This window comes from Chlorocebus sabaeus, chromosome 1 (genome assembly GCF_047675955.1).
Source record: "Chlorocebus sabaeus isolate Y175 chromosome 1, mChlSab1.0.hap1, whole genome shotgun sequence".
Taxonomy (NCBI): domain Eukaryota; kingdom Metazoa; phylum Chordata; class Mammalia; order Primates; family Cercopithecidae; genus Chlorocebus; species Chlorocebus sabaeus.
Genome location: NC_132904.1, coordinates 2,206,231 through 2,709,917, shown reverse-complemented (window position 1 = coordinate 2,709,917; position 503,687 = coordinate 2,206,231). Strand labels below are relative to the sequence as shown.

Here is a 503,687-nt window from a genome sequence, read left to right as displayed (position 1 = left end):
TGAGCGTGGTGGCGGGCACCTGTAATCCCAGCTACTCGGGAGGGAGGCTGAGGCAGGAGAATCGCTTGAACCCAGGAGGTGGAGGTTGCAGTGGGCCGAGATTGCGCCATTGCACTCCAGCCTGGGCAACAAGAGCAAAACTCTATCTAAAAAAAAAAAAAAAAACCAAAACACACAAACAAAAACAAAACAAAACAAAAAAAACGATAAAACCAAGTTCTGTCTTGTCTGTTTTCTTATGCAAACCTCTCTCACAGCGGCTGACCTCTCTGCATTTCTTCAGTTCCAGCACCCAACTTGGAGACTGCTCTGAGACACGCCCCTTGGTTCCTTTAAGCCCAGAGCTGTGTGCCTCAACTAGATGGGGCTGTGATGGTGGTGGGGTGAGCAGGAAGGAAGATGGAAAAACAAGCAAGTTAAATTATGTCAAACAACTCATTTATTTTCTCTTTGCTTTCCAGTGGTTCAGTTGAGGGGTTTTCTTTTTCAGTTTTCCATCTGCTTCTTTGGGGTCCCAAGGAGTCAGGTTTCAGAAGACCCCAGCCCCTGCTGCTCTGTTGGGCTCCTCCTGGCTCCTGTGTGCTCAAGGTGCTGGGGTCTCTCCCCAGCCTCCTGTCACACCTCGCTGGGTTCACCCTCTCTGAGGTGTCAGAGTGAACAGGGCCGACCACTGAAAGGGGAATAATCCCAGAAAAATGAAGGGAAGAATGCAGGTCTTTAGGAAGCCCCACAGAGGGATGGCCCCCCCACCCCCTGCCACTGTGAGGAGCCCTCCCCGCCCCATAGAGGGATGCCGCTCTCTGCAACCCGCCGTGAGGAGCCCTCCCCATGGAAACAGGGTTGAGGGCCTGACCTCCCCCTTGGAGCCCCAGAAAACAAAGTGGGGAGGGTAGGGGGAAACTGAGTTGGCGGTGGCGGCACATGGAGGACCAAATCCTCTCAAGCTGGCGTCTGGGCGGGGCACGAGGAGCAGACCAGCCACGCAGCCACGGCGGCCGGAGTCACTCGAGGTCAGAAATGCCCAAGCAGGAAATGAGATGCAACTTGTAACAGACATCAAAGGAAATGGAAAAACATTCTTCTAATATGTTAGGGAGGCTAGAGGAAGGTGGGGGGCGCTGGCCCTTTATTAGGGGACGGGGGAGGGGGCGATAAGAGATGGCACTGGAAGGCTAGAAATAATTAAAATCAAAGCACCAGACACCTGGGGGTGGGAGTGAGTGTCCTCCCTGCAGCCGGGAGACCCAAGGAGCATGCTCAGAGCCCTCCAGGAGTGCCTGGAGCAGCAGCGGGCAAAGGCCTGGCCTCAGGCCCGCCTCTGTCTCAGCCAGCTCCTCCAGGCCCAGGGATGTGGTCCCCACGGGGTGCCTGCTGCAGGCAGCCAATACAGGGTTGGTGTTGGCAGAGCCCTGTGAACTGAATGCAAGCCTTTTCCTGGAAGAGAATCCCAGGGGGATCGGGGTGCCAGCACGTGCTGGTCCCAAGGGCACAGCGTGGCCAAATGGTCTTGGGACTGAGTCCTGCTCCTTCCACACAGAAAGGCAGTGCCTAAGCAAAGGTCACTGATGCAGAGGGAAGAGGGCAGCCTCAGGGTCCTTGTCTGTAGCCAGGGGCCATTGCCTCCTTTTCTCTACACAGGTCTGGGCCTGATCTCTGGTGCTCACCTGAGGCTGGCTGTTTAAAGTAAGACCCTTCTCCTTGCCTCTTGCCTCTTGGGAAGCCTTTGATGGGCTGCACCCTGACGCGACCCCTTTCCAGGAGTCCAGGTGCACCCCTGGTGGTAGCATGGGGAGTTGGTGCCTCCGCAGTGGGTCCTGACCACTTCTTGCCCATCTCAGCCACGGCTTCTCTGCTCTGAGGAGGGATTGCTTTCTCAGAAGGGCGAGTTGGTGCTGGGCATGCATGCAAGTGCCCAGAAAGTGGAAGTCCAGAGCCCTGAGCAGGTGTCCCTGCCAGCTCAGTCCAGGCTCTGAAAGGGAAGCGGCTGGGAGTGGAGGGGACCCTGTGCCGGGGGCCTGGGACCAGGCCGGCTGGGTGTTGCTTCACCAGGATGCCCCGGGTTTCAGCCTCTGTTCTGGGGAGCTGCATAAATCAACTCAGGACGAATCTCAAACTGTGCTGGGCTTCGGTTTATCACAGTGGGGCTACCAGGCACCAGGTTACAGCCCTGGGGGTCAGGGGGCGGAGGTGGGTTGATTTTCCCAGGCCCTGGGGGAGCAAGGGAGAGCCTGCTGCTCCCCAACACAGCGCTTTTTCAGGATTCGACGCTACAAACAGCAGCAATATCCTCGGTTCAAAAGTTCAAGAATCTGGTCCAAAGGCAGCCTGAGTAAGCCCCCCGGGGCCAGGACCAGGAGCTGCCCGGCGGGAGGGTGGATGCTGGGTGCCCTGCAGAAGGGACGGTGGTGCTGGGGCCTTGGCCACCGGCCTGGCAGCAGCCTGGAGCGCCGACTCCATAGTGGAGGCTAGGCCGGGCTTCCGTCGGGGCGCGCCGGCAGCTGCGCCCAGGCGGGAGGGAATGCGCGGAGGTGGCCCAGGCGGCCCTGCCCGACTGACGGAGGACCGAGCCTCCCCCTCCAGGCCGTGGCCGCGCTTCCCGCTAGCGGGTCCGCGGGGAGGGGCGGGAAGGCAGCTGGACGCGGCGGCGATTTATGGGCCTTTCAGGCGAGCAGGTGCCTCCTCGGGCCGCCCATTGTCTCGCCGGCCTCACAATGGGGCTGCTGCAGCCGCAGAGCCGGCCCCCGCCGCGGCTTGCGGCCTGCACGGGCGCGACGGCCCCGGGGCGGCGGGAGAGTCTGCGGTCGGCGCATCCGTCGGTGCGTCCGTCGGTGCGTCCGTCGGTGCATCGGTCCTGCTGCCCTCTGCGCGCCTGTCAGCCGGGAGCGGGCCTCGGGCGCCTGGCGTCCATCCCTGCGCGCCGCCCGGCTCCACTGGCCCTCGGGGTCCCCGCGCCCCGACGGTGCGCTCGCGCCCGCTGCGCCCGCTCGTCCTGCGCCGTCGGGCACCCGGCTCCTCCCGGCTGGCACGGCCCGCGCCGCCGCGTCCCGGTCGCACACACAGGGGCCCATTCTTCCTGGCTCCGCGCAACCATATGGCAAATCCGCGTCGACACAGCAGCCCCCGCTCATTCAGGCGCAGAATGTCCCGCAACAGGGAACAATCACGACTCTGTTCGCGTCTATTATGGATGCGAACGGGGCGAGAAAAAAAATCATTTAACTCCAAGAGATAGCCAGCTAATTAGCAACCATATGTGAGCCCGGATTCAAAGCGATGCCGAGGAGTTCATTCTGCATCGGGCGACTTTATTAGGTATAGAAGACAGATGTCCCGACAGCCCACGCATCACAGAAAATCGTGTCGGGGAGTTCTTGAAATGTCCGGGAGAGCTCTTTAAATATTAAAGACCCAGCCCCGCTGATGGACTGGGCCGGGGTCCTCTGGGATCCCCAGGCCGCAGGAAGAGGACTTTGCAACAGCCACTCTGGCAGACTCTGGCCTGGCTGGCCCTGGGAGGGGGCCCCTCCGCCTCCCTCCAGGGCCCTCTCTCGCCGCCTCTCCGGTCTCAGACTCTTTCACTCAGGTGTTCTGGGGCCCCAGGGAGGAACAAAGGGGGTTCCTGCAGGCATGGATGGCCCAGTTATGCTTCAGGGTGCTTCCGAGGGTCAGGGCATGGCTCTGTGGGGGCGTCCAGTCCAGGAGAGGAAGACTGCCTGGGGAGTGTCTGGTCCTGCCCCGCCCCCAGCCCAGCTGAACTGGACAGACAGTAGGTCTTCCTTCCGAGTTTGCAGAATGAGCGAGTGAATGAATGAATGAATGAATGGATGAGCCAGTGTGGCAGCCAACCCAACTATGAAAATCCCTCGGGGGGTGGGCGGGAGTGGGGACAATAGTGGAAGGAAAACACTCCTGATTTCTTTACCAAGAAAACAGCCTCTGGCCATGAGCCTCCAATTCTTTGAGGAAGGAAAAGGAGAAAGCTTGTTAGAGAGAGAGAAAAAAATCTTTCTCTGTTTTCCATGCAATGCAATTATGTTCCAGCTTTTCCTCCTTGTTATTCTTTTAAGCCAAATGTCTGAATAAAAGGATTATTCCCCGCGCCCCCCCAGGACTGACCGTGCCGCTGTCAGCAGGCGGGGCGCTGCTGGCGAGATTAACTGCAGCCCGTGGCTTCCGCATTGCTTCTATGAAAATAAGTGAGGTCAGCTGCCATTCAATTGTCGCAGCATATATATTTGAAAATTTAAATATTTGAATCAAAGGAAAAAGGGGGATTTGCATTTCTGCTCAACGCGAGGAGCACGTTTCGAACGCTGCACAATGGAAACGTTTCAATCGAAATGAATTGTCTCCTCACAGGAGGATTCTGTAGAAAGGCAGCCAGTGCTTTCTCTTTTGTTTTCTTTTGCTTTTGTTTTGTGTTGTGTGTTTTTCTTTCCTCTTACCCGCTTCAATCCAGGAGGGTGTTTTCTGAAACTTGGTGACTGACTTTGGTTTCGAGGACATAAAGAAACATGGAAAAGCTCCCCAGAAACATTCACATCAGAGGCCTCTCTGGCACAAAAGCAAAATTGAATTGAACATGTGCGGGTGAAAAAATAGATACAGGGGGTGGGGGAAGTCCCAATGCCACTTAGAATGGGCTAATCAGCTGACTCCAGCTGGTCTGGACGCGGCTGTTAATGAAGGCCCCGGTGAGTGGGAGGGAGGCCCAGCGCCTCCGGCAGCCCCTGGTTCTTCAGGCAGGCCCTGATTGTCCAGGTCATCAAACCCCTCAGCCACCCAGATCCAAATGCCACTGTCCCCAATTAGCATTAGGGGCCTACAGACGTCAACTGTGCACATGGTTTTTTTGGTCTCCGCCTTGGAAAATGGTATTTTTGCAGACTCTGTACTTGCACGATGTGGCTCTAGGTGTTGGGATGATGCATCTGAGGGAAACCAGCCAGGAGGAACCAGCTTCCTGTGCTCAGTCAGAGAAGATCTCTGAGCCAGCGGTGCGTGGGGGTTTCCCCTGGTCTGGAGGTCTGGGGTGTGGTCTCTCTGTCTGACCTGGCTATGCGGGCCTGGACAGATGTAATCCCTCTGGATGCTGGATGTATTCCTGTCTTGGAGCTGCCATCACAAAGTGTCACAGACAGGGCTGCTGAGAGAGCAGACGTTTATCACTACCAGTCCTGGAGGCTGGAGTCCAGGATCAAGGAGTTGGCAGGGCTGGTTCTTCCTGAGGCCTCTCTCTTTGGCTTGCAGACGTCACCTTCTCCCTGTGTCCCTGCAGGGTCATGCCTCTGAGTGTGCCTGTGTCCTCATCTCCTTATAAAGACCCCAGTCCTGTTGGATTACGGCCCATACCAATGGCCTCATTTTAACTGTTTTCTATAAAACCCTGTATCCACATATAGTCATGTGCTGAGGTGCTGGGGATGAGGGCTTCTACACATGACTTTTGGGGGACATGATTTCTCCCATAACACTGGGCTTCCAGATTGGGTGTCCTGCCCTGTGGCCCAGGATGCCTGCTGGTGAGTGGCACTGTCCAGACCCCTGGGGACCTAGTTCAGCATGAGAGCCAGGTTGAGCTGTGGCACCTGCTCCTGAGCTGGGGGTAGGCATGGTGACTGAGGCTTATGACAAATACAGCCTCCAGGGCTTCCTGCATTTCAGAGAGATCTCAAGTGGCATTTGGGGACCCTGGTATTCTCCTCAAAGGATAAGCGTCTAGACACGGATGCTGTCTCACCTCCTCCTGCCCCCTCACTGAGAAACGAGGCTCCTCTGGAAGCCGGCACTATGCCAGGGTGTGGGGAGAAGGCAGGGGCACCCCCAGGGCCTGGTTCCCTGCCAGGGGCTCTCGATGCGGGGCTGCCAGCCCCACAGCCATGGTGTCTTCTGCCTATTTTGCTCTCTTGCTTCGGCCATGGGCTTTCCTTTCCTTTTTCTCTCTTCTCTCATTCCTACTTTTTCTTCTCTTTCCCAAATCTGCCCCTGCCCCCACCCTCCCCCCAAAAATTCCTAAATCCGAATAAAAGCCCAACAGGGCTCAACAGTGAGACTCGCCCCCTAGCTCTGCAGGATGACCTGGGCCCAACCCTGACGTCTGCTCTCACACCTGCCTCTCCGTTGCTGTGAGACCTAGGCAGGTTGGTTAACCTCTCTGAGCCTTGGCCAGCCTGCCTAGTGGCAGACACAATGCTGAAGTGTCTCTTGGGCAGAGTGAGAAGGAGCTAATGGAAATGGCTGAAAAAACACTCTAGGCATTTAAAAAATGTCACGTAATTGCAAAATAATAACGATAACAACAATATACTTTGGAATTTTGCTGGAACTGAGAGCAGGCCTGAGTGGAATTTGGCATTGAGTGGGTCTGGCCTGGCTTCCATCCAAGGGGGTTTAGTTACTGAGGCACCCCCAGGACTCCATTCTGAGGCAGCCCCTCTCGTAAGATGGTCCTGTCAGTGGACTTTGGCATGGGCTGTGGCTGGGGTCCTTCATTGGCTGGGGCCAGTTCCAGGCGTTATTGCTACAGCCCCCAGGTCACAGGGCTGGCAAGCCAATGGGGCTTTTTATTTCTTTTGATTCCCAAATGAAAATAGCCATATATTTCCCTTGATTGTAGAAATAGCAGCATATGCTCATTGTAAAAAAAAAAAAAAAAAAGGAAACAATAAGGGAATGTATAAAAAGACAGTAAAATCTCCCCCAGATAGATGCTGCTATCCTGAGATAAGCGCAGATGGCACTTTGGGGCGCTATACCATTTTACAACTATGGAACTCACATTTACTTTTTAAGTCCAAAGTACATATTTTATTTTAATTAAAAAATATTTTTTGAGATAGGATCTCATTCTGTCACCCATGTTGGAGTGCAGTGGCATGATCATGGCTCACTGTAGTTTCAAACTCCTGGGCTCAAGCAATCCACCCGTCTCAGCCTCCCGAGTGGCTGAGACCATAGGTGTGTGCCACCACACCCAGCTAATCTTTAAAAAGTACTTTTTTTATAGAGACAGGGTCTCCCTGTGTTGTCCAGGCTGGTCTCCAGTTCTTGGGCTCAAGTGATCCTCCTGCCTCAGCCCCTCAAAGTGCTAGGATTATAGACATCTGGCCTAAAAATATATTTTTAATAGAGACAGGGTCTTGCTATGCTGTCCAGTATGGACTCGAACTCCTAGGCTCAAGAGATTCTCTCACCTCTGCCTCTGGAGTAGCTGGGACTACAGGTGTGCACCATTGTGCCCAGCTCAAAGTATCTATTTTAAAATATTAGAATATCTATCTATTTGTATACACACACATATACATATACTGTTTTAATTGAAAGTATTTAACCATAACAAACTGTTTAAGAAACCCGTAATCTGAGTGTGACAAACAAAGTAACAGTTTGGCAGAAAGTTGAGTACAAGCAGCTGGTGACAGTACTAAGGTGGGAGAAGGCGGCTGGTGTCTTTTAAATGTGTTAGGGAAAGGCCCCAGGTTACAGGATTGGGAAGGCACTGTTGCTGAGAAGTGGCTGAGGGAATATGAGGACAGTTCATATGCTCTGGGTTTAACACCGAGCGCGGGGTAATGTGGCGATTGCAGTAGTGGGTCCACACGGTACCTTGGGGCACAGGGAGGGTTTAGGGGCAGAGGGCAGCTGGGCTGCACTGGCTTCCCCAGAGGAAGATGGAGGCCTCTGGTTAACGAAGCAACCACAAGGGGTTAGGACCAAGAGATGTTTGTCTCAAATGGGTGTAACCATCCCATTTGAACTGTTTCCTGGAAAGAAATGACAGGGGGATTCTGACGGGGCACCTGTTATTTTATTGATAGGAAATGGTTTCCATCCCGTGACCATGGAAATTTCCATGGTGCATCCTGGCCATGCATATTCTATGAGCCAGCTACCCCCAGCCCACGGCATGTCACTGTGCTGGCACCCATGAGGCAGTGCCCTGCAGAATGGGTGACAAGGATGGCTGAGCCCTCCGGCCTCGGCCTGGGTGTCTACTTGAACCCCTGTTAGGTCCCCCAGATGGGCCTTCAGTACCAGCAGGGGTGTGGGCCAGGTCCTGAGCTTCACCCTGAGGGGAAGGTGGATGGGACTCCTTTCCAGAGCCAGGTGAGGGAGGTGTGGCACAGGGCAAAGGCTGAGGCTCTCGAGTGTCCAGGGAAGAGCAGCCCCTGAGGGGCCTGAGGGCACTCAGAGGAGGAATGGGTGGAGGAGAGCTGGCAGCCAGGGTGCAGCAGGGCAGGCTCAATGATGTGGAGCTGGAGGGTGGGCACTGAGGTGGAGGTGGGGCACGGTGGGGTGCGGCTGTGAAGGCCACGTCAGGGCCAGGGTGCCAGAGCTGGGCTGGTGGCAGTTGGGCCATATTCACTCTGTCTGCTGACTTCAGTCTCAGCTGAGCCCAAGGCTGAGGGATCCGCCTGCACTGACTTTTCTGAGCAAATTACAAAAGTATCACAGAATATTTCAGGAACAGGTGATTCTTTCTTTCTTTCTTTTTCTTCTTTCTTTTCTTTCTTTCTTTTTCTTCTTTCTTTCTTCTTTTTCTTTCTTCCCTTCTTTCCTTTTTCTTTTTTCTTTCTTTTTTCTTTCTCTTCCTTCCTTCCTTTTTCTCCTCCTCCTCCTCCTCCTCCTCCTTCTTCTTCATCTTTCTGTCTCTCTTTTTTTCTTTCTTTTTCGAGATAGGGTCCTACTCCATCACACGTGCTGGAGTACAGTGGCACAGTCATGGCTCAATGTAGCCTCCACCTCCCAGGCTCAAGTGATCCTTCCTGGTTTTACAGGCGCGCCGCTATGCCTGGATACAGAAGTCAGAAGATTTTTTTGTAGAGATGCAACCTTGCCAGGTTGTGCAGGCTGGACTGGAACTCCGGCGCTCAAGCAGTCCTCCCGCCTCGGCCTCCCAAAGTGTTGGGATTACAGGCTGAGCCACGGCGCCCGGCCCTCTTTTCCTTTTAAAGGTCTGTGACTGAGTTTTGTATTGGGAGTATTCTTACCCAGAATATGGCTCTGTCTCTGCTTCATAGCTGGTGGTGGAGCAAGTGAATCACCCACCAGTGTATAGGTTTTCTAAGTTTGTGGTTGAAATTTTGCTAGTAAAGTGGACACATCACAAAGAAACTCCCTCCCTCCCTCTGCCCAGCCTGCCCCACCCCTAGGCTTCGAGGAAGGCCTGGGCTCCCGGAGGATTCCCCCTGGCGCTGTGGGGCCAGAGGCCTGGGCCAGGCTCCTGCTGGGCTGGAGACGGGAGGGGTAGGGGAGGCCGGCCCTGGCCTGCCTCATTTCTGCGCTCCGACCAGGCTGGGAATCTGTTTCTGTCATGAAAGGCGAGGGTGACCTGGCGGGTTTCTGCTCCCGGTTGGTCAGAAAGTCCGGGGATCCTTGACTCCGGTTAAAGGGGTCCCCACGTCTGCCGTCTTAACCGGCCGCCTCCGAGAGCTGCCGGCCCAGGGCTGAGGAAGGCGGGACGCGGGTAGAGGGCGCGAGGGCCGGGCAGGGAAAGGGGTCCCGGAGCCAAACCCACTGCCCCGGCCGCCCCCGGCCCGCGCCCGCCGCCCCCACCGCGCCGCGCGTCTGTTTGGAGAAGAAAGCGGGCCAATTTGTTTTCATTCAGAATCACTTAAGATCCCATTTTGGAGAAATGAAAAGGGAGAAGCGCGCTTCCCGCGCCCGGCCCGCTGGGTGCCCGCCCGTGCCCGGCGGCGCGTCGAGTGGGGGCACAGCGGCCCCCTCCCGGTCCCCGGCCCCCGGCCCCAGCGCGCCCGGCCGCGGCTCCCGGAGGTCCGAGGCGGCCGGCACCGCGGGCCCGAAGGCAGCGAGGCCGCGCTCATCTGCATGAAGCGCACACTCGCGGCCCATCTGCAAAGGCGCAATTAAACGCGGGGGTGGGGGGGCAGGGGCGCCCGAAATTAGCATTTCCGCGGCCATCTGGCGCGAGGAGCGGGCGCGGCCGGACAAAGGGCGCCGGGCGAGGGGAGAGGCGAGTGTGCCGCGGCATTGACCTGCAAATGAGGCTTTGTGCGCGCATTAAAGCTCGCCGGACCCCCGACCCCGGCCCCCGCCCCGCCCGCCAGGCCCGCGGCCCCTAGCGGTCCAGGCTCGGACTGGGCACCCCATAGGTCTGGGGGTCGGGCCGGGCAGTGCTGCGACTGGGCAGGGGGCCGGGCCGGGCCAGGACAGGCTGGGGAGCGTCGGAGCCCCCCATCCAGGCCAGGTCCTTCTGCAGCCTCCAGGAGAGTCGCTGGGACCCTGGCCCCTTGACCCCTACCCCTGCCCCCACCTGGTCCTCGCCCCTCTGGGCCGGTATTCCCCAGCTTGCTCCTGGAAAGGGTTTCTCAGGACCCAGGGGTCCTGGCTAGAATCCCCTGGGGTGGGTAAGTGGAGGGGGCGTGGACAGGTGGGGGCTGCTTGGGGGCAATTTTGTATTGGAAGCTACTAAAAACTGGCCACCTGGACAAGTTTTTGTTTTTCCATGGTCATTAATGCCCTAAATCTTTGAAAAGGGCCATTTCACAGTGTTTTATGAGCCTTAAAAATCAGGGACTCTTTGAAAATGATTGTGGTGCAGCTTAGTGACAGCCAGATGATTAGCAAGAGCTCAGGATCAGGTCTTTCGGGGACCAAGTGTGTGGGGTGGCGGTACAGGAAATCTGGGACTCCCCAGTGGGTACAACTGAGGCTGCAGGCAGGGCCGATGGGCCGGGGGGCAGCAGGCTGGTACTGGGAGCCCTGGGGCCAGCTGGACTCTACCAGATGCCTGGGTCACTTGGGGGCCCCTGGAAGGCCCCCTGGACTTTCTGCCACATTGCTCAGGCTCTGGGTGCCTACAAACTGTCCCCCATGCCGTTGGACTGCTCATTAGGGGTTGTGGCCCCAATTAAACTGCAGTAGCCACCCCCAGAACCTGCAAAGGCCCGGGAGGCAGTGAGGGGCATAGAGGACAGTGTGTGGCTGTCTCTGGGTCTCTCTTCTCCCACGTGGACCAGTGGGGGTCATGTCAATGTTGTCCAGGGTGAGGTCCAGCTGTGGTTCCCGTTCTGTCTCTCGGCACCAGCAACCAGCATAACCGTAGGGCCTGGGCCCCGGACCCAGCCTGAGGGTGATGAGGAGGTTTCCTGAAGGAGAAAAGCCAGAGTGGAGTCTTGAATGGAGCAGGGGGGACCACGGCCTGCCTGCAGTCTGCTAGGTGGGGCTGGAACCTGGGGTTTTGCTTGGGTGTGATGAAGGAAGAGGCTAGGGATGCAGCTAGGTGCTGGTTCCTCATAGACTGAGTCATGATTTATGAGGACCTTCAATTATATCCCCTTAGCAGGGGCCACAAAGTCTCAAATCTGCCCAGAAATCTATGCCTCGGAGCTCAGGTGAGGTCTTCTTCAGGTTTTCCTTCTGCAGTACAGATGCTGTCAGAAACAGCAAGCTACAAATGGAGAAGTCAACAACACTCTAGTGAGAATTACTCTGCCAATTAATTTTCTCAGAAATCGGGGCCTCAGGGACCAGTGTGTAATCACGAGTCCCTTAGATGGGGGGTTCAGACAGGGTGGGTGTGGACACACAGGGATCCGTGCTAAAGCCTGGCACTGGATCCCAGGTGTGGGGACTCCAGCTCCTCCCAAGGGGCAGGGGATCTCCCATCTGTGATGTGGCTGAATGACCCACGACCTCATCTGTGGGCCACACGTGTGGTGGGGCAAAGGTCTCTGGCCTGGTAGCCACGTGAGCTGGAGAGGGTGCACTTCTCTATCTAGGCCTTGCATTTTCTCTTAGGTAAATGGGGCAGAGTAACCCCCTCCTTCCCCTACCACAAGGGTTCTGGGAGGTGTGGAGCCTGGGATGTGGTGGCGCCTGGTACTCAGTGTTCTTTGGAAGCTGGAATGAGGTTCCTCAGGCCAGTAGTGAGTGTGAGATGTCTGGAAAAGCGAAGTAGACTGGACGGTGGTGTCATCTATCTGTGCTGGGCTGGGCACCAGCACCTCGCTCTCCCAACATCTTGGGGTGTGCCCGTGGAGATGGAAGCACAGAGGATTTCAGAACCACCCCCGCTTCAATGCTGCCTTCAAAAGTATACCAGTGTGGGACGTGGGCAAGGAGGATTCTGGGGATGGGTGGGCTGTCGGGGGAGTAGGCACATGGGTGGGGTGGGCCCAGGGGAGCAGGCATGAACCCAGGGAGAGGGTACATACATGGTGGAACCCCAGGGCTTCTGAGGGACCGCAGCACGGCTGGTCTGCCTGGACAGGGGCCGGATGGGGCACTCTGGAGAGAGCAGGAGGTGGGTGAGCCCCTCTTTCGCCTCCGTCCTTCCCATCCTCCAGGACAGGGAAGCAGCCGTCAGCAGACAGTGTGAGCCCTATGCTGAGTGTGAGCATGAGCACGGCACCCTGCACTTTGTCCTCAGGAAGTCTCAGATCCAGCCTGCATTGGCTTTCCGCAGACCCCCATTTCCTAATCCCCAAGGATTCTTCTTGTCAGTCATCCCATTTGCAATGCCCTCAAGGACCACTATCCGTCTGGCAGGGAGATCAGCTTCAAGATCCACACAGACAGTGTCTGCGGTGGGTGCTGAGTGCCAAGGGGGAGACCCGGGGCTGCTTTTGGAAAAGGAGCATTATGGAAGAGGGGCCTTTTGGCTCTGGGCTTTGGAGGATGAGTAGGAGTTTGCTAAATCCAGATGGGGAAGAGGGCCAGTTTGGTAGGTGGCATTTGGGAGGGGTGGGGCAGCTGGTGCAGGGTGTGCTGGGCCTGGAGATACCTCCTGTGCCTGGGTTTCCAGCTCTTGCTTCCTGAGCTGAGTTGGAGCCGATATCCATGCCTCCCAGCCACTGGATGCTCTTTTCAGTGTGACCAACCGGGCAGAAGAGCTGAGTGACAGGCAACTCGTGGCCTGGTCTGTGGAAGGCAGGGCTGCCTCTGAGCCTGCGGGTTGGGGCCAGAGTCCGGGCCTGAGCCTGCCACTCAGGAGGGAGGCCAGGCAGCCTAGAGGAAGTACTGGGCCCTGGGGCCCTGCTGCAGAATTGGGGTGTGCCCTGCACTGCGGAGGGCCTGGCTGTCCCTGGGGCTGATGACTGGGTGTGGGTGGGGATGGGCCCCAGTGGCCTGAGAACACTCACACTTGCCTCTCCCCTCTGTCCTTCTCTTTACACCTGGCCCGTAAGCAGCCAGTCTGGCTGGAGACCTCAAGCTGGGGAACCACTGGAAGAGAAATGGTTACTTTCTGCCTGGAGAGGGGGTGTTAAGCCTCCCTGGGGCTGGGGCCTGGTCTCTTTAGGGCCTCCACGGAGCCCACGCGGCTCCCAGGTTCAGCCATCCTCCACGAGGTGCTTGGGGGTTTGGATGAAGCCAGGGTCCAAAAGCCAAAGCCTCTTCCTCCACAGCCTTTGTCCAAATGCAGAGGCCAGGGCTGGGGGTAGGGGAAGGTGATGAGGGACCAGCTATGGCTGGTGGTCTCAGGTCCTGCAGGATGTTAAAGAGGGGGGTGGGTGGGTCTCCTGTCTTTGATGCAACTCACGCAAACGGCTGTCCTGCTGCCTTCTTGTCAACTTGCAGCCGAGGCTGCCACTTCAGCTGCCTGTCTGTGAAGTGGGTCCATGTGTCCCCATGCCTGGGCCCGTCTCCTGTTCTCTACAGGCTGCTGTGCAGCCTGGGGCCCCTTCCAGGCCACTTTCTCCATATGCTCACTGAGCAGGGACCCCTGAGGCAGCGAGGCGCCAGCTTGGCTGCACTCAGCTGGCAGGTGAGTTGGTGCCCAGCCTCAGGCTCCTCATCCGTAAGATGGGGCAGCAATGCTTGGCAAGTTCAGGAGACATCCCTGTTAATGCTTGGCTTGGAGGCTCCCTCGAGCCCACTCTGGGCTGCAGGAGGCCCTGGTGGTGGGTCAGGGTCTCTGCCACCTTCACCATCCATCCTCGCACTTGTGGGTGCCCCAGGGTGTGGCACGTCCCAGCCCTCTGTCTGGGCAGCACTGGCTAAGTGAGGCCTGGGCTCAGGCGTGGGAGGGCCCAGGTGGGGGAGGCGGCTGCCAGGTCAGGCCAGGCCGGCTCCAGTGGAGGGTGAATGGGCACTCTGTCCTGCCACCCTCGGCTGTCATCTGCCGCTGGGATTTGGTTTCCTAGACTGGTGTGGCTGCAGGTGGATTCTGCAAGGCCCGGTGACCTCACAGCTTGGAGCCCCCGTGTCTCCTGAGCCAGGCGGTGGCCGGGGGGCGGGAGACAATGAAGCCTTTTCCTGGGGAGCAGGGGCCAGCCCGAATAGAGGAAAGCAATCTGCCTGTGCCCTGAGGCCTCTCCGGCTTGCTGGCGGCAAGAGGGGCCACTGGGGACAGCGGTGCCAGGCCTTGGCAGAGCTATCTGGAGGCTGGGCCAGCCAGGCGCCGGGTAACTAAAGCCACCTGGACACACACGGGGGCTGTGGAGCGTTTTCAGGACACAGTTCTGCCTGCTTTACCTCAAGGATGGTGGCGGGGAGCCATGGGGGAGGGAGGGAGGAGTGTGTTCGTGGCACCAGGGGGCTGGGGACTAACCCCCACCGGCCTCTCGGCTCCCTAGCGCAGCCTGGGTTCTGCTGAGCTGAGGGCAGGGGCTGGCCTTCTCTGCTGGTTCCTCTGGAGGTACAGGTGCTGCTGGTGGTGTAGGGAGTGAAAATGTCTCCCCCCACCCTTCTCGTTCTTTGCCTGGGCCACGAGTTAAATTGAGCAGATTAACAGGAGGAAAAAAATAATTTTCATTATGTACATATGAGGGAAGGCCACAAAATGTGACATCCAGAGAAGGGCAGGATGATTTAAGCTTATATGTCCTCCCAGCCACAGAGAGTTCTAGGGGCTGGGGCTTCTGGGATGGGGGCGGCACGAGTCGTGGGAGGGCTGGGGAGGGAGCATGAGTGACGGTGGTCTCGCATGAAAAGTCCCCTGGGACCCATGTTGCCTCTGGGCAGCCAGCCCTCAGTGGAGGAGGTGAGGGGCCTTCTGGGCCGATGCCCCTGGCGGCCTCCTCTCCTGCCCGCAGCTCCGTGTGGTCTGCATACCAAAGCAGCACGGTCTGGGGTGGTGTTTCCCGAGCTCCTTCAGTGGTAGGGGGTGAGGGGGCTTCCTGGTGGCACAGAGCTCCAAGTTCGAAGTCTGGCAGGTGCGGTTAGTCATGAGGGCTGAGCTTCCAAGGCCTCATTTCTGTCCCATCAGTTGGGGGCATGGTAGCATCAGGTAGGCGATGAGGGGCCCCGGCTGGCACACCACAGATACTTGTCCTTGAAGCCCTCCGTGGGGTGACTCTCCTCATCCCAGGACCAGGGAAGGGGTGAGGCCAGGGCTAGGGGCGCACAAAGCCCTCTTGCTGGGAGTGTTCCCAGCTTTCGTTGGTTCATTTGTTCCACCCATAGCCCCCAACCTGGGTGTGCCCACCTGGCTCTCTGCCCCAGAACAGTGGTCATAGCCAATGGAGTCAGAGGAGCGGCTGGGCCTGGGAGCCTGAGAGGAGGCAACTTCTGAGCCCGGACTGTTGCCCATGCACCTGCTCGATGGGGCTGGAAGCAGCTCTGGGAGGGTGATTTTGGCTCTTGGGGGTGCATGTGGGGTGGTTGGGTGTGAGTTTGCATCTCAGTTCAACCCAGAATGGGTGAATTTCCATTTGCATAGGGAGGCTGGACACGGTTAGGTCACAGTCGCCTGAGAAACTCTTTGCAGAAGGTCAGGAGAATAGGAAGGTCTTCACAGATGGGCTCCATAGCATCTGATGGCTGAGGACAGCTGGCTGCAGAGCAATTCGGATCGCAGGCCACTGCTGTGTGGCTTCAGAGCCCTTAGCACTTGCAGGTTCACCACCCAGGTGGGAGAGGTCTGTGGCTGTGGCGGGGATGAATGGCCCTGCTCTGTTCAGCCTGTGACTGCGGGACATTTGGGAACACACAATAAGAAGGTTTTGTGTCTATACCTTGAAAAAATGCCCAAGGTGGCCTGGAGCCGTGGCTCATACCTGCAGTGCTTTGGAAGGCCGAGGTGGGAGGATCACTTGAGACCAAGAGTTTGAGACCAGCCTGGGCAACACAGCAAGACTCTGTCTCTACAAGAAAATAAACAAAGTTAGTCAGGCGTGGTGGCGTGCACCTGTAGTCCCCACTTCTTGGGAGGCTGAGGTGGGAGGATTACTTGAGCCTAGGATCCGAGGCTGCAGTGAGCTGTGATCAGGCCACTGTACTCCAGCCTGGGCAACAGAGTGAGACCCTGTCTCTAAAAAAAAAAAAAGTCCAAGGCAGATGATGCGGGGCATCTTGGGGATTCTGAAGGAGCCCAACAGGACCACTGAGGACTGTGGGCTTGAGATGTCACCGTGGAACATTGTGGAAGCACCTACCACATGTGCTGAGTTGCCTGACTCACAGCCCATCCCAACCATGTGAGGTAGGATGTGGTCTCCGCCTGTTTGATAGATGAGAAACCAAGGCAAAGCATGGTCAGGTACCAGGCCCAAGTGCCAGGGAAATTCAGGCTCTGGATCCTGTGGCTCTTCTATGCCTCAGTTTCCCTTTCTGTAAGTGGTGATTCTCAGCAGCTGCGTTGATGGTTTGGAGATGCCGCCGAAGCCTCCTCCTAAAGCGGCGAGATGAGACATTTCCCTTGTAGACCCCCTCCGAGGTGGTGCCTGCTCCTAACCTGGGCAGTGTGGGTTCGCCCCAGGAATGAGGTGGAGGCCCAGAGAGGAGACAGGCTTGGCTGGGGTCAAAAACGGAGTTACAGGCGGAGTGAGAGCCCACAGGCCCCCATGCTGCAGGGCCACCCAGTCAGGCGGAAAACCCACGGGAAGTGTCTGCTCCTCTTCTCCTCTCCAGAGTCCTTTGACGTGATCTTGGGGACCGAGAGGCAGTTTGTCTAAGACCCTTTGAAATTGCTTAATGGACTTCAGCACCATCCTGACAGCCCATCTTTAGAAGCCTTTCTCGAGCAGCCTCCTGCCCACCCCCAGGATGGGCCCTTTTCCTCCCTTTTCCTGGGCAATGCTGTGGTCCAGCTCCCTGGGCCTCTGCTGGGGTCTCTGGGGTCGGCCCAGGCCAGGCCCATCAACACTCAGGGCCTGCACATTTCCACCCCCAAGTGCCTTGGGGGTCTCCGCCCTGGGGCTGTGGCCTCTCCCAGCTGGAGTCTCCTCTTCCAGAGCCTGGCCAGTCCACCTCTAGCCCATCGCTCCCATTGTCCCTAATAGAGATGGTTCTGGCCTGGCCTTCTTGGGGTGGCTGGGGGTATAGCTGGGGTGAGTGCTCCCTGTGTGCCCACATGAAGGCCCCTCCCACAGATCCTCTGGCCCCTCTGGGTGCTTGGGGGGGGCTTCTGACACCAGTGACATCCTGGCCTTGCTGTGGGGCCACACTTCCCCATGGCACCTCGGCCACTTGTGACCTCTCTCGGCTGTTCTGGGAGAACTGGATGGATTTGGGGCCTTTCCCCTCTGGTCACCTGTGCTGAGTCAGGCTCTGCCTGGCAGAAGTGTCCTGTGGGTGGATTTGCTGTGGAGACCTCTGTCTCAGGAACTGTTTGTGTGTTAAAGCTGCAGGTTGCTGGGCTGAAGAGGACATCAGTACATGGTTCTCCCTGAGTGCAGCGAGCTCTGTCATTGCTGCTTGGTCTTGCCTTTGCGGCGGCTTTTGCAATACCTTCCACTGAATGTTCTGGGGTCAGCCCTGTGGAGCTGGAGTTGCACTCAGTTACTGAAGCTCAGAGAGGCCTGGCTCCTGCCCCAGGGGACCCGAGAGAGGGGCTGAGCCAGGTTGTGAATGAGGGGATCCCTGGCTTCCGACTTCAGCTCTTCCTTAATCCCCACTGCCTTCCGCCACACACACAATGGAGGCAGTTCTTGTGTTTAGGTACATGTGTGTGTAGGTATGTAGGTGTGTAAGGGTGTAGAGGTGTGTGTAGGTGTGTGTAGTGGTGTAGGTGTGTGTGTACGAGTGTAGGTGTGTAGGTGTGAGTGGGTGCAGGTGTGTGTGTATTGCCTGTGCACGTTTGTAGATGTGTGTGTAGGTATGTGTGTAGGTGTGTGTGGGGTGTAGGTGTGTAGGCATGTGTGGGTGTGTGTAAGTGTGTGTACAGGTTTGTAGGTGTGTAGGTATGTGTGTAGGTGTATGTGTGTGCAGGTGTGTGTAGGTGTGAGTCAGGGTTGGCCAAGGGAGGGATGTGGCTAAGAAACAGCAAAAGTCATTCAGTGGGGTTTGTTGAATCACATTTGTGGTCAGGCTGTAACAGAGTTTCTTGAGGATCCAACTGGGAAGTTGGGGATTTTCTGTGTGGCAGGTGCAACAGCAGCCTTCTTGGAGCCAGTCGATGTGTTCCGAAGGCCCACCTGTATCAGGCAGGCACAGTGCTTTGTGGCTTCTTGGCCTGTGTGGGCCAGCAGAGGAGCTGTGGTCAGACCACCCTGGAATTTTGAGCATCTCTTCCTCAGATCTGGCCTTTCCAGTCCAAGGTCCGGCAAAGCCAGCTCTTGCTTTCAGCCAGTTAGTTCCTTCCTGCCCTCTGGCTTCCTGGCTGAGCTACCGACTTCTCTGCTATCGGAAGTCCCATTTCTTCTCTGAGGCTTTTCCAATGCAAAGTCCCACAAACAGGTGCAGTACTGGCCCAGCCTTCCCCTTGCCTTAGTCTCCCTGTCTGTACCAGGTTGGGGGCTTCACAAGCTCTGAGGCCTTTTTGCTCTGGGGTCTCTCCCCTCAGCATGAGTCTCCTCTATCCTTGGGCACCTGTTAACTCTCGCCATGGGTTTGCCACTGCCACTGGCTTCCCAGGGCGCAGGCCCAGGAGGGAGATGAAGCTGTGAGCCTGGTTCCCAGAGCCTGCACCTCCTGCCCTGAGGCTGCTCAGCTGTGTTGCCACAGAAAGACCACATGCGTCCTGCAGGCTGGAAAGGAGCACGTCATGGGGAATGTTGTGGAGGGGCTGGCCGTGGGGAGAGGAGAAGGTGGGGGTTTCCAGGGTTGGGGTCATGCAGGTGGGGATCACTGTGCCCAAGTGACAAGCCTGGACTCCGTCTTGACACCCCCACCCCTGCACCTTAGGGCCACTCCCAGGAAGTGGAAGGAGCTGTGTGTTTGAGGTCCCAGAAGGCACTGGGATGGACTCTGTCCACTGAGTCATCCATGGCCACCTCTGGGCCTGGCTTGTGTCTTCTTGGGCCTAGGGCTTGCTGCCTGGACATGTGAAAGCCAAGCCTGGGGATAGCTGGGGGCGGGGCTGGGCTTGGCTCTTGGAATTAAGGGCAGCCTCGTCCCCTCTGGGAGCCATGGGTGAGGGTCTAGAAGGAAGAGGAGGGGAGGGGGCTCGAGCATCCCCTGGAGTCCAGCAGGGCTGCCCTGGACTGGGCTGTCTATCTCCTCTACCCTCTGCCTCACTCAGGTGCCTTGAGTTGTGGGGGCTGCAGGGGAGGGGAGTTGCAGGAGGCCTGGTACCTCGCAGGGGTGCTGAAGAGGAGGGCCAGGAGGTCATAGCAGGACCTACTGAGGGAGAAGGATCTTGAGGTCAGAGTGGATGCCCCACCTCCTATTACACAGCCAATGCCTGGGTGGGCACAGGCGGGTGCCCTGGCCTCTAAGCCTTGGGATGGGGTGGCAGCCCCCAGCCCTCCTGCACTGCCTGACTGAGGGCCCTCTAAGCTTCCTCACCAAGGCTCCACAGTGGAGTTGGGAAGGGCCGGGGTGGGACCTGTCAGCTTTTAGGGGGCCCTGGCTCCGGCTGTCTGTACTCAGAGGCCAGTGGAAACTGAAGTTCTGTTTGGCTCTGGTTGCCCCAAGCGTACTCCAGGCCTGGCTGCCTGGGACCCTGGCTGACCTGGGTGGGGACAGGAAAGGTGAAGGGTGCTGAGACACAGGGCACAGGCCTGATCTCCCAACTAGCTGGCCCTCCAGGGCCACAAGAATAGGGCCAGAGGCAAGAGAGGGGTTGGTGCCATTGGGGGCCGAGAATGGTGAGGCTGAGACATGCTTAATATCCCCAAGGAGGCCGGGTGCAGCCTCCTTGTAATCCCAGCACTTTGGGAGGCCGAGGCAGGTGGATCACGAGGTCAGGAGATTGAGACCGTCTTGGCTAACACGGTGAAACCCCATCTCTACTAAAAATACAAAAAAAATTAGCCGGGCATGGTGGCAGGCGCCTGTAGTCCCAGCTACTTGGGAAGCTGAGGCAGGAGAATGGCGGGAACCCGGGAGGCGGAGCTTGCAGTGAGCTGAGATGACGCCACTGCACTCCAGCCTGCGAGACAGAGCGAGACTCCGTCTCAAAAACAAAAACAAAAACAAACACAAAAACAAACAAACAAACAAAAATCCCCAAGGAGCCCCTGGGTCCTGGGTCCTAGAGCCCAGAGGGCTGTACCGGGAGGAGGCAGGGGTGCTGGGGGGAGCAGGCTTTGGCACAGCTCAGATGGGCACTCCAAATTAAGGACCTGATACAGTTGAGAAAGGGGGGTCCCCATCCCTGCAGGTGACTCAGCAGATCACCTGGAGATGGGGGTGCTGCGTGTGGCAGCCCCAGGAGCCCTGGCTCTTGTCTGCCTTCCTGCTCCTTCCCCCAGCTGTCCGGCTGCCCTAGATCAAAACACCTGGCCTGATCCCCTCTTTCAGGGCATAGGGTGTGGACCCCTCTCCTATCCACTGGAGGGACGCCTGGTGATGCCCTGCTTGGGTCCTGGTACCTCCGCTGCATGGGCAATGCTGGGCAGCCTCCTTCCAAATTTTCATTTTATTCTTTAATTTAACTGGCACTTCCTGAGCACCCAGCTGGGGCCAGGCCTGTACTAGGCACTGCCAGCCCCGGCCCCTTTTTGGGGCCCAAAAGGCCCAGCACAGCCCCTCCCCCAGTGGTGGGCCTGACTCCTGACCACCACGCTGGTGGGGGACTGCCTGCCAAGATGGTGCTCAAAGGACGTCCTGAGTAGGGAGGGGGGCTGGACATCAACTACAGGGTGAGGATGGAGAAGCCCAGCTCATGGCAGGGGATGCCCAGGGTGAGTGGCAGGGCTGCAGCCTGTGGGGCTTGGCAGTGGGGAGTCACAGTCGGCTTGAGAGCAGGCTGGGGAGCGGCCAGCTTGGGTTTGGACAGCTCTCCCTGGCACTGAGGGGCAGGGAGCTTGGTGGGGTGAGGCTAGATGCAGGAGGGGCCTCGGAAAGGAGCTCCAAGGGGACAGGCAGGAGTGCAGCAAGGAGGCAGAGCCCAGTATCACCCACCCAGGTGGTTTGTCTGGCTTCCTTTATTAAGCACCTACTGTGTGCCTGGCCTAGGCCCAGAGGTCACGTCTCACCTCCATCAAGCCCCTGCCTCCTATGTCCCTTCCAAGGGGTCACTTTTACTGTTTGCCATTTCACAGACAGGGCTGTGGTGGGAGCTGAGGGGCTGCAGGTTGGCCACGCCCTTGCCTCCTCCTCTTCCTGGTCCCCCGGCCCAAAGACGGGAGAACCTCAGGCTTGGCCAATGCCAGCCCTGGAGACTGGCTTCCCCAGGGCCACGCCCAGCACTCTGAGAGGCCATCTGAGGGCAGGCGATGGAGGAGGGGAGCCTGGCAGAGGAGGTGGGTGCCCCGGGAAGCAGGAGCAGCCCCTCCCTCAGCCACCCCCAGCAGATGCTCTTGGCACCCATTGGACCCCGAGGACCTCAATAAGGGAGCCCAATTTGGAGACAAAGGCCGGCTCTGCGGACAAACACTCACGGCTATCCTCAGCCAGAGCAGCCAGGCAGCCGCGGTGAGGCCACAAAGGGCCCGAAGAAAGGGGCCGCGGGAGGGGCCGTGAATGGGCCGGGGCTGCACATGCCACCGTTGCCCGGGCGACGGCCCTCTCGCAGAGAGGTCTGCCGGGCCATTGTCCGGGGCCCGCAGGACGTGCCACACACCAGATGGTCGTGTGCTGTCTAGGTCACTTATCGGGGGACAGAGTGAAGGAATGTGGCCGGCACGGCGGGCCGAGGCGCCATCTGTTCCCTAAGTCCGTGGGCACCGGCGGGCATTGAGCACCCGGCCGGCCGGGCCCAGCCTCCGCCGCGGCTTTAATTAGCTAATTCCATAATTGGGCTTTATTTCAGGTAAATTGCATTTCACACCCGAGAGGGCTGCAATGGCCCGTCCAGGAGTGGAGTCCTCGGGCACTTTGTGCGCAGTCCATAATACGGACAACAAGGGCTGGGTGCCGGGGCCGCGCCCAGCCCAGATGGGCGGCCCCATGGAGCTCCCTGTGGGCCGGGGGCCTGGGGTGGGCGGCCGGGGCTGGGGGGCCCGGGCGCTGTGGAGGGCCCTGCTTTCCGGCCAGCATCTCCGGGTTTCCACAAATATTTACCCAACAAGGAAACAACAGTTCCTGCCTTTCAGTAACTGCTGCACTGGCTCCTCCCGGGTGGGTGCAGACCGGGGAAGCCTGGGAGGCCCTGTGCTGACCCTCCACCTCGTCCATTCCGGTCAGTGCTGGCTAGGCCAGATGCCAAGACCCATGGATTGGGGGCACGGGCCCAGCGGGCTTGGCACCAGGTGGGACCTAGGGCCTTTCCCTCTGACAAGGGCTTCCACCTCTACTCCACACAGAAACCTGGGGCCCCTGTCCCTGCCACCTGCTGCTGGCCGCCTGCTGCCTCCAGTGGACTCAGGACAGCCCCATCCTTGAGATCTCAGATGCCCCAGGCCCTGGTAGCCTGAGACTTCGGGGCGGGCTCTGGAAAGAGGACAGAAGGGTGCTGCAGTCTTGAAGGATTGAGAAATGGTCCAATAGCTGAGGTGCGGGCACAGCAGATGCAGCTGCCCCGACTGAGTGTGTCTGTGCCGAGAGTGAGGCACTCTTTCCACCCCAGGAGAGGAGGGCCTCACAGCAAGCTGCAGGCACAGGGCCAGGGTGAGCAGGGTGGTGGCCCCTCTGTCCCACTCAGAGAACCGGACAGGCTACGGGAGCATCATGTTACCAATGGGGAAACAGAGGCCTGGAGGAGGACAGGGGTGAGCATATGGGAGCCTCAGGGGCCCCAGGCCTTCCTTGCACCACACCCCATCCAGAGTCTAGCCCTTGGCATCCTGGGGAGTGGGCCTGGGTGGGGTCTGCTCCCAGAGTGGAGCATGTGGGTCCTTGGTCAAGGGCCACCCTGGCCTGGAAGGGGCAGACAGAGAGGCCCAGACAGAGCCCATCTGCCCCAGGGGCATAGAGTCTGCTGGAAGACAGGGAGTGACCACACTGTGACTGCACTCCATGGCCAGGGCCAGCCCAGGGCCCAGATCAGGAGCAACATCGCTGAGCTGGAGCCTTTGATGGCATCTTGCAGCCCCTCTGAACCCTTTGAACCCTGACCTCAGTACACGGACATAGTGTCCCTATTCCACGGCCACCTGGGCACTGCTTCCAGGGGAACTGCAGGGGTCCTCTCCGTGGGTGGGGATCTCCTGGGGAGGAAGCTACCCAGAGGCCCGCAGGCATTGGCAGGAGCTGGCCAGGGATGTGGAGGCCGAGCCCTAGTTTGTCCCAGAGACCCCATGGATGCCCCAGGAACCAAGGTGAGAGCAGTGCCCAGCCCAGCCTGTGATTCTCCACGTTTATTAGGAAAAGCTTGCACAATTAATAATCAAAATCACACCGTGAAACTCATTAAAACACAGATCCAAATCACCACAAATTATTGATTTCTATGCGACGTAATGCCCAGAAGGAACCCCTGTCCTGTGTAGGAACCGTGACTTCTCTGCGGCTCAGCAGCTGGCGAGGGGAGGTGGCAGTCCCCTTCTGTGTGTTTGGCTGACTGCTGGGACTGGGAGAGGGGTTGGAGGCGGGAGTCCCACGCAGAGCGGGCTTGGGGGCAGGGAGGTAGGGCTCCTCTCCAGCTAGGAAGAGCTGGCAGGCTAACCCAGGGAAGTGGGCGTTCCCCCCACTCAACCACGTGCCCTAGGGAAATGGTGAGACTGTTTCTCCTGCTGGTAGCTGGGGGCCCAGGAGCAGTCTCCACAGTCTTCCGCCCATGGGGTCAGCATTTCCTGAGAGTGAGGGAGCCAGCCACAGGCCCTCCAAATGGGCTCCTGGGCTTTTATTGCCGGTGGCCCTGTAGTCAGCGTGGGCTGGTCCTGCCCTGCCTGTGCCTGGCAGGGTCCTGGATTTGAGGCTGGGGTCCAGAGGTTGCTCTGTCTCCCCTCAGGAAGCCCCCTGGGCCAAGCAGGGTGGGCCTGCACTCAGCCTGTGCTACTTCCTGGCCCTACATGAGCCAGGCCCGGTACCACCAACCCTGGTGGGTCCCAACCACCATGCCAGTGATGTCAACATCACTGTGTGGGGGCCCAGGGCGCTAGGGGTAACAACTCAGACCTGAGATGGGTTCCCCACACCCAGCCAACTTCTAGTACCCACCGACCAGGAAGAGGTGGCCTTGCTGAGCCCCCAGGCTCAGGCTGTGCTGGACAGCATGGTCCACGGGGTATTGGGGCCGCCGAGAGCGGGGCTCTTCTCTCTGGGCCTTTCAGGAGGTGGCCACCTTCAGAGAGGGCCAGGTGGGGCTGCCCTTGGCCTCCCCTCTGAGGCCTACCCCCCAGCCCCAACCCCCCATCAGGACCCCTCGTCAGGGCCCCTCCTGGGCACAGTCAGCTGCTCGTAGGTGGGCAGGGCGTTGCTGGGCAGGAAGAGCTCAGGGTCGACGGAGCCGCCACTACCGCAGGGCTGGGTGACGTGGACCCCGCCCTCTCTGGGGGGGCCGCCGCTGCCGGGGGGGCTGCCACCGTGCAAAGAGAGCAGCTGGTGAAGCATGTCGGTGATGAGTGCCAGCCTCTGGTCCAGCTGCGTCACCTGTGGGGACAAAGGCAGACGAGAGAGTCAGTGGTGGGAAGCAGCCAGGTGTGTAGACAGCCTCAGGGGCCAGGGAAGGGAAGGTGCCAACCATTTCTGCAAGTGTGTGCTGTATGCAGGCGGCACGCACGTGTGCACCCTATGTCTGCAAGGCCCTCGGTCACGCCCATGTGTGTGCGAGGAATGTGCATGTGTGCCCATTGGAGTCCATCCCGTGTATGCTGGGAGTCCCTGTGTGTGTCCACAGGCATCTAGTAGGCTTAGGGTCAGGAGCGCTCCTCTCCTCCTCCTCCGCTCCCCAGGCTGGCTGGCCTTCTGTGCCACATCCCCACATGGCAGGGTCTGCACCAGGGACCCGGACCTGGAATATTTGGGTTTGCGGCAGCCTTTGGCTTCTTGAGGCCAGGCTTGGGGACCTTTGAGTTAAGGGTCAAGAAAGGCTGGGGGCTGTGTCTACTCTGTCTGGAGGAGAACTGGACAGAGGGCAGAGTTCAGCAAGGCTGGCTCACGGGCAGGGCCTGGGGTGATTGAGGAGGCAGAGGCCTTGGGCCTTGCCTGGGTGTGCAGGGGATGCCCCTGCTGGGCCACCACTAGGAGGGGCTTACAGGGGCACAGGGGGCTTGTGACTCTGCAATGCTTTCTGCAATGGGGTAGGGGTGGGGTTTTTTGTCATCCCCCAGGAACCACCATGCCCTTTCTTTAACCTGGCAGGGACAGCACCATTTTCCCAGACACCATCTGCACCCACATTCTGTGGTCAAAGCAGTGCCCCAGAGCATGCCCTCTGGCTAGCCATGTGGCCTCCACCTTCTCAGGGGCTGGTTCTGCAGTGAGTTATGTGCCAGGGTGGCTGCCCTGCAAAGCTGGCAGGGAGGTCAAGGCAGGACAGAGCCCGAGATGCACCCGGCGCAGAGAGTAGGTGCTCAGAGCCCTCGAAGGGCTGCAGAGTCAGCAGAGAAACCAGGTGGTCTGAGAGCTCCTTGGAAGGACAGCACCGCTGGGGAATGAGGCTGGAGCCCAGCCCTGGGTGGGAAGTGGCCCTCCAGCCTTGATGGGGAGACTGGAAGGCCCTGGCTGGTAGGCTGGCACCCTCAGAGCAGGTGCTGGGTGGAGCAGGGCCAACCCCAAGGGCAGACTAGGGCAGGTGAGGGAGTCCAGGTTGGGGACCCCTCTCCCTAGGAGGGTGGACCTGGGGGCCCCAGCATGAGGGAGGGTTCGGGGAGGGTGTACAGCTCTGTTGGTGGCCACAGGAGACAGGGGTGGTCCTTCAGCCTGCGGTGTTCTTGCAGGAGAGCCCCTCAGCGTACTCTGTGGAGAATGAAGTAGACCCTTCCCCACCGTGGGCACCTGGAAGCCTGGAAAGACCTAGAAGTGGTGTGGGAGGGGCAACCAGATTAGCACCGGACAAGGGCTGAACAGCAGAGCTGCTACAGGGAAACACGTGGCTCCAGAGAAAGGCACCAAGATGACTCAGCCACAACAATGACAGCCATTGGCCCTAAGGACAGGCAGCAGGCGGGAGCTGGTCTGGTCCACCTGGCCGTGCACTTGAGGTGTCTGCACCCTAGCTGCTCCGGGCAGGCCTTGTCCCTCATGCACCCGGCCCCACTGCTGATCCAACTGGATAGGCTTGGGGCAAGGTGTGGGCCATGGCTGGGTTCTGTGCGGGTGAGACCACCCCAGGGAAAATGCTGCTGGGTGACGTGGGCACAAGCCCCGAGATGGCCAGAGAGGGAGCAAGCAGTTTGCCAGAGTCCAGGTGGGCCCAGGCCAGCTTCAAAGGCTGGGTGCTATGGTCATCACCCACAGCACCTACCATGGAGGCTGAGCATGGTAAGGAAGAGGTGGCCAACAGGGTGCTGTGAGAGGCTGAGATGAGAGGGGGGCGCCTGCCTGAGTGGGGTCGAGCGTCTGTCTAGAGGGCTAGCCGACCTGTCTAGAGGGCTAGCTGGGCAACCTCCACGTGGGAGGTGGGACTGTGCCCTGCCCAGAGCAGGAGTCCAGGGGACCCACTCCCAGTCCTGGGTGTTGGGGGCTACACTGTGGAGGCTCCCCAGCTCCCCTGTGGTTCTGCTTTGCAGGTATGGGGTGAGTCTGAGACCCACCTGTCCTGAGCACAAGGGCAGGTGTACGTCCAAGGTCTGACGGTCCAGGCCAGAGGGAGCCCCATCTTTTAGTTTTCCCAGATAAACCTGATGTGAAGCCTGGACTGTGGAGCAATGGGGTGCAGGGCTTCTGTGGTTTGGCAGGGGCAAGGGCCCAAGGCCATCCACCGGGGCCCTCACACCCAAGGACCTGCCAGCACTTCAGGGCTCTGCAAAGCCACTTGGGGACCAGCCACAGAGGTCCACACCCCATCCCACAGATGTAGACACTGAGGCCCAGGAAAAGAGGGTCAGGGTCACCAGCTGAGAGTGCTATGTCTCCCATCCTGTCCCCATAGCTCCCACCCCAAGGCTCCATCTCGAGACCGTGGAGCTGCCACGGGGGAGGACACAGTGTCAGGCAGGGAGCTGGCGACAGCGGAAGGCAGAATGGGGCGGGGCCTCTGGGAGGGGGACGGGCCTGAGGTCTTGTTCTTGTTCACCCACACCCTGACCCCTGTGTCTCCTGCTGCCAGCAAGACCAGCCCTCTCAGTCCCACGACCTGCTCGTGCCTGGCGGGAGGCACGGGAGGTTGCTCAGCCTTCAGGGTGCACATGAGGAAACTGAGGCCCAGAGACCTACGAGAGCATAGCAGATCAAAGGTGCAGCCAGCCTGGGTCTTTGAGGGCAAAGCCCGGTTTGTGTCCTAGGGCCCACCTCGGCTCCCTGAGCCCCGTGTGCTGGTAGCGTTGGACGAGGCTTGCTCTGCATGGCTTACTGTCACTAACTGTGCAGGCCCCCGCTTGGGTATCAATTGGTTTGGCATTAATTAAAGCACCAAATACATCACAGATGAACATTTGTGGTTTCATAAATTTTCACTTTACGGCACTTGAACATCTGTCCAAGTCCCACATGTGCTAATGGGCGTGGAGGCCTTCATCGGGGATTCTTGGGACAGAAGGAGACAGCGGGTGTCAGGGCCACAGGCAGGGTGTGCAGGCTGAAGGTGTGGCTGGTGCCAGCGCTCGGTCCTGAGCCACCTTGGTGACAGCTCCTCCCGGCAGGGAGCCTCGGCACTGTGTAGAGAGGCACTCAGCCACCTTTGGGGTAGGGAGGCAGCCACAGGGCCAAGCTTGTCTCTGACTGACACTGAAGGGCTCCCGGAAGCTGCCCGGGCCAGCATCAGCCCATGCCTGGCTCTGGCTGATCCCAAGCTCACCTCAACTGCTGCCTGTGCCAACTGGGGCTTTGAGGGACTGGCTGGGGTCTTTGGCCCCAGAGACATGCTCTCATCATCCCAGCTGCTAGTGACAGAGGTCCCAGGGGTGGGCCAGGATGTGGGCTGGATGCCCAGGGCAGGTCCACAGTCTGATGCATCCTGATGCTGCCCCTCTTGTGGGAAGGGCCCAGGCCTGGGCTACAGGTGGCTCCTCTGCAGCCCCAGAGACTTAGCTCTGACTCAAGCACTTGTCACAGCCTGCGTCCCTGAAGGCTCCCACCCCACCACTCTGCAGGCAGGGTGCCTTCATCTTGCTGGCATGTTTGGTTTTGGTGGCGATGGAGGAGTCTGAGAAGCACCTCACATGGCGAGGCCATACCCCACCCACAGGGAGATGCATCCAGGCAGGTGCCATCGGGGAGCTGAAGGCAGTGAATGCTCCAGGCACTGGGGCCGGTTCCCCAAGAACTGCTGGGACAGATCAATTTTGGGGATCTCGGCCCCCGCCATTATTTGCAATTTGATAGTGATTAAAAGGCAAGGCAGACAAAAGCTGCTTTGTGCCCGGCCTGCACTCACCAAATTAATAACCATAAGAGACCTATGCAGCCCTCGGAAGAGAAAAAAGCAATTAGAATAACAGCTAGTTAGAGAGCCCTGGGCGGCCGGCGATCAAACCCAAGGCAACGGGGATTCCTGTTTGATGTGGTTATGAATTTGTTTTCAAAAGAAAATCTTGAAAAAGAGTCTTTCAAGGGAAATTTTTGCAGAACCTGCCCGGCCTTGATCCCCGCCTAGGACCGCCAAAGGCCCTGGCCTCATGGATGCCAGACTGGACAGGGACAGGCAGGAGAGGCCGGGCACACCTGCTGCTCCCAGGGTGGGGGTCCTGTGCTCTGCCTGGGCTGCAGCTCCCCAGGAGGCAGCAAAGTCACTGCTCCCTCTAGCATCCTCGTTGGGCAGTGTCAAGACCAGGCAGGGCCTCCCTGGGGCCCTCTGTGGGGTCACAGGGCAAAGGTCACCTTGGCCTTCCTCCTGTCTGTCCTGAGGAACCAATAGTTAGTAAGCCACTCTCAAGGCAGTACCTAGAACGCTTAATACTAGGCTCCGAGCAATCGGATGCCAGCCCCGGCTCTCGTGTGGAGCCGGGCACAAGCGGCAATAGGTCACAGCACGTGGTAAGGTCACAGTTCATGGCAGGGCACGACGTGATTGTGTTTGACTTTGCTTTAGTGCTTCAGTTCTTGGACAAAAGTCGCCCGTGTTTCTCACTGCTGAGGTTTTACTGCCAGGCCCTTGGGCAGCTGCGCTGCTGGAGCTTGCTGTGCTGTGGCCAGTGGGAGATGGCCTCAGAACCTGCCACACTGCTGCAGGGCCCTGGGCATGCAGGCTGGCTGGGACACGGCACCTCCTCACGGGAGTGTGCAGGCAGGCGTGTGTGTGCCATAGCGGGTCTGGGGTCAGACTGCCTCTGCCACTTCCTGGCTGGGTGACCTTGGCCAAGTCACTTTTGCTTCTCTGAACCTCAGTTTCCCTGCCTATAAAACGTGGCAGCTGTAGCACCTTCCCCAGGAGGATGCCGCGGGGATCAAGCAGACTGAGGCATGAAGACACCAGGGACAGAGCGTGGTGCTCAGTTCACGGCGACCCACCCAATGACCACAATCATTAGGGATTCCTTGAGTGCACGTACAATCGCAGATGTGTGCCTGTGACCTGAGGCCAAAGGAGCATTGCTGTGCACATGGGAGGCACGCTAGGTGAGCCGGCACATGTGTACCTCATACGCACCTGTGGCTGTATGAGAGTGTGGGACACTGTGCAAGAACGCAGGTACCACCCTGCCTATGATCTTGCACAATTCCCTTCACTTTCCATTAGGTTGTTCTCTGAGTTGCCCAAGGGTTGGAGTGCACCTGCCTGCACCCCCAGGCCTTGTGTGTGCTACAGAGGTGAGAAACCCCTGCAAACCATCACAGGAGTTGGGGGTGCTGCTGGGACAAAGCTGCATGGAGAGCAAGCAGCAAGTCCCATGGCAAGGGTGCTTGGGCAGGTAACAGGTGTCCTCTCCTAATGGGGAGACAGATGGCACTGAGTCTGGGACCCATGGTCACACACATACCAGCTGCTCCACCTGTCCCCCAGAGCCCTCCACCTGGGCAGTGTCCAGGCTGGGTGTGAGTCTTGGCCCAGAGAGTCGAGTGTCATGGCAGCCCCTGTGCTCAGGCTCGGGACTGGCGCCTGCGGTGGGGCTGAATTGGCAAGCACTGAGGTGAGTGTGGCCCCTCAGAGGCTGCAGACCAAAGTCTCATCCTTGCTGCTGTCCCTGATGTCTCACTGTTGTCTGCCGAGCAGCCAGAGGAAGCTCTGCTGCGGCTGGGGACCCACACTGCTCACGGTCAGTTATATCCTCAGCGGGTCCTCGGCACAGCACAATCACGTGGTGGAGGCCTGGTCAGCACCACCCCAACACCCTTCCTGGGTCTGCTGCTGCCTGGCCGGCCCTCACTGACCACCCCACAGGAGTGGAGTTGCCTCCCTCTGAGAGAGGGCCAGGATGGTGAAAGACCCTTCCCGCTGCTGCTGACATCCACTTTTGCCAGCCTCTGCCCACCGATGGATGCTTGGCCCCCCAAGGGTCTCAGGGGCGCCATGTCCCTGGCTGACCGCTGTGGGGGATGCCTCGGGATCATCACCACATGACTGTGGTTCCCTTCCTGGGACCTGGGTTAGGATGTCTCCGTCAGCTATTTGCTCTCTCCAGGGGCTCCAAGGCATGCAGGCCACCGGCCCCGCAGCTCAGTGTGTCCCAGCGGGAGCTCAGATGCCTCCCAAGCCGGCCAGAATCCTGTATCCACAGGGCACAACCAACTACCCAGGGTCCCTGGTATGTGCCTGGTGTCTGCGGCTCTCTGATCTGGAGCATGTGCTCTGAGCCTGCCCCCCACGCCCCTTGCCCAGGCTTGCGGAATCTTCTGCCTGAGCTGTCATAACCGCCTCGCCATGTGGCTATGCCCCCAACCTGTCCCCAACTTGCTCCAGGCAACAGCCAGGCTGAGCCTTCCCTCCCAGCCTGGGCCAAATCCTCCTGCAGAATTCCCACTGGATTGGGAGTAAAATCCAGTCTCCTTCTGCAGTGCCCCCAGGGGTGTCTCCTCTGCTGGCCCCTCTCCAGCACTTAGCACGTCCATCTCAGTTGGGCTCTGGGGCCTTTGCACCCACTGTTCCCTCTGCCTGGAACACTGTCCTCTGTGTTCAAAATCCTGGGTGGCCTCCTCATCTCGTCTCTCCCTGTGTTCCTTGAAGCCTTCACCACTCCCTGAAATGTCCTCCTTTATCGATCTCCTTGCTTGGTGTTTTGCCACCAGCTGGAGGCCCAGCTCTAGGCCGGACAGTCACCTTCTTAACCCCGGACAGTCTTCCAGAGCCTGGAGCCTAGAAGGTGCCCAGTAAACACATGGAGGGTAGAGTTGGTGCTACACAAATGTTTGTTGAATTAGTAAGTGAGGCCCTGGCCAATTTCCTGGGGCCCCAAGGATGGAGTGAGGGGGCAGAAGCCCCCCAAGCCCACTCCCTTCCAGGGTGGGTGCTGGGCAGAGAAGCTGAGGCTGGGACTGGGCCTTTTCACGTTCATTGATTTGTAAGGACTCTGTATGTTAAGAAAGATGTCAAGTACACATCACACATGTTTTTCCCTAGTATGCTATTTGTTTCGTGTATGGGTTTATGGCATTTATTATTTTTTTGTTTTGCCACACAGAGGTCTTACTTATGGTTTCACTTTTTCACATGGTCAAAGCCATCCATCTTTTCGTTTGTGCCTTCTCATCCTGTGCATGCTTGGAAGGGCCTCCTCCATTCCAACACCAACATCTTTTTTCCTAATACGTTTTTGATTTGTGTTTTACCGTTAAATCTTTGAATCGCATGGGATTGATTCTGACCTACAGACTTAACTTTGGCGGGTTATCCTGTTGATACCCCACCACTTATGGCATGATCTACCTTTTCCCCACTGGATTCGAATGTTCTTTTTGTATATCACCGACCTTGAACAACACAAGTTTGAACCGTGCGGGCCCACTTCTACGCGGATTTTCTTCCTCCTCCATCACCCCAGACAGTAAGAGCCACCCCTCCCTGCCCCCCCAGCTAACTCAACGTGAAGATGACGAGGATGAAGACCTTTACAATGATCTGCTTACGCTGAATGAATATCTTTTCTCTTCCTTATGGTTGTCTTAATGACATTTTTCTCTAGCTGACTTTATTGGAATACATGAAGCATACAAAATATGTGTTAATTGATTGTTTATATTATTGGTAGGAAGCTGTTAGTGAAGTTTCTGGGGAGTCAAAAGTTATACATGGGTTTCTGACGGGGCAGTTTGGGGGTCGGTGCCCCAACCCCGTGTTGTTCAAGGGTCGACGGCACAAAGTTCCTGCACGTCCTCATGTACTTTGGCGTCTATGCAAAACTGCCCTAGTGATCGCTCTTGTACATGCTTTGATACCGGGGGCGAGGGCCCTGCTGTCTGGAGGTGAAAGACGACAGGCTCGTTCTGCTGTCCAGTCGGGGAGTGGCGAGGGGAGCTGGAACCCGCCCTGTCCCAGGTGACCTCACAACCTCCCCCCTTGTCCCCCTGGTCGGAGAGGGCTCGCTCCTGCTAAGAACCCGGAGAAGGCCTCTTCTTTGTACTCGGAGCAAACAACACAGTCCGTACCATGGCTGTGGAGGCTGAGGGATTCCAGCCCCGGAGGCCACCCCTCCCCCAGCTGGCTCCAGCCACCGGAGCCTCCCCTCTCTTCCTCTCGGCCTGGATGCCTTCCTAGATTCTCCCTCGGCTCAGCCCTCACCTCGTCATTGCCCTCAGGGGTCTACGTGTGCCGTGTCTGCTGACACGAGCCGGTGCCACATGGCCCCATGCTCCTGGACATTTAGCCACCTCCCTCCCTCTCTGCATCTGGGTTGGGGCTGACATTTATGCCAGAGCCAGACCTGTCACGTCCACAATCTCACAGCCCTGCAGAGGCTGCTCCGTGCGGACATTCATGTCAACTTCAGGGTGGGGACAGAGGTCTTGGAGGGAGTCAGTGGCAGAGCCAGGGAGGCCCACGTGGCACGTCACTCCCTGGGTAGCACTGGAGCCCCTTTGCCCTCCTCCCTTGGAAGGGGCCTGGGCAGGGGGGCCCAGGTGCACCCAGATGCTAGGGAGCTGCCTCACTGCCGGGCAGGTGGGAGGGGGTGGGGAAGCCCCAGGCTGGGATGGGGTCTCGAGCCTCCCCAAGGGCTGGCCCATCCCTAGCTTGGCCTCAGGAGCGTCCTGCTGGCAGACGCCAGGTGGGGGCGGCTCTGTCCAAGAGCCCGGGTCAGCTGCCCACCTGCCCACCTAGGTGGGGCTGGTCCCACCGGCCGCTGTTTGGGGGCCAGGCGGGCTGGAATACAAGGCAGGCTGGAGGCCTAGGAGCCGTGTTTGTGCTGGCGGCAGGCACAGGCCCCACCTGCATTTGATTCTCTGCCGCTGCCTCCTGAGCTGCCCCCTCTGGCGAGCCCACGGAGGCCCAGAGGCCAGGGGACACCAGGCAGAACACTTTGTTCAGGGAGCCAGCGAGCACTCTGCTGCCTCAGCCAAACCCCAGCCCAGCCATGGGGGCAGGTAGGCAGGGGAAGCCAGGGCTGCCTGGCCACTCCCACGTCATTGCTCCAGGTCTGCCCACACCAGCCTTGCTGCCCCCACATCCTCCCCTACCCTGGGCCCTCAGCCACTTCCTGGGCCATCTGGAACTCCTGAGTGTACCGGCCCCTAGGACCCCAGCAATGCCCCTCGCTGTCCCCGGAAAACCACAAGCAGACCTTAGATACTTCATCTAGCCTCCCTTTCCCAGCCCAGTAGGGTGGCCCCATTCCACTGGAAGTCAGACCCCTGTCGTAGGCTCTAACCCTCAGTGGCTCGGATAAATGCCAGAGTCCACTCCCAACCCTGTGGTCTGGCCCAGCCCCCATCCCTGGCCTCACTCTGCAGCCTGCTTCCCAGTGCCCCGGTCCCCAGCCCCCAGCCCCAAGCCTGCTTCCTTCTTTCCGAATGCTGTTTCACACTCCTCCAGGTGCCTGACCGGCATGGGGATATTTGTGCACCTGTCCCCCCACCCCACCAGTGATGTGAGCCATGTGAGATCAGTCTGGCTTCCTTCCGTCCCCCACCTCTGCCTGCCCAGTCCCTACTGGTGGTGTTTGCTTCTCAGAAGTAGATTCCCTTCCTGAAACTGCCCTTGGCATGCAGCAGATATACCCCAAATATTCCTGAACGTGGGCCGGAACATTTCTGGGCTGGCTCCCTCTGTCTGTTGCCACCATTTTTCTCTAAGATGAAGGCCTCTGAGGCCCGTGACCCCTTCTCCTTCCTGTAGACAGAGAAAGCACCTGCTGATCTCCCACACAACGTCCACTCGCTAGGTGAGGACCCTTGAGGCTTCCCTGCTGTTCTCGAGATACAGACTTGGTGCCAGCCTCGGCTAAGGGTCCCTTGCCTCGGGCCCCTGTGGTCCCCTGGACACTGCCCTTCTTGCCCCAGAGCCAGTTTCCTCTGGTTCCTACTTCAGGACCCTCACATGGGCTGGCCCTGCCTCCTGGAGCACCCACCCCTCTCCTTAGCCTCCAGGTCCCTCTCATTCTCCAGGCCCCAGGTGAGGGTCTCCTTGGTGAGGCCCCCTCCCTTCCCCCTCCTGGTTTGGCTGTGGTCACTTCCCCTGCTTTCCATCCCCCACCTCTGTCTGCCCGGTCCCTGCTGGTGGTGTTTGCTTCTTAGAGGCCGTCTCCCCGAGGGCAGGGCACTGCACAGTTCAATGGCCTCTTGCTCACTGGGAGACCTGGGCCCTGGTCACCTTTCGAGCAGGGAGGGGCTGGTGGGTCTGTTCTGTAGCACAGTGCAGCCTGGGGGCTCAGGCCGGGGCGTGTCTGGGAACGGAGACTGTGAGTGCAGGCCAGGCTCTCCTGGGCCCCAGGCCACTCCCTGGGCCTGAAGGGAGGGGCTCAGAGGAAGGATGAGGCCCCTGGTCCCCAGCTCCCTGGGCCGCACCGAGAGGCCTCTGGCCACCTCTGTCCCCCAGCATCGGCCACGCCCACAGCCTGCTGTGTTCTCTCCACCCAGGCCTCTCCCAGGGCGTTCTTGGCTGTCCCTGCTGGCTCAAGACTGTGTCCTCTTTCTGCACACTCGAGACACTGCCCAGGGTGCTCCCAAACATGCACACTATGTGAGCTCTTCCTCAGCCCCACGAGCCCCACCTTGCTCATCCCCAGGAGAGGGCCGCCATGCCCCGTGCCCCCAGCCCGCGGGCTCTCTGCTGCTGGGGTGCTCGTCCTCCTGAACCCTTTCTGTGAACGCTTTACACGTTTGCTTCAAAACTACTCTGTGTACAGGGTTTTCATGACATAAGTACTCTATGAAGACATTCTCCCACCAAATAAAGACATTTCAAGACACGTCCCTGTCTCACCTGCCCCATTTCCCTCTAGGGCCCCTGCCTACCAGGGAACCAGCTTAGGGATCTGATGTTTCTCCTTCCAGCAACTTTACTGTGCAGCTCGTGCCTGATTCTGCCTGGTCAGCAACGCTTAGCATGAGTGAGGCGAGGCGTGATGTGACACACATGTGGCTCTCCACTGCTTGTTTCCATGCGACACGCTTGTGGAGGCTGCACGTAGAATCACGTGGACAGTGTTCGCTCCTGGGACGGCTGTGCAGCCCTCCTTTCTGTGGGGATTGCTGACATCACCACCCAGTCCCTGCTGGTGGGCGTGGAGGCTGAGGGCTCCACAGGCCAAGTCTTTGTGCCTACATGTGCTGGTGTTTGGGGGGAGGGAGCCCCTCTTCTGGGGAGCTTGGTGGCGGCAGCCAGGCCATGCTCTCCCACCTCCTCCCCTCGGAGTGCAGTCTGGCCTCACCCTCCACCTCCTGGGTGAAAGCTTCTGCCTCCTGGCTGAAACGTCACCATGCCTCCCCACAGACAGACGGACAGATGGGCCTCCCTGCACCTGCTCTGTGGGTGTGGGGGTTCCTGCTCAGCACAGTTTCCAGACTCGTCTCCCTGCTTTCCCCAAGCCACCCGCCTTGAATCTGGGGTGCTCTACCCGACCCATCCCCTCATTTCTAAAGATTTGAGCCACTGGTCCTGTCCCTTTCCCTCAGAAATGCCTTTGTGACAGTTGGCTGCTTTCAACTCTTCCACCCTCTGCCTCTTGGTCTTGTCTTTACCTCCTCCCAAAGGTCCTGACCCCCACCCCTGCCATGCCATGGGGCACCCCATGGTGGTCCCTCCTTGGGAGCAGCTCTGTCCCTTTCCCGTGGCTTTTGCCCTACCTCCTACGACGTCGACTCCCACCTGTCCCTGATCCCCCAGGCCCGATCACCCTGTCACTGCTCTGTCATCTGCTTACCCCATGCCGTGCTCTGCTGACCCAGGTCTTGCTGTCTCCCAACAGCCCCACAAGACTTCCCGTCGCTCCCGGACACTGCAGGCTGAGCCCTCTGCCCCACCGCCTCCATGAGGAAGGCTGTTCCTCTTCGAGCCCCAGGCCACTCCTTCCCTCCTGTAAGTAATTACTTATGTCCCTTTCCAGGGTCCTCCCAGCACCCTTTCTAAAGACACCCCTGCCCCAGCACACCACAGGCTCCTGCTCCACTTTTCTCTCAGGCCCTCATCGCTGTGGTGCTATCTTTGTTTTCTGTCTCTGCCATGGCAGGGGGTCAGCTCCTTGAGGGTGGGGCTTCTGCCCTTGCTGTACCAGTGCCTGGCACGCGGTAGGTGCTCAATAAAGACTTGCAGGATGACCTGCATGAAGAATTGTCACCAGAGGCCAGAAATGTCTAGAGCTCTGATGGTAGGGTGTCTGGCCGAGGGGCTTGGCCTGCACATATGCACGCGTGTGTGTGTGCGCGCACACACGTGTGAGTTGGGGTTTATATGCAGGTATCCACAGGAGACATGCTGGGTTCTGTGCTGGGTGTGAGGAATATGGAGCAGAACCCCAGGGAGGTGGCAGAGACTTGGGGGCCAAAGGGCTGGGGTGCAGGGGGGCAACAGCCGGGTGCCACTGGCCACCCCAGCCCCAGGGAGCCCTGTCCACCCTCCAGGTGCCTGGATGTCCATCCTCACTGCTATTCCCACCTCAGGCCAGGCCCGGAGACAGAGGCCCCATGACTCAGCCAGGGCCGGTTTGCAGCTGCAGCTGACCCAGACGGGCGGGCAGCCCCCAGCCCCTGGGCCTGCACCCAGGACAGGGCCGCCCTCCCTCCCTCCCCCGCTTCTGGCTCCCGCTCCTAGGACAGGATTCCCTGAATTCAGCTCCCCTGAGGCTGGGGCCAGGTTGGAGGCCAGGCCTGGGGGCTCTGGGCTGGGGTCCCGGATGGGGGCTGGGCGGCCAGGCTTGGAATCTGGAATCCAGCCCCATTCCTGGCATCTGCAGGAGCCTCGTGGGGAGGGAGACTTGGGATGGACTTCAACCAGCCAGGGCTGGATTCTTGCCCCGGAACCTGCGTTTCTGGGGCAGCCAAATTATCCTTCCCACTTCTGGGCCCAGTCTGTCCCTGCCTAGCATTTGAGGCCCAGATGGGGCTTGGGGGCATCTCCCCAACTCAGAGACGTAAGAGACATAAGGATACCCTTCCAAGCTCGTTCCTTCACCTGGCGGGGCCCTGACCCCCACACCCTTCCCCTGTCCTTTCTCCATCCGACATCAAGCGCCTCCCTGCCTCTACTCGTACAGTCTCTGAGATGGGGAACTCAGTACCTCACAGGTGGGCCCAGCTCTGGTGCTCTCTGTGTTGGGGGAGCTGGAGCGGCCCCCAGAAGACCTTGGAGACAGGCCCTCAGAGGCAGGACCAGAGGCTGGCAGTGGACGCTGTGCCTGGAGGCCTCGAGGGTGAGGCGTGATGATGAGGCCCAGGCTGCAGGGCTCTTTCTGACTCTCCAGCTCCGGAGAACAAGGGACTTCCTCCTGCTCTGCCTGGGCTTTGCCCACCTTCCCCAGCCAGTGCATGCTCAGCCCCAGCACTGCACCTGGGCGCCCTCCATGATCTGCCCCCACTGGACACATGGCCCGAGGGGCATAGTACCATGCCACACGCCATGCCACGCACCTTGCCACTCCACATGCGACACAACCCAGCCCCAGCCCCAGCCATGCCATGTGCCACACCATGCCCCACCATGCCACCACCCCAGCATGCACACAGCCATGCCAGGCACAGCAGGCGCTAAGCCCATCCTGTATGAACACAGCAGTGCGTGTGTAGGGGAACCCAAGCCTCTGCCCATGTCCTCCTGGGAGCCAGCCCCTGGCTGGACTCCTTGTGGCTAAGTGGGGTGCTGCTGCCCCCCTGCCCCTGCTGACAGACTGGGAAGGGGGTGAGGACATGGGGGAGCAGGGTGGGTGGGCAGGAATTTGCTGGGGCTCCAAGCACTGGCCAGGCCCCGAGCACTCCAGCCCCATCTGGACATATTTGGCAAGGCCTGCTCCCCTCCGCTCCTCAGCCTGTCAGAATGGCCCCTGGCGCTGGCGCTGGACACTCTGGCCTTCCGCCAGCTGCCTGGCCCACCTTCCCCACTGTTGTCTTGGTCCCACCTCGGGGCATGCGCCCCAGTTCCTGCTGCTGGCCCAGTGGACTGCACAGTCACAGCCAGGTGCAAACATGGGACTTGGTGTTTTGTCACCTTTCTGAACCTCCATTTTGCCTCTGCAAGACGGACTGCAGATGGAGTGAAGGGGGGAAGCCTGCCCACCCCAGGAACCCAGCCTCTCCCCTCCCAGTGACACAGTTGTTGGCAGGGCAGCAGCGGGGGTGCTCAGTGACTCCTGCCCTAGAGGCTGGCTCCCAGGTCCACGTGCCTGGGGTCGACTTGGGGCCTGACAGCTGCACCCAGGTGCCCACCCTAAGGCTGAGATCCCCCCACATCTATGCAGTCTTCACAGAGGTCCCAAGGGGCTCTGGGTTCCTACGAAAGGAGAAACTTGGAGAGGGGTGGGGCATGTGGGCAGGTGCAGGGAGGACTCGGCTCCAGGGCACTGGCCCGGCTTGGCTGCTCTTGCCCCTCTACTCTGCCGTTGTCTCCAAAAGTCCATAGGCCTCCCGTCCCTCAGGGAAGCAAGAAGGGGCTATGTCCTCTGCCCTGCTGCATGGGCCCCTTGTGTGCAGGGGCTTCCACAGGACCTCTGCTAATTGCCCAGGCTTCAGAGGCACACAGGCACCCCTGCCCAGCATGTCCTCCCACACTCACAGCCTCCTAGCTGTGGGATAGCTGTGGACGGTGCTGCCAACCTCTTGTCCCCTGGTCTGGTGGGCAGTCGCTGGGCACCAGCCTGCCCTGAGCAGGGAACAGCAGCTGCATTGCCCATGTCTGTCTCCCACTGGGAGGAGGCTAGTGTCCAGGTCACTCTGGGGGAGAGGGGAGGGACCAGGTCAAAGTGGGAAAACGGAGTGAAGCCCCCTGAGCTGAGCATGTCTTCTGCCCCATGGAGCCCTGGCTAGGCCCTGTGGACCACAGCGGTGGCAGCCACCTTCCCCGCTCACTACAGCTGTGACCTGGGGCAGCCACAGCCAGATCATGGTCTCCTCCTGCCTTGGGGAGCATCAGCTCCAGCCTTGCCTTTCACCCCATAGCTGGGTCGCTCAGTGATGCCATCAGCAACCTTCTCCACACAGGCCCTACCGGGAGCTACAGAGGGAACATGCTCTGGGGAGGCGGGCAGACCCGAGGAGGGCTTCCTGCTGCAATTGTGGTGCCCCAGGCAGCGGGGCTGTCGGTGCTTTGCCTGCACTGGCTCTCCTGACCCTGCCAAGGCCCTGGGCATGGGCAAGGGCTGCGTCCCAACTCCCCAATCTTGCAGCAAGGGACGGTGAGTTGTGGAGCCGCAGAGTCCATCTGAGTGAGCAGCTTGTGGGCATCCTGGTTCCTCTCACTCCCCATGACCCTGTGCAGTCGGAGCTCTGATGGCCCCACTCCCAGGAGGGGACACAGGCACCCTGTCCTAGTCTCCCAGTCCAGAAGCCCTCACCCTGCTAGGCTCTACACAGGCATCTGGGCCTTCAAGTCCCTCATCTAGTTCAGCCCTCTGGTACCTCCATTCGCAGGGCCAGGTCCAAGGACTCTCTAACGCTGCCCATCTGCTAAGATGCCAGGCAACCCCCACTGTGCCCAAGGGGCCAGGCCTTCCCTCGGGGGTGTTGGGAGAGGGCAGGGTGGGGGCTGGGCTGGTGTGTGTCCTGGGGACAATGACGCTATCACTTGTCAGGAAAACTGGGGGTGGTCTAGGCAGTTGTCCCAGATCCTAAACTCCAGGCCCAGCTGTCCACCTGCAGGGCTGCCTGGAGGTGGACGTCTGCCTGGCCTCAGGCCACCCCACTGGAGCAGAGGCTCCTAGTACATGGGCGGGGCCTCCTTTCCAGTTTCCTACCAGGGGCTTCTCCAGCTCAGGCCACTACAAGACCATGTGCCAGGGGCTGAGTCAGGCATATCCCATGGGCCCTGGTAAGACTCTTGAGACTCAGAGAAGTGAAATCACTGGGGGTCATGGAGTGGTCACTTCCTCACTGTACCTAGCCTTCCAAGGCTCTGGTTGGGGAGGGAGGAGGGGGCAACGGAGAGGGGCAGAGGAGGGCAGCGGGGAGAGGAGGGGAGGGCAGCGGGGAGAAGGGTGCTGGAGGATGGAGGGGAGCAGTGGTGGGTAAGGGGAAAGGGGAGGAGGGGCAATGTGGAAGGAAGGAGGGGAGAGAGGAGTGGAGGGGACACTGTGGTTGTGGTCATCCAGGACATCAAGAGGAAACAGACTGAAGTCTACAGAAGGATCAGGAATAGATCTGGGCCTAAGGGTGGCTGTTCAGGGTGGAGAGTACCAGAGGGACCCAGAGACCCAGAGAGCCACTTGTGTCTCCACAGTCAGGGAGGGCTTCCTGGAGGGAAGAGCACCTTGGACGGCCCCACAGTGTTCCAGGCCTACAAGGCATTCACCCGTCATCTCCTCTGTTCATGGGTTATTTCCAGCCGCCACTGGTCCAAGCACCCCCTGACGGTGTAGGGCGGGCCGGGCCACACACTTGTTCTCATGGCCCAACTGTGGGCACGGGCACCCATCACGTCTGCTGAGGTGCCTCCTCAGGCACGTCCTGCCCTGCACCCAATGGCTGTCCCTGTAGCAGCTGCTGATGGTCACAGAGCACCTGTCATTCTGAGAACATCCCATTCACAGCCATACTGGGAAGCAGGCAGGGCTGCCCTCTGCATGCCAGAGGCCGGGAAATGGGGCACAGAGGCCACGGGCAGCTTCCCTCAGGGGGGCCATTGGGTGGGTGCTGGGGTGGCGCTAGCACCCAGGCCAGTTGCCTCTCATCATCACCACTTCCCTGTCCTGCCTTGACAAGACCTGCATGGGGTCTCCCAAAGGTACCCTTGCAGTCCCAAAGAATCCCTGGTCAGCTCCTAACCCTGCATTTTCCTGACAGGAAAGCTGAGGTCTAGAGAGGGCTAGGCCAGCCTTTGCTGGGTTACCTGATGATGGCGAGAGGGGAAGGCCCAGGTGTGTGGCTCTGTGGCCAGGGTGCTGGAGGGCACACACGTGGGGTGCCCTTGGGAGGACAGAGGTCTGAGGGCCACAGAGATGTGGGGCTTCCTGGGAAGGCCCACAATGCTCGGAAGGTGAGTGGAAGGGTGGGAAGGTCTCCACCCAGGAAGGAGGCCCTGGGCTGGCCCCCAGCCTGCCTGGCCCGGGCTGACCCTGTGAGTTGATGAGAGATTCAGGCCCCATCCTGCAGCTCCCAGCCCGCCCTTCCTGCTCCTGGGGCTGGAGGAAGAGGTTCTTGGGACACTGGGGCTGGGGTGTGGGGACACATGCTGACTAGACTGAGTGTGGTTTGCAGGCCGTTGGGAGGACCTAGGTCCTTTAACAGGGGACTTAACAGGGACTTAGATCCCAGTGCCTTGGAGACCGTCTAAAGAATCATTCAGGTCACAGCTCTGGGAGGCCTGCCCAGGAAAGAGCCCAGATCCCTCTGTCAACCCTTGCTAAAGGTGGGGAGAGGGCAACCACCAGTGAGTCCTCTTTTCTCACTGGCCTCATTCTGCAGAGCCCCAGCCCCAGCTAGTCAGAGGGCTCCTGTGTAGCGCCCAGCCAGTCCTGAGCCTGTGCCCATAGTGTAAAGGGTCCGCTGGTCTTTCCCCTTCACCACACACCTGCTGTTCGCAGCCAGGGTGGCATGTCCTCACCTTCTCCTCTCAGAGCTCCTTGGCCAATCTCTGCCTTCTCTCTCCTTCTCTCTCCTCCCTCCTCCTTCTTCCTCGTCCTCTTCCTCTCCCCCTCCCCACCAAGGTATCGGCAGAATTCCCTATTCTCATTCGCTATTCTCTGGCACATCACTGCCTTCTTAAATTTTCTTACCTTCAGTGAGAAAACCTGTGAAGTCCTCCCATCTTTAAACAGCCTTCCCTGGACGCTAGATCTTCTATCTCCAATTTCTGTTCCCAGAGGCAGTCCTTCGACCCTATCGACTACCTCTTGGCTTTACCTTGGCATTTCCAAACTACACATTTACGTTGCTGTTCCTTGCAATTTTGTCACTTTAGACATTATCTAGTGACTGCCTAACATAGAAGAGGAGTGATCAAGATTTTGTTCTCATGCCCCTACCCTCCCCACTCCCTTATCTTTGCAATACAGTTAAATCAGAATTCTAGGCTAAATAAGTACTTACTGTTTGCATTTTACACAAACATTATGTAACTCTTTATGTCACTGTGTAATCACTGTTTTTAGCCGTGTCCTGTGGTCTGTTATGATTACATCTTTTTGTTTTCCCTTAGGTTACAAATGGCCTTAGGTTTTGCTTGTTTTTTGCTGCATCTGTCACTAATTCATTCTTGAACTTTCTGTAAGAATTGTAAAACTTCTTTCATCCTGTTGAGAATACTGGCAGTCTATTACCTTCATTATTATTTTTTTCTCCTGGGATTTCTTCCTGTAGTCCTAGCAGGACTGTTTGCACTGTGGGCATGCTGAGCAGCTGTAATGCTAGAACTTCTTTCATGCATCATGTTGAAAATTCTCTTGGCCTTTTGTTTTTGGTGTTGGAATCTCCCTGGTTCTTGAATTGTGTTTCTCTTTCTTGGTTTTTCCTCTCATTTTGCTAGAGCACGTCCTCAAGTAACTTTCTGAGAAAAGGCATGTGGTAGATAAAATTTTTGACTGTGCATGTTTGGAAATGTCTTTATTCTACTCTCATACCTGAGAGTTTGACTAGGTATAGAATTCTAGATGGGAAATCATTTTTTCCCTCAGATATTTCAAGGCATTTCTCAACTATGTGCTAACTTTCTGAATTTCTGTTAAGAAATCGGATACCATTTTGATTTTCTGCTCTCTTGTGTGTGACCTACTTCTTCTCTCTGGAAATGTGGAGTGCCTGCTTTATTGCTGGTGTTCTGAAAACAATGGTGTGCCCCACGGGGCATTCTGGAAGTTGATGAGGGAAGTGGGGGAGGAGGTCTTCCTTTTTAGCTTGAATGCATTTTCTGAATCCCTGTTGTTTTCATCATGATAGCTCCTGCCCCACCCACAGCTGCTCCTGGTGGTCTCAAGTTCAGAACCTCTCAGGCTCAGCTTTTCTGGAGACTCAACCTGTCTCTGGCTGGGCTTGAGAGTCGGTAGCATCTGGCTTCATGGGCTTGGGTGAGATCTGCCTGTCAGTGTCCTGGGCTGGGAACTGCCTCATTCTTGGTGGCTCTTCCTCCTGCAGGGCTTGGTGTCTACCCCCTCCAGTCTCCTAGGCCAGTCTCCATCTGTCTTCCTGCTTCCCAGCTTCCAAAACTTTGTCAACATATTTTTGGTTTCCTCTTTTCTCCTGACCACTTTACCCTAGTTGATTTACATGTTTCCATGTTTTCATGCCTTTACTGTCACCTTCGTGGGATTCAAAGAAGCTGAAATAGACATATTTTAACCAGTGCTTGCACACGGCTCCACAGCCCTGGCTTTCAGCTCTGGCACCTACTGCTCCAGTCACCAAACCTTCCAGCAGCCCCCTGACGATGCCATCTTCTGTCCTGACTTCTCAGAGTTTTCTTCTTGGGTGCTAATCCCTGCCTGCTGAGGTCCTCCAGCTCCCAGGAGCCATGTTCCCACGGGTGCCTTTCTGCACGTGGCTGCCTCCTCCAAGTCCCCACTGTGGCCCCTTCCCGCTGGCTGCTGCATGGTGCCGCCCAGCCTTTGTCCTGCCCTCGTCCCTTTGCAGGTGGTGTCCCCTCTGTTGCTGGCCTCCCCACATCTGAGCTTTCAAGACCTCTATGTGCCTGGTGGTGCCTGGCTTGGACTCAGGGCCAACACCATCACAGGGTTCCCGGCCCCTGACATCACCACTTTCATGTCTCAGAGGCATGAATTTGACATATCCCAAACAAAGCTCTCACTGCCTTCTGCCAGCCCCTTCCTCTTCATTTCGGAAAACAGTACCACCACGTACCTGCTACTCACGCCCTGGCCTGAGCCACTGAAGTGTACCCCCATTTCCTCCCTCAAGCGCCCAACTCCTATCTGAGTCCTTCTCATCTGGCCTCCAAGCCACATGTTTTGCCAGAATCTTCCCTCTGGCAAAACAGCCACTTGTCCCCATAGCTGTTCTCCCCCACCCTTTTAAAATTTTATTTATTTATTTTTTAATCAACAGAACCCTGAATTAAGCTGGGTGTTTGCCTGCCTGGAATAGAGACTCCATCCCCAGGGGCCCTTGCAGTGACTTAGGTGTGCGTCACATTCCGGCTGGTGGACAGAAAGGGGGATGACGTGGGCCACTTCTGTGTAGGGTTTTACAGGAATGGGGCCTGTCCTTCATGTCTTTTACCTCCCTCCTGCTGCTGGAATGCAGATGTGATGGTGAACGCAGAAGCAGCCACTGGGGACCACAGGACAGAAGCACTGAGTTGTGGACAGCAAAGCAAACAGAGAGAGGAGGTCTGGGGCCAGGCTGTTTCGCTAGGCACACATCAACCCTGAAACTTCTGCTACTCTGGGACCTTGCAGGTGGCAAAGTTCTCTCTTATTTGGGCTGTCCCCAGGGTCACTGTCTCAGCAGCAGCTGAACCAAGAACAACCTCCCCTCCCCCCACCTGCCCTGACTCTAGTCGCTCATCTCCTACCTGGGGGACAGCAACACGAGGTGACTGTGCCTGGCCTCCTCTCTGCAGCCCAGCCTGTTCCCCACCTGGCTCTGTGACATCCAAGCACGTCACCTCTGAACTTCAAGCTGAAACACTCCTGTGGCTTGCGAGTGACTGAAAATGACTCCAGACTCCTTAGAGGACTGCTCTGATGTCACCTCCTTGGAGATGTCCCCTTCCCCACCTACTTCATGGCTCGTGGGCCACCTGCCTGGTTTTCTTCCTCTCTGTCCTTGTCACTCCAGGACCAGACACCGCACACCCAGTGGTTTATGGGCTGCTGGCCTGTGCGTCTCTCTGGTTGTGAGCATATGGGGAAGTGGTTAGTGTGTCTCCCCAGCACCTAGCTCGGCTCCAAGCACACAGTGGGATTCTGAGTGGAGGCAGGGCAGGGGCCCCAAGATGAGGGGTACCCAGGGGAGCCCCATGCCTCCCTGGCTCTCTGCACCCCTCTCTGTTCTCCCTCTGGGAGCACAGTAGTGGGCTGGGTGTGCTGGGTCAGCCCTCTTGTGCCACAGTCAATCCAGGGCATTTCTACCCTGTGGGTGCCCAGCTGCAGGTCTGCTGGGGAGGCCTTCGGGGAAGCAGCAGCAGGAGGGGGCGGGGGAAAGTGCTCCCACACCGGCCTGGCGCACCCAGCGCCGGGTCTGCCTGAGTTTCCGTGACTGTCTGCGCGGAACCGCACGGCGGTTTCCATCAGCACTGCCAAGTGGCGGCTGCTGGGCCTGGCCGCGGGTTCTGACCCCCAGCTGGCCTGGTTACTGCTAGAAGACCCTGGGAAGCTGGGGAATACTGGAGCCCAAAGGGTTAACCTACCCTCCCCACCCCCAACCCCGGCTCAATTTCTTCATTTTTCAAAGGCCGGGCCCTCTTTCCTTCCAAGTCACAGCTGACGTGAAATGTAGTCTTAAAATGCAGCTGACATGAAAAACAATAGCACTCCCTCGGAGAGGTTCTGCTGCGGGCTGGACAGCCCCCGCCCCCCAATAATTACTCAAGACATTGGCATGAGCCAGGCCTGGTTAGGTAACAGGCTGCTTGCTGTGGAGGCTTATAACTCACAGGCAGTTACACATAATCTCTGCAGACAACAAAATCGTTTCCAGGATGGCGGGGAGGACGAGGCCTCGGGAAGAGGGTACAGGGGCAGGAGGGGCTGAGACCATGCCGATGGGGACAGGGTCTGTGGTAGGGGCTCCCGGTGGCCCTGGGGAGGCAGCTTGTAAATGTGGGGAGGTGGTAAAGTGTCTGTGGGAAGGGGTTGCCCTGCCTCTCTCTCTACTCCAAACTCCACCCTTGCCCCAGCCCCTGGTGCAGAGGCTGCACTGGTCCGGTCCGTTACTGAGCAAAGTACCTGGAGGCTCATTCATACTGAAGTGTGAATGACTGACTGCTTTGGGAGAGCTGTCTCTGTGCCGCTCTGTAGAGGATAATTAATTGTCTGTTTATTGTTCATGGCCCCACTGTACTGACTTCCTCATGGGCAGGTCCACATACTTTCCCCTGTGTTCCCAGAGTCTAGTACATAGCAGACATTCAGAAAATATTTGTTGAAGACGACGACATCTAACCCAAAGAAGGAAGCGTCCAGGGTGTGATTCCAGGCACATGGGCGGGGCCCCTGGCAGCAAGGGCTGAAGGACTGGAGGGACACTGGCGAGTAGAGAGCTGGGGCGCTCCTACACCCCCCCGCCGCGTGGTGCTTGCTCTTCCAGCACCCGGGGCCCCTGGCACCTTCCCACAGGAAACGCCCATTTCCCTGGAAGGACACTGAGCTGAGCAGGCTGACGGCTTGGAAGGTCTGGGCTGCAGAAGGCCTCCCTTGGCCTCCCATTGGTCTGGGTCTGCACCCTGGCGGCTTGGCTGCAGAGCCCACCCTGACAGGAACTGGTTTCCTGGGCTATGAAGGCACACGCCCGACAGCAGGGTGGGGGAAGCCAGGCCCCAGCCCCAGTCCTGCCGCAGGGAAATGGCACCTCCCATGTTCTCTGGACTCTCTTTCCACCATGACCCTGTCTCTGCGCATGGGACAGCCTTGTCCAGGCTGAGGCCCAGCACACTGCGCCTCCTGCACCGTCCGCATGTGCAGACCAATGTCTGAGCTTGGAGCTGGCCCACAATCCCCGGCCCAGGCCCCTCTGCTGGGCAGAGCCAGCTTCCTTCCACACCCGGCCTCCCCTGTCCAAATGTCCCTGTCCTTGCCCAGTCATTCGGGCCCTAGAACTCACCGGGAACCTGCTCTGTGCCTGGCAGGGGAACTCATGTCCCTGATCGGTGTATCCTCCGGTGCCAGGGGCAGGATGGATGTGGCATGACACCGAGACAGGCCAAGTACAGAATTTATGGCTCTGTGGGGTGGAACCCAGGGGACGCTCCTTCCTCAAAGCTGTCCCGGGGGCCCTCTGGGACACCCAAGCTCCTGACTATCTTCTTCCCGCCACCCCCAGCCGCTGCTTCCTGTACTGCAAGGCCCTGTTCACCCCTTGAGTGGCCCCATTCTCGCTCTCTCCTCTCCCTGCAATCTCTTGCCAGGCAACCTCGTCCACACCCCTTCTTCAGGTACCACCTCCATGCTGCAGCCTCTGTTTTCAGCTCCAGTCTCCCTGCTGGGCCTTGCAGCCTAAACTGCCGGGCACACACCTCCACATGGACACCTCAGAACCTGCCAGGCCCTGCATGTCCTCCTCCCTGCTCCTGTCTGGATGAATCGTTTCAGCCTCCAACATATGGCCAAGCCAGAACCTGGGGGTCTTTCCTGAAGACGTCCCTCCTTCACCACCATATCCAGCTTGTCCCCAAGTCTGGGGATTGTGTCTCCAAATCCCCTATCGTATCTGTCTTCTTTCCACCCCTAGGCCTTGCCTCCCTCCTCCCAGGGCCTCTGTGTAGCCTCCTCACCCACCTCCCCTCTACCCTGGGCCCTCCACGGACAGCCTCACACTTCAGCCAGGGAGTGGCTCTTGCGGGAAGAGTTAGTTATCCATGTGCATGCATGTGTCTGGCTGTGTTTGTGTGAATGTGTTTCGAGTGTGGATGTGTGTGACGGTGTGTATCATGGTGTTTGTACTGTGGAAAGGGCAGGCCTGCTGTACGATGGATAATCACAAGCCTCCAGGCCTTAGTGTGCATGCCCAGCTCCACTCCCGGGAAGCCCATCACTGGTCCTCTTCTCAGCCTTTGGTGACATGCTGGCCACATGGTTTCTCGACTTGTCAATCTCAGCTATTAGAATCTTCCTTCTATGAAGGAGAGGCTCGAGCTCTCACCCCACCCTCGACTTTGTCCACCCTCTAACTGTCCAGCACAGCTTTCCCACTGTTTTCATGAAATCTATGCCCAGTGTCTGGGTTCCCCATATAGCCAGGGGGTACACTGTGCTCACATCTCCTTTCTGGGTTCTTCTGCTTCTCTGCTCTCTTCTCTAACAACACCTCCCTCAGGGAGATCCTCTGCTGTTTTGGAAGCTCCATTGCAGATTTTCTTCCCAGTCCCACCTATTTTTTCTTCCTGGGCGGCCTCTTCAGGAGTGTCCTGTCCTCTGCTCCTGCCTGGGCTGCCTGGGCTGGAGGCCTCTATCCCTGAGCCAGCTGCTGGGCTTGGACCTCCCTATTCTCTCTGTGTAGAGTCTTCTGCCTCCTTGTCATCACTGCCTTCCTTTTCCCTGGTTTCCTCCCACGTTTTGCTGGAGTACATTCTCCAGAACCTTCTAAGAAAAGGAATAGAAGGCAAATTTTATACTTTTTTTTCCTGCCATGACTTGGAAAATCAGTTCTTGAGTATCTGAAAATGTCTTTATTGTATCCTCACCCTTGATAGATACTTTGACTGGGTATAGAATTTTATTTTCCTTCACAATTTTGAAGGCGTCTCTCTTCATAAATTTTCTCTACTAAAGACTGATCTGTTCAGAGGCCCATGTTTGGAAAACCACCTGTTAGTTCTTTGAGAAGATTCTAGAATGTTCTCTTTATCTCTGCTGTTCCTGAAGGGCATGATGACACAGTGGCTGCTCTTTTCTGCTAGAGGTTCTTAGTGGGCCCTTTCTTTAATCTTTATTTCCTCTCATCTCCCTTTCTGGAACTTCCAGTAGCAGGATATTGGATGTCCTTGGATTGAGTCTCCGTGTTTCTTGGGTGTTCTGATTTTCTATTTTCAGTCTTCATTCCACTTTTGGGGAGATTTACTTCCATCTTTTACTGATTTATTTTTATTTTTATTTTTTGAGATGGAGTTTTGCTCTGTCACCCAGGCTGGAGTGCAGTGGCGCGATCTCGGCTCACTGCAAGCTCTGCCTCCTGGGTTCACGCCATTCTCCTGCCTCAGCCTCCCCAGTAGCTGGGACTACAGGCGCCCGCCACCATGCCCAGCTAATTTTTTGTATTTTTAGTAGAGATGGGGTTTCACCATGTTAGCCAGGATGGTCTCCATCTCCTGACCTTGTGATCTGCCTGCCTCGGCCTCCCAAAGTGTTGGGATTACAGGTGTGAGCCACTGTGCCCAACCCTGATTTTTTTTTTTTTTAAAAATTCAGCAGCATAATTGACATTTCCAAGCACTCTTTCTGCTTCGCTAATTGTTTCTTTTTCACAATGTCCTATTCTGGCCTATGCCACCTTTCTGAATTTCAGAACTGACAATGGTGAGATTTGTTAATTGCTCCCTTGCCTCACATCCTTTGGGGTGCCTCCTCTTCTGAGCTGAGCCCCTGTCGAGGACTCCACCTTCCCTCCCTAACTTTCTCTTTTGGCCCATATTCAGCCCTCTCCATCCTCTCAGACCTACAGGCCAGGCCTATTCCTTCCTGCTTTGGGGCCTTGGCCCATGGCTCTCCCACCTCTCCACTTAGTTGAACTAATTTCCACCCATCCTTTGGGGTTCGGCTCACAGGGAGCTTCCTCAGGACACCACTGCTAATACCCTAGGCAGGCTCACAACCTATCATGTAGCCTTTAGCTCTCTTTACAGCACTTAGCACAATTCTAACTAAATACTTGCATCCTGCCAAAGTGGCCTAATACCTGTCCCATTTCCCCACCTCCACTTCCTAGAGGGACATCCCTAGGAGGGTTGGGTGCAGTCCGTCTTATCCACACTATACCCCAGGGCCTGGCGCTGCGTTGGTGCTTGTGTCAGCATCCTGCACTGTGGTGCCATGTTACCACAAGCATAGTGCAGCATGTGTGCCATCTTGCAGCTCTGGAGGTCAGGAGTCGCACTGGGCTAACAAGGTGTCGGCAGGGCTGATACCTGCTGGAGGCTCTAGGGCTGATTCATTCCTCACCTTCTCCAGTTTTCTGGAAGCTGCCTGTGTCCCTGGGTTGTGGCCCCTGCCCCATCTTCAAAGCGAGCAGCACAGAACCCTCACCCTCTCTGAGCTCTGCTTCCATTCCCCTGTCTTCTCCACTGACTGACCCTCCTGCCTCCCTCTTAGAAGGACCCTTGTGATCACATTCGGGGCCCCCAGATAACCCAGGATCATCTCCCCATCTCTAGATCCTTCACTTAGTCACCCTGCAAAGTCCACTCTGCCATGAAGAGACAGGGATAGAATGGGGACATCACTGGGACTGTGACAGGACTGTAGTATTCACACATGCTTGCTGGGGTGGGGGCGTGCAGAGCGAGGCTGTGGCTGCAGAGGAGGGCAACAGGAGTGGCTTGGAAGATGCACCCTTTAAGGAACACCTCTAGGACCAGTACATAGCAGCCAGGAAAAGGTGGGCAGGTGTCATGGGCGCAGGGAAGAAGGTGAGCAGAAGGCAGGACCTCAAATGGCTGGGAGGGCTTCCAGAAGAAGGGCAGCACGCAAGGCCCATACCAAAGGCCTTGGAAGCCACTGTGAACAGTCCAGAATTACCACATGGGGAAGAGGACACTGTGGGTGACTGAGTGGGGTCAGTGGGGCTCTGTCCTCATGAGGCTTTTTGCCAGTCACTTCCCAATGGTCTCCCACCCCATCTGAGCCCATCTATTTGGCCCTCATGGGTCCGCAGACTCCCTCAGCCAGAGAAATGATTCAGGACACATGGTAGCCCTGAGGCTCCACTGGAAACTTCTCAAGAAAGTGTGTGTGGCTGGTGTGACCCCATGGGCACCATTCTCACCACACTCCCCAACCCTTGCCAGGCCCATGGCCGCCTTCTCATCCTCTCACTTGCAGTGCTTCTGCCCCACGCGGGGCCTCCACACCTGGAGTCACACAGCTGGGAGGCGAGGAAGCAGGACTTACACAGAGCACCAGGCTCCGGTGCCTGCCCTCTGACACCCATGGAGCTACAGGACCAGCCAGGGGCCACTGAACACTTGAGAGATCCACTTCACCCCGCAGAGACGAAAGCTTCCCACCAAGGGAGCAGAGCAGGCCGGACCCGGTCTCGGAAGACTGTTGATGTCCTCAGAGGGAGGCGAGGGCTCAGGTAGCCGCAAAAGCAAGGCACGTTAAGGAACCCCTCGCTTAGATGGGCCTAGAAGCAGCCCCAGAGATGGCCGAGGCCCAGCACAGAACAGGGGAGGGTGAGCAGCAATGGAGGTGGGGTGTAGGCACTGCCCCTTTACAGCTCGGTCAGGGAGAGGAAAGTATGGGATGAAGGAAGAGCCAGGGGATGTGGAGGACACAGCTTCCAGAAGCTTCCAGAGGCACTCTAGCAGGAGGGAAGGGAGGTAGGAGCCATGCAGACTCAAACCCTCAATGGAGACCATTTCCCTAGACGTAAGGAAAGGACACACGTACCCAGGCTTTAAGGGTCCAGAGGACAGGGCAGGAAAAACAAATGAACAAAACCAACACATCAAGAAATCCACAATATTATTGGCCATCCTAGTGCCTTTCTCTCAGAAACTGACAAACCACAGTGGGAAAAACTAACAAACAAACAAACAACAATGTAAGTCAGGAGGTGGAGGAGTCACAGAACTCCACTAACAAGTTTAACACAATTAACAGAAAAGAGTCCACTGCCTCTGCACATACATAAAAAGGTCACAGAAATGACCTTATTAGGCACCAAAGGAAAACTCCATAAATTTTAAAAAGTCTGTACCTTGAAGTAAAATAGAAAATTATTAATAAAAATAGCAACAGATGGATACATCTTGAAGTTTAAAAAGTACCCTTCTAAATAACTGTTTGATTAAAGAGAAAATAAGGCAAAGAGAAAATCTTAGGATGGATTCGCAGTGAGCTGATTACACTCCAAGAGTGTGGGATGCTTCCTATAGGGTATTTGGAGAAGTATTGATGGCAATTTTAGAAAATAAAAAAGATTGAAAATAAATGTGCTAAGCTTTCAACTCGAGAAGCTAGAAAAAGAACACCAAAACAAATACAAAGAAAAGAATTAACAAAGACAAAGGAAGATATTAGCAAAATAGAAAAATATTTTATGAAAAAGAATTGACCAGTATAACCAAATGCGGGTTGTTTGAAGAGCCAGTAAAATAGATAAACCTTAAGCAAGTAAAGTAACAAATAAGAATTAGGAATGAACACTACTGCTACAGAGGGAATTGAATAATTGTAAGTGATTATGATATATACTTTCATATCAATAAAATTGAAAACACAACATGATGGATAAATTTCTTTTTTTTTTTTTTTTTTTTTTTTTTGAGACGGAGTCTCGCTCTGTCGCCCAGGCTGAAGTGCAGTGGCGCAATCTCGGCTCACTGCAAGCTCCGCCTCCCGGGTTCACGCCATTCTCCTACCTCAGCCTCCCGAGTAGCTGGGACTACAGGCGCCCGCCACTGCGCCCGGCTAATTTTTTTCTATTTTTTAGTAGAGACGGGGTTTCACCATGGTCTCGATCTCCTGACCTTGTGATCCACCTGCCTCGGCCTCCCAAAGTGCTGGGATTACAGGCGTGAGCCACCGCGCCCGGCGATGGATAAATTTCAAGGCAAAAAAATACCAAAAGTGGCTTATGCGGTAGAAAATCCTAAGAAAAATAAACCCACTGGGGAGACAGAAATGCCAGCTACCTACCCTCCTCTAAAAGGTTCCCAGTCTAGTTTTTAGGGGTGATTTCTATAATTTCCTAAAAAAGCAGATGACATTCATCCCATACATCCCAGAGCACTAGCCAAAAGGGGAGGTTGCTCAACTTATCTGACAAGGTAAAACCAGGCACTGTAACTGCTCAAGGAAACACAAGAAAGTTCTAGGCCCAAATCAGCAGCTGGACTTGAGTCAAGATCATATAAGGTTTACCTCAGGAATTCAAGGAAGGTTCAATGTCAGGGAGGTTCCTGGCACCCGGTGTTTGGACCCTACTTTTCAATTGGACTTCTACTCTCATGTATGGGCTGACAGGTGTTGGGTGTCTTCCATTCCCAAATCCCCAGCTTGCCCAGGGGAGGGTGGGTTGGGCCTCATACAAGCCTTGCCCACTCCACACTTAAACTCTGGTTTGCCTTCCTCCTGCTCCTCCCTCAGCACATGGTCAGGCATAGAGCACACAATGCTCTGTCATCATCTGTTCTCCCAGTGGGCCACAGCCCTTGGGAGGAGGGACTTTGGCTGTCTGGCCTACCACTGATGCCTGGAGCACAGGGATGCTTGGCGAATACTTATTGAATGAATGAATGAATGAATGAATGAATGAATGAACTGATGAACAAAGGCCAGGTGAGGGTACTCCCTAATCCTGTAGGGCAGAATCTCCCTGGAGAATGTCCAGCTGGTCTTTTCAAAGGGGCTGGAGAGGCCTAGCTCCTTTCAGGCTGGAGCTGGGAGCAGGAGGTGGGTTCTGTGGGGCTGGGTAATGCTGGAGGGTGGGATGAACCACATGTGCCACTTGCTTTCCAAGAGGCATGTGGCCCACTCTCCTAGATGTGATTCTGCTGGGCCTGGGGGTAGAGGAAAGAGCAGCTAAGCTGAGCTGTCTCCTGGCAGTTGTGGAGACACCTGTTGGGGAGTGTGTGGTGGGGGCTGTGCTGGCAGCTGAGCACAGGGCTAGCCTGGGCAGGGGAAAGGGCCTGGGTCATCAGACTAGGGTAGGGGCTGGGGGCTCTGGGCAGCTGGTGCTAAGGACCCAACAGGTGGGTGGGGTTAGGGACCAGCAGCTGGGCTGGTGGGGAACAACTGGAGAGAGGGTGGGTCGCATTCCAAGGGCTTCTAGTCTCCAAGCTGTGTGTGTGGGGGGGGTGGGGGGTGTAAGGCATCTGGTGGAGAAGGGACCATGGGGGGTTTCTAGGCCCCTCATCCCAGGTGGAAAAGTCCCGTGATAGCTCCCATCACCTGGCTCAGACATGCCAGAGGCACCTACCCTTGCTATTCCTCTGAGGAAGACCTCTTAGCGCTTTCTGAGGACCTCTGGGCCACCTTAGGATGCACACTCTGTGGGGGCCTTAGCTGCATCTGGGACGGTGGCTCCAGGAATGTGGGCTGCAGCCTGTGTACATGCTCCAGCCAGGGCTTGGGGTGTGACTTTGCAGAAAGGGAAGCTGTGTACCCACAGATGTGGGTGACAAGGGCACAAGGACGCCATTCCTGACTCCCACACTCTTGGGTCACCTGACACTGAGGGGAAGAGCAGACAAGACCCTTTCCTAGGGCTCGGAAGGTGGGGTGTGCTCTCCCACTCTGAGGGCCAGCAGACACTGGGTTTTCATGTTGTGGAACTCAGGGTGCGGGGGCGGGGTGGCCATGTGTTTTTCAGACAATCCTGCCACTTCTTTGCCAGGATAGTGGGTTTTAGGTGTTAATGCATGTTCTTTAATGATAAAAGATAAACATATTTTGTAGATAGAGAGTTTGGGAATAGTTGGATTATACAGTTAGGGTTTTATCACTGCAGGCCTTCTCAGGGCTTTTAAAATGCAAATGTGGAGCATTTGCACAAAGCTGATAGGTGCTGGCTGGGGAGGGGAGACTGCCAGAGGTTTCTAACATACATGTGGCTCTGGATTCAGGGCCTCTCCTTGGAATTTAAGTTGCATCCCAAGGGGATATCATGGTTTTTTGAGTCTAATGCTTTTACCTTTGCCATGGAGGAGAGGAGGTGGGTCATGCCTGGGTGGTCCCTTGTGGGAAGGGAGCCCTGCTCAGGTCTGTGCTAACAGTCCCCAGGCCCGGGGTAGCTCTCACCACCTCTGTGATGGTCCTGAGTTAATGCCCAGGGCTCTGCTCAGCGTCACCACCTCCCTGGCCAGGGATGTCATCTGAAGCCATCATCTCAGGCACCATGAACCAAAATTGGGGAACCTGTTCTTTCACAGGGTACATGCTGCTCAGGATCTGAAATACCCCAGCAGGTCCTTCCCTGCCTGCTGGGGTGGCTGCCACGACTGGGGTCAGCTTCATCCTAAGGGTGTCAGTGTCTGCACAAGGCTGGGGGTCAGGGGACACTGGTGTGATTCTCATCCTAGGGTACAACAGGGGTTCAAGGTAGTGCTCAGAAACTGGCTGAAGCCATGGAAAGGGCCGCCGTGGGTTCTGTCCAACGTAGTTAAAAACATCTGACTGCAACCACAAAAATGCTGGCATCCGGGCCTGCTGCAAAAACATTTTCATGTCAAAGGCAAGCGCACTGGTGCTGTGAGGAGCTTGCACCATTAACCCTTGAAAGGAGCGTGTGCAGAGCTGGCCTGTGGAACAGAGCCGGGTGCAGGCTGGCGCCACAGGCCTGGGTCATGGGTTGGGCATGTGGACTAGGGTGAGGGTGGGTTCCCTCTGTCTCCTGGGGTCAGGAGTGCCACTGGGCTCTGTTGCCCTGGGACCTGCCTGTTGACCTCAAGCCCTGACATCCTCTGTGAACAGGGACCAAGGTTTTGGAGGGGACCTCCAGAGGCAGAGGGGCAGCCACTGCCCAGGGGTCGGGCTGTGGTCACAGACATGTGTTCGTGCATTTGAGGAGCCCTGAACAGGCTCCTGTGTGGAGATGGAGATGCCTGAAACGGAGCGGGTGGTGGCTCAGAGAAGGCCTCCCGAGCAGGGGACTCTGGAAAGCATGAGCTGGGAGGAGTGTTCAGTTCAGGGAGTCCAGCCAGGGCAGTGGGCCTGAGGCGGGAGTGAGCCAGAATGTTCCAGGAGCAGCAAGTGCTTTTCTCGCTTAATGGAACAGTGGTTAGCCCTTGAGTCAAAGGGTCCTATAGCCCCCTTTCTGCTGCCTCCAGCCCCGCACCATATGTGGTGTGGCTTCACCACGGAGTGGCTGTCTGCTCCCTCTGGATGACAGGCAGTCAGAGTCCAGCTTTTCACCACTCCCGGATTGCGGTGACACACAACCCAGAAGCCATTCTCAGTCCCAGGGGTATTACTGCTGCAGGGTGGATTCTTAGAAGGAGGAGATCACTGGACCACAGGGTGAGTGTGGTCTCACTTTCAGCAGCCTGACCATTTTCACAAATGGCTCTTGAAATTCTCCCTCACTGTGCAGGAGGCCCCTCTCCCCAACATCATCTCCAGCACTGAGCTTGACTCCACTTTTTAGTTTTGGCCAACTTGCCCTTCAAGTCTCCTTCCCACGACCTGAATCTTTATCCACTCATTCGCCTGTTTGTCTTTTCCACACTGCAGCAGGAACTCTCTGCACTGTGGCCACTGACCCTTCAACTGCAATGCCATGGTGAGTTTCCCAGGATGGGCAGAGGCGTGCGAGGTCTTGCCCCTGGCTACTGTCCTCTTCCTCAGGGTCTTGCTGATCTCCCAAGCCCAGGCTGCCAGCCATCCACATTCATCTAATGGAGCCCTCACCCAGGGCTGTGTGTACACTTGGGCTCCCCAGTGCCCTGCCTGCCTGCAAGGGAACATATCCAGCTGGCTGGTCCCCCAAGTCCCCTCCACCCCAACAGGTGTGTGGTGACTCAGTGGCGCTTAATTTTTTGGCACAGGCAGCTGTTAGAGACAGCCTGGAGACCCCCTGAGCAACTTGGATTGGGTGAGGGTACAGCCTCAGAGCCTGGAGCTCTGGAGAGCCTGGCAGGAAGGGCTGGGGGCAGCTCTACCCAGTGCCTCCAGGGCCCCCACCCTACTCCCCTGTCTGCTCCCACCTTCTCCTGAACAGCCTCTAGCCCCTTCCAATTGCCTCTCTGCCTGCATAGGGAGGGGATAGCCCAGGGAGGGACTGGAGCCAGCCCCCTGAACTCTACTCTCAGGCATCCTGGGTGCCTCATCTTTCTTGGGCTTGGCAACTACAACAGGACACCCTGCCCCCACTCTCAAAGGCTCTGGGATGGGGCACTGGGATAGGGATCCTGAGCTGAGATCAGGCATTTGGATCTACAGGAGGTGGGTTTCCAGGACCTCCTCTGAACCCACAGGGCCAGGAGAGCATCCCCCGAACTCAGAACCATCCTGTGGGGCCTCAGCATAGCTTCCTAGAACCTAGAGGTGCCCATGAGCTCCCTGACAAGTCCCCCACCAAAACGTCCAGAGGTCCAGTGGGGTCCCTGCTGGGGTACCCATAAGACCTATGTGGGCTCTAGGGGGGAGTGTGGATGCTGCGGTGGCAGCCTAGACACCCCCAAGGCCCCAAGAGAATAAAGGCTGCCTAGGTTCAAGCTGTGACCTGGCCACCCCAGCCTTGGGACCCTCACTGACACAGGAAGCACCCAGCATGGTGCTCAGCACACAGCAGGTTCCTGGATGATGGTTGCTAGGACAACTCCTGCCCATGGTCCGTGAGGCCGGGATGAGGAAAGTTGGATGTGCAGAGCAGGCCTCAGATGGGCATAGTGCTGGGGCCCTCTGCACAGGTGCTTTCTTTCCAGGTCCCAGGCCAGGCTCCAGAGGCAGCTGGGTCAGGCTGACCAGGAAGCTCCAGCAGTACCCTCTGATGAGCACGGAAGAGTCCAAGACCTACCAAGACCTAGGCCTTGGTAGGACAGCAGAGTGGTCTGCCCAGCAGGCAGAGGCAGATGGAGCAGGAGGAGATGCCAGACTCGAGGACTTGGAGGCACATGTGTTTCTAAGGGAGACACCCTTGCTTGAGGTGCTTTAGCTATTCATCCAAGCCTGCTTACTCCCTTTCCCTCCCTCCCTTCCCTCGACCTTTCCTTCTTTCCTTTTCTCCTTCCATTCATCTACCCATCCTATCCATCATCTCTCCATCTGCCCACCCACCCAGCCATCTCTTTATCCAGCCTTCCCTTCCCTCCATCTCCCCATCCAACCATTCATTCACCACTCATCCGTCCATCCACCCACCCATCTCTTCATTTCCCCATCCATCCATTCACTCACCCACCATTCTTTTATTCAGATCTCCTTCCCTCCATTCATCTATCCACCTCTTTATCCATTCATCCATCTCTCCACCCACCCACACACCCATCCATCCACCCATCCATCTATCCATCCATCCATCCATCCATCCATCCATCCATCCATCCATCCATCTTTTATTCAGCCCTCCTTCCCTCTATCTCTGCATTTATCCATCCACCTCTATCCATTCACACATCTACCCACCCATTCAATCATCCAGTTATCCATCCATCATCCATCCATCATCCATCCATCCATCCATCCATCTCTTCATTCAGGCCTCCTTCCCCCCATCTCTCTATTCATCCTTTCACCTTTTTATCTATTCGTCTATCTCTTCATCTATCCAACCATCCATCCATCAACCATTCTTCCATGCATCCCTTTCTGCAACCCTCCCTCCCTCCAGCTCCCCATCCATCTACCTATTCATCCACCACTCACTCGCACTCATTCATGCTTCCCACACCCCAGGCCTATGTGCCCGCCCTCATTCTTCCCACAAGCAGTGAGCAGCTGCCTCCTGTGTATCTTGCAGCAACGAGAAGATCAAAAGGCACTGATGACGCAGTCACTGGCCTCTGGAGTGAGAGCCCACCACCAACTAAAAATAGACCAGGATCAGCCAAGATGTTGGTCCTCCCTCTGTTCCTTCTCTCATCCTTTGAGTCCCTGCCCCCTCGACAGAGGACATACTCCATGTGGCTGAATGGCTCCAGATCAAAGAGGGGATCATAGAGACAGGACTGGAGGTGTTGTCAGGGCTTGGTGACCAGGCGCGGGGTTGAGGAAGGGGGTGAGTCATGAAAATATGGTGGGGGAGGGGCATTTGCTACAGGCACTGATGGCAGGCGGGTTTGGGGGTGAAAAAGAGGTGCAGGTCTCCAACCCTGTGAGAGTGGGGAGCCCAGGTTCCCTGAATGGAGGTGCATGAGGACACAGGGCAGATGCCCTTGAATGAGCCCTGGGTATCAGAGGGCCTGCTGGCATCCTGAGGCCATCAGTGACCTCCACAAGCAGCTCCAGGCACCTTGGGGCTGGGCTGGAACTCCCTCCAGCTCTGCCAGCCCCTCAGTTTGACAGGTGGCTCAGGGTGCCAAGAGGAAGACAGGGCTCACAGTCTGTCGAGTTCTCCCTCTGTGCCAGGTTCCATTCTAGGCACAGGGTTCTCACAGGTGAGATGGTGCCGGCCAGCCCTGTCTTCTCAGAGCTTCTGTTCCAGCTGCAGAGCCAGGCCACAGCCTCCAGGCACAGGCACAGGTGGGGCAGTAATGAGGGGTTGGAGGCTGGGGCAGAGACATGAGGCCATGAGGGGGCAGCTTTGTAGCCAGGAGAGGGCAGGTGCCAACAGCAGACCTTGGGTGGCTTGAGGGCTGGCCATGGCACAACCCCAGGGTGCCACTCACACAGGCACAGAGGCCTTGAGGCGGAAGCCCCCAGAAGGCTGGGTGGAGTCAGGAAGGGGATGTTGCAAGGGCAGGCATGGGGCCCCGGGGGCGTGGGGCCCACAGCCATGGAAGGGTGCCTGGATTGCTTCCTAGGGAAGAGGGAGGCCATGGGGGGCTTGAGCAGGCAGTGCTGTGGTCTGGTTTATGTTTTAAAGTCCCTCTGGCTGCTGCATGGAGACAGGAATGTAGGGGGAGAGAGAAAGCCGGGAGCCCCTGGGGACGGGGCTGGCCCTCCTCTCCGGGAAGGAGCTCTGCCTTCATACATGCTGCTCCCACCTCCCGGAAATGCCCTTCCGGCCCCGGCAGAGGCTGCAGTAGGAAGATCAGGGGCCACAGAGCCAGCCGGGCAGGCTGTGATGCAAATATGTCCCCCATCATTTTCAACTGGAGCCCCCGAGCACTGCCAGGGTGGGGGAGGGAATGGAACCCTCCTCTGCGTCCTGGGTCTCAGGGAGGAAGGAGAGAAGGAAGCCAAGAGGGAGGGAAGGAGGGAAGCGGGGAAGAAGGAAGGAGAGAGGAGGAGGGAGGGGAGGACTTCGAGGAGGGACTCAGGCTTTTCATGTCTGTGAGTTGACACATTTCCTTCTTAGACAAGTTTCAGGGGTGTTTTGGTTCCTTGAAACAGAAAGTTTGTGTGGGGATCAGCCACCTGGGAGTGCCTGGCCAAAGCTGGGGGCTGGGGGTCAGTGCAGGGAGCATGGATGCCTGGGAGGCTTCCTGAGGAGGAGGTGGCTTAGAGAACCATGAGGGCTGGGCTGCGGGGTGGCCGGCGGTGCCAGGAGGACAGGAGCGAGAGGCAGCACAGCCGGTTGGGCTGCGTGCCAGGGCGTGGGGTCTGCCTGGGGAGGGGCCTGAGCATGCCTCTGTGAGGACTGTCCCACTGTCACGCCGCGGCGGGCACTCAGGAGCTCAGGAAACTGTAGAATGGGAACGTGTTGCTCACTGAGTGCCATTTTCCAGGCCTGAGCCTGCAGGAAGCAGGACTTTTGCCGGCCCCTCCTCCTTGGTGGTCTCCACCCATCCCAGCCACCATTGTTCAGCTCCCAGGCCCACTGCCGCACCGCCTCCCACACAGACCCCAACACTGACCTCCTCCAGCCAGGGGTCTGCTGACCCTCGTGCAGTATGCCCACTGGGACATCTCCATCCTGAATGTGCAGCCCTAGACCACAGCCCAGAAGGAGGACGATCACTCAGTAACTGCCAGCCACCCCGACACTCGGCAGGGGCCCCGCCTGGGCTTGTCAGACCAAGCAGGGCCCTGTGTTCATCTTCTGTCCCCCCATGAGGGCTTTAGGGCAGTGAACCTCAAGAAGGTCTCCAGCAGCACAGACACAGGCACAGCCACATACATGCAGGCCCGTGGACTTGGCAGCCACTGCCCAACTGACCCAGACACTGGCTCAGGAGAACGTTCTGCTGCCTTCACAAAGCACTGATAAGGGCGGAGGAGCTGTGTTTGCAGAGATGATTCCCCACCCCAGGAGGTCACAGGCTAGGACCAGTTGCGATAGGGGAAATCTGGGTTGTAACAGGGACAATGAGCCAGGGAAGCCGGACAAAGGCCGCAGGGACTGATTCCCACTAGGGGCTTCCTGGGGGAGGCTCCATTTGGATTGGGGTATCTGTACAGGGGTGTGACAGGCTCTAGACAGGATACAGCACTGCCGAGCTACACAGCCTGAGGAGACACTAGGGTCCACACCTACCCTGGTCTCACCGGGGCTGTAAGGGTGTCAGGACTGGACGGGGGTGAGGCCAAGCCATCTGCGGCTCTGAATGCCATACTGGGAAGGCGGGAGTCCTCGTGGAGGCACACAGCAGGCCCGCAGCACCAAGAGGATGGGAGGAGGCTGAGCGTGAGGTCCTTGGCTTGTCCCTCTGCCACATCAGAGCATCCTACCAGGTGGGACTCCCGGCTGCCAGCCCTGTACCTTGAGTCCAAGCCCTCAGATGCAGCGGCCTCAGAGCTCTGACATATAGGGTTCCTCAGTGTAACAACAGGCACCTCCCCCAGTCATTGTCAACACATCCTCAATGCCAGCAGGCCCATCCACGCACAGATCCCGAGCAAACATTGAAAAACATTCAGAACATGAGAGAGAGGGGCCTGGCTGGCCAAACATAAACAGAAGATCAAGGAATTAAGCAGAACTTAAGATATAAGATGTATCTGGAGTCTCCAGAAAGATCCTAGGAGCTGTTGTGCCCATCAAACAAGGGCGGAATGCCATGACCATGGTCAGAGAGCAAGCGCATGCTCTGGGATATTAAAAACAGGACTGCTAAAAACATTTCCTAGAACTCTGGAGAGATAAAGTTAAGAATATAATGCCATAAAAAAGAGAAGAAAGTTGAGACATCAAAGTTTCATTAAAAATGTCTTCGATCTGACTTAAAAGGAATTTCAGAAAGAGAGAACAGAGATGGTGGCCTAAATGATGAGAAGTCACGCAGAGACCTTTCCAGAGCTCAAGGACTAAAGTTTCCAAAGGGTCCACCAAGTGCCCAGAACAGTCAATGAACAAAGCCATCCAACAGGGAACTTCACTGGGAAATTCAGACCCCTGAGTCCAGATGCTAGATACTAAACATTTCCAGGAAGAAAAGAAAGGCCACTTACAAAAGTATGAGACTAAAGCAAGTGTAAGACTTCTTAATAGTAATTCTGGATGCTAGAAAATCATAGGACAAGGTCTTCAAAATTCTGAAGGAAAATTACATTCAGCTTCAAATTCTATACCCAGTTAAACTATCAATAAGGCACCATGGTTGAATGAAGATATTTTCACCATGTAAGAACTTTGAATGCTTACCTTCCACACAGTCCTTATGAGGAAGGGCCCTGAGGCTTCCCCAGAAAACTGAAGAAATGAGCATTAAGCAGGTCTGAGTACCAGGGAACAGTAAACCCAACCTAGGATGGCCATAAAAAAGGTCAATTGCAGAATGATGCAAGGCAGGAGGGTTTCTGAGGAAAATGCATCAATTAGAGTGAGAGAGGAAGGGCTCAGGGAAACATGGCTAGAACCAAAGGGGATTTGAGAGAAGGGCACTGGCCTGGAGTGATGAGTACACGGTGGAGATGATAGAGACCAAGAGTGCACAGGAGGATAGCAGGGAAGCAGGCATGAGCCGTGGGGCCCTCTGGAGTCAGCAACCAAGGCAGAAACCCAACCAGTCATGAGATGAGTCCAACTGGAAAGGAAGAACTGAGAAGAGGAGTCTGTGGAGAGAGGACTATGGGGAGTCTATTGTCACCTTAGTACACAGCACCAAGACGAACAAACGGAGGGAAGCAGAGCCCCCGAGCTGCGCACAAGCATTGAAAACCTGGACCAAAGCCACGGTAACAACAATCCATAATGAACACGTGCTGCACCAGGAGGTTGCGGGGGCGTGGTTGCAGCATTGCTGGCTACCACACAAAGCTGAGAGAAGACCGCAGAAACTCACAATGAGTCCAGCTTCCCACATTTTCTTTTCCTTAACCTGAAAGTGACATTTAGAAATGAATTTCTCTTTTGGTGAAGAAACATTTATCTGAATTCAGCAATTACTTCTGTTTTACTTAGGTTTCTTTTCTCAAAAAAAAAAAAAAATCAACAATTCAAAAGCTGTAGGCATCCCTTGATTCCATATTTATATTTGTTTCTGATGGTGTGTCTGTCTGTCTGCCCACTCATTCATCTACTCACTCACATATCCATTGTCTGGCCACCCACCCACCACCCGCCCATCCATCCATCCATTCCTCCATTCCTCCATTTGTCCGTCCATCCATCCATCCATCCATCGATCCATCGATCCATCCATCCATCCATCCATCCATCCATCCATCCATCCATCCATCCATCCATGCCCACATCTATTTCTGTCTTTCCATGCATCCATATACCCATCCATCCTTCCATCTGTCTACCCATCTATTCATTCATCTACCCACACATTGTCTATCTGTTCATCCATCCATCCATCTATCCCTCCCCTAATCTTCCATACAACCATCTGTCAATCCATTAATCTGCCCGTCTATCTAACCATCCTTTTTCTATGCAACATGCAGAGAACTGTCTGGAGTGCTGCTCCCCTCACACTGAGGATGGGCATTTCTAGGATAACAAGGGTATCCTAGGGAAAGGGAGCGTGGTCATGAAGGTATTTACTTTTCATTTCAGACCTTTCTGTACTGTTGGAATTTTCTAGAAATTCAAATAGAACCAAGATTATCAATCAATCAATCAATCACTCAATCAACCAACCTACCTAAGGACTCCCATTTAAAAAATTAATGATAGTTCTCTATGGAGATATTATGGTCCTCTTTTGTTTTCTTCTCTGCTCAGTTCTGCATCAAAGCCTATTAATAGCAACTCTGAATGCTATTTTCAGATGCTCCTCCTTTGGAGGTCTTCCCTGACCACCCCTGTTCCTCTCCGGCACAGTGCCCTGCTCTGTTCCTGCACAGTAATTTTCTGGGTCTGTAATTACACGGTATATTTTTGACTGGGGCAGCTCTGTGATGCCAGGACCGAGTTCTAGCCCATCCCTGTAACACCTCCAGTATCTTCCACTGGGACATCGCAGGAGCTCGAGTGGGTGCTGGGGGAGGGATGGAAGGCGGGCCCACCTGGATGGGTTCACCCTCGAGGCCCTGGGCAGATGGCATCAGATCTTGGTCTGGTGCTTGGCAGCGGGCAGGGAAAATAAGCCCACAGGGTGCCCAAGTGGTGCCCACAGCAGTGCCCACGAGAGGGGCGGGAAGCAGGCGCCTCCACTTGCCACGTGCCAGGCACTGGGCCAGGTACTCAGCGGGGAGGGCTCCAGGTACCACTGGCCCTGCGCCCAGAGAGAGCGAGCGTTCCTGTCTCATCCTTACAGATGTGGAAACCGAGGCTCCAGGGGGCTGTACAGGGCGCCCAAACTTGGCCTTCTCTACCGCTGCCTCCCTCATGTCGCAGCCAGGGCTGGTCGGGGGAGCCTCAAGTTGGTGACCAGATTGCAGGCCAGGAGGCATGGTGAGCAGGGAAGGCGGTCACTGGGGCATTGTGATGGCGGAAAGGGACACAGAGAGGTCGGAAGAGGCCGGTAGGTGGCAGGAAGCCAGGGAGGAGAGTGTGGGAAAGGCAGGCAGCTTGGGTGGGTGGGGAGGAGGCTGAGGGAAGGGGGGCCCGGGAAGGGGTGGGGGGTGCCCCTCGCTCGCCTGTGCCCACCACCGGCCATCCTGGCGCGGGTTGCGGAGGTGCTGGGCGGGAAGGCCCAGTAGGCTGGGCCTGAGGAGAGCCCGGCCCGGGAGTGTTCCGAGGAGGGATTTATTAGTGAAACAAAAGCATATTTTTCAGCAGGACTGTTTGTTCAGTTACCTCATGACATCGTGCTGGCCCTGGGCCCGGAGTGGGGGGGCGAGGAGGCCCAGTGCAGCGACCGCGGGCGGTACAGGCCCACTCTCCATGGAGGGTCCCTTCCCGGCCTTATCTGGTCCTGGACATCAAAGCGGGGGCTTTTCATAAGTGAATTAAAATAGCACACAAACAGCACAGGGCTGGGAAGACCCCGGGCCAATTAGCTTCCAGCAGAATAAGAGGCCTTTCAGGGCCGGCCACGTTCGAGGCGTCGCTGCGGCTTGTCAGGCTCGATGACATATTTTGCCCAAAGCTCATTATAATAATGAACCTGCATTTCTTTCCTCAAGAGAATAATTAGCAGACTTCCAAACAGGCTAAAGCAGCCATTTAAACACTGCCTCTTCATCGTCCCATTTACTTCATTCTGTGACAAGGAAATGCTGGCGCCTTCCGAAAGAGCCGAGACTCCCCGCACCCTCCCTGCATGGTCACAGACTGTAGGGCCTGCAGAGAGGGGCTGCACCCCAGCCCCAGGGACCCCACCCAACATGTCACCCCTCCCCATGCCACTGCCGGTGCCATCCCTCGTCCCTCTTGGGCTGGCCTGAGAGTGGAGGAGCGGAAGGCTTTCGTGTGTCACTGGGGCCAGCACGCAAGCCAGGCTTTCACTGTTTGTGGCAGCACGCTGTTCTCCCAGGGCATAGGAGAGGGGCGGGGAGGGGTCAGGTGGGGGCCACCCTCAAGGAAAACCTGAGCCCGAATGTACTCCCAGGCAGTGGCCTGGCACAGCTGGGCCTCTGATGATGTCCACGGAGAGAATGAATGGGGACCCCCCCCAGGGCAGGTGGAAGATGGGAGCTGGGGGCTGAGCACGTTAGGGAAGGGTGAGCTGCACCCTCCTCAGAAAGCAGATGTGGTCCAGCTGCTCGGTGAGGAGCACAGACAGGTTACCTGGTGCCCAGCTATTGGGCATGACCGGGGTAAAGAAGAGGCAAGCCTGTGTCACACAGCCCAAGGCAGGTCACCTACCCTTCCACACGGCTGGCACCACAGACAAGGAAGCCAGGCTTCATGGAGCGCAGTGGCCCACGCGGCCCCAGGCAGGCTGGGAAGGACAGACAAATTATGGAGGGGCTGGCGTCCTAAGCAGGGAAGTCCCCTTGCTGCCTCTCTGCGTACCTCCCTCCCTTCCTCTCTCCTTGCCCTCTCTTCTTCCTCACTCCACATTGATTGTTTACTCTTTTTCTATTACAGAGGTAAGAATCACTTATGGGAGAAATTTTGAAAAATACACAAAAATCTGTTTCAAAAACATATCTCTAAGTCCACCCTGCAGAGACATGTTTTGGGGCATTTTCTGCAAGGTGATGTTTTGTGTACCACCCCCCACCCCACAAACTGGGACCATGTTTGTCTCCAGTAACCTTGTACACGGGGCATTTTCCTGGGTCACTGAGGGATGACTGAAAGCTGCATAATTGTCCCTAATGTGCATAACGAGAACCAACATCCCGCAAATGCTGCACATGCGGTCTGTTTCCAATTTCTCACTATTATAAATAAGGCTGTGATTAGCTTGTTTGTGCATAACTCTGATTTGTTCTTTAGGGAGAGAATCCTGGAAGGAGGATTATGAGGTCAAGGGGGGAGGAATGTTTTTTAATCCCCGTGATACGTGTCATCAGAGCGATTTCTGGAGCAGGGAACCGGCTCATACTTCCAATTCTCCTCAGCTTCCCCAGCAAGAAGACCACACAATTAGGTTCATTTCTGCATCTTGCGTCTCTTCACTGAAACTCTTAGGGCAAGGGCTAGCACACTTTTCTCTAAAGGGCCAGAGAGTAAATTGTTCTGGCTTCGTCGGTCACGTCGGTCACACGATCTCTGTTACAACGACTCAACTCTGCCAAGGTGGTGTAAGGTTCGCCAGGGATGATGTGTCCACTGGTGGGTATGGCTATGTGTTATTAAAACTTTATTTACAAAAACAGGCAGTGGGGCCAGATGAGGCCCTCCAGCCATGGCTCACCAAGCCCATCTTACAGAATGAGTGCAGGGAGGACCTTCAGATCCTTTTGTAAATTGTCTTTCTAGTTCTTTGCTGCTTTCCTACTGCGGGTTGAGTGCTTTTCTCATTGATTTGAGTTTTTACACGCAAAGCGTAGTCCCTCTCTGTTGTCGGCTGCAGTTCTCTCCCCAGCTTGCTGTCTGGTAGCAGCTTTGGGCAGGCAGGGAGGGGCCCTGTGCAGCTGCAGCCTTTGCTTTCCCCGGCCAGGCTGGAACTGGGGGAAAGGCTTTGTGACCTGGGTCCCCAGGGGCCTGTGAACCACCCCTGTGTCTTCTAGAGACAAAGCCCTTGCTTCCGGCTCTCAGCCTCATCTCCGCGACTAGCTCAGCTTGACCCGCTGACACCAGAGGGCTTGTCCGGCCACTGCCCATGGGCAGAAACTCAGGCCAGGGATGGCCAGGCACTCTTCCTGGTTTTGTTTTCAAACTGCTTCATTTTTACCCCGGGGGCCTCATTGCCTGCGGAACTCTGACGTCCCTGTCAGCATTGTATCTTTCTGTGGTGCTGCTTCTCCCTGACCAAATGTGTAGTCACATGTTCCAGTGGCCTGAGCTAGGTGGCCTAGGACAAATCCCAGCTATGTAACTGTGGGCTCGTGCCTCAGTCTCCTTATACACAAAATGGGATGAACAGCAGCATTGATTTCATGGTGGGGACACACATTTCCAGCAGCTCCAGACCCTGGGTGCGGGCACAGGGGAAGACCTTGGTGTCGTCTCCATCTGCGAGACTCGTCCTGTGCCAAGGGCCAGGAGAGTGTCGAGAATGGTGGCTGCAACTTCATGCTGGGTGGTACAACCCTACTCATTAGCTTTTGCCTTTAGAAATATCAGCCATTTTCACCTCTTTATGCTTCTATATGAGCCCTGGAACCACCCTGTCAAGTTGGAAATTTCAGCGATGCTCTCCACAAATCGACAGACAAAGCTGGGGTGACACCCAGCCCTCCGAGGGGAGTGGCTGGCTCTGTTCTGGCCTCCATCCCTCCCCTCCCCTCATCTCTCCCAGCACCGTCTACACGGCCTTGTTTTTGTCCAGGGCGGCGGGGTTCTGGTTCACAGATGGGTTTGACCAGGCGTCCTGCATTCAGATCTCAGCTCTACCACTGAGTTGGGTGACTTGGTGGCGGTGGAGTACTTTGTGCCTCAGTTTCCCTTCTGTGAAATGACGTTGCAGGAGGCCTGTGCTTGCTGACGTGCCGAGGCATTTGCAGGACTGGGTGGAGAGCAGGCATGTGGCATGGGTAGGGGTGGGAGCTGGCACATGGCATGGGTGAACTGCCGTTGTTCTCGGCCCTGCGACCATTGCTGCCCGTCTCTTCTAATGGGCTCTTGCGCACTGTAGAAAATCCAGTGGATCCCTGCAGCACTTCCGAAGAAAATGCAGAAGGAGCTCCAGGTTCCTCCCCATGTGGCGCAGCCGCCATCCCGTCCTTTCCCCTCTGCCTTCGACTCCCCGAGACCTTCTGCTGCAGCTGGGGCTGTGGCCACATGCTGGGCAAGGCTCTGTGTGAGCCGAGTGGGACCTGCCAGGTGGCTGGAGCAGGTGACAGAGGCAGCCCTATCCAATGGCTGGTGTGGGGTGTCCTGAGTACCTGAGTGTGCATAAAAGCTGACCCTGGGGTCCCTGGGCATAGCAAGGTGGGAGCTGGTGGGCCTGAAGTGGGGATGAGAGGGGAGGAGGGAGGTAGGGAAAGCATCAGGGAATGCTTCTGAGAGGCCAGGAGAAAGAAGGGCCCAGGAGCTCCCTGGCAAGTCTGGGCAGGCCACAGCCCTGGGCATTTGGGGGACAGGCTGGGGGTGGGCAGGCTAGGGCAGGCCGGGACCTGGAGATGGGGCTGCAGACGGCACAGGCCTAGGCTTGTGTCCCCAGTCCTGGCGGGCTCCGCTGAAGCCCCATCACCCCCAGCTCTGCCAGTGCCTGCAGGGGCAAGGGGCGAGGTTTGGGAACAACTGGCTCCTGCTACCCACCACACCACCTGGGTACCCCCAAAGCTCCTGGGAACACAAGTGCATTCTCCAGAGCCCAGGGGGCACCATGGTCTGGAGGGAACATCATTTTACACACACCATGAGAACTCCACCACATCCTCCAAGCCCCATCCTCACCTCGCCAAGTCCTGTCACCATCCGGGCTGACCTGGGCCCCAGGAAGCCCTTGCTGACTCTGGGGCCCTATTTTTTCCTGACTAGGGGCGAGTCCTTGGGAGGATGCCCTGGACAGTCCCAGGGGCTTCCAGCAAAGCCATGGCAGGTCCTCCGGCAAAGCCAGGGTGGTTCCTGAGTGCCCGTGGGGGCACCCGGCTGGGTTTTCAGGGCTACCCTGAGCCCCTTGCTCACTCTGCCCCTCACCATTGGCTCCCATGGCCTTCCGGCTGATGGGCACTCCCACCCTGCCACCTTCCCCTTCATGTCACCTCCTGCTCTGAGAGAGTGGCCAGGGTCAGCTCCTCTGGGTGGTGAGGTGGAGCCGAGGGGTTGCCCTGTGGTGGCCAGGGCACTGTCTAGCCCACCTCCCTGGCTGGCCGGTCTGGCCTTTGCAGGTAGCACTGTAGGGTCTGCTGGGGCTGGGGCTTCTGGACTAAGTAGGGAAATGCTCAGGGAACATCTGAGGATGGATGGCCACTCAGTTTCCCCTTTCTGGGACTGTGAGATGAAGGGCAGGGAGCATGCAGAGGCTTCTCCCCTATAGCTTGGAGTCCTCAGGAGACAACCCCACCCTGCAAATGCCACCTTTTTGGACCCGGCCCATCTGTTCCTCAGTGAGTGTCATCTAGGGGGTGACCAGGAGAATGAGCATCTGCTGGGCCTGTCGCCACTAAGCCTTGGGGTCTGGCCCTATGCCCCGGGGACCCAGGAGGCACTGGGCTGATGCCTGAGAGGCAGGGTGGCTGCCAGAGCCACGGTCCCCAGAGAGCAAGACTTTATGAGAGGGCACCGAGCCGAGGCCCCCAGCTCCTGGAGTCTCCAGGGGGTTTAATTAATAGACATTGTGCAGGCCCATGAAGGGCTGCTTGTGCCCAAGGATGGCACATTCCAGGAAAGGCTCCCTGCTGCCTCAATGGCCCCCTTGGGATGACAGTTAATACTGATGAGGGCTGGGAGGCTGTGCTGGTGTCCCCAGTGCTGCCGGCTGGGGACAGGGCCGGAGCCAGGGCTAAACCCCTGTCCTGCTGCCCCCAAAGCCAGCACTGTCACTGTGAGGACAGAGGCAACAGCTCACAGACCAGGTGGGCTTAGCATTGTCAGAAGGTGGGTGTGGCTGAAGCTGGGCACTCCCCGGCCTCCCCCTGCCTGAACCCCGGAAAAGCAGAGTGGAGGGTGGACGGGCCCTGACGCCCTCAGCACATCCTGAGCCGGTTTGAGTCTGGGTGAATGTGCCCTGCTCTGCAGCTGGTGAAATTGCCCCCAGCCACAGAGAATAGGAAGCTCCCCCAACACCCCACTGGAGGCAAAGACCCCAGACCCTGTTCTAGCTTTTTCTGTGCTTGGGCCTGCCCAGGGCTCCAGCCTTCTGAGGTCTGTGTGCTGCCAAGAAGGGCAAGGGAGGAGGCAGTGCTGCCCCAGGGGCTGCGGGGACACCATCCCTGTCACTGCTGGTCTTCTCTGGTGCAGGCAGTAGGCATGGCCCTGAGAGGCAGGGACACCCCCTGCCCCACAGCTCTCCCCTCCCTCACCTCCTGCCTCTCAGCATGGAGTGGGGGCATCTCCCCATGCCCCAGTGGCCCGATGGAGGACTTGTGTTATGAACTGAACTGTGCCCTCCTAAATTCACATGTTGAGGCCCTAATCCCCAATGTGACTGTGTTTGGAGATGAGGCCTTCAGGAGGTGATTAATATTAAAGGAGACTGTGAAGGCGGGGCCTTGGTCCCATAGGACTCACGTCCTTACAAGAGAAGGCGGCAGCATCAGGGATGTGTAAGCACAGAGGAAAGGCCCAGCCTGTCAGCCAGGAAGAGGGCCCTCACCAGGAACCAACCCTACCACAACCTTGCTCTCAGACTTCCAGCCTCCAGAACCGTGAGGAATAAATTTCTCTCGCCTAAGTCCCCTGGTCTGCAGTCTTTGCTGCTGGGCCAGCTGATACAACTGGCCAGCAGGAAACTGGGGAGCTAGAGGGGACTGCGAGGGCAGGTGAGTGCCCGCCCCCACAGGCACAGGGCAGGGTCCAGCACTCCGAGTGGGTCTGAAGCCAGGCCACCTGCAGACAGTTCCACGTGACAGCCATGGAGCCCAGTATCCTGTTGGAATTGGGGAGCCTCTAGGGGGCTCATCTATGCAAAGAGTGGATCCACTCCAAACCTGACTGCACTCTACCCTTCACCACCTCCAGTCTGTCTGGGCCACCAGCACCCCAGGAGCCACTGCCTGGCCCTGCCCCAGCCCTGCACCCATCTCCATTGCCTCTGTCACCGGCTCTGGCACCTCCCATTACCAGTGTTCCCACCCTGGGCACACCTGGTTTCCTGCCTCCCCATGACTTCTGGAACATTCTCTAGAGTGGGCTCTGAGACTCTGTCCTCATGAGTGCCTGCCAGCCACACCTTCTCCTCCTGCTCCAGCGCCATCCTGTTCTCTGCTCTCACCACAGCTGAATTCTCCCACAACTCAGGGCATGGTGATGACAGATGGTCACCGAGTGGACAGCATGTGCTCTTCTCCGTGCTCAATGGGGTCTCCTGAACCCCCACAAGCGTGTCCCCATTTTAGGGTTGAAGAAACTGAGTCACAGAGAGGCTATGTGGTGCCCAGATTTACACAATGATAAGTTGGGCTTTGGACCTTGGCATCAAAACCTTTTCCACTTCAAGCTTGGAACCTTCATAGCCACAGCTGCTCTGGGCCCCGGTTCTGTAAAGGCCACCTCAACCCTGTGTGGGACCCAGGCCCCTTCCCCCACTCCCTGGGCCCTATACAGCCTCAGAGCAGGCAAAGTGGGGAGGGCTGCAGCTGGGAGTACCTAGGTTTGGGCTGAAGTGGGGCACGTGGGGTGGGGAAGAAAGAGGCTACAAACTTGGTGGGGGCTGGGAGTGGTGCCAAGGACAGCCCAGGGGTCTGGGCTCAGCTTCCTGCACTGAGGCTCTGGAAACCTCTACAGCCTCTGCCTGGTAAGAAGCAGGAACTGCTGCTGGCCCCCTCTTTGCAGGGTTACCCTGCTGAGGAGGCCTCTGTCCCTCCCACACTCTCACGTCACTGGGATGGAGCAGGAAGTGGCTTTATTCCCTTCTTGAAGGTGGTGGGAAAGGATCCCAGATCTTCGACCTCCGGGCCTTTTGGGTGGGGCTGTGGGCTCTGGAGATAGCGCAGGGTCAGATCCCTGGGAACTGTGGATGTCTGTATCTGCTCACAGCCCCCAGGTCCCAGCAGCCTTATCAGAGACCTTGGCTGGGAGCCTGGAGACCTAAGGGTGGCTGAGCTGGTGCTATGCTTCTACCCCATCCTTAGGCAGCTACCCAGACCTCTCCGGACCTCAGTTCTGCATCTTCGTAATGGGGTCACCCAGATAGATATGAGGACTGATGGCAGGTGTGGGAACTTTGGAGCTCAGGAGGGCAGGCACAGAAACACACACCCCTCTGTGCTGTGACTGGAACCCCCCATGTAAACTGCCAACTCATTTCCACTCTGTACAACTCTACTGAGAAGCTCCTCTAAATGTTCCCAATTCTGACCCAGAAATTCTACTCCTGGCAAATAAAACGCAAGGGAAAAATGCAGAGGAAGGTATTTGCTGTAACAGGATGGAGAATGGTGACCACCTGCAGACAGCACAGATGCTGCTCCCTGGACAGCAGTGCATGAGCCCCTTGGAACTTCCCTTTGGCTGTCTTGGATACAACATATACACACCACACTCACACACACAAACATGACACAAACATGATACACGCAGACACAACACACACCACACTCACACGTAGAAAACACACCACATACAACAAAACACACACACTGCCCTCACATACAAACACACCACACCACACATGCAAACACATACTGTGTCCAGGCATGCAAGCATGCTACACACCACACCACACACACACACACACACACACTCTTACACACACACTTGAATGTACAGCTACAGAAGTTAAACATCACATTCCACTTCAGTCCATTTCAAAGAGTGCTGGTTGTCACCACAACAGTGACCTCCTGGCCCACCATGGATGGACAGTCACGTGGAATCTGAGCACCACTGCCCCTGTGGTCCGGCCCCTGCCTGCCTCTGAGAGTTCTCTCCTGCGCTGCTGTCTCACTCACTTCAATGCAGACACACTGGCTCCCTTTCTGTTCCAGGGACGTGCCTGCCCCAGGCCCTTTGCTCTGCCCCCCGCCAGCTGGTGTCCTCTACCTAGTTACCCAAGGGAGCTGCTTTGTCCTCCTTTGCAGGTGCCTGTTTAGATTTCACCTGTTGGGTAAGTGCCACCTGACCACCTGCATTCTTGTCTAATGTCCCCTTCCTCGTGGGCTCCTTCACTTGGGTACCCTCTTCTCTCCTTCCTCTTCTTCCTCTCCTTCCCCCTTTCCTGTTCCTGCTCCTCCAGCCCCTTCCCCTGTCCCAAATTAGGCAAATGTACATGCATAGATCAACCCAGCCCTGAGCCACAGAGGCGAGAGTTCAAACAACACAACCAATTTATAAACAATTTTCTCTGCTACGATTAAGTTACATTTTCCCCAATAGCTGCTTCATTTTCTTGTCAAAAATACACAGTTTTCACATTTGTCTCGCTGCAAGGGTAATTAATTTCCAGACCATAAGTAAGAACTTAATTTGATACCTGCAAGGATTATAAACTATTTCAAGCTGTTGTTTACACGAAATCAAGAAAATTCGTTCTGTTTGCAATTATGTTAATGAGGAAATAGAGTAGGTATTTTTTTTTTCAGGGAACTCGGCATAATTTTGCCATTACCAATGAATTAGTTTAAAAACGTCTGCTGCTGCTGCCGCAAACCCCTCTACAGCTATTTTTAAGGTGACCCCAGTGAGGAGGCCCCACAGACGGCTGAGGATCCCAAGGAAGGCTTTTGTGGGAACAGCTCAGATGACCATGGGCGGGTGAGTTCTGGGGACTGGGCACAACCCCAGGTGGTTGGCAACTAGCTGGGTCTGTAGGTGGGGCTGAGGAGTCTTCTTCAAGGCCTCCTGATGCCAAGCCGAAAGGAGGTGACCAGAAAGGTAAGGGTGTTAGGGAACCCAGGGTGTGGACGGTCCAGCCCCTTCCTCTCAGACAGCCATTCCCAGGCTCTGGGCTGCCATGTGGGTTTGCACCATGCAGAACTGCATTGGTCTGGGCCACAGGTGGGGGCACTGAGGGTAGGAAAAGAGGCTGCTGTCAGGGTTGAGGAGAGATATCCCTAACTCAAGACTCAGTATTGTCCCATGGCCGCTGTGGATGGCTGTGCAATTAGGTCCCCTGTGGGGGTGAGAGGACTGAATATGGCCTGAAAAGGGGCTGCATCTGCCCACCACAGTGCCCTGGGTTGGCCATAACCCTGAGCAGCCTGGGCTGCCGGGGCCAACCTGGAGGCTGGCGCAGTACATAGGGCAGGTGCCCAAAGGGAAGAGGTGTCCCCCGTGCCTGAGGGCCTCACAGGATGGGACACTTGAACTGGGTGCCGAAGGCCATGTGGTCAGGGTGAGGCAGGCTCCTGGGGGAGGGAGTACAGGCACAGGCTGGGGGCTGTAAAAAGGCCCCGCACAAGAAGGGGCAGAATGGAGGAAGTACAGGGCCCGGGGGAGGAGGAGGGGCCAGGCCACACTGTGAAGAGCCCTGCTGCACAGAGAAGGCAAAGAACCTTCAAGACATACAAGAAGGCGGTCAGATGCTCGTGGGGAAAGGGCCCTGAAGCTCCTGAGTGAGGGTGGTGGGTAGGCAGGGGCAGGTGGCCAGGAGGTGCAGGGCTGGTACAGCCACGGGAGCCTGGGGGGCTTCGGAAGGTTTGCGAGGAAGAGGCCAGCCGAGCCCGACCTTGATGACACAGCAGCCGGAGCTGGCATCACCGAAAGCCCAAGGGAAGGTTGTCTTCAGCCTCCTGGCCCTGCTGGGCACAGCTCTGGCTGCCCAGTGGGGGACACAGAGCATGAGGGCTCATTTGCGATGTGACCCGCTTGGTCTGCAGGCATGTTGGGGCCTGTTCCTGGCTGGCTGTCGCTGGGGAGCTGGGGGCTGGGGCCAGCGCTGCCTGGCCTCTCTGTGGCCCAGCCCCCAGCACTGTCCTCCTCTTCACAGGGCCTCCCCCGCACCCCCCCGAGTCTGCCTGGAGCGGCCGGCATCGAGGCTCTGGGCTGAGTCCTCGTAAATCCTGGGGTGCTGGAGACAGCCCAGGTGAGGCCGTGAACAATGCCCCATTGTGGCCCCGTGGGGACGGTTTGCCACCACTTGCCACCAGCCCATACGTTGTAAAATCTCTCCCCACGGATCTAATTTCGCTTCTTTGGCCCTTGGGGGGTTAGGCCCGGGACAGGCACAGTCTCACTCCACACAGAAACCATTTACGGTCGGGATAAAGGCCGCCTTTATTGGCACCGAATGGCGAACATTTCCCTGCCCCATCGTTTTGTCACCGTCACATCTGTCAGGTGGTGCGGGAGGGACGGCGCAGCAGTGGGGGCTTGTGTGGGGACGAGGACAGGCCGGGAGCCGCTGTAGCTGGGAAGAATGGCTCCCAGTCTCGGTCTTCCTGGGAAACCCACGAGGTCTTCCTGGGCCTGTCCACCGCCTGCACCTCAGTGGGCTCATTATTTTTGGGCCCAGCTCTGCGGCAGGGAGACACAGCCATGAGGGGCTGAGCGGGCAGGAACCTGGACACAGGCCCCTTTGGGGCACATTTTCCTTCCCCATGGAGAGGGTGTTTGTGAGAGTGAGGAAATGAGGACTACTTAGGCCCCATGAGAGGCCTGGGTTGGCAGTGGGAGGCCTCGCCTGGCCTCGGGGTATAAAGGCTAAAGGCGCAACGGTGCTGAGAAGATGCGGGAGAGGAAAGGGATGGGTGCTTCCTGCCACCCCGCCATCAATGCCTGGGGTCCTCCATGCTCCTCAGTTTGGGAGGAGCCGTGAGAACTGACGTGGCCGCCTTGGCCTTAGCCAGGCGGTGATCTCAAACAAAGCTTCATCAGCACTGTGGCTGCCATGGGGCAGCGTCACCTGGCAGGGGGCCAGGGGCTGTGCTGGCTTCTGGCGGGACATGGAATGATTTCAGGTGGTGTCCGAATAGTCACTGTGTATTTTGATATTTACGTTTATGTTTTCATGCACGCCGGGAGGAAGTGCATTGTGCCATAAGCCAATGGTTTCACAGGTGTCGGTTCTAGGCTGCTGCAGTATAAGTACTTAGGTGCACCAGGCACAGTGCGCTCAAGAAAATGTCATCTAAGAAATGTCAGTGGCTCTCAGATGTGGAAAAACACAAAGGGTGTCCCTGTGTGAGCGGGGCAGGGGCCGAAGGCCGGTCTTCCCTGGCGAGGGGCCTCCATTTCCAAGCCCTTTGCATGGGGTTGGCCACACTTACCCCCTGCTCCCCCAGCCCCCACCCTGTGGGAGCCCTGCTTGTGGAGGCGCTCAGGGGATGAGAGCTGGAGAGACTCCAGGGCAAGGAACCCGTGGGGTTCCTCATGGACCCGGGGAAAGGCAGGGCCCCGCCAAGTTTGTGGAGCAGAAAAATATTGTTTCTTGCAAAACGGCAGGGAAGATTTGGCGGGATCTGTGGCTGGGGGCTGGGTGTCACCATGGCAACGGAAAGCCAGAAGCCGGCAGAATTAGGGGCAGGCTTCTGATTTCTAGGGATGCTGGCCAGTGGGTGTGGGGTAGGGTGGGTTAGATCAGGGGCCTGCTCAAGCCAGGTTGGGTTGGGGGAAGCTCAGTAGGGCCCACCCTGGTCCCAAGCATGACTATTTCTTTAGCAATTGCTCTGTGACGAGGTGGAGGAGGAGGACCCCCTAGGCTCACAACTCAGGTTGGTTTTGCTCCAGAGCTTCAACTTTAGGGAAAGAGAGAAATGAAGTGGGATACACGAGACAGGTCACCTGAGACCCTGGGGCCTGGTCTGTGGCCTCCCTAGACATTGGCGTAGCACCCCAACTGCAGGTCTGGCAGCAGCGGGTACTACTCTGAGCTGCAGCCTGAGGTGAAGGCCTCCAGTTCATAGCTGCCACTCCTACCTCATCCTTACAGCACCTGAGAGGTCGGGGGTGGGGGTGGCGAGATGCAGGGACTGAGGCAGCAGAAGGTCAAGTGATGCCTTGGCTTCTTGGCTGCTGTGGGGTGGAGTTGAGTGGGACATGGGAGGAGGTGGCGAGTCACATGGGAAGACCCCTTGGACCCCTGCCAACCACAGGCAGAGGACTGAGTCGTCAAACAACTAGGGTCTTGATTGTGCTGTCTGCCTGCCTTCCTCCCTGCGCAGCTTTTGGGGGTGTGATGAGCTATACCCGCTGCAGGCTGGGCCTGGTCTCTGTACATTGGTCCCCACTGGTAGCATCTTGCTTTCAAGAGACAAGGTAATCCGTGGACCTCCCATCTTTCCCTCCACCAGGGAGAGCAAACTTGGGAAGAACAGGTATGTGGTTCTGGGTAGTGGCTTCAGAGCTGAAGCTGAAAGTGGGAGATGGGGGCCAGGGGTCCCTCCAGGCTCAGGTTCTCTTGCTGGGTCCAGTCCAGCCCAGCAGACCTTGTGCCTCCTCCAGGACACCCTCACCTGGGAAGGTGATGTACTCCCTGACGCCCCTCCATGCGGCGTCTCCTCCCCACTAACCTGTGAACACACATGCGTCATGTCTTTGTGTCTTTAAGGTCCAGTGTCTTTGGGGGCCTGGCTGGGCTCGGGGCTGAGTCCCATGAGCCCGCTCCTCCCCTGTGCAGCCCCTGACCACGGCCTCCCTGAGGTTTTCCTCGCTGCCTCCCATCTCTCTCACACCCCCATCTTCTTCCTCTTTTCTTTTCCACCTGACCTCTAAGCACTGGGGTTTTGGTTGCCTACCAAGCTCCGGACTCTCCTGACCCTCCTACCTCCGCACCCCTCCAAACAAAGCATCCCCACCTGGGGGCTCACAGCAGAAGCCTGGGTCCTTCTCTAAACTCTCTTCCCTCAGTCTGCTTGTTCTCATCAGCGGTGCTGGCAGACTGGGGACTGGCTCTCCAAGGTCTCCACCCTAGTCCAAGGTGCTGATGCCATCCCTCATCCCACAGCAGCCCTTCATCGCTCCTGGAACTGCACCCTCACCTCCATGTAACCCTCCTCCCATGAAGCCAGAGCCATCCCTGGATCCTTGGCCTGGTTGGGCCATCCCTCACTCACCAGCTCTGCCTCACCGGCTCTCATGGCCTCAGGAGGATGTGCCCTCATGCCCCAGGACCTTTGCAAGGCTGCACATACTGGACACCCTTCCACCCTGTGTCACCCTCCTCCTCACTCACTCCTGGTTGGCTCTGGCCTCCTGACTCCACTGACTGGGAAAACCCAGTACTTTCTCCTTCACACAGACAGATATGTAATTACGGGTCATTATGTGCAGCCCCCTGCCCAGCCATGGGGCTGTGCATTATAAGGAGCAGGGGGCCAGCCCATCCTACTCACGCAGCCCCGGGCAGTGGCACAAGGTGAATGAATAAATGCACACAGTGCTTCCGAAGGATTCCTTTGCTTTTTTCCTTTCTGCTCCTATGACTTCTGGTCCCTGCATCCCTCCAGAAGGGCCTCATTAAAAAAATACTTTTTACTTTTACTTTTAGAGACAGGATCTTACTCTGTTGCCCAGGCTGGAGTGTAGTGGTGCGATCATGGCTCACTGTAGCCTCAAACTCCTGGGCTCAAGCAATCATCCTAACTCAACCTGCTGAGTAGCCGGGACTATAGGCACACACCATCATGCTTGGATCATTTTTTATTTTTATTTTCATAGAGACGGGGTCTCGCTATGTTGCCCAGGGTGGTCGTGAACTCTTGGCCTCCTAAAGAGCTGGGATTATAGGTTTGAGCCACCGTGCCCAGCCTCAGTTTTGAGGATATTCCTGGGTTCTGGAGAAAGCTCAGAGCCCTCACATGACCCAGCTAGTGCAATTTCCACCCGTTATTAGATATGGTCCCTCTCAGTAAGAGGGGACATCACAGAGCCTTAGAACAAGACCTCGTGCGTTTGTTGGGTACACCCAGGCGGGCCCTGCCTGATGCCCATGAGGCTGAATCCATTTGCAGCCCAGTGAGGATGGGTGGCCAAGTAGCATGGGTCACCCAGGCATCAGCATCTCCTCAGCAGCTCCTGCCCTGGGGGCGGGTGCTAGTGCCCTGACGTGGTGTTCACCCTGCTGGACAAGTGTCCCTGTGCGGGCAGCAGATAGGCAGCCACCTTGCCGCCCACACAGATGGCTCTTATGTGCCTGACCTGTGACTCCCTGGGGCGGGGAAGAGAGGGGGCCCTGTGCACTACAACACCTATGTGGGGGACCAGGGGTAGGGAGGGGGCGAGGGCCTGCGTGCTGGCCCCGCGGTCAGGCTTGCCTTCCTCAGCTAATCCTGAATGTGCAAGAATAACGCTGCTAAAGCCATGAGCTGGATCTCAGCCCTCCGGGGGCCCCAAGCCCCCATCTCCTCTAATTGAGGCCTCACAGGGTGGTCTGTGCCCCCAAGCTCCCCCTTGTCCGTGGCTCTGGTCAGTGCCTCCTGCTGTTGCCAAGGTGTTCCAGGCACCGCCTCAGCCCGCACCCCACAACCGCTGTGCCCTCCGCCCAGAACGCTCTTCCTCCAGATATCCATAGGATGCGCTCCCTCACCCGCACAGACCTTTCTTGGGAGCCTGCACACCCTGCAACCTCTTAAGAGAGTTTCTCCTGTGCCGAGGGAGGTCTGCACAGGGAGGTCACGGCCCCGCCCCGCGTATCCACCTGGCACTTTCTACCTTCCTGAGAGCAGAGGCCACTGTGAAAGGGACCCTGTGCTGGGGGTTTTCTGGGTGCTGGACTTGTGGGCACACCCCATCCACTACTGTCTGGTCCACACACTGGCTGCTGTTTCACAGACAAAGATCTGGTGGTCAGAGGGGCTCCAGCTTTGAGAAGGGCCCTCAGAGGAGCAACCCCTTCCTGTTCCTGCAGCGTCTTCCAAACTTGGAGAGGGGTTCAGGCCTACGCTGCTCTGGGCCTGCAGGGCCACCCCCGGAGGCCGCGGGAGTGCGGGAGGGGACGCCGGGCCTGCAGGGGTGGAGGAGGGACCCGGGAAGGCATGAATGGAAGCGCCGGACCAGGGCGGGAAGCAGCGGACGCGGAACGGGGTGGGGAGGACTCAGGTTGCCAACCCAAACAGCCCAGCGCGCCTCGGCCCCGTGTTTAATCCACAAAAATTTCCATCTGCCTCTGGAGCACTCGGAACCCGGGCAACGAAAGGCTGTTCGCGCGGCAAAGTAAACACCGGCTCCGTGCAGGGACTGCCGTGCGCCGCGTCCCAGTTTTAAACGGCAGCGTCAGCCATTTTGTGGACGCCGCCGTCCAAAGTGAGGCGGAAGCCCCCACCTGCGGGCTCGGAGCCGGGGCAGGAAGCCGGTCCCCCTGCCGGGGCGGCGCGGCGAGGACCTGGGCATCCACCTGCCGCCAGCGCCACCGAGCCCGGGAGACCCAGACCCCCCAACCCCCACTCGCAGTTGCCGCCAAGGCCCTGCACAACCTCAGGGTCCACACCTGACAGGGAGGGCCCAGGACGTGCTGGGCCTGTGCCGCCCGTTCGCCCCGTCCTGCCTTCACCGCCCGCGGTTTCCCAGCCCAGCCGGCACAGCCAGGTCCCCTCCCCGGGAGGGAGGGGAGGCTCGGGTCGGGACATCTATTTTTGGTGGTGACCAAGCCACTACTTAATATGCAGAACAAGCCGGGGGCAGGCTGTGCCCTGACCCACGGGGTGACAAGTTTAAAAAGGGGCCCATTTTGACCAAAATACATGTTTTTCTGAGGTTGGCCAGGGCAGCCGGGCAGGGTTTGCCGCACAGACAAGGCTCTGCACCACCCTCACGCCCTGGCCCCTGCAGGCGGCCAGTCCAGCCGGACTCCCGCAATTGATGCTGTTGTTTATAGATCCGCACACAGTGCCCAGTGAGGGCTCGGCCACCGCGGGCTCCGGCCACCGTCCGCCTCGAGCACCTGACACGCCCCTGCCGCCTGCTGTCCTATCCCAGCTTCTCCGAAGCAGTTGCACCCACAGAAGTTGACACACACTTGAGCTTAATTTTTAAAAAGACTTAAATTTCCTCTCTGGCCAATATTGGAGGCCTATAAATAGAGTCACTCAGGAGAGGCTTGAGGGCGGCAGTTGTCCCCCAGACAGGCTAAGAGAGAAACACCCCGAGAGAGAGATGCTAGTGCAGGGACAAGAACAGTTCTTGGGGGATTGCTGAGGGTAAGAGAAGCAGGAAGCCGCTGGATAGCTGGGGAAACCAAGGCCTGGATTCAGGAGGCCTGGCCAGGGCCATGTGGGAGGGTTGAGGCGGAACTTTAACTTGCAGAGGGGCCCCTGATGCCATCCTCATGCTCACACCCTCTGAGCTCTGCCATCAGCCAAGCAGGCCTCCTGGGCCGGGAGCTTGTGACACTGCCCACGTCATAGGGTCTTTGTACGTGAGCGATCAGCACAGTGGTGCTGGCATTGTCCCCTCCACTAGGGGCCTGGAGACTGAGGCGCTGAGAGCCCATGTGACTCGCCGAGTCTCACAGCCATTGTGTATAGGGGGCAGAACTTGCACCCCAGCCACTGGCTCCAAAGGCGCAAGAGGAGGTCAGGCTTTTGCCCTGTATGGGATGGGAAGTGGGGATGGGAAGGGGGTCTGTGTATGGGCCTGTGTGCACAGCTGGATGCTGGATGTGGATGAGGACCCTGAGTGATAAACCTCTCCTATGGGGCTCAGGGTCCCATGGGTAACCAAGGGTGACAAAGTGAGACTGCACCTGCAGGATGGGGCTTGGCCCGGCTGTCTCAGTAGGTGCTGGGCCGGGCTAGGGCATCACTGCCAGGGCTGTCCTGAGCCCTGCAGTAGAACCAGGGGCAGTGCCAACTCCTGGTGTCACCGAGTGGGGACACTTCAGACAAGCCCAGGAGAGGAGGACAGGAGCCACATCAGACAGGCTTCTCCTCTGAGCTGGTGCTCTCCACAGTCCCATCACCCAGCAACAGTTAGTGGGGGCTGTCTCTGTGGCGGGTTGAGGGTCATTTGGGCTCATGGTATGGCAGAGGAACCTGGGGGTCAAAGGGATGTGATCCCCTCCAAGTCCCAGGGCAGGGCTGGAATCTGCAGCTGACAAGTGCCCTTTGCCAGCCCTTGGCAACCTCATGGCAACCTATCCGAGAGTGGGCGGCACAGAGAGGAGCCTCTGAATGGGGAGGACCTCACGGGATGTTAGGACTGGGGGTGGTCCTCCCAGGGGAGACCAGAGGACCAAGGTGGGGTCTTGTTTCTGAGGCTCCTTTTCCCATGACACTCATCTCCATGTGAAGTCACTTTACTGGGGGAAAAGAAACACCTCGGAATGGGCACACCAACTACCTAACACATCCCAATCTCGGACAAGGCGAGAACTCACGGTGGATCTCAGAACGGATCTCAGAACCAAGCCTACGGCGGTCCCGGTGCCCAGGAGCTGGGCCTGGGAAGGGAAAGGCCAACAGCCCCAGTATCCCAGAGTACAGCTGTTCCCTGGCCTCCCTTCCCAGCTGCATCCTGAGTGGTGTGGTTCCACAGAGATGCGATCACGTTCCTTGGCAACTTTGGTTTCTTACTTAGCGACGCATCAACAATATCCCTCCCGAGCAATGACTGCCGGCAAGCTTACCCGTGGTTGGCATTGGGGCTGTGGTGTCGAGGTGTCTCAGTATATATGATGCTCCTCTATGGACAAACAGATGGCTTTGAGCTTGTTGCATGACAAAGCCTGACCTTGGTGCTTTTCTTTCCTAGGAGTGACGACAGGTTTCTAGTTGTCACAGGCAGTGCTAGAGTCACTTCCAGTTGTTACTATAGTAATTGCCACCCTCTAGTAAGACAGAAGAGTGTCTGCTCTTCCGTACCCATGCCAGCACAGGGTATCATCATTTCCTTACATTTTGACTTCAGGGGTGTCCAATCCCCTGGCCACTGGTGGGGCCACTGTTTTTCCACAGAAGGTTGTAGGCAGAGCTGGGCTGTGGTTCAGAGGTGCCTGATGAGCCTGGTTCTAGATGTGGCCTTTGGGGGTGGCCTGAGGTTGGGGGAGGGTACGGAGCCTCGGTTTCTGGCCAGCCAAGCCATGATGGCTGTGAGAATGCCAGGCCCAAAGGGCTCCCACCTCAGGCTCCCTGGGCCAGACTCAACCAGGCCCAGGGGCCTCCCGCAAGCCTCCCCGGTGCTTGCTGGGCACAGGGACTCCCTGGCAGACACACCTACCCCTGCGCAGGAACGGGGTGGTGGTGCTCAGCGTCAAATGCCGCTTTCATTATAGGTTTATCTTTGGAACCCCAGACAAAACAGGGCTTGTGTGGTTTGACTGAAGGGCAGCCCCTCAGGACTCCGCCATCCACTAAGACGGCTCCTCAGGAAAGAAAAAATACACTAACCTTAAAATAACCAGTTCCCAGAATAGCAAACTAATGACGGCTTCTAAAGGGAGCCCTTTGATCAACCAGAGCCCCCGCCTTTGCCTATTTACGGCCCTGTCACTCAAGAGCAGCCCAGCAGCAGAGAGAGGAGTGTTGGGGTGGGGGTGAAGGGGGAGCAGAGGGGAGGGGGAGCTGTCGAGGAGAGGCAGGACTGGGGCTGCCAGGGCAGTCCGGGCTGCCCAACTTTCTGATGCAACCAGCCCCTCAGTGGCAAGGCGCTCCCTGGCCTCTGTGACAGCCTGGAAGTGTGTCCAGCATGCACTGACGGACACTTCTCACCTTTCCTGAGCAGCACCTTCCAGTTGCGAAGCTACACCAGGGAACAGACCTGGCTGCAGAGAACCAGAAACGAACCAGAATCCCAAGCGGACATGCCTTAGGGACCTTCAGGAGGCGTGGATCATGAGCTCTGGGGACTCAAGGCAGGGGAACTTGGGGAAGATGCTGTGGAGAAGGAGCCCAGGAGGGGTCTGCAGGGATGCATCTCTGTTGGGGGCATGGGGTGGAGAGGGGCACTGGGGCCATGAGATGGAAACTACTAGAGTGTGCTCTCCCGTATGGTCCCTGCCATCCACATTCACCACATTCTATGGGCACTCACTGAGCATTTCCCTGGGGTTGGCCTGAGTAAATGTTGGGGGAGCCACACTCACCTCCCCACACGTGTGCACGGCCATGCCCATTCAAAGCAGCGCTGTCCCATAGCTGAATCTGTGTGGCACAGCACTTAAAAAGTGGCGACTGAGACCCAGGAATGGAATTTTCATTTCATTTTAATAAATTGAAATTAAAAATTAAAGACAGATCCTTCATTCAGTTATTAGAAAACCTTTCAGTATGTTTGAAATGACTTAGGCATGGGAATCTCCTTTTTCAGTGGTAAATTTTATGAAATCTAAATACAGACCAAGTCGCTCTCCTGAAAACTCAATGTCTAAATTGAAATGTATAAAATACGCAGTGGCTTTCGAAGACCCAGTATGAAAAAAAAGAATGTCAACAATTTCAAGAGTTTTAAAAATATTAATTATATATTGAAATGATATTTTGGATCTATTAGGTTAAATAAAATATATTATTGCAATTAATTTTACCTATTTATTTTAAATTTTAAAAAGTAGCTATTAAAAAATTTAAAATTCTATCTGTGGCTAGCATGGATGAGCTGACCAGGAAGTAAGGGAGGTTAAAGCCTGAAGACTCAGTGAAAGTGGAACCCCCAGAGGTAATAGGAGTCCTGAAGGCATTTGATGAGTGTGATGAACTTGAGCTTTGATTTCACCAGGAATAGATGGCTAGGTGTCAAAGCCCAGGCCTGCCCCAGGAAGTCTCATAGCAGAGACTTACATAAAACTGTGACCCTCAAAGGGCTCTACTTTCATTGTGAGGGCCAATGAAAAATCTTCTCTTCCCTGAGAAGATTGTAAAGAAAACTGCCTTACTGCTAAGAGAAGGAGAACAAGTTCTGTCCTGGAAAGTCATATTCACAAGCTAGTCCATGCTCAGCTTGAAGGCTTGAATTCACACTACCTAGGTGGCCTAGAAAACTTTGAGCCTACAATTGAAAGTCCAGACTGGCAGTACACCCACATATGTGGCAATGGAAGGGGTAAACATGATTCTTCCCTGAGGACCCCAACTTCACACCAGACTTCAAAAATTCCCACAGATAAATTTTAAGATATATAAGTTTACAATGAAAAACAAACAAACAAACAAAAACAGAAAGGAAATGAAACACTGTGAATGAGAGTCAGCAGAAGAAAAAATCAAACAGGGATGTGAACTCAGAAATACTTTAGATACTTATTTAATACACTTATTTAGATACACATTTAATACACTTCTAGAAAATTTTAAAGTTTGAACATGCAAGTAAAGAGGAAGATACAATTAAAATGCCCTATCAGATATGAATAAGAACCCAAAATAATTTTTATAAATAAAATAATAATAATTGAAGTTTAAAATTCACTGAACAGTTTTAACAGCAGATTAAACACAGTTGAAGAAACAACTAGGGAACTGGAAGATGGATTCCAGAATGTAGTACAGAGAGACAAAGTGATTTAAAAAAAAAAAGGTAAGAGACATGACGGGGAGTGAGATGGCCAATAAAAATTTCAGAAGGAGATAATGAGACTGAAGTGAAATCTTAAGAAGTACTAACTGAGAATAATCTAGAACTGATGCAAGACACCAAACCACAGAGTAAGGTAGCCTAGGCAGAACAAAAGAAACCTATTAACACACCTAGTGAAAATGCAGAACACTAGAGTCAAAAGAAAGATCTTAAAGGCAGCCAGAGAAAAAGGACAGATTGTCTTCCAAGGAGCAACAATTCATCATCTTCATTCTCAACGGTAACAGTGGAAGCCAAAGGATAGTTCAATAACATTTTTAATGTGCTAAGAAAAAAAGAATTTTGATAACCTAAGGCCTATAATTTTATAATTGGTGGAAATATTTTTTAAGATGACAGTAAAATGGTCATTTGCAGACAAAATCTGAGAGTTTTTCACTGAAGAAAATTTAAATGAATCCCTCAGTCACATAAAAAGGTAATCCCAGATGTAAGATCTGAGATAAAAAAGAAATGACAAATGACAAAGAGGCAAATAGGTGGGTAAATTTAAACAAACATTGGTTGTATAATTTAGCACTACCAATTAGTGAGTTAAAAATTAAACATGGTTCAACTAAAATATACAACAGCAAAGTACTAAGTCAGGAGGAGAATAATTGAAGTTAGTGTTCTAGGATCCCTATTTTATTACAGATATGGGTAGATATAGCAATTACTTCTGATATGTATTCATTTAAAATGTTTTAGGTTAACCTTTACAAGAACGGTAGTAGAATACATAACTTCAAAACCAGTAGAGAGAAAAGTAGAATGAGAAGTAATAATCTAATAAGAGGCAAGAAAGAGGAGAAAAATAAAGATTTAGTACAAATGGAAAGCACAAAATACACTGCTAGAATTCAATCCAAATCTATTAGAAATTATATTAAATGTAAATGTATTAAATGATTTTTTAAAAACTAAGTAATATAGTGTTTACAAAAGACAAACGCGAAATCCTATGGTTGTAGGATTAAAAAGAAAAGGATTTAAAAATCTGACATCAAAGTCAGAAAAGAAAACCACACCAGTATCCTTTATGAATATAAAGTACATTCTTTTTTTTTTCTTTCAATCAGCTTTTGTAGGTTGAAGATACAAACATTCTTAACAAAATATTAGCAAACCAAATCCAGCATCATATAAAAAGGATTATATATCATGCCCACGTAGGATTTATTCCAGAAATGTGAGATTGGTTTAACACCTGAAAATTAGTTAATGTATTATACCAAATCAGTAGGATAAGGAATAAAGACCACAGGATCATCTCACTACACACAGAAAGAGCACTTGATAAAATCCAATATCCATTCATATTAAGAGCTCTCAACACACTAAAAATAGAAGGAAATGATGAAAGGTATCTATGGAAAACTCAGAGCTAATGGAAATTGACTGAATGATTTTCCCCACGAGATCTGCTCTAGCACTTCTCCTATTCAATAATTTTTTTGGAAGTTCAAGCCAGTGCAATTAGGCAAAACAAAGAAATTAAAGGCATCTGATTGGAAAGAAGTAAAAATTGTCTGTATTGACACAAGACATGATCTTATATGTAGAAAATCTTAAGAAATCAATAGTGACAACAAAAATGACTAAAACCAAGAACAGAAAAGTCATAGTTTACAAGATTGATATAAAAATTTAATGTTATTTCTATATACTAGTAATGAACAATTAACTCAAAATGAAATTAAGAAAACAATTTCATTAACACTAGCATAACAAATAAAATATTTAGGAGTAAATGCAACAAAATAAGTATAAAATTTATATGCCCCAAACTGCAAAATATCACTGAAAGAAATTAAAGTAAGTCAAATAAATGGAGGGATATACCATGTTCATTGATTATAATACTCAATTTTGTTAAGATGTCAATTTTCCCCAAATGGATCTATAGATTCAACACGATGCCTATCAAAATCCCAGCAGGGCTTTCTTTTTTAATTGACAGGTTGAACCTAAAATTTGTATGAAAATTCATAGGACTTAGAATGGACAGAAACAATTTGTAAAAAGATGAACAAAAATAGAAAACTTATATAATTTAATTTTAAAACTTACTGTAAACCTACAATAATCAAGATGGTATAGTGTGGGTTTACAGAAAGGCATATAGATTTACAGAAAGGCATATAGACCAACAGAATAGAATTGAAAATGCAGAAATAAACCTATAAATTTATGGTCAATTGATTTTTGACAAAGAAGCCATGATATTTCAAATGAGGAAATGGAGTATTTTCAACAAATGTTCTGGGGCAATTGAATATCCATAAGTAAGAACGAAACAAAAAAAATCTAGCCTTTACCTCATATCATACCCCAAAATTACCTCAAAGTAAATATAGACTGAAATGTAAGAGCTACTTCTATACAACTTCTAGAAGGAAAAAAAACCAAAACAAAACAGGAGAAAATGTTTACAGCTTTGGATTAGGCAGAGTTCTTAGATAAAACATCAAAAGCCTGAGCCATATAAGAAAAGACAAATTGGACTTCATTAAAATTAAAAACTTTTGTGATTTAAAAGATGTGATTAAGGAAATGAAAAGACAGCCACAGAATGGGAGAAAATATTTGCAAGTCATAGATCTGATAAAGGACTTGTATCCAGAACATATAAAAAACCCTTGCAACTCAATAATAGAACAGACTACTTAATTAGAAAATGGGCAAGAGAGTTGAATAAACATTTCACCAAAGAAGACTATGAATGGCTAATAAGCACATGAAAAGTGGCTCAACATCATTAGTCATTAGGGAAATGCAAATCAAAACCACAATGAGATACCATTACATACTCACTAAAAGGGCTAAAATAGAAAAGACCATGTATTTGCAAGGCTGTGGAGAAAGTGGAACCTTTATACATTACTGGTGAGAAAGCAAAATGGTACAAATCCTTTGGAAACAGTTTAGAAGTTTCTTAGGAAGTTAAACAGAAATTTGCCCTATGCCTTCTCAGTAATAATAGATTAAGCAGATAAAAACATTCCAATGAGAATATAGAAGATTTGAACAGACCAATTAACAAGCTTGTTCCAGTGGATATGAACATAACACTGCACCCAACAATGTCAGAATATACCTTGTTTTCAAGTACAGAAGGCACATTTACAAAAATTGATGACATTTTTGCTGTAAACCATATTTCAAAACATTCTAAAGTATTAATATCATATGGATTGCTTTCTCTGACAAGAGGGCAACATTACAAGAAAGCTGTGCTACAATTATAACAATGACAAAAACCACATTGCTACAGAACTCCTAGGATAAACAAGAGATCATAACGGAGATTAGAAAAATACTAAAGTGAATGAAGATTAAAATTAAATGCCATATATCAAAATGTGGGAGATGTAGTTTGAATGATATTTAAAGGAAAAATTTATAACCTTAAATGCATACCTTAAAAATTTAGAAAGCCACGAGATTGACAGTGGTTAGAAAAATTAAAAAAAAAAAAAAGAAATTTAGAAAGCCTGAAAATTAAGAATTATCCTATTCTTAATTTAGAGACATTAGAGAAAGAACAGTATATTAAGGCCAAGTAAATAGAAGGAACAAAATAAAGAGAAGTGAATGAAACAAAACAAAATCACAATAGAGAGGATCAACAAAGCCAGAAGTCCACTAAACATTTAATAAGACAGGTGAATAGTGTCAGGTTTGACCACTAAGGGGGAAAATAGTGAAGGCACAAATAAATAATAGTGAGAATAAAAATGGGACTAAATGCTAATGGATGGACATTAAAATAATAAATGCCAATGAACACGGAAACTAAAATGAAATGTATAAATTCCTAGAATATATAACTTATCAAAACTGATACAAGAAGAAATGGAAAACCTGAACAGTCCATAATTATTACAGCCATTGAATCAGGAATGATTAATCTTCCCACAAAGAAAACACCAGGCCTAGATGTCTTTACCTTTAAATTCCACCAAACATTTGAGGAAAATAAAATTCTAATCTTATACAAAATATCCCAGTATAGGAAAAGAGAGGACATTTCTTAACTTAGTCGGTGGGGCTCACATACATTTGATACCAAAACCTCATGAAGACCATACAAGAAAGGAAAATTATGTTATGTATGTATCTCACACATAAATACTGGCACAAAAATTCTGATATATTAAATACTAGTAAGTGAGATTTCAGCAGTGTTTAAGAAATAATATACAATGTGAAGGATTGGTGGGTGTGAGGAGAGGCCTGGAGATCACATACATGGCTGGAAAAATAATCCAAGTAAGAGATGATAAAGGCCTGAACTCAGCAGGGGTTGGGCTGAAGGGCAGGGATAAACAGCAGCAAGGCGACTCTGGGGGCGCAGCTCAGAGAACTGCCCAAGGCAAAAAAGACTTGGGGTCCAGCTTGTGGGCCTGGTGGATGGAAGAGTCACACTGGAATGAGGGAAAGGGTAGCAGTGTCTGGGGGCAAATACCCAATTCTGGAAGGCTGGGTCTGCCTGCATCCTAGAGGTTGGGGTCATGCACAAAGCTTGGTAAAGGCATGGGCAGGGTGTGGTTGTGGGAGTCCTGGGTTGGGGGGCATTCTCATCCTGGAGGCCTGGCTTCTGGGACCGGAGGCAGTGAAAGGAGTGTCAGGTGGTGGGGGCCTCTTCCCGCCCAACGCTTTCTGAACTGGGACATGGAAACCCAGGACTCCCCTGTGTCCGGCTCTCAGCCATGAACATTTCCGGCAAAAACAGAGAAGAAAGAAACTCTCCCAGCCCACTGTGCTCCTCATATCAGCAAAAGCAGTATGAGCTTAGCTTGCAAAATAAACAGGGCCCAACGTAAACAGTGTGGCAGGTCCTGGAGACCAAGTTAAGAATACTTGCTGGGGGAGGAGGGCTGGAGCGGCCTCTGCCATCTATTCCTCAGAGTGTCTGGGGTATGCAGCCCCCACACAGACTGCCAGCCCTGTGTGGGACTCCAGGAAGCCCAGTGGGGCCAGAGGGGGAATGGGCAGGGCCAACCCTCTCCGAATCTCTCTCATCTGCCTGCATTGGTCCCTGGCCCACACTGAAGGCCCTGGGTCCTGCTGCTGGTGCCCCCAGCCTGCCCCTGGCCTCAACCCTCCTCAGCCTCTCCATACGGACTGTGGGTGATTATGAAACCCCTCCTTGTTGTCTCTACCTTATCTCCCACCCCTGTGTGTGTCCTCCTTGGGACCAGCTCTTCAACCTAACTAGCTGTGTGACCTCAGGCGACCGCTCAGCCTCTCTGAACCTTGGTTTCCCCATCTGTAAAAGATGGTTTATTTAGGCATTTGAGTAAATAAGAGTCCTCTCCAGAATAAAGAAGACAGTAATCTAAGATGAAAACAGAAAGGGCATGAGGCAGCTTTTGTGACTTTTGACCCTAAGGACACAAGCAGGAATCAAACCCTCTCATTTGACAAGGGAAGGAGGCCCGCAGGAAGCAGACTCGCTGTGAGGAGGCCTCTGGGTCTGTGGGTGTGGGGGGTTTCTGCTCTCCACACCTTGGAGTGAGGCAGAGCCTGAGCCACCTGGCCAGGCACAGGGGTAGCAGGGATCCCAGGAATGGGGACATCCTGCAAGATAGTTGGGGGGTTCTGTGTCGGAGCAGACAGCACTGCCAAGCAAGAGTTTTGACGAGGCCGCAGGACTGTGGCGAGAAGGAAGATCCCCAGACCCCTCTCCCCAGTGTGGGTCGTGGACACAAAGGAAGAAGAGGGCTCCCTGCCAGGGAAACTGAGGCAGCCCTGAACAAGCTCAGCTGACCTGCACTGGTGAACTCCCTGCAAGGAGACACTCCAGGCCTCCCTGATTCTTAGCATGACCCCTGCCAAGACGGGTGCCAGCTGGCTGTGCATCCCAGAGACCTCTCATCCCATGGCTAGGCAAGCCGGCCTGGGATGGGACTCACTGCACAACCCAGGGGTGAGGGACTGAGCTGAGCTGAGAAAGCAGTTGGGGGCTGGGGCCTTGACTCGCTTCCGGCAGGCAGCCAGACTGGCGGGATAGGGTGGGGGAGGGTGCCGGTGGGGAAGGCCAGGGGCTCTGGCTGGGGTTGGCGGGGCCGGCGGGCATTGGCACTGCTGCACGCCTGCTGGGCCTCCGAGGGCTGGGGTGGCTGCTGGATTTCCTGCCCCTACTTCCCGAAGTCAGCAGGATTGCGCTTGGGGTGTTTACGGTCCCGATGCTGTACTGATAACGAAGATAACTCGAGCCAGCCTGTGCCCCCAAGCCCGCCAGGCCCAGCCAGGCCCTTTCCCAGGGTCTGTCCCTGAGGGGGGTACCAGTCAGTGGCAGGGCAAGGACCGGGCAGGATACCACCTGCCCACCCAGGTCAGCACAGCTCTGTCAACTCCTTGATGGGCAGCCAGGTTCCAGGTAGATCCCCTCAGAGGGGCTGAGATTTAGTGTCAACTGTGGGTGCCACTCACCACCTCAGAGACCCCAGGCAGGGGACTCGAATGTGACAGCAGGGAGCCAGGGCCCACCAGGGCTGTGCATGCAGAATCTACCAGAATCCTCTTGACCCCGGCTCAGAGCCTGACAGGGCACCAGGATGCGGCCCCAGCCTTGTTCTTAAATCTTGCCCTAGGGATCAGGGACTCCGGAAAACACTTCCCTCTGTTGCTCAGATGTGAAGAAATTGGGTGCATAATTCTGTACCTTCAAGGCCAGCGCTGGCCCCACTGCAGGCCCCCACACTGACTTTGGCTGACTGAGGACTGCGTCCTCGTTCCCAGGCCCCAGCAGGCTGCTGGATGGCTGCTGTGCACGTCAGGAAGGGGCCGCAGCACTTCAGGAGACCCTGTCTGCCACCTACCATCACCCCTGCAGGATGCCAGGCTCCAGATCTGGGCTTACAGGGTGGTCCGTCCCATGGAGCAGGGGCAGAGCCATAAGAAAGGCCTGGGACAGTAGCATAGGGAATGGAACCAGAGCTGGGCAGGGCGTGGTGGGAAAAGGTAGGGGCTGTCCCCAGCCCGTGCTGTCCAGAAAGGGCCACCGGGACTCCTGCACGTCAGGGATGTTCATGCCCCGCCTGCCTGGCTGCAGCCGAGACGGAAACAGGAGTGGAGGTGGGGGAACTGGGTGCCACTCCCTGTCTCTACCATGGCTTTCCTTGATGTCTAGAAACTCCTGGCCATGCCAACAACACAGGGTACCCGGTCCTGCTGTACTGGGCGTGCCAGCCAGGAGTCATCCAGCCCTTGCGCAAAGAGAAAGCCAAGGAAACACTGTGTTCCCCAGGCAGCAGAGAGGCCAAGGTTTCTGGGCCTGTGAGCTTTGCCAATCCTCTGAACGGACCTCTCCCGGGTCTTGCTTCCTGTCCTGCCAGATGGGCGCCATCTCCCACTGGGCCATCTGCCTGGCAAAGGCCTGCATCAGCCCTGTTCAGGCCTGTGCTGACAGAGGGTGGCCAGGCCCGTGGGACCCGGGATACTGTGGTCACACAGCCCCACGGGGCCAGGCACCTGAACACCAGCCCTTGCTCTTTCTGCCTGACCCAGTTTGTTGGTCGCAGGGCCCCACAGCCGCCCCAGGCCATGGGCAGATGGTGCCAGGTGGGGAGAGGGTGACGCTGTAGGTCCTGGGGGCCAGGACGGGTGGAGCAGGAGCAGGAGCCTGGGCTGAGCTGTGCCTGCCCCGCCTGCCCGGCTGCAGCCGAGATGGAAGCAGGCCAGAGCCAGGCGTTGCCGGGGAAACCGGGCAGCAGACGCACTCCCTGCCCAACTGAAATTCCTCTATTTTTAGCCTCTCAGCTACTTTCAGATAAAGTCCATGTAGACGGACTTGCTGTTCGGCAAGATAACAGCCCGCTTCAAACCACAGAGACTTCAAAGGGCAGTGGTGGGCTCAGCCATGGGCCCAGGAAAGGCCCTCCCACCGCTCAGATCCTCCAGCAGCTCCCAGGGTGCCTGGGGTAGAGGCTCCAGCCTGAGGGACCGAGTGACGGGCATATAGCCTGGTGGGGAGTGGGGGCCTGGTGGGTTCGGGGTAAACAGAAGATGCTTCTCTTCCCATGAACCCATTCCAGCTGGGCCCTGCATCTCCCTGAGCCCTCGGCCGGCCCCAAGTGGAGGCCCCAGACAGCTGGGCCCAGGAGAAGGCTGGGATGTGAGGCCAGCTCCTGCCACCCTCCACTCAGGATGCAGCCAGGAGGCTCACAGAGCACAAAGCAGACTATGAGAGGCAGCGGGAAAGAGCTGGGGGGAGGGTCACTAGGTGCCACCTGCCAGTAAAGACGCCAATTGTCAGAGGATGAGAAACCAGCCTGGCCTGGCTCCTTCCATGGGGGAGCAATGCGCAGCCAGGTGGGCAGTGGGCCCGGGCCCCTCTTGGGAGTTGCTGGGCGGGCTGCAATAGGCACTGGCGGGAAGGTGGGGAGGCCTGCAGGCCCTGGCATCACTGGAGCTTCACATTCACATGCAGATCACAGGGAGGTGCCTGCTGGCCCCAGAACACTGACCAGAGCCGCTGCGGGCCGGTGTGTGAGCCTACCTTGTCTTCTACTCGGTTCAGGCGGGCGCCGATCGTGTTGCTACCGCGATCCTTGCTCTTTTCTATGGGGGATAAAACACCCAAATCAGGGCTGAGTGCTGGGGTGGACCGGGGACCCCAACTGGGCGTGGGGAGCAGGATGATGGGGCTGGGGGTGGTAGCTGAGAGTCAAAATGCCTAAACCTACTAGGACATTTTAAAAAAAGTGTCCTGTGACAAAAATACCAGAGGTGGTACAGTGGGTGGGCATGGCTGCATCTGGGGACCTGGACTCCATCCTGCTCCACCCTCTCCACCTCTGACCTCCGAGAGCCCTAGGGGGCTGCCTAAACTGGCCACACTGCCAGCTGTGCAAGCCCGTGCCATTCCACTCCCAGGGCGGCATAGGCCTGACTCCAGGCTGGGGGACATAGCTGCTCAGCTGCCCCTGTCACACCAGCCCACATTGTGAGCCATGGCTGCTGTTTGCATTTGGGCTAGGAAACCCCAGGGAACGTGCCTTTTCCATCATTCCCCAGAATGACTCACAGCCCCGTGTCCAGGGGACCCAAGGAATTTGGTCGAGGAGCCAGAAAACCAGCCCCCAGGCTGCGGCCAGGTACTTCTGTCCCTCTCGACTTGAGCCCTGCAAGGTCCCCACCCATAGTCTCTTGAATTCTGGGCTGGCAACTCACCCTGCTCAAGCCCCACCCCAGGCCCATGCCCAGGATCACCCCCTTCTGCAAAGTTGCCCTGGGTTCATGTTTCCACACCCAGAGCCCAACCTCAACGCCCTGGAATTTAAAGGGACCCAGGTAGGTTCTTATGAAACTTGAAGATTCCTTTGTAAAATGTACTTTGGAGCCACTTTGCTAAGGGTGGGGTCTACCTCCCCTTACTCCCTGGCTTTCATTTCATGTCATGCACTTTGGAGGCCCAGTGGCCCATTCTGACATCGTGGGGAGAGCCAGGAGGTCAGAGGTGTGGGAGAGTCCATTGCAGGCTGCCGCACCCAGAGCAACTGACACAGAAACCCACCTGAGACGGAGATGAACAGCGAGGGCTTCCCAATGGACTGGTCCAGCCTGGGAGGGAAGGAGACGGACACCAGTTCACACCTGGCCCTGGCACTGCACAGATGCACTGCCGTCCATGGGACAGACAGGTTGATGTGCCCAGCGAGACAGTGCACCACCCACCCACTCTGGGGACACCCCCGACCCTAAGACCTGCCAGGTCACTCCCAACCCCCCAGAGGGCCATGCTCCTGAGGGGGCTGAGCAGGGAGCTCGGAGAGGAGGAGTCAGTGGCTGCCTCTCAGACTTCCTCCCTGGGGTGAGGAGGAGGAGGCAATGGGTCAGCCATGGGCAAGGCAGCCTGTGGCCAGAATGGACACGGGTTCCCAGCCATACCCTGTAACACACAGAGCTAGTTCCTGGGCGAGCCCTCTCGGAGGCACAGCTGCTCTGAGCCTGTGCAGGCCCAGGAGGATGGCGCTGATTCCATGGGAACACGTTGGCTCCCCACAGTCAGGGTCTCCAGCTCCAGGGCCAGCCGGGGGAGACCTGTGGTCTTCCCAGGGCTGGGCCTGGCCCCTTGCTCAGGGGTGACATGGGAGGTGGGTGGGCTGGTTGCCAAGTGTCGTGAAGTTGTGGGGAGTGTGAAGCTGGTGTCGCTGCCTGAGCAGGGATGGAGGCGGGTGTTTTCCTCCCCGACACACCTCCCCACCCCAACTCCTCCATCGTCTCAGACCCGGGCGGGGAACAAGGCCGAGCTGCCTGGTGGGCTGGCTGTGAACCGTGGCTGTGGCCAGCTGCCCTCCCTTTGCAGGGGTAGGGGTGGTTGAGAGGCAAGAACTCAGGGTCTCAGCCCCTCCCTCCTCCTGGCACCGCTCATCGTGCAGCTGGGGCTGGGCTGGGCAGGACCCGTGCACCCTCCCCACTGCCCCTTGGCCATGCCCACCTCCTCTGCAGCTCTTTGATGCGCACCATGAGGTTGAGGTGGCCCTGTGAGTACTGCTCAATGACGTCCCGCACATCATAAGGTTTCCGCGCTTGCTGCAGGACAGAAAGACACACATCACTTCTCCTCCCCGTGCCCCGGCCATGTGGCTTGAAGTGCAGGCAGTGGCAGGGTCTGCCCTTGGGAGGCTTGTGAAAACCTGGGAGCTCGCCTATATGGTGATGGCGTAGGCCTGGTCCCACGCATGCACAGGAGCGAAGCTTGTCCCCATCGGCTTGGCTGCAGGGCTCTGGGTGGTCCCGGGGCCATCAGCTCAGCCTCTCTGGGTCCCACCTTCCTATCCACTCACCAGCAGGGGCCTGCCCACTCCTCCCCCTCACCTCGCTCCCCTGCCCCAGGCTACCAGTCCTGGTTCTCAATGACTTCAGGAAGAGCTGGCCCAGCCAAAGGGCCAAGGAGCAGCACAGTGCCAGGCACTGACCAGGAGGCACAGCTCTGCATGGCCACTACCTACCTGGGTCCCAGACTGACCCCTGACATGCTCCCTGGCTGTAGCCCCCACTGTCCTCACGGTAGGGAGCGGGTCCACCCTGCATCCTGCCTGGCAGTTTGTGCCCAGCAGCAGGGGTGGCCCCAGATGACAGCCACAGTCTGCGGCACTTGCTGTGGGTGACGAGCATCTGCTCGGGCTCTCACAGTGGGGCTGGGGCCATGTGAGGCAGGGCAGGTGACCCCAGGGCTTCCAGGCTTGTTGCCAGCTCTGAGCCCATAAATGGGACTCAGGTGACATCTTGAAACCACAACAGAGAAAACAAAGCGTCTCATGATATCAGGAAACCCCAAGCCACATTTGTGGCCTTGCTCCCAAGGGCCTCACTCAGGTGGAGCAGCCAGGCTGAGTGGGGGTTTGATGGCCTAGGAAGGCCTTGGCCCTGCAGACAAGCCAGCACATGGGACAACAGACTGCCTCTATCCCGAGGGGCCACTGGGTGACCAGGTAAGGCCCAGGGTAGTCATCTTTCGTGCTCAAATAGCCTCGTTAGCACCGAGCTAGTGGCTTTCCTGCCTTTTGCTGGGGAATTTGCAAGACCCAAGAGACAAGCCAAGTAGCTTGGTGGGGAGGGGCAGAGCAGGGCCAGCCCCAGTCAGAGGGAGGCAGTTGAGGCCGAGGATGAGAAAGGAGGAAGCTCAGGTACCACTGAGGGCCCGGGCTGGGTCTGGGAACATGCCCGCCCTGCCCACCTCTTACCTCTCTTTGGGGTCCCTACTTCTGAGACCAGGGTGACTTTAATCTGAGGATGCAGTCATTTCCGCCTTGGGAAGCTGCAAGTTCCCCGATGGTGAGTCCCTGAGGTCAGGGATCCAAGTACCCACTTTCAGCTCTAGACACACTTCTGACATGCCCAGGGGTTCTGCCACCAATGCCAGAGGCTTGGTGGAGTTCTTACAGCCCACCTAACATTGTTTTGGACCCCAGGAATCCCAAGGCAGGGCAGAGACCTCCTCCCTACCAAAGGCTGGGCCTCAGAAGTTCAGGGGTTTCCTTTTTCACCTGACACCAGCAGGTAGGGCCCTCACTGGCAACACTAACCACTCTCTGGGCCCTGAATGGGAGATCCTGAGATCAGGAGGGCTGGGATGGGGCCTGTGTCCTCACAACACAGCTGTGCCTCATGGAAGGAAGGGCCTGCTGCTCCTGGGGCCACACTGGGCACCAGGATCTCCGGCATTGCCCAGAAATGACACACTAAGGCCTGTGATAGGGTCAGGCATGGGGTTGGACTCTAGGCAGACCTTCTGGCCCGCCATGTACTCAGTTTGATAATAGTCATAAAAAAGTACTTATGTACAGGCTAGTAATAACATCCTCAGGTCTCAGTTTCTCCTGTTATAATGGGAATGCTAAGTCCTTCTTCTCTCTTCTGTAAGATAAAATGCTGAGCCCTGTCTCTCTCTTCTGTAAAAAGGGATGCTGAGTCCTGTTTCTCTTTCCTATAAGAAGGAGGTGCTGAGTTCTCTTCTATAAAATGGGATGCTGAGTCTTGATTCTCTTTTCTGTAAGATGGGATGCTGAGCCCTGTCTCTGTCTTCTATAAGATGGGATGCTGAGCCTTGATTCCCCCTTCTGTAATATGAGATGCTGAGCCTTGTCTCTCTCTTCTTTAAGATGAGATGCTGAGCCTCAATCTTCCCCTTCTATAAGGTGGGTTGCTGAGCCCTGTTAGCATCTGGTAGCGTCTCTTGTACCTGGCAGCATCTCCTGTAAGATAGAGATGCTAAGCTCCCTTCAGTAAGATGGAATGCTGAGGCTTGATTCTCCTTTCTGTAAGATGGGATGCTGAACCCTGATCCTCCCTTTTGGAAGATGGGATGATGAGCCCTGTTTCTCCCTCCTGTAAGATGGAGATGCTGAGCTCCTTTCTGTAAGATGGAATTCTGTAAGACTTGATCTTCCTTTCTGTAAGATGGGATGCTGAGCCCTGATCCCCGCTTTTGGAAGATGGGATGTTTCTCCTTCCTGTAAGATGAAAATGCTAAGCTCCCTTCTGTAAGATGGGATGCTGAGCCCTGATCCTCCTTTCTGTAAGATTGGATGCTGAGCCCTGCCTCTCTCTTCTATAAGATGGGATGCTGAGCCTTGATCCGCCTTTCTGTAAGATGGGTTGCTGAGCTCTGTTTCTCCCTTCTGTATAATGGAGATTCTAAGTTCCTTTCTGCAAGATGAGATGCTGAGCCCTGCCTTGCTCTGCCTTAAGGGAGAGGGTGAAGATGACAGAGGATGGGAGTTGAGAAAGGTCAGGGAATCCTAAGTCAGCACCATGCAAGAGCCAGAGTCAGAGCTGGCTGTGGCCGAGCCTCTCTTCAGCACACATTGAACATGGCGTGAGTCATGGTGGTGAGCCTCCTGCAGACCACAGAGCTCTGTGAAGCTGAAGCGTGAGGCACCTCCAGGCATGCGGGGTGAGGTGTGGGCAGGTGAAGGGAGGCAGGGCAGGGGAAAACCAAGGCCTGGGAGTCCCTGGGCCACTGTGACCAGGTGGGTGTAGGTATGTGTGTTAGCAGCCTCTGCAGACGCAAGTTCTTTCAAACAGGCCTGTTGTGGGCAAGGAACTATTATGTGCCTGAGTGTGTGCACGTCTGCAGGAGCAGGGCTGGGTGGGGCCTATGAGCAGAGAGCTCTCCACACCTTCAGCCACAGCCTTACCTGGTATAAGGCATAGCCCGAGGAGGCTCAGTGATGCCCGCGGACCATGAGCACCCACGGCCCAGGGGCATCCCAGCCCACAGAGACTTATCCTGGAGCCACTGAGATCCCTGCTAGGATATGGTTAGGGCTCATGGGGGCCTTTGTCCAGTGGTCATCCAGGGTTGGGCTGGAAAGATCATCCTGACGTCAGGAGCCTGAGATGAGCCGAGATAATGCAGGCCTGTCCAGACTGACTGACGGTGGACAGGGAGTTCAAGGGCACAGAGGCTCTGGCTCCTTGGGTCAGACACAGGGGTGGCTGGCCAGGGACTTATCGGCCATCAAGGCAGGCGGCGGGGGGGGGGGGTCACCTGCCATGTCAGCAGCCCCTGAGGCCAGCAGGGGTGGGGTGAGGTGCAAGCAAGCAGACAGGCTGGCATGGAGGAAGGGAAGCATCCTGAGAGGTAGGCTGGGGGAGCCCCTGGAGCCACACACAGCTCCTCACTGCCATGGGCTACTGCTCCTCTCACCCTAGCCCCACCCCTCCATGCTGCCCCCAGCAATAAGGGCCAGCTGGTGAGGTCCGAGGGAGCCCCTGCGGCTTCGTGCAGGAGCCTCTGTGCCCTGTGAGGATCCTGCTGCTGCCAGGTTTCTGCAAGGCTCTCAGGGCCAGGGAGCAGGGGAGAAGCAGACAGTGGGGTGGGGGTTTCCCAGTCTGCTTCAGGAAGCCTTCTGGGCCACTCTCAGGGTTCTGGCCTGTGTCCTAAGACAGGAAAGGGGACCCACTCCCCCTCACCTGGAAAGGAGAGCAGGGCTCACTGTGCTCCCCTCCAGGGACCAGTTTTTTTGTCTGTGGCTCAGCAACAGGGCCTGCTGGGGCTGGTGCAGATGATCTCTCTCTCTGTCCCTCTCCCTCTCTCTCTTTTTGTATTTATTAATTGTTTATTTACCAAGAGAAACGATTTCTTGGCCCACATATTCATGTTTCACAGTTCAGGAACACAGGTGACTGTCAAGCTTCTCGGTAATTCAACCCAAAGAAATTCTTTATATTCCAAAATCACTTTGCACTCTGAAAGATACCAGCCTTCCTCATCACCTCAAAATCTTTTATGGCATCATCATATCTGTAGAAATCATTAGAAATCATGTGCCTTTTTTCTTGGTTCAGCCACATCAAACTTATAGAGAGCTGCAACTCCCAGGTATTCAACGAATGCTCCAACAACATGAAATTGCAGACGCTTGGCCAGGAGGCTACGCATCTGAGGTTTCATCACAAGACTGGAAGCCATGGTAGTTATTATCACGATAGGATATCCTTGATATCAACCTCAATGCCAGTGTCTTTCCTGGCTGATGGAGAAATGGACGGCTGGATGATCTCTTGGACCTGAGCTGCAAGCTGCCCACACCACCCCTGGAGCTAGGCCTGCCCAGGAGCCATGAGAGTCTGCGTGTTCTGCTGGGTTCCCCCAGAGCTTGGAAGCAGCCCCCAGGGTGCCCATGTGGCACAGTTCTGCAAGCCTTGGTGGGCTCTGGCTCTGCCCTGCTAGGACCTGCTCTGAACCCTCAGGCCAGAAACCGGCCCCACCCTGGGAGGCTCCCTGTGACCCTCTGCTGTACTGCTGGGGTGACGTCAGCTGCTTCGGCTGTCACGACCATGCTGTTCTCCAGTGAACTGACACACCCTAGCCCTTCCCATGGTCTGTCTCCTCTGCCCTCGGGGGACTGCCCTGCCCAGACCTGAGTCCCAAGGGGGTTCCTGCAGCCCCTTCCCTGCCTGGGAGAGCGCTGGTGCTGCCAGGAGGCCGGCCCCTCTCTTCCATTGCCCCCGAGTGAGCTCCCCGCTCTGGCAAGGCCCTCCCTGCCAGCACCAGAGAGAGGAGACGGTCCCAGAATAGAGACACCCTGTCCACAGGGGCTGTCAGATCTCCCCTAGAACATGCCAGGCAGATCTCCGGGCACTGGCCAGCAGTGGCATTTACCATGACTTTTATTTTGACTGTAAGAGGTCCCAGGCCCTGCTAGAAGCTTTGACACAACTTGGTTCAGTTGAGTCATGAACCACCCCCTTCTCTGGGGGGATGCAGGCAGGAGGGCCAGCTGAGAAACACCACTGTGGGAGGGCTGTGCATGCAAAACCCCCCTGGAGATGGTGGCCCGGTGGCCAGAACGAGGGCCCATACACTACTCTCGGTAAGGGCCTGGCCGAGGGCTGCTCTTGGGGCTCAGGGTGACGACAAGCCTGGCGGGTGCTGGCCCAGGGTTGCTGTGGGTGAGGCCCGGGTGAGGCACGTGCATATGATCTTATGCCAAACCCTTAGGCTCTCGTTCCCCTCACAGCTGGGGAAGAACTTGCCCAGGGCTGCCTGGGCTGGGGTCTGCACCCAGACCACCATGTGAAGTCTGGAGGCTGCAGTGGCTCCAGCGCCCAGATGGGTGGGGGCTCCACCAAGGAGACTGTGGGAGGGCCTGTGTCAATCCTGGGTCCTGGCATGGAAGGTGTGGCTTGGTGTGAAAGGCATGGCTGCAGGGGGACCAGATTTGAGTGCCACTGTCAGTCCGTCCGAATGGGCCCTGCATTTTCTTGGCTCATCTCAGGCTCCTGAAGTCAAGATGATCTTTCCAGTCTGACCCAATGACCACTTGACAAAGGCCCCCATGAGCCCTGACCAGACCCTAACAGGGAGCTCAGTGGCTCCAGGATAAGCCTTGGTGGGCTGGGATGCCACCGGCTGTGGGTCCTGGTGGTCGGCAGACATTGCTGAGCCTTCCTGGGCTGTGCCTTATACCTGGTGAGGCTGTGGCTGAGATGTCAGGAGCCCCCTGCTCGGGAGCCCCACCCCGCCCTGCTTCTGCTGACACACACTCATTCAAGCACGTCACACGCCTTCTGCTCCAAGGGACTCGGGCAAGTCACCCCGCAGCCTTCCCTGCTTTGTGATCTATGCCTTCTGGATCACCCACCACAGAGGATACGGGGTTCCCACACCTACACATGTATTTCCAAGTCAGGACTCAGTCCCCTCCACCACCGTCTCCATCTGAGGAATGTCCCCAAGGCAGGAGGAGGGGAGACATACCTGCCATCAATGGCACTCTCTGCAGGGCATGGACTCTGGGGGCTCTAAGGGGCTTCTGTAGGAGGCCTGGCCCTGGAGAAGTTAGGGCAGTTTATAGAAGCCCTGGAGCTCCAGCCTCACCTGGCCAAAGGGACCGCACCTCTCACAGAGCAGGGCTCAGCCTCCCTCCATCCTCCCAACTCACAGAGGGTGGCGGAGCAGGGAAGGAGAGCACTGAGCCAGTAGAGGACAGGGCTGGGGGGTCTGGGGAACCTGCCTTCCCAGTTTGGTGACTCAGGCCAGGCTCCACACCATCTCTGAGTCATTCTGATGTCACCCTCACATCTCTCACTAATGCTTCCTTGCACGACCCACCCCACGGGAGGACTGAGTGAGCCACACGGCTGCTGCCTTCTATTTGGTGAAGAAGACACTGCATGTGACTCTGGTTCCAGGCCGGGCCTCCAAGGATATGCCCTCTGAGGGGCCTGCTGTCTGGGGTTCGGTGGGGTAGGCACTGTCAGGTCTCAGGTAGGCCTGCCTGTGTGGCTTGGGGGCAGAGGCCTTGACAGCCTCCACTATGGGCAGGAGAGAACCCAGGAGAGGTGTGGGCGGCTGCAGCAAGCTGCGAGGGGTAGGCTGAGGGCAGGAAGGCTCAGCACAGGGCTTACCTGGAATTTCTTCTTGGCCACAAAGTACTGCATGCGTCGAATGACTTTAATGGTGGCCCGATGGTGTTCCCGCAGCCTGCAGTGGAGAGAGGAGAGGAGATTGTGAGTGGCCACCCTGTGCTGGTCATCCCCTCACTGCCCCTGCACAGCCTGAGGAGCACACAGACTGGATCCTTCCAGAAACAAGGAGAGTGTTCAACTCCATGGGATGGAGATACTTAGGCCGTGTCCTAGTGTGGGCTTGAGGGGAGGCTGGGGGCAAGAGGCTTTTCAAGGTGAAATGTTTCACCTCACCTGTGAGTGGGAAGGGGACCCTTGCCTTGAGTGTCATTCAGAAGGGGATCAAGTAGGAGTCAGGGCCCTGGGTTGGCAATGGCTGTGCTGCTAACACATGGCAGCCATGGTAATTTGTTTCTATGTTTGGGCCTTCAGGCTCCTTGTCAGTAAAATGAGATAAGAGGGTACATGCTGGCGATGTCCATAGCCCCTTTCAACTGCTGTGTCCTGTAGCCCCACAAACAGCAAGTGCTTGGGAAAGTAGAAGCTACAGGACAAATTTACAAGGGAAAGTTGCCACCAGAGCTGCTCTGTTAAGGGGGCTGCATTGTTTTGCCTCCTAAAGTTTCTTCTAGAAATAAAGATCCTTTTATAAACAGCATCACAAAAGGAAACAAAAGGGATGATGTGTGTGTGCACAGAAAAAAGACCGGAAGAAAACACAGTGCCATGGAGGCTACAGGAAATTCCCTCCTGGTAGTGAAGCTCATGCCTGCGTGACCCTCCTGATGTAAACACCAGGGACTGTGAGACTAAGTGATGCCAACAGCAAGGAACAGCTGTGCAAGGCTTTGGAGACCAAGAAAGATGTGGAGGGTGAGGATCCCACATAGAAAGGAAATGAAATGAGGTGAGCCTGCACCCAAGCGTTTCCTCCGCAGGGCACCTGTCCATTTGTGGAGGGGAGCATTGACACCCAACAGAGCAGGGGCTCAGTGGGCTGGTGATAAAAATGTGGAGTCCAGGGCCACAGGACACCCAGGACATGAAGGAACAAGATTCTGGTCAACAGAGGACCAGGGTGCAGGGAGCCACCTTTCATACAACTTCCTCTGGAAACACTTGTGAATTCCTAAGCCACACGGGTGGGTGAGATTCACAGAAACTGAGAAAAAAGCAGTTGGTGAAGGGGTAAAAGCTAAGCAGAGTACTCAGTAGACTCATGGCACTGTGGAGAGAAGCTTTGGGGTTTAGAAGCTATCTAGAAGGCAGCCCTAGAAACTAAGTAATGCCAACTTAGTATCACATTGACCCCACTTCTCCCAATCCCTTACTGGAGTAAGGTGCTTTGTGCATGGTAGAAGAAAATAAAATTATCTGTAGGGAGATAATATCCTTGAGCTTCTACAATTTTATACACAAAAGACTAAAAGGCAAGGGAAAAGACCATACAGATCTAAAGGTGTGGTACTTTCAACAGCCTTAAATACTTGTAGCTCCTTCCATTAAGAGATAGAGTGTTTTCCTATTACTTGAATTTGGGGTGACCTTGTGACTTCATTGATGAAAGAGTGCTGGGGAACTTACACAATATATAATTCATGTGCTTTTGGAATGTGGCCCTACAAACAAGCTTGCTGGTTAGAGAGGCCACATGGAGAACAGAGATGCCGCAGCTAACAGCCAGCACCAACAGAACAACCTCCTATCTGAGCCAAGTCCAACCTCCTAGCTGAGCAAAGAAAAACAAAAAATACATACACACATACACACACACACACACACACACACACACAGACACACACAGACACACACAGACGGAGTCTCGCTCTATTGCCAGGCTGGAGTACTGTGGCGCAACCTTGGCTCACTGCAGCCTCTGCCTCCCAGGTTCAAGCGATTTTCCTGCCTCAGCCTCCTGAGTAGCAGGTGCGCACCACTGTGCCCAGCTAATTTTTGTATTTTTAGTAGAGACAGGGTTTCACCATGTTGGCCAGGATGGTCTTGATCTCTTGACCTCATGATCTGTCCGCCTTGGCCTCCCAAAATGCTGGGATTACAGGCATGAGTCACCGTGCCTAGCCCAAAGAAAATATTTTAAGCCACTAAATTTAGGTCTAGTGTGCTATGCACAACAATAGGTAACTGATACAGAAATAAGGACTAAGAAATAGGTAATGTCATATCAATATCCTAAAACATATGGCATTAATTTTGGGACAGGGAATTGGACAGAGGCTGGAAGAAGGGGCAGATCACAAGATGCCAGACTTCGAGCATGATGCCATTTGTAATTGGGTGAGACTTTTAGGTATCGTGGGGAGGGGGGTGAGGGAATTTTGCATTGGGGAGAATGTGAAAAGTTATGGCCAGAGGGCAGACTGTGATGAATTAAAGATGGCCACAATCCATTGTAGTTCCTCCCATTGCAGGCTAGAGTCTATCTCCACCATGGTGGAAATGATCATGTCTTCTGAAGTTCAACCTCAAGTACCTTGTGGTATCTGCTCTTACCCTCTTAGAATTCTGTTGGCTCATGGACAAGTCTGAGCTAGCCTGCTGGAAGAGCCACGTGAAGGAGAGCTGAGAGACCCTGGCTGACAGCCCAGTGACTCCAGACATGTGAGGACAACGGAGACCACTCAGCCACCACCACATCACTATGCAAGTGCTGCCATGTTATCAAGTCCAAGTGAGACCACCCAACTGGGATGCCCAGATTGCTGACCCATAGATTTGTGAGCTAACAGATGATTGTGCTTTGCCTCAGAATATTTAGATGAAGACTTCAAAATAACCATGATAAATAGGTTCAAGAAAACATATGAAAAGATAGAAAACTTTACCAGAGAAATACAATGTATAGATCTATAAAAAGGAAGTTCCAGAAAAGTAAGGACCATACTGGAAATGAAGAATGCAATAGGTGAGTTTGGATAGCAGGGATGACAGAGTAGAAAAGAATAGCTGTGAACCCAAAGAAAATAGCCAACTTGGAGCATGAAACGAAAATAGACTTAAAGGAAGAGATGAAACAAATGAAAAAGAAACATAAGATGGTAGATTGCATGCACTATAAGTGGATTAATAGTCCAATTAAAAGATCAAGATTGTCATGATTAAAAGCAACTATATAAATCCACTTTAAAATATAAAGATACAAAAACATGTTGGGAAAGGACAGAAAAAGACAGGTCATGGCGTAGCCAAATGAAAACTGGTAAAGGAAAACCAATAGTAGACTTTAAGTATTACTAAAGAAGAATATGTCATAATTATAAAAGTGTCAATTCAGCAGGATGAGATTAATTCTAAATTTGTGTGCACCTAAAACCGTAACCCTAAAGTATATAACGCTAACTGGCAGAACTAAAATGTAAAAGAGAAAATGGTGGGAGATTTGAACACACCTCGTCAGTAACCAATAGAAAAGCAGTCAAAACTTTGTCAAATCAGAGACAAATTTGAACAGCCTAATTAGCAACTTGACATATACAGAACACTGCCCCTACAACTGGAGACTACATAAGCTTCCCTAGTGCACACAGAACATGTACCAAAAGAGACCATATGCAAGACTTCAGAAGCAAGTTCCAACAAATTTCAAAGAAAGCAAATCATGTTTATTATGCTCTCTGACTACAGTACAATTAAATTAGAATTCCATAAAAAGAGATAACTAGGGAATCTCTATATATTTTGGAAATTAAACAATCTAAATAACCCAGGGGTCAAAGAAAAATATATAATGAGAATCAAACAACAGTTTAAATTAAATAGTAATAAAAATGTAACGTATTAAAATTCATAGCTAAATAGGTACTGAAAGTACAGTGAAATAAGCACAGAGAGTGAACCTTGTGGCTTTAAATGCACATCTCAGAGCAGAGGAAAGGCTGGAATCCATCTCAAGCAGTTAAAAAAATGGCAAATTACACCCAAAGATAGTAGGAGGAAAGAGATAAAGTTAAGAGCACAGTCAAAGAGATAAAAAATGAACATTATTTAAGGAAAATCAACAAAACCAAAATTTGGTTCTCAGAAGAGACTAATAAAACAGACACACTTTTGGGAAGATTGATCAGATGGGGGAGGGGACACAAATGACGACCGTCAGGAGTTAAAGATGGAACATCACTATAGGCCTAGAGGTGCTGAAACATTTATTCAGAGGACGTTACAAACAAAAATACTTTTGATGATTTAGATAAAATATGCAAATTCTTTAAAAACACAATATGTAAAAGTAGACACAAAAACAAAAATAACACAAATTGCCCAATAATTATTAAATAAGTTAAATTTGGAATTTTAATGATCTTCTGGCAAAGAAAACTCTATATCTAGATGACATCACCAGTAAATTCTTCCAAAATTAAGGAAGAAATAATGTCAATTTTATACAAGTATTTTCATAAAGCAGCATAACCTTGATATCAAAATCTGACAAGAATATTTCAAGAAAGAAAAAAAATCACAGGTTAATCTCTCTCGTGAACATAAGTGCAAATATCCCAACCACCACCAGCGAGCTACATGTAGTGCTGTGCCCACACACATGCTCAAATGCGGTTTAATCCACTTGTGCATGCTCAGTTTACCCTCTAAGGACCAAGCAACGTAACTCTTCACATCAACAGAATAAGTAAGAAAAAACAGAATCAACACAGCAGATTGTAGAAAAGCATTTGATAAAACCCGAGACCTGTTCATAATTAAAAACACAGCTCTTTAGCAAACTAGGAATAGAAACTCCATTACCTAAAAAAAAAAAACCAAAAACTAAAACAAAAACAACCCAAACCCTAAGCAGACATCATACTTAATAGTGAAACACGATACGCTTTCCTCCTGAGACAGGAAGCAGGGCAAGGATGTTATCGTTTCTAGTTCACATTGTCCAGAAAGTCCCAGCTGGTATGTTAAAAAGGTAGGAAAAGGGAGATAAAAGGTAAAAGAATTGGACAGGAAAAAATAAAACACTCATTATTTGCAAATGACATAACCATACACGTAAAAAAAATCTCTAAGAATCCACAGATAAGCTGTTGGAATTAATACACGAATTTAGCAAGAACACTGGTTTTAAGGATGATATATAACAATTATATTTCTAGGCCTGGCAGAGTGGCTCACATCTGTAATCCCAGTGCTTTGGGAGGGTGGGGTGGGAGGATCACCTAAGCCCAGGAGTTTGAGATCAGCCTGGGCAACATAGTGATACCCCATCTGTAGAAAAAATAAATTTAAAAAATAGCCAGGCTTGGTGGTGTGTACCTGTGGTTCTAGCTACTCAGGGGGCTGAGATGGGCAGACTGCTTGAGCCCAGAAGTTCAAGGCTGCTGTAAGTTATGGGCCTGGAATGCAGAGACCCTGTCTCTGAAATATGTTTATTTCTATATGCTAGTAACAATTAGAAAATAAAAAGATATCAATTACAATAGCATCAATAACCATAAACTTGACCGTAAGCTTAAGAACAAATCTTAAAAAAAAAATGGTTTCTTCTTTACTGTTTTCCTTTCACAATCTTTCTTTCTTTTTTTCTTTTCTAAGATGGGGTCTTGTTATTTTGTCCAGGCTGGTTTCAAAGTCCTGGGCTCAAATGATCCTCTCGCCTCAGCCTCCCAAGTAGTTGGTATTACAGGTGTGAGCCATCGTACCCAGCTCTAAAATAAATCTGTTTAAAGATGTGTGAGACTACTACACAGAAAAGCACTGAGCATTAGAGAGAGAGATAAAGAAGACCTAACTTGACTTGGGGATACAGTGTGGTCATGTATAAGAAGACTCAATATTTATAAGATGTTAATTTTCTGCAAATTAAGGTGTGGATTAAATATGACTCCAATCAATATCACAGTGCTTTTTGTTATTTATTTCTTTCTTTCTTGGAAATCGATGAGGTAATTCTAACATATTCCTAACAATGTGAAAGGCCAAGAATAGCCAAGATGATCTTGAAGAACAACAAAGTCAGAGGTCTGACACTCCCAGGGTTTCATAAGGCCACAGGGCTTGATTAAGGGCATTGGGCAGACAGATGAACAGTGGGGGTCTGACAGAATAGGGTAGTGGTTCCCCAACTTTTTTGGCACCAGGGACCAGTTTCGTGAAAGACAATTTTTCCACGGACAGGGATGGGGTGGGGAGAGATGGTTTCAGGATGAAACTTTTCCAGTTCAGATCAGCAGGCATTAGATTCTCACAAGGAGCACACAGCCTAGATCCTCACATGTGCAGTTCACAATAGGGTTCGTGCTCCTGTGAGAATCTAATGCCACCACTGATCTGACAGGAGGCGGAGCTCAGGTGATCATGCTCGCTTGGCAACCGCTCACCTCCTGCTGCATGGCCCTGTTCCTAACAGTGTATGGACGGGTACTGGCCTGTGGCCTGGGGACCCCTGGAATAGGACATCAGACACACAAACACTCCTGTGACCACTGGTTCATAGAAAAGACGCCTTTGCCGTTGAGCTGGCGGAAGGATATTCTTCTCAATAAATGGTGTTGGAACAATTTGGATACACATGTGAAAATATATAAACCATGATCCTTACCACACACCAGTCACAAAGTTAACTCAGGTAGAGTCACAGGTCTAACTGTGAGGCAATCGGGCCTGTCGAAGAACGTGGGAGAATATTTTCACCACCTGGGATGGGCAAAGCTGTCTTTAATGGAACACAAACAGTATGAACTGTCACAGAAAACTATTTGACAAATTGGAGGCCCCAGGATCTCTGAGATGGTCTCATGAAGGCCCCCTTCCCAGGCCTGACACGCGAGAGGAACTGTTACCCAGGCCTCACGTCCTGGCCTCTTTCCATCACCCCAAACAGCCTGGGAGCAGACAGGGAACGGGGAGCCATAGGTGCCTGACTGTGAAGAGTCCCCCACTGGCTGTGACTTGGGGCCTTGGGAGCCTGTGGCCATGACCGCCAAGGTCTGGATGCGGCCCCACATCCAGTGAGAACACTCAGGGCTTCTCAGATCCTGTTCTTCACAGAGGGCCATGCCCAGTGGCGGCTTCACAGGCCGCTAGAAGCTGCTGCGGGCCTCCCCTCCTGCCAACTTCCTAGAACACAGTCGGAGCCTTCACAGGCAAACAATCTGGCCAGGACTGCAAGCAGGCCTAGGGCTGACGGTGCCAGGCCAGGCCCCTAGCTCTGCCCAGGCCATGGTGTGGGTCAGCCACTGCTCTGGTGATAGCGCTGGCTACCTGGCTTTCGTGCTGAACGCAGTCGACCCTGTGGTCTCAGAGAGAAGGGCCTGGCTGGCTCCTTTGCAGGGGGTGGTCTCTCTCTCTGTACTGGGTGAGGCCAGGGATGGGGTCAAGTGGCCTTTCCTGGTAGTGATATGGAAGAGGGGCAGGGAAGTGCTGGGAGGAGAAGGGCGGGTCCCTGGCTAGGGTTCCGCCGTTGGGCCTGCATGCACGGACCCAGGTAAGAACAGACATTTCTGCTTTTCTGCCCAAATGTTGCATTTCCCAAGAACACCCTGGCCTGCCATGCCCCGATTCTGTGTCTTTAAAAATCCTGAATCCCTAGTGGGCAGACACACAAGTGGCGGGACATCAAGAGGAACACATCGGCAGAAGAAGACACAAGTGGCTGGACATTGAGGGTAGGTAGAGAGGAACACACCAACGTAAGAGGGCACCGGCAGGCACCGACAGACCGGCAGGCCATTGACCAGAGGAACAATGCAGGGTTGGGCTGGGGTGGATGCAGAAGAACCCAGGCTGCTGAGTGCCTGACGCCAGGGGAAAACCACCCTCCCACTCCATCTCCCTTCTGGCTTCCCCATCTGCTGAGAGCTACTTCTACTCAATAAAACCTTGCACTCATTCTCCAAACTCACGTGTGATCTGATTCTTCCAGTACACCAAGACAGGAACCCAGGGATACAGAAAGACCTCTGTCCTTGCGGGAAGGCAGGGGGTCTAACTGAGCTGACTAATGCAAGCTGTCTATGGACGGCTAAACCAAAGAGCACCCTGTAACACACGCCCATGGGGCTTCAGCTGTGAACATTCGCCCCTAGATGCTGCCGTGGGGTCGGAGTCCCACAGCCTGCCCGACTGTATGCTCCCCTGCAGTTCTGAGTAGCAGGGCACTGAGGAAGCGAGCCACACCCCCGTTACACATCCTGCGAGGGGGACAAGGAAACCGTTCCCATCTCAGTAGCTCTGACGCAGGAGCGAGCTGGTAAGAGACAGGGGGCAGGACGGAGGCTTTGGGCTTACTGGGCCCTGAAGGAAGTGACCCCTGGACCCTGGTTGCAGGAAGGGACCAAGGGCCTGGGGCTGGCGCCCTCCTGCCTGGGCTGGGCCACCCTCCAGGCCTGTGGCTTCCTCACCTACTGAAGGGAGGATGGACCCTCTCCCTGCCCGCACCACCTGGCTTGGGAGAGGAGGAAGGGACGTGCTGCCCAGCGGGGTCTTGGCCATGGGTCAGCTGCTGAGAAAAGACCCACTTCATTCATCTCCTCACTTGTTCATGCACCCACTGACCTGTATCTCACCTGTTCATTCATTAATGAACAAGTTATTGTTAATAATTTGTGGATTAATGACAGGAGCTCCCCACCCCCCATCCGCTGGTTCATTTGTTAATGTGCTGCCTAAATTACCCATTAGCTCCTCCACGCCTGCCTGCCTGCCTGCCCCGTCCACGTACATGAAGTGCCGCTGGGCACACAGCCCAGGCTGAGTGGTCTCGGGGGCTGAGCCCACTGAAGGACCCGTTGTTTCTGGATAGGTCAAATTCAAAGCCGGCAGCCCCCAGTACTACCCAGGCTGGGCTGGCTGGGGTGGGGGCTGCTGGGCTGCCCAAGGGGCCGGCACCACATTCAACACACGTCACTGGGGGCCATCGAGGGACACTGTGGGAAAGCAGAGACAGGAAGTTTCCCGGACTGAGCTGCCCAAGGCAGGCCGACCTTCCCACCTGTAGAACAGATTCCCAGCAGCTCAGGGACCTGGCCTCCATCCAGGCAGATCCTGAGGCCTAGGGTAGGGGCTGGCATGTGGGAGAGCTGGAGGTGACTCCAGGGGGTCCTGGGACTTGGATCCGGTACAGTTCAGGGTGGGGCTGGGCCTGGGGGATGTCCAACGTGGGGGAGGGGCTGGCCTCACCTGTGTCCCTGAGCCTTTAGCCCCTCCCAGGACCTCTGTCCCCCTCTCCCCCAGCCAGAGAGTTAAGTCAGATGCAAGCCCCTTTTACCCACCCTGCCTGAACAAGTTCTTGGCCCCGTCTAGAGCATCCTGTAACTCTGGAATAAGGAAGAATTTATCAGCTTTGCCTGGGAGTAGAGACGGAAAGAAAATAAGGAAATAAGAGCTCTCTCCCTTCTTTCCCACATGCTGGGGTGCTGCTCTTTGCAACTCCCTCCTGTGTGGCGAGTTCCCACACCTGTGTGTCCTAGGAGACACACGGCTGTCTTCAAGGGCCCAAGCTTGGGGGGTCCTCTAAGTTGCCACAGTGCCTTGGGGAAGGAACATTCCCCTGGTGACCCCTGCTCTCTGCACACACGCAGGCTTGTGAGATGAAGAGAGGCAGATGGGTGGGGGTCTTGGCAGAGGAAACCCAGGGTGCTGGAGGACCCAGGAGACATGAAGAGGGAAAGTGAAATTACTCTATGTCACATGCCCCTAGCAGCCACCTCGCAGACATGGGGGTCTTGCAGGCCTTCCAGACTCTTCCTTGAGCACTTATGTCAGCAGATACAAGTACATCATGTGTGCAGTTTCCTGCACCTCCCAGTGTGTTGTTTTGCTTCTTTTTATTTTGCAACAATTATAGATTCCTAGGAAGTTGCAAAAAAAAAAAAAAAAAAAAGTAACAAGAGGTCCTGTATGCCCTCTACCTGAGTTCCCGACGGTCACACCTTGCATGGCCGGAGCACTAGATCAACGCCGGGAGGTCGACATTGGTACAGTGTGCGTGGTTCTGCCTTGTGTTCACACATGCAGATTCATGTGATCACCACAGCAACCAGGAATGGAAGTCCTCCCCACCAGAAAGATCCCCTCTGCTGCTCCTGTGCAGTCACTCCCACCCTCACCGTTCCTCACCCTCAATGTTCCTAACCCCGGGAGCCACCCTCTGATCTCCATCCCTACAGCCTGGACTTTGAGAATGTTATCTACACGGAATCACACAGCAAGCGACCTTTTGGGGGAGCCTTTTTCTCTTCAGCACAATTCCCGTAAGAACCGCTCAGATTGTACCAATAGTGGGTTCCTTTCTACTGCTGGGTAGTGTTTCAAGGTATGGATGCACCACCGTTTGTCTGTTCCCCTGTTGAATGATACTTAGATGGTTCTCAGCTTTCAGCTAATTAGGAACAAAGCTTCTATAAACTTTCATTTTCAGGTTTGTGTATGAATATGAGTCTTCATTTCTTTGGGATAAATGCTCAGGAGGAGTTCAGTTGCCAGGATGTGTGGTAGTTGCATGCTGACTTTCATAAGAAACAACCACGTTATTTTCCCCAAGTGGCTGCACCATTTTACATTCCCAGAAACAACAGATGGGCGATCCTGTTTCTCCACATCCTCGCCAACATTTGGTGTCATCATTACTTTTCATTTTAGCGATTCTGATAGGTGTGTAGTGACCGCTGACTGTGGTTTTAATCTTCATTTCCCTCTTGGCTAACGAAGTTGATCATCTTTTGGTGTGCTTCTTCCCTATCTATCTGCTTTCTTTGGTGGAATATCTCTTCATGTATTTTGCCTATTTTCTAGTTGGACTGGCTGAGTATTTTACTGTTGAGGTTTTTTTTTTTTTTTGAGACGGAGTCTCGCTCTGTTGCCCAGGCTGGAGTGCAGTGGTGTGATCGTGGCTCACTGCAAGCTCCGCCTCCCGGGTTCACGTCATTCTCCTGCCTCAGCCTCCCAAGTAACTGGGACTACAGGCGCCCGCCACCATGCCCGGCTAATTTTTTTGTATTTTTAGTCGAGACGGGGTTTCACCATGTTAGCCAGGATGATCTCAATCTCCTGACCTCGTGATCCACCCGCCTCAGCCTCCCAAAGTGCTGGGATTACAGGCGTGAGCCACCGCGCCCGGCTACTGTTGAGTATTGAGAGTGCTTTATATTCTAGATGCCAGTTGTCAGATATGTGGCTTGCACATATTTTCTCCAAGTCTATAGTTAGCATTTTTATCCCCTTCACTGGGGCTTTCACAAAACAAATGTTTTAAATTTTAATGGGATCCATTTCATCAATTTTCCTTAAACAGATCATGCTTTTAGCATCAATGTGAGAACTCTTTGCCTGTCCTAAATCCTAAAGACTTTCTCCTCCATGTTTTTCTAAAGGTTTCAGAGTTGTACACTTCATATTTAAGCCCAAGGTGAGTACTGAGTTAATTTTTATATACAGTGTGAGACTTAGGTCAGGGTTTTCATCTATTTATTTGGCCTATGAATGACCAACTGCTCCTGTACTGTGTGTTAAAGGAGGAGTCTTCCTCCACTGAATTTTGCATCTTTGTCTTAAAATCAGTCAGGCATATTTGTGTGTGTCTATTTCTGGATTCCTTGTTCTGTTCTATTGAGCTACGTGTGTATTCCTCCACCAACATCAAACCATGTTGATTCCTTACTCTATAGTAGGCCTTACAATTGGCAGAATGATTTCTCCCACTTAATTCTTTTTCAAAATTGTTTTAATCTACAGCATGTGCCTTTCCATGTAGATTTTAGAACACGTTTGTCCATGTCCATAAGAAACCTTGCTAGGATTCTTGTTAGGAATTATGCTATATTTATAGGTAATTCTAAGGGGAATTGAAAAGTTTACTATTTTGAGTTTTCCAATTCATGAACATGGAATGTCTCTCCATTTATTTAGGTCTTGATTTCTTTCATCGGCATATTGTAATTTTTAGTATATATGTCTTCACATGTTTTGTTAAATTTATACCTAAGTATTTTAATTTCTTTAGCACAATTGTAAATGGTATTATGCTTCTAATTTTGGTTTTCACAGGTTCATTGTTAGGATATAGAAATGCAAGTGATTTTTGTGTGCTGAACTCCTAAGTTCCAGATGTTTTTATTGTAGATTCCTTGGGATTTTCTACATAGACAATTCTATCATCACAAATAGGAACAGTTTTAGATCCTCCTTTCTAATCTACATGTCCCATTTCTTTTTCTTGTCTTATTGCAGTAGCTTGAACTTCCAGAACTATGTTGAATAGAAGTGGTGAGAACAGACAACCTTGCCTTCTTTTTTATTTTAGGGGGACAGTATTCTGTTTTTTGCCATTAAGTGTGATGTTGTGATGTTAGCTATGGGTTTTTTTTTTTTTTTAAGATGCTCTTTATCAAGTTGGGAAAGTTCTATAACAGATCACATTAATTAAGTTTTGAATGTTGAACTAGCCTTGCATTACCTAGAATAAATCTCTCCCGGTTGTGGTATATAATATTGTTATACAATGTCACATAATTAGTTTTTAAAAACAACGTAGAAAGCTCCCAGGAACTCACTATTCAAAATAAATGCTAGACGGCCAGGTATGGTGGCTCACACCTGTAATTCCAGCACTTTGGAAGGCCAAGGTGGGCAGATTGCTTTGAGCTCAGGAGTTTGAGACAGCCTGGGCAACCTGGTAAAACCATGTCTCTACAAAAACAAACAAACAAACAAAACACAAAATAAATGCTGGACCCTGATAGCCCCACCCCAACTGTATCCTTGTCTCCCCCATTCTGGGTAACCATCAACCTGAATCCTGTGTTTCTCTCTCCTTTGCTTTCTTTTTCATATAATGTTATTGTATCTATATGTGTCCCAAAAGTCATTTTTTTAAATTTTAGTAATTTAAACTTGATAAGAATGCAGTGGGCTTTTCCTTGGCATTATATTGCCAAGCCTTCCTACATGGTTGTCTATCACTCTGGCTTGTTTGTTTTAATTGGTGTCAAATTCTGTTTTGTATGGGCATTCCGTGTTTATGCACTCTCCCTCCTGCTGGGGGGCAAGTGGCTGGTTGCACGTGGAGCTTGTGAATAGCGTTGCAACACACACTCCTGTTCGCTGTCACTCGTCCACACACCAGAGTTCCCTTTTGGTGTATGCCGAGACGTGGGACTGCTGGGTCAACAGGTATGTGAATTCACCACTTTGGAGGTGATGCCACCCTTTTAAAGTGGTAGTCCCACTGTACACTACCATCAGCAGTGTAGGAGAGACGCAGGGCCCTACGTCCCTGTCACCACTCCCAATGGCCAGACTTTGTGGTTTATGCCAATGGAGTGATGTAAATGCTTTCTGTAAATGGTGCCTTCACATACTCACTGGCCACGTGTGTTCCTCAACCGTGAAAGGCGGAGGAAGTCTTTGTCTTTGGCCCATTTTTCTGTCCGATAATTTGTATTTTTATTGATTCTTTATTTTAGTTTCTATTATTGATTGTATTGGTTACACACACACATATATAAATACATTACACATGCTATGTATTAGTTATATGTACACCAATTCTTTGTCAATTCATTGTATTGTGACTATCCATTTCTTTGGCAGGCAGAATAAGGGCTACCCCAAAGATGTCCTAGAACCTATGAATATGTTACCTTCTATGGCAAAAGGGACTTTGTATATGTAATTAAGGTCATGAACACTGAGATGGGGAAATTATATCAAATTTTCTAGGTGGGTACAATTAACCACAAGTCTTTAAAAGCAGAGACCCTGGCCAGGCACAGTGGCGCATGCCTATAATCCCAGTGCTTTCGGAGGCCAAGGGTGAGGTGGGAGGCTCACTTAAGGCCAGGAGTCCAAGACCAGTTTAGGCAACAGAGAAAGACTCTACCTCTACAAAAAATTAAACAAAATTAGCCAGGCGCAGTGGCATGTGTGTGTAGTCCCAGCTACTCAGGAAGTTGAGGTGGAAGAATCGTTTGAGCCAGGGAGTTCAAGGTTGCAGTGAACTATGATTGCGCCACTGCACTCCAACCTGGGTCACAGAGAAAAACCCTATAACAACAACAGCAACAACAACAATAACAACAACAACAACGATGGAGACCCTTTCCTGGCTGTGGTCAGAGAGAGCTGTGATTACGAAAAAAATGTCAGAGAGGAGCAACATGATGGCTCTGAAGATAGAGGAAGGGGTTAAAGGCCAAGGAATGCAGACAACCCCTAGAAGCTGAAAAAGGCAAGGACACAGATCCTCCCCTAGAACCTCCGGCCCTAATGACGCCTTCCAGCCCCATCAGAACTGGGGTTGGACCTCTGACCGATAGAAGTGGAAGATAATAAATATGTGTTATTCTGATGGGTGTTGGTGTTCACCTGTTAAAGCAGTCCCAGGAAACTAATGCAATCCCCAGTCTGCAACTTGTCACCTTCTTTAAGGTATCTTTGGATGATGAGGGATTCTTATTTTGTAGAATCAAAGTGAGCAATATTTTTCTTTCATAGTCAATGCTTTTGTGTCTTATAAAATAAATATTTCCCTATGCCAAGTTATAAAAGATACTAATAAACTTATATTATCCAGTAAGAGTTTTAAGGTTTGCTTTTGACATTTAATTCCTAGATCCACCTGGAGTTAGTTTTTATAGATTGCATGAAGTGGGGGCCCAACTCTATCTTTTTCCTTCTGGATGATGATTGGTTCCAGCAACCTGCAACACCTGCTTGGTCACATGCCAATGTCCCACACTTGTATGGATCTCTTCAGGGCTCTCTATCTTGTCCACTGGGCTAATTGTCTACCCTTGTGCCTACACTGCAACATCTTAGTTACTATAGCCTCTTCCACATCCTGGTATCTGGAAGGCAGGGCCCTTCCTTGATCTTCTTGGCAAGGTCTTGGTTATTTTTATTCAGTTATTTATTCAGTCATAGAAATTTTAGACTCATGATGTTAAGTTCCCTGAAAAACCCACTGGAGGATGACTGGGCTGCAGGTGAGAGGCTAGGGTGGTGAGAAAGCCCAGCAGAGGCTCTTTCTGGCACCACTGCCTGTGCCCACTGCATGTAAACATACAGACATGGAATGGGCACACCCCTCCAGGGCCCTCCTCCAGATACATGGCATGGCCAGCCTGGCTCTGGCAGTCCACATCCTTGCCAACACTTGTTATTGTCTTTTTTGTTTTAGCCTAGTGAGTGTAAACCTCACTGTGGTTTTGATCTGCATCTCCTTAATGACTGCTGAGGCTGAGCGTGTGTTCATGGGCATGGGTTCATGTGCTCATTTGCCATTTTTGTCTGTTCTTTGGAGAAATGTCTGTTCAAGTCCTTTGCCCGTTTTTTAATTGGGTCAATGCATTATTGAGTTATAAGACCTCTTTGTATATTCTGGATACACATCCCTTATCAGATATACAATTTGAAAAAAAAAAAAAAAAAAAAAAGGCCAGCCATAGATGTCTCAGTTCCTTGTGTTGCAATGGAGTGAGCCTTAGAGAGAGGGAAGCTGGGGAAGTTTCTCAAATGTGTGTGTGCCCAGCCAAAGGAATACACCAGTGGATGAAAGAATAACTAGAGTAAGGCCCAGGGGCAGGATTTGCAGCAGTCACAAGCCATCCCCAGGGGGCCTGGTATGGCTTTGTACCTGGGATGCAAGGTACATTTTGAGGGTGATGAAAATGCTCTAAAGTTAGAGAGTAGTGATGTTGCATGACTCTGAATATACCAAAAGCCACTGAGGCGTATACTTCAAAAGGTGCAGCTGACTGTCCCAGATCATTCCCCAGGTGGCAGGTACTTTGCTGGGGAGAGAGGCAGGCTTCAGAGGGAGGGGACACAGAGCAGGTAGGGAGGCTTTGAGACATCCCCAGCTTTCCTGGCTCTGCCCAGGGCACATGCCTTTTCTGAGAGGGAGCCCTTTCTCAGGGGGCTCAGGGACCCAGGCAGGAACCCTCAGGAGAGCAGCTGAGGCCAGCCTCCGTCCCTCTCTGGGCAGACACGGAGGCCTCTGAACTCCCTATTCTGGCTCCAGCCTCACCCCTTCCAACCCATCCCCCTGAGTAGTGGCGGGAGGGGCTTTCCGAGGGACAGACTGAAGATCTCGTGACTCCCCTGCCTCAGATACTATGTGGTTTCCTACTGCTCATATAATGACATCCACACTGGCAGGGTGGCCTGCCTGGCTCCCTGCAACCTGGTCCAAATGCAACAGAAACAGAGCTTGTGGCTGAGAGAGTTCTGCGTAAATGCACGTTCTCTCTTCCCCCTGGGCTGATGCGTCACACGTGACACTAAGCATGTGTGGCTCTTATGCCTTTGCAAGATTGTTTTCATATCAGCAACCTACAAAGGAGAACAACCCTGTGCTGGTCCTCAAGTCCAGACCAGCCAGAGCAGACCTTCCTGGTTGGCAGTGAAATTCTGCAAGGATCCTAGGGAGAGGTGGCTGAAACAGATTCAGCAAAGCAGCTCATTTTGACATAACCCAGAACCGAAAGAAAGGAACCAGTTTCCTCTGTTTCCCCAGGAGCAAGGTGCTGTAGTTTGAATGTGTGTGTCTTCCCCAGGTCCCTATGTCGAAACCTAACCCGCAGCCCCTGATGGCGTTAGGAGATGGGGCATTTGAGTGCTGATTGAGCCGCGAGGGCAGAGCCTTCAGGAAGAGGATTCATGCCCTTGGAAAAGAGGCCTGAGGGAGCTTGTTTGCACCTTTTTTGCCTCTTCTGCCATATGAGGACACAGTTGGTGACATCCAAGAACCAGACAGACCCCTCACCAGACACCAGATCTGCTGGTGCCCTGACCCTGTGCTTCCCAGCCTCCAGAACAAGGAATTCTTAAGTGTGAATCACCAGGTCTAAGGTATTTGGTTATAGCAGCCTGAACAGATTAAGACATGAGGTATCCTGTCAGACCCCCCAAGATACCACCTGGCACAGACCAGCTGAACAAGCTGCTCAATGCAACTCAGTTTAGCTTAGTGAAGATCAGCTCCATGGAAGCCACTCAACTGGGTTCAGATCACCTGTGAAGCTAAAATCAACCCAGTCACCCCAACTCGGTAACACTCAGCACGGTTCAGCTCAAACACGTGATGCAACTCAAGTCAACACTACACAACACAACTCCCAAGCTCTGGCTACAAACAGTCTTGTGGTAGAAACAGGGATGACCAGGGTGAGTGCTGCCTAGGACCGCCCCTCAGGGCGTGGGGAGGACAGGGCAATACAAGGTACCCCAGAGAGGTGCCAAAGTGGCAGTGGCGACCGAGAAAGTGCAGCTTTGCAGAAGAGCATCTTTGAGGAAACATCTTGCTGTGTGTGGGCATCCACGAGGGGCCCAGAGTAAGGTCAGCCAGGCTGTGGGGGGAATAGGGCAAAGCTGGCTGGACCTCACATTCTGCAAGTTCCATTTTGCTTTCACCCTGAGCCGGTGGGAGACGCCCTCTGTGCAGGGGACAGGGTGGCTGAACACCTTGGCTATGGGGACCTGTCCCTGGGGTCCCCATCTGCCTGCCCTTGCAGGGGCACAGCACATCAGCAGCTGCTTTTATTTAAAAACTATGGTAATGCTCACTGAGGGCTTCCCTGGGACAGCCACTGCTCTCCGCCTGTCAGATGAGGGTTGCCGCCCCATTTGAAAGAGGGAGAACACACCAGTGGCCTGTTTGCCGGGAAGGTGCCCGCCAGAGTGAACTTGGATGCTCAGTTCAGAGCTGCACTGTCCCTCCACTGCCCTCTGCACTGAGATGCAAGTCGTTGCATCAGGAGAAAGGGTTTCCTGGGGGTGGAACACGGGACGGACGCTCACTTTGGGCAGCTGCTCAGTCTTGCCTCCCCTTGCCTGTAGAGCCCCCATCCAGGACCCCACCTGCTCCTAAGCACTGGCGTCCGTTTCCTGCTGAGAGCATAGAGCTTTCTCTGCAACTGGGGGGTGGGAGATGAGGGTTTGGATGAGGGTGTGAGAGGACCCTAAACTGATTCCCATGCTAGGCCTCAGAGGGTTCCAGAAAGAAAGGTGTGGATGAGGTTCAAGTTTTCATGGTGACCAGGGTGACCCTCTGCTCACAGAGCCCAGAAAAACCAGTCACTACCTTGCAGCTCTAAGCTTTGGGGATGAGCAGCTCCCAAGAAATTGCTGTGGGGTGCAGGGGCTGTGGGTGACCCTAATTGGGCAGAGGGCCTGAAGGTCTGAGGCTGCCTGCACAGAGCCGCCAGGAAGGAGCTAGCAAAGAAATGCATCTTTGTCCTGGCTTTTTCCCGGGAGGGGCTGGGTGGGTGCACAGACAGAGGTAAAGAGCCTCGAGGTTGGGGTGTAGGCAGGCGGCTGGGGAGGACCCCGTTTAAATCCTGGGGAGATTATGAGGACGTTTGTCGCAGGCTGTCAGCCCTCATTAAGTTAATGGAACTGGCGAGTTGGCTGGCTTCCAGCATGCCGGAGAAAGAAAACAAGAAAAGTGTTTTCAGTGAAAGAGCCAGGGGATCCCATTTCGCCCAGCAGCCCAGGAGATTATGAGCCACTGGTAATGGCCTGACTGAAATGACTTATTGGGAACTGGTTGATTAAAACAAGGGAGAGAAAACCCTAATGTCTCAGAAGAATGACACGGGCTTCTTACTGGTCTTCATCTAGGAAAGTGATTTGTGAGCATTGCCTTCCAAAGCCTTGGGAATTGCAAAGCAACTAGTCCAGCCAGGGTCTCTGCAAAGAGGGTTACCAGGCAGGAGAGGAAAAGAAGTGTGGTGAAACCAGTGGATTCCACACAGACACTGGGAGCCAGAGAACTTGGAGCTTGGGCCGGCAGGAGCCTGGACATTGTGCTGGGAAGGCTCCCCAGGGCTCCTTAGGAAGGCCCAGCAGTTCACCAAGCAGGGCAAAAGGCTCCCATGGATTTCCCCAGCTGGTTAGGCCAGGCCAGCCACAAGCCCAACAGCTATACCCCCATCTCCCATGTCCTCGCCCTGGGCTGAGGGCTCTGTCATTCTGTTTCAGCCTCTGGCCCCATTCTTCCCTGGAATACATGTCATTCTTCAACTTCCCCAGAGATCCAGCCCCAGCTGCCCCTGGCGCTGACCTGGACTCTGGGCCCTCAGTGCCTCACTCAGGTGGGGTTGCACAGGTCTCTCCCCAGCTTTACCAGCAAGATGCCCCTGGGCCCAGGCTCTGCTTCCTGGCCTCTTGGCTGTTCCCACTCCATCCCTCTCACCCCATTTTCATTCATTTACACACATTTCTCAGGGCACTGTGTAGAGCCCCTGTGCCTTTTTTTTTTTTTTTTTTTTTGAGACGGAATCTTACTCTGTTGCCCAGGCTGGAGTGCAGTGGTCCGATCTCAGCTCATGGGTTCAAGTGATTCTCCTGCCTCAGCCTCCTGAATAGCTGGGATTACAGGTGTCCACCACCATATCCAGTTGAGTTTTGTATTTTTAGTAGAGATGGGGTTTCACCATGTTGGCCAGGCTGGTCTCAAACTCCTGACCTCAGGTGATCGACCCACCTTGGCCTCCCAAAGTGCTGAGATTACAGGAGTGAGCCACCATGCCCAGCCGAGCCTCTGTGCTTTTAAACATGTGTTAACTCCTCTATTATTCCTGTTGTACAAATAAGGGAACTGGGACCCAGAGAGGCTCAGCAGCGTGTCCAGGGTCACACAGTTGGCACCAGGCAGAGCCCTGGCCTTCGGATCCCCCATTCCCAATGCAGACTCAGTGACACTGAGCTGCTTCCATTCTCATCTGTGCTTGCCCCCCAGCTGAGGCCTCCGACACCCCTCAATTTCTAGGTCTCCCAATCTTCACCCTAAACCCCTCCCTGCAGAGCCCTGGCAGGCAGACAGGTTCTGGCACACCCTGGAAATCATGGCATCCTCCCATCCTCCCTGCTGGGGTGCTGGCAGAACAGCCCTCCATTTGGTAAAGGAGACAGACCTGAGGTCTCTGACATTTGGCCTGGCCTGAGCCTCCTTCCTCCTGTGGCCCCATGTGTGTCAACTGTAGGGCCACCAGGTTTCAGAGTTACTTTTTATGCCATCAGTGGCAACAGGGACTTGCTGGGCATGGCCACCGCCCTCTTTCCTTGCTCCAGAGGCCTTGTCCCTACCGCCATTTTGAATAGCTCATGTCCAAGGCAGCACAGCCCCAGTTAGACTCAAGGACAAGGTGACAACTGCAAAGAGGGGAAGAGGACACTCGGGAGGTCTGGGGCTGCCCCTGCACACCCAGCTGCCAGACCAGAGGTGGGGATCTTGGCCCCCAGGGGCACCATTCACCTGGCCAGAGCACAGTCTCAGCTCACAGTGAGTTTAAGAAAGGACTAGCCTGCCCCTGTCACGTGACAGATGGTCTTGAGGACCAGAGGGAGGGGCAGCAGCAGCTGGCTGGACCCTAAGCTCTGTGACCCAGCCAGGCCTGGTGTGGGGAGTCCCTGCTGTGGGCTCTGGGTGGCCTCTGAGCCCCCACATTGCAGGCTGGCTGGGGCTTCTGCACCTGCAGTTTCATGCTGGGCCCTGGTTGCCAGGCTTGTCCCATCCGGGCCCCACACCTCCATGTGGACACCCAGCTGGGGCCTTGGGCTCACCTGGAGGAAGAGTGGAGGTTGGTTTGGCATCAGATGCTGAGGGCCCTGCCTGGGGAGGTACCCAGGGGCATCTGATGGGGCCTCTCCGTGCCAGCACACCTTACCACATCTACCCAATACACACAACCACCCTTACTGGGACAGGCGGGGCAGGCATGCCTCTAGGATTCACGTGGGAGCAGGCCCTGCGTGGAACCAGGGTGGGCTGGGGGTGGGGGCACGCCAGCTTGACCAGCATTCCTGACGGGAACTTGCTTCTCCCTCACTGAGGTCTGGGGACACGAGGAGACAGGGCTGACTGGAGAGCTGGGGGTCTGTGCAGGGATCTTCCCCGGCCAGTTTGGGTGTGCCAGGCCACTGAGGACAGTGCTGCACTGGCCACAAGCCCAGCCCTGGGAACCTGCCCTTTCCTAGGGTAGAGTGTGGGTGAGCCATGGTTTTCTGAACATCAGACATTGTTTGCAGAGCCCGAGGCCTGAGTGGTCTTCTTGAAGTATTCTGCTGGTGGTGGAAGCAGCCGGTTCTGGTCTGTTTTCAAGACGGCTTGCTTCACGCCAGAGGGATTGTTTTGAAACAGAGACCTTATCACTCCTCATCTGCTAAAGCCCAGGGAAGCCGGCTCCTGGCTCCTGAGGCTGGGCTGCCTCACCTGCCTCTAGCCAGCCTCACCCTGCATGCCTCTTCCCACTACCTCCTTCTGATCTCTGGAACCTGCCCCATGACCCCCACTCCCTGTGGGCATCCAGCCCTCCCTTTCCCGGCATTCTCCTGCCTTCCCGCCATCTTAGCCTGTGGCCTTTCTGCAGGAAGCCTGCCCTGACGTGTCCACCCCAAAGCCATCTTCCTTTCCTCTGGGCACCTGTGACAACAGTGAACTTATGGCCTTCAAGGAACAGCTTGTTTCTTGAGGGTCCTGCCCTTCTCATGGCCATATTCCAGTGTCTGGCACATGGTGGATGCCTAGTGAACAAGAATAGATCAGTGGGCACTGGGGCAGCTCCAGCCCAGGCCAGCAGGGACTGCGCACTGGCTACCCCAGGGTGCAAGGCTGCACTGCTGGGCAGAGGAGAAGGCTGGACAAGCCCCTCCCGGGGCCACCCCCAGGCCCCTGTCTTTCTCTCCCTCCCTAAAGGGAAGGAGAGGTTAATAAACCAATTACTTTGGGCAACGAAGCAAAATAAGTCCCATTAAAGTAATTAATGTCCTTTGCACAGTCCCCATTGGAGAAGACTAATAAATTGGGGCTTTGTCACCATCCGGTAATTTCTTTCTAAGGCGTTTCTTCATCCCCATCCAACAGCACAGTTTAAGGCTCTGTTAATACTTTTAAGACGGGCTCAATGCCAGACTAATTAGATTTGCATTTCCACCATGGGCCAGGCTGGGCTCGGATGTGCCCAATGAGAGAGGCTCCAGGACCCCGCTGGGGCCCCAGGGACAGCACCCGTCTTTGAGAAGGGCCATGTGTGGATTCCCACGCCTGCCTGGGGCGGTGGCCCATTACCCAGGCTGCCTGCACAGCTTCCCTATCCCCGGGGAATGGGGGCCATGGCTTTGATCCAGGCAGAGGCCAGACCTCATTCCCAGGAGGTCCCTTCCTGGATCTGTCCCCACTGGGGCTCACAGGGGTCACCAGTGTGATCCACATCCCAGGGTCTCTCTAGGGCCCCAGAGCCAAACGCTGGCGGGTCCAAGGACAGTCTGCAAAGGGGAAAAAGAGCAAATCACAGTTGAGGAGATTGACAGCCATGGCCTCAGAGCCAGGAGACAGGGACAGCATCGCCCACGAGCCACGCCAATAGGATGGGCCCTCAGAACGGGGCGATGAGAAGGGCATTTCCCTCTGTTCCTCTGTGCTCTTCCTTCTCACACTCACAGTTCAGTCTAATCGTGAGGAGAGCAACAGACTGATCCCAATAAGAGGCACCCTGCAAACACCTGACCAGTCGTCCTCTGAACCATCCAGGTCACCACCAACAAGGAGAGCCTGGGAAACAGTCACTGCCCAGAGGAGCCCAGGGAGACAGATGAGGGAATGTCGCATGGGACCCTGGGTGGGGCGCTGGGACAGAAAAAAGACAGTAGGGAAATGGAGGAAATCTGCATCAAGTATGGACTCAGTTAATAGTCATGTAGCATTGTTGTTTCCTTGTGAAAAGTGCATACTAATGTGAGATGCTGATAATAGGGCTGCTGGGGGAAGGGCACCTGGGGACTCATAGTGCCACCCATGTAAGAATTCTGTAATTCCAAAACTATTCTAAAATCAAAGTTTATTTAACATTTTAAAAATGGTGGCGAGAGGCCGGGCACAGTGTCTCATACCTATAATCCCAGCACTTTGGGAAGCCGAGGTGGATGGATCACTTGAGGCCAGGAGTTGGAGACCAGCCTGGCCAACATGGTGAAACCCCACCTCTACTAAAAATACAAAAATTAGCTGGGTGTGGTGGCGCACACCTGTAGTCCCAGCTACTCAGGAGGCTGAGGTGAGAGAATCGCTTGAACCCAGGAGGTGGATGGAGTTTGCAGTGAGCCAAGATCGCACCACTGCACTCCAAACTGGGCGACAGAATGAGACTCCATCTCAAAAAACAAAACAAAACAAGAAACATAAACCAAATAGTAGCAAGGGAGAAGAGGCAGCCAAGGATGAGCTGCCTTGCTGCTGCACCCTGCTCCTGGTCCTGGCCCCGGGCTCAGGCAGGCCTGAAGGCAGCCCTTGCTGAGCGGCCTTCTCCAAGGCACCCTTAGTGAGCAGACAAGGAGCCATCAGCAAATCCCTGTATTGTGTCAGAGGAAGCCCCTGCCTCCGCCAGTGCTGAGGCCCAGCAGAAGGATGGCAAATGTCAGATAACCCCAGCCGCCAGCCCCACACCTGAAGACATGAGGCAAGAACTTTAGGGGCTGGGGGACGGGGGTCTGTGGTCACACTGACCCCTTCTGATAGGACCAATCCACTTAGACAATCAGCAGGATCAAAAGATCAATCAATAGAGCTGATAGAAAGTACGACACGGTTGTCAGGTATGAGATCAACCCACCCAAATCAATGGCATTTCTTTACACCAGCAATAAACTCCTGGAAGAAATAAATTCCAAAATAGCAGAGGAGAGAAGGTCTCATCTAGGAATAATGGAAGCAAGACCCCACCAGCCCTTTCAGGAAAATGCTTCCAGATGGCAACAGAGGTCCAAGAGGACCTGACTCAGTGCAGAGAAACTCCTTGCTCTTGGAGGAGAAGATGCAAGATGAGAGAGACTCCAGTTTTTCCCAAATTTAATCTGCAGATTCGAGGCAATCCCAAGCAAATTTCCAGTTGAAATTTTTAAGAAATGCGATAAACTTAACTTTAAAGTTGGCATGGAGGAATAAAGGTCCCAAAGAGATAAGTCAAACTTCAAAAGAGATTATAATAAATAGGGGTTTAGGAGCTCTTCGGAGCATTAGAACCTGTTTCTAAACCAGAGCAGCAGGTCTTGGGGTGCCGCCATTGTCCTTCTGACCAGCAGACTATCAGGGCAAAGAGGGAGCCCCGATCACACACCCTTGTATACTTGGGAACACACTACACCATCAACCACCATGGACAGGATGGAGTGGCTACAGGGCAGGTGGGAAAGGGGAGTCACTCCAGGGAGGAAAAGGGAGCTGGATTCTTCCAAATACAAAGGTGCACCTGGACATGATGAAAGACCTGAATGACAAAGGCTGAATTATAAATTTCACAGAAGAAAATGTAGGAAAATACAGCCCAACAGCACATGTGATGAGGCCAACGGTGGATGCATTCGGTATGCCGTAATTTAGAATTTCTGTTTAAAGGAGGACACAGTTCACATCCTAAGATCTAGGCGGAAGGTCTCATCTCTTTCGTCCTCTTTTTTATCCCCAGGGCCTGGTAAGGTACCTGGCATGGCATGGGGCCCAGGAAACACTGGTGAATGAACAAATGAATGAGTGAGTGAGGGAATGCCACCTCACCTGCAGGCTCTGTGTCAAGAGCAACCGCAAACAAGTCTTGGCTATGCCTGCTCTCAGGTGACTGTCTCTAAAATGGGCACCTCTTGCACCCCTGCAGGTATCACATGCTCTGCAGTACTGGAGCAAGTAAGACATCCTTCCCTCCCAGGCACCCAGAAGGCTCTGCAGGAGCTCAGCTGCTACAAGAGCTGGTGTAGCCGGTGAGCCCAACTGGGGGCCAGCTAGCTAAGAGCCTTTGCTGAGTGCCGCATTGGTGTTCCCGATGCCACATTGTCTCCTGTTTGAGCAGAGATACCGGAGTGGACACACAGTGGCCTTTTATCCCAAACAGGCAGGGTGTAAGCCTGAGTCCCCAGGTCCCTGGGGGAGCAGAAGTATGTTCAAGGAGGGACTAAACATTGATTTTCAGAATGCGGCCAAGAGGGTGGTGAAGGTGCCGTGGGTACCGGCAATGGGCTGATGATGTCCCAAGCTATGTGGGCAAGGGCAGGTACCTGGGGCTGAGAGCCCAGGAGAGGCCTGTAGTCAAGAGGTCCCGGATCAGGCCAGAACAGGCAGGAGCAGGTCCGCAGGCCAGCACCCTCAAGGCCCACCAGGGGAGGACCCAATCTGCCATCCTGTGACAACACCTGCTTACCTCCCGCTGAAATATCCCACCGTACCAGAAGAACCCGCTGCCTGTGAGATTCCTTTCTGAGGCAGTCCGCTGACTAAACAGGCATCCGATGTCATTGCTGGGGGCAACTCCTTTCAGGCTCAAAGGCCTGTCACGAAGCACACTTGGGCCTTAGATGGCGGCTAATCAAGAAGTCTGGTTAAAGCTGGGAGGTCATGAATCTGACCCTGCGTAGCTTAGACGTGCAGCCTCACCTGGGACATCCTTGCAGGCACTAAGGGGAGACCCTACTGCTCAGGCCTAGGTCTGACTGTACGCCATGACCTTCAGGTATCCCCTGAGAACAAAATTCTTCTAGAATCTCTTGCAATCTCTAGTCTTCCTTGTCTTTTCAGCTGTTTGATTCCAACTCACCTATAGACCGTGTCTCCCCTCAGGTGACAAAGTTTCACAGAAATCTGAAATCCATTTCTGGGCACACTCACCTGGGTACAAAAAATTTAATGAACCCACCTACTTACAACCAGGCAGTCACCTGGCTGAGCCTAGCTGGGTCCTGGGGCACAAGTGCAGTGATTGGGGCAAGGGAGGATAGTCTGCGGAAGGGCAAACCACGTGCAGGCCATGAAAATTTTAAAATGTGGTTAAAACAATAACTATTCTATCAAATTATTACTAGGTTACGTACTTTATTATATTTATTAAAGTAATAAAAATTACCTTAAAAATAGGCTAAGTTGGAATGGGAAGTGTATGTGTGGATGCATATATATTCTGGTGTATGTCTGGACCACAGGGAAGATGAATCCCACAGTGGGGTTGTGGTCACAGTGTGCCGGCCACTTCCTGGAGGATACTGAGTGGACTGTGGGCTCCAGAGAGAGGGTTTTAGGGAGGACATGGGGGGCTACAGGATGTGGTGCAGGAGAGCATCAGCTCTACTCATGCGAGCACTGTTGGCAGATGAAGAGCCCCGTGGCCCAGCTGCGCAGACTCCAGGAATCGATGAGAGCGGGCTGTGCAGGGCTGCTCTCCTCCAGGGAGACGCAAGTCCCCATGGGGCCATGCAGGGGCTGGCACAGGGATTTGAGCTCCTTCCCTTCCCTGCTCAAACTCTTCCTCCGGGAGCTGCATGCTGGGGAGCTGGGAGGGAGACCACAGGTAGAGCAACAGCCGGCGGGTGACCTGACATCTTGGGCCCTGAGCTCTGGATAAAAGCTGGGATAATTTCTTCCCCTAAGTCAACCAGTGAGCTGGATGGTGGGCCTGCTCTGAGGCCTGTGCCAGGGCCTGAAGGGGTGGGGGCTTGACTCACGAATGTTTCTGGAGAGGTGGAGAGAGACGCCCAGCAGCACCTCAGACCCCATCTTCTGGAGGAGCATAGAGCCCTGAAGACCCTCAGAGACACTGAGGGGCCCCCGCATGGTACGGGAGTCTAGGTGAAAGGTGGGCTCACACCAGTCATCCCTGGGATTTCCGGGAATGCCCCTTCCCTCTCAAACACAACAACCGGATCTCCAGGCCCAGATCTGCCCAGCTGTGGTCCTCTGCTCTAATGCTCATCAAAGCCTGCTCAGGCTGGCTGTCCTCACAAGCTGCTCTCCAAAAATATGAAAAATTCACAAGTGGGTTCAGGCAAAAAAGCTTCTATCCTGGATCTGAGGCAGGAACAAACCACCTGCGCTCCCTGTGCCCACCTGGCAAGTGTGGCTGCCCACGTGGCCTCTCAGTTCAGTCTTGCTGGGTGGCTGCCACACCCCAGGTGTGGGGGCTCGGAGCACTGGGTTTCCTGTGGGTCTGCCTGCTTACTTGGGGGTCCCTAAGCTGCTGGCCTGCCTTGTTTGACCTGCATTCCCTCAGCAGCAGTGCAGAGGAGGCCACAGCGGGCCCCTGCACATGGCTGTCAGGACCGCCCCGAATTCAGCACATGGGGAGGGGAAGGCCTCCTTCTCTCTGAGGCTCTTGTTTGCAAAGCTTCAGAGGAGCCAGCGGGACGGAGCCTGGACAAACACTGAGCATCCTCAGCCCCAGAAAACCAAATCGGTAAACATTCCCCTGCCAGGCATTTCTGCCCCTGATTGATTCAGCTGCAAAGTGTAAACTGCCCCGAGAAAGGGCTGGGGGGATCCCAGGGCCCCCAGGACCAGCATTCGGATGAATCTACCACATGAGTAGACACAGCTGGGCAGGCAGACACCCCGCAGGCATGAAGGCCCCACTGCTGTATCAGGGTGCAGTGGCCAGGTGGCCCTGAGTATGAGTATGAGACAGGCTGCAAATGGGCACACGGGGACCAACCTGAGGCTGCCTGATGCCTCTCATTGTAGCTGATGCATCTGAGCTTGGGGCACAGGGCTTCCCCTGCCCTGGACTGCCCTGCCCATCTCATAGAGGCTGATTCTGGCCAGCACCACCCAGGGTCTCAAATCATGGTGGTACCGTCCAAGCCACCCGCTGCAGGGATGGTCGTTCTATGCGAAACCTCTGTCCACCTCAAGGGCAGGGTGCAGGCAGGGCAAATCTGTTTCTTTCAGAACTTATTTTTCTTCCTTCTACCTTCTAATGTGGAGAAAACCTAACCATGTCACAGCACCCAGCAGAGTGTCTTGCAACAGGTTAAACAGTCAACGCTGACTCACACACATGAGAGCCAAGAGTTCTGGGGGTTACAAGGCAGCAGCCCGCCCTGGGGTAGGGGGATAGGAGGGGCTCTGCTGGGGGCCCCTGAGGGCTTCTGCAGATGGCGACCCACCCTGGCCCTGCCTGGGGTGGCAAAGAGTGGGGCCTTGGTCAGGAGAAGGATCTGGACCCTCCTAAGAAGGTCAAAGAGGAAAACCACAGGCAGAGGATCCTTGGAAGAGGCCCCCAGCCCCAGCTGTCTGCACGCCTGCAGCTGCCCCTGCAAGGAGGCCGGCTGTTCTCCGGCCGAGCACAGCTTCCTCAGCCTGCCCCCACTCACAGCGATGGGGTGATAATTGCAGGCCAGTGGTGGTGGAATGCTCTGGAATGTTCTATCAGTAAGAGAGGAGGCTAAAGGGCAGGAGGATAGAGACCCAAACAGAGCTCAGGCCTGGGTTGGAAGAGGGTGAGCTGGGAGGGCTGGGCCTGGGTAGGGGATAGGCTGTAGGTGGAAGGGATAACCAGGAGCACAGGGGACAGGCACCAGGTGTGGACAGGGGTCACGCTGGGCATGCGTTTGCGCACACACTTATGCAGCCCTGTGGGGGCACACAGGGCCTTGCAAGTCTGGACAGTAAAACAAAAAGGAAGAGCAAGTATCTCCAGGGCCCCAACGCCTGCTGCACATAGCCACCCCAGCAAGGGTCAGTCAGGCCTCTCTGGGGTGACTGCCTGGGCCATGCAGTCACTCAGTGGCAGAGTAAAAGTCAAACCTGCCCTCTCATAGGAGGCCCTGTCCTCACACTTCCTCCAGCTCACAGGGGCCTCCCCTGTCTCTGAGGCCACCCTCCCACATTTCAGTCTGAGACTCACCAGGGACTCTCGACTTCCCCCAGAGGCGGCACTGCCTGAGCTGGTTATGTGTCCAAGTAGGGGCTGCAGAGGACCACAGGAATGTCCCCCACCCCAGGGCATCCCCGAAGGAGTCCATGCCCTAATCCTTGGAACTCACACATGCGTCACTCAATTCCCCTTTGCCACCTGATTTCCTTCGAAGGAGAATCAAGGCTATATGGAATTAAGGCAGCCAAGCAGCTGATCCTGCAATGGGGAGAAGATCCTGGGTTCTCTGGGCAACCCAATGTAATGACAAGCGTCCTGATGCGGGAAAGAGGCAGAGGATCAGAGTCAGAGGAGGAGATGTGGCCGCAGGGGATGCACAGAGCCTGTGATGTGAGGACGCCACAGGCCGCAGCTGCCTTTGAGGGTGAAGGAGGGACCAAGATCCAAGGGATGTAGGCGCCCCTAGAAGCAGGAAACTGCAGGACGTGGACTCTTCCTCGAACCTCCAGAAGGGACCAGCCCTGCAGACACCTGGATTTTAGGCCACCAAAATTTTGGTGACTTGTTACAGCAGCCACAGGAAACTAACCCAGGCACCCCCCCATCCGGGGACCCTGGCTCCAGCTGAGCTGAGGCCCCCGGGAGCCCCGGGTCCACCCAGCCATATTTGGGGCCTGCTGGGAAGGGCTTCAAAACCCATGTGCACTGTCTCCTGGGTGGGGCTGCATCGGGGTCCCTCGCCCCATCTGTCACTCATTCCGTATCTTTGAACACCTGTACTATTGTTTGCTTAACATTGTTCCTTAAATAGACTCTGTTTCCTTATCTAAGTATATCTGGAGAGCCAGAAAAAAGTGACTTTAAGTGAAGGTGGTTGTTGAACATACACAATAAAAAGAAGAATTTGCTGAATTTGTTAGAGTTGCCCAGCAGCACCCACTCCCCATCCCCCACTCTCCCTCCTGCCATTCTTGGAGGCTCCCCAGGCCCTCTTCCCAGAGGCCATGCCCAGCCCATCTCACAGAGGGGTAAAGAAGTCCTAAAGTTTCTCCTGGTTTTAGAGCAACCAGAGTCACTGGCACCCTGGGCGCCATGCAGGGCTTGCCTCTGTTCAGGGCCAAGGCAGCAGCGTGCCCAGGTTGAAGCCAGGGGGACCAGGCCAGCCAGCTCCGCACAGCTCCACAAGGACTCTGCTCCAGTTACCACTGCCACACGGCTCACCACCCCACCTGCACACCCAGGCCTCAGCTCCAGTGACTGGATCCCACTGGCGAGGCCTCTGTCCCGACCCATAGGGGCTGGCCTCCCTTAGGACACTGCTCCAAGCCACATCTGCAGAAAGGCTTCCAACAACCTACCCCTCGCCTCTCTCTGTCCCCTGGACATAGTCAACTTGGCCAATACCAACCAGGCAAGGACACCATACCAACAGGGCCGGCAGTCCTCGGAGCAGCTGACCCCCCCTTAAGACGGAGCACGTCAGCTCCTGGAGCTCCGCTGGCCCACTGCCGTGGATGGGAGCCATGGCTGGGCTGACAAGAGTCTGGGGCAGAGTAAGAATAAGTTCTTAAAAAACCAGGACACCACCAGCCCCTGGTCTGAGATGGAGTCCTCAGCCTTTCTAGAATGAAATGGTGGCATTTCATTAGAGTAATGTTGTTCTATGAAATGTCCTTTTTTGCATAATAAAAATGTTGGCCACCTATGTCCATTCACCTTTGGGGGTGGGGGAATATGTAGTGGGCCTTTGATGGGGCTGTGACATCCAAATGGTTGGGAACCACAGATAGGGCAGAAACAGCTCACGGCCGGGCGCCAGAACTCCTGGGTGCAAATGTGGGCTCTCAGTACCTCACACAGGAGCTGGGTCGGTACCACCTGTGGCCAGTGGCCAAGTCTGACCAGCCTGGGTGGGTGGGGACCCTGCTGTGACCCTGGCCCTCCCAGACATGCTGGGTAACCATGTGGGGTACCTGCCTGTGCCAGACGCACTGCACACCCTCAAGGCCACCCCAGGATGGGGGATGTCAGTCCCACTTCACAGGGAGGCAGAGGCAGCAGGGAAGTCAGTCCTCTTTCAAAGCAGCATGGTGGTAGCAGAGCTCGAGCCATCCTCTGCAGACTCCTGGACTCCATGTGTACCAGGGTCCCCCAAGTCCCAACCCTGCTGGTGAGTGACAGCCTGCACCTCGCCCACCCACCTAGCCGCAGGCACCCCACTGCACCCGCAACAACAGGGCAGGCCTGGGGCCAGCGTCTGATGATAGCCCTCTCTTTGGCCTGCTGAGTGTCTACGGAAGGCTGGTGTGCAGAGGCCCGGGTGGCAGGAGGACAATCCCCTCAGGGTCTGTCTGTGCGGCCAGTGCTGCAGCTCATGTTCTGCTGGGAGGACAGCCTGGTCCGGCTGTGGGGCTCCCAGGAAAAGCAGACATCTCCCCACCGCTGAACACCCAGGGGCCACACAGGCCCCTCTCCAGGCTAACCCCTGCATCTCCTGGCGACTCTGGGGCCCAGGAGGGATGGGATAGGCTGACTTGGCCTCCTCCAGCCTCTAAGGGCACTCTGCTCTAGGCTTGGCTGGGAGTAGGGGGAGGTTGGCCATGGCTCTGGCCAGGGTCTCTGCCCTCAGCAGAGGTGAGCAGAAGCCTGAGATTCCCTTGTCACGCACGCTGGTGCCAGTGGCCCTGACCCGCTGCGCTCTCACACGACACTTAGCCTGGAAGAAGGATCTTCTGCCTCTTTCCTTGCTTGGCACAAATGTTACCTCCTTCCTTGATCTCCCGGCCTCATGACAACACGTCTGTCTGCCCACCCCCATGGCCAAGGAACCTGCTGTGCCCCCACACTCCAGACCCAGCCTCCCCTGGGCCAAGGAACCCACTATGCCCACACTCCAGACCCTGCCTCCCCCTGGGCTAAGGAACCCACTGTGCCCCCACACTTTAGACCCCACTCCCCGGGCCAGGGGCTCACTTCTGCCCTAGTCTCTCCTCCCTCCCCACCATTTGGAGCAGTTTCTCCTTTCCTCGTTCATCTTCTCCATTTCCTGCCCTGACCACAGGCCCAGGCTCCTGGGGCCAGCAGTCTAGGCCAGGCTAGGCCCCTCCCAGCAGTGGAGGAGGGTGTGGTTCTCCCTTGAATCCCTGCAGCCCAGGCCCAGGGCCCTGCCTGGGGCAGGAACTGGATGAAACTGAGAGGACCTAATGTCATTCTGTGCCCCCACGTGTGCCTCCCTTGGGCAGGGGGCACCAACCCCTTTCCCTGTCTCCAACCCACTCCTGTGTTATGACTGCTTCACGTCCTCACGTCCACGATAACAACAGCAGGCATCACAGGGTTACGGCTGTGACGGTTGTGCCCTGCCGCAGCCCCACTCTCCCTGGCGGCGAGGTGGACGTGGCGTTAATAGGGACTTTGCTGTGACCCCATATCCCTGCCGGGCTCGGACCCACCAGCTGTGTTTTACAGTCTGTGAGGGCCGAGTCAGCACGAGGGCTTCCCGGCATTTTACACAAAGCTTCTTCGCCGTGAACGGAGTCAAATTCACTCACGTTGGGATCATAAATATAATTAGGAGACTTTTATTTTCAAGTAGCACTTCTGAAATCTATAAAATTAAGCTAATATACTGATTTTTAAAACACAAGAATTTTATTGCTCTGCGAGTCAGAGTTTGCCAGCCCACAAGGCCAAGAATTAACTCCTTGCAGCTCATGGGTATCCACAGGCCTCCAGGGGCCCCCGTGGGTCTGGGCCTGCTGCACCCCTTGAGGTGCACATGCCCCAGGAGCGCAGGTTCCTAGGACAGAGAGGTGGCTGGGCAGCGGCTGGACGTCCACCCACACAGCAGCAGCTGCCCGGGGCTCTCCTTCTCCACTGGCACCCCTTCACTTCCATGCTGGGTGCCCTGGGAACAAGTCCAGATCCTCTTGGGATCCAGCCTCTGCTCACCCTGTGGAATACACTCCCTCCAGAATTTCCCTGCCTGCCTCCTCCTCTCCTGGGGGAGTCCTCCCTAATCTGCTGCCCTACCCTGAAGGCTGCCCCTTAATGCTGGGATCTCTTCTGGACCCACTAATGGAATGTGGTACACCTGGCTCCTCCTCCTGGAATAATGGGATCCCGAGTGTGGAGTCCTGGCTGGGGCACTCAGGATGTCCTGGGAAGGCAGGCAGTGGGGGGTCGGGACTGGGCTTCCTCAGCTACCCTCAGCTGGCACTTTAGGGTAGTCTGAGGCAGGCCCAGGCTCCGCACCACTCTCCGCCTGTGACTGTGGGGTCCCTGAGCCGTGGGCATCTTATCTTGACCGAGTTTTCACCCTAAGGCCCCACCAGGCCCAGCAAAGGCGCATGGCGCATGACAGCCAGCCAGGAACCAACCAGGGTGGCCGCATACCGGTGGCAGATGCGCAGGCAAAATGGGAAGCCGCCCTTTGCTCCGGGCCACGCCTGTATCAGTGGCGGGAGATCACAAGGGACACCTGGAAACGGCTGGGGTGGGGTTTGCAGGCTGTGTAACTGGGGGGTGGGAGGGATAGCCCTAAGCAAGCCGCCATGGTGATGACCTGGCATTGACTGCCTCAAGGGTCCAGCTCCAGGGCCCCCTCCTCAGGCCATCGGCACCTAGCATCTCCCATCCCCAGAGTGTACCTGCTCTCCAGGCATGGAGGCCACCATCTAACCCCAGAGGCCCCTCAGACTCTCCCAAGCCCACTGGTCACAAGTCCCAGAAAGACTCCAAAGAATCCAGACTCCACAGATGCCTGCTGTTCCCCAAAGGCCTGGGACCTGGGCCCTCGGCACTCCAGGGATCCAACTATTCACAGCCACTGGTGGTCCCCAGATCCCAGATACGGCCCGAGCTCAGTCGCCTTCAATCCCATTAGGTCCCTAAGCCTTAGAATGGAGTTTCGACTGGTCCCAGTCCTCTACTCCACTGGACTGCTGGTCAGGAAAGGCTTCCTTCAGATTTGGGAGCACAGGGTAAACTGAAGGGCAGGCAGGAAGCCTGGGCCCCTTCCCAGGTAGGCTCTGCCCAGTGAGCCCCTCTGGCATCTAAGGTATCTGTAAGGACCACCCCCCTCAACCCCAGGCAGCTCATGGGCCTTCTGCACCCACATCCCAGAGGGCCAAGGAGCCCCCTCTCTTCTCTGTCCCTTTGTACACAGGGAAGGGGCTCCAGACACACTGGAGGAAGGGGGTGGGGTCATCCCACCCGCCGCCTCCTGCCTCTGACTGTGACTGTGTCTGGAGATGGGGTCTTATAAGAGGTAATTAAAGAAGAATGGGGGTATAAGGGTGAGCCCTAATCCCACCTGACTGGGGTCCTTATGAAAGGAGAAGGTGACTCGGACACACACAGAGGGATGGCCCCATGAAAACATGGGGGAAGGCGATGTCTGCAAGCCATGGAGAGAGGCTACAGGAGGACCCAGCCCTGCAGCACCCTGGCCTTGGACTCCAGCCTCCAGGGCCATGACAGGATGAATGCCTGCTGTTTGAACTGCCCTGCTGTGGTCTTGGTGGTGACAGCGGAGCGGACTCATGTCATCCCCCAGCTCCTCCAAGCGCTCCTCGAGTGCACTCACCAGAAAATCGTGAGGAGGGAAAGGGTGGTGGGCCAGGCCCTGGGATACCTGTGGGGTATGGATGGGTGGGTGAGGGGCACTTCAGGACGGGGCTGAATGCAGTGGAGTGTGGCTTCGGGCATCCCTGGCCTAGGGGGGGTGGGAAGAAGCAAGCAGTGGTCGGACTCTGAAGGAAGGGGAGAAGCTTGTGGCCTTGGGAGGCAAGGTGGGGGCAGCCCCCCACCCTCAACCGGGCAGGGCCTCGATTGCTGTTAGCCTGTCCCCACCTCCCACCCCATGGGTCCCAGGCATCTCTAGCCATCCAGGGGCCAGACTCTCCTGGGCCCTCAGGGCAAGTGGCTTCTCACGGGGGGTCACCATCAAGCAGAGCCCCCTGAGTGGCCCTTCCCCGGCTCTCATGCACAGTCCCTCCCTGTTCTGCTGTGGCGCTGCTGTCAGGTTTAACACATTTTACGGGGGAGTTCAATGTAAGCCAGATGCGTGCTGACAGCCACGGCACAGGTGATGACAAGGCAGGGCTTCCCTGGCACATGTGCCTCTTGTTAGTGTGCCCTCTGAGGCGCTTGCCCCACCACCCCGGGGCAGCGTGCACAGCCAGCTGGGCACACGGCCACTCCAGGGTACGTGTGTCGCACTGGAACATGCTCCTGCCCCAGAGGCCTCCTGGAGAAATCACCTCTGCGATGGTCCCAGCCAGGGCCTGGGAAGCCACAGCCAGGCCCAAGCACAGGAGGTCATCCCTATTTCACAGTGGAGGAAACTGAGGCTGGAGAAGGCAGGAGGCCCATCCAACACAGTTTATGGTGGAGGAGCAGTGGTCTTGTCCTTGCTTCTGTCTACACAGCAGCTTCCAGGATTACCTGTCACCTCCCTGGCTGGCACTGAATGTGCCTGAGACCTGACTCACCTCTTCAGGAAGCTACCTTTGAGGACTGCTCCTTCTTTCCAGTCCTTCAGGGCCATGGGAGACTCCTGTTATCCCCCACCCAGCAGCCACAGCAAACATCCTGAGATCAGCCTGGAGAGCTCCGCTCCCCACATCCGGCTCTCAACCAAGGGGCCCATCCTACCCTGCTACCCACATTCTGCTCATCACCAAGGGGCCCATCCTGCCTTGCCCAGCACAGCTGGCTGCGGGGCCCTGGGAACAGTGCTCCCCTGACCTGCAGTGGCGGGGGGGCTGTGAAGCTTCCTCATCCAACCCATCCATTGCTCCCCTGCCTCTGCCCTCGGTGCTCCCCATCACCTCTGGGAAGGTCCAGCCTTCCAGGCCCCTTTCGGCCGCCCCTGCCCTGCTCTGCAGCTGGGCTCCAGTCTGAGGCCTCTTAGGACCTGACTCTCCCAATCTGCCTCTGGCCTGTGCTTTGGATGGTTCATTCGTTTGTTCTTCGGACGTCCACCATGCACCTCTCACACACACCTGCAGGCCCTGGGGCCAGAGCAGGATCACCCCTGCCAGCACTAGACAGGCCTGAAACTGCACCTGTGATCAGAGGCCAGAACCACTAGAAAGGCAAGGCTGGGGCTGGGAGAACCACGAGGTGGTCCTGATTTAGAGCACGCAACTGCTCTGAGGAGGATGTTCAGGGGAAGCGTGGGTTGAAGCCTGAAGACTCAAGAGGCTTAAGCAGGGAAGAGGAGAGTGTGTGCATGTCTCAGGGTGCTGTGCCAGGCAGGGCAGGGAAACAGCAGGTGCGAAGGCCCTGAGGTGGCGGGGGGAGGGGAGAGAGAGAGAGAGGAAGGCCTGAAGTCCCCCTCCCGCCCACTAGACCCCTCTCCACTGCCTCTGTCCTCCAGGAGGCTCTACAGCTTCAGATCTGAGGCCAGGAGGGCAGCATACCTGTCCCCAGCTCCTCCTCCAGGGCTGCCCAGGCCTGGCCGTTCTTCCTCTCAAGGGGCCCTCCGTGCCCAACTGTCTCCCTAGGAGCTGCCGGCAGCAACCCCGGGAGTCCCCTACTACTCTTTGGGGTCCCTATGCTCTACCCGTATCTTTGCAACTGGAATGAGTCCCCCTCACCAGGGGTACCACCGACGGCTGCTGTCCCTGCCTGACAACGCCCAGGGGAGCCAAGCTGTGGGGAGGACCCAGGCCAGCCTGTCTGGAAGGAAGCTAAGCAGAAGAGACTGAGGGTTTGTGGGAAAGTGAGGGTCGGGGCTGCAGCAAAGGAGGGCGAGTGTGGGGAGCCCCTGCATTGAGTGCAGCTGAGAGGCCTGAGTGGGGCCAGTGCTGAGGGAGGACACCCCTTCCCTCTAGACACACAGACGAACACTAGGGAAGGCAGAGGCCTGGTGATGGGGGTGGGAGTAGATCTCAGAGCTCAGGGCCCTGCTCTTGAGACCCCAGATGCTGGGCCAGGGCTGTGCTGAGGGACTCTGGAAACGTGTGAGGCTGGGTGATGCCTCCTATTTTACAGAGGGCGAAACTGAGGCTCCAGGAGGTCAGGGGCCGGCTCCAGGTGGAGGATGGGCTCAGGTGTGGCTGTGTCCCAGACCCCCTCTTCCCAGGATCCTGGCTGGCCTGTGGGTGGTCACAAGCTCCCAGCAGGAGCCTGAGTTTCTGGGCCCCCAGCGGGTGGGTGGGACCAGAGCCACCCCTGCCTCTGGCAAGAAGGGGCTGGGGCCCATGGGGCAGGGGAGACCGCCAGGGCAGGGGTCCCCTCCCTGGGCCCCAGTGGGTGGGACAGAGGCCCCCAGGCTCCGGCTGCAAGGCGAGGCCTCGGTGGCGGCCACAATAAATATGTTTGTTCAAGGGAAGCCAGGCTGGGAGCTGTGCGCGCCGGCCCGGTGAGGAAGAAAAGGCCGCTTGTGCTTTGCACACTGGGGCGATTGTTCCTGCTCACGCAACTGCTGCCCCGTGGCCGGAAAGGTCAGACGGCCCTCGGGCCCCGTCGGAAGCACCGGTGCCTCGGGCCCCTTCGCTTGCGCCTGCTGTAACGTTCGCCCGCGCTCCTCACTGCCCGGCTGCATCCACATCACCTCCAGGCCTTGGCACGGGGAGAGAAGGTACCAGACAAGGTCTGAAAGATGGCCCAGAAACGGCAAGGGAAGAAATGAAGCCAGGAGTCCCCTGCCCTGCCCAGGCATCAGGAATAGTGTGGAAAGAGAAGGCCCCAGTCAGTGGCCTCAGCACCCTCAGGGAGTGACTCTGGCCCCGAGGGTCTTCGCTGTACCCGTGGGGCAACTTGCTTTGTGGACTATGGTTTGGATATTGGGGGATGCCAAGGTGAGGGTTGGGGAGAGGCCCAGGAGCACACGAAAGCCACCAGCCACTCTCCTGAGGCAAGACCAAGCATTGTCCTCACCCACCAAACAGAAAGCTGAGAGGCACTGCCTGGTCACAGCCCCGCTTCAGAGCAAATGGAGTTAACAGAGGCCACCACGCAGGCACTCCTGGCTCTCCCACAATTTAAAAACTCTAAAGGGAAAAAATCAGGAACTCAAGCCTGGTTTCCTCCCATTCCTCTGAAGGGGGAGGAAGGAACACAGGAGCCCATGGCTTGCAGGCCACACCCCGCTGATCCCGTGCCGGCAAGGCGGCCTCCCTCTCCTCTCCTCTCTGTTCCCGCAGAATCCAGCTCTGTGAGATGGATTCATCCAAAAGGCCCTCAGAATTGTGGTCCTGATGGTGAAGGCTGTGAGCAGCCGCTGCAGCGGTGTGATCAGACACTCTAGCTGAGTGAGTTTTCCACCACTGTTTTCTACCCGGAATCGCTGGGAGACGGGGCCATAGGAGCCTCCTGGGTAGCTGGCGGAGGGGATTGGGGCTCTGGACCAGCCATCCCCTCCCTTGCTCCAGGCGCCTTTCTTTGGGCCTCAGGCCCTCCTGTGTCCACTGCTGGAGGTGATTGTAGGAACCTGATCCCCACGACCACAGGGTCCTCCAAAAGATGGGTCTGTTCCAGAGGGCTTGCCTCAAGCAATGAAGGGGACACTGACATGGGAGGAAATCCTTCTCCTGGGTGAGAACCTGGAGCCGCACCTCCTGCCCCGAGAGATGGCCTCCCTGGGTGTCCGCCTTCCCTGTGTCTGGTGCCCGAGTGGGTGTGTGGTGGGCGGCCTGCAGTGCTGGCTCCCTTTCCCAGGCCTTTCCCGCTGACACACAGCTGGAATGTGCCGGACTCACCAAGGCCTGAATTCCCAAGGGGTCTGGCATACCGACTGTAGGACGAGGGCATTTGGGCATTGTTCTCTCCACGCAACAGTGGGGTGCATGGGCAGTGGGGCCCTTGGATTCCGCCTGCCGCTCTTGGCTTTATGAAGCTGCACCAGGTCTGACTCAGGCCTTGGGGAATTCAGCACCCACTCGAGTGGGCACAGGGGACTGCACCTAGGGGCCACCTCCCTCTGCCAGGCTGGGTAATGCAGCCCCTGCCGTGAACAGAGATGCCTGGCTGCCCTCTCTTCCCCCAGGGCCCTGAGGACCTTTGGGTCCGAGGTTTAGCTGTGAGACCAAAAGAGGTGTTTGCTCCCAATGCAGGGCAACAAGGGCCTTCCTTTTCTATGAGCAAAGCTGGGCTCCCAGAGAGCGGCGGCTGGGAGGAGACTGGGTCGGGGCTCTCATTCCTGTAGTTGGTTCAGCTGGGGGCAGCCTCTGGTCCATCTGGCCTGGTGCCCAGCTCTGCTTCTGGCCACAGTCACAGAGGCCTGCCACCAAAATGGCTTCAGGGTCTGTCCCCCATCTCTCCATTCTTTCCTCCTCTGCCCTTTGAAACCACCATCACTGAAGAACGGTGCGTCTCCCAGGGGCAGCCCTTCTCGGGCCACCTGCAGCAGTTCATACCCTAATTCACCTCCCCCAGGGTAATGGGGCCTGGATCGGGAGACTATGTGACCATACAAGTCTCACCTCTGCACTGGATGCCTAGGGACAAAGTCCACCCACCTCCTGGGGCCTCCCAGGCCCCCTGCAGTCTGTCTTTGCCAGACTTTCCCACCACGCTGCTACTGACTGGCTCCTCCAGTTCACCCCTGTACTCCCCATAAGAGAAAGAGGGAGGCAGGGAGGTGGTAAAGAGCGCAGGATAGAAGCAGAGACAAGGGGGCTGTAGGAAAAGGCTGCAAGCTAAGGGAGGCGGGGCCTCCCTTTGAGCTTCTAGTGGGAACCAGCTCTGCTGGCACCTTGAATGTAGCCCACGTTGGACATCTGACCTCCAGAGCTGTTAGATAATAAATATGTCACTTAAAGCCACTAAGTTTGTGGGAATTCATTACAGCAACCGTAAGAAGCTAAAATGGTCCCTCTCAAAACAGTCCTGAATCAACGACTTCCTCCTCGCCCTCCTGGTTCAGCTGCCATCCTCTGCCCGGACTAGCGCAGTAGCCTCCATCCTGGTCTGCCAGGTCTGTGCCAGTCCCTCAATGGTCCATTCTTGGCTCTGCAGCCAGAGTGACCCTGTTGCCATCTGCACCAACCACACCGCACGCAGGGCCAGCCAGGGGTTCGCGTGCCCTAGCTCTCGGGGTCTCAACACACAGGCTTCCTTGCTGTCCTGCCAGCCTGTGGGCCCGTCCCCACTTCAGGGCCTTTGCTGTGGCTGTACCCTCTCTCCACAATGCTTTTAGCCCTGACCATGAGATTCACCTTGCTTTGGGGACACTGTAAGGTCCTCCACAGCCTCATCCACAACAAGCCCTTCCCCGAACCAGCCCTGCCTGCCTTTGTTTTCCCTTCCAAGCGCTCTGTAGATAAATAACGAAGTGCAGTCGTCCCTCAGCACCCATGAGGACCTCCTGCAGATACCCAAATCCACAGGTGCTCAAGTCCCCAATACGAAATGGTGTGATACTGACATGGAGCCCACATACATCCTCCCATCGCCAGACCACTTATGATAACTAATACAACACAAATGCCGCGTACACCACTGTTACACTCTATTGTTCAGGGAATAACGACAAGAAAAAAAGTCCGTACAAGTTCAGATGTTCAGCACAGAAGCAATTTTCTTTCCAAATATTTTCCGGGGTGCTGAAGTTGAATCCATGGATGCAGAACCCTTATACATCTCCTGTCGGTAGACATCCCTTTGGAATTTTGTATCAGTTTTGTATTGTCACTGCTGTCCCTGGCACCTGGAGGAGGCATTCAGTATTTGTGGAGTAAACGCTAACACATCTCACTTTAAGGACTTTACTATCTTCTTTCATTTAATCCACCTGGCAGTGTTACAATGTGGGGGCTTTATTATCCCATTTTATAGGTGTGAGCACCGAGGCACAGAGATTTGTCACCTCCAGGGCAGTCGCTCGAGCCCACAGCATGGCCCTAGTCCTGTGGCGGGGGGCTCAAGGGAGAAAGAGCTAGGCTAGACCAGCCCTCGCCCCCAGGCCTTGCTGAGCAGCTTCTGTGCAACAGGTCTGGACCCTCGGCCCTGGGAGAGCCCAGCTCATGGGTTCCTGGCCCAAGCGCCCTTTGTGCCCGCCTGGGGCAGGCGGGGGGTGGGGGTATGCTACATAAATGGGCTATTGTTCTGTGACTACAGTTGCCAGCCCTGCGTGCACAACAGCCCCTGTGTCTGCAGTGGCTGCCAGAACCAATCAACACCTTATCACGAGCATTAATCACCCGCTATCTGCCCCAAATCAGGCAAACACTTCTGGGGACTTCAAACCCCTGACTGCACAGAAGTTTCTGTGTAATAATAGATTAAGTTTCTGGTGGTTCAGCAGCATCCACTGCGGCCGGCCCTCTGGGGTGCTGAGGGGCCGAGGGGCTGCCAGGACGAGGAGGACGCTCTGCTCCAGCCTCGGCTCCTCCTGGGTGCTCCTCCTGCCAGCTAGAGCCCTCAGGGACTTCCTGGCCCCCTCACACTCTGGGCCAGCAGAACCCCATGCCCAGCTGGCCACCCTTAGCCTCCGTCCTGTAGCCCAGCTTCTGGGAGGATGCAGTGGGCTCAGGCTCTGCCCTCGCGCTCCCAAGGCCCGGTTCTGCTGGTGGGCTGTGCCAGAGTGTTTTAGAACCTCCTAGAGGAAGTGACCTGGACCCTAGTGGGCAGGAGGCTAGCAAGCCAGAGGCTGCAGAATTAGCAGGAAGCCAGCCCAACTCTTGTCACCAAGAACCAACCTCTGGTTCTAGAGTCAAACGCTGGGTAGGAGCAATATAGAAAAAGCAGCTAACCAGTTGGCATTCAGCTGGCTGTGGTCCCCTGAGGGCTGGCGCCAGGTCAGGGATGGCACTGTGAACAAGAGTCCTGGCCCTGGCCTCAGAGCACATTCATCTGGGGTGGGACTTACCCTATGAGGTGCCAGGAAGAGCCTTAGGGAGCCACAGAGAAGTCAGGGCAGAAGGGTGGGTGAGCAGCCGCTCCAGAGGTGTAGGGGACAGAAGAGGTGAGGCCTGTGTGAGGGGAGGACAGAGCCATCAGAAGTCCTGGAAGGGATGTGTGCAAAGACCCTGGGCAAGAACATGCTGGAAGGAGCTGAAGGACAGGGAGAAGGCCAGAGTGGCTGGGAAGGGAGAAGGGGAACAGGGAGGCAATGAGGCTGGGAGGTGAGCAGGAGCGGCCACATGAGCCTCACGCAGGGTAAGAGGTTTAGATTTTGCACCACATATGATGGAAATGAAGCGCTTTGACTAGCGCGGTCCCAGGGGCTATCAGTTGCTCCCTCTGCCTCCACAGCACGCCCCACAGTGCCCACAGAGGAAGGAATGCCTGGCCATGCCCCTGCCCCTTCATAGTGCAAGACGAACCCACACCAGGCCAGGTGCTCGGCATCGTACATTGACACTGTCGTGGAATCCTGGGCGCTGTCTGCTCGCCCCTCTGCACACAGCCCTTTTCCACTTGGCTCACTCTGCCCTAGGAGGCTGATCTCTGCAGGTTATGTCCACAAGCTCCTGGCTCAGGGCTTCAGATTGGGTCCAGCCAACTGGACCCCTGACAGGAGGCAAGGAGGGAGGAGAGCAAGTCCAGGGTGTCAGCTCCTGCTCCCTGCCGTGGAACTGCTGGGACCAGTTTTGAGCCTCATGTAATATAGCCATCTTTCTGTTAAGCTCAGGCAACCTCCTCCTCCTCTTTATTCCTCAAGTCTGGGGTCGGATTCCCTCTAGGGTCACTACCCCATGTTCCTGCACAAGGCCTGGTGGTTCCTGACACCTGACTCAGAGGAACCATCTTTGGGTGCCATCCCATGCCCCACACATAGCTACCACGATTGTCCCTATTTTACAGATGAAGAAACAGAACCTCAGAGAAGACTTACGCTGCCCTGGGTCCCTGAGCTGGGATTCAGACCCTGATGTGTCTGCCTCCAGGGCCCAGGCACATTCCCCAAGCTGCCTCCTTGTCCCTGACATCTGTAGACGCTGAGCTTTTGAGGCCTCTGTTGCTCCAAAGCCCCACTGCCCTGTGGCTGCTCCTTCCTGAAGTCTGGCTTATGTCTATCGCACTCCTACAGGGGCAGATATATCACAGGACCTCAGAGGTTGAAGCAAACCTAACAGGGCATGGGAAAGGGCATAGCACAAGCTCCCAACCAAGTGGCTTACATGTCCCCTCCCCACTGCTGACCTCCATGCCCAGGGCCAACCCTTCACACGGGGGCAGGGACAGGGCTCGGAGAGTCAGGATCAGGGGCAAATGTGTTCCCTTTCTCACTAAGCAACACAGGTGCTTTTGGGCTTCAAGTGTTCTGTTGGGAGCTACTTGGGAGGGGCCTCTGGAAGGGCAGGCCTGGCACCCATGCCAGTGGGGCACAGGAGATACCTCTCTGCCAAGCAGTGAGATGGGCACAGCCACAGGAAAGGCACATTCCATGGGAAGGCAGGCACGCTGGCACTTTAAAAATCACCATTTCCCTCTATTAAAGTCAGCTCCTATTCAGGCCAATGCAGAAATAAAATATTGGGGGAAAATATCAACTACTATTCCTCCCTGCCATGAATGGGCCATCCCCTTTTCTCTGGCCTCAGTCCACCAGATCTTCACCGGGGTGCCACCCAACATCCCTCTGGACTTCTGGCCACCTCCCTCACATCAGCCATGGGGGGGCAGGAGCAGGGTGGGGGACGACTGGAACCTGCAGTGGGTGTATCTCCGCCTGGGGCCTCAGTTTCCCCACTCTGACAGGGCAGCATCCATCTGCTGCGCTGTGTCTGGGCCCCTTTGGAAACCTACTTCTGGCCCAGGAAGAGCACTAACCTCGCTCAACACGCCGCCTGTGATCTGAGGATGCCGTAGTTTCCCCAAACCCATCCAGGGGCCCCAGGATCTTCAGGTCAGGGGGCCAGGCAGCCACTCCTTCATGAAGACTCCCGCCTATCTTGCCACGTCAGCACACATCTCGTGAGCGAGCTCAGCTTCTCTGGGCCACTGCCCCGGACCCACCCTTGGCCTGCTCCTCTGTCCTGGCCAGCTGGAAGCAATCTGCCTGGAACAGGCAGGTGGTCCTCCTTAGTGGGCTCCCAAGAGGCCGTCCCCAGCCCTTCACCCACGCAGAGGTGGCTCTGTATGCAAGGCTGCCTGGGGCCCCTTCTCTGCCGGAGTGAACCAAGTGCTCTGGAATTCATGAAGAAATCAGGGGTCTTTAGCCTGCTGTTTTTCTTGGCGAGGCCTTATCACAAATTAGTGGGGAAGCCCGAAGGTTAGGGTTTCAGTTAGTTCAGCAGAATCGGAGGCGCGGGGAGTTGGCCTCCTGCCTCTCCAAGTCAGAAAACGCTCGGTCTGTGGGGCCCCAGGGAGCTCTCAGAGCCCAGGATGATTAACCAGGCAGGTGACCTGTGCTTTGGGTGGGGGCGGGGGTGGGGCCTGCGGGAGATAGCTTTCACACAAGCTGACAGGTTTCACAAAGCCCAGTGATCCCTCATACCTTCCCCAGGCTGCCCTCGGCCAGAGCGCGCAGCCTGTGGGCCTGGGGCCTTGGCACTGAAGGCAGGACAGGGCGCCCAGCCTCATGGAAAGGGCACGTCCGGGAAGGCGGCGAGAGCAAGTCTGACTGGGGTTCCAGGGGCAGCCCTTTGAACTTGGCAACTTCACGTGAATGCATTTCCTAAACCACAGCTAAACGCAGGGGTTCTACATCAGTAGCTCGAAGAAAACTGGGGACCCCCAATCAGACAAAGGGCAGGTCACCTCCATGTAAAAAGTGGGCTCTTCTGAGGAAAAGGCAGGCCAAGTTGCCTCTCCTGTTTTAGAAGGCAGGAACCCGAAAGTCAAACCACTAAGTATCCACCAGCCACTCATGAACTCAAAAAAGCTGGGAACATTTCTGGCAAGTGCTGGCCCCGCGGCCGAGCCCCCGGCCCTGGGGTGTTCCACAAGTCCAGCCGTCTGTCCCAGATGGATCCTGGGAGCTTGTCCTAGGCTCACCACTGGGTCTGAGCACAGATGGCCCTCAGCTTCCTCCTGTCTCCACGTCAGGAATCCGTGCCTGCCCCACCCTGCCCTGGCTCACCCCGGAACTGAAACAGGTCCAGCGCTGCTTCAAGACGTGAGCTTGTTTAGGAGTTGTGTCTGACGCTTCTCAGGCCCTGTGCTTGTCTACTGGGCTCACAGGCTTTTCTTAAACAGACAGGGAGCCTCGGTGGCACACCAGGTTCCAATCTAATGGCTCCTGATGGCCACATCAGGTTCTGCCCTCAGCACCCTGTCCAGGTTATTGGATCAGTCGTCTCTACCCTGTGACAGAGACCACTGTGTTCCCATTTCACAGCTGAGAACGCTGAGGCCCGGCACCTTCCAGTGCCTTGTTCCAGCTCCAGATGACGGCCAGAAGCTTGAGCCCAGCGACTCCTTCCTCTGTGGGTGAACTGGCCCCTTCCCCCAACTCTAAGCCCTGACTCTGTTGCCTGTGTCTCCTCTCCTTGTGCAGGTCCCCACGTCCTCCTCTGTGATCCCAGGACAATCACAGTATTACCTCTTGGGGGGCAAAGTGAGAGGGAAGGGCATGGCTTGGGTGCACCTGCAATGGCACCCAAGGGGAGAAGCTGTGTTTGCGTGGGAAAGGGTTCCTGGTGGGGCCCCTCGTAGGTGACAAGGCCCTTTCTGCCCTGGGTGCAGCCACAGCCCTGTAGGACAGCCTGCCCACTGCCCCCCACCACTTCTCTCTCTTTGCTTTCCCACCGTCCTTCCTCCAAGGGCAGTGTTAGCTTGCCAGGAAGGGTTCCAGGCCTAGGGCTGGCGGGACAGGGACCCTGGCTGCCCACTCCATTCCACTGTGCAGAAACCCAATCCAGGCAGGAGAATGCTGTCGCTCCTGAGGATTTAGGGCCGTCACCTGGTGGAGCGGGAGGGCTCTCCTCCCTGACAGAATAAGTGGTTACATGCCGAAAGGTGACACCGCAAAGGCGTCCTGAGCCGGGAGGAGGACTGTATATCATCTGAGCCTGGATCTGTGCATGTTTTTCTTTCTGTCTTTCCTTCCTGGTCTCCTTGCTGCGGCCCCCTGGCAATCTTACCAGAACGTCCCGGTCCAGATGTGATTCTCTATCAAAAGCCTGGGCCCCCAGGCACCACGCAAGGAGCTGTGTGCAGAGGTGGTGGGGGCTGTGTAGATGGAGTACAGGGCTCTGTGTCAGACACAGAGAGCCATGTTCTGATTTCTGCTCCCCCGGTGAAAAGAGTAAAAGCCTCCATGCCTATGGCAGATACGAAGGCTGAGGGACATGCCCCCATCCCTGCGGCACATCCCCCCATGTGTGACTTCCTCGTCCTGAGGTCCCCATGGAATCTGTGACTTGCTTTGACCACCATGTCATGAGCAAATGGGACAGAGAGAGACTGAAGTGCACCTCCACCGAGTGGCTGGGAACCCTGCGGCCACCAGCAGTTAGTGAGGCTCTGCTAGCTGGCAGAGGAGAGGCTGTCTGCCAAGGGTCTTCCCTGGGAGCAAGACCATCCTAGACCACTCAGCCCGGACCAGTCCACCTGCCCAGCCAACCCACGAGGTGTGAGGGATCCGAGGCTGTTGCTACTCCGAGCTGCTGAGTTTGGGGCTGGCATCCCCTCTTTGGACTTCAGGGTCCTCTCTAAATGCCACTGTCTCCAGGCCCACTGCTGCAGTAAGGACAGAACTGTGGACCAGGTGTGGGGCTGCCTACATGGGGCCTCTACATGCCACAGCTGCCAAGTACCACCTAGTCTCACCTAACAGCTCCCTTCTCCCTGCCCATTCAGCAAGAAGGGTATTGTCACATCCCACTTTACAGATGAGGACACCAAGGCTCTGAGAGGCAGGGGCTTGCTGGGAGTCCTGAGGGCTGCAGTGTCCCGGGGGAGGCTGCAGAGCCTCCATGTCCCTCACTTGCCCCAACAGTAAATGGGACAGGGCTGTGGGCACCTTGTCCAGGGTGGCAGGGAGTGGGGTGAGCAGCTGCGGCAGGCGCGTGGAACACCACGGACAAGCAGCACCACACCCCTCTCGGGCCACCATGGAGGAAGCCGGAGCCACAGAGGAAGGCGGAGCCTGTTTTCAGGATCCGTCTGGAATCTCCCCTGTCCTCTCTGCGCAGACCACCCTGGCACAGGAATGGAGGCAAGGAGGCCTTTGGGCCACAGCTGGCCCACAAGGGTGTGAGCTGAGCCTGCCCTGAGGCACCCCAGGTGGCAGCTGTAGTGGCCAAAGGCCTTCATCTGCCAGTTGGTCTGGGAGTGGCACATGCCCCACCCCTACTCCGCTAAGGCAGCAGTCGCCATAGCTCCCACGCAGAAGGGTGGCTCAGATGCTGCCTCACAGGGCCCTGGTGTCAGTTGGCTGAACCCGGCGGGGTAGAGGGAGGGAGGGAGGAAGGGTCTTGGTCACAGGGCACAGCTATCTAGGGGCAGCTTAGCCACCTCACTGTTTCAAGAGGCTGCCATGGCCTATTTACTAAACAAGTCATGACTCTCAACCATATGAGAAGGGAAGCACTCTGCCGACCCTGGCCGCAGCATTGCTCTCATTAGCTCCCCTAGGACCTCCACGTGGCCAAACCCCACTGCCAGTTCTGTTCTCAGCTTCAGTGGGACCCACCAGCCGTGGCTGACATGCTGGCCTCTCCTTCCTTAGAAAAAGCTCTTCCTGGGGGTGACCAGGCCTCCACTTTCCCGATCTCCTTTGCGAGGTCCTCCTCGATCCCTGACCTCTGAATGCTGCAGTCTCTGGGCTCAGTTCCAGGCTGCAGGCCCCAGTGGTCCAGCACTCAGCTCCCAGGATGGGCTGGCCTTGCCTGGTTCTGTACAAATGTCACTGCCACAGAGAGGCGTCCACCCGAGGCCTGCCCCGGCCTCCCATAGTCCTTTCCTATCTTCACTCAGCCCACCTCTCTCCACCTGTCAACACCTGGTAAGATGACACATCACCTGGCAGCCCCAAGAGGCAGGAACATGCTGGCTTTGTGGCTCCCTAGCCCTGACTCACCAAGGTCAGGACCTCAGGATCCAAGCTTGATCCCAGGGGCACAGGGCTTCCCATATCCTGTGCCTGCCAGGACCCTAGTAGGCTGTCCGTGTGGGCCCTGTGACCCCATGGAGGTGAGGTGGCCACCAAATGGAGGACAGGAAAGCTCAGCATGTGCCTCCCGGGGGCAGGGGGTGTGCATAGCGACAGGCTCCTTGGGCTTGGGGTGAGGGTATCCCCCGGCAGTGGAGTTGGGTCTCACGGGCCACCCCAAGAGAAGTCCACGGTGGGGTCTCCCTGCACTGGCAAAGGGGACAAGGCCTGTTAAAGGGGCCAAGGGACAGATGGATGGATGGACGGACAGCTCCAGGTGAACCTCCTCGGAGGCTCGGTCAGCCTCCAGCCAGGGCTGCTGCAGGCCAGGTAGGCCGAGGTGACCATCACCACAGCTGCTGTCGGAAGAGACAAACGGCTGGAGGGCGACCTGGCGTTATCTGCAGCATCAGAAGTGGCCCAGAGTGAGTGGGTCCTACTGAAACACCCAGGCTCCGCTGCCCCCGCCAGCTCTACGCGAGGCCTCCCACCCCTGCAGGCGGAGTAAAGCCTCCCGAAGGCCGCTGACTGACGGAATGTAAATCCCTAGAAATATTTCTTGATACAATTTGCTGATTCCACTCACACCTTGGGGGTGAAATACATCCCTGGACCTGCCCCTCTTGCGGGCTGGAGACAGTAATTTGCTGATCTGCCAGCCCTCTGAGGCAGGGAGGCTGAGCTGGGACTGGGAACAGCAGCCTCGCTGCAAAGCGCCCAGCGGGAGTCGGCTTATTAGCTGCCTCTGAACAAAGGCTGCAGAGGCTCGGGGGTCCCTCATGAGCAGACCCCTGCGGGTAGCTTTTCAACCCCCGAAGTGCTGCCTTTTAACTCGACCTCCACGGTAGGACAAACAGGGGGAAGAAATTAGTCGTGGATGCTGCTGGATGTTTCGTAACTTGTCGAGTCGTCTCCCTGGAGTTGGTCTGGCCCCAGTAACATGTACCCCCGGGGTCCAGAATGGAAAACATGAGACAGGCCTTCACCAATCCCCTCCCCACCTTTTAGAAACTCTTTACAAGCTTTAAGAAACAAATACTCTTTCTTGCATCTGGGGCCTGCTGCTGCAAGTGTCCAGGGACCGTACATGGCTCTGGCCTGGAAAGCCATGCCTGCCCAAGTCCCTGGAAAGCTGAGGGCCCCTGGGATGAGGAAACCCTGGGAACAACCTCATCTCCCTCAGGTAGCCAAGTCCCCAGTGGCCTCGAGGTCCAGGCCAGGCCCCAACTCCCAGCAAGGCCATTCCCCAACCCAACACCACATAATGAAGAAAACGAGGAACATTTACATCAAGTGATCCAAGGGCATGACTTCCCATGGGCTGAAAGGAACACACTATGAACCCCACAGACAGCATGGAGTCCCAGGTTCTGGGAGCCACCTTGCAAAATGGGAAAGGGGCTGGTGGTGGCTTATGCTCTGTTCTTGTTTCAGAGGCCAAGGAGGCTCCCCTCTTCAGCCTTGACACCCAGGCTGACACCCCCAACATAGGACAGTCAGAGAAGGACCCATAGCAGCTCAGAGTTCTGGACAGGTAGGGGTTAATGGCACTCTGCTGGCTCTGGCCAGCCCTGGATCCCTCTTACCTTACAGAGAGAAAGGGGAGCAGGGGCTGCCTCTGCTTTGAGAGGCCTTCTCAAGGCCAGCAGCTTCCTCCTGGCCTTCAGCTGTCCCCAGGCAGGGCCAGCACATGTTCAGCACAAAGGAGGCCTGACTGTAGCCGGACCCCAGAAGATGGCTGAGCCAGGGAGTACACGCAAATACTCACAGGCTGGTGCCTATAGTCCCAGCACTTTGGGAGGCCAGGCGTTAGAGACCGGCCTGGGCAGTATAATAGGTGCAAACAGGCCAGATGAAGAGAGCTGCCAGCACACTCAAGCCCCCAGGAGCCCACCAATACTTTTAAAAGATAATAAATGACAAGGGCACTTGGCTTCTCGATTCTTTACACATCATGCCCACAGTCCATTTGGAAGACTGTGCTGTCTAACATACTAGAAGTGTCTCCTTGCAACCCTCCAGTGGGTTTGGGAACTGAACCCCACCTCTTTCAGCAAGAGCCCCTCCAGCGAGCTGGCATGGAGGGACATGGATAGTAAGGGACTTGTTTTGGGACATTTTGCAGTTTGCCACATTTGCACACATGGTGAAGGGGCTCCACCTCCGCCCAGGCGTGCAAGGGGTCAGACCTTGGGGTCTTTTGAGTGGTTCGCCGACCTAGCTATACGTCTGTGATGCGAGTTTGATCTGTGTCCATTTCCGTCTTTCTATCACTGAAGATGATGGAACATTAGGATGCCTCCAGGGGCCACAGCTACATCAGGACTGTTTGTTTCTCTGAAACCAGCATGGTATTTGGCTCTGAAGCTCTGCACCCAGGCCCATTCCCCAACCCAGCACTGTATGATGAGAAGCACAGGTGCCAATTTCCCCAAATGATCTGAGGGCATGACTTCCTACACTATCCTACCCTGGTTTCACTTGCTACGCTGGCCCCCACCAGCCAGGCTCGCCAGCCAGCAGGCAGCATTTAGGTGATAACAAAATGAGGGTTTTCAGCTCGAGAGGATTCTCTGACTTCTTATTTTGATCTGTGTTCTCTGAACTCTGGGATTTGTGTGCAGGGTGTGATAATGGCTTTTTTTTTGAGTGCCTGGTCAACACGTCAATCACAGTGATCATGGCTCACTGCAGCCTTGACCTCCCAGGCTCAGGTGATCCTCCCATCTCAGCCCCCAAACAGCTGGGACCACAGGCATGTACCACCTTGTATGGCTATTTATTTATTTATTTATTTTTTGGGTAGAGACAGAGTCTCATTATACTGCCCAGGCTGGTCTCTAACACCTGGCCTCCCAAAGTGCTGGGACTATAGGCACCAGCCTCTGATAATGGCTTTAAACAGCATCACCTCCTATGTGTGCTCCTAATCTTATGTACATAGCCATTGTCACCCCCAACTTGAGAGATGAGAAGCCTGAGACTTGGGAGGTCAGCTCTGCACCCCAGAGCACATAGCTAGAGATGGTCCTCTGTGGCTGGAGCTCCACTGGCCACAGGGCCTCTTGCCCCAGCACACACTCGAGGGGCAGGAGGTGGGTCACAAGGGTAGATGGAAATATCTATTGTCTATGGTCCCTGGCAGACGCCAAGGCTTCACCCCAGGGTGGGGATTCAGTAACTCTTGGAATAGCCCAGGAATCTGCATTTGAATGGACTTCCTGACCTTAAGGTGCATGGCAGGGAGGGTACAGACATGAAGGCTCCTACAGGCCCAGTAATGACCAGGGATGCCTGCCTAGCCAGCTCTCAGATCCCTGTAGTAAAATGGGCACCTGGATGCTGATGGGAGTGCCCGGCACAGCAGGGTCCAGGGCTTGGTCAACACCAGGGTGGATATTAATCTTTTAGTGTGGTCCTAACTGCAACTGCCCTTCCCCTGACAGATCTAAGTGGACCTAGCCCAGGTCATCTAGTACAGAGTCAGCTGGGGAGTCATACATCTACACAAAGCACACAGAGGACTTCTGGATAGTCCAGACCATGCATGTGCTCTAAGGAACCTCAGCTAGCTCAGACACCCGAACTATCCTCCATGACATGTATGAGTCAGCCTTGCATCCACTGGAAGATAATTCCTGAGGTCCATCATCCCTGTCCTCCCCTCTGCTCATCCATATCCTGGGAGCTGTGCCCCATGAAGCTGCGGGGAGGGGCTGGTGCTGCGGGGATCGAGTTCCAGCTTCCAGAGGGGCCCTGAGGTGGAAACAGGGAGGTGAGGAGGGGGTCAGCCAAGTGCAGGGAAGCCAGTCTGGGGCTAGGGATCGAGTTTGGTGAGGCACCCTAAGTGTGGGGGTCTACCGGGGGCTTAGGCCCCTGAAGCCCAGAGGAAGCACAAGGTGTGTGAGGGGGATGTGGGGAAGGAAGGGGCAAAGGAAAGCAGCTGTCAGGGGAGGGCCTCTGGGCTGCAGTGGGACTCTCAGCTCCCCCAAGAGCAGGGAGGGCCTCAAAGTGTTTAAGCCAGGACGGGGCACGCGGGCTGTCAACCCGGCTCTTCTAGAAGAGGCAACCCCACAGACATTGAACAGGCCCTGAGACTACACCCATCAACAAAACAAAACAAGGTTCACTTCTGCGACAGATGCAGCTTTCCCAGCCTTCAGAAACCAAGGAAACCATGCCAGGTGTAGTCCTTACTCCATGACCACGGCAGCCCCTAAAACGCTGGGCTGATACCCTGGGGGGCTCAAACCTGGAGGCCCTGGGGCGAGTGGGTCATCGGGGGAGAGGGGGTTCCTCTGGCCCAAGGTCTCAGACAGGCGTGTGCTCCCTGCTCTCCAGCCGCTGTGAGCCGCTTTCCTATCTACCTGATTTCCATCTCGGGCTCTCCAGTGCTGCCCTGCGGCACCTCCTGCCATCTGTCTTTCCGTTTCTGCTCTTCTGAAAGCTTGCGTTTAAAACAAAATTAAGAAGCCAGTTCATACGGGCCTGAGGAACTTTCCTGAATATGGGGGTGAGGGGATTGGGACAGGAATGTTCCCGGGAGGGGCCGTGACCTCCCGGAGCTCCTTACCCATCCTAAGCCAGGCCCTGGTGGGGCAGGGGTACTTTCATTAAAAGGTTCTGGAAGAAAGCCAGGGAAAATGGTGGAACACTGGGAAGCAGAGAGGGAAGAATTCCACCTTGGCTACCCAGAAGTCTCCTTGTGGCTTTGCTGTCTACCTTCTCAGTACAGACATTCTGGGGAACACTGGCATACTGTGAGCAAAGGTGTGGGCTGCAATCAGCCTGGGGGTCCTGGCTGTCAAGGCTCTCACTCTGCGGTAGCCCTCAAACTGACTTCCACCTTGCGCTTTCTGCTCCCCAACAGCCTTTGAAATGGCCAAGGTGACTCAACCAAGCCATGGAGCCTGAGAGACACTGTGCCAGGCCCAGTCTGTGTCGCACTGTAGCCATCAGTGTAATTCCCTGCCCTGCCAGGAGTAGGAAGGAAGACTTGGGCTGTCTGCAAGAACACCTGGGTCCCTGAGCAGAACCCCGACCACTTCATGGTGGACAAGCAGCACCAGAGGGCAGAACATCTGGGGGGCTGTTTGTCACTCAGCAGGACCATGGCTGTCCTGGCGAATACAGGACCCACTAAACAGCTCCACACGCACCACTGAGATTCCTGTACTCACGGAGGGGATATTCACTGAGCTCCTACTGCAGGCCTGGCTTTGGGCCAGGGTGATGTCTGCCAGTCACCCAGTATTCAGGATGCACTGGGTCCTGGCTCCTGCCTGCTCTCAGCTCCCTCCAAATGTGGGAAGAGATGGTTGCTTTGAATCCAGAACACCAGTGCTCCTGGCCTGTTCAACGCGGGCCGCCCAGTTCCACCTCCTGAAGGAGAAGCACTGCGCTGCCCGTGCCTTTCGCGGCTCCCTTCCGTAATGGGGAATCTGGAGTCTCTGGGGTTTGGGGTCTACTGTGGCTGAGAGGCCCTCAAGATAAGATGTTCTGGGAGGCAGGGAATGGAATTCCACCAGGCCCTGCAGAATTGAAGCTGCGTGTCCTAACACCACTTGGCAAGTCAACCCACGAGAGCCTGGGTGGGAACCACACGCCTGGGAAGCTGGAGCCCGGCCCTGGAGGCTAGGGACAAGGCTTCTGCTGAGAAGGGACACCCAGCCTTTCCTCGAGAGCCTAGCCGAGGAAGCTTGGGGACTGTGTTCTGGCCAACGGGCCACCTTTTCCCACTGTGGCTTGGCCAGCTGACCATGCAGCTCCACTCCCCAAAGCTGTGCCCCTAGAGGGTTCCTTGAGAGCCATGGCACATCTGAGGCAGTGGGTAGGTGTGGGCGCTTCAGCTTGGAGCTTTTTTCTGACTTCTTTCCCTAGTGAGAGGACCACTTGAGCCTGGCCCGAGACGGTACATGCTGCTTTGGGGTTATTTATGACCCCTCCAAAAGTGAAAAATTGTTAAGTGATACAAACAGCAATTAATGAGGGTCCAGCAACCAAAATGCTCAAGGGAGGCTAGGAATAGGGGCTCTGACCCCGGCGGTGGGGTCAGTGCTCTGCGGACAGCGCTTGCCCATCACTGTCAGTGCATGAGAGGTCAAAGGCAGGGCAGCCTCTCCCAGGGCCATTCCTCACCAAGAGGCCAGCCCAAAGGGTTTGGAGGTGATGTGGGGGACAGTTTTATGGTTTGCATCACCATGGTTCCCACTCTGGCCACCCCCTCTACCCACTCAATCACCCAAGCTCTGGCTGTTGTGGCCACCCTCAACTCCAGGAGGCTGGGAGGCATTTAGACCAGTGCAAGGCTCTGGGGATGTGGGATGCGGGGCTGCTCCAGCTGGTCAACCCTCACAGGCAGGGCCAGCTGGAATGTGGCCAGAGGGACAGGGTGTGATAGGAGGGTGCCCCAGAGGGCTCCCCATGCCCCCTGAGCTGGTTCTTCTTCCCCCAAGAGGTCCTTCTGGGTTTGACCACCTGAGGAGTCACAGGCTCCAAGTCTGGCAGGGGCTTGGAAGGATGGTTCCCAGGGGACTCCAGCAGGGCTGGTAGAAGAGGAATGCTCGGGCGCAGGCATCCCCAGGCACGCTTCGGCTGGAAACCAAGTCTACCTGGTTACTCTCTTCCCCTTGGGCCCTCACACATGCCTCTGCCTGAGCCAGGCTACAGGGTGTCCTCCCTGGCCTCCCCCCATTCCCACACTGGCCAACAAAGGATCTGGGTAATCTGCAAAGCCCCTCCTGCCCCGCTCCTGCCTCCTCTGTCCGCCTCCCTGGCTCCTCTGGGGTGAGGGCCCTCCATGACACAGCCCGCAGGTCATTACAGGTTCCCTTGAGCTCTCCAGAGAGCAGAGAGTCAGAGAGAGGCTCAGCACCAAACCCCAGCTGGCCACTTTCCAGCTGTGTCTCTACTGAGGCTCCTTGGCTGTAAATGGAGCTGGTGGCATGGGGTGCCCATGCTGAGGCTCATGGGAGGATGGGTGAGGGGTGTCTCATGTTTGGGTCGAGACACTTGCAGTCATCCTTGCCAACTATCATCAGTGGCATTATCGCCGGACCCCACCCTGCTACTCCTCACCTGCACCAACCACCGGCCATCTGCCCGACTGCGCCCCGGGGCTCTGCTTGTGTGATGCCAGGCCCTGGCTAGGCCCCTCCTGCAGCACCCCACCCCCCACCACTGTGTGCCTCCATTAGAGTGTCCAGGTAACACTGACAAGCTGGAGAGCATGTTTCCTGAGAGACCCAGAAGTCAGGTCCCCAGGACCGCCATTCTTTCTAAAGGCACCTCTGTCTGCATTATTCCCTTGCTTGGGGAAGGGATGTCACCATTTGAAAGATGATGTTGCTGCTGCAGCCACCCTCAAGATGCTCTCCTACCCCTACCACCCCAGCCCCAAGGGCCTCATGTCCCTTTCTGGGATGCTGGCTACACCTGGTACCTTCACCTCCCAGGCCTTTGCAGGTGCTATGTCTGCCACCTGGCATGCCACTTCCTCCTTTGAGATTCCACCTCTGTGAAGCCTGGCCTGGCCCTCCACACCCCATATGTCCACACTCCCTGCAGCTGTGAGCTCCTCCATCCATCTAGAGCACCTATGGCGTCATAGCCCTGTGCCCAGCCCTGGGGATTCAGAAGTGCACAGGGGAAGCAGAGAGAAGACAGTTCTCACTGATGGCAGAAGGGCTGTCCAGCTGCCTTGACTCCACTGCAACCACACTTAGCCCTACCCCAGGAGCCCTACTCCAGGAGGAGTACCAGAATCCATGGCCCAGCAGGCCGCTTGCCCATAGTGCCTGCTGACTCTCACGGGCCTGGGAGGGGGCTGACCTTGCGGTTCAGGCCATGTGAGGAGAGTGAGTTGCCAGGGAGGTGAGGCCTAACCCCCCCAGTGAGATGTGGAATGCTGGAACGCTCCCACTTGACTTATCCTGTGGATGAGATGGAGAAGCAGGACTTCTCCAGCCTGGGCACTGCGCCTGCCCAGGACCGTGCCTTTCAGGGAACAGGCCCCGGCAACAGAAGAGGCTCGGAAAGAGTCTTGGCCCGCACCCTTGGCACTCTATCTCTGTGGAGACTGCCTGTGTGTGTGGGGGGGGGCTGCAGGTCTGGGTGCCCCAAGGCACCCCCACACACCCCTGAGTGGCAGCCACCTGGAGCTCCCCGAGTTAGCAGGAACCGAGCAGGAAGCAGAGAACAAAGGCGCGGCAGTGAGCGGCGTGCTGGGCCATCGTGTCTGCAAGGCCAGGCTCCGAGAGTGCGTTTGCCCATCTGGAAGTAATATTGTAGTAATGTAAGACGGCCAGAATACGGTATATCCTCTGAATCCATGAACTCTACAGTGAGGAATATGGATTTAATGGATAATCTTACCAGCAGCCAAGAGAACCCAGATTCCTCCCCAGGCCTTCAGCCGGCACTTGGCTTCTCCTGCAACCCAGCTCGGCCGGAGGCCCGCAGAGCCTGTGGCTGTGGCCTCCAGAATAGGGGCTGGCCCACGATGTGAGCTCACTTTTTTCTCTTGTTGGGTGGGTTGAGGGGGAATGGAAACCTATCCACGGTCAACAAGGGTGCCTGTCCTCCAGACTCCCTTCCCACAGTGGGAAAAATTAAGCTGGAGAAAGTAAGAAATAAGGGGGATGGCGATTAATCAAAATCTACAATGGCCATGACTTGTTCTGGAATCTGGGGGAGAAGAAATCATTTCTGTAGCTCTTCCCAATGTAATATAGCTGGAATAATAAAATAAAACAATAAAAACCACAGCGGAAAAGATGACTGGAGAGTTTTTATGGCGAGCAGCAGAGGAAGAGCCCAGAAGGCCTGAGAAGCGCGGTGAACAATGTGATTCAGGGAACGTTTCCAGGGCGCGGAGGAGGAGTGGGACACAGGTCTGGCTGGCCCAGGACACCAAGCAAGTAGGGGTTCCAGGCTGCTCAGTCCACAGAAGCCACATCCCCGGCATGGTCCTGGCCCCTCTCCGGGATCTCATTTCAGAGGCTCATTAAACCTAATGTAAAATCCCCCAAATACCAAATGCTTCACAAAGTTGTTAATTTCATGGGGAGTCGTTAGCCTGCTACCTTCTGGGTGCCCCATGCCAAGGGGTGGGTGGCTCAGGCCTATGGTTCCTCATACTTACCAGGACCCCTGCCCCACCCTGTTTACAACCTAGGTGTCTTCCAGGGAGCTGATCTTGCTCTGACAATTGCCTTGGAGGGAGGCGGGGGCTGCAGTCTTCTATTTTCCATGCTGCTTCCTCCCTGTGTCCAGCCCCAAACTCTCTAGGAGATGTTATGTGTGCTCCTACCCAGAGGCTGTGAGGGAGTCCTGTGCAGAAAAAGCGGAGGAGCCAGGGAATTCTGGCTTCCCAGCCACTGGTGTGGTTGTGGATAGCAAGGAAGGCTGAGGCTGGAGTGTCCACAGGGCTCTCCTGCAGGCCTGAGCAGGGATGGGGGCCTTAGTCAGCCCCTTCTTCATGTTCCAAGGGGAATGGAAGCCCATAAGTCTCCTCAACCCACCTAAGAGAGAAGAGTGTCTAACATTTGGGCTGCTAGCAGGCATTCAGCTGGGGTGGTATCGGGTCTGGGGGCCTGGGGGCCTGGGGAACAGGTGGGAGGGATCTCCACTCTATCCCTAAACACCTCACTGTGATTACTGGGGCCCTGCTCTGAGTCTCCCCACAGCTTTCCAGGGGATGGCTTGTGAGTCTAACATCCCCCAGGCTGGACTCCTGCTCCTGCCCCATTTGTGCCCCAGCCCCAGCGAGGGCTGTGATGATCTCCTGAGGCCAGGCTGCCCAACCAGAGTCTGCTTCCCCCAGGGAGGGGTCACCTGTGTCAGTCCATACCACACCATAACTCCCACATCTAGTAGAGGGCCAAGCACCCAGAAGGCACACAATAAAAGCAGGGTGTGTGGATGAATAGAGAGTCAGCAAGGGTTCATGGATTAAATGAGATGCAAGCACAAAGCCCCACTCAGGTTTCCAAAGGGCTAGAAAGCCGTTACCTCCTTGGATCCTGGCCCCTCCCTGGCTCTCTGGGAGGTAGGGAACACAGAAATGATTTCTCCTTTTTACAGATGGGTAGAGATTCAGCAAGGCCGGGCATACTACTTGGCAGTGATTCAATTTGGTCCAAAAGGACTTGACTGTGTGCTGCCCAAGGGGATGGACACAGGCGAGCAGGTGAGCAGCTCTAGCCACCTGCCACCTGCCATGCCTCAGGGCGAGCCTTTACCGTGAGCCAACTCTGCCTCCCCTCAAAGACACCCTCCTTAGAAGCAGTGCCAGGACCCCCCCCCCCAAGTCTGCTGAGTGGATTTGAGACCCCCGAGTTGAAAGGAAATTTGAAAAATAAAATTCCTTTGTAAGCTGCCAAAGTTCTATCTCCCCGGTGATGAAGCCTCAAGTTACCTCACTTAATTTAAGCACAGTTTATCGATTGTAGGGTCTGACTGGGAAATGGCTCCATTGTATCCACAGACCCTCTCTGGGACCCTGTGCCTTGTGCATGGCCGTGGGGTACAGAGGTTGGTGGGACAGTGGAGTCATCCTGGCCTCTGAGAGCCCCATTCTGGGCAGGCAGTGCCCAAGGATGAGAAGATTCCACAAGCTGCCACAGAGCACTTGGACATGATAGTGGCTCAGTAAGCCTACAGGAGGTGTTTCGTGAGGGCTCACAGAAAAGGGAGGAGAGAGAACACTCCAGGCAGGATGCAGGATGTGCAAAGACTTGGGTAACAATTCGTGCAACAACACAGGAGACCACAAAGAAGCATTACCAGAAGCCAGGGGCCTGAAAGGGGCCATGAGCCCTGGAGTTGGGGGGAGACTCCAAGGGAGATGGGCTGGAGGACGGGCAGAACCCAGTACATGGGGAGGAAGGATGACTGCCAGTCACTGTCACACAAAACCCTGTAGGATTTACAAAAGCAGTGCAAAAATTATACTCTGAAAACTGTGCAATATTCTTGAACCAAATTTTTAAAAATCCAAATACAATGAAATACATGCTCTTGGATTGGAAGATTTAACACATTGTTAAGATGGCAATACTCCCCAAGTTGACCTACAGATTCAATGCAATCCCTATTGGTATCCCAGATGGTTTCTTTGCAGAAATTGACAAGCTGATCATAAAATTCATATGGAAATTCAAGGGACTCAGAACAGCCAAAACAATCTTGAAAAAGAAAAACAAAGTTGGAAAACTCACTTTCTGATTTTAAAACTCACTACAAAGCTATAATAATCAAGACAATGTAGTACTAGCATAAGGATAGACAAACAAATCAATAGAATAAAATCAAGAATTCAGAAATAAACCTTCATATTTACTGTCAATTGATTTTTGACAAGGGTGTCAAGATCCTTCACTGGGGAAAGAAGAGTCTGTTCAACAAATGGTGTTGGGTAACTGGCTATCTACACGACAAAGAATAAAGTTAGACCCCTACCTCATACCATACATTAAACTAACTTAAAGTGGATGAAAGACCTAAATGTAAAAGCCAAAACTATACAATTCTTGGAATAAAATATAGGGGTAAATCTTTTTGACCTTGGATTACATGTTGTTATTTAGTTACGACACCAAAAACATAAAGCATCAAAAGAAACAGATAAATTTAATGTCATCAAAATTAAAAACCTTTTTGAGTCAAAGGACATGATCAAGAAAATGAAAAGACAACCCACAAAAAGGAAGAAAATATATCTGATAAGGGACTTATCAGATAAAAACTTATATCTAGAATATAAAAACATATCTAGAATATAAAGAACTCTACTAAATAATAAAAACACAACCCAATTAAAATTTAGGTAAAGAATTGGAATACATACTTCTCCAAAGAAGAGATACAAATGGCTAATAAGCACATGAAAAGACGCTCAGCATCATTAGTCATCAGGGAAATGCAAATCAAAACCATTAGGAGATATCACTTCACGCCCGCTAAGATGGCTAAAATGAAAACGGCAGACAGTAACAAGTGTTGGTGAGAATGTGGAGAGGAACCCACATACACTACTGGTAAGAATGCAAAATGGTGCTGCCACATTGGAAAACAGTCTGGCAGATCCTCAAAAGGATAAATATGGAGGCGCCATATGACCCAGCATTTCTATTCCTTTGTGAATACTCAAAAAAAAAAAAAAAAACCAAAGAAAAGAAAATCTATGTCCACAAAAAAAGCTTGTACCCAAATGTTCCTGGCAGTATTATTCATAATAGCTAAAAAGTAAAAATGGCCCAAGTGTTCAATGAATGAACGGATAAATAAAATGTGATAGTATCCATAAAATGGCATACTATTTGGCGTAAAATGGAATGAAGCACTGATATATGCTACAGCATGAATGAACCTTGAAAACCTTAGGCTAAGTGAAAGAAGTCAGCCACAAAAGTTCGCTTAGTGTGTGATTCCAGCTATGTGAAATGCTCAGAACAGGCAAACCCGTGGAGATAGAAAGCAGAGCCGTGGCTGACTGGGGCTGGGGAATGAGAGGAGGGAAGTGGGGAGTGACGGCTAAAGAATGCAGGGTTGCTTTTAGGGGCACTGAAAATGTTCTGGAACTAGATAGTGTGATGGTTGCGCAACTCTGAACGTACTAAAAACCGTTGAATCGTACACTTTAAATGGGTGAATTGTATGGTATGTGAATTTTATCTTAATAAAGCTGTTACAAAAACAATAATGAACACCAAAAAATACAAAATAAAAAAACAGCCCTGCAGGACCACAGCACCACAGCAGACAATGAGAGCGGCTCCCAATTCCGGGAAGCCCCCACAGGTCCTGCTGTCTGAGCCTCTGCCCACTTCTTGCTCCACGGTTCCCAGGTTTGATATTTCTCATGGTAAAAGCCCAGCAACAGGGAGCCAGAAGTCCTCTGCAGCTGGGGCTGGGGGGTGGGGGGGAGCCTGGAAGCTGTGCAGGAGAGATGGAGGCTCCCACGCTCCAGGGCCAAGCTGACGTGACTAAAGCTAAACAGACCCCGTGCCACAACGGGGTTACAGCAAATTCTGTGCAGCACACTCAGCCGCTCGCCAGTGATGGCAGCCTCAGGGAGGGGTGGTGGAGCAGGCAGCCCCAAAGGTAATTTGCACACGGAGTTTATAAGGCCCCTCAGCTCTTTTAAACATATGCTTCTCTGATTATAAACAGCTGATGGCTCACAAGATTCAGATTTTCCAGCAGGGCTTCCAAAAAAAGATTGCACTCCAAGCAGAGAAAGGTGACCGGGTGCTTTGCCGCAGACGTAAATCCAGCCATGTTCTCGCGCAGCTGGAGCTGCCCCTGTTGCCAGGCTTCGAACATGTCACATCTTTAAAATGTTTGCTGCTATTGACATGTCCCAAGGAGGGCTTTGGCTCTGGCCATTGGCCTGGGGAGGGAATAGGGAGATGGAAATGGAACCGCCCCCATATGAACTGTATCTTCTGCCTCCTAGGAGCTGAGGCTGCTTGAAACCCTCACCTCTCGCTCAGAGGCGCTTAGACCCAGATCAAGGGTCAAAATTAGAGGCCCTGGGGCGAATCTTCTGGTCACTGCCCACCCTGTGCACTCCAGGGGTCTCCACACCGACCCTCTTGGGACTGGTTTCTTTGCTGCCTGCCTGGCCCACCAGGGTGATAAGCCTGGGCTCCATCTCCAGCCTCCTCAGCCCCACCCTCCTCGGGGGCTGTGGGTGCCCTGAAGAGAAGTTACAAACAAAAGAAAGGAGCAGGGAGCAAAACAGAAATGCCAGCAAGGAGCCTCAGGACCACGTGCCTAAGTGAGCTCCCAATTCACTGCTTTGCCAAGTTCCGCTCAGCCATGCCAGCGGCCCAGGCCGCAGACACCAGTGAGGAAAGGGATCCTGTTGAGAAGAGTGTCAAAGTCAAGTCTCCAAAGCAGCTGCTGCGGCAGGGTGCACGGTGGGTTCAGGAACTCTCTCCCTACAGAGGAAAGAGTCACAGAGGCCTCCCCAGCCCAATTCCGTAAAAAATAATGTTGTGTTCAAGTGGAACAATTCATGAGCGTGGTCTCCTGGGGGCCCCCGATTTTGGCCGTCTGTTGGGGAAATCTTGGGAAACAGGGGAACAGCCCTGAGGGGCCTGGTGCTTTGGGAGGTTAGCTGCCCATATCACCTCCTCAACCTGTGCCCATTCACCTGGCCACACACAGGAACTCTGGGGGGTGGCACATGCAGGTTCAGCGCTCAGGAAGCCAAATGTGGGCCAAGGCACACCTGCCCTGCCCGCCATGCTCCATGAAAGGAGCTGCCTCTGCAAACGGGCTGTGTCCCTCACACCAAGGCCGTGTGGCAGAGAGGGAGGGACAGACCCTGGCTCCAGGATACCCAGGTGCAGCCCAGCTCTAGTACCTTCTACATCCTAAAGCCTGGCCAATCCCTTGACCTTGCTATGCCTCAGTTTTCCCATCTCTACAGTGGGTGGTAGTGTGGATGAAGCCCTCAGAACCATGCCTGAGACAGTAAGTGCTACAGGACTATTTGTGAGATAAACAAAGCCTCCCTGCTTGGAACGAGCCAGTGCACATCCATTTATCGCTCTCCTGGGTCCAGGCTGCTCTGAGAGCCTGGCAGGTCTCGGAGATGAACCTATGAACTGATGACCCAGAACACCAGCTAGGAGTAAGGGTGGAGGCAGGGGCTGCCTGACGGGGGGTGGGGGCACAGTCCCCAAAAGGGAGGGGTCTTGGGAGAGTGGTGGTAGCTCTGTGCCCAGGCAGGGCCTGACTAGGGCAGTTCTGTCTTGTTCTGTAACTTGCCTCCTGAGGGCTAAAGGAATTTCTCAACACTGCAATGCCTGCTTTTTATTCCAGTAGATGTTAGAGCAGAAGCAATCCCTGCTTCTGGCACAGGCCTGTCCCCAAGACCCAGGGAGAAGAGAAAAACAGGAGTGAGCTTTGATGCTACTTCCCTTCTACCTGCGGAATCCCACTACCACCCCATCACGCCTGCTCCCCCTTCTCCGTGGCTGACCCCAAGAGGGCCCTTTGACATTCCTGGGCATAGAAAACAAATTTGGGCAGAACTGGCTTTTGAGAACCCCCTCCTGGTCCCTGTGGGTGTTACCGTTAGCCTTATCCGTGTCCCAAAGAAATGGATTTGGTGTTCTCTTGGGGAGAAAAGGTCACCCGTTACATTTCCTAAATCACATTCCAGCTGTCAGTTTCTCCCACCCATGAGCACCCGTCACGCACCCTCTCCACCCACTCCACCCAAAATGCCACAGCTCTCTGCTGCCTTAGCGATGGCCTGAGTCAAAACCGCTCTCCTCTCTGGGAGTAGGACCTGCACCGGGGAGTGGTTCTCACGAGCAGCCTAGGTTAAGAGCCACTGGTCTAGAGGGCAGAGTTCAAACTCTGCAAAAGCAAAGACATGGTATGTATGCCTGTGGCAGGCATACTACCTGGGCACAGTACTCTTTCTCCTGGGAGCCACCACCCATCAGTAAAAGCTAACAGGTAGGCTGAGCCCACTTTGCTGCCCCTGACAAGGGTCAGACTAAACCTAGTGAGAGTGGGTAGCTGTGTCAGCTGGCCTTTGCTGTGTAACAAGTCACCCTACAGCTTCATCCCTAAAGCAGCCCACATTTATCAGTCCACATGGTTTCTGTGGGCCAGGGATCTGGGGGTGGCTTGACTGGGTGGTTCTGGCTCCGGGTCTCCTGAGAGGCTGCAGTCAAGGTGTGGACCAGGGCTGCTGTCTCATCAGAGGCTTGACTGGGGCTGGAGGATCCACTCCCAAGCTCATACAGGAGGACATTGATAGGAGGCCTCAATTCCTCACCATGGGACCTCTCCAGAGGGCTGCTAGCATCCTCACACTGTGGTGGCTGGCTTCCTCCAGAATCAGTGATTCCAGTGAGAGGGCAAGGAGGCTGCAAGGCCTAGTCTTGGAAGTCATGCTCTGTCACTTCTTCCATATTTTATTTGACAGAAGCAAATCATAGTCCAGCCCAAACTTAATTAGAGGGGAATTAAGTGCCATTTCTTGAAGAACAGATTGTCAAAGGCCTTCCAGACACATAAAAACCACCACAGCCACATGGTACCCCAGGTAGTTTTCCCTTTTCTTTCCCATTCTTGTCTTTTTCCTCCAAATTATATCCATCTTCTGAGCCTGACTAGCTTGATTATAATATTCTCATCAGGTTCTCTGAGGACCTTTACTGTCAATGACTGTGCACCCACTGCTCACCAAAGGCCTGGTGGGTTTCATTTCAGCAGCCTTACCCTCTACAAGTACAGAGCTGGGAATGGAGTTGGCTCTCTGGGCTCTCTGCAAATATCTGTTCTCACTACAAATACCTATCCAGGGCCCTTTGATGCGTACAACAAACTATAACCACCAGAGTGACGAGGATGGGGCTTAAAATAAACTATAACCACCAGAGCAACGAGGATGGGGCTTTTTGTTAACACCTCTCCCAGGACTCAAGAGATAATCAGAAACAACTTCCCAGGTTGGCCCTGGTTGTCGCAATGTCCTCAAAGGCCTGGGCCCACTTTTCCCTGGCAGGCTGAGGTGATTGTTCTTGGCTGGGGGGCAGCTGTGGAAGTGGCAGGCCTGCACAGGAAGGGGGGCACACACCCTGAGCTTGGGATGCTTTGTGGGAGGAAGCTGCCTCTGGAAGGTGGTGGTAGAAGAGGCCCTGCAGGCAATGGGTCTGGCAGGCCCAGTTCACTTCATTTTCCCACCCCCCGTGCCTGGCACCCAACCAGGCCCCAAGCAGGTGCTCAGGAGACAGCTGCTGAGTTAACCCGCGTCGAAGTGGGGGCTCTGTGAGAGTTGGGTTCGGCTAATCAAGGCTTGGCTGAGCAATGCCCAAACATATACACACACAGCACAGCTGCCCTCCCAATGGGAACTGGCCCACACCCCGTGCTGCCACTCATGGAGACCGCCTGAACTCCAGACCCCCCACCCGTCTGGCCTCACGTTATCACCGACCCCAAATGCAGGAACACAAATCTGCCCGTGAGGACAGGCTGGGAGCAACCCTAACACAGCACTGTTGTCTGAGTGCATTCCCCGAGTAGCGCATGCTGAGGTTGCTCTTACAGGGGGGCTGAGATTGTTCTGGAACAGGGGCTTCCCTGAGGGAGCAGGACCTGCATCTGTCACACTCTGTCAGTCTGAGCCATATGCCTCTTCCTGGGCCCTGGGTAGCTAAGACAGCGATGGACACCACAAACAGGCCATGCCACAGGGTGACAGTGTGCCAGAGCCACAGAGGTGGCTGCAGCTGGGCGGAGGGATGGGGGCTGACCCCACTATATAGGTTTCTGAAGATCTGGCTTGTCCATCCAAGCCAGGTCTGAAGAAACCCTCCAAACCCATCCTTCCCTTGGGCTCGCTAGTGGTCATACATGCCCTAGGCTGCTACCCCTGTTGGATGCTGAGGGCTACCTTAAGCTCCTCCCTGTCCTCAGCCAGAAGTCTAGACAAAGTTGCCACCTGAGGGAGCCCAGCCTGGCACTTCTCACACCTCCACAGATGCTCGCTTTCTCCAAGCCTCCCATCTCTCTCACTGGGTGATGGCAAGTCCCCTGTAGTCTTCCCTCTCACCCTGCTGCCCCTCTTCAGTTCTCTCTCCATTCAGCAGCCAGAGTGACCTTTCTAGAAGGGAGATCTGATCCTTGGCACTGCCCTGCCCAAAACCTCCTAGAGACTCCACACTGTGCCTCACCTCTGACGACAGCCTACAACGCCTGCCTATCCTGGTGGGTATGTGATTTGGGTGGGGACATGAGTGCATGCCACCTGTGGGTACAGCAGAGACCTGGGGCAGGAAGTCAAGTAAACACGTCTCACAGGAACACCCGTCTCATGAGCTCAGTGGGAACAGAGTTGTCAACTGGTCCATGTACCTGAAGCCATCAAGTTGGAGGGGAAGCCCCAATGGAATGCAGGTGCAGGCACACACAGGAAACAGGAGGAGGAAGATTCTGGAACAAGGACATGGGCTGCAGGGTCAGCAGAAACCTATGACCAGTGAAGGAAGAAGCCGCCGGATGGTGGGGGTTGCAGGATCATAGAGCCCTTACCCAGGACAGCTGCAGTGGCGGGTATATGCACCAATGCATGCAAAAAGCCTCACTGAAGGGGACCGAGGAGGGGCCAGAGTGCCAACTGCAAGGGCTGACCTTAAGAGCAGGCTTCTTGGCAATGCATCAGCCACTCAGGGATAACCCTGAGGTCCTAATCACCCCCACTCCCCCACGTTCCTGTCCACTCCTGAGAGCAGCGTGGGGTGGGGCCTTTCTTCAGAGGGACTGAGGAGGCAGCCACGTGGCCCTGGGCCTCTCGGCTTCCAAGGGAAGCAGCAACTTGGGAACCTGGCTGGGTCTGAAGATGGTTCCACCCTTAGACTCTGAGGGTGGGGGCAGGGTAGGGAGAGAATTGAGGCCCACAGAATCCCTCGGCCAGGGCCTGCCACATCCTGCTGCTTGGGTGAGGGGCTCCCACAGCAGTTCTTTCTCCTGCCTTGCACTGCAGAAGAGGACTGGTGTTTCCCCTGGGACACCGCCGGGGCTCTGGGCCCCATCTGCACTTCTGTGCTGGCAAATGCAAAAGAATTAGCTCAGCAACTTCCTCCCCTAATCCCCCACCCCCACTCTAAATACCTTGGAATCAAGAGAAAAGCCGAGTGGACGTTTTGAGCCTAATTCTCTTCAGCTGTGAGTGCGTGTGTGCGTGCGTGCTCTCGGTGCACAGGCTTGCAAGGGAACCTTTTGAACCCCAAAGAGTAAAGCTGGAAGGAGTGCAAGGAACGTTAACTCAGCCCCTACCATGTACAGATGAGGCAAACCAGACGCAGGAGGAGAATGGGACCTGCCCTCTGTCACATGGGGAGCTCAGGGAGTGGCCACCAGGTACCCAGGCTTTCTCACACCCACCCCTGCAGCCTTGAGTCCCAAGAAGGTGACAAGGTACAGGCGCCAAATCTCAAAGCCTTCCACAACCTACAGAACAATTCAGAAAGGGAGCTGGCTGTGACTGCAGCCCCCTCCCAGAATTCTGCCATGGTGCCCAAGGCCAGCCCCGGGCTCACCTCCCAGCCTGCCTGGCAGCCCCCATCTGCCTCTGGGGCTGGCCTGGAGTCTGCCCAGCTTCGCATGCTTCTCTAGCCAATTCCCACGTGTCTCTTGTCGCCCGACGAGACAACAAACCCTTCTTAGTCTCGGCCTGTTTTCCTCTCCACTCTTCCCCCAAAGGAATAGAGGAGGCGGGAGTGGGGGCACACAACAGGTGCGCTGGGCTGGCAGGCGGCGCTGGCTGATTGACGGCACCCCGTGTGTGGCGAGGGGGTGAGGAGCAGAGGACACAGGACTCAGAACTGTCCTTCCTGACCAAGTCTGGTGAGCTGGTCACAAACAATAGTGACAGGCTCCTTGGCCTGGCAACCCCACTGCTAAGAGTAAACTCAGGGAGACTTCACGAAAGCACACAAGGTGAAGTGCCCATGGAATATCACAGTGGGGGAAGTTTGTCAGGGAAAAATCCAAGCGCCCAGGAACTTGGGGTCTGAGGTTCCAGGGTTAGGTAGAGGGTGGAGGCAAGCCCAGAACATGAAAATCTATATGAACAAATCAACTACTTGTAAGATGTATCCCCATCCAGGCCCACAATTAGAACCCACAGTTTTGTTAAGTGTAAGACCAAATAAGCTCAATTTTCATGATTTTACAAATCAGTTTTCAAGATAAAAATCCTAACCAACACCCTTTGTCACTCTTTAGTAGGAGGGTGGACATCGTTTTAAGTGAAATTGATTTAGGGAGCTTTTCAGCCTATGCTTAACATCCTTGGATAAAACAAAAACAAAGGTTGGAAGACAGCTCTGTGTCCAAGAGTGAGGACTGAAGGAGTCTACCAGGGTACCTCCATCTGATGCAGCTAACAAAGGCCCAAAGAAAAATGGCCACATTTTGAAAATCTGTCTTTCCTACCAGAATGTAAACCCCACATGAGTAGGACTTTTATTCTGGTGAAATCTGTGAAATGACTCTGAAGACCTGGGCTTCTGCTCCCCTGACCTCCTGGGGAGGTAGAAATGGACATGCAGGGAGGGTGACCAGGGGAGGATTCTGCCCTCCTGAGGAAGGCTGAGGAAGGCTGAGGAAGGCCAGAGGAGGCCTGGGGGCCACAGTGAGGCTGGAATGGAGCTGTACCCCAAGCAGCAAGAAGGAGCAGGACAGGCGCCTGAGGCCACGCTCAACTCAACATTCCTGGCCCTGTCTTCCCACATAATCTCTCTCCTTTCCCATCTCAACAGCTCCAAGAGGCTGTCAGCATCACCTCCATCCTACAGGCGGGGAAATGAGACTTGTAGGTATCTCTGCATTGCAGAGTCCAGGCCAGGGTCAGGACTTCAGCCACTCCCTGCCCTTTTTGGTCAGGGGCAGAGAATAATAGTGGTCACCAACTGGGAGTCATGATCTTCTGGATGTCAAGAGGGAGGCTGGGTACAGAGGAAGCAGGCAGACAGGCAGCTGAGAATCTGTCCTGAGGAGGCAGGAAGGTGGGAAAGCCACTTGGGAGCTGAAGTTCCAAGCTCCATTTTCCCCTCAGACGTCACTTCTAAAACCACAAGTTCAAAGATAACTATCAAGAATTTCAAGACAGTGACAGTATAGCATGAAACTCTGAGTCTGGGGCGCACCTGAGCACTGGTTCTGAGTGATGGCGCTGGTTGCATAGCTGCCTCTGGGACAGGCAGATGACAAAAACCTCCCAGCTAGGTGGTGAGGCTGGGATGTGCCCTCTGATCAAACACACGAACTCCCTGGGCCAGTGTGAAGTGACAGGCGCCCAGGGAACATGTCACCTGTGCCCAGCCTGCCTGTGGGCTGAGCAGGAGGCAGGGAGTGGACTCATCTGGGCGTCCTTGCTGAAGGCCAGAAAGGAATCTCTTGCTGCCTGAAAAAATGACACCATTTTCTCTTTTACTTCTGGGCTGAAGAACAACAAAACCCCCAACCCAGTCACCCTTGGAGAGAGATTCCTGGCTCTCCCGTAGACATATATTTTCGGCAGAGGCGGTGAAGATGAATGGCCTCCTTGCGTGCCTGGGTGGGGGGACGGCTGGCTCGCTTGGCTGGCTCCAGCCTCCCCCTTCGTCCTGTGTTTGAGGTCAACCCTGGGTTGGGGTTGTAACAACTTTCAAGAACATACCCGGAGTCCTGCATTCCAACAGTGTTTTTGCAGTCCACATGGAAGGCCCAACTGCCCCCAGCCTTGCCAGGGAAGCCTCAGGGTGTGAGCTTCCAGAAGGGGCTTTTGTGACCCAGGCTTTTGTCCCCAGGGTTTATGGCAACGCTTGGCATTCAGAAGGCGCGCGCCAGAGGCGCAGAGGGAACGGACAAGGGGAGGCGACGGCAGACACGGTCAAGTGTCAGGCCCGGGTGGGGGATGGGAGGTGGGCAGGGCAGGCCCGGCGGGGCGCTGGCAGGCGCGGGGCGCTAGGCGCTGCCCTTTGCTAGGTGGGTGGCCCAGCATGTTCTGGCCACCTCTGCCACTCACCCCCGAAGGTCCCAGGTCCTCAGGGGTGAGCAGCAGACACGGGTGTCCCAGGCACAGTAGTGGGGGCTTCAGAACATCCTGATCCCCTGCACGGACCGGCTGCCAGGGGGGAAAACGCCTCCCGCACCCGGTGCCACCCACCTAGCATCGAAAGGGGACCTTGCCCCGATTCGAGGGTCGCTGCAGCGGCGCCGGTGGAGGGGCTGGCCTCGGGCGTGGCCTACACGCCCACAGGCCTCCACACCGAGAGCCCACAGCAGTGTCGGGGTGCGGCCGCTGTCCTCACGCGGTCACCCCAGGGTGGTGAACACATCAGGCAGAGAACTAGCCTGTGTCTCCGGCTCACCACGGCAATGCCAACGCTGAGGTTGGTGCTGGCCCCTGCCCCAGCCCCCTGCGGTGCGCAGGACGGCGGGTGGGGGCAGGGAGGGCGGTGGCTCGCGCCACCTCACACCCAGCCAGTGCCTCACGTGGCACCCGACCTGCTGGGCCAATCTGAGCCCGGGTGGCATCAAAACCATACCCTTTCGGCCAATGACAGGACACGGCACATCACTTTCCGCGCCCAGCCAATCCGTGCAGCAGCCCGCCGCAAGCCTTCCCCTGCTGCTGCCCAATCAGCAGGTGGGGGGCGGTTGCCACGTCAGCTGTGGTGGGGGTAGTCGGAGCGCCGCTGCAGTCTCCAGGCAGAACAGTCGCCGCGTCGCCTCAGTACGGACTTCCAGGGAGCTCCTCAGCAAGATCCTGCCAGGGCTCCCTCAGCGTGGCTCTCCCCGGGGCTCCTCAGCGCATTTCTCCCGGTGCGCCCCTCAGCGCGGTCCTCCCTGGTGCGTCCGTCATCGTGGTTCTCCCTAGGGCTCTTCAGCGCGGTTCTCCTCGGGGCTCCTCAGCGCGGCGCTCTTCCAGGGGCTCCTCAGCGTGGTTCTCCCCCGGGGTTCCTCGGCGCGGTTCTCCCCTGGGCACCGGGGGCTTTTCGGCGCGTTTCTACCCGGGGCACCCGGGGCTTTTCGGTGCGGTTCTCCCCTGGGCAGCCGGGGCTTTTCGGCGCGGTTCTCTCTCGGGGACTCCTCCACGCGGTTCTCCCTGGGGTTCCTCAGCGCAACTGTCTCCTGACGGCTCCTCAGAGCGATTCTCCCTGGCGGCTCCTCAGCGCAGTTCTCTCTCGGGGGCTCCTCAGCGCGGTTCTCTTCCGGCGGCTCCTCAGCGCGGTTCTCTCCCGGCGGCTCCTCAGCGCGGTTCTCTCTCGGGCTCTCCTCAGCGCGGTTCTCTCTCGGGCGCTCCTCAGCGCGGTTCTCCTTGGCGGCTCTTCGGCGCGGTTGTGTCTCGGGGGCTCCTCGGCGCGATTCTTCTCGGCGGCTCCTTAGCGCATTTCTCTCTCGGGGGCTCCTCAGCGCGGTTCTCCCTGTCGGCTCCTCACCGCGGTTCTCTCTCGGGGGCTCCTCACCGCGGTTCTCTCTCGGGGGCTCCTCAGCGCGACTCTCTCCCAGGGGCTCCTCACCGCGGTTCTCTCTCGGGCGTTCCTCATTGGGGTTCTCCCTGGCGGCTCCTCAGCATGGTTCCCTCTCGGGGGCTCCTCGGCGCGGTTCTCCGCTGCGGCTCCTCACCGCGGTTCTCTCTAGGGGTCTCCTCAGCGGGGTTCTCCCTGGCGGCTCCTCAGCGCAGTTCCCTCTCGGGGGCTTCTCGGCGCGGTTCTCTCTCAGGGGCTCTTCGGCACCATTCTCCGCGGCGGCTCCTCACCGTGGTTCTCTCTAGGGGTCTCCTCAGCGCGGTTCTCCCTGGTGACTCCTCGGCGCGGTTTTCCCTCGGGCGCTCCTCAGCGCGGTTCTCTCGCGGGGGCTCCTCGGCGCCATTCTCCGCGGCGGCTCCTCCCCGCGGTTCTCTCTAGGGGTCTCCTCAGCGGGGTTCTCCCCGGCGGCTCCTCAGCGCGGTTCTCTCTCGGGGTCACCTTAGCGCGGTTCTCCCCGGCGGCTGCTCAGCGCGGTTCTCCCCGGCGGCTGCTCAGCGCGGTTCTCTCTCGGGGTCTCCTCAGCACGGTTCTCCGCGACGGCTCCTCAGCGCGGTGCTCTTCCGGGGGCTCCTCAGCGCGGCCCTCCCCATCTCCCTGGGAGGGTCAGAACACGGTCACCACGGAACTGGGCGGACGGCGCGGGACGGGTGATCACTGACGTTGCTGAGGTGAGCTGTGTGCCCCGCGGCCGTCCCAGATCACAGGCGTCAGCAGTGCAGCCTGGCCTGGGCAGTGCGCTCCCCTCCGCACCTTATGGACAGCGTGGCCAGGGTCGGCGTCCGAGTTCCCGGCCGCATCCCAGGGATCGGATTCCGGGTCTATAGTTCGCGTGGTGGTTCAGAGTTGGCTGAATTGGGATTGGAGTCTGGAATCCGCATCGTGTTTCTGAGTCTGCGCTACTGGGACGGAAGTTGGGAATCCATGTTGTGGTTTTGAGTCAAAGCCCGAATTGGGACCGGAGTCGGAAATCCACTTAGTGGTTCTGAGTCAGGGCCCGAATTAGGATCGGAGTTGGGAATCCCCGTTGTGGTTCTGAGTTAGGTATCCTAGTTGGAATCAGAATTCGGGTCTAGGATCCACATCCTGACTGGGAGTTTGCCTGAGTTGGGATCTGAGTAGTTGGGGTCCGAGTCAGTCCAGGTCTGGAGTCCGCATAGTGGTTTTAGGTTGGGCCTCATTAGGAACAGAGGATCAGGAGTCTGAGTTGGGGACCTGAATCCCGTTCTGGAGTCTGCATCATGTCTCTGAGTGTAGATCCAAGGGAGGTCCGAGTTGGCGACTGGAGTCAGGGTCTGGAGTCTGCCTTTGGGTAGAGGTTCTGAATAGGGGGGTCTGAGTTAAGAGATTGGGGCTAGAGGTCTGAGTTGGGTATTGGAGTCAGGAATTGAAGTTGAAGTTCTGCGTCTAGGTGGGGATTCTGAGTCAGGAATTAGGGGGCGAAGTAAAGATTGCAGTCTGAGTTGGGGGTGGTGATCACCTGCCAGGTGAGAGGCAGTGGTAGAAGTCTTGGTCATATTGGGGATGAGAGTCGATTGGATGGAGGTCTCAGTCTGGGTAGTAGGCTTGAAGGGCCATCACTGCGTTCAGATCCCAGTGCCCCACTGTGGTCCCTGAGCAGGTCAAATAGCCTTATAAAATTGGGGGTAAGAGTGCCTTCCCACAGAACTGTTCTGGGTATGAAAGTTCTGTCTTAGATTATCACAACGTATAAAAACTTTCCTGATAATATCCACATTTGATGTGCATTTACCAGTTCTTTCTATATTGTGGTGCCCCTCTTGCTAGACCAAAAGCTCCCAGGGAGGAACTCTGTTTTGTTTTCTGCTGCCTGCCCTGTACCCAGCCAAGAGCCTGATACACAGCCTTGCTCAGTCAGTACTTGAAGGAAAGCAGGCAGGCAGGATTAACCAGATTTCTATGGTGTCTCAAATGATCCATTTCTGCACCTGTTTTCCAGATACTCACTAGGAGAAAAATTTAAGGATTGAGTTGCTTGATTATGGTTGTATTTTAATGTGTTTCCTAACATGCTGAGGAGAAAAGTGGGTCTGTTTCAGGATTTATGCTCCAGCTAGAGGGATCTTTTTAAATTGCGAATCAGAGCATGTCCAAATTCAGATAGAGAGCACAGGAAAACTATAAAGAATTTCCCTTATGAATGTAGATGCAGAAGTTCCGTGTACAACGTTAGCTAACCAAATCCAGTAATATATATTAAACAATTCTTAAACAAGTGGGATTTCTCTTAGGAATGCAAAGATGATCCAATATCAGAAACTTTATCCATATAATTCACATTAAAAGGCTACAGGAGAAAAACCATATGGTTCTCTCAATAGAGGCTGAAAAAATGATGTGATAAAGTTTAACGCCTGTGTGTGATTTGGGGATAGTGGAGGACACCACTTAGCAAGCCCGGACTAGAGAGGAACTTCTTCAACTTGATACAAGTTATAAACCAAAACTTAACTTTTCAGTAAACTTGATAGAGAAATTAAAAATATGTAATTCTCTTTAAGATAAGGAGTAGGCCAAGGATGTCATCTTGGCTATACCCTAATACAAGAAAACGAAATGGAGATGTGAGGATCAGATAGGAAGTCATAAAACTTAGTGTAGCTCATAGGATTGATGGTCTCCATAAAGGTTCTCAAACATTTTGGTGTTACGACCCGTTGTGTTCTTAAAAATTACTGAAACCCCTAAAGGGCTTTTCTTGATAGAGATTCTATCTATTGATGGTTACCATCTTAGAAGTTAAAACTAAGAAATGTTTAAAGCAGAACTATACAAGCACATATTCCAGTGGGGTCATGGTGTGCTGCCTCTGGAAAACCCTTTATCTTTGTGAGAATGAAAGAAACGGCAAATAATGTCTAAGTATTATTATGAAAATGTTTCTGACCTTTCCTGAAAGGGTCTGGGGGGCTCTCTGGAATCCCCAGACTACACTTTGAAAATGACTGGGCTACATGGAAAAAAAAATTAAGAAACTTACAACTAAAGAGAGATTTCAAATTTCAGAGAGGTTTTAGATATAAGATCAGTGTACTCAAAACAAAAAACAAAAACAAACCACATTTCTTTATGCTAAACAAAAGCATAATAGAGATTAAGACAGCAATCAGAATAGCAACAAAATTTATACCAGTCTAGGAATTAACAAAGATGATGACTTTTATGGAAAAAAATTCTAAAACTCTATTGGAGGGATATAGAGGGAGATCTTTCCATATGCAGAGACATTTTATTTTCTTGAATGGGGCAACTTAGCATTAGAATGATGTCAGGATTTTCCAAATCTGTAAGTTCAATAGGACTCCACTCCAACTTCCAGTTGGAGGGCTTGAGTAATTTAACAAACATATTCTAAAATGTATGTGGAAGAAAAATATTTGTAAATGCCAACTGAACTTTTAAAAAGGAGAGCAGAGGACTTCTGCTGGCAGATACCAGGGCACACGCCAAGCTTCAGCAATCAGAGCAGTGTAGTGACAGAGGCCCAGAAGAGAGCTCAGAGGTAACTCCAAGTCTAGAGGAAGGGGACATGTGATAAAGGTGGCACCACATATCAATGGGGACTGTTCAGAAGATGATGTTGGAAGGCCAGCCCTAAAATGGAGGAATAGGAATATGGATTCCTAACTGAACCCCTAGGAAAAGTAGGCTCCAAATGGACTAAAGATTTGAAAGCAAAAGGTAGTTGCCATTTGTTTAATAGGAGAAAAAAATGAATAATCTCCAGGGCCAGGGTGGCCATGGGGTTATTAAACAGGATCCAGAAAGCACAAACCTCAAGACTAAAACGTATGCATTTGAATACATTAATGATTATGGATTAAGGATTTCTGTTAAGTAAGTCCATCATGGCAATGGTCAGGACTGTTTTCATAATAATACTAAGGAAATGATTTGCCTTTTTCACTTTTACACTCATGAATGTAACTGTGCCATGACTAGTTACAAGGTATTTGAAACAATTAAAGTTGAGAAGGGAACAACAGCTAAAATATACCAGAAAGCACCACACATCATTAAGATAAAGGTAGGAAGATTGGCAGTTTGCAGGAGGGTTAACAAATAGATTAAAATTTGCCCAAGCTAATCAGTTATCAGAGAAATGTAAATGAAAGCAACAGCTATTCTTCGTAGGAGAAGCATTAGAAAGTAGGATAAGGCCAAGTGTTGGCAGAAGGCAGGGAACAAGCCTCCCTGTGTGCTGCAGGTGGGGACGGAGACAGGCACAGACATTCTGGAGAGCCAGCCAGTACTTCTTCCTCAAATAAAATATTTTATACCTGTGGCCCAGCAGTTTCCCTCCTGAGTAAACATGCTGGAGCAGTTCTCACCCAGAACAACGAGAGGCTGTGTGTGTGCATGCTCAGGGCAGCATGGACGATGGGGGTGGGCAGTTGGAGCTGGTCACTGTGGTTAGGAGCAGGGGACTAGATGTACACTTCACGAGATAGAGACGTGTGGAAACACAGTGCTGAGTGACACAAATGCCAAACAGAATGAGTGCCTCAGTACATGACTGTGTATTTAAATTAAAATTACACACCACCCAGACATGCAGTACTAGGGAGTGCTCGTGAGTGCACACACACACAATGATATAAATAAATTACCCTGGAGCAGCTGTTTGTGCAAGGAGGGGAGCAAGGATAGAGGATAGAGATGAAGTGGAAAAGCATGGAGAGGAAGAGAGAGGTGCCTTTATGCAGACCCTTACAGGGTGATGGTGTTTCATAGGCTGAGGGCTGTGATCAACTCTGTGCAGAGTCCCAAAAGCCAAGAATGAACGAATGAATGTGCGTCCATGAGTCTCCTGCCAGATACCCTCTAATGACTTCTATTTCTAGGAAATAAAATTCAAATTCCATCAGGTTTTTACAAGATCTGCCCTGCTTACCTCTCTGACCACTGTCCTCCCTCACTGAGCTTTGGCTCTGCCAGCCTTCTTCTTCTTTGTTAAATCTGCCAAGTATCCCTCCTACCCCAGGGCCTTCACCACCTCTGCCTGGCTTGTCCTTTCTGGTGATCTTCCCTTGACAATTCCTTCTTATTATTTAAATCTCACAGGAAATTTTGGTCTGACCTGCCATATCTGTCATCCCCTTTAGTCACTCACTAGCTGAGGACTACATTTCAAGTCTCTGCAAAGCACAGGCTATGCTTTTCTAGTTTCTTAGGCATCTACTTATTTGTTGGCTGCCTATCTCTTCCACCGGAAGGGAGGCCCCAAGAGAGCATATGTGTCTTCTGTATAGGGTCCGCACGTGGTGGGTGTGTCACAGATTTCTGTTGAATGGTTTCATTCATTTATTGAATGAATGAAGAGGTCAGGCCAGGAAAGTGTGCATCCATTTTGACAACTCAGTGAGAAAGCAAATAGCATGTCAAAATCTGACCCCTTACAACCAGGGTTTCTTAGCCAACCACACTGGTAATGCTTGGGACAGGATGTATCTTTGTTGTAAGGGGCTGTCATTTATATTGTAAGATATTTAGCATCCTGCCTGGTCTTTACCTAGTAGATATTAGTAATCCTCCCATAGTTGTGATAGCCAAAAATGTCTCCAGACATTGCCATATGTCCCCTGGGGGGCACCCCAGATGACAACCACGTCCTTAGACCAGCTCTTGGGACTGGGATGGTATCTCTGCTCTGGCTCTTTAAATGCAGCAGGCCCTGGCTTGCATCCTGCCACTTCTAACACCCATAGCCTCACTACCTCTGTGAGAAAGACCCCGTCCCAGGCCTGGCCAATCAGAGTACCCTCTTCCCTGGTCAGCAGCATAATTTGAGTTTGGCAAGTATTTCCAGTCCCACAACCTATGGGCTGCCACCCAGGGGTTTAGTTGGAACTACGTTTCAGCTGCAGTCCCTCAGCCGTCTATGGCATGGGCACCTGTGGCTTGACCAAGTTGGAGGTGGCCTAGAGAGGCCAGGCTGGGCCTGCTCACCTTCTCCAGTTAGTGCAGACTGATGAATGAGTGGTTCTCAGCGGATACTGGATCCAGGTTTGCAGTACACTCCAGGAGGAGGACGAGAAAGGTTTCCCTCAGAGCAGGCCTGGATGGGAGGGCAAGGAGTGGCCTCTAATACTGCCTTTCCTTCTGGTGCCTCTATCAGCCTGTGCCATGCTCCTCTGAACTGACCGGCCCCAGCATGTCTAGGTTACTGGCAAGAGCCTGGATAACCCAGGGTTCCAGTCAGACCATCCAGGAAGGCCCATGAGGCTGGAGCGCACCCAGTCTCTGGCAGTTCTGTCTGCGGAACTAAAAGCCTTTCTCCCAGAGCCTTTCCTACGGCTGGGCGAGGCTCTTGTTTGCAATTTAAATGGAGCCTCATTTATGGAAGAATCCCTGCTCCTCCGAAAAGCCTTGGGCTCAACCTCCCTAGCTGCCCGGGCCTCAGCCAGGAGAAGAAATGGATCTAAAAGGCCTTTCTCCTGCTAATTGTAGCAATTAGCATTAGAGAATGGGGACTCGATGGGGGGCCACTGCCTAGCAAAACAAGCTTATTCCCAGCTTAGGCCCAGGCCCAGCTCCACACACTGCTGCTTGGCCAGACTCGGCCCCCACCCAGGGTCTGGCTGGCTTCAGGGCAGGGAGAGAGGGCCCAGGCCTGCGGGTGCTAAGAGCAGTTGTGGAGGGCGTGCATCTGAGTTGTTAAGACAGGTGGCCATACAGGTAGCCCTGGGCTATGACTTGTGGTCCTCTCAGAAAAGGGCCTGACTGGAATGCAGAGCCAGACCAGATATTCATGAGCGGATCATAGAGTATAGACTGAGGGCTATCTGGTGATATGACAGAAAGTAGTCTTGCAGCAAATGACTCTTAAGATTGAGTAAGGAGCCATTCCCCTCTATGGCTAACTGGAAGCCTTTCTCTCCCCCTACTCCAGAAAGGACTTCCTGTTCCTTCACTGAGTGTGCTTGCTTATGAGGCTTCTGGGAACCAGGAGAGTTCAGTGGGCCTCATTATTGAGCATATGGGCACCACAACCTGCTTGTGACATAGGCCATGCTACAGTTGATTTTAGCCAGCTTGCTGCATCTACACAGCACAGTGCCTTCCCAGGCAGTGAATTATGTCTGACAGGCAGGGGAAATGATCATTGCCTCATTTTAGGGATGCAGTCATTCAAGAAATATTTGTCAAACACTCACCAGGTACTAGACCCTGGCCCAGCGGGAGGGATTTGATAGGAGCAGGGACCTGCCTGGCCTCTGAGGGTTTGTGGACAAAGGGGAGAAAGACTAATGTTGAAGGACCATTTGCACCCTGAGGGGAGTGTTGAGGCCTGAGAGCACAGAAGGTGTATAGCAGGAACCCACTGGAACTAGCCTGGGGTCTGAGAAACTCCCCTGGGGAGAGTGGCAGGGGCAGGCCAAGGGCCCTCTGGTGGTAGGGAGCCCGTGAGCACCTGGGATGGAAAGAAGCCAAGAATCTGAACTACCAGAAAGGCAGCTGCAGGATTAAGCAAGACCCACAGGTCTCTAAACTTTGAAAGGATTTCTGTCCACTGAGTAGATAATTGATTGGAATGGGGCAGGGAATGTGAGAACGCCAATTAGGAGGTGCCTGCAGTACAGAGAAACGGTGGCCTACCAGGGCAGTGGCAATATGGATGGAGGGAAGCAGGGAACCTCTAGAACTATGGATGGGTGAAGTAAGCCTGGCTTGGTGATGGACTTGATGCGGGTGGTGAGGAAGGGGGTGTATCAGAAATGACCCCAGAGCTTCTGGCTTGTGCCACTGAAAGGGTGGGTGACAGACAGGGACCTTCAGTAGACTGGGGTATAAAATGATGGAGGCTGTGGAGAGGAGGTGGGGGCAGGTGACTGAAATGTGGGGTGGGTCTGGCTGGGTTATAGAGACATTTTGGGGGAGTCAGGGCCTCACAGGTGGTCCGGAAGCCCTTGGTGCTGAGGGAACAGCTTACGGAAATGGTTTGCATAGAGAAAGGCACTGGCATTTAGTGGCTATGCCAGGAGGGAGAACCTGCCAAGGAGACTGAGCATAGAGCCAGAGAGATGGCAAGAAAGCCAGGAGAACTGGGAAAGAGGGATGGAAAAGAGGACCTAGGGGTAATGGTCCTGGCAGAGGTCACATTGGATCCAGTGCTTGTGATTCTCTGATTGCTGGCGGTGGATGGCCACTGGCCTGCAAATTGCCCTAGTGGAATGTTCCCTGCCTTTGTGCCTCCCTATGGGCTGCCTTTCCCCTGGACAGATGGGGAGAGACCCTCTTCCCCACCTGGTTCTCTGTTTCACCCTTGGAACTGTGGCAGTAAAGAGGACCTCTCCACAGTACATGCAGGGAACAAGCTGGGTTGACTCCCTCAGGGAGGCCTCGTCCTTCCTGAGGTATTTTATAACCTCGAAAGGATAGAGAAATCCCCCCAACTTTAATACAAAGCCAAGCAAGCTGAAAAATGGCCTTGAATAGGCTGAGATGAAAAAACAAAGAGGCTGTCAACATCAGGACTCAGTGGGGGCAGGGAGCTTCAGTGGACTGCCCACAGAGGCCTGAGCCAAAGATGTCAGGATGGGTGGTCACTGTAAGGGCAGTGGATCGCAGCTCTTTTTCTTGTCATCTCTCCTTCCTGATTAGCAGCTCAAACACCCTTCCGAGACTCAAGGGGTTAACTGCAGATCCTCTAACTCCTCCACTTGCTAATTTTTAAACACAGCTGAGCTCTGAGCACCCCTCCCAAGGCTGTGAGAGGCCAGAGGCCAGCACAGACTCTGCACCAGGTCTGCACAGCCTCCACCCCAAGTGTTGTCAGGAATCTGCAGGCATCTAGAACAAAGGTGCCTCCATTATTTCCCTCACCCAGCATATCCTGATACCTGAACTAAGACTTCATCTAGAGCTTTTGCCCACTTCATTGATGGTCTGGTCGGCTTTTGTTGACACATATCCGTGACTCCCAAATGAACCTTTAAGGTTGGCTTAAAGCAGCTGGGACCTACACATGACAAAACCCAGCTGGAAACAGTGGCTTACGCTTCTGTGCCCCCAAAGATACCTGCTCCTAACAGTGGGAGTGCCAAAGCCTGGAAGCTGGAAGCCAAGGAGACAGGGAGCTCCCTCCTGCTGACCCCCTGCCAGGCCATATCCACCTAAGGGGTTTGGGATCATACTCCATCTTCAACCACTGGGATCAAATGGAAACCCCTGAGGAATTCTGAGAGACAGCCCTTATACCTATGTGCACTGACACACATACACTGACAAATATGCATTCTGACACATATATGAACATGCACATACATTTGCCTCACTCCCTGCCAGGAGGTGGGTTCTGTCCCACCTTTGACATGTTACTTCTTGTTCTTCCCTAGGCCCACCTTCTTTGTGATGGGCGCTGAGACCCCCCCACTGGGTCCAGTGGCTGTTCCCAGGACCCAGCCTCTGTTCTTATCTTACACAACTGTAGTTCCTAGGACCCCAGCTTTTCTCAGGGAGAGAGATAGAGCTCTTTTGGTCTGGCATATGTTCCATGCCAAGTAGTTGAGACAGCAGCCACAGGGCAGCCTCAGACTTGATATCATTTAATCCTTGTAACATTCCTACAGGGAGGAAGACACTACACACACGTGCAGATGCAGCAAAGAGCAGCTCAGCCACATGGAATGACTTGCTTGAGGTCACCGGACACTTGACACAACAGAGTTTAGCCCAGTCTCTGGAGAGACCAGCCCTCCACATCCTGTCATGCTGGAGAGGGCTGCCAGCTTTTGTCCCTGCTCCCCTAGTTCTAACCCCGGAAGAGTGATTGTCCCTGCTCTGCCTTCAACCCAGACAGAAGCAGGCTAGATGAGGGGAGGAGAGGCAGGGCTGCCCCTTGGAAGGCTCACCTTCCTCACCAGTTCTCTGCTTGGACAAAGGTCTTCCAAGCAGCCAGGTTCTGAGGCTAGTCACTGTCATCATTGGGTGAGGCAGCCTAGGAGTACCAGAGGTTGGAGCAGTTGGGAACCTTCCCCAGGGAAGGGGCTGGATAGGCAGGGGTGGGTGCTCAGTGGCAGGCCACAACTAGGCACCTGGGAGGGCCAAGCACCACACTGAGAATGCAGTGCTTCCCCTCCCCTCCTGGGCTGCTCAGGAACCAAATACCACCCATCAGCCTTCTGTAAACAAATGAGACTAAGTCTCTGGCACTCTTGGCCCAAGTGCAAAGGGCAGCTGCCCCTGCAGCTACTCACTCTGTCCTGGCCCTCTCAGGAGGCTATGTGACCTCTGCACCTGCTGGCTTGTTTTGTTCCTAAAATACGTGGATGCTTGAGAACCTAGAAGATACCACTGCTAACAGATTTCCACATCATTCATTCTGTTCTTCCTGTGCAAGTCTAGTGCTGGGACAAGGACCATAAAACAAGGTGACCCAAAACTTTTAGCAGAATGCAGGTAGGCAGGACAGAGGTCTCTGGGAGTGTCATTCCAAGGCAGTGTCTTCCTCCTCCCCTGTGCTCCCCATTTCCCAAGAGTGGGCTTCCTCCACCCCACTCAGGCACCTCTTCCCAAGGCTGACCTAAAGGCCTCAAGCTCTGCGGATAGGGGCAGTCCTGAGGTGGCACTGAATCTTAGGGTTGGAGTGGGAGATATCTGTGCAAAGGCTGCTAGGAACGTCCCCCAAGGACTGACTTCAAAGCTTGGCCTAAACCACTGCATCAAAGTCAGCAAGCTGAGCTGTTTGCACAGAAAAGGAGGAGGGGCAGGCCCTTGAGCCACCTGTAGCTCTCCTTAGGGTCTCAGGCCTTCGCACCAGAGCAGGCCTCGGGCCAGACCACCCAACTTCTAGGCCAGATGTGCCACTGGGGAGGAGGAGGACTGCCCCTCAAAACACTGCAGCCCAGGACTCCAGGATTCCAACCCAGGGACCTGAAGGCTCCCCTGCTCTCCGGATCAGACCCCTACTCTCAGAGCCATAGGCCCAGTGGGGGACAGCCTGTGAGAGAGGCCTGTGTGGGGTGGCCCTAGCCCCACCTCTGCTTCCAACCTGACCTTGCTACATGACCTCTGGCCCAGCCCTCTCCACCTGGAGTGCCATCTCTCTTTGTGGGGTGGGCCAGGTGGGCTGTGTGTGGGGGAGGGCAAGTATATAGGTATGATATAGGTGGACACTGCCACAGTACCCAATAGCAGTTCAGAGCCAGGCCACCCAATTTGTATGCCAGCCCCAGCTGGGCTTAGGCACATGGTGTGTGGAAATAAACAAAATAGGCAGCCCTAGGGTCAGGAGGCAGGTCCAGAGCTCACCCAGGTGCAGCCCAAGATGAGTGCCTGGCTTCAGTGAGCGAGCACTGGCTGCTATTGCTGCTGTGGTGTGGAACCCTGACACCAGGGCCACTGGCCTGGCTGTGTGACCTCTACCTCAATACCCAGAGCGGGGCAACCAGAGGCAGAGTCTCAGTGTGGTGTTCTCCTGTGAAATAGTGATGGCACAGGCAGGGGCTAGGGCCCAGTGCCTGCATGGAGGATCAACAAAGGATGGCAATTATTGAAACCTCTATGGGGAAGTTCCCCAGACACCAGAGGAAGACCCCCGTGGAGGCCATGTGTGTGACGTGCTTAGATTTTCCAGAGTCTTCATTTTCCTTGTCTAAACAGAGGTCATGGCGCCTCCTTCTCAGATCAAACAGCCCTGTATGAGTGGCTACAACCTTTGGTGGGCTCAGGGCAGCCCCTCCTGCCCCCTTGCTTAGGAGCCGTCTGCAGAGGCCTAGGGAGCTGCGTGGGGTCTTTCCACCTCAGCCTCTCTCCCCACCCCCACCAGGTCCCCTGCCTGACTCCCCTGCCTTCTAGCATACCCAGGCCCTAGAAGCACCAACTCCACGGCTGCAGCTGAGTGGAGTGTGTGCCTGCCCAAGCCTAGAGGGGTACTGACCCCTCCCTCGCACGAGGAGACATCAAAGGGAAGCAGGAAGCAGCGGCCTGGCTGACCCACAGCAGGTGGGAGAAGTGCAGCCTCACAACTGCTGGGGATTTTCCATCCCACCAGGATTTCCGCGGGACACCCCAAGTCCAGCCTTTGAGGCTCCTCAGGAACCAGGGTTTGGCCTGGAGCCAGCTGGGGCAGAGGAGGGGGCCAGGCTGGGTGGTTTAGGGGTGTGGTTAGGCCTGCTAGGGGGCTCCTCTTCTGAGTCTCCCCATGATTTGCTGGTTACTGGTTGAAATCTGAGCCCAGACCCATTCCAACACTGAACCCTGAGGTCCCTGAGACCTGGCTGGCAAGGACAGGTCCCAGTTTTTACAGGGGCCTGAGAGGAATGAAGAAGGGATCTCCACCCCTTCCCTTCTCAGTCACACCTCCTTGACAGGGGGTCATCAGAGTGGGCTGTGGTAGGTGCACCAGGGAAGGGACCATACAGAGGAGGCTAGTCTCAAATCCTAGGGTGCCTGGGATGGCCCTATTGAAATGCAGGAGCTCCTGTGCAGACAGGGATCTGTATGGACAGCTGGGTGGACACAGGTGCCTGCTGACCTCCCAGATCCTTCAGCAGAGCTCAGCCCTGAGTGACAGCCCAAGGCAGGCCTGGCTACCTCAGCCTCTGGCTCACAGCCCTCAGCCAGAGCCCTGAGAGGCCTGGGATCTCAAAGCTGCAAGGTGAGAGGCCAGGGGAGAGAAGCCCGAAGCTGGTAGTGATGCTGGCTAAGTGAAAATTGCACCTGTCCCAGCACTGTGATGCTCCCTATCCAGCCTGGGCTTTTGGCAGCCTTCTGTGCTTTGTGGAGGAAGCTGGCTCAGATTCCCCACCTCCCTGTGCAGTTTGTGTGTCAAGGTGTACTTGTCACACCCAACTCAGGGTGTCTTGCATCACTTCCTGGGTCATTGTCCCCAAGAGCTGGGACTGCTGAGTTTTGGCCCTAAGCTCTTGCTTCCATCTTAGCAAGTCAGGGCCCAGCGTTGTCCTTGCCTTTGTGCATCAGGATGGTAAGCTGGGCATGCTCTGCATCACAGAGACCTGCATGGACCTGGATTGGGTTGCCTCTATCTTCAGGCTGGTCACTGGGCAGACACAAACCAGGGCCTCTGGTCAGAGGGGACAATGGCTTTGATACTTTTGCTACTCTTTAGGGGTGAGCAGGGGCTGCTTGTGCATCGTAGTGCATTATAGGGGATGCACATTTACAGTTGAAAGCTACTGGTCCTGAGTAGAAGTGGGGCTGAGTAGGACTTCCCAGCCTTGAACATGGGGTTGTCATCCAACTGGGACCCACATTTGATCCAGCAGCCATGCTCTGTGCAACCTAGGCCTGAGAGTAGCCATGTTCATGTGAAAAATGCTAGTAGCAAAGCTGTCATTCTGGTCACCACAGCTGTCCTTGCAGGAGCACATTGCCCAGGGCTGGGAGCTGTCATTTCCGTGACAGGAGTGAGACGCAACACTGGGTGAGGGTGGGGGTATCTGTTGGGAATTATTTCAAAACAATTGTGGAAACTTGGCAGTGGAGGGGCTCTGGGCATAGGTATCCATAATATCCTAGTCAGGGGTTGGGGTACCCTGGCTCTGCTGATAAGCCCAAGTGAACATGCTCCTCCCCCAGCTTGGAACAGGTGGAATGGGCCAGGTGACACTCAGTGTAGTCTGTGGTCTGGCCTCCCAGGCCAGTGGCAGTACTGGGGTGGCAGACATTTGCTGTGTACTATCCCAAGGCCTGAAGGTCACACAGCTAGGTTGGAGCAGGGTTTTGGGCAGGATGAATAGGCATTGCTGTGCTCTCAGAAAGGCAAAGCAAACCCCAGAAGCAAGGGGGTGAGACAGGGCAAAGGCCTACGCTTTGCCATCAACTCAGGCCTACTCAAGGCTGGCCCTGTCCCTCCCCTGCCCTTGCCCTGCCAGATGGTGTGAGGTGGAGGGGCTTAGAGTGAGCCCCGCTGACTCTCCTTGGTGTGGAGACTTGTGTGGTGTGTACAGGCCTCACCCGTGTGACCCAGCAGGAGAATGGGAGAGTGGGCCCAGAACTTGGTCAGGCTCATCTGTGGAGAACAAGTTCTTCCCTAGTCCAGTTGTGGTCTGAGTCCTGGGTGAAGCAGGAGGCATCCTGGGAAACAGGCTTGTTCTAGTAGGAATCCCATTCTCAGGAAGGCTGTGCGGGGCCCTTTCTCACTGCCATCTGGGAGGATGCCTGCCTGCTGGCCATTTGGGCAGACTGTCAGAGCACCCTCCCTGGGGTCCCAGACCAAAGGCCTGAAGTCCACATGGGGCCCCTGAACTTCTGGTGCCTGTGTGGGCTTGTCCTCTCAACCCCGAGTGGAATGGCAACAGCCAGCTGCAACCCTCCTAGCTTCCTGTCACTTGCTATATGGAAGGGCCAAGAGCTATAGTCATCTGCAGATCCTCCCACTGCACCTATGGGACTAGCATCTCCTGTCTGGATGTGAGCAACTTGCTGGTGGCCTGTGAGGTGGGAGGTGCACTGGGCTTCCGGATAAGGGTTTCTTGTTCAGGTGACAACTCTATGTGAAGGAGACCCATGGACACGCATCTATCCCCTGCCCATGTACCAGGCAGAGATGTGGGTGAACTCTTCCATGACATGGCAGGGTCCCTGAAACATCAGACAGATCAATACTCTGTGTGCATGTTTGTGGGCAAGACACAGTGGTGGCATGTGTGCCATGGAGTTTGGTAATGGGAGGACTGAAGTAGTGCCTCTGTGTGTGAGCTGTGCCAGCCATCCCCACGAAGGGGGCATTCCATGTAGATGGGGATCCTCTCTAGGCAACCTCTTCCACACCTGATTAGCTCTGGCCATCAGACTCCTCATGCCAAAAGGGACCCTTCCCTGGAATCTGTAATTCTCACAGGCTGTCCCATACATTTTAAATCCAGGAAATGTGCTCACCCATGAGACAGGGATGGTGGAAAGGTATGAATGAAAAGCAGCCAGTCCTTAAAATTGGAAGCCATTTCACTCCTTACCAGGTACAAAGATAACATGCTGCGTGGATCAGGAACACAAACTAACCTACCTTATGATGTAGTGAAAGAATCTGTAAAACTTTTATCTCAGCATACTCCCTGGAGGAAGCCAAGCACAGGAGGCCTTGACTAGGAGACCTCAAGCCTTGGCATGTGCCTAGACCAGTGGGGAGGGAAGGCTGGGAGGCAGTCCTCCCTTACCCCTTTTCTCCCAGGCAGACCTGCCCTGGGTTCTCCCCAGGCCTCTCAGGCCGAGCAAGTGCTCAGTTGGCCACTAGCTCCCTGCAAGTCCAGCAAGTCTTTCTTTCCTGTTCCTTCTTCAAGGAAGGCTTAGCCTCAACTCCAGGGCCACAGACAAAGGACAGTCACTCTCCTCTGCCAGAAAGTCATTTATGGGACATGGAGAAAGCATCAAATATATTGCTTTTCCAACACCTAAGAGTGGAATAGGAGGAATGAAAGGGGAAATCAGCCAGAAAGTTCTGGATCATAGTCTTTTTGCCAAAATAACATGTTTTCAAATGAAAGAGGATGGTCCTGGGGCACTGAGGAATCAGGGGGATAGACCCCACTGGAGCTTGTCTCATGCTGGCAGCAAGTCCCAGGCCTCAAACACATACCTGGGCTGCCTCAGGAGAGAGACTGCAGGGAAGAAATGAGTTGCAATGCTCCAGCCTAACCAACTCCCCTTTTGTTACTTAATCCAATCCCAGAAGGTACTGGGTAGGGTCAATTAACAAATAGCTGCCTGTCTCCTGGCAGAGTCTGACCAAGGCCCAATGGGCGCTTCTCTTCCTAAATCCTCTGGTGTACCCCATTCTTCAAGGGAAACAGTCCCCTTAAGATTCTATGTGAAAGGGTTCTGAAATCACTGTACCAGTTAATGAATTATTTACTCTAAACAATGACTTGATAAAGGGAGAGGATGAAGTTAGCTGGTGTTGACTAAGGAGAGACAGAGTTGCCAGGGAAATTCTTCTAAATGAAAAAATAAGAAAAAGCAGTCATCCAGTTTTGTCTGACAGTGAAACGTGTCACAGAGCATGCACCTTTGGCCATCTTTTGCATTTGTGATTTGGAAGAGAGAGGCAGCAGTGAGTGTGGGGCCAGGGAGAGGAATCCAACAAAGCTGTTCTGTGAGGCAGTGGCTGGGATTTTGGGGTATAGAGTAAGGGCAGCCAGTCTTAGAGGCCCATGTCATCTGGGCTGCCTCAGAGCTAAAGCTAGGTAACCAGAGGGAGTAAGGAAAGGCCTGAGTCCCAGGCTAGGCTTTTCACAGTTGTATTGAGATGGGAAAGTAAGGGATGCTCCTTGCAGCAGATGCAGGGCCCAGTTGGCTAGAGTAGTATTTGAAATGAGTTGGCATTTCAGGGCAGTGTTTGTGATGCCAGTCAGTAGGTAGAGGCTTCTACCTCTTTTTAAAGTCTTGCTCTATGTTATAATCTCTACTTCTTCTCAGAAGTTTGAAATGTTTACTCTGAACTAAGCTCTATGCTTTAACAAGTTATGTTTTAATAGGAAAACCGTCATTGATGGAATCATATGTAATTCCTACATTTTTCCAGTTACCCATTCCTAGGGAAAGCTTAGCCATTGGACAAACCAGCCAGAGCCCCAGGAACCTACATTTGCAGACAGCAGTGGCAGGCATAGTGGCCTAGTGTTGGATGGGGGAAACCTGGCCTCTATGTGTCTGGTTTTGCAAACTAAAATGCCATTGCCCATACTCAGGCTGACAGGTCCTGGAGGGCCGTTGACTCCTGCTCTGTATCTCACCTCTAGTTCCGTCACAGTGCATGAGCTGTCAGTAGGAGCCTTTTAATGCAGATGCTAATACCTATTCCTAATGCTAGCCCATCCCCACACCTACTGAATTGGTGAGATATATCCTGGGAACAAGAGAATCTGAAAGCTCCTGGTCCTCAGGCTAGCAAGAGCCTTGCCTGTAAGAAGTGGGAGAAGATCACCTCTCTCAGGAGGCAGAACTAAGGCTGCACAGCACAAGAGAGATGTCTGACCACACAGTCTGGGTGGCAGAAGGACTCCTGTCCTTTTTTCCACAGAGACCTGAGTACCTCTCCAGGTGCCACCATTTTCTGTCTGGGAACATCTGCTATCACCAAGCCTCAGTTTCCTGCTCTACAAAACTGAGATGGTCTTTTCTATACAAGGCCCCAGGAGGATCACTGCAAGTCACTGCATTTCATGGTGCCCGGATTTCCCTGCATTTCTAGAATGTTAACAGAGATAAGTGGGCTCCAGGGGAAGAGATTCTTTATGACTAGAGACATTCTGGTCGACTTTGGACCCCAGATTCTATGGACAATAGCATATGGACATGAGCTCTGGGGAAGTAGGGATGACTGAGCCTGAAGAAGAGCTCTCAAGCCTTACACTCTCCAGACCAGCCTTGGGTTGCCTGAATCCCAGCATAGCCTCATGGAACCCCTGCCTGGGTCCTAGCACCTAGTTTGACCTGGGCACAAGTACTCACTCACTCACTCACCAAACATTCACGGAGTGTCCGTGACAGGCTCCCTATGGATTAAGCACTGAAGATAAAACACTGAACAAAAACAGCCAGCCTATACCCTCATGGGTCTTGAATGTGATCGAAGGAGCCAGCCAGTAAACCCTTTACCACAAGTAAACACACAGTTACACATTAAGAATGGGAGGGGAGGTTTGTGACTTTTTACAGCCCAGTCTTAAGCTTTAGAAATCGGCTCCTCTGAGGAAGGGACATTTCAGCTAAGACCCACAGGATAAGACAGTCCTAGCCTGGGGAAAGGGAGAGAAGGTCAGGAGAGAGCTTGGTATGTTTAATACTGAAAGAATATTTGATGAGCTGGGACATCTCCTGCAGATCCACGGCTCCCTAGCTTTGTGACCCTGGGCCCTAGACTTAATCCCTCAACCCTGAGGAGATTATCTATAAAACAGGAATGATAATATCTTGTGTTAAAAGCTGCTGTGAGGATTAGTGAAATGATGTCTATATTTGCCTGGCAAACAGGAAGTGTAAGTAGTAGTATCATTTGAAGATTATTCTTCAGCCTAAAGGTGTGTTCGTTATGGCTGGCAGGTTTTCTCCCCACCTAGATGGTAGTGCTGGGCCTCCTTTAGAGTATCTTGATGCTTGTGGAGCATGGATGATATGACCATAACCTGAGAAAGCAAGGACTGTATCCACTTTGGTCCTCCCAGGTCCCAGGGCCGCCACAGTGCCCTGGTATGTGGTCAGTGCCCACAAATACTGAATAAAGGAACAGACACATGAGAAGCAACAGCAATTGCCTGGTCTTTAAAGGTGAGGGAGCACCCTCTCCTGAGAGAGGGAGAGATAGGTGGGGGGAGGTTGGGTGGGGGTAGGGAGAGATGGCAAGCGAGCGAGCAGGCTAGAAACTTCCTGAAAAGGGAAGTTACTCTAGAAAAGGGTAAGTTCCTTCCAGGTATGGGCTGGCTTAACCTGGACCAGTTTGACTTTACTAAGTCCCATTTCTCATCTAGGGAACCTGAGGCCATTAAGGTTATCTGGTCCCAAAATCCCCTGGAGCTGTCACAGGGATCCCCATTCTTTGCCTTTAGTCACTCCAGCCCCAAGAGCCATCTTCCACATGGAGTGAGCAGGGAGCTACAAGGAAAAGACGGGTCACAGTTGGAGAGAGAGACAGAGAGAACCAGGTGGGCTGGTAGGACAGGAAGATATAGGGAGAAAGTGAAGCTCTCTCGGGGAGGCAGGAATACTTCTACCTGGCTTCCTTCTACCCACTCTTCATAGAACACAAACACTGTAAGAATGACTTTTTCCAAACCCTCTTAGCATTCAGAAGTAGAATTGCTGTATAAGAATTTTTTCGTAGGTGCTTTTTTGGCGTCGGGAGGGGGGAGCATTTATTTAAAAAATAACCGCATCATTAGTGAAATCTTCCAAAGTCTCTTTTTGGAGCCCAAATTGCACTAATGTCCACATCTGAGGAGGCTATCATAATAAAAGAACACATACCTATTTCACCTATGATGGTTAGTGCAATCTTGAAAGCACTAGTAAATAGGGTCCATCAGCTTTAAAAATACAAACCCAAATTGAGTCATACCAAAATGCAAGGCTACACACAATAACCTGGGTGAATCTTCAGGGAATTGTGCTGAGTGAAAAGAGCCTATCCCAAATAGGTAATTTGCTGTGTGGTTCCATGTATGTAATATTCTTGGAATGATAAAGAAATGAAGAATAGGTTAGTAGTTGCCAGTGGCTACGGACAGGGTGGGGTGGGAGGGAATTGGGGGTGGCTATAAAAGGGGGACATGAGGGATTCTTGAAGAGTTAGAAATGTCTTGTAGTGAGACTTATCAATGCAATATCCTGGTAAGAATTTTGTACTACGGTTTTGCAAGATGTTACCATCGGGGGAAACTAGGTAAAGGAGTACGTAGGATTTCTCTATGTTGTTTCTTAGACTTGCATGTGAAATCTACAATTATCTCAAAAGTTTATTTAAAAAAAACCCAAATTAAAAAAAAAATCAATAGTCCTCCTAAAAATACCCAGAAATGAATTTTAGAATGTCCAAAATCCATACAAAAATCTAAAAAATATGGAAGGATGTTGCCATGGATTTGAACATGTGGGTAAACTGCTTCTATTTGTGGCTGGAAAGACTTTTTTTTGAAGTGGGGGGAAGGCAGTTCTTCCTAAGTTAATTTAAATTGAACAGAGTTTCAATAACAAATGCCACTGGGATATGGATATACACACAGATAGACAACTTTTTTTTTTAATTAGGCAAGCTGAGGCCGTGGGTGGTGGCTCACGCCTGCAGTCCCAGCACTTTGAGAGGCCGAGGCCGGCAGATCACTTGAGGTCAGGAGTTTGAGACCAGCCTGGCCTACATAGTGAAACCCTGTCTCTAATTAAAAAAAAAAAAAAAAAAAAAAAAAAAAAGCCAGGCATGGTGGCAGATGTCTGTAGTCCCAGCTACTAGGGAGGCTAAGGCAGGAGAATTGCTTGAACCTGGGAGGCAGAGGTTGCAGTGAGCCGAGATTGCGCCACTGCACTCCAGCCTAGGTGACAGAGTGAGACTCTGCCTTAAAAAAAAAAAAAAAATTAAGGGAGCTGGTTCTAAGTTTATATGAAAGAAAAAAAAAAAAAAAATGCATGTCCTGTAAAATTCAGAAGTAGCAGCAGTCTGGCCCCTTGTGCTCCTCTAGCACCCGTCTGGCCTAACAGGCCCTAGTGTGCAGCAGGGACCATTTTCCTATCACTGTCTACAGCATCTGGATAAGAATGGAGAGAAAGGCAGATTTCAAAAAATCTAATCTGGGATCCTATGCATCCTAAATAATCTTATGAGGATGCACTTGTACTTTTTCTGATGCTGATACTATTCATTCCAACTCACCTCCCCATCACCTTTGTCAAGGCACTGTGAATTGCATGGTACACATGATCACAATGGATGGAATGGCCATCATGAGGTATAGCAATACATTTAAGTAACCTTGTGTCACTACTATAGGACAGGCACCTTTCTGCATACTTTACACTATTAATTTGTGTAATCCTCATAACAACCCTGTGAGGAAGGAACTCTTATGATTCCCATTTTACAGGTAAAGAAACTGAGACTGAGGTTAAGTGACTCACTCAAGATGTAGCAGGTAGAAAGTAGTGGACTTAGGATATGAGTTCAGACTCCTAGACCCTGCTCTTAGTTCCTATCTTTGGCTATGGATTAGTAAAGGAGAGCACAGCCAAGGGGGGACAGGCAGCTGTAGTCCTCTGGACCAGATTCACATGTTTGGGGCTGCATTGCTACAGGTGGCCTAACTCAGACATGGAAACTGAGTCGCTGCTGCCCAACTCATGCCATGAAACCATTTTGGCCTGCACAGCTTACAATAGCACTCTAGCTCTAGCTATGGTACTTTATGGTATTAGTGGGTTTTTTTGGTGGTTGGTATGGAGGAGGGGCTGGGCTACAAGTTTTAGGTTATGTTTCTTATTGTAGGTTTTTAAAAATTCTTGAATTAGGCCTATTTACTCTTTTATTCTCTATTGAGTTAGCAAATTCGGTTTTTCCAAGATGCCCTGAAAAGTATGATCATACATGTATATAAAATGGTCCCTGGGTCCAGCTGGCAACTCCTGTACACCCCCGACCTGGATTCTGCCTTCCGTGAAGTGAGCCTTGAAAGAAACAAGTGCTCATGCTCCCTGACATTATTAGTTGCCAAGATGAAGCCTCAGTCCCAAACACCCCAGCTTCCTGTCTAACTCAAGAGCTAATCCTGTGTTTAAATCTTAAGAGTGTTTAGATCTTAGGCCATGCCATGAATTCCCCTGGTTGACTGCATTGTGAAAATGAGCTTCCTATTATTGGCTCTTAAGCAATGGAGATGAGGGGGAGTCCTGCTACACAGATAAGTGCATCATAAAGTTACATAATTAAAATAACTGAGTTCTGGCCTATCAACAGACCCATCAGCAGTCCAGAATAGAGTCTAGAAATGGACACAAATTAAATGAGAGTTTGAAATATGATAAAGGTAGCAGTTGAAATTAGTAGAGAGATGATGATATACTCAAATAAATAGTGTTGGGACAACTGGACAAACATGGGAAACTAAATTGGATTTAATTACTATGCCAAAATCCAGATAAAGCAAGGATTTAAATGTAAAAAATGAAATAAAAAATGATAGAAGAAAACATGGAAGAATTTATTAAAACAATTCCAGGATGAGGAGGTTATTTCAAAATTTAAGATAAGAACCTCAAATCATAAAAGACTGACACAGTTGACTATGTGAAATTAAAAAAATTCTGCCACCAAAAAAAATTATAGAAAAAGCCAAAATACCTAAGGAAAATTAGGATAAAATATTTTCAATGAATATGACAAAGCAAGCTTTTTACAAATCAATAAGACAGGATGTTTTACAAAGTCCAAAGGGTATGAAGAGATAGTTCACGAAAAAGAAAAAACAATGATTTTAATCATTTGAAAAGATAAAAACCTCATTTCCAACAAAATAAATGTAAAATAAAGCTCCATTGTACCATTTCTCATCTATGAAATTAATGAAGATAAAAACCTGATTATACACTCGGTAAGGGTGGGGGAAGCAAGTGCATTTGCGCAGTCATAGTGATGTAAATGGTATAGCCCTTATTTGGCAGTATCTATCACAACATAAACGAATATTTTAATCCTGCTGGAAATGGGGGGAAAGGGAGGATCTCTTAAAGTAAATCCACTGAAAATGGAGACCAAAATTTTACAATAGAGATATTTGATTGGGAAGTTATTTTGAAAAATAACAGTAGTTAAAATATTCTTTTATCTCATATGTAGTAACAGTTGTTAAGAGTTACAATTATGTACCCACTTTAGAAAAACACAAATCCAGAGGGGATTTTGGTTTGTCTTTTGTAAAACATTATATGGTAACATCTGAGGGCATCTTTTATACTTGGAGAGGATGTTGGCAGCACTTCCACAGAGAGGATCATTTTTTGTAGAAGTATGGCATGGTTTCACTGCTTGACCAAGAGGCCACCTGCATCAATTATCATCTCCTCTGCTGTCCTCTGAAATGCTTATCTAGGCATCAATCTTGGTTTCCTCTTCAACTGATAACTAACTGGTCTACTCTGCCCAGTCTCTATTTGATAAATTCTTTGATATCATTTTCTTTAACTTGATGAAATCTCCTATTTTGGCAAGATTTACAGTTCCTCTTTATAAGTTCCTCTTTACTTTGTGTGTGCTTTATATTGTCTTTGGTTGACAAGAGACAGCCAAAGAGATCAGTCAGCAGAGATACAAGTAGGGATAAGATGGATAGGGAGAAATAACAGTGTTCAATAGGGAGGGATGTTTCGGGGAAACTAATTTCATAAGTGGTCATTTCAGCAGTGAATATATTTGAATGGTTAATGGCTGTTTTTTAGCTGCCCTACATATCCATCAATAGAGGATCTGTTCCATAAATCACGGCACAATGAAACTCTCTGCAGCTGTTAATGAAAAGGAGATTTGCTAGATGTCTTAATACAGATCCATCTCCAGAACATACCAGCGTCTTTTAAGTGGTGCACATTGGGGCTGAATGCTTACTAAGAAATGAAAGGCTCCCCAGTCAAAGCTGACAAGGGTCATTACAGCATGACCCTTGTGGTAGATCCCAGCACAATACACTGGCCATCACTCCATTCTCTTCAAATGTCCTGGGGTTGCTTCATACAGCAGACCATCATACCCTCAGCCACTATGCATGCAACTTGGCTTTCTGCTTCCAGGCTGTAGTCCAGTTAGTGCTCCCTTGGAAATACTCAAGACCTTAAGGAACTATCCATCTGTGAATCTGTGAAGCTACCCATTTCTTAGAGGCCTCTTTGGAGAGCTGACTGTTGAATACCCAGTATGATGGTCCTTAGCCTTCTTAAATCTTTCCTGTACCACTACCTCTATGCCTTTTGCCAAGTCCAAGTGTTCACCAGAAATGGAATTGATACCAGAAAGACGACAGCTAACAATCTGAGCAGAACAGGGAGCACGTCCTATCTGGGAAAAGCCCAGCCCATTGGGCTAAATCTCTAACAGAACACAGAGACTATGCTTCTTCCAATTATACTGGAAGCCCAACCATAAGACAACAACACTTCAGCTACACTGTCCAGAGCTATCACCTGTTCACATGTGTGTCTGTATACATGTACACACACATTTTGAAATAAAAATGCTTCTCAGATGTAGTGCACCATAATAAATCAGCATCATATGTACAGCTCAAAAAGAAGTATGGCATACCTATGAAAGAAGTCAAAGGCAAAGTGTAGAAGAATACATATAGTATGTTACCATTTGTATAAAAAGGAGCTATATCTACTACGTACATGCACACACAGACACACATATATTTGTTTATATAAAATATGTCTGGAAAGATGCAATAGGAAAGTGTTGAGTGGTAACCTTTAGGGAAGGAAACTTGGGAATTAGGGGTTGGGTGGGGAGAGTGTTATTTTTCACCCCTTTTGTACTCTGAATTTGTTTTACCATGTGTGTAAAGACTGTTTTATAATTTTTGTAGCACAACACTTGAATACATAAAGCACGATTGGCTCCCCAGAAGGCAGGTGTTGGCCAGGCTGTGGATGCACGGTAGGGCAGGGTGCAGCCCTGCATGCGCGTGTATGCCCTGCAGGCAGCAGCTCCCCGCACACAGTGCTGTGAGTCTCTGGTTCATGTCACTCTGTGGAGCAGGGGCTGCTCCAGCACAAAGAGGTTTTTGACAGTGAAAGGCAGAGCCAGAGTCAGGGCAGGCCCTGGGCGGGCTCCCAGAGAGCCCAACCACCCTCTAATAAGGGGTGCTCTCCACCCTATCTGAGGAGCCACTGGGATCTCCTAGGAAGTGAAACTGTTACGTATGTCTTATTACAGAATTTCAAGTGGAATGATTCTGAAAGAAATGTGTATGGCATGTTGTGACTGCTGTGTCTCATGAAATATTTAAGTTTTTATGTAACTTTTTTCCATTTCAGATCATCTTTTATTTTAACACAAAATGACAATATATTTTTCAATTGATTTGCCTGATGTCTGTATTTAAATGTTTTCTAATGCACACACGTGTTTTAAACTCGTTAAGAAAATATGACTTAGATCCCATCCCACTTTCATGTTTTATATTGCCAAAACTCTGCTTTTGGGAGGGGTGAGTTATCTTCACTTCTGAAACAGTACTGCTTGGGAGCTGGTTTGGCCCTGGCTATTCTGGGGAAATGACACAATATTGACCTAGGAGGGGCCCTAATCTTTCCCCACTAGAGCACTACCTCTAATAGGGGGAAGGATGGGAGAAAGAGGCTAGTGAACCCACCTTCAGGCCTGTCCACTCAGGATATGCCCACACTAGCCTCTCCAGGGGCTCTGCCCTTGGCATCCCCGTCCCCCACCTGGGCTCTGGCAGAGAAGTCGGGCGGGAAGAAGCCGGCTGAGTGCCCGCCACTGTAAGAGGAAACGAAGAGAAACAGCTCCAGTCAGCCCCAGAAGCGAGGCCTGGAAAAACTCTGCAGCTGGAGCTAACACAAAGGACTTTTCAGACCCTGCAGCCAAGGTGCCCAGTGAGCTTTTTTTTTTTTTTTTTTTTTTAAACAGCTATTAGGGTGACAAGCCTTTCCAAAGGCCAGCAGTTGGCGAGAGTTTCCAGGAAGCTGGTCTGGCACTGGGCTGGGATTGGAGCAACTTTAACGAGTTAAATTCAGAAGGAAGGAGTCATCGGGAAAGGTTTAAGGTTCAACAAACTTTTCAAATTATTTTGCAAAAAGTTCTGGCTTTCCAATTCAAAGGCATGTTTCGCTGTGACTGTTTTAAGCCAGAGACTATTTAAAAGGCAACGCAACCAGCACGCTTCAGATTCACTCACTCGAGGTATTTGTCTAAATCCTTGGAATGGGCTTTGCAAGTGCCATCTAGTACCTAGTAACACTGGGGCCATCTTACACATCTCGACAGGCAGCCCTCCTCCCCATGTGCCTCCCCCCAGCCTTCGTGGTCGCGCGCGCGCGCGCGCACACGCACGCATGCACCTTCCCCAAGCAGGAAGCTGCTCTTTGCCAAGAGCGAATGGAATTCAGATTTCCAGAGGGTGTCCTTGGCCTCCAGCTCCACGGCTGCATGATGAAGAAAGGTCCTAGTGTGTGTGCTGGGGGCTGGGAGAGAGGGGCCTCCAGCTCTGCTCACATCTATCTGGGCCCCAAGAAAAACCCACAACTGGCTGTGCTCTCCCCAGCCACACCCAGCCTCGGTCACATTCCTTCCCTTCCTGAGCCCACACTGGGTGGCCCCAGCAAACCAGCTTCCACACCTCCCTCCCCACCGGCAGGGAGACCTAGCCCAAGCCCCCATAGGACAGCCAGCAAGTACAAATGAGGGGCTGCACCCGGACCCAAAGAGCCAGAAAGCACAGAGGACCCCCTCATGCCTCCCCACAACACTGGGCCTCCCTTGTGGCTGCTGTCAGTCATGAGGAAAGAGACACACTCCCTTGTCTAGCACCCCGTGGGCTAAGCTCCCATGCCTTCCTGTGCCTGCTTTCAGGAAGTCCCTCTTCATATCTAACGTTGACTCTCCTGGCTGTGGTGCTTGTGGGTCTGGGATTGAAGGGCCATCACTGCCTTTTGCACCAGAGCTTCCCAACATACCAGCAAGAAAGGACTGTACCCCTTCCCCTGTCCAGTCTGGGCCTTCCAAGCCCTGAGATTCAGCATCGTCAGGAATTAAACATTTGTAGGAAAACCAGGGACATGAGTCAGGGTGTTCATCAGCAGTAGCAAGGTGGGTAGCCTGGTCACGTTTAGCTTCTCATTAGCCCAAGTAATAGGGCCTTGCACCTGTGTGGCCAGGGAGGGGATAGGCTGAGAGCTATCTTTCTAGAGGCTGTCAGCATCAACAAGTGGTTGTGACAAGCAGGAGTTTGTATGGCTTTTCAGGTGTGCTGGCTCAAGGAGGCCCCACACCAAGTTGGAACCTCCAGGCCTGGTGCCTAGGCAGAGGGTGGGCTAAACAAAGGCCAAGGGGAGTTCTGCACTGTCACTTCCCTTTGTTTGGTAATAAGACTGTTTCCAGAAGCTGGCCTGGTAGCCTGTGGGATTGTTTCTCTTGAGATTTCTTCTAGGGGAGAAGGTGGCCAAGGCTTTGCAGTCTGCATCACCCAGTCCCCAGAATATACAGGGGACTCAGCTTGCCTAGTCACAGTTCGGCTTTTGGCCTTGGCTCCAGGGCCCATTCTGATCCTTGTGCTTGGCTCAGGGATGGTCAGCACGCCTGCCCTGATGCTGCCTGCTGGGGTCTCCTGCTGAGTACCATGAAGGCCTGCTGTGGCCTGAGAAGCCATCTTCACGGTCTCTTTTGGCCAGCCCCAGACCCTATATTTGTTCAAGGAATACATTGATTCATTGGCTTCTCCTTTAGGCAAGGCCTGCAGTGGACTCAGCTGGGGTTCATTATTCCCTGCCACCTGAGGTGGGCCTGCATGAGGCCCAAGGCCTCAAGTGCCACATACTGCTCCCCTGACAGGTGGCTAGGGTATGACACTCAAGAAAATGGCCAGGCAGAACCTGCGTTGGAGTCACTTGGTCCAGCCCTTCTGAAGGGGACTGGTTGGATCTGGTGCACGGAGGAGACACGCCATGCTGGACCAGCAAAAAAGCCTAGAACTCAGAGTCTGGAACCTGACATCTGGCCTTGGCTCTGCCATCAGCTGACTTGTGTCCACTGCGCAAGGTCCTATCATATCTGGTCTTAGGGCTTCCATTTACCCAGAGTCCTTCCATCACCTGACACCTGAAGGGATGCTTTCCCAATCAAAATTCAGGCCATGTGGTCTGATAAGGCCACCTTCCAGTGTGGAAGACAGGCTGGTAATGGAGGGGCCTGGGAGTATAGAGCTCCTGGGCACTGCCATGGAATGTGGGGACCTTAGGGGAAGGACATCTCAACTGAAGCTTTTCAGAGCCTCTGGGGTAGACAGTTCTGTACTCTCATCCCCTAACCCATACCAGCCTGAGCTCAATCATACCAGCCTGTGAAGGCTGCCCCACCACACTGCTTCTGCACCCAACACACCAGGCTCCCTTGAGCTCCCACCTGGAGCCCACACACCCAGCTGGTGGGGTTCATGGGGCAATTCAAAAAGAAAAGCAGAAAAAAGCATTCGAGTATTTCAGACTGGAAGGAATTCGATTTAACTTAACGAATCAAGACATGAACCTAAAGAAAACACTGAAAAACAAGCCCACCTTTGAAAGGCCCAAAGAGGGAGGATTAGGTGGGAGAAGAAAGGTCCCCTTGGGGCAGAAGACAGTTGTTCAGTGCAGACCAGGGACCGGGGGAGGATGCTGGACTTGAGTGCAGATCAGGCCAAGGTAGGGAGAGAAGCCCAACACACACTCAAGGACTTGAAGTCAGGGGTGCTATCTAACTTTTTAGCCCACTCTTTCTACCACAGATACAGAGACTAGCTGCCTGAGGAAGCATAGCAGGGCCCACAGACTGGCTGCCTGGTGCTGCCCACCTCCTTTCCAGGGCTTGGCTCCCTGGGGCCAAAGGCTCAGACCTGTAACCACAGTGGGGTTGCAGGGATTTATTTGAGGGAAGAACCCTGACTGGGTCAGAATGAGTATGTGCATGCATGTATATGTGTGTAGCTCATCCTTGTTCTCTGAAAAGTCCTGCCTACCACCTACTTACCAAGTACCCTCTACTGCCCTTGCAAAATCACTCCTCTCTGCCTCAGTTTCCCCAGCAGGGCACCACAGGACACTGCTGTGGCAAAGTTTATACTTAGGGTGCAGTGCAGTCTGATTTCGTATGAATGCTCAGTGCCAAAGACTTAGGAGATAAGTCAGCCAGAGTCAAAATTAACCTTTGAAAAATCCCTTGAATTGGCCCTAAAAATAATTCCTTTCTCAGATCTTTGTGTATATCCCCTGCTGGGTTGCTCTTCTGCCCGCTGAAGTGGGAGAATCTCTGGGTGGACATCCAGGGTACCCTGGGAGAGGCATGCCAGGTGTTCCTTTACTTTTTTCAGGATATTCCCAGTGTCATCTTCAGAGGGAGCCTCTGAGGCTGTAGCCACACGTGGGAAAAGATTACTTATGGAGAAGATCAAAGGCTAAGGGGCTGGGGGATGGTGGAGATGTCTGATTCTGAGGTCAGACCTGGACTCCTGTCTACCTCTGTCTCTCTGCCTTTTATTTTTCTTCCTCCTCTCCCAACAAGGTCCTCTTTCTAAGATGGCACCTCAGGCCTCCCATGGGACCAACCAGGCCTTACAGACTAACTGCCAGACTTCCTCCTGCTAGCCAGTCACTACCAAGGACGTGTGCCTCAGATGCAGCCCCTGTCCATGACACCAGCATTGTCCCTACAGGGCCTACATATCTGAAGCATGAATGCCTAGTCAGGGGATCTGGGGCACCATGAGAAGGCGTGAAGCTGGATCTGCCAATTTGCATGCTGGGAGGACAGGTCAGCCTTGTCCAGGCAATCCAGAAGCCTTCCCAGTGGCCCACTGGCCAGTGAGGACCCTTGACCTCCTTGCCTAGTGGCACCAGGTTTATGATGCACATAGAGGCTGAACTTGAAGAATTCTTATTGCAGAGGGCAGCCACAAGAGCCACTGGTCAGTGCCCAGATAATCTCTGCAGACTGTTCCCCCCCCTGTTCCATGGGCCACAGAATCCCTTTGTCTTGTTACTGCTACACTGCCTTCCTACCAATCTTCAGGGTTCATCTCTGCCTCTGCCATGCATATCCAGGCTCCCCCAGAGATTGTGTGTCTGGGAATGAGCCCTGGCTTCTGCTACTGTCTCCCAGTGATACTGGCAAGTCCCTATCCTTCTTGAGGCTTCAATTTCCCCTTCTGTGAGCCGGGAGGACTGGCCCACTAGATGCTCTCTGAGGGACATACCAATGATGTGGGCTGTGTGTCTCAGCCAACAGCAGCATCCCCTTCTAACCCCAACACAAGAAATACACATAGTAGGTGTCTGGTTAATGCTCCTGGAATTTCAGGCTATACTAAGCACCTGAAAGCCACTGAGTCTGAACTCTGCTACCATATTTGAAATTATTTCTCCATTGGGCACCTACGGGTTGCCTAGAGACAGGCTACCATGGTCTTCTTCCCTCGCCCGTCATGTGCAGGCTCAAAGGCAGGTGAGCTGCACAGCTCGCCCTGCTCTTCACTCTGCTTGAATGTGGGTGCTGGCCTTGGCAGATGGGCCCAACAGTGATGAGAACAAATGACATGCATACTGGGGCACCTGTGACTGCAATGAGGCACAGTCCACTGATTCTGCCTCCAGCCCCCTCCCCAGAGCAGAATAGTGAGTGCTAGATTTCTGCCTGTACCTCCATGGGCGCCCCAGCAGCTCCTGAACCCCATTCCAAGACTTGAGGTTGTGACTTGGGGACCTCTAGACTTCCCTTCCCTCCACCTAACTCCAGACTGTCCTGAAGCTTGGAACTCACAGGCCTCTAGGCACATCTTATTCAGGACAGCAGCTGACAGCCATATGTTGTGGCCCCATTTGTATCCCACGGTAACTCATGACCTGGCAGTTTCAAAAGCTCTCAGGCCAAATAAGGAATGTCCCCACAGGATCTCCCATCATAAAGAGACATTTTATGCTGGCTAATATTTTCAAGCATTTCCCTGAGTCAGGTATGTGGCTAGATGCCTAACACCATCTCCTCAAAGCCTTACATTAATACTGTGAGATATACCCCCAGTGTATACAAGAGGAAACTGAGGCTCATAGAGATTAGGTGACTGCCCCAGTGTCCTGTGGGCAGGATGAAATGACCCTAGCTGGCCAGGGCTCCCTGACAGACCTGGTCCCTGGATTCAGTGAACATACACCAAACTATCAGCTGACAAAGAATGAATCTGACAAGCTGTTCATGACCACCACACTGAAAACTACAGGGCAGGGTAAAAGATATGAAAGTTAACCTAAATAAACAAGGGACACACGATGCCATGTTTCAGGAGCTCCAATACTATAAGGATATCCATTCTCCCATGCCCATCTAGAGTCTGCTACACCTAGAGGAGACTTTCCATGGCAACTGGCATATGTATGGTGAGGCAGAAACCCTACAAAGACAGCAAAGCCGGTGATGAGGAAGGAGAAGCAGTCAGAGCCAGCAGGACCAGCTGTCAAAACCTGTTAGCAAACTGCAGTGAGAATGAAACATGGCCCTGGCCACAAAGAACAACTTGAATCTGACCAGTGGCACCAAATAGGGTCCAGAAACAGAGCCACATGTAGCCAGTGAGCTGACTGTAAAGACACTGATACGGCAGGGTAGTGGGGAGAGGACAGGCCTTCCCATGCTGGGTGCTGAGCCAGACTGGATATCCAAGTAGGGGAAGAGTGGACCTTGACCTCGGCCTCACATTGGACACAAAAATCAATCCCAGATGGAGTGCAGATCTACATGGGAAAGGTGAGCTAATAAAACTTTAGAATAAACCAGAATATCTTTATGACCTTGGAGTAGTCAAAGCTTCTTAAATAGGACACAAACAGCCCTATCCAGAGAGGAAATGTTTGATTAACTGGACCACATGAAAATTAAGACCTTCTGTTCATCAAAAGACACCATCAAGAGAGGAAGAAAGCAGCTTGCAGAGGGGGAGGCAATATTTGCAATGTGTGTGTGTGTGTGTGTGTTTGTGTGTGAGAGAGTGTTTGAGTGTGTGTGTCTCTCTCTCTGTCTGACAAATGACTCCAGAATATATAGAACCATAAATCAACATAAAACAGGCAGAAGATGTGGACAATTTATACAGAATGATGTATCTGACTAAATGATAACATGGAAAGAGACTCAACTTCATTAGTCCACAGGTTACTGCAAATTAAAATCACCATTTGATGCTGCTGGACATTCACCATCATGGCTAAAAAGGAAACGGAAAATGCCAAGTGTTAGGATGTGGAGCAGCCAGAATGCTGCCTGTGGGAATGAAAACTGGGATGACTCCTTCGGGAGACTGCTGGGTAGTATTCACTAAGAGTAAACATATGCCCACCCAGGACCCTGCAGCTCCACATATAGGCATATATTCCCCAGGAATGCAACCTGATGCTCACCAAAAGCATGTACAGAATATTCTTAAACAGCAACCTATGCCAGAAACTGCCTGCTGGCCACAGGTGGTAGAATGGATGAATGATGTAGGCCATGCACACAGTGGAGCACCAGACAGCAAGGAGCACAAGGGAGCACTGCTCCCTTCAGCCCCACAGAGAGGCTGCCAGTCATCAAATTGAGTGAGGGACACTGGACACAAAGGTGTATGAGTTGCATCATTCCCACCGCATAAAGGTCAAATGTGGATAAAGTTGGTCCTTGCTGCTAGAAGTTAGGCTTGTGGTTAATCTCAAGGTCAGTGACAGGAAATGGGAGTCTGAGAGGCTTTCTGGGGGTTCTGTTGCTTCCTCTGGGTGCTGCACACTTGGGTCTCAGGGACTGAAGATGCCTCAAGCTGCACATTTGAGACCTGTGTACTAATCTGTGTGTGTGTCACCCTTTAACTAAAAGTTTAACATTACCACCCTATAACAGGGTAGCCCAGGTGAGCCCAATTAGAGAGGTGGCTAGTCCTGGACTTCAGGGCTGCTAGGCCCAGTCCCATCCCACTCCCTCACTTAAGGGGACATGGCTCTCAGACTCCTGACTAGGTCACCTCTGTGCTTCAGCCTCTAGATGCTCTGCAGTTCAATCTCCCCTTTCAGGTCTAGGCAGAGCACATAAGAGATCTATATGGGATGTGCCCCCCCCCCCCCCCCACCGCCCCGACCCGCTGCCCCTACTGCCAGAAGTGTCTCCATGACAGTATTAGTGCAGTTGTGAAGTCCTTTGCCTTCCAGCCACCTCTGTGGTGTGAATGTTCTCTCTGTCACATCCTCCAACACTACCCGCTTGGCTGAGGACCTGAGCAGCATCGTGGCTGGGAGTTCACAAGTGGAGAGGCCTGAGCCTGGCCAGAGTGCACTGGGGCAGGGTGATTTGGATGGCCCTTCCCTTGCAGAGGAAGTGAGAAGCCTCACTGCTTTCCTCTGGGCCATCCACCTAGACAGTGTGGCCCTCTCCCCATAGCAGCAGCCCTAGAAGGCTAGCCACTTCTTCCTCACATGCTCAGATGGAGGAAGTGAAGTTTGGAAAGGTTAGGGGGCCACGGGGGGCCGCCACAGCTGGGCTGATGCAGGCTGGGAGCCAGATTGAGGGCATCTGATTCCCAATCCCATCTCTTTCCCACTGAGCCATTACGCCTCGGTTTTAATTTAATTAGAAGAACATTTAATCCCCCCATGCATTTCAGAGACGGGTTTGAGCCTGGCTGGGGCTATGTGGGGCTCTGACGGGGATCCTATGACTCATGCAGCCCTGCACAGCCCTCCCGGGCGGGCCCCCAGAGGGCTTCCTTGGCACCTCGTGCAGACAGAGGTGGTATGAAGCTTTGCAGAAGACAGGACACTGATCTAGAAAGACAAAATGGTCTCATCTGTTCTTGACAAACCCCTCACTCATCCTTCTGGACACTGGTCCCAGAATGGCCTTTCTGTCCTTTCCCACCAAAGTTTACAGGGAGAGAAACATGGTGAGGAGCTTAGACACTCACAGAGCTGCAGTGCCTGGTACCCTGGGGTCTGTGGGAGTGGGTCACAGTGGGCCTGGATGTCTCCAAAATGTCCCAGGCCAAGCTGGTCCCATCAAAAGAGCTAGCCCCCTGGTCCATGGAGCCAAATTTGGGGCCACCCTTGTGACGTTTGCCCTTATTTCCAGACGGCACAGACTGGCCCTGTCCTTGCTGACAAATGCAGAATTCAGGAGACATTAGTAGTGATGTGGATGAAAGCCAGGCCACAGCGGCCTTGCTGGAAAAGAGCAACTTGAACGTCTTGGCGTGAGATTCTGCAGGGTCCAGGAGAAAGTTGAAGACATGGAAATTCTAATTAACGCACACGGGGCTGTTTTTGCTCAAGGATTTGCGAAGCTGTCATGTCGCAAGAGGCCAGGCAAGCACATGCTTGCCAGGGAGGCGCTCACAGTCACCTGGTGGGGGTCTCTGCAGCTTTCCCTCTGCCTTCTTTCCACCCCCTCTGCCCAGCCTCAGGGCTCCTGGTCCTCCCCCATGCCCATCTCAATGGGCAGGGTGCTCCCTGAGGGTCCCCCTGGAGAGTGGGACTGGGGGCAGTATCTGTTAACCTCAAACTGGGGCTTGCCCGTCTTAGATGCCAAAACAGAAGAGACGGGAGCCCTTCAGAGAAACCACATGACTGGGCTGGGCAGAGCCACAGGCTGCAGGGCTTATGGGCCTGTCTTCTTGGTCTGTCTATCTCAGGTATCCATGTGCAACCAATGGGGCAGACGTGTGACTTCCAGGCCAGTCCTGGCTGGCTTGGCAGTTGGGGATGCAGTGTGAGGGAGGATTTCACAAAAATGGTTTAAGCCTCCCAAGGTTGCTGGGAGAAGCTCACCCAGGTCACACCTGCACACAGCCCCCAAGTTCAGAGACGCCGATCCTCAGGCCCCTAGCCCTGTGCCTCAGCACTGGCGCAATGTGCCTGCAGTCCTTGCCTCATCTCAGGCAGGGTTGAATGAGTGGCAATCCTAGTGCTTCTCCGTGCCTGCGGCCTTGGGGGTTCTGGAGAGGAAGAGACCAAGAGGGCTATACATGCCCTACTCCCTCCTGGCACCATTTGAAAGGCTTGGGGAACTGGTACTAAGGGCTTTGAGAGCCAAAGGAGGACACAGCCGTGCAGCCTGAGTGTGTCCTAGCGGGGGTTTGCTGAGCAGACGCTGGAAAGATGAATGGAAATCTGATAGCTGCGGATGAGTGACAAGGGCATTCTAGATGGCAGGTCACCACACGCAAGGCACAGGGATGCACACAGGCATGGCACCGTCCCCACCCACTGTCATGCCAGTGACCCTTGGTGAGCAGAGGACAGTGAGTGGGTCAGAATCCCAGGAACTCATCCTGGCTCTTGGAGTACAGGGCTCCTCTTCTGTCATGGGGGTTCTCCCCAACTGCCCATGCAGGCCTACTGTCTCTACTTCATGCCTTTCCCTCAGAAGCCCTGTCGCATGGTTCTGGGTGGGAGACACAGGCTCAGAGAGTTTGAGGCTGGCAGGAACTCTGTTGTGCCCCATTGAACCTAGGAAGACAGCTTCTGCCTGAAAGGTGTGTTTGAGGCTGAGTCCTGGCCGCCCAGAGCTGGTTAAGGGTCCTAAGGCTGAGCAGTAAGGCCCACCTATAGGATGGGGTGCAGCGAAGCCACTCTGTCTCCTGAGTACCCCGTGCCTCATCTTGTCGTGGCTCCCTAGCTTGCATCAGGCCTGCTCACCCCCACCCCACCTCTGGCTAGCAGGCCCCAGAAAGAGGAGCTTCGCCCAACCCCAGGGACCTTCCCGTAATCAAGGCTACAGTGACCTCACCTCTCTGGGGCCCTGCGGGCGGGGAGAGCTCGAGATGGAAACAAAATGTGTCTTTATTTATGTTTTTAATTTGAATTCTGGAATTGGCCCAGCATGGTAATACATTTAACATCAGTAAAATGCTGAAGAAAAATGGAAATTTTTTTGTTAACTGCCTCCCACCCACTCTGCCCCCAGTGAGACCCCAGCACACATCCCTGTTCCTTGCACACACCAGGGCGTGTGCCTCTCTTCCCAGTTCAGGGTCCATGGGGCCAGGCTGCCCACAGGAGCTTCGCTGCATCCCTGAGCAGCTGGAGCCGAGTTTAATTATGGGCATCAGTCACTGGTCAGGCTGTATGGGAGGTGGAAGAATGCAGCCCCAATGCGGGCAGAAGACCTGCACGGCCCCCACACCCCTGCCACCAGGCGGTTTGGGTCCTGAGGAAACAGGGTGCCCACTGCTGCCAGCCTTCCCCCCCAGGTGGAGTGGGGCCTCTACCCAGCCTGTATCCCTGGAGGAGCGTGGGTTCCTAGGCCCTGACACTATATGTGCCCACTCTCCCCTGCAGGCCTCTCTGGAGGGACCGTACCCTGACTCCAGCCAGCTCCCCTGACGCCTCAGCCCTGAGTTTTCCTTGACCAGAACACAATGCCTCAAGGTGGCCCCTTTGCAGCAACCTCCTTGTTCTTCCCTCTCCCAGTCCCCTCTTCAGATCCCTCACCCCAAGCCCCATGCCTGGGCTCCTTCCTGCCTTCCCAGGCTGGCTCATATCCAGCAGTCACTTTTGGAACAGTCTGCTCTGAGAGAGGCCTTGGTAAGTTCCAGGGTAGGGACCTGGTTGGGTGATGAATGCAGTCTGTGATCTGCCTGGGCCCACTTATCACTGGAGGCCATGGGAGTGCCAACCTGAAAAGGCTGCAGGATCTTGCAGAATGATAATGTGCCAGACCCAGAGTGGGCAGAGAGCTTGGGGATGGGTGTTCAGGCCCTGTCATCCTGGAATGGAACAAGAAACAGCCCAGTGTCCTAGATGACACAGCCACAGAGGCTTTGGGTTACCCCTGGGGCAGGTGGGTAACCTCTGGCTCCAGGGAGCTTGGCATGTGCTGATAACAGCACTAGCAGCCCTCACTCCCATAGTGGTGATTTACTGGGCAGCTGCAGGTTTGGCTGTGATCCACATAGTGCCTGGTCTCTCACCACCTTCACCTGCAGGGGCCTTGCAAGACCCAAGAGTTGGTAAGGCCTGGCTCCCCAGCTAGATGGACTGTGGGTGATGGCCCTCTCCTCCCAGTATGACTTTTTGCATGTCTGGAGGCCGGTCTGTGACCAAGAGAACCAAGGTGAGCGAGAGCTCCAACAGGAGGAACAAGCAGCCAGAAGGATGAGAAGGGACAGTCCCTGTCTGAGGGGACAGCCAAGAGGCAATACAACCACTGCCACCTGTATTGCACACAACATAAGCCACTAAACTCTAACACTGATCACTTTGGAGGTCCGTCACGTCCAGGACTTGGTACAAGCCTTGGCCACAGTGTAAACCATCATTCTGTCTTTTGGTGCTGACCTGTACCTGGGCAGCACATCTGGCTACCAGCCTGCTCACACCTCTGCTCCTGCCTTTTTACCCAGCCAGGAGGGGCCCAGAAGCTTAGAGCCTATTCTCAGGGTGTCCATGACTAGTCACCCCTGCTTTCCAGTGACCTGCTGGCTCCCTTGGAGCCTCTTCATACCCTACCAACCATGAGGTACTGCCAACCTGTCTGTGAATTGGGGGGGCCTGGAAAGATGGTGGGCAGGTCCCATCTGATCATAATTACCCCTTAAGACAGCCACTCCTTCCCTGGAGGTGGCCTCATTCTGTCTACCTAACCCTGCCAGTTCTCTGGTTACACCTGCAGCCCCCCAGCACCATGGGTCACAATTTCCTTAGTGATTTGCAAGGCCAGGCCTGCACTTGGCTGGCTGCAAAGGCAGGAGTCCCAGGGCCTCACTACGACAAAGACACACATGGCTCAGGACAACCTCCTGACCCTCAGAGAGTACAAAGAACAAAACACCGTTTAGAAAAACGTCGGTAGAGAGAAGGAGAGTCCCCGCAAGTGGCCCTCAGAAGGGCTGCAAGTGTCACTCACAGGTCCTGACACAAAGACATTTATCAAGGGGAATCCCCAATGGGTTGGCAGCCAGAATGGAACTGTGGCCAGAATGGACCTGAGTGCCCCACTGACCCCACTGCATGGCTGTCACCGCTGGGCACCCCAGCGGGGAGCACTGAGTCACATGTCGCAGGGGAATCACACCATGGCCGGGCACCGGGGATTGGCCTGGCCATGCCGTGACGGCGGGGGAGGATGGGCATGCATCCCAGGCCAGCTGTGCCTCAGGGGAAGGCCAACTGGAAGGCGTGGAAAATCAGCCATTTCCTCCACCTGAAGGAGCCCCTGAGGACAGCAGCAGCAACTGGCAGACTGCACCCAGCATCTGCCCCGTGGCTTTGGCCAGGGTTCCACTGGGAAATGCTAAAAAACAAAGTCGTCTGTTTTTTGGGGGGCAGGGGAGGGGGCTCGGGGAGAGAAAAACAATCTCAGACTCTCAAAGCATGAAAACAAGTGGAAAATGATCAGTCTGGTTTTCCATAAGTCAAAACAACAGGATCATGTTCCCAGACTCAGTGGGAAGTGCCCTTGCTCTCCTCTCTTGCCTGGTGCCTCGGTGCTGGGGCCAGGCAGACGGCTAGTGGTGGGCGCTAGGCGAGTAGATAGCACTCTGGCCAGAGGGCAAGCCTTCCCCAACACCAAGGCTGACTCCTTGAGCCCCAGTCCCCTCCAGCCCAGCCCTTCACACACATGTAGGCACTCACTGTGAGATGTGGGTGATGGGTGTCAGCAGAGTCTCCCCTTCCAGGTCCAAGTCCTCAGCGAAGCTGTTGGTTCTCATGAAGTGGGGCGTGCTCACTTCCAGCAGTGTTGGGCTCTTCCTCACTGAGGAGAAAGTGTGGGGAGAGCAGGTTAGGCCTCACACCCAACCTGCCAGTCCCGTGGAGCCAGGCCTGTGAGCTTCTAGGGCCAGGTGAGGAGTGGAGTTTGTGCCTGGAAGCTCCAGCCCTGACAGTCAGTTTTATAGTGGGGTGCTGGGGTGGGTGGGTGTTTAAGATGGCCCCAAAGTGCCTGACATTTCAGTGTCTGAGGAAAGTAAAGGCCAGTGAATCCTCTTCAGAGTGGTAACTGTGCCTGGGGCTGTGCTCAGGTGTCAAAGACTCTCCCTACCTCAGGTTCTGGGCCTCTTCCCACGTTTTATTCTTGGGTCAAGAATAAAACAGAGGTGACAGGCACAGGCCTAGTATGGGACAACAGCTCCCACAACCACACATTGTCACACTCATACACTGACGGACCAGTGGATCAGGAAAGATGGGGTGATAGGACCTCTGACCCATGAGGAATGGCAAACCTGGGAGGTGGGGGCAGCCACAGAACTCCTTTCTCAAAACACGATGCCACATCAACCAGTTGCACCCCCAGTGAGGCACAGGAGTCCCTCCAACAGCTGGCTTCACATTCGGATTCCTGGGCCCACCTCTGCAGCTTTGACACAGGAGCTCAGGATACTGATCCTTATCACTCCCCACTCTCTGTTCACACTATCAGTATTTGCTCTTGGATTATATTTGTCTTCATTTAAATATTTTATTGCAAAAGGATTAAGTACTCATCTGTAGGAAGTGGAATAAATCGAATATTCACAATGGCTTTCTTCCCCCAAGGTCAGCACTGTTAACTGCCAACTATATCCCTAGCCCCCACCCTCTCTGCTCATCTGAGCAGCAGATGCCAGGTAGGAGTTGCTTTTATACACATCAGATGACACTGTTCTTGTCACTCTGTAACAAAAGCTCATTTCATTTTTCTCTAGGTATGTAGGCATGGATTTAATGATTGTAGTAGTTGCATAATAGTCCACAGTTTGGATTGGCCACAGCTGTCCATTCTGTATATCATGGACATTCAGGCTCTTATAGTTTTAAGCTGCTTATCCTTAGTAATTTTAATAAATGTTGCTGGATTGCTTTCCCAAGAAGTTGTAGCAATTCAGGCTCCCTCAGCTTTCCCACATCCATGCCTGAATGAACTGTTGAATGAAGCCCGAATGAAGGTTGTCAGCACCTTTTGCAGGGACTACCAAGCATGGATGAAAACTAAGGCATTGCTGTTATTTCCGTCTGTGTTGAATACCTTTTATGGGCTTGGCATCTATTTGGGTTTCCTCTTGCAGAATTGCCTGTTCATATCCTTTGCTCACTTTTGTTTATCACTTTGTAGGAATTTTCTATATATTATAGACATTAACTCCTTGTTATATGAGGCACAAGTATCTTCCGCAGTCTGTCTGTTTTTTCACCTGAATTATGTTGCTTTTATCCTAGAAAATGTTTTGTTTTTAAAGTGATACATCTTTTGCTTTATAAAAAAAGGAAGGTTTTCCCACATCAGAGTAATACAATTCTCTCTTAAATTTATTCCTAATTTAACTGTTCGAATGTGTTGTATGTATACGTATGTATGTATGTAAAAGTTTTAATGCATTTAGTATTTATGCCTGATGTGACAGATGATCAACAATTAGAAAATGAAAATTTAAAGGGTACTACATACAACCTTACTAAAAAATAAAACGTAAAACCACAAAATGTCTTGAAGAAAACATAAAGAGAAAATCTCCAGGACCTTGGATTTGGCAGTGAATTCTGAAATACGAAACCAAAAGTTTAACTCGCAAGAGAAAAAGAATCAACAAATTGGACTTTATCAAAATTAAAAGCTTTTGCTATGCAACAGACACTGCTAATGGAATGAAAAAGCACAGACTTGGAAAGAATATTTGCACATCACCTATCGGGTCAAGGACTTGCACTCAGAATATATAAAGAATGCTTACAACTTGACAATAAAGTGAACAATCCAATTTTAAAAATGGATTATAAATAAGCACATGAAAAGATACGTAATTAACATAAATATGGAAATGCAAATTAGAATCAAAATGAAATTCCATAAATTAAAAAAAATTCAAAACCTGACAATACCAACCACTCTTGAGGATGTGGAACACATAGAACTCTCATATGTTGCTGGTGGGAATGCAAAATGGCACAGTGACTTTAGGAAATAGTTTAACAATTTCTTATAAAGTTAAACATACACATACCATGTGACCTATCGGTTCCTTTCCCACCCAAGTGAATTGAATTTTTATGTTCACAAAAACTTGTACATAAATGTGTATAGTAACTCTGCTCATAATTACCAAATACTGGAAACAATGAAGATGTCCTTCAACAGGTGAATGGATAAGCAAAATGTGGTATATATTCATGCAATGGAATACCACCCAGCAATAAAAAGAAATGAACTAATGATTTATGCAACAACATGGATGAATCTCAAATGCATTTTGCTAAGCAGTGAAAGAAGCCAGATGCAAAAGAATACATATTATAGAATCCCATTTATGGGACATTCTAGAAAAAACAAAACTACAGGGACATAAAACAGATCAATAGCTGCCAGAGGTTAGGGGATAAGTACTTGACTTCAAAAGACTCACCCCAGGGTATTTTTAGGGGTATGGAACTTCTCTGAATGATACTGGATTGTGGATACATGACTCCAGGCATTTGTCAAAGCCCACAGAACTGAATCTCAAAGAGTGGATTTTACTGTATGCAAATTTTAAAAATTAACCCAGATGTTGGAGGACCCTAAGATGGAAAGCAGACTGTGATAAGCGAATTCTATGTGTGTTACAAACAAATGACATAGCAGTGAAAGGAAAGGAGTAGGAGAAGCTGGCATGTGTTGCTTTCAAAAACACTGTTTTGACTGGACACTCTATGGTTAAAGCAAAAGTCTGTCATAAACACTCTAGTAGGTAAATTTGCTTCACATAGGGTACTATGTGTACAATAAGGTCGCACAAATAAGTAAATGAACTGTAGGTAATGGGAGCCAGGTTTCTCGCTGTCACAGAAAAAGCTATAAATAAGTTTTGGGGGAGGGGGCAAGGATGAACTCTGGTCAGAAATGTCAGTATGAACTCATGGTTAGCTTTATATAGATATAGATATGTAAAGATGTATGTGTACTCAGGTTACATACATACATATATTTCCTAGCTCTGTCCACTGAGAGGAGATAGAAGCAGTGATACCCTAGTAGCCACGAGCATACCCCGTGCCTAGATCCAGGTTTTTTATTCATTCTCCAATAAAAGGAGCCCGGGCCCTCTGGATGAATGGATGATTCTAGGGCTAGGGTAGGGAAAATAAAAGATGAGCCTGAAGTATTATCAAGTGCTAGAAAAGAAGGAAATGCTTAAAAATAAATGAAAAGGATGGGGGACACGTCAAAAGGACACATGAACCCACCAATGGCCACAGCTAGAACAGTTTGAGCAACAAAATAAATAATACTGGACTATAACTCAAAAAATAAATACTGCCGAATCCACACTGATAAAATTAAATAAATAATTGGAGGAGAGGGACGACTCTTCCTTACAAAGGAATTCCAAATAAAAAATGTAGAAGGAATGAGGAAAATAGAAGTACATCACAGTAATATTTGCTGCAGGAAAATGATCCACAAATGAATGCTGAAATTAGTTGGTGAAACTCAGAAACTTCAAAGTTTCTTCCTTGAAATATATTCATTGCTGTGGTAGTTTTAACACACATTTTCAGATTTTTTTTTGACACTCTCCTGCAGGACGTAGAGTTGAACCCCACCTTGAGTGTGGGCTATAGTTAGTGACTCGCTTCTAAAGACTAAACTATGGAAAGGGAAAAACAGCAATTCACTTACAGTGAAGGAGCCTGGCCGACACCACTTTAAATGACTGGCTCAACGTTAATATTACCAGTGATAAACCATGTTGATGTCATGTTCCACAATGAGGAAAACATCTCACTTCATTGGCATTCTTCCCCTAACCCTATAACCCTGGTCTAGTCCTGAGAAAACACCAGACAAACCCAAACTGAGGGACACTGACACCTGACTGGTATTCTTCAAAAGTGTCAAGTTAATGAAGAACAAGACAGAAGCCCGTCATCGATCAGAGATGACTAAAGAGACATTCTCAATAAATGTAATGATAGATCCTAGATGGGATCCTGGAACAGAAAAAGGACATTACTAGTTAAACTGGGCAAATACAAATAAATTAACAACTCTAGCTTAATAGTGTACCAATGTTAATTTCTTAGTTTTGGTCAATGTACCATGGTTATGTAAGATGCTAACGGGAAGCTGGTGAAAGGGATATGGGGACTCGTTACTATTTTTATTTCTCTTCTGCAAATACAAAATGTGAAATAACAAGTGAAAACAGAAACCGTATACAATAGCACAAAAGTACTAATTATCTAACTAAGGATATGCAAGAACTCTATGGAGAAAATTGTAAAACTTTAATAAGAGACAATGAAGAAGATATAAATGGAGAACTATGCCTTCATTCCAATGACTAGAAGACTTAATACTGAAAAGATTATCTCTAAATCTTAATAAATCTCTCCAAATCTTAATAAAAATCTCAAGGCTTCTGTGTGAGAACTTTGGCAAGCTGATTCTAACAGTGATTTGGAAGTGCAAAAAGCCAAGAATTGGCAATATTCTTGAAGAACACGGTGGGAGAACTTGCTGTACCAAACATCAGTACTTCTTCCAAGGCAGTGATCATTAGGGCAATGTGGTATTGACACAGAGAGAAACAAATAGGCCAATGGGACAAGATTGAGCATTGGGAAATAGCCCACACAATATGGAAGCTTGCTGTGTATCAGAGGTGGCCTTCACATCCTGGGAAGAGGATGGACTTTTCAATCAAATGTTCAGGAGCAGCTGGATACCCACACTCGAAAAACATTAAGTTGGATCCTTAATTACCTCACATCATACACCAAAAATTCATTCTTGTCATTCCAGGGGATTGAAGACCTAATTATGGAAAGCAAAACTATAATGGTCACATGACCGAATATAGAAGAATATCTTAATGACATCAGCATTAGGATGGTTTTCTTTTTTTAAAAGAAGCAATAACCATAAGAGAGAAGACTGATTAATTTGACATTAGAGTTAAGACCCAATCATCAAAATACATCTTAAAGAGTGAAAAGACAGTGCCCACAAAATACAAAGGACTCCTACAAATCAATAGGAAAAATATAAATGACTTAATAGAAAATGAACAATAGACAAAGTAGCACATCACAAAAGAGGAATCCAAAAGGCTGATGAGCATGTGGAAAGGTGTTGCGCCTGACTAGCAATCAGGGAAATGTAAATAAACTCAGGAGCTCATGGCCCGTGGGGGCGAGTGGCAGACTTCCAGCAGGAAACCACACAGACATTACTTAGTCACAGCCAGGAGAAGGGCTCAGAGTGAAAGGGCTCTGTGCCCATGACATCCTTAGAGAGACCAGGGAAGGACCCGTAAGGCTTGAAGAATGTGTGCACATTCAGAGACCCACAGGTCTGGGACCTGGCAGAAGCATGTTACTGCCCCCATTTTAGAGATTTGGGGCTGAGATTCAAGTACCCTGGGTTATATAAAGCAGTTGTCAAGTGACATAGCTAAAACGTCATCCAGGATTCAATTTTTTTTTTAAGGAAAGAAAAAGAAAAAAACATATTTCGATGTTTGCATCACTTGTATATAGAAGGAACGATGGAGCAGAGGCTAGAATGTGGAGTTGCTTTCCAAACACCCATGATGACAAGTGCCATCTCCAAAGCCTGAGGGCCAAGGGTAAGCCACCTGACCCCTGAGAAAGGTTCTGCCCTGGTGTTTTAGGAAATGAAAATGTGCACATCAGTTGGCTGCCCAGAGTGGGTGGGACCTGCACCTGCCAGAGAGGAATGTGTGCTTTTTGGTTTAATCGTGGGAAAGGCATATGGGGCCCCTATAGCAAGGGGCAGAGAAGGACTCCACAGGTTTGTTTTTCCAATTCAAGAGGAGAGGTTATTGTCTGTTGGCTTGTGTGTTGGAGACTGTGGGGCCTGCTTTCTCCACCACAGGGAGGCAGTGACCAGAGCCGCCACCTCTTTCCTGTTTTCACCTGTGGTTATAGTCAGGTCAGGCATCTAGGAGAGCATGGAGGGGAGCTGGGGGTGGTTTGGTGGGGATTCAGCTCTTTCCAGACACACTGGTGCTGCCTCTTTCAGGCCAGGGCTTGAGGGCAAGTGCTGTGCCCTAACAAGTCTTGCTTGTCATCCCCACCTCTGAACTGGGTATTTCACAGCCTGAACTCACATCTGCAGAGAAGGTTGAGCCCATGATGTACTTGAAAGGGCAGTTCATCTGGATATCCAGTCTCTGCAGGAGGTACCGGAGCAATGCCAGGTACCCTTTGCTGAACTGCCTGGAGTGGCTGGCCCTGGGGACAAGGAGCACAGCATCCTGGTGACAATGAAGTCACACTTTCCTAAGACAGTCCTGGTTTTTGATGCTTTAATTCTTTGGCTGCCTTTGCTTTGTCAAGGCCAGGATCTGGGCCTAAATTTTCAGGGCAGAACAAAACAATTTTGTTTTCTAGGAAAATGGGAGGTCTGGGATGGCAAAGGCAGCCTTGGGCGTGGCGACTACCCCAGCTGGGGACGCTGGCTGCCAAGTCTCACCCTCTCAGGAGAACAGGAATCAAACTCAGCACAGCATCTTCCTTTCTAATCAGTGGTCCTGCTTGATAGAGGGATTTGAATTTTATTTTATTTTTTTAAAATACAGGCACAGAAAAAAGACTAAAAGGAAACAGATCCAAATGTTAACTTTGTCTTCGGGTGAAGGGACTTTGGGTAATTTTCATTTCCTTCCTTATTGTGTCTGTGTTTTCTATTTTGGATGATACTTTTCCAAGTCAAGAAACAATAATTTGTGGAAGTCTCCTGTACTGTGCCTTGCTCTCTGGCCCACGACCCTGTACATCTTATCCTAGAGTTGCCAGAATATGTCCCTCTACCTGGCCTGGAGCTGCCCATGAGGCAACACAGAGCTCTCCTATCATGAAGGTCTTCGAGGCTCTCTGTTCCCAAGAAATTCTGGTCTCACTTCCTCTGCCTTCTCATCGAGCCCCAGCCCCCTCCCTGCCCAGATTAGGTCAGCATTCAAGCCCCAAGTCCAGCCTATGGCAAAGCTCAAAGCTCCAGCCCATCCCTGCTGCCCTCTGCCCTCAAGAGACTCTCGCCAGTGTCTGGGCCTTTCCTGGTAACTTCACCCAGCCACTCATCCCCTGCCCTTCCCCTCCTGATTGATTAAAATCCTGCCTAATCTCCCAGGTGTAACCCAAGCCCTCTTCCACAAGCTTTCCAGGGCTCTGGAGATGCCCCCTCCCCTGTACGGCTGCAGGGCTTATGTGTGCCTGGCACTCGACACGGGAACGTTGCCTTCTGCCTCACCCATGTCTCTCCAGGGTTTGGCACAGGCGAGTTCCCTGAGCCAGCCTACTTCACAGGGATGAACAGAAGCTCTCCCTATCCTTCGCAAGTAGAAGCCCCCTCCCTGGCCCCCTCAAGAAATCTCCCCCTTTCAGTGGATTCACCAAAGCCCTGCAGATCCTGCACTGTGAAGGAGAAGCCCTCCCCAGGGGCATCCGGACAGCTGCAGCCAGGCCCTGCGTGACATTGCTGAGCCGCAGCCCCACAGCCTGTGCCAGCTGCCCATGCCCGGCTCATAGACCCCGAGCCAGAGTGGCCCCGCCACCACCTGTGTCTCCACTCAGAGGCGAGAAGTAAGGGACATGGATGGAAAGTGTAAAAGCCATTCCCACAACAGCTGCCAGGAACAAGGCGAGGAATGGAGTGAAAATGTATATTCACAGCTGGCACCCAGTTCCGCTTAGGAAAATACCTTGCTTGAGTGGACACCTGTTGTTTTTGCCGGCCCAGCAGCCAGGCCTGGCTTCTGGGAACAGCTTCTCAAATCTTCCTTAGGGGGCTCCTCTTTTCCCACTCCTAGTGTGCAGTGTTGAGGTACCCTCTGGCCAACCCCAAAGGGGTCCTTGTGGACCTTGCCTCAGCCATTGGAGGTACAGTTGCAGGTCCAAGGATGGCTTGTACCCCAGCTGAGGTCAATAAGAACCTGGCCTTAGATTCTGGCAGGAATCCTGGGGAAAGCGATGACCTCGTTCTGCTGGGCTTCCTGAGCTGTTGAATGCAAGCTGGTGGCCATTTTGCCCCTTTTAGAAAGTAGCTGCCTAAGGATACAGCCATCCCATGGGGCCAATGGATAGAGAGCAAGGGAAAGGGAGAACAAAAGATTGAACGGGGAGGGAGAAGGGGAGTGCAAGAGGGGGAGAGTGAGAGCAAGTGAGCAAGATCATCTCAGCTCTGGGGTCCAGCTGTGTCTGAAACAGCTGTGTCCAGCTGTGTGAGCCAAAAAATGTCCCTTTTGTGCTTAAGCTTGTTTGAGTTGGGGTTCCATCATTTGTTACCAAGAGAGTCTTCAGGAATGTGCATGACAAACTTGGGGGTGAGGTGTGAGCCTAAGGACATGGGCCTGGGGGCAGTCAAGGTTACAAAATAGCTGAACTGCTCTGCACTGCCCCCACTAGTTTTCAGGGCAGAGGGCAGGGAGAAGGCTTGTGGGAAAGAAGCTGGCCTGAGGCCAAGGCCCTGGCCCTAACCCTGCAACAGCACAGGGAACTCTTGGAAAAGGGACTTCCTAAGGTGGGACATAGGCTTTCTACTGCTGTGAGGCAAGTCCTCATCTCCCCAAACCTTCAGTGACCCTCTCTCCACACCCTGCTGTATGAGGATGTTTGATGCAAATTATGGAACACGTTGGATCTCACATTGGATCAAAGATGTGCAGAATAGTTTTGCCTCAAGCATGACAGCGATGTGACACAGTCAAAGATGATTTCCGGGATCCTGAGAAATCCCAGGGAGGATGCTGGGCTTTCTAAAACCCAAGTTTAGGATACTGAGGACCATCCCCACACCGCCAAGCACTTCTCCTTAGAATGAGTATAGCAAGCCTCAGCATACACAAATCTCAGAGTGAACGGAAATGGCTCTGCAGGCCCAAGGGTGGGGTCTGAGTAGCGGGGGCGCTGAGGAAGACAGGCAGTGACAGAGCCAGGACAGGGTCAACCCTGAGCGTGAGTGAGCCCAGGAAACGGAAAGAGAGCAACACAGCCACCCACACAACTAAAATCGACCCACCCGGGTCTCCATGCTGCAGGAAGTTACTGTCTAGGTCTCCCAAGACACATTTTCAGGGGAAGGTTCCAGGCAGCAAGAGCAGCGCTAGGAAACTTTAATATACAATGGAATCTGGGTTAAGCACTATCTTCTCCAAGAGTTGAGCTCACAGGACATTCCCCAGAAACCTCTGGAGAGGTGGGGAGGAAAGTTTCTGGAGGTCTTTGGATGAAGAAAACAAAAAAGTGGCCTTGATTTTCAAGGCAAAATTACACAGGAAGAAAAAAATGTTTTTAATCTAATTAAGAGCGATCTTTTCACCTTCATCACAACATCACGGAAATGTGCCAGTTCTTAACTTCACACAATAATCAAAGCAATTAGTGAGGGAGAAGCCTTGGAAACCGGTGCAGATGTTCTCAGAATGTTTAATGGGGAAATGAGTTGCAGGCCTCATTCTCAGCATCCGGCTCCAGGCCCTGGCTACCAAATCCAGACATCTGCTGGGGCCCCACCCCCAGGCCCCGAGGGCGCGGGCTTGAGAAACACAGGTCCCTTCCCAGGCCACCTCCCAGCCAGGCCAGATCTGGGGCCGAGAGGCTCCCTATAGCTTCTCAAGTTGGAGCCTGGACACAGTCAGAGCCACCCCAGAACTGGGGGGAGGCTCAACATCAAAATTATGTTAACAACTGATGTCAAAAGTAATCAACTCAGCTTGGCTCCCCCACTGCTGCTGGCTGCAGGAGGGCTGTGAGTAGGAGGAGAGCAAGCGGCCCCAGGGGGACCTCTCGGCTATGACCCCCTCAGCCTGAATACTACTTCAAGAAAAGATGTGGTGGCATCTGTCTGGTATGGTCCTGTGGGCTCCATTCCAATGCTAATGGACTCTTAAGGGGCCCAGGAATCAAAATGGTCAACACTTGAGGAATTTCCAGTAATCAGAGAAAATGTATAGAAATGAGGATGATGCTTACTTAGGAAATGGCCTATTACAGGGAACAGAGGGCCACATGGCTAATGTCAGCTAGCTGTGGGAGAGAGAGAGACCCCAGGTGGGGCAGGCAGATCAGCAAATCTTGGAGGACTTGCTATATGGCAGGCACTGGAGACACAGAGGAAAAGAACACAGTATCCACGTTCTCAAGGACACACTCATATGCCCTTAGCATTCACGTTCTCCACACTGACGGCTTCTTAATGCAAACCCTCACCAGATACTTTCATAAGCACTACCTCTGACTTCAGGGACTTGCTTAGCTGCACACAGGGCAGGCCAAAAGGAATGGAAAGTGAGCCACCACCGGGGCAGCACTCACTAGTGACAGATAAATACCCCAGCTCTCTCAGCCGCTTGTAGAACTCTGAGGAGTGTTCTGTGCAGCTTCCCAGCTGCCCACCATGAAGCTCTTTCTCAATAAGTGACCAGCAAAAGGATTTCTGAATTAAGCTGTGTGTGCTGTGAGACTGACATAAGACAGTGTGACAGGAAGCTGTTGGAACATTCGAGTAGGGAAGCAGCAAGATCCACTTTACATTTAAAGAACTCCCTTGAGTTGTTATGTGAAGAATGGAGTAGAGGAAGCAACAGTGGAAAGTGAGAGACCAGTAATGAGGTAAGGACAACAATGTAGGCAGAGAAATGGTGGTGGTCCCTAACCAGGGAGATAGCTGGAAAGACTAGGTGTGGGCAAATCCAGAGAGTTGATAAGACACATTGATAGATTAGATAGGAGCACTAAGAAAAAAGGATAATTTAAAAAAGACTTTCAGCCAGGCTTGGAGAAAAATAGCATGCTGCTCCCCGTCCCCTATGACTATAAATCATCTCACTTATCCTCCCCAAAAGCATAAAATCAGTTAGTGCCAATAAAACCACATGACCCATGCTGTTAGCAGTATTAGGAGAAAGAATACCTTTAAATTGTCTGTGAGTAGCAAAGTGAACTAAATTCCAATAGCATTCTAGTCCCCTGCCCAGCACTGCAAAACTGTGCATACAGAGTCAGAGAGAAGAGGCTTAAAATGCTTTGTCAAAATGTTTGAAGGTAGTTAGCAACATCAGGAAAAATAGAGGAGTAAGTACCTCTAAGGAGCCTTTTTGCCTTCACAGACATCCTAAGCACTAAGCAGCCTAAGCCACTGATGAACTTGCGGATACCACTGATGTTGATTATAGTCTAATTAATTGTAGAGACACCACACTTCTGCACCAAACCAGAACCAAAGCCAAAGCACCCTACCCAAATGATACTACAGACACGTGTACAGGAAAAGTCCTTACTAAGGCTACTGCATAAAATTGGAAGTCTCTGTTACTCTAGATATGCAGATATCAACTTGGGGACACAGAAATCTTGGGGAAATAAAAAAACAAGAAAACATGACATGCCAAAAGAACACAGTAATTCTCCAATAATAGACACCAAAGGAAAGGAAATCTTAAGGAAACCCAATGAGATAAAAAATAACACAAATAGACAATACAAAGATATCAGGAAAACAATTCATGATCTAAATGGGAAATCCAGCAGTTAGATATCATAAAAAAGAACCAAACAAAAGTCCAGGAAGTGATAAATTAAATGAATGAAATAAAAAATGCAATTGAAAACTTCAAAAGCAGGCTAAATCAAGCAGAAGAAATAATTTCTAAATTTGAAGACAGGTGTTTTGAAATAAACCATACAGATTTAAAAAATAACAATAAAAAAGAATGAAGAACGCCTGTGTGACATATGAGACACTATTAAGCTAACAGTAGTTCACATTTTGGGAGCTCCAGAAGAAGTATTGGGATACGGACCAGAAAATCTATTTAAGAAGATAATACCTGAAAACTGCCAAAGTTTTGGGAGAGAAAGAGACTAACAGATAAAGGAAGCTGACAAATCCCTAAATAGATTTAACCCTAAAAGGGCCTCTCTGAGGCACATTTTCATCAAACTGTCAAAAATCAAAGACAGAATTTAAAAAACACCAAGAGAGAAGCATGAAGTCACATATAAGGGAATCAACAGCAGACGAACAGATTTTTCAGCAGAAACCTTCTAGGCCAGGAAGGAATTGGATGCCATATTCAAAGTGCCGAAAGGTGGGGAAAAGCTCACAAAATTGCTAGTCACAAATACTATACCCAGCAAAGCTATCCTTCAGAAATGAAGCAGAATGAAGGAAGAAATTTTGCTTCCCTCAGACAAGCAAAAACTGAGGGAATTCATTACTACTAAATCAGCCCCACAAGAAATGCTTCAGGGAGTACTACATCTGGAAGTAGGAGGATGATATCTACCATCATGAAAATACAAAAGCATAAAACTTACTAGTAGAGCAGATACACAAATGAGAAAGGAAAAGGAATAAAGGATTATCACTACAGAGAATCATAAAATTGCAAAGAAAAACAATGAGAGGAAACAAAAGTATACAAATCAATCAGAAAACAATAAAAGGACAGGAGTAAGTCCTCACCTATTGATAACAATCTTGAATGTAAGTAATTTAAATTTCCCAAGTAAAAAATAGATACTGGCTAAATGAATTTTTTAAAAAAAAAACCCAATTACATGCTGCCTACAAGATACTGACTTCACCTGTAAAGACACCCATAAGACTGCAAGGGAATGGATAGAAAACGATATTCTACACAGACATCAAAAGCATGCAGGAGTAGATAGACAAAAAATACTAAGTCCAAAAAAAAAAAAAAAAAAAAAAAGAAAAAGAAAAAAGAGACAAAGGAGGTCATTATATATTATAAAAGGATCAATTCAGCAAGAAGATACAACAAATATGTGTGAAACCAACGACACTGGAGTACCCAGGTATATTAAACAAATATTACTAGTGCTAAAGAGATAGACCCCAATACAATCATAGTTAGGGATGGCAACATTCCATAATCAGCACTGGACAAATCATTTGGATGTGAAAATATCAACAAAGAAATATTGGATTTAAACTGCATAGATCAAATGGACCTAACAAATTTACACATTTCATCCACAGATGCAGAATACACATTCTTCATTAGCACATAGCACATTCTCCAGGATATACCATATGTTAGGACACAAAACAAGTCTCAATACATTTTTAAAAATCAAAATCTTATCAACTATCTTCTCAGACCACAATGGAATAAAACTGGAAATCAATAACAAGAGGAACTTCTGAAATTGGACAGATACATGGAAATCAAACTACATGTTCCTGAATGACCATTGTGTCAGTGAAGAAACTGATTTAATTTTGTTTTGTTTTGTTATGAAATGGAGTCTTGCTCTGTCGCCCAGGCTGGAGTGCAGTGGCGTGATCTCAGCTCACCACAAGCTCCGCGTCCCCGGTTCACGCCATTCTCCTGCCTCAGCCTCCCGAGTAGCTGGGACTACAGGCGTCTGCCACCATGCCTGGCTATTTTTTTGTACTTTTAGTAGAGACGGGGTTTCACTGTGTTAGCCAGGATGGTCTCGATCTCCTGACCTCGTGATCTGCCCACCTCGGCCTCCCAAAGTGCTGGGATTACAGGTGTGACCCACCGCGCCCAGCCTGATTTGAAAAATTTAAAAATTCTTTGAAACAAATGAAAATAGAAACACAGCATACAAAAATGTATATGGTACAACAAAAGAAGTGCTATGAGGGACATTTATTTCAATAAACGCCCACATCAATAAGGTAGAAATATTTTAAACAACTTAATAAATGCATCTCAAGGAACTAGAAACACAAGAACAAATCAAACCTAAAATTAGAAGGAAATAAATAGTAAAGATCAGAGCAGATCTAAATGAAATAGAGATAAAAAATAAAAAAGACAAAAGATCAATGAAATGAGGTTCCCCCCGCCCCCGCAACCCCGAGACAGGGTCTTGCTCTGTCATCCAGGCTAGAGTGCAGTGGTGTGATCTTGATTCGCTGTAACCTCTGCTTCCTGGGCTCAGGCAATCCTCCTACCTCAGCTTCTGAGTAGATGTACAGCACCACACCTGGCTAATTTTTTTTTTTTTTTTTTTTTTTTTTTTTTTTTTGTAGAGAAGGGGGTTTGCCATATTGCTCAGGCTGATCTCAAACTCCTGAACTCAAGCAATCGGCCTGCCTTGGCCTTCCAAAGTGCTGGGTATACAGGTGTGAGCCAACAAATCTAGCCAAAAAGTTGATTTTTTGAAAACAGAAAATCAATAAACCATTAGCTAGACTAACCAAGAAGACCCAAATAAAATCAGAAATGAAAAAGGAGACTTACAATGGACACCACAGAAATACAAAAGATTATTAGAGACTATTATGAACAACTAACTATATGTCAACAATTAGAAAACCTAGAGGAAACAGATAAATTCCTGGACATATAAAATCTCCCAAGACTGAACCAGGAAGAAAAAAAATCTGAACAGAGCAATAACAAGGAATGAGATTGAATCAGTAATAAAGTCTCCCAGTAAAGAAAACCTCAGGACTGCATGAGTTTACTACTGAATTCTACCAAACTTTTAAAGAACTAACATGAATTCTTCTCAGACGATTCCAAAAGATTGAAGAGAAAGGGATTCTCCCTAACTTATTCTGTGAGGCAAGCAGTATCTTGATACCAAAACCAGATAAGGACACAACAACAGCAAAAAAGAAAACTACAGGCCAGTCTCCCTGAATGAGCATAGATGCTGAATCCTCAAAAACAAAACCCACACACAGACACACAAACTAGCAATCTGAATCCAATTGCACATCAAAAAGATAATATACCATTATCAAGTGGGATTTATCCCAGGGATTCAAGGATGGTTCAACATATACAAATCAATAAATGTGATATATCACATTAATAGAAGGAAGGACAAAAAATACATGATCATCTGAATAGATGCAGAAAAAGCATGTGATAAAATTCAACATCTCTTCATGATTAAAAAAAAAAAAAACTCAACACCTAATGTCTAGAAGGAACATAACTCAATGAAGGTCATATATGACAAACCCACCAGCTACCTGAGGAAAAGCTAAACACCTTCTCTCTTAGAACTAGAACAAGACAAGGATGCCCACTTTCACCATTCTTATTCAACAGAGTAAGAAAAGTCCTCACCAGAACAATTAGGCAAGTAAAAGAAAAAGGGTATCCAAATTGGAAAAAAGAATGTCATACTGTCCTTTGCAGATGGCAGTCTTATACATAGAAAAACCTAAAGATTCCACCAAAATATTTTAGAACTGGTAAACAAATTCAGTAAAGTTGCAGGATAAAAACATCAACAAACAAAAACCAGTAGAAGTGGACGTGGTGGTTCATGCTTGTAATTTCAGCACTTTGAAAAGATGAGGTGGGTGGATTTCTTGGGCCTGGGAGTTTGAGACTGGCTTGGGCAACACGGCAAAACCCCATCTGTAAAAAAATGAGCTGGGTGTGGTGGCCTGCACCTGAAGTTCAGCTACTCGGGAGGCTGAGATGGGAGGATCGCTTGAACCTGGGAGGTGAAAGTTGCAGTGAGCAGAGATTGCACCATTGCACCCCAGCCTGGGCAACAGAGTGAGACCCTATCTCCACTCCCCCCGCCTGGCCCCTGCCCCCCCCCCCCAAAAATCAGTAGCATTTCTGTGAAACAGCAAATTAGCCAAAAGAGAAATCAAGAAAGCAATCCCATTTGCAATAGCTACAAAAAAAAAAAAAAAAAAAAAAAAAAAAAAAAAAAAAAAGCAAAGCTTAGCCAAGGAGGTGAAAGATTTCCACAATGAAAGCTATAAAATACTGATTTCAGTAATTTAAGAGGCTACAAAATTTTTGAGATATCCCATGTTCATGGATTGAAAGAATAATGTTAAAAGGATCATATTACCCATAGCAATATACAGATGCTATGAAATCCCTATTTGGATATCAGCAGGGGCTTCAAGATGGCTAACTAGAGGCATCTGGCACTCACCTCCTCCACAAAGAAGAACAAAAATAGCAAGTAGGTAATCACAGTTTATATAGATCGCCTCTGAGAGAATGCTGGAATTCAACTGAGAAGTAATAAGAAAAACCCAACGAAGGGATAAGAGGGGAGTCAGGCAGTAGGCTTCTATGGGACTGGCTGGGAGCATGAAGAGACTCCTCGATGTGCAGAAAGGGTAAGTAAGTGAGCCCTCACTGGTCCACATTCCCACAGCAGATGCGTGAAATCCTAGTCAGAGAACCGCCTGACCCATAGATGCCCTGAGACTAACAAGAGGCTACCTACAGACTGTGCAATGGCAATGAACAGCTCCCAGGGAGGGAGATCACCCTGAATCCTCAGGCAATTCACACATCCCCTGAATCCTCAGGCAACTTCAGGAAAGTTCCATTTTGATAGCCCAGCCCCCACCAGGCTGCATCTGCTGTGGGCCCCACATCCCTGTATCTCATCCCTGGAGCCCCATGGACATCCCCTACACAAAGCTGGGTGCCACCCCTGACTGCTGCCTCCAGGGCCAAAACATGAGCCACTGGCAATACTCTGCCACCTCCAAAGCAAGGCTGCCATGTATTTTAAAACATCCTGAGAAAAGGTAACCCTGCCCATAGTTACCACCTGGGGCTGAAGCATGCATTGCCCAACTGCCTGTTTATAGCTGCTGCCACTGAAAGCAATCCCACCCAACTTCCCCAGGAGTAGGGCTGCAATAGAGTTGCTGCTGCCCCTGCATGAGCATTCAGCAGGGTATACAGGGATCATCCTGTGCCTTCCTACCAGTCAGTACATTCTTGCATTACTGGAGGGCTTCAGGAGAGAACCACTTGGCCTGGTCCCACCCTTTTTTCTCCCAGTGCCAGCGCATACCATCTCTGGGCCTAGGGATCACCCTGCCCTATCTAGTATTGTTGGCACCTGAGCACTCCTAGGGGCTTGAGGACTGTACTACCCAACTGACCATTACCACCACAACTGGCATTCACTTGAATTTGCCACCTGTGGGCCTTGGGACAAGCTCATCCAGCTTATCCCAGCCATCCCAATACCAGCATGGACACCTTGGGAGGCAGAAGATTGTTCTGCCACTGCTACCACCATTGCCTAAGCCATACCTGCTACTCAGGACTCAATGACTTACCCACCCTGTGGCCCAGCTCTGCCATCATTGGCACCTGAGCAAGCTGCCTGGAGGCCCAAAGTTGGTCTTCCTGGACCTGCTAACACTAGTGCCAGCATATACCACCATTGGGTCCAAGGATAAGCATTCAGGGCCTGCCACTGGGCCTGAGGACTGGCCCACCTGGTGTCCCTATCCCCAGCCAGACTTTACCACAGCCTCCACCAATAACTGCATCCTAAACTATAGAGGAACTCTCAGACACTACTGGTGCTGTTTACAGCTGAAAAAAATTCCATGGAGATTACACTACTGCAGGCACCCAGAATCAAAACCAAAGTGCCCTGCCCAAAGAACACCATAGATACATCTTTGGGAATAAGACTCTCTTAGGAAAGACAGATCAAAAAATTGGATGAAGCTAGTGTTACACCAGATGTGCAGATACCAATGTAAGCACACGAAAAACATGAAAAGGCAAGAAAACATGACACCTCCTAAGGAATGCAATAATTCTCCAACAGATTCCAGTGAAAAAGAAATTGATGGAACCTTGAACAATTCAGTATAATATTAAAGAAGGTCCTGAAGACTATACAAAGAAATCAGAAAAGACAATTCAGGGTATGAATGAGAAATGTGTCCAAGAGATAGATATAAAAAGAACCAAACAGATATTCTAGAATTGAATAATTAATTGAATGAAATAAAAAACACATTTGAAAGCTTCAGTAACAGACCATGCCAAGCAGAAGAAAGAATTTCACACCTTGAAGATAAGTCTTTTGAAATGACTCAGACAAAAATAAAGAAAAAATAGAAAAGCATGAACAAAGGCTATGTGACTTGCAGGGTGCCATAAGGTGACACTTTCAGTGTCCCAGAAGGTGAAGAGCAAACTAAAAGATTATAAAACCTATTTAATGAAATAATACCTGAACACTTCCCAATCTCCCATGAGATTTAGATCCAAATATAGGAATCTCAGAACCCTAAATAGATACAATTCAGAAAGGTCTTTTCCACAGCACATTAGAGTCAAATTGCCCAACCAAAGACAAAGAATCATAAAACCAGCAATAAAAGAGGTTGTAGACACTTATAAGGGAACAACCTGCAGACTAACAGATTTCTCAGCAGAAACTTTACAGGCCAGGATGATGGGATTATATATGCAGAGTGCTGAAAGAAAAAAACAAAACCTGCCAGCCAGGAATACTGTATTTAGCAAAGTTATATTCGTCAGAAATGAAGGAGAAATAACGTGTTTCCCTTAAAAGTAAAAGCTGAGGGAATTAACTGCCACTACACAGGCCCTACAAGAAATGCTTAAGGGAGTCTTACATGAAGATGTGAAACGACAACTTCATGAAAGCACACAAAATAATCAGAAATCAATTAATGACAGGAATAAGCCCTCGCATATCAACAGTAACCCTGCATATGGATTAAACTTTCTACTTAAAAGACAGACTGGCTGAATGAACTTAAAAACACGACCCAGCTAAATGCTGTCTACAAGAAACTCATCTCACCTGTAAAGACATGCATAGTTGAAAGTAAAGGAATGGGAAAAGATATTACATGCAAAAGGAAACAAAAACCAAACAGGAGTAGCTATACTTATATCAGATAAAACAGTAAAAAGAGACAAAGTCATTATATAGTGACAAAGGGATCAATTGACCAAGAGGATATAACAATTCTAAACATATATGCACCCAAAATCAAAGCACCCAGATATATAAGGCAAACATCAAATCTGAAGGGAAAGGTAGACTTCAACACAATAAACTTGGGAACTTCAATTCTCCATTTCCAGTATTAGATCATCTAGACAAAAAATTAACAAAGAAACATTGGATTTAAACTACACTTTATACCAAATGGACCTAACAGACATTTACAGAACAGTTCATAAAACAGCTGTAGAATACACACTCTTCTCATCAGTACATGGAACACTCTCCAGGATATATTATATGTTAGGAGACTAAGTATGATTTTAAATATATATATATTTTAAATTGGATTAGTATCACATATCTTCTCAGACCACAATAGCATTAAACTATAAATAAATATAAAACTGTATAAGTAAATGGAAATTAACATGCTCCTGAATGACCATTGGGTCAAAGAAGAAATTAAGGCAGAAATAAAAAATTTACTGAAACAAGTGAAAATAGAAACACAACATTCTGAAACTTATGGGATACCGCAAAAGCAATGCTAAGAGGAAAGTTTATCATAATAAATACCCCCATCAAAAAAGGTAGAAAAGATCTTAAATAATCTAATGATGCACCTGAAGGAACCAGAAAAGCAAGACCAAACCGTACCAAATGTAAAATTAGTAGAAGGAAAGAAATAACAAAGATCAGAGCAGAACAAGAGACTAAATATAAGGGATCAATGAAATGCAAAATTGGATTTTGAAAAGAAACAAAATAGCTAAACTAACCAAGAAGAAAAGAAAGAAGACCTACATGAATAAAATCAAAAATGAAAAAGGGGATATTACAACTGATACCATGAAATACGAAGGATCAAAACTCTTCAGTATGATCAATAAATTGATTATAGTTACAGGATTTAAAAATCAGGCGCATTTCTATATACCAACAAAGAACCAGCTGAGAAAGAAATCAAGAAGGCATTATCATTTACAACCACTACAAAAAATCTAGGAATGAATTTAACCAAAGAGGTGAGAAACCTCTGACAAGGAAAACTACAAAAGTCTGATGAAAGAAATTGAAGAGAACACACAAAAAAAGTCCCATACTCATGGGCCAGGAGAATTAACAAAATTAAAATGACCATACTACTCAAAGCAATCTACAGATTCAATGCAGTCTCTGTCAAAATACCAATGCCATTTTTCCTGGAAATAGAAAAAAATCCTAAAATTCAGATGGAACCAAAAAAAAAAAAAAAAAAAAAAAAAGCTGGAATAGCCACAACAATTCTGAGTAAAAAGAAGAAAGCTGGATGCATCACACTGCCTGACTTAAAAATATAAGGCTATAGCATCAAAAGCAGCATGGTTTTGGAATAAAAACTTATAGACCAATGGAACAGGGTAGAACCTGGAAATAAATGCATGTACTTACAGCCAACGAATTTTTGATAAAGGTGCCAAGAACATACACTGGGGAAAGAGCACCCTCTTCACTTAATGGAGCTGGGAAAATTAGATATCCATGTGAAAAATGAAAGTGTTTCTATCTCTTGCCATACCGAAATCAACTCAAGACAGGTTAAAGACTTAAACATGAGGCATGAAACAGTAACACCATTATTAATAGAAGGAGACATTGGGGAAACACTTTAGGACATTGGTCTAGGCAAAGATTTTATGGATAAGACCTCAAAAACACGGACAAAAAAAAATAGACAAATGGGACTATATTAAATGATAAAGCTTGTACACAACAAGGGAAACAATCACCAGAATGAAGAGACAGCTAGTTGAATGGGAGAAAATATTTGCAAACTACTCATCTGACAAGGTACTAATACCCAGAATATACTAGGAACTCAAATAACTCAATAGTAAACAACCAATTAATTCCAATAAAAAGTGAGCAAAAGACATATATAGATATTTCTCAAAAGAATACATACAAGTAGCCAATAGGTATATGAAAAAAATGTTCAACATCAGTAATTATCAGGGAAATGCAAGTCAAAATCAGAATGAGAATGGCTATTATTAAAAAGACAAAAAATAACCAATGCTGGAGAGGATGTCAAGGAACTCTTATGCACTGTTGGTGGGAATATAAATTAATACTATAGAAAACAGTTTGATTTCTGAAAAACCTAAAAAGAGAAATATGATATAATCCAGCAATCTCACTACTGGATATTTATCTAAAGGAAAAGATATCAGTATACTAAAAATATACCTGCGTCCCCATGTTTATTGCAGCACTATTCACAACAGCAAAGATATGGACTCAGGAACCTAAGTGTATATCAGTAGATAAATGGAAAAAGAAAATGAGGTAAATATATACAATGGAATACTAATTGACCAAAGAAGAATGAAATCATGTCCTTTGCAGCAACATGAATGGAGCTGGAGGTCATTATTTTAAGCCAGGTACAGAAAGATAATTATCTTATATTATTATCATATGTGGGAGCTATAAAAGTTGATCTCATGGAGGTAGAGAGTAGAAGGATAGATACCGAAGGCTGTGAAAGGTATGTTTAGGGGGTGAAGATATGTTGGTTAGTGGACAAAAATATACAGCTAGTTAGAATAAATAATTTATAATGTTTGATAAGAGTCGGTTGGCTATATTTAACAATGCAATGTATATTTCAAAATAAAAAAAGAGGACTTGAAATGTTCCTAACACATACAGATGATAAATTGAGGGTGATAGATACCCTGACTTGATCATTACACATTCAATGCATGTAGCAATAGCACATGTACTCCATAAGTATTATGTATCAGTCAAAAAAAAAAAAAAAAAAAAAAGAGAGAGAAAAGAGAAATCTAAAAAAAAAAAAAAAAAAAAAAGACATTCTTCACAGAAATAGAAAAAACACAATCCTTAAACTTGCATGGAACCACAAAAGACTGCAAATAGGACAAACAATGCTGAGCAGGTAGAATGAAGCTAGAGGCACCACACTGCCTGACATCAAAATACAGTCAACTCTTCAACAACATAGATTTGAACTGTGTAGGTTCACTTATATGTGGATTTTCCCCATAATCTAACAAGGATAGAATGCAGTATTCACAAAAGTGAAAACCATATATACAGATGGCTAACATTTTGTATATGTGCGTTACACAGGAATGACTCTGGGACTTGAATATACATGGCTTTTGGTATATACAGGGGGGCCTGGAAGCAATCCCCCATGTATACAAAACAGTAGTAACCAAATTAGCATGCAGTGGACATAAAACAGACATATAGACCAATGGAACAGAATGGAGAACCCAGAATTAAATCCATTTATTTACAGACAACTGGTTTTTGACAAAGGTGCCAAGAATACACTTCAGGGAAAGGACACTATGTTAAACGCATCATGTTGGGAAAACAGGATATCCATATGCAGAAGAATGAAACTAGACTATCTCTCAGCATATAAAAAAATCAACTCAAAATTGATTAGAGATTTAAACATGAGACCTGAAGCAAACAGTACTAGAAGAAAACAGAAGGGAAATCCTTCAGGATATGGGTCCAGGCAAAGATTTTATGGGTAAGACTTTATAAGCACAGGCAACAAAAACAAAAGTAGACAAATGGGACTATATCAAACTAAAAACCTACACATAAAAGGAAATAATAAACTGTTAAGAGAGATCCTGCAGAATGGGAGAAAATATTCATCTGACAAGGGATTAATATCCAGAATATACAAGGAATTCAAACAATTCAACAGCAAAAAACACCAGATTATCTGATTTAGAAATGTGCAAAATAGAACAACTGGCCAACAGGTATGTGAAAAAATGTTCAATATCTCTCATCACAGAAATGCAAGTCAAAGCCACAATGATACATTATTTCACCTCAGTTAGAATGGCTGTTTTCAAAAAGACAAAAAATAACAAATGCTGGCAAGGATGCAGAGAAACGGGAAATAATACATTATTTATGGGAATATAAATTAGTGAGTCATTAAGGAAAATACTATGGTGTTTGTCAAAAAAATTAAAAGTAGACTACCATACAGTTTGACAATCCCACTACCAGGTATTGACTCAAAGGAAAGAAAATCAGTATATAGAAAAGATGTTTGCATTCTCATATTTATTGCAGTAGTGTTCACAACAGTTAAGATATGGAATCAACTTAAATCTCCATCAGCAGATGAATGGAGAATGTGGTATGTAAACACAATGGGATATTGTTCAGTCATAATAAAGCATTAAGTCCTGTCATTCACAGCAACATGGATGAACTTGGAGAATATGTTAAATGAAATTAGGCACAGAAAGATGGAGGATTTTGACTGCTCACAAAACAGAGAAATGATATTTGAGGTGATGAATATGATTTGATTATGACACATTGTATACATGTATCAAAATATCACTGTATATCCCATAAATATCTGCAATTATTACATGTTGACTAAAAATAAAAGGACACAAAGAAAAAGACTCCTAGAAGAAAAACCTACAAGGAGCATCATAATGGTGAAAAGACTGAGAGCTTTTCCTCTAACATCAGGAATAAAGCAAGATGCCGACTTCAGCCATTATATTAAACATAGTAGTAGAATTTCTAGCCAGAGAATGTAGAAAAGAAATAAAGGCATCCAAGGCCGGGCGCGGTGGCTCAAGCCTGTAATCCCAGCACTTTGGGAGGCCGAGACGGGTGGATCACGAGGTCAGGAGATCGAGACCATCCTGGCTAACCCGGTGAAACCCCGTCTCTACTAAAACAATACAAAAAACTAGCCGGGCGCGGTGGCGGGTGCCTGTAGTCCCAGCTACTCGGGAGGCTGAGGCAGGAGAATGGCGTAAACCTGGGAGGCGGAGCTTGCAGTGAGCTGAGATCCGGCCACTGCACTCCAGCCTGGGCGACAGAGCCAGACTCCGTCTCAAAAAAAAAAAAAAAAAAAAGAAATAAAGGCATCCAAATTGGAAAGGAAGAATTAAAATTATATTTGTTCATAGATATGATCATATATGTAGAAATCCATGAAAACTCACCACAAAAACTGAATAAATTAATTCAGCAAAGTAGCAGGATAGTAAGTCAGTACACAAAATTCAGTTGCATTTCTATACATTAATCACAAACAATCTGAAAGGGATATTATGAACACAACTCTATTTACACAACAGCATCAGGACACTCAGCCTTGGCCACCAAGGACCCTTGTAATGTTTGCCACTGCTGACCTCAGCTGATGGAGCTGCAAGAAATGTATTCCATTATATTCTCACCTGGGCTACAGCTGCTGCACCCTACCTACTTAACACTCCATCAAGTGAGCATATTTCAGTTCATTGTAACAAGAAACAGAAAAACTAAGGAAACAAAGCACTCACCAGAGAAATACAATAATTTTCAGGGACTGACTCCAAAGAAATTGGGATACGTTAATTGCCTTACAGAAAATTAAAAATGACTGATTTAAGGAAGTTCAGTGTGCTACCAGAGAAGAGAGAAATCATTAATACACAAAAGGAGACATTTAATAAAGAAATAGAAATCCTAAAAAATTACCAAACATTTTGGAGGTGAAGAATATAATGCATAAAATTAAATGTGAAATAGAAAGCAGCAGCAGCAGACTTAATCAAATAGAAGGAGGAATTTGTCAACTGGAGGATAAATTATTTGAAAATATCCAGTAGAGGAGAAAAATAAAGAATGAAAAGGTAGTAAGGGAAGTTTACAGGATTTATGGGACACCAGCAGGAGAGTGAATGTTCACACAGGACTTATAGAAGGAAAGGAGAGAGGTAAAGGGTAGAAAGCTAATTCAAAGAAATAATGGCTGAAAACTTCCCATATCTGAGGCTCTCCCCAGATTTATGGACATCTAGGTACATGAAGCTCAAAGAATTACAATTAGGTTCCATCTAAAAGAGATTTCACCTAGATATATTACCATCAAACTGTAAAAAATGGAAGACAAGATAATTTTGAAAGCAGCAAGATGAATAAAGTTCTTACATCTACAGGAACCTCCATAAGGCTATCAGTGGATTTCTGAGCAGAAACTTTCCAGGCCAGGAAACAACAGAATTATATATTCGAAGTTCTGAAAGATAAAAAAAACCCTGCCATCTGAGAATACATTACACAGCAAAGCTGTCCTTCAGATATGAAACAGATACAAGACTTTCTCAGGTAAACAAAAGTTGAGGGAGTTTATCACCAACTACTCTTACCTTACAAGATATGCCAGAGGGAGTTATTCAAGCTTAAATGGAAGGATGCTAATTAGTAACATGAAAACATATGAAAGTACAAAATTCACTGATAAATAAATAAATATATAGGCAACTTAAGAATACTCTAATAGTGTAATGGTAGTATATAAATCATATAACTCTAGTATAAAGGCTAAAAGAAAAATAATTAAAAATTACTATTGTTTTAATAATTTCTCAATGGATACACAATATTAAAAGGTGTACCTTGGGGCATCAAAAATAAAATGTAGAGGGGGAAGTATAAGATCAAAATATTCCCCCCAAACAAAGAGGGGACAATCCCAACTTATTTTACAAGGCTAGCATTGCTCTCATACTAAGGCCAGACAAGGACAATATAAGAAAAGAAAATAACTGGCCAATATTTTTTATGACAGTACACTTAAAAATTTTCAACCAAATGTGATCAAACTGAATTTAACCGCACATTAAAAAAATCATATATCACAAACACATGGGATTTATCCTTAGTACATAAGGACATTAAATGTATATATGCAATAAATGGGATACATTACATTAATAAAATCAAAGATAAAAATCATACAATCATTTTGATAAGTGCAAATAATGCAGTTCACAATCCTTCCATGATAAAAACTGTGAACAAATTAGGTATAGAAGGAATGTACTGCAACACAATAAAGGCCATATATGAAAAGCCCACAGCTAACATCATACTCAATGCTGAAAAGCTGAATGCCTCTCCTCTAAGATGAGGAACAAGAAAAAGATATTCTCACCACTTCTATTTAACACAGTACTGGAAGTCCTAGCCAGAGGAATTGGGCAAGAAAAACAAATAAATACACTCGAATCAGAAAGAAGGAAGTAAAATTGTCTCTGTTTGCAGATGACATGATCATATATCTAGAAAATGCTACAGACTCCACAAAAAACACCTGTTAGAAGTAATAATCTAATTCAGTAAACTGTCAGGATACAAAATCAGCATTCAGAAATCATTTGCATTTCTCTACACCTAATAATGAACAACCTGAAAAACAAATTAAGAAAACAATTTCATTTAAAATAGCATCAAAAAGAAGAGAGCTCCTAAATAAATCCTTTCATATATGAACACATGATTTCTGACAAGCATGCCATGTCCATTCAATGGAGAATGGATTACCTTTTCAACAAATTGTGCCAGGAAAACTGGATATCTTCATGTGAAAGAATGAAGTTGAGACCTTTACCTAACTCCATATACAAAAATTAACTCAAAGTGGACCACAAACCTAAATGTATGACCTAAAACTATAAAACTCTTAGAAGAAAACATGGGGCAAAAACTGCATGACATTGGATTTGGTATTGACTTTATTTGGATATGAGATAATACCAAAGGCACAGATAAAATAAAAAATAGAGAAATTGGACTGCATAACATTTAGGCATACATTTAACCAAGGAGGTAAAAGACCTAGACACTGAAAACTATGAAACATTGAAAGAATTCTAAGATGACACAAATAAATGGAAAGATATCTGGTGTTTGTAGATCAATAGAATCAATATTGCTGAAATATCTGTACTACTCAAAGTGATCTACAGATTCAAGGCAATGCCTATCAAATTTCCAGTGACTTTTGTTCACACACATATACAAAAAAATCCTAAAATTTGAAAGAAACTACAAAAGACTTTAAAGATCTAAAGCATTCTTGAGCAATAAGAACAAAGTAAGAGGCATTACACATGCTTATTTTGAATTATATTTCAAAGTTATAGCAACCAAAACAGCATGGTACTGGTATAGAAATAAACCAATGCAACAGAATAGAAAGCACAGAAATAAACCCACACATTTATGGTCAACTAATCTTTGACAAGAGTACATAATGGGGAAAGGGTACTCTCTTGAATGGCACTGTGAAACCAGGATATCCACATGCAAAAAAATGAAATTGGAACCTTACCCTACACTTTACAGAAAAGTGAATAAGATTTAAATATTTGACCTGAAACCATAAAACCTATAAAAGAAAACAGGGGAAAACTCCTTGCCATTGGTCTTTGTGATGATTTTTTAGATGTGACATCAAAAGCACAAGGAATAAAAAGCAAAAATAAATTAGAACTACATCAAACAAAAAAGTGCACAACAAAGGAAACAACAGAATGGAAAGGCAGCACATGTAGTGGGAGAAAATATTTCCAACCATATATCTAACAAGCTATTAATATCAATCTATATAAGGAACTCATATAACTAAATAGCAAAAAAATCTTCATAATCCCATTAATAACCTGTTAAGATGGACAAGGGACTGAAGAGACATTTATCCAAAGAAGACATACAGATGGTCAACAGGTATATGAAAAGGTGCTTAACATCACTTATCATCAGGGAAATGCAAATCAAAACCACACTGAGATATCACCTCACAACTGTTAGAATAGCTATTATCAAAAAGTCAAAAGATAGCAAGTGTTGGTGAGGATGTGGAGAAAAGGTGTCCCTTATACATTTTTGTTAGGAATGTAAATTGATACAGTCATTATGGAAAACATGATAGATCTTCTTTACAAAATTAAAAATGGAACTGCTATATAATCCAGCAGTCTCAGTTCTGGGTATATCTAAGGAAAACAAAGTCAGTATCCTGAAGAGGTATCTGCACTCCCACGTTAATTGCAACATTACAGTAGTCAAGAAATGAACAACATAGTGTTCATTTATGGATGAGTGGATAAAGAAATGTGGACCAGGCATGGTGGCTTGTACCTGTAATCCCAGTACTTGGGGGTGGCCAAGGTGGGAGATAGCTTGAACACAGGAGTTTGAGTCCAGCCTGGGAAACATAGTGATACCCTATTCTATATAAAATTTTAAAAATTAGCTGGACATGGGGGCACATGACTGTGGTCCCAGCTACTCGGGAGGCTGAGGCAGGGGTATCACTTGAGTCCAGGAGGCTGAGGCTACAGTGAACTGTGATTGTGCCACTGTACTCCTGCTTGGATGACAGATGGAGACCCTGTCTCAAAAAGAAAGAAAGGAAGAAAACATTGTGTGTGTGTGTATCACCAAAATCCCAAATAAACACATCACATACACACACACTCTCACACACACACACACACACACAACGAAATATTCATCCTTTAAAAAGTAGGAAGTCATGCAATTTGTGACAACATAGATGAACCTGGAGGATATTATACTAAGTGAAATAGCCAGACACAGAAAGACAAATACTGCACTATCCCAGTTATATATGGAATTCTAAAAAGCTTGAACTCAGAGAAACAGAGTAGAAGGGTGGTTACTAGGGGTCAGGGAGTGGGGGAATTAGGAAATGTCGGTTGAAGGGTAAAACATAGAGTTATTAGATGAATAAGTTCTTGAGACATAATGTCCAGATTGGTGACTATAGTTAATATATTCTAACTTGGAATTTGCTAAGAGTATAGCTTAGGTTTTCTGACCACACACACGCACACATGTGGCAACTACGTGAGGTATATGTTAATTGGCTTGATTGTAGTAATCATTTCACAGTAGGTAAAATATGTTCTTAAATATATGCACTTTTAATTTGTCAATTATACCTTAATAAAAGCTGAAAAAAGCGTCAAGAATAACATACTTAGGAATCAGCTTTACCAAGGAGGTGAAAGTCTTGTACAATGAAAATTATAAAACAATGCTGAAAGAAATTAAAGTAGACATAAAGGGAAAACACATTCTATGTTCATGGATTGGAAGACCAATATTGTTAAGGTGTCAATACCACACAAAACAATCTACAAATCCACGAGAATCCCAATAAAAATCCTAATGATGTTATCTGCAGAAAGAAGAAACCCCATCCTAAAATTCATATGGAATCTCAAGGGACCTTGAATAGCTAAAACATTCTTGAAAATGATGAACAACATTGGAGGACTCACACTTTCTGATTTCAAAACTTACTACAGGCCAGGTACAATGGCTCACACCTGTAATCTCAGCACTTTTAAAGGCTGAGGTGGGAGGACTGCTGAGCCCAGGAGTTTGAGACCAGCCTGGGGAACACAGGGAGACCTCATCTCTACAAAAAATAAAATAATTGGCCAGGTGTAGTGGTAAACACTTGTATTCCCAGCTACTCAAGAATCTGAAGTGGGAGGATTGCTTGAGCCTGGGAGATTGAGGTGGCAGTAAGCAGTGATAATGCCATTGTACTCCAGCGTGGGCAACAGAGTGAGAATGTCTGAAAAACAAACAAAAACCCCAACTTATTACAAAGCTACAGTAATCAAAACTATGTGGTATTGATATAAAGAAAGATGTAGAGACCAATGGAATTCAATAGAGAGCCCAGAAATAAACCATTGTATACATGATCAAATGATTCCTAAGAAGAGTGCCAAGAGCATTCAATAGGGAAAGTGCTGTATTTTCAACAAATGGTGCCAGGAAAACTGAAGTTGAGACCCTTACCTAATACTATGTACAAAAATTAACTAAAGAGAATGAAGTTCAGATCCTTACCTAACACCATGTATAAAAGAGAATGAAGTTGAGACCCTTACCTAACACCGTGTACAAAACTTACTCAAAATGGGTCAAAGTCCTAAAACTATAAAGTCTTATAAGGAAACATAGGGGGAAAATTTTACATCATTGGATTTAGCAGTGCTTCTTGCATATGACACCAAAGGCACAGGCAATAAAAGTAAAAATAGATAAATTGTACTTGCACAGGCAATAAAAGTAAAAATCGATAAATTTTAAAAATTTACATTGTGTACATTAAAAGAATATCAACTAAGTAATAAGACAACCTACAGGATGGGATAAAATATTTGCAAATCACATACCTGATAAGGGATTAATGCCCAGATTATATAGAGAACTTCTAAAAGTCATCACCAAAAAACAATGCAACTGAAAAATGGGCAAAGGGGCCGGGCACAGTGGCTTATGCCTGTAATCCCAGTACTTTGGGAGGCCAAGGCAGGAGGATCACGAGGTCAGAAGATGGAGACCATCCTGGCTAACACGGTGAAACCCCATCTCTACTAAAAATACAAAAAACTAGCCGGGCATGGTGGTGGGCGCCTGTAGTCCCAGCTACTCGGGAGGCTGAGGCAAGAGAATGGCATGAATCCGGGAGGTGGTGCTTGCAGTGAGCTGAGATGGTGCCACTGCACACCAGCTTGGGCAACAGAGCGAGACTCCTTCTCAAAAAAAAGAAAGAAAGAAAGAAAAAACGTGGGCAAAGGACTTGGACAGACATATCTCCAAAGAAGGTATACACATGGAAATTGTACATGAAAAGTTGTTTAACGTCACTGATCATGAGGAAATACAAGTCAAAACTACAACCCTACATACACTCAGATGACTACTATTAAAAAACAAACAGCCTAAGCAACACAGTAAGACCCATCTCTGGTACCAGCTACGTGGGAGGTTAAGGTGGGAGGATCGCTTAAGCCCAGAGGTCTAGGTTGAGGCTGCAGTGTGCCATAATCACGCCACTGCATTCCAGCCTAAGTGACAGAGCCAGACCTTGTCTCAAAAAAATCCCAAATAAACAGAAAATAACCAGTGCTGGTAGGGACATGGAGAAATTGGAATCCTTGTGCACTGTTAGTGGGAATGCAAAATGGTGCAGCCTCTATGTTAAACAGTTTGGTGGTTCCTTCAAAAATTAAAAACAGAATTATCTGATCCATCAACTCTACTTCCGTGTATTTACCCAGAAGGATTAAAAGCAGAGTCTCAAATATATATTTGTATACCTGTATACCCATGATTATAGTGGCATTATTTAGACCAGTTAAAACATCAGTGCAACCCAAATGTCCATGGATGAATGGATAAGCAAAATGTGGTGTATACATACAATGTAATATTATTCAGCTTAAAAAAAAAAAAAAGAAATTCTGACACATGCCACGACATGGATGAACCTCGAGGCCATTATGTTAAATGAAATACAGCAGTCACAAAAAGAGTACTGTATGTTTCCACTTACATGAGGTAGAATAGTCAAATCAGAGACATAGAAAGTAAAAGGTGGTTTTCAAGAGATGGAGGTGGTGGGGGAATTAGGGAATTATTGTTTAATGGATATAGAGTTTCATAATTACAAATGACAAGTGTTATGGAGATGGATGATAGTGATGATTGCACAACATTGTGAAAGTAATACGTTCAGTGAATTGTACACTAAAATTGGTTAGGATGGTAATTTTTATGTTAAGTGTATTTTACCACAATAAAAGATTTGGAAATCAACAACAAACAGAAATCCCAGAAGATAACATAAGAAGAAATCTAGATGATCTTTAGTTTGGTGATGACTTTTTAGATATGACACCAAAGGCATGATTCATGAAAGAAATAATTGATAAGCTGGACTTTGTTAAAAATAAAAGTTTCTGCTCTGTAAAACATACTATCAAGAGGACGAAAGGACAGGCCACAGAAGGGAGACAATACTTGTAAAAAATATATCTGATAAAAGACTGTTATCCAAAATATAGAAAGAACCTTAAAAACTTAACAATTAGAAAACAAACAACCTGATTACAAATGAACTGAAGACCTTAACAGACATCTCACCAATGAAGATATACAGACAGCAACTAAGTATATGAAAAGATGCCCCACATCTTATGTCATTAGGGAAATGGAAATTAAAACAAGAAATGTGATATATCTACACGCTTATTAGAATGGCCAAAATTCAAAACCCTGACAGTACCAAATGCTTGCCAATATGTGGGGCAACAGGAACACTCATCCATTGCTGGTGGGAATGCAAAATGGTACAGCCACTTTGACATACACCATTAATGGGAATGTAAAGTGGTGCAGCCCTGGTGGAAAAGAGTTTGGTGGTTCTTCAAAAAATTAAAAATGGAATTATCACAGGATCCATCAATTCCACTTCTGAATGTGTATATATATCCCCCAAATAATCCAAAGTATATCGAAATTGGTGGTTTCTTATAAAATTAAACATTTTTTTACCATGCAATTCAGCAATCACATCCTTGGTATTTACTCAAAGGAGGTGAAGACTTACATTCACATAAAAATCTGCACATAGATGTTTACAGACGCTTTATTTGTGATTGTTGAAATTGGAAGCAACCGAGATGTCCTTCCGTAGGTGAGTAGACAGATAAACTGTAGTACATCTAGGCAATGAAATACTATTCATCACTAAATAGAAATGAGCTATAAAGCCATGAAAAGATAGGGAGGTAATTAAAAAACATATTACCATGTGAAATAAGGCAATGTGAAGATACTACATACTGTATGATTCCAATCATACTGCATTTCAGAAAAGACAATGCTATGGAGACTAAAAAGTTCAGTGGTTGCCAAGGGTTGGTGGGGAAGAAGGGATGAATAGGCAGTGCAGAGTACTTTTAGGGCAGTGAAAATGTACAAATATATATAAATATACAGTATCTGTATGGTACTATAATGGTAGATACATGTATATTAGTCTGTTCTCACATTGCTATAAAGAACTACCTGAGACTGGGTAATTTGTGAGAAAAGAGGTTTAATTGACTCACAGTTTTGTAGACTGTACAGTAAGCATGACTGGCAGGCCTCAGAAACTTAAAATCATGGTGGAAGGCGAAGGAGAAGCAGGCACATCTTTACCATGGAGAGGGAAAGAAAGCGAGATGGGAAGTGCCACACACATTTAAACAACCAGATCTCATGAGAACTCACTTACTATCATGTGAACAGCAAGGGGAAGTTTGCCCCCATGATTCAGTCACCTCTCACCAGGCCATCTCCCCTGACACATGGGGATTACAGTTCTAGATGAAATTTGGGTGGGAACACAGAGCCAAACCATATCAACATGTTCCACATTTGTAGAAACCCACAGAATGTTCACCCCAAGAGTGAGCTCTAATGTTAACTAGGGACTTTGATAATAAAGTATAAATGCAGATTCATAAGTTGTAACAAAGTTGCCACTCATAAGTTGTCACTCATAAGTTCATAAGTTGCCACTCTGGTGGGAGAGTTGGTAATGGGAAAAGCTGTGTATGTATGGGTGCAGTGGGTATATGGGAAATCTCTGTACTTTCCTCTCAATTTTGCTGAACCCTAAAACTGCTCTAAAAATATAAAGTCTTTAAAATACACATAAACACATACAGACAATCGAATAGAGCATTGTAATGGTACATTACCGAAAATCAACAAACACAAAAAAAGGCAGTAAGGGAGGAAATGTTGTATTTAAAAAGTGTAAGGCAAAAAAAAAAAGGCACAAAATGTCAGAATTTCTTTTTTATAAGTAAGTACTTTAAATGTAAATTGATTAAATTCTCCAAAAGGCAGAGGTTAGCAGAATGGATTTAAAAGAAAACCATCAACCTGTGTTATTTATCACAAATTCACTTTTGATCTAAAGACACAAGTAGATTGAAAGTGAAAGAATGAAAAATGATATTTAATACAAATAGTAACCTAAAGAAAGCTGGAGGTAATTATACTAATAAAAGAAATAAACTTGAATTTTAAAATTGTTATAGGAGACAAAAGAGGACATTACATACTGAGAAAATGGTAAATTACTCAAGACTTTGTAATTGGAAATGTAGACACACCAAAATATAGAGCCCCAGAATATAAGAAAATATATTGACAGAATTGGAATGAAAAAGACAGTTCTACAATAATGCTTAGGGACTTTCAGTAAGTTACTTTCAGCAATGGGTAGAGTCAAAGAAGAAATGAAAACAGAAACTTAAAAATATCTTCAGACAAATGACAGTGGAAACACAACATACCAAAAGCAAAACATTCAGCAAAAGCAGTTCTAAGAGGGAAGTTTACAGCGCTAAATGCCTTGCCTACATTAAAAAAAGAAGAGATATCTCAAATAAATAGCCTAAAATTATACCTCAAGGAATTAGAAAAAGAAGAACAAACTAAAGCCAAAGTTAGTAGAAGGAAAGAATAAAGATCAGAACAGAGACAAATTAGAATAGAAAAACCATAGGGGAAAAAAGTCAATAAAACTAAGACTTCAATTTTTGAAACAAAGAATTGATTTTTGAGAAATAAAATCAACAAACTCTTGGACCAAGAAAAAGAGAAGACAAAATCAGAATGAAAATGGAGAATATATTACAACAGGTACTTCAGAAATAAAAAGGATCATAAGGGACTTTTATGAACAATTATATCCAAACAAATTGAATAACCTAGAGGAAATGGATAAATTGCTAGAAAAAATACAACCTGCTAAGATTAAATCAGGAATAGAAAGCCTGAACAGACCAACAGCAAAGAGATCACAGTGGTAAACTAAAGAGCTTCTGCAAAGCAAAAGAAATTATCAGTAAACAGACAACGTATAGAATGGGAGAAAAAATATTTGCAAACTGTTCATCTGACAAAGGTCCTATATCCAGAATCCATAAGGAACTTAAACCGATCAACAAGCAAAAAACAAATAATCCAATTGAATCAGCAAAGGACATGAACATACATTTCTTAAAAGAAAATACACAAGTAGCCAAACAAACATGTTCATGATCACTAATAATCAGAAATGTGAGTCACAGCCACAATGAGACCAGGCGCAGTGGCTCACACCTGTAATCCTAGCACTTTGGGAGGCCGAGGTGCGTGGATCATCTGGGGTCAGGCATTCAAGACCATCCTGGCCAACATGGTGAAACTCCGTCTCTACTAAAAACACAAAAAGTAGCCAGGTGTGGTGGCAGTCACCTGTATTCCCAGCTACTCGAGAGGCTGAGGCAGGAGAATTGCTTGAACCCGGGAGGTGGAGGTTGCAGTGAGCTGAGATTGTGCCACTGCACTCCAGCCTGGAAGACAGGGCAACACTCTGTCTCAAAAAAAAAAAAAAAAAAAAAAAAAAAAAGACCCACCAAGTCATAATGAGATACCATCTCACACCAGTCAGAATGACAATTATTAAAAAGTCAAAAAAATAAAAGTGGCTGGGAAGGCTGCAGAGAAAAGAGAACGCTTATACACTGTTGGCAGGAATACAAATTAATTCAGCCACTGTGGAAAGCAGTTTGGAGATTTCTCAAATGAAAAACTGAAAACAGAACTACCATTTGACCCAACAATCCCATTACTGGATATATATTCAAAGGAAAATAAATTGTTCTATCAAAAAGACACATGCACTTGTATGTTCATCACAGCACTATCCACAATAGCAAAGACATGGAATCCACTTAGATGCCCATCGGTGGTGGATTGGATAAAGAAAATGTGGTACATGTACACCATGAAATACCACGCAGCTATAAAAATGAATGAACTCGGCCAGGTGCGGTGGCTCTCACCTGTAATCCCAGCACTTTGGGAGGCCAGGCAGGTGGATCACCTGAGGTCAGGAGTTCGAGACCAGCCTGAGCAACATGGAAAAACTCTACCTCTACTAAAAATATGAAATTAGCTGGGCATGGTGGTGCTTGCCTCTAATCCCAGGTACTCAGGAGGCTGAGGCAGGAGAATCACTTGAACCTGGGAGGCAGAGGCTGCAATGAGCCGAAATTACACCATTGCACTCCAGCCTGGGCAACAAGAGCGAAACTCCATCTAAAAAAGAAAGAAAGAAAGAAAGAAATATGAATGAACTCATGTCCTTTGCAGCAACATGGATGCAGCTAGAGGCCACTATCTTAAGCAAATTAATGCAGGAACAGAAAACCAAATACTGCATGTTAAACACTGAGTAAACATGAACATAAAGATGATCAATAGACACTGGGGACTACTTGGGGGAGGAACAGAGAGGTGGGCTGAAAAACTACCTACTGGGTACTATGCTCACTACCTGGGTGATAGGCTTATCCACACCCCAAACCTCAGCATCATGCAATATACTCAATATACCCATCATGCAACGTACAAACCTGTACATATACCCTCTAAATCAAAATAAAAGTTAAAAAAAAAAAAAAAAACCTCCAACAAAGAAAAGCCCAGAACCAGATAGCTTCATGGCTGAATACTACCCAATATTCAAATAATACTAATACTTGTTAAACTCTTCCCCCAAAAATGGAGCTAAACGCAATACTTCCTAACACATTTTATAAGGCTAGCATCACCTTGATACCCAGGTGAGACAAAGGCATCACCGGAAAGGAAACTATAAGCCAATATAACCCAAGAATACTGATACAAAAATCCTTAATAAAATATTAGCAGACTAAATTTAACAACACAGCAAAAAGATTATACATCATGTCCATGTGGAATTAATCCCTGGCATGCAAGTCTGGTTTAATATACATGTGGCAATCAATGTGATATACACTAATAGACTGAAAGATGAAAACCACATGATCATCTCAATTGACACACATAAAGCATTTGATGAAGTTGAACATCCTTTCTTGATAAATTCTAACAGTTCAGGTATAGAAGGAACACTCCTCAATATAATGAATGCCATTTATGAAAAGCCCACAGCTAACATTATAATCAATGAGGGAAAACAAAAGCTCTTCCACTATGATCCAGTACAAGGCAAGGATGCCCACTCTAGCTGCTTCTACTCAATGTAGTACTGGAAGTACTAGCAAGACCAAACAGACAAGAAAAAGAAATGAAAGGCATTCAAATCAGAAAGAAGTAATATTATCTCTATTTGAAGATGACGTGATCCTACATATAGAAAACCCCAAAGACTCTGCTAAAGAAACCTGTTAGAACTAATAAATGAGTTCAGTAAAGTTGTAGAATATAAAATCAATATAAAAAAGTAGTTGCATTTCTATACACAAATAATGACCTGGCCAAAAAAGAAATCAAGAAAACAATCCCATTTATGATAGCATCAAAAAAAATGCTTAGGAATAAATTTAGCCAAGAAGATGAAAGACCTGTACACTGAAAACTATGAATCATTGATGAAAGAAATTAAACAAGATACAAATAGATGGAAAGATATCCCATGCTCATGAATCTGAATAATATTGTTAAAATGTCAATAATATCCAAAGCAATATACAGATTGAATAAAATCCCTATCAAAATCCCATGGAAAATTTTTTTAAATTCTGAAGTTCGCATGGAATAGCAAGAACCTTTACTAGCCAATGAAATTCTGAAAATTCTGTTCTGAAAAACAAAGTTGGAGACATCATACTTTCTGGTTTATTTTACAAAACTATTGATCAAACAGTATGGTCCTGGCATGAAAAACAAACATGTAGACCAGTGGAACAGAATAGAGAGCCAAGAAAGAAATTCAAAGATATACGATCAACCAATTCTCCACAAGAACAGGAAGAAAACAACACAGAAAGGATAGTCTCGCTCATAAATGATGTTAGGAAACCCAGTTTTGTGTCTTGTCCAAACCATGGCCCGCAGACCACATGTAGCCCAGGATGGCTTTAATGAGGCCCAACACAAATTTGTAAACTTTCTTAAAACATTGAGTTGTTTTTTGTTCTTTTTTTTTTTGCATTTATTTTAGCCAATCAGCTGTTGTTATTGTTAGCGTATTTTATGTGTGGCCCAAGACAATTGTTCTTACAATGTGGCCCAGGGAAGCCAAAAGATTGGATATCGCTGCCTTACACCATAAATAAAAATAAACTCAAAATGGATAAAAGACCTAAGCATAAGACCAAAACCCATAACCAGAAGAAAACAGAAGGGAAAAGCTCGACATGGCTCTGGCAGTGATTTTTTGGAGATCACACCAAAAGCTCAGGCTACAAAAACAAATAATTGGTATACCATCAAACTAAAAAACTTCTGCACATGAACGGAAACAGTCAACAAAATGAAAAGGTAACCTATGGATTCGAAGAAAATATTTGCAAACCATGTATCTTATAAGGGGATAATATCCAAAATTTATAAGGAATGCATACAACTCAATAGCAAGAAAACAGATAACCCATTTAAAAAATGGGCAATGGACCTGAGTAGACATTTTTGCAAAGAAGTTATAAAAATGGCAAACACATATATGAAAAGACATTTAATATCACTAATCATCAGGGAAATGCAAATCAAAATTACCATGAGATACCACCTCACACCCATTAGGATAGCTATTAAGTGTTGGCTAGGGTTAGGGAACTCTTGTATAGTGTTGGTGGGACTGTAGATTGGTGCAGCCATAATGAAAAACAGAATGGTGACTCCTAAAGGAATTGAAAATATACCATCATCCGACCCAGTAATCCCTCTTCCTGGGTATATTCCTAAAGAAAATGAAATCGCCACCTCGTAAAGATATCTGCACTCTTACATTCATTGTGGCACTATACGCATGAGTCACAATATATAAACTTAAGTGTCCTTTGATGGATGAATAAATTGTGGTGTATATGTGTACAATGGGATATTATTCCGCATTAAAAAAGAAGGAAATACTGCCACTTGCCATATGGATGAAACTGGAAGACATTATGCTAAGTTAAATAAGCCAAATACAAATGAAAGTTTTAAATAATCTAACTTATATGTAGAATCTTAAAAAGAAAAAAGTCAAATATACAGAGATAGAATAAAATAGTCGTTACCGTGGGCAAGGTGTGGGGGAAGAAAATGGAAAGATGTAGGTCAAAGGATACAAAGTAGCAGATATATAGTATAAACAAGTCTAGAGATCTAATGTATAACATGAGAATAGTTAATAGTATATTGCATTTGGAATTTTTGTCAATTGAGTAGATACAGCTTTTCTCACTTATACACACAAAAGAATAACTGTGAGATGATGGATATATTAATTTGCATCACTATGTTAATGATTTAACTGTATGTTTTATACACTAAATATGCATATTTTTAAAATTAAAAAAAACAAAAACCACAAGATAATGTACAGCCAGACAAAAGCCCAATAAGGAAAGAGAGGACTTGAACAATACTATAAACCAAGTAGACCTACAAACAAATATGGACATTCCACTTAACTACACATTCTTCTTAAGTGCACATGGAACATTCCCCAGGAGGGATGATATGTTAGGCCACAAAAGAGTCTCAATAAATTTAAAAATAAATCACACGAAATATCTTCTCTAACTACAATATAGTGAGGCCAGAAATCTGTAACAGAAGAAAAATCTAAAAATTAACAAATTCATGGAAATAAAACTACACACTCTTTAAAAATTATGTCAAAGAAGACATCAGAATGAAAAATTATAAAATACTTTCAAAAAGTGAAAATGAAGACATAACATACTCAAACTTATGGGACGTAGTGAAAGAAGTGCTTAGAGGAAAAATTATAGCTGTGAATGCTCACACTAAAAAAGAAGGAGGATCAATAACCTAATATTATACCTTATGTAACTAGAGGAAGAAGAACAAACTAAACCTAAAGTTAAAACAGAGAATGAAATAATATGTATGAGAGTGGAGATAACTGAATTCGAGATTAAATACACAACAGAGATAATTTAACAAAACCAAAAGTTGCTTATTTTTGAAAAGATCAAAGTTGAAAACCTTTAACTAGAATTAGTAAGAAAAAATTAGAGAAGTTGCACATATCTAAAATCATAAACAAAAGTAGGAACACAACAGAAAAAACAAAAATAAGAAAAGTGGGAACGATATAACTGACCTTACGGAAATAAAAAGTGTGATAAGAGAATAGTATGAATAACTGTATACCAACAAATTATATAACCTAGATAAAATGGACAAATTCACAAAATACTAATATAAAAAAGAAATTGAAATTATGAGCAGACCCATAACAAGTAGAAAGTTTGAATCAGTAACCAAAAACCTTCCAATGAAGAAAATGCTACGACCAGATGGCATCACTGTTGAATTATACCAAACACTTGAAGAATTAACTCAAACTCTTCCAAAAAACAGAGGAGGAGAAAACACTTTGCAATACATTCTGTGAGGCCAGTATTACATGGATTCCAAAGCCAGACAAATATACCACAAGAAAAGAAAAACTAGATACTAAAATATTTTATTTAACAAAGTACTAGTAAGCCAAATTCAGCAGCATATTAAAAAGGATTATATACCATGACCACATGGAATTTATCTCAGGAATGCAAGGGTGGTTCAGTACAAGGGTATCAATCAGTGTAATACACCACATTAATAAAATGAAGAAAAAAAACCCCATGTGATCATTTCAATTGACTCAGAACAAGCATTTGACAAAATTCAACAAACTTTCAGGATAAAAACATGGAGCTTTCAAAATGTGTTAAAGAGGATTTGTGGAAAATCCACAGCTAATATACTTAATGAGAAAAAAACTGAAAAATTTCTCCCATAACCAAAAATAAGATAGGGCTGTATGCTTTACCCAGTGCTACTGAACAATGTACGGAAAGTTTTAGCCATGACAATTAGGCAGATAAATAAACAAACAGGTAAGTGAATAGCATCCAAATTGGAAAGGAAGCAGTAAAACTCTTTATTCAATAATGACATCTTATATCTAGAAAATCTCAAAGAATCCACAAACTAGTAGAGCTAATAAACAAGTCCAGCAGAATTGCAGGGTACATGTTCAACATTCATTTAAAAAAATCATTTGTGCCTCTATGTACCAGGAATGAACAGCCCAAGAAGGATGTCAGTTTTTAAAATTCTACTTATAATAGCATCAAAAAGAGTAAAATAGCTGGGAATAAATTAAACCAAGGTGAAAGACTTCTACACTAAAGACTACAAAATACTTGTTGACAAAAATTAAAGAAGACCTAAATAAATAGAACTATACATCCTGTGTTCACAGATTGGAAGATTTAATATTGTTAAGTTGACAATATTACCCAGTGATCTACAGATTCAATGCAACCCCTATCAAAATCCCAAGGGCCTTTTTATTTGCAGAAATTTAAAAACTGATTTTACAATGTAAATGGAATTTTTCCAGGGCCCTAAATAATCTAAAATCAATTGAAAAAGAACAAAGTTGGAAGACTCAGGCCTGCCATTTTCAAAACTTTTACAAAGCTGCAGTAATCAAAATAATGTGGTACTGACACATTGTGGTCTCTATGACACAAGGATGGACATATAGACCAATGGAATATAACAGAGAACGTAGAAATAAACACTCACATATATGGTCAATTCATTTTCAACAAATGTGTCAAGAAATCAGTGGAAAGAGTAGTCTTTTAACAAATGGTGCTGGGGCAACTGGATCCTCATATATCAAAGAATGAAGTTGGACCCATACCTCATAGCATATAAAAATTATCTCAAAGTGGATCAGAGACCAAAAAATAAGAGTTAAAGGCATAAATTCCTTAGTAGAAAACAGGAGTAAATCTTCATGACTTGAGATTGGAAATAAATTCTTAGAAATGGTACAGAGAACACAACATTGTAAATGTACTAAGTGACACTGAATTGTATATTTTGAAATGTTATTAAAAAAATTTAAAGGGTGCATAGAAGACTAAAAAGCAGCACAGACAGAATTATCACCAGAAAAATAAGGCTCAACATTAAATGTCAACATGGAGAACACATGTCAGAAATAGACAGTCCAGAGCAGCAGCTATAGTGGAGGCTCTTGCGAATGACTAAGATTTGAGGTGGCAGCCTCAGAGAATCACTTCTTGGGGGGTAGATTCGATTGATAGAGTAGATGTATCTCTCAGAGACATGGTAGGAAAGCCAAAGAATGGTGAGCATAGCTGCCATTTAGAAACTACCTACACATGCAAGCATAACAGATTGGTTGAAAGGTTATAGTACAGACACACTAAGGAATACTATGCAACTTTAGCAATAAAAGGAGAAAGATCTCTGTGAATGGATATTGAGTGATTTCTAGGAGATGTTAGGTGAGAAAAGCAAAATTCAAAAGAGCATATATAGAATACTACTTTTTTGGGAAATGAGAAAATTATCATGTCTCATAAAGAACACACACACACACAAACTATAAACTAGAAAACACTGAAACTGGTTACCTATAAGGGGTAGGGGGAATTAGGATGGAAGAGATATGGATGAGAGGAAGATTTCTCTCAGTAGCTCCTTTTGTTTAGTATTGACTTTTGGAAGTATGTTAATGTTATATGTATTTTAAAAATAAAAGATAGGGACCACTTCTGAGATAGTGGAATGAGCACCTTGGTATAACCACTCCCTGAAAAGCAATGATAAAACTGGACAAAACTGTCAAAAACAACCATTTAAGAAGTCTGGAAATTAACCAAAGAAATATAAAAATTGAAAAAACTGAAAAATTGCTAATTAAATAAAAAAAATTAAACCTTCCTAAGAATAGCAGGGTTTGTTCTGATTTAACATGGGGCTGCCATCTCCCCACCCAAGCTCAGGGACACAGTAGATTTGAGGACCAGCAACCAAGAAGGCTCATCTGATGTTGAATTCCACAGAAAACCCTATGCACTATGTCAAGCAACAGCGATTTCAGTGGCAAATAATTGGAGGCAGCCAACATCACAGCAACCTAATGTTCCAATACTGGTTGGGCAAGCGACAGATTAAGAAAAATTTTAAAAGGAAGTCTGGAGATATGGAAGATTGTACATTCTCACAGGAGAGATCAGAGAGGTTTCCTGCTATCTACTTATCCTTGGCTGACTGTGAGACCTTTTGAAAACAGACAGTAAAATACAGGACAGAGTTGTAAAGTGCCTGAACTTTGAATGTCCCAACCCACACATAGATCCCCTCAGCAGAGGGTGGAAGATTCACTGGCTCAAGATGTTTAAACAAATGTCTGACTAATCATGGTTTGACCACTAGGTTATGCTGATCCAGGGGTGACACCAATGAAGCCGGGCTTACAAAACAAACATAAGAGTTAAAACAAACAAAACTGAGCAGAGACACCAGTGGCTGCACATTGCAGGAGAACACAGACGCTGCAGAATCCATGCAGAGAAGGCATAAACAAACCAACAAACAAACGAGCAACAGAAATCATCCCTGGTTAGGGAGAAGAATTAGAATCCAGAGTTTCTATGATATATTATCTAAAATAAGTTTTTAACAAAAAAAATTATGAGATATGCAAAGAAACAGAAAATTGTGACCCTTAAACAAGAATAATGAGCAGTAAATAGGAATTATCTCTGAGGGGCCCCAAATGTTAGGGCGTGATTTCAAAATAAGTATCATAACTATGTTCAAAGAACCAAAAGAAACCACATTAAAGAATGAAAGTGTGATGACAAAGACTCATCAAATAGATAATATCAATAAAGAGATAGAAATGATAAAGTAAACCAAATAGAAGTTCTGTAGTTGTGAAATATAATAACTTAGATGAAAAACTCACTAGTGGGGCTAAGCAAATTTGACCTGGCAGAAGAATCAGTGAACTTGAACATGGATCCATAAAGATAATTCAGACTGTAGAAAGAAAAATAATGAAGAAAAATGAAGAGATACCCATTGGATACCATGATAGTGGTCCCTAACCTTTTTGGCACGAGGGAACAGTTTTGTGGAAGACAATTTTTCCACAGCCAGCTGGGGGAGGCTTTAGTTAGATTCTCATAAGGAATGCGTAACTTAGATCCCTCACATGCTCAGTTCACAATAGGATGTGCTCTCCTGTGAGAATCTAATGCCATCACTGATCGGACAGGAGGCGGAGCTCAGGCAGTAATGCTTGCTTGCCCACTGCTCACCTCCTGCTGTGTGGCCCAGTTTCTAATAGGCCACAGACTGGTACCAGTCCATGGCCCTAGGGCTGGGGAACCCTGTCCTAACAGGATGTGTAACAATGTATGTGTAATTAAGTTGTAATATACATGTAATTAAGAGTAGAAAACATATGTGGAATTAAAGAGTAACAACATATGTGTTAATAAGAGTACTCAGAAGGAGAGAAGAGAAAAGGGCAGACAAAAATATTTGAGTAGATTATTAACCTGAAGCAGATTGTTTTCACTTAAGCTGCTTATTGTAACCTCCAGATTACACTTTCAAAATAGGGGACCCTTCCCCGCGTTCCCAGCGCCGCTGGGCCTGCAGGTCTCTGTTGAGCCGCGGACGTGGGTCTCAGTTCCGCAGGATGGGGTTTGTTAAAGTTGTTAAGAATAAGGCCTACTTTAAGAGATACCAAGTGAAATTTAGAAGACGACGAGAGGGGAAAACTGATTACTGTGCTCACAAATGCTTGGTGATACAGGATAAAAATAAATACCACACACCCAAATACAGGATGATAGTTCGTGTAACAAACAGAGATATCATTTGTCAGATTGCTTATGCCTGTATAGAGGGGGATATGATAGTCTGCGCAGCATATGCCCACGAACTGCCAAAATATGGTAGGAAGGTTGGCCTGACAAATTATGCTGCAGCATATTGTACTAGCCTGCTGCTGGCCCACAGGCTTCTCAATAGGTTTGGCATGGACAAGATCTATGAAAGAAACCCAGTGCCTTTTAAATATCACCCCAAACCCACTATTCCATCTATAGCAATTAACGATAGAATAAAAGGCACAGAAAAGCATTTGGGTGATTCAATACCCTTCCATGATGGGAGAAAAAGCTGTACTCAGTATACTAGGAATAGAAGGGAACATCTTCAACCTGATAAAGGGCATCTATTAAAAATCACAGTTAATATCATACTTAACAGCAATGACTGAATGTTTTCCCATTAAGATCAGGAACCAGACAAAGAGATCTGCTCTTTCCACTTCTATTCAACATTTACTGAGTGTTCTATCCAGGACAATTTGGGAAGAGAAAGAATCCAGACTGGAAAGAAGTAAAACTACTTGGAGATGGCATAATCTTTGTGTTAGTTCAGTTTTGCATTACTATAAAGGTACACCCAAGGCTGGGTAATTTATAAAGAATATTTTAATTGGCTTACAGTTCTTCAGGCTATACAAGAAATACGGCACCAGCACCTGCTCCTGGTGAGGGCCTCAAGAAGCTTACAATCATGGCGAAAGGCAGAGGGGCAGGCATATCACATGGCAAGAGCAGGAGCAAGGTGGAGGGAGGTGGCAGGTTCTTTAAACAACCAGCTCTTAGCATAAACTACCACAGTAAGAGCTCGCTGATTACCATGGGGATGGTACCAAGCCATTCATGAGGGCTCCATGCATGATCCAAACACCTCCCACCAGACCCCGTCTCCAACATTGGGAATCATTTTAATATGAGATTTGGAAGGACCAAACATCCAAACCATATCACTGTTGTATACAGAAAACCCCAAGGAATCCATTGTGAAACAATGATAACTAATGAGTTCAGTAAGGTTGCAGGAGACAAAATCAGTATACAAAAATCAATTGTATTTCTACACACTGTCAAAAAACAATCTGAAAATATAATTAAGAAAACAACTCCATGTACAACAACCTCAAAAAAGAGTAAAGCACAACAGTGCAAATTTACCTAATGCCACGTAACTATATACCTAAAATGGGTAAAATAGTAGATTTTATGTATATTTTTACCATATTAAAGAAAAACAAAATACCTTGGGAATAAATTTAACAAAAGAAGTACAAAATTTATCCTCTGAAAATTACAAAACACTGTTGAAAGAAAAGAAGATACAAATAAATGGAAAGACATTACATGCTCATGGACTAGAAGACTTAATATTGTTAAGATGGCAACACTCCTGGAATTGTGTTGATCTACAAATTTAACACAATCCTTACCAGAATCTCAGCTGGTTTCTTTGTAGAATAATAAACTGATGTTAAACTTCATATGAAAATGCAAAGGACCCGGAATAGCAACAATTTTGAAAAAGAAAAGTTGGAGGCTTCACACTTCCTGATCTCCAAAATGACTACAAAGCAACAGTATTCAAGAAAATGTGATACTGGCATGAGATAGATATATAGATCAAGGGAATAGAATCAGAGTGTTAAAATGGAGCCATACATCTATGGTCAATTGATTTTTGACAAGGATGCCAAGAACATTCAATGTGAAAAGAATAGTCAATCGAAACAATTGATATCCACATGAGAAAAATAAATTGGACCACTCCACATCATATACAAAAATTAACTCAAAGTGGATCAAAGACATAAATACATAACAGATAAAGCTATAAAATTCTTAGGGTAAACATAAGGGTAAATCTTTATGACCTTGGATTTGGCAGAGATTTCTTAGATATAACACCAAAGAACAAGGAACAACAACAAAAAAAGTAGATATATTGGACTTCATAAAAGTTAAAAACTTTTGTGCTTCAAAAGACACCTTAAAGAAAGTGAAAAGACAACCTACCGATGGGAGAAAATATTTGCAAATAATTTATCTGATAGGGGACTTGTTACTGAATATATAAATAACTCTTACAACTCAAAAACAAAAAGACAAATATCCCAACTTAAAGAATGGATGAAGAATTGGAATAGACATTTCTTCAGTGATGACATATATATAGTCAATAAACACATGAAAGGATGCTCAACATGATTAGTCATAGGAAAATGTAAATCAAACCCAAAAGGAGGTACTAGTTAATAACCACTAAGATGGCTGTAATTGAAAAAAGATAATAGCAAGTGTTGGTGAGGATGTGGAGAAATTGCACAGTGCTCATATGCTGGTGGTGAGAATGTAAAATGATGCACCCACTTTGGAAATAATTGGTCAGTTCTTCAAAGAGATAGTTATCGGCCAGGTGCTATGGCTCACACCTGTAATTCCAGCTCTTTGGGAGGCCGAGGTGGGTGGATCACAAGGTCAGGAGATCGAGACTATCTTGGACAGCATGGTGAAACCCCATCTCTACTAAAATACAAAAAATTAGCTGGGCATGGTGACACGTGCCTGTAATCCCAGCTATTTGGGAGGCTGAGAAAGGGGAATTGCTTGAACCCAGGAGGCGGAGGTTGCAGTGAGCTGAGATCGCACCACTGCTCTCCAGGTTGGCGACAGAGCAAGACTCCGTCTCAAAAAAAAAAAAAAAAAACCCATGTGTTTTCATATCCCTTTCTTTCTTTCTTTTTTTTTTTTTTTTTGAAACAGAGTCTTGCTCTGTTGCCCAGGCTGGAGTGCAGTAGCATGGTCTCAGCTCACTGCAACCTCTTCCTCCTGGGTTCAAGCAATTCTCCTGCCTGAGCCTCCCGAGTAGCAGGAATTACAGGCACTTGCCACCACGCCCAGCTAATTTTTGTATTTTTAGTAGAGATGGCGTTTCACCATGTTGGCCAGGCTGGTCTCAAACTCCTGACCTCAGGTGATCTACCTGCCTCGGCCTCCCAAAGTGTTGGGATTACAAGTGTGAGCCACCACCACACCCAGCCTTTCATATCTCTTTCATGCCCAAGAGATATGAAGACACATGTCCACACAAAAACCCATATACACGTGTTCTAGAAGCATTTTTCCTAGTAGTCAAAACGTGGAAACAATCTAAAATGCTTATCAACAAATGAATGGATAAACAAAATGTTTATTCATTGTATATCATATGATGGTAGATTATTCATTCATAAAAGAATGAAGCACAAGGACTGGATGCAGTGGCTCACACCTGTGGTCCCAGCAGGTTAGGAGGCCAAGGCGGGCAGATCACCTGAGGTCAGGAGTTCGAGACCAGTCTGGCTAACATGGCGAAACCCCGTCACTACTAAAAATACAAAAATTAGCCAGGCGTGGTGGCGTGTGCCTGTAATCCCAACTACTTGGGAGGCTGAGGCGGGTGATTTGCTTGAACCTGGGAGGCAGAGGTTGCAGTGAACTGGTATCGCGCCACTGCACTCCAGCCTGGGCAACAGAGTGAGACTCTGTCTCGGAAAAAAAAAAAAAAAGGATAAAGTACGAACCTTGAAAACATGATGCTAAGTGAAAGCAACCAGTCACAAAGGACCATACATTGTATGATTCCATTTATATAAAATGTCCAGAATAGGCAAACCCATAGAGAGAAAGATTAGTTATTGCCTAGGGCTGAGGGGGATGGAATAGTGGGTTTGGGGTGATATTTAAAAGGCACTGGGTTTCTTTTTGGAATGATGAAGATGGAGCGGCAGTCGCACAGCTCTGGGGATACACAGGCACACTTCACTTTATTGCACTTTGTGGATAATGTGTTTTTAAAAAATTAAATGTGTGTGGTAAGCCTGCATTGAGCAAGTCTATCAGTGCCATTTTTCCAACAACATGTGCTCGCCTCATTCTGAGTCAGCATTTTTTACCAATAAAGTGTTTTTCAATTAAGGTAGGCACATTGTTTTCTTAGACATGGGGCTATTGCACACTTAATAGACTACAATATAAACATAACTTTTATATGCAGTGGTAAACCAAAAAATTTGTGTGACTTGCTTTATTGCAATATTTGCTTTATTGCAGTGTACTGGAGCCGAACCACAATATCTCCGAGGTATGCCTATACTAAAAACCATTCAATCATATTCTTTAAATGGGTGAATTGTATGTATGTAAACTATTATCTCCATAAGGCTGTTAGAAAAAAGCTATAGGAGAAAATATTTGGGGTCCAGGGCCAAAGTCTTCTTAGACCTGACATCAGAAGTGCAATCCATAAGAAGGACACATTGAATCTCATCAAACTTTAAAATGTTTGCTCTATAAAGTACTTTGTTGAGATGATGACAATGAAAGCTACAATGAGTAAAATATTTACACCCTGTTTCTGACTTAGTATAAGTATCTAGAATATATAAATATCTCCCAAAACTCGACAGTAACAAAAAGTCTAATTGGGAAATTGGAAAATGGTATCAATAAGAATTTCACTGAATAGAACATAAAAATGGCAAACAGGCACATGTAAAGATGTTCAGTATCATCCTAATGAGGAAATGTACATGTAAACCGCAATGAGATCTCACTACACACCTATCTGAATGGATAAAATGAAAAACAGTGTGAACATCAAATATCAGCAAGAATGCAGAGAAACTACATCACTTAGACATTGCTGGCAGGAATGGGGAATGTGAAATGGTGCAGTCACTCTGGAAAATCAGTTTGGTAGTTTCTTATAAAACTAAACATGCAACTGCCATACAACTCAGCAGTTACCAGCAGCTTTTATCCCAAAGAAATAAAAACTTATGTTCACACAAGAACCTTACAAGAATATTCATGTCATCCTTATCAATGTATAAGGTTCCCATGGCTGCTGTAATACATTTCCACAAACTTAGTGGCTTAAAACAACACAAGCCTTTTTTTTTTTTTTTTTTTTTTTTTACAGTTCTAGAGGCCAGAAGTCTGAAAAGAGTCTTAAGGGACTAAAAATCAAGGTGTCAGCAGGGCCGGTTCCTTCTGGAGGCTCCACTTCCCTTTCCTTGCCTTTTCTTCTGGAAGCTGCCTGCATTCCTTGGTTTGTGACCCCTTCCTCAAATCACATTGCCATTTCCTGCCCCTGCTTCCGTGGCCACATAACCCTCTTTCTCTTCTATAGTCAAATATGCTTCTGCCTCCCTCTTATAAGGACCCTTGTGATTACACTGGACCCACTCAGACAATCCAGGATGATCTCTCCATCTCAAGGTCCTTCATTTAACACATCTGCAGAGTGCCCTTTTCCACAGAAGGCAATAGTCATAGGTTCCAGGAGTTAGGACCTGGCTACTTTGGGGGCCATTGTTCAGCCTACTATGATTTGTAATAGCCCAAACTGGAAATGACCCACATGTCCTTGGATGAGGGAATGGTTAAATAAACTGGGGTATATGTCCATATCATGAAATTCCACTCAGCACTACAATTTAGTGAACTGTCGCTATACAAAACAACTTGAATGAATCCAGAGAATGATGCTGAGCCAAAAGACCCAGTTTCTAAGATATTGTGTACGGTGTGATTCCATTTATATGGCATTTTTGAAAAGACAAAACTACAGAATCAGAGAACAGATGAGTGGTTGCCAGGGATTAGAGGAATAGGGTGGGGGAAAGTTGGTGTAAAAGGACAAACAATGGGAATCCTTGTGGTGATGGAAACACTCTGTATCTTGACTCTCACTGTTGACATCCTGGTTATCATATTGTGCTATGGTTTTAGAAGATGCTACCACTGAGGGAGACTAACTAAAGGGTGCATGGGATCCCTATTATTTCTTACCATTGCATGTGAATGTCTAAAAATAAAAAGCTTAAAAGTGTCATTTTTTAAAATGGGCAAAAGATCTGAATAAATATTTCATTAAAGAAGATATACAATTGAGCACCAAGCACATGGAAAAACGCTCAGCATCATTAGGAAAATGCAAATCACAACCACGATGAGGTAACCATTCCAACGGGACAGTATTTTTTTTTTCTTTCTATACTTTCGTGGAAGAGGTGCTAGAGTTGGAAAATTATCATTTTTGCAACTACCACAATAAAGCCTGGTTTCCAAAAGCATTTAAATCTGGGGAGACTTTTTTTTTGATAGGCAGGAGGGTATATGCATGGCCTTAAAGAATCTCCCCCAGATTTTCTATCGGTTGCAAGACAAAATATAGTAACTGTAGGGTAGAAAAGTGGATAATGCCTCAATTTGGTGATCAAAATAACATCTTCAATAAGGGGCAGATACACTGTGTGCCTCAGGATGTGTACACTGAGAAGGACATCAGGTCACTTACAGAGTACACAACGTGGATCTAACCTGAGGAAACATCAAACTCCCCCAAGAAGTGGCAGGACTGTATCTTTCAAAAATATCAGTGTCATAACAGAGAAAGAGACTAGAAATGCTCCAGATTAAAGAAGACTGAAGAGACACATCTAAAGGCAATACTGACCCTGAACTGGATCTTTCAGTGGAGGAAAAAATGCTACAAAGGACATTGTCGTGGCAACTGACAAAATGGGAACATAGGCATTAAATTAGGTAAAAGTATTGTATCGATGTTTAATTGCAGAAGTCGATAACTGTATTCTTGCTTTCAAAGATAATATCTTTATTTTTCAGAAATACACAGCAAAATGTTTAGGGGCAAAGGGCTGTGGAGTATGCAACTCACAGATGTTTCAGAAAAACATGTTATGTGAATATAATGTAGAGAAAGGGGTTCAAATGATAAAGCGAATGTGGCAAAATGCAACAATTAGTAAACTGGTAAGTCTTAGTGAAGGGTATATAGGTGTTTTATATCTCATGCTTGTAATTTTTCTGTAGTTCAAAATTATTGCCAAATAAAGTTTGTTTTGCTTTAAGAAAGAATCCTGAGGGACCACCTTAGCCCAGCAGGTCACAACTGGGGGCAATTTTGCCCTCCAGGGGACATGTGGCAACATGTTGAGATGTTTTTGGTTGTCATAACTGAGGGAATGATGCTGCTGGCTTCCTGGTAGAGGCCAGAGATGCTGCTAAACATCTTACAATGGACAGGACTTCCTCCCTCAACAAAGACTTATCCGGCACTAGATGTCAATAGAGGTACAGTGGAGAAACTCTGCCCCACTTGGCTGACAACAAGTCACTCTGCCAGGATGGGTGGGCAGGAATGCCGGCCCGGAAAGAGGAACCCTGCCTGTGGAATTCAAGGTCAGACAACCCAAGAAAAACAACCTGGCCACATCACTGAAATTAACATGCCTATTCCTGTGTCATGGGCTGAATTGTGTCCCACAAGATTTGCAATTGAAGCCCTAGTCTTTAATACCTCAGCATGTGACTCAGCATATTTGGAGACAGGACCTTTGAAAAGGTGATGAAGCTACAATGAGGCTGTTAGGGTGGCCCTAATCCAATGTGACGGGTGCCTTTAAAGAAAAGGATATTTGGACACACAGAGAAACACCGGAGTGCAAGTGCACAGAGCAACGACCATGTGATGACACAGGAAGAAGGCAGCCATCTGCAAGGCAAGGAGAGAGGCCTCAGGGAAAGCAACCTTGCTGACACCTTGATCTCAGACTTCTATCCTCCAGAATTGTGAGAAATAAATGTCTGCCGTCTAAGCCACCCAGCCTGTGGCATTTTTGTTATGGCAGCCCTAGCAAACTAATACATTCTGGAAATTTATCACATAGAAATAAAAGTTCTGTACATAGAAACAGGTTCAAGAACCTATGTTCAGAAACAAAATGAATTTTAAGCAATAGAGAACATCACAGAATATGTACACCAAAGGAAATTAAGCAGAGATTATAAATTTTAGAATAGAATTGAAATAGAAATAAAATTCAATTAGAGATAGAATTAAATCAAAATAAAATTGTTCCAGCAGCCTTAGGGACATTTTTACTATTTTACTGATTGAGAAAAACAAGATGCAGAAACCAGGTATGATATGATCCCATGAGTTTGGAAAACAATGATAATGCCTTCATTATGTCACATGTATTTTATTTCATTGAATATTATGTGAACATCAGGAAAAATGTTAGACAACAAATCCTAGATTATCAACATAGGTAACAGAGAGGAGGGGAGCCCAAGCAAACATAAGAAAAAAGTTCTGTACTGAAACACATCTATTCCATTCTACTCATCTGTAAAGTTAAAGTGAATATTAGAAAGTAATACAATATTAAGGACACTAAAAGAAAGAATAGCCCCTAGATTTGTGGTACAAGTGTTTGGAAGGAGAGCAGAGCAGATCTGGTGTTGATAGAGCCTGGGGCCAATTTGGCAGTAGACATAGACACAAGACTGTTTGCTGCATATGGGCCCTGGGTGAGCACTTACATGTTCTAACTCACTCAGTCAACACAGGAGTCCTGGGAGCAGGCACAGTTAGGATCCTGATTTCACAGATGTGGAAACTGAGGCACAGAGAATGCAGTAGCTTGCTTAGGGCCACATAAGAAAATGGCAGAGCTGGGCTATGGCCCTAAGAAGGGTGGCCATATAGGCTATGCTCCAAACCACTCCAAGAAACCTGCCACTCAAGTTTTAGAAACATAATTGTACAGGAAGGATTTAATTTTCCTGTCTCAGAATTTGGCAGATGTATTAGGTTTTTGTTCTTTTTTTTTTTTTAAACTAAGGGCAGAGCAGACCTAAATGAGGCAATGAATAAACATATATATATATATATGTGTGTGTGTGTGTGTGTGTGTGTGTGTATATACACACACAATCCATCTCAATATACATTTTAGCTGTCCATGTATACAAATAAAACTTTGTGTCCTACAAATACGGAAAATATTTTCTGAGGTCTGTGGAGCATTTACAAAAATAATGGTCTTATTTACATACTTGGACACAAAATCTTCATTAAAAAAAAGTGGAGACTTCATAGGCTACATCCTTTCGCTGTAAGCCTACTAAATTAGAAATAAATAACAGTGATAAAAATTTACTGCTTAAAAATTAAGAAGACATTAAAATAACTCTAAAGAGAAAAATCAAAACACAAAATAAAAACTATCAAGAAAGCAATTAAAAGGAACATATTTCATAATCAGATCTATGTGTCACAGCTAAAGCTGCAATCAGAGGAAAATTTATAGCCTTTAAAAATGCCTTTAGTAGAAGAACTTCAAATAAATGAACTATGACTCTTAAGTAAAAGAAAACAGAGTTAGCCAAGCAAAGGGAATTAACAGCTATAAAAGCTTAGATTAATGAAATAGATAACAAAGAGTACAAAGATAGTTTTCTGATAATATAAATAAAATAGATAAATTTCTCATGTGCTTAAGAAAAAAGGAGAAAAACTACAAAAGTTCAGGCATAAAGGAAAAGAAAAACAAAGAGATGATAGAGACCATAAAATCACTAAAGGAAAAAATTAGTTGCTACCGAGTGGCAACACAATTGAAACACTTGAGGAAATTAAATAGGAGTGAATAAATCACTCCAAAAGATGCAATAAACTAATGTATAACAACTTATCATAAAACAGACTAAAAAGAAATTACTAAAGATGTCCTATAAAACATGTATCAGGCCCAGATGGTTTTACAACTCAGTTCTATTTAACCTTTACAGAAAAGATAATCCCAATGTTCTTCAAACAGTTCCAAGACACAGAACAAGGCAGATAAAACTTTGTTTTGTAAACCATTGTATTTGCCCCCACATAATGGCAGATTTCATACTCTTCTGAAAGATGTACTGTTATTTCTAGGATCAGATATCAGGGATGGCCTGCACCACTGATGAGAGTGCAGCTTCACAGTTTTGATGACTGTTTAATAGAGATATGCTACTTGAAGCAGACCTTCACTGATGGGCATGTTGGTGGTTTGCAATTATTTGCTATTTAACAATTGCAGAAATCAATATCCTAATGATGGATTATTTTGCAAATGTGTAAGATATATGTAGAATAAATTTCTAGAATGATTCAAAGGCATATGCATCTTTAATTTTGATTGAGATTGCCTTATTTATCTCCACAGAGGTTTGTATCAATTTATTTTTCCAACATCAATGACTGAGAGTTTCCCTGTACACATACCCATAGAGTGTTATCAAACTCTTTGATATTTAATAATCAGATAAATTTCAAAAACTCCATTGCTTTAATTTGCATTTCTGTCATAATTGAAGTCATCCGGCGTATTTTCATTCTTAAGAATCATTGGTATTTCCTTTTCTGTGAACTGTTTAACTTTTATCTTTATTTACAAGAGCATTTTTTTTTTTTTTTTAATTTTTTGAGATGGAGTCTTTCTCTCTCTCTCCCAGTCTGGAGTGCAGTGGCGTGATCTTGGCTCACTGCAAGTTCTGCCTCCAGGGTTCATGCCATTCTCCTGCCTCAGCCTCCCAAGTAGCTGGGACTACAGGCACCCACCACCACGCCTGGCTAATTTTTTGTATTTTTTTAGTAGAGATGGGGTTTCACTGTGTTAGCCAGGATGGTCTTGATCTCCTGACCTTGTGATCTGCCCACCTTGGCCTCCCAAAGTGCTGGGACAGGCGTGAGCTACCGCGGCCTGGCCAAGAGCATTTTTATATAGCAATTAAATTAGCCCCATGCCTATAGGTGAGTGGCAACTGGTTTCTTTAGGTTATCAATAAAAAAGTATTTTCAGTATTTTTTTGCTATGCAAAATATGTATTTATATTACATATTTATTATAAACAGCTTTATTGAGGTATAATTGACATAACTTGCATATGTTTAAAGTGTGCAATTTGGTAACTTTTGACACACGATGAAACCATTGCCATGATTATTATAATGAACATATCCACTGCCCCAAAAGTTTTTTTGTGCCCTTTTGTCCTTTTCCCTCCTGCCACTACCCCTGACCCCCAGGTAACCACTAATAACCACTGACATTTTTGCCACTCTATATTAGTGGCCATTTTGTAGATTTTTACATAAATAAGATACCATGTACTTTTTTTTTTTTTGGTCTGGCTTCTTTCACTCATCATAATTATGTTGCAATTTATCCATATTGTAGGTATATCAATGGTTCATTCCTTTGTATTTCTGAGTAGTATTCCATTGTAGGAATATACCACAACTTTGAAAAAAATCTATTCAAATGGTGGGCATTTGGGTTGCCTCCAGTTTTGGGTTTCCAGTTTTTATAAAGCTGCTATGAATATTCCATGTACAAATGGTGGCATGCATATGATCTTATTTCTCCTGGATAAATACCTAAGAATAGAATGGCTGTGGAATATGGTAGGTATATATTTAACACATTAGGAAACTGCTGAACTGTTTCCCAAATGGTTGCATCGCTTTGGACTTTGCATTCTCACCAGGAGCATATGAGAGTTCCACCTCCGACACATCTTCGCCAACACTTGGTATCATCCATCTCCCTAATTTTATACAATATAATAATTGGGTACTGGTATTTCATGGTGTCTTTCATTTGCATTTCTCTAATAACTAATGATATTTCAGCCACATCTTCAGGCTCCACTTCTAATTCTAGTTCTCTTGCAGTTTTCACATCAGCAGTTACTTCCTCCACTGAAATCTTCAACCCCTCACAGTCATCCAAGAGGGTTGAAATCAACTTTTTCCCAATTCCTGTTAATGTTGATATTTTTACCTTCTTCCATGAATTACTAATGTTCTCAATTTCATCTAGTATGGTGATTCTTTTCTAAAGTGTTTTCAATTTACTTTGCCCAGATTCATCAAAGCAATCACTCTCTATGACCGCTATAGCCTTATAAAATGCATTTCTTAAATAATAAGACTTTGAAGTTGGAATTACTCCTTGATTATGGGCTGCAGAATGGATGTTGTGTTAGCAGGCATAAGAACAACATTAATCTTCTTGTACATCTCCATCAGAGGTCTTGGATGACCAGGTGCACTGTCATTGAGCAGTAACATTTTGAGAGGAATCTTTTTGTCTGAGCAGTAGTTCTCAAAAATGGGCTCAACATATTCAGTAAACCATGTTGTCAACAGATGTACTGTCATCAGGCTTTGTTGTTCTGTTATAGAGCATAAGCAGAGTAGATTTAGCGTAATTCTTAAGGGCCCTAGGATTATTGAATGGTAAATGAATACTGGCTTCAACTTGAGCAGGGTTGCCACAAACCTTCAATTTGTAAAAAATGCATTATCAGCAAAGTGCAACAAACCAAAGTGCAGTCAATAAGAATGAGACATGCCTGTATTTTAAAAATTTCAATTTCTGGTTATTTGCTGCAAGAATATATGAATGGGGCCGGGCGCGGTGGCTCAATCCTGTAATCCCAGCACTTTGGGAGGCCAAGACGGGCGGATCACGAGGTCAGGAGATCGAGACCATCCTGGCTAACATAGTGAAACCCCGTCTCTACTAAAAAAAATACAAAAAACTAGCCGGGCTAGGTGGCGGGTGCCTGTAGTCCCAGCTACTTGGGAGGCTGAGGTAGGAGAATGGTGTAAACCCGGGAGGCGGAGCTTGCAGTGAGCTGAGATCTGGCCACTGCACTCCAGCCTGGGCGACAGAGCGAGACTCCGTCTCAAAAAAAAAAAAAAAAAAAAAAAAAAAAGAATATATGAATGGAATTGATTTTTCATATTAATCTTGTATCTGCCACCTTACTAAACTCATATATTAGTCATAGTGGTCATCTTGTATATTCATCACATTTTCTATATAGATAACCATGTCTTCTGCAAATAAAGACAGTTTTACTTTATAAAATAAAACTCTCCTCTCAATATATGTAACTTAGACTTGCTCTCACAGGAGACTGGGGTTTCTGTTTACACTGCATAGGTTGTCTAGAAGATCCCATATCTAAAACATGTATCATGAAGGTCCTGGATTGGTTCACTCAGTCACCCTGTACAAGCAAAAGTACAGCTTCTCCAGAGGCATGTACCTTATACAGGATACATAGGAACCCCACAAACAAAAACATCCACCACACAAACTCATGATCTAAATTGCACACCCACAATGAAATGAGCCATCATGAGCAAGAGTTAGGAAAAACTACAGTGAACAGAATTAGATTCTCCAAGAACTGCAGATGATGAAATGACATGATAGAGGGTATAAAATACACAGGTTCAAATGACCTAAAGATTTAAAGTTGTAGTTTAAAATATGAGAAAGGTACAAGATGCTAAAATAAAGCAAATTAAACCCACATACAAGGATTTATAGGAATGGAAAAAATATGTAACTGAAAGTCTCAGTGGGTGGATAAAGCAGTGGAACAGAAACATCTCAAGAGTTAGAAACTGCATGGAAAATTCTGTGAATGAAGCAGAGGGAGACAGAGATAGAAAATCTATGAGATAGCTGAGGAAGACAATGAGATGGTCAAATAGAAGTTTCTGGAAAAGATCAGAAGCATTAGGGGAGGCAATATTCTACAACATAATGGTACTGACTTTCCACAGTTGACGAAAGACATAAATCCTCAGATTCAGGAATCACAACAAATTGTAGGCACGATAAATAAAAATAATCCACCACCTTGGTACAGTACAGTGAAATTTCTGAACACTAAAGTCAAAAGGAAGGTTTCTGAAGTCACTAGAGGTAGGGTCACTTACAAAGGAAAATCAATTAGCCTGATGAGCCACAGAAGCTAGGAGACTGCGGTGTTATAGCTCCAGAGTCTTCAGACAAAATGTACACATTAACCTGTAACTTTCCCCCCAACGAAATCATCATCCAAGAATAAAGGCAAAGTAAAAATATTTCAGACAACCAGAAACTGAGAGTTTACCTTCACTGAAGGAATCACAGACTTCAGGAAAAAGGAAATTAAATCCAAACAGTGAGACAGAAAACTGCAAGTCTGTGAGTAAATATCTAGATGTATGCAGCATTAACAAAAAGAGGATTGTTTAAAAGACAAAACCAAAACACTGGGCAATAAAGGCCCAGGAAACGGCAGGAGACAGTAGGATCTGGAGCACCTTGAGGTCCCAGTGAGGTTCCAGAGGAGTTGGGGTGACTTTTGATCTCAATTGGCAAAGCATTCAGGATTTAATCCTGCAGCAGCCACCAAAAATGCATATCAGAACACACAGCTTTGAATGGAGGAGTGGGTGAAAGGCCAGGCTTGGTCTGTTGGGCTGAGGATGTCAAGCTGGGAGCAGGAGGAGGCTATAGCCTGACCCTGTGAGAACCAGGCTCACAAGCGTAGAAGTGAGAAGTTAGGCTGTTCCATGACGCATGCTTCCAAAAAGCACACACATGAGTGTGAAGGATGAGACCCCAGGCCACACTGGGGACCTCTGGGTATGTGATGCATGCTCCTCCAGAACACTGCCCCACTTCACAAATGGGAAACCACACAATCATCCCAGGTCACCTGACAGACACGTGGTGACATACACAGGCACAGCTTTGAAGACACCTCCCCAGAAACCCTTCAGAATGACCTCCAGGCCGGTGGACACGTGCGTGCTACCCGATCCTACGTCACAGACCCCGACCTTCCAGCCCGGTGTTCTCTGAGCAGCAAAAGGCCTCTGAGGCGGCCTCCAGGACCAGTGAATTTGGGGAAGTTTCCTCTGCCCTCCTGGGGACTCGGGTGTTCAGGAGGCCACCTCCGGCCAGCCCTGGTCTTGACAACCCACCTCCAGCCCCTTTGTCAAGACAAAACCCTGGTGGCACAGCCCTGTATTTTTATCGTGTACCCACCATGGGTTATGTATGGTACCAGCTCAGGAAGGGTCAGTGGTGAAAAACAAAGGGCCACTCCCCTTTGAGGAGGGGACTGGACAACCTGGTCAATGATGACCTGGCTGTGGAGACAACTAGAGTGGAGGAGGGACGGGGTAGTCAGCGCAGGATGGAGGTGGCTCCTTCAGGACTTCTGGGATCCAGGAAAGACAGTTCCAGGCAGAGTGAACACAGTGGCTCTGAGGCAGGGACAGCGAGGCAGGATGGCCAGTATGTGGCTCCAGCCCAGGCCTCTTCTAACCTGCAGATGTGGATGGCCTGTGCCTGCTTGGATCCCCTGGGCAGGAGGCTGCCTGTGTCTGCCCCCATCCCACAAGCATACAGAGGATCTTCAGGACCCCCAAGGCAGCAGCAGCTGGGCTGTGAGTGTCAGGCTCCCCAGGCTAGGCATGGACAATGGCCACCGCATCCTCGCAGGTCCCCAGTCCCTTCAACACTGCCAAGCCAAGTGGCATGAGGTTGGGTCCCCATGCATCCTTCATAAGCAGTCTGTGACACTTCACTGCAAAGACCCTAGGGCTAGGCTGGCCAGCCCCTGCTGCACTCTGGCTCTCGGGCTGGGTGGCTGCTGACATTCCCCTCCCTTTCTACCCAGGTCAGAAGGTTGGGGGAACGGCAGCAGGCCCTTCCTGCTGGGATGAGGGCTGGTTCCTCCTCTTAGTGAGGCCGCTCTGCAGGGACCACACAGCCCATTTTTGCTGCAGGTTAGTCTGTGTTCTGATGCCACCGTGAGGGACCTTCTTCCTTCCCAGCCTCCCTCCCCTGAGGTCTGCCACTGCCATACCTGCATGTGCCTCTTGGCAGGCTCAGTGGGGGTGTCAGGACACACAGGTGTCCTCAGGAGTTCCCCACATGGCCCTGTCCTTCCATTTCTCCATCTATAAATGGGGCCAACACTGCACAGCACCAGCTAGAGCACAAGCTGAAGGGGCCTGTGTGCAGGTGGATGGCGCAGACAGGTAGGAGCCCTGAGGCAGGGCCAAGGGGACTTCTGCCTAATTTGCGGGTTCACACAACAGAAAGCACAGTCAGGCAAGGTTGAGGCCTGGGTTTGCCTTTGCGGGGGATCAGTGTGGCTGTTCATACCCTCCTTGAGGGAGTGGGGCTGTGGGGCTTCCCCAGGGGTTGCATCTGCCCTGGGATCCGCATGCCCTTCTCCCCATGCCAGGACTCTCAAAGAGCCTTCTGGGCAAAGGGGACTCAGGAGTATCAGGGGCTGCTCTAGGTCCCTGGGGGCCAGGCTGACAGCTCAGGCTCCAGAAATCTGGTGGCTCCAGCCTGGGCTGACTTATCAAGTTAGGAAAGAAAAAAGTCCAGCAGGAAAGAAAAACCTCCGTGGAGGAGCATTCCACAAAAGGCGCCTGACTTTCTCCGCACTCGCCCCTCATTAACATTCTGCAGACAGCACTAATGACTTCATAACACTAACCAGGCTGAATGGATGGCATCGACTCGGGCTGCCCCACATTCAGCAAGCAGCAAGCGATGCTTCTCCAGGCCGCACACAGGCTGCGTCCCCAGCCCCCGGCCACGCCCACCTGCCCGTTAGCATGCGCAGAAAGCCCCCATTTGCATGGAGACAATGGTCCCAGCCCTGAATCCAGAGCTGTGGGGGCACTGGGCACTGGTTGGCACAATCGCCCTTTGTGCCGGCTCCAGCGGGCAGGCGGGAGCACATCCCAGGGGCTCAGAGATGTGGCCGGGTCCCAGCCAAATCCTGATGGCATCTAAGGCCCCAGGGAGCCTGGTGCCCAGTGGAGCGGGTGTCTGGACTTGGTCTTGCCTGGTGACTTCCACAGTGGATGTCCAGGAAAGCCCCAAGGGGCAGGGAACACCACCCGGCCTTCTGCCAAGGATGTGGGGATGCAGGTGAGCCATCCTGAATAAACTGGAGCTTGGCGGGCTGGGCTGGTGTCTGCGAGCACAAAGGGTTGTGAACAGTGTGGTTTTGTCCCCTCTCTGCCATGCATAAGATGTGACAGCATCTTACAACTGCTGGTAAGCTGGAACATTCGGGTTGGTCCCAGGCACTGGGAAGAGGTCTGAGAGGGGAGGGATGGATACAGAAGTGACCAAAGGGTAAAGGGACAGCTGCTGAGGAGGGAATGGATCATATGACCTGGATGGGAGGGCAAGGTGGATGACCCACCTCCTCTGCCAGGCATGGAACCCTGGCCACTTGGCACAACTGAGTCAGGGCCTGGCCTCCAATAGCCCAGAGTCCAGAACAGTGGGGTCAAGTTTCCAAGGGACTGGGCCACATGGAGTCCTCCCACAGGGCATGGAAGGCAGGGAGAGTGGGGAGCAGTCCCTCCAGGGTGGGGTCAAGCCTCCTTAGAGGGACATGCCTTGGAGTCATGGAAGAAGGGGTCTGAGACTTCAAGGGGCAGAAACCAGGTGAGCAGAAACAAGGTGAGCAGGAACCAATGCAAGGCCCAAGTGCGTGATATCTGTCTGGACAACAGCAAGTGGTCAAAGGGGAGTGGGCTTCAAATGCTGTGCTCCCCACCACCTGGAATGCTGTGCTCCCCCCACCACCTGGAAAATGAGGGCTCTCCCATGCTGGGAGGGCAAGGCCACTGTTTCGCGTGGGCCTGAACTAGTGCTTCTTTCTGGCATTATGACAACCAAGTGTTTTCAAAACAGGTGCCCCTTTCCTCCCAGGGGGACCGCGCCCTGGGACAGGGGCTTCTGCAAACATTTGCCAGGGCCCCTGCATTGGTGCTACAGTGCAGCAGCCAGAAAGTGCCATCTTTGTATCAGAACACAGTCACCACTGTGTCTGCCTCAGAGGAAGCAGCGAGCAGGGCCACAGATGGCACCTTTGCACGAGGTACTGGGGAACAAACAGGCTTCACTGTGTTGTCTCCTGGGAAGACAAGGGGCACGCCCCTGTCCTGGTGGCAGCACAGCTATCTCAAATACCCCACACTGGGCTCAGAGGTCAGAAAAAGCCAGAATCCTTCACATTTGGTTTTAAGAGAGCTGCTAGAGAATTTGGCAGTTTGGGATCACAGTCCCCAGAAGTGGGCATTGAAGTCATATGCGAGAGAAGTTGGAGCTCCCAGGGAGAAGCGGGGTCCCTTCCACCTCTTCTAACTCTCAAGGGCATCTGTGGCCAGGGAGCATGAGGTCTCCAGCCCCTCACACTCTGTAGAGCTGGCCAGTTCACAGTCCTGTCCTATAGGAGGTTTGTCTCAAAACTGGTCCCAAGATGACGGATGCATCACGTGTGCCTCCTGAAGCAGCCAGGAGGCCAGGTCTGCCCTGGAGCAGTGTGGGGAGACCAAGCACTGATGCTCTGGCATCACCACGGGTTACCTGCTGTGTGTGTGCTCAGCCAACTGCACTTCTGGGAACAGCAGAAGTTGGCAGGAGGCATATGGGGGCCACAACCAGGCACTGCTGTGTCCCTGCTGTGTGGCTGGAGCACACGAGCCCAGCCTCCAGGGCCTCGCTCTCCACGTCTGTCAAAGAGCCATGCTTACGAGTTAGCGTGGGTAAAACCCCTCACCCGGGATGGAGGGCATCTAAACCCTAGACAGGTCTGCCATCCAATTGTCAGGTGCTGCAGAAGGCAGCTTCATCCTAGCCCCTGCTGCAGGGGTGAGAGGAGGGACGCAGGTCTGAGCCACACACCATCATGTACAGACTCGTGGCCTCCAGGCTGCATGAGAACGGCCTGTCCCATCAGACCTCCCACGTTTTACCCAGGTCTGGTGCTTCTCCTCCAGAGCCCCATCCCCAGACCCCTTACCTCTGGTCTCCCTGCCAGTGGGCCCAGAGGTCATCCCAGACACTTTCCAACCACAGCCCATGGGCTCAGCTGGGAGGAAGCCAGGCAGCTGGAATCAGGAACATAGCCTTCCCTCAGCACAGCCGGACACAGCTGACCCATCCCGTCACCTTCCCAGGCTTCCTCTCGCATCAGAAGGTGTGGCCAGCCCCTCCTTGGGAAGACTCTGAGGGGAAGGTGGCTGGAAGGTTTACAGAAGTTTCTAGAAGCTCCACTCTCTGTCTGTTCATACCTCGTTATCAGAGACCCCAGCCCAAGGGAAAAACTCATTGGCTTGCTCGGGATCCCAAAAAATGCAGTGACCTTCCCAGCCCTGCGGCCCACACCTGCTTGAGGGGTTCTCACCAGAACTGTCATAGCCGTCAACAGAGAAGTGGTCCAGCCTCCGCTCTTCTGGGGGGTCGCACGTGATATGGGGGACTGTGAGCATCTTCTCTCCGGGACTCACCCCATTATCTTTGTCCAGCTTGAACTTTTTTTTCTTTACCTAAAAAAACAGACAATAGATTAGCGGTTCCTGGATATCATCTGCCAGGCCTTACGCTGGCCCCAAAGTGCCTGTGCAGCTGCCCTGAGCCCAGCCCCCATCACATACACCTGGACAGGGACCTGAGGCCTGGGGCCAGCTCCAGAGTCCTCACACAGAGACAGGGCAGGGCTGCTGGGGGTCACATAGGGGGCTTGGCCCTGGTGCTGCCCTGTGAGCTCATGGCCTTGCTAACAGGACAGCAGGAAGCAGACAGACATACAAGATGGTGCCAGTGGAAGTGGTAATGGGAGCTGTGACCAGTAGGGGTGAATGCATATGGGGGGAGCAGGCTAGGGGCCAGCAGGGCATGAAGAGGGCGCCTGAAGTCAGGGAGCAGGCTGTGTGGAAATCTGGGGGAACATTCCAGCACAGGGAACAGTCGGCACGGAAGCTCCACTGGCAGCTGGAAACTGGGAAGGCCAGGTCTCTCCACAGAGGGTGTGGGCACAGGCCAGGAAGTGGAACCATGCCAGCATCAGCCCCAACCCCTCTTATGACCCCAGCCACGTCACAAGACTTCTGCCTGGCACCTGCCAAACTCCACTGCCCTGTGACCTCCAGACCCCCTTCGCTACACCCCTGCATCACCTCCCTCCCCTGCTGCTCCCCTCCCACTGCCCACTGCTCACCACCCACTGCGCCCCACATGGAAAGCCCAACCCCAAGGCCCTCTGAAGAGCCTTCTTTCCAGCACGTCCTGCTCCCGGAGCTCTATCTCTGGAGCTCTCATGCCCTGACCCCGGAATGACCGATCCTACATACCCCCAAGTTGGGGGACATTGGGATAGCCGGAACCTAGCATCGGGTGTATAGCCCAGTGTCCCGAACGATGCTGACACCCTGACATAGGCCGCACCAGGTCAAATGCATGGTGAGATCCCAGCCTTGTGCTGCGGCCCCCACGGCCCCCCCACCTGCTAGCAAGAAGGCCCTGCCCTGGTGGCAGGTGGGCTACTCACCACCACAGACTTCTTGGGTTTGGGGCTGGGTGACAGCAGAGTGTGGCTCCGGGAGGGCTTCCGGACGTAGATCTTCCAGGTGGAGGAGTCGGGGTTCTCGGCAGCATAGCACCTCCATGCGGTCTGAGGTCGGTCGGGGGAGAGGCTGTCACCTGCTGAGCCACCCAGTGGGGGCCCTTATGGAAGCTACAGCTCCCCCTCCCTGTTCTCCAGGCCGGACCCCCTCCCCTCTGGGTGGCAGGGTCTGGGACCTCAGAGTCACAGGCTTGATGTGGTCCCAGCTCCGAGACCCTCTGCCCAGGCAACCTGGCTTGGTCCCTTGCTGTACCAGGCAGCTCACCGCTGCCTGGGCCAACTGTTACCCACAGCTGCGACACCACAAAGGTCTTTACCGGCCCTGAGCCAGCCTTGAGCCAAAGGCAAGACTCGCAAAGGTGGGCAGGTCGCACATCGCCCCCGGGTGCCAGGGTGCACAGCGTGCATAGGAGACCAATGCAGAAATAGGCAACCAGCGGCCACACAGTAAGGAAGGGCTAAGAGAGGTCGTCTGGGACCTGCAGATGCTGAACAGGGGGCAGGGAGAGGCAGGGTCCCTTGGGCTGACAGGAGGTGAGGTCTCTCCTAGAGGCCTGTGAGTGCCCCCTTGCAGTTGGGGGAGCCTCTGATGGCACATGGGTGCAGCTCTGAAGCCAGCATTTCAGAGAGACCCTATGGCAGCACCACATGGGAACGGTGGGAGGAGGGGACACTATCGGTAGGGGACTTGGCGGGGGGAAGTTGTGCAGCATCCAGGTGGGCAGGAGGGGCTCCCAGGGCCTTGTATGAGGACACATCCTGGTGGCCTTGTCATCACTGGCCACATGAGCCTGAGAGAGGGCCAAGTGGAGAATGTGTCCCCACACTGGTGGGCTCCTGGGTGATAGTGCCAGATAGACACAGCAGCTGGCAAGGGGCACCTGCAGCCCTCACTCCCACCCAGCACCCAGGGACAGGCAGGCAAGGGCACAAGCCCAGCCTTCCAAGGCCCGAGCATCACACCTACAGGATGAGCACTCCACGTGGTCCCCCAACCCTGGCAAACCCCACAACCCCTGCCCTGCTCCTGTGCAGGCCTGTCACCTGGGGCCCCCACTCCAGTCCTCCCACAGTGTGTGCAGCTTCCGAGGGAGCCCTCTTTCACAGGACCTGTGGTTCCCAGGGAGTGGGACCAGGAATCCAGTGTGGTCCCCTGCTGGGCGTGGGTGGCCAACATGCTCACGCTAGGACCAAGGTGGGCTTACGGGCCTGATTTACGGTCTCCTGGGAAGGAGAAACTGTGAAGTCAGGCTGAGGGTGGGAGCTCACAGCCCCCCGATAGCTGAGCCAGGAGCCTGGCAGGACTGCGACTGGCCCCTGATAGCCTGGGCCTTGCCGGGGTCAGCAAGCTCAGGAGGCCTGCAGGGGGGACCCCAGCCAGCAGGGGCTGCCCAGGCCCTGGGCCTTCCTGGGGGACATCAGGCCCAGTGTGCCCAGAGGAGCTGACACTGCTCCCAGCCACTGCACTGGGCAGAGGCCCTATCCCTAGCGGGCACTTGTCATTCAACCTAGCAATGCCCACCCTCTGGGCCCCTCAGCAGCTGTTCCTCAGGGCAGCCCTGGCCCTGCGGTGGCCAACAAGAGAGACCCACAGGGACGCAGTTCTCAAGTGGCTTCTGTGCTAAGTCCTTGCTTATGTTAACAGGGCAGTCCCATTCTCTGGTGGGTCCTGGAGAGCCTGGAGTGACAGAGCCAGAGCCCAGCGTCCCAGAGCTTGGTACTGCCTGCCTCCCACCCACCTCCAGGACCTTCCTGCCATGATGTTCCAGGGCTCTGCCTTTCCCTGCCCACTGGCCTTGTGAACCCAGAGGGAGGCCCATGCCGTCCATTGCCAGCCCTCACCTCCAGGCACCAGGGCCTCCCGAGCCCTGAGGGATGCCAGGCCCTCCAGAAGGCACCAACTGCACAGCTGGGTCCTACCTCCCTTGGGGACAATCACCTGGCTCCGCCACTCCCAGACTCAGCCCTCAGGTTGTTGTGCAATGGGAGGGAGAATGGGAGCGCAAGGGAGCCTCAGAGCCAACCACGTCCACTCCTGGCATGGCCACGGCCGTGCCTCCTCTCCAGCCCACAGGGTATGGCCCTTGATGGGAGTGGCTTTGGAGGAAGACAGGCTCCAGCGCCCCATGCTCACCCCATCACCAGAGAAGCCAAGGCTTCCACAAGCAGGGTATGCCCCACAGGCCAGCCAGGCGGACACAGGGGCCAATGGTGGTTCCGACAGGTGGCCATGAGGGCTGGACACAACAATAACAGTGACCAAAATGTCAGTGACTAGGGCCTTGCAGGTACCGCACCTGAATGAGTGAGGCTGCCGCCGGGATCTGCCGGTTGAAGTGCTTCTGCCTCTGCTTTTGCTGCACCTTCAGGGCAAACCCCGAGCCGAGAATCCCCTGGGAAGGAATGGACAGGAGGGTCCCGTCCACACAGGCCACTGCCAGCTGGGTGCAGCCTCAGGACATGGTTACCAGTCACAGTTGTGGGAAGGCCAGGCATGGTCAGTGCTGGAAGTCCCCCAAGTCCCACCTCGGGCCCAGCCTGCCTGTCCTGGGCCAGCATGGGGGGCAGAACTTATACCCCAGGCCCCAGCAAGGGGCCCAGTCCCATGGGGTGGGGCTAGAGCCTCTCTAACCCATTCCCAGGGACCATTCTGGGGGCCAGGTGGGCTGGCCCATCTGTATGCACCCAGGAAGGGGTCATACCACTGGGATGGGGGTCGCAAGTGAGAAGTTGGCCCTTCTCAGTCACCACTGCTGCCACCCTGCCCAAGGGTGGCTGATGGGATGCAAAGGACCCACCCAGAAGCTAGAGAACTCCTGGTCTACAGAGGGGATCACGTAGTCCATATGCATATGTGACGCACATGCACACACAATAGATACGCACACTAACACACACTAACAAACACATGCACTCACACACTAACACACTAACAAACACACACACTAACAAACACTAACACACACTAACACAAACACTAACATACAAACACACACACACTAACACAAACACGTCTACATGTCATGTGCACACACACATACACAGCACATAGATGTACAGTATATATACCTGTGACACACAGATACATACACACATGCAAACATACTAATATAAATGTATAACGCATACATGTGCACACAACACACCACACATACTAAATACAACATATGCACATACAATACGTATACACAGTATGCACGCACATATACGGTACAATACACACCCATGTGATACATATACACATACCCATAGTATACAAGTAACATAAAATTATACACACACAGCACAAACACATATGCACATACACACATAACACACATACACCCATATACGGGCACTGCGAACTAGACACATCACCTAACAATCTGTGGTTTCTGGAAAGGCCATGGAACAAACCCTCTCCCCGGCCAGCCACAGCATGGAAGTACCCTCTCCAGGCACAAGATTCTGCCTCCATGGGGTGTGGCAGCATCATTGCCCACCCCCAGGGCTGAGTAAGCAGGCCTGTCCCACACTGTGTCCATGCACAGCCACTCCAGGCTGCCTCCCACACTGCCTGCAAGGACCCCAGTGGGGACTGCAAACAGGAAGTCTGCATCCAGGGCCCCAGGGAGGGCAGGTGGAGCTCTGGAGTATAGCACCTTCTAGAAGGGAAGCACCTTCTTGGTTCTGAACATAAGCGGGTCTGCTCAGAGGGAGGGGCGTGCAGCCACCCCAGGGCCCCAGCTGTCCGAGGAGCTGGGGAAAACACACCATGGAGCACCTACCGCTGGGAGCGCAAAGAAGGAGATGGCAAAGACAGAGAAGCAGGAGGCAATGGTCTTCCCGACCCACGTCTGGGGCACCTTGTCCCCATAGCCAATGGTGGTGACTGTGACCTGCAGGAAGAGGGACAGTGGTCAGCCACGGATGGGACTGGAGCCTTGGAAGCGCCACCTGCCTAACCCAAACCCACCACTCTGATGAGCGGAGAGGCCGATGAGAGACCCTGACCACCAGGACGACCCCGTGTGACTCAGCGAAAGCACCAGGAACAGAGCCGCGGGATGGCACGTGTCTCCCAGGCTCTCGGCGTCACACACAAGGCATGTCCCACCAGCACATGCAAGGAGCCCAGCACCCACAAAGGGCCGGGCCTGCTGGCTGGGAACGTGGGCCTGAGAGCTCACCCCGTACCTGCTGCCTCATCTGCCTGCCTGTCCCCAGGAGGCTGGGCCCCTGGACCACCGACATTGCTGTGTGCCGCCCCCAGGAGACCGGGAGCTCCCACTGAGGCCGGTCGTCGACAAAGAGCAGGGGCTGGGATGACGCGCTGCTTCCTGACGCCACTCCAGGGCACCAGATGTTTTATTTTCCTCTTTTCTGAGAGTACAAGATGCAGCTCAAGCCTTCTTGGTGGGAGAGCCATCCGAACAGGACGTGTGGTGGGACAATAGGAGGCTCCCCCCACCCATGCCTCCTGCTGGCATCTGAGGTTTGCTTCCTGGGGCTTCCAGCCTGAGCCTGGAAATGTCATCCTGCAGGACTTAGGAGCCCACCCTGGCTGGGCCCGGCCTGTGTGGGCTGCCTGCTGGGTTCTTCAGGAGCTGGCGCTGAGCCCAACAAGGAGACCCAGAGTGGCCCTGAGGCACAGCTCACCCTGTAGACACACAGGCTCATGCCCGGGCTCACCTGGACAGCTGGCACGGTGGCCCAGACCATGGCTGTGGCTGCAGGAGGTCTGCTCTGGGCACCATACTCAGCTATTAGCCCAGCATTTACCCACTTGGGGCTTCTGGACTGCTTGCAGGCCCAGGAATGCCCTAGCTGGGAACCACATGGAGACCCCCATTGGATTCTCAGCCCTATGGGCCCAGCGCTGATGGCAGGAAGGCCTGAGGCCTGTTTAACACACTCTGATGGAAGGCAAGAACAATTCCCGGCCCACCTGAGCCCCCACGAGACCAGGGTCCCTGGGCCACCCTGTGGTTTCCACCGGCCACTGAGGAGGAGGGAGGGTGGGGAGAATCCCCGTGACCACCGCCGGGCAGGCGCGCACAGGCGCACACGTGGAGAAGCAGGTGCCCATGGCTCATGTGACTGCCCAGAACTGCCAGAGCAGGAGGCTTGGAGGCTCAGGCAGCAGAAGGGGCCACATTACAGGAAACCAGGCTGTGCTGATGAGCACATTAACGAACACTGACAAATGCCAGCCACCACCATCAGGCCGCAGGGCAGGACTGGCCTCTGCTGAGCCCTGACCGTCATCCAGGCCCCTGCCCGCTAATGCTCTAACCGCACGTTCGCTTATGGTCAGGAGGCTGCTGCAGAGGCTGCTCGCAGGTTATCTCCTGCAACTGCACACGGAGCTCTCCCTGCAGTGCCGCTGTTCTTAAGAGACACCCATATGCACCCATGCCCCCTCCATACACACAATGTGCACAGGAAGCTGTTTACTGCCAGGCCCTTTCTGTGGGCCACCTGGCTCTGTGTGCGTGGGCGCACACCCACAAACATGCCTCATGCAGAGATGGGACGCTCCACACATGCACATGTGTGTGCACACACATACACACTGAAACATACAATGACCCAGCCAGTACACACACGTGCGTCACACATGGGACAAAGTCATGTAAAAAGGGAGCTGGTCCCCATGTCCGAGCCTGACACTCTCAGGGCACACTGAGGTGCAGACACCTTGAACACACAGCACAGGCACAGAGTGCAGCCACGTCCCCACAGGGTGCAGCCAGGCCACGGGTGAGGCTGACAGTGGCTGGCAGAGAGGGGGACCCTGGGGGAGCCCGAGGCCCTCGTCTGCAGGGTGTCCTCCCCAGAGGGCCTGCACCCACATGCACAGGCTGGGCTGCTGCTAACTTCCCCAGAGGGCCCACGTGCACTGGGGTGGGGAGTTGCAGAGGCAGACACAGGGCTGCAAATTGGGCGGGGCATCGGAGACCCTGTGCCAGTCCTGCCCTGGGGAGCAACTCCCACCTGGTGAGCTCTCAGCCCAAAGAGGCTCAGAGCCTGGGGGCCCAGCACATCCACTATTCACCAAGTCTACAGCAAGTCCAAGAAAACACACACGGGTGGCCCATTAACGGGCCTAGAAGGGCCTGGGCAGAGCAGGGACCCTGGCCTATCCTGGCCTTAAACTCAGAGGGCCCCTGCAGCCTGGACAAGTAACAAGAGGGCTCCACAGTCTGTCTAATCCAGATTTCTTGGGGGGACACTCACTCCTTCAGTATGAACATGCTGATTCCTCCTATTCATCCCTCAAACCTGTGCCTGGGCCTGCACAGCCCCTGCTGATGCCCTGAGGCAGTGCTCACCCCTCCACTCCTGGCTCTGCCTCTGCTCTGCAGAAGGACCCCTCTCAGCACCGTCCGCCTGGCTGGCATGTGCAGCCCGAGACTTGAGAAGCAGCCCAGCGCAGGCCCAAGTCCCACCCCACCTGGACATCCTCCTAGCACTGGGCCCCGAAGGACAAGATTAGGCCGAAGAAAGCGGGGGTGGTGGGGTATGGCAGAGCAGTGCCCCAGGTGGGGGCCAGGTACAAGAAGCAGGGTTGGAGGGCTGCGTCCAGGACAGGGCTGAGTCTGCTTCCCCAGGCAAATGTGCACTGATGATCTGCTGGGGCCGGGCTCAGGGACGGCAGGCAGCACTTGCTATGGCTGGGGGGCACTAACCGGTACTCCTGCTCCCACCCAAGCGTGAGCAGTGGGACATTGCGGGACATTGCTCTTGACAGACAGGCCTGGGGCAGGCGTGGGGATCCCTGTCCTCTGGGGAGCCAGGCTTTCTGGAGATTTGCAAAAATGCTTATTTTTCTTTCAATAATATTTGTTTTGGAAAATATAGAAATTTTTCATAACATTATTTATGAAAATGTAATGGGTCTATTATTTTAATAAATTAATATGGAATTGTTTTTACATGTCTCCACTGTATTAAATATTGATGGCACAATGCCCACGAACGAGGCTTCTCTGTCAGGGGCGCCAAGGGGCCCTGAGACCAAGAGGCCTGGGCACGGCTGCCTCCCGAGGAGGCCGGGGACAAACCCAAGATAGGCTAAGAGGCAGGAATTGGGCTGTAGGGGGGCCAGGCAGCAGGCGGCTGGGGGACGCCAGCAAGGTGCTCGTGCCTTGGGCACCAAGCATAAGGGGCGCCAGCAAACTCAGGCATCAGAACAAATGGCAGGGGCTGGTGTATTAAACGTCATTTTAATAATAACATTAAACTATTTAAAAATATTTAGAATCATTACTTTTTAAATGAAAATACCATATTTTGATTTACTTAAAAATCGAATACAGAAACTCCATGATGAAGGTGGAATGGAGTAGGGCTGGCCTGGAAGCCAGAGTGGAGCTGGGGTCAGGCGAGCAGGTGAGATGGCCACCTGCTCAGGTAAGGACACCCGAGACCGCCTCCCAAACCTGCCCCCAAACAGACGAGACCTGCTGAGGGTGGGGGCGTCACCTCCTGGGGCTGAGCTGGGTGCACGTGGGCGCCTGCTGGCTGGCTGGCTGGGTAGTCCGTAGAAGCCAGGGGTGCCCCCAGCGGGAGAGAAAGGCCAGCCCCAGAAGTGCCCCTGGGTGTCTGCCCACCGTGGAGAGCACACAAACAGCCGGATGTAGTTCCAGGACCCCACCTTCGCCCTGTCCGCCTGCCCGTCTGCCCAGACCCGGCCTAGACCCTCCTCCTCAAGTTAACAAGGAAAAGGCCCCTCCCTGCAGACCTGTTTGTTTTTCCTACATTCAGACACAAGCAGCTCAGGAATGGGCTGTTTTATGGTCACCATGCTGGGGATTAGTCCCTGATGGCCCGCCACCTGGAATGCAGATCCACATGTCTGTCTCCTGGGTGACAGCTCCTCGCCAGGGCGCCAGTCGCACGAGGCACACAAAGTCACACCCATGGCAGGAACTGTGGGGGCGAGCGGGGAACCCACACCCCACTGGTCAGCACGTTCCCCCACCCTCCTGCTGACCTGTGCCTTCACTCCTGTGTGAAGGGGCGGGAGGCAGGGGAGCCTTCTAGTTCCCCATTTTCCGCCCTGAGGAGCACTGGGATTCTATTCCCTCCTTTCGGAAGCAGCCTCCTCAAGGCTGGCCTCAAGGGGATGACTGAGGCCAGCCCAGAAACCTGAGCTCCAGCCACACGCCAAGCCTTGGCTCCCAGAGCTCACTGGCCCCGGCTGGAGACACGGTAGTCATTTGCCCAGAAGGAAGGGGTGGCCCTGGCTGGAGAGGTGGTGGTCGTCTGTCCAGAGCGAGGGGTGGTCAAGAGCGGGAGCAGGAGGTAGCCCAGAGGTGTCACACCCCAGCTGGCACCCTCAGGTCAAGATCATCTACGGAGGAGGAAACTGAGGCTGGGCAATCACTGTGTTGAGGGCTTCCCATTAGAAAGTGTCCAGGCAGACAGCTGGACCAAGGCCTGCAGGACCCACGCTCCCCGCTGTGGCCCCCGAAGGTAGAGTTGGGCTAAGGCTGCTTCAGCCTTGCAGGCCTAGACCTTGCCCAGGCTCGAGGGCCCAGCCTGCCCATGAAGAGGCACTCGAGGATGGAGTCAGGAGAGCACAGCACCCAAGCTTAGCCCCACAGCTCCAGGGAGGGTGGCAGGGGCTCCGGGACATCCCATGCGGCCACAGCCATTCCCAGGTCGCTGTGCTGGGGCCCCAGCCATGACGAGGCCCCTGGCTCTTCATGGAGGCTGTGGGCCAAGGATGCCCTCCCAGGCCTGGTCCCCTCTCCAGGGCCTAGCAGGAAGCCCATGCAGGATCTCCCAGAGCTGCGCCCTCAGTCTCAGTGCCCCCAGTAAACTGAGCACACAGAGGTCCAGGCAGGTGCCCCTCTCGTGGCACGATGCCTGTCTCAGTGGTTCCAAGGGATGTAGGACAATGTGCCCTGTGAGTGAGGGCCTCGGGCCCCACCTGGCACCCTCGCCTTGCCTGGCAGTCCTGTGGTTGCCCTGCTGGCAAGGCTGGGCTGGCACCACGGTTCTGAGTGTGGGGGCAGTTCTCACCCTGTCCATCTGGCCTCAGGCAAAGCCCCAGCCTGTTCTGTGCCTCAATTTCCCCCTCTTGGGAAGGTGCATGGTCACAACACACTTCCCACGGGCTGCCTGCTGGGTTAGGGTTTGGCATGTGGCCAGCCTGTCACTCACTCCTGGAATTTGTAAAGTGCTTTGGTGCCCCTTGCAGACTTAGAGACCCAGTCTAGAGCCTGTCTAGAGCCTCTGCTAGCTGGTGGGCTCCCCCCACGCAGGGCTCAGAGACATGCACTCCTCAGGACAGGGCAGGACAGGGCCCCCTGACCGGGGTGATACTATGGAGAGCAGGGCCAACAAAGTTGGAGAAGAGGCGCCTAGGGGGGTGGCCTGGGGAAGGGGGAGCCATGGACAGAGGGAGGCCCCTGGGTGGGAGGCAGGACTGTCTCTAGGGCAGAGAAGGGTGGGGCCAGCAGTCCTGGGGCTCTAACAGGCCAGGCACTCACATTCCGAGGGGACGCCCAGCACATTCCGAAGATTCGCCCAGCCCCCGTGGGGCCGCCCTGGAGACTCTGGCCTGGCTTTCAGGAAGAGCTATAAAGGGGCTGACGCCGCCACGTGGGGGTGGGGGAACAAGCCAGCAGGCTCGCAAACTCTCAGGGTAAAAGCAAAAGCAAACACACACCCCAAAATAAACCCGCTTCCTTTCAGCAGGAGAAAGTAAATAAACGAACACAAATTCACGAGGGCCAGGCCTCCCCATCACACGGGGTCCTCTCTTCACTCATGAAGCCCGGAGCCCCACACACGGGCTGGTGGTGAAACCGTCAACACCCCCATGGCACCCAGGCCCCAGGCCGCGTCTTCCCCGAGGTACAGTCAGGCTCAGCACCCTGCCCAAAGGTGGCCCAGGTGACTGTGTCTTGAGGTCTCAGCTCAGACGTCACCTCAGGGAGGCTTCCCTGCTCCCGCGCGGAGACAGTCTTGCAGGGACACCCCAGTGGTGTGTCCCATGGCCACCTGTGAACCACCACAGGCCAGCACCAGCTCACACCATGCTTCTTGCTCCTGACCGTGACAGAGAGAGCAAGACAGGGCTGCCCGAACCCCTGCCAGTGCCTGGCACAGAGCAGGACTGCAAGCCACACGCCTCAACAGTGAGTCCACAAATGGAGACCCAGCCTCACCAGGAGGCTTTTTCGGTCCAGGGAAAGTCACCGCAGCAAAGGGATCGGTTGCAGCCTCTGGGACTACAGTCCTCAGCAGCCTGCGCCGCGGGCCCCACATCGGCCCTGGGAGATGGATTGCTGTCTCCCATGTGCAGATGGAGAAACTGAGGCACGTAGCAGGTGTGTACTCTGCCTCTGTCCCCAGGCCCACTCAGTAGGGCAGCTGAACTCGTTCCCCTTTGCATGGAACTCCAGGAGGAGGAAGAACCCTGACCCAGGTGCTCAGTTGGGGGCCGGGTCCTGCTGTGCCTCAGCCCACAGTGCCTTGGCTTCCCCCGCAATTCCTGACACCACCCCTCCCGCTGGGCAGTGCCAACAGGGCTTGCCTGTGACTGCCTGGGAGGCCCTGCCCTCACGCACACCCCTGCACCAGCCCCCAGCCCCTTCTGGCCTTGCCCCGCCAGGGTGCAGCATTGCCAGGGAGGTGGGAGTTTTTGGAGCCTCCAGGTGAGGAGAGAGTGAACGGCAGGCAGTGAGATTCTACTTCAAAAGGCGGCTGAAATGTAGGAATGGGGTTCCAGTTTTTTTACTCTCAATTCTAAATTTAGATGCAGAGGGGTAAACAGCCCAGCAGCCTCCTGTTTTTAGAGACCCCCAGGCGCTGAACAGAGAAGCCCGTGTTTGCAAGTGCTTCTCCCTCCACTCAAACTTTAACACAAACAAACGCATTTTGTTCCAAGGGCAAAGAAAAGTCTTAAATTCTCCCCAAACACCTCTGTAGCCAGGGCAGGCGCCACACTTAGGGGATCCGGGAGTTCTCACATCCAAGTTGGGTATCCCCACCCTGGGGAAGGGGACAGGAGGGGACACTCAGCCACTGAGCTGGCACCTTCACTGGACAGCTGGCAAGGGGAGAGAGACCTTCCCAGGAAGCCCACCTGAGCCACCCACTGTCCTAGGCTGGACTGCATCCCCCCTAATTCATATTCACTTGGCCCCACAGAATGTGATATTTGGAAATAGGCTCTTTGAAGATTCAATCGAGATGAGCTCCTCCTGGATCACCTGGGTGGACTCTAAAGCCAACAGTGTCCTCCTGAGAGACAGGGCCTGACACGGAGGAATGAGGTGGCCACACACCGGGCACGCCTAGAGTCTCCAGCCACTGGGAGAGGGGAGGAAAGTTCTCCCTGAGCCTTCGAAGGGGCCAGCCCTGCGCACACCTCGCTTCGGGCTCTGGCCTCTAGAGCTCGTGCGTTTCTGTTGCTCTGGGCCCAGCAGTTTGAGGACTTTGTTGTGGCAGCTCCAGCACCCTCTCAGGGTGTGTCTGAGGGGTGAGGAGTCCACAGAGTCCAGACAAGGCCTGGGGCAGATGCAGCATGATGATCAGAATGGCCTGGCCTCCAGGAAGCCACCTCCCACCCAGTAAGGGCCAGTGGCAGCCCGGACGGACGGACGGACATGGAGCAGGCCTGGCTGCCTGGCCGGCGGGGGCGTGCTTCCCTCCCCAGTGGAGTGAAGGAAGCAGGACAAAGGAGCTGAAAGAAAACAACTGCTCAGGGCGCAGTTACAAATTGGCAAAACTGGCTTAAAAGCCCCCATCTGGGCTGCCCCTTCTTGCGTTTCTCAAGTTCTGTTTGTCCGAGAAACGCCAGGAACACAGCCCATAACTCAGGCCTCAGGGGCCGCTCCCCCCAGACAGCTGCAGGGCAGCTGAATGGGAGCTGTTTGCCCCAGAGCCCCGGGCGGCGGGGGGCCCAGGGCGACCAGGGGCGCAGGGCCCGGCGGGAACAATGGCCAGGCCAGGGCGCGCGATGGCCGAGGCTCAGGCTGCAGCTGACAGTGCGGGCCGGGGCACTGATGCCAAGCCGGGCACAAAGGGGCCGTGTTCCCGGCCAGCGAGCGGATGTTTGCACAGGTGTGGGAGTGGGAGCGCCGCTCTGCCGCGGGCTGGGGGGCTGGGGAGTAGCGTCTGCCGTCCATAGCTCCAGTGGGCGGCCGGGAAGGCAGGCAGGACAGCACCGAAGGCTGGGCACTGCTTATCAGGCGTTCCGGGGCCAGTATCCACTGGCTTCCGCCACACCGCCACTCCTCACTGCCCACCTTGCCACCAGCCTCCTGGGAACTCTCCTGGCTTTGGGCAGTCTATCCCCCGAGCAGGCCCTACCCAGCCACACTCACTGCCGGCAGGCTCCCGCCAGGGGGCTGGGCCCTTCTGCCCAAACCTGCCCAGGCCTGCCACACTGGGGCCTTTGGGGACACAGGCCCCCAGGAAGGCGGGAAGAGGCCGAAACTGGGGCCTGCCCCAACCCAGGAGTTGTGTCAGCATGCCCCTGCCATCCCTGAGCAGTGTAGCACTTTGGAAGCTTCCAGAAAACCTGCTGACTCTGCCTATGTCAGGAGCCACTGCTGAGTGTCTGGCCTCACGGCGGAAGCGGTGGGGGAGGGACAAGGCACAGCAATCACAGGGACATGCGCCTGCCTGGGGAGCCACTGAGAGGCTTCTCGTCCCACCCAGGTAGGCTCTGATGGTGGTTGGGGGGCCCAAGAGCCAGCAAGGCTGGTCCTTTCTGGAAGGAGAACTCGGGGCAGACAGACTGGGTCCTGGCACCACCAGCATGTGTTGCCCACGGATGCCCTGCCCGCCCCACCTCCAGCCCCTGTGTGGCCCGCAGGCCTTGGCTCCCACCCTGTGTGGGCTTCGATGGCCTCCTCCACAGCCCCAGCCCCTGTTGCTACCACGATCCCATCTGACCTGTTATCGGGCTGAGTGAGTCCGGAGGTCAGTAGACAAGGGCAGACGCGGGGGCAGGCTTGTGGCGGCAGAGCAGGGGGCACCCCGTCACCTCGGCATTTGGGCTTCCCGGCCCCCACCCAAGGTCACTCCCCAAGGTGTGATGGTGCCACCCTGGGCCTTGGTGGCCTCTGGACGGCCCACCCGGCCCTGCAGCTGTGGGGGGAGATGGGATGGAGTCACTCCCTCCCCGCACTCTGGCCTCCAGCCAGCTGCTCCCCTCAGGGTACCCACGTGTTCCCCCTAGAAGCAACCCTCAAGCTCCATGTGTATATAAACGCCAGCTTTCACTGGAGGATTTGAAAGCAACCACCAGCTCCCAGAGGGACACTGGCAAGTTGGGCCTGCCCCTAAAAATGCCTCAACCAACGTCCTCTGAGCCGTGAGAAACTGCTGCTGGGCCCACAGGCCAGTGACATGGGACTCAGGGAGCCTGCAGCTAGGAGGGCGCGCCCTGATTCCTGCAGCTGCATCCTCATCGGAACATCTCCCTCTCCCACGTGCAAGCCTGACTCCCTCAAGGAAGCCGCCACAGACTCGGCCTGAGACACCCTGCCCCACCCTTCCTGTGCAGGCTCACGGAGCTTTGGGTGGCTTGGTGTTCCGGTGCGGGATCCGGCTGCTGCACACCCGCTTCCCCAAGGCTCCTGGGCTGCTCTAGGTGGTTGGAACCCACTTTCACAGCCAGGGGCAGCCTCTGGGCCTACAGGCCGGGTCCCTGCTCCCCGCTAGCTCAGCTACACCTACGTCACCACTGCCCAGGGCCGGCTCCAGAACTTGCAGGCCCAGCATCCACTGGAAACACGGGGGCTCTCTGATCTCTGCTGGGGTCTCTTGAGCCATCATGGTCCTTCCTGTTTGCTCTCTGGCTCCTTGGGGACAGGGGCACTCACAGGGCCTGTGTGGACCCTCAGAGACACGGGAGGTATGCATCTGACGCCGCTCTCCTGGGGCCCTGCCAGGGTGAGGGCCGGGGTGGAGGCAGAGAATGGGCAGCCTAGGATGGTGGTGGGAGGCAGAGCCATGGGGGAGCCGAGACCGCTAAGCCCCCAACACACACTCCAGTGACCACTCCAACTTCCCTCTCAAATCTCAAGTTCAAAGACGAGACGTTCAGAACTTCAAGACAGTGGTGCCGAAGGACTCGACACTGAGTGTGGGGACCCATGACAGCGGCTCCAAGCGCAGGTTTGTGGACAGAGGCCTGTGAGCACGCAGGTGAGAAGCCCCCGCCAACAAGGCCTGAAGTCTCGAGACACCAGTGCCCTGGTGTCCTGTCACCTCTTCAGCCCCAGCTGCCCCTGTCCCCATGCCTGGAAGTTTCCGACTTACCACCCCCCACCACAGCGCATCTGCGTAGCTGCCGAACTCCACGCGGCCTGACTCGTTCACCGCGTCCTTCTCAGCCAGGTACACAAAGTACGAGGAGAAGATGAGGCCCAGGAAGCCAATGTACAGGGTGGTTATCAGCTCCTAGGCCAGAAAACAGACAGTGTCGGGCTCCAGGAACTGCAGGCTGGGAGCCTCCTTCAAAGACACCTAAGGCAGTGAGTCCCAGCGATCACTGGGCATCCTATGCCGCTCTAGTGAAGTTCACATGCGTGGGGCTGGCTTCAATATAACCCACTCCTCATCCAGTGGCAGGTGGGGGTTACCCTTAGAATGAGGATCAGCCCTGGGGTTGCCCCAGGCCCACCGTCTGGACCGCCGCAGGCTCCGGCTCTCTTTCCCGCCACATGACAGAACCAAGAATGGACCAGGACCCAGGAGATCCCCAGGGAGAGGAAGGGTCCCCTCACCCCACAGAGCCAGGGGATGGTGCAGCCTGAGCCCATCCAGGCGCAGCCCTCGGGAAGGGGTGCGGGTGTCCCCGCCTTGACCGGGTTCCTGATTTGCCTGGGTTTTTCATTTCTGACTTTCTGTCTTCTTTTGCCCCCAGCTCAGAGGAAGGTGAGCACATCATCAGCCTGGTAGGCCAGGGTCACCGGCACCCAGCTGGGGTGAGCATCCAAGCTGGGCTCAGGCTTGGGCTTGCTCTGAGATCCTGGGCCCCGTTCAGGTACCCTTGCGCCCGGGCACCCACCGACACCAAGGGCCTCAGCGCATCTCAAGCCGTCCTAGCGTGGGCTGCTCTGCTCCCTCCATCCTGCCCCCAACCCGGGCCCCGCACCCCCAACTTGGGCCACCCACCTGGCGGTGGATGAAGACCACGGAGCCCAGGAGCCTCCAGGTGCCTCCCTGGCGGTCGACATGTAGCATCCTCAGGATCTGCAGAAAGCGGATGCCCCTGGGAAGGAGATGGTGTGGGGCTGAGGGAGCCAGGCTGGGCTCAGGTGTTCACTCCGGGCCTGGGGGTGGCCGATGGCATGGGTGTCCCTGCCCCTGCCGGGCGCCCACTCTGGGTGGGGAGGCCGGATATACATCCATCCCGACAGGGGCCTCGGAATTTCCCTCCCAGGTGCAGCCCCCCCAGAGTCTGCTCTGAATCTGCTCACACAGGGCTGGGGCTGGGGGTCGACCAGGTACCTCCAGATTCCCTCAGTCCCCAGACTGCCTTCTCAGGGAGCCCCTGGGGTCACCCCAGTTTGCAGATGGGCAGGTTATGTGCCCAGATGGTCAGGTTACAACCCAAACCCTGGAAGCTCAGAGGTGCTGGTGTTGGGCCAGAGCCTAGGGCTGCCTGAGGCATCTTGAGTCTAAGCCGTGCCCTCCACACTTGCCCGCACCTACCCTGCTCCACTCACCCCAGCACATGGCTCAGTGTCCCCAGGGGCAGCGGGCACCAGGGCACCTTGCATCAGAGCAAGGCGGATGGGGCACGAGACCACCCACGGCTCAGGAGGGGTGCTCAGGGCAGGTTGGCATGGCAGGGAGAGCTCATGGCACAGACGCACCTGATGGCTGATGTGGCAAACACCTGCCCCTTGGAGCCCACGCAGAGGACCACCATGGAGGCCACAACTACGATGAGGTCTGTGGAGTACAGGAGAGGGGGGAGCTTGTTGTGGTCGTCACAGCCAGGATCCCGGGGAAGAGCACACGCCCTGCTCTCATTTGGGGAAGGGGCTTGCCAGTCAGGCGGGTCAGGCCCTGATGACCAGGGACATGGGGACATCTCGGATAGGGAGACAGGCAGCGTCTAAACTGAGAGATCCAATCTCTATCCTGGTCATGTGGAGCCCCCAGCCCTTCCTAGGCCTTGTGCTGAGCCCTGCAAGGGACCAGAAAGGGCAGGGCCTTAGGCCTGGACCATGGTTCTCAGGCTGCCGAGGGCAACTGGCCCACCGTGAAGCTATGCTGGGCTGCAAGGGCTCATGGGAATCTGTAAGGGACCAACCCCCTACTCCCAACACCATGTTAGCGTCTTGGTGCAGAGGTGGCTGAGGGCTGCCAATGCTCCTATGCTGGGTCCTGGGCAGTCACCCGCTGCTGGCCTTGGGGTTCCCCCGTCCTTAGGGAACTCCATCTGGTGGGGATCATGAGGTGGGGGTCATTCCTGGTCTGGAAACCTGGGCGTGACCTCCACAGGGCAGGCATGACTCACCGATGATGGAAATGGGCTTCCGGGCAAAGCGCAGCCGCCCCCAGAGGCCCACGTACTTGCTGCGGCAGCCAGCGGACCAGAGGCGGACCACGTACTCTGTCCCAAAGAACACCACCAGCACGATCTCCTGCAGCGACAGAGTGGGGCGCTCACTGCAGGCAGGCTCGGCCTTGAGTGGCTTCAGACCCTGCAACCTGTTTGAACCCAGCCATGCTGGAGCCTCCACCGAAGGACACCCTGAGAACAGCAGGCCCAGGTCCTGGCCTGCTGGGGATGGCGATGCCTGTGCACACAGGCCCTGGAGAGCCAAGCAGCTTCAAGCTCACGTCCACAGGCAGTGGAGCCCAGGTGAGGCTGCAGCTCTCAGGTCAGGACCACCCAGGCCCGAGGAGGCCCCACACCAGGAACTCCAGCCAGGGTCAGAGGAGGCCCCACACCACAAACCCCAGCCTGGGCCAGAGAGGGTCCCACACCAGGAACCCTGGGTGCCCTCCATGAGAAGCATTTTCCCACCAGATCCAGCCCTGGAAAACCTCACAGCTGGCCTTTGAGTCTGGTATACCTGGGGTAGGGGCAGCCTCTGGACCACTTTGCTCTTATAGGAAGTCACCTGGCCCCTCTACACCCCAACACCTCCTCAACTCCACCGACACCAGAGGGCTGAGGTTCCTGGAGGAGTGGGAAGGAGACGTTCGGAGCTGGATCCCACCCCCTAGGCACAGAAGTGGGAACCAGGGCCTCAGTTTCCTCGGCTGTAAAGTGTGGATGCATCAGTGCCAGGCTCAGTGGACTTTCGTGGAGACTTATTGCCAAAATGCAGCTTTCATGTAAATTGCAGCCTGTTATGACACTCAAAGCATGGCGGCCACCTGCAGGCTCGAGCCCAGCGCCCAGGCAGCTGGGGTGTATGGGAGGCCCTTGGGGAAGGTATGTGGGGCTGGAAGATGAAAACAGCCCCCTCATGTGAGAGGCGCTAGCCACACAAAGCCACAAAGCCACAGGCATACAGCGTCTCAGGCCCACTTCCGGCAGACTCCTGCCTGTCCTCCCTCAGAAGTCAGGCCCTGAAGGGGACTTCTGCTCCCACTGGGTGACAGTGGCTGGCCTTGCTCCCATGCCACACCCCCACCAGGGAGTCTACTATGAGCGGTCAGCTGGACACTGCCATCGCTGGCTCCCAAATGTTATTAATTAGGATGGAATGATACTGACACCATCCAGCATGTGTTTGTGGCAAGCCCAATGGATAAGGGGAGACAGGCTGGGAGCTTAGTTGCTTTCCTTTTGGAAAAATGTTTTAGGCTCGTGACGTCAGGTCCTTCAGGGGTCGGGGTGTGTGCAGTCGGGTGCATACGGGAGATGGCAGGGGTACAAGGTAAAGAAAGGGTATGGGCCGGGCGCAGGGGCTCACGCCTGTAATCCCAGCACTTTGGGAGGCTGATGTGGGCGGATCACGAGGTCAGGAGTTCAAGACCAGTCTGACTAACATGGTGAAACCCCATCTCTACTAAAAATACAAAAATTAGCTGGGCATGGTGGCACATGCCTCTAATCCCAGCTACTCAGGAGGCTGAGGCAGGAGAATCGCTTGAACCCGGGAGGTGGAGGTTGCAGTGAGCCAAGATTGCTCCATTGCACTCCAGCCTGGATGACAGAGCAAGACTACATCTCAAAAAAAAAAAAAAAAAAAAGAACAAAAAAGAAAGCAAATAAAAACAACAAAAACACACACACACACACACAACAAAAGGTGTGAACACCTGCAGGCTCTGTGGCCTCATGGTGGGGTTCGGGTCCCACCTCTGTCTTCAGCTCCTGGGGACCGGGGCTCTAGGCTGAGGTATGGCTAAGCTCCCTGGTCTTACCCACCCCCATTTCCCAGGCCCCAGAACAGGATCTGCTCCAGTCAGTGCTCAACACGGACATGCTGAACGAACGAATGAAGGAACAAATACATGACTCTTCCAACGAGCCGGCCTAGAACTCTCTGGTAGCAGGAGCTCTGTCTCATCAATCTTTGCTTCTGAAAACCTGCCCTTTAGGGAGACCAGGCCTGGACACCATAACGCCTGCCTTTGTTTGGTCATCGTGAAAAAGGCCACAGAAACACGGAGCTCCAAGTCCCTGGAGCTGAGACAGGGTGCCCATGATGGCACAGAGACCAGCTCATCCGACTGCTGGTGGCCTCGGTGGGGAGGCATAGTGGCTCCCACCCTAGCTCTGCTGACCCAGACAACACCCCGCAGACTGGTCCTTAGCAGGGTTTTTCCTGTTTTGATGCACTTTATTTATTTATGATTTATTTATTTTTGAGACAGTCTCGCTCTGTCACCCAGGCTGGAGTGCAGTGGCGTGATCTCGGCTGGAGTGCAGTGGCGTGATCTCGGCTCACTGCAACCTCGGCCTCCCAGGTTCAAGCAATTCTCCTGCCTCAGCCTCCTGAGTAGCTGGGACTATAGGCGCCTGCCACCACGCCTGGCTAATTTTTTGTATTTTTTTTTTAGTAGAGATGGGGTTTTGTCATGTTGGCCAGGCTGGTCTCGAACTCCTGACCTCAGGTGATCCGCCCGCCTCGGCCTTCCAAAGTGCTGGGATTATAAGCGTGAGCCACCGTGCCTGACCTTGTTTTGATGCACTTTAAAAATTACTTAAATACCTTCTCCTACCATGTCCTAGGCAGGTCTGAAGTGCTAGGTGTGTCTTATGTTATACCTTGAAATAAATAACTATTAGGGATTGCTATGGATAACTGCGTGACTTTCTAAAGTTGTCTTGACCTAACACTCAGGGAACCTGTTTAGGGGCTGGCCTTCTGAGATGGCAGGACTCCTGCCTGTTGGACAAGGTGGGAGAAATAATTAAAAACAACGCCGATCCCCAAATCCAGCTGGATGTGGGAGGGCAGTGCAAGGCTCCGTGGCTGGGGAGGCCCCGCTTGTTGGGTTAATTAGGCTGGTGCTATTGGCAGGCCAGGAAAGAGCCAAGGAAAAGTCCCTTCACCATCTCTAAGCTGGAAAATGCAAGATGGAATGTTTGCTCAGAGATAAAACTATCTCCACCACCATGAGCCTCAAACGCTCTCCTGGGTTGTGCGGGACAACACCCAGGGCCAAGGCCACAGCGAGACCCCAGGGAGCTCACACTCAGCTGGGGACAGGGAGGAGGGCTAGTCCCCCACACCATGCCATGGCCCATCCCTGATTCACCGGACCACAGCCCCAGTCTAAAGCAGGTTCACAGAATGGCAGGCCTCCCTCTGGCTCCAGCAGTCCAGACCCCAGGTGGGTGATGCCCTAGCCACCCTCCTAACCTTGGGTTCATCTGTATTTGCAGACTTGGCTCTAAGCTCCAAAGGTGAACTAAAGGGGCCTCAAGCTCCTCCCCAGAACCTGCATGCATTTGGCACTTCTCCCTTGCCCGCCTTGTTTAAGCAACTGCCATAGCTCCTGCTGTCCACACTGAGGGTCAGAGTCTAGGGCTGTCCCTGAGGCCTTCTTCCCGGGGACTCATAGCCCAGTCTGCCCCAGAGCCTCCCATGGGCCCCAGGTGCCCCCCATTCCCTGGGGTGCCCCTGCCTCCTCAGGGCCCTGTGTCTGGAGCACTCTCTCCCTCCCCCATTCCACCGCCGAGGTTATCCCACCCACCCTTCTCAGGCCAGCTCAGCACCCCCACCCCCAGCCCCTCTGAGAGGCCCACCCACTACACATGCGGAACCACGGGTACTTCCTGACTCCCCCACTGATAACAGGGCCAGCCCCAGGCCCTTCTCTGAGGGGCACCCGGGATCGTCCAGCTCCATAAAGCGTCTCTCACAAGATCTATGTGGCGCCTGCAAGCCCCCCGGGGTCAAGGATTCAATGGCCCGGGACGCTGATGGAGTGCGGCCCTGAGCTCTGCCCCACAGATACGAGAAAAAGAGCCGTCCTTGGTCTCCACTGAGACCACAAACAGACCAAAGGGACAAAGAGGCCCCTCCCACCCTGGTCACTCTCCTTCAGACTAAAGCAAGGCCGCCTCCTGGCTGCGGATGGCTTCATGGACAAAAGGGCCTCAGAGCTGGGCACCGAGACGTGCACAGAACAAACACAGACCCACATAATGGGGGTGGTGGCCTCTGTTCACATTTTACAGAGGCGGAAAGCCAGGCTCGGCTAGGTCAGGTCACCCGCAGCTTAGGGGAGGGAAGGCTGGTGTCCATGGCAAAGAGAGCCCCCCCCCCGCCTCCGGGACAAGGTACAGGTATCCTCAGGTGTGGGAGAGGACACTGGCAGGTGAGGCCAGGCCTGCCATGGAGGGCTGACCACTTTCATGCACAGACACGACCTGGGCATGGTGGTGGTTCTGGAAGCGGTGTTACTGCCGGACGAGTGGGTACAGGACAAAGGCTGGAGGACCCTTGGCTAAGGGGACCCAGACATGAGACAAGGACACCAGGCTGCAAAAGCAGCCCCAGGAGGTAGAGGGTAACTAAGAGAGACTCCAGAGCCTCCAGCCCTGCCAGGGGACAGGGAGGTGTCTCAGCCCTGTGGGGCGAGGTGGGGAAGACAGGCCTGGGCCTCACAGAGCCGTCAGCACCACCAGCCGCCCTGCCTTGGTGGTCATCTAGTGGGCAGCTGGAGAGCTGGGTCTGGCCTAGAGGGAGGGTGTGGGTGTCAGATGGCCCCAAGGCGGGTGCAGGCACAAGAGCCACCAGGACCACCCTACCCTCCTTCCTCCAGACCCAGTGAGGGGCTGGGGACAAAGATGTTCAGGGTCAGGAAGCCAAACACTGTGGGTTCTGCCCCTCCCTGAGACACCCTCACAGAAACAACAGAAAAGACATGTGAAATGGGAGGAAACGCCCCGGAGCCTTGGCTGATGCCACTGCCCTCCACATGGGACCCACTCGTTCGACTGTGTGTTCTTCTAGCAAGGCCTGAAAGCAATGGGTTTCTGGGTCCCTGCCCCCCAAAACAAGATAGGCCATGGGTCTTTCCCCTGCCCACAAGCCAGCCATCCCATGCTGCACCCCTAGCTCCATTCTACCACAAGTCCATGTCCATCCTGGGGCGTGTTATAAGTTGGCTCTCAGGGGTATTATTTGTGTGATTTAAAATTATTTAAAAGACCAAAGTTCCTAACAACTCAATTTTTTAAAAATAGGCAAAGGGCTTGGACAGTCATTTCTGTGAAGAAGATACACAGATGGCCAACAGGCACACGGAGAGGTGCACAGTGTCACTAATCATCAGGGAAATCAAGACCACAACGAGATGCCGCCTCTCATCCACTAGGGCGGCTACCACCCCAAACAGAGTAACAAGTGCTCCCAAGGATCTGGAGAAGTTGGGACCTTGTGTGCTGCTGTGGGAGGTAGAATGCTGCAGCTGCTTTAAAATATGAAACGACCAGTCTCTCGATTTTGCAGTGAACCTAAAACTGCTCTAACAAATAGTCTATTTAAATAATATGCCCGAAAAAAAATAGAATGACTGTATGGCCCAGAAATTCCATCTTGGAGTCTGTCCCCAGTCTCTTTAACAGAGATCCACACACACCCATGTCCAAAGCAGCACCATTCACAACAACCAAAAAGTGGAACCAGCCCGGTGACCCTCAGCGCACCGACGGAGACAGAAGATGTGGTCCCTCCATACCACAGGATAGGATTCGGCCTCAAAAAGGAAGAGAGTTCTCACACAGGCTGCAACATGGAGGAACCCTGAAGACATTACTCTCAATGAAACGAGCCAGTTACACAAGGACAAATACTATCTACTTCCACTCACGTGAGGTCCCTACAGTTGTCAGATTCACAGAGGTAGAAAGTAGATGGTGGGTGCCAGGGGCTGGGGAAGGGGGAGTAGGGAGTGAGTGTTTAATGAGGACAGACTTTCACCAGTTTTACAAGATGGAAAAAGCTCTGGAGCTGGATGGTGGCGACGGTCGCAATGAACTGTGATCTAAAAAAGGGTTAAGATGGTAAAACACATTTTCATTTTATTTTATTTTGAAATAGAGTCTTACTCTGTTGCCCAGGCAGGAGTGCAGTGGCACTATCTCAGCTCACTGCAACCTCTGCCTCCTGGGTTCAAGTGATTCTCCTGCCTCAGCCTCCTGAGCAGCCGGGATTAGAGGCACGCACCACCACGCCAGGCTAACTTTTTTTGTATTATTAGTAGAGATGGGGTTTCACCATGTTGGCCAAGCTGGTCTCAAACTCCTGACCTTAGGTGATCCACCCGCCTCAGCCTTCCGAAGTGCTGGGATTACAGGCATGAGTCACTGCGCCTGGCCTTATATTTCACCATAATTTTAAAAAGAATGTGTTTGTCAGGAACTAGGAGAAAGGCAATGGGGATGGTTTTCCTTTTGAGGTGATGAAAAACCTCTGGAACCAGAGACAGGTATTGGTTGCACTGCCTTCTGAATGTACTAAATGCCACCAAATTGCACGCTATGAAATGGCTGAAATGGTGAATTTTACGTTATGTGTGTTCTCTGACACGGAAATGAGTGCCTTGAGGGGCCCGGGCCCATGGCGGTTGCTCACCTGGGCTCCCACGGGTCACGTCTCCCAAAGGATTCTATGGACCTTCAGGGCCACCCAGCGGCCCCAAGTATCTGCCACACTCCAGCTGTGGTCATCTGTAGCTGTCCTTGAGCCTTTAGTTCTTAATCTTCACTAACTATTGTTAGTTCAGCATTAAACAAAATAGCTAAGCGCAAGTCATTTGTCAATTGCAAAATGGCACGCAGACCTTGAGCCCTCTCAGGATGAAGACAGAAAACAAATAGCAGGCAGTGCAAAGGGCCCTGGGTGGAAAAACACAGGCAAGCTGTAAAATTCCCCTAATCTTGTTTCATCGTTGACAAGACTTATGCTGAATGGAGCTCAGGGCCATCCTTCACAGGGGGTCCTGGATGCCAACAGGACACCCTAAAGCACAGTCACTGCCGCTGATGGCTTCACTATTGGGTTGAAATCTTGTCATTAGGCAGACAGACCCTGGGACCCTCAACCTCAACCCAGAGGAAATCAGTGCGTGGTGTGGAAGGAAAATGGAAGCTCAAGGTAGCTCAAGGTCACACAGGAGGAGACACACGGCCCCGCAGGCCGGCCCCATGCTGGTATCCGGTGTTGTGGGGTTACGGTAGCGTAAACAGGAGATCTGCCCAAAGCCGGAGGGCCAGCGAGGGTTTAGCAAAGCAGGTGCTTATCTGGGATTTTTAGTCTCTGAGTGAACACAGGGGGGAAAGGTCGCACTTTGGCTTAAACGTGTTGCAACCGGCTGTGGAACCAGCGTTCTCCGAGAAGGCTGAAGGTCGATCTGGCCATCTTATCTATTGTTTTGCTTTTATCAGCCAGCGAATCTGCATCATAGTGAAGATTTTCTGGGGTTCAATGTGTTTTGAAGTTCCATGCTGCCGGAACCACATAATTTAGGATCTGAGAGAAGGTCCCTGTGTCAATCAATCACATGGGAACGATCGCAGGGCAGCCTGAAATAACTGGTTCTGACCAGCTGCACTCACATCCTGTCTTTCTGGATGAAATATATGGATTTTTTTGCAAAACAATAAAGGAAGCGTCGCAGACCCTTATCGTGAGGACTTTAGCGTCTCTGATATTACTCTTCTATTATCTCTTTTGTCTATTTTGGTGTCTCTGAAGTTACTGCTCTACAGTATCTTTAAAGGAAATTTAATTTTAAAGAGGGCTGGAAGATGAAGATTAAATACCAAGGATCAGAGCTGAGCTTTGTGGAAGGGGCCAGGGTCAAGGAAGCAGAAACACAGCCGGCCTCCCAGGCGCCCCATAGACTTAGGCCTGGGGACCTTCCGCTGGAGTCAGGAATCCACCCACCCCCCGAAAAGCCTGAGATCTGTGCCCACACTTTTTTAGGAGACAATGAGATCCCATCAGGCCAAGATGGGGCCTGGAGACTCCGAAGAGGGGTGGACACAGGGTTAGGCTGAGGGTGCTGTGGGGACCCGGGATTAGGGTCTCACCCCCTCCCAGAGCTGGGACGCCAGAGGGCTGGGCCTGCGCTGAGCCAGGCATTTCCCTGTGGGGGCAGTGGTCCCCACAGCATAGAGCCCGGCTGGCGGGCTCTGGGGCCAGCTGTTCCAACTCCACGCCGGCCCGGCCCTGATAAGCCACAGAGAGAGCCAGTCTCGGCTCCCGGGAGGGTCAGCTGGCCGGAGGGCGATGCAGGCACTCAGGCGGCTCAAAGCGCCCTTTGTCCCAGGGCCTGCCTGTGGCCAGCTGCTCCCAGCCGCCAGCCTGTGCTGAGAGCTTGTGGGCCCCCGGTGACGTGCTGGGCACAGCTGGGGCCCTCAGTCCACACTCACCACCCCCCTCACCCCCACCCCCTGAGAGAGCACCAGTCCCCACCCTGCCCAAGGTAGCCTGGTCTGGGGCAGGCGCCACAGTACAGCCAGCCAGGCCCAGGTGAGATGCACCAGCCACTGGGTTGAGGGTGACACAGTCGGGGTCCGGTTGCCCTGTCCTGGTCTTACTGCTGGGGAGCTGACCCTGCCCTGCCACAGCCCCTCCCCTGCCAAGTGTCCCCTTAGTGTGGGCACCGCTGGGGTGCCACGCGGAGCCAGCCTTAGTCCAGGGCTGCAACCTTCTGCTCGGCTGCTTCCCCAGGCCCCATGGAATGTGCAGCCCGTGACCTTGAGTGGGGCCCTCCATGTCCCTCCTGAGGCCGTGGCCGCCCAAGGCCCTGGCCGCTCAAGGCCTTGCCCGCCCAAGGTAGCCTGGAACAGGCCCACTTCCTCGGAGGGGAGGGCTTCTGGGCCCCCACACAGCTAGCTCCAGGCAGCCAGGGGTGGCACTGGGAGTATGGTGGGGGGACCCACTACCTCGGCCAGGCCTCCTGGGAGCCCCCTGTCCCACATATTAGCAAGAGAAAGATCGCTAAGCAGGGCAGAATGGGCGCAGGGCAGGAGCAGGCTGGTGTGAGGACGCTGGTGGCATCCCAGGCAGGGGGCCTGGATGAGCAGCTCAGCCACTCTGTGCTCTGCATCTACATCTGTAAAATGGGGGCACCAGCAGTGCCCACCTCCTAGGGCTGTGGGGAGGGTGGAACTACAACAGTGGCTTGGGCCTGTGGAAATGCCATGGGACCAGTGTAGCAGGAAGGCGGGGTTCCGTGTGCTCAAGAGGGAAGCAACCTCGTCATCGGGGGACGGGGGGCAGGGTGCTGAGTACAGGTGGGGTACTGACTCTCATGCTGCACACAGCACAGAAGAGCCCCGCTGACCTGACGCCCCGTCCCGTGCTGGCCCAACTGCCTGGAGTCCTCCATGTCATGTCACCTGGCCTTCCCGGCTGTGGAAGTTCCTATCTGTTCACAGCTCCAGCCTGGGAGTGCCTATCTGTCCTGGAGGGCACTGCTCAGCCTCACCTTCCTGTGGTGAAGCCCTGCCCCACCCACTGCTGCCTCTGCCTCTGCTGGGATCCCTCCTTTCCTCCAGTCTGTCCTCATCCCGCCCACAGCACCCTAAAGTCAGGGGCCGCCTTCTCTACCTGCAAGCTCAGTGCTGAGACCGGCTCACTACCCCCCTGTGCCCAAAAGCCTGCTGAGAAACTTCAGGCAGGGGACAGGTGCGTCTCCCTCACAGGCACCTGCCTTGTGGGTGCTGTACTTGGGGTGTGGAAAGGGAAGCTGAGGGGCCTGTAAAGACCTGCAGACCCCCACTCTGGACATCACCCCCCATGTTTGGGATGTTGCCATCTCCCCCAGGTGGACATCACCCCCTTGCCCCCCCAGGATGGACATCAACCCCCCACCCCCCAGGATGGACATCACCCCCCACTGTCCCCCCAGGACGGACATTACCCCACCCGGTTCCCCAGGATGGATATCACTCCTCCCCAGGATGGACGTCACTTCCCGTCCTCCCAGGATGGACGTCACCCCTTGTCCCCCAGGATGGACGTCACACCCCATTCCCCAGGATGGACATCACCTTCCCCCATTCCCCTGGGCTGGACATCACCCCACCATGTCTGAGATGCTGCTAACCCCCTCCTGACCGGATGTCACTGCCCCCCGTGGCTGAGATGCTGCTATCCATCCCCAGGCTGGTTGTACCCCCCTCTCCCATGTTTCGGATGCTGCCGTCTCCCCACAGGGCACCTCTGGAGCTCCTCCTGGTCTGGCTCCCCCTCCCTGAAGTCACTGGAACACTTTGGGGGTCCTGGCCCTGCAGGAAGACACACCCGGAAAGTCAGCGGAAGCCACACACCAGGCCCCACCCTGACTTCCCATGGGACCCCAGAGACAGAGACGGAGGAAGGAGCCCCTGCCCAGGAAGCGGGCAGCAGAGCCCTAGCCACAGGCCTTCCCACAGCCGGCGGCCATCTCTGACCTTCAGAGTCGCAATCGGCCAGCTGCTTTGTGTGCTTGTTTCCCCGTTAATGATTTCGGGGTAACTCTGCGAGGCATGGGGCCTCTTTCCCTCAAGAACTAGCCCCACCTGCCAGCTGCCCGGATGTCTCTTCTTCCTGGTGAGCAAGAGAGGCAAGGGACTTGCTGGGTTGTCATGGGGACGGCCGTTCCCATCCACCGGGCAGCCAGGCCCTGCAAGTGGGCGACAGCTGTCGTCTGGTCCCCCCATCCTGGACACCATCCCGACAGGCGGCATGAGGCCCAGTGTCCCCTGTGGGCTGTCTGGGGAGACTCTCGGGAGGCTAAAACCATAGGAACTGGCCCTCCCCCTGCCCCATGCTCTACATCTAAGTAGCCACAGGGGCACACCCCGGGGTGTCAACAAGATCCAGGGCTTTCCTGATCCTCCCTGGTCCTCTGTCTACCCCTGGCCTAAGGGGAGCCATGTTCACACATTTCCCTACGACTCTCCAGGCCCTGGGACTGATCCCATAAGGCCTTGGGTGTAGAACGCATTCTCTCCACGGGCTTCCCAGGAGGCACCTCTGGGAAGACTGCCTGGTGGGCTTTCAGAGAGCAACAAAACTGCAATATTTTGCTCAAGGGACACTCCTTGAGCAAAACCTCCCTGCAGGCCAAGGCTCAAGTGACCCCTCTTGCTGGGCCAGTGCCTCCAGCCCCCCTTGCCCCTTGTCCGTAGCTCTGGAAGTAACTGCAAACTCTCGACATTTGTCACTCAGGTACCTCACCTGGGTCTGAGCAGGAGGTGCTCAAGGCAGCTGGCCCCATGTGTGGGTATAGTGGGGGAGGCTTCTCAGGGTGGAGGGGTTAGCTAAGAAAGGAACTTAGACCACACCCTGGGCCCAGCACATTCTTGGGCCCATTATCATTGGGGCCAAATCTTTCCCAGGACTGCCGGCTTCCGGGCCTTGGCCTCTGCATGAAGGCTGCCCACCCACGGTGGGGAGGAGAGTGGGGCCTCTCGGTAATTTTAATTTCACATGTACTGCTGGTGCCTTACGGGGGCCGACTAGAGTTACACACGTTTCAGGCGGTTTAATGAGGTGCCTCCAGCCCTGGGACCCAGCTCGCTGCATGAGCCGGCGGGGTGGGGGTTCCCAAGCGCGGCCCACTTCCTCCCCCACCTGGGTGTTCTCAAGGTCAGGAGGCGGACACAGGGCGCAGCAGCCACCCGACACCTGCCTGGGGTGGGAGAGGCAGATGGCGTTAGGCAGAGTGCCCATAGGCTGGCCCGTCTAATCTCTGCCCCGAACTGGGCTTATCAGCAGATTCTGATGAAGCAAAAACTATGTGGAACCCCCCGCCTGGAGACCCCCAGCACACTGAATCAACCCATCACCTGGCAAGGGGTGAGAACCCAGGAGGCACTGAATAAATGTGTATGCTTACACAATGTGCAATGCACATATTTCATTACTTTCAGGCAATAGATGAATTTCAATCTATGTGGGGGACAACATTTGCAAACACAGTAAAGCCACCAGCAAGTGACGCAGGCACTGGCATGGAATTTACAAAATAAAAGCATTTATAGTTGTTGCTGGGGGGTAGCTGGAGTGATGTGGGGGCTGGGGCAGGCAGAGGGGCCTATGTCTCATAACACCGTACAGGGCCCGCACTTCCCACATCAATCTCTTCTTTCTGGCTATTTAGGAGAGTGTTGCTTAATTCTCAAATAGGGAAGGGATTTTTCTTCCCCAATCTTTAAGTCATTTATTTCTCATGATACTGGGTTTTGATCAGAGAACATGGCCAGTTAAATATCAGTTTTTTGAGGTAGGTTAGATTTGTTTATAGCCACATGAATGATTGGTTTTGTAAGTGTTCTGCAGACATAAGGGAACAAAACAACTCCATTACTAGGGTTCGAAGACATAGCATTGGTTTTAAAGCACAGTCCTGAAGTTCTTTGCCAGTCCTCCCCAGTTGAACCTGGGCTCTGTGACACCTGCATCAAGAGAATACAGCCAGGTGGCTCTGCAGTCCCTGGCACTGCCTGTCTCTTGGACTGTTCATTTCTGAGGTGTGAGGAATCCATGCAGACTTGGAGAGGCCCTCGTGAACAGAAATCTTACCAACCACATAGGTGCAATGCTGCCACGGAACCTCCAGCCCCAGCTGATACTATGCAGAGGGGAGATGAGCCGTCCCACTGAGCCCTGCCAGACTGCACGCTAGCGAGCTCAGGTGTGATGCCTATTTTGAAGGTGCTAGATTTGTGAATGGTTTGTTACATAGCTATAGATAGCAAGAATAGGAGTTATTTCAAATTAGTTAGAATCTGAAATTGCTCATGATTACAACATTTAACTGTCCACATCCTCACTTATTTTGTGCTCACTAGAACTGTCCTATTCCGAAAGAGGTACATTAAAATCTCCTCCCATTATCATATTTAACCTTCTTGTCCTTGCAGATTTTCAATAGTTTTTGCTTTATGTATTTTATGTTGTCTGATGCCTTAAAGATTACAGTCAGGTCTTCTAATAGTGCCTGATCTCATTCACACTTGTCTTATTTGGGCTTCAGTTATTGCTTTGCCTTACTTAATGCTACTGAGCAATGTATCTGTTAAAAGATAAAAGCCCAGCAGCTATGGTGGAGCCTTCTCTGTCTTTCAAAGAGGAATTCAGGCCATTTACATTTGGTGTGGAGTTAGATGCATTTGATTTGACTTTTTCTATCTTTATATTTGCTATTTGACTCTGTTGCTTCTCCCTTTTGCTTTCGGTTATTTAGTTGACCCACATATTATCCATTTTCTGATCTCATGAATTTGAGAATTTCACTGAACTCTCATTTCACTGGTTCCTTCAACTCACAATCAAATCTGCTACTTTCCAAAGACAGTTTCCACTATAGTGTGTTCCCTAAGGCTTTCTCCTCAGGAAGATAAGAATTTGCGTGTGACTGCATTTCACCCCTCTCCCTTCACCCCATCAACTGCTCTGTGGGTAAAGAAAGCAACCTCCAACATTGTTTTCATAGTTTAGAACAGGGCTTGACAAGCTTTTTCTCAAAAGCCAGATAGTAAATATTTTAGGCTTTGCAGGCCACGCGATTTCTGTTGTAACAATTCCAGCAGACAATTTTGTGCTGTTATAGCATAAAAACAGCCAGAGATGAGATATTCACAAGCACACGTGGCTGTGTGCTAATCAAACCTTATTTATACAAATCAGCAGCCAAGTTTGTAGGTTATGGTTTGCAGACCCTTGGATTAAAGAATCCTCTGACGGGTAGGTATTCCTACCGGCTAAATTGTGTCCCCACATTCATATGTTGAAGTCCTATTAAGATGAGGTGGTTAGGGTGGGCCCCCATTCCCATACAACTGGTGTTCTTATCAAATGGGAAACCTGGACATGGACTTGTAGGCCGGGGAGCACTGTGTGGAGGTGGAGGCAGAGCCTGGTGTGCTGCATCGACCAGGAACCCTTCCACAGTAGCTTCGGGGAGGCCTGGAACACTCTCCATCACAGCCTTAGAAAGAACCCACCTAGCTGATACCTGGATCTCAGACACTCCTGGACAGGTAGGGGGCTACTGCTGGCACCCAGGGGCTCCAGGTCATCAGCAAGGCCAGGCCAGAGTTCTGTTTTAGGGTCTCTGGAGAGGTCCAGGCCATAGGCCTCAGGGCCTGAAGCTTCCCCCTCCCCAGGCAGTGTCCCTGGGGGCCTACAATGAACAGTGCCCTGTCTCTCCAAGACGTCTATCAGCCTACCCCTGCCCCCTTCCACCGGAAAACCTGGGCTCTGAAGGCAGAACTCAAAGTGTCAGTGGAGGCACTCCAGGCCAACGACCAGCAGAAGAAAAGGCCCAGGGGCAGGAAAACGTGGGCGTGTGGAGGCATCCAGGGCTCTGGACAGTCAAAAAGGCAGGTGGGGCTGCCTGCAAATCAGGCCCTGAACCCTCTGCTGAGCCCCACAGTTTGGGAGCTGCCTCCCAGGAATCATACCCAGGGCCCCGCACACACAGGAGTGGCCCAAGCCGGCGGCCCTGCAATTTGTGGTGGGGGAGTCCATGGCCCGGAGACGCCCACGCCTGGCTGCAGACACCATTAGCCGCCCGGCAGGCAGCTTTACACGTATTTAAAGCAAATCCCCCATTTTCCCCAGGCAGGGCTATTTCCGTCTCCAGGCCAGTTAAACGAGGATTTACTTTCAGCCTGGGAACCCCACTGCTGATGGCTGTTAACCCCAAAGACGGTATACCCCTATGATCACTGTCTTAGCCGGAACTGGGATGGGGGGAAAAGGGAGTGGAGGGAGGGACATTATTTTTATCTGCCAGGAGCCGAAGCTTCTAAAAATGTCTTATTTAAGAATTTCACCAGCACTAGAAGTTCGGCAAACCAGGTTCTGAGCACCCTTCTTTTGACTTGGGGAGAGTGCTGAGAAGGCCGCAGGGTTGAACCCTGTTTACTTTAGCAGAGGTTGAGGAGCTGCGACCCACACCAGCCTTTCAGGGGCTGGCACAGTGTTGGGACAGGAAGGCCTGCAGTTATTAAAGGCTGCCCTGTGTACGTGTGTGTGTGCACGTGTGTTGGTGCGTGTGTGCACGTGTGTCGGTGCGTGTGTGCACGCGGGCCTGTCTAGTCTGTTTTCTGACTGCTGCGTACCTCACTCTGATTCTGCAAATCTAGAGATTTTAATAACAGGCGGTGAATTTAAACAGTTTTTTTTCCCCCCTTTCAGGAATGTTTTAAGGGATTGAGAGGAAATTGTGCACGGATTTTGCTGTTTTAAGAGTTAATATGTGAACAACTTCAGAAGGATGTATGTTGTTTTAGGGCTGAAGTTTACACAGTAAACGGGTGAGTCAAAAGCAGACTTGTCGTGAATTTGTAGGGCCCGTCTTCTTAAATTTCATTCCTCTGAGAAGGGGCTGCCTTCCTGGGGAGCAAAGCTGGAAGGAAACAGCAAAAGTCTGATCTTTGTCCCCTGTGCCCCTCACTGTGTCCCGTTGCAGAATCCCTGGGGAGGCAGTGCCCAGTGGGATGGCCAGCGGCAGAGACCACCCAGCCCAGGCCCCCTCAGGGCACTGAGGAGGATCCCCCAGCAGATGGCTGCATTCAGAGGTCTGCAACCCCCACAGCCCCTAAGCTGCTCAGGAATGACATCTCAGCACAACAGGGTCTTGTTTCCAAATTTGGGCTGGGGCTTCTGTTTCTTGGGGACAAATACCTTCAAAGACATGAACTATCAAAACCTCATCAAGAAGAAATAGACAACCTGCATAGCCCTGTATCTACTGACTTTCCAATGACAAACTTCCCCACAAAGAAAACTCCAGGCCCAGATACCTCCACATGTTCTTGCTATCAAATGTTTAAGGGAGAAATAATTGCAATTCTACACAAACTCTTCCTAAAAATTGAAGAGCAGGAAATATTTCCCAACTGATTCTCTGATGCCAGCAGCATCTGATGCCAAAACCAGACACAATAGCCAACACACAGCAGGCGACGCCCTCGTGAGCATGGGTGTGGAAGTTCTACACACAACCGAAGTCAGTCACATCCAACAAGGTGTTTTAAAATGCATCATGACAGCTGGGCACGGTGGCTCACGCTTGTAATCCCAGCACTTTGGAAGGTCGAGGCAGGCAGATCACCTGAGGTCAGGAGTTCAAGATCACCCTCACCAACGAGATGAAGCTCTATCTCTACTTAAAAATACAAAAATTAGCCAGGTGTGGTGGCGGGCACCTGTAGTCCCAGCTACTCAGGAGGCTGAGGCAGGAGAATCACTTGAGCCCGGGAGGCAGAGGTTGCAGTGAGCCAAGATCGCGCCATTGTACTCCAGCTTGGGCAACAAGACCAAGACTCTATCTCAAAAAAATAAAAATTTTAAAAAAGTACAAATACATACAAAATAAATAAATAAAATAAAACAAAATAAAAATTCATCATGACCAAGTGGGCTTTATGTAAGGAATGCAAGGTTGCTTTGCTATTTGAAAATCAATCAATGCGATTCCCCACACAAGCAAATTAAGGAAGAATTTGTGATTGAGATCATTGCAAATGATATGATTATCTCAACAGAGACAGAAGGAGCACTTGACAAAAATCCAACAGCCATTCTTAACGCACTCTCCCTTCCCAGCAAACCAGGCAGAGGAGGAACTTCTTGGCCTGGTAAGTGGTTTCTACTAAAACCCCACAGCTCCCACCACACCTAATGGTGAAAGACTGCCTCACTTCACCCTAGGAGTAAGACAAGGATAGCGGCCCTCTCCCCACTGGCAGACACTGTCAGGTGCATTCAAGCAAAAACAAGAAATAAACAGCATATGGATTGAAAAGGCAAAAATAAGACTGACTTAATTTGGGACAACACAATCATCTCCATAGAAAATCCTAAAGAATCTACAAAAAAACAAAAAACAAAAAAAACAAAAAACAAACAAACAAAAAACACCTAAAAACAAATGAACAAGAAACCTTCTCAAACTAATAAGTAACATGAGCAAAGTCACAGGATGCAAGGTCAATATACGAACAAATCAATTGTATTTCTATATCCCAGCAACAAATAATCCAAAAGTGAAACTGAGAAAACAATATCATTTCAGTAGCTTCAAAAACATAAAATACTTAGGAACAAATCTAGCAAGTTTCGCACCACTAAAAATTACACAATACTGATGCATGGTGTTGAAAAATATCTAAGGCACTGGGGAGCGAGACCATGTTCGTGGATCAGAAAACTCGGTATTATTAAGATGTGTATGAGACCCAAATTTATCTACATATCCAATGCAATGCCAATAAAAATTCTAGCCAAATTTTTTTTTTTTTGGTAGAAATTGATGAACTGATTCTAAGATATTCATGGGAATGTGAAGGAGCTGGCAGAGCAGCACACTCTTGAAAATGAACAAAATTGGAGGATTAACAGGACCTGATTTCAAGGCTTAGCGTAAAAGTCACAGTAATCAAGACAGTGCTTTCCTGGCAGAACAGATGACAAAGTCCAGAAATCGAACCCACACACACGGCCAACTGATTTTCATCAAAGGTGCCAAAGTAATTCAACGAGAAAAAAGTCTCTGGGACAACTGGATAACCACATGCAAAAAGATTTAACCTCCATCCATACCTGTCACCATATATAAAATTAAACTCGAAATGAATCACAGATCTAAACAAGAAATGTGAAACTATAAAATTTCTATAGAAAACAGGAGAAAAAACTTTGTAACCTTGGATTAGGCAAATATTTCTTAGACAGAACACAAAGAACATGAACCCTAAAGAAAAAAAAAAAAAAAACCCTGATGAATTGAACTTCATCAAAATTAAAAACTGCTGCTCTTTTGAAAGATCCTGTTAAGAAAATGCAAAGACAAAGCCACGATTGGGAGAAAATATTTGTAAAACAGATCTGGTGAAGGACGGCTATCCAGAAAATAGACACAACTCTTACAACTTACGTTATTATTCTAAGAAGACAACCTAATTGTTCAAGTCAGCAACAAATTGAACAGATACTCCATCAAAGAAGATAAATGAATGGCAAATACGCCCAACACCGTTCGTCACTAGGGAAATGCAAATGAAGACTACGATGGAATATGGCTCCAACCTTGAGGATGGGCGACGCTTAAAAAGCAGACAATACTAAGTGCTGGTGAGAATCCGTAGGGGCTCATACATCAATGGTAACAGTGAAACACGGGCCTACCATTTTGCAAAACGGTTTGGCAGTTTCTTCGAAAGGAAAACATGCATCTAACACATGATCCCACAATCCCACTCCCAGGGATTTACCCCAGAGAAATGAAGACATATGATTACTCAAAAACCTGCACGCAATATTCATGGCAGCTTTAATCATAACAGCTGAAAACTGGAGACAGCTCAAATGTCCATCAGCCTATGAATGGATAAACAAACTATGGTACATTTTATCCTTTCCAAATAAAAGGAGACAAACTGCTGAATGCAGAGACCGTGACACGGATGGACCTCAAATGAATTATGCTAAGTGACAGAAGCCAGGCACAGAGGCTACACGCTGCAAGATTCCATTCACATGACGTTCTGGAAAAGGCAAAACCATGGGGACAGGAAACACGTCCACGGTTCCCAGGTGCGGCGGGGGGAGGGGGCTAGCTGCCAAGGAATACCAGGGAGCTTTCGGGGTGATGGGAACGCCTTGGATCTTGATTTTGGGGGTGGTTACAGGACCATAAATGTTTGCCAGAACTCATCAAACTGGACACCTACAGAGAGGAGAGTTTTCCTGTACGTAATTTAAACCTCAACAAACCTAAATTTAAAAGAAGAAGAAATTAGAAAATAAGAAAACCAAAGAAATGCATGAGTCAATCAACAATATTTTTTAGTTAATCTGTTTAGAGGAGAGAGGCAGCTATGACCCCAGCAAGCCCACTGAGCTCAGCATAGCCTCCCTGGATCCTGCTACCACCAGAGTCTGGCCTGGGAGCCAACGCAGGGGCCCTGTCTCTGTCTGTGCCCCCTTCACATGGCAGTCTCCCCAGGCACCCCTCGCCTGCCGTGTGGGCCCCTGGAGAGCCAGGTGCTGGGTGAAGCCTGGCTCCTGTCCATGCCTCATACTCGGGACTCCAGCCCTATTTGCACTCTGGTTCTGGGCTGAGCCTGGGGCTGCCCTGCTCTCCCTGTGAGGCTCTGGATTCCAGAAGCCTCTGACCCTACACCACCCGGGACACTGTCTCTGTTGGCCCTCAACTCGCCACCCCAGCGCCCTTCATTCATCTGCTTAGGGAGGCACCCCCCTTCCGGTCACTTGGCTCACATGTTGGCATTTGTTCCCCTACCCCGCCTGGCACTCTGGCCTCAGTGAGGATGCATGTCAGGCATCAGCTCCCAGGGCGGGCAGTGCCCTTGACTGCTTTCCAGCTCCAGGGCCCGGGCGTGGATCTGCCCAGGGAGGAACATGGGTGTCTGGGCCATCACGATGCTCCCAGAACATGGGCTTCTCCCACCTTCTACCTATGCCTTTTCATTCAACCCCGAGAGGGACCCTAGGAGGGGGCGTGAGGGGTGACAGCGAGGATGCAGATGCCGCAGTGTGTTGGAAATCCAGGTGCCATGCCACGGCTCTGCCTCTGCAAAGTCCCTCTCACCCCGTGATCAGAAAGGTTTGAACTCCAGGCACACGGCCCAGTCCCAGCAACGGCAAAGAGAGGCGGGGGAGGTACGTGCACTGCCTGTGGGATGTCCATCCAGGCTGGGGCTTGGAGGCTCTGGTTCTCTACAGACAACTCTGGGCATCCCTCATCTGAGCTCCCCAAAGACACACAGGTACATCCACACGCAGACCTGCACATTGGGGTCCAGTTCTGGGGTCTGTCCCTTTCGAGGCCCAAACAGTCCCCTGCACCCTGGCCTCCCCGTCTCTGGGTCTACTGGAGGTGGAGCTGGTTCCCCTTCCTGCTGCTCTACGCAGCTCGCACTGGGTGGTGGGGGCAGTGGGCAAGGGGCCGGAGCCCCCAGATTGAGTGGTGCAGAAGGAAAAGCCAGGGAGGGGTGTCCTGCCCAGGGGTCTCTCCACCACCCAGGGCCAGCCATGGGGAAGAAGGTGCATAGGGGCCTAAGGTACTCGTGACTAGGGGCCACGTGCTGCTGCTCATGTCCATTGCCCCCCAAGGCATCCCCACACCAGGCCTGGGGAGCCCAGGGCCGCCCACGCAGAACACAAAATGCCTCTTGTTCCCACCCCAGGTGCTTGGGAGCAGGAAGTCCCCCGGCCCCCGGGCCGTGCAGAACACTGGAAGTGAAGTCACAGCCCAGCTGTACCATGAGCAGGTCACGAAGCTCACAACAGGACCTGCCCAGGCCGGGACACCCGGTAACACTCCACTCCCTCAGCTTTCGCAGCCCCCAGGGGACCCTCCCTCGAGGGCGCCATGTCTTCTGGGTTCCATCTCTTTGAGGTAGAAAATCTGAGGCCCCAAACTGCCCCCAAAGCAGGCAAAGGTAGAGGTGTAGAGAGAGAGGATGGCGAGGACGGCCAAGGAGGGTCGTCCCAGGTGCCTGGGCCCAGGTTTCTCCCATACCCTGGCCCACCTGCCTTCCTTCCCCGTAGCCCCACCCCAGCATCCTGGCACCAGTGAGCTCCTGGTGGCACTGGCTGGATGCTGTAGCCTGCTGATGGCCACTAGCACATGCTGGGGACCTAAAGCCACATGGTTGAGTCACCATCATTTGCTCCACAACCCCCAAGCCTGGCTTCTCAGACCTCAGCCTGCCCCTCTCCACCCAGTCACTCTCCCTTGGGTGAAAGCTGGATGTGCTCTATAACCCACCTGGAGATAGCTGCTGGGGTGAAGAAACCAGGTCCTGTCCAGGCCCCAGCACCTGTCACTAAACATCCTCCAAAGTACGGATTTTTCAGCCCCAGGGGCTCAGGAGGGCCGGGGGTAGTGGCTGGAGGCAATAGAGCCCCTTTATTCCCGCCAGACAGGTCCTCACTTTACTTCAAGGTCGACAATGGCGAACTTCTCCTCAGACACCCACCCACCTGGGCCAAGTCAGGCTGTGTGTGTGTCTGTGTGTGTGTACGTGCACGGGCATTTGTGCACAGCCTAAGCACACCCAGGCCACTGCCAGAGCCCAACACCGTGTGTGCACATGTGTACACACACAAGCATGGTGCTATCTGAGATGCAAGAAGATGTCACCTTGACCCAGAGCTCAGGACACTCCACCTACACCTAACAAGGCTGAGAAAGGGAATATAAACTACTATGGAAAAATTATACCGGAATTTTTCTTTGTTCATTATGAAATCTATCAAATATATCAAAATACAGCAAATAACCTGACCGATTATACGCATGGATACTCCCATCCCACGTTCTGCTGTATTTTCTTCTGCCACGCTTGATTCAGACTTTGAGAAACAAAACCCGATGGAAGCAGCAAAAGACATTCCCCAATCTACCTCCCTGAACGAAGCCACCATCTTTCTACCTACGTTTCTGTGCTCACACGACACATGCAATCAGGACAAACACGTGTGACCCTGGGACCTTAGGTCTGAGCTGCCACTGCTTAGTGGCCTGCCTGCTGCCACCTTATCCTGGGCCTGGCCTCTACCAGTCAGAGGGGTGGCGTTAAGTCTGAGTCACACCATGCCAGGCCCCAGGGCTCCTGTCGTGCAGAACAAAACCCTAAGTCCCCAGAGTCACCCCAAGCCCTCGCACGCCAGGTCCTACCATCTCCCTGACCTCATCCCCCACCGCTCCCTGCTCCCCGTCTCTGAACGCTACGGGCTCCTCACAGCTCCCTCCACCTGCACCAGGCATACACCCTATCTCGGTCTCAGCGTGTGCCATGCTCTCTGCCAGGAATGCTTGCCCCCGAAACTCCAACATTTGGACCTTCACCTCCAGAGACTTGCAGCCTGGCCGCTCCACTGAGAACTGTCGCCCCTCCCCTTCCATACCACTTACCATTTCTTACCCTCGAAATAGTCAGTAGTCCACCCAAGGTTTTGGGGGTCTGAACTTATAAAAGATGGAAATGGAGTCGGCTTATTGTTTGTGGTATAAGCACTAAGTGGAGGTTAAGGCACATTAATAAAAACAGTAAAGGGTTAAATGAGAAACCAGGGACTAAAGAAACTTAAAAAGGCATAAGTATAAAGGTAACTATTAGGACAAAAATACAGGCTGGCCGTGGTGGCTCACATCTGTAATCCCAGCACTTTGGGAGGCCGAGGTGGGCAGATGACTTGAGGTGAGGAGTTCAAGACCAGCCTGGCCAACATGGTGAAACACTATCTCTACTAATAATACAAAAAAATTAGCCAGGTGTGGTGGTGCCCACCTGTAATCCCAGCTACTTGGGAGGTTGAGGCAAGAAAATCACTTAAACCCTGGGAGATGGGGGTTTCGGTGAGCTGAGATCGTGCCACTGCACTCCAGCCTGGGTGACAGAGTAAAACTGTTTTTCATAAATAAATAAAGAAAGAAAGAAATAAAAAATACAACCTCCTAATTACCCGAATGTTTTTAAAAAGAGAATAATACACATATTGTAAAGAAAACTACAACAGCAACTGTGACAAAATACACGTAATTATAAAAGACTGACAGAGTTGAGACCAAGAATATCACTTATATGAATAAATGCAAATTAGCTTTACTTATCAGGAGAAAAATAGTTTGACTCACAGAATAAGACTCAAATATATGCTTCATATGAAAAACATGTTTTGAGTCTAAAGACACAAATGGTTTAAAAGTAAATGAATAAAATACATACTATGCTAACAATGATAAAAAGAAAAAGCCAGAATAGCCACATTAATCTCAGACAAAGCAGATTTCAGAGCAAAGAAAGTGATCAGGGATAAAGAGGCAGTTTCATAAAGACAAATGTGTTGATTTCTCAAGAGGACACAACAATCCTAAATGCTAATGCACCCAAGAACGGAGCTTCAAAATACATTGAACACATGGTATACTTATATTGAAATATCATATGGACTCCATAAATGTGTACAACGATTGTGTATCCACAAAAATGAAAAATAACAAATGTAAATAATTTTTTAAATGACCAAAGCAAAAAAATACACTAAACAAAAAACTGATAACTAAAGAATAAAGAACTAAAGAATAAAGAGAGAAATCCACATATATAGTTGGAGATGCTAACATCTCTCTCTCAAGAACTAACAGAACAAGTAGATACAAAATCAGTGAGGATGTATCATTACTGATGTAGACTTGGAAAATGCCATCATCAACCACATTAGTCTCATTGACATTTATAGAACAGTCCTCCCAACAACGGCAGTACACACTCTTTCCAAGCACACAATGGCGTATTTACCAGGATAAATCGTATTCTGGGCCATAAATCAAGTCTTAATATATTTTAAGAGACCAAATTATATTAAGTATTTCTATAGCCATAAATGAATTAAAGTAGAAGTCAGTAACAGAAAGGTATCTTGAAAATCCCTCAATGTTTCGAATGCACTTTTAAATAACGCATGCACCGAAGAAGAAACTAAAAAGGAAATTAGAAAATATTTTAAATGGGATTAAAAAAACACAAAATTTGTGGATGTAACTAAAGGGTGAGAAATTTATACCACCAAGTGCCTGTATTAGAATGGAAAAAAAATTCCTAATCAATGACCTCAGCTTCCAGCTTAAGAAACTAGAAAAAAGAGCAAATTAAAACTAAGCAGAATAAAATAATTAAAAAGAAGAAATTAGTCAAGTAACCAAAAAGAAAAAAATTAATGAAACCAAAAGCTGATTATTTGAGATCTATAAAATTGCTAAAACTTTAGCTGGCTGACTACACTAACGAAGAAAGGGGCACAAATTACCAATATCAGGAATGAGAGAGGAGACATTGCTACAAATTCTAAAGCTGTTTAAAGAATAACAACAGGATATTCTGAACAACTTTATGCCAATATAATTAACACCTAGGTGAAATGAACATATTCTTTCAAACACACAAACTACCAAAGCCCACTCAAGAAGCAATCACCTGAATATAACTATTATCAATCACCTGAATATAACTATTATCAATCACCTGAATATAACTATCAATCACCTGAATATAACTATCAATCACCTGAATATAATTATCAATCACCTGAATATAACTATCAATCACCTGAATATAATTATCAATCACCTGAATATAATTATCAATCACCTGACTATAACTATTATCAATCACCTGAATATAACTACTATCCATCACCTGACTATAACTACTATCAATCACCTGAATATAATTATCAATCACCTGACTATAACTATGAAGTCAATTTAAAATCTAGTTAACAATCTTCTCATCAAGCAAAGTCCAGGCCTACCTAAACAACTTTCCTGATGGAGTCCACCAAACACACAGGGAAGAAATAAAACCAATTCTATACAAACTCCCTCTCGAAAAGGCAGAGAGAACACTTCCCAACTCACTTCTCATGCCAGCATTACTCTAGTACCAAAGCCAAAGACGTTACAAGAAAATATATAGACAATATCCCTCACGAACCTAGATGCAAAGGTCATTAGCAGAATTTTAACAGGTCAAGTCCAATGATACACAAAAAGAATACCACAACATGACCAAGTGGGGTTTATCCAGGAATACAAGGTTTAACCTGTGAAAATGAATCAGTATAATTTATCATATTAAGAGACTGAAGAAGAAAAACCACATGATCATATCAAAAGATGTAGCAAACAGCATTTGACAAAATTTAACACCCATTCATATTAAAAGACCTCAGCAATAGTATTAGAGAGGATGTTTCCTTAACCTGGTAAAGACATCTATGAAAACCCAGAGCCAACATCACACTTGACGGTGAACGACAAGGTGTTTCTTCTACGGCTGAGGATGGGGCGATGTTCACTTCTATTGGACACTGTAGTGGATGAGCTGCCCAGTGCAATCAGGCAAGAAAAAGAAACAAATAGGCACCTACATTTGAGAAAAAGAGGTAAAACTGTCTTTATTTTCAGGAAACAGTATTAACGTAAGGAAATCAATGGAATTCATTTTTTCAAAAGCCACTAGAACAAAAATAACTGAGTTTAGAAAGGTTGCAAGATTCAAGATAAATTTGCCAAAATGAATTTCAGTTCTAAATTAGAAGAAATACCAGTGACAATAGCATTAAAAAAAATGTGAAATACCTGGGTATCTCACAAAAGGTGTACAAGACCTATACACTAAAAGCTACGAAACATCTCTGACGGAAGTTAAAAATCTAAGTAAGTGGTATATAACCTCATACGTATATATATATGAGATATATAACCCTTATATGTATAAGAGCTATATAACCATATACATATTAGACATATAACCATACATATATGAAATAGATAATCTCATTGATCAGAGGATTCAATATTGGTAAGATGTCAATTCTCCCCATGTTGATTTTGAGGTTGAACGCAATCCCAAACAAAATTCTACCAGGCTTCTTTGTAAAAATTGGCAAGCAGCTTCCAAAGTTTATATGTAAATACAAAGGACCCAGAACCACCAACACAACTTGAAATAGCAAAACAAAGTTGGCGAAATCACCCTAACTTACTTTAAGCCTTATCGTAGAGCTGTAACGATCCCAGTGTGTGACTGGCAAAAGGACAGATCAACGGATCACAGTAGAGTGTCCAGAAAGAGACACTTTTATGATACATTGAACCTTTTAAAAGGAGTCAAGGTGGTTCACTGGGGAAAGTATATTCTTTTCAATAAATGACACTGGACCAGTCAGTCATCCATAAGAAAAAAACACATGAATCTCCACCTTTGTCTTACATGATAGAGAAAAATTAACCCAAAATGCATCCTAGGCCTAAATGTAAGCACAAAAATTATAAAACTACTGGCAGAAAATCTTAGTAACTGTGTGTTTCGTAAGCATTTCTTAAATATAATGTGAAAAAGCATGAGAAATATTTAAAAGGAAAAAGCTACATTTGACTTCATAACATTGAAAATGTTTGGTCTTTAAAAGATACTATTGAGCCTGGAGCAGCGGCTCACACCTGGAATTCCAGCACTTTGGGAGGCCAAGGCAGGGGGATCGCTTGAGGCCAGGAGTTTGAGACCAACCTGGGCAACAAAGTGAGACCCTGTCTGCATAAGAACTTTAAAAAGTTAGTAGCTGTGGTGGCACATGCCTACAGTCCCAGCTACTTGGGAGGCTGAGGTGGGAGTATCCTTGGAGACCAGGAATTCCAGGTTGCAGCGAGCTACGTTTACGCCACTGCACTCCAGCCTGAGCACAGTGCAGGGGCCCAGTCTCAAAACAACAACAACAACAACAACAACAAAACTACAAAATAAATGAAAAGGAAAGCCACCAACTAGAGAATATATGTGTAAAACAAATAGCTATGTAACCAGAATATACAAAGAACTTTTACAACTCAGTAAGATGACAAACAGCCCAATTTTACAACAGGTGAAACATTTGAAAAGATATGTCACCAAAGATGTTCCCTGGATGCCAATGAAACATGTAAAAAGATACTCAACATCACTGGTCATTAGGAAATGAAAGTTAAAACCACAGCAAGATACCACACACACCTCTGAGACTGGCTCACATGAAAATGACGGACCATGTCAAGTGTTGATGAGTTAGTCGCTTTCTTAAATAGTTAAAAATATACACCCGACCGGGCGCGGTGGCTCATGCCTGTAATCCCAGCACTTTGGGAGGCCGAGGCGGGTGGATCACAAGGTCAGGAGATCGAGACCACGGTGAAACCCCGTCTCTACTAAAAATACAAAAAAGTAGCCGGGCGCGGTGGCGGGCGCCTGTAGTTCCAGCTACTCAGGGGGCTGAGGCAGGAGAATGGCGGGAACCCGGGAGGCGGAGCTTGCAGTGAGCTGAGATCGCGCCACCGCACTCCAGCCTGGGCGACCGAGACTCTGTCTCAAAAAAAAAAAAAATGTGTGTATATATATATACACACACATATATACACATACATATATATATACACACACACCCCCACCACATTATCCAGCCATTCTATTCCTAGGTATTTACCCATGAAGAAAGGAAATATAAGTCCCTACAAAGACTTTTATACAGAGTCCACCAGCACACGAGTGGATAAACAGACTGCGATGCGTCCATACAATGGGATACGGCTCAGCAATGAAAAAGGGATGAATTACGTGCCACAGACTGGACGACTCTCAAATGTGGAGTGATGGGAGCCAAACAATAAAAACCACACACTGTATAATTCCACTGACAGCAAGCCCCAGAAAACGCCAACCGTCTACACTGACAAGACAGACCAGGGGTCCCGTCCAGAGCTAGGAGCAGCGGAGGAGGGGCCAGCGACGGGCACGAGAAGCCTTTTGGGGGTGACGGATGTGCCTGCTGTCTCAATTGTGGTGATGGTCCCGTGGCACACACCCATGTCCAGATTGGTCAAATCGTACATTTTAAACAAGGCCGTCTACTCTATGCTAATTATACCTCAACATAGCTGACTTTTTGTTTGAGTGAGCAGAATAAATAAAACTGAGGCTATAGCGGTTCCTGGCTGAGGCCCCTCCTTCGCAATTAGTGCGCCTCTGGTGGGCACGGGGCCCTTTACACCTGCTTCCCCAGCACCTCTTTTCCTGCCCCCACCAGGGGAGGAGGCATCGTCCACCAACACCCTTTTGCCCTCTTGGCCATTGGCTCTGGACTGAGAACCTTCGTGCCAAACATCCCCACACCCTCGGCACAGCCCCGGGACCTGCGGTCCTGATGTGACCTGATTTTTACACATGAAGAAACTGAGGTGCAGAGAGGATTGGTGATGTGTGTGGACCCATTGGGAAGCCTCGGGAGTCTGGATCCCCCCACATCCTGGAGTTTCTCCAGCAAGGTCTGGGAGTCTTTCTACAATCCCAGGCTCCAGGGCCATGAAGAGCCACAGCAGGCACAGCGACAGCGTCTGAGGCCCACCCCAAGCTAGGGGGCCCCACGCCGCAGCTCGATGCTGGCCTTTCACAGGAGGGGTGCAGAGGCCTCCAAAGGCTGCTGACTGGCCCCCAAACCCCCTTAGCTGATGTCTATGCGAGGATCGGCCACAGGACCCGGGCCTCAGTGCCTCTGACAGGGGCTCCATGAAAACTGGGGAGAAACTACAAATTCTTACAAACTCCCGGGAAGACAGGCAGTTTTCCTAAGGTTCTAGAACTCCTAAGTGGTCTAACAGATGTCCTCATTTAAAAAGAACACCCAAAACACCTGAGCCTGAAATGAAGAAAGCAAACTTGAGCAGAAGGGCTTTCTGGGAACGTTCAGAGTATCTTAACGGTGGGGACAAAGCCCTGCTCACAAGCATCCTGAAAACGGCGTCCCCATGGCTTTGTCCTCAATCTCAGGCTTTTGTAGCCATGGCCAGGTCCAGGGACCTGGCTGGGTGGGCAACACTGAGAACTGACCAGCGAACAGGGCCCAGCTCAGTCCCTCCCCGGAGGACAGCAGCCACCCCCAACCCTCCCTAGCCAGTTTCAGAAAATCGTCAGTGAGAAGAGACACAGGCGCCGCTAAAGAAAGCTAAAATGAAATAAAGACGCCAGCCCTTCCCCCAGGTTCCCCACCAAATGCTGCTCTCAATGCACAAATTATTCTCAGCACATGGTGCTCGGAAACTGACCAGATCATCGCCCCGCCAGGAAAAGGGGCTGGCCTGAGCCTCTCGGCACACACTTGACATTTTGTTCTCATCCAGGCTTCCCATGCTGACAGTTTCTGGATTAAATGTGCAAATGGAACGCGGCCCCAAGGGGGTCTCTCTCCCTGCCTGTCCGAGGTCCAGGGCTGGGTGTGCACGTGTGCATGTGTGCATGCAGGCACGTGTCTGAGCCTGAACGTGAGCACACACGTGAGTGTGTCCACATGGGTACCTGTGTGTGCATGTGTCCACACGCCCATCCGTGCACCCATGTCTGTGCGTGTGTGCCCGTGCATCGTCTTCTCCATCAGGCATCTGGGCTGGACATGAGTGTTTTCCAACCCGCAACTTCAACTACCTTGACCATGACCAAGTCTGGAAACCTCACCACCAGCTCACGGCCGCCCAGGACTTTCCTCAGCCCAACAGGGGTTGGCTCCACCTAAAAATCCGAATGCAGTCCCCTCACAGCAAGTCCCCAGGCTGCGCTCTCTCCTCCCATTGCCATCCTAAAGGGCATGAAGCTGCGAGGTCCAGAATACACCTTCCCAAGTGGCCAGGAGTCAAGACTGCATATTTGGGGAGGAGACTATTGTCCCCAATTGCCAGGGTCCTAAAGACACCTGAAGTGAACATCCACTCCTCCTGAGGCCAGCTGGAGCCAACCTTGGGGTTGACAGCATCTCCCATAAGCTACTGAGGAGGCTGCTGGCAGCCCCTGGCCCCAGGTATCCCACCAGGCATCCCTGTTGGTTACAGTTTTATACCTGGGAGACAGAAAATCTTGTGGGAAGAGCTGTCTAGGCCTGGCCCTGAACAGGGGGCTGGGGTCCGAGGTGCTCGAGCCACAGCTCCTGACCCCATGAGGCCACACCGAGCCCTGTCCCCCCACCTGCAAAGTCACACGATGACACACTTCAATGGTCCATGGCCAGGACCTCTGGTTTTCGCTCTGTGTGACCTGGGAAGCCCAAGAATGTGATTAGAACTCATCTGAATGTAATGCCCTAGGAGGTTCCCCTGGCACCTGCCCAGCCCCCTCCCCAGGCTGCTGCCCAGTATCAGAGGAGACCTCAGGCTACCTCCTCGTCCAGGGACACAGTGGGTGGACCCCATTGTGCAGCACCCCATGGCCAGTGGGCCCCACAGGGCGGATCCTATTATCCCCCAACGACTTCCCTGGCAGCCCCCTGGGAGCCCCATGTGCAGTGCTGGTGCCAGCTCCCCCACGCCTGCCTGTGCCCGGCCTGCTCAGCCCGTCCCGTTGTGTTGTGTCAGCTGCTGCCCTGCGCTTCAAGCGAGGCTCTCCAGCTGGCCAGGGTCAGATGTGAAAACAAGGACCTAACCCAACCCGGCCCCCCGGCTCCCCTGCACCAGAGACCCCCACCGAACGTGGCGCTCACTGATGAGGCTCTTTCCAGCCCTCAGGCAGAACATAAAGGAAACACCTGTCCCCACGGCCGCACACTCTAATCCCACTAAACCCGAATGGAGAAGCCCGGGGGCCCTGCAGCAGGCGCACCCCCCACCAAGGTCTGACTTTTGTCCCGGACTATGGGGAAGGCGGGAGAGAAAACACGGGAACTGGCCTGGGAGAGCTGGAAAGCCGTGGCCACTCTTCACCAGGGATACAGCTTCCAACCAGACCCAGGGCTGCCGAGAGCAGAGCACCATGGCGGTGTGGGGGCCTCCAACAGCCTGGGTGCCTCAGGGTCCCCCTACTCCTGTCCTTGTGCAGTCACCACCTTCCAGGGGCTGGGGGCTCCCGCTCCAGTAAGACCCTTCCTCCCGACACAGAGCCCCTGCCCGGGCTGAGCCCCAACCCTGGCAGAGCCCACAGGCGCCCTGCTCGGCCCCAACTGCGCCTGCCCCCAAACCCAGGCCGCTGGCTCTCTCATTACCAACCTGGAGCTAAATCATCACAGTTTCTAAAAAGAGGAGAAAGAGAAGCGAGTGCGGTAGGGGGAGTTAGAGAGACCACCCAGACACCTGGCACTGGGGAGAGACCTGGAGGCCACGTGTGCCATGCACGCCAGGCACTGGGGGTGGTGGGGAGTGCTGGCTGCCGGGCAGGCACCTGACTGCGTTTGGCTTCTTGGTTCCTCCTGCTCCAGAGAGAGATCGGCCCATCCCAGCCCCGCTTTCCTTCCCACCAGCCTTTCCCAGGGGCTTCTGGAAAGGCAGGATGAGGGACGCTCCCTACGGCCGGCACAGCCATCGGTTCGGCCCCCAGGCTGCCGCGGTGGAGTCTGTACAGGGTCACATGCTTGTGGGGCCTCTCACCAGGGTTCCGCAAAGATGTCAGGTATTGTCTAAGATGCCAGCGCCTGCCTAGCACAAGCCTGTTCCTCTAGTCACTCAGTGCTCTGGAAAGATCGCACTCCTGTGGCTTGAAAACAGGGAAGACGATGGAATGAGCCAACAGGGCCCCAGACTCTCCCGGCACAGCAGGTGGGAGCTTCTACCTGGCCATATGGGGTCTTTCTGGGGCCCAAGAAGACTTGCTCCCAGGCACAAGCCAGATCCCCATCCCCTTTTCCTCCAGGGAGCGCACCTGGCAGATCTGGAGGAGTTCTGATGGAGGCGCAATGGGGAACAGGCACCTTGACCTCCAGAGGGACCACAGGCTGCAGACAGGACATTGTGCACTCATGCCACGGCTGCCCTACCCCTGGCCGGAGCACCATGGGCTAACAGTGCCTCCCTTGAAGCCCCAGGTTCCTCAAACCCAGGTGGGGCTCACTGCCTTCCCTCTGCACAGCCTCCCTGGAGGAAAGACGTGGACTGGCGGTTCCCAGGTTCCGGCCCGGGGGTGTCAACCCCATTCTCACAAACCACTTGGACAGAATCGGGTTACTGTCCAAGTTACTTTTTGGGAAGGTTTAAAAAATCTTGCAGTTTCCTCTACCTCCTGCCCCGGGCCCCTCACCGCCCCCCCACCCCACCCCATCTTGTTCTGAACGAACTTGATATATATGACAATTCTGGCCTGCAAAAGATAACGTGAGGCCCGGCTGTGGGCTGCACAGAGGAAGTCTTTGTTAAAGAAAACGATTCACCGTAGGGCCCCTGCACACACAAGGCCCCGTGTGCTCGGGGAAAGTTCCGGTTCCAGCCCAGGATTCCTATGTACTCGGGAACATTCCGGTTCCAGCCCAGGATTCCCACTTTCACGACTCTCCCGCGAGCAGATTTTGCATGAAGGAATGTCAGCTGTCCTCCGCCCAAGCAGCTGCCTTCAGACAGGAACGCAGCCAACCCAAACCCTGTCGACCGCGGTCCTGGGACAGGGGACCCGGCTGGGGCATAAACGATGTCCACTGTGCTGGAGACAGCCTGCCTGCTGCCTCTGCCCTGGGCCCCACAGAGGGGCCTGTGAGCCCTCCAACTCCTCCACACAACATCGCTGGGGCCAGGGGACTGTCTTCAAGCCTCCATGTCCACCACCTTTCCCTGCCCAAGAGAGAGACCATGAAGGGAAGGCCAGGCAGGGCTGCTCCAGGTCAAAGAAGCCGAAATCGTGTGACAGCCACATGCAATGAGGAAAAACCAGTCACACACACTGGGATGAGTGATGAGCCTTGAATGCAGGCTGTGAAATGGACAGCAGTGTCTTGAGAGTCAGACACCCTGGCTAAGTTGAAGGTCCTCATTCCAGAGGATAGACACAGGCTTTATAGGGAGAAAGGATCACACTGTCTCCAACTCACTCTCAAATGACTCAGGATAAAAACAAAGCAGGCTGGGTGCCGTGGCTCACGCCTATAATTTCAGCACTTTGGGTTGGCTGAGGTGGGAGGATTGTTTGAGTTCAGGAGTTCAAGACCAGCGTGGGTAACATGGCAAAACCCCATCTCTACAAAAAATACAAAAATTAGCTGGACATGATGGCACGCACCCACAGTCCCAGCTGCTCAGGAGGCTGAAGTGGGAACACTTGAGCCCGGGAGGCCAAGGCTGCAGTGAGCCGTGAATACACCACTACACTCCAACCTGGGTAACACAGCAAGACCCACTCTCTCTCTCAAAAATAAATAAATAAATAAATAAATAAATAAATAAATAAATAAAAATTTTAAAAACTAACAACAAAAAAGTCGGGCGTGGTGGCTCAAGCCTGTAATCCCAGCACTTTAGGAGGCCGAGGTGGGTGGATCATGAGGTCAGGAGTTCGAGACCATCCTGGCTAATACGGTGAAACCTCATCTCTACTAAAAAATACAAAAAAATTAGCCAGGCGAGGTGGCGGGCACCTGTAGTCCCAGGGGCCCAGCTGAGCACCCCTGCTGCCCTGCCCTGAGCCTGAGCTCCCATCACAGGCAGTGAGCAGGCTGGCCTTCCTTCAGCAGCCCCTGGCACCACGTGGCCTGTGCATGGGGCTAGGTGGCTGGGGACAGCAGCGGGTATGCTAAGCAGAGCATGTGGCCAGTGAGGCTGGACCAAGGCTGTCCCGGGGAAGCAGAGCCACTGGGTCTTCGTGCCATGTCCTGTGGGCCTCAGGCTCTGAGACTGTGGCTTCAGCAGCACCCCTGCCCCCCAGCTGTGCATCCCACACCCTGAAGCAGAGCACTCGAAGCAGGGCGCCCATCACAAGCACAGGCTGCCTCCGGGGAGCAGCAACGCCGTGGTTCCTCTCCTAAACAGCCCCCAAAGCAAGGCTGATCCTACGCCCAGCAAAGCGGCCTCAGAAAAGGAGACATTTTGATGGATTCCCAGAGGCAGGGGGCCTGGTCCAGGGTCTTCAGGGGGCACCAGTCACCTGGCCGCCCTCTCTCAGGCGCAGAGTGGGTGACAGAGATGCTTTTAGGAAGCTCTATGGCCAGCCCATGAGAGAGACGCCACAGGGCTCTGCAAGGCCGTGAGGGAGTTGCACAGGACTTCCCAGGACGAGGAGCTCCTGACAGGTGGGGATTTCAACAGCTTCAGAGTCACTACAGGGGAAAGCAGGAAGGACTGGTATCCGGTGGTCCTCAGTGACCAACACCGGGCTCTGGAGAGTCAGCCAAGTCACTTCTCCTGTCCCCACAGGGCAGTGGCTTCAAGTTCTGCCTGGTGGATTCTGAGCCTTTGTTCTTGGAACTCTTGCCAGGACATCAGGGGTCGACCCTGACCCTGGAGGAGCCTTGGCAGCTGAAGCTCAGCCCACCTGGGTGCCTCCAACTGCCCCAGACACTCGGGCCTGCCCTGTTCCCCCTGCCCCTGGTCCACGTTCACCTTCGCTACCCCTGCCTGCCCAAAGCCTACAGGCCAGTGTCCAGCTCCAGCATCCTTCCACCCTGAACAGGCCCCGAGAGCCTCTGTCTCCCTGAGGTGGGCTCCAGGCAGGGTCTCAGGACAGATGAGTGAGAAGTTCCTCCTACAGGCTCATGGGGCAGTGACCTCAAGTCTGGCTGTGCAGAGCTGCAGGCCACCCTGTGCCATGGGGGCTGTGCAGAGGGAAGGCCCACATCTGTCAAGTCCTCTGTCAAGTCCTAGTTCCAGGGTCTCAGGGCAGACAGGAACCAGGGCTCCGGCCCACACATACACAGGGCCCTGCAGTGAGGATCCCAGGGGTGCAGAATCCAAGTCCAGTTCTGCCTTTCATGAGCCCATGGTCTGCTTGCACATAGATCCTGGCACACAGTAGGTGCTTAATAAAGATTTGCTGGCTGAACAAATGCAGGCGGAAAGAACCCTGCCAGGGAGCTGACGACTGTGTTCTGAAGCCTCAGAGTGGCCTGGGCGGTGGGGACCGGTCTTGGCTGGGTAGCTCCTGAGTGACAGGGACAAAAAGGCAAGTGAGCCCACAACCCCACAGAGGGACACAACGCTTCCCAGAGCACCCTGCAGCCCTGAGGAGGGAGTGGGTACCCCCGTCCCTGGGCAACTAGTCTAGTGGGGAGTTGCCCCTGAAGCAAGTGTGCAGGACGGGGCTTTGCCAGACCCATAGGAGCTCACCAGGCAGAGTGAGGCAGGCAGGGAGGAAGAGAACCCCTAGCGGGCGGCAGCTGCAGAGGGAATCAGACCTCGCGGTGGGTTGAGGAAAATCCTGAGTCACCCACTGGTTCCCCAATGCGGGCGAAGGTGCCTCCACTTCTGCGTCTTTTCCCGGCAGCAGCAGTAAGGGCGCTGCGGGAAACCGCCTGAGGCCCTGCGCAGAGCAGGCTTCTCATCACAGCAGCTGCGGGTCCCAGGTGGAAAACACCAGGTGAGGACCTGCGGGCCTGCGGGCGCCCTGAGCAAGTGGAGGCCAGAGCGCTGAGGACAGGACCCGACTTTGTTCCACAGAGAGGGGCCCACCCAGGGCCGTCACGGAGGCCCAGAGACTCTCCACAGGGTCTCACTTTGCTGCTGGGAGGGAAACTGAGGCCTTGCTCTGTGCTGGAAGGGAAACTGAGGCCTCGCTCTGTGCTGGGAGGGAAACTGAGGCCTCACTCTGTGCTGAAGGGACAGCAGAAACCCAGGCAGTGAAGGCTCCAGCTGGCGGGAGGGGTGGGCCACCGGGCGGGGTGGAGGGAGCCTCAGCAGAGGGGAGGAAGCCGCAGCGATGACCTCATCCCCTAGGCCTCCGGGGCTGCCGCTCACGGGGTTTTTTAACCACAGGCATTGCAGGACAATTCCCTGGTATGTTCCCCACCAAAGGCGCGGACGAGCCATGTTTGTGTTGTGCTTTTGAGTGCCTCTCTCTTTGTGTGGGGTTTGACAAAAGCCGTGATCCTGGAGACAAAAGCCAGGCCTTCACCTGGGCCAGGGCAGGGTCTCCTCCTGCGGAGAGCAGGGGGGCCGTTTCTGGCAGCAGCCGGCCTCAGCAAGAAACAGGAGAGCCACCCAAACCGGGAACTCCTTCCCAAGCAAGAACACGCAAAGCACACACAACACAGGCACATGTGTATGTCTGTGCGCACAGAGCTACTGACAAGCACACACACGTACACAGTACACACATGCACATGTGTACCACTTCCACAGACGTGGGCACACAGATGTGCACACGCATGTACGTACACACGTGCACACACAGCCCCCTCTGAATTCAGAAACTAGGCTGGGGCCCTCTTTGCAGCCCAGGAAGTGGCTCTCCTCCCTGGGAGGCCATGAGCAAATCTCCCTGCCCAGCAGATTTCCGACGTGCTGTTCACGTGCTGTTCACGGTGTGGGCCGGACCCCAGCTGAGACCAGATTCCTCCCGAAATGGCTTTTTCAGGCCCACCGCATATCCCTGGTTCAGCAGAATGCCTAATCCCTCCGAGGCCGCGCTGGGGTTTCCTTAGCCATGCTGAGATAACAGCTTTCTGGCACTGCAAAGCAGGGCGGACCAAAAGAAACGAGAAAACAGGGGCTCCCTGGGAACACGCCGCTTTGATCAACTTTTTCCCCAACATTTAAACACCGTGCTCCCGGAATCCCTCACGCGGGTCCTGCACCCGGCGGGCCCCTCCTGGGTTCCCCAAGGCTGTGGTTTGGGCTCCCCGCGCTCAGCACTCCTTGGCGGGGGCCAGCAGCTCCGGAGTTGCATGTAACCCGAGCGCCCTCTGGCGTCTGCAGGCGTCCCCGCCGCCTGGCCCCAGGGGCTGCAAACACCTTTGCTTCTTGTGCCTCCCCCCAGTGCCTCCAACCGACCTTCCTGCAACCCTGCACAGCCCCCCTCTGCTGGACTCAAAAACCCAACAGCCGTCCTCACTCCTCCAGGCCTGAAGCCTCAGGAACCTGCTGTCAGCCCCTTCCCCAGGAAGTCCCCAACTTCTGCCTGTGCTCTGAGCCCCGCCGCTCAGCACCTGCCCTGCGCCTGCCCTGTGCCTACCCTGCGCCTGCCCTGCGCCTGCTGTCCACTGGAAGCTGTGAGCCCTGGGAGGGGTCCCTGCCTGCCCTGCCAGCACCTGCTTACCTCCTTCTCACTGTGCCCCCCCACCTGAGCGCCCCTTCCTCCAAGCAAGTGGTCACTGTCCCTGCAGATACCCCCCACCCAGAGCCTATGCCTCGGTCTCGGCTCTGCTTTTGATGTGTCTGTACACCTGCCTCTCAAGGCCAGGCCCACGGCTGTCTCACTCTCTGCTGTGCCCCCAATGTGCCCTCCATGGCCATGACTGAGTGACAGCTGGACCCTCAAATCCCCTTGAAGGATTTGACTCCACGAGGCCAGTGCTTCGAGAGACTGCTGGGAAGTGTGGCGAGGCAAGTGGGAGGGCGTCTCCCACCCCTCCACCATGCAGGGGCAGCTGAAACCAGGAGCACATACCAAGCTGGGGTGTCCTCGTCGGGCAACTCTGGCCTATGGACTGGATGCAGGGAGGGACATGCACAGCCAGGAAGCGCCATGTGGAGCCTGTGGGGTTAGCGCGGCCACGGGGTCCCGCCCTCAGGGAGTGTGGAATGGCCTGAGGCAGACAGATGCTTGTGAGCCTCCCAGAGCCCCACCAACCCAGAACAGGGCAGGTCGGCGGGGATGCTGCGCAGGATGGCCCCAAGCAGAGGCCTGAAACGTGACAAGAGGCTGAGTGCTGACACTCCTGAGGACAGCCAGGCCCAGGGCAGAGGGCATGTGAAGGCCCTGGAGCAGCCAGGAATGTCCAAGGCTTGGCCTGGAGTGAGTGAGCCCAGGCTGGAGGAGGTGGAGAGGGGAGGGTTACAGGTGACGGACCTGAACGTGGCACCTTGGGGAGTGTACCCTAAACGTCACAGGGAGCTTCTGGAATGATCAGATTTTTGTCTTAGAAAGTCCTCCCCAGCTGCTGTGTGCAGGGTCGCCTGGTGAGACGCGAGGTGTGGCAGGGGAGGCAGCGGGCATGAGAGAAGGAGGGACAAGGGAGGCGGCCAGGGTCTCTGCCTTCCAAGCAGCGGAAAAGGCAGAGGGGACTGCAAAGGGGACTGCAGCAGAAAGGGGGCTCTCTGCTTGGGGCTGCGGGCTGCTTCTCTGCCATCCCACCCCAGCCTGGAGGAGAGGGAGCTGCAGGGCAGTGAAAGGCCTGGTTCCCGCTGACCAGGGGTCTGTGGCCACAGTTCAGCAAATAGCCACCAGGTGGCGCACAGACCCCACGGATGCGTGGACAGTGGGCAGGGCTGCCGGGATGAGGACCATCCTGGAGGCTTCCCTGGGGGCACAGCTCAGCACTGTGCCTTGAAATCTAGGGTCTGCCCTCCTGCCTGGGCAGGGCTGCATCCTAGGGAGCAACCCTACCTGGTCTGCTCCTTGCCCCTGTCCCCTGCCTGGTTTAGATGCCACACGGGGGCCCTTGGGTGCTGTTGGTGATTCTAGGGCTGCAGACGGGCACGTGGAGCCCAGGGTGCATCTAATTCTTGAGCTGTAGACGGGTGCATGGAGCCCAGGGAATGTCTAATTCTCGAGCTGTAGATGGGCACGTGGAGCCCAGGGCACATCTGAAGGTCCCTGCAGGTTGGGCCTGGGTGCAGGCTTCTCCAGGCTTTGCCCTCCCAGCTGCCTGGGAGATAGCTACCTAGGAAGTCAGGACCTGAACTTGGATGCCGTGGTGCTGACAGGCCTGGCTGGGCAGGGGCACCCGGTGGGCTCACGTTAGCACCGGGGCTCCATTTAAAACCAAGCAAGTCCCAGACCACGTCGGGGGCGACGGGCTAACCACCCAGATCCAAGTTAGTATGTGAGGGACAGGACAGACAGGATCTCACGTCTCACACACAGCACAGGCATGAACACACATACATACACATAGGTACACACAGCAACATGTATCTATACATAAATACACACAACGCAGCCATACATAAACACACAACACATGCTCACAGGTGCACAGTACAATGTGCCTATATGTGGCCACATTCACACATGTGTACATGCTCAGATACACACATGCACACATGTACACACATTGAAACAGCCAACCATGCATGAAAGTCCCCACGTGCTCATGTGTACGCATGCTTACATAGTCAGATACAGATGCACACTTAAGCACACAGTTCACCCATACACACACACATGCGTGTACACACAGCCACACGTGTACACATTCCCATGCATATGGGCACACACATACACACATGTACACACACCTGCAGAGGTACAAAGGGCCTCACACGGAGACCCTCCAGGGCAATGTTTGGCAGTCCGGCTCTCACAGCCTGGGAACCACTGGCATCCTTGGCCCCAAGCCCTCCAGGGACAACTACCAGGTCAGGGACCCCCCCCCTACAGACCCAGCCCCCATGGCAGAACCAGCAAAGGACATCCCATGCCCACTCCTGAAGTTGAGCCAACCCTGTCAGTTGGCGAGGGCAGAACGTCCTCCTGCTAGTCACAGCCAGAGACTTGGCTGGGTGCTCACCTGAGAACCGAGTCTGTGGTAGGTGCGGAGGACTTGGGGATCCTGGACAGGTGCCGTGGGAACCCCATAAAACATGGGGCCCGTGCTGCCAAGGCTACTGGACATTGCCCTGTGGGGGAAGGATGGCCCCACCCCAACCAAGATGGCACAAGATGACACATACACCCCACTTCACTGGCGCAGTGCAAAAGTCTGAACAAAGTATGAGGGTAGAGTGTGATGGGACATGAACCTCAAATGCCAGGACCAAGGGAGTTTGTTCCCAGAAGGCAAGGCAGGCCCCTCACCGACAGGAGCACCTCACAGAAGCAGGAAAGACCCCTGACCAGAATCCACATGGTCACCGTAAAACCACACCAGACATCGGACCTGAAGGACCCTTCCTAAGCGCGGGAGGTGCACACCCCCCGCCCAGCAGCCAACCCGCCCACGGAAGCCAGGAGGGCCCAGCTGGCCACAGGCACCACCCCCAGCTCTGGACAGACCCAAGCAGCAATCTGCCCTCCTGGGCATCCCTTATCTGGAAACGCAAAAGAATGCAAAGGATAGAGGGAAAAACTTCTACGACCAGTCATGAGAGGTGGCGGGGCCACAGGCCACAGCAGAAATTAACAGCTTTCACAGATGCCAGCAAAGTGCCTGGAAACCACGATAGACTAGAGACTCCCTATGTGATGGGAACAATAACAACTTATTCTCATCAATATTATTATCATCAGGAATACACTTAACAAAAACTGCCTGAAATATACATAATGAAACCATAAAACGCTGCCCATAGACACACACCGCGCTCCTGGAGACCACCGAGATGTCGGTCTCCCCCAGTTCATTCACCCACTGCCATTGGGTGTCTTCCCGGGACTGGATAAGGTGATGGCAACATTCACTGGGAAAAGCAAGGCTGCAAGCGCCACCAGGAAACCCCCCAAAAAGAAGGCCCCACCGAGGCACAAAGTGGCATCATGCAGTTGACTTTAGTACTGGGAGAACCAAGTCCGTAGGGCCCCGGTAAAGGAAAAGTCCAGCAGACCAGTGGGACAGAATAGAAAAACCCCCCAAAAAACCCCAAAGCAGACCCTTCCTACTGCCTCTGGACCTCTGGTTTACAGAGAAGACGGCCCCTCCAGCCAGGCAGGACAGATGGACTGTGGAAAACATGGCACTGGGAGAACTGGGAAGCACAGCAGGCCTGTGCCTCACACCACTTAACCAGGAAACTCCCAGCCACCATGGAGCACACACAGTGAACCTGGTGAGGGCTGGAGGAAACCACAGGTGAATTCCTCCAGCTATGGCTCAAGGTCCAAAAGCAACGAAGGAAAGCTAACATGGACTCCCTAGAAATGGGATGGATTCCACCGCCGAGGCCATCATGAGAGGACTCTAGACCCTGGCGGGACAGGCTTCCCTGGCCAGGAAGACACAGCACAGCACTGAAAAGCAGCAAGAATGGGTGCAGCACACCAACATGGCACAAGTATACATATGTAGCAAACCTGCACGTTGTGCACATGTACCCTACAACTTGAAGTTTAATAATAATAAATAAATTAAAAAAAAAAAAAAAAAAAAAAAAAAAAAGAAAAGCAGCAAGAACCCAGCCCAGAGCTGCCTGTGCGTGCCAGGACCTGAGTCGTGACTCTCTTTCTTTGCAGATACTGGAAATATTCCACGACAAGACAGGAAAACACGAAAGCCCAGCCATGGAGAGGTGCTGGACCCAGTCCTGCTGGAATCCTGTTGCCCACGGCCCACATTCAGGTGGCTTATGTGGGGACCCTGTGGGCGCCAGACACAGCTGGCTCCCTGCACCCTGCCTTCCGGGCAGCCTCACGGCCAGATCAACTTTGGGGTTTTCCACCAGGCTATGAGCCTGCCCTGCCCTGCTCTCAGCACCTGCCTGGCACAAATGGCACCAACACCGCTCAGGCCAATGGAAGGGACCATCCAGGTGCCTGGGGTGAGGGCTGCTGCTGGGACACCAGCAGGGCCCGTGTGCCAGTCATAACCCAGGGGCAGGTGTCACCCAGATCCCAGGGACACTGCGCATGAAGGCTCAGGCAGGCCCCTGCCGGCCACAACGCCAGCTCTACCCTCCCTCCTCCTTCCTTCCTTCCAGCCCAGCTTGGAAGCCCCTCCTCCAGGAAGTCCTTTCAGACCACCAGCTCCAGGCTCCTCTCAGTCCTTGGCCCCCTCACCTGTGGCACATACATCCCGAGTCACTTGGCAAGTGTGGGGTCTGGGGAGGTGCCCCTGTATCAGGGCAGGGCCAACGTGTGGGCAAGGGGCCGGGGGCAGCTCTGCCCCACCTTATGGGGCCCAGCGCCGGGGAGATGCCAGCCTCCAGGGCAGCCGTGACATCCAGCCACGCCCTCAGATGCTACATACCATCCAGAAGAGGGTCCCCGTGGCCAGGGCGGCATACTGCTCGATGGTGGACAGCACGCTGAAGATGAGGCAGACCAGGACGATGAGGAAGCTGTAAGACAGGGACACGGTGGTCAGTGCCATGGCTTCCGCCCACCCCATAGATGCACCCAGCAAGTGGAGGGGCCTCGGCCTCCGCCCCGCCCCTGGGTAGGACTAGACAGTGCTATGGAAACCCAGTCGTCTGTTAGCTGGTGAGCACACACTTGAGGTAGGTCCCCACGAGGGATGCTGTCCCGCCACGGGAAGGGACAAAGCACCAACAGGTGCCGCCACGTGGACAGGCCCTGGAAACACGGTGCCAAGGCCAGACACAGACAGGTGACCACCTGCTGACCACCTGCAGTGTGGCTACGCCTTGGGCAGCCAGAGCCACAGAAACAGAAAGCAGGCTGGTGGCTGCCCCTAGGCGGCCCTGCTACGGGCACGGGGTTTTCTTTTGGGGCCATTAAACATTCTGGATGTGGATGGTGGTGACGGCTACACAACTCCGAACGTCCTAGAGCCACAGGGGGCCCACTTTCCATAAGTGAACTGCGGCATGTAATCAAGTCTCCGCAAAGCTGATTTTACAAATCACTTCCAGAGGCCGGGCGCGGTGGCTCACGCCTGTAATCCCAGCACTTTGGGAGGCCAAGGTGGGCGGATCACAAGGTCAGGAGATCGAGACCACAGTGAAACCCCGTCTCTACTAAAAATACAAAAAATTAGCCGGGTGCGGCGGCGGGCGCCTGTAGTCCCAGCTGCTCGGGAGGCTGAGGCAGGAGAATGGCATGATCCCAGGAGACGGAGCTTGCAGTGAGCCAAGATCGCACCACTGCACTCCAGCCAGGGTGACAGAGCGAGACTCCGTCTCAAAGAAAAACAAAAAAAACCAAATCACTTCCAGAGAGCAGTCAACAGCCCCCTGTCCAGAAGTTCAGGGCCCAGGGCAGGGGTGCTGGTGGTCACAGCACAGAGGCCAGCCCACCAGGTGGGGGTCCCGATACCTGCACCAAGTATCTGCTTCCCAGAGGAGCCTCGAGGCTGCAGGCTGTGGGCAGGTCTCCTCCAGTTTCACTTCCTCCTCCCCAAGGCCCGGAGGCCGAGCCACAGAACTCATGAAAAGGAAGGTGCACAGAGCCCCACCCAGGGGCAAACGTTCTGCACTGTGGGCACGCAGAGAACAGACGGGCGGCCCACTCTGATCCAGGGAACCATAAAGATAAGGAGCTGCTGCCTCTGCAAACGTGCCCTCCAGGGCCCGCCCGGCCTTCCTCCCGCCTCTGGGGAGATTCCCGTGGGCTCCGGAGACTCCAAGGACCCCCATGGATCCTCAGCGACAGGAGAGCCAGGAAGTGGCCACACAGCCCTGAGGGCCCAGGGAGACACAGAGAAAGCCACACACAGACCCTGAGGGCCCTGGCATAGATCCTCCGCCCGGCATAGGGTGCCCCAGGCCCCCTCCACTCCCTGAGATCCTGCCATCCCAAGTGGCTTCTAACCTGTCCCAGGGCAGCCAGAAGGCCCCTGCATTGCCTCTCACCCAGCCTCCAGAACTCAGCCCCACCCGGAACCCATCCTCTTCCACCTGTCTGGATGTGGACGGCCCAGCCCACCCTCCCCAGGCCCCTGGAGCCCACAACAAACAGGCCACCTCCCAGCACAGCCTGCCTTGGCTCATCCTCCCGCCGCACAGAGGTTTCAGGGGGAGGTGGGGCGGGGGGCTCTGCACTCCCCTCCCCAACAAGCTCCTGTGGGCAGGGCAATCCTTTCCTGGCCTCTGGCAGCCCCGCCCAAAGACCCTTGATGGCTCACTCCACCAACGACCCTGCTCAGGCCCCCTTCCTGGGCTCCTCCCTCCCCATAGCCATAGTCCCACTGCTGGTACTGGGGCCAAAACCTGCAGCTACCATTTCCTCAGTCATCTGCCTCGCAACACCCCGTCCCTCCCACACTGGTCAGCTCTGCAGGTAGAGAGCCAGCCCGTCTGCACCCTGCCCATCCATCCTCATCTCCCCCTGACCACGGTGCCCACCTCCACCCTTGGCATTCCCAGCCCACATACCCAGCCAGTCAGTGAACCCTCAATGTCACACCCCAGTATTACACCGCAGTGGCCCCAGACCACCCCAGCTCCTCCCGGACCCCAGTGTTACACCGCAGTGGCCCCAGACCACCCCAGCTCCTCCCGGCCCTTGTTGCCAGTCCTGAGTATGCCTGGCCCAGCCCACCTCAGGGCCCGTGCACCTGCTGCTGCCCAGCCTAAAAGCCCAGCTTCAGGGTCCTACCAACGGGCCCTGTCTCATGGGCAGAGGCCAGCTCTGATGTCTGACCCTGGCCCCCACAACACCCCAACTGTGTCCTCTATACTCAAGTATCACCGCTGGGACCAGAGTCTGCTGTCCGCCCCCTAGACCATGAGCACCCCAAGAGTGGGGCTGTGGGCTGCAGTCCATGCCCAGGATGCGGCCTGGTGCACAGTAGGTGACCAGTCCCATGACACTTCCTTCATTTAATCTCTAAGCCCCAATGCTGCTGCTTCACCCCCTTCACCATGACCCTTCCTCTGCTCCCTGAGGTTACTCCCTCACTGGGACATTCGACCCAAAGCACAAGTCTGATCAGCCATGTGGTTCCAGGAGCACCTGGAAGGCTGGCATGCAGCCCAGCCTTTCCCTGGGCTTCAGTCTCCCTGACCCCCGCCGGCCCAAAGCTCTGGCTGCATAAGCTGCCTGGCATTTGCCAATGTGGTGCTTCCAGCTGGGGACCCTCTCTGCACCCCCACCCTCCACACTGCTTTGGCTCTGAGGACTCTTCCTGGCCAGCTTGGACAGGATGCCCCGGCCTTGCCAGGCTCCCTCCGGGTGCTCCCACACTGACCACTCCTGCCCTCATCTGTCTCTGGGACCAAAATCCACACGGTGCTGGCACGGGGTGGGTGGGTGCAGAGTAATTAGTTCAACAGACACAGCTGGAGCCTCTGGGCCAACCCTGTGGGGAGCCCTCCATAGGGTGACTCTGTGGATCTCATAGGGATACAAGCAAAGATCGGTTGGAAGGGTGAGTGCCCATCTGCATTGGGCACCATTCCGGGCACTGGGAATGGGCTCAGACTGGCCCAACTTGCACAGAGCATGCTGCCCACTGCCAGAGCAGGGTTCCCTCCAGGTTCTTAGAAGAGCCGTTGCACCAAGCCGCAGGCCCTGGCCCCTCACTCTGCAGCCCCCAAGGCAGGGCTGGGTCTCTGCCCCTTGTTGGTACAACTGTTGGCTCTCTCACCCCACCAGGGCTCCCTCCGCCATGACTGCCACACTTAATCCTCCTGGACGTCTGTTTGTTTTGATTTGCAGTGAGCAGGGAAGTGAGATTAGACACAGCCTGGCTCAGCCACGAGGAAGCAGAGCAGGGCTGCCCGGGGCAGAAGATGCCACCTGCCTGCTCCCCAGGCCCAGGGGGTGCAGAGAAGGCCAGGGCACCATCTGCACATGGAGATGCAGCGCCCACCGGTGCCCCAGGCAGCTCCCCTGCCTCAGTTTCCTCATCAACACAAAGAAGCGGCCCACAGGTGCTTCTTCCCAGGCTGTGGAGGGAAGTGTCACCCGACATCCAGCAGGGAGTCAGGAGCGAGCGTCGACGTCACCCTGAGGCCTTGGATAAGCCAGAAGCTCCCAGTGCTGTCTCCTGCCAAGATGTGGCAAAACCCACCACCCAGCAGGGGCCCTGGGGAGGATCCACTAAGTTGCTCTCTGTCCAGCAACAGGAAGTGCTCCTGGGGGCTGCAGGCCACTGCCCGGTACCCACACCCCTGCTCACTGACCACCGGCTCAGCCAGTGCTTTGCAGACAGTAACACAGACCCCCACGAGACCCTGCCGGACCGTGATGTCACTGCCACACTGTCATCAAACACATGCTACAGGTAGGGAAACTGAGGCTCCGAGGGCTTCTGAGGTCACAATTGGGGTAAACTGAGGAGGAGACAAAGGACTGCAGTCTGGTTCCCTAACCCGGCATGGCTGGGGTTCCTGGAGGCCGGGCCCTGGGTCCCTTGGCCCTCAGTGTGAGACGACTGCTGGGCTCTGGTCTGGGTGCGCGTGAGCAGGGATAGGGCTGCAGTGAGGGGGGCACGGCAGCTTCCCCGTCGCAGAGCGTGGCTTCCATCCTCCCGTCTCCTCCTCCAGCTCAGATCCTCCTGCTTCTCTTAGAAGAACCCTCACAATCACAGTGAGGGCCCACCCGGGTGACCCAGGACAACCTCCCCTCTCATGAGCCATCCCTCAGTCACCCTGCAAAGCTCCTTTGGCCACACAACCTAACTTGTTCACAGGACAAGGACACAGACACCTCAGGGGCCACCGTTCAGCCAAGTGATAGCCATGTCTGAGTCACGTGCCCAAATCCATGCCACTGCCCCAGCCTCTCAGTGACCTGCACGGAAGGCGCTGCACTCACCCCACTCTCAGATGAGCAAACAGGGGCCTGGGGAGGGAAGGGGGCCATGGGCAGGACCCAGATCTGCTGACCCTGCAGCCTCCAGGCCCAAGTTGAAAGCTCTAAACTTTAAAAAAGAAAAAAAAAAAAAAAAAAAAAACTGTAAACTTCCTCCGTGGCAGAGGCGAGCGAACAGAATCGCCTGCAGCTTCTCTGCCCTTCACAGGGGCACCGTGATGGGTACCTGCGACGTGGAAGCTGAGATAGCCCCACTTCACGGCCACTCTTCTAAAAGACCACAGGCGACACTGCCTTCTGCATCTGCCGTCACGGCTTTTCGATTCTTGTGCTGTTTGGGCGATAGCCGGCCATCACAGTGGCAGTTGGTGACCTCGGCCACGGCATAGAAAGCAGTGATGGGGCTGGGCGCAGTGGCTCATGCCTGTAATCCCAGCACTTTGGGAGGCCGAGGTGGGAGGATTGCCTGAGGACAGGAGTTCGAGACCAGTCTGGCCAACATGGTGAAACTCTGGCTCTACTAAAAATAGGAAAAAATTAGCTGGGCATGGGTAGTGGTTTGCGCCTGTAACCCCAGTTACTCGGGAGGCTGAGGCAGGAGGACTGCTTGAACCAGGGAGGTGGAGGTTGCAGGGAGCCGAGATCGTGCCACTGCACTCCAGCCTGGGCGACTGAGCGAGACTCTGTCTCAAAAAGATAAAAATTTAAACAAAGCAGTGATGGATGCTGGTTAGCACCATGTGCAGAGTGGGCACTCACTCACAGGCCGTGAGTGAGGGCTTGGAAGCTTGGTGACTGGCTGCCAATGCCAAGCGCCTGGGCTTCATGGCACGGATTCCAGCTGCAGGGGCCTCTCCTGCCCATGTCCGGTGCGCGGGGGACACAGTGGGCTCAGGTGTGTGGAGTTACTGCAGCGGGAAGATTCCTGACTGGGCGTTGCGGGGGAATACAGGATCTGACCAGGGAAGACTGCATGTGGGTGGTCCTGGACCAGCCCCCGCCAGAGTGTGCACCCAAGTGGGCGTTCACCCCAACCGCCTGGGCAGAGGTGCCTGGGAAAGTCCCGTGCAGTGGAATCGCGGCTGAGTCAGAAGACGGGGCTCCAGGGCCAGGGTTGGGAGCCAGCAGGGGCTGAGAAATGATCCCCCGCAGGCCAGGCAGATGGTGGGGACAGGTGCCCATGGGCTAGGCTGGCTGTCAGTCTTGCCATATTCTGAAGGCTAAATGCTGCTTCCGATATTTTGATACACTGTGCTAGCCTCAGAAGGAATTATAGGACAAAGGTTACTTTTATCTACTCCAGATAAAAAGAGTTTTATCTTATTTACTGCTTTATCTATTCTTGTCTCAGGCGGAGCTGGGAACCTCACAGGTGCCAAGCTGGCGTCCCTGCCCTTGAGGCACTCAGGGCCTGGGGTGCCTGTGCACCCTCCTGCCTCTGCAGAGCCACCCGTCACCCCCTCTGCCTCAGCTCCAAGGCCAGGCAGTCGCAGCCCCCAACTCTGCAGAGCCGGGAAACCGAGGCCCTGGGAAAGGATGAATCCTATGCGTGTTCTGGACACGGAGTGGGCAGCAGGTGGGGGAGAAGACACCGAGCCCCCCAGGTCATGTGGTCCCCAAACACTGTCCCACCTGAGCTCCCGGGACAGCGTGGTCATGCGGGCGGCGCTGCCTGAGTGGGGAGCCCACCATGCTCCAGGAAACAATCCCCTACTTGTTCTCCTTGGCAGCAAATCGGCCTCAGGAGCAGTGATGGCGAGCACCAGCCCCGAGGGCACCTGGTGAATTATCCAACATCATTTCAACATCTCAGCCCTGGGTGCCCAGGAACATGAGAGAATGCAGGAATCCTGCCAGGGTCATAGCTCGAGACGCTGCAGGAGGGTTCCCCCAGGGTGCAGGCAGTGGGCCTGGGAGGGCTCCATGGCTCAGATGGCCTGGGGCTAAAGCGAGTTGAAGGTTGGAGATTCCATGACCTGCCCTGTCGCACACACTAGGGCCCCTGAGCAGTGCCCCTAAACGGGCCTGATTGATCCAGGTGCGAATCCAGTCCAGGCAGGGGCCATGCTGGGACTCTGGCCTTCTGTGCCCACTCGGGGACAGGCCCCACACACAGTGAGTGACAGCCTCGTTAGCCCATGGGGGGCATTTTATAACCCTGAGATGTTTCCCAATAAAGCTGAGAAACCTGAAAGACAGCCGCCTACTTCATGTGCAAAGACACGTGGGCAGCTCGAGGGGTGCCCTTAGAACTCCAGCTCGAAGCCACTGCACCATGGAGCTCACCCAGGGTCAAAGCTGAAACCCTGGGGCGCATAACCCCTGGAGCGTTTCATAGAACTTGGCACTCTCGTGTCCGTATGCTTAATTTCTTGAATCTGTAAACATTAAAAATTACGTTAATACTTGAAGAGTTTTGTCAGTCTGAAAGCATCATGCATGGAAGGACGTGAGCACAGAGGCGCCTTGAGTGTACCACACCACGCAGAGTGCCAGTCACAGAAGCGCAAAGGCCGCAGGGCTCCACTCGGGAGGCACCCGGAGCAGCCAAATCCACCGTCTCAGGGAGGCGGACAGCGGGACCGGGGGATAGGGGATCTGTGGACACGGGGAGGACGGATCCATCCGTGGTCGCGGAGAGCAGGACGGCAGGGCTGGGGGGAGGGAGTGGAATTTCATGGGTGCAGAGTTTCAGTTTGGGAGAGAAGTTTTGGGGTGGATGGTGGTGATGGTTGCACAACCATGTAAATGTACCTAATGCCACTGAACTGTAACCTTACAAAGAGTTAAGATGGTAAATTTTGTGTTATGTGTATTTTATCACAATAAAAAAAAAGCACTTTTTAAAGGAAACAGTAAACAACATTCATAGAGCAGGCATCAGAAGGTTCAAAATGTTTCACGTGGCTGGTGAACGAGATTGAGCAATGTTCAAAGACCCCTACTGCGGACAGGACCTCGCCAGGCTGATAAGCAGACAATGGGTTAAGCGAATGTAAAGCCGAAGGCGGGACAGGGCCTTGAATGTGTAACCTCGAGAGATTAAATATTGATGCTTAAACCCCAAACCACATCTAGAGACTTAAAAAAAAAGTCATCCTGGAAGACTCCAAATGCCTCCAAAACCCACGTGCCCCAGGAAGGAAACACTGGGGGCTGGAGAGGATAGGCTTCCCCTGCTCGCTCACTGGCCACCAGCAGGTCTCCATCCCTGATGTGGCTGCCGGCTCCAGGGCAGCTGAGCTCAGAGTCCTGGGATGTGGACGCCCAGGGGCAGAGGTCTCAGGGCCTGCCAGGGCTATTCCCCAGGGCTGAATCTGCACCTCAGTAAAAAAGCTACCAGCTGGTCACCCCCCTCACCAGTGGCTGTCAGTGGGCAGCCTCAGCAGGGTTTGGGGGTCACCAAGGTTACCCACAGGTTCACCTGCTTCCTGGCTCTGCATGGGTGGAGCCTGGGCCAGGCATCTCCTGACCCCTCCCAAAGGGGTGAGTCCTGGCCCGCACAGAGGGCCCTACACTGGGTGGACACTGGGCACAGGTTCCCCCCTCTGAACCCCACGTCACATCATGGAAGGTGTCACATCATGGAAGTCCTGGTGAGGAGACAGAAGCCCTGGTGAGTCACGTCTGGTCCCAGGCTGCCCCCCGGAAGCCCCCTGGTCTGGGGCCAGGAGGTACTACCAACCGATGGGTACTCTGGGCTCAGACACAGCACGGGACGCACCCAGACTGGCTGACTCCAGGGCCCCCGGCCCCACCACTCGGGGCCACGGTCCTGAGGCAGGAATGCCATAACCAGGCCATGCGCCATCCTGGGTGGGGGTGGGGGCGACAGGGCCCTTTGCAACCTTCCAGCCTCTGCGGGCTCCCGTGTCCTGGCTGTGTGGCGGCCTCACTTCCGTGCTGTGCGGCACGTGGCCGGATCCTCCTCTGTTGAATCTGTCCTGTCTTTTAGGAGGACACATGTCACTGGACTTGGGCCCCTGGGTAACGCAATCACGCCTCTCCAGACCCTCACAGCTGCAAAGGGGTTTTTTCTATGTCAGGTCACATTTGCAGCTTCCAGGGATGGAAACCAGCCTTGGGGGCCACCACCTGGTGTCCTATGACATATGATAAGTATTTAATACATTAGTTATGATCATTATTGGTCGATTTTGAATTCTTAAACAGCCGAATTGGGTATTGGTCAAAAACACATATTAGCTTTTTTTTGTTTTGTTTTGTTTTGTTTCGTTTTGAGACAGGGTCTTGTTCTGTCGCCCAGGCTAGAGGACAGTGGTGTGATCATCACTTGCTGCAGCCTCAATTTCCTGGGCTCAAGCGATCCTCCCACCTTGGTCTCCCAAAGCGGTGGGATTACAGGCATGTGCCACCATGCCTGGCCTCATGTCTTAATTTTTAAAACATAATTCAAAATGTACTCAAAACTCAGAGTTTCCTTTTCATCCTCTCACCTCCAGATCCTTCATGGAATTGCATCTGCAAAAATTCTTTTAAAAAGAGGGTGGCGTCCATGCACACTGGTGTCAGCATGGGGACGTCTCCCTCACCATTCAGCCCACAGGGCATCACCCAAACCCTGTCGTGTTGGAGAGAAGGGAGCTGGGGGTGACAACTCCCAGCATAGGTAGGACTTGGCTGGCCCATCTTTAACAGGCAGCTGCCACGTCAGGAGTAGGTCCATGAGGCTCCCTAGCACCCCAGCCCCTCAGGAACCAGCACTTCTCACCAGAAAGGCAACAGCTGCCCGCAACCATTGCCCCTCAGGCCCCCACAGAGCACCCTGTCTGCCATTGTCCACACGTCCCAGCTGGCTGGCAGGGCCTTGGAAGCTTCTCCCCTGGCAGCTACAACAAAGCACGACCCACAGAAGGAGCGTGGATGTGATCCCACACCCGCTTCACAGACCCACAGCCTGGGCCTCCCGGTCCAGCTCTGGGTGCATGGACGCCTCCCCACCTGGCTGGGCCTTCTTGGCCCAGGGCTCTCGTGGCCACCCCATGCCTCACGCTGTTTTGAACTCTTTAACTGCGACTTGTTCCACAGCAGCTGAGTCTCATTTCTTTCAAATGTTCTTGAAGGCAACATGATCCACAGCCCGAAGGACACAATGGTGACTTGGTGCGGCCGGGGGGTAAGATTTCTGCCCTCATTGTCTCCAGAAGCCCCAAGTGTGCTGCCCCCGTTAGACACAGCCACCAGCCTGCCTGTTAAGGAGCCATTCGGAGATTAAACCTGTGTCCCGCAGCAGGACTGAGGCTGTCCCTAACCTCTTGGGGTTTCAGCTGACACTTTTCCCAAAACAGATCTGGACTGGGAACCCCAAGAAACAGGTCCCTCCCTGCCAGCTTTCGGCTGGGCCCCCACAGAGCTCCTGTGCCTGCAGTACCTCCCCAGAGGCTGGTCCCCCTGCCGGGGCCACCGGGTCTGCACCCCAACTGCAGGGCCACCAGGCCTGTACCCCAACTGTGGGGCCTCTCAGGAGGCCTCTGGCTCTGGCTTGTACCAGTTCCTGGACCACCAGGCAGTCATTGCCACCACTGCCTCCCCGACCACAGCAGGGGCTCCCCAGGCAGGGGCCCACCAGCTGCATCCCCTCCGAAGGCCCAGTGCCAGGCTTGGGAGGCATGTCCGTGAAGTGTTTACCGGATGACTGCTGGTGTGAATCAATGTTTACGGTAAACCCTGAGGCTCGGTGAATGAAGTCTCCGTGCTGTCTCCTCCATGCAGGCCTCCAGAGTGAATCTGGAAGTGAGACTAGGCTCCTTAGGCTCTATTCTTTTCTTTCCTATCCCGCCCCACACCACAGGCTCAGCCTAGCCCCCGAGTGGCCTTTGAGCAGGACATAGTACTGAAGCAGCGTTCTGCACCCCCCTCACCCCAGGCTGCATGCCAACAGCACAGGTTGACAGGTCGCTGGGAGCCTCCTGGGGTGGGCTCTGACGTGAGCTGCGGGTGCACGCATGGCCACCCCAGCAGGCAGGTGTGAGCGGACAGGACGTGCAGGCACATGCTCCCAGGGCCATGGTCCCACTGGCCAAACCAGTCCCTCTTCCCTGAAGGAGCAGCGTCTTAGGGGCTGCCCCTAGAAGACCAACTCAGGAAAGGTGCCAGAGGTGGGGATCCTGCCGGGGGAAACCCTCCCAACCCACCTGGCTGCCACACCACATGACTGGACGTCCTGGGACAAGGTCCTGCCTTTACTTCCATTCTGCCTGAGTCCTGTCAGACAGAGAGGTGAGGCGCTACAGGCCAGACAGTGACGCAGCCGGGACTCAACACGCGTGGGGTGGGGAACGCACCCCAAATCCAACCTGTCCCAGGGCTTCTCAGCCCTGAGCCCCCTTCGGTGCAGACAGAAAGCCAGGTCTCCCACCAGAGCCCTCCAGGGTGTCCCAGGAGCTGTCCCTGGAGATCCATCAGGTGCATCTCACCCCATCCTCATCACCAGGAACCTGGATGCCCCCGCACCAAGAGGCGACAGGTGTGCGTTCCCTTTTCAACAGCCCTGCAGGGTGTTGGGTTCTGCTGAGGGACTGCTGAGGAACCCAGCCAGGGACTGCTGGGTTCAGCTGAGCACAGGGCTCTTGGATGCTCAGGTTGTGCAGTGGGGATGAGGGCTGGCCCCGCCCGGCAGCTACTGAGGGCTCATTCCCAACTCATTCCCTGACGCCCAGGGCCCTCAACCACACCTCAGTGCAGAGCCTGGAGCCTGGGCCCTGATCCTTCCTTTCCAAGAGCAGCCTGGGGGCGAACACAGCCATGCTCAAGGCTTCTGCCGCACCATCCTGAGTGTCACATCAAAGCCCTTCAGAGGCACTAGAGGGACAGGTGCTGGGAGAGCCTCAGGCTGCCAGGAAGCTTCCCAGTGACACCACTGGGAAGTCAGGGCAAGGTTGGGGAGAGATTGGGGCGGGGGGTTCAGAACAATGTCCCTTCCTACCAGAAGAGCCCAGTGCAGGCCTGGCACACCTCTGGGCCAGAAAGGAAATGTCCTAGGTGTGGTGGGGCAGGTGGCCTCTGTGGCAATATTTGGCCGGGCATGGCTGTGTCCTAATAAAACTTTATCGACAAAATCAGGTGGTGGCTGTAGCATGAGGACCCCGGCACAGAGTACTGCTGAGAACCCAGGGCTCTGGCAGGATGACGTGGGTGTCTGCACCTGGGTGTTGGTTTCATGGGACCTGCTGCATGATCAGGAGCACCCAACGATGGCACGTAAACATCAAGCTGAGGGCAACTGAATTGGTAACGTCTGGCTCCCTGTCCATCTCAAAGGCTCTCTGGGGGCCAATTTTGAGCCCAGAGATTGAGAATTCAAACAGAAACGTGTGCCCCCGGAGCTGGCAGCCACATCCCCTTTGCAAACAGGCTCTATCGTGGCCTCCCAAGAAGCACAGGGGGTCAGTGGTCCCAGGCGTGAGGGGAGGCTGCGATTGAGCCGTGTAAAGTCCACTTCCTCCTGTCAACTCTAAACTTCATGAGAAGCCTGAGAAGTTGACCCATCCCTCATTCACAGGACAGGAGGAGGCTCAGAGAGGTTAAGGGACCTGCCTCGAGTCACACAGCACTGAGTGGTTGGCGAGAACTGGACTCCAGGTCTGCCTGACAGCATCACAGGTCCCCACTGTACCTCGAAGCACCCTGAAAACTACAACCCAGAAGTAAGCCTGGAGTGGTGGGCATCTGGGCAGCCTGACCTTCCAGAGGGAGATTCCAGCAGGAGCCCTGGCCTGGGGGTGGGCAGATAGGCCCAGGGGCCCAGTGAGGAGAGCAGTGGGATGCCCGGCCTCTGGGATCAAAGCTGTCACTGCTGCCATGGCACGCACAGAGGTGCCAGGGCCTCAGCAGAGGATGGGGGTGGCCAGGCTCTGGGGTGCAAGCAGGAAAGGCATGAGCTTCTCCTGGGGCCTGGAGGGTGCAGGTGGCCAGGCAGAGGCACAAGCCCGCCAGGGCCGAGGGCTGCTGGGGATGGGGCTCTGTGCTCCCGGGGCCGGCCACACAAAGCCTGGCTCCCTGGGCTGTGATAAGACACCCACAGAGAGTATATTTAGAAGGCGCCGGGAGGACAAACTGAAGTGACCCCATGGATGTGGCCCTATCTGCCCTAGGACACTCGTCTTGTCTCTGTGAGAGGCCTGCCCGGGGTGGGGAGGGGCTGGGCAGACCAGATGCACCTGCGCACCCCCTACCCCAGAAATGGCAAGGCTCTGCCTGGGCGTGGCCGGGTCCCAGCAGCCTTGTCCCCTCACCCCCACTGATGGCGGTGGCACTGTCCTGGAGCAGAGGGTGGTGGTCTTGCCGGGCAGCAGGGGCCTCAGGGACGTGGGAGGGGTGGCCAGGCCTCCCCACCCCCCACACACAGGGCAGGCTTTAAAGCCTCTGAGAAGTGAATGAAACCATGTCCTTTGCAGCAACATGGATGGATCTGGAGACCATGATCCTAAGCGAACTAACAGAAACAGAAAACCAAACACAGCACGTTCTCACTCATGAGTGGAAGCTAGACAGATGGGATGTTTGGATGGAAAGATGCAGAAAGGTCACTCTGGGACTCCAAAGGGGAGGTGGAGTGGCTGGGAGGGGGAGGGTTGAAAAATTACCTTTTGAGTGTCATGTCCAATACCCGGCTGATGGGCACACGAGAAGCCCAAACCCCACCATTATGCACATAACAAACAAGTATGTGTACTCCTCAAATCTAAAATAACATAACATAAAAAATAAGAAAGACTTGAGGAAGCTGGCAGAGCTCCCAGAGCACCTCCACTCGGGAAGGGGGCGAGGTGCGGAAGGACAGAGAAGGCCTCAGGTGCCCGGGAGCCGCAGGCAGCCAGGTCAGCGCAACCCACTGGCAGCTCAGGGCGTGGGTCCTCAGGGTTCATCCCTACTTGGGAAAGTCCCTCCTCACATCTAGCCCAAGTCTTTCTTGCTGTAGCTTGGTCTCCTGCATAGGAAAACCTCCTACCCACTACAGAAAACACAGGGTGTCCCTGGAAACAGAGCTGCTGTGTGGCCTCGAGCCTCAGTTTCCCCACTGGGACACAGGAATGCATCAAGGGCACCCGGCAACCTGAGCCACGTTCATCCTCAGATCAACCCCAGCCACACCTCAATATTCCAGAGATGGGGCAGCCCCAGGCTCCGGGACCACAGACACCTGGCAAGATGCTGCCAGGCTCTATGACCAGGCTAAGAGCAAGCCAGGAGGCGGCCAGTGTCCCGCATGGCAACGTGCCCCAGCCAGCTCCCTCGGCTCTTCTCACTGTCTCCATGGCCGCCAGCGAGGTCAGGTGCGACGATGGCGGGGGAGGAGGGCATCTCTCCCTCCATGGAGGGCCAAGCCAGGAGCTGAGGGCAGCTCAGGTTGGTGAAGCTGACCAGGGCACCAGGAGTGACCTGCACACCCCCTACCCACCGCCGATGGAGACAAACAGTCCCCCAGTGTCACTGTGGGACCCGGGAGCCACCTGCCTCTCTGAGCAGCTGGGTGAACCAGCATGGGACAGGCCCCATGTACACACCTTGCAGGCCGGGGGGCATCAGAGGCCTTGAAACAGGCAGGTGGGGCTTTAACCGGGCAGGTGAATTCTCTCTCTGCACCTGACCTTCCTCCCTCTCCCAACCCCTTGGAAGGGGCAATCAGGGAGGGCTTCTCAGAGGTGGAGGCCCAGTCCAGGCAGAGAGAATGGCAGCCTGTGCAGAGCCCAGAGGAGAGAGAAGAATGCAACCTACAGGGATGGATGGAGCTCAGGAGAGAGGCCAGTGCAGATGCAGAGAAGCAGCGGCTGGGGTGGCTGGGACAACCCCAAGCTCTGGTGATGGAGGCTCCCAACAGCAAGTGGGTGCCATCTCTCCCAATAGGCCCCAGTGTGGTGGACTGGTGTCTGTGGAACCCTACACAGGACAGGGGTGCCTTGGGCCCAGCAGGGACCTCAGGTCGGCAGGTGCTTAGGCCACGCCCTGGGGAAGAGGGCCCAGGACCCCCTAGGCCCTGCGGCTCTGGGGGACTGCCTAGCACTTTGAGGGCAGGGCAGGTGGATCCCATCCCAGACACTCCCCTTTGATCCGCAGGGCAAACAGCTGCCCCACCCTCATGTCCCACGGGTCTCTTGAGGTCATGAAACCTTTCCAGCTGAGTCTAGAACTGACACTTAGAGATAATCCCTGCATGGCCATACCAGGTGACAGCCAAGAAGAGCAAATAGGGCTCAAGTGAGTGGCGCCCCCTGGAGCTGTGCAATGACATGGCCAGGAGAGGACAAAGGTCCTGGTGGGGTCCCTGCACCCACATCACACAGGGTCAGGATTCCCCCCCAGATAAGACCTGGTAGCCCAGAGCACAGCACAGCATCACAGCTGTCTCCTCGGGAGCTCTCTCCTCGGAGGACGGCTCTTCCCAGTGAGCAGGCCAGGGCATGAGCCAGCCATGGCACGAGCAGCCTCCTTCCCGAGGCACCAACTCTCCGACCTCCCAAGGTTCCTGCTCCAGGGCCCACTGCCTTCCCAGAGCCAGAGCTCCTAAAGCCCCATCATCGACTCCCCAAGACCCCGGTCCAGGAAAACCCTCTGCTGACACAGCAAGGATCTCGCCAAGGGGACAGACCCCCCTTGGGGAGTGGGACACGCCAGCCCCCACAACCGGGGGTGCCTCCTCATTGGGGTTGTTTACCTGAACTCCAGGCGGGCAGGCAGGTGCCCTCAGCCTCCATGACCAGTGGTGGCCCTGAGGCATCCCCTGTAACAGCAGGTTGGACCAGAGAGTGTGGCCCCAGGCACCCAGGGACCCAGCCCAGCTCAGCCTCAGGCCCAGGCATGGACATCCCCACTCACAGAGCAAGAGGCGGCCAGAGGGCCTCAGGGCAGGGCTGCCCATCCCCAGAAGCCGCTGAGGGACACTTCAACTCACAGCCGCTGGCCCCATGCGGTCGTGGCCACACTTGTCTCGAGGGAAGACTGGGAGGGGCTGTTATTCCAGGTGACCGTGCGTCCCATTGGAAATCCAGGTGTGTGGGGGCAAGGATGGGGGGGAAATGGGGATTCAGAGGGGAGGTGGGCATATTGGGATGGGGGACAGACAGTTCTCCTGGCTGCCCATCTTGGGGGCATCACTTTTCTGCCAATCCCAGTGACCCCAGGCATCAATGGGGAGGATGCAGAGGCAGGAGCAGCCTGCGGCCCTCTCCCGACCCGGCTCCAGCACCCATAGGGCCCTGAGTCCAGGGAAGGCTGAGCATGTGCAGTTCTCATTGTCACGGGCTGGGCAGGCCGAGTGCTCAGTGAGCTTATGTCCCAGGTTTTGTGCAAATCTTGTTCGACTGAGGGTGCACGGCCCATGGAAAGCCCTGGCATGTAGGAGACACCCAACCCTGGGATGAGACACAAATCTTGCATGCCGAGCCCGACAGCGCAGCCCCTGACGTCTCTGCCCTGCAGGAAGCGGTCCCATTTCCTTTCTCCAGCTGGCCCGAGACAAATGCTGGCGCTTCCTCCGCACTGCTTCCTCATGCCCTGTCCACGCCCACTCTGACCTGTGCCCTCCACCAGGGAAAGCCACAAGTTTCTCCCTGCACAGGGGCTGCAGGCCAGGCCAGGTTCCACAGGGCAGATTGAGGGGCCCGTGCGTGTCCAAGCACCTGCTCCCCTGGGCTCCTGCATGGAGGTTCTCAGGGCACAGAGGACCTTCTGGGCCACAGTTCCACCAGGCCTGGCTTTCACCAAATCCCGGAGTCACTCGTGGGCCTGGAGGGAGGAAGTGGCTAATTTTGCAACAGGCCTGGCATGGGGCATTGAATTATTCAACAACAGATGCATTTAGCAGTTTTATTTCTGTCTCAGTATCCTCAGTCCCGCCCAACAGGAGCCCAACTCTGGCAGGAGGGGCAGGTTGGCACCTCTACACAGCAGCCGGGAGCATGGAGACCACTCACTCACCCGTTACCTGCCACAAACCACCAGTCATGGAGGGTGGACTCCCAGGCCACAGACTGACCAGGACTCGGTTAAGCCACATTACCACCCACGCAGAGACTGACCCTGAAGGGCTCCTGGGCCTGACGAGTTGGTTCTGGCTCCATGGGGGTTGGGGAGAGGGAGAGGGCATTCAGAAACAGGAATCAGATGGTGCCAGTTGCCTCCCCAGGAAGACCTCCAGTGGCAACCTCTGGCTCTCACTTCTGGTCCTGCTGCCAGGAACTGTAGGGGCTGTCCCCTTCCCCACCCCACATCCCCTTTTCAGTGACAGCCACACCCAAGCCACATCCCACAAGAGCCACATCCCATGCCTGGCTTCTGTCCCTGCTGCCCCCGACCCAGGAGGCACGTCGTGTGTGCCTGGCACCACGCTGGGCCCCAGGGGTGCAGCGACAGATGACAGACACAGGGAGAGAGAAAATAAACCAGTAAATGAACACATAAAACCACCACCAATGGGGAAAAGAGAAATGGTGATGTCTTGGGGAGAGGCAGGGCAAGAGGGCTGCCCCAGAAGTTGGTGTGGGATCTGAATTGAGTAGAGAGCTAGAGGCAGACCCTGCAGGCAGAGAAAACTGTATGTGCAGAAGCCCCGAGGCCTGGCCTGGTCTGAGTGGTGGGAGCAGCGTGATGGGCAGGGAGAGTTACTTACACTGCGATCGGAGGAAGGCCGCGCCCAGGAGTGCCTCCAGGCCCAGGAGCGACATCTGAACGTGCCAGTCTACCCAGGACCTGGAGGCAGGCTCTGGCCTAGAACCTGCTGCTAACCAGAGAAGCACCTGGCCTGGGCCTCAGGTACTTCAGCTGGATGGAAAGGTGGAACAACACCAGCGTGGCTTCACTTTCATGGGCATTGCCCAGAAGCAGAGAAGCCCAATAAGCCTTGTTTGTTTGTTTGAGACAGGGCCTGGCTCTGTCCCCCAGACTGGAGTGCAGTGGCACAATCTGAGCTCACTGCAACCTCCGCCCCTGGGCTCAAGCGACTCTCCCACCTCAGCCTCCAGAGTAGCTGGGACTACAGATGTGAGCCACCATGCCCAGCTAATTTTTGTATTTTTAGTAGAGACGCAGTTTCACCATGTTGCCCAGGCTGGTCTCAAACTCCTGGCCTCAAGCAATCCACTTGCCTCAGCCTCCCCAAATGCTGAGATTACAGGTGTGAGCCACCACATCCAACAAACCTTCATTTATTTATTTATATATATATATATTTATTTATTTATTTAGGACACAGGGTCTCATTCTGTCACCCAGGCTGGAGTGCAGTGGCAAAATCATAGCTTCTGCAACCTTGCACTCCTGGGCTCAAGTGATGCTCCTACCTCAGCCTCCGGAGTATTTGGGACCACAGGTGCATGCCAGCACACCCAGTTAGTATTAATATTTTAATTTTTTTGTAGAGATGGGGTCTTGCTATGTTGCCCAGGCCGGTCTCGAACTCCTGGGCTCAAGCAATCCTCCCACCTTGGCCTCCCAATGCGCTGGAATGACAGGCCTGAGGCACCACAACTGATCCCAATTAGCCTTTAAACACGAGGAAACCAAAGTCAGATGCCAGGACACATCTAAAGAGAGAGGTGGCCCTGTCAGTGGGTCTGTTCCCAGCTGTCACTTGTCACCTCCATGGGCATTTCCCAAGCCAGGCTACATCACACCACCATTGGCCGGCCCCGCCAGGGTTCCCTGTCCACGCCTCCCAGTCCACTTGGCTCAGCCAGCAGCCACCCAGCCCCACTCCCCACCCCCGGAAGCCCCTCTTTTCTTTCTCTATCCCAGGACTGTCTCCTGGCCCAGACCCAGACAGCTCACAGCTGAAGAGGAACAAAGCAGAGGAAAGGGACGTGGTGTGACGTGGTAGGAGTGAAACGCTGACACCTCCGTGGCCATCTGGGACCACGGCCTGCACTACTACCCTCACACCCAGACCTGGAGCTGCCACTTCCTGCCTGCCTCCCAGAATAGCTGGGCACATCCTCTGAGCAGGCTGCCCTGCCTTCCCCTGCCTCTCCTCAGGACAGAGACTCCTCCTAAGACACCGAAGGCACCCCACACAGCACAGACCCAGCCTCCCAGCCACTGGCCACTCCCTGGAGCAAAGGGAGCCAAGGCTGGCTTTGGAGAGGAAGATGGGGTTTGCCAGGCAAGGGGGTGCAGAGATGCTGAACTTGAACATGGAGGAGAAGCAATGATGATGCCGAGGGAAGGGGCCCTGGGATCCTACCAGCCCCTTCCCCAAAGTCCAAAGCCATTCTTCATGAAATATTATGTGATATTAAAAACTTAAATTTTCAGTTTCATGAAATAGCAAATAAAAGCCTTGAGATAGGTGCTCTGTCTCCCAACCTGTGCTATGTTTTTGGTAGCAGAGTCCTTCCCCCAGGGGCCCCCAAGTTCCCCAGAACAGGGCATGAGTTGTACTAATTTCAGGACCTCTATTTCACCCTGAGCAATACCTCCTCCTCCAGGAAGCCTTCCAGATTGCTCAATCAAATCCCATGCAGACTCTGCACACACTTGCCCAGCACTGTGCCCCTTCCCCATGGCCCTCATCCAGCTGGAGCTCTACTTTCTTCGTTTGCCTCTGTGACTGCAGGGTGCCCTCCAGTGCCCACAAGGGCCAGGCTGTGTGCATCAGGCACATGGGTGTGGAGGGAGCAAGTGTTCAACTGTGACTTTCCTTAGCCCTCCTCAAGCCTGTGTGAGGGCAGGGGAATTGATGGCTCTCTTCCTAAAAAGCTTAGTTCAACCGTCTTGCCCATCCCTCCCATTCGGGGAGTTTCTATGGAGGAAGCCAGGTGGTCACTGCCATCTTCAAGGATTCCCTGGGGGTCTCTGAGCAACAACAGGAGACCTGGGTCACCCACACCCTCTGTGCTCTGAAAAGCCCACCTACTAGTCTCCTGAGACCCTGTGAGCCAAGCGAGACCCCCACCCCACCTGCTGGTTATATCGTCACCCTGTCTGCATGACACATGGGACAGTCCACTCAGGACCCACACTCCTCCCCGTGCAGAGCAGCCAGGCCCCGGGAGCTGTGTCCTGACCTGAGATGCAGTGTCCAGGGCACTGTCTGGACGGTGCTCCCCAAAGCTTGCCCTGCCGAACCCAGGTTCCAGGACAATGATGGGTTCCTGGCCTAAAGTCTTTCCAAGTCATATCTCCGCCGGGTAATGGCAAGTCAGACAAGCCAGTATGGTCCACACAGGAACCCAAAGACCCTTGGTGACCACCATGGGTTGGTGGAGGTGGTTGCACCTCAAACATGCGTGCCTAGTGTTTGCAAACCTCACCTTCAGCAGCAGCATTCCCGGGAACCCCCAGCTCCACTGCCGTGGGGCCAAGGCAGCACGGACCCTGCCGGGGCCCAGGCCAGCTCTGTGGGGCCAAGCTGGGTGTTTGCGCCTGAGAGGTTTCAGGCAGGGTCCCAGCCTCCATGTACAGGGCTGGGACCCACCAGGACCCAGACTCCCACATACATGTGTGGAATATAACTCACAATCCCATGTCACCAAGTCAAGGCTAGTTCTGAAACCTCTCAGGAGTGCTCAACACTGAGTCCTTTGTTCTTCCTCCATCGCCCCTGTGGAGGCTGCAGGACACCCACACTCCTGGATTTGCCTTCCTGCCCTCAGCCTCCACAGCTGCCATCACTACAGCTCTCGCCCTCTGCCCTTCCACCCACCCAGGCTACGGGAGGCCCTGTCTAGCCCCGGCTCTCGTGTCATTTACACACTGACACTTCCCCTAACCTGTGAGCCAGCCTGCACTCCCTCCCCAGAGCTCCTACCTGCGGGTCTTACTGCCTTCAACTCGCCTCATCTGGCTGCCTCACAAACACCTCCACAATAACATGTCCCCAGCTGGACTCCTTCGCCCCAACCCTGATCCATGTCAGAAACAGAAAGTGCATCCTCCCAGGTGCGAGGGTCCTAGCAGCATCCTTGCCTCTACCTCCCCCTGCGCCCACCACCCAATCTACTCGCAAACCCTGCTTTCGACAGCAGTGGTCCTGACTTCTCACCCTTCCTTCAAACCCTCTAGAGCAAGCCATGCCGTCCCATCCCACAGTCACCTGTCAGTCACAGCCTTCTGCTCGTCTCCTGTCCTGCCCAGTGACCCAACACTCCATGTTCCACTTAGAGGCCAGAGGGGCCTCATGAAGGCTCCAGCCAGTGGGGTGAACTTCTAAGGAAGTGGTCTCAGGCCACCATCTGAGAAAAGATTACCTTAGATCATGCATAAGAGCAAACTCCAAATGGACAAGGAGCTAAATGCAGAAGACAAGGCCCCAAACTTCTAGAAGAAAACACAGTGGATTCCCCTTAACTTCAGTGGAGGAAAAGCCTCTCAACTGTGGCCCTTAATCGAGAGGCAGTAGAAAGAAGCATGATAAAGTTGATGATATGAACATGCAAAATTTCTCATAGCAAAAGGCACCATAAGCAAAGTCAAAGACAAGTGACCAACTAGGGAGACAATTCACATAAGTCCAGACAAACGTTCCCACAATATAAATGACTTAAAGATTGAGAGACCAAGAACCAAAAACCCAATAGAAGAAGCTGGAAATGAGAAGACAGACGATTTACAAATACACACAGACATGACTATCAGACACAGGGAAAACATTCAAACCCAACGTAATTACAGAAAAACAGATTAAAACAAAGCTATGGACCTGGCAAAAGGTAGTGTGACAGCACACTGCCAGCACAACTGTAGAAAAAATGGCATGCTCATGCATTGCTAGGTGCGTGCAAATGTGCAACCATTCTGCAGGGAAATTTGGTCACATCCAACAAAACTATGGGCTTCTCTTTCAGCCCAACACTCCCAATCCTAGGAATCTACCCTGAAGATAACACCTCCAACAATAGGAACATCCATAGATACAAATTTATTCTTTGCAACATTGTTTCAACAATACAATATACATATGTATAAGGCTACACTGTGCAACATTGTTTATCATTGCACAATACCAGAACAACCTTCATGCCCAAAAATAGGAGAGGGTTTGAAAAAGCATGGCACATCCAACCATGAAACATGGGGTGGCTATAAAAAAGAATATAGAAGGACCCCACGAACTGATATGTAGTGGTCTCTAGGAAATACTATTACGTGAGAAAAGCAAATTCAAAAAGTTCAAGTATAGTCTTTTCAACAAATGATGGTGGGAAAACTGAGTATCTACATGCAAAATAATCAAGTTGGGTATACAAAAATTAACTCAAAATGGATCAAAAGTCTAAATGTAAGACCTAAAACAGTATAAACGCATAGAAGAAAATAGAAGGACATTGGATTTGAGGATGATTTCTTGAACATAACATCAAGGGCACAGACTCTGGTGAACAGTGCTGCGATAAACGTAGGAGTGTGGATCTGTCTCTGCTGGACTGATTTTCTTTCTTTTTGGGTATATAACTAGTAGTGGGATTGCTGGATCATAGGGGCTAAGAACATGAACAAATTAAATTTTATGAAAATCTAAAGTCTGAATATTGAAAGGTAATATTGGCATTGGCAGAATAGATAAACATGATCCAGTTACACGCTGTCTACTAGAGACTCATGTTAGAGCCAAAGACACAGAAAGATTGAAAGTGAAAGGGTGGACAGGGTGGAGGAAGATGTTCCATGCAAAGAGCAACCACAAGAGCAGAGTGGCTACTAACATCAGCCAAAAATAGTTTTATAATAAATCTGAAAAGGTTACAAGAGACAAAAGAGGACACGGCATACTAATCAAAGGTTTGACACTGCAAGATGTTGCAAATAACCATTATAAATATTTATGCATCTAACGGCTGATGATCAAAAGATACAAAGCAAAAATTTACAGAACTGAAGGGAGAAATAGTTCTACAATGATAGTGAGAGACTTCAATACCACACTCTCAACAATAAGCAGAACAACCAGGCAGAAGGTAAGTTACAGAATAGAGGACTTAACACAATAAGCCACCTAGATCTAACCAACATACAGAGAACACTGGACCCATGACCACAGCATGCATGTTCATCCCAAGTGCACATGGAAATGTTCCCAGGAGAGATCAGGCCATGAATTAAGTCTCGAAATACTCAAAAAGATGCCAGTCATACAAAGGGTCTTCTCCAACAATAATGGGATAAGGTTAGAAATCAATAATAGAAGTAAAATGGAAAAATTACAAATTTATGGAAATGAAACAACATACTCTTAACCAATGAATCGAAGAAAAAGGGGGGCAGAGGGAGGGAGAGCATCAGAATAAATAGTTAATGCATGTAGGACTTAATACCTAGGTGATGGGTTGACAGGTGCAGCAAACCACCATGGCACACATTTACCTATGTAACAAACCTGCATGTCCTGCACATGTATCCTAGAACTTAAAAAAAAAAAAAAAAAAAAAAGAAGGGAAATTAGAGAATACTTAAATGCAAATGAAGATGAGAACACAATGTACCCAAACTTACTGGAACACAACAAAAGTGGTGCTAACAGAAAAATGTACACCTATAAGCTCTTTTTCTTTTTGATTTTTGTGGGTACATAGTAGGAGTATAGATTTATGGGGTCCATGAGACATTCTGATGTAGGCATGCAGTGCATAATAATCACATTGAGGTAAATGCGGGTATCTACTACCTCAAACATTTATCCCTTGTGTTACAAAGAACCCCATTATACTCTTTTCGTTTTATTTAATTTATTTAGTTAGAGACAGAGTCTCACTCTGTTACCCAAGCTGGAGTGCAGTGGTGTGATCTCAGCTCACTGCAACCTCCACCTCCTGTGTCTGAGTGATTCTCATGCCTCAGCCACCCAAGTAGCTGGGATTACAGGTGTATGCCACCATGTCCAGCTATTTTTTCTATTTTTCGTAGAGAAGGGGTTTCACCACGTTGGCCAGGCTGGCCTCGAACTCCTGGCCTTAAGTGATCCACATGCCTTGGCCTCCCAAAGTGCTGAGATTACAGGTGTGAGCCACCATGCCTGGCCCTCTTTTAGTTATTTTTAAGTGTATAATTAAATCATTGACTATAGTCACCCTGTTGTGCTATCAAATACCAGGTCTTATTCATTTTTCTATTTTTTTGTTGTTTCCATTAACCATCTCTACTTCCCTCACAACCCCCACTACCCTTCCCAGCCTCTGGTAACCATCCTTTCACTCTATCTCGAGTTCTATTGTTTTAATCTTTATCTCCCACAAATAAGTGAGAACATGTAAAGTTTGTCCTTCTGTGCCTGGCTTATATCACCTAATATAGTGACCTCCAGTTCCATCCATGTTGTTGCAAATGACATGTTCTCATTCTTTTTCATGGCTGACTAGTATACCATTGTGTGTATACACAGCATTTTCTTTATCCATTCATCTGTTGATAGACACTCAGGTTGCTCCCAAATCTTGGCTATTGTGAACAGTGCTGCAATAAACACAGGAGTGTGGATCCTTCTCTGCTGGACTCATTTTCTTTCTTCTGGGTATATAACTAGCAGTGGGACTGCTGGATCATAGGTAGCTCTATTTTTAGTTTTGAGGAGCCTTGAAACTGTTCTCCACAGTGGCTGTACTAACTTACATTCCCACCAACAGTGTACAATGGTTCCCTTTTCTCCACATCCTCACTAGCATTCATTATTGCCTATCTTTCAAATAAAAGCTGTATTAACTAGGCTGGGGTCATATCTCATTACAGTTTTCATTTGCATTTCTCTGATCAGTGATGTTGAACACCTTTTCATTTACCTATTTGTTATTTGCCTTTTTTTGAGAAATGTCTATTCAGATCTTTTGCCCATCTTTTAATTGGATTATTAGATGTTTTTCTTGTATGGTTGTTTGAGCTCCTTATATATTCTGGTTACTAGTCCCTTACCAGATGGGTACTTTGCAAATATTTTCTCCCATTCTGCAGGCTGTCTCTTTGTTTCCTGTGCTGTGCAGATGCTTTTTAACTTGATGTGATCCCATTTGTCAATTTTTGCTTCGCTTGCCTGTACTTTTAGGGATTACTCAAGAAATCTGCTCACTCCAATGTCCTGGAGAGTTTCTCCAGTGCCTTTTTAGTAGTTTCATAGTCTGAAGTCTGAAGTCTAGATTTAATTCTTGAATCCACTTTGGTTTTTTAATATGGCAAGAGATAGGGGTCTAGTTTCATTCTTCTGCATATCTAGTTTCATTCTTCTGCATATTATGGATATCCAGTTTTCCCAGCATCGTTTTTTGAAGAGACTGTCCATTTCCCTGTCTCAGGGTTTTCTTTGTTGGAGGATTTTTAAAGTACAGGTTCAATCTCGTTACTGCTTAGTGGTCTGTTCAGGTTTGCATTTCTTCCTGGCTCAATCTTGGTAGGTTGTACACATCTAGGAATTTATCCATTTCTTCTGGATTTTCCAATTTAACACATATTCTTGGCACCTTTGTCAAAAATGAGTTCATTGTAGATACATGGATTTGTTTTCTGGGTTTTCTATTCTGTTCCATTGGTCTATGTGTCTGTTTTTATGCCAGTGCATGCTGTTTTGGTTACTATGACTCTGTAGTATAATTTGAACTCGGGTAATGTGCTCCCTCCAGTTTTGTTCTTTAGCTCAGTATAGCTTTGTCTATTCTGGGACTTTAGTGATTCCATATAAGTTTTAGGACTGTTTTTGCTATTTCTGTGAAGAATGTCATTGGTATTGTGATAGGGGTTGCGTTGACTCTGCAGATTGCTTTGGACAATATAGACATTTTAACAATATTGATTCTTCCAATCCATGAACATGAAATTTCTTTCCATTTTTGGGTCCTCTTCAATTTCTTGCATCAGTGTATTATAATTTTCATTGCAGAGATCTCTCACTTCTTTGGTTAAGTTTATTCCTAGGTATTTTATTTGTAGCTATTTTAAATGGGATTACTTTCTTGATTTGTTTTTCAGATTGTTCACTGTTGGCATATAGAAATGCTACTGATTTTTGTATGTTGACTTTGTATCCTGCAAATTTACCGAATTCATCAGTTCTACTAGTTTTCTTGGTGGAGTCTTTAGGTTTTTCCAAATATATGATTCTATCTTCTGCAAACAAACATAATTTGACTTCTTTCTTTCCCATTCGGATGCCCTTTATTTTTTTCTCTTGTCTGATTGCTCTAGCTAGGACTCCAACTACTGTGTTAAATAACAGTGATGAAAGTGGGCATCTTTATCATGTTCCAGGTCTTAGAGGAAAGGCCTTCAGTTTTTCCCCATTCAGTATGTTACTAGCTGCGGGTCTGTCACCTATGGCTTTTATTATGTTGAGGTATGTTCCTTCTATAACTAGGTTTTTGACGGTTCTTATGTTGAAGGGATGTTGAATTTTATCAAGTGCTTTTTCAGCATCAATTGAAATGTTCATGTGGTTGTATCCTTCATTCTGCTGATACGATGTATCACATACATTGATTTGCATATGTTGAACTATCCTTGCATTCCTGGGGTGACTCCCCCTTGGTCATGATGAGTGATCTTTTTTAAGGTGTTGCAGAATTTGCTTTGCTAGTATTTTGTTGAGGATTTTTGCATCAATATTTATCAGGGATATTGGCCTGTGTTTCCTTTTTTTGATGTATCTTTGTCTGGTTTTGGTAACAGGGTAATACTGGCCTTGTAGATGAGTATGGAGGTTCCCTCCCCCTCTATTTTTCATAATAGTTTCAGAAGGATTGGCATTAGTTCTTAAAATGTTTGGCAGAATTGAGCAGTGAAGCCATCAAGTCTCAGGGTTTTCTTTGTTGGAGGATTTTTAAATTACAGGTTCAATCTCATTACTGCTTAGTGGTCTGTTCAGGTTTGCATTTCTTCCTGGCTCAATCTTGGTAGGTTGTACATGTCTAGGAATTTATCCATTTCTTCTAGATTTTCCAATTTATTGGCATAGAGTTGCTCATAGCAGCCACTAATTATCCTTTCAATTTCTGTGGTATCGGTTGTAAAGTCTCCTTTTTTGTCTCTGACTTTAGTTAATTGGATCTTCCCTCTTCTTTCCTTAGTCTGGCTCATGGTTTGTCAATTTTATCTTTTCAAAAAAACCAACTTTTTATTTTGTTGATCTTTTGTCTTTTCTTCCCTTTCAATTTCATGTATTTCTGCTCTAAACTTTATTATTTCTTCTACTAATTTTAGGTTGACTCTTGCTTTTCTTGTTTTTTAAGATCATTAGGTTGTTTACTTGAAGTTTTTCTCTTTATTGATGCAGGTGCTTTTAACTAGAAACTTCCCTCTTAAGCTTTTGCTGTATCCCACAGGATTTTTTTAAGTTCTGGGGTACAGGTGCAGAACATGTAGTTTTGTTACATAAGTGTACACGTGCCACAGTGGTTTGCTGCATCCATCAACCCATCATCTACATTAAGTATTTCTCCTAATGCTCTTCCTTCCCTAGTCCCCCATCCCCCGACAGGCCCTGGTGTGTGATGTTCCCCTCCCTGTGTCCATGTGTTCTCCTTGTTCAACTCCCAATTATGAGTGAGAACATGCAGTGTTTGGTTTTCTGTTCTTGTGATAGTTTGCTGAGAATGATAGTTTCCAGCTTCATCCGTGTCCCTGCAAAGAACATAAACTCATCCTTTTTTATGGCTGTATAGTATTCCATGGTGTATATGTGCCACATTTTGTTCATCCAGTCTGTCATTGATGGGCATTTGGGTTGGTTCCAAGTCTTTGCTATTGTGAATAGTGCCACAGTAAACACAAGTGTGCATGTGTCTTTATAGCAGCATGATTTATAATCCTTTGGGTATATACCCAGTAATGGGATGGCTGGGTCAAATGGTATTTCTAATTCTAGATCCTTGAGGAATCGCCACACTGTCTTCCACAATGGTTGAACTAGTTTACAGTCCCACCAACAGGGTAAAAGTGTTCCTATTTCTCCACATCCTCTCCAGCACCTGTTGTTTCCTGACTTTTTAATGATCACCATTCTAACTGGTGTGAGATGGTATCTCATTGTGGTTTTGATTTGCATTTCTCTGATGGCTAGTGATGATGATCATTTTTTCATGTTTCTGTTGGCTGCATAAATGTCTTCTTTTGAGAAGTGTCTGTTCCTATCCTTTGCCCACTTTTTTATGAGGTTGTTTTTTTCTTATAAATTTGAATTCTTTGTAGGTTCTCGATATTAGCCCTTTGTCAGACGAGTAGATTGCAAAAATTTTCTCCCATTCTGTAGATTGCCTGTTCACCCTGATGGTAGTTTCTTTTGCTGTGCAGAAGCTCTTTAGTTTAATTAGATCCCATTTGTCAATTTTGGCTTTTGTTGCCATTCCTTTTGGTGTTTTAGACATGAAATCCTTGCCCATGCCTATGTCCTGAATGGTATTGCCTAGGATTTCTTCTAGGGTTTTTATCATTTTAGGTCTAACATTTAAGTCTCTAAACCATCTTGAATTAATTTTTGTATAAAGTGTAAGGAAGGGATCCAGTTTCAGCTTTCTACTTATGGCTAGCTAGTTTTCCCAGCACCATTTACTAAATAGGGAATCATTTCCCCATTTCTTGTTTTTGTCAGATTTGTCAAAGATCAGATGGTTGTAGATGTGTAGTATTATTTCTGAGGGCTCTGTTCTGTTCCATTGGTCTATCTCTCTGTTTTGGTACTAGTACCATGCTGTTTTGGTTACTGTAACCTTGTAGTATAGTTTGAAGTCAGGTAGCATGATGCCTCCAGCTTTGTTCTTTTGGCTTAGGATTGTCTTGGCAATGTGGGCTCTTTTTTGGTTCCATATGAACTTTAAAGTAGTTTTTTCCAACTCTGTGAAGAAAGTCATTGGTAGCTTAGTGGGGATGGTATTGAATCTATAAATTACCTTGGGCAGTATGGCCATTTTCACAATATTGATTCTTCCTATCCATGAGCATGGAATGTTCTTCCATTTGTTTGTGTCCTCTTTTACTTCATTGAGCAGTGGTTTGTAGTTCTCCTTGAAAGGGTCCTTCACATCCCTTGTAAGTTGGATTCCTAGGTATTTTATTCTCTTTGAAGCAATTGTGAATGGGAGTTCACTCACGATTTGGCTCTCTGCTTGTCTGTTATTGGTGTATAAGAACGCTTGTGATTTTTGCACATTGATTTTGTATCCTGAGACTTTGCTGAAGTTGCTTATCAGCTTAAGGAGATTTTGGGCTGAGACGATGGGGTTTTCTAAATATGCAATCATGTCATCTGCAAAAAGGGACAATTTGACTTCACCTTTTCCTAATTGAATACCCCTTATTTCTTTCTCCTGTCTGATTGCCCTGGCCAGAACTTCCAACAGTATGTTGAATAGGAATAGTGAGAGAGGGCATCCTTGTCTTGTGCCAGTTTACAAAGGGAATGCTTCCAGTTTTTGCCCATTCAGTATGATATTGGCTGTGGGTTTGTTATAAACAGCTCTTATTATTTTAAGATACGTTCCATCAATACCAAATTTATTGACAGTTTTTAGCATGAAGGGCTGTTGAATTTTGTCAAAGGCCTTTTCTGCATCTATTGAGATAATCCTGTGGTTTTTGTCTTTGGTTCTGTTTACACGCTGGATTATGTTTATTGGTTTGCATATATTGAATCAGCCTTGCATCCCAGGGATGAAGCCCACTTGATCATGGTGGATAAGTTTTTTCATGTGCTGCTGGGATTTGGTTTGCCAGTATTTTTTTGAGGATTTTTGCATCGATGTTCTTCAGGGATATTGGTCTAAAATTCTCTTTTTTTGTTGTATCTGTGCCAGGCTTTGGTATCAGGATTATGTTGGCCTCATAAAATGAGTTAGGGAGGATTCCCTCTTTTTCTATTGATTGGAATAGTTTCAGAAGGAATTGTACCAGCTCTTCCTTGTACCTCTGGTAGAATTCGGCTGTGAATCCACCTGGTCCTGGACTTTTTTTGGTTGGTGGGCTATTAATTATTGCCTCAATTTCAGAGCCTGTTATTGGTCTATTCAGGGATTCAGTTTCTTCCTGGTTTAGTCTTGGGAGAGTGTATGTGTCCAGGAATTTATCCATTTCTTCTAGGTTTTCTAGTTTATTTTCACAGAGGTGTTTGTAGTATTATCTGATGGTAGCTTGTATTTCTGTGGGGTCAGTGGTGATATCCCCTTTATCATTTTTTATTGCATCTATTTGATTCTTCTCTCTTTTCTTATTAGTCTTGCTAGCGGTCTATCAATTTTGTTGATCTTTTCAAAAAACTAGCTCATGGATTCACTGATTTTTTGAAGGGTTTTTTTGTGTCTCTATCTCCTTCGGTTCTGCTCTGATCTTAGTTATTTCTCGCCTTCTGCTAGCTTTTGAATGTGTTTGCTCTTGCTTCTCTAGTTCTTTTAATTGTGATGTTAGGGTGCCAATTTTAAATCTTTCCTGCTTTCTCTTGTGGGCATTTAGTGCTACAAATTTCCCTCTACACAGTGCTTTAAATGTGTCCCAGAGATTCTGGTATGTTGTATCTTTATTTTCATTGGTTTTAAAGAACATCTTTATTTCTGCCTTCATTTCATTATGTACCCAGTAGTCATTCAGGAGCAGGTTGTTCAGTTTCCATGTAGTTGAGCAGTTTTGACTGAGTTTCTTAATCCTGAGTTCTAGTTTGATTGTCCTGTGGTCTGAGAGACAGTTTGTTATAATTTCTGTTCTTTTACATTTGCTGAGGAGTGCTTTACTTCCAACTATGTGGTCAATTTTGGAGTAAGTGCAATGTGGTGCTGTGAAGAATATACATTCTGTTGATTTGGGGTGGAGAGTTCTGTAGATGTCTATTAGGTCTGCTTGGTGCAGAGCTGAGTTCAATTCCTGGATATCCTTGTTAACTTTCTGTCTCATTGATCTGTCTAATGTTGACAGTGGGGTGTTAAAGTCTCCCATTATTATTGTGTAAGAGTCTAAGTCTCTGTGTAAGTCTCTAAGGACTTATTTTATGAATCTGGGTGCTCCTGTATTAGGTGCATATATATTTAGAATAGTTAGTTCTTCTTGTTGAATTGATCCCTTTACCATTTTATAATGGCCTTCTTTGTCTCTTTTGATCTTTGTTGGTTTAAAGTCTGTTTTATCAGAAACTAGGATTGCAACCCCTGCCTTTTTTTTTTTTTTTTTTTCCATTTGCTTAGTAGATCTTCCTCCCTCCCTTTATTTTGAGCCTATATGTGTCTCTGCACGTGAGATGGGTCTCTTGAATACAGCACACTGATGGGTCTTGACTCTTTATCCAATTTGCCAGTCTGTGTTTTTTAATTGGAGAAGATAGCCCATTTACATTTAAGGTTAACATTGTTATGTATGAACTTGATCCTGTCATTATGTTAGCTGGTTATTTTGCTCGTGAGTTGATGCAGTTTCTTCCTAGCATCAATGGTCTTTACATTTTGGCATGTTTTTGCAGTGGCTGGTACCAGTTGTTCCTTTCCACGTTTAGTGCTTCCTTCAGGATCTCTTGTAGGGCAGGCCTGGTGATGACAAAATCTCTCAGCATTTGTTTATCTGTAAAGGATTTTATTTCTCCTTTACTTATGAAACTTAGTTTGGCTCGATATGAAATTCTGGGTTGAAAATTATTTTCTTGGCCGGGCGCGGTGGCTCAAGCCTGTAATCCCAGCACTTTGGGAGGCTGAGACGGGCGGATCACGAGGTCAGGAGATCGAGACCATCCTGGCGAACACAGTGAAACCCCATCTCTACTAAAAAATACAAAAAACTAGCCGGGCGAGGTGGCGGGCGCCTGTAGTCCCAGCTATAGGGAGGCTGAGGCAGGAGAATGGCGTGAACCCAGGAGGCGGAGCTTGCAGTGAGCTGAGATCCGGCCACTGCACTCCAGCCTGGGCGACAGAGCGAGACTCCGTCTCAAAAAAAAAAAAAAAAGAAAATTATTTTCTTTAAGAATGTTGAATATTGGCCCCCACTCTCTTCTGACTTGTAGAGTTTCTGCCAAGAGATCTGCTGTTAGTCTGATGGGCTTCCCTTTGTGGGTAACGCGACCTTTCTCTCTGGCTGCCCTTAACATTTTTTCCTTCATTTCAACTTTGGTGAATCTGACAATTATGTGTCTTGGAGTTGCTCTTCTCGAGGAGTATCTTTGTGGCATTCTCTGTATTTCCTGAATTTGAATGTTGGCCTGTCTTGCTAGGTTGGGGAAGTTCTCCTGGATAATATCTTGCAGAGTGTTTTCCAACTTGGTTCCATCCTCCCCGTCATTTTCAGGTACACCAATCAGACGTAGATTTGGTCTTTTCACATAGTCCCATATTTCATGAAGGCTTTGTTCGTATCTTTTTACTTTTTTTTCTCTAAACTTCTCTTCTTGTTTCATTTCATTCATTTGATCTTCAATCACCGATATCCTTTCTTCCAGTTGATTGAATTGGTTACTGAAGCTTGTGCATTTGTCACATAGTTCTCGTGCCATGGTTTTCAGCTCTATCAGGTCATTTAAGGACTTCTCTACATTGGTTATTCTAGTTAGCCATTCATCAAATATTTTTTCAAAGTTTTTAGCTTCTTTGTGACAGGTTCAAATTCCTCCTTTAGCTCGGAGAAGTTTGATCATCTGAAGCCTTCTTCTCTCAACTTGTCAAAGTCATTCTCCAACCAGCTTTGTTCTGTTGCTGGTGAGGATTTTAGAATTTAATTTAGAAATTTAGAAATTTTAGAATTTTCAGCTTTTCTGCTCTGCTTTTTCCCCATCTTTGTGGTTTTATCTACCTTTGGTCTTTGATGATGGTGACGTACAGATGGGGTTTTGGTGTAGATGTCCTTTCTGTTTGTTAGTTTTCCTTCTAACAGTCAGGACCCTCAGCTGCAAGTCTGTTGGAGTTTGCTGGAGGTCCACTCCAGACCATGTTTGCCTGGGTATCAGCAGCGGAGGCTGCAGAAGAGTGAATATTGCTGAATAGCAAATGTTGCTGCCTGATGGTTCCTCTGGAAGCTTCATCTCAGAGGGGTACCCAGCCGTGTGAGGTGTGAGGTGTCAATCCTAGTAGGGGGTGTCTCCCAGTTAGGCTACTCGGGGGTCAGGGACCCACTTGAGCAGGCAGTCTGTCCTTTCTCAGATCTCAAACTCTGTGCTGGGAGAACCACTACTCTCTTCAAAGCCGTCAGACAGGGACATTTAAATCTGCAGCAGTTTCTGCTGCCTTTTGTTTGGCTATGCCCTCTCCCCAGAGGTGGAGTCTACAGAGGCGGGCAGGCCTCCTTGAGCTGCGGTGGGCTCCACCCAATTCGTGCTTCCCGGAGGCTTTGTTTACCAACTCAAGCCTCAGCAATGGCGGGTGCCCCTCCCCCAGCCTCGCTGTCGCCATGCAGTTAGATCTCAGACTGCTGTACTAGCAATGAGGGAGGCTCCGTGGGCGTGGGACCCTCCGAGCCTGGTGCAGGATATAATCTCCTGGTGTGCCATTTGCTAAGACCTTTGGAAAAATGCAGTATTAGGGTAGGAGTGACCTGATTCTCCAGGGGCTGTGTGTCACAGTTTCCCTTGGCTAGGAAAGGGAATTTGCTTCCCCCTTGCACTTCCCGGGTGAGGCGATGCCTCGCCCTGCTTCAGCTCTCGCTCAGTGGGCTGCACCCACTGTCCTGCACCCACTGTCCAACACGCCCCAGTGAGATGAACCCAGTACCTCAGTTGGAAATGCAGAAATCACCCATCTTCTGTGTCGTTCACGCTGGGAGCTGGAGGCTGTAGCTGTTCCTATTTGGCCATCTTGGAACCGCCCCCTCCTGTCTTCCTTTTAGTGAAAGTGATTTTCTCTAGTGGCATGCTTTAATTTCTTGCTTTTTATTTGTGTGTGTGTCATTTGAGGTTACCATGAGGCTTGAAAATATCTTCTAACTCATTATTTTAAACTGATGACAACTTAACACTAATTGCATAAACAAGCAAAAAAAAAAAAAAAACAAAACAAAAAAAACAAAAACAAAAACAAAAAAACACACACAAAATCAAAAACTCTACACTTTAGATCTGGCAAGACAGAAGAATAGGAACAGCTCCAGTTTGCAGCTCCCAGTGAGATCAGCACAGAAGGTGGGTGATTTCTGCATTTCTAACTGAGGTACCCAGTTCATCTCATTGGGACTGATTAGGCAGTGGGTGCAGCCCACAGAGGGCACACAGAAGCGGGGGGGGCATCGCCTCACCTGGGAAATGCAAGGAACCGGGAGACCTCCCTCCCCTAGCCAAGGGAAGCTGTGAGGGACTGTGATACCTGGCCTGGATACTATGCTATTCCCATGGTTTTTGCAATCTGCAGATCAGGAGATTCCCTCATGTGCCTATATGGCCAGGGCCCTGGGTTTCAAGTGCAAAATTGAGTGACTGGACAGACACTGAACTAGCTGCAGGAGTTTTTCTGTACCCCAGTGGTGCCTGGAACCCCAGCAAGACAGAACCGTGTACTCCCCTGGAAAGGGTGCTGAAGCCAGGGAGCCAAGTGGTCTCACTCAGTGGGTCCCACTCCCATGGAGCCCAGCAAGCTAAGGACCACTGGCTTCAAATTCTCGCTGCCAGCACAGCAGTCTGAAGTTGACCTGGGATGCTCGAGCTTGATAGGGGGAGGGGTGTTTGGTATTACTGAGGCTTTAGTAGACGGATAGCGCTAAGGAGGCTGGGAGGCTTGGACTGGGCAGAATTCACCAAAGCACAGCAAAGCAGCTGAGGCCAGACTGCTTCTCTAGACTCCTCCTCACTAGGCAGGGCATGTCTGAAAGAAGGGCAGCAGTCCCAGTCAGGGCATCATAGACAAAACTCCCATTTCCCTGGGACAGGATATTATCCAGGAGAACTTACCCAACCTAGCAAGAGAGGTCAGTATTCAAATTCAGGAAATACAGAGAACACCACTAAGATACTCCTCAAGAAGAGCAACCCCAAGACATGTAATTGTCGGATTCTCCAAGGTTGAAATGAAGGACAAAATGTTAAGGGCAGCCAGAGAGAAAGGTCAGGTTACCTACAAAGGGAATTGCATCAGACTAACAGCAGATCTCTCTGCAGAAGCCCTACAAGCCAGAAGAGAGTGGGGACCAATATTCAACATACTTAAAGAAAAGAATTTTCAACCCAGAATTTCATATCCAGCCAAACTAAGGTTCATAAGTAAAGGATAAATAAAATCCTTTCCAGACAAGCAAATGCTGAGGGATTTAGATACCACCAGGCCTGCCTTACAAGAGCTCCTGAAGGAAACACTAAATATGGAAAGGAAAAACCAGTATCATCCACTGCAAAAACACACCAAAATATAAAGACCAATGACACTATGAAGAAACTGCATCAACTAATGTGCAAAATAACCAGCTAGCATCATGACAACAGGATCAAATTCACACATAACAATATTAACCTTAAATGTAAATGGGCTAAATGCCCCAGTTAAAAGACACAGACTGGCAAACTGGATAAAGAGTTAAGGCCCATCAGGGTGCTGTATTCAGGAGATCCATCTCATGTGCAAAGACACACATAGGCTCAAAATAAAGGGATGGAGGAATAGAAACCAAGCAAATTTGCGATCCTAGTCTTTGATAAAACAGATTTAAAATAACAAAGATTAAAAAAGACAAAAAAGAGCATTACACAATGTTAAGGGGATCAATGCAACAAGAAGAGCTAACTATCCTAAATACATGCACACAATACAGGAGCACCTAGATTCATAAAACAAGTTCTTAGAGACCTACAAAGAGACTTATATTCCCACACAATAATAGTGGGAGACTTTAACACCCCACTGTCAATATTAGATCAATGAGACAGAAAATTAACAAGGATAGTCAGGACTTGAACTCAGCTCTGGATGAAGCAGACCTAATAGACATCTACGGAACTTTCCAACCCAAATCAAGAGAATGTACATTGTTCTCAGCACCACATAGCACTTATTCTAAAATCGACCACATATTTGGAAGTAAAACACTCCCCAGCAAATGCCAAAGAATGGAAATAATAACAAACAGTCTCTCAGACCACAGTACAATCAAATTAGAACTCAGGATGAAGAAACTCAATGAAAACCAAACAACTGCATGGAAATTGAACAACCTGCTCCTGAATGACTACTCAGTAAATAACAAAATTAAGGCAGAAATAAGGTTCTTTGAAGCAAATGAGAACAAAGAGACAATGTACCAGAATCTCTGGGACACAACTACAGCAGTGTTTAGAGGGAAATTTATAGCACTAAAGGCCCATATCAGAAAGCTAGAAAGATCTGAAATCAACACCCAAATATTACAATTAAAATAACTAGAGAAGTAAGCAAACAAATTCAAAAGCTAGCAGAAGACAAGAAATAACTAAGATTAGAGCAGAACTGAAGGAGACAGAGACATGAAAAACCCTTCAAAAAAAAAAAATCAATGAATCCAGGAGCTGGCTTTTTGAAAAGATTAACAAAATAGACTGCTAGCCAGACTAATAAAGAAGAAAAGAGAGAATAATCAAATAGATGCAATAAAAAATGATAAAGGGGATATCACCACTGACCCCACAGAAATACAAACTGCCATCAGAGAATACTAAAAACACCTCTGTGCAAATAAACTAGAAAATCTAGAAGAAATGGATAAATTCCTGGACATACACACCCTCCAAGACTAAACCAGGAAAAAGTTGAATCCCTGAATCGACCAATAACAAGTTCTGAAATTGAGGCAGTAATTAATAGCCTACCAACCAAAAAAAAAAAAAAAAAAAGGCTCAGGACCAGATGGATTCACACTCAAATTCTACTAGGGGCACAAAGAGGAGCTGGTACCATTCCTTCTGAAACTACTCCAAACAGTAGAAAAAGAGGGATTCCTCCCTAACGCATTTTATGAGGCCAGCATCATCCTGATACCAAAATTTGGCAGAGACATACAAAAAAAGAAAACTTCAGGCCAATATCCCTGATGAACATCAATGCGAAAACCCTCAATAAAATACTGGCAAACCGAATCTAGCAGCACATCAAAAAGCTTATCCACCAGGATCAAGTGGGCTTCATCCCTGGGATACAAGGCTGATTCAACATATGCAAATCAATAAATGTAATCCATCACATAAACAGAACCAATGACAAAAACCACATGATTATCTCAACAGATGCAGAAAAGGCCTTCAATAAAATTCAACATCCCTTCATGCTAAAAACTCTCAATAAACTAGGTATTGATGGAACATATCTCGAAATAACAAGAGCTATTTATGACAAACCCACAGCCCATATCAGACTGAATGGGCAAAAGCTGGAAGCATTCACTTTGAAAACTGGAACAAGACAAGGATGCCCTCTCTCACCACTCCTATTCAACATAGTATTGGACGTTCTGGCCAGGGCAATCAGGCAAGAGAAAGAAATAAAGAGTATTCAAATAGGAAGACAGGAAGTCAGATTCTTTCTGCAGATGACATGATTGTATATTTAGAAAACCCCATCGTCTCAGCCCTAAAACTCCTTACACTGATAAGCAACTTCAGCAAAGTCTCGGGATACAAAATCAATGTGCAAAATTCACAAGCATTCATATACACCAAGAACAGACAAGCAGAGAGTCAAATCATGAGTGAACCCCCATTCACAATTGCTACAAAGAGAAGAAAATACCTAGGAATACAACTTACGAGGGACGTGAAGGACCTCTTCAAGGAGAACTACAAACCACTGCTGAAGGAAATAAGAGAGGACACAAACAAGTGGAAAAAAATTCCATGCTCATGGATATGAAGAATCAATATCATGAAAATGGCCATACTGCCCAAAGTAATTTATAGATTCAATGCTATCCCCATCAAGCTACCATTGACTTTCTTTGCAGAATTAGAAAACTACTTTAAATTTCATATGGAATCAAAAAAGAGCCCGTACAGCCAAGGCAATCTTAAGCAAAAAGAACAAAGCTGGAGGCATCACACTACCTGACTTCAAACTATACTACAAGGCTACAGTAGCCAAAATAGCATGATACTGGTACCAAAACAGATATATAGACCAAGGGAACAGAAGAGACCTCAGAAATAAAACCACTCATCTACAACCATCTGATCTTTGACAAACCTGACAAAAAAGCAATGCGTAAAGGATTCCCTATTTAATAAATGGTGCTGGGAAAACTGGCTAGTCATATGCAGAGAACAGAAACTGGCCCCTTTCCTTACATCTTATATAAAAATTAACTCAAGATGTATTAAAGACTTAAATGTAAAACCTAAAACCATGAAAACCCTAGAAGAAAATCTTGGCAATACCATTCAGGACATAGGCATGGGCAAAGGCTTCATGACTAAAACACCAAAAGCAATTGCAACAAAAGCCAAAATTGACAAATGGGATCCAGTTAAACTAAAGAGCTTCTGCACAGCAAACAGGCAACCTACAGAATAGGAGAAAATGTTTACAATCTATCCATCTGACAAGGTCTAATATCCAAAATCTACAAGGAATTTAAATTTACAAGAAAAAACAAACCCATTAAAAAGTAGGTGAAGGATATGAACAGACACTTATCAAAAGAAGACATTTATGCGGCCAAGAAACATGTGAAAAAACAAACTCATCATTACTGGTCACTAGAGAAATGCAAATCAAAACCACAATGAGATACCATCTCACGCCAGTTAAAATGGCGATCATTAAAAAGTCAGGAAACAACAGATGCTGGTGAGGCTGTGGATAAATAGGAACACTTTTACACTGTCGGTGGGAGTGTAAATTAGTTCAACCATTGTGGAAGACAGTGTGGCGATTCCTCAAGGATCTAGAACACAAATACCATTTGACCAAGCAATCCCATTACTGGGTATAAACCCAAAGGATTATAAATCATTCTACTGTAAAGACACAAGCACACATATGTTTACTGCAGCACTATTTACAATAGTAAAGACTTGGAACCAACCCAAATGCCCATCAATGATAGACTGGATAAAGAAAATAAAAATCAATGATAGACTGGCACATATGCACTATGGAATACTACGCAGCCATAAAAAAAGAATGAGCTCATGTCTTTTGTGGGGATGAAGCTGAAAACCATCATTCTCAGTTAACTAACACAGGAACAGAAAACCAAACACTATATGTTCTAACTCATAAGTGGAAGTTGAACAATGAGAACACATGGACACAACGAGGGGAACATCACACACTGGGATCTGTTGGGAGATGGGGGCCAAGGGGAGGGAAAGCATTAGGACAAATACCTAATGCATGTGGGGCTTAAAACCTAGATGATGGGTTGATAGGCGCAGCAAACCACCATGGCACTGTATACATATGTAGCAAACCTGCACGTTCTGCACATGTATTACAGAACTTAAAGTAAAATAAAAAATCTCCACACTTCAACTTTTGTCTCTCTGCTTTTTAAGTTTTTGTTGTCTCTATATCTTATTGTACTGCCTATTGTACAGCAAAAGTTGCTGTAGTCATTATTTATCGTTCTTCTTTTCATTCCTGTAATCCCAGCACTTTGGGAGGCTGAGGCAGGCAGATCACCTGAGGTCAGGAGTTTGAGATCAGCCTGACCAACATGGAGAAACCCTGTCTCTACTGAAAAAAAAAAAAAATAATAATAGACAGGCATGATGGCACATGCCTGTAATCCCAGCTACTTGGGACACTGAAGCAGAAGAATCGCTTGAACCCAGGAGATAGAGGTTGCAGTGAGCTGAGATCACACCATTGCACTCTAGCCTGGGCAACAGGAGTGAAACTCTGTCTCAAAAAAATAAATATTAAAAAAAATACTGCCTTGATGGTCTTAGATAAGATCCAGAAGAATTCTCTGCATTACCAGGCAGAGATTCTTATTTTCTTCTCTTACTTTCTCCCAAGGAAATGGAGTCTCTCTCTGTGCTGAGCCACCTGAAGCTTGGGGTGGAGTGACACAAGCTTACCTGTGGCCACCACCACTGAGACTGTGCTGGTCAGACCTGAAGCCAACACAGCACTGGGTTTCACCCAAGGCCTGCTGTAAGCACTACCTGGCTACCAACTATGTTCACTCAAAGCCCTAGGGCTCCACAATCAGCAAATGGTAAAGCCAGCCAGGCTTTTGTCCTTCACTTTAGGGTGGTGAGTTCCCCCAAGTCCAAGGTGGATCCAGAGATGCCATCCAGGAGCCAGGGACTATAGTCAAAGACCTTAGAAACCTACCTGGTGTGGTATACTACAGAGGTTAAGCTGGCACTCAGTAGTAGCACAAGACAAAGTCATTCCTAGACTTCCTTCTCCTTTCCATAGGCAAAGGAGTCTCTCCCTGTGGCCACCACCACTACAGACCCATAGGCAGTACTATCAGGTCACCACGGTTGTTCACTGAAGGCCTGAGGGCTCTTCAGTCAGCTTGTGGTGAAGGCTTCTAGGCTGTGGACTCAACTTCCAAGGTCAGTGGGCTGTCTTCTGGCCTAGAGCAGGTCCAGAAGTGCTGGCCAAGAGCCAAGGCCTGGAATCAGGGACCCCAAGAACCCATTTGCTGCTCTACCCCACTGTGGTCAAGCTGGTACCTGAAGTCAGTATATTTCAGAATCTCATCCAAGGCCCACAGGATGGGCCTGGTTGTTCAGGGTCCAAGGGCTCTTTAGTCAGCTGATGATGAATACTGACAGGAATAGGTCCTTCCCTCTAAGCCAATGGATTCTCCTCTGGCCCAGGGTGTGTCTGGAAATGTCCAAGAGCCAGGGCCTGAAATGGGTGCCCATTGACGCTGCCCAGTGCCCTCTCCTACTGTGGTTGAGCTGGTATTCAAGATGCAAGACAATGTTCTCTTTACTTCTCCCTCTCCTCTCTTTAAGCAGAGGAAAAGAGTCACTTTTGTTTCTGTGAGCTGTGCTGCCTTGGGTTAGCCACCCTGGCTGGTGTCTCACTAGGTTGTGTGCCCCCCATGTCCACTGGTTCTGAGCCCATTACAGCAATAGGACTTGCCTACGAATTGCAGTTATTGTGGCCTAGACTGCCTTACAAGTTTATTTAGAACCCCAGAGTACTTTAGCCCATGGTGGCAAGGTTTTCCGGAACTCAGTTTCTGATCCCTAGGATATGTGATTCCCCTCTGGCTAGGGCTGGTTTAAATTCTCCCTCTGTGCTGGGTGTGGGCTGAATTTAGCCTGGTTCTGCTTTCTGCGGCAACAGGGAATCAGAGCTCAATGGAAAGTCCCAAAGCACTGCACTTTCCCTCCCCCAGGCTCTCAGATTCTCTCTCCATGCCACATAGCTGGGGGATGGGACAGCAGTGCTGTTTGTGATTCAATGCTGTCTCTCTTGTCCTCTTCAGTGCCTCTTCCAGCAATATAAAGTTAAAAGTAGGTACTGTGATTGCTTATCTGATTTTTGGTGCTTATGAAGGTGCTTTTGTGTGTAGTTATCAAATTTAGTGTTGGGAAGGGCAATTGGAGGCTTCTATTTGGTCATCTTGCTCCACCCCCTCCCTAAAAATTGCTACATTAATAAACAAGAAAGATCTCCAATAAATAACCTAACTTTACTGCTTAAGGGACTAGCAAAAGAACTAAACCCAAAGCTAGCAGAAGAAAGAAGATAATAAATACCACAGCAGAGATAAACAAAATAGAGAATGGAAAAACAATAGAGAAAAATCAATGAAATCAAAGTTGCTTCTCTGAAAAGATTTTTAAAAATTGACAAACCTTTAGCTAGATGGACTAAGTAAAAAAGAGAGAAAACTACTAAAATCAGAAGTGAAAATAGGGACATGACTATCAATTCTACAGAAATAAAAAGGATTATAAGAGAATATTGTGACCAATTGTGTATCAACAAATTGGATAACCTAGATGAAATGGACAAATTCTGAGACACACAAAACCTACCAAGATGAAATCACAAAGAAATAGAAAATCTGCATGGAACTATAACTAGTGAGGAGATTGAATCAGTAATCAAAAAACTCTCAACAAGAAAACCTGGACCTGATGGCTTCCCCAGTGAATCCTACCAAATATTTAAAGAATAAACTCCAATCCTTCTCAAACTTCCCCCAAAAAATTAAAGAGGAGGGGAAACGTCTCTAATGCATTCTATGAGGAAAGCATTACTCTGGTACTAAAGTCAAACAAAGGCTACAAGAAAACTACAGATCAATATTCCTTATGAAAACTGATGCAAAATTCTCAACAAAATACTAGCAAACTGACTTCAGAAACATATTTAAAGTATTACACATCATGACCATGTGAGATTTATTCCTGGAATGCAAGGATGGTTCAACATACAAAAATAAATCCATGTAATAGAGCATATTAACAGAATTAAGGAATAACACTCACATGATCACATGATTTCAATTGATACAAAAAAGCATTTGACAAAATTCAACATCCTTATTAAAAACTCTCAACAAACTAGGAATAGAAGGAAACTACCTTAACATAATAAAAACCATATGTGAAAAATCCACAGCTAACATGATAATGATGAGACTGAAATTTTTCCCTCTAAGGTCAGGAATAAGCCCAGGGTGACCACTTTCATCACTTCTATTCAACATAGTACTGAAAATTCTAGCCAGAGCAATTTGGCAAGAAAAACATTAAAAGAAATAAAAGGCATGCAGAATGGAAAAAGAAGAAGTAAAACTATTTCTATTCACAGATGACATAATCTTATATGTAGAAAACCCCACAGATTCCACAAAAACTTATTAGAGCTAATAAATGAATTCAGCAAAGCTACAGAATCTAAAGTCAGGCAAAATCAGTTGCATTTCTATATACTAACAATGAACAATCCAAAAATGAAATTAAGAAAAACAATTCAATTTATAATAGCATCAAATAGAATACATAGGAATTAACTTAACCAAGGAGGTAAAAGACTTGTGCAGCAAAACTCATAAAACATTACTGAAAGAAACTTAAAAGATGCAAATAAATGGAAACATATCCAACGTTCATGGATTAGAAGACAATGTTGAGATATCAACACTAACCAAAGTGATTTATAGATTCAATGCAATCCCTCTCAAAACCCTAATGACATTTTTTGCAAAAATAGAAAAACCCATCCTAAAATTCGTATGGAAATCTCAAGGAATTCCAAATAGCCAAAAACAATATTGAAAAAGAAAAGCAAAGCTGGAAGCCTAACACTTTCTGATTTCGAAACTTTACTATAAACTTACAGTAATCAAGACGGTGTGGTACAGGCAAAAAGACCAACATATAAACCAATGGAACATGAAAGAGCCCAGAAATAAACCCCAGCATAAATGGTCAAATGATTTTTGACTAGGGTTCCAAGACTAGTCAATGAGAAAAGGACTGTCTTTTCAATAAACGGTGCTGGGAAAACCAGAAATCCACATGCAAGAGGAAAGCTGGACTCTTACTTCATACCATATACAAAAACTCAAAATGGATCAAATTCTAAATGTGCAACCTAAAACTATAAAAATCTTAGAATAAAACATAGGGCAAAAGCTTCATGACGTTGTATTTGGCTATGATTTCTTGGATATGACATTAATAGAGTTTAGATGCTTGTCCCCTCCAACTCTCACATTGAAATGTGATACCCAGTGTTGGAGGTGGGGCCTGGTGGGTGCCGTTTGGGTCATGGGGGCAGATTCCCCATGATTAGGTAATGAGTTCATGCAAGATCTGGTTGTTAAAAGGAGACTGAAACCTCCTCTCTCTTACTCCCTGTCTCATCATATGAGATACCTACTCCCGCTTCACCTTCTGCCATGATTGGAAGCTTCCTGAGGCTCTCACCAGAAGCAGATGCTGACACTATGTTTCTTGTACAGCCTGCAGAACCATGAGCCAATTAAACCTCTTTTCTTTATAAATTACCAGCCTCTGGTATTCCTTTATAGCAATGCTAAATGAACTAACACAAACAGCAAAGGCACAGGCAACAAAACAAAAAATAGACAACTTGGACTTCAGGAACATTAAAAATTTTTGTACACCTAAAGACACTATCAACAGAGTAAAAAGACAACCCACAGAATGAGAGAAAATATTTGCGCATCCTATATCTGATAAGGGATTAATATCCAGAATATACAGAGAAGTGCTAAAACTCAACAACAAAAACAAACCTCTCAATATAATGAAGTGGGCAAAAGAGCTGAGGAGATATTCTCCAAAGAAGATATACAAATGGCTAATAAGAACATGAAAAGATACTCAGCATCACTAATCATAAGAAAATGCAAATCAAAACTATAATGAGATACCACTTCACACCCACTAGAATGGCTACTATTAAAAAACCCCAGAAATTACAAGTGTTGGTGAGGATGTGGTAGCCACTGTGGAAAACAGCATAGTGCTTCCTCAAAAAATTAAAAATATAATTACCATATAATCCAGAAATTCCACTTCTAGGTATATACCCAAAAGAATTGAAAGCAGGGCATTGAAAAGATAGTTGTACACCCATATTCATATCAGCATTATTCACAATAGCTAAAACATGGAGGCAACCCAAGTGTTCATCAAAAGACGAATGGATAAGCAAAATGTGGTCTATCCATACAATGGAATATTATTCAGCTTTGAAAAGGAAAAGGAAGGAAATTCGGACACATGCTACAGCATGAGTGAACCTTGAGGACATTTCGCTGAGTGAAATAAGCCAGTCACAAAAGACAAACAGAGTACTCAATGATTCCACTTACATGAGGTTCCTGGAGTAATCAAATCCATGGGGACAAGAGGTAAATGGTAGGTGCCAGGGGCTGGGGAAGAGAGAATGGGGGAGTTGGTGTTTAATGGGGACAGAGTTTCAGTTTGGGAGGATGAGGAAATTCTAGAAATGGATGGTGGTGATGGTTGCATAACAAAATCATTGCACTTAATGCCACTGAACTGTGTGCTTAAAAATAGTTAAAATGGTAAATTTTGCATTACATGTATCTTACCACAATCAAAGATTTACAAAGGAGTATCGATAGTGTGCTTCTCTTTTTGTAAGAAAGAGGGGATACGGGAAAACACACGTGTATTTTCTCATCTGTGTGAGAGGCCTGCAAGAGAGACATAAAAGGCTGAAGGGCTGGTTTTGTCCAGGGTTGGGGGTGGAGGATGGAGGGGGAAGGGAGGGCCTGGCAGGGTGGGCGCCTAGCTCTCCTCTGAGGACACCTCTTCCTGCAGGTCTGACTCCGGGAGTCATAGCAGCTTTACATTCCCTTCACACAGACCCCCAGATAAGTAACTAAAACAAATCAGAATTGGGGGACACCCAAAAAGGAATACCAACCTAACAGATGAATCTAAACATATCACAGATGAATCACATAATCACACTGAAGGGAGTAGAGAAGTAAAGAAATACCTGAAGTCACTGTGGGGAAAAGCACTGATGGGACGCGGCAAGGCTGAAGACAAGACGTGCCATGCACAGACGCCATGCACAGACGCCGGGCTCTGGGTGGTCGGTCGTTTCTCATGGGGGCACGCATCAGCAAATGTGGAGCCAGTTCCCTTGCAGCTGGGGTCGGACAAGCAGGTGAAGGTGTGAGAGCCAGGTTTCTCACTATCAAAGAAAGATGTTACAACAAAGAGAGAGAATTGGCCCCACTGGGGCAGAACTGGAGTTGGAGACAGTATGAGCCCAGGTATGTATGAATATATCTGCAGATGAACACAGAAACATAGACGTGGGGGTGCCATACACGTATTCCCCAGCTCCGTCATCTGAGCGGGCCCAGAGCAGCAGCTCCACAGTGGCGATGAGCACACCACGCACCCAGGCCTGGGTGTCTAAAGACCACTCTCCAATGCAAGGAACCCCGGCTCCTCGGAGAAGTGGCTGATTTCAGGACTGGGACAAAGAAATACAAGCTGAGCCCACAGCGTCTTGGGGTGCCGGGAAGTCAGTGTCCAAGAAAAGACAGGGCACACCAAAGGGGCATGGAAGCTGGCTGGTAGGTGTTTCTGGGGCCAGAGCCAGCACAATTTGAGTGATGAAAATAAATAATGAGGCCGGCGTGGTGGCTCATGCCTGTAATCCCTGCACTTTGGGATGCTGAGGTGGGTGGATCATCTGAGGTTAGGAGTTCAAGACCAGCCTGGCCAACATGATGAAACCCAGTCTCCACTAAAAATACAAAATATTAGCTGGGTGTAGTGGTGCATGCTTGTAATCCCAGCTACATAGGAGGCTGAGGCAGGAGAATCACTTGAACCCCGGAGTCAGAGGTTGCAGTGAGCCAAGATCATGCCACTGCACTCCAGTCTGTGCAACAAGAGTAAATCTCTCTCTCTCTCTCTCTCTCTCTCTCTCTCTGGAGAGAGAGAGGAAAATAAATAATGATAGCATTGGCTTATAGCCCATAACACAAAAGAAGTATCTATGAAACCATGTTGATATAAATAAGCCACTGGATACATAACCAGAGCAAAGGGGACAGCTCTTCCTGGAGAAGAATCCAAATTAACAAACATAGAAAGAAAGCGGGAAATAAATCCCCATTTGGCAAGCACCAGAGACTTTGCCTGTCACAAGCAAGACCCGCTAATGGGTACTAAAATCAGCGGGGCAAAATCTCAGGAGACAAAAGGCATCTGCAATGTCTCGGTGCGGCTTCCTCAAGGTGTTTACTAATTAGGAAGCAGAAAATGGTCATTTTGCAGCTGAGAAGCCGGGCTGACACACTCCTACCTGGGCAGTCAAGGTCAAATGAACCCGCCCTAAGTCATGCTAACTTCACACAGCCCTGCCACGGGGACTCCTCAGGACCCAAGAACACCCCCGCGGTGTTCTTGCCAAAAATGCACAATCTTGATCTAATCACGAGAGCATATCAGAGAATCCAAACTGAGGGGCGTTCTACAAAAGAGCGGCCCAGTACTTATCTCAAACATCAAGGTCACGAAAGACAAAGAGAGACTGAGGAGCTGGCACAGGCTGCAGGACACGAAAGGAGACCTGGCAGCTGAAAGCAATGTGGGGATCACAGAACAGAAACTGGACGCTAGAAAAACGCGGGATTTGAATCAGGTCTGCAGTTGAGTTCACAGTAACATGTCAGGTGTCGGTTTTAATCAATATACCCCATTATTAAGATGTTAATACCAGGAGTCTACAGGAACTCTCAGTACTCTCGTGGAACTTTTCTGTAGGTCTAAAATTACTTCAAAACAAAATGATTTTTTTTTAAAGTACAGAAGCCAAGAGAGGACTGATGTTGTTCCTCATCACTCACAACCCCACCCTCCACCCTCATTCCCCCCGCATTGCTCTTGGGATCTTAACCCTCATGGCCCTCCTGTCCTATCTCCAGCACCTTCCCCACACCGTTCCTCACATGCACCAAGCACGTTCCCACCGCAGGACCTTTGCATGTGCCGTGCCCTCTGCCTGGGTGCTCTTCAGGCAGAAGCGCACACTGCCCACTCCCTCAGTTCCATCGGGTCTCTGCTGAAATCCCATCTGGCCCAGGAGGCTGTGTCCGACTCCTGTCCACAAAAGGCACTCCTTCACCCTCCCATTCCCCCCTGCCTGGCTCCTTCTCAGGGTCTTACTGCTGAGAGGCACACGCCATATAATACCACGCCATGCCAGTCCATGACTCTTTCCACTAGCTTGCATATCACTTCCTGGAGGGTGACCCTCCTGCTCCACTCACTCCCAGTTTCCCCAGCAACCTAGATGACAGTCTCACTGCTGCAGGTGCACGAGGGGCAGGTGGGCCAGTGAATGGGTGGCTAAAATACAAAGAAGTCAACAAACATAAACACACTCCCCTCACTAAGAAAGAGGAAGGATATTCTATTTTTGCTTCATCAAAATGGCAGTGTTTTAAAGATAATACCCAGCTTTGTGGTGCAGTGGGGGGTGGGGGGTAGCGGGGGGAGTCAGTGAAGTCCAGCAGCACAGTAGAAGCTAAATTAGGAAAACAGTCCCGGAAGATGATTTGGCCAAAGGTGTCAGAGCCATAAAAATGCAGGAACCCTTTGATCCTGTCAGTCTTCTCCTGCAAATGTGACCCAAGGAAATAATCTTGAGTTCCAGGCAAAAATGAGTGTACAAGGATTTGCATCACAATGTTATTTACAGCAGTCAATTAGGAAATAACCCAGCCATCAATAGAGAGTTGGTTACATTCAATAACACAGGGGAAATGCCAGGCAGTCATTGAAAGCTCATATTTGGAGAAAGAAGAAATGTGAGACACGTCTGCCATGTGTCAAGAGGTAAGAAGATACAAATGAGTTGTCTAGTACCCTCCCAATTTTACCAAGTATTTGCACAGACACGCATAGGCAAGTACACACACACACACACACACGCACAGTGATAGGGGTTACCCTGCTCACCACTTCCTGAGCTGGCAAGAAGCTAAGAGTGCCGGACAATGAGTTCATTCAATCCTCAAACCACCATATGTGGTAAGGGATCCCGTCGTTCCCGTTTCAGAGATGAAGAAACTGAGGCACAAATTCATAAAGCAAACAGCCTATGGTCGTGGTCCCCAACCTTTTTGGAACCAGGGACTGGTTTCATGGAAAACAGTTTTTCCACAGACCAGTAGTGGGGGTGGTTCTGGGATGATTCAAGCACTTACTTGTATTGGGCACTTTATTTCTACTGTTAATACATTGCAATATAGAATTAAATAATTATACAACTTACCATCATGTAGAATCAGTGGGAGCCCTGAGCTTGTTTTCCTGCAACTAGACAGTCCCATCTGGGGGTGATGGGAGACAGTGACAGATCATCAGGCATTAGATTCTCATAAAGAACAGTCAACCTAGAGCCCTCACATGCAGTTTGCAACAGGGTTCACACCCCTATGAGAATCTAATGCCAACACTGATCTGACAGGACGTGGAGCTCACGCGGCAATGCAAGCGATGGGGAGTGACTGTAAATACAGATGAAGCTTCATTTGCTCACCCACCGCTCACCTCCTGCTGTCCAGCGTGGTTCCTAAGAGGCCATGGACTGGTAGTGCTCCGTGGCCTGGGGATTGGGGACGCCTGGCTGACAGCCACACAGCCTCGGGGGAGCAGCCTAGCTATAGACCTGCAACTCACTCCTGACTGCACTGTGTGTGCACACGCCCTTAACACACACACAATGACCAAGAAGAAACATGTGCCCGCACACATGCACACACACACACATGCTGAGAAAAAGAGACTAGCAGGAAACTAAAAGCTGGCATCTCTGGTTTTTGGTATGATGAGTCATTTTCCTTTTCTTCTTTAAAATTTCTGCACGTTCTCTGATTAACATTTCTGGACTTTACAATCAGAAAAACTGATCTACTAAAAACATTTTCTCATGTCTGGTGAGGAGATAACCCTAACCCTCCCAGCAGTGACTGGAATTGTCACCTGCTTTGGATGAGAACTAGTGACATCACACACCACATCAGTACACTGCAGAAAAGACCACCACCCATTCTTGTGGCTATGAGTGAAATCCAATGTGATGTGGTAATTCTCTTCTAACTTTCGATTTATATGATTTCATTTCGAACTTAAAGAGAAGTTGCAAGAATAGCAGAAGGAACTCCCAAACATGCTCTGCTGAGACTTGCCTGCAGTTTCGACACTGTCCCCGTCCTGCTGTGTCCCATCCCTCTCCAGCCTTTCCTCTTTCAGTTGAATATTTCTGAGCCCTTGGAGACACCATGCCTGTTTTCTGCTAAATGACTCCTCATGGATTTCTTAGGAATAAGGGTGTTCTCTTCTGTAACCATGTGGTACTGTTGTCGAAATTGGGAAAGAACACTGACATGCACACTAAAGGTCTCTATTGCACACTACAGTTCTCTACCTCATACCCTCATGTCATCAGCTGCCCTAACGCTGGCTATTGCAGCCTTCTCTTCCCAGCCAGGATTCAATTCTGATATGGTTTGGCTGTGTATCCATCCAAATCTCATCTGGAACTGTAGCTCCCATAATTTCCACGTGTTGTGGGAGGGACCTGGTGGGAGATAATTGAATCATGGGGACAGTTTCTCCCATACTGTTCTTGTGGTAGTGAATTAAGTCTCATGAGATCTGATGGTTTTATAAGGGGGATCCCCTTGCACTCAGTTTTCATTCTCTCTTTGCCAGCTGCCATGTAAGATGTGCCTTTGCTCTTTCTTCGTCTTCTGCCATGATTGTGAGACCTCCCCAGCCCTGTGGAACTGGGAGTCAATTAAACCTCTTCCCTTTATAAATTATCCAGTCTCAGGTATGCCTTTATCAGCAGCATGAAAATGGACTAATACAGTAAATTGGTATTGGGAGTGGGGTGCGGCTGTAAAGATACCCAAAAATGTGGAAGCAACTTTAGAACTGGGTAAGAGGCAGAGGTTGGACAGTTTGGAGGGCTCAGAAGAAGACAAGAAAATGTGGGAGAATCTGGAACTTCCTAGAAACTTGTTGAATGGCTTGACCAAAATGCTGATAATGATATGGACAATGAAATCCAGGCTGAGGTGGTCTCAGATGGAGATGAGAAACTTTTTAGGAACTGGATCAAAGATGACTCTTGCTATGTTTTAGCAAAGAGACTGTCAGCATTTTGCCACTGCCCTAGAGATTTGTGGAACTTTGAACTTGAGGGAGATGATTTAGGGTATTTGGTGGAAGAAATTTCTAAGCTGCAAAGCATTCAAGAGGTGACTTGGGTGTTGTTAAAAGCATTCAGTTTTAAAAGGGAAACAGAGCATAAAAGTTCAGAAAATGTGCAGTCTGACAATGTGATAGAAAATAAAAACCTATTTTCTGAGGAAAAATTCAAGCTGGCTGCATAAATTTGCATAAGTAACGAGAAGCCAAATGTTAATCACTAAGATAATGGGGAAAATGTCTCCAGGGCATGTCAGAGACGTTAGTGGCAGCCCCTCCCATCCCCAGCCCAGAGGCCTAGGAGGATAAAATGGCTTCCTGGACTGGGCCCAGGGCCTCCCTGCTGTGTGCAGCCTAGGGACTTGGTGCCCTGTGTCCCAGCCACTCTAGCCATAGCTAAAAGGTGTCAAGGTACAGCTTGGGCTGCGGCTTCAGAGGGTGCAAGCCCCAAGTCTTGGTAGCTTCCATGTGGTGTTGAGCCTGTGGGTGCACAGAAGTCAAGAATTGAGGTTTGGAAAGCTCTGCCTGGATTTCAGAGATGTATGGAAATGCCTGGATATCCAGGCAGAAGTGTGCTACAGGGATGGGGGTCCTCATGGAGAATCTCTGCTAGGGCAGTGAAGAAGGGAAAAGTGGGGTCAGAGCCCCCATGCAAAGTCCCCACTGGGGCACTGCCTAGTGGAGCTGTGAGAAGAAGGCCACTGTCCTCCAGATCCCAGAATAATAGATCCATCAACATCTTGCACCATGTGCCTGGAAAAGCTGCAGACACTCAATGCCAGCCTGTGAAAGCAGCCAGGAGGGAGGCTGTACCCTGCAAAGTCAGAGAGGCAGACCTGCTCAAGACTATGGGAACCCACCTCTTGCATCAGCATGACCTGGATGTGAGACGTGGAGTCAATGGAGATCATTTTGGAGCATTAAGATTTAACTGCCCCACTGGATTTCAAACTTGCATGAGGCCTTTAGCCCCTTTGTTTTGGCCAATTTCTCCCATTTCAAATGGGTGTCTTTATCCAAGGCCTGTACCCTAATTGTGTCTAGGAATTAACTAACTTGCTTTTGATTTTACAGGCTCATAAGTGGAAAGGTCTTGCCTTATCTCAGATGAGACTTTGGACTGCAGGTTTTTGAGTTAATGCTGAAATGAGTTAAGACTTTGGGGCACTGTTGGGAAGGCATGATTGGTTCTGAAATGTGAGGACATGAGATTTGTGAGGGGCCAGGGGTGGAATGATATGGTTTGGCTGTGTCCCCACCCAAATATCAACTTGAATTGTAGCTCCCATAGTTCTGACGTGTTGTGGGAGGCACCTGGTGGGAGATAATTGAATTATGGGGCCGGTTTCCTCCATACTGTTCTCATGGTAATGAATACATCTCATGAGATCTGATGGTTTTATAAGGGGAAACCCTTTGTGCTCAGTTTTCTTTCTCTCTTTGCCTGTCACCATGTAAGATGTCCCTTTGCTCTTCCCTCATCTTCTGCCGTGATTGTGAGGCATCCCCAGACATGTGGAACTGTGAGTTAATTAAACTTCTTCCCTTTATAAATTATCCAGTCTCAGGTATATCTTTATCAGTAATGTGAAAATGGACTAATACATAACATAGTGGAATCATAGACTCCCATTTAGAGATCACATTTCTTCCTTCCCCTTCGCCCTGAACAGTACTTTATTTAGCCTTTTACGTTTTTTGGCCCTGGCACTTTTGAAGTATTCAGGACACTGTGTCTCTCCCTCCATGTGGGTTTGCCCTATGTCTCCGGATGATTTGACCCTGGACAGCTGTGTCTTTGGCAGGAGTTCTGCTACCAAGGCTGTCCATCCAGAAGGTGGTGAAGCTGGCCTGTCCCGTTCCTGGCGATGCTAACTTGGATCACTTGGCTCGGGTGGTGTCACAGTTTTGCCCTTGGAAAGTGACTCTTTTTCCTTTGTAACTAGTAAGTAGTGGTGGGAGACACTGAGACTACAACCACTGGCTCTTTGAACACCTGCCCCTGCCACGGGGTTTCCTTGATGGCCTTCCAGCCCTGTTGATTCTAATGCGAGAACTGGCTTCCTTTCTTCCACTTATTTACTTGTGTATATACATGGGTGTGTCCCCATGGATGCACAGATTCCTTTTTCATTTCATGAGTTATAATTCATTACCACTGTTGTGTGTGCATGTGTGTATGTGTGGTCTTCTTTTTTTTTTTAACAAAAGAGATAGGGTCTCACTATGTCACCCAGGCTGGTCTCCTGAGCTCAGGTGATCCTCCCACCTTAACCTCCCAAAGTGCTGGGATTACAGGCATAAGCTACTGTGCCTGGCCTACATGTGTGGTCATTTTTAACACACTATGAGTTTAGTCTGCCATCATAATGAGGATTTTCATCTCTCTCTGTGTACATATCAGTGGTCTGTATTTTTCTTTTCTCTCTGCTAGCGAGGCAGCAGAGAGATCACTTTGTTCACAGCCAATCTGGGCACCCTGCCCATTGAGCCACTAACATGACTGGATCTCTCAGTAGCAGACGGCATCTTACTTCAACAGTGAGAGGCTTTTCCAGAAAAAAACTTTTTGGTGACTTTGTAAGGAGCATTTCCTACCTTTGATCCCACATTAAAAATTTTTCAAACATACAGGATGAAAACAGTGTCCAGTGAATGCCCATACAGTATCTCCATCCTGCCATGAACACTTTGCCAAGCACTTTCACCACGTGCCATGTCTCCACCTATCTCACCTGCCAATGCGTTCGACGTCAGCTGTGGGCGTTCTGATGATGGTTCAGATTCATATCACACATACTGAGATTGTCTCCACTTCTTCCTAATTTTGACTTAACATCTTTTCCCAAAGAATAAGCCATCTCACAACATTTTTCAAATTCGTTGGAGTACAATTTTACAAAGTACTGTCACATTAAAAACTTGGCTGGGTGCAGTGACTCATGCCTGTAATCCCAGCATTTGGGAGGCCGAGGTGGGTGGATCACTCATGGTCAGGAGTTCGAGACCAGCCTGGTCAACATAATGAAACCCTTGTCTCTACTAAAAATACAAAAAGTTAGCCAGGGGTGGTGGCCAGTGCCTGTAAACCCAGCAACTTGAGAGGCTGAGAAGGGGAGCAGTGCTTTAACCCAGGAGGTAGATGTTGCAGTAAGCCAAGATTACACCACTGCACTCCAGCCTGGGTGACAGGGTGAGACTCTGTCTCAAAAAAACAAACAAAACTTTTCTAAATTGGTTGCTGAAGAGCCTTCTCATGTCTAAATTTAGTTATATATTTTCGGGTTTTTCCATTGAAATTATAAGATATATATTTTTTTCCTCAAAGAACCAAGAATCACCTCCTAAAAAGAACTCTCAAGTCTGTTTTCCTGTTTCCTATTATTTTCTGTTCTTATCTCTTATTTATATTTGCTTTTCTAACTGTGAACTTTTTAACTTACATATTTACCTTTTTAAAAAAATGAAAATGCCTGTAGCTATAAATTTGCCTCAGCGTACAGATATGCATTTATACTCCTTTAACGTTCATATCTATTACACAAAACATCTATTTTGATCTATTAATCAAAACATCTATTGTTGATGTTTTTACTTCTAAGCAGATTTTTCTTCTTTTAGACTTTCATTAATTAAACTTGTAATTAATAATATAAGTTTTAAATATATGTTGAAATCAGAGATATCCAGCACAGGTTCTTAATTTTAGAATGTCTTAAAGTTTTTGCAGTCTGGTATATGATCAATGTTTGTGAGTGTCCCAGAAATACTGTAAAAGGTACACCTTTTGCTTTAAAATTACAAAGTTTATCTATTGATTTAACTATATTAATAATTCAGATTATTTTTGTTTTCTTGATCTACCAAAGACTGGATGAGGTGATTTAAATTTATATTTTCTTTTGCATTTTAAATAGTTTTTACTTTATTGTCTGTATTAGTCCATTTTCACACTGCTGATAAAGACATACCCAAGACTGAGTAATTTACAAAAGGAAGAGGTTTAATTGGACTTACAGTTCCACGTGGCTGGGGAAGCCTCACAATCACGGCGGAAGGCAAGGAGGACCAAGTCCCATCTTACGTGGATGGTGGCAGGCAAAAAATGAGAGAGTTTGTGTAGGGGAATGGCTCTTTTTAAAACCATCAGATCTTGTGAGATGGATTCACTATCACGAGAACAGCGCAGGAAAGACTCGTCCCCATGATTCAATTACCTCCCACCAGGTCCCTCCCACAACACACGGGAATTCAAGATGAGATTTGGGCAGGGACACAGACAAACCATGTCATTGTCTTCATGAAAGTTACAGCTTCGCAGCTGACTATGCCTTCAGTCATTTAGAATTGCCCTCCTTGAGCCTAATTCTTTGAGATTAAGGCTGAATGAAACTTCTGCTATCTTTAGGTGTGTGTACTTGAAAATCTTTAGCCATCTTTTCATTTTGATGGCATCATACTTAATTTGTTGATTTTCATAAGCACCACATATTTGAATTTGTTTTTAAATCCATTCTAAGTATTAGGCTGTTAGGAAGGCACCTCTAGCCACAACAGCCAAAGGCGGGACAACTGCACATAGTCCACCCACACGACAGACCACTACTCAGCTCAGAAAGGAAGGGAATTCCCTTGTGTGTTGTAACACGGTGGACAGTGAGGACAGGATGCTCGGTGAAGGAAACCAGACACACAGGGCCACGTTTGCCATGATTTCAGGCACATGAAATGTCCAGAAGAGGTAAATCCAGAGGTAGAAAGTGGGCTTGTGGTTGTCAGGAGCTGGGGGCAGGGGGAAAGGAGTGGCTTCTAATTTCCTTTTGGGGATGATGGAAACATTCAGGAATTAGAAGAAAGAAGCGGCGGATGCATAGCGTTGCAAGTAAACCGAAGAAACATGGGTTAAAAAGGTCAATTTTACGTTATGTGTATTTTGTCACAATACAAACAACACACAAATGCACAAAGGTCAGCTCTGAAGTCGACGCCTGAGTTCCCATCTGGCTCTGCCCCTCACTAGCTATGCACCCCACACCTCAGTCTTCCCGTCTGTAAAAGGTGCCGATGTGGGGCTGTGATGAGGTTGCCATGGGCAAGTCCCCCGCCGTGAGGACCACCACGCCGTCACAATCTGCCATAATCCACCTGGCCATGGACACCCTCCTCCTCGCCCTAACCTAGTCCCACCAGCGGCATTCCCAGCAGGTGTGGCTGCCCCAGGTCTGGGCCTCTCCCTGGGAGCATGGGCCCAAGCTCTCAACCCAAGCTCCCGCCCCACATGGAACACTCTGACGCAAGGGCCTTTTGTCTGGGCGGTGAAAGAGCCTCCAGCTGACGTATGAAGTCATAAATGTTTCAGAGACCTGGGCTCCGCCGCTGCCCCTCCCTAAGGGCACCAAAGCCACCTGTGCTGAGCCTGCAGCCTCAGATGGTCTCTGCATTTAATGGTGCCTGCTATCCGCAGCCACTTAGGGTCCATCATCTGGCGGCTGCCGTTCTGCTCAGCTGCAGACTCAGGACTTCCCACAGGGCTCGGGTGTCCACTGCAGCCTGGGCGCAAGAGGAAGCAAAGAGACCCGCGTGAGCCTCGCTGCCCTGGTGTCTGCCCTAGGCTCACCCTTGCCCTCTTCCCTCCTAGGAGGCGAACAAAGCAGCTGTGGCCCAGGCGCCACAAGAATCACCACTGGTCACCACCAGGAGACAGCACAGCAGAGTGGTCCCCGAGACCCTGACTACCCCCAACCCTTCTTGACAGACCCTGTATACATCCAGTGTCCCCAGCACAGCCCCACGGTGAGCCCCTCAGTGAGGAAAGCCTGTTTCGAAGGAAGGACAAAAAACCACTCCACACTGGGTGATGTGTGGAGAGACCACCAGGCCAGTGCGCTGGTAGGAGGCTGGGGCCAGCCACAGCCCTTCCCCAAGCAGCAGGTTGGCCCGGCTGCCCGCTTACCTCCCTCCCGAGGGCCTTGCAGTGCCCCGTTCCTGGCATCAGGCCTATTTTGCGGGTTTGGTGAAGGAGAATGTCCATTCCTGGAGGCAGGGCTCTCCTAGGCTCCCATCTGTGGACAGCGAGGGGTGAGTGTATGTGGCTGTCTGCTCAGCTGGTGCCACTGAGCAACGGCCACCCTGGCCAGCGGGCCCCATGGCCCTGCCCCTGCAGAGAAGTGCCTCCCCCAGCTGTCGGGGGTTTCAACCTGCAGGCTGCCATCTCCAGGACCTGCCCTGGCTCTCAATGGGATGGAGGAAGGCTCTTGGCTGGCAGCCCTGGGCCATGCCCACCGAGGCCCGGTCCCTCCGGAGCTCCCTGGGATGATGCTGACCACACACTCTCGCTCTACAGGCCACATGACACAGCTGAGCGTCCGTGCTGTGCTGAGGGCTGTCCCACGGCAGGGAACTCAACGATGGACCAGGACGGGAAATGGCCTTGCCCCTCGAATTTCCCAGCACAGACCCTTTCCTTCTCCACCCCACTCACCTGGGAGGGCCCAGCCCCTCACATCTCCAGAAACCAGCTCTCCTACCTCCTGCTGGATGGGACTCCAGGCAGGACTCACTGCACCATGCGCCCCAGGGCGAATGGAAGCCCTGGAGGTCCCCAACCCTCCCTGAGTGCCCAGCAAGCCCCCAACCACTATTTTCTTCCATTTATTATACAAATATAGGAACAGCAATAAAGGACATCAGCATTAATGGAGCTCCCTCCCTGCCAGACCCCGGTCTCTCGCCTGCTCTCCTTGGCCTGACCTGGCCTCGCCTCAGCCACAGGCAGCAGCTCCTGCAGGTTCCAGCACAGGGGAGCTATTCCCATGGAAGGGAACTGCCCAGGGACAAACCGGGGACGGGACACTTGAGATGGGTGGGACCCTGTGCGCCACTCTGCCCAGAAGGTGCTCCCCATTCAGGGGCATGATTTGGGGGGCCATGGGATGGTCTCCTCCAACGACAGAGGGCTTCATGTGCAGGCTTCTCCCAGCCACGCCACCCCATCACCACGAGCCCCCCTGCTCATGCCCATCTCGGTGCTGGGGTGATGGGGCCCTGGAGTATCAGGAAGGATCCCAGAGCTGTGACTTGGCTTAGAGCCATGGAGTCACCCCCATGCCCCTGAGGACAGAATCACACCTGGCTCCACCCACAGCATGGTTGCACTTGTTCCTCAGACAAGCTGGGGTGGCAGGGCTGGGCAGCTCTACTGGGTACTCCCAGTCAGGGAAGGAGACTGACAAGGGGCAGGGGCTGACTGAGGTCCCAGCAGGCAGGGAGCTCAAGTCCCTGGCCGGCTCCCTGTCCCACAGACCTCCCACTCACATCGCACACAGCCAGCGACTCAGAAAGCCCCGTATGATACCCCTCCCAGCCGCTCTGCCCTGCTCTTGTCAGTGACAGAGACCAGGACTCAAGCCCACAAAGTAGCCCAGGCCATGACCCTCCTTCTCTGGGTAGAGGTGCTTCATTCACCCTGAGATGAAGGGACCAGCCTCGGCCTCTCCAGTTCTTTCCAGCTCTGCCCTGTGAGGGACATGCACACATGCATACACACACACACACACACCCATACAGGCATGAACACACACAGCCATACAGACATGAACACACACACCCAGACACCCAGACATGAACACACACAGACACCCATACAGACATGCACACAGCCACAGACATGAACACACACAGACACCCATACAGACATGCACACAGCCACAGACATGAACACACACAGACACCCATACAGACATGCACACAGCCACAGACATGAACACACACAGACACCCATACAGACATGAAAACACACAGAGACATGAAAACACACACACCCACAGACATGCACGTACACACACCCCCATACATAGGTACACACACACCCATACAGACATGAATGAACATGAACACACACACCCAGACATGCACACACACACATACACACATATACACACACAGGTGCACACACACACACCCATACATAAACATACACACCTATACACACACACAGGTGCACACACACCCATAAACACACACACCTATACACACATAGGGGCACACGCACCCATACACATGCACACACACCTATATACGCATGCACACACCCATACACATGCACACATGCACACACACGTGCAAACACATGCACACACCCATACACATGTGTACACACATCCATGTGTATGTGCACACACCCATACACACCTATACGCACAGGTGCACACGCACCCACACACACACACAAATGTGCATGTGAGGCTGTGATGTTGCCATGCTTAGGACCCAGAGCTGGGCCATCAATGTCCTCCAAGTCCTGGGGACCCGGTGGTGTGTGGGGTGAGATGGATCTCGCAGGTTCCCTGGATCTCTTGACACTTTCGTGCCCTGGAGTGTCAGAGGCTGTGGCATTGCTGACCAGTGCAGAGGACACCTGGGTCAGGGTTGGGGGTGCAGCTGAGAGCTGATGGGGAGAGGGAGGAGGGCGGGAGAAGCAAGCAGCATTTGGGGTACAGCCCTGCCGATCCCCACTTGCAGAGCAACACAGAGGTGGGGTCTGAAATGTTGGGGAGCCTGAAACCACACCATTTGGAGGTTCAGAGTCCTAGGTCGCTGAGTCTGGCTGCAGGATGATTGCAGCCGAGTCAGCCCTTGTTCCCCAGCCGTTGGAAGATTTCAATGAGATGGGTTGATACAGGGTGGTAAGGGCAGGCAGAGCTCTGCTGTGGAGGGAGGAGGGCCATCCCCCCAAATGTGCTGGAATCCACAGGCAGAAAGGGAGCCTCCACCGACACCTCTCAGCTGGTCAGACATTAACTCGAAAGGAATAGCCACCTCCGTGTGAAACCTGACACTACAAAATTCCTAGGAGAAAACAGAAAATCTGTGCCCTTTGTTTAGGCAAAGATTTCTGAGACGGCACCAAAAAACACAATCCATAAAGGAACAAACTGATAAACTGGACTTCATCAAAGTCAAAACGTTTGTTCTCTAAAACGGCACTATTAAGAGAATGGGAGGCCGAGGTGGGAGAATGGATTGAGATCAGGATTTTCAGAGCAGTCTGGGCAATGAGAAATAAAAGTAAAATTCTAAGCACTTCCTCACCTAACTGAATGGATCCCCACCCGGCCGAGGGAACCCCAGAGAAACCCTGGAAGCTGAGTTCAGGGCCATGATGGACGTGCGGTCAGATACATATCATCATACCCCCTCCCTCAATAACAGTCATCGGGTTTTCTTCCCAAAGGGTGAACAGAAACCAGTCTTTTCATAAGATGACCGCTTGTCTTCCTTCTCAGGCACAGAACAAAGACAAGATGAGATAACAAGATGTTCTTCCGCCTCCCTGAGATGTACGCTTCCACGCTCCCTCTTTCCTCCAATGTGCGTCTTCTATAAAACGTAGATTTACTGGGTACTAACTAAAGTCTCGCCAGTATATAATCATTTGTCTCACTTTATGGCCCTCCCCTCTTCAAGAAAACATATAAATATGAATGAAACCTCCTAAGCACCTCTTTGGAAAAAGCAGCCACAGATGCCTCTGTGACTCGAGATTTTCCTGGGCGTGCCCTTAAGCCGGCTCAATAAACCTCGATGATTGAGGAGTATGCTTCAAGTACTCATTTTGATTGTCAGCAACACGGCGAGACCCCAGCTCTACAAAAAATTTAAAAACCAGCCAGGTGTGGTGGCATGCGTCTGTGGTCCCAGCTACTTAGGAGGCTGAGATGGGAGGATGGCTTGAGCCCAGGAGTCGGAGCTGCAGTGAGCTATCATAGCACCACACACTTCAACCTGGGTAACAGAGTGAGAACACAGCCCTAAAAAAATTGTTTAAAAGAACGGAAGGACTAGCAAGGGACGAGGGAAGCCTTCACAGAGCAGGTATCTGATAGAGGACTTGGTCGAGAATATAGAAACATGTAACATCTTGGCCGGGAGCGGTGGCTCACGCCTGTAATCCCAGCACTTTGGGAGGCCAAGGCAGGAGGATCACGAGGTCAGGAGTTAGAGACCGGCCTGGCCAAAGGGGTGAAACCCTGTCTCTACTAAAAATACAAATATTAGCCGGGTGTGGTGGCAGGTGCCTGTAATCCCAACTACTCAGGAGGCTGAGGCAGGAGAATCGCTTGAACTTGGGAGGTGGAGGTCACAGTGAGCCAAGATCGTGCCACTGCACTCCAGCCTGGGCAACAGAGCGAGACTCCGTCTCAGAGAGAAAAAAAAAAAACTATTGAATTCAATAAAAAACAACCAAGTTTTCTTAACAAGCAATTGGACAGACACTTCACCAAAGAAGATATGTGGACAACTAAGCAGCTGAAAAGATGCCCCCACCCAGCGAGTCACCAGGAAGGCCAGGGATGGCCCCGACACATCCATTAGATTGGCTAAAATTAAAGACCAACCCCATCAAGTGTTGCCGAGGAGACAGAGGAGCTAGAGCTGTCACAGGGCTGCTGGACTGCAAAAGGGGATTGTTGCTTTAGAAAAAGAGTTGTCAGTGTCCTAGAAAGTTAAACTCACACCCACCCCATGACAGCCGTTTCACTTCCCAGCTGGCTGTGGAGAAGTTAAACCGTTTGCTTGCACAAGAGAAGCAAAAGCATTTGCTCACACAAAGACTCCAACTATTCCTAGCAGCATCATTTGTGAGAGCCCAACCGGGATACAGCCCACATGTCCATCAACAGGTGCATGGAACAGCAAAGTAGCCTCTACCCAAACAACAGGCTGACACACACAACAGACACACAGCTCAAAATCATGACGCTGAGTAAAAGAAGCCAGACGAAACCAGCACTGGCTGCAAAAGTCCATCCAAATAAAGTTCCACAAGGCACAAGCCCATCCATCATGCCTGATGGTAGGCAGCGGTGGCCTGGCCGTGGGAACAGGGGGACACTGTGAGGGTGATGGGTGTGCCCACTCTGATGCTGGTTTCACAGGGTCTCCAAATGTCAGGATTCATGGAACTGTCTGCTTTAAACTGGGGCAATTTACCATCTGCCAAGCACGTCTCCGTAAAGCTACTTAGGAAAAAAGTGCATGCCTGTAATCCCTGCACCTCGGGAGGCTGAGGCAGGCAGATCACTTGAGCCCAGGAGCTTGACACCAGCCTGGGCAATACAGCGAGACCCCATCTCTGCAAAAAAAAAAATACAAAAATTAGCCGGGCGTGGTGGTGCGCGTCTGTCGTCCCAGCTACTCAGGAGGCTGAAGCGGGAGGATCTCTTGAGCCGGGAATGTCAAGGCTGCAGTGAACCAAGATTACACTACTGCACTCTAACCTAAGTGACAGAGGTAGACCCTGTCTCAAAAAATAAAAAAAAAATAAATAAACTTCTGGGAATGGGCCTGTGGCCTGTGAAAGGTTAGGAGCCCAGGAGAGACAGTGCATTTTCAGGGTGCAGTCTAAGCACGTGGCTAACAGCCCCTGAAGGAGCTGCTGTTATCCCTATTTTACAAATGAGGTAAAGGAAATGCCGAGGCACATGGCCTGCACCCACAGGGCCACTGGGCAGGTCCCCACGCTGGGCCAGCCCATCAGCCTCCCTACCCTGTCCCTAACCACATGGAAGGCAGTGCCTGGACTCAGAGGTCACAGCAGCCCCAGTGCGGGTGGCCCGTACCATCCGGCAGTGCCCGGCCCCTGCCCTGCCCCACACCTTGAATCTACCTTGCCTGGGTCTGCAGGGGAGGGATCGGGGAGCAAAGGGGTTTCTGCAGCCCCCACTGCAAGATGCACGCCTTCTGGCTGTGTGCGCTGGGCCCGTGTGCCCAGGCATTGATGTGGGGGGCAGGTGTCTCTCACCTCACCTGGGCCAGGCCCGGTGGTAGACAGCAGCCTGTCCAGCACAGGAGCACCCCAGGGCCTTTGCCAAAGCCCAGCTCCCAGCCTTGCCCCGCCTACACCCTGACGTGATCTCAGTGGTCCCTTGTGACTCGGATTGTGGTTCTCAGCAGAGATACAAAGCCACTTCCTGAGCCTGTATCTGTCTCCTGGTGGCTTCTCAGCTGAGCCCCCGGCCACACCATATCCTCTGCGGAAGCCCACATCGAGCCAGGGGACCAGTCCCCCACGCCATCCCTGGCTGCTCCACGGAAGACGGAGCAGCCTCCTCTGTGAGAACCAAAAGGGCAGAGACCGACACCGTCAAAGCCAGTCATGCCCTCCTCCTGGGCCCCCATCTCCCTGCTGGACGCCAAGGCGCCACGAAGAGCACCCATGGCTCAGCCCACCCCATGGAGCCCTGTGCAATGGGGAGATAAGCCCAGACCCCCTCACAGCCCACTTCCACCCCTGCAGAGGCACCCTGGCCCTTACCCCAGAGAGGCCCAGGCCCTCGGTCCTGCTGACCAACCCTACCTGGCTCTCCAGCCACAGCTTGCTCCCTGACGTCCAGGTCACCTCCTGCCCCTGCCTGGAGTACCCCCATCTGTCGGGTTTCCCCTGGAAGGTATCCCCTCGGGCTCCCACAGCCCCCTGTAGCCCAGCTGCCCACAAACCCACCCCAAAGCCCCTGGACTGTGGCCAGGTCATGCTCACTGCTGCAACCCAGGGCTGGCCCTCAGAGCACGAGGCCCGGTGTTCTGGGAGTGGGCAGAGGAGACCACAGAGGAAGAGGGCAGGGGTCGGGCCCTCGCTCTCTATAAACCAAAACTATCATGATCCCTGTTTCCAGATAGGATGACTGAGGCCAAGAGAGGCTAAGGAACTGCCAGGCATGGAGCCCAGCCCTGCTCTCATTAGGACAGGAAGGCTGTCTCCCTCTGCCCCCCTGGCAGGAGGCCCCCTGGACAAGGCTGGCCAGCATATCCGTAGCCTGGCCCCAGGCAGCGGCCTGGCAGCAGCTCTTCTGAGGACTTCTGGCCTGCTGAGGGCTGTGCCCCCAGGCAAGGCTGGCACCACACAGAAGCCCCCGAGGCTGGGCAGATGTCTGTGATAGCATCTTGAAGCCCACTCCACGACAGGCCAGCAAGCATCAGAAGGCTGCAGCCAGCAACAGGGTCCAGCCCCTTGCCCCTCTAAGAACCATAACCCCAGGCCCAGCAGGGGACCCCCAGCACTGTGTTCCCGCAAAACTCACTCTCTTCTGGGAGCCCCACTCCTCCTGCAAAGTAGGGGACAAACCCGAACCTGGGGAGGGGAACCCCAGGACTTCTCCCCACAGCAAGCACCCGTCAGGCAGGGGCTCAGCCTGAAAAGGGATCACCTCCCCTTTGGAGATCCCTTCTCCACTCTGGGCCTCAGTTTCCCCAGCTACAAAATGGGGTAGCTGGCCACAGCCTACCTGCATCTCCTCCCCCAACAACGAAGGTCGCTGCTCCAGCTTCCTCAGCAACACTCCCTAGGCAGAGCCTCAGGAAAACTCCAAAACGTCCCTGAGCCCCCTGGGTGGATGGGCAGGTCCTGGCTAGGACAGGAAGAAGCAATGCCCCCACAGCCAGTCCAAGAACACTCATGCAGGCCCTGAAGGGCAGGCCCCTGGGAGTCAGCCTGAGCCATCACCAAGCTCCCTCAGGAAAGGACAGGTCGGGTCATAAGCCTGGCAGGTGCAGCCAGGAACCAACCACATCCAGATCCGCCTGGCAGCACTCAGCTCCTGCCTGCCGACCAGGCTCCAAATGACCTTCCAGGAGGCACAACTGGCACCCACCGAGGCCTGAGGGGAGCAATGGATCTGTACCATTCATTGTTCCCAGCCTGCCCAGAACACAGGCTCTACCCAGAGGGACACCAGACAAGGCCACTCCTCTAAAAACCTTCTCCCAGGAAGCTCCGGGAAGCATGCTAGTAGGAGGCAGAGCTCCACGCCCACCCCTCCCCTCTCTGATTCCACCCCCAGGCAGGCACTGGTACAAGGCACCTAGTGTGAGCAAGGTGTGAGAGGGGCCAGCATGGGGCAGGGGCCGGACAGAGAGCTCTGCTAGCACCAGCTGTGTGACCCTAGGCGAGTGTCCGCCCTCTCAGGCCTCCACCCAACCAAGATGGATGATGAGCTCCGAGGAGTCTCAGCCCTGGTGGGGGCCATGGTTCCTCCCAACTCAGATTCTGGCTGGCTGGGCCTTGGAGGAGCATCTAAGGCCACCTGGCTTGATGGAGGCAGTCTGCTATGGGCACAGAGCACTGCCCAAGAGCTTCTAGCTGCAGCCAGGGCCTCAGAGCCTCACACCTGGACTAGAGACCAGCCTCCCAGGCTGCTCCCTTGGACGAGGGGTCACAGTGCCAGCTTGAGCCCAGGAGGTCATGCTGCAGTGAGTTATGACTGCGCCACTACACTCTAACCTGGGCAACAGAGTGAGACCCTGCTTCAAAAAATAAAAAATAAAAAAACTTCTAGGAAGGGGCCTGTGGCCCGTGAAAGGTTAGGAGCTCTGGAGGGACTGCGTTTTCTAGGCGTGGTCTAAGCACGTGGCTAACAGTCCCTGAAGGAGCTGCCGTTACCCATTTTACAGATGGGGCAAAGGAAACAGCAGCCCATGCCCTGCACCCACAGGGGCTGTCAGGGCAGCTTCCCACGCTGGACCGGCCCATCGGCGCCCAGAGCTGGTGCCCAGGACCACAGAGATTGCTGTCTTACTTCCTTAGGCAGGAGGCCTTTTTTTTTTTTTTTTTTTTTTTTTTTTTTTTTTGAGACGGAGTCTGGCTCTGTCGCCCAGGCTGGAGTGCAGTGGCCGGATCTCAGCTCACTGCAAGCTCCGCCTCCCGGGTTTACGCCATTCTCCTGCCTCAGCCTCCGGAGTAGCTGGGACTACAGGCGCCCGCCACCTCGCCCGGCTAGTTTTTTGTATTTTTAGTAGAGACGGGGTTTCACCGTGTTCGCCAGGATGGTCTCGATCTCCTGACCTCGTGATCCGCCCGTCTCGGCCTCCCAAAGTGCTGGGATTACAGGCTTGAGCCACCGCGCCCGGCCGGCAGGAGGCCTTTGAACTACCTTAACATACAGGAAAAGGGAAGAGAAGTGCCCTGTGGACTCCGGCTCCTTTCATCTCTAGGCAGCGCCCCACAGGTGGGATCCACCTCAGCCCCAGCCCACCTAAGAGGGGTCAGCAGGGCCACCGTTTCCTCCTCACCCGGACTGTTCTTCCCACCAGCATCCCAGAGTCCAACACGGACCATGCAATCCTGGCCCCTGAGAGAAGCTGGAATCTGCCAAACAGAGGCACTGCCCATCCCACCCACTCCCGTCCCCCAGGCCTCCCCAAGGACAGGACATGGGACTCATGCCCTGTGCAGGGCCCAATAGAGGGGCAGCAGCCAGGGGCCAGAAGCCCATGGGACCCTGGCACCATGTGGACCCAGGGCCACAGTGCACCTGTCCCCACCCAGGAACCCTCCTAGGTCAAATCACACTCAATTCAGAGTTCTCAGCCCTGAGATGCCAGAAGACACTCCAGGGACTCCAGAACGTTCTTACTGGCCTCTCCTCACTTACATATTTTAATTTAGATGATCTTTTATAATTTTTAAAAAGCAATAGATTTTTAATTAGAAAATTCAGATGAGCAAAAATGAAAAGATTAAAATCCACAGCCCACACCCAGGGGTGACCACGATGAAGGCTTGGTATCTGCTGTCAGGGCCATTCCACATCTGGACATCCGTGCGTTCTGGCCCAGGGAGCACCCTCAGCCCACCGCATACAGCTTGTATCTGCTGATGGCAAGCACCGTATTCCACATCCCTGTGCCAGTCAGGCCCAGTCGTTCTAATTGTCCCTTGGGTCCTGCAAACATCTTGGCCCTGCCTGGATCCACCTGGCAGCATCAGTGTCCATTTTCCACAGTCCTGCTTTGCAGAGTCAGGGCCTGTCACCCCGGTCCACGGTTATCAAACCGGACCCAACTCCCAACAGCGAGCCTGCTGGGCACAGAGCCCTCAGTGCTGCCTCACACCCTGGGGAGAACCTTCCCTCTGATCCATCGGCCAAGCAAGTCCCCCCACAGGGGTGTCTACATGAGCACCTACAGGGAGTCACCACGTGGTAGCCAGGGGCTGGGCCATCCGGCTTCAGGGCTGACCCCCTCACAGGGCAATGTCTTGCGAGCAGCGGAGGTCACCGCTCTGAAACTCAAGTTGCACAAACTCAGGGTTCACATCTTGGCCTGGGCACCCACAGACCTCCGTAAGCCCCTGTGTGTTGAGCTCAGTGAAGGGCCCAGCACAAGGAGTACACCCATAAACACGGCTACCGCTGCCCCAGCCCCAGCCCCAGCCCCAGCCCCAGCCCCAGCCCCCGGAAGCGGCAGGACGCCCAGGGCGGCGTGACTTTGAGGTGGCAGGCAGCCTGCCAAAGGGGCACGATAAAAGGGAGGTGGAGCCTGCCCAGGGGACCGAGGCCAGGAAGGCTACAGAGCCCCCAGCCCCGCCCACCCCCTGCACCAAGGACAACCAGAACATTCCACCACTTGCCCTGTGGTTGCTGCACCTCCGTGGAGCTGCACCGGGCTCCTCGAGCAGCCGCTGATCTGGGAGATAGAGGGGGCAAATTTATCCTTAGCAGAAAACAGCCTCTACCTTGCAGGTCAGCGAGAACTTCTGAAAGGCCTTCTGTATTCCTGCCTACTGTTTCACCCACTGGTAGGTAGGGAGTAGGCTCACCAGGCACACAGTAAGGTCAATGGTCCCCCAAGGTCACAGCCGGCAGAGGCTGAGCCAGGGACGGAGAGTCCAGTTCCCCACTCTAACCAAGCACAACCCGGGATCCTGGAATCCACCCCGCCCCCCACTCCCCACACCCTGACAGCAGATACATCCCTGAAAGACCCCTGAGGACCCCCGACTGGCCCCACTTCCCTGGGCCCCCTGCCGCTGCTGCCCCACCTACCAGCTCAGGGGCCTCACCCGAGACTCTTCCACCAAGAGCCTGCAGCCCTCACCCAAGACCCTCCCTGTCTGCTCGGCTCACTGGGAAGAAACCTGAACCCCAGGCTGGGCACGGCACATGGACCCAGGTTCGGTCCCTGTCACTCTGGGCTGGGCCCTGACTCACCAGTCCAGGGAGGGTCTCCTTTCTGCTCCTCAAACCTCCAGGCCTTCCCTGCCCCCAGCACCCTTTGCCTGTGGTTCTTGCCAGCAGTGCCCACGCTCCCCTTCACTCCACTGGCCCCTCGCCTCAGTCCTGGCACTCTAAGCCGTCTAAGTCACAGACAGGGTCACCCCCTACTAGGAGAGCAGGCCCCAGGGCACACAGAGGTCAGCAGAAATTGCCTGCAGGATGGCACATGGGGGTGTGGGAGCACGTCCCTGCCACTCAGTAACAGGTGGGGGTCTTACAGGGGGCACATGGGGGGATCATGACAGCTTACAGTCAGGTGGTGGCAACATCACAGGTGGTTCCCGTCACGCCAGGAAGAGATGGTGCATTCTAGAAACCAGCAACCTTCACTGGGAGCCCCCAGGCAGGTGTCAGGCTCAGGAGCAGGCCCGTCAGAGAGAGGAGGCAAGTCAGAGGGAGATAGACGGGGAGATGGGGCGGCCCTAGACACTGCCTCTGATGGCCACGCTGCCCTAATCCACAGCCACACTCAAGTCCAGAGTCCCGTCTACCTTGCAGGCCTGGCAGCCCCAGGAACAGCCATGAAGACCCACCCAGCACCCACCGATCCGGAACCCAAACCACCAGAAGGCTCCAGCCAGGCTCCCAGGGACTCTCCGTGAGATACACCCACAGCGACGCCGCTCAGCCCAGGGAAGGGCTCGGAGTCACTTGTGAATCCCAGAAAGACACAGTGGGGCTGGGTCTCATCCCTGGACAGCTGCTGGGATGGCGGAAGGAGCAGCAATGCATCCCAAGTGTACTGGGGCTAGGCTGGCCGAGACCACACGCATGGAGAGGCCCTCTCCAGACCTTCCCCCAGGAGAGAAGACGGCAGACAGCTGCACCCAGTGGGTGCTGGAACCAGCATGCCCCATCCATTTCTCTCCCTGCCCATCCCTCCGTCCACCTACCCCTTTCTCTCTCCACCCACCCACTACTTGATCTATCCAGCTGTCCACCCATCTACCCGCCACCCATAACTCACCACAATCCATCCCCCCATCCACCTGCCCATCTCTCCCTCTGCCTACCTGTCCACCCCCAGGGTACCTACTCCATGCCAGGCCCCGCACTGTCTCAGGCAGCACAGGCTGTTTCCCAGGGTCCACAGCGGCCACAGGCCTCAAATTCCCGAGAGCCAGAAGCCTGGAGTTGTGGGTGAGAGCAGGGGCCACGTAAACAAAAGCAGCCAGGATCTGGGCTGAGTAAATCTAGGCCCAGCACCAGCGCCCTCCCGCACTCCAGACACACATGTGTGCAGGCGCAAAGACAGGGCCTTCCCAGGCCTCTCATAGCGCCAGGCCATGGAAGCTGGAGGGGAGGAAGGGAAGAGGGGCCACCCCCCGCCCCTGGCCAGCTTACCCAGTCAGCGGCCTTATCTCTTCCACACTCAAGGTTCCCTTCCCGGACAGAGCTTCAGAGGCTATTTCAGGAACGACAGCAACCAGCCCGCAAATCTGCCGCGAGGCGGCCTGAGATGCCATCCCCTCTGAGGCGGAAGAGATGGGGGGCATCAGACAGCCCTGCCGGCCTTCAAACAGCCCTGCACACACAGACTGAGTCCCACACACTTAATCACACCTGACACATGAGGACAAACTCAGAGACGCAAGGTGGCTGCCCAGGGCCTCTCACCCACCCCAGGCTGCCCCCAGCCACGGCCACTGGCTCACAGATCGCCACCCCTGCACCCAGTGGAGGCCAGGAGAGGGAGGCCCATCTGACTCCCGGACACCCCTGGAAGCCCAGGTCCTGTAGCGGTACCACCCAGAACAGGGGCCCTCCACAAGAGGCCACACCCCCAGGCAGCAGACAAGACTGACAAGAGGGCCACCTGCACAGGCAGCGACCCTAAACCAGAAGCAGTCACACCCCAGCCTGGGGCGAAGTGCTTCTCCAAAGGCTTGAAGCAGTCTTTGGCACCAGAGAGATCTGGTCCTCCACTGTGGAGACACACCTACCTCCCTCTCATAAGGGTCTCGGAGCATCCAGAGACAGCCCCGGCCACAGCCACCTGGATGGGGAGCTGCTCCCACCCAGCCCCACCACCCCACCAGAGTGGAGTCCCCAGCATTCCCCGGCAGTGGGCACAGGGCTTTGGCAAAGGGGCCCATGCAAACTTGTGGTCCAAGGTCCCCTTATAGCTGGGCTGACAGTCCCTGTACCTGAGAGGCCTTCCAAACGCATGGACACAGCCTTTCTCCAGTAGGCCTCAGAGCCACAGGAAAAAAGGGAGGGAGGAAGGGAGGCAGGGAGGAAGGGAGGCAGGGAGGAAGGGAGGCGGCCTGTGGAGGCCAGAGCCTTGAGTTGGGAAGCAGGACTGATGCACGGAGTAGACAAGTACCTGTACCCACAGGGCCGCCTGGGGGCTTGGGCACCTTCTCCTCCCTTGGGGCACTGCTGCCCTCCAGCAGCCACAGAGCCCCCTGAAAGACCAGGGATATGAGCGCAGTATCTGTCCAGCCAGAGAAATACAGGCCAGCAGCAAAGGCGCCACTGCCCCGCAGCCACCCTGCCCGGCCTGCCCACAGAGAATCAGGTCACTCAGGGACTCGCCCTGCCCCGGAGTCCTGCCCCCAGCTGGGCCACAGGCTGGTAGGGGTCTGGGCCCTATTGCGTCTCCGGAGACCTCTGCTGCCCACGGGCGCTGCGAGCAAGGACTTGAGTGAGGGGCGCCCTGGGGGTGGCAGTCAGGACACCGAGGCCCGTCTGGGTTTTGGAAGAACTAAGCTTCCACATCTGCACTGGGGTGGGGCTCTGGAGCCTGGAGGAGAAACAGTTGTTCACGTCAGCTGCTATTCATTTGTCTGAAAGACTGCAAAACCACACACCTTTTCTGGCTAGCAGGTAACCACATAAAAGAAAAAAAAAACAAACAATTCTTACTAAACCAGTCCTCTGACCCAGCCGCAGGTTTTGGCCTCACGTTTCTCCGCAGGGAAGGAGAGTGGGTTTTAAGCAGAAGTGAACCCTTGCCCTGATTTCACAGACTCCAATCATCCACCTCTGAGGCCCAGGCCTCTCGCCACATAGGGGGAGCTCTTTGTAGGCAGGAGGGCTGAGGGGGCCTCCAGGGTGGTCTGGGGGGAGCGACCACGCCCTCACGGTCAGCTGTTCACCCCCAGGGCTGCCCTCCACTGTGGACAGAAGAACAAGCTGACTGGTCCCTGCCTGGTTGGCTTAGAGGAAGTCAGCACTGCCAGTCACCACAGTGCCACAGTCTGCCCCGCACGGAGGGAGCTACAGACTGGCAGTGACCCCTACATACCCTTAAAGGAGCCAGACTGTCTCAGACTCCCACAGCTCCTCATTACCTGAGACAGGTAAGCCTTCACCTGCTCCCACTAAGCCCTGCAGTGAGGAACTACATGGGGTTCTCCTCCAGGAACCCTGATTGCCCCACCGCTCCCCCGCCCCTGTTATGGCCTAAAGTCAGGGAGTGTCACATACGTGCTTTGTCTCTGCCCAGCTCCAGGCAGGCCACACAGCCCCTGGACACCACGTCCCACATCCTAACCTCACACCACGAGGCACCACGGGGCCCAGAGGAGACAGACCAGTGTCCCCACCACCGCGTCCCAGAGAAGTCTGCCTCTCCTCGTTTTACGGTTGAGGTAACATGGCCAGCTGGGAGCTGGGTGCAGACTCTGGTCTGTCTGCTCCAGAGCGCCATTAAGCCCCTGTGCTTGGGAAGGAAGGAAGCCGTGCACAAAAGCATCCCAACAGCCCCAAACCCTCCCAAATGGGCACGTGGATCAGAAATGCACCCTGGCAGGTGGGGCATGGGCACAAATGGAACATGTCAGCAAACCAGAAGTGATTTAATACAATATTTGTTGTCATTTATTTAGTGAGGACCTAACTAAGGCCAATGTCACAACTGGTGGATAGGTGGTTCTTTCCCCCTTCCCTTCCCATTATTTCTTGGTCATTGACTTACTGAGGAAATCAGGTCATGTGTCCTATGCAGCATCCCCCACCACTGGGATTTCGCAAGCGGCCTCTTGTAGTGTCATTCAGCGTGTTCCTCTGGCCCGAGTATTTCCAGTAAACTTGTACTTAGAGCACGAGGTTTGGTGAGATCGATCCATCCATCCATCCATCCATCCATCCATCCACCCACCCAGGCAAGGAAGCATTGTGGATGGGAGCGCTTTCTGTGCCCCATCCAAAGGCCTTCGCTGCTTTGGAGAGGTTGGCAGCCGTGACGCTCCATGTGGAATCCCTGACCTCACCAGGAGCTGGAGTCTGGCAGGACTTTAGCAGCACTGCTGCTTCAGGCATCTGCGGGAGTCTTGAAGAAAGAGGCAACCTCATGAGCTGCTGGGTTTCCGCAAGTTACAGTTCACAGGGGAATCACGGCAGGGACACGTGTCAGATTCTCTCCATTTACTCTGCCAGGATTCAACATCATGAGTGGTCTCCCTGTCGACCTCCATAGATCATCAGAGAAATGCAAATCAAAGTCCGCTGGTTTTGCCCCTCAGTATCAGGATGAACTTGGGATCTGAACCCCATTGATGCAGCTCATCCACTTCCTCTGTTATTTTCAGTGAGGCTTACCCACTGCATCTTCAGCTTGGGGAGAAGGGGGACGACAGGGACACCTTCGAGTCCCACTGACATGGCCCTAGAGGGCCTTTGATAACTTCCCTGCCTTCTGCTGTGATGAATACTCCAGGCTTAGCTTGCACATCTCCCCCCACAACCTGAAACCCGCCAGGGGCCCTGGTTTCTTTCAGGGGGAAATGGTACCTAGAGGCCACAGTCTGGGGTCTAGAGATGCTCTTAGCTACTGAGTGGTCCTTGGTCCTGGGCCTTTCCAGTAAACAGAGATATTTAAGTAAATGTCATCATGGATGCATACATGAATGTAGTCCTCATTTCAAATGTAGGGATGGAGGATTTTTGCTTAACCTCTTCTAACTTACATCTGGTTTGTTTTTTTTTTTTCTCCCATGCCAAAAGTGTCCACTTTTTTTTTTCAACTTTTTTAACAGGTTCAGGAGGTATAAGTGCAGGTTTGTTACAAAGGTATATTGCATAATGTTGAGGTTTAGAGTATAAACAGATCCTGTCTCCCATGTAGTGAGCACAGCACCCACAGGTAACTTTTCAAACCTTGCTCCCCTTCCTCCCTCCCCACTCTTGTATTTCCCAGTGTCTCTTGTTCTCATCTTCATGTCCACATGTATTCGATGTTTAGCCCTCACTTATAATCAGTGAGACCATGCAGTATTTGGTTTTCAGTTTCTGCATTAATTCCCTTAGGATAATGACCTCCAGCTGCATCCATGTTGCTGCAAAGGACATGATTTTCATGTCTGCATAGTATTCCATGGTGTATCTATACCACATTTTCTTTATTCGATCTACCATTGACAGGCACCAGGGTTGATTCTATGTCTTTCGCCATGACTGTATAGGTGCATATGTCTTTTTGGTAGGACGACTAATTTTTCTTAGGGTATACATTCAGCACATGAGACTGCTGGATCGAACGGTAGTTCAACTCTTGGTTCTCTGGGATATCTCCAAACTGCTTTCCATGGTGGCTGTACTCATTTACATTCCCATCAATAGGATGTAAGTGTTCCCCTTTCTCTGCTGTCTCTCCAGCATCTGTTGTTTTTAGACTTTTTAAACAAAGGCCATTCTGACTGGCGTGAGATGGTATCTCACTCTGACCTTGATTTGCATTTCTCTGATGATCCGTGATGAGCATTTTTTCAGGTGTTTGACTGCTTGTATGTCTTCTTTTAAAGAAATGTCTACCATATCTTTTGCCCACTTTTTTTTTTTTTTTTTTGAGATGGAGTCTCACTCTGTCACCCAGGCTGGAGTGCAGTGACGCGATCTCAGCTCACTGCAAGCTCCACCTCCTGGGTTCACGTCATTCTCCCGCCTCAGCCTCCCAAGTAGCTGGGACTACAGGTGCCCGCCACCACACCCAGCTAATTTTTTTGTATTTTTTTTAGTAGAGACGGGGTTTCACCACGTTAGCCAGGATGGTCTTGATCTCCTGACCTTGTGATCCGCCCGCCTTGGCCTCCCAAAGTGCTGAGATTACAGGCGTTTTTTAATGGGGTTGTTTCTTTGCTTGTTGATTTGTTAATTCCTTGTAGACGCCAGATATTAGGACTTTGTCAGTTCAAAGTTTGCGAATATTTTCTCCCGTTCTATAGGTTGTCTGTTTATTCCCTTGACAGTCTCTCTTGCTGTGCAGAAGCTCTTTAATTAGGTCCCGCTTGTGAATTTTTAGTTTTGTTGCAATTGCTTTCGAGGACTTAGCTATATATTATTTGCCAAGGCCAATATTGAAAAGGGTATTAGGTTTTCTTCCACGATTTTTTCAGTTTGTAGTCTAATGTTTACATCTAATCTTTATTATTACTATTATTATTATTTTGAGATAGAGTTTCGCTCTTGTCACCCAGGCTGGAGTGCAGTGGTGCAATCTCCTGCCTCAGACTCCCAAGTAGCTGGGACTACAGGCACGTACCATCACACCCAGCTAATTTTTGTATTTTTAGTAGAGACAGGGTTTCCCCATCTTGGCCAAGCTGGTCTCAAACTCCTGACCCCATGATCCACCCACCTTGGCCTCCCAAAGTACTGGGATTACAGGCATGAGCCACTGTGCCTGGCCACGTCTAATCTGTCTTTAATTTTTGTATATGGTGATAGATAGGAATCCGATTTCATTCCTCTGCATACGGGGAGACAGTGATTCCTGAGCCATTTATTGAATATGGAGCCTTTTCCCCATGGCATATTTTTGTTGATTTTATTGAAGATCAGATGGCTATAGGTGTGTGGCTTTATTTCTGAGTTCTCTATTCTGTTCCATTGGTCTATGTGTCTGTTTTTGTACCAGTACCATGCTGTTTTGGTTACTGTAGTCTTGAAGTATAGTTTGAAGTCTGGTAACATGATGCCTCTGGCTTAGTTTCTTTTTTGCTATTTGGGCTTTTTGGTTCTACACGAATGTTAGAATAGTTTTTTCTAATTCTATGAAAAATGACATTGGTAGTTTGATAGGAATAGCATTGAATCTGTAGATTGCTTTGGGCCATATGGCCATTTTAACAATATTGATTCTTCCAACCCATCAGCATGGAATGTTTTTCCATTTCTGTCATCTATGATTCCTTTCAGCCGTGTTTTGTAACTCTTGTGTAGAGATCTTTCACCCCCTTGGTTAGATGTATTCCTGGGTATTTTATTCTTTTTGTGTCTATTATAAATGGAATTGCATTCTTGATTTGGCTCTCAGCTTGAATGTCATTGGTGTATAAGAATGCTGCTGATTGGCCAGGCGCAGTGGCTCACGCCTGTAATCCCAGCACTTTGGGAGGCCGAGGCGAGTGGATCACGAGGTCAGGAGATTGAGACCATTCTGGCTAACACAGTGAAACCCCTTCTCTACTAAAAAATACAAAAAATTAGCGGGGCATGGTGGCAGGCACCTGTAGTCCCAGCTACTCAAGAGGCTGAAGCAGGAGAATGGTGTGAACCCAGGAGGCGGAGCTTGCAGTGAGCTGAGATTGCGTCACTGCACTTGGCCTGGGTGACAAAATGAGACTCCGTTTCAAAAAAAAAAAAAAAAAAAAAAAAAGAATGCTGATTTTTGCACATGGATTTTGTATCCTGAGACTTCACTTACAGTTCCAGGAGATTTTGGCAGACTCTTTAGGGTTTTCTAGGTATAGAATCTTCCATCATTGGTGAAGGGAGATGGTTTGAGGTCCTATTTTCCTATTTGGATCCCCTTTTCTTTCTCTGGCCGGATTTTTCTGGCTAGGACCTCCAGTATTATTTTGAATAGGAGTGGTGAAAGTGGGCATCCTTGTCTTGTTCCTATTCTTAAAGGGGAATGCGTCTAGCTTTTACCCATTCAGTATCATATTTACCATGGGTTTGTCATAGATGGCTCTCATTATTTTGAGATATGTTCCTTTGATGCCTATTTTTGTTGAGGATTTTTAAATGAAGGGATGATGAATTTTATCAAAAAATTTTTTCTACATCTATTGAGATGATCATACGGTTGTTTTTAATTCTGTTTATATGTGAATCATATTTTGTAAAACCTCCATTTTGGGTGACACCAACACAATTACTTATCTTAACCTGCAATTCGCATGCAGCACTCTTAGAATAATAAAACAAATAGTGTCACAACAGTGATGTGGTCACTGCATGCAGCTCTATTTGTCTTCAGCAGTAACCCGCTAGAAATATATCACCTGAAATCAGTCCTTCTGGGTGGTTAAGCCACTAATTCAGCACACATTTTTAGGCTCATTTGTTTCAGTTTTGAGGGACTACTTTTTCTGGTTAAGATTTATTTAGGGATTTTTCACTAAGCAATTAGGAACAGCTTTTTTAAAATTATGCAAACTATTTACATGGCTCCAAAGTGAAATCTATAAAACAAGGTACGTTCAGAGACATCTTGATTCCATACCCCCCCTCCTTTTGAGGTAAACTTTTAAGATTTGGAGGCTTCCATTGCTTTTGTTTTTAATATACATCTAGACTTGCATCTTCCCCTTTATCAGACGAAGAATAGCTGCTATATTTTTATTCACTGTGCTTTTTCACTTAAAAAGTATCCTGATATGCTGGGTGTGCTGGCTTATACCTGTAATCTCAGCACTTTGGGAGGCTGAGGTGGGAGGATTGCTTGAGGCCAAGAGTTCAAGACCACCCTGGCCAACACAGCAAGATCCTGTCTAAAAAAATAAATAAATCCTGATAATCACTCCATAATAAGACAGATCTATGCATTCCTCTTTTACAGCTGCATAAGATTCCACACATCTCTGATTCAACCAGTCTCCTACAATGGGCATTTGCAGTTTTCCAAACAGTACTTTCGCAAGCAGCCCTTCCCACTGGCTTTTCCTGCCTTTGCCGGTGCCGGTGCCTTCAGGTAGGTTCCGGGGAGGGGATTGCTGGGTCAGGGTCAGTGCAGACAGTTTTGCTAGATGTTGCCAAATCCCCTTCTCTCAGAGTCTACCCTCTTGCACGCCTGCTAGCAAATGCCAAAGGATTTCTGCCAGCCCGACGGGACCTCAGTGACATTTCCTCGGCACCCCTCTCGCCAGGAGTGTAGGTGGCACCTTCTCACATGTTCAAGGGCCCCCTGTGGGTTGCTGAACTGTGAGTGGTGTTCATATCTCCTGCTGGCTGTGGGTTTTCTTCTGTTTTCAGAAACTCTTTCTATAGTAAAGAGATTAACCCTTCATCAAACAGCACATTCCCCCAGCCTGGCATTGGCTGTTTCCCGTTAAGTTTGCTTTTTTTTTTTTTTCCCCTGAGATGGAGTTTTGCTCTTGTTACCCAGGCTGGAGTGCAATGGTGCGATCTCGGCCCACCACAACCTCCGCCTTCCAGGTTCAAGCGATTCTCCTGCCTCAGCCTCCCAAGTAGCTGGGATTACAGGCATGAGCAACCACGCCCGGCTAGTTTTGTATTTTTAGCAGAGACGGGTTTCACCACGTTGGTCAGACTGGTCTTGAACTCCTGACCTAAGGTGATCCGCCCGCCTCGGCCTCCCCAAGTACTGGGATTACAGGCGTGAGACACCATGCCCGGCCAAGGTTGCTTCTTTCTTATGTGGTCAAACACATAAATCTCCTCCTCCACGCATCTAGCTTTCAAGTCATAGAAAAGTTTCTTCACTCTCAGGTTAAAGAATTCCAGGTGCTTTCTTTTGGTACCCAAGTGGTCTTCTGCCCCCCTGGAAGTCTATCCTGGTGTGTGATGTGACAAGTGGGTACAGTCTGATCACTTTGCACGTGGCCACCCACCCACGCCGCAGCACGCATGAAGCTGCCCATCTGTTCCCCACTGGTTGGAGATGCTACCTCTGTCTTTTACTAAAATTCATATACAATGGAGTTACATGCGGTTTTGAAAAGCTGTTCCATTGGTGATCTGCCTGCCTATAAGGCAGTGTCATGCTGTTTTAATTAGCAAAGCTGTATGTTTTATAATATTTGAGCCATCCTAGCCAAGAACACAGACGTGACTCTTCACAAGAGAACAGCTGGAGACGTCATGGAATAGAATGCCAAGCCCAGGGCCCGCCAAGATCAAACGCTTGAAGCGCATGGCTCCTGGGGCTGCTCAGACACAGCCAGAGGAGGCTCCCGCCCCCTGTCTCCAGCTGCTCCCCTCTGTGGGGCTGCCTCTGGGAGGGGTCTGCCCCTCTCAGTCAGAGATCCTTCTGCTCCCTCCTCTGAGCTGCCCAGGCTGCTCTGAGTGGAAGTCGAGGAGGCAGCCCCTGGCCTCAGGGTGGGGTGAGGGGTCCCAGTGCAGCTGGGCTGTCTCCATGCAGAGGAGCGTTCCAGGGCTGAAGGGAGTGCAGGGGCGGGGGTCCCTGTCCAGCTGCTCTGCCTGTGGTTCCTGCTTTCTGAATCTCTTCAAGTCTCTGCCTGGAGCAAGTTCAGCCAGGAGCTGGGGAGAGCTACTCAGAGCACCCTTTCAGTGCGCCCCAGAGTGTGATTTGGGAAGGCAGCAGAGAAAGGCACGCACCTTAGCAGATATGGAGGGGAAGCCAAGAGCCCCCACCCCCAGGGAACCTGCACCCTCTGGGTGAGGGCAGCCAGAGTTCACCCGCCACCAGGATGCAGGCACAGAGCAAGGCTTTGGGAGCCGCCTCTCAAAGGGGACAGTCCTCGGGGTGCTTCCTTGTGGCAAGTGCTAGGTGGGAGCGGGGGTGCCCGTGGAAACAAACTGGACTTGAGGCCAGGAACAGTGCGTCACCTCACTCAAGACCACAGCATCCTAAGGGCTTTCTGGGTGTGGCATGAGCAAAGTGGCCAGGCCTGGCTGTCCCATCTGTAAGGCAACCCAAATGCCCCCGTCTGTGCGTGGATGAGCAAAATGGGGAGCAGAGCCCAGGCCCCAGGCCCCAGAGTGGGCAGGGGCATGTCCTGGGGTCAGCTCCCCGGCCCGGCTCTTCAATCAAGAGAAGTTCCTGCCAGAGGTGGCCAGGCAGATGCCAACAGACTCCAGGCGGCTCATCACGACAGTCCCGTGCTGATGACGGAGCCACCGCCCTCCTGGGAGCCTTTCTGCTGGTCCATCCCACACAGTGCCTGGGACCACAGTCAGGTCCTTCCGGTGCTCAGAGCCCTCCAAGGGCAACGACAGTGCCGATCCCATGGCCCCGAGCCTCGATCCTCTAAGACAAGGTTCCCCAACCCCGGGTCCGTGGCCCGTTAGGGAGCAGGACGTACAGCAGTGAGGGAGTGACAGGTGAATGAGCATGACCACCTGAGTTCTACCTCCTGTTGGATCAGCGCTGGCATTAGATTCTCACAGGAGCACAAACCGTATTGTGAACTGCGCACGCGAGGGATCTAGGTTGCGTGCTTCTAATGAGAATCTATTACCTGATGATCTGAGATGGAACCGTTTCATCCCAAGATCACCACTGTCCCGGTGGAAAAATCTTCTTCCATAAAACAGGTCTCTGGTACTAAAAAGGTTGAGGACTGCTGCTCTGTGGGGAATGGTGTTTCTGCAGAAGGGCTCAGGCACCCCCTTGGACACACCACCCTTAACCTGGATCCTTCTGGAAGCACCACGCCTGCTCAGACAGACCCCACACCCTGAACCAAATATTAGAACTTCCCAGGAGATGGTTGAGAAGTGGGAAGACACCTGGGTCCCATCATGGATCTTCCCCACCCCCAGCCAGGGCCTGCTCCCCAGAGAGAAGACCCTGCCCAGCCAGCACCCACCCACGTGCAGCTCCCAGAAGGGGGCTGGGCCGGGCAGCGGAAGCCACACCCCATCACATGGTCAGATGCCTCACGTAAAACCGGCCCCCTGGACTAGGGTCACGCGGCATCCCTGTGGTCACCCAGCCGGTACCAGAGACGCCAGCCGCCTCCCTTCATCGACCACAATAATTTTGCATCCATGAGGTCTGGGGTTTCTCATGGTGCTCCGAGGAGGTGCTAGAGAGAGACAGCCACCCTCCAGGAAGTGGTGTGGAGGCCAGGACGGTCTCACCGACATGCCTGCAGGGACCCCGGGTGCAAGCAGAGCATGGTGTAGGAGCGCCCAGGGGCTGCAGTGACCCGTGGTGACAGCAATCCCATACTGGCCAGCCCCAAGGCACCTCCTGAGAGTGAAGCCAGACCCTGCCGCCCTCCCCTCTGTAACCAAATCCTTGGGGTCTAGGTCAAAGTGGCCCAGGATGGTGACATTCATTGCCTCATTCTCCCCCCCAGCAGCAGATGTTGGGCTTCTGGAAGCTTCTTTGCATCTCCCCAGGCTGACACCATACTCTCCTGACACTGGCCACATGCCAGCATCTCCCCTTGGGCGTCTGCTCTCTCAGCTCCTTCTAGGCCTGGAATGTTCTCCTGGCATCACCGGCCTTGGGACCTGTCTCCTCCCACAGGTGCCTGAGATGAGATTGTCCCAGCCTTGTTGTTCTTGCCCGTGGACAGAGTCTTGAATCACAGTGACATATCGCAGGGGCCAAAAGCCAGTTTGGAATGTCAGGGCTAGGGAGGGCTCGTCCACCTCCCAGACAAGGCCGGTGGAATGCAAGGGACTGGGGGCCCTGCCCAGGGCCAAGCAGGGGCTCAGGACCAGGATGCGTGTGTCTGCACCTTGGCTATAGAGACCGGTGGCATCCCCATCGCTGGAAGGCATGAGCTCCCTGGACCTGCTGCGTCAGGCAACAGCCCTGCTAACAGCACCCCGGGACTCAAGGACGCTTGCTCGTCTGAGCAACTCTGGATCACCCTGGCAAGGGCGTCAAGCGTAGAAGGAGCAGACTTGAAACCAGCCTGGCAGCAGGAGCAGAATTCTCGGCACCCAACACCTTTAAAAACAGCGGCATCAGCCACCCGAGTGGAATTGCCTGCCAATCCCTGTCACTCTGATACCCGCGGTGGGCATGGTGCTCCTGCCCATCTCAGCTGCCCCCAAAGGCGCTCAGCTCCACACAACCTGTTTCCAGCTCTGGAACACACATAGGGTGGGTTCGGAGCTGTTCACCCTTCCTGTCCTCTGCAGGACGTGCCATATGCCAGGACGGCACGTGGCAGAACTCATAGCAGCAGCTGACATGCCAGCTCCCTGGCTCCAACCACCTGACCTCGCACTGGACGGCCCAGCTGCACCCCAGGCCCTCACACCCAGCAGAATTTCATCCCATCGGCACCCAGGAGTGTCCCTGCAAAGCCCCTCCCTCAGACCTGGCCCCGCGACACATCGCAGCCAGCACATTATGTGCAAAGGTTCCAGGACCTCGCAACTGCCAAGTGAAAAGGGACCCCCCTGCCTCCAGCACCCCAGGGTTGTAGGCTCAAGCTGCGAGTACCATGCCCACAGGGAGCTGTGGCTTCAGTGCCAGGCACGGACGAATGTTCCCTCCAACTGAGGCACCCTGCACTGAGGGCGCCAGCACCAGTAGCCTCTGCCACAGAGGACAAGACGCAGACTCAGAAGGCCCAGGACCCTGGCCAAGGCAGCCCAACCATGGGACCATGCACAGACACAAAACCCTGCCACCTGCTCCACGCCCACCAGGCACTGCCCGGGCCACCTCCAAGGACCCAAGTCCCTACCATGCTTCTGACCCCCTGTCCCCACACAGACTGGGGAGGCCCTTTCTCCCAGACTCCAGGCTCTTTTGCCACCTGGACTACCCCCTCCCCAGCTGATGGCCAGGGGTAAGGGATGCCTGTGTTCCCCCCAACTAGAGTGAAGCCACAGTTAGGCACTCAACATGTTGGCAAGAGTGGATCCAGAAACACTGGGCTGGGTCTGTAATGGAGGTGAGGTGACCCCACACAGCCAGAGGATGAGACCAAAGACTCAGGCCCCACAGAAGGTGGCACTGGGAAAAGCCCCAAAAGGAATTCCCAGTTTTACTGGGAATCTAGGGCTGAGGAGTGGGTGGAGGGGTCTTAAAGAAGATGGAAAGAGACCTGATGGCCCAAAGAGCTCCGTCCTCCTCTGTGCCCAGCTGCAGCACCTGCTTCAGCCTCCGGCCTCCCTGCCCAGCTACAGAACAACTGCCCAGCAGCTGCCTCAGACTCCAATGCCAGAGCCTGGAGACAGGAGGGCACTGAGGTTCACAAAGGTGGGTGCTGCACCCTGAGAGCTGGCCTCTGCATGGCTTTGTCTTTTGGGGAGGCAACCAGATCGGCCCAATCCACCTCCAGGACCTGCTTCTGGCTCCATTGTTGATTAACATGCATCCGTGAGGGTTCTGCCAATACCCCTGGAAAGTTCTTGGGAAACAAGGAAAGGCAAGGCTGTGGGAAGGGGGAACAGCGGCTGCTGAGCCAGGCTTGGGTTTGAGAGCCTACGAGGGCTGTCCCCATGCACTCCAGGTCCCCCCTCAAATCCCTCTCCTTGACCACAACCAGGATCTCCAAGCGTCTCAGCAACCAGAATAGATGCCAGCTGGATGTCCACACCCCTGACGAAGGCTCACAGCAAGGGAGCTAGGACCTCTGGGTGCAGCAGGGCTGTACGGATCCCCATCCCCTCAGCTAAGATGGGAGCTGCCCCCAGTGGGGGCACAAGCAGCCACAGATAACTGGGGGTGTTGGGGGTAGGAAGCCTAAGCGGGCAAGGGTTGTGGCCCAGGTGCCGTGTCCACCCCGGCCAGCCCAGGGAGGCCAAAAGGAACACAGGAAGAGCTGCTCTCCTGGGGGCGGGGGTTCCCCAAGGAGGGGACAGGATATCCTGACTGGCTTCCCCAGCCACACACAGGAGAGTTCGCCTAGCCCTGTAGGGTCAGCGGAACACCGGCTCCTGCCTCAACCCCCCTGCACACACGCTTGGGCCCTGGCTCTTCAAGGCCAGGCTTGTCATCTTCAGGTCAAAAACCACAATACTTCTCATTTCACAATCCACCTAAGGAAAGGGCCCTGTCTCTGCCACCATTGCCAAGACTTCTTACAGCAACACAAGGGCTGGACTGGCACAGGGCTGGATCTGATTTTGTGAGGCTGTAGGTAGCCTCCAGCTACTCTGCCATCCTGGCTCTATGACCAGGTCTCCCCTTGAGAGACTGGTCCTGCCAACCTCCTAGAGCACTGAGGGTGGGAGTGCATCTCCCAGGCCCCCACCAAGCCACATGTCCTGCCCAGCCAGGGTCCACCTCCAGTCCCACCCCGCATGGAGGTACCTGGGAAGGGGCTGTTCATGACAACTTCCCAGGGCCAGGCACACATCTTACAGGGACAGGGCCCAGAGCTGGAAAGGACCAACCCCGAGTCTGGCCATTTCACAGAAGCATCCCTTTCCTGGCCACCCCCTCACAGAAGCCCTCCTGCCCCTGTGCCCAGAAGCCACCCCTGCCTTGCCAGCTCTACGGAGGCTGGGTAAAGGTAGACTCTGCTGAGCAAACTTCCGAGACCTAAACAATCCAAATCAGGAAGAAAACACAAGTGCAATCAGAGACTTCCTCTGGGGCGTGACGAGCCCTCTTCCTCCTCTTCCTCCGCACGGGTGGCTGCAGTGAGCCCAGAGGCACATGTCCACAAACCTCAAGCGAGAATTGAGGGGGTCTGCAGGCACTTTGTCTTGGCCTCTGGCTGAGGGGGTCTTCCCACCCCTGGACATCTCAGAGAGTCTGGGGTCCAGGAGGCAGGTGGCCAACAGCACACAGCACCTGTGAATCTGGCATCTGCTGGACATTTGCACAGTGGCATCAGACTTGGGTGGGTTCCCCTGGGTCACTGCACACGAACATCTCCCAAACCCCAAGCCAAGCCCCCGCTGCTGCAGCCATGAGCAGAGCCAGTTCCTCTCACAGACCAGCAGCGGCTGTGGCCCAGGCACCCGCTGACATGTCAGGAGACAGGGGCTTGGGAGCCGGGGTGGGGAAAAGTCTCCAAGATAACACCCCAACCACATCTTTGAGGATAGAGGTGGTTGAGACTTCCCCTTCCTGATGTGGAAGGCCACCTCTCAGCAAGGAAGGCAGTAGCCCTGCGACCTCTACCCCACCCCCTCACCTGAGACCATGCTTGAAGCTGGCTGGGGCCTGGCTCTTGCTGGTGGCAGCTGCCAGCAGGCATGGACAGGCCCCAGAATGCCCTCCAGCCAGTTCTCTACTGAGCCTGCCCAAGGCAGAGGAGATGCTTCCACCTGAGGATGCTCAGGGAGACCACCCTTCAGCCCTCAGGTGAGCCCCACGGCCATCAGCCATGGGATGGCTGGGTAGAGGGCTCCCAGGCCAGAGGCTGGCACCACACCAAAAGGCCGCTGGCTGGGCAGCCAGGAAGTAGGGCCACTGGGGCGGCGGGGGAGGGCCCCAGGCAGCCACTGAGGAGAGCAGCCTGGACCTTTCTGGAGGTGACTTCCTGGGCCCATCCCCGAGAAATCCAGTGCCCAGCCCTGCTCAGGCACGCTGTACCGGGAATTGGAACCACCTGGTAACAGGGAGGGCCAGGAGCCTCTGCTACCAGCGCTACCGTCTGCGGGAGCACAGCTGCCTCTGAGTGAGAGCTGCAAACGTGCCTCTCCACTCTGCATCAAGCCAGGTTTTCAGGAGCTTGGTTCGGTTAATGTGAGGCCGGTGGGGACGCCCCATGGCACGCTGAGCCCTCAGGGAGCACTGCCACCGTCACCTTCCTCTCCTGGGCAGCCCCCTGCCCCAGAGTACAACTGGGCCTCAGAGGGGTCTGAGATGTGGCACCAGCTGGACATCAGGCGCCTTCTCTCTTGGGGGCTCCTGAGCCTCGAGTCTCAGCCGACCTTGAGGGGTTCTCTTACTGAACCCAAAGGTGCGCTCCCCAGCAGGCTTCTCTTCCCAGAAGGAATCACACCTGGACCGACCCTCCCCGGAGGTGTGGAGCCAAATTCTGGGCTCCAGGTGGTCCCCTCCCCAGCCGGCTCCCTCCCCATGCCGGGCCTGCGAGCAGCTGCGCACCCCGACACAGCAGCGCCCCTGAACTTCAAGGGGGAGTGCAGTTTGTGTTTCTGCGTTTCCCCACTTCCTCCCCTCCTCTGCTCCAGGGTCGCAGCCCCTACGGGGCAGGTGGCGCCGGGACAGAGCTCCCCCACACAAGCTCTCAGGAAGCACCTTCGTGCCGGCCGTCGCCGGTGGCGATACTCACACGGCGAAGTGGTAGACGAAGCATTTCCAGCCGGTGGGACGCTCGAGGAAGTTGTAGACGCGGCCCTGGACGTGGGTGCGCGCCAACAGCGGGCGGCGCGTGCTGTAGATGGAGACGCGCGGATCTAGGTTCACCCGCGGCCGCGGGCCAAGGTCGGAGGCAACTGGGGGCGCTGCGGGCGCGGCAGGGGACGCAGGGGGCGCGGGACCTGGGGCGCCGGGCGCGATGGGCGCGTAGAGCGCGCCGCCCGCCGGACCGCCCTCCGCCAGCTCCAGCGAGAAGGGGCACTTCTTGGCCAGGCCCGCGCTGCCCCGCCGGGCGCCTGGCAGGCGGCCCCAACCCCAGCGCTTCCTCTCGGCCCTGGGCGGGGAGGAGGCCGCGGCCATAACAAGGAGAGCCCGCGGCGGGCCGGCCCGGGAGGCGGCACCGGGAGCTGCAGCGAAGGCGAGCGCCCAGGCACAGTGCGGGCAGCCACTGCTGCCAGCCCCGCCGCGGGGGGCCGCTGCCGGCCCAGCCCGGGCGCCCGGGGCGGGGCCGGAGGGGGCAGTGGCCGAGGACCGGTCTCACGGAGCGGCGGGCCCCGCCCCCGCCTGCACGCCCCGCCCCCGCCAGCCCGGCGCGCTCATTTCGTCCCTGCCCGCGCCCACCGGCTTGGCCCGCCCTCTCCCTCAAGGACCGGCTTGGCCCTGCCCCCGCCTCACCCCCTGGCTTGGCCTGTCCCCGCCCCCGCCCACGCCCCGCCCCGCACCCCCCGCCCACCTGCTTAGTTAGCCGCGCTCCTGTCTGCAACTACCCCGCTTGGCCCCGCCCCTTCCTCGCCCACCTGTTTGACCCCGCCCCTATGTGCATTTACCCCCCCCCCCCCCCCCCCCCCCGCTTGGTTCCGACTCTCCCCGCCCACCTGCTTAGCCCCGCCCCCTCTGCGTCTCCTCTGCTTGCACCTGCCCTGCCCTCACCCACCTGCTTGGCCCCCACTTCTGATGCCCGCCTGCTCTGCCTGGCCCGGAGGAGGACCCCAGCTGAGCCAGGGAGGAAGGGGTAAGGCTAGGCCGACACCACCACCAAGAACTGCACAGCCAGGGCAGGAGGGGCGGGGTAGGGTGCTGGCATCTATTTTCCCTCCCTCTGAGCCGCTCCGGAGTTGGGGGTGGTGGGAGGAAAGGGATGTACTGGGTGAGGGTGTGCCGGCCCCACGATCACTGTGAGCGTCCCCGGGTGCCCAGGCGCGCGAGCTGTGGGCGGGGAATACGCTCGGGTCGTTTCCCACGAGGGCCCTTGGACCAGGAGGGTGAGATGGAGCCACGAACTGTGATGTACCCCCCAGTGGGAGCTGTGCGGGTGCTGCTGGGGAGCGGGGCGGCACAGCCTGGGTCTGCACCTGGTTCGACTGCTGGGCATAACGGGCGGGGCTGCCTGGGCAGGTCAAGGGAGAGGTGCTTGCGCCACCCTAGGGTCTTGGAGAATGGGCGCCTTGTCCTCCCTACCCTCGGGACCGCGCTGCCGCTGTGCCCTGTGGATTCCCCTGGGTGGGGGTGGGTTGGTCACATCGGAAGATTTTCACGGGACTCTGCCCTGCCTGCCGCCCGCTGCTAGCATTTGGGTCTCAGCACATCTCAGGCTTGGGGTGGTGGTGGGGGGCAGCCAACAGAAAAGACCAGCTTTTTTCAGGATGTTGCACGCAGACTCGAGGCAAGAACTGAAGGTGAAGCTCAGCGGTGACTCTCAGCCCGGCCAGGAGACCCATAACTCATACAACACTTCCAGGTCATCGCTGAGCACCCTGGGCCAATTTGACGTATCCACCACCCCACTGCCAAAAGTCTGCTCTTTTATCATGGAGAGAGTCCAGCCCAGGCCCTTGACACCTGACTCCCCACCCTAGTGTGGTGCCCACACAGGGGTGCACAGTCTGTATTTGCAGCAAGAGTGGATGGAGTGGGGTCCCAGCTTCCCAGCTTGTGCTGGGCACTGTGATAATGCAGGGGATGCAGAGGAGAGGATACCTTCCTGGGAAGCATATTGTACAAAAGGGCAGCGGGCCAGAAGATGGGGGCAGTCAGTCAGCTCTGCAGGGCACACAGCACACATTCAGCAAGTACTGCCTGCATGGAGTCTCTGTCTTCCCCTCCCACCTCAGCGGGAGGAAGGTGAGCTTTGAATAAGCAGTGTTTGGACAACTGGACAGTCATAAAGAAAGAAAGAAAAATGACAGCTTGGGTCCATCTCATCACACACAAGAATAAATCTCAAATGAATCAGAAGCTTAAGTGTAAAAGGTGAGATGAAGCCATGCAAATTCTATAAGAATGTACAGGTCAATTCCTCAAGAACCTGTGAACTGGGAAAACATTTCCAACTATGACTTGAAATCCAAAAGCAATAGATAAAATAAGAAAAATCAAAATAAAAGCACCATTAGCAAAGTAAAGGAGACAAATGGCCAAATGGGAAAAGTATTTGCAGTTTCGATCACAAAGGATTAATATCACTAATACATAAAGAACATCCAAAACTGAGGTGAGGAACCTGCCAGACAGTCCTATGGAAAAGGGAGCAGAAGACATGAGCAGTTCATAGGAAATGGGGTTCATGACCTTTGCACTTAGGAAAAAATGTTCAACCTCATTTATAACAAGAAAAATGCAAATTAAAAGTACACTCTGATACCACTGGTTGCTTATCAGATTGGCAAAAATCCAGACCTTTGATGGCAACTCTGTGGGAGAGGCAGCAGGTGCACTCCTCGTCACTGGTAGAAAGGGACCTAGTGATATTACTAAATGTATCGTTTGATACAGAAACCCCACTTCTAGGAAATAACCCAAAGATATGTAGGAAAAATAGAAAAGTACATATATATAATGATAGTCAACACAGCATTTTTTATATTAGCAAAAGTCTAGAGACAATCACAGTGTCCTTCAATTGGTTCAGCTGTGCCATGGTACAGCCACACGATGGAGTGCCATGATCAATATGATTACTAATACTCAAAGAACCAAAAGATCCAAAAGAACTGTTTATGTGTGTGTATATATGTATATATATGTTTATATATTTATATTTATATATGTGTGTGTATGTATATATATATCAAAGAAACGATGCAAAATTCCTTTGAAACCAAGATTTTCAGTATAAAAAAGATGTAGATTTAAAAAATCAAAGAGGTACAAACCAATCCTTAAATTTGAATGGACTATGTTAGCATAGACTCCTCAGCTATTTTATCTTAGGAAAAAGGTATATTCTACTACTGTTCATTGTCAAGTTGGAGAAGGGGCTGATCAACAATGGGACAATTTGAGCATCAAAAAGAGTCATGGATTAAAACACATCAAATAGCTGAAAAGCCCATGCATTCATAATAATACTGAAAAATCCTATTTGGTCTTCTGCAGGTTGCTTGACTCATTATTCTGAAGACAAGTGAAAAGGCAGAGTGGTCAAGCAGGTCAAGCCTCCATATTTTAAAAATTCTAGGCCTGGCACAGTGGCTCACACCTGTAATCCCAGCACTTTGGGAGGCCGAGGCAGGCTGACCACTTGAGGTCAGGAGTTTGAGACTAGCCTGGTCAACATGGTGAAATTCCATCTCTGCTGAAAATACAAAATTAGCCAGGTGTGGTGGCACATGCCTATAATCCCAGCTGCTCGGGAGGCTGAGGCAGGAGAATCACTTGGACCCGGGAGGCGGAGGCTGCAGTGAGCCGAGATCGCACTACTGCACTCCAGACTGGGTGACAAGAGCGAAACTCCATCTTAAAAAAAAAAAAAATCTAATAACTCACTGGGCAGGCTTCTTGGAGGACCCCAGGACTGTCTCCTGGGCCCTGAGCTGTGCCACAGCCTGCTGCTCTGGGATTATGGGGTCCCATTGGCTTGGGGACACTGAGGCAGGAGAGAGGCTGGACAAGGGATTGTCTTCATGCTCCCTGCAAACTGCAAGGAACTGAAGGGGGATGGGTGGGGAACTGAGAGGAGGGACTAAGGCCAGGTGCACAGGTGAGGTAAGATGGGGCTGGGCTGGGCTGGGTATGGGCTCAGGTGAGGGAGTAAGGGCTGAGGGTGGGGGAGTAAGGATGGGTGGCCTGGTTGAACAGGAAATACAAGTGGGGCCTGACTGAGCCCAGTGGCCACTCTGTGTGAACAACGAGGTGAGGAGGGCCCCTATCAGCTGAGGGAGCAGGACCCCTGGGGTCCCTCCACTGAGGAAAGCCCCTCCTCTATCATTCTGGTGGGTGCACATGTCCAGCCCTGGCTGTCCTGGATGCAAAGGCTGACAGACCTATCCAGCCAGCTTGAACAGGGAGGCAACCCTCTCCCAGCCTCTCAGGCCCTCAGGCTGTCCCAGAGCCTCAGAACCTTCTGAAACACAGCTCTCAACCTACCTCACACCAACCTTCCAGGGCTGTTTGCCAACATCCCTCAGTTCACTAGGCTCACCTCATGTTCCTTCGACAGGGTCAGAGGCCCGCAGTGGGAGGAGCCTCAGAGGTCACCAAGAATGCATGAGGAATGGGGAAACTGAGGCTGACCAAAGGAAGGGTGTGTGGCTGCTATGAGATCAGCATCTGTGGGCCAGGGATGGGCTGCTAGAACAGCCAGCCCACCAAAGGCTTCCTGGCCAACATCCTCCTTCAGGTCATCTTCCTACCTATTCATTATTCCTTCATTCATTCATTCGTTCCCCCAGAACCTCGTAGAGCACCAGCTGAGTGCCAGGCACTGTTCTAGGCACAGGCCACAGAGCTGTGTGCAAGACCACCAGGTAGTGGTGAGACAAAGAAAATGAAAGGGGCACAGGATGGGGTTGCAGGCTGTGGAGGATGGTCAGCAAGGGCCCTGGGGGCGTCTCCACAGAGACCCTGGAGCAGGCATTTCAGTGAATCTGGGAGGTATTTGCTGTTGGAGGACTCCACATGCAGTAGACACTCAATGCAGAATGGATGGGTGGCTAGGAGATGGGGGAGGGTGGCTGGACAGAGCCACCGCCCTGTGTTCCTTAAGCTGATGTGTCTCTTCAGAGGATCCTTCTGGCTGGAGAATGTCTCCTATGGATATGATGCCCCACATCTGTAAGGCATTGCCTCATTGAAGGACCTGTTGTTCTTTTTCAGATTCAGAGGGTATGTGTGCAGGTTTGTTACGCAGGTATATTGCCTGATGCCGAGGTTTGGGGTGTGGATGATCCCATCATCCAGATAGTGACAATAGTAGCCAATAGTTTTTCAACCCTTCCCCCCCAACCATCTACTAGTCCCCAGTGTCTATTGTTGTCATCTCTATGTCCATGAGCATCCATCGTTTAGTTCCCACTTTCCCACTTATAAGTGAGAATATGTGATATTTGGTTTTCTGTTCCTGAGTTAATTTGCTTAGAATAATGGCGTCCAGCTGGACCCATGTTGCTGTAAATGACATGATTTTATGCTTTTTTATGGCTGCATAGTATTCCACGGTGTATACATACCACATTTTCTTTACCCAGCCTACCACTAATGGGCACCTTGGGTTAATTCCAGGTCTTTGCTATTGTGAATAGTGCCACAATGTACATGGAAGTGCAGGTGTCTCTTTGGTTGAATGATTTTTCTTCTGTATATGTATCCAGTAATTAATGGAATTGCTGGGTCAAATGGAAGTTCTGTTTTGAGTCCTTTGGGAAATCTCCAAACTGCTTTCCACAGTGGCTGGACTAATTTACATTCCCACCCACAGTGTATAAGTGTTCCCTGTTCTGCTCACCCTTGCCAGCATGTATTGTTTCTTGACTTTTTAACAAAGTCCACTCTTACTGGTGTGAGATGGGATCTCACTATGGTTTTGATTTGCATTTCTCTAATGATTAGTGATGTTGAGCATTTTTTTATATGTTTGTTGGCCGCATGGATGTCTTCCTTTGAGAAGCATCTGTTTATCTCCTTTGAGCAATTTTTATGGGGTTATTTATTTTTTTCTTGTTGAATTGTTTGAGTTCCTTATAGATTCTGGATATTAGACCTTTGTCAGATGCATAAAGGCAAATATTTTCTCCCATTCTGTAGGTTGTCTGTGTACTCTCTTGATAGTTTCTTTTGATGTGCAGAAGCTCTTTAGCTTAATTCGGTCCCACTTGTCAATTTATATTTTTGTGGCAATGGCTTTTGAGAAATTAATCATAAATTCTTTCCCAGCGCTGATGTCCAGAATGGTATTTATCATGTTTTCTCTTAGTAGTCTTATAGTTTGAGGTCTTACATTTAAATCTTCAATCTATCTTGTGTTAATTTGTGCATATGGTGAAAATTGGGGGTCCAGTTTCATTATTCTGCATACGGCAAGCCAGCTATCTCAGCACCATTTATTGAATATGGAGTCTTTTCTCCATTTCCTATTTTTGTTGACTTTGTTGAAGATCAGATTACTGTAGGTGTGTGGCTTTATTTCTGGGCTCTCTATTCTGTTTCATTGGTCTATGTGTCTATTTTTGTACCAGTACTATGCTGGTTTGGTTACAGGAGCCTTAAACATTAGTTTGAAGTCAAGTAATGTGATGCCTCTGGCTTTGTTCTTTTTGCTTAGGATTGCCTTGTCTATTCTGGCTCTTTTTTGGTTCCATATAGATTTTAGAGCAATTTTTCTAATTCTGTGAAAAATGACATTGGTAGTTTAATAGGAATAGCGCTTAATCAGTAGATTGCTTTAGATAATGTGATTTAATGATGCTGATTCTTCCTATCCACGAGCATGGAATGTGTTTCCATTTGTGTGATCTATAATTTTTTTTAAGACAGGGTCTCACTCTGTCACCCAGGCTGGAGTGCAGTGGCACAATCATGGTTCACTGCAGCCTCAACCTCCCAAGCTCAGGTGATCCTCCCACCTTAACCGCCCTAGCAGCTAGGACTACAGGCATGTGCCACCATGCCTGGCTAATTTTTGTATTTTTTTGTAGAGACCGGGTTTTCGCCATGTTGGCCAGGCTGGTCTCGAACTCCTGGACTCAAGTGATCCGCTCACCTCAGCCTCCCTAAACGCTAGGATTACAGGTGTGAGCCACTGCATCCAGCCGATTTCTTTCAGGAGTGTTTCTCCTTGTGGAGATGTGTCATCTCCTGGGTTAGATGTATTCCTAGGTAATTTTTTGTGTGTGATGAGAGTGGACATCCTTGTCTTATTCCTATTCTGAAGGGAAATGCTTCCAGCTTTTGCCCATTCAGTATGATGTTGGCTATGGGTTTGTCATAGATGGTTCTTATTATTTTGAGGTATGTTCCTTTGATGCCTAGTTTGTTGCAGGTTTTTATCATGAAGGGATGTTTGGATTTTATCAAAGGCTTTTTCAGAATCTATTGAGAGGACCATATGGTTTTTCGTTCTGTTTATGTGACAAACCACATTTATTGATTTGCATACATTGAAACAACCTTGCATCCCAGGAATGAAGCCTACTTGACTGTGGTGAACTAATTTTTTGATGTGTTTCTGGATTCGGTTTGCTATTATTTGTTGAGGATTTTTACATTACGTTCATCAACCGCAAGCCCCTGTTCTTGATCCTAGCCCCACAGGCAACTCCTGGTTCATTATTACCTCACCTATTCCCTAACTACCTGCCCCCGCATGCTCATAAAGACTGGTCAGCTCAGACCCGCTCCTACCAGCAGGTCTGGGAAGGGACCCCAGGGCAGTTGCCTGGGGACTCTGTAAACAGCTTCCAATGCAGACCCGATGCAGTGGGGCTGGGTGGGCCCCAGGAATCTGCATTTGAGTGTACTCCCCTCTCTCCTGTACAGAAGACCCTGAGGGTCCCCAAGTTTGGGCACCACAGCAGGACACAGCCAGAACTTGCCCAGGGTCCTTCAGTTCTTCCTTGACCTGGTCCTTCCTGATTTCAGGCTACGTTGGATGGTCACTCAGCAGTGAGCACTGGCATTGACTGTGCCCCGCACACCGCACCAGAGGCCTTACCTTTGTGAATCTCACAGTGGTGCAGGACAGACACGCCTTCACAGAGAAAGGCACCCCCCCGCCAGGAGCAGGTCCACATGCACACTGAGGCCAGGGCTCCCTACCAAGGCAACTTTCTCACCTGTGAAACCAGGAGATGTAGGAGATGGGTGTGCCATGGCCTGTCCGCCAATTCACAGCTTGGGTGTACCCCACCTACTCCTCTTCCAAAATGCCAAGCTGGGAACCGGCCAGGGAAGACTGAGGCTGTATGTGTGTCTGCCCACACGTCTGCAAGTATGTGTAGGCGTGCATGTGTGAATAAGCCTTTCTGTCACCATGAAGGTCCTGGGGATCCCCCATCCCTTCTCCTAAGAAAGGCAGCCTTAAAGCAGCAGGATCCGGCAGGCTGGGAAAGGTGCACCCAGGACAGAAAGCAGTGGGGCAGAGTACAGAGGTGGGGAGCTACACCCTTCGGGCCCATGGCTGATGGCTGGGCCCTCCCTGCAAGTCACACACCCACACTCACTCCTCCCAGCCCAGGACCCAGGGTCTTGGCCCGGCGCCCAGGTGGGTGAGCGGGGTGCTTCTGACTGTGTTTGCTTTGGTCTGAGGTTAGGTCATCTGATGTCGCTGCAGACTTTCTGAGCTGGTCTCATCCTCCCTGTTGTTCTGGGGAAGCTCCCAGGTTCCCACCTAGGCCCAGTCCGTCTGGCAGAAATCACTTCTGGAGACTGCTCCTGGAGCAGCATCGATTCTTGGAGTTGTTGGCATCGCCTTGTGTGGGAGGTTGGCTTCAGCCAGCAGTACAGGGCCCTCCGTGGACCCTCCCGTCACTGGCCACCAAGTTTACCACCCCCAGTGGGAGTGTTGGGTCTGAGGCCTCCCCAACCCTGGCGGGGCCCCTGCCCAGGGCAGCAGCCTGCCACCTCCACACATAGCCCTTCCCTGGGCCCAGGCAGGCCTGTCCAGGATGTGTGACAGGGGGTGGGCAGCATGTCCCTACATCCTTCCAGGCCATGGTGGGCCACTCCTGACCAGGGCACTCATCTGTCTTGCAGATGCTGCCAGACTGGCACAATGGTGTCAGGGGCTCACCCTCTGAAGCCCACCATGGCCCATCACAGGCCGGAGCCCAGAGCTGGCCCCAAGCTGAGAGTGGACTTGAGGTGGCAGCTGAGCGGGTCACCCAAAGGCTAACAGGGTTTGGGCAATGGGGCCAGAAGCTGAATGGGTGATGAGTAGGGGAGGAGGAGGTGGGATGACTCAGCCAGTCTGCCAGGATTTATTGGGCACCTACTGAATTCCCAGCCTGTGGGGGAGGCCAGGGAAGCAGAAGGTGAGGCTCCTGGCTTCAAGGATGGTAACCTCTTCTGTGAGATACGCTGGCTGGGGAGAAACCATGAGAACTACCCATGCTCTTGGGGTGCTCTGGCCAATCCCCCATGGCTACCTGCAAAAGAGCTGCCTGTGCCCCAGCGTGTGGGCATCCTGAGACCAGAGACTGACTCGCCATCCTGGAGAGACCAGGCACTGGGGAGGAGTTAGTAAGTGGTGAGTGGGTGACTGGAGAGAGGAGTGAACAGGTGGGTGAAGATAGATAGATGGATGGATGGATTGATTGATGGGTGGGTGGGTGGACAGATGGACAGATGCACACGGACAGATGGATGAACAGACAGATGGAGGCGTGGATAGACAGATTGGTGGATGGATGGATGGATGGATGGATGGATGGATGGATGGACAGATGGACAGACAGACAGATAGATGGATGAATGGACAGACAGATGGGTGGGTGGATGGATGGATGGCTGGACAGATGGACAGACGGTGGATAGATGGATGAATGGACAGACAGGTGGGTGGGTGGGTGGGTGGGTGGACGAATGGACAAATGGACAGATGGGCGGACGGAGGGATGGAAAAATGGGTACATGGGTGAATGACGGGTGGGCAGGCCGGTGCAAGGCTGGATGGTTGGGTGGGTGGTGATGGGTGAGGAGGTGCATGTGTGCTGGTGGATGTGTACATGAGTGGGTGGGTGAGTGGTTGGGTGGATAGACCAGTAGATGGGCCGCCCTTCCTCCAGTTATTTGCACAAATGGAACCTTCTCCATGAATTCTTCCTCGACCAGCCCGTTTAAAAATAAAATCTCGCAGCCACTGGGCCTCCCCTGCTTTATTTTTCTCCCTAGCCATTTTAATCATTGATTGATTTTCCTTCTTCCTCACTTATCCCCTTGTTTATGGTCTGTGTCTCCCCCTGACACAGTGCCTGGCACATAGAAGTTGCTCAATAAATCTCTCCCCAGCCCAGCTGTGGTGGGTCATGCCTGTAATCCAGTGCTTTGGGAGGCCGAGGTGGGAGGATTGCTCGAGTCCAAGTGTTTGAGACCAGTCTGGGCAGCATAGTGAGACCCCATCTCTACAAAAACAAGTGGATAAATGAATAACAGTAAATCTGTATCCAATGACTGCATGAACTGATGGGTGATCGGATGGTTGAGTTCACGGATGAGTGGCTGTGGGGTGCTTATCAAAGGCTGTCGTTTCCAGAATCTCAGAAACGACTTCTCTCCCCTGGATCAGCCGGGCGGCTGTGGTCCTCCTGGCCCAATGCTCACACTTTGGAGCTCCAGCTGCACCTGCAGAGCCTGCCTCCCAGCACCTGCACACCACAGACACACACACAGTGTCCACACAGACACACATGGTGCAGCTACACACACATGCACTCACACACTGTCCACATAGACACACACAGTGTCCACACACACAGTGTACCTACACACACACACACATACACTTTCACACACAGCGTCCACACAGACACAGCGTACCTACACATACACTCACACACACTCATAGACAGCATTCTCACAGACACACAGCATACATACACACACTCACACAGTGCAGCTATACACACATGCACTCACACAGTGTCCACACAGACACACACAGCCAGACACACACACACACACAGTGTCTGCACACGGTGCACCTACACACACACATGCACTCTCACACAGCATCCACACAGACACACATGGTGTACCCACACACATCCACACACACAGCATTTGCACAGACACACACACAGTGTCCACACACACAGTGCAACTACACACACACACACTGCAGCCACACACATGCAATCACACAGTATCCACACAGACACACACACAACCAAACACGGTGTCCATGCACACACATGTACTCACAGTGTCCACACAGACACACATGGTGCACTACACACGGTGCACTACACACACAAACATACACACCGTCCACACAGACACATGGTACATCTACACACACAGCCTCCACACACACACAGCCACACACAGTGTCTACATACACTCACACACAGCATCCACACAGACACACACAGTGCACCTGCACACACATGAACTCACACACTGCGTCTACACACACAGCCACAGTGTCTACATACACTCACATACAGTGTAACACAGACATACGCACAGGTACACATGGTGTCCACACACACAGTACAGCTACACACACACACACACACAACATCCACACAGAAATGCCCACGGTGTACACACATACATGCGCACACACACACCGTGTGCCCACAGTGACACACACAGGCACACACTGGTCCTTGCTTCTCGCACTTACCCAGGCCGTGTCCAGGCCCCGGCCCCGCTGGTCCTCAGGGCGTTCCAGGCACACTGGTTCAGGCCTCACGTACCCTTCAGTGGAGGGAATTCTCATGATCCCCATTTCCAGACAGGAGCTGGAATCACTGAAAGTCCTACTGCAGCCTTGACCACTGGCCCAGTGCCCACTCCACACACAGCACACTCACACAGGTGCACACACGCCAGATGGACAAGCCCGCAGGGACGGTTCATGGAGCCCCCTACCCCAGCCACTGGGCCCAGGCGGCACTTGACCTCTCCCCAGCCGGCATCTGCTCTCGATGGTGGAGTTGGCCTGGCAGCCCTTGTGCACACTGAGAAGGGTACGCCTTCCTTTGCAGATCTGCCATCTGACCGCCAAGCATCCTCTGCAGGGAGCGGGGTAGGGGACGTCTTCCTGCAGCTGCGGAAGCTCAAGGACAGAACAGCAGGGGAGAGGGCATGGGCCTTGCCTCGTGGCAGCATTGATATGGGCAGGTCACTCGGCCTCGCTGGCCCCTACAGCCTCTACCTCTGTTCACATCTTGTGATGGAGGCAAGGTTGCCCTCCCAGAGTAGAAGGACAGGCATAAGGTGAAGCTGCAAGGATGGTGCCAAGACAGCGGTGGCCAGCTGCAGGCACTGCCCAGGCCAGGGAGCTTAATGGAGTGGGGATGGACGTGTGGCTCCACTGGTCCCCAGACTCCCGGTCTGCACTGCTGGGCACTCAGGATCTGCCCAGAGGCCTTGGACACAGGCACCACTGGCAGAGCTTGTCCATGGCCCTGCTGCCCCATGGCGTGGCTTCAGGCCGCCCCCCTGAGGGGTCAGACCTGACGCCCGCACCATCAGCTTTCCTGTCGGAGGGGCTCCAGCTGCCTCCCTCCCACCGGGGGCTGGACCGCGTGTGGTTCAGAGGGAGGTGCTGGGTCGGGGGGACCCACCACACTGGCATGGGGACCCAGGGCCAGCAGGCCCTACTCTGGGTGGTGGTTTCTCTCCTCTAAGACAAAGAAGAAATGGGTTGCAAGTCTTTCTGTAAATAAAATGCCACATGGCACCCAAGAATGTGCCCGGGGTGGAGGCTGCCTGCAGCTCCTCCTCTCAGCGGAGGCCCGAGGACCCTGGTCAGGGACAGCTCATGCTCTCCTGGACACTGGGGTCAGCTTCTGAGCCCGTAGGCCCAGCCTCACATGGCAGGGCTTAGCAGGAGAGAGCTGAGCCTCTGCAGTCAGCCGGGCAGGTTGCTGGGGGTCCAGAGGGGATCCGCTGTCCCAGGGATAGAGGCCCCGTGGGGGCAGGGGCTGGGCCCTGTTGGAGCCCTGCTCTATGGCATGGCCTCTCCCACAAAGGAAGTTCCAACGTAAAGCCTGCCCAGGGCCAACTGTAGCAAAGGAGACAGAGGCCGCTGAAGGCAAAGCTGCTGTAGAGGGCAGGCAGAGGCTGCGGTCGGCAGCTAGGATGTCGCTCATGACAGCATGCATGGACGCAGGTGAGCGCCTGAGCACCTCCTCCCCTGGCAGCAGTGCCCGTGGCTAGAGCGGGCAGACAGTGGAGCCCCGGCCCAGTGTCTGCCCTTCCATCCAGAGCATGAGTGTGGGCCAGGAAGTTACTCCTTGCAAAAATGCAGCCTTCCCTAGACACCTCCGTCTCTGCCTTGATGGCAGTGCTCACACAGAGACACACCTGGACACTCACAGATTGATTCACTCATTCATTCATTGACTTACCACTTTAGAACATGTCTGTGGTCTGTACCTGTGTGTTCTGGGCCCCAGGGAGGTGGCAGGGAATGCCCAGGCCTTAGTCTCATGTAGGTGACACAGACAAGCAAAAAAGTTAATGAAAGACATTTCAGAGGGTGAGGCATACTGAAAACTAACACCAGGTCACATGGGAAGAGACCGAAGGAAGCACCCTGTGCTGATGTGGTCTAGGGTGAGGGGGGTCTCTGAGGAAGGACATGACAGCTGAGATCTGAGTGGCAAGAGGGAGCCAGCAGGAGTTCCAAGGAAGTGTGCTCCTGGCAGGGCGCAAGAAGCCAAGGCTCCAAGGCTTCTTTGGGTTTTATTGTCAAGGTAATAGGGAGCCATGGAATGTTGTAGGCAGGGCGGAACATGACTTGGTACTTAACCAGGGGTGGCTGGGGAAGAACTTCTGCAGTCCTTTGGGTGTCCAGGAGATGGAGGTGGTGGGCAGGACCAGGATAGAGGAAGGACTGTGCCTCCCAACCCCATAGGCTTACAGGGTCTAGGAGAACCTCCTCATTCTTCACATACCACAGACACTGGCAGAACCTGCTGTAGGACAACGATCCAGGCTAGAGGAGTGGATGTGAGCTCAGGCTGGACTTTCAGGGTCTAGTGGACCCTCTGCCTTGCCCAGGGCCCGCAAGATAGGCCCCTCACCTTCAGAACCAGGATTTTAGGGTCTCAGGCCTGAGGGCTTGTGAGGTCCCTGGTCTGAGTTCCATTTGCCCAGAGCCAAGTTCTGGGTTTCTGAGCTCAACACCAACCTGCATTTACTGAGGAACCTGATATCTGCTTCTCCTCTCAGGATGAGGGTTTCAGCCATGCTAGGGGACAAAGGGACACTTACAGAGCAGCCTGTAGGTGCCTACTTTGGGAGTACCTGGAGCCTTCCTACCCAGAGCAAAGCTGCTAGCATTATAACATGGCCTGCTACCACAACCACTATTACCACAACCAGCATCATCTCTGTCATCACTACCATAAGCATGACCACCATCATCACCACGACCTCCATCACCACCACCAAAGCTACCACCACCACCATCAACACCATCGCCATCACCGCCACTATCCTCATCACAGCCACCAACATCACCACCACCACTATCATCATCATTACTACCACCACCATCACTACTACCACCGTAATTACCACGACCATCCACCCCCACCACCACCATCACTACCATCACCATCATCACCACTGTATTGGAACTGCCTGAGACTGAGTATAGAGGGAAGAGGTTTAATTGACTCAGTTCAATATGACTGGGGAGGCCTCTGGAAATTTACAATCATGATGAAGATGAAGGGGAAGCAAGGCATCTTCTTCACAGGGCAGCAGGATGGAGTGAGTGCAAGGTTCTTCACTTCAGGTTCTGCCAGTGTCTGAGTGGCAAGAGGGAGCCAGCAGGAGTTCCAAGGAAGAGTGCTCCTGGCAGAGCACCAGAAGCCAAGGTTCCAAAGCTTCTTTGGGTTTTATTGTCAGGGTAATAGGGAGCCATGGAAGGTTGTAGGCAGGGAGGAACATTACCTGGTACTGAACCAGGGGTGGCTGGGGAAGAACTTCTGCAGGTTTTTTTGGGTGTCCAGGAGACAGAGGTGGGGCGAAGGACCAGGATAGAGGAAGGACTGTGCCCCCCAACCCCATAGACTTAGAGGCACCTTCTTCACATGACAGCAGGATGGAGTGAGGGGAAATGCCAGACGCTTATAAAACCATCAGATCTCATGAGAACTCACTCACTATCATGAGAACAGCATGGAGGAAACCACCCTCATGATCTAATTACCTCCACCTGGTCCCGCCTTTGACACATAAGGATTATAGTGATTACAATTTGAGGTGAGATTGGGACACAGAGCCAAACCATATCAAGCACCCATGCCATCATCATCATCACCATCATCCTAACTATCACTGCCACCACCACCACCATCACCAACATTTTAACCATCCCCCCCACCACATCACCCACACTGATATCACCATCACCATGATCACCATTATCACCACCACGATCACTACCATCGACACTACCACCATCTCCAACATTATCACATTATCAAAACCACCATCGCCACCACCAGGATCATCATCCCACCACCATCATGACCATCAGCACCACCACCATACCACACCATCAACAACACCAGTACAGTCATCATCATCATCACCATCACCACCATCACCAGCATCAACGCCATCACCAACACCACCAACAACATCATCACCACCACCACAATCATTAACACTATCATCATCACCACCACAATAAACACCACCATCAACACACCACAACCACTATCATCACCACCACCATCATCATACTCATTGCCATCATCACCCTCATCATCACCACCACCACCATCAGCAGCAGCACTGACACAACCGTCACCACTATCATCATCACCATGACCACAACCACCAGCATCACCAGTGACTATAGTCACCACCACCATGATCATCACTGCCACCATAAAAACCAACACCATCAGCCACCACTACCCCCATCACCGTCCCCACAATTATCATCACCATCACCACCACTACCAGCTACCACTACCACCGTTACTACCACCTCCACCATCATCACCACCACCACAACCACCACTACCATCACCATCGCCACCACCACCACCAGTACCAACACTATCACCACCACCATCATCATCACCACCACAATCATTATCACCACCACCATCACCTCCACTGTCACCACTATCACCACCACTGTCACCACTATCACCACCACCATGACTACCATCATCATCATCACCATGGTTATTACCACCACCATCACCATCACTAACAACACCAATACCAACACCACCATCATGACCACCATCACTACCACCACCATGATCAACACTACCACTACAATAACCACCACTATCACCACCATTATCCCAACCACAATCATCATCACCACCACCATCGCCTCTACCAGCACCACCATCACCACCACCATCAGAATCATCACCATCATCATCACCACCACCACCATGATCATCACTACTATCACCACCACCAAAACCACCACCACTATCATTACCACCACCATTACCACCACCAGCATGATCACCACCATCATCATCACACCATTACCATCATTACCAACATCATCACCCCCTCTGCCACCCTCATCACCATCCCCACAATCATCACCACCACCACAATCATCACCACCATCACCACTACCATCGTGATTATCATTACCACCACTTCTGTCATCACCATCAGTGCCATTATCATCACCACCATCATCAGCACCATCACAACCATCACCACATCATCATTACCACCACCACCACTACCATCATCACAACTATAATTGCCACCACTAGCACCATCACCACCACCATCACCATCACCAGAATCACCACCACTATGATCATCACCACCACCAAAACCACCACCGCCCCCACCATCATCACCAGTATCGCCACCATCACCACCATTGTCACCACCACCACCATTATCACCACTGCCATCATTATCACAACCATCACAACCATCACCACCGCCATTATCACCATTACCAACATGAACACAACCATCACAACCACCACCACTATCAAACACCACCATCATTTCCACCATCACCACCACCATCACAACCACAACCATCATCACCACCACAATCACCACCATCATAATCACCACCACTACCAGCATTACCACCACCATGAACACCATCATCACAACCACCATCTTTACCTCCACCACCACCATCACCATCATTATCATAATCATTGTCATCACCATCATCACCACCACCACAATCATCACCATCATCACCACCACATTTATCAGTAATACCACCATCACCATCACCACCAGCATCATCAACAGCACCACCACAAACACCACCATCACCAAAACCACCTCCATCACAACTACCACATCACCATTATGTCCACCATCAGCACCACCACCATCATAATCATTGTCATTATCACCACAACCACTGCCACCATCACAACCAACATGAACACCATTGTCACTTCCACACTATCATCACCACAATGACTGCCACCTCCACCATCATCCCACACACCACCATCACCACCACCATGATAATTATCACCACCACCACCACCACACCACCATGTTCACCACCACCATCAACTCCACCACCACCATTTCACCATCACCATAATCACCTCCATGACCATAATCACCACACCATCTTCACCACCCCTCCACCAGCATCACAAACACCACCATTAGGAGCACCACCACAGTCATTATCACCACCACCACCATCATGACCATCACTATCATCACCACCACCACCACCACCATCACCCCTGCCAAAATGTTCACCACCATCATCACCACCACCTTCACCACCCACCACCATCATCAACATCATCATCACCACCTTTATCAGCACTAATACCATCAACAACAACAATACAGTCACTACCACCACCACTGCCATTTGCACCACTATTATCATCATCTTCGTCATCATTCCCCCCACCATCGCCATCCCTATCATCGCCACCCTCATCAACAGTAAGGCCATCACCTCCCCCACTACCCTCATGCCCACCACCACCATCACCACCACACTCATCAGTAACACCACCATCATCACCACAACCACAATCACCACCACCATCACAACCACTGCCACCATCATCACAAACACCACCATCAGCACGGTCCCCATGATCATTGTCACCACCACCATCATGACCATCAATATCATCATCACCACCACCACCACCATCACCACCACCACCATCACTTTCACCCATTACCACCACTGCCTCAGATTCTGCCTGTGGTCCTTTGGCGCCCTCTGGTGGCTGAAAGGCCAGACTAGTGAGGCCACCAGGGTCCCAGAGAGCAAGTCCCAGATACTGTCCCCCACCATTCCTGGAGTTTATGGTTTGAGGGGCCCTGGACAGGGGGTCCTTGGAGTCTCTTTTGTGAAGGGGCACACAGAGGTATCCCCCAGGCTCTGTTCTCCTCATGTGTTACCTGCAGCCTCCCAGAAGCCAGGCTACTAGAGTCCCTGTTTGACACTCCAAGGTACTGAGGCCCAGAGTGGCTAAGTAGCTCAACAGCTATGCAGGATCCAGTCCCAGGACTGTGGGACTCCAGAGGCACACTCTGTCCCACTGGCACCCTGTCCTGACTCCAGATGCAGGGACAGTCCTCACAGAGCATCCCCGGTGCTGACCAGGGACTGGACATAACTGCAGCTGGCCCGTGACTGTGCAGCCTTTCCAGTACAGATGAGACACCATGAGGGCCGATGCCCCGTGGCCTCGCAGGGCCACAGGAGGGAGGAGGCAGTCCCTCTGGCTCCCTGTCCTCCATGGGACAGCTGGGCCCAGCACTCCAGATGAGACATGTGCTCTTGAGGCAGCTCCTGTTCCTACTAACTGTGGAAACTGAGGTTGAAGAGCCCTGTCCAATCACATTTCAGGGTGGATTTCAGCTGCGTTCAGTCCCGGGCCACCCCGCCAGACAGCACCAAAGGAGGCGATCTAAGTGGCCCAGAAGCCACGTCCACGCAGGGTCTCCTCTCCCAGTCAAATGAGAGATGCCCCCAGGGCCTTGGTGCCAATCACACCTGAGGAAGGCCAGCGCTCGGTGTCTGGGTGGCTTTGACGACAGCAGACCTGTGGGCTCGGCCGTGCCGAGCAGGTCAGGTGGTGCCCTGTGTTGGTTCCCGGCCAGCTCCCTGGGGCCGGCATTGGCTGCCCAGGTGCCAGAAGTTGTGGGCGGGGAAGAGGAGGAGGAGAGGCTTGAGACCTGGGCCCACAGGCACACCCTGCAAGGTAGGCAGACGGCTCCACCCGCGCCTTGGCCAGCAGCCGCGTGTCAGGGTGCTGGGGAGAAGGCAGGCAGGTAGGGACCCTCACACCGCTGCCAGCCCAGGTGGGGAGAAGGGGCAGGATTGTAACCCCTCCTCCCGGGCGGGAAGGGCAGGTGGGCACGAGAGGAGTGGGGACCAGGACAGTGCGGCTTTGGCCACACCCTGCCTCTTGCCTCAGTTTCCTTATCTTTAGCAGGGAGGATCCCCGCTTCCCTGGGCTGTGGAGGGCCGGCCCCACTGTGGGTGAGGTGGGGCATTCTGGAAGGGGCTGCCCAGTGCTGGAAGATGGTCTGGGCAGGAGGACCAGCCCCACGGGCTCTGGATCTGAGACTTCAGGGACAGTGTCTGGCCGGCAGCCTGCAAAGGCAGGTGTGGCTCAGAAGCCGAGGGTGAGGGGAGTGGGGCAGTGGGAGGGGTCTGGGGTCACCAGGTCACCACTGTGTCCTCTCGCCACCACTTCCCTGAGCCATGTCCTCCACTGCAGCCCAGGGAGATGGGGTATCCTCATAGGGAGGACACAGGGACACACATCTGACTTCCTGCCTGCTGCATGCAGGGACCGTTCTGGCACCTTCCCCTTGTGACTCGCCGTTCCCCCAAATCTCACAAATGAGACAGGCCCAGGGAGGCTGAGGGACTCGCCCGAAGTCACACAGCCTGGTGGGGATGAGCGGGGCTGGGACCCCAGGACCTGGCCATCCAGTCCTGTCCTGCGCTGGTCCTGGGGTGCCAGGGAAGCCATGTTTGGCTCTGGCTGTCTCTGGGATGGCTGTGGCTACGGGTGCCCCACTGCCCTGACAGCCCCAGCACCTTCACTGCCCGGGGCGCTGCCTCAGTTTTGCCTCTTGGGAGTTCTGGGATGGGCTTCTGGCCAGGGGTCACGAAGGCCCCTGGCTGTCCCCGGCTCCCTGCCCCACCCTGGGATGCACAGGGAGGGGTGCAGAAGACTGGGCGCCTGCTCATGCAAATCCCAGCTGTTTGCATTGCCTCCCTCTGGGCCCATTTGCCTGGTGCCCAGCACCTGCCCAAATGCCTCCTCAGCCCCTGGGCTGGCCGGTGGGTGTAGGGGGCGCCGAGCCTGGGTGTGGGGCAAGGGGTGGTTGCGGCCACCGGGAAGGTGAGGCTGCCCCACGCTGCTGCTGGGCTTCCTTGACCTCAGCTGCCGGGCGCCTAGCTCTGCCCTGTCCTCAGGAGGAAAGAGGTGCTGTGGGCCCTGGGAAGGGCCAGAGCTTGGGTTGTGGCTGCTTCCACCTCTACTGGCTGCTGCTCTTCCCCCCAGGGGGCTTGCACAGAGTCCGGGAGGCGCTGCTGAGCTCCAGGCTGAAGGGTGCTCATGGGCGTCCTATCCCAGAACTTCCAAGAAGCAAAACTGAGGTTCACTGGAGAGCAATTCAAGGGTCAGGGAGCCCTGTAGGACCCCTCCCAAGGCCCAGGCCCCCATTAGCTTCCCCACCGGGGATGAAGGGAAGAGAAGAGGGAGTCCCCATCTACGGCCTAAGAGTCATTGGGAAGGTAAGGATAACTAACAGTGTTGTCCAGCCCAACCTCGTCCCCCAGGCTGAGGGTCATGGCCAAACCCCAACCCCTACACCCTGTGCTGGGGACAAGTCTGGCCATGCATCCCCAGCCGCAGGGCACATGTCCAGATGTAGCCAGGATTGACCCCAGCGGGTGGCCAGGTGTGGCAGGGCCTGGTGGGAATGAAGACCAGCCTGAGGACCCCCACCCAGGGTGAGACTCCCGCCCAGGGTGAGGACTCCCGCCCTCACCCTGAGGTGAGGACCCACGCCCAGGGCTGCACCTCACTGCCTGTTCTGTGTTAAGTGGTGTCCTCCCAGACGGGGCGACACTAGTGGTGGGATACTGTCCACTGTGAAGCTTAGAATGTGACCTCATTTGGAAGTGGGGTCCTTGCACACTGGGGTAGGGCAGGCCTGGGCACTCGGTGATGGCAGAGGAGACAGACAGGCGAGGCGGACCACACGCCAACCAAGGCGGAGGCTGGAGCCACGTGGCCACAGCCAGGAACACCTGGCGCCTTGGGAACCTGGAAGGGGTGGGAGGGACCCGCCCGAGAGCTTCCAGAGGGAGCACGGCCCTGCCGATGCCTGGATTTGGGATGTCTGGCCTCCAGAACTATGAGATCATCCGTTTGTTGTTTTGAGCCCCCAAGGGTGTGGCCCTTTGTTTCAGCAGCCCTGGGACGCAACAGCAATGCCAAGCCTTGTCCCAGCCTCCAGCCCCCACCTAGGGCCTGGCCACAGACACGGGCTTCCAACACTGAAAACCGCCAAGCGTCTCCACCAGCGCGGGAGGCCGTATTCAAATACTGCCTCTCTGTGGTCTGCGGCTGGTTCGTGCTCTGCAGGCCGGAAGTGCGGGAGGATTTGCATTACCCTGCAGGGGCGGCTGAGGCCCACATGGTGCTGACAGCATCAGGGCGCCTCCGCAGGCCTGGCCGGAGGAGGGGGCTGAGGTCCGTGAGTGGGTCCTGCCTGGGGCTGGCAGTCACCAGAAGTCGTGCCAGGCTTGACTTGGGCCTCGCACAGGGACCCTGGGCAGCCGTGACAGCAGCCTGAGCTGGGCATCTTAAAACAACGGCAATTGATTTTCTCATGGTTCTGGAGGCCACCAGCGCTAAGTCCTAAGTCAAGGTGTCGGCAGGGCCAAGCTCTTGAGGGGGATCCTCCCTGCCTCTTCCAGCTTCGGGGCTCCAGGTGTCCCTTGGCCTGTGGCTGCATCCCCCAACCCCTGTCTCCACCTCCCCTGTGTCTTTCCCTGCTCATCTGTCTCTATGTCCAAATGTCCCCTTTTTATATCAGAACCTGGGAATCAGGGTTCCCCCTGCTCCAACATGGCCTCATCTTTACTTACATCTTAATCACATCTGCAATGGGCCTGTTTCCAAAGGTCGCATTCCCACGTACTGGGGTTTGGGGCTTGGACATATCTGTCTGGGGACACAGTAACTGTGCTGGCTCCAGAGGCCTAATAGGGAGGGCCTTGGCCTTAGCCTCTGCCCCAAAGCCAGCCCCCCACCAGGGGTCCCAGGACATATTCCCTCTCGTGCCTGAAGGTCCCCTCAACTCCTATGTCCCCTCCTGAGGTCACAAGTGGGCCCCTCTCTAGGAAATGAAAGGTTTTACAGAACGGTCCATTGTCTTCTCACAAAGGGCCTTCTGTGGTGGGCACAGCCCAGAGCACCTGGGCACAGGGTGGGCACAGGATAACCAAGGCACAGCTCTGTGGGATCAAGAGCTGCCAGGTAATCCCACGTTGGACAGGGTAGTGTGACTGGGGGCCCAGGGAGACCTCTGCCCGGTGGCCTGTGACCCGGCGCATGGTTCCAGGAGGGCAGATAGCGGAGCAGGTGCCCTCTGCCTGCCAGGGCTTGTCCTCAGACACTCAGCTTCCAATATTGAGTTTCCAGACAAGCAATCAGAAGGAGGTGGGGCCAAGCCAGGCCAAGATCAGTCAGACTGGGGCGGCTGAGAGATGAGGCCGTGGGCAGGGATGGAGCCAGGACACTGAGGGGACAGCCCCGATCCTTGGATCCCTGCCACATAGAGAGGGGCTGAGATGCCCGACCTCACCGGGCAGCTGGGAGACGTGAGCCCCGTGAGGGCTGAGGTGCACGAGGCCTCTTCTCCCCTGATGCGGGAGCGCTGAGGGAAGAGCTCTGCCGCTGATGCTGTGTGGGCCTGGGCGAGGCCTCCCCTCTGTGTGTCCTGGACCTCCTGGGCAAGGAAGGTGGTCCCTTGTCCACACCACCTCCTGCACCTGAGCTGAGGGCACCTGCCTCACCTTCTCACCTCTGCCCAGGTGCACCCAGGGGCTCTGCATCCCTGTCCTGGGAGTGAGTGGGCTGTGTGGCCAGGGGGCTGCAAGGCCTCTGCTGAGTCTTCCAGAGTTTCCAGGTCATCCCTGCAAAAGGCCTCTGGAGAAGCATCTGCAGGTGTGGCTGACCTGAGGTGCCCAGAGTGGGGTGAGTAGAGGAACCAGGAGCCAGTGGCAGAGCCCCACACATCCCATCCTCACCTGGAAAGGAGCTTGGTTGGGGCGGTGCTACAGCAAGAGACAGAGCTGCAGGGGGTCGCTGGGCAGGGCCCGGCTGGAGAGAAGGTCCCTGGGGCAGAGATGCCTGGGGCAGTCCCCAGGTCTCCTTGTGCATGTCGGCTGGAGAGGGGCTTCCTAGGGGAAGGCAGCACCCGCCCCCTGAGGGGAGGGAGGCGAGGACGGGCATTCCCAGCCCTCAAGGGCCGGGGTATCCCTGCATCTCTAGAGGCCGTCATGCAGGATGTCCAAGGCCCCCGTCCCGGAAGCCCCGGGGATGCTGAAGACCGGCACGGGCTAGGCTTGCGCAGGGGCGAGGTCGACTTTGGAGGGTCTGGGAAGAAGCGAGGCAAGGTAGGGGCAGTCCCCAGGCCTCGGGCAATGTCTGTGTTGACCTGGAACCCATGAGCCCCCATTTCCTTCCCTGGAAGCTGAGTGCCAGGGTCCTCCTCACCCCTGGGGTCTGCTCCCCTGGGGCCATATTCAGAGCCCCCAGACAAGCAGAGTTCCAGAGCTGGAAGGAGTGGCTCTGGCCAGCCTCCTACCTCCCTGCGATAACTGGGACCCCTGAGGTCTCCCCGAGAGATTTGGAGGTGCAAGGTTAAGCGCATCCAAGGCTCCACCTCTGACCAGTGCCCTCAGCTCACTGAGGAGGATGCCGGCCCAGAGAGGGGTCAGGACTCTCCAGGTCACACGGCAGGCCAAAGGAGGACTGGCTCTGTCCCAAAAGGGGTATTGGGGGCCACTCTCCTCCTGCTACCTGCCACCAGGAACCAGCACCTCCCCAGTGCCCCCGTGTCCAGCCCCCTTGATGCCCAGAACCTCCCCAGTGCCCAGTGTCCCCTTGTGTCCAGCCCCCTTGATGCCCAACACCTCCCCAGTGCTGAGTGCCCCCCATGTCCAGCCCACAAATGCTCAGCACCTCCTCAGTGCCTCCTGTGTCCAGCCCACCCCAATGCCCAGCAGTTCCCGTGCCCCGTGCCCCGAAAGCCCTGAGCTGCAGCCCCGCCTTGCAGTTTGTACGGGTGCTGAGCGGAGTGGCCCCATCTGTGCTCTTTGATCTGCTGCTTGCTGAGTGGCACCTGCCGGCCCCCAATCTGGTGGTGTCCCTTGTGGGCGAGGAGCAGCCTTTCACCATGAAGTCCTGGCTGCGGGACGTACTGCGCAAGGGGCTGGTGAAGGTGGCTCAGAGCACAGGTGAGCCCCCACCCTCACGGCAGCCCGAGGCCCTGACTCTCCACCCCACCTGGCACGGGCAGCGCTCCCACCCCACGCGGCAGCCCGAGGCCCTGACTCTCCACCCCACCCGGCACGGGCAGCGCTCCCACCCCACGCGGCAGCCCGAGGCCCTGACTCTCCACCCCACCTGGCACGGGCAGCGCTCCCACCCCACACGGCAGCCCGAGGCCCTGACTCTCTGGACCATCAGGAGAACATTTCCCAAAACTGCCCACCTGTCCTCTGCAGTACCCACAGGTGCAGCAGTGCCTACGTACTGGACCAGGGCCTCCCCGAGCTGGGCCTGGCCCTTCCTTAGAGCTGCCCCCTCCACTATGAGATGTCCCTGCTCCCACATACCTGGGACCAGAGCACCCCGGTATATACAGGGTGGGACCCCCTGGGGAAGTAGTCGGGCCAGCCAGCTGTAGGGGCCAGAGTCCAGTGACTGGGCTCTTTTTTGAGGCAGCTTGGCCTATGCAACACCCGGGAGAAGGGCCTGAGGTTTCAGGGACCCTCACTAAAGAAATGACTGTGGCAAACTCAAAGAGATCTTCCAGCCAGACACAGCTGAGGGCTTTGTAAAAATTTGGGAAAACATCCTGGGATTCTGGCCCAGAGGTTGGGCAGAGCTGTGTCGGATTTGTCCCGGAGGGAGCCCAGAGGAAGGACTGGGCCCCAGCATGTGTGCTCCAGGCGGGGTGGGGATGCCACTTCACAGGTTCTGGGCCCAGCCAGTCCCACTGCTGCCCAGCCCCCTGCCTTGGGTGGCTGTCTTGCCCTCTCTGGGCCTCGGCTTCCCCACCCCACCTTGAGGTATTCCCCAGCACCCACCACTGGCTCCCAGGTAACTGGCTGCTGATTGGGCCAGGTGTTAGGGCGTGGGTCCAACTGGGAAAGATCCGGCCATGCGGCACAGTGAGCCCCTCCTCCGTCCCCACAGGAGCCTGGATCCTGACCAGTGCCCTCCACGTGGGCCTGGCCCGGCATATCGGGCAGGCCGTGCGCGACCACTCGCTGGCCAGCACATCCACCAAGGCCCGTGTGGTTGCCGTCGGCATGGCCTCTCTGAGCCGCGTCCTTCACCGCCGCATTCTGGAGGAGGCCCAGGTGCACATCCAGCTCCCAGCACCACGACTGCTGGGGGCCTGGAGGCAGGGGTTCAGAAGGGTTTGGGCAGCGGGCAGAGAGCTCTGGGAAGACAGGATTCGGGCTGGAGGAGGAGCAGGGATCAGACAGAGCAAGCATGCGGCCGGCAGGTGGCAGTACCGCATAGGGAACGGCCAGTGTAGAGCATGGTGAGGGCCCTCCCCTCCTCCTGTACCACGTGGGCCCAGGCCCCAAGCCCTGTCCAAGCCTGGACAAGCAACTTCCGTCCCCCATGCTGGGGTCTGTCTAAGGCACTGCCGAGGGAGGCCCAGGCAGCCCCTGGTGGATGTCTGGACGCCAGCCCTAGAGTCGGGAAGGAGGAGCTTCCGGCAGCCCCGGCTGTCTCCATGGCTCTGTCTAAAAGAACCCGCTCCCCACCGCCCCTGCCCCTGACTGTTGAAGGAGGGTCCCCGGGCCCCAGCTGTTGGTCCCTCCTTTTGTCTGAAGGGTGGGGAAACCAAGGCTTAGGCAGAAGCCTTGTGCAGGGCCCCATAGTGTAGTGTGTATGGCCTGGCAGGGAGGATCCCGCAGCAGGACCCAAGCTGCCTCCCGAGGGCTCAGCCTCGTCTCCCTGAATGGGCACAGGAGGATATTCCTGTCCACTACCCCGAGGATGACGGCAGCAGCCAGGGGCCGCTCTGTTCGCTGGACAGCAACCTCTCCCACTTCATCCTGGTGGAGCCAGGCCCCCCGGGGAAGGGCGATGGGCTGACGGAGCTGCAGCTCAGACTGGAGAAGCACATCTCGGAGCAGAGGACAGGCTATGGGGGTGAGGCCCGCCCCAGCCACCCAGGAAAGCTGCCGGTGGCCAACTGCCTTGGGACCCAGTGGGGATCCAGGGACCCGCCTATGGGAGTGTGGGGGTGACCGCCAGGGAGAAGGAGGAGGGCTTCCCAGGCAGAACGCAGCCAGCATGCCTGGGCACCGAGACCTGGGCCGTGGGGGTCTGGGAGGAGGAGCTGTCTGGGCAGGGTGGTGCAGGAGGCACAGCTGGATAGAGTGGGTCTGGCTGGGCAGTGACATTCCCACCAGAGCAGGTGCAGTTCTGTTTTCACTGGGCCTTGCCGTGGTCAGAGGCTCTGGGGCGTGAGTTGAAAGAGGGCTACTTCCTGCCGCCAGGCATGAGGTACGCTGCCACCAGAGGGCAGCGTCACCCGAGAAATGGGCACCTCTGGCCAGTCGCACTTTCAAAAGCTGGACTTACTAAGAAAATGCTAGTGTGTAAATAATATTCATAAACAAAGCATATAATTATTTATAACATCTATGAACAATATACAGCATTTAGAAACAAAAATTGGTTTTTTGTGGGCAGTTTTTGGGTGGGCAGTTTCGGGAAATGTTCTCCGGATGGCCCAGAGAGTCAGGGCGTCGGGCTGCCGTGTGGGGTGGGAGCGCTGCCCGTGCCGGGTGGGGTGGAGAGTCAGGGCCTCGGGCTGCCGTAATTTTTTGGCAAGGCCAATTGAGCCTTTTTTTTTTTTTTTTTTTTTTTTTTTTCTGGTAGACTCTCACTCAGTCCCCCAGGCTGGAGTGCAGTGGTGCAATCTCAGCTCACTGCAGCCTCCAGCTGCCAGGTTCCAGCAATTCTTCTGCCTCAGCCTCCCGGATAGCTGGGATCATAGGCATGTGCCACCATGCCCGGCTTTTTTTTTTTTTTTTTTTTTTTTAGTAGAGGTGGGGTTGCACCATGTTGGCCAGGCTGGACTTGAACTCCTGACCTCAGGTGATCTGCCTGCTTTGGCCTCCCAAAGTGCTGAGATTACAGGCGTGAGCCACTGTGCCCGGCCAACTGAGCACTCTTTAGAAATGAAAACACAAAATCTCATCAAACTCTGGGGACACAGGCAGAGGGTCCTGCTCTGCTCTGCGGAAGCCCTGCTGGCCCGGGCACCGTTTAGCCAGGTCTGGTTTATCCTCCAGATTCAATCAGGAGGCACCTTTCAAAGTCAGGGGCCCGCCTGGGAGCTCAGTTCCCTGTGGGTGATTCTAAGGCACCTCCAGTCAATTCGCTCCCTCACAGAAGACGGGGGCAGGTCCAGGACTCTCTGGGGGCTTCACATATAGAAGTCTCATTTGCAGCTTCTGTTTGGGGGAGAAACATGAAGACTCCCTCCTTACCTCTTTGGTTTGCTGAGCGGTCAGGAGCAGCCCGCCCAGCAGAGCTCCCTCGATGGTCGAGATGCTGCCTCTGCCACGCTCAGCATGAGTGTGTGTGGTGTGGCGGCGCACCTGCAGGGCTGGGGGCTCCATTTCCTCCATGTCACTTTGTATTTTAACAGCCGTAGGCCAGCCCTTGCCACAAAGTCCGCGTGCTGGGCAGCGGGGGTTAGAACTGGAGCCCTTGGCCCCCGTACGGCAGGGGCTGTAATAAGCGGCCTGTGCCACATGGCCCAGACGAAGCCCTCACTTTATTCAGAAGAGCTAGCTTTTGACCAGAAAATGTGGTGGCCTGAGAGCCTGAGATCCGGGTGGTCACCCCAGGCAGAGAGTCCTCAGGCCTCACGGGTGCCCTGTCCACAGGCACTGGCAGCATCGAGATCCCTGTGCTCTGCTTGCTGGTCAATGGTGATCCCAGCACCTTGGAGGTAGGGGCCTGGCTGAGGCCCCCTGGCTGGCTGAAGCCTTGTGGAGGGGTTTGGTGGATTCTGGGCATCCCTGGGACGGGGCTGGAAGGGATGGGGGCCCCCCTGACACCTGCATCCAGATGTCGCCGGGATGATCTGGGCTCCACTCTCCCCTCCCTCCCCGTCTCAGAGGATCTCCAGGGCCGTGGAGCAGGCTGCCCCGTGGCTGATCCTGGCGGGCTCGGGGGGCATCGCCGATGTGCTCGCTGCCCTGGTGAACCAGCCCCACCTCCTGGTGCCCAGGGTGGCTGAGAAGCAGTTTAAGGAGAAGTTTCCCAGCGAGCATTTCTCTTGGGAGGACATCGTTCGCTGGACCAAGCTGGTATGCGTTTCTCCCTCTCCGTCCTCCCGACCCTCCTCCCTGGGTGGCGCTGGTCCTCTGGGAGAGCCCCTGCTGATGCAGCCTCCAGCCGACTCCCCCCACCTCAGACTGCCGGACCCCCCTCCCCCTCTCGCTTCAGGCCCACAGGGAGCAGAGGGACCCAGGCAGCCCCTTGGTCTGCGGGTGGTCCCGGGCCGGGCCCAGTGGGTGGTGGGCACGCAGGCTGCAAGGCTCACCTGGGGACACTGCCTGTGCCTCCGCTGGTGTCGACCACAGCCTTCCCCTGCCCCTGCCCCTGCCCCTGTCCTGGCTGAGGCGGCCCCATCGGGGCTCTGTTGTGGTGCCCAGCTGCAGAACATCACCTCACACCAGCACCTGCTCACCGTGTACGACTTTGAGCAGGAGGGCTCCGAGGAGCTGGACACAATCATCCTGAAGGCGCTGGTGAAAGGTGAGGGCGGGCAGGGTGGGCACAGCAGGCACCATCAGGCGGCTTCATGCTTGGAGACACTTTGGGGTTTAGCAGCCTGGCCGTTTGGGACGCTCGCCCGCCTGTCCCTTCCCGGGAAAGATGACACGTGATTCATGCATCTCTCTGTATTTGGCAAGTTTTATGACATGTGTTTTTTTACCACAGCTTAAAACTATACTTAAAGCTCTCAATTCAGTGGGGTTTTTTTGGCGGGGGAGGTTGTTTTTTGTTTGTTTTGGTTTTTGGTTTTTTGAGATGGAGTCTCGCACTGTCGCCCGGGCTGGAGTGCAGTGCTACGATCTCGGCTCACTGCAACCTCCTCCTCCCGAGTTCAAGAGATTCTTCTGCCTCAACCTTCCAAGTAGCTGGGATTACAGGTGCCCGCCACCACACCCAGCTAATTTTTTGTATTTTTAGTAGAGATGGGGTTTCACTATGTTGGCCAGGCTGGTCTCAAACTCCTGACCTCGTGATCTGCCCACCTGGACCTCCCAAAGTGCTGGGGTTACAGGCGTCAGCCACCACGCTGGCCAATTCAGTGGTTTTTAGTATATTCGCGAGGTGGGGCAACCATCACTGTTATCTAATTCCAGAAGCCTTCATCGCCCCAGAAGAAGCCCATACCCCTTGGCACTCACTCCCCATTTTCCCCCAGCCCCTGGGAACCATCGATCTGCTTCCTGTCTCTATGGATTTGCCAACGGGCGTTTCGTGTCCATGGCTCCCTGCAGGAGTGGGAGGGTTTCACGGTTCATCCGTGTTGCAGCGTATACCATTTCATGCTTCATTCCTTTTGTAAGGCAGAGTCAGGTTCCAGCCTGTGGACAGACTGGCTGATGCATCCGTTCACCCGCTGATGGAAAATTTCGATCAGCATTTGATGTACTTTTTGTTGGAGACAAACACGTGCTGAAGGGCTGGCTGCTGGCAGGCAGACATAGCCCCAGCAGGGACGGGCGCTGCTGAGCAGGGTCTGGGGACACCTTGAGTGAGGGGCCGCTCTGGGAAGGGTGTCTGGACTGCGGGTAGCTCGGGATTTAGCAACCTCACCAGGACAAGGAGGTCAACGGAGCCCCCCTGTTTAGGAACCCCCCTGTTTAGGAGCTCCCCCACCCCTTCTCATGAGTCTCAGTTTGGTCCCAGCGGCCTGAGAGAGGTACCGTAGTCTTATGGGGTCTACGACTGTGGAGGCTGAGGCTGGCAAGGATGGCGGTTTCCAGCAGACACACTCGGCCCAGGTGCTGCAGGCCTCCCTCGAGTGACCCTGGTGACCTCACCAAGTCATGGTCAAATGCCCTTGCCCGTAGAGGAAACATGGCCCAGCATGCTACCCTGACAACATCCAGGAAGTGGCCTCAAGGCCCAGGTGTTAGCTGGGGTACCCCCGTTGCGGCCGAGGAAGGTGCCTCACATGGGAGCAGATGGGCCATGCTGACACAGACCAGGGCAGTGCGCCTTCTCCTGCGGTTTGCACAAAGTCTTATGCCTCCTGCTGGTGCTCAGAAGTGGCACACGTGCCCCCTCAAGTCCCAGCATGAAACTCCCGTTTCCACGTCTCTAGGCAGCCCACCTTCGGGGACCCTGTGCCCCAGCTCTGTCAGGCCCTCAGCTTCACCCTCGCCAGTGCCTGCCTGCTCTGCCCACAGCCTGCAAGAGCCACAGCCAGGAGCCTCAGGACTATCTGGATGAGCTCAAGCTGGCCGTGGCCTGGGACCACGTGGACATCGCCAAGAGTGAGATCTTCAATGGGGACGTGGAGTGGAAGGTGCCTCCCAGTCTGGCCCACCCGCCTCCCCCTCCTGGCACTGCCCAAGCTGCCTACGCTGCCTGCTCCTGCACCCTGCGGGCTGCTTGGCTGAGCCCATTCTGCCCAACTGTCCCAAAGTCCGGGGCAAGACCAGGCCACACGGTTCCGCCCGGGCTTCTGCCTCGTTCGCTGGCCCAGGCAGAGCCGGCTGGGTGCCAGCTGTCCCCGAAGCCCAAGGGGGTCGTGACACCCTCAGCATTTTCTCACGACTGGCCCCTCTGTGCCCGCCCCAACTCAGGGAGCAGGCTGGGGTGCAGGAGAGCACGAGGGTCTGCGTGACCTGGCCCTGGGGATGGGGTGCCCGTGCTCCCTGCTCTCTCCTTCCTTGGGCCCCCCTCCTCCTGTCTCTCACTCACTCTCTTGCCCCCCTTCCCTTGGGTTCCCATGGCCACCAAGTCCTGTGACCTGGAGGAGGTGATGGTGGACGCCCTGGTCAGCAACAAGCCCGAGTTTGTGCGCCTCTTTGTGGACAACGGCGCGGACGTGGCTGACTTCCTGACGTATGGGCGGCTGCAGCAGCTTTACCGCTCCGTGTCGCCCAAGAGCCTGCTCTTCGACCTGCTGCAGCGGAAGCAGGAGGAGGCCCGGCTGACGCTGGCCGGCCTGGGTGCCCAGCAGGTCCGGGAGCCACCCACGGGGCCACCCGCCTTCTCCCTTCATGAGGTCTCCCGTGTACTCAAGGACTTCCTGCAGGACGCCTGCCGAGGATTCTACCAGGACGGACGGCCAGGGGGCCGCAGGAAGGCGGTGAGCGGGGCTCCAGGGAACGGGGGGTGAGACAAGGGCCACAGTGGGAGGCCGACGCCCATGTCCTCCAGGAGAAGGGCCCGGCCAAGCAACCCACAGGCCAGAAGTGGCTGCTGGACCTGAACCAGAAGAGTGAGAACCCCTGGCGGGACCTCTTCCTGTGGGCCGTGCTGCAGAACCGCCACGAGATGGCCACCTACTTCTGGGCCATGGTGAGCCGAGGCCGCGGGTCCAGCGTGGGGGCGGGGGAGGGACGGCCTCCTGAGACCGGGTCTCCTAGGGCCAGGAAGGTGTGGCAGCCGCTCTGGCTGCCTGCAAAATCCTCAAAGAGATGTCGCACCTGGAGACGGAGGCCGAGGCAGCCCGAGCCATGCGCGAGGCGAAGTACGAGCAGCTGGCCCTGGGTGAGTGACCGGCCGGGGCCAGGCCCGCGTGTCGGGGGAGGATGTGACAGAGGGTCAGACAAAGGGTCCTGGGCCTCACCAGGGCCGCCTGTTACCGCTGTGGGGCTCCAGGTACCCTCAGTGGCCTCCTCTGTAGGAGAGGACAGACGGCTCTGCCTAGGGTGGAGGCAGCCCCAGACCCTGAGTGTGGGACCGCTGGGCACATGGTGAGGAAGATAGAGCCTCACGCCCCAGGCATGCACTGGGCCCTGCCGCGGGACAAGGGACATTCAGGGCGGCGGAGGCCCCCTCATCCTGCTGGGGGAGGGAAAGAGCCAGAGAAGGACAAAGGGTCAGGAAGGGTCCAGAGCAGGCCAGGCGGGGGCAGAAGGCCTGGCTGGGCCCTGGGAGGTGAACGCAGGGTGCGGCCACAGACCCCAGGTCTGGGCGGGGGATGGAGGAGGGGCGTTGGGGGCCGGGCATCGGTGTCTTGTCCTAGCGGCCAGGGTCTCCGGGGGCAGACCTCTTCTCTGAGTGCTACAGCAACAGTGAGGACCTCGCCTTCGCCCTGCTGGTGCGCCGGAACCGCTGCTGGAGCAAGACCACCTGCCTGCACCTGGCCACCGAGGCTGACGCCAAGGCCTTCTTTGCCCACGATGGCGTGCAGGTGAGTGCCAGCTGGCCTGGGGGAGAGCTGCTAGGGGGCAGGGCTGGCGGGCGAGCTGGGCCCAGCTTGAGTTGACTTCGCAGCCTGCGGCTGCCCTGTCACTCCCGTCCCCAGCACAGGGGAGTGGGGTGGGGCTTCTGTTCCTGGAAGGCGCCCCCTGGCTTCCTCCCCAGGCACATTCCTGCCTCTGGGCTCAGCGGAAGTGCCACTTCCTCCTCTCAGTCCTTCCCAACCACCAAGCCCAATCTTTTCCCTAGTGAAGGGCACAGCAGCTCAACCCACACCCCTGCGATGAGCGTCCCGAGGAGCACGTCCCCCACCAGGATGGGGGCTCCAGGAGGGAAGGCTGGGCTCACGTGGGCCAGGCACCTGGGCATTCCTGGGGCAGGGCATAGCCTGGGCGAAGGGGCAGAGGTGGAGCCAACAGTTTTGCCTTCACCTCAGGCCTTCCTGACCAGGATCTGGTGGGGGGACATGGCTGCGGGCACGCCCATTCTGCGGCTGCTAGGAGCCTTCTTCTGCCCCGCCCTCGTCTATACCAACCTCATCACCTTCAGGTGGGTCAGGCCTGTGGGCTGCCTGCTGGCTGGGGCAGGCACCAGTGCATGTGCCGGAACCACAGGGAGGGCCTGGGCCTCGCTGGTGCTGGTGGCAGCCTGACTCTGTAGCCCCCAAGTCCAGACTCCCTGCAGGTCCCACTCCCCACAGTCCTTGCACCCAGTGGGCACTTTGATGGCCAAGCGCCCGGAGCCACGCAGGCGCCTCTGGGAGTCCTTCCTGCAGGCCCTGAGCTCTCCTGTGCTTGCAGTGAGGAAGCCTCCCTGAGGACAGGCCTGGAGGACCTGCAGGAGCTGGACAGCCTGGACACGGAGAAGAGTCTGCTGTACGGCCTGCACAGCCGGTGCGAGGCAGAGGGCCGGGCAGGGTGGAGGGGACCGGCGGGCGGTGGCTGGGAGGCTGGACTGTGGTGGGGCACCCAGCTGGGCGCCAGCCTCACCGCTGCGGCCTTCTCTGCGGCACAGGGTGGAGGAGATGGTAGAGGCGCCGAGGGCTCAGGGTGGCCGAGGCCCGCGTGCTGTCTTCCTGCTCACACGCTGGCGGAAGTTCTGGGGCGCTCCCGTGACTGTGTTCCTGGGGAATGTGGTCATGTACTTCGCCTTCCTCTTCCTGTTCACCTATGTCCTGCTGTTGGACTTCAGGCCGCCCCCCCAGGGACCCTCAGGGCCCGAGGTCACTCTCTACTTCTGGGTCTTTACACTGGTGCTGGAGGAAATCCGGCAGGTAGGTGGCCACACTAGCTTGAGTCCCCTCCACTCTGCAGCTTCAGGTTGGGCAACCTAAGCTGGGTCCTACCCTCTCGGGGTGGGGCTACCCATCTGTAGAACAAGAACAGCATGGGGCCTCCCACCTTCCCAGTCACCAGTGGCCATGATCCTGGTCAAGGACCCAGCCCTGAGCCCTGCTCCAGACCGAGCCCTGAACCCTGCTCCAGACCGAGCCCTGAGCCCTGCTCCAGACTGAGCCTTCATCCCTGCCCCAGACTGAGCATGACCATGGTCTCCTTCATCAGAGTCTGAACCCTGACCTGTATCACAGACTGAGTCCAGACACTGAATAAACTGATCCCTAGACTCTGGGCACAAAGAGCCCTGACTCCAAGTGGAGACTGACCTCAGCTTCTGTCCCCAGACAGCCCTGGAATAGCTTCAGTGGACCCCCAGTCCCACTGGTAGCCTGGGCCCTGGTCATAGATGGAACCCCGATCCCCATGGCACACTGAACCCTGATCCTTACAGATCTGAGCTTGGCCAGGTAGGGCTGTCCCCAGCGAGGGGGCCTGGACAGCTCTCAGTGGACTGCCTGCCTCCCTCCCAGGGCTTCTTCACAGATGAGGACACACACCTGCTGAAGAAGTTCACACTGTATGTGGGGGACAACTGGAACAAGTGTGACATGGTGGCCATCTTCCTGTTCATCGTGGGTGTCACCTGCAGGTCTGTGGGGCCCAGAGGCCGTGTGGCCTCAGGGGGGCTTGTGGGCAGGCTTCCAGATGAAGCCACTCAGGTCGGGCGTGGTGGTGGCACCTGTGGTCCCAGCTACTCAGGAGGCTGAGGTGGGTGGGTCACTTGAGCCAGGGAATTTGAGGCTGCAGCAAGCTGTGATCACGACACGCACTCCGGCCCGGGTGACAGAGCAAGACCCTGTCTGCTAAAAATAAATAAACAAAAGATGAAGCCACTCAGGGCCTCAGGAGTCCTGGCCTGGCCCTGGCCCTGCCCACACCCAGCATGCTGTGTGCCCCTGGGGAAGCCTCTGCCCCTCTCTGGGCCCCGCAGCCACATCAGCCTCCCACCCTCCAGGATGCTGCCCTTGGCGTTTGAGGCTGGCCGCACAGTCCTCGCCATGGACTTCATGGTGTTCACACTGCGGCTGATCCACATCTTTGCCGTACACAAGCAGCTGGGCCCCAAGATCATCGTGGTGGAGCGCATGGTGAGCCCCGGGCCTGGCCCTGGAGGGACAGACAGCCCCTGCCCGGGTCCCTGGCTGGCCACTGACGCCTCTCTTTCTGCCCCACCCTGTGGAGATGAAGGACGTCTTCTTCTTCCTCTTCTTTCTGAGCGTGTGGCTTGTGGCCTATGGCGTCACCACCCAGGCGCTGCTGCACCCCCACGACAGCCGCCTGGAGTGGATCTTCCGCCGGGTGCTCTACCGGCCTTACCTGCAGATCTTTGGGCAGATCCCACTGGACGAGATCGATGGTTTGCACACAGCCAGCGGGGGTGGGGCGGGGAGCGAATGAAACCCTGTGTGCACAAGCCCTGGGCACGAGTCTCTCCAGAGGGGTCTGCTGGGGCTGGGGAGACCCCAGACTGGGGCAGAGATGGGAAAAGTGGCTGAGGCCTGGTCCCCAGGCCCCCCACACCCCAAAGGGCCAGGCCTGGTTCCCGAGGCAGAGGCATCTCCAGTCACGGAGCCCCGACCTGGGGCCTTGGGCTGGGAAGGAGACACAAGGAGACCCCAAGGCAGCCAGGACTGGCCTCCTGCTTGGGAAGGCCAAGCGGCAAGTCTTGCTCTGGGGGTGGTCTATTGGGGGCGAAGGGATGGGCAGTCACTAAGGGCACAGAGTGGGCCCAAAGGCTGTCCCAGCTATCGTCTGGGTCTGGGCCCTCCGGCTCTCCTCACGGCCCCTGGCCTCTGCCCTTCTCCCACAGGGCCCTGCTTGACCTAGGTGCCCCGTCACCCACCCACCCACCAGAGCCCTTATGCCGTCCTTCCACCATGCGACCACTCCTAAAGGCACGCTGGCTGCTCCTGGGGACCCACCCCAACGTGTGTGTGTGGCCTGTCCGTGCCTGTGGCTGTCCCCAGGCCGACCCCTGTAGCTGGCTGGGGCTGGTGGAGGCTCTGGAATCTTTTTCATAAGCCAGTGCAGTGGGGAGGGCAAGGGGGGACAGAGCCGCTTGGCCATGGGGGCCTCTGTGCTGATGGGTTGGTGGGAAGCTCAGGGATGGGGAAGCTCAGGGATGGGGCAGGGACCTGTGCAGGCCCCTGGGATGGCTGGGACTCAGTGAGGAGCCCTGACCTGGGAGGGGACGCACACCTATGGGAAGGTGGGCCAGCAGCCAGCCAGCCCCTGGGGCCCTCGAGGGGTGCCGTATGCTTGGAGATCCAGCAGAGAAGGTGCTGGAAACATTGTTCAGGCGGTGTCAGGCGGCTGGGGCTGCCCAGCATGGGGCAGTCATGGCACAACGTGCTGCCCAGGCCTGACCCCGACCTCTGTGGAGTGGCGCTCAGGATCTGCGATAAATATTTGTTGATGGGATGACGGCCAGACCGGAGCAAACACAGGCCTCCGGGACAGGCGTGGGCGACGCCGTGATGGAAATCGCCTCTCCCAGCGCGGCTCATTTCCTTGGGCTGTTTTCTTAGCCCCCGCAGCCCCTCCTGACATTTTGGTGTTTGCTCATCACAGGCATTCATTTTCCAGGCCATTAGTTTAACCAGACCCTGCCTGCCTGCGACCCCACCTCGCCCTCACCATATGGTCTCCAACACTGCCCTGTCCGCAGGGCCCCTCGGGGCAGGAGGAGCTCTAGACAGGCGCCTCCAGCCGGGGCAGGGTTGGGGGTCCCCCCTTTCTTGAGTGGCTGCATCTCTGGCGGGCCAGTCCCAGACACCGTATGAGGAGACAGGCCTGGCCATAGCCTCCTTGTCAATGGGAGAAGGCGGGAAACAGACTCCTGAGGAGCCTGCTCCGAGTGCTGCCCCAGGGAGGTCTGCGGTGCTGCCGGGCTCTCTCAGGGAGGTCTGCGGTGCTGCTGGGATCTCAGAACCCTGTGCTGAAACACCTACAACAGGGCCAGCCCCGGCCGCACACTGAGTCTCAGATGTGTCACTTCCCCTCTCTGAGCTGCAATTCCTTGGGGTCAGTTCAGCCGCCAAGCAAATGTCTGGGCCCTTCAGGCTGAACCCAGCCACTCACTGTGAGCCCCTCTGCTGCTGGGCAGAGAGTCACTCACACATGCTGGGCTGATGGGCAGAGAGTCACTCACACATGCTGGGCTGAGAGGGAGACTGAGGCTCAGACAGTTTCTGCACAGCCTGCAGGTCTCCTCAGAGCCCAGGACAGCCCCCTGCCCCACTCTGCACTCGTGCCAAGCTGGAGCTGGGGTTGAACTGTGGTGATGAGCTTGTTCTCTGGGGCTCCAGGCCCCAGGGACAATTTAATTTCCAGCCCGGCCTGGTGGCGCCTTCCCAAATCACAGAGTCGGGGAGGGTGTGGGGGTCTCATTCCTCAGAGCTGCTTTTATCAGACAGATTTACGGCTTCACAAACAGGCTCTCCAGGCTGGCCCTGGCCCGCTCCTCCAGAGTGCAGGGACAAGAGGGGTCATCAGTCTGCCCAGGAACAGATTCATGGGCTGGAGGTGGCCAGGGCGGGCAGAGGAGGGGCAGGCCTGGGGTGGGAGCGTGGGGAGGGCTGGTGCTCGCTGGCTGCCAGTGCACACACAAACACTCAATAACTCACACACGGGCCAATGTGTCACAATAACTCACTCGGGAGAAACAAGGCAGGAATTCACCCCAGGAAGGAGAACGGACCCCTCCAGCTCAGGACCCAGGCACAGAGGCAGGAACCTGGGAACAGGGAGACCCCCAGAACCCACCACAGAGCAACCTGGAGCTGGCAGGCACCAAGACACACTTGAATGTGCCCGTGTGTGTGCCAGTGTGTTCACACAGATGCACACATGAGCATGTGTGCCAGGCACATCCAAACACATGTACAGGCTCACACAGACACAACCCAGCGTGCGGGCTGGGGAGGGAGGAGACAGCGGAGCTCCCATTAGGATATGGAGGGGATATGTGGTCCTGGATGGCTGAGGCACGCTCTGGCCTCTGGCTGGGACCCTGTGCACCCTGACTCCCACTGTGGCTCCCTCCTCCCTCCTCCTGGCCTGCAGGCTGGGGTGGGGTGGGGGTCCAAGGCTGAGCCCTGCAATGAAGAAGCCGGTGTGAGGTTCTGGTTTTAAGGGACTGGAGTGAGATCTGCTGCCCCTCCAGGGTGTCTCTGCCCAGGGCCGAGGGAGCTCAGCCTGCCAGCTCCCAGAGTGCACTGCCTGAAGAATGTTCTTGACTTGAGTGGCCCAGTGTGGGATCGGTGCCCTCAGGGCTTGCAGCGAGCCCTGTCTGGAGCCTGCTGGCCCAATACAGTTTGGAAAGGTGGTGGAATTACTCCCCAGCTTGGAGTATGATCACAGGGGTTAGTGCTGTAACGGCTCTGAGACGTCCTGCAGTAAGGACCCCATCTCCCTTTCCTCAGCAGCTTCCCCAAACCTTCAACAGCAGAGGCTTTTCTGGGATGAGGGGTGGAGGTTTTAACACACGCAACAACCGGCAGAAACCTGTGTCCCATGACCCCTCTGTCCCCCACCTTCCATCCCTCCGGGGGTCTTGGCTCTACCTCCAGGGCCTGTGGCCCTGGCTGACTCCAGTCCCTGGTGGAAGCCCAGCAGACAAGGCAGAGGGGACCCAGGGTGGGGCTCACCATCCGTCTGGTTCTGGTTTGCTGTGATGGGGGTTTTGGTGCTAAAACCTAGGCCATCCTGGGTGAACTGGGACAGTGGGTCACCTAACTAGCACCTGTGTCCCCTGGGTTCAACACTGAGACTAAGCTCTCTACCTCAGGGTGTTTGCCTGAGGCCGCCCTTGTGGCTGCCCCTGGTCTGGTCCCCACGGTGGTCCCCACGGCACCCTTGCCTTCCAGAAGCCCGTGTGAACTGCTCCACCCACCCACTGCTGCTGGAGGACTCGCCATCCTGCCCCAGCCTCTACGCCAACTGGCTGGTCATCCTCCTGCTGGTCACCTTCCTGTTGGTCACCAACGTGCTGCTCATGAACCTGCTTATCGCCATGTTCAGGTGACTCCACCCAACCCCCCGGAGGAGAGCGCCCTGGAGCGGAGGGAGCAGAGGGTCATTCCCCAACACCGCCTCCTTCGAGGTCCACCTGCTGCGCCGAGAGGGTGGGGCTTGGTGCCCCAGGGCAGATAGGAGGCGGCACAGCCCGGACTGCGGGGCTTTGCCTGCCCAAGACCTCGAACTCTGTGGGCCGCCCTCCTGGTCCCAGGAAGCAGGGCCTGGGTCTTTGGGGGACGGGTGCTGTGGCGAGAACTCTGGGCTTGTCCAGGAGAGCAGAGCGAACAGGGGAAGACCCAAGGAGAGTGCAGAAGCAGTGCTGGGCCTCGGCCCCTCGTGACACACCCCACAGGCAACGCAGCAGCAGTGCTGGGCCTCGGTTTCAAAAAGGGCTCCCCAACAGCAATCTGGGTGCAGGTGGGATGCGTCCCCCCGGTGGGCGTGGGGAGCCGGTAGGTGACGGCTCGGCTGTGCCCCTGCAGCTACACGTTCCAGGTGGTGCAGGGCAACGCAGACATGTTCTGGAAGTTCCAGCGCTACAACCTGATTGTGGAGTACCACGAGCGCCCCGCCCTGGCCCCGCCCTTCATCCTGCTCAGCCACCTGAGCCTGGCCCTGCGCAGGGTCTTCAAGAAGGAGGCGGAGCACAAGCGGGAGCACCTGGGTGAGGCCAAGGCAGTGGGTCCCAGGGCGGGGCTGTACGCAGGAGGCGGGTCTGGAGAGACCTGGACCCCTCCTTAGCCCCGTGGGCCCTCGGCTGGGCTCTGTGCAGGCTGGCACAGCTGAGCCCGTCCTCCTGCAGCTTGGCTGTCCCTGCACAGGGTTGTTCTCGCCCTCCATCCGCTGGCTGCGCCCCACTCACTCCTGCCTGGCCTACCTCGCCCCGGGACCAGGCCTGGGCTCTGCCACTGAGGCCCATGTGCTCTAGTAATGCTGACTGCCGCCCCGCTTTCCCAGAGAGAGACCTGCCTGACCCCCTGGACCAGAAGGTCGTCACTTGGGAGACAGTGCAGAAGGAGAACTTCCTGAGCAAGATGGAGAAGCGGAAGAGGGACAGCGAGGGGGAGGTGCTGCGGAAAACCGCCAACAGGTGTGGGGGCCTGTCCTGATCACTGGTGGGTGTCGGGCTGCCTTTAAGCAGGGATGTGCCCTTGGCGTCAGTGACAGAGGATCTGAGCTGGGGAGCCGAAGCTGAACGGGTAGGGGCAGGGCCCTGGCCAAGCCCAAGGGCCTCACTTTCCAGCCTGACCTGTGCAGGACCCTGCTGGGATGCCCGGCCAGGCGAAAAGGGAGCGTGCACGGTGACTGTGGCGCCCTCCCTGCTGTGGTCTTGGGAGTGGGACTCTGCTCATCCCAGCTTCCCTCCAGCCCTGGCTCCAGGGGCCTGTTCCCGACTGCCTGCCCTGTACCGTCTTGCTGGGTGGTATGCCCAGGCAGGGACGGCACCCCAGCCCTACCAGGAAGGCACAGAGCGCTCTGTACCTGCGCCAGGTGCACTTTGAGGGGTCCTGGTGCCACCAGATCTGGGCATGAGGGGGGAAGGGAAAGGGCCAGGGCACCCAGACTCAGGCACACAGGGAGGCCTGAGGGGATGGGGAGGCTCCCCACACGTGGAGTGCTGCGTGGCCATCCACAGCTACCCGCCTGCTCCTGCCGCAGAGTGGACTTCGTTGCCAAGTACCTCGGGGGGCTGAGGGAGCAAGAAAAACGCATCAAGCATCTGGAGTCACAGGCAAGCGAGCCCCGGAGCTCCTCTCCCTGACGGGAGGCGGGTGGCCGCGTGGGGCGACTGGGACCTGCCCACAGCCCTGCCCGGTCGTTCACAGAAATGAGCCAGACCAGAGCCAGGACAGGAGCACCCCAGTGGGTGGAGGAAGGTCCTGGGGAAGGGGGTCGTCCCCACACGTGCCTGCTCCCACCCTGCCACTTGAGAGGCCACAGCCTTAAATGAGGGGTGTCACGTTCATGACCCCTCGCATTTCACTCTACACGCCTCACGGGAGCCTTACCCACCCCTGCCTTTGAGTGGCAGCTCCCAGAGGGAGGAGTCCCGGGGCAGCGGGGCCCTGGCAGGAGAGGGAAGATGGGGAGGTTGCCTGTCCCCTGCTGTCCTGAGCGCCCTGGAGCTTCCCGGACATGTTTCTCTCCTCCAGATCAACTATTGCTCGGTGCTCGTGTCCTCTGTGGCTGACATGCTGGCCCAGGGTGGCAGCCCCTGGAGTAAGCCTGTTTGGGGAGCGTGGGATGAGGGTGGGCATGGGCACCCACCCTGCAGCAGCTGGTGGGAGCAGGTGGGGGGCCGTAGGCTGTGCTGTGTACTCTGCCTTCCCTGCCTGGCCTGGGAGTCTCAGGAGGCCTTGGCTGGACACGGTTCTTCAGGGCGGTGTGGGAACCCTCTGATGGAGCCCTGGCCTCGGCCAGGGTCAAATGTGGTTCACTCAGACTCCTGAGGCTCTGCTTGGCACAGGCCCTACCAGGCTGTCCTGCTCAGGAGGCAAAAGGGCCCCTCAGCCTCACGGGAGTTGCTTTCCTAGTCCCAGGAGTGCAGGTGGAGGCCTGGTTGTCTCTGGGCTCCCCATCTTCCCCAGGCTGGCCTGTGAGGACTCACTCTGAGAGTCATGGCATCCTGGCCCTTGCCTCTGAGCCAGCTACCTCTCCCCTTCCTGGGCCTGCCCTGCCGGCTCCCACCGCTCAGGGGGCCTTCCTTCCCAGCAGGCTCTCGACACCGTGGCGGGGGAAGCCGGCTGGTGGCCTCTGACCACAGAGGGGGTTTAGATGGCCAGGAACAACCCGGGGCTGGCCAGCCTTCCTTGGACACCTAAGCTGCTTGGCCTGCCATATGTGGGGCCACCTCACCTCAGCAGGCCACCCTGGGTCTTGTGCACTGACCTTTGCTGACCTCCAGCGGAACCCCCAGGGGGCAGCAGACCCCCCAGCAGACAACGGCCCTCCTGGTGCCTCACCAGACCCTCACCCAAAGGAACCGCTCCTTGTCCCTCCCGGCCTCCCTGGGGGCACCACAGTGTCATGGGGCTGTCTACCCTGACAGGCACAACTCCCCGGGCAGAAAACGTGCCCCACCGTAACCCTACCTGGAAACTGACCAGCCTGCACTGCAGAAAAGCTGGCCCTGCGGTGCGACGGGGGAGCACCCCCATCCAGACTGAGCAGCTGCTGTGGGGTCTGCACCCACCCCTGCCCTGACTTGTGTTGCCTGACAAGAGACTCATCTTTTTTTGAAACACTAGTGGTTAGAATTTCTGCCACTTAAGACCCAAAAGGTCGTTTGGGGCTCAGGTGATCGGCTCCTGGAAGACAGGGCTGGGCACCCACGGCGTCTGTCAGCTGTCCCCCCAACACCCAATGGCCAGTACAGCATACACTGGTGTTTATGGCGCTAGGACACAGCCCCTGTTGGTGCCAGTGGCTGCTTTATCTCCAGTGGAGCCTGGAAAACACCCAGATAAAACTGGACCCCTGGCTCAGTCAAACACCTGCCCAAGCCCCGCAACTGCCCATTCACACCCCAGCCTCCTCTGTCCAGACCCGTTTTGTCATCTCCCTGTCGCCTCCCAAGCTGTGGTCCGCACTAGGCCTGGGGCTGATGGCATCCTGTGGGCTTTGGTTGGGGGAGGGCAGATTCTGGACCCACTCAGGCCCATTGAGGGTACTCGCTGGACACCTGCTACTGAGCCACAAGCCCTAGAGAAGGCCTAGGGTTGCCAACTCTTGCTGTCACCTGGGTGATCTGCTGTTGAGGGATGCAGGTGTCAGCCACCCTCGAGTGGTCCAGCACTGTCAGGTGTGGGGACCTCTTGCTGCCGACAGACCCCTTTGAGTAAGCAGGGCCCAAATATACACAAAGTCTGAGAAAGACCCACAACCTTTATTGTCCCCACCAGGAAGCCAGTGCTTCCAGCCCACTACCCCAGGAGCCTCAGCAGGTCTCTGCTTGGGAGGACGCTGCCCAGAGCTGCAGCCAGGGCCTCCAGTGCCACCTACAGGCAGCCTGCAGGCTTCCTCCCACTCCAGCTGGGCAGTGGCCAGGCTGCCCCTTGACCAGCCCCACTAGGAAGGCAGCAGGATGGCAGTGGCCAGTGTGGTCAGGCTGGGCCATCTCCCTCTCAGACCTCAGCACCTGGGTCCTCAGGGCTGCTGCCCTTGTTCCGGAAGTGGTCTCGACTCCGCTTCCTGCTGCCATGGAAGCCAACAGTCTCCACCGGCGGGAGACCTGGCACAGACCCACTGTGGACAGGCCCTGACAGTGCCTCCACCTCCTGCAGGCCCCCATGGGGGCTGCCCCACTCCTCGGCTTCTGGGCTCCCGGGCCCGGCCAGATGGGCCAGCTCCACAGGGCCCTCGCCCCTGTCTGTGGCAGGGTTCCCAAGGCCACCCCTGCCCAGCTCTCCCACCTTCCCCAGGACCCTCTTCCTCTCGTGTCTGGCCTCGACCCCTCGGACTGGTTTGGTGAAGACGACCCTCCCCTCCCCACAGCTGGAGGGGTCCTGGTTGAAGGAGGACACGCAGTCAGTGGGGGCAGCCAGGCTCTGGGAGCCCAGGAAGGCCAGGGCGGCGGCCTGATTGCTCTGCTCGCTGACCTCGGTCACATCTTCCAGGCTGTACTTGGTCCAGCGCTCGGGGTGTGCCACGTAGTCGGGGACCGGAGGCACCCTTGGGGAGGCAGGGCTCCGACGGGCCCTGCCCAGGCCTTCCACTGGAGACTGGCCTGCGGGTGCTAGGGGCTGCTTGAAGCCTCCATTGTCACTCATGCTGGTGTGGGCCACAGAGGATGGAGCCCTCCTGGCCGCTCCCTCCAGGCAGTCAAAGATGTCACGGCTGCGCTGGGAGAAGGTGGAGCTCATGCCTCTCAGATGGAATGGCTGCACCGTGGCCGGGAGGAGGCCTGACGGGGGTGAGGGTGGTTCATCAGGACCTGAATCCTCCTCCCCAGGCAGCCCCATCGGGGACAGTGCTTCCACTTCAGCACCACCGGGCAAGCTGAGGTCAGAGTCCGAGTCACTGAGGGAGACTGTGTCGGAAGGCAGTGTGTCATACTCCGTCCCGTGCTCGCCCTCCACGCTGGGGGACGGCGCACCTGTCCCTGCATCAGCCATGGGTCCCCAGGGCCACGCCACACCTAAACCAAAACGGCCCAGGAAGTTTGTCTCTCAGGAGGAACAGTATTGAGAATGAGTTTCCCCTGCAGATCCACTGCCCCTGGACAAGTAGAGAATCAACTGACAGAACTGTCCCACACAGGGTGGAGTCCCGCCTCCCCCTCCAAGCCCTCCTCTCACCTCTCTTGGCTGCTGGGTGCCAGTGGTTGACACTGGAGTGTGACTGGACAGCCAAGTGGGCCAGGTGAACGGAGCCCTGATGAAGGTCCTCAGTGGCACAGGCGTGGTCGTCTCAGGCCTGGGAGTGCCCCAGCACCGCCGCTGTTCAGCTGCTCAACTGCAGGTGGGTGGCGTGGGGGAGAGGACCAACCTCAGACCAGTGCACACATGTGTGAAACAGGTTGTGTCCAGTGCCAGCACATTGTCACCCCTCAAGGTGCCCGGCAGGACCGACCTAAGTCTGGGTTTTCAGAGCCCCTGACAGGCTAGGACTCAGGGTAGGGACTTTTGACTCGTTACCTCATTTAATCGTGCCAACCCTCTGCAGGCAAGCTTGGAGCTACTAAGCGATTTTAGTAGTGCAGCCACCCAGGGCTTAAACCCAGGGCCGAGATCAGGCAGGAGGACCACTTATAAGCTGCTTGCTGTGCAGGGTGAGCAGTTGGTACTCCACAAAGAGCCGGCACCTTCCTGATCCACGGGGAAAAGGTTTGCTCCTATTTGCTGGAAGATACCCAGGAGCTCCCAAGGAATCTGCAGCCAAGGCCCTGGCATCTGAGGGTCAAGCTCTCAGGAAAGTGCGGTGTCAACCATCACCTTGAGCAGCCCTGCTAGGCAGAGGCAAATCCCCGCAGCTCCTGGAGCGACCTCCAGTGGCCTTCCTCCTGTAACACTCAGCACATACCTTGCCTTTCCAGCTGGGCAGACAAGTGCTGCCTCCTGTACCCATTTAGTGGTAGAGTGACTAGGTGCCTCAGAACTTGCGTTTCCAAGCAAAAAAGACGGCCCATCCACACCCTTCTTCACTGTCCTCGGCCATCCATCCACTGACTCCTCCCCTGCTACCAACACTCCTTGCCCGCCCAGGGTGACCTGTGTCTTGTGCACCCAACAAGGATGGGGTCAGGGGTACTATTAGGGACTGTCAGTGCCCTCCACCAGGTCAAACACAGGAAGGACCTCGATTCCTCTGAGGCCTGACTCTCCTCAGTGAAGAAGCCACCCCAAGGAAAGGCGATACCCAGCACCCCCCACACTGATGACCGTTTTAAAACTGGCAGGAACGGGGCGGGGGACATAATTTGCCCAAGTCACACAGTATGTTGCAGACGAAGCTGGAGGTCCAACCAGACCCCTGCTTCCCAGATTCGCACTCCCGTCCTCTGCAGCAGAACGCCGCCGCGGCCAGAAGCAGCCTGGTCAGCGGGGCACTCCGAAGGGGAGCGGGGATCGGGCTGCAAGACAGGGACTCCGCGAGTCCGTTCTCGGGGTTCTCGGCGAGATCCGGCAATGAGTGGAAGGGCAGAGTTGACTCCTTCATGTCTGGAGGCTGAAGGAAGCCGTCTCTTTCTCCACATGAATGCAGAGCCCGGCCTTTCTCCACTCTATGTGCCAGCAAGACCTCCCCGCCAGGGAAAAAACGAACTCTCAGTGCCAAGTTGGCTCTCGGTGCGAAGTCGGGCTGGACAGGCCCGGGTCCGGGCCTCAAGAGGATGTTGTGGGTGCCAAGGGCCCGGTCGCAAGGTACGGGGGTCGGCGAGCACAGCGGGGCCTCCGAGCTCAGGTGTTAAAGCTGCGCTCGGTGACCTTCCGGAGGCTCGGCCGGCCACCGTGGCCCGTCCTCCCTCAGCACAAACCTACCGGCTCAAGGATGCACGGCCATCTCCATCTTAGTCGGCGCCGCACCTCTGTGCGGCTAGCTCAGCCCTCTGGGAAACCGAGTGCTCTGCCAGCCGAGCGCCGCGGCTCCCGCGCCTGCAGAACTACAACTCCCACAAGGCACTGGGCTGCCACTCCCGACGCCTGTCGGGGTGTGTAGCCCTGTGCGCATGCGCCCGCCCCTCTACTCTACGCCCCGGCCCTTGGGTCCGGCTCGGAAGCGGCCCCGGAAACGACGGCATTTGTTGGGGAACCAAGACCGGAATTGACCAAGAAGAACAGGAAGAGGAGGGGCCAGGCCTGCAATTCCCAGAATGCTCGACGGCTAACCGACAGCGGGGCCGGCTTCCCGTGGTCCCAGCGCCACCTGCCGGAAACCGCGAGAACAGCGGCCGCCCCAGGCAGGAAGTGCATCATCTCGTATGGAGAACGAATGCCGTTCCCGGCACTTCCGGTCATGACCGGAAGCGGTAACTGTCGCTCCTCCTGGGCTTAGTTAATGCAGCGAGGCGGGGCTCCCCGGGATCCCAGGGTCCCGCTCAGGCCAGACGCAGAGGCGGTCCCAGCCCGAGATGAGGACGCGGGGTCGTGGCCGCTGGGTCACGGGTGAAGGGGGCTTTACCCGCTGGCTGGGCCGACGCTTTCCCACCCCTAGGGGTTTACTGGGCCCTGGCCGCAAACTTGTGGGGCGTCGTCCTCACACAATTGCCCGGCCACCCTGACACCTCTGGGCCCTCAGCTCTGGTGCATTGGTCCGGGCTCCGGGAGGCACTGAGACGTCCCCTGAGGGCGCTGCGGGGAAGCCGGGGCCAAGTCCCTGGTCCTTCCGGGCAGGATGGAGGCCGCTGAACGCTCAAGCTTCCAAGTCAGCGTGGCTGGGTGGGTGGCAGCCGGGAAGGTTTGGCCTCTGCCATGCTTGGGAGCCTGTCCACGGCAGGGGGCAGGTCAGCTGCCCGCCCTGAAAGGGAAGACGAGGGCCCAGGTTCTCCCTTCGACAAGCCGCGTCTCCCTTGGCCACTGGGCCCTGTTGGCACCTTGTGCCCCTTCTCACCTGGGAGAGTTCATGCCCCACACAGTCAAGGAATCTGAGTTCCCCTTGGCTGCTAGACCTCTGGTCCCTCTGAAAGGCTCGAGAGAGAACTCCCCCAGGGCCTGCTGTCCTGGCATCCGCTGGGAAATAGGATTCAAGGACCTGCTGTGGCTCAGCCTAGAGAAAAGGAGGGGAAGCAGGACCCACTCCTCGGCCCCTAGTCTGCTGTGCGCCTTTGGGATACCTTATTCCTTAAACTGCTCTTCCCTCCCCACAGGGAACATAGTGGAAGTAGAGAGGGGGCTCCTTGAACCATCCTGTTACCCCAACCATTGCAGGCTTGGAAGTTGGGAGCAGCAGGGGAGGAGGGCCTGTTGAGAGACTCTGTAACCCCCTAAAATGCAGGGCTGGGGACAGTTTCCAAACTGGCCTGCAAAGAGGCTGCTGGGAGCCCTAGACATGAATTCCCAGGCACTCATTTCCTCCAGGGGTCAGTTAAATGTGCCAGCATCTCCCTCCCCGCAACTAGGGAAAAGCAGCCTGACCCAGAGCAAGCCCCACCCCACGATGTAGGGGAAGATAGGAGAGTCTAGACCAAGCCCATTGGCTGGAGGAGCTCAGACACAGGGAAAAGGACGGGTAGCGCAGGGGCTGCTTGGCCCCAGAGCCTGTCCACCCTCCAACCACCGCCCGCTGAGGGGCTGGGTGTGCTCCCTAGTAGGACGAGGTCTTTCTTCCCCTCCAGCCCCTTTGAGACATGGCTCAGGCCTTAGCCACCAGCTCTTCAAAGGAACACTTACAGGAAATAGATGGGCCGGACAGAGACCCTCAAATGCTCGGGAGGGGGCAGTGTGTCCATCCTTTGCCATCCCTTAGGAGGAGGAGGAGTCCTGTAGCATACCCAGCCCTGACCCCAAGCCCATCTCATACTGCATTCCCTGGCTGCCCGACCTCTCCTGCCAACCTACTGACACTGTGTGCTCCTCGTGTGCCCAAGGGGCATGGTGGAAGTGACTGCAGGCAACACAGGGCCTCTCCCAAAAGAGAACACAGAGAACCCTCCCAGAAAGGGCCCTTGCTACCTGGAGTTACTCCCTGGTTTAAACCCAAAGTAAAATTCTAAGCAACCCCAACCAACCGAATGGACACCTCTTGGCCAAAGGCATTCTAAAGTAAACCTGAAAAGCTAGTTCAGGCCCTGATGACCGTGGGTGGCCCAATGTGCCTCATTATACCCTCTTCCAGTGGGAACTGAGGCACAGCTGACCAGCATTCACATTAAAACAGATACCTTAGGCTGGGTGTGGTGGCTCACACATATAATCCCAGTACTTGGTGTATCACCTGAGTTCGGGTGTTCAGGAGTTCGAGACTAGCCTGGCCAACATGGCGCAACCTTGTCTCTACTAAAAATACAAAATTGGCTGGGTGTGGTGGTGCATTCCTGTGGTCCCACCTACTCGGGAGGCTGAGGCAGGAGAATTGCTTGAACCCGGGAGGTGGAGGTTGCAGTGAGCCGAGATCACGCCACTGCACTCCAGCCTGGGCGACAAGAGCGAAACTCTTGCCTAAAAATAAACAGAGACCTTAAGACTCACAAAACAGACTCTGTATCAATAAGATACCAACGTGACAGCAGGCCCTGAAATAAATCAAAGTATTTTACCCCAAAATATATTTCTCTGATGTATTTTGAAATGGCCCTGCAAAGCTGTCTCTTGGGAAAATCTACATTCAATAGAGAATTCCCCTCCCTTTCAGGGTCTATTTCCTGATCCAGGAGATAATTAACTAAGATTCTGGCACCTTTTTAAGTCTGATAAGAAACATTTACAATCCGGAGGCTTCATCTGCATAAGAAGAATCTTGGTCTCCACAACTCCTCCTCTTAACCCAGACAGTCCATTCTATTGATTTCAGGTCTTTAGATAAACTCAACCAATTGTTAATCAGAACATCTTTTAATCTGCCTATGACCTGAAAGTCCCTCCCCTTCAAATCGTCCCACCTTTCTGACTAAACCAACATACATCTTAGATGTATTGATCGATGTCTTATGTCCCTAAAATGTATAAATTCAAGTAGCCGGACCACCTTGGGCACCAGCTCTCAGGGCCACCCGGGGCTGTGTCAGAGGCCACAGGTGCTCTTATTTGGCTCAGAATAAATAACTCCGCAAATTTTACAGTGACTTCTTTTGTGAATACCAGGGATCCCAACCCACCCCCTCACCCTGGAGCCCACACAGTCCACAGAGCCAAGCCCCACCCGTGCCGGACGCCCCCGCCCTCTGGTCAACCCCTGGGTCTCAGACGCCACTGGCACTGAGGGGCTGGACAGGCCTGGTAGCATGCCTGACGTTCCTTCTTTATTAAATGACGGATTCAGGATGTTGTGATTACAGTTGGAGGTGACTGTTAGAAAGGACAGGTGCATGAAGGCAGAGAGTGCCCATAGACTCGGCTCTCGAACCGGGGCAGGAGGGAACAAGGTGAGCTGTGCAGCCCACAGGACGGGCGGGCTGGGTGGACACAGCCCCCCAGGTCGGCCAAGCTGAGTCTCTGGGCGAGTGGCTCCCAGGAGAGGCCTGGCTGAGCAGGCAGAACTCCCTGGGACCCCAGGGGCAGAAGGACCCCTGCCCTCCAGTCCCCAAGGCCCAGGCCCGTCTCCACTCACACACGCCACCTACATGTGACGTCAGCCCTGAAAAGGTAACAGGAAAGTTCAGAACAAAAACAAAACCTCAAAAGTAAAAAGGCTACGTGTAGCAGAGTAATACCGGAAACGTTATATACACAGGCGGTGATGGCCCCCTCAGAAGTGTCCGGGTCACTAGGGGGGCACTGCAGAGGTCCTTGCGGCCAGAGCTGCGGGGCCTCAGTACACGGAGCTGTTCCGGATGCCACAGCACAGCACCATGCTCAGGATCATCTCGAAGATCTGCGGGAGGGTGGTGGGGCGCTCCGTCATCATAGGGCCCTGCGGAAGGGGCAGCCCAGAGAACAGGCCCTCCACCCCCGCCCACTCACCATGATCACGGCGACCACGATGGCAGCAATGCCGATGAGGTACAGCTTCCCGGAGAAGAGCTCATCGATCTTCTGGTGGCAGTCTTTCTGCAGGGTGGCCAGGTGCGTGTGGTCAGGGACCGGGCCTCGGCTCCCGGCTCCCTGTTGTCACTCAGTAATCCGCGGTCACCACAGAAAGTGCAGAGGGGAATCCTGGAAACAGCCCCCACCCTCCACCCACCTCGGACCAGGTGGGTGCAGCGGCCCGGCCTCTGCCGGCTTTCTATTTTCCACCCTTTTTAACATAAACGCGAAATGCCTGGGACACACTATGCCCTTTTCCCCTGAGATCACGATCATTGGTGTCACTAGACCCCTACAGCATCACTGATGTGCACCCACTGACGACTTTCACTGAGGCCTCAGCAGGCAACTTCCACAGGGCACTCTACGGCCTGCAGGCCCTGCCAGCTACAGGCTGTCAGGGACGTCCACACCCACAAGTGCACACGCGGAGCTGGGGGTGCAGGTGAGTTCCGCCCCCCCAGAGCCTCCACCTTCTTCACCCGGCATGCGCAGCGCAGGGCGCCTGCCTTCCTCGTGGGCCAGATGCAGTCCCACCCCGACCCTCCCAGCAGGGCAGCCCCGGCAGGGGCCACACCACCCAGCATGGTTGCTCCCCGTGGGGCTGCTGTGTGACCTGCCGACCCCACCCAGGGGCTGGGCGGTGCGAGGGGATCAGGCGCGGCCCCGGCGGCCTCGCACACCTTGAGGAGGTTGCTGATGATGTTGCTGCCCGAGGGACACAGATTGTTCTTGAGCACTGAGGTGGTCAGAGCGGCCAGCGTGCTGGAGCCACAGCAGTCAAGCTGCAGAGAGCGGGGGTGCGAGGTCAGCCCTGGACGTGCCCGGGGGATGGCGGCTCTGGGGAACCCACGGGGAGGCGGCCAGGGGTACGCAGCGCTCCCCACTGCAGAACACATCCAGGGGCCAGCCTTCTTCCTCCTCAGCTGCGCTGCTCAGAGCTTTCCACACCCGGGGCCAACCTGGCCCACTAGGTTCCCACCCGAGGACCGGTTGAGCCCAGGGGTCCTGGAGGTCCCAAGGGCACCTCCTGCTCCTGAGGTCTAGGCGGAGGCAGGATTTGTCCAGGACGAGACACTCCCCAGCCAGGTTCCCCCGGCCCTGCTCCCTGCCCTCGCCCCCGCGGGCCGCACCGTCTCGTGGAAGGTCTTCACCACGGCCTTGGCATTGTTGGCGTCGTCATCCACCACAGCCTGCTGTAGGGCCTGGTCATAGAACTGCTTCACATCCTTGGCAATCTGGGGGAGGCGTGTGGTCACATGCACTGGGGGGACCTCCCCCACCTTGCCCCCACCCCACCCCAGGCGGACACACTTTTCCCAGGCTCTCTCTGGGCAGGGTGGCTTCGAGGCCAGACCCCAGAGAACAAGGACTCTGCACTCTCAGTGCCCAGGGGGTGTTGGGACACAGGGGGTTGGCCTTGTGTTCAGCGCCAATGCTGCCTCCTCCATAAAGCCCCTGGAGATCCTCCTAGCACGGGGGACCCAGGAGGAGCCCAAAGAGCTCCCACAAGCCATAGGTCAGCCCAACCCCCACCACGACAGGAGGAGGGCCCCCCTCACCCGCCCCACCCGCGACAGGGGAGGAGGGTGCCCCCCTCACCCGCCCCACCCGCGACAGGGGAGGAAGGTGCCCCCCTCACCCGCCCCACCCGCGACAGGGGAGGAGGGTGCCCCCCTCACCCGCCCCACCCGCGACAGGGGAGGTGTGGCGGGTGAGGGGCACACCCACGCACCCAGGCTCACCTGGTCCTTGTTGACAAAGCCCCAGATGCCGGCTGCCACTTCACAGGCAAACAGGATGACCAGACAGGTGAAGAACTGGAGCCAGACAGTGGCCAGAGGGGGGAAAGAGGGCAGGCTGTGGGAAGGGCCCTGGGACACACACCCAGTTGCCCAGCAGGGGTGTGTGTGAGGGGCTAGTGGGAGTCACCAGCCCACGACCTGACCAGGAGTGAGCAGCTTGTGTGGAGCCCTGGGGCACAGGGCTTAAGACTCAGTCCAGGAAGGAGCCATCAAAGCCCACGATGTCCCCACGCGGCACCAGGCTCCGCAGGACAGGGTGGATGGGGCGGGGCGCGAGGTTTGGGGTCACAGGCTGGTGAGTCCAAGATGTCTGCAGCCCCCAGGGAGGCGTGTACAGCAGCATGACCCCTGACTGGTCTTCCCCACCCCCTTGCTCCTGCTCCCCACAGGAAGGGGGAGCCATGGGATGTGCCTCAGTTTCCCCCACTGGAGACAACGGGCACAGGCTCCCTCTTCCTGGACTGGCCAGGCCCTGGATGGCACAGCCAGGCCTGGGCTTCCCACTGGGGGCGGTGTGCCCGGGACGCTGAGGCTCGCCTCAGAGCTAAGGCTTGCTCCCTGTTATATTTGTGGCTATTTTTTGACAAAGAAAAGCGGTCACGTAGGAACTGGCCATGATGGAGATCAAGCATGATGGGATTTAATTTAAAAACCAAACAGGAAAACCAGGGCACAGGAGCCACCTCCCCCAGAACTCCAGGTTCCGCCCTGAGCACCAGCTCTGGCCCCTCCTCAGGGCTAGACGCAGCCCCCAGCCCCTCCCGGGCCCAGGCGTCTGCAGTCTGGGACATGAATCCCCAGTCCTCCCTGCCTTACCGTCCCCAGCAGGCACTGGGATTCCTGGATGGCCCCGTAGCAGCCCAGGAAGCCAACGAACATCATCACAGCGCCCACGGCAATGAGGATGTAGATGCCTTGTGGGGAGAGAGACACCGGTGGGTGCCTGCACACTCGTTCACAGCCCAAGACCCCGGAGGGTCCTGGGTGCTGACCCCACCACGGGCCGCCCAGCTGGGAAGATGTGGGGCTGCTGGCGGCCAGGGATGAGCAGCGAGGGACCCCACATCCCAGCCTGGCCTGGTGAGTTCTCTGTGCCTCAGCTACCTCTCCCATGACACAGGACGGAGACTGAGGAGGCCACGTGGGGACTGTGCACCTTGTGAGTGCTCCGAGTGCTGGTGACAGATGCTTCGCAGGGATGACACCTACGGTGTGGCCCACAGCCTGCCACCCGCCACCCACCACCTGCACCCACTCCCAAAGCCTCTGGGACTGGGCATGGGGTGGGAGTGGCATCAGAAGGCACAGGGTGGGCCCCGCTGTAGGCTGGGGTTGAGGGGGCAGCCCAGGAACTGGAACCGGAACCAATGCTGCCTCCCCAGTGTGGTGCGAGAAGAGGGCGGGGGGCCCTGCTGGCTCCTGCCCCCCATCTTGGCTGCACAGCAGCACTTCGGTTATGGGACCTGCGTTTGAACCTGGCTGCTGTGTGGGCGGATCAAATTGGCTTCCTAGGCCCTGGGCTGAGGGCTGAAGCCCAGCACCCCACCTGGGACAGCTGGACCAGGACATGCAGGCCAGCCCTCCCGAACTCCCCCATGGCCCCTGGCTGGGCAGCACCCTCCTGGGGAGGGAGAAGGCACCGTCCAAGGGTGGGGGGCACACTGTGGGCTCGAGACATGGGCCTGGTCACCCAGACAGGGCCCTGTACCCTCGGGACAGCTGTTAGTGTCTCTCAGTGTCTGCCCATTCCCCTATCCCTCAGCAGGCGGGACTGTCCCCTGTCGCTGCGGCAATGCAGAAGGCAGCCCAGGCCCCCTCCTCACAGCCAGGCCCATTGTCCCTGCCCAGCCAGTCCAGGGGAGAAGGTGCCTGGGGCAGGACCCACCGCCAGGCAGAGAACACACCCAGATCTAGGGCTTGGCCACCCAGCCTCCTGCCTGATCAGATGAAGCCTCTGCCAGCAATGCCTTGCAGGTGGCCACCTCCTTATGGGCACAGCGCCCAGGAGCCGGGTCTCCCTCCCCTCAGGCCCTGACACTCCTGGGTTGCAAGGTTGGGTTCACTCAGGGGTGCAGGTCAGGAGGAGCGCACTGCCTCTTTTGGTCCTGACAGGAGGTGGGAGGCCCAGGGCTGCCAGACCCCCTGCCAGGCCCCAGCCCCACCCCAGGCTCCTCTCCAAAGCCCTCAGGCCTAATCCACCGCACCCGCAGCGTCTCTGAGGGGAGTGAGCCCAGCAAACCCACCCTGTTCCCAGCGCTGGGAAAAAAAGCCCTCGGCAGGGCCCAGCCCGCATCGGGGATAGCAAGAGGCTCCAGAAGGCCAGTTCTGGGATGGGCAAGGACTTGACGGCCAGAGGAGATCCAAGGGGTCTCCGTCCAGTGGGGACCCAGGCAGAGCCGATGTCGGAGGTGACAGGTCCTGTGGTCGTGTGGCCAACACCACAGCAGGCTCCTCCAGCCCAGGGAAACCACAGCCAAGGACCGAGGGTGGGCGGCTCTGGGGCTGGAGCTCTGATGTGACCACGGTGACACCATGCGGGTCAGACCCTGGCTTCCAACGCCAGCCTTGCCCTGGCACTGTGAAGGCAGCACCACTGCCCCATGGGGCCTCAGCACAGCCTGTGACCTCTGCTTCTGCCGAGAGTGGGGCACAGGAAGGAGGCCTGGCATACCTCTCTGGGGTGTCCCCTGTCCTTGCCCCAGCCCGAAGCTTAGTGACCCTTCAGCTCCTCTCCGGCCACACGGGGCCGGACGCCGGTCCAGCAGCAGGAGCTGCTCCAGCCACAAGGCTCGGCCGCTGGGTGCCTGGGGAGTGACGCCTTCCAGGAACACCTGCCTCACACCCAGTGGCCCCAGGTCCTGGAGAAGGGGGCAGCCCCTCCTGTCCCTGGACAGGAGTACAAGGAATGTGCTGGGGGCAGCCCCTCCTGTCCCTGGATAGGAGAACGAGGAATGTGCTGGGGGGGGGCAGCCTCGTTCTAGGCCAGGGATGCTGTGGTTGTCACTGGCTGGACTGGTGGCCCTGGAGGACAAGGCCCAGGATGGCTGGGAGGACCTTCTGGACCCCAAATAGCCCTAATGATCTGGGGAGCGGGGAGGAAGAGGCCCGGGAGGGGCCCCCCAGGAGAGATGCACCCTCGGAGATAGGAGGATGCTGGCCAGGCTTTGCTGCCCACAGCCCAGGCACACGGGCAAAGCTAAGCCAAGTGCTTTTGAGGACGCGGGCAGGAGCGCCCCAGCTGTGTGCAGGGGGTGTCTCCACACGAGCCCCCGGGACAAGCAGCCTTTCCCGTTCTCCTGACAGACACCTGTGAGGGCACCACGGCCCCGAGAGAGGCCAGGAACCTATGGGCAGGGTCACGGGACCCTCCCCAGAATCGGCTGGGCCCAGAAACCCTCTGTGGGCCACAGGCTTCTGTCTCTGGGAAGGACAGGGACTGTCCCTGTTGACACCATCTGGACCCCAGCACCAGCCATCTGACCCATGAGCGGGGTATGGGGAGGAAGGAACGGGCACGCCGTGTGGCCAGGGCCCTCACCTGGCCCTGGGGTGACTGCACAGAGGCGGGACGGTGCAGGTGTGGGGCCATTTCGGGCCTCCTGGGGCCCTGGTTCAGCAACCAAGCCAAGCAGCCTCCGTAACTGGCGGGGGGCTTGGCCCTACAGCTCCAGGCCTGGGGCACCTGCCGGCTGAGGGAAGCCCTGAAGACTGGGGACACACAGGCTGCCCACCCCACCCACCCCTCAGCTTGTGAGGGCAACAGGGCCACCCCAGAGGGGTCCTCCAAAGGACAGAAGCATCTCAACAAATGCTCCCAGAGCCCCACCAGCACCAGCCCTGCCAGGGGCACCAGGAGGAGGGACGCTGCTCTGCACAGTGAGACGGTCCTCTTCCCGCTCCGGGCCTTGCCCCTCCCCGCCTCCTCCACCATCACTTCTGCTCCTGGGGGTGGGGAGGGCAGCCCAGTCCCCCACACGCAGCCTAATAAGGCCGCAAGGTGCAGCTGCCTGCAGAGGCAGCTGAGTCACACCAGCCTCTGGGGTGTCTCCACCCCTCTCCACCCCTGCCCTGCCCCCTCTCCACCCCTGCCCTGCCCTCTCTCCACCCCTCCCCTGCCCCCTCTCCACCCCTGCCCTCCCCCATCTCCACCCCTCCCCTGCCCCTCTCCACCCCTCACTGGGTTCCATCCCTTGAGCTCCATCCCTCTCTCCCTCCCAGGCTCAGTGCAGCCCAGGCATCCAGCCCCACCCTCCCCCGGGAGCCTCCCCTGAAATAACCTCATACTTAAAATAAGCAAGCTCTCGACACAGTCCGTGCCCAGGCCTGGCTGCCACCCCCTGCCCTGGCTCAGGCCAGAGGAGCCAGCAGGCCACAGGCCCACCTCCATTTCAACCCTCTTGCCCAGAGCCCTTTCCAGGGCCGCCTCCCTGCCCAGATATGCCATGCCTGACTGCCTTTCACCCTCCATGTCCTCACCCAAAAGGCTAGGCCCTGCCTCCTCCTGGAAGCCCTCCCTGAATGCGTCTGTGGCCACATGTGCACTCACCTACGTAGAAGGTATTGGGTGCAGGCTTGTCTCCCAGCTCCAGATACAGGAGGTTGGTAGTCTGCGGGTCATGGCGGAGCCACAAGGCTACACCCAGGATCACGCCTCCAGCCAGCTGAGAAAGAGCGGGAACGGTGTCACATGTACCAAGAGGACTGCGCCTGCCCCACACGCGCAGCCTGAGCAGCCTCCTGCCTTGCTGAGCCACCCGCTGGCTCCCGAGCAGGGACCAGGTGTCAGCTCTGCTGCCCTGGTTTTCGCAAAGCCCCGAGAAGCCCCGGGAGCCAGGAAGCATGAGGGAGGTGCTTTGGCCGCCATCTTCTTGGAGCCTGGCCCTGCCCTGCACCTGTGGAGTGCGACTCCAGCACAGGACTGCCAGGAAGACACGGGACGCCGGTTCAATCTGCCTCTCAGATGAAAACGGAATACTGCTTTAAGATAAGTGTGTCCCAGATATTGCATGGGACATACAAAAAAAAAATCTAGTGTTTATCTGAAGTTCAAGCTTAATTGGACACCCTATAGTTTCACTTTCCACATCTGGCCAGAGGTGATACGACGACCTGAGCATCCCAGGAACACCACACCCTCCTGCAAGGATGTGGCACCACCCCAAGAGTTCTGAGCTCGTTGGGGCACTGCCTCTGTCTGGAGGTGCTGAAAACTCTGGGGTGGGGGCACCCCATCTTTGCTGCCAGGAGGAGGGAATAGGATTTGATGTTACCAGGCCAAGCTGTAGGCACCAGGGCCTGCGGGGTTTGTGGGATACATCCCTGCTGCCATCAGCCCTGGGAAGGGAAACTTGGGAGGAAGGAAGCTGCTGTGGTTTCCAAGATGGGCTGGGGGAAGGGGTGCACAGAAGCCAGCCCAGCACTGCCGCTCAGCAGCTGGGGCAGGAAGGGGGCTGTGCTGGGAGTCTGGCTGGCGGGGATGGGGCTCACAGAGAGGAGAGGCCCTCAGTGCCAGGTCGTCCTGTGTGCACACAACCAACTCTAGCCAGGTGGGGTCTACCCTTGAGACTGGGTCCCAGACCAGGCCCAGCTCAGCCCACTCTGATCATCCGACCAGGCCAGGCACGTGCCCTAGGCCCACCTCCGCACGCACCAACTCCTCCTCTCTCCCTAGGGGCAGTGCCCAGCCCTCTGGTGGTGGGAGGGGACACAGGCTTTTCTTCTGTCCCTCGTGCCTAGCACCATGCAGGGCACACTGCGGCCATGTGATCCCCATAAATGACCAGTGGCCCTGAGTCCTGCTGCCCCCACCCTCCTCCACTCCAGGACCCCTCAGCCTCCTGCTGCCCCCACCCTCCTCCACTCCAGGACCCCTCGGCCTCCTGCTGCCCCCCACCCTCCACTCCAGGACCCCTCGGCCTCCTGCTGCCCCCACCCTCCTCCACTCCAGGACCCCTCAGCCTCCTGCTGCCCCCACCCTCCTCCACTCCAGGACCCCTCGGCCTCCTGCTGCCCCCACCCTCCTCCACTCCAGGACCCCTCGGCCTCCTGCTGCCCCCCACCCTCCTGCTGCCCCCACCCTCCTGCTGCCCCCACCCTCCTGCTGCCCCCACCCTCCTGCTGCCCCCACCCTCCTGCACTCCAGGACCCCTCGGCCTCCTGCTGCCCCCCACCCTCCACTCCAGGACCCCTCGGCCTCCTGCTACCCCCCACCCTCCTGCTGCCCCCACCCTCCTGCACTCCAGGACCCGTCAGTCGCCTCTTGCAGATGCTCCTCCCTGCTAGACAGGATGGGGATTGAGTCCCCTTCAGACCCCTCCTGGGGTTTCTTCCCGCCCCAGGCATGAAACATGGCCTCACAACCCTCCAGCAGCCTGGGGACACTGCATCCCTGGGACACAGTCAGTTCCAGGGTCTCTGGTCCACAACAGGAGGCCCTTGTTGCTGGACAGTCTGGGTGGGTCAGGCTTTACCCCCTGCTGCCCCAGGAGGACAGTACGAGAATCCCCTAAAACCCAGTCTGGCAGACAGCCGTGTGCAGCACTCAGGCAGGGACCACCCACGCCAGGGCGTTCTGAAGAAGCCTGTGGGGTCAGGGCCCCATAAGTGTGGCCACCATCCGGCTCCCATTGGCCTGGGCGAGTCTGCCTTCCTCCTCCATGCCACTCTCACAAAGGGCCAGGCCCTGGGGGCTTCCTGGAGGAGGCGGCAGGGGGACACAAGATGAAACCAGCCAGGTCAGGAGACACCCAGGGCGATGAGGGCACGACTTCCCCAGCGGAGAATGTCAGCCCAGAAGGCAGCTGCTCCCAGAGCTGAGTCGGAATGCTTGGCTCTGCCACCAGCTGGGTGCCAGGCAGGTCCTGTCCCAGCAGCTGAGGCCTTGCCTCACCAGCACCAGGCGCTGACCCCACCACAGATGCAGGGCTGCCGGTCAACTGCAGAAGAGAAACCGAAAGCTTAAAAAAAAAAAAAAAAAAAAGAGAAACCGGGAGCTGTACCCAAGACCACCACCTGGACAGCCCCACTCCTGCTCCAACGGCCCTGCCAGGGAAGCAAGGCCCTAAGGTGGGGGTGGGCAGGAGACTGTGCCCAGCAGAGTGTGAGCTTCGGGCCCCAGTACCATGGCCCACACCCAAGGAAAGCCCTGAGGACTCCCCAGGCAGGCCGGTCTAGGGCTTCTGTGAGGGTTCGGGTGGGTGGAGGAGCTGGGGGCTCTATACCTCTTCCCCCTTCCCCTCACACTCCTGCCTCCCCTCCCCTGGGACCTAAGCTGGGCCTGGCAAACAATAAGGCCAGAGGGGGCTGGGCGTGGTGGCAAGCGCCTGTAATCCTAGTACCTTAGGAGGCTGAGATGGGAGGATCGCTTAAGCTCAGGAGATTGAGGCCGCAGTGAGCTACGATTGTGCCACTACACTCCAGCCTGGGTCTCAGACCGAGGCTCTGTCTCCGAGAAAAAAATTATCCAGGTGTGGTAGCTCATGCCTGTAATGCCAGCGCTTTGGGAGGCTGAGGTAGGAGGACTGCTTGAGGCCAGGAGTCTAAGACCAGCCTGGGCAACATATCAAGACCCCATCTCTACAAAAAGTAAAAATAATTAGCTGGGCATGGTGGCATATGCCTGTGGTCCCAGCCACCTGGGCGGCTGAGGTGGGCAGACTGTGGGCCCAGGTATTGGAGGCTGCAGTGAGCTGTGACCACAATGCTGCTGCACTCCAGCCTGGTGACAGAGCGAGACCCTGTCTCATGGGGCTCTTGCCCCAAAGGGGTTGTTGATGGTCCCCTGTAGCAGGGCTGCCAGAGCACCTTCTCCATGCACCCGACACAACAACCTGGGCTGTGGTTTCTCAGACCTTCTTCTGAGGAGCTGTACCTCCTGCCCTCCTATGGGAGTTTCAACTCAATTTTCATACTTTGGTTTAGAGAGGATGGCAGCCTACTTCCCCTGCCCAGGCCCCAGACTGAAGCTCTTCCGTGCCGAGTGGAAGGTGTGTTAGAATCACCGAGGGCCCGACGGGCACCTGCGAGCAGTACTGGAAGCCATCTGGCAGCTGGGACCCCAAGTGTGCCCCTCACATGACAAGGCCCCAGGGAGGCCAGGGGCCCCTGGCTTCCAGAATCCTGCAGGAGCAGACAGCTCCTAGTTCTTCTGTGCCCGTTACACCCATGGGAGCACAGGGAGGGTCGTGGACAGTGCAAGAGAGGCAAGAAGGGTGGGGGCTGGGGGGTGGCCCCAGAGAGCCTGGCTGTCCTCACCCTGTTGCCCTCCTGGGCTGGCTCCATCTGCAGCCTGGTGGGAGGAGGTGGCGAGGCCGAGAGTTGCCGTGGTAACTCTGGCTTCCTCCAGGGCCTCTGAAAACATCACTTATTTTGTTTTGAAACTGTGGTCCGGAGACCGTTTTGAGAGCTGTTCCAGGACAGAGTGGGGTAGGTGGATGGGGGAGCCTCATCCCCACAGAGACCTGGCGACAAACCCTGACTCAGCCACAGGAGCTGCAGAGCCGCTGGAAAGGTCCCCGGGCTCCCTGTGCCTCAGTGTCCCCCTCTATAAAACAGCTGATCCTGGAACCATGCCTGGCTTGGAAGCTGCTCCATAGGGGCTGATCCACTCCACGCCCTCCCTGGCTGGGCAGCGACCACCCCTCCTCTAGCCTGGGCACTGAGGGGATGACCCCATCTAATGGGCACAACTTCCTAACAGAAAGGTAGTGACAGCAAAGCTTAGCCTAAACCCTAAACCTGCTAATGGTGGGACTCCAGGCCACGTTGCAGCTCCTTGCTGGGCTCTGGGAAGGGGCTTCTTTTCAGACTCCAGGGCCGTGTGGGGAGGCTGCCCCCAGACAAGCCCCGGCCCCAGGCCTCTGCAGAGGGTTGCAGGGAAGGCTGGTCCTGGCCTGCAGGGCCTGGAGGAGCCTGGGTCAACACCAGGAAGGACCCGAGGGCCCATGTGACTTTTAATAGGGCAGAACAGCTGGGCCAGGAGGGGGTGGGTAGGACAGTGGGAAATGGGGGTGACGCCAGCCTGCCCACCTCAATTGTCCCCGAGGCTACCAGAAACAGTCGGGAGCCACCCTGGGTGGAAAAATGGGGCAGGAAGGAGTGCCAGGCACTGGGCAGAGGCCTCACCTGGGCCTTGGTCTTCCCAGCCCTAGCATGGACCCACAGGGGGCCATGCCGAGCTCTCCGGCCTTCAGCAGGGACCCTGAGCTGGAGCTAGGTGACAACAGTGGTGGTGATGGTCACCCCCAGTTTCTGGATGAGGAAATGGAGGCGGAGGGGCTCCCCTAGGGCCACCTACGAGGGAGGGCAATGGCAGCACCAAAGCCCCACGCCCCGTAGTGGGAAAGGCAGAGGTGCCCCTGCCCCATAACAGACCCCATGTGGAAGGACTAGCGTTCCCCAGAGTCAGGAACCAGGAAGCCACCTGCTCTCCGAAAGACACGGGGCAGGGCCTGGTAAAGGACCTGTGCCCTGAACGCATGCAGAGCTTTCCAAATTCAACAGCAAGCAAACCGACAACCCAAGCTTTACAAGATGGGCAAAAGACAGGAACAGACCCTTCCCCATAGAAGATACGCACACAGCAAATAAGCACACAAAGAGATGCTCCACCTAGCTAGGGACCAGGAAACCCAGGTCAAGCCGCAGCCACGGCCTGAGCACACCCGGAGGACTGGCTGCCATGAAAACGACCAACCACAGCACGTGCTGCTGGGCGAGGCGACTGGGGCGCAGGCAACCGGGGCTGTAAAACGGTCCAGCCACCTTGAATAACAGTTTGGCAGTTATGTAAAACTGCTGCTTAAGTGGTGAAACCCACATTCACATGACCCAGCTGCTCCACGCCCAGGTATTTATCCAAGAGAGATGAACTCAGGTTCACACAGACTGGTACACAAATGTTCTAGCAACGTTTCTTGTAAATGCCCCAAATGGAAATAACCCACATGCCCACTGACCGGTGAACGGGTGGACCTGGGGTCCATCTCGGCCTTGCACACGTGGGTGTAACCCTGCCTGGCAATAAAAAGGAACAGATGACGGGCACGCCACAGCACGGGTGCAGAGATGACGGGCACGCCACAGCACGGGTGCAGAGATGACGGGCACGCCACAGCACGGGTGCGTCTCTGGGTAATTGTGTTGAACCAAAGAGGCAGAACAGCAACGGTGCACAAGGGCCTTCTGAGTTCACTTGTTGAAATGCATGCTGTGGGCACCCACAGCGAGGGCCTGTGGTTGCCCTGGGACGGGGAGGAGGGGCAGGAAGCAGGGATCCCAAGGGTCCCAGAGGCGCTTGGGGAGTTGGTGATGGTTTCACAGGGGTATAAATCTGTCAAAAGTTACCAAGTTGTGCCCTTTAAACATCTGCATTTACTGTGTGTCAATCACGTCTAAATAAAGCTGTTTGAAAAGCCTCCACGTCCCAAGTCCTTGATGACTGAACTCCTGGGGGCCAGTGTTTCTTCTGGGCCCCAAAGGCCCCAGGCTGCCATCTTGGTGCTAACTTCTTCCAAGGTGGAGCCAACGCTTCCCAGGGGCAAGCAGCAGCGTGGGAAACACCAAAGCCGTGTCCTTAGAAGTGCAGTTTTAGGATCAATCAGAGTTAGGACTGGAGTAACTATGGAGCCCGGATGTCAGTTAAAAGAGAGAGTCCCGCTTTCATGGTGATGAGGTAGAGGGCAGCCCAAGGCCCTGGCTGCTGAGTGCCTTTCACCTAGGTGACCTCAGGCCCATCTTAGCCTCTCTCTGCCTTGTCTACAAACCAGGAAATAAAAGTGCAGAAGTTGACATCCACACAACTCAGCCTGCCACAGCAGCACCCGGCTCTCCAACACAGGTTTCATAAGTGTTGGAATCTGGACCTCCTGTCATCCCTCTCCCCACAGAGACATCCATACAGGCACCTCCCTGCTCAAAGCTTGCCTATGGGACGCCTCTCTGCCACCAGCTCCCACCTCCTAAGATACTCCAGCCTCCCGAGGTGCCCCGCTTCTGAGATGCCCTGCCCTCATGATGTCCCGCCTCCCAAGTGGCCCGGCCCCAGAGATTCCCCACCTCCCAAGACACTCCACCTCCCCAGATGCCCCACCTCCCGAGACGCCCCACCTCCTGAGGCGCCCCACCTCCCGAGGCGCCCCACCTCCCAAGGCACCCCACCTCCCGAGGCGCCCCACCTCCCAAGGCACCCCACCTCCCGAGGCGCCCCACCTCCCAAGACACTCCACTTCCCCAGATGCCCCACCTCCCGAGGCACCCCACCTCCCGAGATGCCCCACCCCACAAGATGCGCTGCTGGAGGTTGGGGATGGAGGGTGGCCCTCAGGATGGAGCCCAGGTAACCTGTGGGGTTCCTGGAGGGCTCCTTGCAAGGCTACTGAAAGCAGTGTTTGTAACTCTATGAAGGATTGTTTCTTTCTCCTTCCTGGGAATTAATAAATAACAGAATCGACTTCAAAAAGGGGGGCTGCCAAGCACACTGGGTTCCTGCCCAGCCTGTCCACTGTTTCCAAGAAGCAGCTGAAAGGGAGCAAAAGGCAGCAGGCGCTGCCCAGGCAGGCCGAGGGCAGCTCCCCTACCCATGCCAGCTGCCCGCTGCCCCCGCAGGCCCCAGACAGCCGGGAGTCAGAACTTCGGGTGGGAGCTCTCCACGCCAGCACACACACCCCCACAGCTGCAGGAAGGGGCAGGGATCTGGTCGCTGCACCCATACCTTACCCCCACCCAGACGGGCCAAGTGGTCACCCCAAGGCTGCCCAGGCACCCCAGTGGGGGACGAGGACGATGGTACATCAGCTCACCCGCCTTTACACAGAGGCCAGGCGTCTGTGTGTCTCTAGCCCAGGCCCTCCCTTGATGCTCCTGGGGAGAGGGTCACCAGGCAGGGCCATACTGCGGGCTCTGTGCCTGCTCACCCACACCCAGGGACTGCACATGTGGGAAACACACCGGGAAGTGCCCATTTGGTTCAGCCACTGGGAGGTGCCGGGGCCTGAGACACCCTCTCCAGGAGGACAGTGAGGCCCTGAGGTAGGAAGGAAGGGAAGAAGTCTCCCTGGAGATACTGGGTGAAGGAGGGGAGTGGTTCGCCAAGGTGCTTCCAGGAAGGGACGCTGGGGGCGGGAGGTGAACGGACCCTCCAGCCTGGGTCCCCACAGGCCAACCCCTCACTCTCTGCCCACCAAGAAGGGGCAGTGCCAGGCCTGGGTGTGGAGGTTGGGGACAGGGCCAGACTCCTCCCTGGGTGACGTGGGGCCCTCTCAGGCCCTCCTAGGTGGTGAGCAGCTGCCCCTCTGACCCCATTGTGGCCTCCAGGGCCGGGAAGGCAGCATGGAGGGAAGAGGAGCAGGAATTCTCTCCTAGGCCAGGAAGCGGAAGCTCCACTCACAGGGCCCCTGGCCCCTGGCCCCGAGGAAGCCGCCTGTCTCAGCATCTAAAAATAGGTGTCAGGCGAGGATGCTGGCCTTCAGGCCCCGCCTGCTGGGGGGATGTGAGGAGTCATTTCCCTCGGGACCAGGAGGATGGGCACAGGCTCAGAGGATGCTGGTGTCTCCCAGGCATCGGGGGTGGTGGGCACCGTTGCCCCGAGGACCAAGCCCCTTCCAGGGCCAGCTGTTCCCAAGGCAGGGAAGCCAGGAAGTCCCTTGCTCCAGTCTAAGCCTACCCCTGCTCTGGCAAGCTCCTCTACCCCATTGGCCCCTGTAAGAAGGGTGTGTCAACACAGACAGTCCCAGTGACCCACTGGGGAAGAGCCAGGCAAGGGGCTGTGGGGTGGCTGGCAACCCCAGGGCCATGTGCTTCAAAGAAAAAGGTCTGGGTGGGCCAGTGCCCCCAAGGGAGGGTGATGGGAGGCGGGAGATGGGTGGCCTCAGGCAGAGGACCAGAGAGCAGGTAAAGGGGCCCAGGGCAGCTCAGGGTGTCTCTGGCCACCAGCAGTACCTGAGATGCTGCCCAACACAGCCTGGTCAAGAGCCAGTACCTGCTCCCGCCTGGGTGTGGCCACCCGCCCCAGGGGCACCCCACTCAGCTAGGGTTCCTCACAAGCCACCACTCTGGAACCGTGGCTTCCTTACTGCCCAGTGGGCCTGATAATCACCGGGCAAGCCTGAGGCGGTGTGCGTGGCTCCAGGCTCGGAGCCTGCCCAGCGCAGAGTGGGGACTACTTCCTTTGAGCTGCCTTCATCTTCTCGGGGACAGAAGGAAAGACTGTTCCATGCAGCCCCAAGGTCAGGCCGAGTCCCGGGGGGTGGAGGAGTGGCCTGTGGCTGCCCCATCTACTGTGTGAGAGGGTGAGCTCCCAGGGGCCCAGGATGGGGTGGGGGCTGGAGTCTGTGCTTCCCAACCTGTGGCCCCTCGGAAGCCCCTGGGGTCCCACTCAGAAAGGAGCTCCAGGATCAGGACTGTTCTGGGCCCCCATCAGCCTGGATCCTTCACCTGTCCTGGGATAAGCCTCATGCCCTGTTTTACCTACGCTGTTACCTGGGGTTGAGCTTTGAGGTTAGTTCTGCACTGCACTGGATATCATGCTCCTGGCAGGCTGTGAGGGGCCTGGTCTGGCTGGGGACAGAAGTGAGGACCCCAGGCTGCCCGCCTGCCCTGATCCTGGAGCTCCATGTAACACAGCACAGGGCACCCTGCGGGGTCCCCGTCACTCAGCCCTCTCCCTCCCATCCTTTACCTTCTCCGAATCACACCACTTCCATAACTGGGAGCCCGAGGGGCTGAGGAAGAGGGAAGCAATCACTTTCCAAACGTAGTGGGAGGGCATAGCTCCAGACAGAAGGGCAAGGCGGGGAGGGGGCGTGAGCCACCAGCCTCTGGCCAAGCTGGACGCTCCCTCCTCTCAGGCCCCTGGCATTTGGCATCTCACACCTGGACTCTCGAAGCTCCCCTGCTGGGGCACCCGCATCCAGGAGAGAGGCACTTAAGAGCTCTGCGCCCCTGGCCCCCCAGCCCTACTGCACCTCCTTGAGCCCGCAGCCCTCAAAGACCTTGTGTGGGGAGTGGGGGGCAGCTGCCTTCTCCTGGCCATCCTAAGGCCATGGCATTGGTGGCTAGCACAGAACACCTACAGCCCCGAAAGCGAGATCCAGCTGACCTTCCATGCCCTTGGGCATGGCCCCTGCCTGAGGGGACTCCTCCAGCACTGGGGGCCTACCTGGAGGACCCTCAAGGGTCTCTCATGATTCAGCACCTGCTCTGCATCCCAGGTTGGGGGGCTTAGTTTGGGCCCAGAAACACAAAGAATGTGTGTGCAGGGCTGGGGGACACTGAGTAAGTCCAGAGGTTCCTGGAAGGCTGCCCAGCATACCAGGTGCCACTGCGTCCTACCAGGCAGGTGGGGATGACTCGGAAGTGGAGATCACTGAAGCCCATTTCTGGGTAAGCCTGGTTCTTCTTGCCCAAAGGGGTGCTGGGAACAAGTCAGACACCTGCAGGGGTGCACGACCACCCAGCACCCACGGCGCGCCCAGCCTGGATCACAGGGAGGTGGGGGCCAAGCAAGGGGCAGGGTACCTGGCTCCTCCCAGCCCCAGCCCCACCCATCCCCAGGGTCCTCTCCAATCCGCAGCGGGCACGAGGGTGACCACCTGCTCCCTCGCACAGGTGCCTGGACTCTAAGCCTTATTGACTCTATGAGCAAAGCTCTTCCCATGGTGGGATTTCAGGTACAGAAATAGGGGATCATTTGGGGTCTGTCTCCCTGTCTGGGCTTGGAAGCAGTTATGAGATAGGGATTGGGGGTGAACCAGATTTCTGAAAGTTGAGCTGAACTGGGCGCTGGGGCGGGTGTAGGAGAAGGACCCTCGAACCCAGGAAAGAATGGAGGGCTTTCGGGCACACACCCTGGTGCCCTCAGGGAGGGTGGGTGACTTGTCAGCACCCGGTAGAGCCACAGCCAGCCAGAGGGGCGACCAGGAAAGTAGGCCCACACCTCCTTGCTTTCACTCTGTGCCCTGCACTTCTGGACAGCCTCACTGGGGCCAGTCTGTAGCAGGGACAAACCAGACTTCCTCTTCTCAGCCCGCTTGCCCCAGTGACCGTTTCCCCAAAGCTGTGCAGTCAGACAGCCTGGGGGAGCCAGGGAAAGTCCACACGCCCACTTGGTGAAACCAGGCACAGGATGTCCTAGCCCCCCTCCCCCACAGCGCCTGCCAGGGTTGCAGCCCCTCTCCCGGAAGGACGGCAACAGACCTGCCACGTGACAGTCATGTGTTGTCTGGAAGCGAGAAATACCCGTTAGTGAGGCTTCTAATCAGTCTCTTTCCCAGCCGGGTTTGGCTGCCCTGCCACTGGGAGGTGGCCACCAGCTGCATTAGGTTGGGGGAGCAGCCAGTCCCAGGCAGGAGACACAGCTCTTCTCCCTGCGGGGACTGGTGACACCTCTCCTGGGCTCCCTGGCCAGCCCCCGAGGAGAAGCCTCTTATATCCATTTCACAGATGAGGAAGGCAAGGCTCCCACGGGCCAGTCCCCTGCCCCGGGACACAGGCTTTCTTGCCCTGCTCCTGGCAGCAGTGGGTCTCAGGTGCCAGCCGCCTCTGATGGAGGCTCCCAGACCCACCCAAGGGACAGGATTTCCACGCTGCTTGGCCAGGGTGTCTGCAATATCTTCCCTGCTTGGGCCAGCCCCGCACCCAGGGAGACCAGTTCTCACTGGCCCCCAAAGCGGTCAGGGTGCAGGTGCATACGCTGCCCGGACCTTCCCCCTCGCACCTTGGCTTGGGAAGTGAGACGGCAAGAGTGTGAGTGTGTGTGCAGGCGGGAGTGAGGGTGTGTGCACATTCGTGTGTGTGAGTGCCTGTGCGTGTGTGTGGGGGCTCCTTTCTGTGAAAAAGGTCAGGCTACCCCAGCTGCCTTCTTCCACAGGCAAGGCCTTTTTCCTCTCTAAAATGGAACTTTTAACAAGCGCCCCATCCAGACATGCACTGTCAACCTCCGCCCCACCAGCCTCCCCTGAGCCCACGGGACTGCACTGAGTCCCTCTGGGCCCTGCAGGGTTCCTGCAGCCCCTTCCCCACTGCACATCCTGCCTGCCTGGGCTGGGTTCTCTGAGGCAGGGGTCCCTTTGGACCCTTGGCCAACCCCCACACCCTGAGTCCTTCCTGTACCAAGCCCCCTGTCAACACTCAGGCATGTCAGCGAATCCACCAACAACCCCAGGAGGCAGGCTCATTGAGGGCCCCCACTGCAGACGGGGGAGGCCAAGGCCCAGGACCAGAGCAGTGTGGTGGGGACTCCACTGAGGGACGCCCAAGCCCATGGCACTGTGCTCTCAGCCGCACACCCTGCGACACCAGGGTGGAGGGGGGTCCACCAACCTCACCTCACCCAGCCTGGCATTCCTGGCTACAACAGAGCCCCAGTGGATGGGTGGGTCCACAGTGACTGTGAACGGACTCAGTTCTCAATGCTTTGCGGGGAGCGGGCCCTGGGGAGAGGAGTGGTGAGGCCTTGGAGACATTTCCTCGAGCCTTAATAACAAGCATCCCTGGGATGCGTCAGGTCTCCACCCCAGCTGCCTGGGAAACTTCCAGGCCCACCATGGCGACACTCCCGGGGGACTGCCAGGGAGACCTCACAGCCTGGGCAGGCAGGAGGGACTCACCCAGCGGTGACCCAGCGGTGACGCATCCTCCAGAGAGCAAAAATCCACCTCCAGAGAAGTCCCCTTCCCTGACTCCCCTTCAGCCCCCGCCCCCAGGCCCACACTCTCCTCATCAGGGGATGGGGCTCCAGGGGCCGGCAGAGGGACATCCTGTGTCCCGTGCCTCTCCCACATGCCTGGGCTGAAGCGGGCCACCACTAAGCAACAGCCGAGGTGCCAGGCCTGTGCCTGGGGAGGGCAAGCCCCTCCCAGATGGCCTCGCTGCCCCCACTGCCAGGGCAGAGCCAAAGGCTACAGTGACTCCCACCAGTGTCCCAAGCAGACTGTGCAGAACAGCTGGGCTTGGGGAAGGTGGGATGTGACCGCCCCACTCCTCTCCCAGCTGAGAGTTCAGTTCAGCCTCTGTCCATCCCCCTCCAAATAATCTCCCTGCCCCAGACCTGCACTGGGATCCTCAGCCGTCCAGATGGGAAACAGATGTCTCTGGTCCCACACACTGGCTCCAGGGGCCATTTTAAAAGTTTGCCCTCCCTGCCTCAACTTGAGAAACACTCGGTCCACTGGGACATCAGCCGAGTCTTCCACGAGAAGGGGGGTGACAGCCTGGGGGGACACAGGGAGGGGCTTGCAGTCTCTGCCCAGGGGCGTGGCCACGGGGAGGCCACCGTCATGGACACCCACTCCAGTCCTTCCAGGCCAAGAAGGGATTTCCACCCCCTCCCCAATTCCAACACTGACAGGAAATGGAGACAAAAGGCGAAAGCCCATCAGTCACTTCCCAGCAGCAAAGACTGCGGTCGGGAGAAAGCCATTCTCAGCAGGAGACCCTCCTCCACCCACGTTGGCACCCAAAGATGCCCAGCGTGGGGGCCCCTCTTTCCAAAGCAGCGGCCCCACTCCCAGACCCTGCCATCCACTCCAGGCCCCTGGTGCCACTCTCTTCCTTGTGCCAACTCAGAACCGCGGGACCCCACTCCTGCAAGGCCTCCAGAGTCCTTCTGGGAGGAGGCCTAGGCTGGAACGTGTCTGGGTGAGGAGAGGGGGATCGGCCCCCAGGCAGGACAGCCAGGGTGCGCGCACCCCAGCTTTTGGGCCATCCCAGCGGTGACGTCCTTTTAGGCGCGACCCCCAGGAAGGTCCCGGGTGGTGACAGCAGACTGGCGAGTTAGCTGGGCTGGGGAGAGAGTGAGGCGGATCGCCCCCAACCTCGGGCAAAGTGTGCGCCCCCGCCCCACCATCCAGGGGCGGCGGCCCTTGATGAGCTCATGGGGGCGGGGCGCCAGGAGTCCCGCCCGCGAGCCCCCCCTTCGTCCCCGCGAAGCAGCAGTCCGGAATCCGCGGCCAGGGACCCGCGCAGCCCACTCCTCAGCTGAGGGGCGGCCGGGTACTCGGGTCCCGGCCCGCGCCCACCGCACCCATCACTACCACTTAGCGGGAACTGCCCGGCGGCCCCCAGAAGCCCCGGCCCGGCCGCAGAGCTGGGCCCCCGCGCACAGAGGCCCCGAAACTCGGCTCGCAGCCCTCAGCCCCAAAGTTGGGGGGCGCGGCGGCCCCGGGCGACCCCCCACCCCGCTCCTGGAGCCCACAGGTGGCCCCACAACTTCGCGGCCCGCGCTGCGCCCGCGGGGCCTAGCACGCGGCCGCGGGACCTGCCCGAGGTGGGGTGTGTGCCCGTCCCCTCCCGCCCTGGCCCCCGGCCCAGCCCTTACCCAGAAGACGAAATTGAAGACGAAGAGCAGGTACTTGATGCACTTGGTACACCCCTCCACTCCCATGGCGACGCGGGCGGCGGGCGGCCTGCGGGGCGCGGGCCGGTCCTGGGAGGCGGGCGGGCCGGCGCGGGGCCTGGCGGGCAGCCGGCAAGGGGGCCTGGCTGGCCTCGGGGCCTCGGTGCGAAGAACGGGGCGCGGGGGTGCGGGGGCGCAGGGGCGCGGGGCGCCGGAGGCCTGGCCGGATACGCGGTGGGGTCGCCGCTATCTCCGCTGCTGCGCGCTCGCTCTGTGGCCGGGCGCGCGCCCCGCTCAGCACCACTTATAGGACGCCACGGTCCCGCCCCCCGTAGGCCCCGCCCCGGCCAGCTCGCGCCCCGCCCCCGGCCCCGCCTCCCGTCGCCAGGGCGCGCATCGGAGGGGTACGGGGGCGCTGCACCTACCCCCAACTTGGCGCGTTTCGGCCAGGACCTCAGGGCCCGGGTGCACCGTGCTGGGCGCGGGAGGCGTCCCTGAGCTGCTGTCGCGCTCCGAGCCCCCGAGGGGATGGCAGCAGGGCCGCGCCTGAGGACAGGCATGCAGCGTCTGCCCAGGAGTGCAGGCCCGGTGCCGAGAGAACAACCTATTCCTCCCTCCCTCAAGCACCTTGGACAATCTGGGAGGGCTCCCCAAAGGAGGTGAGCACCTTGGACAATCCGGGAGGGCTCCCTAAAGGAGGTGATGCTACAGTGGTTGGCTTTGCAGAGACAGGAGGCTTTGCTCACATTGCTCTCCGGGGCTGGAACGTGGGCAGGCATGAGGCCCCCTAGTCAGTGTTGGCCTCAAGTACAGGCAGCCAATCCCTGTCCCACGGAAGGGAAGAATTGCTGACCCATGCTGCAGGAGTCTGCATCTGAAAAGGACACTGGGCCCTGAGAGGGCAGCTCCCAGACCAGTGTGAAGTGTCCAGGAGGCCAGAGCCACCTATAAGAGAACCTCCAGATATTGCATCTATTTCATCCACATCCTGGTTGTGTCGTGCCCCAGGGATGCCAGCCTCACGCTGTGGCTCTTCCTGTAAGTGTGGGGCCAGGCCCGCTGCACTTACTGCTTTGGGCTAATGATTCAGAGTGAGGGGTGCTTCCTGCCCAGAGGAAGGAGTGAAGGCCTTCGCAGGAGATGACACACCAACAAAGGTTTCCCATGCCCTCTCCAAGAAAATTGATGGACAACAGGGCTGCGTTGTGGGCGGGAGCTTACCTGGGAACCACATGGAACCAGGTCCGGAGAACCGTGCTCTAGCTAGCTCGTCTTAGCAAATGTCGTCCAATCCAGTGCTAACTGATAGAACCTTCTGCAATGATGGGAATGTTCTGTAGCTGGATAACCCCTGGCACAAATGACTACTGGGTACTGGAAATGTGGCCACAAGGAACGGAATTTTTCATTGTGTTTCATTGTAATTTAAATTCACATGGCCCTGGGTGGCCAGTAGCGCTCACATTGGACAGAACAGCTCTATTGTAATCATCTGTGCTCTACCAGTTTTCTTGGTGGTTAGTTTGTAAACTGGTTTTGGCTTCATGCCTGCATAAGAACTACAAGCACGAATTTATGCCTGGTTTTACATTTTGTGCCTGTCAAAGTGACATTATAAGAAAAGATACTATATGGTCACTTGAGAGTCTTTGAGGATTCTTTTTGTTTAGAAGGGAATAGACAAGGGTTCCAGCATGAGGAAACATTTCTCTGAATGTCCTGGACACCTGCTCTCCCATCAGCTCCCTGCTGTCCCCAGTGATGGGGACATTTCCCGCTAAAGGTGTGGGCTGTGTCCTCAGCAGGGGGAGTTGGGTGGAGGGAGACACTGACTCCATTCTCAGGAAGTGAGAGGAGGGGGCAGATCCGTGCACACTGTGTCCTTGACCACCAGCCTCAGAAGCAGGCCATGCCCGGCCAGCAGCCAGCCTGCCTGTCCTCTTCAGCCATGCATCAAATATTTAGTGGGTGCCTGCTGTGTGCCAGGCACTGTTCCAGGCCCTGGGTGTGGGAGCCAGGCAGCAGACCCCTCCCCTTGAGAATCTGCAGCTCTGGCGGAGATGACAGGTGTCACAGCACGATGGTCATATCAGTGCTGGGGAGGGAGGGAATTCCTAGGATGCTTGCTAGAGGGTCACGGGGTTGGGGCACTTCTCAACCATGGGGCTGGGGCACTCCGAGTGCAGAGGCTTGGAAGAGCCATGATGGATCCAGGCCCTGATGCCTGAGAAGGAGTCAGCCAGGCGGAGCCGGGGAGGAGCACTCCAGGCAGACCAGTGAGGTTGGAGGAACACAAGCAAAGCAAGGGCTTCAGAGCGGACAGAACCAGGGGAAAGAGGCTGGACACAGGTCAGGGGCAGGTGTGAGCCTGGGAGGCAGGGGGGCCGGCCTTGGGACCTGGAGGCCAGAGGAGGGCTGCATTTTATTCTGACTGCAGTGAGGTGATGGAGGGCTTCATGGGCCTGATTTCTGATTGCGGGGGCAGCAGCCTGTCTCAGCTCCAGAGTGGAACTCACGTTCACAGGCACTTGCGGGCTCACAGGGAGGACTGGCTACGAGGAGGTAGGAGGACCACTTCGCAGGGCCTGGGTCATGGGAGCACCACATCTGAAGTGCCCTTCCCAGCGGCCCACTGGTGTGACCTCATGGGGACCTTGGGGATCCCATGGCTGACATGGCTTGTGTCTGTGTGATACTGGGACAGTAGGCACCCAGGAGTGCATCTGAAAGGGTTCCTGTTGTGGGCTGGGCCTGGTGGAGCTTCCATCCTGGCTCCAGGACAAATATCCAGGTGGACTCTGTCAGAGGATGAGGGGGAGAAAGGGGAGGGGCTTGCCCAGCAGCCTGGCCTGGGATGGGAACACTACTCCCTGGGCCTGCCCTGCCCAGGCTTGCCCCTGAGAAGGCTTATGCCTGGGGAAGGTGGAGCTGCTGGAGCAATGTGGGCACAGCCAGCGGCACGTTGAGGAAGGGCAGGCGTTTGTAGCCCGGCTGGGCTTGTGTAGGAGTCTTCCCATCCCTATGACTTCAGGCTGGTCCCTCAGATTCCCCATCTGCAGAAGTACCATCTCCCAGCATTCTGGGACAGGTGACATGTGCATATATTCCCATTGCACTTGGGGGGCAGGGCCTGGCCTGTGGGAGGCACCAGGTCCCTGGCTCCTTGAAGCCATGTTTGACAGAGACCTTTCCCCCTGGTGTGAGGTGACTCACAGCCCCAGTGGAGTACACCTTCGGTTGGCGGAGCCATTCATGAGACCCCTGTGCCTTGATTTCTCATGGAATACGTGAAGATCACTCAAATGAGGACAAGCAGAGGCTGTTTGTGCAGTGCTCACTCTAGCAGGGAGTCAGCCACTGGCACTCGTGTTGGGCAGACATGCACAGGCAGGTTGGGGAGTTGTACAACTTTCTATTAAAAGGGGTGGCAGAAGTGTTTGGATATTATCAACACCCAAAAAGCAACCAAGGTAATAAATACGCCATATCAATAGAATAAGGGACAGAAACCATACGATCATCTCAACAGACGCAGGGGAAGCACCCAAATGAAAGCTCACACTCTTCCCTCATAAAGAAGCATTGAACTCACTAGAAATGGAAAGGACCTGCCTCCACCTGATAAACAGCACTGACAAAAATACCCCAGCTAATGTGGTGTTCAATGGTGAAAGGCGGGTAGCTCTTCCCCTCCGATCAGGAGTAAGGTAGGGTGAACACTCCCCACTACCATTCAACACTGTCCGGAAGGCTCTGGCAGGGCAATTAGGTAAGAAAAAGACGTTAAGGGCACCCATATTAGAAAGGAAGAAGTAAAATGCTATGTTGAATATCTGTGCCCCACCCCAGTGTTGAAATTCTTACTCCCCAGGTGATGGCATTTGGAAGTGAAGCCTTTGGGAGATTAGGTGATGAGGTCAGAGCCTTCCTAAATTGGATTAGTGTCCTTATAAACGAAGCCTTAGAAAGACCCTGGGCCCCTTCCTTTCACTATGGCGGACACAGTGAGAAGACAGCTATCTATGAACCCAGAAGTAGGCCCCAACCAGACACCAAACCTACTGGTGCCTTGATCTTGGACTTCCCAGTCTCCAGAACTGTGGGAAATACATTTGTGTTGTTTATAAGTCACTCGGTTTATGGCAGTCTGTTGTGGCAGCTCGAAGGGACTAAGACATAAAACTTTCTATTTGCTGGTTATATGACATCATATATAGAAAATCCACTAAAAACCTTAAAACTAATAAACATGCATAGCAATGTGGCAGGATACAAGATCAATATACAAAAATCAATTTTATTTCTATACCCTAGCAATGAACAATCCAAAAACGAAATTAAGAAGACAATATTTATAATATCGGCAAAAAGGACATACCTAGAAATAATTTTAGCAAAAGAAGCGTAAAACTTGTGTACTGAAAAATACAAAATATTTTAGAAAGAAATCAAAGAATATCGAATTAAATGGAAAGATATCCTGCAGTCATGGATCAGGAGACATGATATTGTTAAGATGGCAAAACTCCCGAATTCATCTATAGCTTCACAATCTCTATCAAAATCTGTCTTTTTACAAGCTGGTCCTCCAATTCATAAGGAAATTCATAAGAAAATACAAGGGTTTTGTATTTGTATTTTAGAAGAGCCAAAACAATCTAGAAAGAGAAGAGCAAAATTGGAGGGCTCACATTTCCTGATTCAAACTTACTGCAAAGCTACAGTAATCAAGACAGTGTGGTACTGGCATAGGGATAGGCATACAGATCAATGCAGTAAAGTTGAGACTCCAGAAACAAATCCTTGCATTTATGGTCAATTGATTTTTTTAAAGACAATTCAAGTGCAGCAGTGAGAAGGGGGGAAAGAGTAGAACGAGGTGTTCCATCTGTAGCTGACTGTGAACAATCAATTGCGATAACTCACTGCCTTCAGACCAGCCATCAGTTGATTTTTGACAAGGGTGCCAAGACAATTCAATGGGGTAAGGAATAGTCTTTTCAGAAAATGGTGCTGGGACAACTGGATATCCATGTGCAAAAGAATGAAGTTGGACCCCGACCTCATGCTGTGCACAAAAATTAACTCAAAATGGATCGTAGACCTAAATGTAAGCCCTAAAATTATAAAATCCTTAGGAAGGCCAGGCGCAGTGGCTCACACCTGTGATCCCAGCACTTTGGGAGGACAAGGCGAGTGGATCACCTGAGATCAGGAGTTTGAGTCCAGCCTGGCCAACATGGTGAAACCCCGTCTCTACTAAAAACACAATTAACTGGGCGTGGTGGTGGCGGGCGCTTGTAATCGCAGCTACTCGGGAGGCTGAGGCAGAAGAATCACTTGAACCCAGGAGGCAGAGGTTGCAGTGAGCCGAGATTGCACCGCTGCACTCCAGCTTCGGCGACAGAGAGAGACTTTATCTCAAAAAAAAAAAAAAAAAAAAGAAAGGAAAAAGAAAATAAAAAATAAAATCCTTAGGAAAGGACATAGGAATAAGTCTTGATGACCTTGTGTTAAACAATGGTTTTTAATATACACTACCAAAAGCACAGGCAACAAAAGAAAAAATAGAGAAATTAGACTTGGCCAAAGCTAAAAACTTTTGTGCATCAAAGGACACCATCAAGGAAGTGGAAAGGCAACCCACGAAATGGGAAAAAACCTTTGTGAATCATCTATTTGATAAGGGAGTAGTATCTAAACATGTAAAGAACTCTTATAACTTACCAACAAAAAGACAAACCACCTACCTTTAATGATGGATAAAGGATTACAATAGACCTTGCTCCATAGAAGACGTACGCATGACCGATAAGCTCACGAAAAGATGTCCCCATTATTAGTCATCAGGGAAATGCAAATCAAAACACAGCGAGATACCACGGCTATAAATAAAAGAGACAGACAGTAACAAGCGTTGGCAGAGGCATGGAGAAGTTAGAACCCTCCTTCATTGCTGGTGGGAATGCAAAATAGTGCAGCCACTTTGGAAAACAGACTGGCCGTTTCTCAAAATGCTTAACACAGAGTTGCCATAAAAACCAGCAATTGCACTCCTAGACATGTGTGTGTGTGTGTGTGTGTGTATCCAAGAGAAATGAAAGCGTATGTCTGTATAACAATATGCACATATATGTTCATAGCAGTACTGGTTTGTTTTGTTGTTTTGTTTTGTTTTTTGAGACAGAGTCTTGCTCTGTTGCCCAGGCTGGAGTGCAGTGGCGCACTGCAACCTCCGCCCCCTGGATTCAAGAGATTCTTCTGCCTCAGCCTCCTGAGTAGCTGAGATTACAGGCATGCACCACCATGCCTGGCTAATTTTTGTATTTTTAGTAGAGACAGGGGGTTTCACCATGTGGGCCAGGCTGATCTCAAACTCTTGGCCTCAAGTGATCCACCTGCCTCATCTTCCCAAAGTGCTAGGATTACAGGCATGAGCCACTGCACGCAGCCAGCGCTAGTTTTAATAGCTAAAAAGTGGGAACAATTCAAATATTCATCAACGAATAAATAAATAAACAAAATATTGATCTACCCATACAATGGAATATTATTCAGCCATAAAAATAAACAAAGTACTGATACAAGCTACAACATGGATGAACTTTGAGGAAATGATGCTGAGGGAAAGAAGCCAAACCCAAAAGACTGTTGTGATTCCATTTTTTTCCAAGTGGTTAGAATGGACAAATAAATAGAGATGGAAAGTAGATTGCTGAGTGGCTGCCTGGGGCTTTGCGGACACGATGGGGAGTGGGTGCTAACAGGTATCTATGGGGGTCTGTCTTTGGGATGTTGAAAATGTTCTAAAATTAGGCAGTGGTGATGGTTGCACGATTCTGTGACTACTCTAAAGTCACACCACACTAAGTCTACAGTTTAAATTGCTAAGTTTTATGCTATATGAATTTTATCTCAATAAAGGTATAAAAGACCTTCCAAAGGCCGGGCGCAGTGGCTCACGCCTGTAATCCCAGCACATTGGGAAGCCGAGACAGGTGGATCATGAGGTCAGGAGATCAAGACTATCCTGGCTAACACAGTGAAACCCCGTGTCTACTAAAAATACAAAAAAAATTTAGCGAGGTGGCGGGCACCTGTAGTCCCAGCTATTTGGGAGGCTGAGGCAGGAGAATGGCGTGAACCCGGGAGGCGGAGCTTGCAGTGAGCCGAGATTGCACCACTGCACTCCAGCCTGGGCGACTGAGCGAGACTCTGTCTCAAAAAAAAAAAAAAAGAAAAACTTTCCAAAATACCAACAAAACCAACCAAGAGAGGCGGCTTCAGATGTGTGCTGCTAGAGGCAGCAGGCTGGGGAGGCTGAGGCTGTGGGCTGGGGAAGCTGGAGGCAGCCACCCTTCATGAGGGGCATATTTGCCTTCCTCCAGTTGGTCTTGAGTTGGGGGCAAAAATAGGGAACCTGGTAGCCATTAGCCGTGGCCTGAGCCTCTGGGCTGATTCCTACAGAGGTGTGGTTTGGCTTCCAGGCTTCTCAGGGGTCAGAGTTCTATTGACATATGTGATCCGGCCGCTGCCCGCCGGCATGGTTAGCCTTTCCTCCTTGTGTAGAAAGCCGGGATAAAAACTGCCCTATTGGCCGGGCGCGGTGACTCACGCCTGTAACCCCAGCACTTTGGGAGGCCGAGGCGGGCGGATCACAAGGTCACAGATCGAGACCATCCTGACTAACACGGTGAAACCCCATCTCTACTAAAAATACAAAAAATTAGCCGGGCGAGGTGGCGGTGCCTGCAGTCCCAACTACTCGGGAGGCTGAGGCAGGAGAATGGCGTGAACCCGGGAGGCGGAGCTTGCAGTGAGCCGAGTTCGCACCGCTGCACTCCAGCCTGGGTGACTGAGGGAGACTCTGTCTCAAAAAAACAAACAAACAAACAAAAAAAAAACACAAAAAAACTGCCCTATGTCCAGCATTGACAGGCAGGGCTGAGTGCCATCTGGGGCCTGGGGCACACGTGTAGCCATCTTCTCCAGGGGCTCCTGGCGGGCACTGTTCTTGCCCAGGGGGCCCTGCCTTTGTAGGGCTCCCAGTCTAGAGGGGGAAAACATTAAATAGGTGGACACGTCACTCAATTCAGGAATTTGGGGTAGTGACCTGAACTACAGAGAAACCAAGCGGCAATGGGAAAAGGAATGATTTGGGGCCTAGCAGTCAAGACCAAGCACGCCAGGCAGGGACACTGTTCTGAGGCCTTTGTTTGACACTTGGGGGATGAGGGGGCCCTTCCAGGCCCTGGGAATAGCAAAGGCCCAAGTCCAGATAGTGTTGAAAGGGACCCTGGGGCGAGGCGGGGCTGGGAGCCTCTGTGTTACTGTGCGGGTGCTCAGAGGTGTGGAGTCCTGGGGGGCAGGGCACACAGGGCCCGAGTTGTGCTTTTAAACCTCTCTGGCCGAAGGGCAAGAACAGACCTTGGGGCAGGACGGGAAGCAGGGAGAGCAGTGATCGCTTCCTGCTGGGGCCAGGCCAGGGCTGACAACAGCTGGGACTGGAGGCAGAGATGGCCGAGAGGTTCCAAGAAAAGGGCCCTCTCTGCTTTCAGGAGAGTAAACAATCCTCTTGTGAGGTTTGCAAGGGGAGGCAAGGCTTGGGGGCAGGGAGGGGACCCCAGGGAGGAGGGGAGGACTGAGCACCAGAGGGTGTGGGGGACCCCAGGGAGGAGGGGAGGACTGAGCACCAGAGGATGCGGGGGACCCCAGGGAGGAAGGGAGGACTGAGCACCAGAGGGTGCAGGGGACCCCAGGGAGGAAGGGAGGACTGAGCACCAGAGGGTGCGGGGGACCCCAGGGAGGAGGGGAGGACTGAGCAACAGAGGGTGTGGGGGACCCCAGGGAGGAGGGGAGGACTGAGCACCAGAGGGTGTGGGGGACCCCAGGGAGGAGGGGAGGACTGAGCACCAGAGGGTGTGGGGGACCCCAGGGAGGAGGGGAGGACTGAGCACCAGAGGGTGTGGGGGACCCCAGGGAGGAGAAGACTGAGCACCAGAGGGTGTGTGGTGCTTTCAGGCTCATGCATGCATGGATTTGGGGTGAGATGTGGGACTGGGCACACCCCGTGGGGTAGGCCAGGGGTGGGAAGCCTGAGCGTGTGGTGCCCAGGGGAGTCTTGATGAGATGTCCCGGGGGTCTCTTTGGAGACCCCAAGTCATGGGATCCGCTAAACTCTCCGGCAGTTTGTGGTGATGGCGTGTGGGGTGGGGACGGGAGTCTCTGGCAGTTTGTGGTGATGGCGTGTGGGGTGGGGACGGGAGTCTCTGGCAATTTGTGGTGATGGCGTGTGGGGTGGGGACGGGAGTCTCTCCGGGAGCTGCAGTGTTCTGGGGGCCTCCCCTTCGTTCTGCTCTGGGTGGCAGACAGGTGGAAGGAGCAATTCAGGAGCCCAGTGGATAGAGGGGATGCTGTAGGCACAGGCTGAGGCCTGGTTGACCTCTGAGGGTCCATGATCTGGACCAAGAACAGCAGGCAGTGGCCAGGCAGGGCCACGGAAGCCCAGGATGGACATCAGAGAGGTGCTCTACTGTGGAGATTTCGTCCCCTCAGAGGATCCTGGCCAGTACCTGCACAGCCTGGTGCACACACTGTTATCATCACGAGGACTCCTGGGTATGGGAAGGGCTGGTGAAGCTCTGATACTATCTCCTCCTCAGGATCCCTGGCAGGCAGTGGAATCCGGAAATCCAGGCTGAGCTGAGCAGGGGGAGGCCCTGCCCAGGGGACATGGCTAGATGGTCCTGCTGGCTGGAGTGGGGTTGGGACCTCCTGGGTGGGCCCAGGAGGTCTGGTAGCCACTGGACTCTGTGACTCTGTGGGACTGGCTTGAGGGGAAGACAGTGAATAGTCCGCCTATTTACTGTTTCCAGCTGGGGCTTCCCTCTGCTGACGGGATCCCCTCTCCAGGGGGGCCCCCCTTCACTGATGGGCTCCTCTCCCTGTACTGAGTGACCCCTGTCGGTGCCTGCAGGTTGGGGACAGGTGGGGCTGGCTGGCACCTGACATTGATTTAATAAATCAATAATTTTGGGGGCGGCTGCCTGCTGGAGGTGGGATGGGTGGTAGGGGAGTCACCTTCACTCTTGTCTGAACCCATGAGTTTTTGTTCAACATAGGGATAAGGAAGCAGCTTGTTAGGACCCTGTTCCCTGAGGAGGGGTGGGTGAGGCTGGTGGGAGGGTCTGTCGGCCGTGACCAGAGCTGGCTGAGCTACCCTGGGCTTCATGTCCCCAGGTGCAGCATAGCTGTGGGAAGCCCACGGGCCTCTGATCCCCTTCCTACAAGCTGCGTGAAGTTTAAAGGGGCTGGAAGCACAGAAGAGGACCCAGTCCTGCTTTTCCAATCGGCTGTGTTCCCTCCATGCTGGTGCCCACCAGGCCTGGCCTTTTTTGGCCAGGGTCACCTTGTCCTGGACCCAGCCTTGACCCCTCTGTCCCCCACTGTGTTGTCACCATCCCCTGTGAGGAGGGACCCCTGAGGGCTCTTCCTTCAACTCCAGGGGCTCTTCCTGACCCCTGACCCTCACAGCCTGGGCCTGCGCAGAGGCTTCTGGGGCCATTGGTTCCCCGTACAAGCTGATACCAGCTGTTAATGACATTGCCTTGTTTACTTCAGCATGAGCTGGGCCACAGAGAGGAAGCTGTGTTGCTGAAGGGGACTCTGAAGATTCCCCCTGGAGGGGCTGCCTGGCTGAGACCTGAATAAGTGGGCAGTGCCCAAGAAAAGAAAGGGGAGCTTGTCGGATACTGGGCAGCCCTGCCTGGCCCCAACCTGCAGACACAGATAGGGCAGGGGGGTTACCTAGCCCAGTGAGGGGAGCTCATCTGTGGAGGGAGCCCCTCGGAGTAGAGATCCCATCAGAGGACCCCGTCGGCAGAGGGGAGCCCCCCTGGAGAGAGGACCACATCAGTGGAGGGGAGCCACAGCTGGAGAGGGGACCCCAGCAGCAGAGGGGAGCCCCCCAGAGAGGGGACCCCATCAGCAGAGGGGAGCCCACCTGGAGAGGTAACCCTGTCAGCAGAGGGGAGTCCCATATGGAAAGGGGACCGTGTCACTGGAGGGGAGCCCCCCAGAGAGGGGACCCCATCAGCGGAGGGGAGCCCCCCTGGAGAGGCGACCCCATCAGCAGAGGGGAGCCACAGCTTGAGAGGGGACCCCATCAGCAGAGGGAAACCCACAGGGGTAACCAGAGGGGAGGCCAGGTTGGGTATCTTGGGAGTGGGAAGTTGGGTCAAAGGTAAGATTTTTTCAGCGAGCAAGCTTGCTTCAGCTTGGAAGTGCCCAGCGGGCAGTGGGGGTTGGTGGACCCAGCAAGGAGGAAGGTCCGGGGTCTTTGACAGCAGCTGCTCCCCACTGCAGAGCTCACAATCTCTTGAGGACTCCAAGAATGAATGGATGGCCAAGCCTGGGCCTCCGCTGGGAACAGCACAGCCGTGGAAGAGGAGGGAGGTCGTGCTCACTTCGGGGGCAGGCTGGAGAGAGAGGCTTGGGGTGGATGATGGTTTGGTTCTTATGTGAAGGAAAGTGAAGAACCACGTGCAGTTATTGCTCTGCTCTCCAAATCAATCCTGAATAACTGGGAGAGAAAAACTTAAAAATGAGACCAGGGAATGGGAGGTGGGAGGGGCTCGTGGCAGACGAGGTGGCCGCCCCACTCCTGTTGGCCATGGGAGCGCGGGGGGCCACATGCATGCCAGGGACACCGAGCTCCTGGCCCTGGGCCAGCCTCACTGGCAGTGGCTGGGGACAGTGGGTCTCTGTGTCTCCTCCTCGTCTCTGCAGTCCCTGGCTGGGTGCCCACCCTCTCCCTCATCTCGCCGTCTGCCTTCCTTTCATTTCTTTTTGGCGTGGTTCTCTCACTGTCCAGGAAGGAACTTGGCGTCTTGCACTCCAGGCAGGCAGAGCCAGGGGCCCAGCTGACCCAGAAGGGCTCGGGTGGAGTGGGTGGGTGATGGGAAAGCGGCTGGTGCCCGAATGCAGAGCCTGCCCCATCTGCTGTGCCTGGAGGGCACCCCTCATTCCTCAGGCTCTCCAGAAGGTCAGCCATGGGGCCAGGGTTGGGGCCCATTCTGTACCCTGCTGTATCCCAGGGACCATTTAAATGGGGGCCTGGCACAGACTAGGAGTTCATTTGTTAATTGAATAAGCAAAGCCCAAAGTCCCCTGTGTTCCTCGCCTGAGTCAAGAAGGAAGCCTGGGCCTGACCTCTGAGTCCACCCACCCTCCTTGTGGGTAGGAAGGCAGTGGCATTGCATAACTGACCACCTACAGGACCGGGCCATGCCAAGAGGGAGCAGGTGCCTTGATGCTCCTAGATCGCTGGCCAGACTCCCCCTCCCTGGTCCTTGGAGCCTCCTTGCTTCTTCAACCCCTGTCAGAGTCCATGGGACAAGGCGAGACTGGGGACACTATCTCCTCCCCCAGATGTGGCTGATCTCAGCCTGGAGCCTCTCCCCAATGCTGCACAGGACTGGGGTTCAGATCATGAGCCCAGGATGCACTGTGGACTGTGTGTTCCCCACATTCATGCACCGAGAGACCCATCTTGTTTCCCACGAGCCCCTTGGTGCTGGGTGCTGGGTGAGGGCATAGCCCTGGTGAGCCTGGTGGTCTTCTCCAGGCTCTGATGTTTCCTTCCAGTGCCCGGGTCCTCCCCTCAATGTGCAGTATGTGGAGGTTGAGGGGGCTGCTGTGGTCTGAATGTGTCCCCCATCTCTCTGCCCATAATGTACTAACATCATTGTCATGGGAGCGGGCTCTGACAGAAGGAGGAGTTTGGTCCCCTTCTTTCTGGCTGTCTCTCTCTCCCTCTCTGCCCTTCTGTGGTGGGATGAGGCAGTACAAAGGCCCTTGCCAGAGGCAGCCTCTCGATCTTGGACCTCCCAGCCCCTAGGACAAGGAGCCAATAAGTTACCCAGTCTGTGGTTTTCTGTTCTAACAGAACATGATGGACTAAGACCGCAGGACTTGCCAAGTCCCCCCAGTTTATCACCCTTAGGCCACACCCTGATATGGTTTGGATCTGTGTACCTGCCAAATCTCATGTGGAATAGTAATCCCCAGTGCTGGAGGTGGGGCCTGCCGGGAGGTTACTGGATCCTGGGGGTGGATTTCCCCCCTGGTGCTGTTCTCATGATAGTGAGTTCTCATGAGACTTGCTTGTTTAAAAGCATATGGCACCTCCCCTCTCTTCCTCTGGGCTTCCTCCTGCTCTGGCCATGTGAAGTGCCAGCTCTTCCTTTGCCTTCCGCCATGATTGTAAGTTTCCTGAGCCTGCCCCCAGAAGCCTTGTGGATGCCAGCACCATGCTTTGTGTACAGTCTGGGGAACGGTAAGCCAATTAAACCTCCTTTATTTATGAATTACCCAGTCTCAAGTATTCTTTATACCAGTGCGAGAATGGACGAGTACGCCCACTTTGTCCAATCCAGTCACACTTCTGCATGACTCTCCATCAAACTTCACATTTAAAATACACGGGTTTCCCTCTTCCCTTGGGTCCTCATTTCTTTTTTTTTTTTTTTTTCTTTTCTTTTCTTTTTTTTTTTTCTGTCACCCAGGCATCTCGGCTCACTGCAACCTCCACCTCCCGGATTCAAGAGAGTCTCCTGCCTCCCCAGTAGCTGGGACTACAGGTGCCTGCCACCATGCCTGGCTGATTTTGTATTTTTAGTAGAGATGGGGGTCTCACTATGTTGGCCAGGTTGGTCTTGGAACTCCTGACTTCAAATGATCTGCCCGCCTCGGCCTGCCAAAGTGCTGGGTCCTCATTTCTGAAGGCTCCTATACTACATGAAACTGATATTGAATAAATGTGTCTGCTTTTCTCTTGTTAATCTGTCTTTTGTTATGAGAGCCTCAACCATGAACCTGGCGATGAATGAGGAAATAAATCTTTTTTCCTCCAGGTGCTTCAGACGTGCTGGGGGGTTCTGTGAGGGCCTCGTGGTTTAGAGAAGCAGGACTCCCATCACAGAGCCCCGGGCAGAGAGCACATCATACCAAAGACGGTGGGATGCCCAGCTGGGCCGGGCTGGGACCTAGGGAAGCCCAGGAGGAGACTGCCCTCTGCCCCACTCACCTGGGAGCACCTCCCCCGGGGCGTTCTTCCAAATCTGGTGTCCGCCTTGACGTGCTCCTGGTTCCTTTGCTTCTTGTCCTACACTCCCTGTGCAGGCTCTGGAGACAGAGCTCCGATGGCTTGTGGGTCCCCATCACTTTCACTCTTGGCCATGTCAAAGGCTGCTGGTCAGACCCTGAGTCCCTCTGCAGTGGCCCAGGGTTCCAAGGTCCTGTAGGTCAGAAGGAAGGGCCTTGCCCCACTCCATCAGGGGCTATGGATGGAGCCCCCAACCAGGGCTGTCATGGGAGGGTTTGAGCGCCCACGCCTGTCCAAGCAGCTGCAACTGCAGTTCTTCCGGGAGCTTCCAGCCCTTTGGGCGTCTGCCCGCTCTCCCTCTGGCAGAATGTGACGCACCTGCTGGTCTGATTCCATGATAGGAAGACAAGCAAGTTGCAGTCCTGACCTTCAGTGCCTCATATGTGACCTTATTTGGAAATAAGGTCACTGCAGATGTAACTAAGATATGGCCATTAGGATCCTGCTCAGATCTGACCGGTGACCTTAGGAACAGGGGAATTTGGATGCAGACGCACACACAGGAAGGACGCCGTGTGAAGGTGAAGGCAGAGATTAGAGTGATGCTCCACGAGCCAAGAAGCACAAGGCTGCCTGCGAGCCCCAGAGGCTGGAGGGACTGGGCAGAGGCTGCAGGGACTGGGCAGAGGCTGGAGGGACTGGGCAGAGGCTCCCTCGCAGCCCCCGAAGGAACCAGCCCCAACAACAACTTGAGCTTGGACTTGGGGCCCCCAGGGCTGGGGAGATAAATGTCTGCTGTGGCGTTTTGCCAGACTGTGGCGTTTTGCTGTGGCAGTCCTGGCAGACGACGGCCGGTGACTTTAGTCATGCTTAACAAGCAGCCCCGAATGGTGCG

At 52.8% G+C, this 503,687-nt stretch overlaps 5 protein-coding genes across 9 annotated transcripts; 2 read left to right on the top strand and 3 right to left on the bottom strand.

The window, feature by feature from the left end:
- Positions 1–23,510: 23,510 nt before the first annotated feature.
- KCNQ1 (potassium voltage-gated channel subfamily Q member 1) lies at positions 23,511–418,928 on the bottom strand. 4 transcript variants are annotated; one of them, XM_008008132.3, is made up of 16 exons: positions 418,391–418,925; positions 334,273–334,363; positions 293,013–293,139; positions 292,363–292,441; positions 291,659–291,755; positions 290,801–290,941; positions 280,297–280,407; positions 278,827–278,922; positions 276,455–276,577; positions 275,312–275,453; positions 211,884–212,004; positions 103,441–103,516; positions 96,518–96,612; positions 95,594–95,640; positions 94,577–94,638; positions 23,511–24,759 (listed from the first exon to the last, which is right to left on the bottom strand). In XM_008008132.3, the coding sequence occupies exons 1-16, from the start codon at positions 418,774–418,776 to the stop codon at positions 24,523–24,525; spliced, it is 2,031 nt and encodes a 676-aa protein (XP_008006323.1). In that variant the 5' UTR covers positions 418,777–418,925; the 3' UTR covers positions 23,511–24,522. The 4 variants fall into 4 exon arrangements, with proteins under 4 accessions (XP_008006323.1, XP_072863332.1, XP_008006465.1 ...); XM_073007231.1 differs by lacking the exon at positions 418,391–418,925 and adding an exon at positions 402,639–402,813; XM_008008274.3 differs by lacking the exon at positions 418,391–418,925 and adding an exon at positions 402,331–402,573.
- Positions 164,845–211,000, top strand: LOC140713166 (uncharacterized). Its single transcript, XM_073022529.1, has 5 exons — positions 164,845–164,945; positions 172,347–172,460; positions 172,710–172,831; positions 173,134–174,739; positions 199,177–211,000. The coding sequence occupies exons 1-4, from the start codon at positions 164,845–164,847 to the stop codon at positions 174,447–174,449; spliced, it is 1,653 nt and encodes a 550-aa protein (XP_072878630.1). The 3' UTR covers positions 174,450–174,739; positions 199,177–211,000.
- Positions 418,929–441,859: 22,931 nt separating the features above from the next.
- Positions 441,860–461,206, top strand: TRPM5 (transient receptor potential cation channel subfamily M member 5). Its single transcript, XM_073007205.1, has 24 exons — positions 441,860–441,976; positions 442,639–442,819; positions 443,784–443,950; positions 444,575–444,758; positions 446,510–446,574; positions 446,744–446,935; positions 447,284–447,386; positions 449,054–449,172; positions 449,611–449,961; positions 450,033–450,173; positions 450,242–450,365; positions 450,866–451,011; positions 451,456–451,568; positions 451,820–451,912; positions 452,034–452,292; positions 452,887–453,005; positions 453,372–453,504; positions 453,599–453,773; positions 457,285–457,438; positions 457,918–458,099; positions 458,393–458,525; positions 459,095–459,167; positions 459,589–459,655; positions 460,151–461,206. Exons 1-24 carry the CDS (start codon positions 441,860–441,862, stop codon positions 460,255–460,257), a joined length of 3,498 nt encoding a protein of 1,165 aa, XP_072863306.1. The 3' UTR covers positions 460,258–461,206.
- A 96-nt stretch (positions 461,207–461,302) lies between these two features.
- On the bottom strand, positions 461,303–467,406 carry TSSC4 (tumor suppressing subtransferable candidate 4). Of its 2 annotated transcripts, none has more exons than XM_037998839.2 (3): positions 464,413–467,406; positions 462,733–462,889; positions 461,303–462,652 (listed from the first exon to the last, which is right to left on the bottom strand). In XM_037998839.2, the coding sequence occupies exon 3, from the start codon at positions 462,547–462,549 to the stop codon at positions 461,560–461,562; it is 990 nt and encodes a 329-aa protein (XP_037854767.1). In that variant the 5' UTR covers positions 462,550–462,652; positions 462,733–462,889; positions 464,413–467,406; the 3' UTR covers positions 461,303–461,559. The 2 variants fall into 2 exon arrangements, with proteins under 2 accessions (XP_037854767.1, XP_037854766.1); XM_037998838.2 differs by having other exon boundaries at positions 461,303–462,572.
- Positions 467,407–467,806: 400 nt separating this feature from the next.
- Positions 467,807–488,968, bottom strand: CD81 (CD81 molecule). Its single transcript, XM_008007267.3, has 8 exons — positions 488,671–488,968; positions 474,904–475,018; positions 471,174–471,271; positions 470,298–470,372; positions 469,686–469,790; positions 469,236–469,337; positions 468,490–468,576; positions 467,807–468,400 (listed from the first exon to the last, which is right to left on the bottom strand). Exons 1-8 carry the CDS (start codon positions 488,734–488,736, stop codon positions 468,338–468,340), a joined length of 711 nt encoding a protein of 236 aa, XP_008005458.1. The 5' UTR covers positions 488,737–488,968; the 3' UTR covers positions 467,807–468,337.
- Between the last annotated feature and the right edge of the window lie 14,719 nt (positions 488,969–503,687).

Coding starts and splice junctions, on each gene's coding strand:
- CD81 (XM_008007267.3), bottom strand. CDS start 488,736: ATGGGAGTGGAGGGGTGTACCAAGTGCATCAAGTACCTGCTCTTCGTC. Junction 475,019..488,670: donor TCTTCAATTTCGTCTTCTGG/GTAAGGGCTGGG, acceptor GCTCTTTCTCAG/CTGGCTGGAGGCGTGATCCT. Junction 471,272..474,903: donor ACCCAATACCTTCTACGTAG/GTGAGTGCACAT, acceptor TCTCCCCACAAG/GCATCTACATCCTCATTGCC.
- TSSC4 (XM_037998839.2), bottom strand. CDS start 462,549: ATGGCTGATGCAGGGACAGGTGCGCCGTCCCCCAGCGTGGAGGGCGAG.
- LOC140713166 (XM_073022529.1), top strand. CDS start 164,845: ATGCCAGCGGCCCAGGCCGCAGACACCAGTGAGGAAAGGGATCCTGTT. Junction 164,946..172,346: donor CTGCTGCGGCAGGGTGCACG/GTGGGTTCAGGA, acceptor TTTTGTCCCCAG/GGTTTATGGCAACGCTTGGC. Junction 172,461..172,709: donor GCCCGGGTGGGGGATGGGAG/GTGGGCAGGGCA, acceptor CCACCCACCTAG/CATCGAAAGGGGACCTTGCC.
- TRPM5 (XM_073007205.1), top strand. CDS start 441,860: ATGCAGGATGTCCAAGGCCCCCGTCCCGGAAGCCCCGGGGATGCTGAA. Junction 449,962..450,032: donor CAGGGGGCCGCAGGAAGGCG/GTGAGCGGGGCT, acceptor CATGTCCTCCAG/GAGAAGGGCCCGGCCAAGCA. Junction 450,366..450,865: donor GTACGAGCAGCTGGCCCTGG/GTGAGTGACCGG, acceptor CTCCGGGGGCAG/ACCTCTTCTCTGAGTGCTAC.
- KCNQ1 (XM_008008132.3), bottom strand. CDS start 418,776: ATGGCCGCGGCCTCCTCCCCGCCCAGGGCCGAGAGGAAGCGCTGGGGT. Junction 103,517..211,883: donor CCCATCACCCACATCTCACA/GTGAGTGCCTAC, acceptor TCTCCACTGCAG/GCTGCGGGAACACCATCGGG. Junction 96,613..103,440: donor TGGCCAAGAAGAAATTCCAG/GTAAGCCCTGTG, acceptor TCTGTCCTGCAG/CAAGCGCGGAAACCTTATGA.